This window comes from Thermomyces dupontii, assembly GCF_041956625.1.
Source record: "Thermomyces dupontii strain NRRL 2155 unplaced genomic scaffold VTN31scaffold_6, whole genome shotgun sequence".
In the NCBI taxonomy this organism is placed as follows: Eukaryota; Fungi; Ascomycota; class Eurotiomycetes; order Eurotiales; family Trichocomaceae; genus Thermomyces; species Thermomyces dupontii.
Window position 1 is genome coordinate 452,958 of NW_027192312.1, and position 511,307 is coordinate 964,264.

General features: G+C 53.5%; 198 protein-coding genes and 3 non-coding genes across 201 annotated transcripts in view; 103 read left to right on the forward strand and 98 right to left on the reverse strand.

The window, feature by feature from the left end:
• The window catches only part of VTN31DRAFT_6009 (uncharacterized protein), a gene marked incomplete at both ends in the record, with an annotated part of 2,241 nt that extends 487 nt beyond the window's left edge, over positions 1–1,754 (reverse strand). Inside the window, 2 exons of the mRNA XM_069406572.1 lie at positions 732–1,509; positions 1,569–1,754. Of these exons, the coding sequence (XP_069259091.1) occupies positions 732–1,509; positions 1,569–1,754 (964 nt within the window). The remainder of the gene's footprint in view (positions 1–731; positions 1,510–1,568) is intronic.
• A 2,736-nt stretch (positions 1,755–4,490) lies between these two features.
• VTN31DRAFT_6010 (uncharacterized protein) lies at positions 4,491–5,949 on the forward strand (the record flags this gene model as incomplete). The annotated part of the gene is made up of 2 exons (XM_069406574.1): positions 4,491–4,594; positions 4,674–5,949. 2 exons carry the CDS (start codon positions 4,491–4,493, stop codon positions 5,947–5,949), a joined length of 1,380 nt encoding a protein of 459 aa, XP_069259092.1.
• A 324-nt stretch (positions 5,950–6,273) lies between these two features.
• On the reverse strand, positions 6,274–7,596 carry VTN31DRAFT_6011 (uncharacterized protein; the record flags this gene model as incomplete). The annotated part of the gene is made up of 5 exons (XM_069406575.1): positions 6,274–6,293; positions 6,362–7,232; positions 7,284–7,430; positions 7,494–7,537; positions 7,590–7,596. 5 exons carry the CDS (start codon positions 7,594–7,596, stop codon positions 6,274–6,276), a joined length of 1,089 nt encoding a protein of 362 aa, XP_069259093.1.
• A 594-nt stretch (positions 7,597–8,190) lies between these two features.
• VTN31DRAFT_6012 (uncharacterized protein) lies at positions 8,191–9,192 on the reverse strand (the record flags this gene model as incomplete). The annotated part of the gene is made up of 1 exon (XM_069406576.1): positions 8,191–9,192. One exon carries the CDS (start codon positions 9,190–9,192, stop codon positions 8,191–8,193), a length of 1,002 nt encoding a protein of 333 aa, XP_069259094.1.
• A 400-nt stretch (positions 9,193–9,592) lies between these two features.
• On the forward strand, positions 9,593–12,243 carry VTN31DRAFT_6013 (uncharacterized protein; the record flags this gene model as incomplete). The annotated part of the gene is made up of 4 exons (XM_069406577.1): positions 9,593–9,622; positions 9,686–9,992; positions 10,049–11,769; positions 11,833–12,243. The coding sequence occupies 4 exons, from the start codon at positions 9,593–9,595 to the stop codon at positions 12,241–12,243; spliced, it is 2,469 nt and encodes an 822-aa protein (XP_069259095.1).
• Positions 12,244–16,544: 4,301 nt separating this feature from the next.
• Positions 16,545–17,042, forward strand: VTN31DRAFT_6014 (uncharacterized protein; the record flags this gene model as incomplete). Its single annotated transcript, XM_069406578.1, has 1 exon — positions 16,545–17,042. One exon carries the CDS (start codon positions 16,545–16,547, stop codon positions 17,040–17,042), a length of 498 nt encoding a protein of 165 aa, XP_069259096.1.
• Positions 17,043–21,010: 3,968 nt separating this feature from the next.
• VTN31DRAFT_6015 (uncharacterized protein) lies at positions 21,011–22,190 on the forward strand (the record flags this gene model as incomplete). Its single annotated transcript, XM_069406579.1, has 3 exons — positions 21,011–21,049; positions 21,125–21,180; positions 21,713–22,190. The coding sequence occupies 3 exons, from the start codon at positions 21,011–21,013 to the stop codon at positions 22,188–22,190; spliced, it is 573 nt and encodes a 190-aa protein (XP_069259097.1).
• A 1,586-nt stretch (positions 22,191–23,776) lies between these two features.
• On the forward strand, positions 23,777–24,095 carry VTN31DRAFT_6016 (uncharacterized protein; the record flags this gene model as incomplete). The annotated part of the gene is made up of 2 exons (XM_069406580.1): positions 23,777–23,914; positions 23,982–24,095. 2 exons carry the CDS (start codon positions 23,777–23,779, stop codon positions 24,093–24,095), a joined length of 252 nt encoding a protein of 83 aa, XP_069259098.1.
• A 1,927-nt stretch (positions 24,096–26,022) lies between these two features.
• Positions 26,023–27,414, reverse strand: VTN31DRAFT_6017 (uncharacterized protein; the record flags this gene model as incomplete). The annotated part of the gene is made up of 2 exons (XM_069406581.1): positions 26,023–27,025; positions 27,086–27,414. The coding sequence occupies 2 exons, from the start codon at positions 27,412–27,414 to the stop codon at positions 26,023–26,025; spliced, it is 1,332 nt and encodes a 443-aa protein (XP_069259099.1).
• A 2,682-nt stretch (positions 27,415–30,096) lies between these two features.
• VTN31DRAFT_6018 (uncharacterized protein) lies at positions 30,097–31,197 on the reverse strand (the record flags this gene model as incomplete). The annotated part of the gene is made up of 4 exons (XM_069406582.1): positions 30,097–30,522; positions 30,581–30,805; positions 30,865–30,912; positions 30,973–31,197. 4 exons carry the CDS (start codon positions 31,195–31,197, stop codon positions 30,097–30,099), a joined length of 924 nt encoding a protein of 307 aa, XP_069259100.1.
• A 1,146-nt stretch (positions 31,198–32,343) lies between these two features.
• On the forward strand, positions 32,344–41,971 carry VTN31DRAFT_6019 (uncharacterized protein; the record flags this gene model as incomplete). Its single annotated transcript, XM_069406583.1, has 3 exons — positions 32,344–41,386; positions 41,448–41,864; positions 41,931–41,971. The coding sequence occupies 3 exons, from the start codon at positions 32,344–32,346 to the stop codon at positions 41,969–41,971; spliced, it is 9,501 nt and encodes a 3,166-aa protein (XP_069259101.1).
• A 157-nt stretch (positions 41,972–42,128) lies between these two features.
• VTN31DRAFT_6020 (uncharacterized protein) lies at positions 42,129–44,516 on the reverse strand (the record flags this gene model as incomplete). Its single annotated transcript, XM_069406585.1, has 1 exon — positions 42,129–44,516. One exon carries the CDS (start codon positions 44,514–44,516, stop codon positions 42,129–42,131), a length of 2,388 nt encoding a protein of 795 aa, XP_069259102.1.
• Positions 44,517–46,808: 2,292 nt separating this feature from the next.
• VTN31DRAFT_6021 (uncharacterized protein) lies at positions 46,809–47,715 on the forward strand (the record flags this gene model as incomplete). The annotated part of the gene is made up of 4 exons (XM_069406586.1): positions 46,809–46,953; positions 47,036–47,442; positions 47,502–47,569; positions 47,625–47,715. The coding sequence occupies 4 exons, from the start codon at positions 46,809–46,811 to the stop codon at positions 47,713–47,715; spliced, it is 711 nt and encodes a 236-aa protein (XP_069259103.1).
• Positions 47,716–48,256: 541 nt separating this feature from the next.
• Positions 48,257–51,017, reverse strand: VTN31DRAFT_6022 (uncharacterized protein; the record flags this gene model as incomplete). The annotated part of the gene is made up of 2 exons (XM_069406587.1): positions 48,257–50,458; positions 50,514–51,017. The coding sequence occupies 2 exons, from the start codon at positions 51,015–51,017 to the stop codon at positions 48,257–48,259; spliced, it is 2,706 nt and encodes a 901-aa protein (XP_069259104.1).
• A 210-nt stretch (positions 51,018–51,227) lies between these two features.
• VTN31DRAFT_6023 (uncharacterized protein) lies at positions 51,228–51,507 on the forward strand (the record flags this gene model as incomplete). The annotated part of the gene is made up of 2 exons (XM_069406588.1): positions 51,228–51,269; positions 51,331–51,507. The coding sequence occupies 2 exons, from the start codon at positions 51,228–51,230 to the stop codon at positions 51,505–51,507; spliced, it is 219 nt and encodes a 72-aa protein (XP_069259105.1).
• A 342-nt stretch (positions 51,508–51,849) lies between these two features.
• On the reverse strand, positions 51,850–52,662 carry VTN31DRAFT_6024 (uncharacterized protein; the record flags this gene model as incomplete). Its single annotated transcript, XM_069406589.1, has 6 exons — positions 51,850–51,920; positions 51,978–52,086; positions 52,139–52,328; positions 52,384–52,442; positions 52,496–52,564; positions 52,621–52,662. 6 exons carry the CDS (start codon positions 52,660–52,662, stop codon positions 51,850–51,852), a joined length of 540 nt encoding a protein of 179 aa, XP_069259106.1.
• Positions 52,663–53,914: 1,252 nt separating this feature from the next.
• VTN31DRAFT_6025 (uncharacterized protein) lies at positions 53,915–56,635 on the forward strand (the record flags this gene model as incomplete). Its single annotated transcript, XM_069406590.1, has 1 exon — positions 53,915–56,635. The coding sequence occupies one exon, from the start codon at positions 53,915–53,917 to the stop codon at positions 56,633–56,635; it is 2,721 nt and encodes a 906-aa protein (XP_069259107.1).
• A 663-nt stretch (positions 56,636–57,298) lies between these two features.
• VTN31DRAFT_6026 (uncharacterized protein) lies at positions 57,299–60,412 on the forward strand (the record flags this gene model as incomplete). The annotated part of the gene is made up of 1 exon (XM_069406591.1): positions 57,299–60,412. The coding sequence occupies one exon, from the start codon at positions 57,299–57,301 to the stop codon at positions 60,410–60,412; it is 3,114 nt and encodes a 1,037-aa protein (XP_069259108.1).
• Positions 60,413–65,231: 4,819 nt separating this feature from the next.
• VTN31DRAFT_6027 (uncharacterized protein) lies at positions 65,232–67,235 on the reverse strand (the record flags this gene model as incomplete). The annotated part of the gene is made up of 3 exons (XM_069406592.1): positions 65,232–66,634; positions 66,693–67,016; positions 67,073–67,235. The coding sequence occupies 3 exons, from the start codon at positions 67,233–67,235 to the stop codon at positions 65,232–65,234; spliced, it is 1,890 nt and encodes a 629-aa protein (XP_069259109.1).
• Positions 67,236–68,888: 1,653 nt separating this feature from the next.
• Positions 68,889–70,946, reverse strand: VTN31DRAFT_6028 (uncharacterized protein; the record flags this gene model as incomplete). The annotated part of the gene is made up of 5 exons (XM_069406593.1): positions 68,889–68,947; positions 69,003–69,527; positions 69,578–69,762; positions 69,822–70,450; positions 70,521–70,946. 5 exons carry the CDS (start codon positions 70,944–70,946, stop codon positions 68,889–68,891), a joined length of 1,824 nt encoding a protein of 607 aa, XP_069259110.1.
• A 459-nt stretch (positions 70,947–71,405) lies between these two features.
• Positions 71,406–73,350, forward strand: VTN31DRAFT_6029 (uncharacterized protein; the record flags this gene model as incomplete). Its single annotated transcript, XM_069406594.1, has 2 exons — positions 71,406–71,550; positions 71,606–73,350. 2 exons carry the CDS (start codon positions 71,406–71,408, stop codon positions 73,348–73,350), a joined length of 1,890 nt encoding a protein of 629 aa, XP_069259111.1.
• Positions 73,351–73,610: 260 nt separating this feature from the next.
• VTN31DRAFT_6030 (uncharacterized protein) lies at positions 73,611–74,581 on the forward strand (the record flags this gene model as incomplete). The annotated part of the gene is made up of 2 exons (XM_069406596.1): positions 73,611–73,877; positions 73,937–74,581. The coding sequence occupies 2 exons, from the start codon at positions 73,611–73,613 to the stop codon at positions 74,579–74,581; spliced, it is 912 nt and encodes a 303-aa protein (XP_069259112.1).
• A 103-nt stretch (positions 74,582–74,684) lies between these two features.
• Positions 74,685–75,459, reverse strand: VTN31DRAFT_6031 (uncharacterized protein; the record flags this gene model as incomplete). Its single annotated transcript, XM_069406597.1, has 2 exons — positions 74,685–75,392; positions 75,448–75,459. 2 exons carry the CDS (start codon positions 75,457–75,459, stop codon positions 74,685–74,687), a joined length of 720 nt encoding a protein of 239 aa, XP_069259113.1.
• A 200-nt stretch (positions 75,460–75,659) lies between these two features.
• Positions 75,660–77,670, forward strand: VTN31DRAFT_6032 (uncharacterized protein; the record flags this gene model as incomplete). The annotated part of the gene is made up of 4 exons (XM_069406598.1): positions 75,660–75,831; positions 75,900–76,362; positions 76,414–76,504; positions 76,558–77,670. The coding sequence occupies 4 exons, from the start codon at positions 75,660–75,662 to the stop codon at positions 77,668–77,670; spliced, it is 1,839 nt and encodes a 612-aa protein (XP_069259114.1).
• Positions 77,671–78,108: 438 nt separating this feature from the next.
• Positions 78,109–79,060, forward strand: VTN31DRAFT_6033 (uncharacterized protein; the record flags this gene model as incomplete). The annotated part of the gene is made up of 2 exons (XM_069406599.1): positions 78,109–78,132; positions 78,182–79,060. 2 exons carry the CDS (start codon positions 78,109–78,111, stop codon positions 79,058–79,060), a joined length of 903 nt encoding a protein of 300 aa, XP_069259115.1.
• A 915-nt stretch (positions 79,061–79,975) lies between these two features.
• On the forward strand, positions 79,976–82,281 carry VTN31DRAFT_6034 (uncharacterized protein; the record flags this gene model as incomplete). The annotated part of the gene is made up of 3 exons (XM_069406600.1): positions 79,976–80,656; positions 80,878–81,340; positions 81,389–82,281. 3 exons carry the CDS (start codon positions 79,976–79,978, stop codon positions 82,279–82,281), a joined length of 2,037 nt encoding a protein of 678 aa, XP_069259116.1.
• A 153-nt stretch (positions 82,282–82,434) lies between these two features.
• VTN31DRAFT_6035 (uncharacterized protein) lies at positions 82,435–83,656 on the reverse strand (the record flags this gene model as incomplete). The annotated part of the gene is made up of 4 exons (XM_069406601.1): positions 82,435–82,536; positions 82,605–83,260; positions 83,338–83,552; positions 83,616–83,656. The coding sequence occupies 4 exons, from the start codon at positions 83,654–83,656 to the stop codon at positions 82,435–82,437; spliced, it is 1,014 nt and encodes a 337-aa protein (XP_069259117.1).
• Positions 83,657–84,278: 622 nt separating this feature from the next.
• Positions 84,279–86,447, reverse strand: VTN31DRAFT_6036 (uncharacterized protein; the record flags this gene model as incomplete). Its single annotated transcript, XM_069406602.1, has 2 exons — positions 84,279–85,109; positions 85,161–86,447. The coding sequence occupies 2 exons, from the start codon at positions 86,445–86,447 to the stop codon at positions 84,279–84,281; spliced, it is 2,118 nt and encodes a 705-aa protein (XP_069259118.1).
• Positions 86,448–86,675: 228 nt separating this feature from the next.
• VTN31DRAFT_6037 (uncharacterized protein) lies at positions 86,676–87,960 on the forward strand (the record flags this gene model as incomplete). Its single annotated transcript, XM_069406603.1, has 2 exons — positions 86,676–86,730; positions 86,792–87,960. The coding sequence occupies 2 exons, from the start codon at positions 86,676–86,678 to the stop codon at positions 87,958–87,960; spliced, it is 1,224 nt and encodes a 407-aa protein (XP_069259119.1).
• Positions 87,961–90,843: 2,883 nt separating this feature from the next.
• VTN31DRAFT_6038 (uncharacterized protein) lies at positions 90,844–91,603 on the forward strand (the record flags this gene model as incomplete). The annotated part of the gene is made up of 3 exons (XM_069406604.1): positions 90,844–90,860; positions 90,921–91,184; positions 91,270–91,603. The coding sequence occupies 3 exons, from the start codon at positions 90,844–90,846 to the stop codon at positions 91,601–91,603; spliced, it is 615 nt and encodes a 204-aa protein (XP_069259120.1).
• A 437-nt stretch (positions 91,604–92,040) lies between these two features.
• On the forward strand, positions 92,041–92,813 carry VTN31DRAFT_6039 (uncharacterized protein; the record flags this gene model as incomplete). Its single annotated transcript, XM_069406605.1, has 3 exons — positions 92,041–92,046; positions 92,122–92,242; positions 92,401–92,813. 3 exons carry the CDS (start codon positions 92,041–92,043, stop codon positions 92,811–92,813), a joined length of 540 nt encoding a protein of 179 aa, XP_069259121.1.
• A 1,752-nt stretch (positions 92,814–94,565) lies between these two features.
• Positions 94,566–95,487, forward strand: VTN31DRAFT_6040 (uncharacterized protein; the record flags this gene model as incomplete). Its single annotated transcript, XM_069406607.1, has 4 exons — positions 94,566–94,699; positions 94,757–94,934; positions 94,985–95,068; positions 95,131–95,487. The coding sequence occupies 4 exons, from the start codon at positions 94,566–94,568 to the stop codon at positions 95,485–95,487; spliced, it is 753 nt and encodes a 250-aa protein (XP_069259122.1).
• Positions 95,488–95,635: 148 nt separating this feature from the next.
• Positions 95,636–96,699, reverse strand: VTN31DRAFT_6041 (uncharacterized protein; the record flags this gene model as incomplete). The annotated part of the gene is made up of 3 exons (XM_069406608.1): positions 95,636–96,404; positions 96,471–96,583; positions 96,643–96,699. The coding sequence occupies 3 exons, from the start codon at positions 96,697–96,699 to the stop codon at positions 95,636–95,638; spliced, it is 939 nt and encodes a 312-aa protein (XP_069259123.1).
• A 304-nt stretch (positions 96,700–97,003) lies between these two features.
• Positions 97,004–97,502, forward strand: VTN31DRAFT_6042 (uncharacterized protein; the record flags this gene model as incomplete). Its single annotated transcript, XM_069406609.1, has 3 exons — positions 97,004–97,010; positions 97,074–97,388; positions 97,462–97,502. The coding sequence occupies 3 exons, from the start codon at positions 97,004–97,006 to the stop codon at positions 97,500–97,502; spliced, it is 363 nt and encodes a 120-aa protein (XP_069259124.1).
• A 157-nt stretch (positions 97,503–97,659) lies between these two features.
• VTN31DRAFT_6043 (uncharacterized protein) lies at positions 97,660–99,259 on the reverse strand (the record flags this gene model as incomplete). Its single annotated transcript, XM_069406610.1, has 4 exons — positions 97,660–98,748; positions 98,806–98,877; positions 98,926–99,029; positions 99,094–99,259. 4 exons carry the CDS (start codon positions 99,257–99,259, stop codon positions 97,660–97,662), a joined length of 1,431 nt encoding a protein of 476 aa, XP_069259125.1.
• An 800-nt stretch (positions 99,260–100,059) lies between these two features.
• VTN31DRAFT_6044 (uncharacterized protein) lies at positions 100,060–101,496 on the forward strand (the record flags this gene model as incomplete). The annotated part of the gene is made up of 1 exon (XM_069406611.1): positions 100,060–101,496. One exon carries the CDS (start codon positions 100,060–100,062, stop codon positions 101,494–101,496), a length of 1,437 nt encoding a protein of 478 aa, XP_069259126.1.
• Positions 101,497–101,615: 119 nt separating this feature from the next.
• Positions 101,616–102,599, reverse strand: VTN31DRAFT_6045 (mitochondrial 54S ribosomal protein uL10m; the record flags this gene model as incomplete). Its single annotated transcript, XM_069406612.1, has 1 exon — positions 101,616–102,599. The coding sequence occupies one exon, from the start codon at positions 102,597–102,599 to the stop codon at positions 101,616–101,618; it is 984 nt and encodes a 327-aa protein (XP_069259127.1).
• Positions 102,600–102,935: 336 nt separating this feature from the next.
• VTN31DRAFT_6046 (uncharacterized protein) lies at positions 102,936–104,308 on the forward strand (the record flags this gene model as incomplete). The annotated part of the gene is made up of 2 exons (XM_069406613.1): positions 102,936–103,259; positions 103,310–104,308. 2 exons carry the CDS (start codon positions 102,936–102,938, stop codon positions 104,306–104,308), a joined length of 1,323 nt encoding a protein of 440 aa, XP_069259128.1.
• A 245-nt stretch (positions 104,309–104,553) lies between these two features.
• VTN31DRAFT_6047 (uncharacterized protein) lies at positions 104,554–104,864 on the reverse strand (the record flags this gene model as incomplete). Its single annotated transcript, XM_069406614.1, has 2 exons — positions 104,554–104,578; positions 104,650–104,864. The coding sequence occupies 2 exons, from the start codon at positions 104,862–104,864 to the stop codon at positions 104,554–104,556; spliced, it is 240 nt and encodes a 79-aa protein (XP_069259129.1).
• Positions 104,865–106,267: 1,403 nt separating this feature from the next.
• VTN31DRAFT_6048 (uncharacterized protein) lies at positions 106,268–106,840 on the reverse strand (the record flags this gene model as incomplete). The annotated part of the gene is made up of 1 exon (XM_069406615.1): positions 106,268–106,840. One exon carries the CDS (start codon positions 106,838–106,840, stop codon positions 106,268–106,270), a length of 573 nt encoding a protein of 190 aa, XP_069259130.1.
• A 3,397-nt stretch (positions 106,841–110,237) lies between these two features.
• VTN31DRAFT_6049 (uncharacterized protein) lies at positions 110,238–111,400 on the reverse strand (the record flags this gene model as incomplete). Its single annotated transcript, XM_069406616.1, has 2 exons — positions 110,238–110,760; positions 110,808–111,400. The coding sequence occupies 2 exons, from the start codon at positions 111,398–111,400 to the stop codon at positions 110,238–110,240; spliced, it is 1,116 nt and encodes a 371-aa protein (XP_069259131.1).
• Positions 111,401–112,883: 1,483 nt separating this feature from the next.
• Positions 112,884–113,548, forward strand: VTN31DRAFT_6050 (uncharacterized protein; the record flags this gene model as incomplete). Its single annotated transcript, XM_069406618.1, has 2 exons — positions 112,884–112,956; positions 113,031–113,548. 2 exons carry the CDS (start codon positions 112,884–112,886, stop codon positions 113,546–113,548), a joined length of 591 nt encoding a protein of 196 aa, XP_069259132.1.
• Positions 113,549–114,018: 470 nt separating this feature from the next.
• On the forward strand, positions 114,019–116,663 carry VTN31DRAFT_6051 (uncharacterized protein; the record flags this gene model as incomplete). The annotated part of the gene is made up of 3 exons (XM_069406619.1): positions 114,019–114,100; positions 114,170–116,134; positions 116,197–116,663. The coding sequence occupies 3 exons, from the start codon at positions 114,019–114,021 to the stop codon at positions 116,661–116,663; spliced, it is 2,514 nt and encodes an 837-aa protein (XP_069259133.1).
• A 254-nt stretch (positions 116,664–116,917) lies between these two features.
• Positions 116,918–118,534, reverse strand: VTN31DRAFT_6052 (uncharacterized protein; the record flags this gene model as incomplete). The annotated part of the gene is made up of 2 exons (XM_069406620.1): positions 116,918–118,371; positions 118,435–118,534. The coding sequence occupies 2 exons, from the start codon at positions 118,532–118,534 to the stop codon at positions 116,918–116,920; spliced, it is 1,554 nt and encodes a 517-aa protein (XP_069259134.1).
• Positions 118,535–119,132: 598 nt separating this feature from the next.
• Positions 119,133–121,208, forward strand: VTN31DRAFT_6053 (uncharacterized protein; the record flags this gene model as incomplete). The annotated part of the gene is made up of 4 exons (XM_069406621.1): positions 119,133–119,746; positions 119,803–120,306; positions 120,359–120,835; positions 120,896–121,208. 4 exons carry the CDS (start codon positions 119,133–119,135, stop codon positions 121,206–121,208), a joined length of 1,908 nt encoding a protein of 635 aa, XP_069259135.1.
• A 557-nt stretch (positions 121,209–121,765) lies between these two features.
• On the reverse strand, positions 121,766–123,217 carry VTN31DRAFT_6054 (uncharacterized protein; the record flags this gene model as incomplete). Its single annotated transcript, XM_069406622.1, has 1 exon — positions 121,766–123,217. One exon carries the CDS (start codon positions 123,215–123,217, stop codon positions 121,766–121,768), a length of 1,452 nt encoding a protein of 483 aa, XP_069259136.1.
• A 194-nt stretch (positions 123,218–123,411) lies between these two features.
• VTN31DRAFT_6055 (uncharacterized protein) lies at positions 123,412–123,699 on the reverse strand (the record flags this gene model as incomplete). Its single annotated transcript, XM_069406623.1, has 2 exons — positions 123,412–123,453; positions 123,517–123,699. The coding sequence occupies 2 exons, from the start codon at positions 123,697–123,699 to the stop codon at positions 123,412–123,414; spliced, it is 225 nt and encodes a 74-aa protein (XP_069259137.1).
• A 586-nt stretch (positions 123,700–124,285) lies between these two features.
• On the forward strand, positions 124,286–125,333 carry VTN31DRAFT_6056 (uncharacterized protein; the record flags this gene model as incomplete). Its single annotated transcript, XM_069406624.1, has 2 exons — positions 124,286–124,693; positions 124,758–125,333. The coding sequence occupies 2 exons, from the start codon at positions 124,286–124,288 to the stop codon at positions 125,331–125,333; spliced, it is 984 nt and encodes a 327-aa protein (XP_069259138.1).
• Positions 125,334–126,419: 1,086 nt separating this feature from the next.
• VTN31DRAFT_6057 (uncharacterized protein) lies at positions 126,420–126,872 on the forward strand (the record flags this gene model as incomplete). Its single annotated transcript, XM_069406625.1, has 1 exon — positions 126,420–126,872. The coding sequence occupies one exon, from the start codon at positions 126,420–126,422 to the stop codon at positions 126,870–126,872; it is 453 nt and encodes a 150-aa protein (XP_069259139.1).
• A 359-nt stretch (positions 126,873–127,231) lies between these two features.
• VTN31DRAFT_6058 (uncharacterized protein) lies at positions 127,232–128,644 on the forward strand (the record flags this gene model as incomplete). Its single annotated transcript, XM_069406626.1, has 1 exon — positions 127,232–128,644. The coding sequence occupies one exon, from the start codon at positions 127,232–127,234 to the stop codon at positions 128,642–128,644; it is 1,413 nt and encodes a 470-aa protein (XP_069259140.1).
• A 2,200-nt stretch (positions 128,645–130,844) lies between these two features.
• VTN31DRAFT_6059 (uncharacterized protein) lies at positions 130,845–132,848 on the reverse strand (the record flags this gene model as incomplete). The annotated part of the gene is made up of 3 exons (XM_069406627.1): positions 130,845–132,244; positions 132,317–132,684; positions 132,799–132,848. The coding sequence occupies 3 exons, from the start codon at positions 132,846–132,848 to the stop codon at positions 130,845–130,847; spliced, it is 1,818 nt and encodes a 605-aa protein (XP_069259141.1).
• Positions 132,849–133,928: 1,080 nt separating this feature from the next.
• Positions 133,929–134,757, reverse strand: VTN31DRAFT_6060 (uncharacterized protein; the record flags this gene model as incomplete). Its single annotated transcript, XM_069406629.1, has 2 exons — positions 133,929–134,396; positions 134,476–134,757. 2 exons carry the CDS (start codon positions 134,755–134,757, stop codon positions 133,929–133,931), a joined length of 750 nt encoding a protein of 249 aa, XP_069259142.1.
• A 1,199-nt stretch (positions 134,758–135,956) lies between these two features.
• VTN31DRAFT_6061 (uncharacterized protein) lies at positions 135,957–137,837 on the reverse strand (the record flags this gene model as incomplete). The annotated part of the gene is made up of 5 exons (XM_069406630.1): positions 135,957–136,078; positions 136,138–136,278; positions 136,337–136,993; positions 137,047–137,458; positions 137,544–137,837. The coding sequence occupies 5 exons, from the start codon at positions 137,835–137,837 to the stop codon at positions 135,957–135,959; spliced, it is 1,626 nt and encodes a 541-aa protein (XP_069259143.1).
• Positions 137,838–138,580: 743 nt separating this feature from the next.
• On the reverse strand, positions 138,581–139,954 carry VTN31DRAFT_6062 (uncharacterized protein; the record flags this gene model as incomplete). The annotated part of the gene is made up of 1 exon (XM_069406631.1): positions 138,581–139,954. The coding sequence occupies one exon, from the start codon at positions 139,952–139,954 to the stop codon at positions 138,581–138,583; it is 1,374 nt and encodes a 457-aa protein (XP_069259144.1).
• Positions 139,955–140,448: 494 nt separating this feature from the next.
• On the forward strand, positions 140,449–142,077 carry VTN31DRAFT_6063 (uncharacterized protein; the record flags this gene model as incomplete). The annotated part of the gene is made up of 4 exons (XM_069406632.1): positions 140,449–140,574; positions 140,628–140,731; positions 140,791–141,841; positions 141,898–142,077. 4 exons carry the CDS (start codon positions 140,449–140,451, stop codon positions 142,075–142,077), a joined length of 1,461 nt encoding a protein of 486 aa, XP_069259145.1.
• Positions 142,078–144,418: 2,341 nt separating this feature from the next.
• Positions 144,419–145,830, forward strand: VTN31DRAFT_6064 (uncharacterized protein; the record flags this gene model as incomplete). Its single annotated transcript, XM_069406633.1, has 5 exons — positions 144,419–144,638; positions 144,712–145,184; positions 145,240–145,264; positions 145,313–145,429; positions 145,616–145,830. The coding sequence occupies 5 exons, from the start codon at positions 144,419–144,421 to the stop codon at positions 145,828–145,830; spliced, it is 1,050 nt and encodes a 349-aa protein (XP_069259146.1).
• A 354-nt stretch (positions 145,831–146,184) lies between these two features.
• On the reverse strand, positions 146,185–151,623 carry VTN31DRAFT_6065 (uncharacterized protein; the record flags this gene model as incomplete). The annotated part of the gene is made up of 6 exons (XM_069406634.1): positions 146,185–150,720; positions 150,777–150,865; positions 150,923–151,129; positions 151,187–151,360; positions 151,429–151,495; positions 151,546–151,623. The coding sequence occupies 6 exons, from the start codon at positions 151,621–151,623 to the stop codon at positions 146,185–146,187; spliced, it is 5,151 nt and encodes a 1,716-aa protein (XP_069259147.1).
• Positions 151,624–152,095: 472 nt separating this feature from the next.
• On the forward strand, positions 152,096–152,751 carry VTN31DRAFT_6066 (uncharacterized protein; the record flags this gene model as incomplete). Its single annotated transcript, XM_069406635.1, has 5 exons — positions 152,096–152,168; positions 152,230–152,309; positions 152,374–152,499; positions 152,555–152,634; positions 152,691–152,751. 5 exons carry the CDS (start codon positions 152,096–152,098, stop codon positions 152,749–152,751), a joined length of 420 nt encoding a protein of 139 aa, XP_069259148.1.
• Positions 152,752–153,728: 977 nt separating this feature from the next.
• Positions 153,729–154,394, forward strand: VTN31DRAFT_6067 (uncharacterized protein; the record flags this gene model as incomplete). The annotated part of the gene is made up of 1 exon (XM_069406636.1): positions 153,729–154,394. The coding sequence occupies one exon, from the start codon at positions 153,729–153,731 to the stop codon at positions 154,392–154,394; it is 666 nt and encodes a 221-aa protein (XP_069259149.1).
• A 561-nt stretch (positions 154,395–154,955) lies between these two features.
• On the forward strand, positions 154,956–156,008 carry VTN31DRAFT_6068 (uncharacterized protein; the record flags this gene model as incomplete). Its single annotated transcript, XM_069406637.1, has 3 exons — positions 154,956–155,004; positions 155,065–155,225; positions 155,286–156,008. The coding sequence occupies 3 exons, from the start codon at positions 154,956–154,958 to the stop codon at positions 156,006–156,008; spliced, it is 933 nt and encodes a 310-aa protein (XP_069259150.1).
• A 231-nt stretch (positions 156,009–156,239) lies between these two features.
• VTN31DRAFT_6069 (uncharacterized protein) lies at positions 156,240–157,015 on the reverse strand (the record flags this gene model as incomplete). The annotated part of the gene is made up of 2 exons (XM_069406638.1): positions 156,240–156,892; positions 156,949–157,015. 2 exons carry the CDS (start codon positions 157,013–157,015, stop codon positions 156,240–156,242), a joined length of 720 nt encoding a protein of 239 aa, XP_069259151.1.
• A 327-nt stretch (positions 157,016–157,342) lies between these two features.
• Positions 157,343–158,643, forward strand: VTN31DRAFT_6070 (uncharacterized protein; the record flags this gene model as incomplete). The annotated part of the gene is made up of 2 exons (XM_069406640.1): positions 157,343–157,899; positions 157,959–158,643. 2 exons carry the CDS (start codon positions 157,343–157,345, stop codon positions 158,641–158,643), a joined length of 1,242 nt encoding a protein of 413 aa, XP_069259152.1.
• Positions 158,644–158,965: 322 nt separating this feature from the next.
• On the forward strand, positions 158,966–160,679 carry VTN31DRAFT_6071 (uncharacterized protein; the record flags this gene model as incomplete). Its single annotated transcript, XM_069406641.1, has 4 exons — positions 158,966–159,272; positions 159,334–160,190; positions 160,249–160,428; positions 160,482–160,679. 4 exons carry the CDS (start codon positions 158,966–158,968, stop codon positions 160,677–160,679), a joined length of 1,542 nt encoding a protein of 513 aa, XP_069259153.1.
• A 331-nt stretch (positions 160,680–161,010) lies between these two features.
• On the forward strand, positions 161,011–162,752 carry VTN31DRAFT_6072 (uncharacterized protein; the record flags this gene model as incomplete). The annotated part of the gene is made up of 5 exons (XM_069406642.1): positions 161,011–161,124; positions 161,213–162,099; positions 162,151–162,356; positions 162,418–162,545; positions 162,600–162,752. The coding sequence occupies 5 exons, from the start codon at positions 161,011–161,013 to the stop codon at positions 162,750–162,752; spliced, it is 1,488 nt and encodes a 495-aa protein (XP_069259154.1).
• Positions 162,753–163,757: 1,005 nt separating this feature from the next.
• On the reverse strand, positions 163,758–165,383 carry VTN31DRAFT_6073 (uncharacterized protein; the record flags this gene model as incomplete). The annotated part of the gene is made up of 4 exons (XM_069406643.1): positions 163,758–163,831; positions 163,881–164,019; positions 164,070–165,284; positions 165,375–165,383. 4 exons carry the CDS (start codon positions 165,381–165,383, stop codon positions 163,758–163,760), a joined length of 1,437 nt encoding a protein of 478 aa, XP_069259155.1.
• A 1,174-nt stretch (positions 165,384–166,557) lies between these two features.
• On the forward strand, positions 166,558–167,818 carry VTN31DRAFT_6074 (mitochondrial 54S ribosomal protein uL2m; the record flags this gene model as incomplete). The annotated part of the gene is made up of 2 exons (XM_069406644.1): positions 166,558–167,661; positions 167,717–167,818. The coding sequence occupies 2 exons, from the start codon at positions 166,558–166,560 to the stop codon at positions 167,816–167,818; spliced, it is 1,206 nt and encodes a 401-aa protein (XP_069259156.1).
• A 691-nt stretch (positions 167,819–168,509) lies between these two features.
• On the forward strand, positions 168,510–171,376 carry VTN31DRAFT_6075 (uncharacterized protein; the record flags this gene model as incomplete). The annotated part of the gene is made up of 6 exons (XM_069406645.1): positions 168,510–168,798; positions 168,865–169,174; positions 169,229–169,748; positions 169,815–170,303; positions 170,362–170,595; positions 170,654–171,376. The coding sequence occupies 6 exons, from the start codon at positions 168,510–168,512 to the stop codon at positions 171,374–171,376; spliced, it is 2,565 nt and encodes an 854-aa protein (XP_069259157.1).
• Positions 171,377–171,913: 537 nt separating this feature from the next.
• On the forward strand, positions 171,914–173,175 carry VTN31DRAFT_6076 (uncharacterized protein; the record flags this gene model as incomplete). Its single annotated transcript, XM_069406646.1, has 3 exons — positions 171,914–172,053; positions 172,118–172,430; positions 172,501–173,175. The coding sequence occupies 3 exons, from the start codon at positions 171,914–171,916 to the stop codon at positions 173,173–173,175; spliced, it is 1,128 nt and encodes a 375-aa protein (XP_069259158.1).
• Positions 173,176–173,899: 724 nt separating this feature from the next.
• VTN31DRAFT_6077 (uncharacterized protein) lies at positions 173,900–175,475 on the forward strand (the record flags this gene model as incomplete). Its single annotated transcript, XM_069406647.1, has 7 exons — positions 173,900–174,043; positions 174,105–174,246; positions 174,298–174,360; positions 174,502–174,603; positions 174,653–174,799; positions 174,855–175,197; positions 175,256–175,475. The coding sequence occupies 7 exons, from the start codon at positions 173,900–173,902 to the stop codon at positions 175,473–175,475; spliced, it is 1,161 nt and encodes a 386-aa protein (XP_069259159.1).
• A 277-nt stretch (positions 175,476–175,752) lies between these two features.
• Positions 175,753–176,732, forward strand: VTN31DRAFT_6078 (uncharacterized protein; the record flags this gene model as incomplete). Its single annotated transcript, XM_069406648.1, has 2 exons — positions 175,753–176,023; positions 176,077–176,732. The coding sequence occupies 2 exons, from the start codon at positions 175,753–175,755 to the stop codon at positions 176,730–176,732; spliced, it is 927 nt and encodes a 308-aa protein (XP_069259160.1).
• Positions 176,733–177,101: 369 nt separating this feature from the next.
• VTN31DRAFT_6079 (uncharacterized protein) lies at positions 177,102–182,280 on the reverse strand (the record flags this gene model as incomplete). Its single annotated transcript, XM_069406649.1, has 5 exons — positions 177,102–179,635; positions 179,693–179,954; positions 180,012–180,506; positions 180,563–180,661; positions 180,730–182,280. The coding sequence occupies 5 exons, from the start codon at positions 182,278–182,280 to the stop codon at positions 177,102–177,104; spliced, it is 4,941 nt and encodes a 1,646-aa protein (XP_069259161.1).
• A 568-nt stretch (positions 182,281–182,848) lies between these two features.
• VTN31DRAFT_6080 (uncharacterized protein) lies at positions 182,849–183,302 on the forward strand (the record flags this gene model as incomplete). Its single annotated transcript, XM_069406651.1, has 2 exons — positions 182,849–183,108; positions 183,215–183,302. 2 exons carry the CDS (start codon positions 182,849–182,851, stop codon positions 183,300–183,302), a joined length of 348 nt encoding a protein of 115 aa, XP_069259162.1.
• Positions 183,303–183,666: 364 nt separating this feature from the next.
• Positions 183,667–184,715, reverse strand: VTN31DRAFT_6081 (uncharacterized protein; the record flags this gene model as incomplete). Its single annotated transcript, XM_069406652.1, has 5 exons — positions 183,667–184,023; positions 184,082–184,160; positions 184,219–184,505; positions 184,561–184,653; positions 184,704–184,715. 5 exons carry the CDS (start codon positions 184,713–184,715, stop codon positions 183,667–183,669), a joined length of 828 nt encoding a protein of 275 aa, XP_069259163.1.
• Positions 184,716–185,383: 668 nt separating this feature from the next.
• Positions 185,384–188,526, forward strand: VTN31DRAFT_6082 (uncharacterized protein; the record flags this gene model as incomplete). The annotated part of the gene is made up of 2 exons (XM_069406653.1): positions 185,384–185,579; positions 185,645–188,526. 2 exons carry the CDS (start codon positions 185,384–185,386, stop codon positions 188,524–188,526), a joined length of 3,078 nt encoding a protein of 1,025 aa, XP_069259164.1.
• Positions 188,527–189,921: 1,395 nt separating this feature from the next.
• Positions 189,922–190,422, forward strand: VTN31DRAFT_6083 (uncharacterized protein; the record flags this gene model as incomplete). Its single annotated transcript, XM_069406654.1, has 1 exon — positions 189,922–190,422. One exon carries the CDS (start codon positions 189,922–189,924, stop codon positions 190,420–190,422), a length of 501 nt encoding a protein of 166 aa, XP_069259165.1.
• A 1,599-nt stretch (positions 190,423–192,021) lies between these two features.
• On the forward strand, positions 192,022–194,353 carry VTN31DRAFT_6084 (uncharacterized protein; the record flags this gene model as incomplete). Its single annotated transcript, XM_069406655.1, has 3 exons — positions 192,022–192,106; positions 192,164–193,971; positions 194,039–194,353. The coding sequence occupies 3 exons, from the start codon at positions 192,022–192,024 to the stop codon at positions 194,351–194,353; spliced, it is 2,208 nt and encodes a 735-aa protein (XP_069259166.1).
• A 199-nt stretch (positions 194,354–194,552) lies between these two features.
• Positions 194,553–195,773, reverse strand: VTN31DRAFT_6085 (uncharacterized protein; the record flags this gene model as incomplete). The annotated part of the gene is made up of 3 exons (XM_069406656.1): positions 194,553–195,298; positions 195,365–195,552; positions 195,619–195,773. The coding sequence occupies 3 exons, from the start codon at positions 195,771–195,773 to the stop codon at positions 194,553–194,555; spliced, it is 1,089 nt and encodes a 362-aa protein (XP_069259167.1).
• A 1,107-nt stretch (positions 195,774–196,880) lies between these two features.
• VTN31DRAFT_6086 (uncharacterized protein) lies at positions 196,881–198,070 on the forward strand (the record flags this gene model as incomplete). Its single annotated transcript, XM_069406657.1, has 3 exons — positions 196,881–197,039; positions 197,105–197,494; positions 197,573–198,070. 3 exons carry the CDS (start codon positions 196,881–196,883, stop codon positions 198,068–198,070), a joined length of 1,047 nt encoding a protein of 348 aa, XP_069259168.1.
• Positions 198,071–201,133: 3,063 nt separating this feature from the next.
• VTN31DRAFT_6087 (uncharacterized protein) lies at positions 201,134–201,682 on the reverse strand (the record flags this gene model as incomplete). Its single annotated transcript, XM_069406658.1, has 2 exons — positions 201,134–201,461; positions 201,528–201,682. 2 exons carry the CDS (start codon positions 201,680–201,682, stop codon positions 201,134–201,136), a joined length of 483 nt encoding a protein of 160 aa, XP_069259169.1.
• A 1,445-nt stretch (positions 201,683–203,127) lies between these two features.
• Positions 203,128–203,796, forward strand: VTN31DRAFT_6088 (uncharacterized protein; the record flags this gene model as incomplete). The annotated part of the gene is made up of 2 exons (XM_069406659.1): positions 203,128–203,626; positions 203,684–203,796. The coding sequence occupies 2 exons, from the start codon at positions 203,128–203,130 to the stop codon at positions 203,794–203,796; spliced, it is 612 nt and encodes a 203-aa protein (XP_069259170.1).
• A 129-nt stretch (positions 203,797–203,925) lies between these two features.
• Positions 203,926–206,669, reverse strand: VTN31DRAFT_6089 (uncharacterized protein; the record flags this gene model as incomplete). The annotated part of the gene is made up of 4 exons (XM_069406660.1): positions 203,926–204,600; positions 204,672–206,022; positions 206,074–206,510; positions 206,571–206,669. The coding sequence occupies 4 exons, from the start codon at positions 206,667–206,669 to the stop codon at positions 203,926–203,928; spliced, it is 2,562 nt and encodes an 853-aa protein (XP_069259171.1).
• A 412-nt stretch (positions 206,670–207,081) lies between these two features.
• Positions 207,082–208,605, forward strand: VTN31DRAFT_6090 (uncharacterized protein; the record flags this gene model as incomplete). The annotated part of the gene is made up of 4 exons (XM_069406662.1): positions 207,082–207,282; positions 207,351–207,489; positions 207,564–207,672; positions 207,732–208,605. 4 exons carry the CDS (start codon positions 207,082–207,084, stop codon positions 208,603–208,605), a joined length of 1,323 nt encoding a protein of 440 aa, XP_069259172.1.
• Positions 208,606–208,827: 222 nt separating this feature from the next.
• Positions 208,828–210,077, reverse strand: VTN31DRAFT_6091 (uncharacterized protein; the record flags this gene model as incomplete). Its single annotated transcript, XM_069406663.1, has 4 exons — positions 208,828–209,032; positions 209,111–209,627; positions 209,721–209,907; positions 209,982–210,077. The coding sequence occupies 4 exons, from the start codon at positions 210,075–210,077 to the stop codon at positions 208,828–208,830; spliced, it is 1,005 nt and encodes a 334-aa protein (XP_069259173.1).
• Positions 210,078–212,639: 2,562 nt separating this feature from the next.
• On the reverse strand, positions 212,640–213,160 carry VTN31DRAFT_6092 (uncharacterized protein; the record flags this gene model as incomplete). Its single annotated transcript, XM_069406664.1, has 3 exons — positions 212,640–212,811; positions 212,897–213,063; positions 213,131–213,160. The coding sequence occupies 3 exons, from the start codon at positions 213,158–213,160 to the stop codon at positions 212,640–212,642; spliced, it is 369 nt and encodes a 122-aa protein (XP_069259174.1).
• A 3,446-nt stretch (positions 213,161–216,606) lies between these two features.
• Positions 216,607–217,323, reverse strand: VTN31DRAFT_6093 (uncharacterized protein; the record flags this gene model as incomplete). Its single annotated transcript, XM_069406665.1, has 1 exon — positions 216,607–217,323. The coding sequence occupies one exon, from the start codon at positions 217,321–217,323 to the stop codon at positions 216,607–216,609; it is 717 nt and encodes a 238-aa protein (XP_069259175.1).
• A 3,396-nt stretch (positions 217,324–220,719) lies between these two features.
• On the forward strand, positions 220,720–221,551 carry VTN31DRAFT_6094 (uncharacterized protein; the record flags this gene model as incomplete). The annotated part of the gene is made up of 2 exons (XM_069406666.1): positions 220,720–220,774; positions 221,340–221,551. The coding sequence occupies 2 exons, from the start codon at positions 220,720–220,722 to the stop codon at positions 221,549–221,551; spliced, it is 267 nt and encodes an 88-aa protein (XP_069259176.1).
• A 763-nt stretch (positions 221,552–222,314) lies between these two features.
• Positions 222,315–223,709, forward strand: VTN31DRAFT_6095 (uncharacterized protein; the record flags this gene model as incomplete). The annotated part of the gene is made up of 1 exon (XM_069406667.1): positions 222,315–223,709. One exon carries the CDS (start codon positions 222,315–222,317, stop codon positions 223,707–223,709), a length of 1,395 nt encoding a protein of 464 aa, XP_069259177.1.
• A 137-nt stretch (positions 223,710–223,846) lies between these two features.
• On the reverse strand, positions 223,847–224,269 carry VTN31DRAFT_6096 (uncharacterized protein; the record flags this gene model as incomplete). Its single annotated transcript, XM_069406668.1, has 4 exons — positions 223,847–223,898; positions 223,956–223,968; positions 224,025–224,168; positions 224,224–224,269. 4 exons carry the CDS (start codon positions 224,267–224,269, stop codon positions 223,847–223,849), a joined length of 255 nt encoding a protein of 84 aa, XP_069259178.1.
• A 316-nt stretch (positions 224,270–224,585) lies between these two features.
• Positions 224,586–225,039, forward strand: VTN31DRAFT_6097 (uncharacterized protein; the record flags this gene model as incomplete). Its single annotated transcript, XM_069406669.1, has 2 exons — positions 224,586–224,945; positions 224,998–225,039. The coding sequence occupies 2 exons, from the start codon at positions 224,586–224,588 to the stop codon at positions 225,037–225,039; spliced, it is 402 nt and encodes a 133-aa protein (XP_069259179.1).
• A 166-nt stretch (positions 225,040–225,205) lies between these two features.
• Positions 225,206–225,745, forward strand: VTN31DRAFT_6098 (uncharacterized protein; the record flags this gene model as incomplete). The annotated part of the gene is made up of 2 exons (XM_069406670.1): positions 225,206–225,319; positions 225,389–225,745. The coding sequence occupies 2 exons, from the start codon at positions 225,206–225,208 to the stop codon at positions 225,743–225,745; spliced, it is 471 nt and encodes a 156-aa protein (XP_069259180.1).
• A 1,515-nt stretch (positions 225,746–227,260) lies between these two features.
• Positions 227,261–230,309, forward strand: VTN31DRAFT_6099 (uncharacterized protein; the record flags this gene model as incomplete). Its single annotated transcript, XM_069406671.1, has 2 exons — positions 227,261–228,917; positions 228,976–230,309. The coding sequence occupies 2 exons, from the start codon at positions 227,261–227,263 to the stop codon at positions 230,307–230,309; spliced, it is 2,991 nt and encodes a 996-aa protein (XP_069259181.1).
• A 121-nt stretch (positions 230,310–230,430) lies between these two features.
• VTN31DRAFT_6100 (uncharacterized protein) lies at positions 230,431–231,392 on the reverse strand (the record flags this gene model as incomplete). The annotated part of the gene is made up of 2 exons (XM_069406674.1): positions 230,431–231,254; positions 231,329–231,392. The coding sequence occupies 2 exons, from the start codon at positions 231,390–231,392 to the stop codon at positions 230,431–230,433; spliced, it is 888 nt and encodes a 295-aa protein (XP_069259182.1).
• A 398-nt stretch (positions 231,393–231,790) lies between these two features.
• Positions 231,791–232,318, forward strand: VTN31DRAFT_6101 (mitochondrial 54S ribosomal protein bL31m; the record flags this gene model as incomplete). The annotated part of the gene is made up of 1 exon (XM_069406675.1): positions 231,791–232,318. The coding sequence occupies one exon, from the start codon at positions 231,791–231,793 to the stop codon at positions 232,316–232,318; it is 528 nt and encodes a 175-aa protein (XP_069259183.1).
• A 140-nt stretch (positions 232,319–232,458) lies between these two features.
• VTN31DRAFT_6102 (uncharacterized protein) lies at positions 232,459–234,419 on the reverse strand (the record flags this gene model as incomplete). Its single annotated transcript, XM_069406676.1, has 6 exons — positions 232,459–232,611; positions 232,662–233,264; positions 233,314–233,694; positions 233,743–234,230; positions 234,290–234,325; positions 234,386–234,419. 6 exons carry the CDS (start codon positions 234,417–234,419, stop codon positions 232,459–232,461), a joined length of 1,695 nt encoding a protein of 564 aa, XP_069259184.1.
• A 368-nt stretch (positions 234,420–234,787) lies between these two features.
• Positions 234,788–235,644, reverse strand: VTN31DRAFT_6103 (uncharacterized protein; the record flags this gene model as incomplete). Its single annotated transcript, XM_069406677.1, has 3 exons — positions 234,788–234,902; positions 234,952–235,427; positions 235,492–235,644. 3 exons carry the CDS (start codon positions 235,642–235,644, stop codon positions 234,788–234,790), a joined length of 744 nt encoding a protein of 247 aa, XP_069259185.1.
• Positions 235,645–236,604: 960 nt separating this feature from the next.
• Positions 236,605–238,476, forward strand: VTN31DRAFT_6104 (uncharacterized protein; the record flags this gene model as incomplete). Its single annotated transcript, XM_069406678.1, has 4 exons — positions 236,605–236,742; positions 236,808–237,090; positions 237,154–237,284; positions 237,334–238,476. 4 exons carry the CDS (start codon positions 236,605–236,607, stop codon positions 238,474–238,476), a joined length of 1,695 nt encoding a protein of 564 aa, XP_069259186.1.
• Positions 238,477–239,058: 582 nt separating this feature from the next.
• VTN31DRAFT_6105 (uncharacterized protein) lies at positions 239,059–240,831 on the forward strand (the record flags this gene model as incomplete). Its single annotated transcript, XM_069406679.1, has 3 exons — positions 239,059–239,662; positions 239,720–240,357; positions 240,415–240,831. The coding sequence occupies 3 exons, from the start codon at positions 239,059–239,061 to the stop codon at positions 240,829–240,831; spliced, it is 1,659 nt and encodes a 552-aa protein (XP_069259187.1).
• Positions 240,832–241,125: 294 nt separating this feature from the next.
• Positions 241,126–241,969, reverse strand: VTN31DRAFT_6106 (uncharacterized protein; the record flags this gene model as incomplete). Its single annotated transcript, XM_069406680.1, has 3 exons — positions 241,126–241,233; positions 241,297–241,839; positions 241,916–241,969. 3 exons carry the CDS (start codon positions 241,967–241,969, stop codon positions 241,126–241,128), a joined length of 705 nt encoding a protein of 234 aa, XP_069259188.1.
• Positions 241,970–242,961: 992 nt separating this feature from the next.
• On the forward strand, positions 242,962–244,531 carry VTN31DRAFT_6107 (uncharacterized protein; the record flags this gene model as incomplete). Its single annotated transcript, XM_069406681.1, has 3 exons — positions 242,962–243,000; positions 243,050–243,109; positions 243,161–244,531. 3 exons carry the CDS (start codon positions 242,962–242,964, stop codon positions 244,529–244,531), a joined length of 1,470 nt encoding a protein of 489 aa, XP_069259189.1.
• A 127-nt stretch (positions 244,532–244,658) lies between these two features.
• VTN31DRAFT_6108 (uncharacterized protein) lies at positions 244,659–246,468 on the reverse strand (the record flags this gene model as incomplete). The annotated part of the gene is made up of 2 exons (XM_069406682.1): positions 244,659–246,094; positions 246,162–246,468. 2 exons carry the CDS (start codon positions 246,466–246,468, stop codon positions 244,659–244,661), a joined length of 1,743 nt encoding a protein of 580 aa, XP_069259190.1.
• A 382-nt stretch (positions 246,469–246,850) lies between these two features.
• On the forward strand, positions 246,851–247,293 carry VTN31DRAFT_6109 (uncharacterized protein; the record flags this gene model as incomplete). The annotated part of the gene is made up of 4 exons (XM_069406683.1): positions 246,851–246,884; positions 246,942–247,001; positions 247,068–247,178; positions 247,238–247,293. 4 exons carry the CDS (start codon positions 246,851–246,853, stop codon positions 247,291–247,293), a joined length of 261 nt encoding a protein of 86 aa, XP_069259191.1.
• A 343-nt stretch (positions 247,294–247,636) lies between these two features.
• VTN31DRAFT_6110 (uncharacterized protein) lies at positions 247,637–250,225 on the reverse strand (the record flags this gene model as incomplete). The annotated part of the gene is made up of 4 exons (XM_069406685.1): positions 247,637–249,830; positions 249,894–249,907; positions 249,982–250,110; positions 250,190–250,225. The coding sequence occupies 4 exons, from the start codon at positions 250,223–250,225 to the stop codon at positions 247,637–247,639; spliced, it is 2,373 nt and encodes a 790-aa protein (XP_069259192.1).
• Positions 250,226–252,275: 2,050 nt separating this feature from the next.
• Positions 252,276–254,100, forward strand: VTN31DRAFT_6111 (uncharacterized protein; the record flags this gene model as incomplete). Its single annotated transcript, XM_069406686.1, has 2 exons — positions 252,276–253,754; positions 253,813–254,100. The coding sequence occupies 2 exons, from the start codon at positions 252,276–252,278 to the stop codon at positions 254,098–254,100; spliced, it is 1,767 nt and encodes a 588-aa protein (XP_069259193.1).
• Positions 254,101–254,248: 148 nt separating this feature from the next.
• Positions 254,249–255,857, reverse strand: VTN31DRAFT_6112 (uncharacterized protein; the record flags this gene model as incomplete). The annotated part of the gene is made up of 2 exons (XM_069406687.1): positions 254,249–255,612; positions 255,668–255,857. 2 exons carry the CDS (start codon positions 255,855–255,857, stop codon positions 254,249–254,251), a joined length of 1,554 nt encoding a protein of 517 aa, XP_069259194.1.
• A 265-nt stretch (positions 255,858–256,122) lies between these two features.
• VTN31DRAFT_6113 (uncharacterized protein) lies at positions 256,123–257,661 on the reverse strand (the record flags this gene model as incomplete). Its single annotated transcript, XM_069406688.1, has 2 exons — positions 256,123–257,286; positions 257,362–257,661. 2 exons carry the CDS (start codon positions 257,659–257,661, stop codon positions 256,123–256,125), a joined length of 1,464 nt encoding a protein of 487 aa, XP_069259195.1.
• A 523-nt stretch (positions 257,662–258,184) lies between these two features.
• VTN31DRAFT_6114 (uncharacterized protein) lies at positions 258,185–260,731 on the reverse strand (the record flags this gene model as incomplete). The annotated part of the gene is made up of 2 exons (XM_069406689.1): positions 258,185–258,932; positions 258,984–260,731. 2 exons carry the CDS (start codon positions 260,729–260,731, stop codon positions 258,185–258,187), a joined length of 2,496 nt encoding a protein of 831 aa, XP_069259196.1.
• Positions 260,732–261,832: 1,101 nt separating this feature from the next.
• VTN31DRAFT_6115 (uncharacterized protein) lies at positions 261,833–266,162 on the forward strand (the record flags this gene model as incomplete). Its single annotated transcript, XM_069406690.1, has 4 exons — positions 261,833–264,610; positions 264,664–264,789; positions 264,847–265,369; positions 265,429–266,162. 4 exons carry the CDS (start codon positions 261,833–261,835, stop codon positions 266,160–266,162), a joined length of 4,161 nt encoding a protein of 1,386 aa, XP_069259197.1.
• A 1,682-nt stretch (positions 266,163–267,844) lies between these two features.
• VTN31DRAFT_6116 (uncharacterized protein) lies at positions 267,845–268,920 on the forward strand (the record flags this gene model as incomplete). The annotated part of the gene is made up of 4 exons (XM_069406691.1): positions 267,845–267,911; positions 267,979–268,147; positions 268,209–268,542; positions 268,615–268,920. The coding sequence occupies 4 exons, from the start codon at positions 267,845–267,847 to the stop codon at positions 268,918–268,920; spliced, it is 876 nt and encodes a 291-aa protein (XP_069259198.1).
• A 3,385-nt stretch (positions 268,921–272,305) lies between these two features.
• Positions 272,306–273,388, forward strand: VTN31DRAFT_6117 (uncharacterized protein; the record flags this gene model as incomplete). The annotated part of the gene is made up of 4 exons (XM_069406692.1): positions 272,306–272,372; positions 272,444–272,612; positions 272,675–273,008; positions 273,083–273,388. The coding sequence occupies 4 exons, from the start codon at positions 272,306–272,308 to the stop codon at positions 273,386–273,388; spliced, it is 876 nt and encodes a 291-aa protein (XP_069259199.1).
• A 556-nt stretch (positions 273,389–273,944) lies between these two features.
• Positions 273,945–275,036, forward strand: VTN31DRAFT_6118 (uncharacterized protein; the record flags this gene model as incomplete). Its single annotated transcript, XM_069406693.1, has 1 exon — positions 273,945–275,036. One exon carries the CDS (start codon positions 273,945–273,947, stop codon positions 275,034–275,036), a length of 1,092 nt encoding a protein of 363 aa, XP_069259200.1.
• Positions 275,037–275,539: 503 nt separating this feature from the next.
• On the forward strand, positions 275,540–276,379 carry VTN31DRAFT_6119 (uncharacterized protein; the record flags this gene model as incomplete). Its single annotated transcript, XM_069406694.1, has 1 exon — positions 275,540–276,379. The coding sequence occupies one exon, from the start codon at positions 275,540–275,542 to the stop codon at positions 276,377–276,379; it is 840 nt and encodes a 279-aa protein (XP_069259201.1).
• An 839-nt stretch (positions 276,380–277,218) lies between these two features.
• VTN31DRAFT_6120 (uncharacterized protein) lies at positions 277,219–280,287 on the forward strand (the record flags this gene model as incomplete). The annotated part of the gene is made up of 1 exon (XM_069406696.1): positions 277,219–280,287. One exon carries the CDS (start codon positions 277,219–277,221, stop codon positions 280,285–280,287), a length of 3,069 nt encoding a protein of 1,022 aa, XP_069259202.1.
• A 272-nt stretch (positions 280,288–280,559) lies between these two features.
• VTN31DRAFT_6121 (uncharacterized protein) lies at positions 280,560–281,809 on the reverse strand (the record flags this gene model as incomplete). The annotated part of the gene is made up of 3 exons (XM_069406697.1): positions 280,560–280,759; positions 280,826–281,725; positions 281,788–281,809. The coding sequence occupies 3 exons, from the start codon at positions 281,807–281,809 to the stop codon at positions 280,560–280,562; spliced, it is 1,122 nt and encodes a 373-aa protein (XP_069259203.1).
• A 1,119-nt stretch (positions 281,810–282,928) lies between these two features.
• Positions 282,929–283,972, reverse strand: VTN31DRAFT_6122 (uncharacterized protein; the record flags this gene model as incomplete). Its single annotated transcript, XM_069406698.1, has 4 exons — positions 282,929–283,215; positions 283,297–283,544; positions 283,618–283,869; positions 283,932–283,972. 4 exons carry the CDS (start codon positions 283,970–283,972, stop codon positions 282,929–282,931), a joined length of 828 nt encoding a protein of 275 aa, XP_069259204.1.
• Positions 283,973–284,346: 374 nt separating this feature from the next.
• Positions 284,347–287,619, reverse strand: VTN31DRAFT_6123 (uncharacterized protein; the record flags this gene model as incomplete). Its single annotated transcript, XM_069406699.1, has 2 exons — positions 284,347–287,268; positions 287,386–287,619. The coding sequence occupies 2 exons, from the start codon at positions 287,617–287,619 to the stop codon at positions 284,347–284,349; spliced, it is 3,156 nt and encodes a 1,051-aa protein (XP_069259205.1).
• A 1,191-nt stretch (positions 287,620–288,810) lies between these two features.
• On the reverse strand, positions 288,811–291,843 carry VTN31DRAFT_6124 (uncharacterized protein; the record flags this gene model as incomplete). The annotated part of the gene is made up of 15 exons (XM_069406700.1): positions 288,811–289,014; positions 289,080–289,186; positions 289,258–289,337; positions 289,393–289,478; positions 289,523–289,615; positions 289,664–289,727; positions 289,777–289,824; positions 289,881–289,992; positions 290,040–290,250; positions 290,301–290,428; positions 290,487–290,599; positions 290,654–290,792; positions 290,842–290,855; positions 290,904–291,192; positions 291,252–291,843. The coding sequence occupies 15 exons, from the start codon at positions 291,841–291,843 to the stop codon at positions 288,811–288,813; spliced, it is 2,280 nt and encodes a 759-aa protein (XP_069259206.1).
• A 920-nt stretch (positions 291,844–292,763) lies between these two features.
• On the reverse strand, positions 292,764–294,132 carry VTN31DRAFT_6125 (uncharacterized protein; the record flags this gene model as incomplete). The annotated part of the gene is made up of 7 exons (XM_069406701.1): positions 292,764–292,795; positions 292,853–293,023; positions 293,079–293,763; positions 293,830–293,893; positions 293,947–293,960; positions 294,025–294,060; positions 294,121–294,132. The coding sequence occupies 7 exons, from the start codon at positions 294,130–294,132 to the stop codon at positions 292,764–292,766; spliced, it is 1,014 nt and encodes a 337-aa protein (XP_069259207.1).
• Positions 294,133–295,915: 1,783 nt separating this feature from the next.
• On the reverse strand, positions 295,916–296,350 carry VTN31DRAFT_6126 (uncharacterized protein; the record flags this gene model as incomplete). Its single annotated transcript, XM_069406702.1, has 3 exons — positions 295,916–296,004; positions 296,103–296,263; positions 296,334–296,350. The coding sequence occupies 3 exons, from the start codon at positions 296,348–296,350 to the stop codon at positions 295,916–295,918; spliced, it is 267 nt and encodes an 88-aa protein (XP_069259208.1).
• Positions 296,351–296,909: 559 nt separating this feature from the next.
• Positions 296,910–299,291, reverse strand: VTN31DRAFT_6127 (uncharacterized protein; the record flags this gene model as incomplete). Its single annotated transcript, XM_069406703.1, has 2 exons — positions 296,910–298,773; positions 298,834–299,291. The coding sequence occupies 2 exons, from the start codon at positions 299,289–299,291 to the stop codon at positions 296,910–296,912; spliced, it is 2,322 nt and encodes a 773-aa protein (XP_069259209.1).
• An 874-nt stretch (positions 299,292–300,165) lies between these two features.
• On the reverse strand, positions 300,166–301,191 carry VTN31DRAFT_6128 (uncharacterized protein; the record flags this gene model as incomplete). The annotated part of the gene is made up of 2 exons (XM_069406704.1): positions 300,166–300,849; positions 300,937–301,191. 2 exons carry the CDS (start codon positions 301,189–301,191, stop codon positions 300,166–300,168), a joined length of 939 nt encoding a protein of 312 aa, XP_069259210.1.
• A 3,037-nt stretch (positions 301,192–304,228) lies between these two features.
• On the forward strand, positions 304,229–306,242 carry VTN31DRAFT_6129 (uncharacterized protein; the record flags this gene model as incomplete). Its single annotated transcript, XM_069406705.1, has 3 exons — positions 304,229–304,546; positions 304,602–305,205; positions 305,263–306,242. 3 exons carry the CDS (start codon positions 304,229–304,231, stop codon positions 306,240–306,242), a joined length of 1,902 nt encoding a protein of 633 aa, XP_069259211.1.
• A 1,723-nt stretch (positions 306,243–307,965) lies between these two features.
• Positions 307,966–308,705, reverse strand: VTN31DRAFT_6130 (uncharacterized protein; the record flags this gene model as incomplete). The annotated part of the gene is made up of 3 exons (XM_069406707.1): positions 307,966–308,204; positions 308,257–308,326; positions 308,607–308,705. 3 exons carry the CDS (start codon positions 308,703–308,705, stop codon positions 307,966–307,968), a joined length of 408 nt encoding a protein of 135 aa, XP_069259212.1.
• Positions 308,706–309,668: 963 nt separating this feature from the next.
• On the reverse strand, positions 309,669–311,971 carry VTN31DRAFT_6131 (uncharacterized protein; the record flags this gene model as incomplete). Its single annotated transcript, XM_069406708.1, has 3 exons — positions 309,669–310,775; positions 310,822–311,420; positions 311,467–311,971. The coding sequence occupies 3 exons, from the start codon at positions 311,969–311,971 to the stop codon at positions 309,669–309,671; spliced, it is 2,211 nt and encodes a 736-aa protein (XP_069259213.1).
• Positions 311,972–312,597: 626 nt separating this feature from the next.
• VTN31DRAFT_6132 (uncharacterized protein) lies at positions 312,598–314,376 on the forward strand (the record flags this gene model as incomplete). The annotated part of the gene is made up of 2 exons (XM_069406709.1): positions 312,598–312,683; positions 312,780–314,376. The coding sequence occupies 2 exons, from the start codon at positions 312,598–312,600 to the stop codon at positions 314,374–314,376; spliced, it is 1,683 nt and encodes a 560-aa protein (XP_069259214.1).
• A 107-nt stretch (positions 314,377–314,483) lies between these two features.
• VTN31DRAFT_6133 (uncharacterized protein) lies at positions 314,484–315,336 on the reverse strand (the record flags this gene model as incomplete). The annotated part of the gene is made up of 6 exons (XM_069406710.1): positions 314,484–314,531; positions 314,582–314,660; positions 314,722–314,834; positions 314,888–315,162; positions 315,228–315,273; positions 315,331–315,336. The coding sequence occupies 6 exons, from the start codon at positions 315,334–315,336 to the stop codon at positions 314,484–314,486; spliced, it is 567 nt and encodes a 188-aa protein (XP_069259215.1).
• A 349-nt stretch (positions 315,337–315,685) lies between these two features.
• VTN31DRAFT_6134 (uncharacterized protein) lies at positions 315,686–317,084 on the forward strand (the record flags this gene model as incomplete). Its single annotated transcript, XM_069406711.1, has 5 exons — positions 315,686–315,819; positions 315,869–315,956; positions 316,007–316,181; positions 316,234–316,617; positions 316,672–317,084. 5 exons carry the CDS (start codon positions 315,686–315,688, stop codon positions 317,082–317,084), a joined length of 1,194 nt encoding a protein of 397 aa, XP_069259216.1.
• A 109-nt stretch (positions 317,085–317,193) lies between these two features.
• Positions 317,194–318,627, reverse strand: VTN31DRAFT_6135 (uncharacterized protein; the record flags this gene model as incomplete). Its single annotated transcript, XM_069406712.1, has 1 exon — positions 317,194–318,627. One exon carries the CDS (start codon positions 318,625–318,627, stop codon positions 317,194–317,196), a length of 1,434 nt encoding a protein of 477 aa, XP_069259217.1.
• Positions 318,628–319,884: 1,257 nt separating this feature from the next.
• VTN31DRAFT_6136 (uncharacterized protein) lies at positions 319,885–321,007 on the reverse strand (the record flags this gene model as incomplete). The annotated part of the gene is made up of 2 exons (XM_069406713.1): positions 319,885–319,998; positions 320,054–321,007. 2 exons carry the CDS (start codon positions 321,005–321,007, stop codon positions 319,885–319,887), a joined length of 1,068 nt encoding a protein of 355 aa, XP_069259218.1.
• Positions 321,008–322,372: 1,365 nt separating this feature from the next.
• VTN31DRAFT_6137 (uncharacterized protein) lies at positions 322,373–323,575 on the forward strand (the record flags this gene model as incomplete). Its single annotated transcript, XM_069406714.1, has 2 exons — positions 322,373–322,612; positions 322,667–323,575. 2 exons carry the CDS (start codon positions 322,373–322,375, stop codon positions 323,573–323,575), a joined length of 1,149 nt encoding a protein of 382 aa, XP_069259219.1.
• A 672-nt stretch (positions 323,576–324,247) lies between these two features.
• VTN31DRAFT_6138 (uncharacterized protein) lies at positions 324,248–324,563 on the forward strand (the record flags this gene model as incomplete). The annotated part of the gene is made up of 2 exons (XM_069406715.1): positions 324,248–324,476; positions 324,535–324,563. 2 exons carry the CDS (start codon positions 324,248–324,250, stop codon positions 324,561–324,563), a joined length of 258 nt encoding a protein of 85 aa, XP_069259220.1.
• Positions 324,564–325,492: 929 nt separating this feature from the next.
• Positions 325,493–329,282, forward strand: VTN31DRAFT_6139 (uncharacterized protein; the record flags this gene model as incomplete). The annotated part of the gene is made up of 3 exons (XM_069406716.1): positions 325,493–326,039; positions 326,096–328,655; positions 328,706–329,282. The coding sequence occupies 3 exons, from the start codon at positions 325,493–325,495 to the stop codon at positions 329,280–329,282; spliced, it is 3,684 nt and encodes a 1,227-aa protein (XP_069259221.1).
• A 1,715-nt stretch (positions 329,283–330,997) lies between these two features.
• VTN31DRAFT_6140 (uncharacterized protein) lies at positions 330,998–337,345 on the forward strand (the record flags this gene model as incomplete). Its single annotated transcript, XM_069406718.1, has 2 exons — positions 330,998–335,203; positions 335,258–337,345. The coding sequence occupies 2 exons, from the start codon at positions 330,998–331,000 to the stop codon at positions 337,343–337,345; spliced, it is 6,294 nt and encodes a 2,097-aa protein (XP_069259222.1).
• Positions 337,346–337,593: 248 nt separating this feature from the next.
• VTN31DRAFT_6141 (uncharacterized protein) lies at positions 337,594–339,330 on the reverse strand (the record flags this gene model as incomplete). The annotated part of the gene is made up of 1 exon (XM_069406719.1): positions 337,594–339,330. The coding sequence occupies one exon, from the start codon at positions 339,328–339,330 to the stop codon at positions 337,594–337,596; it is 1,737 nt and encodes a 578-aa protein (XP_069259223.1).
• Positions 339,331–339,696: 366 nt separating this feature from the next.
• VTN31DRAFT_6142 (uncharacterized protein) lies at positions 339,697–340,905 on the reverse strand (the record flags this gene model as incomplete). Its single annotated transcript, XM_069406720.1, has 3 exons — positions 339,697–340,109; positions 340,163–340,751; positions 340,810–340,905. 3 exons carry the CDS (start codon positions 340,903–340,905, stop codon positions 339,697–339,699), a joined length of 1,098 nt encoding a protein of 365 aa, XP_069259224.1.
• Positions 340,906–341,172: 267 nt separating this feature from the next.
• Positions 341,173–341,926, reverse strand: VTN31DRAFT_6143 (uncharacterized protein; the record flags this gene model as incomplete). Its single annotated transcript, XM_069406721.1, has 2 exons — positions 341,173–341,751; positions 341,816–341,926. 2 exons carry the CDS (start codon positions 341,924–341,926, stop codon positions 341,173–341,175), a joined length of 690 nt encoding a protein of 229 aa, XP_069259225.1.
• A 1,181-nt stretch (positions 341,927–343,107) lies between these two features.
• Positions 343,108–344,412, forward strand: VTN31DRAFT_6144 (uncharacterized protein; the record flags this gene model as incomplete). Its single annotated transcript, XM_069406722.1, has 4 exons — positions 343,108–343,356; positions 343,409–343,961; positions 344,024–344,108; positions 344,157–344,412. 4 exons carry the CDS (start codon positions 343,108–343,110, stop codon positions 344,410–344,412), a joined length of 1,143 nt encoding a protein of 380 aa, XP_069259226.1.
• A 633-nt stretch (positions 344,413–345,045) lies between these two features.
• Positions 345,046–347,286, forward strand: VTN31DRAFT_6145 (uncharacterized protein; the record flags this gene model as incomplete). Its single annotated transcript, XM_069406723.1, has 1 exon — positions 345,046–347,286. One exon carries the CDS (start codon positions 345,046–345,048, stop codon positions 347,284–347,286), a length of 2,241 nt encoding a protein of 746 aa, XP_069259227.1.
• Positions 347,287–347,930: 644 nt separating this feature from the next.
• On the forward strand, positions 347,931–349,312 carry VTN31DRAFT_6146 (uncharacterized protein; the record flags this gene model as incomplete). Its single annotated transcript, XM_069406724.1, has 2 exons — positions 347,931–348,696; positions 348,759–349,312. 2 exons carry the CDS (start codon positions 347,931–347,933, stop codon positions 349,310–349,312), a joined length of 1,320 nt encoding a protein of 439 aa, XP_069259228.1.
• A 392-nt stretch (positions 349,313–349,704) lies between these two features.
• VTN31DRAFT_6147 (uncharacterized protein) lies at positions 349,705–352,289 on the reverse strand (the record flags this gene model as incomplete). The annotated part of the gene is made up of 4 exons (XM_069406725.1): positions 349,705–349,964; positions 350,026–351,849; positions 351,907–352,188; positions 352,244–352,289. The coding sequence occupies 4 exons, from the start codon at positions 352,287–352,289 to the stop codon at positions 349,705–349,707; spliced, it is 2,412 nt and encodes an 803-aa protein (XP_069259229.1).
• A 167-nt stretch (positions 352,290–352,456) lies between these two features.
• On the reverse strand, positions 352,457–352,848 carry VTN31DRAFT_6148 (uncharacterized protein; the record flags this gene model as incomplete). The annotated part of the gene is made up of 2 exons (XM_069406726.1): positions 352,457–352,670; positions 352,721–352,848. 2 exons carry the CDS (start codon positions 352,846–352,848, stop codon positions 352,457–352,459), a joined length of 342 nt encoding a protein of 113 aa, XP_069259230.1.
• Positions 352,849–354,451: 1,603 nt separating this feature from the next.
• Positions 354,452–357,271, forward strand: VTN31DRAFT_6149 (uncharacterized protein; the record flags this gene model as incomplete). Its single annotated transcript, XM_069406727.1, has 5 exons — positions 354,452–354,499; positions 354,550–354,785; positions 354,845–355,137; positions 355,193–356,098; positions 356,157–357,271. The coding sequence occupies 5 exons, from the start codon at positions 354,452–354,454 to the stop codon at positions 357,269–357,271; spliced, it is 2,598 nt and encodes an 865-aa protein (XP_069259231.1).
• A 289-nt stretch (positions 357,272–357,560) lies between these two features.
• Positions 357,561–358,019, reverse strand: VTN31DRAFT_6150 (uncharacterized protein; the record flags this gene model as incomplete). Its single annotated transcript, XM_069406729.1, has 1 exon — positions 357,561–358,019. One exon carries the CDS (start codon positions 358,017–358,019, stop codon positions 357,561–357,563), a length of 459 nt encoding a protein of 152 aa, XP_069259232.1.
• Positions 358,020–360,325: 2,306 nt separating this feature from the next.
• VTN31DRAFT_6151 (uncharacterized protein) lies at positions 360,326–361,047 on the reverse strand (the record flags this gene model as incomplete). The annotated part of the gene is made up of 2 exons (XM_069406730.1): positions 360,326–360,667; positions 360,727–361,047. The coding sequence occupies 2 exons, from the start codon at positions 361,045–361,047 to the stop codon at positions 360,326–360,328; spliced, it is 663 nt and encodes a 220-aa protein (XP_069259233.1).
• A 578-nt stretch (positions 361,048–361,625) lies between these two features.
• Positions 361,626–363,014, reverse strand: VTN31DRAFT_6152 (uncharacterized protein; the record flags this gene model as incomplete). The annotated part of the gene is made up of 1 exon (XM_069406731.1): positions 361,626–363,014. The coding sequence occupies one exon, from the start codon at positions 363,012–363,014 to the stop codon at positions 361,626–361,628; it is 1,389 nt and encodes a 462-aa protein (XP_069259234.1).
• Positions 363,015–364,596: 1,582 nt separating this feature from the next.
• Positions 364,597–365,709, reverse strand: VTN31DRAFT_6153 (uncharacterized protein; the record flags this gene model as incomplete). The annotated part of the gene is made up of 1 exon (XM_069406732.1): positions 364,597–365,709. One exon carries the CDS (start codon positions 365,707–365,709, stop codon positions 364,597–364,599), a length of 1,113 nt encoding a protein of 370 aa, XP_069259235.1.
• Positions 365,710–366,916: 1,207 nt separating this feature from the next.
• VTN31DRAFT_6154 (uncharacterized protein) lies at positions 366,917–368,635 on the forward strand (the record flags this gene model as incomplete). The annotated part of the gene is made up of 1 exon (XM_069406733.1): positions 366,917–368,635. One exon carries the CDS (start codon positions 366,917–366,919, stop codon positions 368,633–368,635), a length of 1,719 nt encoding a protein of 572 aa, XP_069259236.1.
• A 285-nt stretch (positions 368,636–368,920) lies between these two features.
• VTN31DRAFT_6155 (uncharacterized protein) lies at positions 368,921–371,027 on the reverse strand (the record flags this gene model as incomplete). The annotated part of the gene is made up of 8 exons (XM_069406734.1): positions 368,921–369,629; positions 369,687–369,896; positions 369,947–370,029; positions 370,079–370,241; positions 370,296–370,401; positions 370,463–370,573; positions 370,633–370,740; positions 370,808–371,027. 8 exons carry the CDS (start codon positions 371,025–371,027, stop codon positions 368,921–368,923), a joined length of 1,710 nt encoding a protein of 569 aa, XP_069259237.1.
• A 1,349-nt stretch (positions 371,028–372,376) lies between these two features.
• Positions 372,377–373,180, forward strand: VTN31DRAFT_6156 (uncharacterized protein; the record flags this gene model as incomplete). Its single annotated transcript, XM_069406735.1, has 3 exons — positions 372,377–372,545; positions 372,605–372,762; positions 372,818–373,180. The coding sequence occupies 3 exons, from the start codon at positions 372,377–372,379 to the stop codon at positions 373,178–373,180; spliced, it is 690 nt and encodes a 229-aa protein (XP_069259238.1).
• Positions 373,181–373,445: 265 nt separating this feature from the next.
• VTN31DRAFT_6157 (uncharacterized protein) lies at positions 373,446–375,713 on the reverse strand (the record flags this gene model as incomplete). The annotated part of the gene is made up of 1 exon (XM_069406736.1): positions 373,446–375,713. One exon carries the CDS (start codon positions 375,711–375,713, stop codon positions 373,446–373,448), a length of 2,268 nt encoding a protein of 755 aa, XP_069259239.1.
• Positions 375,714–377,341: 1,628 nt separating this feature from the next.
• VTN31DRAFT_6158 (uncharacterized protein) lies at positions 377,342–377,917 on the forward strand (the record flags this gene model as incomplete). Its single annotated transcript, XM_069406737.1, has 1 exon — positions 377,342–377,917. One exon carries the CDS (start codon positions 377,342–377,344, stop codon positions 377,915–377,917), a length of 576 nt encoding a protein of 191 aa, XP_069259240.1.
• Positions 377,918–378,578: 661 nt separating this feature from the next.
• On the forward strand, positions 378,579–380,727 carry VTN31DRAFT_6159 (uncharacterized protein; the record flags this gene model as incomplete). The annotated part of the gene is made up of 8 exons (XM_069406738.1): positions 378,579–378,897; positions 378,954–379,012; positions 379,062–379,223; positions 379,283–379,407; positions 379,455–379,544; positions 379,606–379,873; positions 379,940–380,135; positions 380,201–380,727. The coding sequence occupies 8 exons, from the start codon at positions 378,579–378,581 to the stop codon at positions 380,725–380,727; spliced, it is 1,746 nt and encodes a 581-aa protein (XP_069259241.1).
• A 3,087-nt stretch (positions 380,728–383,814) lies between these two features.
• On the forward strand, positions 383,815–384,714 carry VTN31DRAFT_6160 (uncharacterized protein; the record flags this gene model as incomplete). Its single annotated transcript, XM_069406740.1, has 1 exon — positions 383,815–384,714. The coding sequence occupies one exon, from the start codon at positions 383,815–383,817 to the stop codon at positions 384,712–384,714; it is 900 nt and encodes a 299-aa protein (XP_069259242.1).
• Positions 384,715–385,351: 637 nt separating this feature from the next.
• VTN31DRAFT_6161 (uncharacterized protein) lies at positions 385,352–386,716 on the reverse strand (the record flags this gene model as incomplete). Its single annotated transcript, XM_069406741.1, has 2 exons — positions 385,352–385,992; positions 386,101–386,716. 2 exons carry the CDS (start codon positions 386,714–386,716, stop codon positions 385,352–385,354), a joined length of 1,257 nt encoding a protein of 418 aa, XP_069259243.1.
• A 1,203-nt stretch (positions 386,717–387,919) lies between these two features.
• Positions 387,920–389,188, forward strand: VTN31DRAFT_6162 (uncharacterized protein; the record flags this gene model as incomplete). Its single annotated transcript, XM_069406742.1, has 1 exon — positions 387,920–389,188. One exon carries the CDS (start codon positions 387,920–387,922, stop codon positions 389,186–389,188), a length of 1,269 nt encoding a protein of 422 aa, XP_069259244.1.
• A 326-nt stretch (positions 389,189–389,514) lies between these two features.
• VTN31DRAFT_t67 lies at positions 389,515–389,617 on the reverse strand. The gene has a single exon. It is a non-coding gene; the product is annotated as a tRNA-Arg (tRNA).
• A 624-nt stretch (positions 389,618–390,241) lies between these two features.
• VTN31DRAFT_6163 (uncharacterized protein) lies at positions 390,242–391,327 on the forward strand (the record flags this gene model as incomplete). Its single annotated transcript, XM_069406743.1, has 5 exons — positions 390,242–390,317; positions 390,376–390,434; positions 390,534–390,908; positions 390,977–391,174; positions 391,244–391,327. 5 exons carry the CDS (start codon positions 390,242–390,244, stop codon positions 391,325–391,327), a joined length of 792 nt encoding a protein of 263 aa, XP_069259245.1.
• A 3,510-nt stretch (positions 391,328–394,837) lies between these two features.
• Positions 394,838–396,624, forward strand: VTN31DRAFT_6164 (uncharacterized protein; the record flags this gene model as incomplete). The annotated part of the gene is made up of 4 exons (XM_069406744.1): positions 394,838–395,077; positions 395,160–395,793; positions 395,860–396,182; positions 396,253–396,624. 4 exons carry the CDS (start codon positions 394,838–394,840, stop codon positions 396,622–396,624), a joined length of 1,569 nt encoding a protein of 522 aa, XP_069259246.1.
• Positions 396,625–396,907: 283 nt separating this feature from the next.
• VTN31DRAFT_6165 (uncharacterized protein) lies at positions 396,908–398,186 on the reverse strand (the record flags this gene model as incomplete). The annotated part of the gene is made up of 2 exons (XM_069406745.1): positions 396,908–397,507; positions 397,560–398,186. 2 exons carry the CDS (start codon positions 398,184–398,186, stop codon positions 396,908–396,910), a joined length of 1,227 nt encoding a protein of 408 aa, XP_069259247.1.
• Positions 398,187–399,594: 1,408 nt separating this feature from the next.
• Positions 399,595–401,178, reverse strand: VTN31DRAFT_6166 (uncharacterized protein; the record flags this gene model as incomplete). Its single annotated transcript, XM_069406746.1, has 6 exons — positions 399,595–400,224; positions 400,289–400,582; positions 400,636–400,670; positions 400,733–400,902; positions 400,980–401,083; positions 401,143–401,178. 6 exons carry the CDS (start codon positions 401,176–401,178, stop codon positions 399,595–399,597), a joined length of 1,269 nt encoding a protein of 422 aa, XP_069259248.1.
• A 287-nt stretch (positions 401,179–401,465) lies between these two features.
• Positions 401,466–401,546, reverse strand: VTN31DRAFT_t66. The gene has a single exon. It is a non-coding gene; the product is annotated as a tRNA-Ser (tRNA).
• A 1,016-nt stretch (positions 401,547–402,562) lies between these two features.
• Positions 402,563–403,702, forward strand: VTN31DRAFT_6167 (uncharacterized protein; the record flags this gene model as incomplete). The annotated part of the gene is made up of 1 exon (XM_069406747.1): positions 402,563–403,702. The coding sequence occupies one exon, from the start codon at positions 402,563–402,565 to the stop codon at positions 403,700–403,702; it is 1,140 nt and encodes a 379-aa protein (XP_069259249.1).
• Positions 403,703–404,967: 1,265 nt separating this feature from the next.
• On the forward strand, positions 404,968–406,163 carry VTN31DRAFT_6168 (uncharacterized protein; the record flags this gene model as incomplete). The annotated part of the gene is made up of 5 exons (XM_069406748.1): positions 404,968–405,134; positions 405,212–405,324; positions 405,415–405,908; positions 405,964–406,028; positions 406,091–406,163. The coding sequence occupies 5 exons, from the start codon at positions 404,968–404,970 to the stop codon at positions 406,161–406,163; spliced, it is 912 nt and encodes a 303-aa protein (XP_069259250.1).
• Positions 406,164–408,116: 1,953 nt separating this feature from the next.
• On the forward strand, positions 408,117–408,476 carry VTN31DRAFT_6169 (uncharacterized protein; the record flags this gene model as incomplete). The annotated part of the gene is made up of 2 exons (XM_069406749.1): positions 408,117–408,141; positions 408,205–408,476. The coding sequence occupies 2 exons, from the start codon at positions 408,117–408,119 to the stop codon at positions 408,474–408,476; spliced, it is 297 nt and encodes a 98-aa protein (XP_069259251.1).
• Positions 408,477–408,938: 462 nt separating this feature from the next.
• On the reverse strand, positions 408,939–410,383 carry VTN31DRAFT_6170 (uncharacterized protein; the record flags this gene model as incomplete). The annotated part of the gene is made up of 2 exons (XM_069406751.1): positions 408,939–410,174; positions 410,264–410,383. The coding sequence occupies 2 exons, from the start codon at positions 410,381–410,383 to the stop codon at positions 408,939–408,941; spliced, it is 1,356 nt and encodes a 451-aa protein (XP_069259252.1).
• Positions 410,384–410,898: 515 nt separating this feature from the next.
• Positions 410,899–412,119, forward strand: VTN31DRAFT_6171 (uncharacterized protein; the record flags this gene model as incomplete). Its single annotated transcript, XM_069406752.1, has 1 exon — positions 410,899–412,119. One exon carries the CDS (start codon positions 410,899–410,901, stop codon positions 412,117–412,119), a length of 1,221 nt encoding a protein of 406 aa, XP_069259253.1.
• A 213-nt stretch (positions 412,120–412,332) lies between these two features.
• Positions 412,333–413,159, reverse strand: VTN31DRAFT_6172 (60S ribosomal protein uL1; the record flags this gene model as incomplete). Its single annotated transcript, XM_069406753.1, has 4 exons — positions 412,333–412,595; positions 412,648–412,841; positions 412,907–413,084; positions 413,141–413,159. The coding sequence occupies 4 exons, from the start codon at positions 413,157–413,159 to the stop codon at positions 412,333–412,335; spliced, it is 654 nt and encodes a 217-aa protein (XP_069259254.1).
• Positions 413,160–413,516: 357 nt separating this feature from the next.
• Positions 413,517–414,206, reverse strand: VTN31DRAFT_6173 (uncharacterized protein; the record flags this gene model as incomplete). The annotated part of the gene is made up of 1 exon (XM_069406754.1): positions 413,517–414,206. The coding sequence occupies one exon, from the start codon at positions 414,204–414,206 to the stop codon at positions 413,517–413,519; it is 690 nt and encodes a 229-aa protein (XP_069259255.1).
• Positions 414,207–414,848: 642 nt separating this feature from the next.
• On the forward strand, positions 414,849–417,107 carry VTN31DRAFT_6174 (uncharacterized protein; the record flags this gene model as incomplete). Its single annotated transcript, XM_069406755.1, has 8 exons — positions 414,849–415,160; positions 415,226–415,254; positions 415,318–415,357; positions 415,419–415,728; positions 415,788–415,907; positions 415,959–416,284; positions 416,338–416,730; positions 416,787–417,107. 8 exons carry the CDS (start codon positions 414,849–414,851, stop codon positions 417,105–417,107), a joined length of 1,851 nt encoding a protein of 616 aa, XP_069259256.1.
• Positions 417,108–417,905: 798 nt separating this feature from the next.
• VTN31DRAFT_6175 (uncharacterized protein) lies at positions 417,906–418,680 on the forward strand (the record flags this gene model as incomplete). The annotated part of the gene is made up of 4 exons (XM_069406756.1): positions 417,906–418,053; positions 418,164–418,408; positions 418,465–418,530; positions 418,588–418,680. The coding sequence occupies 4 exons, from the start codon at positions 417,906–417,908 to the stop codon at positions 418,678–418,680; spliced, it is 552 nt and encodes a 183-aa protein (XP_069259257.1).
• A 1,475-nt stretch (positions 418,681–420,155) lies between these two features.
• On the forward strand, positions 420,156–422,561 carry VTN31DRAFT_6176 (uncharacterized protein; the record flags this gene model as incomplete). The annotated part of the gene is made up of 1 exon (XM_069406757.1): positions 420,156–422,561. One exon carries the CDS (start codon positions 420,156–420,158, stop codon positions 422,559–422,561), a length of 2,406 nt encoding a protein of 801 aa, XP_069259258.1.
• A 735-nt stretch (positions 422,562–423,296) lies between these two features.
• Positions 423,297–425,398, forward strand: VTN31DRAFT_6177 (uncharacterized protein; the record flags this gene model as incomplete). The annotated part of the gene is made up of 5 exons (XM_069406758.1): positions 423,297–423,909; positions 423,969–424,075; positions 424,133–424,668; positions 424,724–425,180; positions 425,240–425,398. The coding sequence occupies 5 exons, from the start codon at positions 423,297–423,299 to the stop codon at positions 425,396–425,398; spliced, it is 1,872 nt and encodes a 623-aa protein (XP_069259259.1).
• A 468-nt stretch (positions 425,399–425,866) lies between these two features.
• On the reverse strand, positions 425,867–427,394 carry VTN31DRAFT_6178 (uncharacterized protein; the record flags this gene model as incomplete). Its single annotated transcript, XM_069406759.1, has 5 exons — positions 425,867–426,041; positions 426,099–426,448; positions 426,510–426,985; positions 427,061–427,172; positions 427,242–427,394. The coding sequence occupies 5 exons, from the start codon at positions 427,392–427,394 to the stop codon at positions 425,867–425,869; spliced, it is 1,266 nt and encodes a 421-aa protein (XP_069259260.1).
• Positions 427,395–429,990: 2,596 nt separating this feature from the next.
• Positions 429,991–431,062, reverse strand: VTN31DRAFT_6179 (uncharacterized protein; the record flags this gene model as incomplete). Its single annotated transcript, XM_069406760.1, has 3 exons — positions 429,991–430,306; positions 430,363–430,894; positions 430,957–431,062. The coding sequence occupies 3 exons, from the start codon at positions 431,060–431,062 to the stop codon at positions 429,991–429,993; spliced, it is 954 nt and encodes a 317-aa protein (XP_069259261.1).
• Positions 431,063–431,830: 768 nt separating this feature from the next.
• On the reverse strand, positions 431,831–432,855 carry VTN31DRAFT_6180 (uncharacterized protein; the record flags this gene model as incomplete). The annotated part of the gene is made up of 5 exons (XM_069406762.1): positions 431,831–431,902; positions 431,959–432,180; positions 432,245–432,474; positions 432,540–432,632; positions 432,702–432,855. 5 exons carry the CDS (start codon positions 432,853–432,855, stop codon positions 431,831–431,833), a joined length of 771 nt encoding a protein of 256 aa, XP_069259262.1.
• A 937-nt stretch (positions 432,856–433,792) lies between these two features.
• Positions 433,793–434,341, reverse strand: VTN31DRAFT_6181 (uncharacterized protein; the record flags this gene model as incomplete). Its single annotated transcript, XM_069406763.1, has 1 exon — positions 433,793–434,341. The coding sequence occupies one exon, from the start codon at positions 434,339–434,341 to the stop codon at positions 433,793–433,795; it is 549 nt and encodes a 182-aa protein (XP_069259263.1).
• A 2,950-nt stretch (positions 434,342–437,291) lies between these two features.
• On the reverse strand, positions 437,292–439,141 carry VTN31DRAFT_6182 (uncharacterized protein; the record flags this gene model as incomplete). The annotated part of the gene is made up of 2 exons (XM_069406764.1): positions 437,292–438,940; positions 438,997–439,141. The coding sequence occupies 2 exons, from the start codon at positions 439,139–439,141 to the stop codon at positions 437,292–437,294; spliced, it is 1,794 nt and encodes a 597-aa protein (XP_069259264.1).
• Positions 439,142–440,381: 1,240 nt separating this feature from the next.
• Positions 440,382–441,312, reverse strand: VTN31DRAFT_6183 (uncharacterized protein; the record flags this gene model as incomplete). The annotated part of the gene is made up of 8 exons (XM_069406765.1): positions 440,382–440,504; positions 440,562–440,581; positions 440,643–440,745; positions 440,811–440,826; positions 440,884–441,023; positions 441,086–441,120; positions 441,179–441,206; positions 441,271–441,312. 8 exons carry the CDS (start codon positions 441,310–441,312, stop codon positions 440,382–440,384), a joined length of 507 nt encoding a protein of 168 aa, XP_069259265.1.
• Positions 441,313–442,167: 855 nt separating this feature from the next.
• Positions 442,168–443,587, forward strand: VTN31DRAFT_6184 (uncharacterized protein; the record flags this gene model as incomplete). Its single annotated transcript, XM_069406766.1, has 4 exons — positions 442,168–442,300; positions 442,378–442,691; positions 442,758–442,905; positions 442,974–443,587. The coding sequence occupies 4 exons, from the start codon at positions 442,168–442,170 to the stop codon at positions 443,585–443,587; spliced, it is 1,209 nt and encodes a 402-aa protein (XP_069259266.1).
• An 8,812-nt stretch (positions 443,588–452,399) lies between these two features.
• VTN31DRAFT_6185 (uncharacterized protein) lies at positions 452,400–453,536 on the reverse strand (the record flags this gene model as incomplete). The annotated part of the gene is made up of 3 exons (XM_069406767.1): positions 452,400–453,193; positions 453,250–453,446; positions 453,514–453,536. The coding sequence occupies 3 exons, from the start codon at positions 453,534–453,536 to the stop codon at positions 452,400–452,402; spliced, it is 1,014 nt and encodes a 337-aa protein (XP_069259267.1).
• An 898-nt stretch (positions 453,537–454,434) lies between these two features.
• VTN31DRAFT_6186 (uncharacterized protein) lies at positions 454,435–455,539 on the reverse strand (the record flags this gene model as incomplete). Its single annotated transcript, XM_069406768.1, has 4 exons — positions 454,435–454,664; positions 454,721–454,881; positions 454,941–455,198; positions 455,280–455,539. 4 exons carry the CDS (start codon positions 455,537–455,539, stop codon positions 454,435–454,437), a joined length of 909 nt encoding a protein of 302 aa, XP_069259268.1.
• A 1,281-nt stretch (positions 455,540–456,820) lies between these two features.
• Positions 456,821–457,417, reverse strand: VTN31DRAFT_6187 (uncharacterized protein; the record flags this gene model as incomplete). Its single annotated transcript, XM_069406769.1, has 1 exon — positions 456,821–457,417. The coding sequence occupies one exon, from the start codon at positions 457,415–457,417 to the stop codon at positions 456,821–456,823; it is 597 nt and encodes a 198-aa protein (XP_069259269.1).
• Positions 457,418–458,724: 1,307 nt separating this feature from the next.
• VTN31DRAFT_6188 (uncharacterized protein) lies at positions 458,725–459,565 on the forward strand (the record flags this gene model as incomplete). Its single annotated transcript, XM_069406770.1, has 4 exons — positions 458,725–458,922; positions 459,006–459,213; positions 459,298–459,485; positions 459,548–459,565. The coding sequence occupies 4 exons, from the start codon at positions 458,725–458,727 to the stop codon at positions 459,563–459,565; spliced, it is 612 nt and encodes a 203-aa protein (XP_069259270.1).
• A 1,400-nt stretch (positions 459,566–460,965) lies between these two features.
• Positions 460,966–461,299, reverse strand: VTN31DRAFT_6189 (uncharacterized protein; the record flags this gene model as incomplete). The annotated part of the gene is made up of 2 exons (XM_069406771.1): positions 460,966–460,979; positions 461,107–461,299. The coding sequence occupies 2 exons, from the start codon at positions 461,297–461,299 to the stop codon at positions 460,966–460,968; spliced, it is 207 nt and encodes a 68-aa protein (XP_069259271.1).
• Positions 461,300–463,708: 2,409 nt separating this feature from the next.
• Positions 463,709–465,415, reverse strand: VTN31DRAFT_6190 (uncharacterized protein; the record flags this gene model as incomplete). Its single annotated transcript, XM_069406773.1, has 1 exon — positions 463,709–465,415. One exon carries the CDS (start codon positions 465,413–465,415, stop codon positions 463,709–463,711), a length of 1,707 nt encoding a protein of 568 aa, XP_069259272.1.
• Positions 465,416–467,042: 1,627 nt separating this feature from the next.
• VTN31DRAFT_6191 (uncharacterized protein) lies at positions 467,043–471,339 on the forward strand (the record flags this gene model as incomplete). Its single annotated transcript, XM_069406774.1, has 5 exons — positions 467,043–467,139; positions 467,207–469,749; positions 469,810–470,169; positions 470,245–471,245; positions 471,300–471,339. 5 exons carry the CDS (start codon positions 467,043–467,045, stop codon positions 471,337–471,339), a joined length of 4,041 nt encoding a protein of 1,346 aa, XP_069259273.1.
• A 1,341-nt stretch (positions 471,340–472,680) lies between these two features.
• On the reverse strand, positions 472,681–473,496 carry VTN31DRAFT_6192 (uncharacterized protein; the record flags this gene model as incomplete). The annotated part of the gene is made up of 1 exon (XM_069406775.1): positions 472,681–473,496. The coding sequence occupies one exon, from the start codon at positions 473,494–473,496 to the stop codon at positions 472,681–472,683; it is 816 nt and encodes a 271-aa protein (XP_069259274.1).
• A 1,370-nt stretch (positions 473,497–474,866) lies between these two features.
• On the reverse strand, positions 474,867–475,405 carry VTN31DRAFT_6193 (uncharacterized protein; the record flags this gene model as incomplete). Its single annotated transcript, XM_069406776.1, has 2 exons — positions 474,867–475,250; positions 475,304–475,405. 2 exons carry the CDS (start codon positions 475,403–475,405, stop codon positions 474,867–474,869), a joined length of 486 nt encoding a protein of 161 aa, XP_069259275.1.
• Positions 475,406–478,067: 2,662 nt separating this feature from the next.
• Positions 478,068–478,592, reverse strand: VTN31DRAFT_6194 (uncharacterized protein; the record flags this gene model as incomplete). Its single annotated transcript, XM_069406777.1, has 3 exons — positions 478,068–478,130; positions 478,219–478,477; positions 478,537–478,592. 3 exons carry the CDS (start codon positions 478,590–478,592, stop codon positions 478,068–478,070), a joined length of 378 nt encoding a protein of 125 aa, XP_069259276.1.
• A 389-nt stretch (positions 478,593–478,981) lies between these two features.
• On the reverse strand, positions 478,982–480,080 carry VTN31DRAFT_6195 (uncharacterized protein; the record flags this gene model as incomplete). The annotated part of the gene is made up of 5 exons (XM_069406778.1): positions 478,982–479,002; positions 479,063–479,271; positions 479,327–479,703; positions 479,948–479,987; positions 480,041–480,080. The coding sequence occupies 5 exons, from the start codon at positions 480,078–480,080 to the stop codon at positions 478,982–478,984; spliced, it is 687 nt and encodes a 228-aa protein (XP_069259277.1).
• Positions 480,081–480,451: 371 nt separating this feature from the next.
• Positions 480,452–482,815, forward strand: VTN31DRAFT_6196 (uncharacterized protein; the record flags this gene model as incomplete). Its single annotated transcript, XM_069406779.1, has 1 exon — positions 480,452–482,815. The coding sequence occupies one exon, from the start codon at positions 480,452–480,454 to the stop codon at positions 482,813–482,815; it is 2,364 nt and encodes a 787-aa protein (XP_069259278.1).
• Positions 482,816–483,279: 464 nt separating this feature from the next.
• On the forward strand, positions 483,280–486,763 carry VTN31DRAFT_6197 (uncharacterized protein; the record flags this gene model as incomplete). The annotated part of the gene is made up of 17 exons (XM_069406780.1): positions 483,280–483,397; positions 483,459–483,548; positions 483,597–483,966; positions 484,023–484,422; positions 484,476–484,556; positions 484,607–484,666; positions 484,714–485,068; positions 485,124–485,220; positions 485,278–485,367; positions 485,422–485,617; positions 485,669–485,703; positions 485,779–485,860; positions 485,910–486,021; positions 486,079–486,283; positions 486,335–486,373; positions 486,425–486,563; positions 486,638–486,763. 17 exons carry the CDS (start codon positions 483,280–483,282, stop codon positions 486,761–486,763), a joined length of 2,595 nt encoding a protein of 864 aa, XP_069259279.1.
• A 229-nt stretch (positions 486,764–486,992) lies between these two features.
• VTN31DRAFT_6198 (uncharacterized protein) lies at positions 486,993–489,114 on the reverse strand (the record flags this gene model as incomplete). Its single annotated transcript, XM_069406781.1, has 2 exons — positions 486,993–488,851; positions 488,925–489,114. The coding sequence occupies 2 exons, from the start codon at positions 489,112–489,114 to the stop codon at positions 486,993–486,995; spliced, it is 2,049 nt and encodes a 682-aa protein (XP_069259280.1).
• Positions 489,115–490,104: 990 nt separating this feature from the next.
• On the reverse strand, positions 490,105–490,737 carry VTN31DRAFT_6199 (uncharacterized protein; the record flags this gene model as incomplete). Its single annotated transcript, XM_069406782.1, has 1 exon — positions 490,105–490,737. One exon carries the CDS (start codon positions 490,735–490,737, stop codon positions 490,105–490,107), a length of 633 nt encoding a protein of 210 aa, XP_069259281.1.
• Positions 490,738–491,076: 339 nt separating this feature from the next.
• On the reverse strand, positions 491,077–491,721 carry VTN31DRAFT_6200 (uncharacterized protein; the record flags this gene model as incomplete). Its single annotated transcript, XM_069406785.1, has 1 exon — positions 491,077–491,721. One exon carries the CDS (start codon positions 491,719–491,721, stop codon positions 491,077–491,079), a length of 645 nt encoding a protein of 214 aa, XP_069259282.1.
• A 1,095-nt stretch (positions 491,722–492,816) lies between these two features.
• On the forward strand, positions 492,817–493,942 carry VTN31DRAFT_6201 (uncharacterized protein; the record flags this gene model as incomplete). Its single annotated transcript, XM_069406786.1, has 3 exons — positions 492,817–492,864; positions 492,927–493,058; positions 493,115–493,942. The coding sequence occupies 3 exons, from the start codon at positions 492,817–492,819 to the stop codon at positions 493,940–493,942; spliced, it is 1,008 nt and encodes a 335-aa protein (XP_069259283.1).
• An 885-nt stretch (positions 493,943–494,827) lies between these two features.
• On the forward strand, positions 494,828–495,849 carry VTN31DRAFT_6202 (uncharacterized protein; the record flags this gene model as incomplete). The annotated part of the gene is made up of 2 exons (XM_069406787.1): positions 494,828–495,265; positions 495,337–495,849. The coding sequence occupies 2 exons, from the start codon at positions 494,828–494,830 to the stop codon at positions 495,847–495,849; spliced, it is 951 nt and encodes a 316-aa protein (XP_069259284.1).
• A 394-nt stretch (positions 495,850–496,243) lies between these two features.
• VTN31DRAFT_6203 (60S ribosomal protein eL6) lies at positions 496,244–497,206 on the reverse strand (the record flags this gene model as incomplete). Its single annotated transcript, XM_069406788.1, has 3 exons — positions 496,244–496,396; positions 496,469–496,804; positions 497,123–497,206. 3 exons carry the CDS (start codon positions 497,204–497,206, stop codon positions 496,244–496,246), a joined length of 573 nt encoding a protein of 190 aa, XP_069259285.1.
• A 428-nt stretch (positions 497,207–497,634) lies between these two features.
• VTN31DRAFT_6204 (uncharacterized protein) lies at positions 497,635–499,095 on the forward strand (the record flags this gene model as incomplete). Its single annotated transcript, XM_069406789.1, has 3 exons — positions 497,635–497,685; positions 497,745–498,304; positions 498,522–499,095. The coding sequence occupies 3 exons, from the start codon at positions 497,635–497,637 to the stop codon at positions 499,093–499,095; spliced, it is 1,185 nt and encodes a 394-aa protein (XP_069259286.1).
• A 1,281-nt stretch (positions 499,096–500,376) lies between these two features.
• VTN31DRAFT_6205 (uncharacterized protein) lies at positions 500,377–506,909 on the forward strand (the record flags this gene model as incomplete). Its single annotated transcript, XM_069406790.1, has 4 exons — positions 500,377–502,002; positions 502,066–505,087; positions 505,155–506,244; positions 506,303–506,909. The coding sequence occupies 4 exons, from the start codon at positions 500,377–500,379 to the stop codon at positions 506,907–506,909; spliced, it is 6,345 nt and encodes a 2,114-aa protein (XP_069259287.1).
• A 2,171-nt stretch (positions 506,910–509,080) lies between these two features.
• Positions 509,081–509,728, forward strand: VTN31DRAFT_6206 (uncharacterized protein; the record flags this gene model as incomplete). Its single annotated transcript, XM_069406791.1, has 1 exon — positions 509,081–509,728. The coding sequence occupies one exon, from the start codon at positions 509,081–509,083 to the stop codon at positions 509,726–509,728; it is 648 nt and encodes a 215-aa protein (XP_069259288.1).
• Positions 509,729–510,073: 345 nt separating this feature from the next.
• VTN31DRAFT_t64 lies at positions 510,074–510,147 on the forward strand. Its single transcript has one exon. It is a non-coding gene; the product is annotated as a tRNA-Asn (tRNA).
• The last annotated feature ends 1,160 nt before the right edge of the window (positions 510,148–511,307 follow it).

Genomic DNA, 511,307 nt, shown 5'->3' on the forward strand with positions numbered 1-511,307 from the left:
TTATACCAGATGACAACGGCCCCTTCAAGTCTTCGGAAATGATACATCGGGAATCTGCTACCGAAATGTACAGGTGGTGCAAGGCTCGTGGGTATTACCGCCTGTACATTTCGGTAGCAGATTCCCGATGTATCATTTCTGAAGACTTGAAGGTGCCATTGTCATCTGGTATAAGAGGGTGAAGGTGGAAGTGTCGGGCCATGATTTCGAGGACAGTGTTCTGTTCTTGTTTGCTTCGAGTCTCTAATCTGCCCCCACCGGTTACACTTTCTGATCGCGATGGGCATTGGCACCCTCCGAACGAATGTGGCTTAGGACGACGGTCGCGCTTAGATCCCCAGCATATCTCCAAGTCAGGGATGAGCTTCTTGGCCTGCCCAGGTCTGTACTTTTCCTGCGTTTTTTTGTCGCCTTAGGATCGTTCATCTTCAAGCTTACCGCTCTCTTGACATGCCAATAACAAAGTTGGATCTTCGCATGAGGCCAAACAGATTCCACAGCACTGATCTCCGATTGGTCTTTGTCTATCGCGAAACAGGTCGGTTCAAATCCCCAACTTTTGAGGCGCTCGAGAAACCGGCAGAGAACATAACCAGTCGCACCAGGTTCGGCACGGCGAGGATTTTTACCAGTAGAATTCTCCCCAGGAGGTCCTGTAACCTCTACCAGCCAGTATCCAAGTGGAATTCCCGACCCATCGACTTCAGCTAGGACACAGAAAAGGTCCATACCACCATTGTTTGTTCCGTATGTCGCATCCATCACTAGCTGGGTGATGGATTCTGCGAGTTTCCGAATCGCTTCGAGAGAGTAAAAGATCAGTGCCCTAACGTTCATCCAAGGAATGCAGTCATACGCGTCCCGATATCGGTCATCTTCAGACAGGAGAATTGTGGCGGATTTCATTGGGTCAGCGTCTCGCTGCCAAAGCCCGGCATTGGCTCTCTGCCAAAGATAATAAACTTGATGTCGCGTAACATTCTCTGCCTCGGGGAAATCTTGTATTTCGCGGTAAATCTCCGCAGGCGTCTTGGTCGAGACCATTGAGGTGATCAACGCTAGCGCTTCAGGCGACAAACGAATACTCTGGTATGGCTCGTGCCACTCATGGCGGATCGACAGGGAAAGCGTTCGATTTTCGAAACATGGGCGCATGCTAAGCTTGCTTTGGCATGGAAAACGCAGCATGCGACTCGCATCTCGCCGTTTCTCTGGCGCCACTTTTGACTCGTATTTATCAACAAATTTTGCATCTTGGGAACAGTTGTATGAAAAGGTCAAAGTCTGGTGGGTTGTCGCGGTGTGTTTGAAACGAAATCCTCCCTCTTTCCAGATAATCTCAGCGAGATCCGCCATCGCCGCGTTCAGTTGTGATCTTTGGGAATCTTTTGAGCCGACACTACCGGACCCAGAATCAACTGCATTTTCGAAGATGCGGTAGGAACCGAATCTGACTGGGAGTGCGTCCAAGCTGAACGTGTAACTTGCATTCAGAGTCTCATGCTGATCCTGAAAATCGTTTGCATAAGCATGAAATGGGGTAAGCTGGGAGTCCTCCAATTACTCACGGGCCTGTTCCATTTACGGATCAACTTGATGAACTCATCCCAATCGTCAATCTGCAAAGGGGGCTTCTTGCTATTACGCTTGCACGTCTTGTTTCTCTTCCCTTGGTTGTTGAGTAGAAATTCATCAACAGGGAGAAGCTTTTTGCATATTTGGCAATAGTTCTGCTCATATCCTTGAGTGGCCATTGCGGGCGGTCAAAGGAGCAACACAATGAATGGAGAATATTGGCAGTTGAGGTTGCAGTTGAACAAGGAATGCGACAAACCAGGATGGTGGTGGGAGAACGCGTAGGAGGAATCAAAAGGGGAGGTGTAAACAGAAGCGCGCTGCTGACTAAAAACAAATCACGTGGATCAGTGATGCAAGTCACGTGAATAATCATAAATTTAGTTAAGAGGAATATGACTACTAGATAGTGGGTATCAGGTCATGTGACTAACATGAGACCCACAAAATGATTCTCGATATCCAGCTGGTCAACTCCAAGTCACGTGAGAAGCGGATCTTTATGCTCAATCTCACACAGTTTTGTTAGGCCATGGGTTTTTCCACGGAATTCTGAGATGAGGAGACTCGTTTCCTGTCAATAAGCCTCTAATCATTGCCGTCAGGGACTTGGGAAAGACTGCAGGCAAAGGATGTCAACGTAAAGACAGATAATCACGTGATACTTCAACCCTTACCCATCTGAGGACGTTAAGCCAGAAAAGGCTTAGATGTATACCAAATCTGGAATAGCGGCCCTCTGAGAATTCCAAATTAGTTACATTGCATACGAGTACTCGTACGGAGTACATACGGAGTAATAAGGACTAAACCTGATTCGAATAGTCTTCCAAACTGGGACTAGTGCCCTGTTAGAATAAAAGGACCCATTGAGTTTAGCCCAATGGAAACAACCTGATAAGCATTGTCAATCCTTAATGAGGTTTGTTTTGTTTGGTGAGCCTCGAGGAACTACGATGCTTTGCATTCAGAGGTATTGCTTTATCAACAGACTCCCAAAATAGTCCGATTCACCACGGTCAGTCGATTTGTTGACCATGCTTTCGATTGTGGTGTTGATTGCTCCCAGACATCCCACACCATGGGATCCATTCCCCCCGTTTCAAGGGGCAATTTTTCCTATGCCGTAGATAGCTTCTACGTCGAGTCCTCCAACTTTGAAGTCTACCGTCGAGCGACCGTTGACCAGGTCCGGGCGCTGTTCCAGCCCGGCCCGCAAGCACAGAAGGAAGACCAAACGGGCCACTGGTATGAAGCACAGTTGATACACTATGGGCTTCCGCCGTCCAAGAACAAGGCCGTCGCCAAGATGAGATTGCTGGATGCGCTGAATGCGGGAAAATTGGTCGTACCCAAGGAGATTGCCAAGATCGAGGCTGAGCTGAAGAAGGAGTGGAAGAAGAAGGAAAAGGAAAGCTCGAGATGCGCGCAAGCAGCCGGATGCATCTGCATCGGCGGCCACGCAGAGCGGAAAAAAGCGGAAAAGAGGTGCTGCAGATGATGGCTCAAGCCTTTCAACGAAGGGGAAAAAAAAAGGTGAAGACAGGGAACTCGGCCATTGTATCTGGAGTAGCTTCGGGGACAGCAAAGTCAAGCCCTAGAAAGGCTTCGGAAAAGAAGCCACCAGCCGACCGCTTGCCTACCACCTCCCAAACGTCGGACACGGGGCGAAAGAAGCAAACCGCATGCCGGGGAGGTGCACAGGGTCTGGGATCAAGAAGTCAAGTGGCAAAGCCGCAGCCGGCCCAGCCGACACGGCGGACAAAACAAACTGCGCGCCGGTCAGGTGGTGTTGTAGGTGGAGAAAGACCTGTCTTGACATACTACCGTAGCTACGACTCCGATGATCGCGACCGTGACTCGAGGACTGATTACGACCGGCGCGATCCCGCACCAAACGCAGACCCGCCGACTTTTGACAGTCTAGGCTTGATCAATGGATTCTATGAGATCCGCTGCCGGGACCTTGCCGAATGGGACGAGTACCCCGAGGAAGAATTCTCTCTCATCCTGGCTCTATCGGGGAAAAGCGTCTGGGGCGAATACGACTTTGGCATGTTCCACGGTATCCTCCTGTCCTGTACATGCCGGAACGGCCCTACCGGGCCTCCAACGACGAGATTCCCTTCACCTGGCGAGGCAGGGACCGCAGTGAAGGGCAGATAAGCTTCGGGCCGGACAACCGAGGATTCATCCGCTTCCTCGGCGACGGCCGCATTGAGGGCCGGATCAATGTCTACGGAGACGCCTCCTTCATCGGCTGGAGAGCCAGCGGCGATGAAACGCAGCCGCCTCGGAGCGCGGCCAGCATGAGAGAAGAGGGGTACAATGAGCGGGAGTATGACCGTGAGAATCGGACCCGATGGGTATGGTAGCCGGCAAGATGAGTTTTGAACCCGCTATTGAAGTTTGAACTTGGTGCCCGGTATCTACCTTGGTCGTGAGGTTCTTATGCAGGTTACATCGATTCTGCCGATCCTGAAGTGGTTGATCGACGATCAGTTCGGAGTCGTACTCGACCCAGAGTTCTGTTAAACCACTAATTAGTACATTTCGAGGAATCCCAAAGGTTACAGTACATAATCATGATGATAATCGTCGCTTAGCCGCTGCAGTTTGATTGGTCTTTAATGATCGACGATCTCCGTGCTGCTACTGTCGCTAGACCTTGCTACCTTACAACCGTTTCTCGGGTTTCCCCTGTCCGGCTGATCCTCTGGGCCCCTGCTCACGACGTACGCTAAACCTTAAATGGTATCTGCATTCAAGCTTAGTAGCAAAGTCCAAGAGTGGATCAAGAACCTCTTTTGCGGCCTTGCCATTGCGACGTTGTGCCACGATCAAGCAGGACGACGTCAAGACAACGAAATTCAGCCCTCCAAAAGAAAAAAAAAAAATTCGAAGCTTGGAGGAGAATGGGCGAGGCGCCTTTGACTGATCGGGGGGCCATTGACTATCCCACCGCAGAGCCATTGGAGACGCGAACAAAAGTAGTAGTTCTTGTGACAGGGGCAAATGCGTTCGTAACCTTTCTCCCTCCCCCCTGCCCAAGAACTGCTAGTACTTGGAGAAACTGACGGGGAGGATTGGTCTACCAGTGGCCTCGGCTTTGCAACATGCTGCCGCCTGATCGACGACTTTTTGTCACAACATCATTCCGACTCGGAGCGTCGGCTAACCATTGTCTTTACGACGCGCCGTAGCCGACAAGCGTCTGCGGCCACAGAGGCTCAGATACGACGACATGCGGACCGGCACGGGGCTGCGGCGTCGGCACGGATCGAGCTCATCGCCGAGACGGTTGATCTGCAGAACCTGCACGCGGTGCGGGCGCTGGCGCGACGGTTGGATCGCGACCTACCCAAGCTTGATGCGGTGATTCTCAACGCGGGGATCGGTGGCTGGGATGGCCTGAACTGGCCGTTGACGATTTGGAAGGTGTTGACGGATGTGGTCCATTCGACGACGTGGCCGTGCTTTAAGATCGGAACGGTGGGCCAGGTGACGGCCCGGCAGACAAACTTGAGCTTAGAAAAGGAGGAAAAAGGAGAGCCGCCGCTGGGGGCGGTGTTTTGCGCAAATGTCTTTGGGCATTACTTGTTGGCGCATTTGGTTAATCCTCTTCTGCGCCGCGGACGGAGGGAGGGCAGCGAGCCCGGGAGGATCATCTGGGTGGGTAGCCTCGAGGCGACGCCGGCGTTCTACGATCCGGATGATATCCAGGGCCTGCGCAATGATCGCGCGTACGAGAGTTCGAAGCAGTTAACGGATTTGTTGGCCCTGACGTCTGATCTGCCCTGCGCCGCGCCGTATGTGGAGCGATTCCTTCCTGAACGTCCCTCTTCCGACAACGGTGGTCAGAAGGACGACTCCCCACGCCCCGCCATCTATGTCACTCATCCGGGCATCTGCGGCACGAGCATTGTCCCGCTGATTCTGCCGCTTGTCTACGCTATGATGGCGGCGTTCTACCTCGCACGCTGGCTTGGTTCTCCCTGGCATACCATTTCCGCGTATATGGGCGCCGCGGCGCCGGCGTGGGTGGCACTCAGTCCGCAGTCGACGCTGGACGCCGCAGAGGCGCCATATCGGCAGCGCGGCGGCGGGCGCGTCAAATGGGGGTCGAGCGCAACGCGCTGGCTCGGTAAGAACCGGGTCATCAGCACGGAGGTCGAAGGCTGGGGCCATGGCGGGGTAGTTGGATCCCCGTTCCTGAAACAAGACGCGCAGTTGCGGCGGAAGCGCGGGTTGAAATTCAGCACGGAGGATGATCGTCATCAATTCGAGGCCCTGGGCTGTCGGGCCTGGAAAGAGATGGAGGAGCTGAGGGAGCAATGGGAGCGGATTCTGGATCAGGATGAACGGGAAAGATAAAAAGTCTCAGTTTTTGTTTTCTCGTGTCAATTTCTTGCATTATACCCGTCATATAGATTTTTAATCATTACCAATGTGCGAGTAAATAATTCCGGGGTTTGAAGGCATCACGTTCGACTCTATATTTGATTTGAAACTCCGTACGCAATGTGACCGACAAACAGAATCAGACCCGCTCATACATGACACTGGACCAACAGGACATGAGGCAAAAGGGGAAGACCAAAGCGGAGATTAAATCGTGACATTGAAAAGGCATGAACGGGGGGGGGAAGGGGAGCAATTAGGTAATAACTCTGGATTAGTTGTTCAAGGTCATCGACCTTACATGATAATTGTTGGCGCTGAAAAGAAGAAAAAAAAAAAAAAAGTTAGCATCCCGACTGTCAATGGATCGAAAAGATTGGCTTACTGTCAATGTTCTGCTTGATACTCTTGTGCGGCAGGATGGAACCCCCATTGACGTAGACCTCGTCGGCAACGGTCACGTCGTCGCCCAGCACGGTAACGTTCTCGAGGCGCGCCCAGCGGCCGACCGTGCTGTTCCAGCCGACAATGCTCGACCGGACCAGCGCGTGGTCCTTGACCTTGCTGTTCTCGAGCAGCACGCAGCGCTGCAGACGCACGCCGTCGCCGACAACGACGTTGGGGCCAATGACCACGTTGGGCCCGATGCGGCAGTTCTTCCCGATCTTTGCGCTCGGGTCGACCATCACGTTGCCGCCGTACACGTACGACTCCGTGGACAGCGCGCTGGGGTTGTGCTTCGCCAGCGAGGACAGGTACAGGCAGGTGCCGCTCAAGAAGTCCTTGGGCTGCCCGACGTCCATCCAGAAGCCTTCCAGGTCGAACGAGTGCAGCTGCCCGTCCTTGCAGATGGCCGGGAAGGTCTCCTGCTCAATCGAGGTGGGCCGCAGCTCAATGCGCCGCAGCACGCTCGGGTTCAGAATGTAGATGCCCGCGTTGATCCGGTTGCCGACGAACTCGACGGGCTTCTCGACGAACCGGTCAATCTTCGACGGATGGTTCGGCTTGTGCACCACCACACCGTACTTGGACGGCTCCTCGACCTTGGTCACCACGATGGTGCCCTCATCGCCATGCGACTTATGGAATTCGGCCAGCTGTTTGAACGGGTATTCGCAGATCACGTCCGAGTTGAGCACGAAGAATGGCGAGTCGTCCTTGGCAAGAATCTTCTCGGCCAGCTTCAACGGGCCGGCGGTCCCGAGGGGTTCCGACTCGATCGAGAATTCAATCTTGACATTGTATTGCGCCTCGTACTATTAATCACAGGTTAGCCATTGACCCTGGGTCGAATTCCTGGGACATGCCTTCTTCAATGTCGACACCATCACATCAGGTCGGTAGTTCACCGCCAGCACAATATCCGTCACGCCGGCGGCCGCCAGGCTCTCGACCTGGTGCAGGATCATGGGCCGGTTGGCGAACTCGACGAGGGGCTTCGGCTGCGTAAAAGTCTGTCGCGCGGGAGGGGATCAGCGATTGCACCGACAGGGATCTTCTCCCTCAGTGACACTTACGAGAGGCCGTAGGCGGGTGCCATACCCGCCGACAAGAATAATGGCTGTTCCTCGTCAGTCTCTTTGTCTCCCCTTGTCGCAACCGTGTGAGCTTACCCTTCATGGTGACGAGATTATCAGTGGCTCAACCGAAGCAAGATAAGTACTGCGATTGTTGAAGTCCGCAATGAGAGCGCAATGCACCCGATGTCGGCAACAATGAACGATTATTTGAAAGAAAAGATCTCACCACGAGATCATTCCACTGAACAGACAGGGGTTCACTCTGGACTTCTACCTAATTGCTCGTCTGTTACGAGTACTGTTGAAGCTCTCTGTTTTAGGGGCGTTTGGGGGCTGGACCACGCCCAGGGCCGCAAAGAGCTTCAGGTCCGTCATGGGTCTAATGGGCCATTAGGGGCTTTCGGAGGCCCTTCAGTGGCCCCTGACAGAGGCCACGCCATCCTGATCCGGCAGTCAAATAGCCCAATTGGCCAATCAGAGAATCCATGTGCCCCCAGGCAAAAATAGAACGTGTCTTAGATCAGCAGGTCAGGTGATCTTCAAGGTGGGGGTGAAATTGTGACGCGTGTTCAATCCGCATCCGGCTGAGGAAGGAAACACATCAGATTATCCTAACCTATGGCTAGTCAAGTACAAGTATACTTCTCCGTAATAATTGACGAACCAAATGGCAAACATTCGAACTTGGAAACCGCTACTCTTGCGTGTCCGGTGGAAGCGGTAGGGTGCAATCACCTCGATGTACGACGGGAGCAACAAAAGCAACCAGCCACTCCCGCACACGTCGGACTTTCTTCAATATAGGAGACTCATCGCGCGCAGCGAGAATCGCGTCAAGTGAGTACATCCCTTCCGCATCCGTGGCGTCCAGCGCGTGCCGGTGCAGCAGGTCGATTTTGGTGAGATCTCGACGCAGGCTCTGACCGTATACTCGACCTCGGAATGCACGAAGCGCAACCGTCCGAAGAAATACAATATCACGCGGTCGTAGACTAGAGAGTTTGCGCCGAAGCATTTCCGCATGCTGCGCGGCCATGGTGCCGGGCTTGACGGACAGTGGGAGCCAGAATGTCACCCCAAACCCAGTGCGAGTCTCATCGGCCACGACGAGCTCGATCATATCCAGTTCCTGCTGGAAAATCCGGCTGGTGATTCGTCGCGGCCCACGAACCTCCAACACCGCCACGATCAAATGTGTGGTCATGACTTGGGGAATGATGGAGTTCAAGTACGCCGCGCTAGGTATATCTCTCAAGTCATATACTTTCTCCTTGAATGAGGAGGGAAAGCTGGAGGCAGGAGTTTGGCCATCAGGCTGTACTCGTACTTGACTGGCATTGATTGCAACGCTTTCATCAAAAAAGGTGCTGTCGTCCTCTGACTCCGTAAGGGAAATCTCTGTAGTCTCATTGACGGAGAAGGAATGATCGTAGATATGCGACAAGATGCCAGCGGCATCCTGCGGTGCCGGGGCCAGGGCCAGTGTGTTGAGGAACTGCGCATCTTTCTCTGGCTGAGCCTCAGGCCGCTGCCGCTGACGAGGAGTCAGGATCCTCCACTTGACTGAGGGACCATTTTCCCCGCACTCGACACGTTCATCTCCTTCAAACGGTAAAATGGCATGCTGCAGTAGCTGTGTCTCGTCCCAGTCCAGCCGGGAAGAAGATGCGCCTATCAAAAAGATCCTCCGAGGCATGTTCAAAGCAAGAAAAATAAACCTCCTGCTCACCTCGCGCCCAACACGTGGTTCTTTCGGGTCACATGACCCGCCGGAACTTACCGATTGGCCAGCAGCTATCGATCAATATAGTAATTACGCGTAATTAATATTCCAACTCCGGTAAGCCTACGGGACCGCATTCAAACCCAAGTGGCAAATCGCTTCCCCGAACCTCCAAATTTGCCGCCGCATCGGAGCCAGTTCTGATCGAACCACCAAACCTCATCCTCTTCTCAATCTCTCTCCCTGCCGCTCTTTTCCTTTTCCCAATCTTCTTTCTGTGTCCTTTCGCTAGTTTGTTTGAAGTTATTTCTGCTCGTTCTCGACCTGACTGAGTCCCCGCCGGGTGCTGCGGCCAGGTGCCGCCAAATTTCACATGGCATCTCCAGTTCTGACCAGCGTTCCGGTAAGTCTCGCGCATTGCAATCCCGCCTTGACACCGATGACTGATCGTGGTTTATGTGCTCAGAGCTGGCAAGCCGCCACGTCCGATGTCTGGCCGAGGGTGTCGAATGTCGTGAATATCCCATGGAAGCGCATCGAACAGGCAGCAGGATCGACGCATTCCGGACTGTCGCGAGGTGAAAGCGCGGGGCCTGATGCGCCAGCCGCGTTTGCGCGCCACATCCGTCGAGAGAGGCGAAGTGATCGCTCAGTCAAGAGCCGACCTGTTGAACTACCAGACATGCTGAAGTCAGGTCCGGTGGTGGAACAACTTAAGAAGGACCTAGCTTCCGGATCCCCACGAACGTCAGCCGTGATGACGCTCAGTTCAGGTATGTTATTTTTATTCTCAAAGTCATTCTAGCAAGGATAATGCTAACGTTTTCAGTCCTCGGGCAAAACACGTTGCGCACCGCGCAGCTTGCCCTGCGCACGGCTCGACCTGCGCCCTCCGTCCGCCTCTACTCGTCATTGTCGTCACCGCACCTTCGCAGACCGTCACGAGTACACGGAATGTCTCAACTCCAGCAACAACGATACATCTTCGGAGGACCCTCTCAAAATCTGCTGGCGCAGAAGGAGCAGACCGCCAACAACAATCCAGGCAGTGCGTCGGCGCAGAATGCCTTCTATCAGGCCCTTCTCCGAGCCAACATGCCTGCTATCATTGTGGAGCGTCACCGCACAGGACGGTTTGCCAGCAACGCAACGACGGAGAGCATTTACCAAAAGGCACTGCAGCGCCTGGGGGGCGATTCTGCAGCGCAAGGTTCTGTGACTCAGGGCGCCCAAAATCTCACGCCCGAGCAATTACAAGCCGTCGGCCAGGCCGTTGCCGCTCACACGCAAGGTGGCCAAGGCGGGATGGCCCTCAAGCAGACCGGCACCGGGGCGAAGGACTCGCCCTTGTACGTCGTTGTGGAGGAGAGTCTCGGTAGTTCCGTGTTTCGATGGGTCAAGTTCTTGCTGTACTTTGCCTTCTTCACCTACGTGTCACTCGTTTTGGTGACGGTCCTGGTGGAAACTGCTGGAATGCTGAAGAACGTCCGCGGTACGCAGGCGAACGAAGCGACCCCGCAGCAACAAAAGGTGCGGTTCAGCGACGTTCACGGCTGCGATGAGGCCAAGGAAGAGCTGCAGGAGCTGGTTGAGTTCCTGTTGAACCCCGAACGGTTCTCTGCGCTGGGTGGCAAGTTGCCCAAGGGCGTGCTCTTGGTCGGCCCTCCTGGTACGGGAAAGACATTGCTGGCCCGGGCTGTGGCCGGGGAAGCCGGCGTCCCGTTCTTCTACATGTCTGGATCCGAGTTTGATGAGGTGTACGTGGGTGTCGGTGCCAAGCGCGTTCGCGATCTCTTTGCGCAGGCGCGTGCCAAGGCTCCTTCCATCATTTTCATCGATGAGCTGGATGCCATCGGCGCCAAACGAAATGAGCGGGATGCAGCCTACGTCAAGCAAACGCTGAACCAGCTGCTGACGGAACTGGATGGATTCTCGCAGTCTAGCGGGGTCATCATTCTGGCAGCCACCAACTACCCGCAGCTGCTGGACAAGGCTCTGACGCGACCCGGCCGCTTTGACCGTCGAGTGGTTGTCAGCCTTCCGGACGTCCGTGGCCGCATGGAGATTTTGAAACACCACATGAAGAACGTACAAGTCAGCCCCGACGTGGACGTTGCCGTAATCGCGCGTGGAACTCCAGGGTTCTCCGGCGCTGATCTCGAGAACCTGGTCAACCAGGCCGCAATCCATGCCAGCCGCAACCGGAAGAACAAGGTTGGGCCAAAGGATTTCGACTGGGCCAAGGACAAGATCATGATGGGAGCCGAGGCGCGCAGCCGGATCATCCAGGAGAAGGACAAGCTGTTGACGGCCTACCACGAGGCCGGCCATGCCCTTGTTGCGTACTTCTCCCCGGCCGCCACGCCGCTGTACAAGATCACGATTGTTCCTCGCGGGATGGCGCTGGGTGTCACTCACTTCCTGCCGGAGATGGACATGGTGTCGCGGAATTACACGGAATATCTGTCGGATATTGACGTGTCGATGGGTGGCAAAGCGGCCGAGGAGCTGGTGTACGGCCCAGACAAGGTGACCAGCGGCATCTCAGCGGTATGTCATGATTCTTTCTTTGAGCCAAATATGTTGTGAGCATTACTGACTCGAACTTCCCAGGACATCCAACAAGCAACCGAAACGGCGTTCCAGCTGGTGACGCGGTTTGGATATTCCAAGAAACTCGGAAACGTGGACCTGCAGACGAACTACGACAGTTTGTCGTCGGAAACCAAGCAAGAGATCGAGGCTGAGGTGCGCCGGTTGGTGGAGGAGGCGCGCGATCGGGCGACCAAGATTCTGACGGAGAGGCGGACGGAATTGGAGCTGCTGACCAAGGCGCTGATGGAGTACGAGACGCTTACGAAGGAGGAGATGGAAAAAGTGATCCGGGGTGAGAAGCTCGACAAGCTCGAATCGGAGTCCTCATCGTCGCCGGCGCCACTCCAGCTGCCCGAGGCCCTGCAGGCGGCGCCGGGCCTGAACCATCAGTCGAGTCAAGCCGCGTCTCCGCCGGCGGCCGCGGAGTGAACGTGCGTGCCGCTTTGGAGGTCTGCCATGCTTCGAAGGGCTTGCGTTTTCCTGTTGCATCCTGATCTCGAATTTAAGTTTGAGCATGAACTATTTAGTCTCTACTAGTCCATAGGATTCTATGTACAGTTTTCCGCGTGCATACATGTCAACCAATGCCATCGCATGTAGCCCTTATATCACACTCTTTCTTTCCTAGTCCCAAAGAGTTGGTCAATGGGAAAGTATTCTTTGGCCAGTCCGGTATCATTAACCCAGACGTAAGAACGGAGACAGCGGGTCCAAGGCCAGATCCATCCCACCAGTGACGGATTGACAAGCTACTCTCGGTCAAATTACTTGCATAAACATTATTCTCTCGCCCGCTCAGAGTTTAAAAATCCTGGACCCATCGAAGTAGCCGGAACACTGACTTGGGAGTTCCTGCGCATAATAGGCCGGTCGAGGGAGGAGTTAGTCCCATAGGTAGCGGTACATAGTACTACTGAAACAGAAACTCGGGGAACGAAGGGGAAAAAGAGTCCAGACCCGAGTAAATAGCGAAAAAAAACAAAAATGACGATCGAATCGTTCCTCGCAGGACTGTGCAGATCTTGCGACGGGTTACGCAATGATTCGCTACTACGACCCCCTTTTTGACCGGGGAGAAGGGGGGAAGGACCTAGACCCGCGGATTAAAAGTCGGCTGGGGGGTCCAGTTGAGTGCATGCTGACCAGGTCATGGGCAAAAGAGAAAAGAAAAAAGAGGGGAGGGGGAGGGAATGAGGGCTTGCCAACACTTGAACAGGTAGTATACACGCAAGTACAGTATGCCAGAGTATTCCATGTACTGTACTTGGTAGGTTCATCACATTCTTGAACATGGTGTTGATCTGTGTCATATGGACAAGGGCGTGACGTCGGTTATATGTACGAGTATGCTGTTTATACTATATAGAGCAGCTGAGCAGGGCCACCTTGGAGGTTTAAATGCATGGATCTCTCTGGATGTATCTGGATCTAGTTTGCTGGCTTGACAAGTCATGGCATTTTGCCAAACTGATCTGATTTTTTTTTCCCTTTTTCTTTTTGCCCTGGAAGATTTATTTAAGCCTGACAGACTTGAAGTACTACTGTTGAGTACGCAGAGAACCTCCCAACTCTTGGAAGGGAGCTTCGAATGCTGAGATACCAATGGAAAGTGAATGCCACCCTTCTCCATTTCCAGTCCTTAAATCCTTCTATTCTCTTGGATCTAATCCTTCCTGCTCGTGATTGACCGAAAGGAACAAAGAAAAAGCAAACAAAATGTGTGACCATGTCCAAGTCAACTATCGATGTGGTCATCGTCGCTATCTCGTCGTGGCTTGGTGTGAGGTCTACGCCCAGACCGGCAAGACATGCCCATTGAATGTCGTGAGCATGTACGTCATGGCATTATTTCTACCTTTCTGTAGCAATCAGAATCTGACAGTGGGCGGTACTCTCCAGAGAAGATCGAATTGATGAAGACTGCGGTTTGTCCCTTTTAGTTATATAACTACTAAGTTATACAAGTTATTCTTGTTATATCAATTCGTCAGGTTATCATTCGGCAGCCATCTAACATGATTGACAACAATCAGGAAACTGCAAAGGGTAACCTGAAACTACTGCGAGGTTCGCGCAGAACCTAGCTACCCTTTTTTATGTTCTTTTCTCGAGACGTTGCTTTCTCTCTTTTCTTCTCCCCTTGGGTGAGGAGTACTACTATTATTCATGGCATTGCGACGGCGTTTATGGATCAAAACGCGGGGATATCGAGGAGGTTGATTGCATAATCCATCATGAGTTGGGGATGGGGTTCATTTGTTGACAATTGTGTTTTTGTTTTTTTTTTTTTTTTTTTTTTTTTTTTTTTTTTTTTTTGTAGTTTTTGTTCTTTGCTTCTTGCGTTGTCTTAATCAAATGGTTGAACTTGTTCAGTCGGATTGAAGTCAATTAATTGCACGTCAACCGAAGATCCCGACAACTCGAAGAAACCCCACAGAGGCAAAAGACAGGCTTTTCTTCGTCGATCAGTAGTTCCAGCAACTCAAAGGACAAATCAGTCTTCACTTTGTCGTCTTGGTTGGCCTGCTGACTTCTGGTGTATGTACCGTACTCATCGGCCAGGCCAGTCGTTGCGTCCTCGCGCGGATAGTATTCCGGACTCCAAGCTCATCTCCACCTTGATACGTAGCAATCCGAGAATCGAATCATTTCAAAGAACCCTATTCCGACCACGACCAATCAAGACTTGAATCAATCGGACCGAAAAAATAGCCAGCATTCAACCAGAAATGACCGAGCATCGCTCTTTCATTCAGTTTTGAAAATTGAAAGCGCTTGATTGCATTGAACCGACTCGTAGTGGTTGATGACTGGGCTGGATGCTTTTTCCACGGAGACGTATGCACGCGCTTAGTTGGTACCCTAGCTGCCAATTGGCGACCAGGAAGGCCATGGACGATGCTGCGAGCTTGCACCAATGTCCTCCTCATGCATCATGCATGATGCATGCGGGCACAAGCCAACGGGTCGCTGTACTCCGGACCGGAGGAACCGATTTCTTTACTCGGGTCCGATCCGTCCAGGGCTTTTTGTCTCTGCCCTTTCAGTCAAGACAATGTGCTTCGATAGCACCAGAAAAGACTCCAAGTTACTGCTCTTCATTGTCAGGGTACAAAAGAGAAATTCCCGCTTCAAGATCTAATACATGAAACTAGTACCACCCATGTTCATTCCCTTGTCAACCGGATTCAAACTCGCGTCATATTCTCGCTCTAGACCACCTTATGCATAGCACTACAATACTTAGTCGTAGCCAACTGCATGTTCCGGCTCGCTTGTCGTGGTCTCGGCGTCGTCCGTCTCATTGGATCCTCGTTCAAGCAGCCTTTTTTCCATCACCTACGTACCAATCTGCAAAAGCCCGGCCTTTTATATTTTTTTTGTTGGCATTCCACTTCCGGTATTGTTCTTCAAAGATGTTCACGCGTTCTTTTTCTTCTTACTCTCTTGAGTTCTTTGGCTGGCAGCGGCCTCGATGTCACAAGGACCATGAGGAGTGGGACTGTCTTGTTCCATTGAAAGAGTACAACTTTGTTCAACGGCTGGGAATATTGCCATTGTCAGCAATATGAGGAACCAGACACTCCTAGATAGTTTATCCTTCATTCAACTCCTATACTAGTATATTCTATACTAAGTAGTAGACATGCCCCCGTACAGCGTACTGCATTGACCGGATGGCAACCGGTCGACTCGGCTCATTAATACAAAACACTCCGGATTTCGGTTGAGAGAAGACACGATGTTTCACTTTTTTTTTTTTTTGTTCCGAATGGGAATCTGCAGATCAATCACTGCATTAATTAAGAGGCGCCGGACGGGCCGGTCCTCCATCGTCTCCATCCTGAGTTCATCCTTTTGTCGAATTAGGGCTAGGGTTACCTACACAAAGCCTTGACGCCACGATGGCTGTCTAACCGTTTGGGGAGTAGTAGGCTAGCCAATGATGGAATGTCGGGCCGTCGGCTACGGAGACTGGAGCGTAGGGCCGGCTGGCTGGGTTTGATGTAGGTACCTGTTTGCATGCTGCCCTGATTAACCTTGGTAAAGCCTGGGTTTTGTTTCTGGCTGGATTACTAGCCCTAGTCATAGACTTTACGCGAACAGCTCGAAAGAAACAAGATTCAGAAATTCTACATGGGCACGTGAATGCAGCATTGAACTGGGTTATGGATTGCCCCTGTCCATGGTATATCTCTAGCTACTAACGAAATTCAGGTAGTGAAAGATGGTCTTGCAGAGAACATTCACATTCATTGAGAGTGAGGACTCTTATATCATGTCAACGGTTAGAGCTGGAGCATCAACGTCTGTCACAGGACCGACAAGAAGTGCATCAAGCCTGTCAATGAGGTTTTTGCTAGGTAACTCGAGCATGTTGAAATTGAACAAGGTCTCACATGAAACTTGTCCAAATCTGAATTGACGATCATGAAAACAGTCCTATAGATTGCAGGTCAAAGCCTACATGACTTGGTTCTCAACAACTTGTGCTACAAAGGCCATTACAGTCACAGACGCTATGCCTTTGTCCATGAGATAGTGAGTCAATGCCTTTGTATTCACGACTGAGTCCATCGTCATCATGGACTATATAAACACGCCTAGCCATCTTGCAGCGATGTTGATGAGGCAAGGATTTCTACCTGCACTTTTTGATCCAAGTGAAATCGCAAAGCGACTCACGCACTTTAGTGAACAGCTATCAAAATAGAAGAAACAGCAGCATCATGGCTCCATCGTCCGCGCAATGGGAACTCTCGATCGTGCTCATCGGAGATGGTGAGCTATTCCCTGCTCCCTGGACTTTCATGATCCATAGACCGGGGAAGGATGACTTCTGTGATTTGCTATATGTGGCCCCTTTCGGAGGCGTATGGATGTTCTATCCAAAAGAGGCGGTAGGGTTGCAGGACAGGGTACTACGGCATTATAATGGCCGAGTTAAACTTACTATGTTCACGGATGCCCAGCGACCAAACCTGAAGGGTATTATCAGCAGAGTGCCAATTCCTGAGACAGACTTTCAGTCTTCAAGCAGAACATATTCTGAGACTCATAAATGCCAGTATTGGGTCCATGATGTGGTGGCAAAACTGGTAGCCGAAAAACTCCTCGAACCCGGCACCAAGGAGTTGGTTGGAAGCCTTATCGGAAAGAAGGCAGCGGAAGTGCCAGCAATAGCCAAAGAGAAATGGATTGCAACCCTCGACATCCCAAAGAAATAGAAACTCTGCAGGTTCGGCATCATTACTCCTGGCACAACATCTTCTGAACACATTTGAAGGTGCTCGCGATGGTGCCAGGAACGGACGTTGGGAGGAGGTTTTTGGTCTTGCATTGGGTGTTTGAATTTCTTTACTATAGGCCATCCTCGTTATAATGACACTGTTTTTCATGAATTCATATGCCGAACCGAACGGCTTGCCAAAGTGAGATCCCATATATATTAATAACGAACTTCATGCTTAAGTGCTTAACTAGTACTACTTACTCCGTAGGTACTGTACTAGTATTCCGTAGTTGAACCGTTACGCAGCGAGCAATACCGTCGGCCACTCCGGGCTGTGTGTTCTGATTGGCTGTGGCCTAGTGTCCTTTCTTTCTGATTGGCTGGAATGTGTACTCGTATGCAACTTGTACCGTACTCGTACTCCGTACTCTCCCTTAAAATTCTGATTGACTACAAAGAATATGCGACCTTTGCTCTCCTTATTGCTCAGTTCTCAGTTGTAACAGCGTAGCTCGCGTCCAGTTACCAGTAAACAAACATCTGGCCCTTCGTGTTTCCTTTTCGTGGCGGGTATTCTGCACGAATATCGACCTGTACAGATTCTTTCATTCGAAATATCCAAGGACTTCTTCCATTGCCGTCAGCTTCTGCCTCTCGATCAGTTCGTTCCCCTCAATGGACGACTGGGAGTTGCTCTGCCGCCGCGTTCAATCCGTCATTCCTCATGACATCCCGTTTTTCGATGACGCCCTCCGCATTTATGTACTTTACGAGGGAGCGCGTCAGACAGCATACTGAAGATCGGCTGGGGTCCCTTGGACAACCTGTGCTGTCCGTCTCGGCTGTGCATGAGGGGAACGGGGCTAACCAGGCCTCCGAGAATGAGGCGTGCAGCCTACATGCCCACCTTTGCCTCTCAATCAGCTGCCAAGGCATGCTGACAGAAAATATCTGGGTTGAGCACGGGTTGGTCAACGGAGCCAGCCTTTGGTTCCGGTCTACCCATCGAACGGAAGTTTGTCCATAACAATGCTGAATGGTCTCGGTGCCAGTTCCCCGTCACGGTTGCATACGCGATCATAGTGCGCAGGTCACAGGGAATCACTGTTTCCGAAGGCAGTTCTGAACATAACAGAGAGCTCTCGACGGGGCTACAGTACATCGCCATCTCCCGCGTGGTGAAAACTCTCGATGGCATTCTGTTTGAAGAGCCGTTTGATTATGAGCAAGTGCCGAGCAGACACACACCTCTCATGCTCACGTGCGTAATGAGGACTACGATCACCGTAGAGGGCAGCACATGGAGCAGCCGCTATGTGCATAATCCTCTGCTTTTCGGTCTGTACATACCTATTGCCTTCATGTACATACCTGCTCATTTCCGATACATAACTCCTTCCTGTACATAGTACATTTCGCATAGAACGTTGTCTTAACCTCTTGCCCCGCTTCGTCCGCTGCTCACATCAGCCAGTTCGGTCAAGCCAAGTGCCAGTCCATCCTCATGGTCGACCAGGTACAGGTGGCACTGGGCATGCCTGCCTACCTCCCTCACGATTTATCAAGATTCCCGGTCCTCTTCACGAATGCAGGCATATCATAGCATTGTGAGCAAAGTATTTGCATGAGGAGCATAATTTCTACATTTCAGACCCTTGACGTCCACAAGTTCCTCAGCTTCGTCGCGGAAACGGTTGATAGACATGCATGACCCAGTACCCCCAGTTGCCTCGAAACAGACGGACAGACTCGAAGCAAGCAATAAAATGCAAACTGACATGCAATGATTCATCTCCTGAGGCAAACCTGAAATCCTGGATATACCGATTTCCTCCTTATTACGAATAGACACCCTTTCCAAAAATCAATCTTACCTGTATTTGCAATGGGGTTGTCTGTGCTTTTCCAAACCTGTGTTTAAGTGATCTGAGTTTTTTCGTGCTTTGCTCATCCTTCAGGTTCGGCGTTTGGGTCTGTTTGGGAGCTAGGAGACTTCTCCCCAGCCTTCACGGATAATCAGCTTCCCACTATCATGGACGAATAGATTGACATCTACCACCTACACATAGAAATAGGTATAGTGTGGCTATCGCCTGTTTTCTGAATAAATCGCTTGTGTAAGTCATCATTCCCATGCTCTGTTTTGGATTTTGTAGAGAGATCATAATCTGACGAATGGATACATGCTTTGAGGATCGAGAGTTCGTAATGGAGATGGTATAGTTTGACGAAAAAGGTAACAAAGTCTGCTTCGTGAAGGTTCTCCACGTATGAGGGCGTTTGATCCAGATATATAACCATTGACGCACATAGCTTCTCCGTATAGGGCTCACCAGGTACGTGTCTGCGGCTTGAACAGCTGGCGGGCATGCCATTGCAGATGTAGGTGAGAGAGTACTGTGTCAGAGCATGTCGATCTAACAGCATAATACTAGTGACGCTCATCCTGACACAAATAGAGAGCCCTCGACTGAGGTTGAGTACAATGACTTTCCAGAAGGAATTGTCCGCAGGATGTAGTATTCGGGGAACTCGGCAATGGACGGCCTAACTTACCTCCAGCACTGCAACGCTTTTCTATCATTGAGTAGCTATCCGTGTCCGGCAGTTGGAGTGAGATATGGCATTTCGCAGAACATACAAATGCATACAGGTGAGAACTCTGGTTGTCAATGAGCGGGGACAAGAGCAACCAAAGTCTGCTACAGAATGTAGTACAGACACACCACCATGCTTGTCGATGCGGTCTGACCGGAACTTGACTCCAACATTAAACACTAATGGAAACAGTGAGTACTAACCGCAGAACACGGATTCGATGTTGAGAAAGCTCATAGCAATGCTACAAGGGCCATTATAATCAGAGATACTCGATTTGTCCATGCGACGGCGAGATAATACCTCTCTGTTCCGGACCGAGTCCGCCGTGATCTCGGGCGCATAAATGAGTGATTATCGTCGAGAACCTCGCGGCAACAGGAACGAAGCAAGGTATTCAAGAAACGCGTCCGATAACAACCTCCAATCGAAACTAGAAGAAGAAACACGAGTTTACTGAACGACTGCCAAGTAGCATCAACACCATGGACGCGGAGTATGAACTCTCGGTCTTGATCTTGGGAACTGGTCAGGGTTTCCCTGTTACCTGGAGGATTCTGATCCATAGACCAGGAAAGGAGAAATATGGCCTTACGTTCCAAGCACGCTATGTTAAAGAAACAGCTCCTTTCATTACATGGCAACTCGACACTCGAGACGGTTGGGATCTCTATAAACCGATCCCTGAGGGTCGAGTCAGAATCGCTTATCTCACGGATTTGCAGCGATCGCTCGCGAAAAGAACCATCTGCGAAGAAGTGCCGATTCCCGGGCTAGGGCAGCAATACAAATGCCAAGAATGGGTCGTCAATGCAGTTGCCAAACTTGAAGAGAAGACAATCATCCAATCCGGGAAGATGGAACTCCTTCGAAGTCTCCTCGAAAAGACAGCAAACGAAATATCAGGGATAGCCAAAGATAACTGGATCGCAGGGCCGCTGGTCAATAAAAATCCTGCCGATTGGTTTGGTATATCGGATGAAATTAAGAGCCGGTAACCTCTCTGGATAGTAGGTACCGGGAGAGAGGTCGTACTTTTTACGGTACTAACCTTCCGTTGGCGAGATAATCCTGACGGTTTGTGGAATGAATATTGAGGGGCGTTCTTGGTCTGAGCCTGGGGAAGTGTTTAGTTCTTCAGCCTTGATTGTTGTGGTTTGTCTGGGCCTTTCCAGTCTTATGTTCTTACTTAGGGTTATGTTTGTTTGTGCTTTGCTCAGTTTTCAGGTTCTGCGTTTGTGTTGATGTCCTAGAAACTTTTTTTCCAGCCGTCATATTTAGCTTTCCACTATCATAGATGACCAGACTGATATTCCTAGTATGCATTCATTTTCTGACTAGATCGCGTGCATAAAGGGCCATCACATGCATGCTCTGTTTTCCAATTCGCCGGGCGGTTGTATTGTACTAATGAATGGCATTTTATCTGAATGACACCTGCATCCAGATAGAGCCGGAATAGCTGACGGGAGGGTAAAGGAGCGGCTGCTTATGCATGTTCCCATCCAGATGACCAAACTCTGGAGGGACCTAGAGTATGTCCACCTGATAGGGTTCACCAGAGAAAATGCCGCAATGTTTTGATTATCACTGTTATAGAAGTTATCCGTGTTCGGCATGCTTTCATGCAGAAGAAGGGAGCAAAGAGTTCGCCCTCAGAGGAACATTCTAATCCACCCAGAGTGAGGGCTCTGATTGTCAATGAGCAGGGAGAATGAGAACTAAGAGTTCTTGCCATAGAGCCTACAGACTGCTCCAGCAATAAGAACTGGTGAAAACAGTGAATATGAACTGCAGGTCAAAGTCCGCATGGCTTCAATGCTGAGAGATCCTTCTCACAATTATGCTACAAAAGGCCATTATTACCACAGGGGTCTCTCTGTTTGTCTATGGGACACTGAGCCAATACCTTTGTTTTCCAGACTGACTCCATCGTAGTCTCTGGTCTGTATAAATACTCCATGGCATCTCATAACAATGGCGAATAAAGCAAGAATTTCGATCAGAACTTTGATCCAAGTGGGATCGCATAGTTACGACACCAATCTACCGAACGAAAGCCCTTAGCGAGCATCAGCAGCGCCAGCACCATGACCTGGAGTCGGCAAAATGGGACCTCTTCATCTTGGTCTCACAAGAAGGCGACAATCCAAGTGTACCTTCTGCCTGGGAGTTCCTGATCAGAGGCCCAGATAATTTTGGCGCTCCGCTCCATGGAGAGAGTGGTAAGGGCGAGGGTCTCCTTACATGCCAATTCGACAGCCAAGGCGGCTCGGAGATTAAAAGGGTTGTTCCTAAGGGCCGGGTCAAACTGGCCACTCTCACGGCAACGCAGCTACAAGGCGCAAGGGAGATCATCGGAAGTGTGGAAGGACCCAAGCCCGGGGGCGTAAAGGAATACCAGAACTGGGTCTACAACAGAGTAATGGCCCTGCAAAATGAAGGAATCGTTGAATATGGCACAAGCGATTTCGTTCGAAGCCTTATCGGAATGCCAGCAAAGGAAGTGGCAGAGGCAGCCAAAGAGAAATGGATCGCAGGCTAATGGAAAGTCTGTTGATACGGCTTGTCAACCGCGACTCTCCAAAGCATCTTGAACACCAAGGAGTTCTTCTTTTTTTCCTTTTCTTTTTCTTTTCTTTTCTGCTCATGATCGCATTGAGGAATGGCATTGGGAGGCAGGATTGTCTGGTTGAGGTTTTTGTGTTTCTTCCAGTTTCATGTTGGGTTCGTCTGTGGTTTTTCCAGTCTTTCTCTATGGATCCATGGATGTTTTGGTCTTGTATTTATTGACTTTCGAAGTTGGTGTTTTCCTGTCTTCGTGTTCGGTTTCACCAAAATAGAGTTATGTAAATGGTTCCTCATGGATCGCCATGCTTCATCTTCCATTTGATAGGACAATCACGTCGAATTATAACTGTGAACAGCATCTATGACCCAAGTTCTCCGTACACGTCCCAAGAGCGAGCCTTCACAGGACCTGCAATCCAATTGAGACTGCTCTGAAACAGCTTAGTGAAAAAAGGAAAAAGCAAAGGCAAAGAGCTTCTGCTTCATGAAAGGTTCATGCTCGGATTTCAACTCTCGACATAGTACCTAATAGCTTGCCCGGATAGGGTTCCCCAGGTGTCCGTGCCGTGGCCTGAACAGCCGGCGCGTTTGTGCCATCGCAGAGGTAAGCAACAAAGTATTCTGTCTGACCATGTTAAAGGACAGCCAAGGTATTTAGGCACCTGTCGAAGTGCTGTCGTTCCATCTTCATAGTATTGCCGCGTGCTTGTGGTGAAGAAACCCAACGTTGTCTGACACATCATATACTGAGTTCTCGACTGGGATTGAGTAGCAACAAAAGTTTAGCAATGTTGTTTAACTATTGTCGCCTTCACGATTCCCTGCAAAGGAACCTCGAAGTAGTACGATTATGCTCTGCACTCACAGCTTCCGAATTCAAGTTGGGCCATGAACTGACGTAGCACGTCTTGGACTATAGTATAATCCATTCTGGAATTGAGAACTTTCAACGCATACTGCCATACTCCACAGTGAGTCACTTAAGAGGCCGTAAATTTGCATTGCATCTTGAATTTCGAAATGCAATCGCAGCTCCGAGCCTCCGACCAGTCCAAGGCGCTCTGCGGCCTCCACCAATCGGAACCCTACGAGGACAACATCCGCTATCCCGCCCTTCGCAGGCAAAGAGCAACCGACGTTACCCAATTCCTGTAAAATGAGTGCCATGAGACCCTCTGGTGCGAGTCAAAGGCATTTCAGATGCAATCAATCCATGGTACTAGTACAGTTCCAGCTAGTAGCTACGCGATTGCTCTAGGCCTAGTACTTCTACTATGTGCCGAGCATCATCCATAACCGACAACTTGGACGCTCCATTCGGAGTATCAAACCATACTCGAGGCAACATTCCCGCTCATTCCTTGAATTTCGACATCATCATACAAGCACCGTCCGACGGCCATGGATATGAGCTGTTCTGAAACTGGTTGGTATGCCCTTGAACAATGGCAGAATTCGCTTTGCTCATGTGCATCAGATTGGAATTGAGGAGGCAGAAAATCTCAAAAAGCGATAAGTCAAATTCGATATGAATACTAGACTAGATGCATTGCTATCAAGATGTATCCCGACGACATGTTTAGCAAAGCATTCGTAAATTCCATGGACTATGGCCGGGAGGTTGTAGCCAAGGTCCCAAATGCGAATGCTGGCTTTCCGCATTTTACTACTGCCAGCGAAGTCGCTACGATGGACTTTGTGAGTCTTCTTCCGAGTCCGTTGAGCCAGAGTCTTGCTAAGATGGCTAACGTTCTTGAGGCTCCAGCGCCACGTGTATAAGCATGGAGTTCGCAAGCTGGGTCACACCCAGTTGGGGCTGAATTTATCATCATGGAGAAAGTTGAAGGAGTTCCCATGTCCCTTGTCTGGAACGCGATGAAACTTCCTCAAAGACTGGATCCAGTTGCTTCTTGCCATGACACGCCTTCAAAAGGAATGGGTGAGCGTGTCGTTCTCCCATTACGGCAGCTTGTATTATAGGGGAGATGTTCCACCACCAGTGGATGACCACCATTGCATCAAAAACGACAAGGTTGTTAGAGATTCAAGATTTAGTACCATTGGGCCTGATACAGGACGGAGTTGGTATGATGCAGGCAGATCGACTTTGAATGTCGATAGAGGGCCATGTGCGCTGTGATTTGTGTCAGCAAACTGCGATTGCTGATATGTTGTTAGGGACGTCCCTGGCGCAGTATCTGCAAGCGATTGGGACGCGAGAAACGAAAGCATGCCGATCTCTGAAACCTCCGAAGCAGATAGCATCCATTGTTTTGAGGGCCAAGGCTCTACCGACCGGACCCGGAAAAGAAGAGCACTGCTTTAGCGTGGTACCGACAAATTGGCGATACTCTTATCCCCCAAGATAGAGCGATCACTCGCCCTTACCGTGGCATAAAGTTCTGCATAGTCAAAACGTCTTCGTAGATCCACGCCATCCGGAAGAGATTACGGGTATCATCGACTGGCAGTCCACTCACAGCGCACTCCTCTTCTACCGCAGCCCCGACCCAGCCTTTCTGGTCTGGGACGGCTCCCTTCCAGAAACTCTCGACCTGTTACCACTTTCGGACCTCTTGGGATTACCACGGGGAAAACGCTATGCGGCCTTCCAGTAATATGCCGCCAAAAACACCTCATTGGGTGGCGGAAACTCATGCATGCTAAAAGCCCAGACCTATACAGAGTCTTTGATTTTCGAAAAACGACGGGTTGAGGCTGATATTTCTTGCCGACCGCATGTTTGAATACGGCGAGGCGCATCTCCGAGCGCTTCTAACCGATCTCAAGGACCTACCTGCTATCACTGAGAGTAGGACCCATTCCCCCTCGGTTTCTTGGAAGCAGATCTGGAGCGTAAGAAGCTTGAGAGCGACGAAGGTGCGGAAGGAGCCGAAGCTTGTTGCCCACGTCAAGGAGCAAATGCGATTTGTGGCCGGACAATGGCTTCATCGAGCACGAACGGTATGACCAATGGAAGGCGGGGCTTGACGAAGTTAAGTGTTGGATTCTGGAGAACTTGGCTCGGACCGACAAGGAGAGGGCCTAGTATGAGCGTTATTGGCCTTTTGACTCACCTCTGCTGTTTTCCGAAGATCGGCAACGACCTAGGGTGTTTAACACCTACCTCTAATGAAACAACATCTAGATTATAAAATTCAGTCCTTGCGCTCAGAGGAGGTAATAAATGACAAGTATTCAAATCCTCATTGGAAAAACTCGGGTATCCAACTCGATGTGAATGGAAGTCACTAGTCGCTATACACATCTACTTCGACTTCATCAGCGTCCAGCCATCCTCGGCACATTTCAACCGCTTTGGTCCATTTTTTGTACATTCTGGCACTTTCTGCCTCGGAGAGAGTCGGCATGAATACCGTGCGGTTAGCTCGATTCATGTCCTTCAACTCGTCAAAGGATGACCAGATATCGATTGCAAACCCGGCAGCAATGGCTGCGCCTAGTGCCGTCGTTTGATGCATCGCAGGTCGTTCAACGGGCCTTTGAATGATATCTGCTTGTGCCTACATCTAGGAGTCAGCCTTTTCGAGATTGTAACTGGGACAATGGACTGACCTGCATGCAAATGTCCGAGTTACTCATGCCGCCATCAACGGCGAGCGACTGAACCTTGTGCCCGCTGTCCTTCTCCATCGCGTCGAGGATCGCCTTGGTTTGGAAGCATGCCGCCTCCATGGTGGCTCGGGCGATGTGCCCTCGTTGCGTGTGCTGCGTGATGCCGACTATTTGACAGAGCAAATTCATATCAGCAGGATGGTCATCTCACCGAGTAAGTATTGCTTGGTTCACTCACAGATTGTTCCTTTGGCGTCATCGATCCAGTACGGTGCAAACAGCCCACTGAATGCCGTGACGAACACGAGGCCCCCGCTGTCAGGCACCGATGCCGCGATTTCGCTTACTCTGCGCGAATCGCGACAGAATCCCAGGTTGTTCATCAAGAAGGATATACCGCTGCCCGCGACGGCAATGCTGCCCTCCAGCGCGTAGATGGGCTGGCGCTTCGCTCCTAGTTGGAAGGCAACTGTCGCCAGGAGTCCGTGCTTGGAGATCACGGGTTCCGGGCCCACGTTTTGCAGCAGGAAGCATCCCGTGCCGTAAGTATTCTTCGTTGTCCCCGGACTGAACGCGCAGTGACCGACTAGTGCAGCCGACTGATCTCCCAGACAGCTCGCAATGGGGGTGCCCTGCAACGGACCGACCTCTACCTGACCAAACTCTATGGGATCGGCTGACGGCACGATTCGGGGCAATCGTACTTTATTCCTGTCCAGTCCAAAGAAATCCAGTAGCTCATTGTCATACTCTAGCGTGCGAAGGTTCACGAACATGGTCCGCGATGCATTGGTGGCATCGGTCAGATGGAACTTGCTCTTTGGTCCGCCGTTGAGGTGGTAGAGCAGCCACGAGTCGACCGTGCCAAAGGCTAGCCGGCCCTCGTCGTATGCCCGCTTGACTTTTTCCCGATGACGCAGCAGCCACACCAGGCGGACGGCCGTAGGGTAAGTCGACAACGGTAATCCACATACATTGATGAGGTTCTCCGCCCCCGGTTTGGCCCGAAACTCGCGGACAAGGCCCTTGGTACGAGTATCCGGCCAGGCGATGGCATTATGGAGCGGCTCTCCGGTCTCCCAGTCCCACACAACTATAGTTTCTCGCTGATTGGTGATGCCGATGCATTCGAGATCGGACTTGGAATAGCCTTTCTTCTGGAAAGCCTTCATTGCCTCCTCGATGCATGTTTCGGTCGTGCCGAGTAGCTCCTTGGGGTCCTGCTCATGCCATCTGCGCGGCTTGCCCTGTCAATTCCGAACAATGCACCGCTCAGCCTTTGTGAGAACATACCCGGAATGCTCATGGATTTGTTTGAATTCGCACTGATGAGACGCGACGGGCACACCGGTGGCATCGAAGATAATAAACCTCGTGCTGGAGGTTCCCTGGTCAATAGCGCCGATGAAGCGCTCCTTGAGATTATCGGTACGATGTTTCTCATCCTGAATTAGCGAACGGTTGCCGTCATGGGTTTTGGTTTTGTTAATGATTGATTCCCGACGGCGTTGCAGAGGCATGGCCTGGAGGAATAGTGAGAATTCGGCGATATACTTGGGTCTGAAACGATTGAAATGGTTCCTATAGACAATGCAGGGGATTTTGCTATGTACAGAAGCCATGTATCTACATGGGTGAACAGATTGCAGTGCGGGAATCGACTTCTGGTCCGCGGTAGAAGTGACATCCGGGGCAATATCAGTGACGTCAGTAGCCACGACGCAGGGCCGGAAACGGTTTAATGCTGCCAAGGATGAAACAGTAAGAACTGAGGCATCAAGGACGTCACTTGTTTAGCAGTAGAGATGGAAAGCTATGAAACTTTCGATCTGACCGGTCCCATCACCAAAGGAACTGAAGAAAGCAAGGTCGTGACCTGAGTGTCGCATCTCGTGTCTCGTGATTAGGGTTCAGGGTTTGTCGTCGTCAACTGTCGTTACCAAATTTGCTTACCTAACCGAAAATGGAATAGCGTGATGGGCAATCAATGCCTATGAATGGTGGATGGAGTAAGGTGCCAAGACACCGTGTGCACAGGGACAGTCAATGCACACCTACAGAAAAAAAGTTTCTGACTGTACAAAATATTTGAAATCGAATACACCGTCCATAACAGTTGAAATACATCGTATCAAACATTACTGTTGATAAAAATGCATATGGATTACATGTACCGAAATTTATCTGCTTACATCAAGCTACTGTGTTGATGTTCTTTCTGCCCGCACGAATCTGATCGTGTGTCTTAAAAATTGTACCGAGCACCAAGGCAATAACGCGTTGTTATGTCAACGGCGCTGCTTGCGTTGGCTCGTTCGCGGCCGGAGAGGATTCTGGGCGTTTGTTCGACTGGTCTGGGAAGGTTCTCGCGCGGCCCGCGGTCTCAAAGCTGGTCCGAGGCCGAGGAAAATTTGGCGGCCCCCTGACCGTTCCGGCGGTACTGACGGAAGTGCTGTTGCAACGTCAACCCCTTGCGTCTCCTCCCCACGCTGCTGGTTCAGGGCAATTCGCTGAGCCTTTTTCACCTCCCTCGGTTGTCATCGGGTCCGGATCTCTTCTTCAGGCAACAGATTTGCTCCTATTGGTCCCAGGATTCAAAGTTCCTCTCCGAACACGCGTCGACTGGCCTGTTCCTCCCGTTTATCCCGCCGTTCTTGCTCCATCCGACTTCTCTCCGCTTCTGCTTCTTCAAGGGCTTCCATCGTCTCCCCAACTTCTCGCTCAGAGAAAAATTGGTCCTCTCCGATCTGATCCTTGTCGATCAGGCCCAACAACTTCCTTCGCTTGGTTTTATCGACTTTTTTGTTGAGAGTTTGGTCGAGATTCTCGTATCGTATCTTTATGAGATCTCGGTCGAACGCAGCGTCCAAGGCATCTCCGAGAATCTGCTCAATGTCCGGACGCAGTCCACCAGCTCAAACCTGTTCTTGATTTTTCCGCGATGTCTGTCAGCTGACGCTTCCTATCTATCGGCTTTACGTAGACGCTGCGGATTTGGTCCTCGTATCGCTTGATGAACGGCGATACCCAGCGCCCTCCAACTCCTGTCTTCGTCGTGTTCGCAACTATTGATTGCTCAATGCGAGGGAGGGAACCAGATGCCGGTGAGGAACTTGATTTCCTCACTCCTGCGCATTCTTAAGCTTCTTGTGGTCTAGCTCAGTCGCACACTGACGCGAGTTCGCCTTCCCTTTATGCCTCATAAGGGTTGTTCGCTCAATCCCATACTTCCTGGCCGTTGCCGAATAGTTCGGTTTTCCTGGATCGAGAGCTCCGAAAGAGCCGCAGAAAGATCGGATTCATTCACCATCTCTGCAACTTTCGGTCGAATTGTTGACAACTTGACAGGAGTAAGTTGGTATGAAGCAGTAATGAACAGGATGGTGGTAGTATTACGCGTTACAAGACGTCAAGTAGTTCGAAAAAAAACGAGACTAAAAAAGCCGTGCATTGACTGTCCCTGTGCACACGGTGTCTTGGCACCTTACTCAAGTATTCTCGGAAATTCAGAGGTTTTACTTGCAATAATGTCGGACGTGCACAGTCCTTCCACTTGCCCTCTAGCTGTCCAACATCATAATCGCTGTACAATGGAAAAATCGAAACAAGGAATCCGCGAGTCCATCATAGGACAGATTTCAGATATCATCAAGAACCTCCTCCGACACGGTTGGTTGTTCAGCAGCAATTCGAATCTTGGGCGACACTCGAAAACAGCTCGACCCAGCGTATTAATTCGCCCTTTTGTGTCCCTTCGTGAACGTTATTCAGATACCCAGACGCGCTTCCTAGCAGTAAACTTCTACTCACCCCGGAAAATAGACTCTTTGTTCTAGACGTCAACAATGTCGATTACGATTTCGACTACGAGACTGCTCATACCATTACGGCACCGATCCCAATCCGTGTTCTTCTAAAAGACCGAAGGTGTTTAGGCAGTGAGATGATAGTATGATCGCGAACGTATTGGTGGAGATGCACATTGGGACTTGTCATGACCCGCTGCCTTTGGTGGACAATTATCCCAAGACTGCGAATAGAGATTATCAATGTGTTGTTGAAAGGATGCAATGAGTTCTAGTCGCGGCCTGTCGTTGCTAATTCGGAACCCTAGCTTCGGACACGAATACAGTAGAATGGTTACGACTACCAAGGGTTCGTGGAGAGTACTAGTATATAGGACTACCTGTTGAACTCTATAACTTTCCTTAACTCGCATTCGGACATAATTTACACAAGCCGGACAAAGGAAATCTCGACCAGAGAACGGCGGAGACCCGCCTCAAATCCTCGGCGTGGAAAGATTACTCCGAAGCGGCCTCCTTCTGCTCCTCGGCCTTGCGCTTGGCCTCCTCAAGCTCCTTCTTGCGGAGGTACAGGAGAGCCTGGATCTTCTCCGTCAGGGTGTGCTCCTCCGGGAAGCTCTGCGAGATCTGCTCGCGACCAATCAGGCTAACAACAATCGACGCGCCAACCACAAAAGTCAGCACGAATCGATACATGCCGTACCAGCTAGGCGCCAATCCGTGAGAGGCCGCGCGGGCATCTGTGTAGTAGAGGAAGTTGAAAGCGAGGAATTGCGAGATCAGGGCCTGGTCCACGGGCAGCAGAAGCGTGGGCCAGGCAACGGCGGTGGCAATGACGCCCGTGGCATAGCGGCGGAACGACTGCTTACCGCCATACCCGGCCCACTCAAGACCCCAATGGATCGCACCCAAGAAGGACAGCATCTGAAAAGGTACCTTTAGCATCCTGCATTTCGTCTCGACCATGAGTGCTGTAACTTACCACTGCGCCGTAGCCAACTTGCACGGGCTCAATGATGTGCAGCAGCAAAGACGCAGTGTCGCCGGAGAGGACATAGCCCGAGCCGAGACTCGCCTGGTTGTTCATCTCCCAAGCGAGGTAGGCAGTGCTCAGCGAAGTGCCCAGGTAAGGCACAACGCCGGCAAGTCCAATGTACAGCGCCTCCTTGGGAACTGCGCTGAGGCTAAAGGTGTCCTTGATGACGTTCTGCGCCACGGAAGTCAGTTGAGATATGCGCTGATCGATTGCATTTCTCCAAGACATACCACATCGCTTCGGATGCCCGCCATCATGTCCACATCATCATCAGGAGCCTGTAATTCCTCTCGTCAATCATCCCGTCCCATTCTTCAAAATTCAAGCGGAGCGCTAACCCGTGGCGACTTGGCGGTGGAAGAAGCATGACGGACAAGAGCCGTGGTGACTGGCTGGCGAACCGCCAAAGCCAGCTTCTGCGCCGGCATTGGGGTATAACGGGGAGTGACACGGGCCGACGATGTCAATTGAGCCCGGAAAGCATTGCTCGGGATCGAGGATCGGGTGACCGGGCTCGAGATAGCGCGGAAAGCCGCGCGAGAAGCGGAAAGTCGGTAGAGCATGGTGACCGGGAGAATTACAACGTTCCAATTGACTGGAACAGGGTATCAGAGAGGAGAGGATGGAGTGGAGAGAGGAGCGTGAGCTCTCGGTGGGCGGTCGTTGAAGAATTGACAGCTGCAAGAAGCAAAAATCCGGGCGATCCCGCGGTTTCTCCCGGTGATGGAATCGTGAGGTGCGATTTGTGTCCGGCGGGGCGGAAAAACCAGTTGCGCAATTGAACATTCAGTTTCTGCCTGAGGCCACAAAGCAGTGTTCAAGGGACCTGGCGATGGGGATGAAAAAAAAAAAAAAGAGATTTGGTCACGAGAGAGCTGCTCGTTTCGTAACAATCCCACTTGTAGCTCCAATTGATTATTGGAAAGAATTTCACTAGTACGGAATATACTACACAGTACGGAGGCAGTAGGTATCAGTGATGCCGCTGGGAACAGGACAATATGACACAAATGAATCTCGCCAAATACCGCAATTAGGCAATTCGCATATCAAGCGACGTCTAGATCGATCCATGCAGCCGATACGACCTTGATTCTGTTGGTTTGAAGAGTGCTTCAACTGTTAGTGCTGCGGCGAGATCAGCCAAGAGACGAAACGACGTCACTGCGTCGGCTGCGGCTTGCTCACCATCCCGGACGGAACCAGTCAAGCCGAAAATACTCTGCTGATTCTCAATTCAGAAATTTTATTTACGATCCGACTCCAGTATTTTCTGCGGGAGATCGTTCAATTGCCCGTTCCGCAATTTTGTCTGGCCCAGAGCTGTGTCTCGCTGCTGGATTCTGGAGGGCTGTCGGGCTCCAGTTCTCATTGAGCATCGTTTCTGCCAGATCGATTTGCATGCCGAATCAGCCCAGCGGGAACCATCCCGCATAAGGACTCGCGTTCGAGAGCTAGTGTGTTCAAATGGAAGATTTTCCCTGGCTCGACTGAACAAGGCATTTCGCATGCCGCTGCGGTTGGTGAGTACTAGTGCATGCCCTTCTCCGGCGGCCCCTCATATTGAAGCCAGAAAGCAGAACCGAGTAGATGATTGATATGCCGCCTTTGCCCTAGATCAATTCTCCGGAACGCTGCGTCGACACCACGAGATCTTGCGACCGTAACGATAGTCCCAGGCCTGGGTCACGGCCGCCGAATCGCCCACCATGTTGGAGGGCGTCGTCGCAAACCTCCTCAACCGCTTCCTAGGCATGTATGTCAAGAACTTTGACGCCAAACAACTGAATATTGGCATTTGGTCCGGAGATGTCAAGCTGCATAACCTCGAGCTGCGTCGCGAAGCTCTCGACCAACTCCGCCTGCCCCTGAACGTCGTCGAAGGCCATCTTGGAGAGCTGACATTGTCCATACCCTGGTCCAACCTGCGAGGTAAGCCGGTCAAGATAGATATCGAAGATGTCTTCCTCTTGGCCGCACCCAAGGAAGACGTGGATTACGACCCTGAAGAGGAGGAAAACCGGGCGCATACCATCAAAATGGAAAGACTCGAGAGCGCCGAATTGATTCGAGAGCGGAATGCGGAGGGAATGACACAGGAGGAACAACGGCGAAATCAAAGCTTCACCCAGAGCTTCATAACCGCCATTGTCGATAACCTTCAAATCTCCATTAGGAATGTGCATATCCGCTACGAGGACTCCATCGCATCCCCAGGACATCCGTTCGCCGTCGGCGTGACCCTCCAAGAGCTCAGCGCGGTCAGCACCGACTCGGAATGGCGCCCGACCTTTATCCAGTCAACGTCTGGCACAGCGCACAAGTTGGCCACCCTCGGCGCCCTTGCGATTTATTGGAACACGGATGCGGAGCTACTTGGGACTGGCCGCGGTACTGGATTCGGCGCAGAGGCTCAAGGAATCAGTCGCGAGGAGCTCATAGAGAAACTGAGGGATGGGATCGCGCTTGATGAGAAAAACCAGTACATCCTTCGTCCTGTGAACGGCCGCGCGGGTCTTGAAATGGACAAGACGGGCAAGCTCGACCGCCCCAGAGTGCGGACCCGGCTACTGTTCGACGAACTTGGTTTCGTGCTCGACAGTGACCAGTACCGGGACGCCTTGATGTTGGTCGACTTGTTTCACTACTTCATCCGCCACCAAGAGCACAAGAAGTTCCGGCCAACATCGACGCCGAAAGAGGACCCGCGGGCTTGGTTCCGATTTGCAGGCCATGCTGTTCTGAGAAAGATCCACGAGCGCAATCGGCGTTGGACGTGGGACTACATCAAAGAACGGCGAGATGACCGAATCGCCTACATTGACCTTTTTAAAAGGAAGAAAAGGGAAGATACATTGACCTCTGAGGAACTCTCGGAAATGGATCGGCTGGAAAGGAAGTACACTTACGAAGACCTGCGCTTCTGGCGATCTCTTGCGAGGAACCAGCTGCGAAAAGAAAACGTTGGCATCAAGAAAGTTCAGCGTGCCCAGACGTGGACTGAATGGATCTGGGGTTCGAAGAAGCAGGAGGACGAACAGGAGACGATGACCGAGGAGCAGCGCCAGGAGCTCTACAATGCAATTGACTGGGATGAGAAAAAAGCCCTTGCTGAGGCTATTGATCTGCCTCGGGAGTCCATCAAGATGCAGGTCAACTCAAGTCTCCGGTCCGGCAGCCTGACTTTGAAGCGCGATCCGCACGGTGCGGCGACCGAAGTCATGCGGCTAGTTTTCGACAACTTCAGAGCTAAGGCGCTGCAACGACCCGACTCGTTTCTCGTTGATCTTAACCTTGGCGCGCTGAGAGTCTACGATGGCACAACGCCGGAAAGCCTTTTCCCTCAAATTGTCCGTGTTAAAGGTGCCGATGTCGACGCGAACGAGACCGAGTCCGTCAGATCCCAGCATCTAGGGGCAGAGGGAAGCATCGAGGATTCGGCGGAAGAAGACAGTCTATTCCATCTGCAGGTGGAGCAAAATCCTCTCGAAAGCGACGCGGACACCGCCATCAAGGCCAAGCTCAAGAGCATTGAAGTGATCTACAACCCCAAATTCGTTGTTGAGGTAGTGAAGTTCTTCCAGCCTCCCGAGCGGCACATGGAGTCCATCGGGGCTCTCCTGGACAGCGCCGGGGCGACAGTCGAAGAAATCAGGCAGCAGACAAGGGCTGGGCTCGAATATGCTCTCGAGGAGCACCGCAAAATCGATGCCCAGTTTGATCTCCACGCGCCGCTCATCATCATCCCCGAGAATCTCAGGGAGCCATCTGCCACCTGCTTGGTCCTTGATGCAGGTCACATTCGGGTCAACAGTGAACTGGTCGATCGTGAAACGATGAAGGAGCTTCAATCAAAACAGAAGAGACCGTACGAGGAAGAAGACTATCGGCAACTAGAGGATTTGCTATACGACAAGTTCCTGATCAAGCTGGACTCGACCCAATTGCTTATCGGACCTGGCGTAGAGGAGTCAAAAGCGCAGCTAACCGCTGACGAACCTTCGAAGAATCTGCATATCATCGACCACATCAACATGGACTTTGTGCTCGAATTGTGTATCGTCCCCAACTCAACGGACCTGACCCGGACTCGCGTCTCAGGCCATCTCCCCGAGCTGCATGCGTCAATGTCGGATAAAAAGTACAAGAACTTGATGAGACTCATCGACATCGCTATCCCTCGCTTCAACGAAGCGGAATCCGAATACACCACTGCTACCCGTCCACGAGCTGTCAGCGCCGTCTCTGTCACTGCGGCTACGCGAGCTCGATCTGCCTCTCTGCAGCCCTCCGTGGTGAGAGAGATGCCGCTCATGGATGAATCCGATACCGAAGACTCGCAGCAGCGCCAAAAAGCGGAGCGCGAGAAAAAGCGGCCCGTCAGCCTACACAAAAGAGAGTTCGAGTTCAAATTCACCGTTGGGAAGCTGCGCGGTTCGCTTTTCAAGGCCGATCCCAAGGAAGAGAAGCCCGATCAGCTGCTCGCCGAGTTGGTGGCCGAAGGATTCTATTTGGACTACTACTTGCGCGCATACGACATGGTTGCTGAGCTGCTCCTCAAATCCCTTACCGTCGACGACCATATTGAAGAGAACCCCGCCCCTGAATTTAAGCGGATCATCTCCTCCAAGGGTTTCGATGCCGAACAAGACAAAGACCTCTTCAACCTGAAGTTCATTCGTGTCAAACCGGAGTCTCCAGAGTTTCATTCAGCCTACGAGGGCATCAATACAATCATCGATATTGCTGTATCTACGATCAATGTTGTCGTCACGAGGCGAACGCTCCTGACGCTGCTGGACTTCATCCTCCTGACGTTCTCCAATCGCGATCAGCCCAATGAGCTCCCACGGCCAACACAAGGTAGAGTTGAGGAGCTTCCCGAGCAGGAGGAAGCTACCCAGGCCCCGGAGGCTGGAAAACTGCGAATCAGGTCGAACCTCAAGAGCATCGCGTTTATCCTGAACAATGACGGCATCAGGCTGGCGACCCTCGGCTTGAATACCGCGGATGTTGGCATCTTCCTTGTCGGTAAAACCATGCAGATTCAATCCAGGATTGGAAGCCTCACGTTGATCGATGATGTCAACACGGGCGCCTCAGAAGAATCGGCGCTTCGGAGACTGCTGACCATTGAAGGAGAAAATTTTGCGGATTTCAAGTACCAAACGTTCGATCCCGACTCCGCAGACTATCCTGGGTTTGATTCGGAGGTCTATCTGAGATCAGGATCGGTCAAAATCAACTTCTTGGAGGAACCCTACAGGAAGATCGTCAACTTCCTGGTGAAGTTTGGCAAGATGCAGGCCATCTTCAATGCCGCCCGTCAGGCAGCGGCCAACCAAGCGACTCAGCTGCAGGAGAATGCCTCACGGATGCGGTTTGATGTCGTGGTCAGAGCTCCGATCGTTGTCTTTCCGCGAATCAAGGCACATGGCCGTTCACGCGACACCATTACCGCTAATCTTGGAGAGATCTATGCGAGCAACACCTTTGTCCCTCTCGATGATCGCAAGGGAAGCCCTGCAGTCAACGTAATCACGGCTGGGATTCGCAATATTCGTTTAACTTCGGACTTCTACTTCGAAGATGGCTCACACGAGGAGCTGGAGATTATCCAAACAGTCAATCTAGATTTTACCATCTGCTACCTCGAGCACCAACCGGATAATCCACGGCCTGATATCGAAGTCGAAGGGTCAATGTCTCCCATCAACCTGCGAATCTCTCAGGCTCAGTTGAGGTTTTTACTCGAGATTTCTAAGGCGGTCCCGGCTGCATTTACGCCAGACATTGAGCAACAGAAGCTGGAAGCCATCGAATCCCTTCCGACAGTGGCCGCGGGGCAAACAGAGAGACCTTCGGAGACCAATGAGCAACCGACTTCCACTGCGCAGAATCCGGAGTTGGATCCTGACCAAGAAACATGGGTGAAGCTGGACATGATTTTCAGAACCGACCGCATTGGGTTGGAGCTGATTATGGGCAAAGAAGGCCAACCCGTCGGCCCAGTGGAGGCGTCGAGTCTCTCTAAATTCGCATTGAATGACACCAAGGTGAAGGTGCGCATGCTGAGCGACGGCGCCCTGGAGTCCGAACTCCTGATCCATTCGTTCTCCATCCGCGACAGTCGCTCACATGAGGTCAACAAGTTCCGGAAGATTATGTCGCTCATCAACAATGATGTCCAGCAGCAGTTCATAGCTAGCATATCTATGTCTCCTGGACCGAGCAGGCATCTGATTGTCATGTGCACCATCGACAGTCCACGAATCATCTTCGCCCTGGATTATTTGATGGCCCTGCAGTCGTTTGCAAGCGAAGCTTTCTCTGCACCGGAGCAGCCCGTTGCCGTCGAGGAGTCTGATGACAAGCTCGACGAGTCTGACTCAGCGTCCAGTCCTGGGACAAGTGTGGGCAGGAGTCCAATCTCGCCGCCGCAAGAGAATACAGCGTCTCAGAGCCAGATGACTGTGTCATTCAGGGCAGATATTGTCGATGCTCAAATTATCCTCATCGCGAATCCAACAATCGCTAATACTGAAGCGATTGTTCTCGGGACGAAACAACTCCTGTTTTCTCACCAGAATGTGTCAACGCTTCAGATTAACAAGGTCGGCATGTTCTTATGCCGAATGGACAAGTTCGAGACAAGCAGGCTTCGGATTCTCGATGACTTTACCCTGGACATTTCCGTCGATAGTCGTCCGAAGGAAAACGGCATGGCGTCCACCAGCATAGATATGCACTTGGAACCTCTTGTTCTGCGCCTTTCTCTTCGAGACGTCTTGATTGCTCTTCAAATCATGAACAAGGTGTCTGAAATGAGAAACAAGAGGTTCGAGTCTCACGGCACGGATGAGCCTCAGAAATTGAAAGAGATTATGGGTGACAAGAGGTCCAGAAGACGGTCGACCCTCGGAAGCAAGTCAAAACCGCCCGTGCCCACGCGCGGCTCACTAGCTCCCGATCAGAGAGGAACTCAACAGTCGGGTATCGTCAGACGAGAAGAACTGAGCGCTCAAGTCGATGGCATCCGAGTGATTCTCATCGGTGACCTCCATGAACTGCCGCTGTTCGATTGGACCGTTCACAAATTCAAGGTCGACGTTCGTGACTGGTCATCCACGATGAACGCTGATATGAAGATTGATACGTTCATCAACGTCTACAACTTCTCCAAGTCTGCGTGGGAGCCCCTGATTGAACCATGGCAGCTGGGTTTCCACGTGTCCAAAGAGCTTCACCCGGATGTTTTTTCCATCGACGCCTACTCTCACAAGACTCTGGAACTGACTGTCACCTCTGCGACCATCGCCCTCGCGTCGAAGTCGTTCCAATTCTTGAGGACGGACGAGGACGTTCTCTCGAAACCACGTGGCGCCGATGCTCCATATCGTATCAGAAACTACACGGGCTTTGACCTTCGTGTTTGGGCAGATGCTGCATCCGAAGGTGCGCCGGCTGCTAAGTTGAGCGACGGTGAGGAATATCCATGGCGATTCGAGGAAGCCACAGCGATGCGTGAGCATCTCACTCCCGAGGGCAACGCTGGCCGGATTGGGATTCAGCTGGAGGGCAGCGGCTTCGACACCATCAACAACATACCCGTTATTCGGGAAGGGGAGACTCTCTACAACCTCAAGCCGAAAAAGGACCGCGTGCTGCACAAACTGCTCGTTGATGTCCAGCTGGGCACGGATAACGTGAAGTACATCACCTTCCGTTCGCCATTGCTGCTCGAGAACAACACCCAGATACCAGTAGAGATGGGTGTTTACAGCCCCGATGATGGGCATCTCCTCAAGATCGAAAAGATCCTGCCAGGCCAAAGTCGGCCAGCTCCTGTGGGATCGGCGTATATGCACCAGTTGCTTGTCCGGCCGGATCCTGGGTTTGGCTACGACTGGTCTACGGAGCAATTATACTGGAAAGACTTGCTACGACGGCCGACACGGACGATCGCCTGTCGTGGGGAGGCTGGGCAACAGTTGCCTCCCTTCTACTTCCAGCTCAATGCCTCGTTCGACCGCAACGATCCCATTATCAATCATTACCCTCACATGAAACTGCGCCTCTCGGCTCCAGTGGAGATCCAAAATCTGCTGCCGTACGACTTCAAGTACCGCATCTATGACAAGAACACGCGCAAGGACTGGACGAATTTCCTGCGAAAGGGTGGTGTTAGTCCCGTCCACGTCGTGGATTTGTCACATTTGCTCCTTCTTAGCATTGACCTTGAGGATTCGGTTTTCAGGCAAAGCGAATTTGCCATCATCAACGGCAATGGATCGGACTTCCGGCGCGAGGACACTCTGTTGTTGAGGGACGAAAGGTCACGAGACGAACGTGGCCGGCGATTGCGGCTGAAACTGCACTACTTCAATATTCCAGACAGTGGAGGCGCCTTCAAGGTCAGCGTATACAGTCCATACGTCATTCTGAACAAGACCGGCCTGAATCTAGATATCCAACACAAGTCGTTCCTTCAGTCGCGATCATCTGTTGGCCAGGGAATCGGCACCGAATCGCACGATGGGCATGCGAAACCCTATATGTACTCCTATCCGACAGATGACCAAAAGAACCGGTCAATCTTGAGAATCGGAAACTCTCAGTGGAGTAAACCGCAGAGTTTCGATGCCATCGGTAGCACTTTCGAGGTTGTGGTTCCCTCAGAGAATGGTCGAGCAGAGTTCCGGGCCGGGGTATCCGTTGCTGAAGGGCAAGGCAAGTACAAGTTGACCAAGGTGGTCACGATCACGCCTCGGTTCATCCTCAAGAACAAGTTGCACGAAGATCTGCAGGTCCGCGAACCGGGAACGTCTGACGTGATCCACATGAAAGCTGGCGACCTCATCCCGCTCAGGCTCCTGCGCCGCGTTCCCGAGAAGCAGCTGTGTCTCTGCTTCCCCGGTGTCAGTAATCAGTGGTCGTCGCCGTTCAACATCGCGGACGTTGGCACAGTCTACGTGAAGCTGGCCAAAGCGAATCAACGGCAGAGGCTGATCAAAGCCGAAGTGGTGATGGAGGGCGCGACGATCTTCATCCATTTCAACCTGGAGACCAAGCATTGGCCGTTTTCCATGCGGAACGAGAGCGACATGGAGTTCTTGTTTTATCAATCCAACCCCAACCTCGAGGAAGATGAGGTTGACGACCGCAGCGGCTGGCGTCCGATCCGCTACCGCCTCCCGCCTCGCAGTATCATGCCATATGCCTGGGATTATCCGGCCGCGAAAAGCAAGTCGCTGGTGCTGACCTGCAATGGGAAGGAAAGGCACGTTCGGCTTGCTGAAATCGGAAACCTGATTCCCATGAGGGTGCCAGCAAGCCCGGGCAATAACAGCCATAAGATCATCGACCTCAACATCGTCGCCGAGGGGCCCACCCAGACTCTAGTATTGTCCAACTACAAGGCGTCCAAGAGTTTATACAAACAGAAAGCGGGTCAGACGTCACAGACTAGCGTTGCCACAAGCACGGGATTCGAGGTCAAGGAGGAAGATTCAGATGTCACCTTCAAGGCACAGCTTCGCCTGAGCGGCGTGGGCATCTCTTTGGTCAATCAGCATATGAAGGAGCTACTGTACTGCACATTCCGGGAGATCGAGATCAAGCTACGGGAATCGAACCTCTATCAGACGCTGAATACCACGATCAAGTGGATTCAGATTGACAATCAGTTGTACGGCGGAATCTATCCGATCCTGCTCTACCCCAGTGTGGTACCAAAGACCGGGAAGGACATGGAATCACACCCGATTTTCAACAGCATGATCACGAGGGTCAAGGACGATTCTTACGGTGTGCTGTACATCAAGTACGCGACCGTGCTTCTCCAGCAGATGACGCTTGAGTTGGACGAAGACTTTGTGTTTGCCATGCTAGAGTTCGCCAAGGTGCCGGGAGCCTCGTGGTCTGAGGAGCAGGAAGGGGTCCTCTGCGACGAAACCTTGGACATCCCGGAGCCCAAGTTCGAGCAAGCGCAGCAGGATGTGTACTTTGAGCTGCTGCACTTGCAACCAATGCAGCTGGACATCTCATTTATGCGGACGGAGCGGGTGAATGCCGAGGACAAGCTCGAGCCGTCGAACCCGTTGATGTTCTTTGTCAATGTGATGACGATGTCCGTGGGCAATGTCAACGACGCACCGGTCCGGATGAATGCGCTGGTGTTGGAGAATGCCAAGGTGTCGATTCCCTTGCTCATTTCCAACATCAAGAAGCATTACACTCAGGAGTTCCTGAACCAGATCCACGTCGTTCTAGGCTCCGCCGATGTCATCGGGAACCCCGTGGGCCTTTTCAACACGGTGAGTTCAGGGGTGGCAGACTTTTTCTACGAGCCGTACCAAGGCTTGGTCGCCGATCGACCTCAGGACTTGGGCGTCGGTATTGCCAAAGGCGCGTCGAGTTTCGTCAAGAAATCGGTATTCGGACTGTCGGACAGTATCACCAAGATCACCGGCAGTCTGTCCAAGGGACTGGCGGCTGCCACTCTCGACAAAGAGTTCCAGGCCCAGCGGCGGATGGCCAAGGCACGTAACCGGCCCAAGCATGCCCTGTACGGGGTGACGCAGGGCGGCAACGCCTTTGCTACGAGCATTGTCAGTGGCATTGGCGGTCTGGCACGCCATCCACTCGAGGGGGCGGAAAAGGAAGGCTTCCAGGGATTCATGAAGGGCGTCGGCAAAGGAGTGCTCGGCGTGGTGACCAAGCCTGCGATTGGAGCCTTTGATCTCGCATCCAGTGAGTGCTACCATACCCTACTATCCCATTGTTCCATCCTCCCTAACGCGTCATTACACAGACCTTGCAGAAGGCGTTCGCAACACCACAACGGTCTTCGACTCCGATGGCCTCGAGCGGGTGCGCCTCACGCGATTCATCGGCATGGACGGCATCGTTCGCCCTTACTCGCAGCGCGAAGCGCTGGGCCAGTTCTGGCTCAAGACGGCGGACGATGGCAAGTACTTCGACGAGGACTACATTGCGCACCTGGAGCTGCCGGGCCGTGACATGATCGTCATGCTCACGTACAACCACATCATGCTGCTGCGGGCGAACAAGCTCCGGTCAGAGTGGGACATCAAATTGACGGAAATCCAGCGCATCTCCAAGGAGCGCACGGGGATGAGCATCACGCTCAAGGGCGGCGCAAATGGTCCGTTTATCCCCGTCGAGCAGGAGGCGGCGAGGAATTGGCTGTATAAACAGATTGCTATTGGTAAGCATCTCCTTTTCTGTTCTGCTGGGTAAGATGTACACACTTGCTGACGGGTTCTTCCTCTAGCTGTCAATGCGTTCAACGAAAAGTATAATGCCAAGGGCTAATGATTGGGATAGGACATGTGTTTGATTGCATAGTTCTTTTTTTAATTCATGAGCATTGTGTCATTTCTTCGGCCTTGTATTTTCAGCATGCATCTACATACATTACGAGAATCTTCTATCATCGTTATTTCCATTGAGGTAAAGTAAACAGGAAGAACTACCGTCCCTCAGCCCTGGCAATCAACCCATCCTCCAACGCCATCGGCTCCCACAAATCCTTGACCTTCCGATTCTGAGCCCAAACGACATCTCCACGCAAGAAAACCACAACGCCACCTTTGCCCGTCGCGCTGGCGGTGATCCGGAAGAGAGGCTGACCGTTTTGCGGGTGGGCCTCGCGCAGGGGCACAAGGATAAGGCCTTGCTCTGAGCACCACTCTTCGACGACGTCCTTGAAGGCGACTTCCTCGTGGACGACGGCCGCTTTTTTCTTCTTTTGCTCTTCCTTCTTTTTCTTCTTCTCCTTCTCCGATGAAGGTGGTGCGGAGATATCTGCATTCTCCGGAGGAGGGAGTTCCGCAGCGGCCCGGTCGCCAAGCTGCGCTGCGGCGTCCATCATCTTGAGGCCTTTGGTCCACTCGTCGTCGACGATGGCCATCTCGTTGATCTCCGCGGGGATCTGCGAGCGCCACCAGGTGAACCACTCGGCAACCTCCTCGAAGTTGGGGTCGTGGGTCAGCCAGACGTAGAGGATGCGGTGCCACTTGGGGAAGAATTCCGCGACGAGCAGCAGCGCGAGCACCTTGGGTGCGAAGTGGTCCTTCCACTGCAGCACGTGCTCCAGCGGCGCCAGGTCCTGGTCCTGCGGGTTAACCTCGAACCGGTCGCGCAGGTGTCGCGCCAGTCGCGGCAGGAGGTGTGTCTGTAGCGCCTGGTCGAAGGTTTCGCGACCCAGCGCTTCCTTCCACAGGTCGATGCTGCCGACGACGCCCTTGCTGAGGTCCCATGTGTCCAGCACTGCGCGGAATTTGCGCTTGACGTCGGACAGCAGCCCCGTCGCTTGGCGCGGGTCGGTGTGTCGCTCATCCAGGTACTGTAGCCAGCTGAAAAGCCACCAGGGGAAGCGGGAACTCTGCTCGGAGGATGACCCGTGTCGCCGGCTGCTGCGCGGCTTCCATTCCTTGATGGCGGCACTGAGTTTCGGCACAACAACTTGGTCCAGGAGCCCCGAGTAGACAAATTGCGGCACCACGTCCTTCCACGCCACGACCAGCGTCGTTGCCGGCGTCGGGTCATGGACGGACCAGTCGTTGAGCAACGCGCTGCGCACGCGCGGGAGCCAGATCGAGTAGATCATCGTCTCGTAGGGCGTAGTGGACTGTCTCCTTGACTCTTCGAATTCCGGGACATCCTGACGGCGGCGGGTGAGCAGCGGATGCAGTCGCCGTATACAGTCGACGAGGTATGACGGATCTTTGAGCGGCTCCCAATTTTCAACTGCCCGGCGGAAGAGTGGATGGATCGCTGCAACGGCCGCATCCGATATTCGATACTCGTCCAACACGTCTTGGTACTTGGACTCGATCGATTCCAGCTTCCTCGTGATCTCTTCGAATTGCTTTGCAACGTCGTCTTGCATATCACCAATATCCAGCTCTTGAATCGCCGCCACCAGCGTCGTCAACTGCTCCGCCCGCACCCGTCGGACATCAATCTCCTCCACCACCTGCGTCTCCTCCATTTCGATAAACTTTTTGCGTTCCGTCAATCCCTTCCATTCGTCAACAAACGCTTCCAGATCGTGCCGGGCCCGCCGGGCAATCTTCAGAGCCTCGCTCTCCTCCTGGTTGACGAATTGCACCGATGTCATCAATCCGGCCGTGGAAGTCAATATCCGTTGCTCCTTGCCCGTTGCGTCGACCAGCGACTTGAGCACATTGGGCACTTCCAGGCCCTGCGCCTCGGCTTCCAGCTCTCGCACCGTGCGGAACCGGGGCTTCGGTGCGGCAGACGGGGTGCCCGCGCCACTGCGTCCCTCCCGCTGACGAGCTTCTTTCCTCCTGCGCCGCCGTTCGCGCTCTTCATCGGAGCTGTCGACTACCACTTCCCCCCGTGCAGCGGCCTGGCGTTTCTCCTCCTCCTTGGCTTGTCTTGTTTTCTCCGGTATGGCGCCCAAACCGACGCCCTGGGGCCGTACTTGCACCTCCACCGGGTTCACAATACCCTGCCCGCTGGCACCCAGACCTTGTCCCTCAACATAACCCATCTTGGCCATCATGCGAGCCGCAAACGAGTTCGGCCCCGGCATCGATCCTCCTCCCTTGCCCTTTCCACTCGCACCTCCCGCGCCTCCCCGGCCGAAACCCGATGTTGCCGAATTCATGTTCCCCATGCTGCCGTTGCCCCAGGCGGTGCGTCCAGCGCCACGCCCTAGGCCCATGGTTGGCGGCGGCGACTCGGACCGGGATGCGGCGCGTTGAAGCCCGCGGAAACCAAACGATGGGCGCGAGTCCTCGTCATCATCGGAGGAGCTCATATCTTCGAGTTTGCGTTTGTAGCCGGCGAAGGAAGGACGCGAGTATTCATCTTCATCGTCGTAGTCCATGATCACGAAGAGCCGATTGAAATTGGCCTCGTCAACTTTGGAATTGAGCCCACGCTTGGAAACGCGTAACTACTGTGCGCGGCGACCCGAGACGGGCTTGTATTTGATTTCAAAACTGTCGCTTATCTCTGCGCTATGGCACTTTTCGCAGAATTTCTTGATCTTTGATGTTTGAGGCAGCGAAGCATGCTAGTCACGGGATCCGGATAACTCACGTAGCTACCTAGGTTAGGCGTACCTTTTGTGGATAAGCTTACTTCTAGTCACGTGTCAATCATAACTACCTAACTAGGTAGGTACCTATTGTTTACTCGTGCGGGGCATGTTTGCGGAGTCGCCACTTCTGGGTTAGGTTATGAGAAATTCTTCTACCATTGCTTTCCAACTCCCCTTTCTTCTCTCCTCACCCCGCCGTCAACTAGGTACTGTACTCTACTCTGTTTTCGTAGCCTACTGATCAAGCCTGCGGTCTGCGAACAAATCGAGACTCGCAGTGTAGCTCTCTCTCTACGGTTGCTCGAGAAACCACAGCGTGCCTGACGAGATTGCCGGAACTTCTGAGTCACGTACCTCATCCCAGCAATGTGTCTCCTCGAGAACTGAACAAGACAGTGCTTCTCGAAGACGGAATCAAACACTGGAGCGACGCGTTTTTGCCCTTTTGCTTGTCGCCGAGGACAGTTGAAGCATTTTCCATGGCACATCACCACCGGCCACAATCTGAATGCAGGCCCAACGTGATAGTTGTTTCGCAATGAAGGGCTTCGGACAGCCCTTGGAGCAAGGTGGAGGCGTCCGTCTTCGTCCACAGAACAGAGACGGCATTGATGCGGCGATGCAATGGTTCCTCGTGTGAGTTCAGAATGCGAGCAACCGGTACTCCGTAGCGATCGAGACAACGATAGTTTCATGGGCCGTTTAGCAGCAGCTCCTTGTGGGCCGACTTTTTCTCCTCCTTCCGTCGTCCTGTCTTGAAGATATCTCGGTAATATAGTACATCCACACACTTATTGGTTGAACCGCTCTTGAAGTCGATAATAGTCCCACAGTATCTGGGAAGCATAGTGGGTGAACAACATTTAGGATCCTGTTCGAAGTCGTGAAAGTCTGCCGTGATTTTCCTCTCCGTCCAACCCCATCTAGGGACTCGGGCGTTTGAGCCTTCGGATGAGATTGGTGTGTCCTCAAGAGATGCCCGCTGAGATAGCTTGGTAGAATGGCGAACCTGCAAGGGTGTCGGTACACATCCTCCTGTTTGCTCATGAAGAAAAAAAGTAGACCGTTTCCGTAACTTTCCGGGTAGCCTCGAGAGGGTCGGCTGTTTAATTTATCTCCCTCCCAACCTGAGCAAATTCGCTCGGTTCCTGCTGATTCAACTTCGGAACCTTAGGGCCGCCTTTCTCGTTATTGGTTGTGGATCTTTTCCGCTGCAACGAAGATGGTTTTCGATCCAGACTATTGTCGGCGAATGATGCGTGTGGCGCTTGTTGTCACCGCCAAATTGAAGGGCATACGTTCTAGTCCTCTTCAAATCCAGGAGCACACCGTCCGCCGCCTTGTGGTGCTCTGGCCCAGGGTTCGTCATGAACCTTGAGAGGCGTGGGCCGGCAAACCCGATGTCGGGATGAATCATGACCGCACCACAAGCAGTTGCTCCTTGTGGCCATTGACGTCTGTGGTATTTTTCCGGGTTCTGCCAGCTGGGAAATCTTGTCGATAAACGTCGCTTGAGCGAGCGAGACCTTCTTCACCGGGTGATCAAAAAGGACTTCGAACCATTGTACCTATCGGGTTTTCTTCTTAGTTCTGACAGCTTGTACCGATTCGTGGCTTAATCACCACCCTTCTTCGTGCTTCCTCTCGCTTGTCGTTTCTGAACGCGATGACAATGCTGTCAATATCGAAGAACTTCGCATAGCTGACAGGTTCCACGAAGGTATCAAGAGACCCCGTTTGGCAAAACTGAGAGGGAAGTGAGAGGGGGATAGTAATAAGAAGGCGGAATGAGGGGTCCGTCCTCGTAATACCTAGGTAGTTACCCAAACAGGTAGCTTAGCTAATCTAATCGGAAAATCAAAATCTCCGACCCTCTGCCAAGAATACCCGCCGGAGCAACGGGTCTCAGCCGATGACGTTGTGTTTGCCTCTGATGAAACACAGCTAAAAAAGCACGACTTCTTAATAATCGAGTCTCCTCCGAGGTGAAACTGGCAATTCCATCTCATTCTTCCGTCTCTTAGACTATCAATTGTATCGGCAGTCGACTCCTGAAGCCATAAAGACGCACTGAAAATGGCCAGCTCTCTCCTCCGCACCTCGACTGCTCGGGCCGCTCTGCGCGGAGCTTCGGCCTCGGCAATGACGACGGTTCCTCGGACTGCAGGGCTCGCGGGAACGAGCTTTGTGCGGACCAAGGTGACGCTTCCTGATCTTCCCTGTAAGTTCTACATCCCATCCATTCAAGGGGGGCCGCCCGGGGAGGAAGAAGGAAGAAGAACTGTCCTAACGGAGGGAACAAGATGATTATGGCGCCCTCGAGCCCGCCATCTCCGGCAAGATCATGGAGCTCCACCACAAGGGCCACCACAACGCCTACGTCAACGGCTACAACACGGCCCTTGAGAAACTGCAGGAAGCGCAGCATGCCAACGACCTCGCGGCGCAGGTGGCTCTGAAGCCGCTCATCAACTTCAACGCCGGCGGCCATCTGAACCACTCGCTCTTCTGGGAGAATCTGGCGCCCAAGAACCAGGGCGGTGGTGAGCCGCCGTCGGGTGCCCTGGCCAAGGCCATCGAGGAGACCTATGGCGGGTTCGGCCAGTTCCAGCAGAAGTTCCAGACTGCTTTGGCGGGGATCCAGGGCAGTGGTTGGGCGTGGCTGGTGAAGAACAAGGAGACCGGGAATATCGAGATTAAGACCTATGCGGTAGGTTTCCTTATGTCCCTCTCTCAATTTGGAGGATTGGGAAGCTGATGAGTGATTAGAACCAAGACCCCGTCGTTGGTCAATACGTTCCCCTTTTGGGTGTTGACGCGTGGGAGCACGCTTACTAGTAAGTTTGATTCCTCCTCGAGGTGTGATCTAGCACCGGACTAACCCGTCAATAGCCTCCAGTACCAGAACCGCAAGGCGGAGTACTTCAAGGCCATCTTTGAGGTGCTCAACTGGAAGGCCGCTGAGAAGCGCTTCTCTGCATAACTTCGAATAGATATCCTGGCTCATTTCTGCCAGCTCGTGCCATGTACTGTAATATGAGATAGGTTCATTGGAATAGTCAACAACTCATGACAATCTGGTCGTTCGTAAGACACAACAGTAAATCAGCATCTGCTCCTTCGATCAACATTGGTGTACTCGTACAGGTTTATTAGGAAAATAAAGGAAAAAAAAAAAAAAAAAAAAAAAAAAAAAAGAAAGAGAGAGATACATGCAGAGAACGACAGACAGGATCTCTCACACACACATACAAGGAAATCTAATCTCTCAACGAATGTACAGCATGCCTCATCAGCGTCTCCGATCACTCAACACGATAATTAACAGTCACCACGTCAGGAAAAGCAAACGAACGACGTACTCGTACAGTGCCAAAGGATAAAGAATTAACAACGATACAAAGCATCCCACCATGGACAAATCAGTCATGGGTATCATCAGGAGAAACACGGGAGATAAACAAAAGGAAATCACAGCTATTAAGGGATCGATTAGGAAGTAGGAATAAGAGGTATTCAAAGCTTCAGCCAATCCGCCTTGACCGACGACGAGCTCGCCAATCAGATTCACAGTTCAAACCAGGATGATGGTTTGACGTTGCCGAGGGCGGCGGCGGAGGAGGAGCTGGTTCGTCGGGGTCGACGACGTTGGACTTGGCCTTATGATCCGACGAATCTTTATGGCCCTTCATCCAGCCGAGAAGCAGCAGGGAGGCCCTCCGACGATCATGATTCTGCGACGGCGAGGATGTGCCAGCCGTGACGGTTACGCTGTGGTGCGCGTGTGACCGGTCCAGGTGTTGTCTGAGCGACGAGCGTCCGGTTCCGGCGGTTCCGGGCCGGATGGAGCCGTTGCCGTTGCCGTTTCCGCTACCGGTGGGAGGGGTCATCGGGGGCTTGCCGGAGGAAAAGTTCGGGCCGGATCCCGTCCGTCGGTGCTTGGCGACGTTGAGCATGCTGGACTTGCTGCTGCGGGGGAGAGGAGCAGTCGCGGTTATTCGCGAGGGTGTTCGTCCGCCTGCCTTACTGTCTGCGGCATCGGGCGCCGCGTCGCGCGAGGATTGGTTGCGTTGGAAGAAGCGAGGGCGGAGCGATAGCCGTCGGCGGGCCGGCGGTGATGGGGTGTCCTGCTCCCCTGGGCCAGGACGCACGACGGGTTGTTCGCTTTGCAGGTCAAACTCGTCCGGCGCAGGTTCCTCGACGGCACTCTCCTGCGGCTCGACGATGGTTGGCGGGCCTTGGGGACTTGAATCATCATCACCTGGCGCGTCCTGCTGTGCTGCTTCCAGCCATTCCTGCGGGGAGAGCGGCGGCGACGACGTCGAGCGACGACGGGACGCGGTGGAATCAAGGGACGACCGACGCGAGGAACAGCGCCGCAGCTCCGACTCGATGTCCTCGACCTCTTCTGCATTGAACATGATATCGCCCCCATACGGACGATCGTTGGAATTTTCTGGGCCAAGAAGCCGAGTCACTTTGGCATTTCCGCGGCCCAGCAAGTTGAAGGAGAAGATCCCGTTCGCCTCGCGTCGGGCCCGAATGCTCGAGTCTTGCTCCGTTGCGTCGCTCGTGCCCATGATGTCGCTTCGCTGTGCTGACCATTCGCCGACAGAACGGGGTCGTCCGAGACTTGATTGCGAGGGAAACGCGCCACGAGTCATGCTCCGGTAAAATGATCCCTTCTTCACGATCGTGCCTGTTGTGCTGGCCTGTGAAGTATGCATGGTGTCCGGCGTCGGAGGCAGCTTACAGCCAATGATTCCCTTTTGCGGTGAAGGGCTCTCCGAGTGCGCGGGCGTGCGCTTGCACTCGAACGGCGGCCCGAGGGTTGGTTTTGCGATCTGAGTGGTGTGAGAAGCGTCGGAAAACGCCCGCGGTCGGCGTACACGGGGAACTTCGACCTCGCGTTGCGGCTGGATCCAGCTATTGATTCGTTCCCTTTGGGCGTCGCTCATGAGTTGTTCGGCGAGTGGGCTCTTCTTGGGAGATTGGCGCTCTATCGCTTCGTCCACTCGGTCCCAGTTATACTGGTCGAGACGCTCCAGGCCATCGATGGGTCTGCCGCTGGGCTCCACGTCGCGGATGGTGAATTCACTGCACTCGCTCAGCATGCTCAGCCGCGGCGACGGCGGGTCAGCATTAGAGTCGTCGGTGGTCGCCGTGATAAACGTCGACGCGCTGAACGATCGGACCGATTTGTTGTCGGCGAGGTACAGGCTCCGCAGCGTCGCCGTCTCGCGGGATTCTTCACGCAGGAACGAGGGCGCTTTTCGGGTTCGACGCGCGGTCCCTCGCTTCGACGACGTGCGGTCCGGAATATCGACCGAGATTTGAGGCCTCGGGCTTGCGACCTCGGGGTTCTGGACCACGGTATCGTTGCTGTACTGCGATGCTTGCGATGTCGACGGCCGCGACCCCGATGCATTCTTCAGTTCTTCAACGGTGGCCTCCAGCTTGCAGATCAACTCCACTGCCTCGGCCAGAGCGGCGTCCCTCTTATCCAGCTCCTTCTGGAGCTTCTCGTTTTCCTCGCGGAGACGCTGGTTGTTCTCTTCTACCTCGCGCAGCTCCTCCAGCTCATCCTCCAGGTCGCGCATCCTCTCCAACTCCTTGGCCATGGCTTGCATCTGCTCCAGTTTCTTCTCCATCGCCCGCATCTGCTGGGTGCGATGGAAGATTTCGAGTTTCAGATCAAAATTCAGCTTGTTCATTTTGGACACATACTAGAACGGATTAGCAGAACCCACGGGGCAGCGATTCCAATGGAAGGCAACTGACTTGAGCTTGTTCTCGGATCCCCATTTCGTGTGGCTCCTTTAGGCCCGCCGCGAGGGCATTGGCAATAATTCTCTGCTTCTCAGACTGACTGTCATCCTGGGAGCGCGACTGCGAAGTCGGCGGCGTGTGGTGGCTGCTGAGCATCTCGTCCGTCGAGTCAGACACTGTCTGTCGCAAACCCCGACTCGCCCGTTGTTCCTGAATGAGGCCCTGCAGAATCGAGGAGGTGGGATTGACCAGGGATGACCCGGTGTCCGTGCTTTTGGTCGGACTCTGAGGAGGGGAGCTCATCGCTGCGCTCAACTGCGACCTGGCGAGCTGGCTGTTGATTTGAGGGGGATTGTGCAGTGTGATTCGGCGCAAAGTGGGCTCGGGCGGGTGTGCAGACCGCCGGCGGGAGGATCTTCGCTGTGTAGGCGACACGCTGCCGGTGCGCTGGCTGATGGAGGGCAAGTGGCTTTCATGTCCATAGGACGAGCGCCGATTCTGGTCGACGCCCGCCATGACTGCAGTGCAAGGGTGCTGGATACGTTACAATGTCCACTCAATCCGACTGGTTTCTGCAACCTTGAGCCAGGGATGTACGTAAACGACTCGATCGGAGCGTATTGACATAAAGTAGCCAGGCGAGATTGTGCGAGAATTCGGCCATTGACGGAGAATTCCGTTGGCTTGACCAGTCGTCGGGACCAGAGAGGGGCACAGAGAGGGTCAATGGCCGCAGAAATCCACCCAAGTGCAGAATCGAAGTGGGATGTATGCGAAGGGGAGGCTTTTACAGGGAGGAAATCGGCGGAATTTTGCTGCGACCAGGAAGAAGGCCTTTTGGGAGCGGGCCGCGCTGACGGCGGACTCCGACCCGGCGGACCATGGCTGGATCCGTCCAGTCGTCGACAGGGGGTGCCAAGAAGTGCCAAGCGAGGAAATGACCAATCGGAGTCGTGCCCGCAGCGGCAGTTTCAGCCATGCCCCTTGCAGGGACATTATGGCCTGAGGCATCGATGCTTCTTCGCACAGTCATTTCCGGCTCCTGAAGGATTCATCCTCTCCCTTCATCTCCGGAGTCTACAATACTGAACACTCATTTAACTATTCCAGGAATAATACGATGAGATTCGAGAAAATGAGTTGAACCTGTCATTAAACTCTATCATACTTCATTCAGAGAGGCCATGAACAAAGTGGGTGCTGCGCGGTTCCTGAAACTCGGGTATCAAGCTTAGATTCACCAGCGCTTTAGCATGCTTCATGATCGTAAACATGTTCTCATGTTCTCATCTATGCGATACATAAATCCCTCTACTGTGGTAGTCGGCCAACGATGTCCAAACCTTCGTCATTTCGTCTTCTTAATCTCGCCCGCCCAAATGCGAACGTCCTTGGCGCGGTCGTGGGCAGTCCGGAACACTACCAAGCTCAGCCCTGCCTGTCGCAGAACGGACTACAGAGGGATTGGGTACATACGCTGTCGCTCCATCTCGTCCAGTCCGCGCAGGAACTCGACCCCATCTCCCAGTGCCCCGCGCGGGTTATGCGCGTGGTCGGCGATGGCCGCGGCGCGTTTCTTGAACGTCTGCCAGTAACGTCAATGGCTGCACTGGAGTTGAATTTCAAATGGCACGCACATCGCTCAGGATATCTACCATCTCCTCCTCCTCGAACAGCTCCAGGATCCGCACCCCGAGGCCGTAAAAATGCGGTGCCAACGCGCGCAGATCCACCGTTCGCGGATCAGCCTTGAGCGCGTTCATCACGCGCTCCGACAGTGCTAACGGCAGATCCAGGGTGACCAGTCGCGAGGTTCCGAGACGAGCCCTACGTGACGGTTGTCAGTATCGGCTGAGGAGCCCGATCGTGGTAAACAACCCACCCGATCGAGAGCATCTCCCCCAGCCATAGTGGGAGGTCCACCTGCGTGCCGGCTTTGATCTGGTCGGAATCCTTCAGTAGCCATTCATGGAGCAGTCGTGCGGAGTGCGAACCGGTTCTCCTGGATTGCCCTCCAGGACCCCGAGACCGGGGACGTCAAGTTCAAATGTGCATGGGATTTTCTTTTCCGATGCGCTCGCGTCAGCTCAATCGTCATTTGCAGCGGGATTCCTCTCACCTGCGAGTCTGTTAGAATGGCGTCAATGTCGTAATAGGACATGGTTTCAGCGCCTACAAGACGCGTTTTCGCGCTCTGGACGAAGCATCCGGCGCCAGACGAGGGGCGCTCTTTCATCATGCCTGAGGCATCACAGAGCGCGGCATGCCGGATGCAGTTAGCTTGCAATTTTGCGGTTTTCAAGGCCACAATCCTTGTCTTTGACGAGGTACAGAGTACATACTGTAAATTACATGGATATACCAAAACAACATGATAAACGTTTTCATTACTTGTATATACGTGTAACATCTTAGTATTTTAAGCATCCAAACGGATTTTCGGACCACGAACGAATCATTCCACTTTGATTGTTGAGTACCGAAAAATGACAGAACGTGGAACATTCTCGTACAAGACCGTGTTTCATTAGTTACAATACACACCTAGAAGTTCAACATTCTCTTGCCGTCCATGTGCTTGGTCAATCGGATGATCTCACCACGTAGAATGCCCAGCCCTGGCTTAATCATGGCCGTCGAGTTGAGAATAGGAAGAACCATCTGCCATGCAGAATCCAGTACTTGATATTGATCGGTCAACGGCGTATCTAGCACGACCGTCTGTCTAGATCGTTGATTTCCATCTCCCGCGAGCATCTCGCATGCCAACCTCCTCGAAGACAACACGGAGTACAGTACTGTATGTATAGTACTGCGAGTGCGGCCGCCAAGGGAGGTCGTGTGCCTCGCATCGGGTGCATTGTCACACCGCGTCCCCGGCCGGCTTATTCTTTCTGGAAAACAGGATTGGCCCTGCGAGTTTGGTCTGACTTCGAAAGGGCGTGCATGTATGTTGTTGTTGTTATCTTACATTGGCTCATTATCCAATCATCCATGATCCCACGATTTTGCAACCCTACCTGGGATGAAGAGGATCATTAAACTTCTGTAGTGATTCTTGAACAGAGGATTCCTGCGAGATTGTCCCTTGTCTGAATTTCGGTAGATTCTATCATTCCTCAATCCCGGTTGCATCGTTTGCGGCAGATCCACCATTGTTCTAGAATCTCGGCCCTACAAGTTACCTCTGGCATGAGAAAGATCAACACATACGCCCAAATATAGAAGAGAGAGGGAAAAAAAAACAAGGACCCTTTGCACCCTCTCCCTCCCCTCGTTTTTCCCTCATTCTCGCTCGCCGGGCGCTGCTGGACGGATCGAGACGCTCTCATTACGCAACAGTCATCAACCGACCCTGCCGTGCATGGCCATAGTCAGATCAAGACTTCGTCGAATCCGCCGCATCGTCTCCAATGGCGTACAATGCCGTCGCCCAGGCCGATCATGACACCGACTCGCTCGACGGTCGATCCGATGCGTCCGACAACAGCAACGCACACCCCGGGCACACCGCCTCGGCCAACGGCCATGGCCCGCTCGACTCGGTGTTGCATGTGATCCGCCCCAAGAAGAATAAGAGCACCGCCAGCGACGAATACGAAATGGTGGAAGCCGAAGACTACGAGTGTCCGGATCCTACGAGTCCGGCACGGCCGGATCATCGCCCCCAACAGCCTCGTGCAGCGAACCCCGGACAGGAGGATCAAAACCAAGGGCCGGCGGCGGGATCGACGCAGCGACGATCGCCGTCTCCAGAACCGCTGATGCGATCGTCGACGAGCTCCGGCGTCGCACTTAGTCACCCAACGCCGGACCTGCAGTCCTTACAGGGGGCCTACGTGGGAAACGTCGAGCGACTGGAGGAGTTTGCGGAATGGATGAGTAGAACCTCGTCGGATCTGGGCCGCGAGCTGCGCAAGCTGGACCAGGAGCAGAAGCGGCAGGCCTCCGTCACCTCGAGCCCGACATCGCCGAAGCCGCCGCGCTCGGCCGGGTCGATCAACGCGGTCGCGCGCTCGGGGGGCTATGCTTCCAATTCCGCGAAGATGTTGTCCTCTCCGCGATCCTCCGTGTTTTCCAACTCCCGTCTGCGGTCCACCTCCGTCTCCGAGCCCTTGGAGGAGATTCCTCTCGATGACTCGAACAATGGCGATCCGGCCAGTCAGCGTCCCCCGCGCTCAGACAGTCCGTCCGCCGCGGCCGCACAAAACGCGGACCCTCAGCACCGCCAAAGTTTCTTGCCAGAGGTTCAGTCAGTCGGCGGTTTCGAGTCAGAGGTGTTCGACCGGCCCACGACCTCCCATTCTACCGATACCTACCGGCAAGCGACCAATCTCTTTCGCGATTTTGATGGCGTCCACTTCGTGCCGCACTCCAGGGAGTCGAGCCAGTCGCGCCAGATGTCGTTGATCAAACCTCCGCTCGCCGAAAACGCCGACCATTTCGACCAGCCGCAGGCGGGTCAGGACCTGGTCTATTACCCGGCGCCGATCCCCAAAGTCCTGAGCCTGCCGCAGCGTCTGTCCAAGCGGCCGCCGATTTCCGAGCACAACAAACGCCGCACCCAGCTCCTCGAGTCGATAATTGGGGGAAGCAATGACTCGAAGGCGGATGGTGACAACAGAAAGTCGAAACGACTGTCCGCCCTGCCACCACAGCTACGGGCGAGCGTCTTCTTCGACCAAGCCAGGTCGCCGCTGGACGTGCAGGTCAAGGACCACTCTGCTGTGAGTACCCTGGAGAGTGTGCTCGATGAATCCGTCAACGCTCCAGTGACGGCCTTCATCGACCATCCCATGGCAGGAAAGATTGGCAGGGATGTGTATAGAAGTTCGGGAAAGAAGCCCCGTAGGCTGGAGAAGAAAAGGCGAGGCGACAATGCAGGTCAAAGGAACTCGGAAGTCGACGTGGCCGACAACATGCCATTGCATCCTGGTCATGGCCAGGATGATCACGGCGACGGCAGCTCCACCGATGATAGCGCAAGTAGCGGATCAACTGGAAGCGAAACAGAAACTAATGATGGATCAGACGAGGAGTACGAGGAGCCCGTCTTCACTGGCCGACCCGCGACGCTGATTGCCGAGCTGGAGATGCGCAAACAGGAGCAAAAGATGCGGAACCGGACAGCAGGTACAACTGGCATGCATTCAACGCTCCTGGAGCTCGACGCCGTGGCACAAGCACAGCACAACGCGCGACGACAGAAGCACGTCACCCTGGCCTGGGAAGCCGAGGCCGACGAGAACCGAGATGGGGAGGATGATGAAGACGTGCCCCTGGGCATCCTGTACAGGAGCAAGCATCCGGCCCTGGTCGAGCAACGACCGCTGGGTCTCATGGAGCGCCGCGAGCTCGAGGAGAACGAGCCTCTGAGCCGCCGACGGGCTCGACTACGCGGCGAACCGCTCCCCACCCCTGCCCCGGCGCCTGCGAAGCGCGCCAGCACCATGAACTTGGCTCGCTCGTCGATGATGATGGGCGCCGGGGGTGACGCCTCCGCCGGCAACAACGGCGACGTCGAGAGCGAAGACGAGCACGAGACGCTCGCGCAGCGCAGACACCGCCTCAAGGGCCACAAACACATGGAGAGCGTCGTGTCGGCCGAATTCGAGAACGAGATCATGGCCGAAATCAAAAAGCTCCAGGAGCCGGACGAACCCAAGCCCGCGGAACAACCCAAGAAGGCGGAGCCCAAGAAGGCTGAACCGAAAGCCGCCGCCGCTGAAGATGATGAGGAGGGGGAAACCCTTGCGCAACGCCGCAAGCGTCTTCTTGCCGAAAGGCCTCAGACCCAGCACCAGCAGCAGCCGCCCGAGCAGTTCCTGGGCGGGTACGCATATGACAGCAACAGGATGCGACATAGCATGGCCAACATCCTCCAGGCGTATCCCATTGATCATGCCGCTCCGTCCATGATGGACAATTTCGCAGACCGGCGCGCATCGTCGGGCAAGACACTGCCCCGTATGGCCTCGATGTACACGCTGCCGCCGAGTATGGCGCACTACGCCCAGTACAGCCAGATCCAGATGCCGGCATACAATGTACCCCAGCATAGGCCAATGCAGCCGACGATGGATGAGCGGCAGCGAGAGTTTATCAATCGCTGGAGGGAGAGCGTTTTGCGGTAGTTTAATCAGCATGGTTATCGTCTTGAATTATCGTTTTGTTCTTGAGTGAGCGAACACGCATCTGGGGGAGCGTTGGGATCTCGGGTTCTACGTTCTTTTTACTTTTATATTATTCGATTGTTGAGATCAGGATGGGTGCCGGAGTCATGAGTCTTGCATGTAGCCTACTTGAGTATCGATTCGAATCATATCCTTAATTTTATCTTCAAGATCTCAAGAGTATTTATTCTTTCTGTCTAGCATCACGGCAAAAGTGTGCCTGTTTTTCAATGATGACGGCTCTAGCCTTGTTCATTGTCTGGGCTCGTATTTCCGCAGCGCGTCCGCCACGTTTCCCTATTTCAACATAGGACGAAATATTTTTAAACAAATCCGGCTGATAGATCATCAGGTATCCAGCATACCGGCCGACTAACTTATCGACCAGCCATTCTGAGGAACGGACGGAAAGAGGAAAAAGCCCACCGAAACAAACCGTCTCGAACGGCTGTCAACATCAAATCAACACACGACAACAAACCAGCGTCATTTACACGATGCGTCTGCGACTCTCCCGCTCCAACCACCCGTGAGCCGTCCCAAGACGCGCGCTCGCATACGAGCCTGAAAAAAGAAAAAAGAGGGACACTCCCTGGCCTTTTCTGGTGGGGGGTGAGGTGAACGATGGCGCCATCCACCGTGTTCTCATACCTGCGACGCGACCACCGACGTTCTTCCGCGGCAGTCCAGCAGCAGCCACCGCAGTCAGGCGGCAATAATAGCGGCGCGGAAGCAGCTGCGAGCTCGAGTTCGCTGGGTAATTATAATACGGCGTCGACGCTCCTCGATGACCGCCCGCCGCAGTTACCAGGCCTTCCGCAGACAACGGATTTGACAGAGACGTTCCGGGAAGTGGGAGTCGGGGGAGGAGATCTGAGCGAAGGAGGGGTCCTAGAGAAGCAACAGGCGGCACCGGCACCAGCGACGGCGACAATCGTTCCGAAGGGGGATGATGATAGTCAGAGTCCACGGAGCGATGGGCTGAGTATCGGTTCAAAGGCATACAGCACGTCGCATGCAAACCCGTCGCAGTCGTCGGTCGCTACAGACGGTCAGAGTCCGAAGATGTTGAACAGTCCGTGGGGGCGGCTGGGTGGCCGAGGCAAGAACAACAACAACGACAGCGGAAGCCCAGTGAGCGGTGGGGGTACAGGTGTGGATGCGCCGGCGCCGGGGAAGAAGAAGAAGCTTCGGATCAACACGAGCTTCAATCATGACGGGAGCATCAGCGTCGGCGGCAATTTTGTGGGAGGGGCATCACTGAAAAAAGAATCGGCAAAGTTAGAAGTGCCATCATCGTCGGCAGATCATGGCAGTAATAAGCCAAGCAAGACGAAGCGGCATCTACTCAATCCCATAACGCTGCTGGGCCGCAGGCGCTCGTCGCAGGTTCTCGGGGGACAGGATGATATGCCGAAGCTGATGCCGGCGCTGCCGGATGATTATGATCCGCGGATCAGGGGCAATATTGTGCATGATTTTTCAGCGCCGCGTCCGCGAAGGACGTTTCATGGGCGAGATGGACGGCTGGATGGTGGTGGGCAGCCTGGTGCAGGCGCAGAGGGTACGGAGAAGCGGGAAGGCGAACAGGCAGCAATCCAATATCATGGCGAGCATCGTCCGGTACTCCAGGGAGAGCCTAAAGGCGAGACCCAGCCGTCTACGATGCCTGGGTCTGTCCTCAGCAGCAACGATGCTTCTGCCCCTGAGCAGTCCGGGACGACGGAAGGTCAGTCCACGGCATCGCCCCCAAAGCAAGCAGCGCCGCTGCGACAACCCTCAAAAAGCTCCATGGATTCCAGCCGCCAGCGCTCGAATGGGCCTACCCGACTCAAAAGCGACGCGTCCCGGTTTAGCTTTGATATGGCCGGCGTCGGATCCTCAACGCAGGAGAAACTCCTCGAGGAGAAGCACAAGCAGAAGGAAGCCGCGCGGCGGGCAATGGCCCGCAGCCAACGGGCCAGCAACTACTACGATGACTTTGATGACGAGGATTTTGACTACGATGCGATTATGGATGATGGGGGGTTGGAGGAACGCATCCCAGGCGTCAACGCTGACGCGGAAGACGATGACGAATTCAGTGGCTTTGCAGGGATAGTCCCGCAGCCACCACCGCAGGCGCCTGCACCGCTGTTTGTCCCCAATCTGCCGGCCATTGCGGCCAGTCCGATCAGCCCGTCGGGCTCGAATCTAACTGTGCCGGACTCGACGCAGGATGCAGAGGCCGCGCGGACCAAGGCTGGTAACAATTTGCTGGCCCGGCAGTACGGCGACGGCCCGGCGCAGGTCGCACCGGTCCCTACTATATCGCATGACCAGGTACCGGTAGCGGCTCCTAATCAGGATGCTAAGCTGGCTGAGAAGGCTGCTTCGCTATCGGTCGACGATGATGATCTCTACTATGACGACGGCGAGTTTGGGGAGCTCCCCGCCGGCGACGGCAAAGCCATTGACGAGTCCATCTTTGACGACGAAACCAGCCATTTATATGCCCGCCAGTTCTACCCCGGCACGCGGATACCGATCCCCATAACCCAGCCGGCACAGGGGTCGACGGACGTGGCACAGCCATCTGACGCTGACGCGGAGCAAAACGCAGCGCTTGGCCGTGCGCCGAGTCTTGCTAGCGAATATCACCGGCAGCCGAATGGAGCCATGCGGCCGAAGTATCCGAGCGACGAGCCGCCGCGCCCTCCCAGTGGAATTCTGTCAGAACATAATCTGGAGGCGTTTCAAAACGCCCTGGCTCGCGTGGCTGATGAGGCGGAAAAAGAAGAAGAAGAGGACGACGAGGAACGGGGGCAGCGGAGCAGAAGCCCCAACGAATCTTCAAACGACAAAAAGAGTGTTCAGCATGCATCCGAGCAACGGCCCGCCGTCCCCCCAGACTTGGAGGATCCACTGGATGATTTCCACAACTACGACGACAACGACGCGTTTGTAGACGACCAGATCATCGCGGAAGCCAACGCGGAGGCGCTGGAGAACGATGACGAGGGCTTCTACGGCCAAGAGTTTGGCTTCTACGCACATCATACGGGGCCCGGGGAGGCCCAGCCGTATTACGGCGGGTACTTTGGTCCTGCCGGCGTCGAGGGCATCAACCGGCGGCACAGCAGCGGCCGTGGCAAGTTTCGCGAGCCGAGCCTCACGCCGATCACGGAGCGCAGCGAATGGAGCACGCGCAACTCCATCATCTCGCTTGCGGCGCACGGGGGCGGGCCGGCCGGCCCGGCGTCATCGCCGTCGACGAACCCCGCCCTGGCTCAGCTCGTCGACATGGGCGGCATCGACGAGGAGTTTTCGCTGGACACGCTCCGCAAGCTCCGTCGGGGCGCCTTTGGCGGCAGCAACGGCAGCCTGCGCAGCAGCGTGGGCAGTCTGTCGCCGGCGCCGCAGACGACGGGACAGCTTTCTCTGCCTGGAGCTCCTGCTTCGTCCCACCGGGGCAGCTTTCTGAGCATCCCCGAGAACAGCACGGTCGATGATATTGATGGCAGTTCCTCCGCGGATCCGCGCGTGTCTTCCTCCTCGCCCTTGTCTCCTCTTCCTCCCCGCGGCGGGAGCGCCCCTAACAGTCCCACTCTGGGACTCCCGCCGCATCCTCCGCCTGCTGCAGCGGGAGCACGGCGGCGATCCCTGGGTGACCCGGCGGACTTTGGCCGGCGGAAGGCAGGGCACAGCCGAAACAGCAGCTCGCCGAGTCTCGGCCAGACTGTCGGATACGAGTTATGATGGTTATGAATTTGCATTGGGTACCTCTTTATCTATGGTCGGGAACATATTCGCATTTGATGGATGGGCGGCTATTGTCGTGGATTTCTTTTCTCATTCTTATTATTTCCTGCTATTATTACTATAGAACTTGAGCATCTCAGCATGAAGTACTATACTATGTTCTGTACATTGGTCTGTCCTGTCTGGAGTTGATGAACCGACACCGCCTTCCTCTTGCGACCGTACGCTAGCCGAATTGCCGATCATCGGAGCTTAAATGCTGAGCAAGCCTTCCGATCCCGTGACTCCGTGCCGCTGCCGCCCGCTTGTCCGGCCAATCAGCAAACAGGCAAAAAAGCCTCACCTGCCACAGTCACAGCCTCAGCAGGGTCAGTCATACATTTGGGCATGAGTAAATTTGCCTTCTCTGAAGAGCAAATCAAAAACCGCAAATCAAATTCTTGCATTTTCTGTTTCTGATTTCTTCTCTTTCTGGGACTTTCGATTCGTTCGATGGCGGTGCCTTGTTTGGCCACCATTCCTTGGCTCTGCTGTGCTGCCTGAGGCATAGAATTCCCGTTTTGGGACACTCGCTGCAAAGACCTCCGGAGTATATGAAGTCATAGCCCGCCCCTGCCAATTCTTGGAATTCTTGGACCCTTGGCCGATTTTAGCGCCGCTGACATAAGCAACGTCATAGCCGAAACGACATCATTCCCGGTTCTCCGGCCAGACTCAGCTGCGACTCCTTTTGAGCTCTTTTTTTTGAATTCTCTTTGCGCGAATTCGCGGCCAATTGGCTCTGGGACTGTTATCGCTTGTGTCCCTGTTCGAAAACTTCCCTCTCTGAACTCTTCCTGTTTGTGAACAACACCTCCCGCTGCTTTTCATGTCCCGACGCGGGTAGATAGTCTTTTCCCTTTTTTCTTTTTTTCACCCTCTATAAAGAGTTTGTGACGAGTCATGTCCTCAATGCTGAGAGCTACGAGTCTGAAAAAGGCCGCCGCCGGCTCCGGCTTGCTGCGTGGCAGCTCCGTCTGCGCGGCCTGCCGCAGATCGGCCTCGTTTCTGGCGGCTCCGCGTTCGAACCTCCATTTGTCCGCACGCCGGCCTTTGGCGGTGGTGACGGAGCGTGCGGCGGCTCAAACACGCAGACAATATGCGGCTACAGCGGAGCAGACGAGTAGTGGGGTGGTAAGCTTCATATCTACCGGGGAAAAAAAACGGTTTGGACGTGAAGAAAAGGGAGGGCTAACGGGATACGCGATGTAGGACCCCAATGATTCTTTCCTGCAGGGCAACACCGCCAATTACATTGACGAGATGTACCTTGCCTGGCGAAAAGATCCGTCGAGCGTGCACGTCTCGTGGCAGACGTACTTCAAGAACATGGAAGAGGGCAACATGCCCATCTCCCAGGCCTTCCAACCCCCGCCGCCCATTGTCCCGGCTCCCGCCGCCGGCGTCCCGCAACAATTGCCGCATCCCGGCCCGGATTTGATGAACCATCTGAAGGTGCAGCTGCTCGTGCGCGCGTACCAGGCCCGCGGCCACCACAAGGCCAAGATCGACCCGTTGGGCATCCGCGGCGAGGCGGAGCCGCTGTGGTACCATAAACCGAAGGAATTGGAGCTGGAGCACTACGGCTTCACCGAGAAGGATCTCGACCAGGAGTTCACCCTGGGCCCCGGTATCCTGCCGCGCTTTGCCACCGAGGAGCGCAAGAAGATGACCCTGCGGGAGATTGTCGCCACATTGGAAAAGATCTACTGCGGCTCGTATGGCGTCGAGTACATCCACATTCCAGACCGCGCGCCCTGCGACTGGATCCGCGACCGCTTCGAGGTGCCGCAGCCCTACAAGTACTCGGTTGACGAGAAGCGCCGCATCCTGGACCGACTGATCTGGAGTTCGAGCTTCGAGGCCTTCTTGGCCACCAAGTTCCCCAACGACCGGCGGTTCGGTCTGGAAGGTTGCGAGTCGCTGGTGCCCGGCATGAAGGCGCTGATCGACCGCAGCGTTGAGCACGGCATCAAGGACATCGTCATCGGCATGCCGCACCGCGGCCGGCTGAACGTGCTGTCCAACGTCGTGCGTAAGCCTAACGAGTCCATCTTCAGCGAGTTCTCGGGCACCGCGGAACCCATGGAGGGCGGGTCCGGCGACGTCAAGTACCACCTGGGTATGAACTTTGAGCGGCCGACGCCGTCCGGCAAGCGCGTGCACCTGTCGCTGGTGGCCAACCCGTCGCACCTGGAGGCCGAGGACCCCGTGGTGCTGGGCAAGACGCGCGCGATCCAGCACTACAACAACGACGAGAAGGAGTTCAACACCGCCATGGGCGTGCTGCTGCACGGTGACGCGGCGTTCGCGGCCCAGGGCGTCGTCTACGAGACCATGGGCTTCCACTCGCTGCCCGCGTACTCGACCGGCGGCACGATCCACATCGTGGTCAACAACCAGATCGGCTTCACGACGGACCCGCGGTTCGCGCGGTCGACGCCGTACTGCTCGGACATTGCCAAGGCGATCGACGCGCCGGTGTTCCACGTCAACGCGGACGACGTGGAGGCGGTCAACTACGTGTGCCAGGTGGCGGCGGACTGGCGGGCGACGTTCAAGCGGGACGTGGTTGTGGATATTGTCTGCTACCGAAAGCACGGCCACAACGAGACGGACCAGCCGTCGTTCACGCAGCCGCTGATGTACAAGCGCATTGCGCAGCAGAAGAGCCAGCTGGACAAGTATGTCGACAAGCTGATCGCGGAGGGCACGTTTACCAAGGAGGACATCGATGAGCACAAGAACTGGGTCTGGGGCATGTTGAACGACAGCTTCGACCGCAGCAAGGACTACCAGCCGACGGGCAAGGAGTGGCTGACGTCGGCGTGGAACGGCTTCAAGACGCCCAAGGAGCTGGCGACGGAGGTGCTGCCGCACCCGCCGACGGGCGTCGACGCCGACACGCTGCGGCACATCGCGAACGTGGTCTCGGGTGCGCCGGAAGACTTCAACCTGCACCGCAACCTCAAGCGGATTCTGGCCAACCGCAAGAAGGTCGTGGAAGAGGGCAAGGGCATCGACTGGGCGACAGCGGAGGCGCTGGCCTTTGGATCGCTGGTCAAGGAGGGCCACCACGTGCGAGTCTCGGGCCAGGATGTGGAGCGTGGAACGTTCTCGCAGCGACATGCCGTCCTGCACGACCAGGAGACCGAGGCGACGTACACGCCGCTGCAGCATGTCAGCCCGGACCAGGGTAGCTTTGTGATTACGAACTCGTCGTTGAGCGAGTACGGAGCGTAAGTAGTTTCCGTTCTTCTCTTGATTTGACACCATTACTAACAAAGTATAGTCTTGGATTTGAGTATGGTTACTCGCTGACGTCGCCCAACGCGCTGGTGATGTGGGAGGCGCAGTTTGGCGACTTTGCCAACAACGCGCAGTGTATCATTGACCAGTTCATCGCGTCGGGCGAAGTCAAGTGGGTGCAGCGGTCCGGTCTGGTGGTGTCGCTGCCGCACGGCTACGACGGACAGGGTCCGGAGCACTCGTCGGGCCGGCTGGAGCGATGGCTGCAGCTGTGCAACGAGGAGCCACGGGTGTTCCCGTCGGAGGACAAGCTGGAGCGGCAACACCAGGACTGCAACATGCAGGTTGCCTACCCGACGCTGCCGTCGAACCTGTTCCACATTCTGCGGCGGCAGATGAACCGACAGTTCCGGAAGCGTAAGCCTCCCCCCCTGCTTTAATGACGAAAAGGGTTGAGATTAACGTATTCCCAAGCTTTGATCCTCTTCTTCTCCAAGTCCTTGCTTCGTCACCCCATTGCCCGATCCAACCTCGATGAATTCACCGGTGACTCGCACTTCCAGTGGATCGTCCCCGACCCCGCCCACGCCACCAACGAGATCGACGCCCCAGAGCAGATCGAGCGCGTCATCCTCTGCTCCGGCCAGATCTACGCCGCGCTGGTCAAGCACCGCGCCACCTTGGGTCTGCGCAACGTCGCCATCACGCGCATCGAGCAACTCCATCCGTTCCCGTGGGCCCAACTCCGCGATAACCTCGACAACATGTACCCGAACGCGCAGACCATCGTCTGGGCGCAGGAGGAACCCCTCAACGCGGGCGCATGGAGCTTCGTCCAGCCGCGGATCGAGACCCTGCTCAACGCCACCAAGCATCATAATCGTCGCCATGTCATGTACGCGGGCCGTCCGCCGAGCGCGGCCGTCGCGACAGGTATCAAGTCGATGCATATCAAGGAAGAGCAGGAATTGCTCGAGGAGGCGTTTACGGTGAGGCAGGAGAGGTTGAAGGGGGAGTAGTAAAACCGTTTTTTTTGGGGGGGGGGGGGGTTCTTCGATCAATCCATTCATTCGTTTTTATTTTTCGTTGTCCCCTTTATCTCTCTGTTCGGTCATTTATATGTTGTTTGTTGGAAGATTAGTATGTATATGCCAATCAGTCGAGTATGGATACGGTGGTTTATCTTTGCTCGAATGTGATATTATCGAGACTCTACAATTCAGCAGGAATACATACCTAGGTACATGTTTTCTTGGTTTGACGAGTGCAATTGTTAAAGAGAAAAACTCAATGGTATCATACATACAACGAAGGAAACTTTTTCTTCGCAAAGTAGAAAGAACAACCACAGTTAAACCTTCCGTTCCTTGATATCGAACAAAAAAAAAAAAGAATATCAATCGATCAAACGCCCCAAAAACGACAACAGGACAACAACAGAAACGCTGATTATCAATGCCATGCTCCAAACCATTACCATGAAATAAGAAAACAGATCAGAGAGGAGGAAGGAGAAAAGAAAAATAGGTTACTTCTTGAACATGTAATGCCCATACAAACCACCAACCTCGCCAACCGCAACCGGAATCTTACGCATTCCCCACCACCGAGCACCCATTTTCCACTTGCGTGACCCATCGTCGACACGCCGGGAAGATCCTTCCGGGCCGGTAGGGGGCTCGCGAACGTACCAACCTCTTCGCCCCAGCTCGCGGACCGTCCACCCGTTGGACCGCCCCGGCTTGGTGCGGTCGCGCAACGTCGCGATCAGCTTGTCGCTGAGCTCGAGCACCTCGAGCGGGGCACTGTGCGGCGAGACCAGCACGAGGGCCTTGGGGTTGACCAGCGTGCCGAGCGTGATGCAGGAAACGCGGCTGAGGTCGAGGTAGTGCAGCGCCGGCGGCTGCCAGGGAGTTGCGGTGTCTTGGTCTTGACCTTGCTTTTCGGGAGGGATGAAGAAGGAGTTGAGGTCGTCGGTCGTTAGCTCTGCATTGCTGAGGCCGAGTTCCTCGAGGTGTTTGGTGAGCGGGAGCAGCAGTGGCGCGTGCTCAGAGCGTATCCGCGCGCCGTTGAGGTTGAGCGAGCGGAGGGTAGACGGAAGTTTTGGCAGCAGCTCCGTCACGTCTTCGGCCTCCAGCAGCCGGTATCGTGACGGGTCTGCCATGAGGTTCAGGTATACCAGTGACTCCGTCACCGCCGGGTGGGTGGTCAAGAAACGCACCACCTGCGGCCCCGTCAGCCGCGTGCACCTGGCCAGGTTCAAGTGCGTGATGCGCGCCGACTCCGGGATGGAGAACAGCGCCGACTCCGTGATCTGCGTGTGCGCAACGTCCAGATGCGTCAGGTGGACCAGCCGCGGCAGCAGCGTCTCAAACGCCGCCGGTGACAGGCTGTTGCATTCGTGCAAGCTCACCCGCTGCAGCTGCGGCAACACCGCCGGTAGGTCTGTGCTGATGGCGTCCAGGAACCGACCCGAGAAGCCCTTGGACGCGCAGGCGCAGAAGTCAATCGCCCGCAGGTTCGGCAAGTCGGTAAACACCTTGCGGATCACTGCTGTGTCGATATCCTCCTCCACGTGCTCCTGGAACAGAAGCTCCATCAGATTCGGTAGCAGCTCCAAGCAGTCCAGTAGCGTTCGCGACGTTAGGTTTTGGATCTCTGCGTTCATCTGTCGCGTCCGGCCCAGTCCGACTGACGTAAAGTGCGAGAAATCCAGCCGCCGCACAATCGTGCCCAGGGCCGGGTACTGGCGCAGATGCCGCAGCAGCTTGGAGAAGATTACAGAGTGCGGAATGGTAATGTTGCGGTACAGCACGCTCAGCGTTGCCGAGTGCAGAGTGCGCGACGTGAGCAGGCACGACACCAGGTCCATGTTTCGCGGTGTGTAGCCATTCGGCGGGACGTCCAGGGCCAAGTAGGAAATGATTTGGGCTTGTTCAGTTAGCTCATCAAGTTTCTGTAGCAGGAAAGCCTTGGGAAAAATACGTACTGAGTACTTCTACAGGTAGACTCTCTATCGTCACACGTTGCTTCTCTGGCTCTTTGGGCTGCTTCTTCTTCTCCACCGGCCGTTCGTCTTCATCGTCATCCCATGCCCAGCCGCGAGACGAGCTTCGACCCAGGAATCGCAGATCACTGAAGCTCCTGCTCATGCGCCGGCCGCCCAAACGGATCTGCTTCCAGCCGCGGAAGCCTCCGCAGGGGCAGCAGAACTCCGGCGTCCGCATCGGGTCAAGCGTCATCGTCAGGGAGGACGAGGGCTTTTCAATGCCCGTCTTGGACTGTTTGCTATCCACGAAGGTCTGAGCGATGCCTGGAATACCGTCAACGTGCGCCTGCGCATGGCATCAGTCGTAGGCAAGGACATACCGTCGACGTCCTCCTTGACGGAGCCAAACGAGTCTCTGCGGGAGAAACTAGACGAGCGCGAATGTGTACTGCCCGAGGCGTGTGAGATGGGGGAGGGATCCCGAGAGTGCTGATCGCCCCTCAGGTTCTTGACACGGAGCGGCGGTGTCGCAGATGGATCCATCTTGACGCCGGCCTTTGTCTTTTTGTTTTTCTTCTTTTTTTTTTTTTTTTTTCGTGTAATTTTCCAGCCGAGAAACAAATCACACGGACGTTTTTTTTTGCAGATTCCCGATGTGGTAACCAGGACCGGGACCCGGCGCGGCGAGGCTAAGAGATGGGGGTTGGTGGAACTGCAACGGTTGGCGCAAGCACAGGGCACTGGGATGAAGCTTTCCCCGGATTCCGCGACAGATGAGTGGGACAGGGAGGGATGAGCTATGGTTGCTCTGAAAGCATCGGCGAAGGAGGGGATGAATATTTCGATTCTTCCAGCTCCAAGTAACCTAGAAAAGTATTGACCTAGGTGGAGGTTGGGTACTGATTTGGCTGGAACAGCAAACGAGGGACCATGGGGTTTTCAACGAATGTCCAGCACAGCACGATGACGCTGTTGGATCCAACCGGAATGGGACTGGAGGGGAACAAAAAAAAAGAAAAAGGAGCGGAGTGGCAACCAGCGACTCCATGGCGGCGATGGAGTCATCATGTACCATGGTGGTGACTGGTGAGGTGTGCTCGATGTCCCCATCAGGCAATTTGTTCTGGTTATTCTTGTTTGGACGTTCTGGGAATGTTTGCTTTGTTTGCTTGGCTTACTTCATCCTGCACCTGCCATCTACGATGATGGATCCTTGCTCCTTCCTGCAGTTCTTTTCTTTCATCTTTTCTTCATATTTCCTCTTTTCAGCTCTGAGATCTTCGATTTCTCAATCTCCTCCTCTTTTCCCTATACATGACGAGCATTCCGAATCATCTTGGCCAGGAAGCGAACAAGAGCCACTGGGAGGATTCCCATGACATAATCAAAACCACAAGCGCCGTCTCGGCCCAGCCTAGCGAGCTCCAATTTCATTCAGGAAAAAAAAAATCGAAGACCCGATTGACCCTTTGCGCACAAGGATTCCGCCCAAGTCCGTGCCCCAATCAAAGCGCCACTCTCCTTCCCTCGCTCCAAGCTGCCGGTGTTTGTGAGGTATCCTGAACTCTGTGAACGCTGCTGGAAATGGAATTGCTTTCCAATTGCTTTCCCCTCCGATGGCCCAGTTTCAATGAAGCTGTGCCTTAGGCACGCCAAGCCCGATATTACTCCCAAAAAGGCTTAGCGGTGCCCCTTTATTACATAACAAAAACCCGTGGATCGACCGGATTACCGAAAATTCGACTCAGCGGAGTCCTAGCCGAGGTCCCGTGACCTTCTCTGTCATGCAAGCGGCTATGACGCTAGCTTGATTGGGTTAGCGTTGGAGGATGACGTTCGAACGGTTCCCCCCTTCGCGGTTCGAGAACTCCATCCAAATCCCGACGTTTCCTCAGGAGTCAGGCCCCTTGGTGAGTGCACTCTGCAGTCCTACGGGCGTCTTACAGTGCCCAGGTCTGTAAGACAATTCCACCCTTGTTCTGAAAACTTTTGCGACCAATTGATATAATCAAGTCATCGTTGTTCAACCTACATCCAGTGTTCTACCCTGTGTACCTGGTGTCGACCAATTAACAAATCATACGTGGATGATTCCCAAAAACACAATAAAATAAAGAATGGTCAATTTCCATCGCACGCCGTATCCGTCAAATATTCTGACCTGCTTTCGTGCTCCGAAGATTCCGTGCAACTCGCTCACCGTCCTGCACGACCCCGTTTCATGCTCTCCTTGCATTCGTTGCAATACCATTTAACTAGATTCCCAGTCAGCCAATAAATCCGGTCACACGGCATACAGCCAGAGCTTACCGTTCTTCGGCGGTGGCTTGCTCAGGCCCACACACGACAAATGGAACCATTCCCGCGGACATGCGTCGTTGTCACACGCCACCATCTCCCCGAAGCTGACCTCATTGCAGTAGCAGTACCGCTGCTCTGCCTCGTCGTACTCATCATCGCCTTCCCGTGATGATTCTTCGTCCTCAGCGGCTGTCGCCCGTGGTCGTGTCCCCGTCGAAATGCTACCCGTCTTGCGGTGGCTGCGCTTGCTGCCGGGCGCATCATCGTTCTGGTTCCGCGTCGGTCGGCTGCGCGACTGCACCTCGGACAAAGTCGATAGGACCGGCGTGCTCGTTTTGGAGGAACGTCCCCGGCTGTTGGGGACCCTGGCGTCGTCGTCTGCACGGGCATCATCGTGAGCCGCCTCCAGGTGTCCCCCGCCGTTGCTTTCCTCTTCGGTCTCGGTCTGACGGCCGGCGTCCACGGTCGGTGTGGTTTTCTTGGAAGGCGCGTTCGGCACCGACTTGGAATCCCCTGGTTGGTCTGCCAAAGGCGCTGCATTAGATAAGAACCTGTCCGGGAAGCTTCAAGGCCAAGAGACTTACTGTTACTGGTGCGATTCCAGGTGGACGAAGGCGGGCGTTGGCGAGAAGACGCCGGCGCTTGACCGGCTCGAGACGATTGTGGTCGGTTGCTCGGACCAGGACTGGGGGCAGATCTCGGCGGGTTGAAGGTTCCGACCATGGGCGAGGACACGGGTGAGTTCGTATTGGAGGCGGTCGTATTGTTCCTGTACACAAATTAGAATACCGGGCCATCGTAGACGTAGGTAAAAGCCGAGACAAGTACCTTTTACGGGTAGTAGTTGGGGCATTGGATGTTCGTGATCTCTTCTTCACCTCAACCCCATCTTTCGAAGCCGTACGCCCCGTACTGGTAACGCCGCTCGCCGATCGTTCCATTGCCGTGCCGCCTGTCTGCACAGTAGCTGGCTTTTCGACCCTTCTTCGTTTCGCGCCACCTGCACCGGTGACCGAGTCCGCGTCACCAGCAGCGGCACGGCCGCGAGGCCCAGCACCTTTGCGGCCACGCGCGTCGTCGAAATCCGCGTCGGCGTTGCGCCGCTGCTTGCGAGCCAGGACCGCCTCGCGCCGCGCCTCACTACGAGATGCGTGTTCAGCCTCCAGATTGTGCGCGAAATGCGACGCAGCCTCTCGACGAGGCCGTTCATGACCTGTCGTCTTTGTGGTCGTCCGGTTGCTATACGCCCAATGCGTGAGGCTCCCCAGCCGCGCTTCCTCGCTGATTTCCCCGGCAATGTGCGGGAAGATCGAATCGAGTCGGAAGAGTTGATGGCTGAGCTCATCATTGGCATTGCTAATGACATGGTTCTTCTCGTCCGCTGTAAGCATCAAATCGGAGAGCGTGCGCCGGATACGGTCGAACAAAAGCCGGCGAGCTTTGCTTTGCTCGGATTCCTGTACGAGCATTGTGAGAAATCATACAATTGACAGGTAGACGTACAAGCAGAATCAAAGCCTTACTCACCTGACACCCTGGATAATCTCTAATCACCCCGTCAATGATCGGGGCCGGGTTCGGTGGACACGGCACCGGCTCGGAATCCAGCGCGGCCTGCAGCAGCTTGTTCAAATTCTCCTCCAGCGCCCATGCCTTGGCATCGACCTCTTTCAGCAGTGAGTTATGGCGCCGAAACTCCCTGGGAAGTGCCGTGATGGCGTCCGTGAAATGGGTCAGCGCCGGGTAAAAGCCGTGCGGGACGGGCGCCAGCGGCTGATCCTCGGTAGCAGTGCTGGGCTGTCCATAGAGCGACAACGAGCGGGCCGCTGTCTTGGACACCCGTGAAGGGTTCGTGCGAGTCTGGCGCGTGGAATTATTCATGGCGTCGTCGTTGCGGCGGTCGTGCACAGCAGCGGTCGTCGTCACCGAGGCGCGAGAGGCACTCGGAGCCATTCGACAGCGGTGGGGATGAGGAAGAAAAGGTCCAGCAGCTGTCGAATCATTCAGAAGCAAGAACGTAGAGACCGGGAAAAGCACAACCGCATTCGAAATACCCCAACTCTGGTATCAGGGAGAGGGGAACTGGGAGAGACCTCAACTGACGACGAACTCCAGCAGGAAACGCTTCTTCTATCTACCAAAACGGGTAGGCGGTCAGAACGGGCTCCCTATTAGGCTAGTCTATGTTACTGATAGGTAAGTTAATTTCTAGCACGTGACGATCATCTCGCTTCTTTGGATCGGCGATCACCGATCAGTCTGCGAGTGGCTCCAGCACCTCACGGCCCTCGTCAGCGCGATTCGATTCATGGTTATCCGTTGATCCCGATGGAAGGAGGAGGACCGCATCACACGTCTGTCCGGCCTACCTCAGGACCGTGAGACTGCGTCTCGATCTCGACCAAGGGCAGCATGGCGCCTCCGCCAAGCGGCTCTGCGGCCTACAAGAAAAAAGATGGCACGCTGACGTTGTCGAAAGACCGCCAGACGATATCATGGATTCCAGCCGCGGGGGGTGCCGGGGGCGCGATTCATATCAATGTCAAGAACATCACCAGTATGATTCTACCTTGGGAGTCTCTCTTTGTAAAGGCCAGGACTAAATTGCGTAGATCTCCAACAGACCCCGGCTTCGAATCCCAAGGTGATGCTTCGAATATTCGCCCAGCAGAATGATGGCCCGCAAGAGCAGTATGTGTTTAATTTTACGTCCAGCACAAATGCCCGCGCCGAAGCCGACGCGATCAAGGATGCGCTCAGTGCTGCCATCCAGGCGGCAAAGGCAGGACAGACCCCCGTGGCTGCTGCAGCTCCGCGAGAAGGAGTGTCGCCCGCTCTTGCGATGGCCCAGGCGATTTCGGGGAAAAGCGGCCAGCAAGCCTGGGACGACGACGAGAAGCTCAAGGCGGACGCCGAGTTGCAGCAGTCCCTGCTCAAGTCGGATCCGACGCTGCAGAAGATGTTCATGGAATCGCTGCGTACCAAGCCCGACACGATTTCGGGCGCGCAGTTTGTCTCGCAGTTCTGGTCCACGCGTGTGCATTTGCTGCGGGCGCATGTCATTGAGCGATCACAGACGCGCGGCTCCTACAACGTACTCTCAACGTTGAAGCCGCGGACCGAGGGTCAAGTCACAAAGCTGAACATCAGCAAAGAGCAGATCCAACTGCTCTTCCAGCAGCATCCGATCGTGAAACGGGTGTATGATGAGAACGTACCCAAGCTCAGTGAACAGCAGTTTTGGTCGCGATTCTTTCAGAGCCGGTTATTCAAAAAGCTACGCGGGGAGCGCATCACCGAGGCGGACGCCACCGATGCGGTGCTGGACAAGTACCTGAAAGAGGATGAGGCACCGCAGCGAGACGCAGTGGCCCATGTGCCGCGCTTTATCGACCTGGCAGGCAATGAGGTCAACCACAGCCAACGACAGGGGAATCGGCCAGACGTGGACATGCGGCCGAGCTCGCTGGACAAGGTGCCGATCATCCGGACGCTAAACTCACTCAGCGAGAAGATCCTGTCCAACGTCGCACCGGCCGACCGAAGTCCGGATGCCTCCGACATTGACGACTTGACCACCAATGAGCTGCAACTCCGGGATCTGCGTGGAGACGAGAAGCAGAACCGCATCCTCCTCAACATCCGCGATCAGAGCCGATTCTTCTCCCAGGGAAAAGACAAGGATGAATCGATGGAAGAGCTGCTCGGGAAGCGGGACCCCACGCAGATCCTGGGCTCCCTCCGAACGGACGTCGAGCAGACCTTCTGCTCCGACGAGTCTCCGCCTCTGTGGCGCCTCGTCGAACCAGATGAGGACGACATTGACGACGAAGCGCAGGCGCGCACCGTGGTCGGATCCCAGGTGAACTTGCAGCGTGCGTCAACGCAAATCTTCAAGGCCATCCGCGAGCGGAGGACTCAGACCGAAGGGTCCGCTGCCGATCCGGGGACAATGGGCCTGTCGCCGCCGCTTTTCGACCGCCTCACGCTGACCCATGCGACGACGACGGAGTTCTTGCACCAGTTCTGGCAGGCGTTTCTGTCGGGCAACCCGGATCGCGCGGGCGAGCTGGCATCGCTGGTGGAGTCGCTGAACCGCGCGATGGAGCGCGTGAAGGCCGTGGCCGCCGATGCCGAGGCGGAGCGCCAGGCGGAGATTAAGCGGCTGAAGCAGCATGCGCGCGACGTGCTGGCGGCGACGGGCAAGAAGGTGCGAGTTAACCTGGCGGCCGTCGGAGGCGGGGAGAAGGTGGTCAATCAGTTGTTGGGGCCGACCATGAAGGCTTTGGAGTCGGCGATCTCTCGGTATCAGACAGCGCTGGCTGAAGCGACGGCAGCGCGAGAAGAGGCAGCTTAGATTGTAATATAGAGCCTTAGTTAGAATAGTAGCTCTGGCTATATATTCTACCCTGTTGTTGTATACTGTACTTGGAAGTCTGCAGATTACAATGAATGTACTGTATCTCGCTCTGTTCGGACAACGACAACTCAGGCGGACAGTTTTCAACGTCAACCCATCCTCCAACACACCACGTTTCCACTCTTCAAGTATTTCTACTAGAGAAACAAGAAGCGAGTGAATGATTGCATAACCTCGAGCTTTCGAAAAAGAAAACAATGCTATCCTCCGGCTTCACCAACGCGCCCATCACCAAACGCCTCCTCATCGCTATCGTCTCATGCTCCGTGGCGCTCTCCATCTTCGACGCAAAGCACCGCGTACACATCCAGGTCCAGCCGCACCTCTGGCAATACGGCCAATTCTCGCGCGTCCTGCTCTGGCAGGTTGCCGGATACGCCAACTCGACCGAGACGCTGTTTGCCGCCATCCTGGCGTATCATATGCGAGTGGTTGAGCGGTTATGGGGCTCGAGAAAGACGGCTGTAACTACCCTTTCCCACAATACTCCGACTGCTTGATGTTGAGGCTGAGGGTGTCCTAGACGTTTTTGCTCATTGCGCTGGCATATACAACGATTCTAACGCCGCTGCTCCTGGCCTGTGTCGTGCGGCCGCTCTCGTTGAATTCCTGGAATTATCTCCCCTCGGGCCTGACGGCGACGCTTTTTGCCCTGTTGGCACAGTACCATGCGACGATTCCGCATACGTTCAAGTACCGTATCGCGACGACGACACAGGGCTCCCCGCGCCCGGTTGCCTCGGCCACAACGGCGTCGGTTTCTAGTCGGGACTCGAAGCCATCGCTCACACTGCTCCTGTCGGACAAGTCTACGACGTACCTCGTTGCCGCACAGCTGGCCCTCTCGCAGTTCCCTTTCTCGCTTCTCCCCGCCGCCGTTGGCTGGGCGGTCGGCGTGGCGTGGCGGGATGATCTGCTGGTGCCTGCCGCCGCGGCGTCTGCGTCGCGTGGGTGGCGCGTCCCGGCTTGGATGGTGGGGGAGAAGGAGGTTTTCCGGCGGACTGCTGCTACCAGTGAGGATAGTGAGCGGTATGAGACGCTACGAAGGCGGCTGGATGAAGCGTCTGCGGCGGCGGGCAGTACAAGTAGTGCGGTGGATGCTGCCGCGACGGAACGGGGGCAGCAGAGGAGAGTGCCGCTGTTGGATCGATTTAGAGGAACTTTTTAGAACAATAGATTGGAATAGATTCCCATCATCCATGTATAACAATGAATTCCATGATACATGCCCAAACAAGCCTTCAACGCCCAAACGCCCAACAACCTCGAATTCATGATCGCGGCGCCAACCCAGGAACTCCACTGTACCTCTCCTCCCGCTCCGTCTTAAACATGACCTGGATCCAAAACTCCTTGCTATCCTCATCCCACCACTCCCAATACCGGCCCTCACGGCGATCAATCTCCCTGGCCTGCAGCTTGAACCCACAAGTCTGATACGGCTCCGCCGCGACCAGCAGGTACTGGAAATTCTTATCCGGAGGTTCATCGACCTTCTGCTCAAATGCAGACATGACGCGCACGCGGGGTTTCACCCCAGGAGTGATCTCCTGATACTGCAGCTGGAACAACAGACCCAGTTGCCTTGTCAACGGGTCCCGCACCTTGGTGATCTTGTAACCGGGGCGACCGATCTTGACGACGTTCTTCTTAACCTGCACGCCGCCCATGGCGCCGGGTAGGAGGGCGGCGTTGGCGGCATCTTGGTTTTTCCCTTCGCGCTGCTCGCGCGCGGCGCGCCGGGCGAGGTTGGTTTGATGCTTGCGCCCCTGTGTGTGGGCGAGGTAGGAGCCATCGTTCTGATGAACCGTCAGGCAAAGACGACACTCGAAGCTGCCGACGTGGTTCTTGAAGAAGTACGGGTCCTTGTCGAGGTCGATCGTCTCCAGAGCGAGCTTGCGCAGTCGCTCGCGGCGGTCAGCGTTGGTTAACGACGCGGAGGCGACGCCACCGCCGCCGAACTTGGAGCCGGCACGATTCTATACTTCCGTCAGAGATCTTCCTATCGAGTATGAACGCATCAGGGTGACCTACCTGGTAATCCATGGCTGCGGCTTTGCTCGGCTTGTTCTCAAATGAGCGGCAACTGGGAGAAATCCATCCAAAGGCGGACAGAGCTGGCAGAATCTCCAAGTCATGATTGGTCAATTATTTACCCCAATCGTAACGTTACCGTAACTGTATATAGACGACTACATCCATCTACTGAGCGACGCTGCTATGTGCGGTATCATGAGCTAGTATAGATGACGGAAAAGTACCACATCGGCCAGCGGCTGTCGTTTGACGGTGCGTTGTGCACCGTCCGCTACATCGGGCAAGTCGAAGGCCAAAAGGGCGACTGGCTCGGCGTCGAATGGGACGATCCAATTCGAGGCAAACACTCTGGGCAGCACAAGGGGAAGCAGTACTTTGAATGTAAGGAGCATTGTAGAATTTTTTTTTCTTTCTTTTTTTCGACCGACTTGTGCTGAGCTCTGGCTTAGGTCTCAGCAGACAACCGACAGCCGGGTCGTTTGTTCGACCAACCCGGCCCTCAGAGCCGCCGCGGGGCTTCCTCGAGGCGCTACACCAGAAATATGCATCGGAGTTCGAGGAAGCGCTGCGGAAGCAGCAGCAGAACGAGAGAAATGATGGTGATGGCCCGCTGCATGCGCCCATCGTTTTCAACGGCAAAGTGGCCGAGGAAGTCGGCTTCGACAAGATCCGTCGGCGGTTGGCCGAGCTGGAGGAGCTGCGGATCGTGTTGTTAGATGGGCTGCGCGTAGGGGGTGTGTTTGGCAATGACGACGTTCAGTCCGAAGAGCAGCGTGAGGCGGAGCTGGAGAAGATCCGGCAGACCGCGCCCAAGATTGCTGAGCTGGATCTCAGCAGGAATCTGCTGGAGCGATGGCGGGATGTCCGGGACATTTGCGCCCAGTTTGAGAATCTGAGGAGTTTGAAGCTCAAGTACGGATTCCTTTTCGATGTGTACTCTACGTTGATCTAATATTCTGGTAGTGGCAATCGGTTCGAGGCCGTTCAGCCTGGCCTAGTGTTTGAGCGGATTGCCGAGTTGCATCTCGATCAAACCTTCATGTCGTGGGATCAGGTGCGGCATATCAGGCTAGGTCAAAGATCCGAATACCTAACATGGTGCAACAGATAGCTGCTTTGACGCATCAATTTCCTTCGCTTTCGCGGTTGAATGCGTCCTTCAACCAGATCTCCTCCATCACCACGGCGCCAACGGCGACCATCCGCAGCCTGACCTTGGAATACAATGAGATCACTTCATTGTCTTCCATTAGGGTGCTCTCGGAGTTGTCGAACCTGGAGCATCTTAGCCTCCGTGGCAACAACATCACCGTCGCAAACATTGATGATGATGACCTCCAGTTCTCCCCTACAGTCAAGTTCCTGGACGTGTCACACAATAGTATCGACTCGTGGTCCTTCGTCAATGCATTGCCGTTGCTCTTCCCCGGTCTTGAGTCTCTCCGCATCTCAAACAACCCGCTTTTCGACCAGCCCGTGGGTCCCTCGCGGGTGACGAATCTACCGGAGCGGCCCATGACCGTGGACGAGGCATTTATGCTGACCCTGGCACGACTCAAGAATGTCCGCGTCCTGAACTACAGCAAGATCTCCCCGCAGGACCGGTCAAATGGCGAGCTGTACTACCTCTCACTGATTGGCAAGGAACTCTCAGCGTCTGCCCCGGCGGATGAGCCAGCCATCCTCGCCGCCCATCCTCGGTACACCGAACTCTGTGAGACATACGGCGAGCCGACCATCAAGCGCGCCGGGGACGGCTCGCTAGGGCCTCAGGTCAGCCCGCACTCGGTGGCGGCCCGGCTCGTCAAGTTCCACTTTCATGTGGCTGGCACTTCATCCGGAAAGGACTTCGCCGCAGGAAAAGCGGCTCAGTCTTGTGACATCCCCCGCACTTTTGATGGCTATCGTGTCCGCGCCATTGTATCCCGGCTCTTCTCCCTCCCGCTTTTCCGGTTCCGGCTCATCTGGGAGACCGATGAGTGGGATCCCGTCGAGGAAGTCCACGTGGGTGGTGAAGAGTGGGACAGCGATGCTGAACATGACGACGGCGATCAAGCAGCAAACTCCGGCTCTGATGGGCGCGTTGTGGTCAACGCGGATGGCACGCGGTTCATCAAGAGGGAAGTGGAGTTGATGGACTCGGTGCGGCCTGTAGGGTTTTGGTTCGATGATGCCCTGCGAGAGGCGAGGGTGCGGGTGGAGATGATTGATGGATCATGAATGATTGGCTTGTCTACGGCATGAGTTAGATGTACGAATGCAATGATTCTACATACTCGGTTCTCTTTAATGATGAACGAGCTACTCGTTGACCAGATCTGTCGGGTCTCATTGAGGTGCTACTAGAACACAGTCAACACACAGCCCCATGAAGGGCCCGACGACTCTCATCGAGGCAAGAACATCTTGGCTCTAGCTGGCTTCATACCATTTATTCTCCCTGCAGTCAAGGTCACAAAAGGCAGACGACCAGTTTTTTGATGTCAACAACCCTCTCCTGCCAACTCCGGCAATTAGTTGCCGAAATTACGTATATTACCTAATTACTTGTAACTTCTTAGTAAGGTTAAGTGTACTCGTACCCTAGGTCCGCCGTCCGTTCTTGAGGTCGCTGCTGCTCGGTTCAACGACAACACACGAAGTCTGATCTTGCTCAAAATGGCTGAATACTGGAAATCTACGGTAGGGAAATTCCATTCAGAGTTTTTCCGAATTCTGCTGATGAAACCAGCCACGGTACTGGTGCAAGCAGTGCCAAGTCTATGTTCGCGACACTCCATTCGAGCGGAACCAGCACGAAGCCACCGCGCGCCACCAGGGCAATCTCAAACGCTTTCTGCGGGAAATCCATCGGAACAATGAGCGGCAGGAGCGTGAGAAAGAGCGCGCCAAGAGCGAGGTCGAGCGGTTAAAGGGACTCGCTTCGGGATCATCGGCGGCGAGGGCTGCGTCGACATCATCACAGCAGAGTCGACCGACGGTGTCAGCAGCTCCTCCGCCGCGGCAGGCCACGGTGGAGGAGCGGAAGAAGCAGATTGCGCAGTTGGCGGAGATGGGAATCGCCGTGCCGGATGAGTTCCGCAGGGACTTGGCGCTGGCGGGAGAGTGGCAGACGGTTTCTGAGCGAGTGATCACGCCAAAAAAAGATGAGGAGCAGGAGGATAATAAGCCTGCGGAATCGTCAGCGTTGAATATCGGGGTCCGGAAGCGCAAGCATGAGGGCGATGATGAGGAGGATGCGGAAGAAGAAGCCAAGATGCTGGATGCGAAGCAGCCTCGGAAAGCATGGGGGTCGGGGTCCCGGGGCTACCCCGGTGCGGCTGGGGATGATGATGATCTCGATGCTTTGCTGGCAAAGACGTCGAATCTGAAACGGAAAGAAAAAGACCCGGCCGGTGCGGGGACTGCGTTGGATTCGGAGGTTAAAGCTGAAGAGAAGGACGCGGCCACTACCGAGCCTTCAACGACCGATACCCCGGCCGCTGATCCTGCTGCGGCGGTCAAGAAAGAGGAGCCAGAGGAGGAGAAACTTTCAGATGATGCTGCACCTGCAGAGGCTGTGCCGGCTGTCGTGTTCAAGAAGCGCAAGAACAAAGCTGCAAAGAAGTGACTTGCTCGCGGGCATGGAGATATGGTTCATCTCCGACTTTAGATCCCACTTGGGATGGTACTGAGCTGCTCTCAGTGTCCCTCTTGGCCTCTAGAGAGGTGAAAGGCAACCAAGCACAGCTTGGATCAACCCCCTGCTGGAGCCCCGGACTGCCAGGACGGATGCAGGACAATGCAGGGCATGGTCTGCATGTTTCTGAGCATGCTCCCAGTGATTCCTTGAGGCAGAGGACATGTACACTACAGTAGACCGACCAACAGCTCCAGCAATCCCAGGCTTGAGAGATTCCAGCTCAACTTCCTGATTGGGACTAGCGTACGATCTGATTGGACTCCCACGAGAGCTCTTCATAATTCTTCAGTTCTGTGAACACTTTCTCTTTTCCAATCCACAATTGTTTGTTTCTGTGTTTTTGTGCGTTGCTGTGTGTTGTGCTTTTTTTTGATCTGCGATCCTGCGCTTTCCTTCTGTCTCCAAATTTGTTCGTTTTCTCCGCACCGATTCCGAGCTTCAAAGTCTCCGCCTCGTCTCACTTAGGCCCGCCTTTACCGCGGTGTCAGGCTCGGCGGACTGATCTCTCTGTGAGTGCCTCTGCGTGATTGGGTTATTGGTTGTGAGATTTAGGCGATAATGTCGTCGTTGAGATTCAGCGGTGCAGATCAAGCAGCCATGCCAGTGCTGCCCGCAGCGGCGAGCATGTCCAAGCTCTCTTGGGCTTTCTTTGCAGGCCGGAATGCGCACAGCATTTGGAAGGATGCAATTGCTTGATTTCTGCACATGCATCTCAATCTCTATTTTGACAGTCTACCTTATTGTACATTCTTGGGCTGGTTTTATGTGCTAACACTCACCTATCATAGGATTTCTGTCGAGCCTCGCATCGCAACAGGCTGGAACGGGCCTGAGATCAGAATCATGTCCGAGCCGCCTTCAGAACCTCCCTCCGAACAACATCCGCCTCCTGTCCCGGCGACCTCGGAGCCGGCGCCAGCGACTTCTACTCCCCCCGCGCCGGCTCCGGAGGCTCCGGCCCCGGCTACCACGGCGCCTCCTGCTACAACTTTCGCTGCTACACCCGCTTCTGTTCCCGCCAGCACCGGTGTGACAGGCGCGGCGCCAAATCCTGTAGCGGCGCCGGCGCCGGCGCCGGCACCCGTCCCGCAGCCCTCTCCGGCCGCTGCCCCGGCCACCCCGGCGACCCCTGCAACCCCCGGAACTCCGAACCCTGCGCCGTCAATGCCCTCTGCAGCCCCGTCCGCTGTCCCCGCGTCGGTGCCCGTTTCGCATCCTCCGCTTCAAGCGGCAGTGCCTCCGCCGCAGGTCCCCACATACCCTGCTGCTCCGGATGTCCCGAGCAACAATGTACCGCCGCAGCCACAAGCGCCGATGAGCTCTTCGATGCCGTCGACAATGCCGCCCATGTCCATGGGTCAATACGCGCCTGGGTACTCGCCGAGCGTGTCGCAAATGAGTGTCGGGAGTCAGATGAGCTACCAGCTGCAGAGCACTCCGCGGACCAAACAACAGCAGCAGCATCGGGAAATCAAGCGGAGAACAAAAACAGGCTGCCTGACATGTCGAAAACGACGAATAAAGGTAAGTTTGTTTTTCCTTCCTTGTAGTAACACGTGATGGTTGTGGAAGTTCGACGCGGTGCGGGTGCAGCATAGTTTATCGCTTAGCCACGCCCTTAGCTCCATCCCACTTTGATACGCCGTGTCCGCCCACGACACACGCCAACGCGCAATTGTCGCACTTTCTGGGGAATTATTACAGTGAATTTCCAGTGACGCTGACATGCGATTGCAATTGGCTAGTGTGACGAGGCGCGTCCAATCTGCCGAAATTGTATAAAGAGCAAGCGTGACTGCTTGGGGTACGATCCCGTGTTTCGGCAACAATCCAATCCCTCTGGTGCGCCGCCGGCTTCGACGGCACAACCCTCGCTCGTTGTGAATCCGCAGAACCCGCGGCAATCCCAGGATTCTCAGACCCCGTCGTATCCTCCTGCTCCCCCCGGTTACGTTCCCGCGTCGGCACAGCCGTTCGCTCCCTCGGTCCAGTCGGACTCGTCCGCGCCGTCGCCCAAACCCGCGACGCCGAACACACAGGCTCGCAGTACCGCGGAGCCCTCTGCAGAAGCAAGCGAGACCATGTCCGCCATGGCAAGTGTGCAGGACACCCTCGACGGGACGCTGTCGCTGCCTGCGGGGACTCCGTCGACCACGACGACGCCTGCCATGCCGCCCGCGGGGCAGATTGAGAAGATCGAGAAAACAGGTGAGTAGATTGAAGATGGTATGCCAGGGCATTGCTCACATCAGGCAGAAAAAGTCAAAATTCAAGACCTGTTCGCTTTAAGGGGCGTCCCGCCTCCACCGCACTATCCGATTGCTCCCATTCCACAAGTCCGACTCAACACGATCCAAGCCGTCTACCACCAGTATTATGCGCCGGCGATTGACAAATTTCTGGAAACACGGTGGTTCCGGGAACAAGGCCTGTCCCTGCTGCTGACCAATGCGCAGTTGATGGCGCAGTATTCCGCACTGCTTGACTTGTTTGATGACCCCAAAATCAAACTAGAGCCGCCGGTGATGTGGCGCGCCGAGAGCTGTGAAGCCCTTGTGGTATGGGAAACCATGTGCATCATCCGGACGGCACGACAGATGGTGCTCAACGGCAACCCTTCTCCTCCCAACCCGGACCAAGAGTTGATGACGGCGGCCAACCGGTTCGACGTGCTGGAGGCGCTCATTACGGATGACCACCTGCGGGAGAACCCCCTGCGGGACGACCTCGCCCGGGCGCTCCCCGTCAACGAGAAGTCGCTCGACGATCAGCTGCGGCTGCGGTCGCTCAATTTCTGGAACAGCATCGGCCATTTCCTGACACTCTACGACAATGAGGCCTCGTCGGCGGTGGAGATCGACGAGACACTGGCCCGGGCGCGCGACGTGCTGGACGAGATGGAGAACCGGGATGTGATCTACTCCTTTGCAATCGGCCGGCACCTCGGGCAGCGCCTGACAGACTATCAGCAGAACAAGCCGCCAGAAGGAACCTGCGAGGACGAGCGGGATCCATACACCAAGCTGTACGTAGCGCAGCGGTTTATCCAACAGCAGTCATCCAACGGGACGAACCAGATTGTGCAGCGGCTGTGTGGGATGGTGTGTCGGCTATGGGAGTTGAAGGGGCTTCTTTCTCGAGAGTCGTAATGGGTTAGCAAGGCGTTTGGTGTTGGAATTGGTGGCACGAGTCATTGTACGAGTATATATATGTAGAGTATGATACCTTGAATGAGTACTGTATAAGTACTGTACGATCTAAATGTCTATGTTCTTTTTTTTTTCCCGAGTATACACAGGTGTCTATTGTAGATTTGCCTGCTCCGGGACAATGCTCTTGAGCTTTCCCGTCTCCAGCGCCAGGCGAACATTATCAATGGCCCATTCCTCCATGGCCGTGCTCGTCTGAACCCATCAGCCGCCATTCCCCTTTGTCAGAACAATAATACGAAAAAAAAAAAAAAAGAACATACCTCCAACGTGTAAGTGCCCATATGCGGTACCAGGACCACGTTCGGATTCCTCAACAGCCCCGGATGTACCGTCGGCTCCTCCTCAAACACATCCAACCCCGCGGAAAACACCTTCCCGGAATCCAACGCCTCCACGAGCGCCGCCTCATCCATGACGGCGCCGCGCGCGGTATTCACAACCACCACCCCATCCTTCATCTTGGCAAATTCCTTCCTCCCGATGATATGCCGCGTATGCGGGTTCAGCGGGAGATTCAAACTCAGCACATCGCTACGGGCGAGCAGCTCATCGAACGACACATACTCGGCCTCAATGGGCTCGGCAAGCTCCGCGGGCAGCGGTCGCCGATTATGGTAGATAATCTTCATGCCAAACGCGCGGGCCTTGCGCGCGAGGTTGCGGCCTATTCCACCCATGCCCAGGATACCGAGAGTTTTCCCCTCGGGATCATGGCCCAGCGATGGGGGTGGGTTTCCGCGCCACTTGCCCTCGCGGAGGGCCATCATGCCGGCGTTGAAGTTGCGCAGGGCTCCCAGGATCAAGAACATGTTGACGTCGGCGGTTGCGTCGTCGACGGCGGTGGGGACGTTGGAGACGAGAATGCGTGGATTGTGTGCGGTGCAGGCGTCGACGTCGATTTGATCATATCCGGCCCCTTAAGTTCCTTCTATCAGTAACTCACTCCTGCGAGAAGGGGGGGGGGTCGGGTAAGTGAAGGTTGATCATAGGTACCGCAGTTGGCAATAAACCGCACACTGCTCGGCAACGCATCAAGCAGCTCCGCGTCAATCCGCCCCGTGATCTGCACGGAGCTCAACGTCCGGTAGATGGCGACAACGCCGTCGAAGCGTCCGCTGCGGCATTCGGCGAGAAATTCGGCGCGGTTGGTTGCATTGGTGGTGACAAGGTCCGCGATGGAGGAGAGGGAGTTCCAGGCATCAGTAGCGCTGTGATCATCAGCCTCTTTTTCCTCCTTCTTCCTTGAGATAATGGTATAATTGGAAGCGTACTGCCAGATCTTTCCGATGCAGAGGGCTTTGGGGCGGGTCATGGTGACAGCTACTATATAATTTATATACTTCAGGGCTGGATATCCGAGACTCCGAGTTAAGATCAATTCGTGATATATACGGAGTACTCGGGGATTTGGATTCTTACCTCACTCAGCACGATTTTCTCGGACTGATCTTTTGCTAAAAGTCTCTCGACCACGAATGGGATGTCAATCGATGTTGATAATTATTCCGATGTTTTTTTATCAATCGGGGCGAATCAGAATGAGGGGTTCCTCAAGCCTTCGGCTTTCCTCCGAGCGGGGAGTTTTCCGGTTGGGTACGGAGTAACGATTGCATGGGGTTTTGTACGGAGTAGTATGTTCTCGTCAAAGTGACAAGAACGAATTTAGGAAACGAGCTTGCTTGTTTAGAAGCGGGATCGAGGTCATATTCATCCAGCAGACAGAATCAGACACGACTCTACTTCCAAACGCACCTTGCAACCAAAGTGCTTGGTACAAATGGGCTTGAGGAACGAATGGTCATATACAACTCGATCCACAGATATTAGAGGCGAGTCAGGAAGATCATGGCCGTCTCGGTCTGATTCGGATATTACCTCTAGTAGTAGTATCAAACACATGCACACATGACTGAATGAGAATGCTATAAGAATGCTCAAACTGGGTTCCCCTCCGTCAATATCCGCGTCCAATCAAACTTCCTCCATCGCTTGCGGAACGGCTCAACCCGGCGGTCTCCGCTGCGACTCCATTTCCCCTGCCGCTTGATGACGTCCGGCGGCAGATCGAGCATGCCGCCAATGGTCTCCCGCGCAAAGAGATCCCCACGGGGCCACCGCTGCGGATCCTCCACGACATGGCCCAGCCCGCCGTCCAACTCGAACCAGACGTGGAAGTAGGGCATCTCCTTGACCAGGGTCTTGCGGAAGGCCATTCGGCCCAGCCCTTGCTTTGCCTTGGCCAGCGTGTCGATCAGCTTGCGGTGCTGCGTCCACTCCGAGTCCGCCGCCAGGATGGCCTCGCGGAAGAACGCCGGCGACGTCTCGCCGAGCGAGTACGGCAGCGGCACCGCCTCCAGCGCTGCGTGCCGCTTGCGCTCCGGGTGCGCCGCGTTCTCGTAGAAGATCACATCCCGACCCTGGTCGTGGTACATCCGCGTCAGGCTCTTCATGAAGTTGCGGATTTCCTCCCACTCGTCGTCGTCGCATTCGAGCAGGTTCGTGTGGTGCTGGATCGGGACTATCGTTGCGCTGCCTTCGCTGAGCTCCGGCTCCGTGGGCAACGTCAGGTATACCCTCGTCGCCAGCGACACCACCGGCGCAACCGGCGGCGTGTCCGTGTCTTCACGGAAACACAGCGGGCAATTGTCCAAGATCCGATTCATGCGATGGAACTGATTGATGGCCATGTTTTTCAGGTCCAACTCGGACTTTTGTACCCGTTTTGCCAGCTTGGCCGCATTGTCATCCATGTATTCGAGATCATTCTTGCTTCGTTAGCCTTTACGTAGAGAATGAGGTTCTAGTTGAAATCTTACCGTAAAGTTGGCATCCCTTGCTATCCGCTCGGCCAGCCGGTATCCCTCGCCGCCCGGCTGCCCTCGTGTCCGCCGCTCCTCCCGAATCATATCTTCGATCGTCATGTCCTCATTCTCCTCGACCTTGCCGCGCTCGCGCCCTCGTCGAGAAGTCACGGACTTGACTTCACCGCGGGACCCGCCCGCCAGCATCCGGTTGTCCATGACGCCGAGGACGACCGTGTCCGCCTGCTTGTTGTTGGCCATCATCGCCGCTGCGGCGGTGTACTCCTTTTCCAGCTCAGCCGCCTCGGGCGATCCCTTGAGCTTAGCCTTCATCATTTTTGCTCGAAGCCGATTCAGCGCCGTGGCATCCATGTACTGCGTCGTCCGCGCCGGGGCGTCCGTCTCCATCGGCTTCCCTTGCTCCTGCGTGGCCGGCTCGGGGACGGCCTCCTTCTCCCTCGGGCTGCGGTGTACACCCTCCTTCAGCTTACGCTCTTGGAAAAGCTCGCCGGTGGGCTTTGTTTTGCCAACGTAGCCCTCGCCGTATCTTTCCCGGCGGTCGAGCTCGATTTCTTCCTCTCGCGCGTCATCAAATGAGCGCAAATCTCCGAACCGCTCGATGGCAATCTCCTCAACCGGCCGGCCAGTCTCTTTGGCCTCCCTGTAGACCGCCCGCAGCTTGGTCATCCGCCACTGCGACCCTGCATCGCCAAAAGTGTAGTCCACCTCATGCGCGGCCGGCTCCGTCTGGATCTCCTCCAGCGCCTTACTATCTCTCAGATCGCGTAAATGGGTGTTCAGTTCTCTCTCGTGGATCTTCATCTCAAAATCCGCTTGTAACATCTTGCGCTCGGGCTGCTCTTGCTCACGGCGCGAACGCGAGACGTAGTCGACATCCAGGGCCGACGGAGCCTCCATCCAGGCATCGCGTTTCAGCCGAGGAGTAGACTCCTCAGTCACAACAATGTGCTTCTTCTCCGGCGACCGCTCGCGGCTATGACTATGGTCGCGGTGCCGATGTCGGCGTTTATGGCTCCCGTGCTCGTCGGAGTCGCCATTGTCGTCGCGGCGTGATCGCTTATGTTGATGATGGCGGTCGTCGTCGTGACGGGCGCGTTCGCGGGACCGTGATGACCGGCGGTGGTGATGATGGTGATGGCGATGATGTCTGCGTTCTCGATCTCGATCGCGGTCGCGGTCGCGGTCTCGGTCTCGGTCTCTGCTTTTTTCCCTTCTTTCTGATCGTCGTTCTCGCGCCTCGCGGCTTTCTGCAAGCGATCGTTCAAAGTCCTCGAGAGTCATGGTGTGGATGGTTGTGTTGGAGTAAGAAAAAACCCTCCAGGACCTCCGCGACGCACTGAACGGAATGACGTCTCGACTGAACCACGGCTCCACTTGGGGTTTCTTTTCGCCTTCAAAATTCAACATTTTTCACTTTTCGACGAGCTTCACGAAAAATAGAAAAAAAAAAAAAAAAAAAAAAAAAGTAGACCACTGACCTGACCGCTGTCATAATCTCTGCGATTCATCATGACGACCACAGCAGCGCCGTCGCCGGTCGCCGTGGTCTGCATCGGCATGGCCGGTACGTTCCTGTCCCCCCTCCATGATAGAATCCAAATCAGCATCCTGACCTTGAAGAGCAGGCTCCGGCAAAACAACCTTTATGCAACGCATCAACTCGTACCTCTACTCGCAGCGCAAGATTCCTTACGTCCTGAACCTCGATCCCGCGGTGCATTCGGTGCCCTTTGAGAGCAACATCGACATCCGCGATTCGATCAACTACAAGGAAGTGATGAAGCAGTACAATCTGGGACCCAACGGCGGCATCCTGACCTCGCTGAACCTCTTCGCGACCAAAGTCGATCAGATCATCGCGCTACTGGAGAAGCGGGCGTCGCCGGATCCGACCAAGAACCCCGGCGCACGGCCGATCCAGCACATCCTCGTCGACACCCCGGGCCAGATCGAGGTGTTTGTGTGGAGTGCGTCGGGCAGCATCCTGCTGGAGACATTGGCATCGTCTTTCCCGACAGTGATTGCCTACATTATCGACACGCCGCGTACGAGCTCGACGAGCACGTTCATGAGTAACATGCTTTACGCCTGTAGTATTCTGTACAAGACGAAGCTACCCATGATCCTTGTGTTCAATAAGACGGATGTCAAGGACGCCGAGTTTGCCAAGAAGTGGATGACCGACTTTGATGCCTTCCAGACGGCTCTACGGCAGGATGAGGATGCCGGCGTGTTTGGCGCCGACGGAAGCACGGCCGGTTTTGGGGCCGGCAGCGGGTACATGGGGTCGCTGCTGAACAGCATGAGCCTGATGCTGGAGGAGTTCTACCGTCACCTCAGCGTTGTGGGCGTCAGCGCGATGACCGGCGATGGCGTGGAGGAATTCTTCCAGGCCGTCGAGGAGAAGCGGCAGGAATTTGAGCGGGATTACAAACCGGAGCTGGAGCGCAAGCGCCAGGAACGCGAGGAGCAGGCGGCGAAGCGGCGTGAGGTCGAGCTGGGCAAGCTGATGAAGGACATGTCGATGTCCCCGTCAACGACGAAGAAAAAGCGGGACGAACCGGAGACGGTTAGCGACGCTGAAGAGGAAAAGGAACCGGAGATTGGGCAGCCAATTGACGCTGAGGATGATGACGACGACTCTTCCGCGGACGACGTCCCTCCTTCCAACGACGATGGTGGGCTGACGCAGAGATACAAGGAAGCCCTGGCGGATTCCTCCGGGCGGGATCCTGTTCCGACGCACGAGGAACTGAGCTTCATGAGGTACCTGCGCTCGAGCGGCCAGTCATGAGGGAAGTCGGGGACAGTCTGCCACTGATTCACCGGGCTTGATGATGGAGTTTACAATCAGCGCCGCAGCGCTAGTCGCTGTTGGCTCGGCGGGTGCGCTGTTCCTGTCTGTCATGGCTCTCTTTGTCTGGCATATGCAACTCGGCCGAACTGCGCACACGAACTACGGTCGATAGTATACTGTTCCGTGCTGCCAGGCTGCATCGGGGCACATCCCATCAACCGCTACCCGCAGCTTTCATTCCAGGGTTGGATGTCAGACTCACCTAGTGCAATCGGGTGCCTGATGGTTGGGAATCGTTGACGAAAGCCTTTACAGTATTAGCATCACCAAGCTATGAAATTATGATGAGACTGAAGATAGTTAACTACTCGAACATTTTTGACTGAAGCCTCTACAGTATTAGCATGACGTATTTCCGCGGATCGAGCCCCAAATCCCAATCAAAGGAGGTGTTGGAATTGTTGACTTTGAATTGGTGAACTGGAGGATATACGGAGTACCCCTAGTAGGTATTGCCAGGGTACATGTTGCCGACATACTCCGTAAGTACAGTACCTTAGGTACTTACCTAAGTACATACCTACTAGGTAGGTACCTAGGTAGGTACCCTAGTTAACGCCAAGTGGAATGTATCGTGTCCTGGGTGGAAATTGAAAAGTCGGCTGTGCCATGACTCGTAGGGCTACAATTAGCTTGCAAATCTTCTTCATCATTTGGGCAAATGACTCCCTCCATCCTCAGCCACTCATTCACTCACTCGAACTCTGTCCGAGTAACTATCCGTGATATGTGCAAGGGTAGGGACTACGGAGTAGGTATGTACTCCATACTGTTACGACAGAACGAATCATCCCACGACATCCTCGTCAAATGTCATCATTCCGGATGATCAACTTTTTAGTTTGGTTAACCAGGGCCCTGCATCGATCGATCCGTAGCCCAAACGTGCGATCGACGCACAAACTCCGTGTCAACTGTCAAGGGCGTTAGCTCCTTGGCTTTCGCCGCACCAAGCCCCCTAGCCATTCAGCTGTTCTCGGAGAGGGGGGAAATAATAAACGAGACAAGTTGAATGCCAGGAGTGATTTCCATACTGAGTTACCTTAATCCAGAATCTCCGAGGGATGTTTGCCCGTATGTAAGTACTCCGTAATCTTAGCAGGTTCGGAGACCTCCCTCCGTACTCCGTACATGAAGCTAATTTTGGGGATCCTGGTTTCCCGGTTCCCCGGAGAAGCCGAGGTTGCTGAGTGGCAGAAATCGCAGGGTGGCTGAGATAAACTCGGACGGGCGTTCCATTGTGTCTGGAGATCCAGTCAATCGGAAAGGAGGATTCATAACCATGCAGGGCCAGCTGCCAGCCTGCCATGCCAGCAAGGGCGTTGCTCACGGTTCACTTGGTTGTCTGTTCTCCTGCCTGCAATCCTGCAATCAATTTGACTTGACGAGTGACGAAGTCATCCGACGAGATGTCCCTTCTCCATACTCGTAGTCCGTACGGAGTAAGTTAGGTTAATGGGCCGGATATTGCGAAGTGCGAAGTTGCGAATTATCAAACTTGACACATCTGGAATCCTGGATTGGATGGATGCTGGATGGGCAAACTCGCAGGCAGGGAGAATCTTGGGAAAAAAGTTCCAGACCGTCGCCTGAGCCAAACCGCGAGCTTTGCACGTGAGCCCAAGAGTCAGCCAATGAAACTTGAGGAAAAATGTGATTCTGAGCATGTTTTGCAATCATTTTTGCGATCCTCAAAAGGGGTTTAGGGCTTGAGGCCGGTTGATCTGATCACTTCCGATTAGGGTTTAGGGCTCTTGTAGTCCCGGCTGCGGGAGTCGCGGCGGGTCCGCCGGTCCGCCAGGAGGATTTCACTCGAACCCATGAGCCTGTTCACAGTCATCACAAAGGGGGAGAAGAAAAAAGAAAAGAAGTGAGTGACAATCTGAAGGCAGGAGAAATCAACGGCTCCGATTCGTGGATAGGTTAGCTGATCGATCGGAGCTCAATATGTTCAAGTCGAGCGATCGAAACTAAATCGAAATGTCCAACTTTAAATGTCGGTTTTCTGCTCATTGATTGCGCGCACGCGCTCAGATGTGTCATCTTTTCGGTCCGCTGTGCATGAAACAAGTCAAAAAAGTTAGGGACCCAAGTTCCCCTACTGGGGCCTCGGCGTCCGGAAACCTTGTCGTCTGAAGTTACCTGTAGGTTGCGCGCGCGCACGTCAAAAAAAAAAAAGAAAAAAAAAAAACCAAGAAAGCGAGTGATGAGCAGGAAGTTCCGAGTTCCCGACTGCCTGCCATGATGGGAAATCGTCACTATGGCGGAAGACAGATGACCTTGATTAGAGCGTCTTTATAGGAGACAAAAGCAAGGCTAAAGGTGTTCTCGTACTTTAACTGCAGAAAGGGAAAAGCGCCGAAGCTGGAAAATTGTACCTGTAGAGGGAGTTAGGTACCTACCTAGGTACTAGGTACATGTAGAAAGGCAGTTAGTGTGCCTATCAACCCAAATCCAGTCGGAGTCGTGACTCGCTGGGGATCCAGTATGTAAGTCATGTCACGCTTCATCGTCCATTCCGTGACTTTGACCTGCCGATCTTTGATTAATACATAGTCACGATCGAAGTAACTAATAATATATATGCGGAGTACAATGGGGCAGTCGGTGAGCAAGTGCAACACTTGGCTCCGAACACGCGTTCATCCTCGACGGTCGAAAACAATTGATCCTCGTCCTTGTTCGTCTCGAGAATCGTGCGAGACGGCCATCGACCACTCGCTGAATCCTCACGACATGGATTACCAACTGGAAAAGATGCCGCAAGCCTGTCAAGCTGTTGCTCGTCACGAGCTGACAAACTGTCCAGAGTACCTGAAAATGGTTAATGGGTTACCGTGAGTTGTAGCCTCTGTTTCCAACCCTGCTCTCAAGCTAACGCGTCAAACCCCCAACAGCTTCCGAGCCCTCACCTCCGAATGCCTGCTAACCATGAAGATCACCGCGCGACGTTTCTGCGCGCGATACAACTCGGACGACCTCGTCCTCGCGGACGACTCGATGCCTCCTGCGGATCTCTTCCGGGCGCTGCGCAGCGAACGAGCTCGTCTGCTACGTACCATCCTCGGCAAAGTGTCGGACAGCGTCGTCATCGAGCCGCCGTTCAATTTCCAGTATGGGTGCAACATCAGCCTCGGGGATCATTTTTATGCCAACGTCAAGTGTGTCTTCCTGTCTCGCCAGGTTATTTCTTTACTGTATGATCTGACGATCTGATTCTTTTTTTCTCTCTCTCTTTGTTTGCAGCCTCCGCATCCTAGACAGCGCGCGAGTCACCATCGGCGACCGCGTCCTCATTGGCCCTAACGTCACCATCGTGACCGAGCGGCACGACACCGATAATATCCAGTCGCGGCGCGACGGCATCGTTTACGCGAAGCCGGTCACCATCGGCGATGACTGCTGGATCTGCGTGAACACGACGATTCTTCCCGGCGTCACGATCGGAAACGGTTGCACCATTGGAGCGGGCTCAGTGGTGACCAGGGACATTCCCCCGTTCAGTGTTGCGTGGGGGGATCCCGCGCGGGTCGTCTATAAGGTGGATGACCCAGATGCGGGGCAAGAAGTGACGGAGTAAGATTGAGTACAGAGTGCTTGTCTGGGTATCATTTGGCGTTTAAATAGATAGACCTGGTATCGGTTTGGGTGTCATGAATAATGTTTCGTTTTTTGGTGCATGTTGTTTAGGGTTTGTGCCTCAGTCAGGAATGCCAAGAAATTATCGTTGATGCAAACAAGACAAACTTCAAGCGGCAGTCGCGGCGATGATGTCATCATTGCACTGACAGTTGATGACAACAATGGACTGCGACCAACGCTGGATAGAGAGTTTACGCCTTTACGGCTACAAAAGTATACAACTCCCAAAACGATAGATTTCAATTAAACTTTTGGAAAGAATTCACAAAGTTGAGGTTTCGTCTGCATTGTCAACGACCTGTCGCCTTTGAATAGGGGGCCTAACTGTACTACGAATACGCCTGAGCTGTCTCGAAACCCCACAAACCGATAACAATGGACGTATGTGAACTGCATGTCAAATGCCCTCTCGTTGGCAGAAATCTCTCGTTTGCGCTGATCAATCTCGGTCCTCAGATCTTTTACGCCTACACCTACGGCACAGCGGCATGGTTCGGGCTTCAAGGACTGGTGCTAGTAAGCGGTCCAAGGCTGATCGTTACGCTGCTGCTGGATGAATCTCGGCTCACGCCCTCCGGTATGCTTCGTTCATCCTGCAGGTCTCTGATTTCAGTCTCGCCCAAGGCAACCGCTGCGTGTCTCTTGTCCGAAACGCAATGAGCCAATCGGCTGACCCTAGGCCTCTCCCCCCCACCCCGCTGTTTGAACTCCGGAACTAACACTCGGCTCCCTCAGACGTCGAGATCTTCTTCTCCCGCAGCTTCGGCCTCGCGTTGCTTGCCATCGCCCTCTTGACAATTATCCTGACGGGATCCATCCCGCTGACCGCCGAATCCGCAGACGGGGTCTCCACGGATGAAACAGACCCGCGTGCCCCGTATGCCGTGCCAGTGCTGTTCGTCACCACGTTGCTCCACGCTGCGTTGGCGTTCTACGATTACACCTGCTACACGCTCAGCGGGCAGGTCGCGCTGGGGATCGGCACGGTGGGGTCCGGTATCATCGCGTCCGTAGGGCTGTGGTGCTTGCTATTTGCGACGACTCGCGGGAAACTGGATGCGAAGACCGGAGCGGATAAGAGGACGTCCGGGTTCCCGTTTAAGAATGTTGAAGCGGATAAGAGGTTTGCGGAGAAGAAGGGGCAGTAGGCCTAGTAGTTGATTTGAAGTGGTCGAGTTGGAGAGCCCGCAGTTAGGTAGCCTAGTGCCGCTTTTAAATCCGTCTGACCCATGAGATTTAGATGGACTTTGAGCTCCATCAAAATGTAGCAATGTATAGTATATCGGAAGAATAAGAACAATGCCATTGATTATCGACTCTAGATCAGGCTTCTCAAAGATAAAGATGTGAGAGTCGTTCACTTGCTCTTGCAACGTCTCCGACTTCGCAACGCCGAAGAGGACCATTTTGCTTATCTTATCAGCCCGGATCATAAATCATCCGGCCCGGCATTACCGTCAGAGGTAAAGATCGATTGCTGCTTCTTCAACTCGACGCTTCACCTTCACTCAGCTTCAATTCTACGAAGCGCCAAACACCTATTCTTTTTGACTCACTCAATGAACAAGCTCAGAGTGTGATATCATGGACACCACAGACTTCGAGCACCTGCCAGTGAACCTTCCCCTGGGGTCCACCCAGTTGCCTCATGGCTTCGATCCCAGCAACCACACATTCTCAGGGTTCGCGTCCATTGGCGAGATGGATTCCGGGGTGGCCCCCGGGTTTGTCAGTGACATCCTCCCATTTTGTCAGAGAATAGGCATGTGGGTTTGAGCGGATCAATCTGACTTGGATGCTGGCTATCCAGGGCAATGCCGCTGTGTCGCGCCCCGGTCACCAGTTTTCCTCCGGCACGGAGCAATTCAGTTCAAGGAGCGGAACGAATGCGCAGTACTTGACTTCCCAGATGCGTATCATGAGGACAGTTCCGCAGAGACCTCAGTCGCGGACGAACAAGAATGTCGTTCCGGAGCAGGTGGATTTGGACATGTTATCGCCGGCCAATCTCCAGGGTGAGAGCGACTTCTTCACCGGACCGTCGTCCAACCATGGTACAACTCCCGACAAGCAGGGGAGCAGCCATTTCGGCGGAGGTATGAAGCTGGTTCCCAACCCACCGGACCTAGACGCTTGGAGAGAGAGGCTATTCAATGTCAACGAGACCATCACCCTGACCGAGGAGCAGTACGTGGACGTGAAACCACAGAGCAGGAAAATGGAGCTAATTCTATCCCGTAGGTTCCAGACATACTTCCCGCACGTCGACAATGTCTACTCGCACCGCTCCACCCAGCGATACAAGCGCAAGCCGTTTGTCTCTCACTACTGGGACTGCCGCCTCAAGGGCCGTCCACCCGGGACCCCCAAGTCCGATGATCCGAACAAGAAGAAGAGGAAGCGAATCGCGCGGCAGCGGGATCTCTGCGATGTCAAGATCAAGATCACGGAGTACTTCCCGGTAACCGAGGGTTCGAATGTCGCTGTGCCCTCCGCGGGGAATGCTATTGCTTTTCTCGCTTCAAATGGGACATCGCAGCCACCAGCTACCCAGCCATTTGGAGTTCTTGCTCCGAACCTCGCGCTCCCAGCCGGCCATCCGGGCGCTCGGGGACAGCGGTATTATACCATTCAGCGGGTCAATGGGAATGGCGGAGACCATCGCCATTCACTGGAGGAAAGTGATCGGATCAAGAAGAACAGCGTACAGCGGATGCTGCTCAGGGAGGCCAGGGAGAGGAGAAAAGCCAAGGTAGGTGTGTCATTATTTTCTCGCTCGCTCCCACTAAGCGTCGCTTACGTCATGTTCCTGATTGGCCCCTCATGTCCCCGGGGAACCCCCAGATGTCATCCCGAACTGTACTCCAAATCGTTCCTCCGCTGCACGAAACACATACAAAATGGCTAACGCGCAGCCTTCACAGCAATCCCAAGAGCAAAAGAAGTACCATACAAAGCCCACGGGAGATGCTCTCGTGACCGTCAAGGAACACTCCAAGGAATGCGACCTGAAGCTCTTCTCCGCCTGCTTCTGGTATGTGTCTTTCTTGATCATCACAAGTTCACATAGCTAACACTGAGATGAATCAAGCCCCTTTGCCCAGCGAGTTTGGATAGCCCTCGAGGCAAAGGGAATTCCGTATCAATACATCGAGGTCGATCCGTATAAGAAGCCTGATGTCCTTCTCGAGGTGAATCCACGGGGCCTTGTTCCTGCGTTGAGACATGGCGATTGGGGGTGCTATGAAAGCAATGTCCTCTTGGAATACGTTCGTGCCCAACCAATACCAGTAATTGGCGCTGCTGACATGTTGAATAGCTGGAAGATCTCGATCAAGGCACTCCTCTGCTCCCCAAAGGCGATGCGAGATTGCGCGCACATTGCCGGGTTTGGGCGGATCATGTATGCACGCCACAATCGTGCCTTGCTTGTTTGATCCCCGTTTTGAGCTGACGCCGCTTTAGGCGAATCGCTCCATAATCCCGAGTTTCTACCGCGTCCTGCAGGAACAAGACCCGCAGAAACAAGTCGCGCACGCCGAGGAGCTGCGCGTCGAGATCACGAAACTGGTCAATGCGGCGCACGAGCAGGGTTCGTTCTTCCTGGGCCCGAACCTGTCGTTTGTCGACGTGCAGATCGCGCCGTGGGTCATCCGGCTGCGCCGCGTCCTCAAGCCGTACCGTGGATGGCCGGACCCCGAAGCGATTGGCAAGCGATGGGCGGAATGGGTACGGGCCATCGAAGAGAATGAACACGTGAAGGCGACCACAAGCACCGATGAGCTTTATTTGGATAGTTATGCGCGGTATGCTGGTGAGTGATTTTCCCTTTCCTTTGCTGCGATGTTCTGTTTGCTGACGAGGCAGAAAATCGGCCGAATACGTCGCAATTGGCGGATGCGATCAACGCGGGACGGAATCTTCCATGAAAATCGTGCACCACCTTGTGGGCCATGTCCCTGTAAATAGACTAGCCGTCGGAATGTTGCTGATTGTAGCCCTGGCTTCCCGTTCCGCGTCCTCGATGGTGAAAGCCGAATCCGCCGCGTGCGCTATTCTCGGGATTCCGAGGTGTCCGGATCGGTTGCTGTTGGCGGGGGCTTTGCGACCGGTGGTCGGCCGCTGCCCGCTCCGCAGACGCAGACGAACCCTGGCGGTCACGGCGCTGCAGGAAGACGGAATTCGGCTTTTGCGAGTAATTTGGATCGTAGAGTTGGCCCTGATAGCGGGATCGATCGCCGCGGCCGGCACCACGGCTGCGACCTCTCCCACGGTGTCCTCCGTCATTGCCATTATTGGAGTTAGGATTACCATTATTCCCCTGCCTTGGTGGCGTGGCACTCCCACTTCGCGCCGGCGACGACGTCCCCGACCCGGGATTCGAGGAGCTCGTCCCAAACAGCCGCTCGCGCACCTCCTCGTACTTGCGCTGCTTCTCCTCGCGGTCACGCAGCGCCTTCGCCTGGCGCTCCTCGGGGGTCATCTCGGGCGGCTTGTTACTTGCTTCCGACGCATCATCATGATCGTCGTCGGACAAACCGTCGTCCGCGAGCGCAAGGCGCGCGAGACCCGCCGTTGTGGCGGAGGTCGTCTCACTGCCGGCAGCCACGACCGAGGAGGCCTGTCGCGCGATGACTTGCGGCCGGCGGCTGAGAACTTTGACGGCGGGCTTGAACTCGGATTTCAGGGGGATGTCGGATTTGGTGGATTCGAGGAAGTGAAAGGTTTGGGGGGATTCTCTGTTGGTGTCCTTGTTAGCGAAGGGTCTCCTGGTGTCTCGAGGTTGGGGGTGATATATATAGTACGCTTCAGCCCATAGTTGTCTGTTGAATTCCGCTTGTGCGGCGCGGCGCTGTGCTTTGGCGACTTTCGGGGGGATTTTTTTTTCGGGTTCGGGAGGGGGAGAGGCGTCTGCTTTCTGTGCTATCTGTTAGAGGAGATCGTTCTTGTGATTCGCGATGGAGGAGAGAGAGATACGTCGGCGATTTTCTCCCAGTCGTCATCCCATGCGTCTGGGATGGATGCTCCGCTCATGGTGCCTGGTTTGTGAAAATAAAATTTTGTGTCGATCAATGGGCGAAGAAATACTACTGATAATTTGTAGTATGGTTTGAACGAGCAGAATGCCGTCCAGAGCGAAGGTCTGGCGGAGAAGGAAGAAAAAGAAAAAAGAGTTTGGGGTGGTGCGACGCGCTTGGACTTCTTTCCACCTGCTCAGCCGGGCCTCGTCTGATATTGACTCTCCATTTCAACTCCAGCTCCTTTACGAACAGGTCAATAAACATTATAAATATAAAAAATCTCAAGAAATTAGGAATAAATACCCAAATCGCCCACCATGGCTGGTACGATCAACCTCTTCCTCGAACAATCACACAAACACCAAACAACTAACGAAAAAAAACTAGACTTCGACAACGACTCGGAGATGCTCTCCAGCCCTGACTCGCCCACCCCTCAACACAACGTTACCACCCACCGAGACCTGTCTCCGCCGGCATCCCAATCACGGAGGCCTGCTGGAACCGCTCCTTCGGCTTATTCTCTCCCCGGCGCGGTTGAGTCGGCTTCTGCTGCTGCTGCGGCGGGGCAGTCACAGTCACAACAGCAGCAGACCAGGGAACAACAACAACAACAGCCCGGTGCATCCTGGATGAATCCCCGGGCGCAGGAGGAATATAATCGGGCGTTGGAGCATGTTGTGGATCAGGATTTTAATCTAAGTGAGTGGTCTTTTTTTTTTTTCTTTTTCCCTCGGTGGTAGCGACATCAGCGGGCTGACCTTTGGTCTCGTAGGATGTTTCGGGGATCTGTATGACGAGAGGGAGTTGGAGTAATAGGTGTTTACCAAAGTTACATGTCGGGCTCGGGCGTTTATGTTTATTCTGTTTTTTTCGGCGGAGTTGGTAAGGATTGCTTGATTTGGAGGATCAGTTCCAATGTCATGCATTATCACAGTGGATAAATAACAGTTTCTATACGATGTCTACTCTACTACCGCAATCTCACCAACATCCGATCCGGCGACTCAATGTATTCGCGCACCTTGTTTGCCATGCGCGCCATGGTCGCCCCGTCAATCACGCGGTGGTCCGCACTCCAACTGAAGTTGACCACCTCGGCCTTGGTCACCTGGCCCGTTTCGTCGAAAACGGGCACCGTTCGAGATCGGCCCACGCCGAGGATGGCAACTTCCGTGGGCACAATCACGGGCCCCACGTACGTGCCACCGATGTTCCCGATGTTGGATACAGTGATGGTGCCACCGCTGAGGTCCGCCGGAGTGAGTTTCCCTTCCCGGCCGAGCGCGGTCAGCCGCGCAATCTCCTCGGCAATGTCCGCGACGGACCGCGCGGCGACGTTCTTAACGTTCGGCACGATAAGCCCCTGTGGCGTGTCCATCGCGACGCCGATGTTGTGCTTGGACCGCATGATCAGCTTCGGCTGATTGGGGTCACTTGTGTCCAGCTTGGCGTTGAGGATCGGGAACTCCTCCAGAGCGAGAGAAACCGCTTTGATGATGAACGGCAGCGCGGTGATCTTTTGCGGCTGCGCTGGGTCACGCGCGAGCTTGCGCCGGAGATCCGACAAAGCTCCAATATTGATCTCGTCGGCGAAGAGGAAATGGGGGATCGTGAGGGACTTGGTCATGGTCTTGAACATTTGCGACTGGATGTGTGTGAGTGGCTGCACTGTTTCGGTTTGCGTAGTGTCGACGGATGCAACTGGGCGGGCGGCTTCCGTGCGCGTCGGCTGCGTCTCGGTTTTTGCCTTGTCACGTTGCGCGACGTAGCGCAAGACATCCTCTTTGAGCACCCGTCCGTCCTTGCCTGTCCCGTTGACGTCGAGGATGTTCACATTGAGCTCCTTGAGGAGGCCGCGGACCGCCGGTGTTGCTAGCGAGGCGTGTTTGCCCTTGGGCTTATGCTCTGGTTCCACTTCTCGGGGCGCAGCGGGTTGGACCTCGCGCGTCTCGGGTGATGGCTGGGAAGCCTGCGGTGGTTGTGGAGTGGTGTCGGCAGTGGCAGCTGGTGCGTTCTCATCGGGGTATTTTGCATCGTCAACCTCGATGTCACACAGCGCCTATTTCGGCATCAGCCTATACTAGTACTCATAGTCCTGCCGAACTGCTCCACGCACCTTTCCAGTTGGCACTGTATCGTCTGCTTGGAAATGTAGCTTCTTGATCACACCCTCATACCTTGACGTGATCTATGCCCATCAGCACACTGTAGCGACATTGGCTGGAAAACCACGTACGTCGTCGACCGCCTTGTCCGATTGATACTGGCATAGCGGGCTCCATTCCTCAACATGTGCGCCCTCTTCGACGTACCACTGGATGATTTGGACTTCAGTGATTCCTGAAACAACATATCAGTCAATTGGCCGACGACCTGACCTCCTCCAAGCGGTTTCAAAACGAACCCTCTCCTACATCCTTCAGAATCTGTGATCGGATCCCGCACAGTGCTGCTGAAGCATGGAATGCCCGTCGGCGGCTGTACGCGGCGGAGCCCAGCGATGTTATCCGCGGGACGGCCGAGCGTGTTGTAGGCACTAGGAGCTGCCGGGAGCAGCGTAACAACAACATACTGAATTAAACCGCGATCGAGAACGGTCCAGCGGCCTTACGAAAAGGATGAAATTTATTGATTAACAGTCATGCGGAGAGACGGTATTTTGAAGGTGATATGATGTCCTAGGGACCCAGAGTCTGGGGTTGTTATCATTGGACCGATGATAGCCGATAAAAAGCGGTCCACGTGATTGATAAGCCCTAGCCCTAGGCCCTAGTCCCGAGGTTGAACGAGCGGGGTAATCAATCAACATTCAACTCGTAAACAGACAGATTCAACGTTCGATTGCTGGAGCAGAACCTCAATGTAGGTACGGAGTACTCGGTAAGAGTACCGTCCAGGACCTGGCATATAATAGAGCATCAGTTTCAATTATCTTTTCTCAGCATGCATGGGAATGAACAGAATGGGTCTTTGGTCCTCCAGTCGCGTAAAAGTGCCTTTGTTGTTCCAGGAGAACATTAGCCCCCAACATCAGTTCGTTGTTAGCCTGACCTTAGCTCAGTTATGTAGCTGAGCCTTGGTCCTTTTCGAGGATCCAAAGCAGAGAAAATTGCGTGGTTATCGCCAATCATCTTTGAAGCCGCCGATCACGGCGTCGTCAGCTCGTCGAGCTCGATGGATCCTGGACGCGCAGGCCCCGCCGCTATCTCCGATCGGACGATTCGAACGCCGGCTGTGGCTTGGATCTGCGTTCGCAGAGCGGGGCGGATCGTGCGCTGATATTGAACTTCTAGTCAGGGGTTGACCGCAATTGCTCTGTGTGAGAGAGAGAGACTCTTCCTCTCTCCATCCATTGAGTCGAAAGGCCAACATGGCTGCCAAACCTGTAACCATCCGGAACCTGACATCGACGCCGATCGAGCTCCGGCATGTCGAGCGATTTCCGCCGCCCGAGAAGAAAGGAGGCGCGCATGGCCTGCAGTCGTTGGCCAAAAACCTGACGCGTACGGTGGCCAGCCTCGCGACCAATGTGACTCGCGCGGACAAGGACGCGGAGCCATTACCCGCCAATGCGCGCCCATTCGAAACGAAGGGCGTCCGGGTGCGCGTCGAGCCGTTTGGGACCGTCAAGACGGACATCAAGACGTTTGTCAACAATGACAAGGAGCGGCTCCGGCTGACGTTCGAGGTCGAGGGGGAGCGACACCAGATCACGGTTCCCGTGCCGACGGTGGAGTCGGCGGAAATGAAGGCGCTCAAGGACAAGCCGCGCTTCCGTTTCACGGGGATCTTCGTGACGCTGGACTCACATCTGGCCATCTTCTCGTCGGCGCGGCTCAACGCGTGGATGGAGGAACTGCGCGATGACCTCCTGCTGTCGTCGCTGTCCATCCCCGGCACGCACAACACGCCGACGTGCCATGTGGCGGCGCCGTCGGTCCGCTGCCAGGCTGTCAGCCCACGCGAGCAGCTCGAGAACGGCGTGCGCTTCTTCGACGTGCGCGTGCAGCCGCAGTATCCTGACGACCCGAACAAAGACGAGCTGGTCCTCGTGCACAGCGCCTTCCCTATTGCGCTGACCGGTAACAAGTACTTCCGCGAGTTGCTGCGCGACATCGAGGACTTCCTGCGGCGCAACCCGTCCGAGACACTAATCTTGTCGCTCAAGCGCGAGGGCACAGGCAAGGCCACGGACGAGCAGCTGTCCCGCATCCTGCGGGATCACTACGCAAAGCCCGGCAGCAACTGGTACACAGAGCCTCGCGTGCCAACCCTGGGCGAAGTTCGCGGCAGGATCGTGCTGATCCGCCGGTTCAATCTCGAGGACCGGCTTAAGAAGGCGCACAACGGCCGCGGTTGGGGCATTGACGCCGCCGGCTGGGCCGACAACACCCCCCACGCCGTCTGCCCCAGCGGCGACATCTGCATCCAGGACTTTTACGAGGTACTGGAGACGGAGAACATCGACAAGAAGATCCAGTACGTCAGCGAGGCCCTTGCCCGCGCGGCGAAAGTGCGGTACCCGTTCGGTCGCGGGGACGGAAAGAAGAAGTACCCGTTCTTCATCAACTTCCTCAGCGCCAGCAACTTCTGGAAGGCCCAGACCTGGCCCGAGAGGATTGCAGCCAAGGTCAATCCGGCCACTGTCGCGTACCTGTGCAGCAAGCACGGCGGTGACAAGGAGAGCGACTGGTCGACGGGCATCTTGGTCACGGATTGGGTCGGCTTGGATGGAGATTGGGACCTGTTCCGGGCGATTGTCGGCATGAATGCACGGTTGAAGTTGCGAAGCAGCGAGAAGAAATAGCCTTATGCTAGTGTTCTGCGCTAATACCCTCGACGTCGGATTGATCTATCATACAAATGCATTGAAGAACGTAAAGGTGTCAATAAGGTATATACTATACAATTTCGGGGGGATAGAGTTCATTCTTCTTTCTTCTCTCCACCCTTCTGCTCCTCCTCCAAGACGCTCCTCCGCGACTCCATCGTAAGCCACAAGCTCTTCGAGGCGCCCTCCAGCGTCGACGTGAGGCCTGCTCCCACACTCTGCAAAGCAAACACAAGCTGGGCCCGCAAGCCATCCAGACCACCCTCGATGCTGCCTACCCACTTGGTCTCCTCGGCGTCAAACACACGTCCATCCACTCTCGTCGCAAGGAGCATCAGCTTCCGCAATCCGTCCTGGACCGACGGCTCATGCCAGCCCGGATTTGCCTTGCGTGTTGGAGCGGGGAACCCCGTCTCTCTCGGCGCCAGCACCGTCAGCGCGGCCTTGAGATGTTCGGGGGAGACAACGGGAAACGAAAGCACCGCGATCGGACCGGCCAAGATGGGGGAGAGGTCATGTTTTCCCTTTTTGCGGAAGACGGCGTCGTGGGCAGCGCGGGAGAGATCGTGTGTCGGCTCGCCGTCCGCCACGCCGGCTGTCTTTGGGTCGAAGTAATCGACAATGCGCAGCGCCGCGTCAAATATGCGCGTCTGGACGATCTGCAGCTTGACCAGGTCCGCCAGCGGGGGCACGCCCGTGCGGCCCTCACTAATGAGCTTTTCATCGAGCTTCCGCAGTGCTGTGACGATTTCCCGTCGGATCGCGACCCATTCCGTCGAGAGAAGGTTGTTGTGCTGGAAGAAGACCATCAATGGCGATGTCCGGACAATGGAAGTGTACTGTCGCAGGAGCTGCGAGCGCCGCGCTTCGGGGCTCCGGAACGACGGCGGCTGGGTTGGATGGTGTGAAGCGAGTTGCGAATATGATGCAACAGTAATCGGATCGATTGATGGCGTCGCAGTTGCCGCTGCTGCTGTGCTTGTGCTGGCGGTACGGATGGCGGCCTCATACCGCGGAACGAGCGAGCCTCGGCACAGAGGCCGCGAGATGTGCCACGGTATCCGGATTCGCGGAGTCATGGTTAATCTGCTGAACTCGAGCCGGTCGAGTCAGCTGGGAATCGATGGCAATGGCTTGATTCTGATTCTTCCCTTCCGAGTTCTTTACTGAACTCCGAAGTGCGGATTGGAAGCTGGAAATTTTGCCAGGAACGCTGGTCGCTGATTGGCCAATTCGGCAGGCGGTCAAGATTCTGCCCGATGAGTCCCCGGTGTGCAGTATGACTCGACCAACATACCAGTTAGAATACTTCGAGAGACAATGCACGCCTTGTGTGACTCATTGGCTGGTCTGAGCACGGCTGACGCTCTCTTTCCAAACTCCCCTGAGCGCGCATTCGACGGCCGGCTGCCACCATGACGGACACCAACAAGAAACCCGAGCCCATCTCGATCACCCCGCTCCTCCAGCGCCTGGCATACCCCTCGGCGGGGGAGATTAAAGTCTCTGCAGAGGAAATCGGGGCCGCATTCGCATTGATTTTTGAGGACCGGCTGTCGATGGTGCAGACGGCGGCGCTCTTGACGCTGCTGCATTCGACGGGACTGGATCGGGATGCCGCGGTCATTGCAGTCTGCTCGCGCCGAATGCGAGAGGCGGCGACCGCAGTTCCAAAGGCACCATTGCGAGCGGTACTCAATGCGCGCGGGATAAAGGAGGGTGGCTACAATGGAGGACTGGTGAGTTGATTCTGCCTGTTACGAGAATCGCGATCTGATTGAGGTTCCAGTGCGACATTGTTGGCACCGGCGGTGACGGCCATTCGACCTTCAATGTCTCGACAACAGCCTCGATCATTGCGTCGCCGATGCTGATGACCGCCAAGCACGGCAACCGCTCGCAGACGTCGTTCAGCGGCTCCGCGGACGTGCTGACGGCCATGACGCCGGTCGCGCCCAAGATTGGCGCCATCACGGCCGACAACATCATCCGGGTCTACGAGCGGACAAACTACGCGTTTCTCTTTGCGCCAACCTTCCACCCGGGCATGCGGTATGCCAACCCCGTGCGCCGCTCTCTCGGTCTGCGCACCATCTTCAACCTGATGGGCCCATTGTCGAACCCGATCGACTGGGCGATCGAGGCACGGGTGGTGGGCGTTGCGTACCAGCAGCTGGGGCCCGTCTTTGCGGACGCGCTGCGCATGGGTGGCGCGAAGAAGGCGCTGGTAGTCTGCGGAGAGGAGGACATGGACGAGATTAGCTGCGCGGGGGAAACGAACTGCTGGCGGTTGATCGAGTATCCGAACCCGGCTTACAAAGGGCCCGTCAATGACTCCGCAACTACCCATGACGGGGACGAGGAGGACGAGGATGAGGACGATGGAGATGAAGAAGGCAACCCGCGCACCCTGGTCAGAATCGACACCTTCCGACTGCACCCTTCAGACTTCGGGTTCCCGACGCACCCGCTCTCGGACGTCTTTAGCAAGAAACTGCCCGAGGACAACGCCAAGATGCTTCTGAGCATCCTCCGCAACGAGCTCCCGCGCGATCATCCGATCCTACACTTCGTCCTGATGAACGTCGCCGCCCTCTTGGTTATCTCGGGCGTCTGCGACGCGGACACGAGCAACATGGGGCCTGGCGATGATGGGAACGTCATCACGGAGCGTGGCCCGGGCGGGGGCCGCTGGAAGGAGGGTGTCCGACGGGCTCGTTGGGCGATTGAGAGCGGCGCGGCGCTGAAACAGTTTGAGCAGTTTATCGAAGTGACGAATGAGCTGTGACGCCAAAAAACAAACATCCAAAGCCATCGAGCGGGGAAACAATTTCGGGCCAGATTTTTTTTTATATTCCCATCATCTCAACGATGTGCCGTAGTGTACTGTAAATGACAAACGAAACAGGCTCGCACCAGGAACATTGAAACAAAAAAAAACAAAAAAAAAAAAACCCCAAAAGAACTCCAACAGCGCCGATCTAACCAGTCATGCAAATCACATTTGTAGTATCCATCCATCACATCATCCAATCATCGCGCCTCAAACTGAACCATCCTGAACAACCCAGTCAGCCTCCATTCCTCCCATTCGTTCGGACCACGATCAAGGGAAGAAAAAAGACAAACCTCTTCGTCCTCTCCTTGTACAACACCCGATGCCCACACTCCTTGCACCGGATCTGATCGCCGCGCTTCAGCGTGACATGCGAGTTGCAGTCGCCGCAGATATAGGTCGTTGCGGGGGCGCCCGCGTCGAGGGATCCAGAACCACCGGCGGCGGTGTTGAAGACGCTTTGGCCGCCGGCACCGAGGGAAGGAACCTGGTACGCTTCGCGGGACATTTCTGCCGTCTGTCCTTGGATCACGCTGCTCGAGGGAGGTACTCCTTTTCGGTTTCTTGAGGTTCAGTTCTGGCTAGATGGATGGATGGAAGACGACGGATGAGCTTGAACTGGCTTGGGAGATTTTCCGAACTCTGAGGCCAAAACTAGAAACTTCTCAGGTCCTGTTCATTCACCGCCTTCTGTTTTTGTTTGTAGGGATCTCGCTAGCTGTTTTTGGTTAGGCCGATTCTTGGATCGAATTATTAGGTTACGTGTGTTGTCTGCCAATCAACAGCAGGGAACTTGTCAAAGCTCAGTCGTCTCACGAGTCATGTGACATGACACGCTAAGCCAATTTAGGAAATTGACTCAGCTTTTTCGTCCGAGGGCAAATTGTTCCTTTAAGTACTCCGTTACGGAGTACGAGTACTCCTAGGGCCATCGCGGAAGAACCCCCCCAGAACGTCAAGTCAGCATACTTGCTGCCACCTCAACAACACAATCGAAGAACATGAACAATAACAGTCCTGCGGCTGGCCAAAGGGGCAGGGAAGAAGAATAATTCAATGGCCCCTATTTCTTTGAATCCAGAGGTTGTACATGCGAATGGGCGCGTGTCCTCCAAAGTTCGCTGCGTTCCGGCCATCAAAATAAAGCAAGCCCAAGAGACCATCAACTCTTCAATGCGAAGAGATCAGCATGCTCAGATGGTGGCAATTGACGAGGCCATTTCAACCCTGTATGGTTATAGTCCGAAACCAGGTCAGCGTGAAGCGCTGCATCACCTGATCTACCTGCGTAAGGATTCTCGTCCTGATAGCAGGTACCGGGTATGGCAGAAGTGTGATGTTCCAGGCTGTTTCCATGCTTCTCCGGAATCTGTTCCCATTGTTCTCTTACCGCTTAACCAGATGGCAAAGAACAGTCAGACTACATACGGCGAATAGGCGGCAACCCCTGTTTTCTGAATAGTGACACGATCGCCCCTTTTCGCATGTTCTGATTAGTCCGGAGCTTGCCATTGGCAACGAAGATTTTCGCTGTGTGGTTTCGGAGCCGTCATTTAATCAGAAAGTGATCAATGGACATCCGTTGTACTTCGACGTCAGGTTCGAAATTGATACCGGTCCTGAACGAATTGACGGTCTTGGAACCCACTGTTGCCGAACACGCAAGCCAGGGTATCTGGCTACCCAATCAATCCCGCAGCACATTCAGACGAGAAATATGCAGGTCGAAAATGTTCACCCCAATTGTGAACCAGGTGCGCCTCGTCTACAACAACCAAGACCACTTTCTGATTTAAATGACGGCCCGAAACCACACGGCGAAAATCTTCGTTGCCAATGGCAAGCTCCGGACTAATCAGAACATGCGAAAAGGGGCGATCGTGTCACTATTCAGAAAACAGGGGTTGCCGCCTATTCGCCGTATGTAGTCTGACTGTTCTTTGCCATCTGGTTAAGCGGTAAGAGAACAATGGGAACAGATTCCGGAGAAGCATGGAAACAGCCTGGAACATCATACTTTTGCCAAACCCGGTACCTGCTATCAGGACGAGAAGAGTGAAGATGCACGCCCAAAAGAACAGGGAAATTATCATGGGTCCTGGGCGCGTAGGCATACACGGTAGATGAAATGATGTTGATGATCACGCCCGAGCTGGCCGTCCTTTGGTGTTGGCTGGTGGCATCCGCGTGCTTGGGCCGAAGCAAAGCTTGAAGCAGCTCACACCACTCAGGTGCTGCTTTCTGAATCCGATTGTGAAGATCAGGAATATCGAGTTTATAAGTCTCCGCTTTCGGGTCACATGTCCCCAAGCCAACGTCGGGGGAGACAAGCCCATCAATTTCAGCTCGCAAGCGACCCACCAAGCCAGAAACACCAATCTCCCGTAAGTGGCCCGAATGTGTCATGAGCTGGTCGACAATCACCTTCTGATCAATAGCCTTGGACAGCTTCTTGACGCGAGTCTTGATGCTCCGGGAATACATCCTCTTTGGGGTTCCAGTGACCAAGTGATGCAGTGTTTGAGACCCCGTCGGTGCTTATTAAACATGAGCTTCAATATCGAATCCACCCGGTCCTAGTCATCCATATCTGCCACATAGTCGTCTGGGTTGAGTCTGAGGGTTGAGTCTGAGAAGTGATTCGAGTTCAGTAACGCGTTGTCTCGGCGCTGAGTCGGTGGTGGTCTTCGGCGCGTCATTGCGGGCAGCACAATCAACGATGACCTTGTGATTGAGAAGATGCAAAGAATTTAAATTACCAACGAGAATTGATTTCCTGCGGTTTTGACGAAGTTGGTCTGTCGCGTTTGTAACTCGCATAGTAAAGAAGAAATGGCTCGAGCCCTCAGGCCGTAGATTGATGACATCTTAAATAGGAAAAAAATTCCAAAACTATGTGACTATAAACACGTGACAAGTCATCAATCGGAGGTCTGAGTTTACGTGCTCTGGAGCTGCTCTAAAATACTACCTAGCCTATTGATTTCGTTGTCGTTGGGAATTCCCTTTGCATGAGCAGAGACACTGGAGACCCAAGGACAGTAACTAATGGTTACGATGGCAGGCTTTTCTGGCCATCAATATATCATCATTTCGAACGCAGTCTATGCTGGGTATCAGGGCTATGCGCCAACTACATAGTAGTAGGTATGCAACAACGGAAGATCATAATATCACAATCACCACCCACCCCCGATCTTACCCGCAAGCTCCGCAACCCGCGCCGTATCACCCGCACTTTTATTCTTTCCAACGTCGCTCTCCACCTTGCGGTATGTTGTATACACAAGTTTATCCATGTCTATCCCCGTGAGTTCGCTCCAATGACGTAGCAAACCGCGCACACACGCTTCCATATCAGTGAACGATTTCGCAGAACCGGCCGTTTCCGAGTCGGAGTCTGAGTCGGAGCCGGCGGAGAAGTATGCTTCGTCCACACGAGCAAGCCATGCCCGCTGTTCGTGCGGAGTTGCCTTCTGCGGTGGCTGTCCTTCTACTGCCGATGGCTGCTGTTGTTCTTGCTGCTGCGCAAGACTGACATTGGCTTGCCGTGCGTCGTCCAGGCGGATCTGCCCGCCGCCATTGGTACACCCGCCGGGACATGCCATGACCTCGACATAGGCATAATCCAAGCCAGCACTCACGCCGCTCGCGCTAGCGGCTGCTCGTCGATTCGCTACCGCCCCCGGCAATCGAGACGTTTGTGCCGGCTTCAGCTTGCGGACCAGGTTCTGAATGTTGCGGAAGCCGTAGTAGCGTCCGGCTTTGAGGATAGTCGCTCCGGATTGCGACACCAGCGTGTAATCTACGACGTCGGCGTTTCTTCCGCGTTGGACGTGGAGCTTGCTGCCGGGATGCTGGGCTTGGTAACTGGACATGACGTAGTAAAGGTACCCACCCGACGTTCCAAAAGCGCTGGTATGCTTCGACGAGCGATCTCGAGAGAACAGAAACGATTCTATAGTAGGATCCGGAAAGCGAGGTGCGTATTCTGCTGTGACTGGCTTCAGCGGCAATGAAGGGAGGGACACGCTCCGGGATGATGCCAGCATCAAGAGTTCCCGAGACGTGATCACACAGTCAACATCCCGCACCGCGGTATCTTGACTGCCCTCCGGTTGCCAGGCCTGGTCGGTCAATTCCTCGCGACTAGCCTCGAGCTTCTTATCGAAACAGGGCATGATGGCCAAGTGCCAGATCTGCGACGGCCGAATGCCAAGCTTGGAGCTCAGCACCGTCTTCAGCAGCGTCCCCGACAGGGCCTGCGGCGACTTGAGACGGGATAGGTGCGGGAGAACATGAGGATGAGTTTTCTCAACGTAGCATATCCAGCCGGGACATGCAGACGACAAGATTGGTTTCTTCGGTGGCGTAGATTTCGAGTCTCCAACTGTGGTCGTGCTTGTGCTGTCCAACGTTTCTCGGACCTCCTCTGCTGTAAGGGCCAAGACAAGCTCACGGACCACATCCGTGTCAATCACATATGTAAAGCCATTTCCATGCTTCCCACCAGACCGTAGTCCCTGGGACCCTCGGAGAAACTGATCAATCATGTGCCCAGCCTGCCGAGAAGACAACCCATAAGTCGCAGCCAAGCTGGCCCGTACTTGCGAACTGACGCTCACGACGAACAATCTCTCATCATCTCGCAGTGGCCGCTCTATACTGACATTCCCTTGCTCATCGACCCCTAGTGGTACAGCGGGATGTGAGTCCAATATCGACAAGACCTCTGCGTGCGACTGAAGCGAAATCAGCACGGCCTCCGCCGAGGTAACACATCCGGAGCAGGCTAAACAGTCTGTCAAAGAGATCTGAGCTGGCGCTTGATTCTCTGGATGTACTTTGTCCTCCGTCGTCACTTCGTAAGGGTTCTGCGAAGTTGCAAAGTTAGCATTGCAACGACCACAAGCCCCATGATGGAGAGTGACAACATACCTCGTCTTGTTTCTTCTCTGGCAGTTTCTCCACCGGCTTGATACATGCGACACCCGGCGAGATGAAGTCGTTCAGGTCATCGGCTGAGAGAATGGCGCTCATGGCGAAGAGTCCTATCCCCGCTGAGGAATCGTGCTTGCCGAGACGAAATCTTTGCGCGAACCGGTTTGAGCGTTTATGATAGTTTCAACGCCAAACATTCCGAAGCTGCCTCTGGATCTGCATACATATATTCAGGTGAGAATCGACTCGGACCAATCCCGACAGCGGCATTTGTCAGTCGGGTCTGGTGGCGATAAAAGCAAAAAAGTATTGGTAATCAGCGGCGATAAGCACACCGCCTGACTTGATAAGCTTACCGCCTTGGCTTATCACAAATTCTGCCGGATCAAAATCAGCCCTCCATGAGGATCCGACATGCTCCATGCCGTGTCGGACAGTACATGTAATAGAGTGGTTTGAGGTAGCAGTGTCGCTATAAAAAAGAGGAATAATACCGATCATCAGTTCCAGGTTTTACAGTGTCTCCGAACTACGCATTGAGCGACATCTGTGAACTGGAAAAAATAAACTACATACTAGTACGGTACGTAGTACTTTTTCTATCGATTAGACAAAATGCAGGCAATATATACATTCTTGCGTCGTGACCATGTACAAGCCCTGCGGGAGGCTCACTACTTTTCCCAGAGGTCAGGGGCCAACCAATCAAAATGTGGAAACCGGGCTGTCCGTTGTGTCCCTTCGTCGGCAGGCGCTGGGGCCACTATGAAGAAACAGTTTGAGGAAACCTCCCTAAAACGATGCTGACCGTTGCACAGAGAATATAGGGAAGTTGCAATGCAGGGGCGGTTAGCGGAAGCACAGGGGAAAGGATGAACCGGGAGTTGTTTTCGAAACCGTTTATCAAAGCACAAATCCTGCCAGGCTTCCCTTGGTTGGTTCATTTGGCAATACGAGCGGACCGTCTCCTTGGAACATTATCTGATGGTGCAGCATCCTCCTTGGTCGCCTTGTTGTTGCTCTTTTTGGCTGCTACTTTTTTGGTTTCCTTCGCATCATCCTCTTGTTCAGTGTCTTGCTCTTCTGCTTTGGCACCCCGCTTTCGCTTGTTGCCGTTCGTTTTGTTGTTGGATGCTTCATCACCGGACACGTCCTCAGGTATATCCTTGGCAACCGGACCAGTCTTCTTCTGGACGGCCGACACCACGGCGCTGGTTCTGCCGCCGACGGTCAAGAACACGATTTTATTTCCGTCCGGCAATACAGATGATTGGTTCTTCTTCCCTTTGTTCCATCGATGTTTAAATAGCCAATGCTTTGGGAATTGGTCCGAGTCAGCCAACACATCCACTGATGTTTTGCACACGTAATTGATGGAGTCGTGCAATTGTTTGATCTGGTCGCTCTTCAATGTATTGCTGTATTGTTCCGGATGAATCTTTGCATGGTACAAAATTTCATCGCTTGAAAATGTTAGTTTGTGCAATTACAGACTTGAGGAAACACATACCTCATCCAATTTCCGATCCCACTGATGGTTGCCTGATCAAGTAGCAATGCCTTGATGGGCACTTTTCTGCTGAGAATCTTTTCCTCCAGCCATCCTGGAGTAAAAACATCCGGGTCTTGCAAAGGATCGGGCCCATTCTCCTTGAGCGGCGAGTGTTGCCGGATCTCATCAGCCGGACAGTCAACCAAGCGAATTCTCGCCAATCTTCGAAAGTCGACAAACGCGGCCTCCACTTTGGGTTCGCCATCCGTTTCCAGGAGGAATTTCCAATACTTCGGCGGCCATTCCTTATCCTCTGCATTTGTCTTGCGATAATAATACGTATCCGCATCCTTGATCTTCAGCCACCCGGTCATCCCAAAATGCATGACCACGTGCGGCGGCTTGGACATGGTCATCCAAAAGTACTTGCCCTGCTGACCGGCACCAATAATCTTATTGCCCTGCATCGCTTTTTCAAAATCAGCGGCGCTGGTTCCCGCTTTGCCGTAGACAATGTCATCGTGTTGGGCTTGTACACGGGTGATTGAGCGGTCAACAAGGTGCTTGCGGATGAAATGCACGATCCGTGCGACTTCAGCTAACTCTGGCATGATGATTCAAGAATCTTTAGTAAAAGGATACGCGGTAATTGGGACAAAAGGCGATTGTGAATTGAAAGCGAGCAAGCATATAGTCGAGTCGAGTCTGCTTCAGCCTAGCAGTCAAGGCGCGTTTCTTGGCGCGTGACGAGAAGCGCGTGATCATGTGACCATATACGGAGTAGGATGTGTGCTTAATGGTCTTCACTAAATTTATGAGCACGTGACGAGTCACATGACTTAGGTGGCTAGGTTTACCAGATAGAGAATAGTGTCCTTCTAGCCGTTCTGACGTCCTTGAGATAGTTTTAGAGGGATCTCGTACCCAGGTTAACTAACTCGTACGTAATATGACTGAGTTATGGTCATCGCGTAGTGCGACAATCATGTGCATTTCCAAGACCAACAAGCGAGAAAAGAGTGGCCTGTAGCCCACTTCCAGAAAACCTTGTAGCCTTGCCTTGCCAGATTATTTGAGGTACTTCGTGAGTGGGTATTTATACCCCGAATTTCCCGGCATGGTTCGTTTGTGACGAAGGTAGTTCGTTCCCTTGTGCTTGAAGCGGAAACCTCCCTCTTTCCAGATTACGTATCTCTGTGAGAACGCGTAACGGCGCGTTCAAGGTAGCCATGAGATAATTCCGAGTCGGGGTTGCCGTCAAAACTGGATGCATTTGCTTGGGGCCGTAAATGCCGAATTTAACAGGAAAAGCATCGAGATTGAACGTGTATGAGGCATCAAGAACTTCGCGCTGGCCCTGTAAGAGAGATATTTAGTGTAGATAGCCATCCACCACGAGTAAGAATTTTGGTCTTCAAGAGCAGCCCACAGGTCTGTTCCATTTGCGAAGGCGCCGAGTAAAATCCCCCCATTCATTCAAGTCCAGATCCGTTTCTTAGCATGGCGCTGGCAGGTCTGTTTCCTTTTGCCCTGTTTATTGAATTCAAAGTCTTCGGCCGGTCGACTTCTCTTGCACATGGAGCAATAGAATCCAGTTTCTCGTTCAGTAGACATCGTCAATGCTTCTAGTATAGCAGCACAGTCGATAAAGAAAAGGCAGGGTTGCGGACGAACGTGGCATGGCGAAGCAAGGGTACAACAGACAGGTTGACGCGACAGGAACGCGAGGAGAAAACAGGGGAGAGGCGAGAGAGCCCTTCGTAAACAAACTTTAATTACATAAGCACCATGATTAGTAAGGACATGTCACGTGACTTTTCATAAATTTAGTGAAGACCATTACGCCCACAGCGGAGTAGGTCTTCCCGGATTTTAGATAATCCGCGATACTATCACGTGATTTCATAATGAGGTCAGAATCATGTGACCCATGGCCTTCCCTGCTGTGAGGTGATTGAGAGGCGCATTCGATGTAGTCCTGCCCGTACAAGATAGAGTGACCTTATGAACTGGATTCGGTCTAAAGTGGCTTGGTTCTGGGCTTCAGATTCCTCTTCAACAGACGAAAAGTCAGAACAGCGGACTAGCCGAGGCATGTCGCGGCCAACTTCGACTACTGCGCCGACGCTAAGTCCGCAGTTCTGCTTCAACGAGAGAGCGTTGCGAGGTATGCTCACCATATAAAGAACTCTGGACGAATTTCTTGAGCGAGAGGGATGGCTGACATTGCCGTGTCGGCAGATTTCCTACGCTTATCGAGAGGAGCCATTGATGATTCCATCACGCAGAATCTGAACGCTTTGTTGACGCCCGCCCAGCGAGGATTCGATCCCTCATCAACGGCAAACAGGCAAGCTAGTCCAGCTAGTCAGCGCCGTATTGACAGCGAAACGTGCAAGTCCTTCCGAGAAAACGTCCTGTTCCCGTCATGGCAAACGCGGTCCGAAGTGCTCAACTACTGTGCCAGCGTGGCGACAAGTCCGGATCCTGATGACCCGGACGCTATCTCACGCCAGGTAGAATCGGCAAGAGAACGCGATCGAGTGGTTGATGAGCGGCTGGATCCGTACTCGGGACGATATTTTCCGCGCGAGGCACGCACGGAGTCGCTGGCGATTTTGGTTCGGAACGAGAGGACCGTGGAGCAGATCGTCCGGTCGCGGACATGGGGGGCAGTTACAGAGAAATGTGACATCTCGGAGCGATGGGAGGATGCTTTTGATCGCTGGCGGGAGCAGAACGCATCTGGGAAGTCATGAGCTTGTCCCCGTTTCGACGGACACGAAGAACCATGACATCTCTGCATATACAACACTGTACACTACATGACTTGCATAGATGTATATAAGAGCATTGGATGGCGCTTGGCATATTTGTTCCTTAACGAAGCTGACGACTCCCTTATGGTCTGATTCAAAGTCGACGCTGCACAGTAGTGGGAAGCAAACAATGGAATGACTCGAAGCACGTCAATAGTAATTTCTGCAGAGCTAAGAGAATAACGCACAATAAATGCAAACCGTCTGAGTTTTAAACCTGTAGTAATAGAGCATCTCCCCGCGGTTGAAAAGATTACAACGCTGTCCATTCTCCGATTCCTTAGCCTCCTCAGCGGAGAAGATCCGGACAGCCCACATTACGAAAAAAAAAAAAAAAAAAAAAAAACTACCAACTCAGCTGGCTTCACGAGTCGTCCTCGCTCCACCTTCCACGAGGCTGCCTGCCCGCCATGCCACAGCCATTGGGCTCCAAGGACACGTCCTTGTTCCGCCAGCTGGTCCGCCACTATGAAAACAAGCAGTACAAGAAGGGTGCGTCCTGTGCAGACCTGACCACTATTCAGAAGACTCGCTAACGGCTGGCTCGCTCAACACCACCAGGTCTGAAAACGGCGGACCAGATCCTTCGCAAGAACCCGAACCATGGCGACACGCAGGCGATGAGGGCGCTCATCATGAGCAACCTCGGCCAGCTCGAGGAGGCATTCGCACTCGCCAAAACCGCGCTCAAGAACGACATGAAATCGCACATCTGCTGGCACGTCTTTGGGCTGCTGTACCGCGCAGAGAAGAACTATGAAGAGGCCATCAAGGCGTACAAATTCGCGCTGAAGCTGGAGCCCGAGTCGCAGCCGATCCAGCGGGACCTGGCCCTGCTGCAGATGCAGATGCGGGATTACCAGGGCTACATCCAGAGCCGCAGCAACATGCTCCAGTCGCGGCCTGCGCTTCGCCAGAATTGGACCGCGCTCGCCATTGCCCACCATCTGGCCGGCAACCTGGCCGAGGCCGAAAACGTGCTCACCACGTACGAGGAAACGCTGAAGACGCCGCCGCCGCGGTCCGACATGGAGCACTCCGAGGCGGTCCTGTATAAGAACTCGATCATCGCGGAATCGGGGGACATCGCGCGGGCATTGGAACACCTGGATTCGGCTGGGAAACGCTGTTCGGATATTCTGGCGGTGATGGAGATGAGGGCGGACTACCTCCTGCGCCTCGACCGCAAGGCTGAGGCGGAGGCGGCGTACGCTGCTCTGCTTGAGCGGAATCCGGAGAACTCCAACTACTACGAAGGCTTGATTGCGGCCAAAGGGATAGACTCTTCGGACCACAAGGCCCTGAAAGCGGTGTACGATGAATGGGCGGAGAAGTTCCCCAAGGGTGACGCCCCCAGGCGAGTGCCTCTGGACTTTTTGGAGGGAGACGAGTTTGAGGCAGCGGCGGATGCCTATCTCCAGCGCATGCTGCGCAGGGGAGTTCCGTCATTGTTTGCGAACATCAAGACCCTCTACGACAATCCGACCAAGCGGGACATCGTGCAGAGACTTGTGGAGGGATATGCATCGGGCAAAGTCCAGTCCCAGACGAACGGTTCGACGGACAAGTCGAGCTCGGATTTTGAAGCATCAACGTATTATTTCCTCGCGCAGCACTACAACTATCACCTGAGCCGGGACTTGGCCAAGGCATTGGAATACGTCGACAAGGCCATTGCACTTAACCCGAAGTCTGTGGAATACCACATGACCAAGGCGCGGATATACAAGCATTATGGCAATCTGCCAAAAGCTGCGGAGATCATGGATCAGGCGCGGGCGTTGGACGAGAAGGATCGGTACATCAACTCCAAAGCGGCCAAGTACCAGCTGCGGAACAATGAGAACGATAAGGCTCTGAACACCATGAGCAAGTTCACGCGGAACGACAATGTTGGCGGAGCCCTCGGCGACCTCCTCGAGATGCAATGCGTCTGGTATCTGACCGAGGACGGCGAGGCGTATCTACGACAGCGGAAGCTTGGTCTGGCGCTGAAGCGTTTTCACGCAGTCTTCAACATCTTCGACACGTGGCAGGAGGACCAGTTCGATTTCCACAACTTCTCGCTGCGCAAGGGCATGATCCGGGCGTATATCGACATGATTCGGTGGGAGGACCACCTGCGAGACCATCCCTTCTACGCGCGCATGGCCCTGTCAGCCGTCAAGGCGTATATTCTGCTGCACGACAACCCAGACCTTGCGCATGGCCCCATGTTCGCTCAACTGAGCAGCACGGATGGCGAGGACAGCGCCGAGCGGCGCAAGGCCCTGAAGAAGGCCAAGAAGGAGCAGCAGCGACTCGAGAAGCTCGAGGCGGAGAAGCGGGAAGCCCAAAAGAAGGCGAGCTCGGCCAAGAGCGCTGACGGGGAGGTCAAGAAGGAGGACCCGGACCCGCTCGGGAACAAGCTCGTCCAGACGCAGGAGCCGCTGAAGGACGCGATGAAGTTCCTCACTCCTCTTCTCGAGTTTCACCCAAAGAAGATCGAGGCGCAAGCGGCAGGGTTCGAGGTGTATCTGCGGAGAAGTGAGTCAACCCTTCCTTATCTTAATATCCCTTGTCTTTGTACGAGACTAATGTTAATCCAGAGAAATACCTTCTGGCGCTGAAATGCCTCCTGGCCGCGCACGCTATCGACCCATCACACCCCACTCTGCACGTCCAGCTCGTGCGCTTCCGGCAAGCCCTGGACTGCCTCGCAGACCCTCTACCCGAGCAAACAAGCGAAATCATCACCAGCGAACTCGAGAAAATCCTCCCCAAGGACACGGACCTGCGCGAGTGGAACGAAGCCTACCTCTCCTCCCACAGCCAGAGCTTCGAGCACGTCCGCGCCGCCCTCGAGACTCGCTTCCTACTCGACGCGGACGCCAAGGAGCAGAGTGAGCGGGAGTTTGTCGCCGCACTGGACCTTCCGGGCGTGCGGCTCGAGCAGGCTGTAGCCGGCCTGGAGACTTTGGACGAGTGGCGCAGTGGGCAGTCGGTGAAAGAAACGTATGCTGAGAAAGCGAGAAGTAAATGGCCGGAGGCGTCGGCGTTTGCTGTGGCGGCGTAGAGACGCTCGCTCCCCTATCATTCCCTGATATGACTAGCATTGTTATGATCGAAGCAATGTCTCCTCTTAAATGTCCAAATAGAGAGTTCTTTGTGCATGAAGAGATCCAAATGAGAAAACTATGGTACTGAATGTGTCACTTGCTGTAGAGTGGAAGAACGCCCTTATTCTATCAAGTCTATAAATGCGCCACTCCTCGGAAGGCAATTGCTAGTAATGTACACAGAATGAGAATCTGAGAATTACTCATACAGTCACTCATCATCCAAGTTGCCGATGATTGGCTTCCTCTTCAACGCCTCCTCGTCAACCCCATACCCGTAATCAATCCACAATCTCTTCCAGAATGACACTTGTTTTGGCCGTTCCCCTTGGCCGAGAATCCATTCCTTTCCCTCCGCAATCCGCTGCGCGCGCTCTTCTTCCTCCGGCGCCAGCACGTAGCGGCGCATGCGCTGCGCGATGCGTGGATCCAGAACGATGTCATCGATCCACTCCCGTTCTTCGTTCTCGAGAGTGCCGGGTCTCCGTCGTGGTTCCTGCTGCTGCTGCTGATCTTGTTGTGAGCTGTCACCGTCGGTGGTTGCGGTCGGCGACGCTTCGGCCGCGGCGGCGCGTTGCTCCTTTCGCGCCTGCAGAGCTTTGCGAACGGATTTGTGCCAGTCTTGCTCCTCGTGCGCGAGGACTCCCTCCTGCTCGTATCGATAATGGGTCGCAGTGCTTGTTGCCGAGTCTGCATCGGAAACGGCTGCCTCGGTGGTGCTTTCATGGTAGGGTCTCGAAGCCGACGCCAGGACTACGGCGGCGACTTCTCGCCCCACGTCGTCGGCGAGGTATCGCCTGTTGAGGAAGCGGTAGATCCGGATCGGCGTGTTGAGGAATCCGAGTAGGTGCGGGAAAGGAATGGGCGCGGAGCTCTCAAAGACGTCAGGAATGCTCCGAGGGAGATCCCTCGACGCATATTCGGCCGGAGTGATGTAGGCCGGCGTTGGCCCTTTCGGTTTCTCGTCTTCCTGTTTCTTCTCTTCTTTAGTTTCCTCCTTCTTCTCGTCTTGGTCCTTGTTTTGTCCCTCATTTCCCTCCGGCTTCTTCTCAGCTGGAGATTCAGATGACGAAGTTGCGGTATCTTGAGCTTCACTTGTAGTAGTAGGAGGCGGCGACGGCGGATCCAATGGTCCTAGCCAACCTTCGTGAAGACCGCGAATGTATTCTTTCCAAGTGTGCCGGCCAATCACGATATCCCCCCGTGGTCCCGGTTCCTCCTGGATTCCCTTTTGTCGTCTGAGGTCGGCGATGACGGTGTCCTTGCTGTCCTCCTCCTTTACCGTGCTTGGCTCTCCCGCCAGTCGCCTCTGTTTGCGGATCTTCTCTGCCAACCCGGCGCGGATATCTCCTTCCTTCCGCCCTTCAATAACTTCGTAGTCCAGAGCCGCCGAGACAAGGATGGGCTTGACATAGTCAATGAAGTACTCTCGGGCCGCCCGCAGCCCGTCACCCGGAGGCGCAGCCAGAAAAACCGTCAGCGTCCTCCGCGACTGATTGACCGGCAGCGCCTCCTTGGAGATATGGGCCACCAGGTCCGACCATTTCTGCTGTACATGCCGCTTCTGTCGACGGTCGTAGATCACAGCGGCGGTGAACGAACCCACGACGGTCCAGAAGATCATCCAGTTGCGAGACGGTAGTCGGAACCGGACATTTGGCAGACCTGGTTCCCCTGTCAGCAACTGCAGCAGCGGCGTTGTTTGTTGTTGTTCTCCGTCGCACGTACCTAGCATCTTAAACACTGGATTTGGCGGCCGTGGCGGCGCCTTCGCCTCTGTTGCCGGACCCTGGGCGGCGCCGCCCGAGGCGCCCGTTTGTTCCGACATGATCAATGGCTGCCAATTCTGCAGTCATGGACTGGAACACTCGTCCAGCCGTGGCCGTCAAGCTATCAACCGCTTCGTCTGGAGTCCGCGAAAAATTGTCTCCGAGTGGCTATGCTTACATAAGCAAGCCAGTTGTTCGCCCATTGTTCTGGCCCCCAATTTGCTGGCCATGTTGAACCGACCAGCGTCGAGCAGCGTGAGCAGTCCGAGTTTTTCGCGGTTGATTCAGCTCCTGCTACGCTCTAGCTGTTTGCCGAGGAGCTGTAGGGCTGGTGTTGCGAGGCCTGTCGGTGCCAATCTTTCCGCCGGAACGACTTGTCCCATCGGAATTCCCTCCCCACGCCCAAAACGCATTGGGATCGATGAGCTGTCAATCCGTCTTACTCCCCAATTCCTGTGCTTAACTCGCATCTTCCGGCCTGATTCTCCGCCGCCTGAACGCCGGTGATCGTTCTTCGTGCGGCTTGGCCTTCGTCAGGCCCCCAAATCCCTCCGTGTTTCACCATATATTGGCCTCTTGTCCTGGGGCTTCCCCTGAAGACACTCCGCAATCAACTCCCCTTCGCCAACCGCAACCACCACCCAGGAAGAAGGCACCATGAATCCCAATAATCACAACAATAATAACCGGCTGCACTTGAATTTCGGGTACAACGACCGAAACTACAACCCGGCTAGCAACAACCACGTATTTCCCACCACCCCCTCGGCCTTCCCGCAGCCCCTCTACCAGGGTCAGGACTACATGGACGCCCACGCCGCGCAGAATCAGGCCTACGGACAGAACTATTACTACTTGCAACAACAGCAACAGGCTCATTATGCCGCACAACAGCAGCAGTATGCACAGCATCACCAGATACCGCAGTCGGCGTACGGGAACCGTGTTCCCTACAATCACCACGAGGCCACCAATGGCCTCATCCAGCAATTCTCCAACCAAGATCTGAGCGCATCACCCGTGCTGTCGCCTCGGACAGCATCCCCGGCGCAGCGGCCGCGCACGGCGGGATCCAACAATCAGCAACAGCAGCATCAACAACAGGGACACCCCGCGATGCCTTTGCGTCCCAAGCCGGGTGACGAGGAAGAGCTGCCGCGATGCCCGGAGAAATACTCGGATAACGTGCGCACGCGCGGCAAAGTGGCCAAGGAGCTGGTCAATGTGTTTTTCCAGGAGAACATCGAGCGTGCTCGGGAGCGCAACATGCGGTATGTGTGGTAGGTCCCTGCCCAAAAGGAAGGCAGCGTGCTGACGAACATCCTAGCTCGGCCAACTTGGATAAGTTGTTGCAGAGCAACAGCATGCCACTCGAGAAGAAACGTCAGGAGGCGGAGTCCCTGGCCAAGAAGGAATCCAACTTCTTGCGCTTCCTGCGGACGAAAGAGACCCCAGCCAACTTCCAGACGATCAAAGTTATTGGCAAGGGTGCCTTTGGCGAGGTTCGACTGGTGCAGCGCAAGAGCGACGGCAAGATCTACGCTCTAAAGTCGCTGATCAAGTCGGAGATGTTCAAGAGGGACCAGCTGGCCCACGTGCGTGCGGAGCGGGACATTCTGGCGGACCACAAGGACAACCCATGGCTGGTGAAGCTGCACGCATCGTTCCAGGACAGTGCATATCTGTACCTGCTGATGGAGTTCTTGCCGGGTGGAGATCTGATGACCATGCTCATCAAGTACGAGATCTTCTCCGAGGACATTACACGGTTCTACATGGCGGAGCTGGTCATGGCGATCGAGGCGGTCCACAAGCTGGGATTCCTTCATCGGTATGAAACATTCCGAGACCAGACACGGGGAATAATTGCTGACTCTGTCAAGGGACATCAAACCCGACAACATCCTGCTCGACCGAGGCGGGCACGTCAAACTGACGGACTTTGGCCTGTCGACGGGCGGCAAGAAGCAGCACGACAACGCATACTACCAGAACCTGCTCAAGAACTCGGCATCCAAGGACAAGAACCGCATGTCCGGTTTCTTCTCCGACACGATCAACCTGACGGTGTCGAACCGCAGCCAGATCAACACGTGGCGCAAGTCGCGGCGGGCAATGGCGTACTCGACTGTGGGCACGCCGGACTACATCGCGCCCGAGATCTTCAACGGGCAAGGGTACACCTACCTCTGCGACTGGTGGTCCGTCGGCGCCATCATGTTCGAATGCCTCGTCGGTTGGCCGCCGTTCTGCGCCGAGGAAACCACCGACACCTACCGCAAGATCATCAACTGGCGGGAATGCTTATACTTCCCAGAGGAGGTGGTCTTGTCTCGCGAAGCAGAGAATTTGATCCGAAGGTACTTCCCCTCTTCCCACTTCCTTCCCTGGCAATATCCGGATCTGACCATGGTGGATAGCTTCCTCTGCGACGCCGAACACCGCATCGGCAACGAAGGCGGGCAACACGGCGGCGCGCAGCAGATCAAGAACCATCCCTTCTTCCGCGGCGTGGTCTGGGACCAGCTGCGGAAGATCCGCGCGCCCTTCGAGCCCCGCCTCACCTCCAACGTCGACGTCTCGTACTTCCCCGTTGACGAGATCCCGCAGGAGGACACCAGCGCGCACCATCGCGCCCAGGCCCGCGCCATGCCCGAGGAGCAGGAGGCTGAGATGAGCCTGCCCTTCATCGGGTACACCTACAAGGCATTTAATGCATTCCAGGGAAACTAATCTTGAGACATATTTGGTTTTTTTTCTTTCTTTCTCAGTTGTTTGTTCTTGCTGATATCCTCCCGAGTTTTATTTTCGTTCGAGGAGTGATTTGTTTTTGACTGTTTTCAACACGGTGCAGAGCAAGGATCTCTGTTTGTCGATGTCGTTTTGATCCGCATCTTTTGCTAATTAGCAAGCGAGAAAAGATGGGGAGCATGGTTGTTGTTTGTTTCGGGTCGCTCAGATCACCGAGCTTTTTACATGCTTTCTGCGCGCGCGGATTTGATTCGAGTGTTCCTCGTCAGTGCATCTTCCCGAAAGAACTGAACTTATATAAATAGGCCGTTTCTGGAGAATACAAATCGATCTGAACATGTGCTTTGCTTCTACGGCAAAATGCCGTCTCAATCTTTTCATTAACGATACAATATCACTTCTGACTTCAATGCCCAACAGAACCAGTAAGAATAGTACTCAATCAACACTAATAAAATCAGTCAAACAGGATATCATGCAACCAAAGCCCAGTATTCAATATCTACCAATGCAAAGCAAACAAACCGCCCGCAAAACGCTCATTCCACAGCAGCGCTACCGTCGCCGTGAAGAACTGGGTTGATCCTGTCACTCCATTTGAATTTGAATTCCTTGCCCAGCTCCTTGCGGACGGCCGCCTTGACCGCTTCCAGGACATTGTTGAAGACGCCAAAGTTTGCCGGGTTGTGCGGATCGTTCTCTCCCCCCTGGAATACACCGGTCCGCACCAGGCACGTGTTCCAGCCGTACATGTTGCCGCCAATGATGTCCGAAGCTGGATTGTCGCCAATCATGTAGATGTTCTGTGGGATCTTGTTTTCATTGTGAATCTCTTCCATCCACGCCTTGAGCACCTCGTCTGCGTATTTGTACGTGGCCAATTCGGGCTTGCCGTAGACCACCCGTTCAAGGTCGACACCCGTCAGGGCCTTGTACTGCGCTTCAATGGCAATTCGAAAAGCTCCCTGGGTCAGACGAGGTGGACCCTTGTGGTCCGTCGGGAAGTGAAGGTCACCTTGAGAGAAGTAGATGGGGATGCGGCTGGAAACGGGATCTTTGGCCCGGGTCAGCAGTCGGCCATTTTCGGACAGCAATAAATCGATGATGAGCTGCATGTCCGTGGCGTAATCACGCGAGTCGGCAAAGACGAGGATTGCGTCAAACTTGACTTTGGAAAAATCCCGGGGACGTGCCTGAGCACGCTCCTCGGGGGTGAAACTTCTCCAGGGCGAGATCGAGGGATCCCAAGCCAGAATGTCCTTCGGGTGGATGACGTTCTTGAAGCCGTAGTTCTCGGCACAGTCACGGACCTTGAAGCCCTCTCCACCAAGGACAAGGACGGTTTCATAGTACTCGGCCAGAGCTTGCATCGGGGTGTGCGACTGCACAAACTGGTTCGTCGAGATAGGAACACCCAGGATGTTGGACAGTTGCGCACAGCGCTCCTCCTCGGTCTTGCCACCGCCATTGGTGAGCAGGATGTACGGGATCTTGATCCCCAACTCGTTGTCGCCATTGAGCATTTTGAGGGCCTCGGCAGCCTCCGGAATGAGTTCATTGCCGTGAACAAGGACACCGTCAATGTCAAAGGCAAAGGCCATGTTCTTTGCCGCCTGGACCTTCTCCTTGGCCATGTCCTGCACCTGGGAGGCTAGGATGTCGCGGGTCACCGAGGCGGAAACCGTCCGTCCATCTTCCGCGGTGTAGACGGACGACAGCCGGGACTTGCGCGGCGAGCGCGGGATGGGCAACGAGGTGCCGAAGGAATTCCGCGAGGGACGCCTCTCCTTCATAGATGGTGACAAACTCAAGTTGTGCATGAACTGAGAGGCATCACTGACTTGACTCCGGGTAGCCGGCACCTCGACCACCTCACTCTCTCGACGCTCGCGCGAGGGATCGCCGGGAATGGGGATCGCACCCCCGGCCACGCTGGGACGCTTGTCATGGGGAGAGCGGTCGCGATGCGAGCTGTCGTCGAAGCCTGACATGGTGGAATCGATAATGAAACAAAAGATATGATTGGGTAAATCAATTGCAGATAGCCAGGCGTAGTAATAAAAGAGGTCTCTGAGCTCCAGCACGACTGAGGATCGAGGAAATCAGTCGCACGAGCTGGTCAGAGGAAGTGATGAGGTCAGAATGAAAATGTCCCCGTGCTGCGCTTTTAAAGTAGTCGTCCAGGTCAGCCATGGCAGGTGCCTTCTTTCCCGATTTCCCTTGCGAACTAAAAGAGTCAGACTGGAACGGAAGGTCCACAAGGACGAGGCCTCCTTCCCGGAGCGTATACCTTCGGCAAGTTGTTTGCCGGGCCATGGCGGCCTTCTGCGCTCTGATTGCTGCTCAGCGACCAAGACGGAGACGCGCGGGAGATTATCCCAGCCAGACCCTGCATGAACCACGTTTCGCATATCTGCACACCCCATGGCTTGATCAGGTCCTTCGTCCAATCAGAGGCTCGGTCCAGTCCCATGGCCCAGAAATGCTGTGGCCAAGCTCAGATCGGCAACTGGCCAAGTGTGGTTTGACTGGGGCAGGCCGAGCCTTTGAGCGGGTTCAGTGGAGCCGTGTGATGTCATCGGCCTTGGCATTCTGTACTGCCTGTTAGGTAAAGGGAAAGTGCGATGTTCATTGCAGTTTCCTTGACGGGGAAGGCCTTGGAAGCAGCAAAAGGGGTCCGGTCTGAAAATCAGAGTTTTCTTTGAAAATCAGAAATTTTCTTTGCGAATCAGAGTTTTCTTCTCGGGTGGCTCCGGATCACATCATAGGCGCAGGGACCAGGAATGATCTGCAGCGAACAGGGCCTGAAGGATCCAGCAATGACGAAATCAATACAACAGCGGACTCCATCAAAGAGCCGAGGAAGAAATGAATGAGAGGAGAAAAAAAAAATCTGATACAGGGGATCTGCAAAGTAATAATAACGCGGATTGATGACGGATTGTCGAAAACTCTGTGGTTTGACCTCGGGACATTACTTATCGAATTCCATTCATTATTGTACATAGGACCCTTTGCTCGATCAGGTTTATTACGCAGTATTCTTATTCTCGGATACAATGTCCAAAGGAGAGTGCTTCACTCTGAGCAATGGCGTCAAAATCCCCTGCCTGGGGTTTGGCACCTTCTCTAATGAGGGATCCAAAGGCGACACCTACAAGGCCGTCTTGCACGCCCTGCGCACCGGCTACCGGCACTTCGATAGCGCCTGGTACTACGAGAACGAGGACGAGGTTGGCGATGCCATCGCCGACTTTCTCCGGGAGAACCCGTCCGTCAAGCGGGAAGACCTGTTCATTACCACCAAGGTGTGGAACCACCTGCATCGCTACGAGGACGTGCTCTGGTCGCTGGAGGATTCGCTCAAAAAGCTCAAACTAAGCTACGTGGATCTGTATCTCATCCATTGGCCAATTGCCGCAGAGAAGGAAACGCAGGAGAAGCCTAAACTCGGGCCGGACGGAAAGGTACTCAAAATCCTCAACAGGGTACAAACCCATCCATTAAATAGTAATGCTGACAAGAATGCAGTACGTGATCCTCAAAGACCTCACCGAGAACCACGAGCCAACATGGCGAGCAATGGAAAAGGTCTATGAGGAAGGCAAGGCCCGAGCGATCGGTGTGTCCAACTGGACCATCAAGGGCCTGGAGGAACTGCTGTCCTATGCCAAAGTGAAGCCACACGTGAACCAGATTGAGATTCATCCGTTCATGCCCAACAACGATTTGGTCTTGTACTGCTTCGAGAAAGGCATTCTTCCCGAGGCATACTCGCCGTTGGGCTCGCAGAATCAGGTGCCCACAACGGGCGAGAAGGTGTCGGAAAACAAGACCTTGCAGGACATTGCGCAACGCCGGGGCTTCACCATCGCCCAGGTGCTGATCGCATGGGGCCTGCGCCGCGGCTACGTCGTGCTCCCCAAGAGCTCCACGCCGTCGCGCATCGAGTCCAACTTCCAAGTCGTCGATCTGCCCGATGAGGACTTTGACGCGGTCAATGCTGTGGCCGATGGCCGCCATTTTCGATTCGTCAACATGAAGGACACATTTGGATACGATTTATGGCCGGAAGAGGCCAAGGCCGCTATTTCTGCGTCTGCGTGAGATGGCCGGTTCTGTCTTGGATTTAATGGGCGGACTTCTATGTAGAAGTAGCTAAGGAAAAACTTACAACATTGGTTTATTTGTGTCACTCCACTCGGTGTCTTGGTTTATCAGGAAGAGGTACAATGCAGATACTGTACTCGGCTACGTACGGTTTCAGCGATTCGGACCATGCAGCTGATCCGGACAACCGCTGAAGCTCCAGCTTTTTGTTCATGATGAATAATGGTCCGATCGCTCGGAAATCAAAGCAACAGACACAAACAGACATTTGTGACGAAGTGCACACACGACGCCGAGTACGTCTCTCTGGCAGAGGCGATACTCGAGATTCAATGGCTTCGCCGCCTACTCACCTTCTGTCTACCCTCCCACGACGCGCCTACACCCACAACCCTTTTCGGGGACAACACGAGTAGTCACGTGTTCATTACTTTAGGGAAGACGATTACACCCACAGGGGTTGAGGATAATGGCCTTAGAGAAGAGATTCGATGTGAAGGTGTGGCATCAGGCTAGACCTGAGAGGCTACCTGCCTACTTACCTACCTTATGTGCATGAAGGAACCGCCAGAGAGAGGAAAGAAGAGCATCTGAACATGAACCTGCCTCTGTGGGCCTAGGGCTAACCCTACATCACGTGCGCTCTAGACCAACGACTCAACGAGGGCCTAGCCGAGTCTACTCCGTACAGGGGTTCTAATATCCATTACTTACCTACGGTACGGAGTAGTTAACTAACATTCGATCTCTAAATTCTAACATGCAACAGTCCCCTTTCAAAGGAGCCGCGGCGGCCACCCCCCCCCCCCCCCTGGCAGAATTCTGCAGACAGCATTAGATATACAGTGTCACAGAGCTCCATGCCACTCGGATCGTCTGTCCACGATATCCGAAAGGAACGTCTCTCCCAATATTCGGAAGGCCGTGATTTTGCAGGTATTGTCTTCGAGGCTGACCGCGAGCGGGGGTCGGAAAATGGACAAAATAGGTACATAAACCAAAAAAAAAAAAAAAAAAAATACTACAACGATGATTGTGTGGCATCATGATTCTTTGTTGCTATAAGGTGCAATTGAGATCTTGATGACACTGTCATCGTCTGAAGCCGACACGTCCTTCAGGCACCAACTCGCGTACGAGGCGAAAATCCAAGAAGACGAACACAAATACTACCTGAACGAGAAGCTGTATCCTCGTCTTCGAGAGCTTGTTATTCGAGAATACGCCAAGGAAGGGACCTTCGCCGAGTTCGTGAACGCGTGTGCGACGACTGCCCACCAGTTGAAGAGCATATCGGAGTCAGAGGCGCGCCGCCGCTTCCGAGGCGGAGCCCGGAACCGAGATCGAACCCCCGACGCCGCGCCCGGAAAGAAGCCTTCCGACGACTCTTCCGCCAAGGGCCTTGACGCTAGAGCGTGCTACAAGTGTGGAAAAATCGGCCACATCGCCAAATGGTGCAAGAACGATGCGCGGGACAAAGACGCGGCGGTCAGGCTAGAGGCCGATCCTGCGGAGGCGGGAAAAGAGTTGGCCTAGGAGAAGTCTCCATCCTAGGCCGGAAAGTGTGCCGGGAGGAATTGGACCTAGAAAAGCTGCTGGGAGGTAACCCTTTTATTGTACCTAGCGCCCTTTCCTATAATGGATTTGCAGTTTCGGTACCAACTCTCGTCGACACTGGAGCAAATGGACAGGTGTTCATCGACACCAACCTCGCTATTGACCTCGCTAAAGCCTTCGGCCGAAAATTGTACAAGCTGCCCTTCACTTGCGGGACCCGGACTTTCGACGGGAAGGCGGGACCTCGGCTCACCCACGTAATCCTCCTTCATTTGTGGCTGGACGGACGAAGGTTCCTGAATACCCCTATGCTTCTTGCGGAGCTTGGGCAGCATCAAATGATCATCGGACGAAAGTGGCTAGCGGAAAGAGATATTTGGCTGGACGTCAAGAACCGCACTCTCCTGTGGCCAACCGAGCCCTCCGACTTGGAAAAAGCACTGCCGACTACAAAGCTTGTCCCCCGATATGTCCTGCGGAGGCCGGCACCTAATCCGCTCCACCAGCAAGACGCGGATCGACGAGACAAGACCCTGGACGAGAAGATCGCTCGCGAGAAGGAGCCTAGCAGCAAGCAGCGGCCAGGACCCCCTGAAGGCAAGTTTACCGGTCTCAGTGTCCGGCGGACTGAACGCATGGACTACCGAGATAACCTGGCGAAGATGGAACGAGCCCTTGCCGGGAAGTCCCCTGTCCAGCCACCGTCGCCGCCACGGAAGAAAGTGCGCTTTAACCCCAAGGCTCTCACGACAATTGACGTCGCTTTCATTGGTGCCGAGGCATACAAGAGACACATCCGCAGCCTTAAGTCCGAATGCTTCAGCTTCACCCTCAGCGAGCTCGACCGGGCCATTGAGGACAAAGCAAGGATGCGGGTCACGGGCGCTGACCCGGAAGACGAAGAGCAACTTATCGATGAGAAACTCCCGGCGTGCTATAGGGAATACCGCGATGTGTTCTCCAAGAAGGCCTCTGATCAACTTCCCCCGCACCGGAGGGACGTGGACTATCGCATCGAGCTCGAGCCCGGGGCGGATCCCGTCAAGGACATTGGGCATGCACCGCTATACAAGATGAGCCTCGAGGAGCTAGAAGCAGTGAAGAAGTACTTGGAAGCGAACCTCAGCAAGGGGTTCATTGTTCCCTCCGCCGCTCCGTTTGCATCGCCTGTCCTGGTGGCCCGATCCGCCGGTAAACTGAGATTCTGCGTCGACTACCGGAAACTGAACGCGCTGTCGAAGAAGGACCGCTATCCCCTCCCTTTGATCGACGAACTCATGGATCGGTTGCATGGCGCTCGATACTTTACGAAGCTGGATGTGAGACAAGGCTTCCATCGAATTCGCATGAGCGCCGAGTCCGAAGATTTGACAACCTTCCGCACACGCTACGGATCTTTCAAATATCGCGTCATGCCATTCGGATTAACCAACGGACCAAGTGTGTTCCAACGATTCGTGAACACCACCTTCTTTGACTACCTGGACCGCTTCATGACCGCGTACGTCGACGACATACTCATCTACAGCCGTACCTTAGGGAGCACAAGGAACACGTTAAGCTCGTGCTGCAGCGGCTTAGGGACGCTGGACTCCAAGCTAGCATCCGGAAGTGCGAGTTTCACGTGCAGCGCACCAAGTATCTGGGTTTCATCATCACTACCGAAGGCATCGAAGTGGACCCAGAAAAGGTCGCCACAATCACCAAATGGACGGAGCCTACTACGGTGCAGGGTGTTCTCTCCTTCCTAGGTTTCTGCAACTTCTACCGGCGATTCATTAGGGCGTATAGCCGGGTTGCAGAGCCCCTGTACCGACTCACGAAGAGGGATACTCCGTTCGTGTGGACGCCGCAGTGCCAGGAGGCATTTGAGAAGTTGAAGTCCCTACTCACCAGTGCCCCTGTCCTCTGCAGATACGACCCCTCCCGCGAAACGCGCGTAGAAACGGATGCCTCGGATGAAGTGATTGCCGGAGTGCTGTCGCAGAAATTGGAGGATGGTTGTTGGCATCCAGTCGCCTTCTACTCTTCTTCTATGTCGGCTCCGGAAAAGAACTACGACATCCACGACAAGGAAATGCTGGCCGTCATAAGGGCTCTTGCCGAGTGGAGAGCGGAACTAGAAGGCCTACAACGCGATGAACCCTTCGAAGTCCTTACCGACCATCGGGCGCTGGAATACTTCATGACGACAAAGAAGTTGAACGCTCGACAGGCGCGTTGGGCCGAATTTCTCTCTCGCTTCCGTTTTGTCATTCGCTATCGGCCAGGTAAACAGAACACCCTCGCGGACGCTCTCAGCCGCCCTGAAGTGAAGACAAAAGGGAAAGAACGAATGCAGGCGCTGCTGAAGCCCGAGAACCTCGACCCCCGGATCCGCGCGGAACTAGCGTCCGCCGAGCCCGTGACCTCCGTGTCGGACGAGGTTGCTAACTTGAACCGCACCGCCACTTCCTTGGAGCCTTTCCGGGTCGAAGCTAATAAAGGGGACAGTCCGTGGACTGTCGAGGAGGGACTTCTACTGCACGACGGTCGGCTCGTGGTCCCCGTCGATGAGGACGAAACTCTTCGCGCACGGCTGCTGAAAGAGATCCACGACCAACCTTCGATGGCCCATCCGGGGCAGCGCAAGCTCTTGCAACTCGTCCGGGCACGGTACTATTGGACTGGGTGGGAGTGCCCAATGAAATCGTGTTTGCAGAGATGCTTGAAGGGCATGGGAAGGTAAGCTTACATTCTGGTTGAGACTGGCTGCTAATTGAGAAGTTGACCAGTCATGATTGTGCTGAGGGCCATTGTTGATGGCGAATCGACTGTAACGTATCGCCTGTTCTTTAGCCGTTGTCTTCTTTTTGCTTGCTGTCCATGTCCATGACTATCGCCTGGAATCCCTCCCCAGCGTGAAGTGGCACCTCACGGCCCGTTTGTTCTTTATCAGCCGTGCTTTTTGCTTGGTGAAAGAACAAATGGGCCGTGAGGTGAAGTTTTGTCATTTCGCGCTGGGGAGGGATTCCAGGCGATAGTCATGGACATGGACAGCAAGCAAAAAGAAGACAACGGCTAAAGAACAGGCGATACGTTACAGTCGATTCGTCATCAACAATGGCCCTCAGCACAGTCGACAGGCCAACCTTTCAGTTAGCAGCCAGTTTCCACCAGAATACTGTGTAAGTTTACCTTTCCATGCCCTTCAAGCATTACCGCAAACACGATTTCATTGGGCACTCGCCTGAAGGACGTGTCGACTTCAGACGATGACAGTGTCATCAAGATCTCAAGTTGCACCTTATAGCAGCAAAGGATCATGATGCCACACAATCATCGTTGTAGATTTTTTTGGATGGACCTGTTTTGTCCATTTTCCGACCCCCGCTCACGGCCAGCCTCGAAGACAATACCTGCAAAGTCACGGCCTTCCGAATAGTGGGACAGACGACCCGAGTGGCATGGAGTTCTGTGATACTGTATATCTGATGTTTGCAGAATTCTGCCAGGAGGGGAGGGGGGTTGCCTCCTTAGTGATCACGTACGGCAACTGCAAGAATGGCGCTGAAGCCATATCGAGTGAGGTACCAGGCTTCTTACCATCTCTCAATTCGCGTCCTTGCGAAGCCTGCAAAAGCAGGGAGATACTACTCCCTGCTTGCTCTCATATTCTAACCCGCAGCTACGCCCTCGACATCGGCACTGGCTTTCCAGAGGGGATATAGTACTTTTAGTGGATAGAGAGAACTATCGGACATCGAAATTGAACGGATAGATGGCGATCTAATTTTAAAATGACCGCACCCTACGTATCTTGGCAGTAAACACGGTTGGAAAAGTGCACACAGAACGCTGTACTCTTTTGTATTACAAAGAAGAGAAACGGGGTATCAAACTCAGACAAAGAATTTGACTCGCTCAACAAGCAGAAAGACCCTGATAGACAATAACGCGCAAGTCAAAATTTCACCTTCCAATTCGTTTAGCACGGACCTTCTTAACCATCGGCGTTGACCCCGCTGGCGCCGTCGCCATCACCAGTTTCGTCCCAGAGGAGGCCGTCTTTGTGGGCGCCGGCTGATCCTGACCTTTAGCTTTTGTAGAGACTCCGGTCTTCTTGCTGCTGCTGGACTTGGACGACGACGACGACGACGCGCTCGTCGTTCCGGTGGTCTTCTTCTTCGCGCCAGGCTTGGCTGGTGGTCTTGCGAGTCCCGCGCCGGGAGACTTGGGAGTGAGTTTCTTGCGCTGGGACTGGGAAGGGATCGGCGTGCCCGGGGCGCGCGGCTTGGACCCCGCCGCCAGCTGCTCGCTAAGCGGTGGCATTGACTGCGCTCCAAGAAATGACATGAAACGGGTCATTCTGCGGATGGGGGTTGCTGGCCGTTTCTGTTCGTTGTCGGAGTCGTCCTGCAAAGCGAGCTTTTTCGTGCTCTTTCTTTTCGACTTGGAGGCGGCGGCGGTGGTGTCATCGTTCTCTTTTTCAGTGTGGGAGGAAAAGTATTCAACGAGGCTGTCATCTTCTTTCCATTTCACCTGTTTGGTCGTGGTACGCGATCGCGCCGGTGCAGGGTTCTCGTCTGGGGCATCAATCCGGTCGCCCTTTTTCGCAATCACCTGCAACGCCACTTTCGGCGCTTTGGCATCGCCCATGTTGCGTCTCGTGTTGCGCCGTGTTGTTAGGGCGAGCTCCTGCGCCTCCGTACGCTTCAGGAACACAAACTCCTTGCCACTGGCGCGACGCAAGGGGATTTCTTTGGGCACGGCAGGCGTGATCTTTTCCCTCGACGTCTTGAGTCGATTGCTTCGGCGACGGCCGGTGGGAGATGAAGGGGAAGCTTCATCGGCAGGCTCGTCTCTTGTAGGTGGCTCTACAACGTTCTTGAGAGGACTCGTCGCCGGGGATTTTTGTGGGGATTTTTGTGGGGATTTCTGCGGCGATTTCTGTGGTGTCGGAGAGTTCCTGTCCAGTTCTTCCAGCGCACGTCGCTTGGGTGTCGCTGGGCCTGGCGAGTCTGTCCCATCTTTGCTACCCTGTGCCATGGCCGCCGCGGCCGCCGCGCGTTTGGCCTGCGCGCGGGAGAGAAATTCGCTGATAACGGCCGCGTCTTCGCCGTCGAGCGAATTCAGGCGCAGAGCGGATCGCACCATCGAAGGCTCAGAGAGCCTCGGAGTCTCATCGCTGGCTGGTGGGATATCACTTGTAGACTCGGCGGGGTTATCATCTTCAACGATCTCGGCCGCTGCTGTGTTGGCGCCAGATGATGATAGGTCGTCTTCTGACATGCGGAAATCGGCGTATAGTACCGGAGTAAGACTGGCCAATGACGGCTCCCCATCGCTAGTAGTGGTAGTGGGATATTTGCCTGAGGTTTGTTTTGGTCAATGCCGCAAGAACAATAAAAAAGAAAAGGACAATCATGTCCATAGATACTCACGTCGTTTCGTGCCCGTTTCCAACACGCGTTTCGTCACTTCATACAATGAGATACCGAAGTCACCATCATCCTCAGAGGGCAGGGCCAAACAGCGCCTCTTGACCTCGCGCACATAGCCGGCCAGGGCATGCATGGCATTAATCTCCTCCATAAAGTCCGTCTCCTTCACCTGACCCCGAACGCGCGCGGTGTAAATACCACGCGCATCCGGTCGCATTTCCAAACTCTGCCGGAATCGTCTCCAGATGGTCTGCGATTTGTGACGCGCACGGAACGGTTTTGTGGGGAAACGTTCCCAGGCTCGCGGAACAGTTGTTTTCGAGATCGTTTGTGGTGTAAAGTCGACTTGTAGGGAGGTCTCGGTGAGACTATGATGGTGTTTGGTAAGGAGTCAGCACTTGTTTGATGTATTAGTGGGATGTGATGTGAGTGAGACGCGACACCATCCATGGCCAGGAGAAACAACACTAGAGGTTACTAACCTGACTTGCTGTGACTCCTGTGAGGATGTCGCCAATTCACTGTCTGTCATAGTTTCTACTCCGCAGTAAAACGGAGATCGGAAAAGGAGAACGTGCAGCGCAGGAATGTGTCAGGGGTTGTGCGCAAATGCTGGTTCGCGTGACAAGGAGAGCCACAAGCCCAGCAAGGAGTATCCGCAATTATGTGGGATTTATGGAGTACTGCGCGAGATTTATTTAAGAATATCAAAATGTTTTTCAGATGCTGGCTGTCTGCTTTGTGATGGGGGGAACACTCCGCAGTGAACGAACAAAACGAGCAGACTCACGCGACCTTGTTTTGGAATCGTGTTTAGTGCGTTGCTATGCCAACGGGTGGCCTGATGGACAAACAAGAACAACGGGACTCTTTTGACCCTTTGAGGTCCGTAATCATGGACGAAATACGGAGTAGATAATGGACATATGGAGTACTCTGTACTTCATACTCCGTACGTGACCACTGCTGGAGTCAACCAACGCAATTCATCTGGCATGGAATCGATGTCAAGAAGGCTCGAATCGTTCCGAAAGCAGTCACCAAAGCGTTTTCTTTTAACCATCTCGAGGAGCACTGCAGCATCTACTCCATAGGGTCATCGCTTTTGAAACCTAATACCTATGGAGTTACAGTAGGACTGAGTCCTCAAACTCTATATACATGCTGCGTCTAACATGGTCAGAAGCCACGCGACACTCCGAGGAGCGGCAATTGGCCAAAGCCATCGCCACATGACATCGTTGATCTTATCTGATCAGATAAACACTTCTCACATGACTGATGAATCCGAGCATCAGCAAGTCTACTCCTAACTCCGTACGAACTCCCTGTCCCTTTACCATAGCAGGAACGAGACAGGGCCATGATGTTCAGGACATTGTCTCAGATCCATGCAGATCAGCCATTAACCTAACAAACTGTAACTGCCAAAACCGAGAGGCATGCACACAGACTGGTATCAATAGCCAGCCATTGTGAAGCATTCAACCAGAAACAACTCATGCCCAAAATAAATAAAGACGATCAAAAAGAAAGCCCATCAGTTCCATGCACAATGCAAAAAAGCCGAAACACTCCAGAGCGCCAAACATATCTAGTAAAGTAGTAGCAATCAATGATCCTGCCTCGATCCCTCCTCCGCCAGTATGCGATTAATCCCATCCATGACCCGCTGCTGCACCTCGTCCGGCGGCACATTGACGTCAATGGTGGTGACATCCTTCTCCTGGGACGGATCCTCAAGGGCCTCCAACTGCGAATGCACCATGTTGCTGCTCATGTAGTGGCTCTTGCGCTTGGTCAGGCGGCCCACGAGCACGGATTCCTCGGAGCGGAGGTAGATGAAATGCACGCGGGCGGAGGGCATGTGGTACGCCGCAATGCGCAGAACGTCGCGGTACTTGCGCTTGAGGGCCGAGCAGGACATGATCACGCCGGAGGGCGGATTGAAGTTGTTCTCCTCGGAAGGAGTGAGCGTTTGGAGGGCCGCATCGCGCAGCGACACCAGCCAGTCCCAGCGGTCGGCGTCGGTGAGAGGTGTTCCCGAGCCCATCTTTTCCTTGTTGGATTGGGAGTGGAACTAAGGTTCCCAGTTAGTTTTCTCTTCTCGGGGGGATTTCATGCCATCACCATCACACGACGACTAGGTCAGAACGTACATCATCACCCTCCAAGAATGGCAGACCCAGATCCCGGTTTAATCCCTTGCAGACGGTGGTCTTGCCGCATCCTGCCGGGCCCGTGACGATCCAGATATGCCGGCGCTGCTCGGGTGGGATGCAGCATATGCTCACGTTATTGCCGCTACACATCGTGGCAGCTGAACTTGGGGGCGATGGCGACGATGATTTATCGCTCTGCGAAGTTCCGTTACAACGGGCGGTTCCGTTGACACCGTTGATCCCTGCGGAGGGTTGCTGCTGGTTCTCGGTATATAACATGGTTTCGTTTGGTCGCGAACTTGGACTCGATTCGATCTGCCTTCCCCTCTTTTTCCGTCGTTTTTAAAATAAGACCGACAAGTCGGGGTTGTTGGTGTGACTTGACCAGTCTGATACTAAATGAAACCACAAGAGGATGCAAAGGAACCCCAAAAAATATCGAAGCAGCAAATTAGTACAGATCCTTTTCTTGATTCCCGCCTCTCCAAGGTCCCTTTATATGTCTATAAAGCCGACGGAAAATGGTCCACCGCTGTGTGGAACAAATCCCATCAGCCTGCGTCACTGTTTGAACCCCGATGTTGGTGGAGATCTAAAAGGGATCCGACAGTCTGGGTAAAGGGGAGCACGTACATTTCAGAGCCCGCCTAATGACGACACTGCTTGTGCAAAGCAGAGCAAATCAATTCCCGACCTCACGGTACAAAAGAACAACAACAAATTGCAGCAAGTTTCCCCAGATTTTCACATTAAGGAAAAAAAAAAAAAAGAAAAAAAGAAAAACCACCTGAAATATCATCCTCGTACAACATGGCATTCCGACGCTTTTGTGTGCCCGAGTTCCAACGTCGAATAATGAGTTAATTGAGGGCACGGATTTCAATAGCCGCCGGATTTCTTCCGACTAGGGCCACATGTCATTGCCGGCGGTGACCCCCACGCTAAGTGTATTGTAAGTAAGGACGGAGTACTGTAATGGCGTTACGGATAAGTTTCCGGGTTAGTAAGGGACCTTCCTGATTGAGCAAGTGTCCGTAGTCGTCTGGCTGCCCAAGTTCACTACATTTCCGTTCTTTCACGGCAGGGGATCAAGTCTCGGGGTAGTCCGTACCCCGGAGATCATCAAAGGTCAAGAATGGTGCAACATATACATGACATCTTGGGGTCAGATAGTTCGGTGTCCAAGCCGAACCCTAATCATGTGATACAGCGTGCCGTACGACAATACAGTAGACTGTGTGGTCGAGATGGTCGGTATCGGGGAGAGGCCGAACCGTCCGATTCAATTCAGGCTATTTCCGATTTCCATTTCATCATTTCATATCGGCCATCTCATTCTGCCATATTGCTCGTTGCTCGCATATGTGACCATGATGCAGTTATGCACTTCATGCCATCTGTTCATATTCCCAAGTGGTCTATCGCCGGACCGAAATGTCCATGAAGATGGATTCTATGCGTTCGTGGTAGTACCTATATTAACTGGAGCCCTTCAAGCATCGCAGCACGTATCGAGTCATAGCAATGGCCTTCTCCTCTTCCAATCGTCGCGCGACAAGCTGCAGACTGATCGGAAGTCCATGCAACAACTCGGGATCGACTATGTCCATCGTTAGGGGCGTTGATAGAAAAAAGAAAGGGAAAGCTGGCTGCACTCACATTCTTCATTCACATCTTTGCAAACTGGGCCCAAAGGCTCGTAGTTCGGATCTCGCTTGTCGACCTCCTTGTCCACGGTCAAGCCGGTGGGGAACGACACGCAGGAGTAGTCGAGGATATTGTAGACCCCGGTGTAACCAACTTCAGGATGTCAGGAAACACACGCCTTCCGGCCGGAATAAGGATCACAGAAACTCACCGTGTTTGAAGGTCCCGTTCTTCACTGTAGGGAACGGAATCGTAGGGCACAGAATCGCATCAATCCCGGCCTCGTTCCACCGTTCCAGGTAGCGGTTCTGGAACGCGTTCCTCTCCAGATGTAGCTTCCACATGTCGGCGGTGCCCATCTCGGTGGCGACCTCGTAGGCGCGCATCTCCGGCCGCCATGGCTCGCCCGTCCGCTTGAGCTCATGCTCGATCGTCAGGCCACCGTCCGCGACAAACATCCGCTCCAGTAGACTCAGGCCCTGTTTCTGGTCGACCGGGTCCCAGTCGATCACCTCACAGCCCGCGGATTTCAAGCTCTCAACGACGGCCCGCAGAGCCCGTGTCACCGGCGGGGTTGGGCGGACAATATCGTCGTGCCACATCACGGCGAACTTGAGTTTCAGCGGGAGCTCCGTGGGCCGCCAGGGAATCGGAAGGCACTTGGCATCCCGCAGCCACGGCTGCTGGTCGAGAACACTCTTGGTGTACCACTCGACGTCGTCGAGTGTGGCAGCCATCGGTCCGTTCACGGACATGACGGCTTCCTGTCCCGGCATGCCGGAGCGGGTGTTGCGGACCGGGAATCGACCCGACGACGGCCGGAGAGTGAAGATGCCACTGCATGCGGCCGGAATGCGCAAGGATCCGCCTATACAGCTCAGTATTGAGTTGTCAAGGAACCGATAAGAAGAGACACCATACCAATATCCGATCCAACACCCAGGGGACTCCCCTTCATCACGAGGAGCGCGGACTCACCACCGGAACTCCCCCCGCTGGTGGTCTTCCGGTTTCTTGGATTCAGCGTCCGGCCAAACACATTGTTGACGGTTTCGGCAATCATCATGGCCGTTGGCACGTTTGTCTTGACGTAGGGCACCGCACCGGCAGCCTCCAGCAGCTCCACGAGGGTCGAGTCCTGAGCGGCAGGGTCGCCCACATGCGAGGCAAAGCCCACCGTGGCATCAAGGCCCCGGACATTGAAGTTGTCCTTGAGCGAGATCGGGAGACCGTGAAGCGGGCCGACGGGCTTCCCGGTACGCGCCAGGTGCTCATCGCGAGCTTTCGCCGTGGCAATTGCGCGATCGAAACATGTCTCTGACAGGCAATTCGTCTTCCCCAACCATCAGTCGCTATTCAGTCGCCAAGAAAGAGAAAAAAAATACTACGGAATCATTGTACATGGATCGTCAACTCACCAATTGGTGCGCTGCCACAGCACGCTTGCAGAACGCTCTCGTCACGTCCTCCGAGCGCAGCTGGCCGGAGGCGAGCTTGGGGAGGAGCTCCACGGCCGTCTGGTTCGTGATGGCCAGCTCCTCCGGGGTAAACCAGCCGGATGTCTCGGGCCATGTTGTCACATCGTCCTGGGACTCCGGCGGCAGCAAATGCGCTGGAACACGCCATTCTTCGGGAATTGATGCCTCCAGCTGAGCACGCTTTTGGGCGGCCTTGACCTCCCAGGTTGGAGGCTCAGTTTCCGGTATCGCCATGGTGGGATGATCTAGTAGATAGGAAGAACTACTGATAGTATGATCTCTTGAGAAGAAAGTCCTTGACTTTCCCCATATACGCAGAAGGGATGAAGATAAAAACTTCGAGTTTGCTCACGAACCCCCAGCTCTTGGAATTGTGTGATGTACGGCTTATGAATCCATGTCCGAGCGAGTGGTTCCTGGAACCTGCGGTCCTACTATCGAGACGCTTGCATAGTTGCTACCCACATGGAGAGAGCGACAGTGCGCGGGACATTAGATAGGTTGCCAAATCTGGAAAGGAACTTCGGTCTCGTGACCGAAGAAGGATTTACTTTAGTTAACTACCTTACTTATCAGTGTTCGGTCTGAAGGCTGCTTGCGGAGAGGAGATCCTAAAGAGCGGAGAGCTTGGTTATTGGCGCAGAACGCCGCGTGCTTATCTCGGCGCTGGGGTAATCTTAATTTTTCCTTCGGTTCGGCAGCTTTCGAAAGTTAAAAATCGAGCTTTGGAACAGTGGAGGTACTCCCAAGAATCCGGGGAAGAAACGGATTTCCCTCCGAAGGCGACTTGAATTGTAGCATAGGTACGGAGTAAGTAATGAATCATGAAATCATGAAACCCAACATGTCATCCAGTTTACAGGATTAAATCGTGTACAGGGTATATATATGAGGACAGAATAGTACAAAAAACAACTGCGATAATCCGTCGTGAGAAGAAAAAAAATCGTAACCATCCCGTTCATGTCCATAACAGTTTACATCAATCCCCTTTTCCTCCATACCTCTTCACATGCAGATAAGCCATCGGGATATCGAGGAACATCAGATAGGGTGCAGTTTTGCCAGTAGGCGCGAACAACCGCGCAGTGGCGGACAGTGGTGGCGTTCTTGCCAGCCAAGAATGCAGGAGTCGCCAAGTGGATATAGTACGGCGACGTTGGCGAGACAGACGCGAGGGTGTCGCATAATCGGTCCAATGTGGACTCCACAGTGGCCGTTTTGGCTTCGGTAGACGCCGTCGCCTTATCCGGTAATCGGTTCATGATGGCAAGTACTGCAGTGCACCGGTAGGCATTGGCGCACCGGCCCCATTCTGTCGGGTTCGCGTCGAGCTTGGAGAGCTGTTCCATGGCCATGAAACAGCTTCCCCACGGATCCGATACCACGCCGGCTTTGGCGATATGGACAAACACGCGAAACGTGTCCGCGGGGCATCCCATGACCCCGAAAAAGCCATCATCCATCGCTTGGAGATGCCAGTCTTCGAAGATGAGGCCGGTGGTCCCTCGCACGATGGCTCCGATGGTGTCGAACCACACTAATCGGGCCACGATCTCAACGAGCCCCTTGATAGTGTGCGACAGCTCGAGGATCTCCGCCCAGTTACGGCAGTGCTTATCGAGCAGCGACTTTGCGCCGCGCAGGTGGACCTCCCAGTTGCCAAAAGGCCCATCACAGACGTCAAAGACTGCAAAAGTTGCAATCCCCAGGATAGCGAAAGGATTGGCGGTCTTCAGAGCCTCATTCACGTGGCCGAGCACCTCCAGCCATTTTGTCGTAGTTGTAACCTCTGGCGGTCTCCCGACTCCATTGGTGCTGCTGGATGACGGCAAGCGCTCAAAGCGCGTCCGCATCAGGTCATGGAGCGATTTGACCAATTCGAGCGTCTCCGCTGATAGATAACGGTCATCTCGGACATCACGCTCGGTACCGGATACGATCTCCTGGCACAGTGCAGCCAGGGATCGGAAGAAGCTGTGCTGATTGGCGTCCTGGCCGCCCGCAGTGGTTGGGCTCTGAGAGGAGCCAGCACTGGAACTGGACTGGGCGGTTGAGGGCGCGCTTGGGGTCGATAAAGTTGGCGTATTCGTAGAAGGTTCCGCCGCCTTGGGTTTGCTGGAGGAGACGCGTCTCTGCTTTACTTTCAACGTTTTGGGCTCGATGGTGGTTTCCCCAACCCAAACGAGCCGCTTAGGGTAGTTCCCGCAGGCCAGGCCGGCCTGCACACACGGTAGACATCGCGGTCGGTTGAGATCGCACTTGATGTTGCGCGCTCTACAGCTTCGACAATCACGATCTCGGCGCATACCCCGAGGTTTGCTCCTCTCCCCACCCCGTGGATCGGGCATCTGGGACTGAGCGAAGGTACATGGAGAGACTTGAAGATAGATAATAGATCGGTTACTCGATCAGGAAAGGAAGAAAGATTAGTAGGAAAAGACGGTGGATTTTCTGGGGGGCTTGTGGGCTTTAAAACCGGGGGCGGCACGAGGCTCCCTATCTCGGCCCTCATCGCTCTGGTTTAGCGCCGCGGCCAGAACTTCTCCGCAAGCTTCAAGCTAAAGCTGTGAGTTTCAAACCCATCGTCATCCCCGAACAGGGATTATTTTAATTCCTCCATCTGGCCGCAGGATCGGTCCAATTCTGATTCCTTCATCTGCATGATTGCAGCATATCCCTGACTGTCACAATCAACAGTTGGACACCGGTCAGCGGTGTCTCGCCGGTGTTATTTTTTGCCATACGTCCTCATCCTGCGACATGATCTGAGTCGAGTCTTAACTCCGTTGATAATCAAACCAGAGAAGAGAAGAAAAAAGAAAAATTAACCAAGCTATTCCAAATGTCCTTGAAGAACCGGATCCGTGAATACTTCCGGACGGACTACCGTCCCGGCGAGCGCTTGCTCGTCCAAAAGATCGACTTCTTCATTCTGACCTTTTGCTGTGTCAGTTATCTGGTCAACTATGTAAGTCCGCCCTGGGGGTTTGGAGCTTTTCGCGTACTCATCCAATCGAACAGCTGGACCGGAACAACCTCGCAAATGCCTACGTCTCGGGAATGCGAGAGGACCTCAACTTCCAAGGGAATCAATACAATGAGATTCTTGTCTGCTTCACGATCGGGTAAGCGAGCCCATAAAGCCAGCGCGGTTGAAACAGTGTTGACCTAACAACAACCTCAGCTATGTCTTGGGCCAAATCCCATGCAATCTCTCCCTCCATTATATCAAGCCGCGCTATTTCTTCCCGCTGATGATGTGCCTATGGGGCGGCTTGACCATGGTAACGGCCGCGGTCAAGAACCCGCAGTCCATCATGGCCATCCGCTTCTTCCTCGGCCTGTGCGAGGCCTCCACATTCGTCGGCACTCACTACATCCTGGGATCGTGGTATACGGAGCGCGAGCTGGGTAAGCGATCTGGCCTCTTCACCGCCTCTGGTCTGGCGGGAACGATGATCGGCGGCTTCATTCAGACCGGAATCTACAAGAGTATGCACATGCGCCACGGGATGCCCGGCTGGCGATGGCTCTTCATCATCGACGGCCTTCTCGTGTTCCCCGTCGCTCTCTACGGATTTCTCCTGTTCCCGGACACGCCGCACACCACCAATGCTCCGTACTTGAGCCAAGCGGAGCGAGAGCTGGCTCGCTCCCGCGTACCTCCCCCGCCGGCCGAGAAATCGCCTATTACGCTTGGGTTCCTGAAGAAGGTCCTCTCGTCATGGTACTGGTGGGGTTTCGTCATGCTGTGGGTGATTGCCGGCGAGACGGAATCGTTCAGCACGAAGTCCCTTCTCCACCTGTACATGGAAAACCACCCAAGTATTGAGTACTCAGTTCCGCAGAAGAACAACTACCCGACAGGTGTGCCGGCCGTTGGCATCGTCTCGACGTTGTTCTGGGCTACTTTGACCGACTTCCTCGGCGGCAAGCGATATCTCGTCGGTTACTGGATTGGTATTACTGGCGTGGCCACCGCCGCCATGATCCTCTCGGCCGCAAAGGACCCGACCAGCGCCTTGTCTACGCGGATGACCTTCGCAGCGTACTACTGGGCCGGATCAGTCTACGCCTGCCAGGCAACCTTCTTTGCTTGGTGCAATGACGCCATGCGCTACGAGAGCCCAGTCTTCCGCTCCGTAGTCCTAGCCGGAATGAACTTGGGCAATAACGCGGTGGACGCTTGGTGGGGTATCGTGTTCTATCCAGCCTCCACGGCTCCTTGGTTCAACGTGAGTTCTACATTGACCCTTGAACTGCTCTACTCCTAACTAACAATCTTCTGCAGCGCGGCATGTGGGCCATGATTGCTACGTCCATCGCCCTGGCCATCTGGACAGCCATCCTCACCTACGGTGTCTGGCGACTCCACAAGAAGAGAGTTATCAATGAAACACAGGGGCAGTCCACCGGGCTTGACCCGGAGAAAGACGGCCATCATGTCGGGACCAAAGAATCTTCTGTTTGATAAGTTCTGAGTGATGAACATACAGTATATGTATTGTGCAGTATATCGCTGTTGGAATTTAATTTAATTTCTTTGACGACATCCCATAAATAGCGTCGACATCGGCGACTTCCTAGATCTTCTGCATGCCGAGGCCCCCTGTCTTGCCATCGTCATACTTCATCGTGAATGGTCCGGGATCTGCAGCTGCATCGCCGTAGCCTCGCCCTAAACATCAACCCCTGTCTGAGAGAGTGCGACTGTCGCCGAACAGGGTTCTCGACGATGGATTGCTTTGCCTATCATTTTCTTCGAGAGTAATTGCCTTGATTGGTAATTCCGTCTCAACCTCCTTATCATACTTTTTCTCGAATGATTCGAATCACGCTTACCTAGCACCCTGCAGATCGGCATAATAATGAGTACGGAGCTGTACACAACCTCCGTCCTCCGATGATAGGCAAGCTGCATTTCATCTGCCTAAGTTACCAAAACATAGGCACCTTACTAGCCCCCGGCTGCGGATTAGGTTATTAGGCAATTTATCCCCATTCCAGGATTAACGGTCATTCGAATCTGAATCCCGCAGATCACTCTCCACTTAGTTACCGCACTTGGGCTTGTGGAGGAAGTTGAACTGATTATGACTCCGGTCATTGAAGTCGAGGGCTTAGTTGGAATTGTCGTTGTTTCGTCTCATGGTGGTCATGTTGTGAAAACAGAGAACTATTTCGCACAGCGGCCCTGTCGCAGTAGGCTAATCCGTACTCGTATGCATTGTCAGAATGATAACTAGTACATACCTATCGATGCTTCAGAAATGTTGAGAGGCAACAGCTGAACCGAGACTCGCGAACCATCTCCCAGCTCATCAGAATCCGGGTCATGTGACTGATGACAAAAAGCTGTATCGTATTGTGACGGTCACGGATTCGTTTCCCCTCCTCCAGCTCTTGCTCGAGATTGGTCAGGAAAGACCCGTTCTGTTCCCTTGCTCGCGTTAGGCCAAGCCCGCCGAGAGCAACAACCAACAGCTTCAGAACGCCCAGTTCGTCCGCAATCCCGGATAAATCAGCTTTACTCCTGCGGTGATTCGCGTCCTTGTACGAGTATTACGGAGTTCATAGGTAGGTAAATTAGCGATGTCCTCAGATGAGCTGCTTGGCAGAACAGTAGTTATATTCAGCGCCCAGAAGAGATTCTAAATTCGTTCCCTGAAGAGTTCTGACTTCGATGCAAACGCTGATGCGGGCTGTCCCTGCGCACAAAACTTCATTGCCACCATAAAAATCGAAAAGGAACCAGCGGCTCAGCGCAGTTGTTGGCTTCATGGTTGTTGACAGCACGCCTACCGCGGGCCGCAGTGCAGATGGCTGCAAACAACCTGCTGATCACTCGCGATTCAACACTGTTTGCCAGCTACGAATTTCACCTGGACTCGCTGTTCATCATCTTGGATTTCTTTGAAATTGTTCTCGGATTCAAAGTCTCTGTGATTGTCGAAGTAGGGATACTGTCGATCGAGTTCCTATCCTGCAAGTGGAAGCTCAATCAACTGAATTTAGGTGAGGTACCTGTCTCCCTCTTCGATAGGATCACGGCATCACTCCCTGTGAGACCTTCCAGTGGCTGAGAGAGAAAGCATAGGGCAACGCGTAGGAGTTCGTATCTGAGATCAACTCAATCTTGATAGCCATTGTACATGTCTAGGTAATACTATATAGTTATATATTACCGGGTCCTACCCATGCATCTGGTGCAGTTAACGTGACAGGTCCAAGATCGGAGCCGTGTGCTTCAGTGATCCCGTTGTACCGTCTCGTTGCTGAAATAGATAGTCTTCTCCGTAGTTGAACTGTTGAAGAGCTGTGTGCCTTTTTTTGCTGTGCCAGGAACCGTCTACTCCATGTAGATGCAATGAACAATCGCCAACTGGCGTGTCATACTTGCCAACTGGCATTACTGGGGCTGTTGCATCGGCTATCAATTGGACTTATTGCTTAGTTTGGCCAAGCTGATCTGGCAATTTGATTTCATTATTCACAGGCGTTTTTTCTCTCTTTGCTATGGGTAAGAGCCGTCAACTGACGTTGCGTCATGCGGGTTTCCTTTCGTCAACCGGTGGACGGAGTAACTACTCGAACTGCTGGATATGCTTCCATTTTGGATGTCTCGATTACGTAATCATGATCTTTCACCTCCGCCGATATCCAGGCAAACAACCCAATCAGACGACGCAGCATGACCAAGACCACAGCAGCGAAAGAGACGCATGGTGATATGATTTCGGACATTGACTGAGACTGGACTGTGACCGAGGGATTCGATTCTCTACCGCCCACAGTCTCGCGTTCTGCCCTCAATGGCGCCATTCTTCTTCTCGACCCCGGTTGATATCGATATCGTGTTGGAAGACAGCGATGCGCGGGAACACGTCGACATCAAGCTCGACAAGGGTCGCCGGGAAAAGGCGCCTCTATACTTGGATGGCGAGTCCGTCAAGGGTGCCGTGACGGTCCGACCGAAGGATGGGAAACGGTTAGAGCACACCGGCATCAAGGTGCAATTCATCGGGTCGATAGGTACGAGCCGTCATGATGTCGGGGATCATCGTGGTTCTTTACAGGCTAATGCGGCCCTGCCGTGCGACAACAGAAATGTTCTACGACCGAGGCAACCATTACGAATTCCTGTCCCTCAACCAGGAGCTCGCCGCTCCGGGCGAGCTGCACCACCCACAGACCTTCCCGTTCAACTTCAAGAACGTCGAGAAACAGTACGAGTCCTACAACGGCATTAATGTTCGATTGCGGTACTTTATCCGAGTCACGGTTTCCCGGCGCATGGCGGACGTGGTCCGCGAGAAAGAGATCTGGGTCTACTCCTACCGCATGCCGCCAGAGACCAACAGTCCGATCAAAATGGATGTCGGCATTGAGGACTGCTTGCATATCGAGTTTGAGTATTCGAAATCCAAGTACCACCTAAAGGACGTGATCGTGGGACGGATATACTTTTTGCTCGTCCGGCTGAAGATCAAACACATGGAGTTGTCCATCATCCGGCGGGAGACGACCGGCGCTGCGCCGAATCAGTACAACGAGAGTGAGACATTGGTACGATTTGAGGTATGTGTATCCTGTATCCTTCTAGCTGGGGGAACAGACTGATGATGGGAAACAGATCATGGACGGATCGCCCTCTCGAGGTATGGAACTATTGGTATGACGAGTACATCCCGTTCTGACAATTCCAGGCGAAACTATCCCCATTCGACTATTTCTGGGCGGGTTTGACCTGACCCCAACCTTCCGAGACGTTAACAAGAAGTATTCGACGCGGTACTACCTGAGTCTCGTGCTGATCGACGAAGGTGAGCGCCAGACCCCATCGTCACATGACCTGCTCTCATCCCTTCCCCCCACACTCCGCACACGGGATTCAAAAATCACGATCAATAGCCGACGCGGCAATTGAAACTCTATCCCAGCCCTATTGATTTGGAAATCACGTCCATGCTTCCTCAAAGAGCTTCCCTCACAACTAACACAAAAAACAGATGCACGCCGCTACTTCAAACAATCCGAAATCGTCCTCTACCGCCAGGCACCCGAGATTGCTGCCACCCCAGAGATCGCCCAGCAGCAGGCCATTCAGCAGCAGCAGATCGAGCAGCAGAACGCGCAGGCCAAGGCCGTCGGCCCCGCGAAGAACCCGCAGCTGGCGCAGGTGCAGGCCGCGAGGGAGCAAGCTGCTGCGGCGGGACCGGCTTGAGCAGTCTACATCCAGCCTTCGTTGGGGGTAAAGGATTTGGGGGGAGTCTTTCTGTTCTCTCATATGTTTTTTTTCCTTCGGCCTGTTCTGGGCTGTTTGACTGCAACAGAGTTTGTAGTACTTGTATAGATGGCATGATCCTGGACTTAATGCGCATGGTACCATGTTCATTGTCGAGAAATCATTATTGGGGAGTTCCGGTGTCTGTACCTTCGATGATGCGGATAGCAAATTCACTTGATCATACAGTACTCGATGCCGTCACAGTTACACTTAGCTCTATTTCTGACCAGATGATACATACAAACCGAGGATAACAAAACAACAAAAGGCCGAATGTTTTGATCCCACCGATCAAACCCCATCTCCAGAACGGCCCTCCATGACATGCAGCGTGCGCACCAACGCATCGAGCACCGACCCATCATCGCGTTGATGCTCCTTGCCCGCAACCTGGACGGCTTTGACGGCCAGCGGGTATATCCAGGCGAGGTGTTTCCGGTGATGCTGCTGCTGCTGCTGCTGCTGGGTTTCGGCAGTGGAACGAACAACAACAGTACGAGTCGGTAGGGATGGCGGATCCGGCACCGCGGCGGGTTCGCTGTCCAGCTCGATCAGTCGGTTGATGATGTGCAGCAGCTCGCGGCGGGCAATGGTCGGTTGGGGCATCATCCCGCGCAGCGGCTGGTCCGCGATGTAGGCTTTCAGGGGCAGTGCGGCGCGCAAGATAAGATACGGCAGGACGCAGCGCGCAAGTGACACACGGGGATCATCATTGCTGCTGGGCGAGCCCGCACGGGATGACAGGTCGAACATGGTGTCCATAAGCACGTAAGCCATGGCGGATCGGGCAGTGGCGGCAGGCTCAAAGGTGCGTCCCCTGCGAACGTGCCACAGGTCCCGCAGCGGGTCTTCCTCGAACGCCTCGATGGGCAGCTCGGTCCGCGGCTGCGGCGGGTAGATGAGCGACCAGCGTAGGAGCGCGCACGCGAAGTCGCGACGTAGTTGGTCCGGTACCGGCGCCGATCCCAGAGCCGGGATGATCAGCGGCTTCAGGGTGCGAAACGCGTCGATATCAAATTCTTCATCTTTTTGGATCGTCGTCGTGGGGATGCCGAGCTCCCGGCAGTTGGTGGCAGAGACGATCCCCCGCGCAATATTGACCACGCACCGCCAGAAGCGCTCGAAGTCCTCCGATCGCTGTGCTGCTCCCGAGTACTGGCTCTCAACGTATGGCACGGAGACCCGGAGGATATCCACGGATGCAGTTGTAGCTTTCTTCCATAACACGGGCTCCCGATCCCTGCCTCGCCAGTTGTACTTCTCAACAACGGGATGAACGAGGTGTTCCAGCACCGTCGTTAAAGACCCGTTGCTGAAGATATCCATCTTGATCCCCACCTCCGTGATGTACCAGCTCAATAGTTCGATTGAGCGTTTCGAGAATGCCACGTATGACGGGCGCGTCCTGTCATGGTCGGGGGACCATTGGGTCAGGGCTGCATCAGCAAAATCTGCGAGGCACAGCAGAATCGCCGGCTGCGAAGACTCCATGTCCAGACACAGTGTTCGCAGGCACTCGGAAACTAGCTCTTGAAGAGTAGATTGGTGCTCAATGTCAACCGAGTATCGAGACGATACTGAGTTCCAAATCGCTGCTCGCATGTGCTGGAGTATTTGCTCGACGTGGTCCTCCGAAACGTCATTCTTGAAGAGTCTGTACACTTGCTGATATGCACGGAAGTAGGACAGAAGGGCATCTTGATTCGATTTTTCCAGATCAAGCGACTCCGCCTTCTGCGCTGGGTGACCATCGACCCAAAGCTTCCATGCCGCGCACACAGCCTCTCTGGTAAGAGTTGCCGTGGCGGAGACGCGAGACAGGATGTCTGCCAAGCTGGAGAAGATCGCTTCCGTGATTTCATAAATCTCCGCCTGGAGGAGGGATTGGAAACTGCTTAGTAGGCGTTTCCAAAACTCGTCAAAACTTTCGTCTCGCACGACCGAGTCAAAGTAGTTGGATATCAATTGGGACGTTCCTCTGCTCATCACCACGGCGGTTTCAACCCATGTTTTTGCTGCATCCGACTTTTCGTCCCCACTGACGACGCGTAGTGTATTGGACTGAACCCCGTCGACCATGACAAATAGCACGCGATGCAAGCAGAGATGCCATGCCCTTGGAGAAAGTCGCGGCCCATAAGCATCGAGGACCCGCAATAATGTGCGAATTGCGCTGTTACGAATATCGGCCCTGTCATCCGTCGTAAGATCGACGATTCGGAGCAGAAGTAACAACCAAAGAGCCCCACGAGAAACACCGCCATCCGCGTCCTTGACAAGTAAGGACAGGGATTCCTCACTCAAAGTAGTGTCTATTGACTCGTCGATAACCAACGTTTCTAGCTGCCCTTGGAGAAAGTCGGAAACGTTCCAGAAGAGCGCCGTGGTGGTTAACGATATGTTGAATTCTTCAACTTGGGACGCAAAGTTGAAGAATGATCTGACAAGTTCTAGTAGACACGGTGGGGGGAGAAGAGGAAGAAAATCGGATGCAATCAGTTGTAGTGAGCTGTAGGCAGCTCGGATCAAGCGTGGCGACCTTCCAATGAGCTTGCGAGACAACGGTTGAGGCCCCTGCAGGACTCCATCTCTGTTTGACGAAGGTCGCTCATCGAAGACGGTCGAAATGAGACCGAAAACGATGCTCCAGCCATCCATGAAAGACTCTCCGTATCGCTCTAGGATGCCCTTTAGAGTATTCAATGCCTGCTCGTGAGCATCGAGATTGACAGCCGCACTCGTGGTCGCTGGAGACCGTGTTGTATGGAGGGAAGATATTTGAGACCGCAACGATTCCAGGTTCCTGACCTGCAGTCGATTTCGCAGTGTACCATCCTCAACCGAGAAAGCCATGGTTTCGGATATTATTTCGTTCAAAATCCTGCTAGCTTTCAGCCGGAGTGTCGGATTGACTTCACCGCGGACAATAACAGATGTCAAGCAGATGTCCAGGATGTCCCAGGCATAGTTTTCGGAATCGACGTTCGAAAGTCGCTCTATATTCTTTTTGGCAAGCTCATAGGTCTTATCTAGGACAAAGTTCAGTTCATCGTCCTGAAGCTTCGGCTTGGCAATCGCGCTCCACTTGGCTCGGTGCACTTGTCCCGTGCGGCGAGTTTTGGGAGACTGACTAGGAGACAGAGACCCTTCGGAAGAAACGCGCTCCAAATCAACCGAGAGGCTCAAGAGGGCTTCCAGAATTTTCTCGAACGACGTGTCGGGATATTCCACAGTGCTGTCAAACAGTTTGGTGGCGGCGGTTTGAACAGCTGTTATTTCGACGGCGATGTTCGATTTCGGAGCGTCGGGTTCTGCTTGCATAGAAGCCTCCTCTCCTCCCACATGCGCCGGTTTTCTCGGTGTCACAGCCGTCGCGGCCCTGATCACGAGCTCCGCATTCTGAAGTGTTTGAAGGATGATCGACCATGCAGATTGATCCAGTGTAGGTCCCAAGGCAATCCCAAGATTCAAGAGAGCACGGAGACAAAGCAAATTCCTGACACTCAGCGATGTTCGCGCGGTTTCGGAAGAGACCTTCGGGGTGTCGACAGGCGAGATGGTGGCTTTCTCCGTCCCCTCAATTGGACTACCTACGGTATCCTCCTGCCCATTCGTGTATCCGAACCGGGCGCCTGTACCATCCGCCGGCATAGATGCCTTCCCTAAAGTGGTGAGAAACGCATCGCGAGCGGTCGATTGCCTTAAGAGACCGGCTACGTGCGTAAGCTTTTGGAACGATCGTACCAAATTATGGTAGTAATCGTCATCCAACGCCGCGTATAAGAAATTAGAGCAGGTGGCAAGGATTGCGGGCCAGCATGAGTCGATGATGCCGGCGCATGCCTTGATATTCTTTGAATGGGGGTGATTTCGCAGCTCAAGAGGATTCAGGGGGACCGATTGCCGCTTAGATTCAGAAGCTGACGACCCTGAATCGGAACGCTGAAGCTCCTGAGAATCTCCACCTGATGACCGCTGTCTCGCCTTCGCAATTCTCTGTTTCCGCTTGCTTTTGGACTCGGGGACGGTGAGAGGGAGAATGAACTTGGCAAGACCTTCGGATAATGAGCTGATGCAGTTGAGAACGAGACTGAAAATATATGTGTCTGGTGGAGATGGAGCGGCAGATTTGTCCAGGAGCTCAAGATATGGGGTCCTGACTGTGCTCCATTTGGTACTGATGCCAGCTACACTCTCATCTGAGGCACTGACAGGAGTTCCAATCACATCGGCAACGCTACTAACTTCCAACGCGATTTGCTCTTCCGTTTTCGATCTTGAGTGCGTGGCAGTCGATGGGACCGTCGATTGGTGGCTGATTCCGATCAACGAGGGTCGTTCGGATACGATCCGAACCAAAGTCGCCATATGGTCCTTTATAATGTCCCTCCGTCCCTCCACATCATCATAGAGAGAATAAATCAGCCTCGTGAGCCCCGACTCTGCATGCAATCCACGGAACATCTCCATGCAAAGAGCTCGTTTCCAAGGCACAGATGATTCAGGCTCCGTGAGATGAATTAAAAGACCCAAGGCCATCTCAGACTCCGACGCTAATATTGGCATGTAGTTGCGGAGCAAGAGCATTAGGATGCGCGCCACACGCACAGTCTGTGGAAATCCGTGCTTTTCGGATAGTTGTCTCACTACCAACGGCATCAATCGAACTCGCAGAACGTGTAACTGCTCCGGGTGATTGCGGAGAAGTTTCGTATTGTTCGACAGAATACTCTCAACGAGCTCCAAGACAAACACGGGGGACAGCATCTTCACTTGCAAAAAGTCCAGCCTGTCGCCTTCCACCAGACGGCAGAAGTCATCCAATATCTGAACATACAGTCAGAAAAGTGTCGATCCAGTAGATCGTGGCATCAAGCTCTCACCCGATAAGCATCATAAGCAGCAATTCCCACAGATAACTGCGTCTCACCCACAGACACTGTGTGAGTTTCGTAGGAACCTTTGGGCTTGCCTGCGAAGAGCGTTGTCAGCTCTGCCATGGGATTGGCCAGAGTAAGGGGCGGCTCACCATCCTCAACAGCAACCTTCTCAAAAGACGAAATTACGAGCTGCTGGAGAGTAGCAGCAGCGGAATTGGCAACCGCCACATTCTTGCTCGCCTGCAGTGTGGCACATATTTGCAGGGTGCTGGCAAGAAGATCACCGCTCAGCTCTTCCGAATAGTTCTGTAGAAGTGCTGGGAGAGTTTGCAGAATCTTGAGCTGCACATCCTGGCCTATACGTGGGCGGGTCAGAACCACATCGAAAACCAGCGACTCTCGACGTTACCCACTGAGGCTTGTAATTTCCCGCAACCCAGACAGCGTATCTTCTAAGCGCCCAGGCGGAAGCGCTCGAGATGATGTGAGTCTCTGAAGACTCGACACGCCAATTGCGGCGAGTTTGGAATGTTGGGTATAACATGCGAGTATGAATGGACTGGCAAAATGAGGCCGGCGGATCAAGTCTGAGAGCACGGACGCATCTGTCAGCAGGTTCTGACAGTCCCTTCGCACTAAAACAGACGGCGCATACCAGCAGCCACTTGAGCTTCCGAGGTGGACGGCAATGACTTCAAATCACTCAGGGACTGTTCGGCTGCCTGATGTCGGTTAGCTTGGAGTGCACCAAAAAGTGAACGGGATGCCGAACATTCCGCAAGTCGGAGTGCTTCCTCTTTGACTCTTGTATCAAGCTTGCAAGGTCCGCCTGCAATAACTGCGAGATCATATCCAATTACCAGCAATCATCACGTAGCTCGTTGTATATGCCGTTTGTCCCTGGTCGGCGTTTGGCGCGCAAAGGCTCGAAGCAATGAGAGGCGCTTGTTGAATACAACAGACATATGTCAATGGTCGATTCGCAAAAGCCAATCTCTAACCCGAGTAATTTACATAGCTCGGTGTATACCAGCGTTTATGATGGCCGCGAGTCTAGAGTGAGTTGACTGGCGTGGCATTTGGTCATCATAAGCTGCCAAGCCCTATCTGGATAAATTCTCTGCCTGAAAGTTCAGGGTGAAACGTTTCGGCTATCCGATTGGCCATCGTAATCTTTTCACGTGAGAATGATTGCCCCGGTCACGTGAAAATCATTGGGCTGTCTTGGGCTCTTCCGCTGCCGCAAAGTCCGTTTGCCCAGTGCCCCTCCTCAGTCATACTCAGCGCGTAATTCAGCAAACGACTTCGTTTTGTGGCTCAAGATGACAGCAAAAGTTCCGCGCAATTTTCGCCTCCTGGAGGAGCTTGAGAAGGGCGAGAAGGGTCAAGGAGCTGGTTCGTTCTCGCCGAGTGAGCTCGCAGTCTCTCCGATCTCCAACTGATGTATCGGGTATAGAAGCATGCTCCTATGGTCTGGCCGATGGTGACGATTTGATGATGACCAACTGGAATGGCACCATCTTGGGGCCTCCTCATGTTTGTGCCTTTCACTCCCGTATGTTGTTTTAGTCGAGCTAATTCCCCGAATCCGATCGACTAGAGCGTACACGAGAACCGGATATACAGTGTGAAGCTCCATTGCGGCGATGATTACCCTGATAACCCTCCGACGATTCATTTTGTGTCCAAAATCAACCTTCCATGCGTCGATCCTCGCACCGGGAAGGTATGATGATCCCCGCCGACGTTATGGCCAAACAAGGATACTTAGAAAGCCGAAGGTCGATCCGTCAAAGGTTCCATGCCTAGCGCAATGGAAGCGAGATTACACAATGGAAACGATTTTGCTGGAGCTCCGACGGTACGAATCATGCTATCACCAAGGGAGAAACCTTATCTGACGCCCTTCCTTCATAGATACATGGCTTTGCCTCAGCACAAGAAACTGCCGCAGCCACCAGAGGGTTCGACCTTCTGAAATCATCAACGCGACCGGCATGCAACGAAATGCATGTAACCGGAACCTGCGCTGCTTTGTTTCTCATGATTCCTCAAAGGACATTCAGATCTGTACTATCGTCCCTGCATTCCGGCCAAGCATAAGAATTCCTTGATATTCAGAGGTAGGATAGATGTGATATTAGCAATGACCAGTACGATGTTATGATCAGAAGGCACTTTCCTCCTGAACTTCGAGGTCTGTATGCTACGTACGTGTAGGAGGAGCACCGTTGTCACACGTCGGCTTATCAAAATAATCACGTGGAGATAGAAGGATGTCTGTAACAGCCACCTAGGGTATAAAAAACCATGGACGGAGAAACCAGAGCTCAATAGAGTAGTTCTCATCCAGGGCAATAGTAATAGTAAGTGCATGTACTTTCCAGTCCAACTATTCCAAACTATTGAAGTTTCTTTTGATGATCTTCACAGTCGAAGATATCAAAATAGCAGTAGACCATCACCATCAAGACACCAAAAATGGACCATCGAAGAAGACACCAACATGGTCAAAGCCGTGCCCCTAACTGCCGGCCCTCAAGGTTCTGAACCATCGTTCGATTCTCACATCGAGCGAGCGGAGGTGCCTTTGGCCGGTATTCATCTATCACCTTGTCAGGGTTGAACCGAAGCAGGCCGTGTTCCCTTTCGCGCTTCCTGGTAGATCCGAAGAGTTGCCTATTGTCGATATATATTGCTCCACATCGCGCGTTTTGCGTCACAAGCTTCAGAAAAACCTTAGAGTGCGGTGGTAAGCAAAGGGTCACAATGTGGTGGTGTAGTATTCAACAAACTTCACCGCCAAATGGCTCGCGTGGCCATCAAGAATAAGCAATCGATGGTTGCCTCGCGTCCGGGAAGCGGTGTGCTTATCAAGATTGTTGGAGCCACTCTAGCGCAATCTCGCTGCTCGACCAGCCATTGAGGCTGACGCGGAGGACAATATCGTCATTGATGTCTTCTGGGATTCAGAATTGTTGGATCTGGCTTCATTTGAAAATAGTGAACGGCGGAGAGAGAGTAGCGGTTTGCCGAGATGCATTCGATGATCGAGACCCATTCCCGGTTGCCTGGCTGTACTCAAAATGCCTCGATCTACTCGCGAGGGACAATCACTCTGGCATTATCGTCGACTCCTTTCATGCACCCCTTGTCATTCATGCTGTAAATGTCGTCCTCGGCGATCCCGTACTTCAAGAGCGTTGTTTCATACAGGCTAAACCATTGCTCCAGAATGGCTTTGTCAAGCGCATCTTTTCTCGTTTGGTCCAGAGTCCGGGAACGATGAACCTCGAGCTCTTCATGTCTGGTCAGGAAATTGTAGACCCAGTTCTTGCCCAAGGGCATCATGTCTCCTTTGGCTCGCAGAATCTCAGTCGCAAACGCCTCCATTTCAGCAGTTGTCATTGGGCAGCCCCAACCGTCGAGCTGGTACACACTCTTCACCACAGCCTCCCCTTTCGGTGTCAGTCGCTGCAAATGCTGCTTGGAGATCTGATTGAACTTCCTCCTTCCGGAGATGCGATCCCACAAGGTCGTCAGGAGAACATTTCAAATAGCCTCGCTGCTTCCCGAAGACTCGGTACCGTACCGGCCTTGATCGCGGCGATGGCCTCTTGAAGTCGCTCCTCCTTTTCCAGCTGGTTCACGGAAATGTTGAGGCGCAGAAAGCTCACGAACGTGCTCGATGTGAAAATAGAACGATTGTTCAGAATCTGGAGAACAACGAAGCTGACGGCCTGAGGGCCAGTAGTTAGGGGCACGGCTTTGACCATGTTGATGTCTTCTTCGATGGTCCTTTTTTGGTGTCTTGATGGTGATGGTCTAGCTATTTTGATATCTTCGATTGTGAGGGTCCCCAAAAGTAACTTCTAGTTATACTTTGAAATAACTAGTTGGACTTGGAAGTACTTACTATTAGTACTCGTATTGTCCTGGATGAGAACTATTATTGAACTCTGGATAAATACTACATGATTTTGGAGTTTCATGCTGGAGAGGCTCATGAGGTGGCTTAGGTAAGGTAGAGAGCTTTGTATGGGGCCCATACTGAGTTTGGGGTGTGAAATGTTTGGCCTACTACTCCGTACTCCGATAAAGAGTTGTCTAGGGTCAAAAGCAAACTTGGATCGAGAGAACGAGACAGATTGGTTTGACCAGGATCAAACCACCCTACTCATAATGCTCCCGAAGGTGGTTCCGAAGCATTCAAGCATCCATCGGTATTCTTGTAAGTGTCATTGGCCACACGGACTGGTCTCTGCAATTACTCAAAGACTTGACACCACAGGCCTTGTTCTCTATCGAGCCCTATTGCGACAATGTAAGAGACTACCGCCCGATGTACCCTACCGGGAAACAATACCGAACCTCGTGAAGATCAAGTTTCATCGATATAATAAGTACCTGAGTCCATCGAAATCTGTGAACGCGCTCAGAGCTGGATACGAGGTAAAGAGGACCACCTTGGTTCCGGGCACTTGGTTTATTGTGCTGACAGGCTTGCCCAAGGCTCTAGATCTCCTCCATGCGGCGTCGCGGCACGACGATAATGCCCGCAATCGAATATCTACCATAATTGAAGAAGCCCAAGCCCGCAAGCGCAAGGCCCAAGCTGAGGCGCGATTACGCGGCAGCGCACGCCCGAAAAAACCTCCCACTCCGCGTGAACTCAGAGCCGCTTGGAACAGGCAGTTTCAGAACGCCACAGCGGTTCGCCATCCGAACGCGGAACCCATTTGGAACCGGCCACGGCCCATTGTTCCCGGTAAACGGCATATTCCTGTCTTGGTTAACGCCCGGGGAGTTCCGTTCCTGCGGATCAAGAAGCCGCAACCTCAAAGTCTCAGTAGAATGATCAGGAACAAGCTCGCGCAAAGGTGGAGATATGTCGAACGACGAGACGAACTGGAGGTTGCGATTCTCTTCGCAAAAGACGAGGATAATTGGGACCAGAATGTCGGTCATGCTGAGGAGGCCACCTGGGAAGCTCCGATGAGGGAAGCCATGGACGAACTTTACAAGAAGGTGGCTGAATTTGATTATAAGAACTATGAGCGAGGCAAGAAGCTCTGGAAGATTGTGCTTGCGGAGAGGGCGCTCGCCGAGAAAGAAGAGGCCGAAAGGAAACAGAAGGAAGAAGCCGAACGGAAGCAGAAGACGAAAGATTCTGAGGCATCGCGCTCCACGGAAGTCGAGGTCAAGCAATCTGATCAATTGAAAGGACAGCCATAATGCCTTTCATTACGTTTTCAGCGTATATGTTTCGTTCCTACTGCTGACGATGTTGAGAAGACTGCGCCCTGGGATGACTGGGCTCAGACAACTGTCCAAGAATGGACGGTCTCATCTACTCTCTATGTATGGAAAACGTACTGCGCCTGATGACCAACAATCAGGCAATGCTGCGAGTCATTGCCTTGGTCTCTAGTCATTACTCATGGACCGGCCACATATGAGCCTACATCATGCCGCTATTTGCAACTTCTCGACGCCAGTCGAAGGAGGTTCATCGTCACCCTCATCGTCAAAGTCACCCTTTCCAGCCAAGCCTCGCTCCCAGATTTGCTTCCCTGTGAGCTTTACCTCCTCACGGCCGGGTGCCTCTCGCCCAGACGATTTCTTCTTTTTCTCTTCTGCCTCCTTCTCCTCACGTTTTCTTCTCTCTTCTTCCTCCATCTCTTTTCGAAAGCGTTCTTGCCACTCCCGAAACGTTTCTTTCGTTACGGGTGTGCCCTGGAACTTGCGGTTTTCCTCTTCTTCCGCTTTGGCAATCTCCCTCTCTTTCTCCTCTAGCTCGGACTTCACGCGTTCCGCTACTAGGTTCTCGGCGGCTTCCTTCAATGCGCTGACGAGAGTGAAGACCATGGCCATCCCCATGTTCTCTTCGATGGTGGGTTGGAGGCCCTCCAGGAGCCGTGCCCTGTCTTCTTGGATATCGAACCGCGGATGCTTGGGCGCATTGGACGGCGCTATGATTTCGAGATCCGGGGCCACGTCTGGATATGCTTCAGGGTACGAGACTTGAAGATAGAATACTGGAGGTTGGGGGTCCTCGCGACCGTCGGCATCTTGAACATCGAGTTTGATCTTTATTCGATAGCATGTCTCTGATATATCTGCAAGTAGAAAGTCAGATTCTGCTCATGATTTAGAGGATCGCCAAACAATGTACCTGTGATCTCTTCTGGAAAGATGGATTCAAGAACTTCGCGCTCTTCGACTTGTTCCTCGCGACCCATGTTATGTGCCTTCCAGCGACTATAAGAGCAGAAGCCGATCTAAAAACCAGCAAAGACGCGGAAAATGATTATAACAATCTCTCCAACGGAGAAATCAGTCGCAGTGGTCGCAGAAAAAGCCCTGATGTTGAACTTCGAAATGGGGGCAGCATATGGATGGAGGGACGGTCCCACGTGCAAACACGGCAAACACATCACAAAAAAAATATCGGTTCGTCCGTCCAAAATTGTAGATCTACCACCCTCCAATTCCTATATGAACAGTCGAATTTCCTATGATTTTCCTTATAATATGAATATATTGACAGAAAGCACCTAACGCGAATCATGGGAAAACCGAAGCCTGCCAACAAAAAGAAATCTAAGCGTGAAAAATCCATCCTGAATGGTGTCGGCGGCGTCGTTTCGAAGCCCAAAATGGCCGAAAGCAGCACCGAACTTCTCGAAAAAGCTACGATCCTTCTCCAGACCGGCCAGGCAGACGCTGCGCTTCCACTCGCCCAGCGTGCCCTCGAAGTTTCGGCAGGAAACTCGCTGGAGGCGTTGTCGGCGATCAATCTGATAGGAGAGATCTATATCGAGCTCGGCGAGATCGATGCCGCGCGCAATGAGTTCCTAAAAGCTGTGCAAATCGACCCTGAAGGTACAATACCGGAATCGCAAGGAGGGGGGGCGGAGAAGTTCCTATGGCTCGCTCAGTTGAGCGAGCAAGGAGGGATAGACAGTGTCTCGTGGTATGAGAAGGGCGTTCGTACACTACGGCAGGCGATTCAGTCATTAGAGCAGAGTAATCGGCTGGAAGATGCTGCAGCGCTCGAGGAAAAGCGGCGGAAACTGGCCAATGCGCTCTGCGCTGTGGTCGAGATCTACATGACGGACCTCTCGTCAGTGCCAGGACTGAAGCTACATGACTTACCTGCACCCAGCTGACTGATATTCTCAGATGGGAAGAAGACGCCGAACGCAGATGCGAGTCGCTCGTTACCGAGGCTCTCCTCGTTGCCCCCGATTCTCCCGAATGCCTGCAGACTCTGGCTTCCGTGCGGATATCACAGTTGCGCATCGATGAAGCGCGAGCGGCGCTGTCACGGAGTTTGGAACTGTGGAAGGATCTGCCTCCCGAGGATCCAAAAGTGCCGGATTTCCCGGCTCGCATCAGTCTGTCTCGACTCCTGATGGAGGTCGAGATGGAGCTCGAAGCACTGCAGGTGCTGGAGCGGCTCATTCTGGAAGACGATCAAAGCGTAGAGGCATGGTATCTAGGCGGATGGTGTTTGTACCTTCTATCTCAGAAGGAACCAGACGCTTCAGCAACGAACGCAGAATCCGGTGAAAAACCGGAAGACAAGCGCCACGAGTCGATGGTTGCTAGCCGCGCATGGCTCAAGCAGAGCTTGAAGCTCTACGACAAGATAGAATACGAAGATGTGCGGCTCAAGGAACACGCGGTTGAGCTGGTGCAAGAGCTCACGGAGAAACTTGGAGGAAACGACGCGGACGATGACGATGACGAGTCGGATGCATTTGGGTTTGGTGAAGGTGATGGCGATGATGACGAGTGGGAAGACGAGATCGAGGGAGGATCTGACGAGGATGAGGACGATGACCACGAGATGAAAGATTCATGAAGGACTGATCTCTTTGCTTGCTGTTGATTTTGGTCTGAAATGCCGTGATACCAAGGGTTAGGGTTTTCGGTAGAGCTCGTCCGATACACCATGATACCAAAATTACAGGTACTGGGTTACTTTTTCCTGTGGCAATTTCCTTATGAAAGCAGTATCTATGACCGGAACTGTACCGGATTAACATTGAACCGGTATTTGCGATAATACCGATAAGAGACGTGCAGCGCAATAAAACCAGTCGAGGCTTGCGATTTAGGCCTGTGACATTTGATCAAAAGTGTGAGGGCAGTTGTGAGGGCGTGTCTTTAGACTTCTGAGGAGCATGGGTTGTGAGCCACTGGCTGATATGGAGGACCCGGTGAAGCAGACGGCGCAGGTCGACGCGGTCGAGCGCGAACGCGAGCGCGAGGAGCGCGAGGCCACGGAAACGGCCGAGGCAAGTGGCGAAGAGGATGCGGGCTCACAACATGAGGGGGAGGAAGAGGAGGATGTAGAGGAAGAGGAGGAGGAACAAGAAGAGTTGGATTCCGACGTGGAAGCTGGGAGCGAAGAGGCCGAAGACGACTCGGAGAGCGCCTCACTTTGGGAGGAAGCGATTGAGGCCCTCAGCGACGACCAATTATCATCAGGTACGTTGCGCGACTTCAGTGTCAGAAGTTGGCTGGTTTTGCTGATATCGCACGAAAATAGTGCCCGATGCTTGTACCCCAGAAGAGGCTGCCTACTATCGAAGACGCCTTCGCGAGGTCGGAAAGTCGGCCTTTGTTGAGGAGACCATTGGACAAAATAAGATCAGCGCACGGAAACTGCTCACGGCCTTTGGCATCGCGCCTCCGTCCTTCCTCAACGATGCGCCGGATGAGGCATACCATCCGCTCCTGGTATTGGCGATCGCCCGGGAGTTAACCAAACGTCAGAAGCTGGACGCGTACAACACAGTCGAGGATGCGGTGGAGCTGTTGAAGAACGCGAAGAACATCATCGTCATCACCGGGGCCGGGATCTCGACAAGTCTCGGCATCCCGGATTTCCGATCAAAGGACACCGGTCTTTACTCGCGGCTTGAACATCTCGGCCTGACCGATCCACAGGAGGTCTTTGATATCCGGTTGTTCCGTGAGGACCCGAGCATCTTTTTCTCTGTTGCCAAAGATATTCTTCCTACGGAGAGGAAGTTCTCGCCGACACATGCCTTCATCCGCCTCTTGCAGGACAAAGGCAAGCTCTTGACCAACTATACGCAGAATATCGACAACATTGAGGCCAATGCTGGCATTCTGCCGGAGAAAATCGTTCAATGCCATGGCTCATTTGCGACTGCGACATGTACCAGGTGCAAGATCAAGGTACCTGGAGATAGCATCTTCGACATTGTCCGGGAGGGCAAGATCCCGGAATGCAAGGCATGTAAGGAACAACTTCAGGCGCAATCGCAAGGAATGAAGCGGAAACGCAGTTCGAATGGCCTGCACAAAGACCGCAAGAAGGGGAACTCGGACGATGATTCTGATGATGACTACGAGATTCCCACGCCGGGAGTTCTGAAGGTCAGTCTGCCGCGCTATCTTCCCTTAGTGTGGCAATCATCCAGCTAACGATACCCAGCCCGATATCATCTTTTTTGGTGAAGATCTTCCCGACGAGTTTGGACGGCGACTCGTCCAGGAGGATCGCGAGGTCGCCGATCTCGTCCTTGTGATTGGGACCTCCATGAAGGTGGCGCCGGTCGCCGAGGTGCCGGCGATCATGCCGCCCAACGTGCCTCAGATTTACATATCTCGCACGGTGAGTACACGGTAGCCGCCATCAGAAGATATCCATCGTCTGACGACCCACAGCCCGCCCCCCATATTGGCTTTGATATTGATCTGATTGGCGATTGCGATGTTGTCGTTGCTGAGCTTTGCCGCCGAGCCGGCTGGGAGTTGAAGCATGAAATGATACCCGACAAGACGAAGGTATCCGTTGTCAAAGAAGAAGGATATGAATCACGGTACACATTTGAACGCGTCGATGCATCATCGGACGGCGTTTAGGCCTGGATTTCGTCTCTCTAGGTACCGGAACTTGCTTTGGAACTTCTCTTCATGTAATTACTACATGGACTGGCGTCCTGGGTTGGGCAATCGCCCATTGGGTTGTTTTTTTATTCTACTTATGTTTGAGTGATGTAGTCTTCTCAAGTTTCGATAGAGTATATAAATGGATCGCAATGCTGTACCTCATCACAATTCAATTCGTCCTCGATATCTCTTCCCACTCGGAACGCGACACAAGGACCCGCCAGATTTTTATCATGATCAACTCGACGCCCTGAACATCTCGCAAAACTGCCTCATCCATCTTCAGAGTTCGAATGAAAAATCCATGGAGTACTTGATTCGATTCGCACAACAACACGTGACCTTTCGACGGCCAGAGATTGAGTCCCTGGCGACGTTCTTTGGTGTGGACATTGAAATTGTCTTCTACGATGACTATGTAAGTCTCAATAGGAAATGAGGGGTAAAGGAAATGCTATGTCCCTTGCTGTCGCAACTAAGCTAACTGCCATGTTCGCTATCAAAAGTCACCCTTCTGCGTCGTCCGGTTCCCGGACAACGCCGCGGCCCGCGCGGTGGTGTCCCGTAGCGTTCTCGCGCAGGACCTCTACGAGCTCTGGGGCCAGGGCTCGTCGTACGAGGAGCTGCACGCCGACGTGCGCCGGCGCACGCAGCACCAATGGAGTGAGTTCCGCGACGTGTCCTTCCGGTTCGAAGTGAGCACCTTTGCGTACAAGCGAAGCCGGGAGGAAAAACTGGACATCATCCAATCGTTCGAGTACCTGGATTTCCGCGGGCCGATCCGCATGAAGGGCTACGACGAATTGTTCGGCGTGCTGGAGGATCACGAATGGGACTGTGAGGAGGTAGACCGGGAGCAGTACCGACTGCCGCCGCGGGGCCGCGAGGCGATTAAGACCGTCTATTTTGGCCGCTGGCTGACGTCGAGCAGCCGCAACTTGATCGACCGGTACGATCTGAAAAAGCGGCGGTACATCTCCACAACGTCGATGGATGCCGAGCTGGCCCTGGTGACGGCGAACATGGCGCTGGCGGGGCCGGGGAAACTGGTGTACGACCCGTTCGTCGGAACGGGGAGCTTTCTGGTGGCGGCGGCGCATTTCGGAGCGATGACCATGGGCTCTGACATCGATGGCCGGAGTTTCCGTGGCCGGAATCATGACCAGACCAAGCAACTGGGAATCTACACCAATTTTGTGCAGTACGGCACAACGTCGCGCTTCGTGGATGCATTCACGGCGGACCTTACCAATGCGCCGATCCGCGAGGAGCCGTTTCTCGACTCCATCTTGTGCGATCCGCCCTACGGTATCCGCGAGGGATTGAAGGTGTTGGGATCTCGGGACGATAAGCCCAAGGTGCCGATTTACATCGACGGCGTCCCGGCGTATCGGTAGGAATTCCCTTCCAGATTATCTAAGAAAACATTGCTAAGACCAAGCAGTCTCCCAGGCTACGTCGCTCCCAAGAGACCCTACGGCTTCATGGCCATCCTCGACGACATCCTTGAATTTGCGTCCCGGACATTGGTGGAAAACGGGCGGCTGTGCATGTGGATGCCGACAGCAAACGACCAGGACGTGGAGCTGATGATTCCTACGCACCCCGCGATGGAGATTGTGGCCGTCAGCGTGCAGCAATTCGGGAATTGTAAGCATACTATTCCAACCCATCCACTGGTTTTAGGCTTTCCTTGACCGTCTTGATACAGGGTCTCGCCGTCTCTTGACCTACCGCAAACTGCGCAAGGGAGAGGTCTCCGCCGATAGCAAGGTGCCACGCAGAGGGGATACCCCGGGAGGTGTTTCGGCAGACGATCTGAATGAGTTTCGACGAAGGGTCCGTCCTCTTTGCTCACATAGTACTTGATGATGATTCTAACGTGGAAACCAGTACTTTGCACCAAGGGAATCCAAGTACGGTAATCAACCCCGCAACACTCCCTCGTCATCACAGACCGAATCCACATCCCCCGAGCCTCCCACATCCGACATGGCGTCCATGAAAGTCACGGATGACACAGAGGAGCCTCATGTTACGAAATAGCCAGTGACAGACTATTTTTTTGGCCCCCAATCTACTGAAAGTAAGTTGTCCTATGCCACAGAGGAGCGACCCCCCCGCCGTCCTTTTCGTCTAGCTCCTATTTAAGAGCCGCGGCCTGAATCTCATCCACGAGGAGAGACTCCTCGGCCGGGAAATGAATGACGGAGGTTTTCAAATGCCCTCACCGGCGGCGATGGGAGAAGAACGATGGGCTCAGCAATGATTGCTAGAAGCCTGCTCTTATGGATTAACAAAAAATAAATACAGCCTTTGATGAATCAGTTCAGATGTGACCTAGATCGCCAGAAGAGAGGAAGAAAACAGAAGATCGATGGATTGAACAATATCTCTCGATAGCTTACCGTAGCTCATGTAGGGTAAACTCCTCTCACACCTCCATCTAAGCGTCAAAATCTTGACACCCGTCGAGTCTTTTTGCGGCCTAGACAGGACAATGAAGTAACGCAGTTGAATTCGAACGACGATAATCCTGCCAATTAAACTCTGACAGAGTCGAACACTATTTACAACAAGTGAACATCCCGAACGCCACAACTCCAAACCCGCTGAATACCGCTCGGACCGGCAGGGTTCGCACGGTTGTGCGCGAACCCCCGTGTCGTCGCCCTCAATCAGACCATGGCTCCTGCTAGGAACCACGAAAATCATGCGAATTCCCCCGTATTATCCTGCCATCCCGACCGAACCCGAAAAAAGTCGACGATCAAGAACGGAACCACCGGTATTCGATCGACAAAGTACACCCTACTAAAGGAGGAAGACGAACCCCGACCACATGTATCTCAACTCGAGAACGATGAACCCGAACAAAGAATACCCGTCATAACATGCACCAGAGACCCATTCACCGACACCCCATGTAACGAGAAACGCCCAGACATGAAAACCCGTGAATTCCGTCTCGTATCACTTCCCCGCATAGGGGCACCAGCGACGTCCTGGTTCGAGGACGTCGCGGGGCTCAGAAAGCTTTTCGTTGTACCTTTACTGAGGAGGCTCGTAGCCTTCGAGGTACACCGGGGCATACTTCCTGGCCCATTGCCGGGTGATGATCGAAGCTGGACAGGGTTTAGTTATAGTCTCAGAAGTAACCAACTTGCGACTTACCCTTGAGGAACTTTTTGCTGGCGTATTTCTTGAAGATGGCTTCGTGAACAATGGGTCGGCGAAGATAGTCAATCATCAAGCGGACGACGGGCAGGATTTCTTCTTCCGTGTACCCAGCATAACGCGTCAGAAGCTCATTCTGTTCTTAGGTTAGCTCTGAACTCAAGCGGTGTATTCGATAGAACTCACCCAAGGTCCCCGGTGGAGGATCAGGCGAGCGAGGTACATGGCTGCCGCGGCCACCAGGCTAGGGTAGTAGGGCATGAACCGGTGATCGACCAGACTGATCTCTATCAGATACTTGCCCAACGTCCGGGTCGCAATGTCGAAGTTGTCAGCTTTGGAGATCCGTCGCAAGAAGTTCATTGGGTTCGGGTAGCTCATGTTGTAATCAAGGGCAGCCAGCACGTGCCGTTCCGCCTCGAGAATCTCTCTCTCGGAGAAGGTGCCGTCGGAAACGTTGCTGAAGTTGACGACGTGTGGAGAGAGCACCTCTTCGTACTTGGAGGCAATGAACATGGCCGTCACACCCACCAGTTGCAGCCGGTTGACAGCAACAACCTCAGTAGAGAGGAAGCGGTCGATCAGGTTGACGGCGAGGAACAGAGTCTCGGGAAGCAAACGGAAACGCGTGTGGACCTCAATGAGCCAGTCCACCAGGATGCCGCGCATCCGCCACTCCAGCTCCGGCTGGTGCTCCATGTAGTCAGGGTTTGGCATGGTCTCTGCCTCCAGCGAGCGGAGATAGTCAAAGATCTCGACGACATACTCCGCAGCCGTCAGCGGATCACCGAGGTCCTCGGTGTCTTTGTCGAGCGGATCATGGGGCTGGGGCTGAGGCTCGGCTTCCCGTCGGGGCTGTGCAGGTTCTGCTTCCAGAGCAGGTTTCTTCTCGATGTCAAGCTTCTTGCGGGGTGGCTCTGCCTGAGAAGCTTCCTCTTCCTTGACGGAGGCCTTTTGGCTGGACGAACGCTTCACCGCGCTTCCACCGACGCCCGAGCCGCTGCCAGGGCGTTTGGGCTCGGTTGCTGTCGATCGCTTTGCATTAGTGTCCTTGACACCCAGAGCTGCTCGCGAGGAGTTGCCGCGAGTCAGTTTCTGAACGCCGCCCGCATGAGCCGTGGTTCTCGAAGCGAGACTGGCTTTTGTCGTGGCCTTTTTGGCATCCTTGGCTTCTGCCGGTTCAGCCTTGGTCACATTGCTGACATCGCCCAAAGCAGGCCGTCTCCTTTGAGCGGCAGTGGCAGATGTGGTGGTAGCCTTCTTGCTCTGCAGGGGCTTCTTTGCAGCAGCCGCCGCGTCTTCGGTTGAAGAGAGCGCGGCAGTCTTTGCTCGTGTTGCACGTGCGATTGGCACGTTTTCATCATTTTCGTTGGTAACCGTCCGTGGACGGAGGCTTCGTGTCTGGGAAGTGTCAGCCGGGATCTTGAAAGGGGCAACAATGCCCAGTCTCGATGGATAGAACATAAACTGATTATAAGACAGCAGACTTACAGGAGGCATGATAATCTGCCGTCAGATGAAGCAGATGCAGTTCAGAAGAAGCACACGATTGTCAGAAAGGGATGGTGGAAGAGTGCTCAGTCAGCTATGGTGGATGACTGAAAAATCCTGTGCTGCATTCCAGTCAGCCATGGGGGGTCGACGTGGAGACGGGAAATTCAAAGAGCATAGACATACCACGCGGAGAAAACAGTTTACACCGGCCACAATTGCGGGAGATAGGCTCTATCTGCACGCGATTGATGGTCAAAACATAGAGATGTGAGGTTGATGGATGGATCAGGGTCGCGTTAACGCGAGATCACGATTGTGCGTGACACGATCGGCGATGGCCCCCAGCGCGTCGTGCTCGGTAAAGCAGAGACAGGTAGATAGTAGTCGTCACAGTGAGAATGAGAGCGTAGGAGATGCTGTGAGAATGTACAAAGGACGCGGAGCTGACGGGGTCAGGGTGGAATGGGTTCAAGTTAGCGAGATGAAAATTGAAGGGTGAAGCCGCAGCGGTGATTGTTTTGCCAGAGTGGGAGATGCCTCAGGCCACAATTACCCTGGCGCCCCACCAGGCCACCACTCGAAACCAGATGAAAAAACGGGATGACCAGGCGCGATAAGGTTCTTTTTTTGCAGCAAGGAGGCCTGTGCGGTCAATAAACTGAGGATTGACGCCTCGATAGGCTCTGCAGGGGAGGATCGGCTGCAGCACGGAGGGTGCGAGGAGAGGAAAAAGCCGGTGATGGCCGCAAGCGAGGGAGCTCTTTGTACGCGTATTTCAGACCAGATGGGGTGTGCGACCGCGAGGAGCGCGCGTGTGGATCTCGTAAACAGAGCGTTGCCGGGCAACGACGCGCCTTAGCGGACCAATCACAGCGCTTCCATTTCGTTGTCCGGTCAGCCACACTAAGACAGTCGTCTGATCTTAGTCATCCACTTACTGTGGCGGTGCGATAATGTCACGTGCTGCACCAGCCACATGCAGTTTTCGCATTCAGTTTTGTCCGTCGGGAGATGGGTCAAGTCAACGAGCTACGGTCAGCGGCCTCATTGACGACCATCTGCGATTGGAAACCGCCATTGAATTCCCGGGCCAGCTCGGTTTCGATTCGGCCGTTTCGTGAGTCCTGGTGTCTGCTGCGTCCACCACGGTCTTCCGGCTGCAGCCCGACGGTTGCCAGCCATGTTGCAGCCCCGTTCGTTGCTGAGCGCATTGCGGCTGCCATTCCGTGGTATCCCGTCGGCAGCGGTGCGTTCTTATGCCACGGCGGCCAGCGATGTAGAAAAGTCCTCAGCCGCCGAACCGACCGTCGCATTCGCACCACCAACGACCGAGAGCGACGCCGGCGCCCTGATCCGAAAATATAAGCCGCGAACGCCCGGTGTTCGACATTTGCGACGACCGATTAATGACCACTTGTGGAAAGGGCGGCCAGTCTACAAATTGACGTTCCCCAAAAAGGGTCATGGGAAGGGTGGCCGCAACAACACCGGTCGGGTGACCGTTCGGCACCGTGGCGGTGGTCATAAGCGGCGCATTCGAATCATTGATTTCGCCAGACGCGCCCCGGGTCCTCATATCGTGGAACGGATTGAGCACGACCCTAATCGCACCGCGCACATCGCCCTCGTTCGGAACATGGAAACCAAGCAACTGAGCTACATTCTCGCGGCCGACGGGTTGAGGGCCGGAGACGTGGTTCAAAGCTACATGTCCGGCATTCCCGATGACTTGTTGAAGAGCATGGGCGGGACCATCGACCCAGGTGTTCTTGCGGCGCGAACCGCTTGGCGGGGGAACTGCCTGCCGCTGCACATGATCCCCGTAGGCACTATGATCTTCAATGTCGGTCTGCGGCCGGGACAAGGCGGCGTGCTCTGCCGCAGCGCTGGGACCTTTGCCACTGTCATTGCCAAGGGCACCGACCAGCAGAGGAATGAGGAACACAAGCAAGCGCTCGAAGGTCCACCCGCTGAGGGCGCCGAGGAGGAAAAGCCGCTTTCGCTTAGGGAGCGGCAGAGAATGCAGCGTCTTGCCGATCATGTGACGATTCGGCTCCAGAGTGGTGAAGTGCGGTTGATTCACAAGGACTGCTGTGCGACGATCGGGATTGCCAGCAATCCCAACCATCAGTATGCTCAGCTCGGTAAAGCCGGTCGTGCTCGGTGGCTGGGCATTCGCCCGACGGTTCGCGGTGTGGCCATGAACGCGAAGGACCATCCCCATGGTGGTGGCCGTGGTAAGTCCAAGGGTAACGTTCATCCCAAGAGTCCATGGGGCACTCCGGTACGTATTATTCCAAAGCAATGTGCTTTCGATGTCCTGCTGACGCCCCGGACAGGCCAAATCGGGCTTCAAGACTCGTCCCAGATGGAAGGTCAACAAGGCTGTTGTTGTTCCTCGGCCACGGAATCAGGGCAGGCGGCGCAGAGGGTACAGCTGAATGGCGGGTGTTCTTGTTTTCTATTTCTGGCTTATTCACGTCCATGTCTCAATAGATGGGAAAACTCTTCTTTGAACGATGTTCTTCGTAGGGTTTTATTGGATAGTATTCGCAACCACCTTTGCCGCCGTAACTAGGGTACATTCTTCGACTGTGCGCTCAAGACACATCTCTCTCACTCCCTCGTCAGATTACTCGGCGTTGTTGTATGATAAAAGTAGTAAAGCAATCTCCCCATTACTGCACAATGTGCGTTCGACCAGCGAATCGCGCAATGTGGGCTCGGATTGAACATAGGGCACCCCGGCACACAGCAATTGAATCTAGTTCTAATCCCTTGCGACGGAAAACCTTGCTGGCCAGGTTGCATCGAGAGCTCGAGACTGACTCTCGTATCATTTGTTTGACTCAGGGTCAGAATTACAAGGCAGTCAATGTTGGCAATGAACGTGGCTCTCCGAAAAGGGAAAACGGGAAAATGAGGAAGCCTAAAGTCTAAGGCTGCGACTAGAGTACCTAGACTCAATGGAGTCATGTTCCCCCCCCCCACGCTGCGGTGAATAGTATTGATCGCTCTTTTCTGAATGCGTATCGCTGTCATCCTGCCGACGATCACTGTGGTCGAAACCCGTAGATCAGAGCAACTGTCCCCCCGCTGCCCACGTTGGAGCTGACCGCCCCCCAAGCCGATATGTCGGCCCCGGATTCGGGTCATGCCCAGGATCGACCCCAGCAGCAATCGCCAGGAAACGCATCGCAAGCGCAGACTGATTCGAGGAACGTCCAGCAGGATGGGAACCCCGTGCCCCGACCGAAGCGCATCGCATGCGTGGTCTGTCGGAAGCGAAAGTTGCGATGCGATGGGAAGAGGCCCAGCTGTGGCACATGCTCCCGCCTGAGCCATGCATGTGCTTATGACGAGGTGCGCAAGAAAAGCGGCCCGAAACGGGGTTATGTCAAGCAGCTGGAGGCGCGACTAGGTAGGTGTCGCAGTCCTGAGATTGTTGTTGTGGATCATGGAGCAGTCGTTGACCATCTGTGCCTAGCCCAAGTTGAGACTCTGCTCAGAAACCAGGAATCTGATGCGAACCCCAACTGGAGCAGCGAGGCCAATCCGTTAGCGGCGCAGCAGCAGAACACGTCCTCCGCACCAGAACCGACCATCCCATTTGCCACCGTTCCTGGCCCTTCTTCGTTCCCGAGTGTCGACAGTGTGCCGGGACAGGGTGGTCCGTCGCAAACGACGGAGCCGAGATCGGCATTGGGCGATTCGGGGCTCGAGGGTGACATGTCCTGGGAGGTCATCAGTCTGGGATTGGACGAGCCGCTGCCGAAGAAAGAGGTCATCGATGAACTGTGCGTGCTGCTTTCAACGTCGACCTTGTAAGATCGAGCGACTAATGGCAACAGGACCGATATCTACTTTAAGACTGTCCACCATTCCGCTCCAATGATCCACCGTCCCCGATTTAACCTGGCCATGGAACTGCCCCCAAAGATGCGGCCGCCAGTGTGCCTCCGATATGCTATGTGGAGTTTGGCCGCGGACGTCACCCCCAAGTACTCGTTCATGAAGGATATATTCTATGAGCGTGCTCGTAAATACACTGAAAAGGACGAAATGAGCAGTCATGGAGTGGCTATAGTGACGGTTGCTCACTGCCAGGCTTGGCTCCTCCTCGCAATCTACGAATTCAAGTCATTGCTGTTCCCACGAGCTTGGCTTAGCGTCGGCCGAGCAGCAAGACTAGCAACAATGATGAATCTGAATCGCGTGGACGGCAACGGTGTTTTCGTGAAAGAGTGTCTTCCTCCGCCATCTGATTGGGTAGAGAGCGAAGAGAGGAGACGGACGTTTTGGAACGCATTCTGCATCGATCGCTACTCCAGTATGGGCACCGGGTGGCCGGTGATGTTTGATGAACGAGATGTATGCTGATCCAACCCAACTTTATTTTGGCGACGTCAAACTAACCACCTGCCGCAATATCATTAGATTATGACGAATCTGCCAGCCAGTGAACAAGCATTTTTGAATGGAACCGAAGAACGGACGGTATCGCTGGAGGAAGCTCTGTCGGGCAATGTCGCTGGGCTGTCCCCGTTTGCGGGCGCTGTGCTGACGGCCTGTTTGTTTGGGCGATATCTCAACCATCTCTACCGGCCGAGCCCCCGCGATAATCCGGACGATATCAACGGGGAGTTTTGGAAGCGACATCAAGAGATTGACGGTCTAATTACTAAAATATCGATGTCATTACCGACGAATCTACAGCTGCCTGAGGCGGCCCGAGACCCCAACGTCATCTTCAGCAATATGGGCCTTCATACGTCGACAATATGTTTACATCAGGCGGCCATGTCTATGGCAGAGAAGCATCGCCTCCGCGATAGCATCGCTGCCGAGAGCAAGCGGAGATGCATTGTTGCGGCTGACCAAGTGGCCAAGATGATGAAGATTGTTAACTACACTGAGTTTATAACGGTAAGTTTCCTTGCCGACAAATGACTCATTGACTCTATGAGTGGCTGATGGAATGCAGCTGAACCCCTTCACTGCCTTCTGTCTCTACGTGTCGGCTCGAGTGTGCATCAAGTATCTCAAGTCTCGTCCAAACGACTACACGGTGAAAACGACGCTTCAGTTTCTCCTGAGCGCACTGAACGCACTCAAACCCTTCAGCACATTGACCGAGTCGTTTTTGATGCAATTGGATGTCGACCTCGCCGGCAGGGATCTAGGCATTTCGAACATCTGTCAACGAGGTCTAGACGATGTACGTAGTCATCCCTCACACTCCCTTTCACATACATATCTGATGCTTACTTGTGCAGTCGGACAACACCCCTCTACCACTTCGAAAGGAATACCGCGTTGTACCCGGTCAGAATACAGCGGGTCAAGTCGACAGTAGAGGCGATAGCCTACGGATGAATACTGGTAGCGCCAGTACGAGCACATCGTACTCACAGGGCGCGTCAGTTAGCTCGCAAAGCGTTGGATCTCTGCCAACGCGGACCAGAGCTCCTTCAAGTCGCCAACAGCAGCAACAGCAGGCCAGTCCAGGGTCTTTCCCATCTGGCATGAGCAGGTCTATGGAAAACACGTCTTCTCAAACAGAAATGAATGAAGCATTGGCAGCTTTCCCATCGGTAGACATGTCGTTCAGTGCTGACCAGTCGAGCGGCGGATCGCCGCCGACGCTGAACTCGTCGACAAACACGGCGCAAACACCTGCCAGTGAAAATTCCTTTTCGAATACACAGCCGACACAGGGCGGCGCTGGCAGCAGCAGCACGGACGCGCAGCTCGGCTTCTCCACCTCGCCCAGCGGGTTTGGGCTGGATGGATCATACGGACAAATTGACCCGACGATTGACCTTCCGCCGGACGCGATGGTTGGTTTGGAGAACTCGTTCTCAGTGGACGGGACTTGGCAGTTTCTTGCGCCGCCTGCACAAGTTGCGATACAAGCTCGCGATTTGAATAATAGCGCGGATGGCAACCGAACTTTTGACCAGATGTCCGGGGAAATGATGTGGACCGGCTGGAGTTGATAAATTGTGTATATTACTAGGATTCAGCGGACTGTTTGATTTTCCGGTTTGACGCAGAGACAGGTTCGGGTGGTAATAATCATTACGGCGTTCTGGTGTGGGCAGGATGTGATCCATGGAATGGATTCTGGATTGGGTTTGACTCTCCCATGGTTATGTAGTACTGTCTAATACATCAATCTTCACTTCTAGAGGAGCCACAGGTCATTGAATGGAGTAGGTAGTGTCAACTGGAGTAACTGAGCGGAATTGATGCCTCAGGCGGAAATCACGCGCTCCTCACAGAATGTGATCTTGAGTGAGCTAAACTGCGACATGCTGTCAAAGAATTGAATCGCACCGGCCCTTGTTTTTGTCTTTATTCGTGGTCACGAGTAAAAACGAAGCGCAAGCGCGAGGTCAATCCTTAACTGAGCTTTGAACCAGATCCAGCGCGCATACGGTGATTTCGGGCGGACGAGACGATCAATCGAACGGACGAATCCAACAGACGAGTAGGAAGCTCAACGCTTCCTCCGGCACACACAGTCAGGGAGAATGGCCTCCTCCTCCTCTTCCTTCTCCTCGGCTCAAAACCAAAGACGATTCATCCACAAGGACCGATTCGGCTACGTCTTTGGTCTATTACGAACACAGAGTTACCTTGATCCTGCGGCGAGGGGACCAGGATCACATACGTTCGTGGCAATAATACAACCATCTTTCTAGGAATTGTGACTGACTGATAGTTGATTATTTTAGAATCCGCACCCTAGCATGGAACCCCACGGGCCAACTCATTGCCACCGGTGCCGCAGACCGTACGATCCGGATCTGGAACCCCGAGCGCGCACATGCGCGGTACTCGACGGAGCTGCGCGGGCACAGCGCGGGCATCGAGCAAGTCGTGTTCAATCCAGTGCGGGACGCGGAGCTGTCGAGCTGTTCAGCGGACGGCACGGTGCGGTTCTGGGACGTGCGGTCTAAGAATTGCGTGAGCCGGCTGGATGTCGGTGGGGAGGCGTTTACATTGGCGTGGTCGGCGGATGGGAGGGTGTTGCTTGTTGGGCGGAAAGTAAGGGCTTTTTGCTTTGTCATTGCGTTTGATCGAGGGATTGGATGGCTAATCGTAAAGGATCGGTTAGGATGACACACTGGTTCCCATCTCCGTCGAAAGTCCGTCAAACCCCACGACGAACGGGGAGACAAACCCGTCATCGACGTACACGATTCTACAGGGACACCCGCAACCAGTCCAAACCAACGCAACAACATTCTCACACTACGTCCCCCCTTCTACAGCCGCCGACTCTGCAGCGTTGTCAGACTACGAGCTCGACCTCTTCGTAACTACCGGCGAAGGCACGGTCAAAATCCTCTCCTACCCATCCTTCAAAACGCGCCACGTCCTGAACGCGCATAGCTCCTCCTGTCTTTCGCTTGCACTGGCCCCGACCGGTCGCTACCTGGCAGTCGGCGGCAGCGACGCACTGATTTCGCTCTGGGATACGACGGACTGGGTGTGCCGCCGTACCATGTCGAGCGAAAACGGCGGCGCCGTGCGCGGCGTCAGCTGGAGTTTCGACGGGCGGTTCTTGTGCGGCGCGTGCGACGAGCCCGGCACTTCGGGATCGGGCCTGGAGATCTACCACGCTGAGACCGGTGATACGGTCCATACCGTGCAGACGGGCTCCAGCGGTGTGCCGGCCCTTGCGTGGCATCCGACTAGGTATTGGCTGGCGTATTCGACGACGGCGGAAGGGCCGGGGAATCCCGGGGGGTTGAAGATTGTGGGAGCAGCGGGCGGTGGTGGATTGTGATGTCTCTCTTGAATATTGCAGGTCTTTCCCATTCATACAGATCTAGACATGGGTGGAGTTTGGGGTTTTATATATTGGGCGGGGATCTCGAAAGATATGAGTCACGGTGTAATATTAGATAGTGCATTGATCCAGGGACATTCAATGATGACTGGTTTCGTCAGTGTCCTGAGTTGGGATGACTGCGGTCATCCCTGATAGAACCATCTCGCACGTCCGGTCGAGTATGTACTCACTGCAAATCCAGATTCTGGTAGTCTATCGTAACTCCATGCTGATAATGCCAGAACGACAGTGATTGGGACATGTGGTCGGTCACGGCGACGATGGTTCGACATGTACCTAGGTGAGATGAACCTCCTCCGGAACAGGTCAAAAAAAGACACCCCGGTTCAATGAGCATGACTAGAACGCGACTGTGAATGCTTCCAAGAAGCCAAAAACTAGCTTCAATCCCCACATGTCATCGTGTCATCCCATGATCACCAATCGTTAGATCTTTTAGGCAGGGATTGGATCTGCTAGCGGCTCGGATCTTGATCCATCTCCACCTGAGCTTGTGTGAGCTTATCTCGACGACGGCCAAGTTGAACGGAATTTTTCTCCCAGCAGCAGCAGGATTTGGCATGCCTTAGGCATAGTTACTGTGTGAACGACCCCGCACGCGAGCAGAATGTATGTTATCTCAGACCATTGACTGACCTGCTGCATTGTTCCCGCCACCATGCTGGACTTCTCCAACGAGGCGTCGCGCTATGAAAAATGCTACACGACACTCGGCCAGCTGCCTGCGTACGTCGATCCGAAGCAGCCGCCATCCAAAAAGGCTCCATTCTCGACTATCGCGCATCATCCGTTTATCCACACGGTGCGTCTTGTCTGATTTATTTGTTCTTTTCGATAGAAGCGAAGCTGACTTTCCCGCGCAGGTTGAACTGATTTTCCCACAGGAGTTTGCTCCAGCATGGGAATCGGTGCGGTCCAAGCTGCGCCAATTGCAGTATATTCGAGTTATATTGTCCCTGTCAGCTTTATTAGAGGATGATTTCTTTAATACGTTCATCAAAGCGGGTGTGTTGACTTTTCTGAGTCGTGTTATCTGCCGAGATCCTAACAGCGCAGGCAATCTCCTGATGCTGTCCGAGGGCCGTCCCGGCGTGGACAATGTGTTTTCTCTGCATAATGGTAGGATTGGCTGTTATTTATTTTTTTTCGCCTCTTAACATGAAAATTATGAAAATTGAACATGAAAGAAAGCAAGCAGGAGAAAAACGAGCAACTACGAGATCAGGCAGGTGTTGCTGACTTCTTTCCCAACATGGACAGGCATCCTCCGGTTAGAATTGGGCAAAGAACCCTACGAGCGCTCAGGACTGCAGGGAAAACCAATTCGCAGCGGCGGCCGAAAGCACGCCAAAGAACGCTTTGGTTTGGACGCGCAGTCATTGCTCCTGAATGCTTGCTAACCCGTCCCTAGTGGTCGAGCTCAACTTACGCTTGCCCTCGATGCTTCACGGGAAGAAAGCCTTCGAGAGAATAGTCTGGGCCTTCAAGAATGTCCTCAATCACCCAGTCGCATGGCTGGTCTGTGATCCGACGTCGGACCCGACCACCCTCGACCAAGGTAGTGCTAGCAATATTACAAACATTGTAGGGCCTCGCCCGCTCACCGTCCACAGTCAGGAAGACACTCGCTCCACACGGCCCGCAGCTGGCCGATTGTGTCCCGAACTCTGTCGCCCACCCTCACACAGTAGTCCCACCTCTGTCAGTCGTGGACATCACGGCCCTTCCTTCTGAAGCCGAGATTCGAGACTACTGCGACGAGATTGCAGAATGGATGGGCTTGGTGGCCCTGGGATCCCCCCGAGTCAGAGTCGATGATGACATCGACCCTTACCTCAGTCGCTACGAGGTCCCGCAGCTTGATCATGTCCAGCCCACGTCGTCGAGACTGGTGAGTATGAAATGGCATGGGATGATCCCATCGCCGTGGATCACGCACCTTTTGCTCCAGCTCCTGTAGGTGTTGTTTCTCTTGGTCCAAGGATTCTGGCATGCTGATGTCCGGTCTGAAAAGCCTGGATCGTGCATCTCGTGACCTTCGTCCTCCGGTCTGGTTCGCGTTGGCTTGTACCGCGTTCAAGCGCGATGCCGTCGAGAATAAGGACGGCTACACCGTTTTATGCGTCCCTCGCGGGAATTCCCAGCCAACCTCTAATTCAGATGGCGTCCGTCGAACCACGGATGCACGCGATTACATCTGTTGGGAGTATGTAGGAGCTGTTGTATCTCAATAGTCTTTCCAGTGGTTAATCTCATAGAGGTCTCTGGATCTGCCCACGTCATGTGCTCCTTGTCTGAGGCATAAATTCTGCTCTTCTCCCGCCAAATGATGTTTCTTTCGTTCTAGACCCCAGCATTTACGTCTCGAACATCATCATCCCCATACCATATCGTCAAGCTTTGATCCTGGGCCAACGCCCAGCGTTCTATCATCTCTCCTTCCTTCGTTCTCGCTCATTTCACTCGTTTCTCTTCCATTTCAACCCTCGCTCGGCCAGCGACGTGGGAAACATGCAAGTGGACTTTTCCGACTTCACCGTCGAGGGGAACCAGGAGCCCCAGGTCGTCTCAGACGAGCTTTTTGACTCGCTCCTGGGCTTGTTTCCCGACGATACTCTCACTACAAGCCCGAATAGCTCGATGGTTTCCCAGGCTGAGCACGTCGAGCTACCGGCAACTGTCGATCCTTCCGAACTGGACTTGGAAGCTCCTCCCGGATCGCTCTTTCCGCGGCAGGCAGCCACCCTTGGTCCTTCCCCGATGAACACACCTCACCCTATCGGTTAGTCCTTAAAAACCTCAACACATATCTGGAATAAAGCTCACACCTTGTAGAACCTGATCAAAAGCGTCGCAAGATGAACGGCTGTGAGCCTCCGGCCACCACCGACATAGCCATGTCCGAGGAGATGTGGCATTTTCCAGACTTGCGCTTGATGGCACCGCCAACCGTACCGGGTGCTTTTCCCGACCAGCTCGGCAACCCGGTCGCACCCATATATGACGATCTGTTACTCCCAGAAACCAGCTTCCCGGCGCCATCTGCCCCGAGTCAACTGCCGGATGCTTTCCTTTACGCCCCGCCGGCGGCGGACTTCCGCTTTGCGCCCATCCTCGCTCCGCCGGTAGCTCCTACGATCGCTCCTCAGGTCGTTCCCCCCGTCGTAGGGACACCGGCACAGCCAACAACAGCGCTCATAACGGGGCTTCCTCCGGAGCAGCCATCACTGTTCCCCCCGTCAGCCACCATGCCTGCTCCCGCCAACGAGCCTCAAGACGCCGGCCGGGAATTAACCATCTGCGAGGACCCGTTGTCGATGCCCAAGAACTTTGTCCCCAACCCAAACAACCACGGGCGACACGAGATCATCAACGGTCGCAAGATCTACCTAAACGCGCCAAAGGAGAGGATTGAAGCGGCGAGAGCGAGCAGCGGTGCCGCGGCCGGCGGTACCGGCGGGAAGCGACCGGCCGATAAGATCTCGAACTGAGATCGACATCATGATCATGATGGAACGAGCGTGTTTGTTATGCATTGATTGAGAGCTATGGAGTTGGGTCATGTATTTGGGTTTGGTTCATAAAGGATGTTTTGAAGATATTATGCCTGTACTGTGAGGGATAGATGGTCTCTATTCTTGTTTTTGCCATGTTGTCATGTTCTATACTGCATTACAGAATCATGTTATCTGGTATGCTTCTGTTTCAGCATATCCATTATCCTGTATCAAACAGTGACTTTAATACCAAGCTCATCGTCCAACTGATCACAACCATGCAGACAAACCACCCATATCCATCATCCAAACCACACTGAACCCAGTTACCCAGAATCACAGAAACACAAGTACAATACCAATTCATCCAACAAACTCATTAACCAAGTCCTCCAGTACAGGCCGTCTCTTCAACACCCTCTCCCTAGACAGAGCAATAGCACCTCTCTTCTCAGGACTCCTCAGTTTCGATTTCTTCGTGGTGGTCGGGCTGGAGCTGAAGCTCTCCCCTTTCCGTTTAGCTCCGGTATTCTTCCTATCCGGCGACGCGACCGTGTCCATCTTTGTCGGCGAAGGATAGTGCGCATCGCCGAGATCTGCAAAGACGTGATCCGCGAGCGCATTCCCGGGGAGATCATACACCCACGCACGGTCGTCCATCAGCCGGACATACTGCGCCAGAAGTTCGTTACCGCCCCGCAGGGTAGCTTTGCTGCCCACGACGAGAAGCTTGGTGCGGGCGCGTGTGAAGGCGACGTTGATACGACGCCAGTCGCGGAGCAACTCGCCGACCTGTTTTTCGGCGTTACTGCGCACGCAACTCAGGACGATGACCTCCTTGTCGCGGCCCTGGAACTTGTCCGTCGTGTGCATCTCGAGCTCCGGCGTGAATCGGCGGAGGCGCTGGCGGAGAGCGGATAACTGGCTGCGGTAGAAGGTGATGACGCCGATCTCCCGCACGGGGACCCCCGCGGAGATGAGCGCCTCGACCAGCTGCGCGCAGATGGTCGCCTCGACGTCGTTGACGATTCGCGAGCCGGCCGTCTCCTCCCGGGCAATGTCGCCCAGTGGGTCAGTGTTGACGAGTCGGGTTTTGGCAGAGGGGTCTAGGAGGTCGCGGAGCCAACACCGTCCGTGCATCGGGCCGAGACACATCGCGCCTTGCTGGGACGACATTTCCGTTAGTGAGGTGACGTGGTGCTGTCGCAGGCCGCCGGTCAGGTCGGGAAGATGCAATGATCGTGACGCGACTTCTGGTGTTCCACACTTTAGCCGTCCCGAGTAAATTAGCTTGTTGGAGAGGAGCATCAGATCCTCGCACATGCGGTACTGGTGCTCCAGATTGACCACCGACGAGGGCTGCGCATCGGACAGCAGCTTAAACAGGCTGACATCGAGTCCGCCCTCCTGTGCCTCCTTGTCCTGGACCAGAGGAGGCAGCTGGTAGTGGTCGCCGACGAGGATAAACGTCCGCGCCATGCGGATCGGCCCGAGGCATACAGGCAGAGTGATTTGCGACGCCTCGTCCACGATGCAATAGTCAAAGATGCGCTCGTTAAAGATGGGATGATTCACGCCGAGACACGTGGTCGCGACGACACTTGACTGCTCGTAAGACTCCTTGAGCTCCTCAATCGACGTCTTCGGCACGGCCGCCAGGTCCGCAAACTGCTGCACCTCCGGATGAACCTTTGCCGTCGCGCCGATGCGCAGGATGCGCACGTTGTCGTCCCGGATCTTGAGCAGGATGTTGTCGACTGCGGTGTGCGTGTAGGACGCCAGCAATACACTCTTGCCCTGCGACACCAGAGCGCGAATGATGTGAGCGATCGTCGTCGTTTTGCCCGTCCCCGGCATGCCCAAGACAAGGGCGTAGTCCTGCGCGCTCAGGACCTTTTCCACCGCGCGCTTCTGATCGACGTTGAGCTCGGCCTGACACGCCGCTGGAATGGTTGTGTCCAAGTCTGCTATTTGGCGGAAAGTCGGCGCCCGGCCCTCAATGATGAGCTTCCGCAGCTGCACGGCCTGGAAGAGATTCTTCTCCATCATGCAGATTAGGTTGTTGCGCACAGTGGCCATCCCATTGCTGAACTCGTCCTTGTCAAGACGATACACTATCGGCTCATGGCCATCTTCATCCTCAGCGGTGGTGTCTCGGGGCTTGCCCTCGCAGAGATCGATGATCCCTTTGAAAGCCTGATTCCGCTTCGAGTCGAAATCAGCACACCGCACCCGGGAATTGTCCAAGCGCCGGTCGACCGCAACAGTAATCCTGCTGCGGCTGACGTTCGTAACATAGCCGTTCGCCAGGGCAAAGTGGCCCTTTTCGTCCGATATAACGATCGGCTCACCGGTCGTGATCTGCGAGTCAGCAAAAGAAAAGTCCGCAGGGGCTTTTCGCTTGACAAATGTATAGCGATATCGGTTGATCTTGGTTCCGTTCTTGTCCTCGTAGGCCGAGCCCGGCTCGATGACGACTTTGCTGAAACACCGCCCCAAGGCCTCCCGCTCTTCGCTGAGCATCGTCCACAGCTCCCGCCGAAACTTCATCATCGCCCTTTCTTCCTTGGTCAGCAGATCGTCCCATTTCCGGAAGAAGTCGCGGTGTCGAGCGTCGAGATGTCCGACTACTTCATTGAAACTGGCCCCCACTCCGCTGGTCTCGCCGTCTCCGTCGTCAAGGAGTTTATGGTAGATGAAGCATGCCGTTTTGGAGTAGCATTGCTGGCAGAGATGCGGCCGTTTGACCATGGGGGGAAGCGCGGTCTTTTCCCGCACGAAACAGGCTAGTCGGTTGCGCTCCTGAATCATATGGATGATCTCATTGCGGACGCTATTGACCTTGAACATCTTTTGCATCTCGAGATAGTAAAGGAGGCCGAACGTGACATCGATGTCTATGGCAAGAGGTCAGCAACTCAAATCACTGCCAATTCAAGTCCGAGAGAGCGCACCATAGCGATCGGAAAGGAGCAAAGTGTACAACGCCGTTTGCGCTCGATGACTGGAACTAGTGTCCTTTCTCCCCGTTTTCATTTCCAAGGGGATGGTCAGAGTTTTGTGATCCTCTCCGTCGTCGTAGACGACTTGGACAGTAGCGTCCACATTCCCCTTCAGTCCGTACATCGGCGACCAGATGTGCTCCTCAATCTCGAGAAGTTTGTTGATGCTCAGGGATGCTTTTGTTCCACGGCGATCCTCAACGACGGATGCGGCCTGTTTCCAGTCAGCAAACACTTCCTGAAAATAAAGGTCACAAAAAAGAATGCTCACCGTCGGTCTGGCACGCAGAAACACCTCTGCCCACGCCTTTAACTCCGGAATCTTGCTCATGACATAGTCTGCGGCCTCCGCCAACGTCACATGAATAGCATAGAGGCTCTCTACGTATCGAACCAGAGTTTCCTCCACCATGGGCCGGATCCATTCGTAATCCCATCGATTCGCTTTCAGGCATTCCTGAAAGACTTCATGGAGGATATGCCCAAAGACCTGGGGCCTGCTGACGTCGCTCGTGGCCTTGATGCGGTCCTGGAGCACGGCGCGCCGCTGACAGGAAGTCGAATCCGCAACGACGGTGGCAGAGATGAGGTGGTCCGGGTGCAAGATAATCATGTTCTGGGAGTCGTCCACGACGCATTGTCCGCGGGCGTCGAAGTCGCCAATCAAGTGGACATATGAGTGCTTGCTGCACGGGGATTCGTACCATGAGTCGCGGAGGATGATGACCTTTTTCTGACGTGTCTTCTCGTCCTCGACGGAGAGCACCTAAACTCGTCGTCAATGAAGGGCTTGGGGCGAGCGAGACTCTTCCCAGTACTGACCTTTTCCGGCTGTGTATACCCACGGGAATTAACGTAAGTACTTTCCGCGATTTGGGTTATAAGGTAGCGTTTGATGGCTTGCTGCGCTTTGGGATGTTTCTACATCGTGACATTCGTAAGTATCTAATATATGGGACATCATGATTCATGGCTAAGGGTTAACCAACTTGCTTCTGACGGCTCGCGTCCAAAAGGATCATAGCCTCCTCTATGGCGTCCAAGTCAATGTCATCTCCTTCGAACTCATCACTAGACACATCCGCGGCGCATTGCGCGTCGCGACTTTGCTGTGCCTCTTGATTTCCATGTGTGGTCGGTTCCACCGTCCCTTGGCCACGCTTCTCTTCAACGTTCGATAACGAATTGTCTTGCTTCGTGGGCTGTTGCTGCTGATCACATTGCGCTAAGAGTTCCTCTGGGAAGTCATCGCCATCGTCAAATTCATCATCATCATCGTCGTCGTTGTCGTCATTATTAATGACAGGAATAGGTGGTTTGCGCTGTTCGACGGGGCTTGGTGATTGTGGCGGATCGGAATCTGTCTCGCTGGAAGGGACTTTCGGCAAGGCGTTGGCGGGCTCTTGGTTCGTTTGAGGTGTCTCCGAAGCATCAACGAGCGCTAGCAGGTCGTCATCAAACTCATCCCCTCCAAACTCGGAGGAAGACCCAGGGGACTTGGCAGGGTTAAGCCCTTGGTGTGGACTATTGCCCTCGGGAGCATCTGACTTGCCTCCCTTCCTAGTCGGTGATTCTTGATTCTCAACCGCCGTCGCTTCATGGGGCTCTGCATCGCCGTCTCCACCAATTGGCGGCGACGATGGTGGCTCGGTCTTGGTCTTCGACCTGGCCAAACTTCCCTGAATTCTTTCCAAAAGACTATTCAACCTTGATGATGACCGGCCCGAGTATAAAACACTGCTCTTCGAGCGCGTGAAGAGCTCCCGTGCAGCTCGGCCATCTTTGTAAATGTCGGCTTTCTTTCGCTTTGATGCTGTTGATGGCCAATCGGCAGTGCAGCTACGCGCTCTTCGGAGCCCCGACGAGTCCTTGCTCGGGATGTCGGACACCGGAGTGTGAGGTGACGAAGATAAGTTGACAAATTTTGGCGGCAACTCGACTGTGCCGTCTCCCTTGTTTCTTCCAACGTAGCTGTTCCATAGTTCCGTCGCCACGTCGTTCTGCGGAGTCTCTAGCAGTGATTTGATGGTCTTCATGTCGAATGGCTCCATTGGCTTCCTTGTTTTATTCTTGCGGGGAGACCCGCCAGGCGATGATCCCTCACGGCGGCGCTTCTTTCCTCTGGCTGTAGGACTTGCATTACTGGGCGCGGAACTTTGCGGAGCATGTTGCCAAGTTACATATTCATCCGGAGTCTGGTCTTTGCCCGGGGCAAGTCGGAACGCATCCTCAGTGTTGCTGATGAGGTCCGCCAACGGGATTCTGTTTGCAGGCGTCTTGGGACATTCTTTAGTCGGTTTGGACTCTTTGGTCTGTGTTGAAGGCTGGATCTCAGGAGGGGGATCGGGAAGAGAGTCTGCAGTCTCGTTCTGGCCCGAGGTATTTTGATTCTCCTGATCAGGGAAGACTAGCGGCTCGGATACCGCTTTCGATGGTGAGGCGTTCTTCGGCCCTTCATTTTCAGATAGCTGGACATATCGAAAGCTGTTCAATTTGTTCCGCGAGCTGGACGAGACGTACGCATTGTAGTTGGTGGCCATGATCGATGTTGAAGCAGCGAAGTGCTGGACATGGACATGGAGTCTACCTACCGAGTCAGTACCGCCATTGAGTGCAATGGAACGTCAGATTCACCTGCTTGACTTGCTACTAAATGGTCCTCATGGCAAAGTTCTCGTCTTTCATGGAGCAATGCAGATGTTGTATGGGGCACACCAAAAGACGCGTCTGTCCGCGTTCATTGAGGGCGTTTTGATGCCTGAGGCAGAAATACTCTCACAAAACAACGCCATTTGATTCCGGAATTGTCAGGCATCAACATTCCGGCGCTAAACCAAAATTGGCTGTGCCGAGATCTGCTCCATCATCTGGGCCGTCTCCGAGGTGGTCAACCTCGTCCAAACCACTGCAGTCAGCATCTCCAAGTCCTTTGCTGAAGGGTATAAACAACTGGTGACACGGACCGGCAGGTCAATCAATCCGATCTCGTATCTCCCCTCACCACAGTGGAGGGCTATTCTCATCGCATCGGACCGGCCTTGATACCGATTCAATTTGCTCGCGTTCTGCTCCGCACTGCTCCGATCACAAACCCTCCCACGCTCCAAAATGCCGTCTCGACCGACCTCACTCGCCCTGCGCGCTCGGTGTCTCCTCCGTCGACCGCAGAATCTCCGCGCTTTCTCGACACGGAATAGCCAACGTGCTGCTGATCATGGCAACCACTACGATCCCCCTACCGGATACCTCTTTGGTGTGAAGCCGGGGCAAAAGTACGAGAAGGAGGGCTGGGAGAACATCTTCTACTTTGGCTTCATTGGCAGCTTAATTGCCACGGGGATTGCATACGTGTTCAAGCCTGATACATCGTAAGCATTGGCCCTTTGCAGACATGTCATTCGGCTTTTTGTCCGGGAGACATGGCGCCCCTATCTGAGGATAGCCATGGAAATTTTTTTTGCTGATGGTTTATAGGATACAAACGTGGGCCTTGGAAGAGGCTCGTCGACGACTCGAAGCGGAAGGTATCCTGGAGGATCCCGAGAAGGCTTCGAAGCAGTAATTTGTACTGTCTGCATCGAGATTCGTTGACGTTCACCTTTCCCCCGAGCTATGGTTCTTTCCTTTGCTGTTGCGTTGTACATAGAGGTCAGGGGCGGGTGAGTTTGATTTGAGTTGGCGCCGTCACGCAGAAAAAAGCTGTGCCTCATTCATGTCAAGACTTTGCATGCCTTACTACTATTTTTATTTCCTAGAGTGAATCGACTGGTTCGTCTGGTTTGATGGTGGCTGTTGCCAACTCAAGAGGATCGGGATTTTCCAGATTTCCCTGGATTGCTATGTATGTTGATGGGCTATTTACACGAGATGTACATTATGGACCTCTAGAAACGCAAGACGCCTCTCCCGCACTGTCCTGTTATTGTCTACACTTCCGGATAGACATCCGTCCGCCGAAGTAACGGCATCTCTCTTCGAATCTTATACACGAGGGAAAGATCGATCGGAGCCGTCGCGATCTCAGGCTCCTTGTATTCGCTCCCCAACTTCGCGACGACCGTGCCCCAAGGGTCGACAATCATCGAGTGACCATAGCTGATTCGTTTGGGGCTGTGGGGTCCGGCTTGTGCGGCCGCAATCACGTAGGATTGAGTCTCGATGGCTCGCGCCCGCAAAAGGGTCTCCCAGTGTGCAGTGCCCGTTGGGACGGTGAAGGCGGATGGGAAGGTGATGATCTGGGCATTCTGGCGTCTGAGCGCCAGGCTGATCTCCGGAAATCGAAGCTACTCAACGATGGTCAGTCGTTCAGTCTGGAGAATGAAATGCATGGATGAGACTCACATCGAAGCACACTGCTAACCCAACGCGACCGACGGCCGTATCGAATGGGGGTAGGATCTTTGATCCTCTTTCCACCCTCCTGGCCATAGTGAGCATCGAGAACTCTGGACGATCCAGAAATCGATTCTAGAACCTACTCGCTTTCTTTCAATATCGGACCATCTTTGATGTCAACATCGAAAAGATGAATCTTCTGATACCGATGCGTGATGTTGCCTTGCTCGTCAATCCATATCGAAGTGTTCTTTACTTTCTGTCCGCCTTGGGCGGGCTCATGGATGCCAACATTGATGGGCAAGCTTGCTCGTCGCGCTTCTTCCTGTAGGCCCCGAACAAACTCACTGTCCTGTACAGAGCGGACGAGTGACACAGTTTCTGCGGCCGACGATGCGATGTAGTCCGAGGCTTCTGGTAGAAATAGGGCCTGCAGAAACAGCTAAGTGCTGGAACAACATTCCATGCGAAATAAAGACGCCCACCTTGGCACCTGCAGCTACGGCTTTTCTAACGAGAACCTGGCATTGAGCCAGGTTGGCTGCCATGCTCGCAGTCGAGCACAGCTGTCCTACGGCCTGAGGGGCTGATTGAGCGGGTGATCATTGTTTCCGAGTGTTTGACGTACAACAATGGACATTTCGGCGACTATCAGGGCTCTAGAATTGATGGCTGGTACTAATTCCAGTGAATCTGCTGGCCGGTTGGGGAGTCCTTGATCTGCTTGACAGGAGGCTAAGGCGGGACACAGGACATTCGCTGCTTACTTTAGTAATGGCGTTGGCGTTGACCGATTGATTATGCCTCAGTGTCTCAGGCCCAAGCCCGTGCTCGATCTGGTACCGTTCATTGAGCACTTCGCCGAGACAGATGGGATAGCAGACGAATACTAAGTTTAATATGCGTGATTTGGGATTGTATCTGTATGGAAGTCGTTCTGGGTCGGCTCGTCCATCATCCATTGTTTTGAGGACGCGGGGCAAACGGTGCAAACAATATAAACATCCCATCCAGCCAATCACGTCGCTGAAGTGGTGGACGTACAATTTGCACTGCAAACTTCGAAAATTTACGGACATTGACGAATTTGAAAACACAAAATTTTCAGGTTAGACGACTTATCGATAACGGGTGGACTTCAACAAGATGTGAGCTCCAGAATTGCTGCGGCATCCCACCGCGTCACGATCCTCAGTCGACCTGCCAATGCGCTTGCGAAGCATGCGGAATAGAACCCGCGGTAAATTCCACTATTAACTGGCCAAAAGTTTTTGTCACGGCTCTCCACGGAGTCGGCAATCAGCCAAAATGAAGACCCTTCGAAGAGACTACCTTTCGAACCCGCAAGCGGCGAACATCTCGAGCAAAGTCTTCATCAGATCGACGAAGAGTGGAAAGGTGCAGAAGATCGTGCGCGAGCAATACTTGAGACAGGATATTCCTTGTTCTTCCCAGCTCTGCACAATATGTCCGGCGTATGCGCCCGCAGATGCGAACGGCAACAGTATGGGGCGCCTTGTTCGCCAGATCAGAATGATCGAAAGTGAGCTAATGTTGATATTGAAACAGTTGCGCCGTTCGTACTCTCCGATCGCCCTGCGGGAACGAAAGCCTTCCCTACCGGCCACTACATCCTGCCGGATACCAATGCTTTGCTGAATGGAATGGATCTGTTTGAGCACACGGGAGCTTTCTACGACGTGATCATTTTGCAGACGGTCTTGGAAGAGTTGAGGGGCCTCTCGCTCCCACTGTATAACCGGCTACTTTCGCTAATCAAGTCGGACGAAAAGCGGTTCTACCTGTTCTTCAACGAGTTTCGCCTTGAAACTTACGTCCACCGGGAGGCCGACGAGTCAATCAATGATCGAAATGACCGGGCAATTCGCGCAGTCGCCAAGTGGTACACGCAGCATCTTCGAAAGGCCGTGAAGAAGGGACAAGCCGTGCCGTCCATAGTGGTTCTCACGGATGACCAAGATAGTCTGCGCAAGGCAAAGGAGGAAGATGTAACCGCGTTGTCTCTGGCGGACTATGTTTCGGGACTCGAAGATTCAGAGACCCTGCTGGACATGATCAGCGAAAGCCGGGAGGGTAAAGGTCCGCGTGACACGCTGTTGTACCCAGAGTACTATCCAATGTCGAAGATCATGACGGGCCTTCGGGCGGGAACCCTCCATCAGGGCGTGTTCAACATCTCGCCTTATAACTACTTGGAAGGCTCCGTCAGCGTACCAGCATTCGACAAGCCCCTCCTCATCCTCGGCCGCGAAAACGGTAACAGAGCGATCTCGGGAGATGTGGTTGTCGTTGAGGTGCTGCCAAAGGAGCAGTGGAAAACCCCTTCATCCAAGCTTATCGACGAAGAAGCGGTTGCCCGCAACGATAACCCGGAAAATGAGGAAGACGAGCCTGTTGTCACAGAGCGGGAACGGAAAGCTTTGCAGGAGGAGGTGCGAAAGGCACATGGCAAGAGTGCCGAAGGAAAACCTCAGCCGACCGCCCGGGTTGTCGGAATTGTCAAACGAAACTGGCGGCAATACGTAGGGCATATTGACTCTTCGTCTACCTCATCCCTAGCCAAGTCAGGAAGACGGCAGCAGACTGTGTTCGTGCTCCCCATGGATAAGAGGATCCCCAAAATCCGTATCAGGACAAGACAGGCCGCCGAGTTGCTTGGTCAACGGATCCTTGTTACCATCGACAGCTGGGAGCGGGATTCCCGATATCCCAACGGGCATTTCGTTCGCGCCTTGGGAGAGCTGGAAACCAAGGCAGCAGAGACGGAAGCGCTCCTCCTCGAATATGACGTTCAGTATCGACCATTCCCCAAGGCGGTCCTGGACTGTTTACCCCCCGAAGGGCATGATTGGAGAGTCCCTGAAAACAAGGACCACCCGGGTTGGAGACAACGAAGGGATCTGCGAGACCTGTTGATTTGTAGCATTGACCCACCTGGTTGTCAGGATATCGATGACGCTCTCCACGCTCGTCGACTACCGAACGGGAACTTCGAGGTCGGTGTTCATATTGCGGACGTATCGCATTTCGTGAAGCCGAACACTGCTATGGACGCGGAGGCCGCTCTGCGCGGGACTACAGTATACCTGGTTGACAAGCGGATCGACATGCTTCCAACGCTCCTTGGCACGGATCTATGCTCCTTGAAGCCGCATGTTGAACGCTTTGCGTTCTCCGTGATCTGGGAAATGACGCCAAACGCGGAGGTTATATCGGCGGAGTTCACCAAGTCGGTCATCCGATCCCGCGAGGCGTTTAGCTACGAGCAAGCCCAGATGCGTATCGATGACGTTTCTCAGAAGGACGAATTGACCGAGAACATGCGTATCCTGCTACATCTGTCCAAGATCCTCCGGCAAAAGCGCATGGACGCCGGTGCTCTGAATCTGGCCTCTCCGGAAATTCGCATCGAAACGGAGTCGGAACTCAATGATCCCTTGACAGATGTCAAGACCAAGCAGCATCTCGCGACGAATAGCCTGGTGGAGGAGTTTATGCTTTTCGCCAACGTCACAGTTGCCGCCAAGATCTACGAATCCTTCCCGCAGACGGCGCTTCTGAGAAGACACGCCACGCCGCCGCCGCAGAACTTTGAAGAACTAGCCACTCAGCTGCAGAAGAAGCGAGGTCTCAAACTCGACGTCTCGACCTCCAAGGCCCTGGCCGACTCTCTGGATCGCTGCGTCGATCCACAGCATCCTTTCTTCAACACCTTGATCCGCATCCTGGCCACGCGATGCATGACGTCGGCGGAGTATTTTTGCGCGGGCGCCCACGCAGAAGCGGAGTTCCGCCACTACGGTCTGGCGTCCCCCATCTACACGCACTTCACGTCGCCGATCCGTCGGTACGCCGACCTGATCGTGCACCGGCAGCTGGCGGCGGCGATCGGATACTCGTCCGCGGACGGGCTCAGCCGGCGGAACCAGCTCGAGGACGTATGCCAGAACATCAATTACCGGCATCGCAATGCGCAGTTTGCGGGTCGGGCCAGTATCGAGTACTACGTCGGGCAGGCACTCAAGGCGCGCGGCGAGATGATGGCAGCTAAGGACGACGCGGGCGCCGGTGGGGTCAACGAGGAAGGGTTCGTCATGCGCGTGTTCGAGAACGGCGTGGTGGTCTTTGTGCCGCGGTTTGGCATTGAAGGCGTTGTGCGGCTGGAGGATTTCCTCCTCCCTGGCGAGACGCTTGGGCCACATGTGCATCAGACCGAGCATCGGAAGGAGGTGCTGCTGCGTCGCGACAGCGAGTATGATCCGGAGGAGTACACCGTGCGGGTGTGGGATAAGAATCACCCGGACCCGTCGCGGTCGCTCCAGGTCGAGCTGTTCGAGAAGGTGTCGGTCAATGTCAGCTCGGTGAAAGAGGAAGGGGAACGCGGTGCTGGAAAACGTAAAGTGCGCATTCTCATCTTGGGGAAGGTATGATCCGTTGTCCCGGTGGATGAAGAAAATGTCTGCTATAGGATCGAGTTCATGTACATGAACGAATAGAAATGTATGATGCTGATTTTGCTGGACACTGTGACTTTCAATCATCGCTTTGCCTCGGGATCTCCTCAACATCTATTCATGATCTCCCCCTCCCCCCCCCCCCCCCCCGGCCCCACTTCATAACAGCCATCTTTCGCAACATGACCAAACGCCCAGTCTACAGGTAGAGACAGGTTATAGATGCCTTTTTCTGCTAGCTGGATGGTGATATGGATCTTTTCAAACAACTTGGTGGCTTCTTGAGAAGGAGAGAAGACCACGCACTTCTAGGGCGGGATTCTTGACAGTTTTTCATTTCGGCTCGTGTTTCGTTCCCTCGGAACTTGCCCGCGATGCCACATTTCGCTTCTGAGGTAGCTGACTTGCATTAACACTTTTTGGGGATCTTCCTGCCGACTGTGTCCGGACTTGATTGAAAACAAAGTAACAAGAGTCCAAAAAACCAGGACTAGCAAGTGTTACGTGATGCCGTCTCCGAGACGATATCCTGCAACACTCCCCCTGGAGCGAGACCCTCAGTGAGGAAGGACCTGTCTCGATCGCACGTCACTCATGACTTCCCCTTCCCATCTTGAAGCGAAAATCTTCGAATTTCACCTTCGGGAGTGGTTTGGCCAAGGCGTCGACTACCATCAGGCTTGTGGGAAGTAGACACATTGAATGATTCCCTTCGTCTGGATATCCCTGACGAAGTGATAGGCAATATCAATGTGCTCGGACCGGTCGTTTACTTGCGGCTGTTCAACCAGATCTAGAGAGCCCTTATTGTCGAGGTAGAGCTTCATTGGGCTTGTATCATCAGCACCGTCAATGTATCGACTGTGCCAAAGATCCCTGAGGGATTGGGCAATCCACTTCGTATGTTCGGTAGCCATTTGTTGAAGTCACACAACCGTTTGCGGCTCCACCATCAAATGGGACCACCGCAAAGCATGAACAATATTCCAGAAATTGATCTTCTGCCCAGCTTGCTCCCAGAACTGAGACACGAACGAACTGGGAACCACTGTCGGAAACAATGGTGGTTTGTGGGTGCTCTATTTAACCCTAACCCGATGCGGATCTGGAGGTCAAGGGGAGTGTCCAGCTTCAACAGTGAGTGCACCGGCCCGTCTCCATCGATCTTCAACTCTGGGCGACTGAGATTACCAGCCAAAGTGCCTTGCTTTCCAGGTAGCGAGTCATGACGCGGATCTGAGAAAGAAACTCGGCCTAGAGAGTCTGTAGAGATTTAAACTTCTTGGTGGTCATGAAGTACTCAAGGGCACGGTGGTCAGTGAAGATCTCGAAGGGTTTCTTCCGCCGCAAGCCTTCCAGTTAGTGCCGGCTATGACTCTTCGCGCAAAATGCGGATTGCTCCGGCCAAGATCGGAAAAGCCTAGAGGGTACACCCAAGCGATCCCCTTCGTCGGGTTTCCGAGACAGGTAGAGGAAGACAATCGTGTTGCCATGCAGTTGTTGAAACTGGTATTTCTGCGCCCTCTTCAAGCCGGAGCATTCTATATAGCTCTCTTTGAGAGGAGTTCTTCCGGGTCCTCCTTTTGCATTCTCGATTTCGCATACCGGCGCGGTTCTGCGATATACATGCCAATTGTATCTGTTCCCAGTGTGAGATCTCTGTTAGGGCTGCTGCGCCTTCTGGGGTTGAGTCCTGTGATTGTCCACATCGTGGGCAGTAGGCTGAGTCCAATGCAGACAATGTGCACCACGGCAGTACCTACCCGCTCTCCCAACTGGTTTCAGGCCAACACGCCTACTTTCGGCACTCTGGGCTCTGGCTTTATAGACTGCAAATTTCGCTTTGTACTCAACTGGTTTCTTGTGCACTAATGTTTGTATATCCGCAATACCGTGGCAGTTATAAGCATTGTTCGGCGTCGGTCGAGCTTCTCAGAGACGCAAGTAGGCATAGCTCCCGGTTCCAAGTTCCTCAGCAACCTTTACGCGATTTTGTGTCCTGAAAAATCTGAAAGCAGCGAATTTGTCCTTCGCACCCTGTGTCAAACTCATACGTCTCGTGATCTCTCCAGTTTCGTGCTCGCGGCGACATTCCTGCTTATGTGCAGCGGTCTGCGGTGACGGCTGGGAGTCATAAGAACCCATGGCGCCCAAGGTCGATAAACCTTGGCGATGGAATTTGCCTTTGGACGGTTCACATCCCCGTCGTGGTATCAAAGACAGTAGCTTAGCAGTAGCCTGCGGTAGTAGTGAATAGTAGTGAACGTTGTGGAAACGTGCCGAACCCGATTTGACTTGAGGTTAACATGCTTGAAATCTGCCAGAGTACTGAGATGTCCAATAACCTGGACATACTTTACAGATAGTTTGATTAACTGTAGAGTATAGGTCCAGCTCATCATGCTGATAGTGAGAAGCGTCCACCGGCTACCACCCTAGATAATCAACCGGCCAGAACGAGACTTGGGTGAGACCAATCCCGCCCTTCCATGGATACCACTGTCTTATGTAAAACCTTGAAATAGATGGTTTCGCTATGTTTCATAGACGTGCTTGTAGACATATATCGAGGTGTGCCTGGTCTGTTATTCCCACTGTCAGAGATTCCACAACGAATCAAGAGTCAGAACTCAGAAGGGATCGTACACCGCAATAGCTGGGGATACCACGGTTGATACCGGTGGGAGCCTCTAATCGCCGACCAGTATCCCGCTCAATCGAAGGCAAAATCGACCAGCCAGAACTTGAACTGCTTCCGGCTTTCGATGTGAAGAAGACCAACTCATCGTGTATGATGGTGCTTACTCTTCTTTCAAAGATGATGGTTTCTTTTCCTTTCTGATCCCTTCTGAGGCGAAGACTGGGAAGAGGAGGAGTCTTGGGACTTTGGACTGAACTCAATCAACTCAACTGAGTTAAAAAGGAAAGTGCAAGACGCGTAAACAAAAGCGCGGAAAGCGCGTTGCTGAATAATCAATGACGTCACGTGCAATTTACGTGTCAGTTTCGGTGGGGAATTCGGCAGACTCGGCCCGCCCGGGCTCGGGATAGCCATGTTTGTTTGCATTGTTTGCATGCATCGAAGAGGATCAAGGAGATCCAGGAGATCAGTGAGGATCGACCGTTTCCCCTGGAGACGACGATATGATTATCAAATTGCTAAGTTTAGCATCTCAGGACGCTCGGACGACACATCAAGGGCTGTATTATTAGTTAGGTGAACCTTATGAATCATTCTTGATGCCCTGGCTGCGTGTCCCGGATAGCTCCCCTGGCAACAACTTGCATGCATGATCGACCAACTCAGTGTTTACCAGCGAGCCTCCGGCATCTGATAGCGAGACTCCCAACATTTGTCCCAGTGTTTACTTCGATAGAATTCTCGCCGTCTGCTCCGATCCAACCTAGATTATCTATACTTGAAGGGATCATTGCTCGCCAGAGTCCACTGCCAGCCCGCTCCCACTGGCAATGATGATCCGCCGGCACCAGACTAAAGACTCTCAACGAAAGGTCAGCCCTCCAGGGCCGGTCTACATGTCTAATGAGCAAGTTGGTAAGTACTAACGGACCTGGATTGACGCCAATCAACTAAAGGACCTCGGTACTGTAGCAAACTATCTGAGAGACCTCAGAACAAACCGCCCAGCTCGGCCCAATGGCTCCAGACTACTTCCATCCCGATCGAATCAGTCGGGCCGAGATGAGCTTCCTCCTCGCGCGTCCTCCGCGCTGTCTACCCGACGCGCGGATCCCTACATGGAACAGTTAGGGGGAGACCCTTACCCTCGGGCTTCCAGCGCGCTATCTCATAATCGGAGCGCATCGGAAATGCCCACATATGGCTCAAACTCATTCAGGTCTCCACCTCGAGCTGGGTCAATTCAAGCGAGTGGGATATACAAGGAGAGTGGACAGCGGTGGCTGGAAAGACAAGAAGCTCGGTCGTTGCGCGACGCTCTCCAGAAGCTGGACCTTCAGGAAGAACAGCGTATACATGCTGCGGCGAGAGAGGAGGCAACACGACTGGTCTTGGAGCACCAGAACTCCGGAAAGCGGCCCCAGAGCTCTCATTTCCCCTCTCGCAGTTCGGATCCAAGTCAATGGCGCCATCATTTGGAGAAGGGAAGCCGCTCTCGAAACTACAGTTTGGACGGCAAGGAAGATCGACCAAGAAGTGGTCTTGGAATTTATAGCCCGCCATCCGACTCTGGTTCCGCTGGATCCTCGTCCCCAGGGAGCTCGAGCGATGATCCAACGAAGACGACAACGCGGAAGAAGGGAAGAGTCAATTTTATCCTTCCGCAAGAGGAGCACAACGACGCCGGGCAAGAACCCGCATCGAGAACGAGAACTGTCAGCGGCGACTCTTCCAAGGGTGTCTTTAGGAACCCGGAAGATCGAATCTACGAAGAGCCAGACAGTGAGCATGATCCACCGCGTCAGCCGTCGCCGGAGCGCAGTGCCCTCAAGGTGAAACCGAGGAACTCGCTGACGGGATCTCGGCCTCTTCCCAATCGCCCTGGCTCTGGTTCAGAGAATGGGAACCTGTCCAGCATTGACATCCACAAGAATCCACCCAGTCGATCGCGCAATCCCAACTATACGACCAACCCCCCTCCGTCGCGATCCAAAGAGTCGGACGTCCCGACGAAGGACGGTCTCGAAATCCGGCCGGACGACATCCGGGCGGCAACTAGTATGAAATTGAAAGATCGAAGCCCAAAATTGCCTATGCCGACGGCAGTCAGCAACAGTCCTGGACGGCCGATAGTCAGCTTCGATACGTCATGGCGGAAGAAGCAGACTACCTTGGAGAACCGGAAATCGGCGCCCTCGACTGATCATGTCTCGGAAGCGCCAGCCGTGCCATCGATTAGCGTCACAAGCGCAGAGCCGACGGAACAAACGCCAAAGATCTCCGTCTCGACTTCTGAGGAGACGACGAAACGGTCCACGTCGAGCCGACCGTCACTAAGCAAAAACAGGCCCAAGCCCGCGCAGGTACCGGATCCACAGAAGATGCCACCAACATCTCAGAGCAAATGGTTCTCGCCGTTTACACGAACGAGAGGTCCGACAGCAACCTGCCGGCAATGCTCACTACCGATCTCGGGACGCATCGTCACGGCGGCGGGGGAACGACTGCACCCGGAATGTTTCAATTGCGCGCACTGCGGAACGGGGCTGGAGTGCGTAGCATTCTACCAAGAGCCGGACGCAAAACGGGCGGAGAGACTGGCGAACGCGGACCCGAACGATCCGGAAGCGCATCTACTGCGGTTCTACTGCCACCTCGACTATCACGAACTGTTCAGCCCGCGGTGCAAAAGCTGCAAGACGCCGATCGAGGGCGAAGTCGTGGTTGCCTGTGGTGCGGAGTGGCATGTCGGGCACTTCTTCTGTGCGGAATGTGGTGATGTACGTCTTCCCCTATGCGATGGAAATCTCTCGAGTACGAAACTAACTTTTGATTTTGTCGCAACAGCCATTCACACAGGACAAACCATATGTCGAAAAGGACGGGTACGCATGGTGTCTCCCGTGCCACTCGCGACGGACTGCATCGCGATGCCAGGGCTGCAAGCAGCCCGTGCTGGACGAGGTTGTGGTGACGGCCCTGGGAGGACAATGGCATGAGAAATGCTTTGTGTGCCACGAGTGCGGGGAAGGCTTCGGGCCCGATGGAAAGTTCTTTGTCAAGCAGGGTGAGCCCCGGCGGACGGCCAAGGGCAGGATCATCGGAGGGCCAGTGCAGCTGGCCGTATGTGTCAAGTGCGAGTCTGTTCGGTTGAAGGCGTGAGGTATCTGATGAAGGCTGAGTCATTTCGGGTATACCAGTTGTTTGTTATTCGTTCGAGCCTGTACGGAGGCGGGGGGTGTATCTTGTGCGTTTGCCTGGGGAAGATTACTTGTAGTTGCAGAGCAGGCGTTGTTAGGGTGTTGATACGAAAAGGGCTGGTCATTATTATTACGATGCGGATCTGGTTTTGTTCTCTTGTCTAATCCCACTCCGGATCCTCTAGTCTTCGGAACACGGCAACGTATTTCGTACCGTTGTTGCGGGTGACTTTCTTCCCTTCCTCTGTTTCTTCCCGCATGACGCGTACGCACGGGTCCGCTTCAACTTCCTCGTCAGAGAGTTTCTCGAAAAGTTCCCCGATCCGGGCGACGCCGGAGCCGGCATGTTGGCCGACTTCCTCGTCATCTTGACCATCCTCTTCCCCTGATTTCTTCTGTGATTGCTCTTGCAGTTGTTGTTGATCAAGCTTCGGTAGGCGCACGCCAAAATGTCTCAAGGCCCAGAGATAATAATCCTCCACATCGGTAATCAAGTACAACAGCCCGCCCGGTCGCAACACATAAGCATACTCGGCGTTGAGGCTCCTCGACACAATCCGGGCCTTGTGCTTGCGCGCCTTGAAATGCGGATCGGGAAAGCAGATAAAGATCTTGCTCAGCTGGCCGCGCCGGAAGAAGTTGGGGAGGAACTTCATCGTGTTGGCGCGGAGGGCGGAGATGTTGTTGTAGCCGCCGTCGACGAGTTGCACGTCCCCTTGCACTGATGAGGAAGGGGAATGTGGCAGGGAGGGGGCGTCGGGGGGTAGGTTTTGAGTAGTACTCTCGGGGGAAGGTGCTTGTTGGCTCGGCGTCGTTGGTATGATCCCTCGCGCACGCTGTTGTTGGTTCCGGAGCGCGGCAACACGCATCTGCACGTATTCAAGGACTTGTTGTCGGATCTCCATCCCTGTTTTTAGACCTCCAAGTCAGCCTTGATCCGGGAACTTCGTCGGTAAAAATCTCCAGGCCGTACCGATCATCAATGTATCTGGCATCAACGGGGCCAGCCCAACGAGCAATCCTCCATACCCGCACCCAATGTCCACAACCTCGACATCCTTGACCAACTTCCTGGCTCCGGTGATGGTCGTTCTTGTGGGATCGGGGTCAACAAACGCGGGGAAATGTACGGACCAAACCATATGCTCGGGACTCGGGGGACTGTCAATGGATGCACATATTATCAGCAAAGCTCGCCCTGGTGTCCAACTAAGGCGGAAAACTCACTAGTCCAGCGCATGGTCAGAAAACGGATTTGCATGCGCGCGCTGCCGGAAAAATCGCTTCTTGGGCAGCGCTATTTGCTCGCCGCTCTGCTGCGCGCTGTACTGCTGTTCGCGGTAGGAGGATCGACTCATGGACTTCTTTTTGGACTTGCCCATGGCGTCGATGTGAGCTTTGTTCTAGCTCAGGATGGAGATGCAACAAGCAACAAACCCGGGGAGGAATCGGTATCGGCAAAAATTGGTCGCTACGAGGACTTGCCCGGAATCAGGTCCTATTTATGGCCTCCAAATAGGAGGGAGAGAGGTTCCAACAATGTGATAGGCCTAATACTTTGAGCCAGTTCTCGTCCCGACTGCACATGGGCAAAAGAGGGATGTGAAACTAGACGTGCTGATTTGGTGGCCTTATCGGATCTTATCAGACACTTGCAAAAAAAAAAAAAAAAAAAAAAAAAGTTACTCCGTAGCCTATTTGACTCCAGCGACAGGATCCTGCTGATGAATCTGATAGAATGGAAGGGGAGACCTATTTCCCATTGCATTGCCATGGCCATCAATTGCCTGGTCAAAAGCTTCAGTCATGAGCTCATAGAGACCCTTCGGCAAAAAAAAAAAAAAAGTTAAAACTACCGTAGCCTATTTGACTCCAGCGACAGGATCCTGCTGATGAATCTGATAGAATGGAAGGGGAGACCTATTTCCCATTGCATTGCCATGGCCATCAATTGCCTGGTCAAAAGCTTCAGTCATGAGCTCATAGAGACCCTTCGGCGTCCTCGTGAAATCTTCATGACCATTGAATACTAAGATGCGACGGAGCCTTTGGCATAAGGGTTTCAGACGCTCTAGCTCGGGGAGAGGGGGAAGGGTAGTCCCCGGAGTCTGCCATCCTGGAGAGAAAGCAAGAAGGATCCCTGGTTAACGATTGCCCGTTGACGGATCAGAGGCTTCGCGTCTCCGCGCGTCACCAGTTCATCCATTAATAATAGTCTAGTATAGTACTATCATGTCCTGGAAATGCACGCGTCACCAAGCGTCATCGAGTGTCGTCTGACCCCTAGTCTGGATCATGTACTCGTATTTGTCATCCGATGTCTTCGCCCATCAGATTCCTCGGCACTTCCATCACGCACTTGTTCGGCCGGCTTGACACCATGGTATATAAACGGGGAAGATTCACGACTGTACCGCCATCGTCCTCTGCTCAGACACGGACGAGAAAGCATTTGGATTTTTCATAGGCCCGCCCAATGATTGGCAACCATGGCTCCCACTTCGACAAAGCAGTGGGTTATTAAAGGCCTGAATGGCTTCGAGGATCTCGCCTTTACCGAAGCCCCCATTCCGCCCGTTGGTGAGAATGAGGTCCTGGTGCATCTGCGCGGTGCTTCGCTAAATTACCGTGATTTGATCATTCCAAAGGTATAGTCCCAGAATCTCTGACCCCGCAGGGCACCTCTCCGTAATGCTGGATGTTGACGATGTAGGGCTTGTACCCGTTTCCTATCCGCTCCCCTCTCGTTGCTGGGTCCGATGGCGCCGGTGAGGTTGTCGCTGTTGGGTCCAAGGTGACCCGATGGAAGCAGGGCGATCGAGTGATCACCTTGTTCAACCAGGGCCACCAGTACGGCCCCATTGATACCGTCTCCGTTGGCACGGGTCTCGGCGGCGCATTGGATGGTACTCTGAGACAGTATGCCGTGTTCAACGAGAATGGCCTTGTGCGCGCTCCAAGTAACCTCAACTTTGTCGAGTCGGCAACGCTCACCTGTGCCGGCCTGACGAGCTGGAATGCACTCTACGGGTTGAAGCCACTGCAGCCTGGCCAGACGGTCCTGGTACAGGGGACAGGTGGTGTCAGCATTTTCGGACTCCAGGTGCGATTCCCTTCCTCGGCTCATACTACTAATTCATGACTATTTTCTAGCGAATGATGGTACTGACACGGCCTGCAGTTCGCCAAAGCCGCCGGCGCTCGAGTCATTGCGACCACATCTTCCGCTCAAAAAGCCGAGACCCTCAAGAAACTCGGCGCCGATCATGTCATCAACTACAAGGAGGATCCAAATTGGGGCGAGACCGCTCGCAAGCTCACTCCAGATGGCGAAGGAGTCGACCACATCCTAGAGGTTGGTGGCCAAGCGTCTCTGGAACAGAGTATGAAGGCCATCAAACTCGAAGGAGTGATTAGTATCATCGGCTTCCTTGGTGGGCCAAAAGGAAGCTCCACCTCCGATCTGGGCGTTCCTGATGCTTTGAAGCACGTCTGCACCCTCCGGGGGGTCGTTGTCGGCTCCAGAGCGCAGATGGAGGATATGGTCCGGGCCATTGAGGCGAAGAACATCAAGCCCGTCATCGACAAGCAAGTCTTTTCACTGGATAAGGCGCGGGAGGCTCACAAGTACATGTGGCAGCAGCGTCATTTTGGAAAGGTTGGGATTGTGATAGACTAATGCCTAACTGTGGATAATGCCCATCAGGTGGAAAAGCCAGTTGGCTTTGGCCAAAGGTTGCATCCTGTGATTGAGTGAATGAGAAAGGACATGATAGTTAATCGAGGATTCAATATAGTAACTTATCCGAGGCATTCTCTCGATTCAATCCTTGCTTGACTCCTCGATACTATCATAATGATCACATATATGGAAAATATCAAGACCCGACTCAAGTCTCTCCGCCCCGTCAATAGTACTATCCAAATAATAATGAGGCTGTGGCACTTACTCAGAAAGTCAAAAGGATGCTACTTTGATTTACAATTGATACAAAGGACATGCTTATGATTCCCTTTCTGCGCTGCCTCGAAGTATGAGGCGTACCAACCTGAGAAAGAATACCCGCAGGTTATCAAATAATAGGGCACGGCGCAATCCATTGTGAGCGCCATTTAACTCTATCAAAAACTCGTCGCCAAACTGCGATGCCTTTGTTGCTAGGCTCAGCACTTGGAACGAGCATGAAACCAAGTTGCTGCACTGGACTCAATTCTCGAAGCTCCTGAACCGCATTTCGTTCCAGGATGGAAATACTATTGAGTAGTACTCTGGAACTTGTACTGGGAGTCTGAGGATTATCATTAAGACTACTATGGTTTCTGGTACAGGTATTTCATTCTGAGCAGAATTCGGGTTGTATAAAATACTGAGACATCATAGGCTCATCTATAACAGACGTGCAAAACAGACGTGCTTTTCCAAGCTGCTCCTTCACGAACCATGAAAACCATGGAATTTGAAGTGCAGCTGTTGCTGGAGAGAGGTGCTGCTGCTTCAAGAGCCACAATACGTGGTGGAGCTACTGTTGGAGAGAGGTGCGGACGTCTATGCACGATGGTTTATCCTCAAGGACGACAAACAGTTGGAAGTGTATTCCTCCAGCTTCACTCTTGGTCTTCCCCCACCCCAGAGCTTTGATGATCGAAAGCAATCGCAGGTTTACCAAGGTGGTAACTTCACTTTGAGAAGTTGAATCTGTTGCCTTCTCACCTGACGGCCGACTGCTGGCATCTGAAACTAAAATGGACCCTATGGCGGGAAAACAAAGTTCGCGATGCTTCGACTTCTTCTCGTATGAAAGTTGTCACTCATTATATACTCTCAGCATGGCTCTCCCTCTGTGTCGCACCGTTCGCCTGCTGCTAATGGGTGCTATTGAAGGAATCTGGTTGAATTTTCAGGTAAGCAATCGTAGCCTATTAAGGATCTCAGCTCAGCTAATACTAACCTGAGTCTTTTGCTGTCTATGTTTACAGATATTCTCTCGCCTTTCCAGCCGATGCCTTTGAGGTATTATTCCCATTGTCAAGCCACAATTTACCTTGGACAAACCATCGCTCAACAAGCTTTATCGCTTTCGTCATCGCCTTTGGCTGGGGGAACTACTACTGTATCAAGTTGGCATAAGTGACGGAGGTCTCAGCACGACTGACTGAGCCATCAGACTTGACAACTGACTCACCAAGGGCCTGTAATTTTGACTGGCAGCATCCTAAGATCTTCGCCTCGTTTTTTCATGATATCTTCCTTTTCGAACTCAAACTCGGTGATGGATGATATCCAGAAATCTGTGGCCCAAAGCTTGTGTTCGTGGTTTTTGTTGCGGTCTCGCATTGAGTTTCATCAGCACCATGCCGATCATGTTGTTAGAACCGCTTCTGTCCTTAGCGCAGCCAACAACGTCGCTGTCCGTTACCGGTATCATGCTTGTGCTTATTGGGGAAAGGTGTGGGATGGACACGCATCACAGTAACGCGTAAGAGAGTACAGTATTCTTGTCCCGATCCGGGCAAATCACTGCCCGGCGGAACAGTCTCTGCATGATTGCCGAAGTGACTCCGAGTCTTTAGCAGAGTCTGTTTTTGAACGGAAGAGCATGGGAAAACCAGCCCTCCCGTTCTTTCCCAGAGCCGGAGTGTTGCTGCTACTGCGATGTCGTCTGGGTACTGCGACCTCTGGATTGTGCACATGTTTATACTTTCCCTTCCGCTAATGAGTCAAATCTTTGAGTCAGGTGGTTCGACTCTAATTCAGTTTTCAATCATACTTGGTGACACTAAGTCATGACACAGAGTAGCTTCTTCACTGCTCTAACAGTACTACTGTCACCTGAACATCCCACTCATACAAATCACAAAGATAGCCTGGCAGAGACGCGATATCTCGGATTGCCTAGGAGAAACATGTGTCCGATGTTGTACCTATTGGCCTAGTTGAACGCTGTCATCTCCAATAGCCTGCCTTAGCTAAATCGTGTCGATGTTGGCTTTTTTCAGAACCAGTTTGCGAAAGAAAGAGATGGGATTCGCGTCTCGGAAAGTAAGAAGGTACTCTCTACAACGGAAGTAAATTGATTCTAGAGCACCGTCGCGCAGCAAATCTTGTGAATTACTACTAGTGCTTGTTTGTGAACGACGAGCTGCTTGCTAAGTTCCATAGGACGTAACAAACGCGGGTGGCTCGACGGGAGGGGGATGTATTTTTAGGGTTGTGATCACTCTTCCTTGGCAAACTGAATCCGATGAATGGATCTTATGGATCTCATGGTGCTGATCATAAGAGTTGTCAAAAGGCACATTGCAACAAATGGAGCCAGTGAAGGCAACCAACATTCATGAACAGCCCCGTTGACGAAGATACCGAACTAGCATGTCCTGTGGCTCAGCTGCTTCAACCTTAGATGCGGCCTGTTGTGGATGGCACGATTTCCTGGGATTGTGCTTTCGCTCTGTGCGTCATTAATCCATGGTTAATCACCTACTACCCAAGAGCAATTAATAATCAGACAGCTGCGCGTTGTTTTGGGACTGGACCGATCGTAGGTTAGGGCTCGGACATCCTGATCCCATATCAGGGCAGCATACGTCCCGGAGGCCCTTGTTAAAAGGACGGAGCACTCAAAACTGAACACGTTGCTGACGATTCGAACTGTCTGTTGATAAACTCAACGATGAAGCTACGCTGCTCTTTTGACAATGCTTTTGACGCCCATTCAACATCTGCCCTTTAGTGGTAAGCTCCTCAGAATAATGCCAGATGGGTGCGACGGGTTTCGCGCATCAATGTACTATCAAATGTAAGGGAAAGACCGCTCGTGTCTAGACCCGTGTTCCGCTTCAACTCATCATGTTGATATTGGACAGAATCAAAGTGTTTCAAGATTACAGGGTTGATAAGGGCCTCGGACTGTTGGTGGAAGATCCCATCTGATATCAGGTTAGAAGCATTCCCAAGGTTGCCTATATCCTTGACCAACTTCCTGGCTCCGGTGATGGTCGTTCTTGTGGGATCGGGGTCAACAAACGCGGGGAAATGTACGGACCAAACCATATGCTCGGGACTCGGGGGACTGTCAATGGATGCACATATTATCAGCAAAGCTCGCCCTGGTGTCCAACTAAGGCGGAAAACTCACTAGTCCAGCGCATGGTCAGAAAACGGATTTGCATGCGCGCGCTGCCGGAAAAATCGCTTCTTGGGCAGCGCTATTTGCTCGCCGCTCTGCTGCGCGCTGTACTGCTGTTCGCGGTAGGAGGATCGACTCATGGACTTCTTTTTGGACTTGCCCATGGCGTCGATGTGAGCTTTGTTCTAGCTCAGGATGGAGATGCAACAAGCAACAAACCCGGGGAGGAATCGGTGTAGTCGGGCTGAATCGCATGAAAGACTCCCCACTGGACATGGCATGATGCTATCGCAGAGGTTTCACATTGGAGATGCCATGGCTTTTGTCCAGTGCACTATCAAAAGTCAGTACATTCAGATGCTTTGTGCCAAAAGGAGTAATGTGCGAAGTTGCTAGATTCAGTAGTTGGATAGCTGGAATTGGAAAGTACTAGTAGTTAGTAGCTGATTCACGCCGGTCAGGGACCCAGAAGTGAGGCTTATAATCCATTGCAAGCAAGAACTAGCAATACATGTTGAGAGGCGGTGGTCTAGTGGTGGATGATGGCTGAATCTTCCCAGTCAGACACCCCACGCCTCAAGGATAGCATGGGGAGTTACATGGTCAGAGCAAACATGAGGAAGACATGAAGGCGCCTGTAACTCTTTTTACATGAGCCAACCACAACAGAATCCATGATTCTTTTCTACGTCTCGATTGCTTTTTTACCAGATATCAAGGATACGATCATTTTTTATCCCTCCCGACTCGGGAATCATGGCGATCATCGTAATCAAGTTTCGCGATGGTGTTGGACTGAAAAGTACCTCTGCATCGCGTCCATTGATGCCTGAGGGTAACAAATCGAGCGTTCGAATCTGGCAGGGGAAATTGATTATTTCCCGTCCTGTCCATCGTGTCGTGCGATTCATTCAGCTGAGATGGAAGAACTCAGCCTGGGAGACTGGCATCCTGGTTAAACTGGGCAGAGATCAGAGCTGGGCTGACCCTCTCCATGTTTGCTCTCAGCTGTCCGATTTGTTCCCTGGTCCATTATTACGGCATTTGCAGTTCATCAACCGTCCCGCTGAATGTTTGTTCTCTGCAGATCAGCTTTGCACGATTCACGTCACGCCTCGATTCCAGTCCTAGTGGGTTCTAGACTCGAGCAGCTCGCTATAGGTACAATATTCGAGGCTCAAGTGATCTTCTCATCAGTCAATTGCTTGTTTTGAGAGCTCTGTTACTCCGTAGACAGAGACCGTGACCTCATTCGAAACCGAAGACTTGTCGGAGTATGTAGATTGATTGTCCGAACCCTACCCAGCTCCACGGGAAGCTAGTCCTTACCTGGTTAGGGTTAGGGTATACTCTAACCAGTTTAGGCTAAGATTCCAAGTGAGAGGCGCACTACGGAGTAACTAAGTAAGTTACTTACTCAGTAGGTTATATCATAAATAGTTTAGGGCGATTCCGACAGGGTCACTGAAATCACGTGTGAATCTGGAGGTATCAGATCTGATACAGTAGCCCAAACGCTGAACGTTGACTGACAGCCTGGACTTAGAGCAGGGTCCTTCGAACGTCGACACAACTCCCGCTTGGACAATATCCAGGATCGACACCGACAATGGCACCTAGTACCAACTCAACCGGCGCACAACCGGACCTCGCACCGCCCGACTCTCAATTCCAATTCCCCGAAATCTACAACTTCCCACCGTTCTACACCCTACAGCCCAACACCGCAACGCAGCAAGCCCAGCTGAAGCACTGGTCATCCCTCATCCTCTCCTGGTGCCGCCACCATCGCATCTTTCGGCTGAATCTCGCCGAGGCGCTCGAGACACCCTTGTTCCACAATGCGCGGCTGAAGAAGCGGCTGGGGATGGCCGAGGCGCGGCGCGTGATCGACTGGATGAGTCGACCCGGTGACGATGAAAAGGAGGCCGGTGGTGGGAGGAGAGCGGAGTGGGTGTCGCCTGCGGAGAAGACGGTTGCCTGGATCTGGTGGCGCCGGCCGGAGGAATGGGCGGATTCGCTCATGGAGTGGATCGAAGAGACGGCGCAGAAGAATACGGTGTTGACGGTGTATGAGTTGGTGCATGGAGATGCGACGATTGGGCAAGGTATGGTTTCCTGGTTGGAGTCCTCCGCCTGGTTGAGAGACTGACGAATGTGGTTAGAATTCCATGGTATGGATCAGGAGGCTTTTCTCAAGGCTCTCCAGGTTCTTGTTAAACGCGGCAAGGCCCAGGTCTTTGGTAACGAGGATGAAAAGGGTGTCAAGTTCTTCTGAATTTGATCCCTCAATTCCTGCATGAAACTCCTCTAACGCCGGAGGAGGAGCCTGTCCATCCAACCTGCAACGTGTGCGCCGTTCATATCTACATGGTCGTCGCAAAAACACATGTCGGCATCTCAGAAATCATTCCGCCTCCTCCGTGATTTTGGACTCGTCCAGCTCGTACTCATCCTTCCATCGAATCTCCTGCGACATGGCAATGTCCAGCAACCAATTTACATGCACGATCCGCGGCGTCTTGCCCGCGTCACGCACCAGCTGTCGGAACCGCGGCCACAGCTTCGCATGTTCCGCCGTGGCTGCGCTCAGCAGGTAGATGCTATCGTGCCCTTCCGGATGTCTCTGCTCCTCGTCGTCGCTTTCCGGCGGACTCGCCGAGTCAGCGCTGTCCGCTCGGGTACGAAAGTTCATCGACACGCGGCCGCGGAAGAGCGTGCACTCGGCCCCGTTCGCCTCAGCGATGGACTTGTACGTGTCGAACCCGCCGTGAATGTTCTCCGCGCAGCAGATCCGGTAGCCGCGGAGGAGCTTGTTCTTGTTCTTGGCCGCCCGCTTTCGGGACTCGGCGAGCGAGAAGCCAAACTTTTTCTCGGATGCTTCGTCCACCAGGGCGAAGTCCCTCGTGTCTAGGAGTTCCTTCTTTGCGAGGCATTCCGTTAGATAGTCTGTGCTGATAACCTCCGGCGCATATGCCAGCGCGCTGACGAATTTCGCCGTTCGCCGGATCGACGGCGCGGCTAGATGGGTGCATTTCTTTGCATCCGGTGCGATCACTATTCCCAGCTCCCGAAGCTGACGCTGTATCAAACGTTAGTTCTTGGCATTTTCCCTTCCCCTCGCCTAGACAAAGAAGATAGAAATGGACAAACCCTGTCTGCATCTTCTCGTTTCGTATTCCCCACCCATCGATCATAGGCAGTCACCACCATGTACATCTTGATCGGCGTCTTGGTCTTCTTCTGGCGTTTGCTGTCCGCTTTGTCCTCTTCGGCCTCATCCCCATCCTCTTGGGCGTCGATCGAGCGCCGCTTCTTGCTGTTTGTCGGCACGATCAAATCTTCTGAGCGTCGGCCGCCGTAGATGACTCCTCCGGCTCGCTTCTTCTCCTTCTCGTAGAGTAAGATATCTGGCACAATCTCCTGTAAGCGTGCAGCGGCAGCCTCCTTGGATTTCCTGCTGCTCGTCGTCAGAGGCGTGGTGTTCTCCTTGCCGTCGGCGACAGCAGTGCGCGACGGAGTAGTTGGTTTGGCAGGAGCCGATGATGCTTTGTTGGTCTTCTTGTCAGACTCGGACTTCTCTTTCGCGGAGCGTTTAGAAGGTTTCGCGGCATCGGCCTTGGAGGCCACATCTTGGTCCTTTTGTTGCATGACTCGCGCGTCGTCGTCGGCCGAGTCGGCAGGGAAGAAAATGCGCTCCAGCAAGTCGCGGTCCAACCTAGTCTGCCCAGCCACCTCTCCGAGATTCGTTCTCTTCGGAAAATGGGTATACCGGGGGTCGGACACGGGCATCATCTTCCACTTGGCGTAGCTCTCCTCGAGCCAGAGGTGGTTGACAACGTGCAGCCCCCACTCCCTGGCTGCGGCACACTTCTCGCTGGTGTCATGTGCCGTGATCAGATGGGTGTTGTCATTCTTCAAAGTCTTAGTGCACTCGGCGCCGGTAGCAATAATCAGATGCTCGAGATAGGCACGTGCTTCGCCCGCGTAGTTGGATAAGCTGATGCGGAGGCCCTTGAATCCGGGGATGCCCTCGCGAGAGACGGGGTAGTGCAGAAGCCGTCGGAGAGGGGACGTCCATCTGTTGTGCGTAATGATGTAGTAGAGCCACGCCAGATTGCCGACTTCTTTGTTCGCGCGCGACGCTGCTCGGTACTCGGCTCCCTCGCGGTATCTACAGATGTAGATATCCGCCTTATTAAGGTTCTTGACTACGGTTCCTCCGGCTTTGACAATCACCTCCTCAATAGACGCGAGCAGATGAGAGCCGATCCCGAGATCGGAGGAGAGCATCACACGCTTGTTTCGGAGAACATTCAGCTCACGCGTCTTCTCGGTGAGTGCTTCCGGCAGCTCGCGAGGCATGGGAGTGACCGCACCAGCGATGTCTCTGTTGTGGGCTGAGCGGATTGGTTCATCCGGGCGGGCGTTCAGAATCTCTGGATCGGGCAACGTATAGGGACGTTCCTCGATACGGCGTCCAAGCTTGAGACAGTCGTCGAACCTAATTTGACTCAGTTAAGAACCGCCCAAGTCATTTGACGATGAAACTCACCAATGCGGCAACACGATCGTGATGGGCAGGCCCTTGGCGCGGACGAGCTTAGCCTTGTCCGAGTCCAATGTCAGATCCACCAAATGCGTGACCTGCTGTGTGATGCGCGGCGAGTAGATCCCACCCATCGCAAGCACACCACCGATAATGGCATCCTTATCGCCGTCGGGGATATCACCGCAGGTCACAGTGACGTCGCTGAAGAAGAGACGCGGGTCCGGGCTGAATTGGCGCGGGTTCAAGAGCTTGTTTCTCGTGATGGACGTCTGCAGCCACTGCGGGCGGACAACGGGGATCAGCGCGTCGCAGGCTTGTTGGTACTCGGGGAAATCGACCGTGGCGGAGATGATGTGCGTGAACTGCTCGATGGGAGAGAGTGGCGCGGGGGGATAGTGCACAATGACCTCGCCGCCGCGGCTTTCGATCTCGGTGCTCAACTGGCGTTGTCGTCAATCACTGATCGTTCTTTGATCGTTTTCGATTGTGAGTTTTCCCACCTGCATCGCAACATCCTCGCTCAGATCTGCCGAGCACATGATGCAGATCTTGCACTGGCCCAGCAGCGGGGCGGGTTCTGTTCGACCTTGATCGCCCATGGCGTTATCCTGCACCAGAGTTCTGTCCGACTTCACGAATTCATGGAGTAAACAATCGCCTCAACTACTCAGCGGAGGTGTTGAATGATCCAATCACGCCGGACGCGGCTCGGATCGCGACCCGCACACGCGTTGGCCGAGACGCCGGGTCACGTGAAATAACTAAGTAATCGTTGATTAGTCACGATACGGCGTACGAGTAGTATCCAATCAGTATCGGCCGATGAACCTCGGCTCAACGGCCGATCTAATCTTAGATGCCGGCTATCTGACATTGATCGACGCCGATGAGCATGGAGCTGGTACAATGGAGCGCGGTGGTATAAACTGCCAGGTTCTGCTACACAAACCAAGGTGCTGGTAACTATAATATGTGATCAAAAATTTGCCATAGGATTGCAACACCGGTACCATGTCGCCGTCCGAATTTCCCTTTCGCATCGTCCACCATGTCCTCCCCGGCCAGTATATCCGCGAATATCCCCAGGCGACATCAACGACGCAGGAGGACACTCTCGTGCTGCACGTCAATCAGTATATCCCGCGGGACAATCCCCATTCGCAGCCGGGCGACGTGACCATTGTTGGCGCGCATGCGAATGGCTTTCCCAAGGTGTGTCAAAAACCCCGTCGCTGCCATTGACGTTTTCATGTTCAGGGCTGATGGCTGATATTGGCAAGGAACTGTACGAGCCGCTATGGGAGGACCTCCTAGCGCGATCCAAGCAACATGGTTTCCGGATCCGCTCAATTTGGATCGCGGACGTTGCACATCAGGGGGAGAGCAGTGTTCTGAACGAGGAGAAGCTAGGGAATGACCGTACGAATCCCCTTCTTTGGCTGTCTTTGCGTTGGAAAAAAAAAAAAAGGTCTGTAGGCTGATAGGTTTGCTAGCAAGCTGGTTGGATCACACGCGCGACCTTCTTCACTTGATCAACCTTAAGCGGGATGAGATGCCGCGGCCCATCGTCGGCATTGGACACAGCATGGGTGGCGCTCAGCTGTATGCGTAATCTCCTCAAGAAAATAAAAAAAAAGCACAGAATACTAATTCTCATCCAGGACCGCCCTCTCACTCTTCCATCCCCGTCTCCTGCACAGCCTAGTACTCCTCGACCCCGTCATCCAGAGACAGCCAGTGACCGACGCCGAGTACAACGGACTGCGGGTCCCTATCAACACACGCCTATCGACACACCGCCGCGACCTGTGGCCGTCGAGAGAAGCCGCGGCGGAGAGTTTCCGACGCAGCCCGTTCTACCAGTCATGGGATTCACGGGTGCTGGAGCGGTGGATCCGGCATGGCCTGCGGGAGTTGCCCACGGCGATCTACCCAACGACAACTACCACCGAAAACTCATCCGACAAGCCGGTAACACTCACCACCACACGGCACCAGGAAGTCTTCACCTTCTCGCGGCCCAACTACGACCACGACAAGCCCGGGAACAGCCCCGCGATCGACCGTGTCCGCCACCCGGACATTCCACACGACCTGCCCGCGGGCTACGTGTTCTACCGCGCGGAGCCGTACGCCATCGCGGCGCAGCTACCGCACGTGCGGCCCAGCGTGCTATACATCTTCGGCGAAAAGTCCGAGGTCAGCACGCCGGCGCACATCGAGCAGAAGCTGCGCAACACCGGCACGGGTGACGGCGGCAACGGTGGTGTTGCGGCCGGCCGCGTCTCGTCCGTGATACTTCCAGGCAAGGGCCATCTCGTCGCGCAGGAGGCGACGACGGAGTGCGCGGATGCGATTGCGCGGTTCCTCGGCCAGGAGCTGCGGCGGTGGCGGGAGGAAGAGGAAACGTTTGCGTCGCGCTGGCATGCGCGGTCCAAGGTGCAGAAGATGACCGTGGATGACTGGTGGATGAAACAGATCGGGCCCAAGCCCGGCAGGGATCGGAACAACCAGGCCGATAAATCCAAGTTGTAAATAGTAACCTCTCTAGACTCTAGTAGATCTAGTAACGTGTGTGAGATGCCAAATGATTCATGACGTTTTCTTTTTTTTTGTTCTCTTTCTCTCATAGCAAAGCAAACCCATACTCTAAGCCAGAAATGGGTATAAGGATAAACTTAACGATAATCGTAATCATAAGCAATTTAACAAAAATAACAGAGCCATCGCAAAGCCGAATTCCCAAAAGATATCCAATCATTCGACCTTCTTCCCGTTGACGCCGTTGGGACGAGATTTCGATTTGGCGGCCGGCGCCGGCGAGCGGGTGCGGACCACCTCGGGGATGTTCCAGATCCGCGGCCACACCAGGTGGTATTCGTCCTGTTTTCCATTCAGGACGTGCCGAAGCCAGATGCCCCAGACGATGTAGAGGTAAGCGCCGATTCCGGTCATGAGGTGCCTAGGTAGTAGGCACACAATCAACGTGTCAACCTGGGAAAGACGTGGGGAATGGGATCAAGGAAAATTAAACACTTACCACCACCCATGGCCTTCCAGCAATAACCCCCACGGAAGCCCAATCTGCCTTCTCCAGACGCGCAGCTTGCTGCAGTAGATATTATCAAGGGTCCAAATGCCGAACCCGCCAAGGAACATGCTCAGCCCAAAGACGACCATGAACCACATGGTTTTTAGGGCTTGGCTGTCACGCGTATTCTCGAACTGCTGGCGCTCTTTCGTAGGCACGGGCTGGCCCAATTTCTCGCGGGCGAGGCGATCCACCTCGCGCGACTTGCGCCATCGCGGGCGTAGGTTCACCTCCATGGTGTACATGGAGCGCAGGACGACAATCGTGGTCAGCAACGCGTAGGCGTTCTGGTGGAAGGCCGGGTCCTGCAGGTAGTGGTAATACAGCGTGATGAAGATGGCGAGCCCCGTGAGGCCGACACCGATCAGGACGCGAACGGTATTCGTCTTTGCATACGAGAACGACGCGTAGCACATGAGGCAAGTGGTGTAGATCATGGACAGCTCGTCCACGAGTTGCATGGGATCTGCACTGGTCAGCAGGTTGTTCTATAGTTATTCTTCTTCTGTTTCTCTCCCCCCATCGTGTGATGTTGACCCATGAAATCGTTATCACTTGCATTTCAAGGTGGAATGGAAAAGGAAACTGCCGGTCCCGACCAGCAAGTACCCGCAGAACGCGATCAGGAAAATCTGGTCATGCCCTTCTCGACGGCAATTCCGGATGCCCTTGATCCCGAGCCAGATAAACAGGAGGTTCGTAAACGAATTGACGATCTCGGCGGAGTATGGGGTGGCATAGTAGTCCTGGCCTCGTCGTCAGCGCACACCGTCACAGTTTCACGGAATGATTCAACTCCATCAAATTGTCAGCCGCCTACCTCCTCGCACCAATTCAAGGTCGATGTTACTGGACTCCAATACCCAGCCTTCGACGGCGGGTATGGGATAAAAGGGAAATGCGGCCAGTGAGACATGGCCGCGGGGATGGAGCACTGTCGGCTCCTTGGTAGCTTCACTCAGGAACGGAAAATATATTACTCAGTTCAGCACAGCACGACAACAGCGGGATGTAAGAAAAGCACAAGAATGTAAAAAACCTGGAAAATAAGCAACCGGACGCAAATTTGGGTGACGTAGGCGATAATGAGCCGCGCTTCCGAGAGCCGATGCTTAGAGATGATTACTCGTACTCTTAGCTCTTCCTAGCCCAAACTCTGATCTGAACTCTGGCCGGCCCGAAGGCGGAAACATTCCAGAAAATCTCCGATTTCGGTAGGTGTGTCGGCTAAGAACTATACTATCGATGGGAAGAGGCGGATCATTCCTGGCTGCTCGATGCTCTCAGAATCGTGAATTCCGGCATATATTGCCTGCGAAAAGGACAACTCTTTCTCTTCTCCAGAAGGGTCCTGAGAGGGACAAGACCCATTCCAGCCGCGGCACTCGCCCAGGAACGGCCCGCTGATGTAATTGTCACGTGACATCATTAAACCTAACCCGGTCACCCCTCACCGGTCTCGTTCCTAGCGTGAGCTGACTGGCTACCTAACCGCAAACGCCCGGCATGCCGCAGTGACTGTGGGCTTCAAGGTTAACGGAGAGACTGCAACGAACTTTTCTCCGGATCCGCTCGGTTTACAAGAATTGTGGACAAGTCCGTCTAACCATAAGTTTATTATACGAAAGAACTTGCACGATCGACCTTGATGGTGGACGGTAGTAGTATAGTAGTCTCTCAGTTGACCGGTAGCTTCAATCCAAGTACAGTAGCCTACACAAAAATGGGCGACGATGAAGCAAACAAGGTCACGCGTAACCTTAGGGTCCATGACTCCATTTATCTTCCCTTCTATCCCTGCCCTGTCCCGCGCCGTAACGTTCTCTACGAATGAATTTTCGCTGCATATTTTGCGTCTGTGTCCATGCATTGAACACTGACGAGGAGCTCTGGCGTGCAGCATGCACTCGCTGAGAATCTCCAGTGGAACCTTTCTCGGTAAAGGCAACGAAAGCGATCAAGTCTCAGTAGTCTACAGCACGTGGGCAACCGCGACATTAATCACGAACCATCCAGAGAGACACGACTTGTCCAGAGGGCAGAGGCTGTCCGTCTTTGTGAATGATCCTTTCGGGCGTGGTGTTTGCGGGATCATCGAGGCGGTGCTGCGATGATTCCCAAGGAAGAACTGGACAAACGATCAGCATCCCGACTCCAAACTCCATTGTATTCTTCTGTTCTAGGTTCAATCACACTTGTCTGGCTGACAGATATTCTTCCATTTCAGTGTCTTATAGTAGAAGAGGAGTACTTAGAGCAATTCGAGTTGACGCAGTATTCCAGTTGGCAGTGTTTCCTCGACAAACTGACCACGAAGACTTGACAATTGCAGGGAGATAGATCCTTTGGGTGACTTCCCGGTCATGGGGCGAGACTCTTCGCAACTTTGGAACGTGGTCTGACGAGCATATAATTCCCAACTCTATCCTGCGGCGGTTTACTATTCAGCTTTCTTTTGGCGCGGGACTGTGCGCATAGTGATGGAGTTATACGGGTACTACATCCAGTTGTCGAATGACTCAGGCTATGTAGCAGTTCTGACCACCCCCAGACATTAAACCCGACAACATCTTTGTTCAAAATCCCAGATTTGACTCGGGAATTTCCGAGCTCTATCTGCCCAACAACCCTGCTGACCCGGCAGCCTTCGACCCATCAATAGATAGCTGGACAATCTCAACCCAGCTCCTGAAATGGCTGGGGTGTGGCAAGCTGGACGGACTCACATCTCTACGAGCTGATACAGCCGGTTACCCTTTGCCCTTCGCACGCGAGAAGTGCTCATGGGCGCGCCATCGGACCCTTCCACTGACCTGTGGAATCTAGGCGCTGTGGTCCTGGAGGTCTTCCGCGCTGTGTGCATGTTTGACGGAAGAGGGCCACCGGACGGTAATTACAGAGTTGAGTACCATGTTCATGAAGTCGTGGATTTTTTCGGCCTGTTTCCGCAGTCACTGCTGCAGCAAGGGAACCCGGAGCTGGTCCGGAAATACTTTGATAATAACGGGAGGATCAAGAGTCTGCCTCCGTTGAATCAAACAGAATTTGAATCGGAGGCGTTTCTGGGGAAGTTGGACGACGAAACAAAAACGAAACTTTGTTAGATTCTTGCAATTCCTTCATGGCAATTGATCCAGAGGAGCGAAGACGAAATGGAGTTAATTGCTGAATCATGGCTTGATGCAATCGTTCGTCATTAATTCAGGCTGTATCGGTTCACTGTCTCGCAGTAGCTGCAATATCGGGGCAAGGTTCTTGAAGCAAGGAGCCGACTCTGATAACAGAGCCACAAAACCTGTGGGACCCTGTTCTCGTTTCCTTTCGTACAAAAAACTCCTCCTCCTCCTCCTCGTCGCTTTGGAGAGGTGTCGATTATCGTGAGGGACCCGAGCACACTTCAACCCTGCCCTTCGACGCAGCGACCAGCTCTTTTCTTTCGCAAAAGTCCAGCTTTGTACCGCCGGCTAAATTCGACCATTCACGACCTCGACCCCCCACCTCTCAGCATTTGCTCGATATGCTCTCTGCTGTTCTTCTGCGTCGTCTCGAGATAGTGCAACCTCTTCTCCAGATTCCCAATATCCCCCTTCAACTTCTCCGACTCTGTTGAGAGGCGTTTATCGACCGTTGGAATTGGCGTAGCAACAAACCTAACCCCACCAATTCCCCTCCGTCAATTATACAATGTCCCATTCTCTTTGCAAAGGGGGATTGATTTTTTTTTTCCTGACGTACATCTTCCCAACACCCTCATAGATATTTGTATCTTGTGGTAGCCCTCGAAGTTCATTTGCGGTGAGTTGCAAGAGGCGCAGGTCGCGTTGTTTGGCGCCGATTTGGGATTTGACGAGGTTGATTTGTTGTTGGGCGGCGATGGCGCGGGTTTCGATTTCTTGGATGACCTGTTGTGTATTTTTCCTCTTGCGTCAGGATGGGAGTATGGAGGGAGGAAGTAAGGGAAGGACGAACCTTTTGGAGAGCTTCGTTTGGAATGGCCATGTTGGGCGACGTTCGCGGTTTGTATTGTACTCTGCAATGGAGGGGGACGCAGATGATCTTGTTGGATTGGGTTGTCGTTCAGATAAGCTACGGGTGGAATTATTGGAATAAGGACGAGAGAAAGCTGACTGCTTTCATTGGTTGGAGCTCAGTGGATATTCAAAATATGGCCAATCAAAATTCAGGAAAATCGGATTATTGACCAATGACATCGTCGTAAGCTTAACAAGTCTTTATCGAGACACTCGGGTTTCTCGAGTCTCAAGACTATATATATACGGAACTGAAGATCTTTCCCATCAGCGGCTGGAGTGTGCAGATGTCCTCCATGCTCCAACCAACGTACCATCGCAAAATCCACGACGAACCCGTCCTGAATTGTAGAGCAATGGAACACTCGACGGAGTACTTCGTACTCCGTACCAATAATTTCCTCGATTAGAACCCTTTCTGAAATTCGCCAGTTACTATGAGGTCTCGTTCATATCTGAACTGAACGATGTATGGCAGGGACAAAGTACGACTGAATTTTTCGATTCGTCGATATGCGTTCACCTCTAAAGGCAAGGCGACGTGAACGGTTCAACATCCACACACATCCGTCAGAGATACGAGCAGTAGTTGGCCCGGACGTGATGGGAAGCCCTTGGCCGCCTGAGAAGATGAACGTGCTCTCAGGCAACGGCGAGTAGTTTATATACTCGATCGTCATGTAGGCTAAATGCCTAGTTATGAATCGTAAAATCCACCGCTCAATGCGGCGGATTCTCCTCCTTAACTCCAGCCGGGATGATGTTCCGTATCTGGCCTCTCGTTTCGAACCTTCTCGGCTTGGGTGATGTTCCAGGCAAGGGCGATGTCTTCCGCTTCCGAAAGTTCAAGATAGTTGTCCGATCGGAGTCGATCGCCACCACCCGCTGCCGTTCATGGTTCCATACTAGATTCGCATCACGGATGTCAACGTGCCTGATGCCTGACGATGCGAGCGCCTGCAGCTTTTTTTGCCGTTGTGCTGAGATGTCGACGTTTTCGGGCCAGGTCATTGCACCAAGTCTCTCCCCTGCCCATGACATTAGCATCATCTGTGCAACACGAGCCAGGCTGGCAGGGGGATACGGCTGCTGTAACGTGATGGTGCCCAGGTAGACCGGGATCCTCGTACCTTGAAGCGGAGCCGGCCGAGTATAGACGCGTGACGTTCGTCCACCGACTACTGTACACTTTTCGCCACAAACGCGTAGTCATACTTGGACAACTTGATCTTAAAAGCACGCCAATGGCTCCGAACATGCCCCATCGATCCAGGCAGATACAACCCTGATCGAGATTGCGCGCGAGCTGCTTCCGAGTGAGTCTCCCGAGATCTTCTCGCATCAGTAGATGCTTCGTCGTGGCCGTGCCTCTGCGATGTCGCGCGGTGTTTGGGCATCCTGGGTCCAGACACTGGCCGTTGATGAGGCCGAGAAGACAGGCCTGCGTGCAATACTTTTCCTGAGGCGCACTGCGCTTTCGAGCAGACCAGAGACGCTGGCCACTCTCCGTTTGAGACGACCCACTCTGTTTTCTTGACTGTTCTCATCGAACGGAAGACGGCAGAACATAATCCGCATCGGCTGGATCATCCGGCTCACCACTCTCCTCACATATCCCCCCAAATGCTGTCGCAAACGCCGGGGCTTGTCGAGCGGAAGAAAATCAGGAGGGAAATTGGGGCAGTCGTAGAGAGACTCTTCCGCGTCCCTGATCCACTGGGCAGACATCTTTTTTGATCGCGGAGCCGGGATGGCCAAGGTCGCCAGCTGGACGATGGAAGACCTCGTGCCTCGAAATTGCGCTCAGAAATAACTGGCATTTAGTGGAAGGATAGTTTCCAAGCAGCCAACTCCTCAATCTTCAGAAGTATCAACGAATGCTGGGATGAAACATCCACATACAGGAGGCCACTTCGGATTATGTAGTCGAAGGCCTGGCAGAGAACCTGCGCCACGGTCTCCTCACACTTCGCCTCAGAGTTGACTATCTTGGACTGTTTGCGCCTGAGAACTCGGGAAAAGAGGTCTGAGGGCGAGGCCAGCACTTTTGTACTCTCCCACCAAGACTGGACGAACCTCTCCGTTCTCTGATGCGCACATGCCCCAGCGATCGGGTATCGGCCGTGTTCTTCTGCGGTTTGATGACTCCGTTGGGTGCGTTCTTTCGTCCCCGGCACTCGCATCGTCCTTCTCGCCCAAACCGTATGCTCGGTTTTGAAGATAGAACCGACCGGTCCGTATTCCCCGTCTGTTGGAGGTACGCCTCGATCACTTGTTGTAACGGGAACTCGATGGCGCCTTCCAAATAGGACCGGACGTCTTGTTCGTTTTGCTGGGGACGTTGTAAGAGTGGCCTGCTGTTCGCTAAGACTTCGACTTGCGAAGGAAAAAGCTACTTAGTGGACAACGGTTCCACAAGTTGTTAATCCGATCATGCTCATCCTCAAAGTCATCCCAACGGCGAAGTTCCTGTGGATACCATTTGCCATCCACCTTCGTCATTATCTCGGATGACATCTCGGAGGGGTCATTTTCAACAGACAGCGTTGGAAATGAGGGTGCCATATACGAGCTCGAGATAACGCTCCACAGACGTTGGCGTTAGGATCGCGTCGTATCTGTCAGCTCGGGCTCTTGAGCTTTTCTTAATCGCAACAACAATTGAGGGCCAGGGTTTTCGGAAGCCATAATTCATAGCTGTGTATCGGTCCGGTTCCTTGTGCGAGTAGTCGAAGTACCAGACAAGTACTCCTAGTGCCTTTGTAATAATTGATTGATTGTTGCCGCTCTGGCGGAATGAACTTTAGTATATATATATGTCATAAGAATTCATAACCTCGTACGCAGTACTCCGTACTCCGTACAATCAGAAGGAAATAAGTTGTCGAGTCGAATTGTTGAAGCTGAGGACGAGAGGTACCTTAGGAGTATTTCTGTGGGCAACCACTCACCGCCTCCGGATTCTGCCAGCAAAAGATGCTCTGATAGTACCTATCAACCCAGCTGTCGTTTCCCCCGTTATATAATAAACCGTAGTTTGTGATGGGAGTTTCGAACAAAGTGATGCTCGACAACATATTGAGTCCAATGAATTCAACTACCTAGACAATCCAATGGGCATCCGGGCAATCCTGGCAATCCAAAACTCCAACCCTACGACCGTACCGTCCGCAAAGGGCAGGACATACATACGACCAATGATACAGAGAACAAAGCCAGGAACTATGAAACGAATGAATGGAGAGAATACACAGAAAAAGAAAACAAGATTCCGAGATAGCAACAGCAGCACCAAACGCAAAAAACGACAAAGAAAAAAAAAAACAAGAAAAAAGACACCAATCCCTCATGATATGGAACATGACGCAACAACAAACCATCAAAAGACAAAAAAGCATCACTAAATTCATCCCGTCACGACGGATTCCGATCCCGTTCTCGTTCTCGTTCTCGGTCCCGCTCTCGATCACGATCCCGTCCTTGCTCCGCCTCTACTGGCTTGTTGGGGCCCTTTTTCGCTCGGAACGTAAACTCCGCCAACAATGCGAGGTGGTCTGACGGGAAGTGGTAATTGGGGAACCCGGGCATGCGCTTCAGGTACTCCTTGTCCACCTCCCCCAGCAGGCCCGTCACCTGCATCGCGTTCGACGAGTACCAGATGTAGTCCAGGATCGACTTGAAGTCCGGCGTGTAGTTCGTAAAGGGGAGCTCCCCGATCATGCCGTAGGCCGACTTGAGCTTGAACGGATGCGTCATTCCCTGCCGGCTGAGGTTGCCGTACATGCGCTTGCCGAGATCCGGGTGCTCCTCTGTGAGCCCGCCGTGAGCGATGAGGTTGTACACCGCCTCGCCGGGCGCCGAATTGATGTCGCCGCAGACCAGTAGCGGGATCTCGTCACCGCTCTTGTACTCGGCCGACGGCGCCGGCTCGATCTGCTGTTCACCTTCCTCGCCGTCCGCTTCCGAGAAGCGGAACGCCGTCTTGTCCGTGCACGGCGGCCACTTGGCGTACCCTTCGGCCAGCTTCGTCAGCTCCTCCATCATGATCGCCGACTGAATGAGCTTGACGTCCTTGAACGCCGGATCCCAGTAGAGATGCGCGTTGACCACGATCAGCCGTTGACCCGTCATGCGGTGCTCCAGAAACACCACAACGGCGATGTGGTCCTTCTGCCAGAGCCGGTTGTTCTGCGTCGTCTCGAGATAGTGCAACCTCTTCTCCAGATTCCCAATATCCCCCTTCAACTTCTCCGACTCTGTTGAGAGGCGTTTATCGACCGTTGGAATTGGCGTAGCAACAAACCTAACCCCACCAATTCCCCTCCGTCAATTATACAATGTCCCATTCTCTTTGCAAAGGGGGATTGATTTTTTTTTTCCTGACGTACATCTTCCCAACACCCTCATAGATATTTGTATCTTGTGGTAGCCCTCGAAGTTCATTTGCGGTGAGTTGCAAGAGGCGCAGGTCGCGTTGTTTGGCGCCGATTTGGGATTTGACGAGGTTGATTTGTTGTTGGGCGGCGATGGCGCGGGTTTCGATTTCTTGGATGACCTGTTGTGTATTTTTCCTCTTGCGTCAGGATGGGAGTATGGAGGGAGGAAGTAAGGGAAGGACGAACCTTTTGGAGAGCTTCGTTTGGAATGGCCATGTTGGGCGACGTTCGCGGTTTGTATTGTACTCTGCAATGGAGGGGGACGCAGATGATCTTGTTGGATTGGGTTGTCGTTCAGATAAGCTACGGGTGGAATTATTGGAATAAGGACGAGAGAAAGCTGACTGCTTTCATTGGTTGGAGCTCAGTGGATATTGCTCCAGAAACACCACAAGGCGATGTAGGTCCTTCTGCCAGAGCCGGTTGTAAATGTCATCCTCCCCTTGGCATCCGGCCGCCGCACCGCCGTCTGCCCAAAGTTGATCATCTGCTTGTCCAGCAGGATAAACTTGCTGTCCTTGAAGAATGTTGCGCAGCCGTCTACCGACTTGGCTTCCTCCTCGCCCATGCCCATCGCCCGGCCGCGCGGCCAGTACACGCCCTTGTAGCCATTGTACGCCAGCTGCTCGCGGAAGAACTCATTATAGCTGCCCTTGTCAACCTCCTGCAAGCATGCAATGTCTGCATCATGACCGCGGATCTCGCTCAGCAGGAGATCACGCCGGAACTCCCAGCCCAGCGCCCGCGAAGGCACGTAACCATAATGCGACGGTGACGCCGACGCGTCGCACAGGGTATTGTACGAGAGAACGGTAAATCGCTCAAACGAGTTCTTGGGGGTCGTCTCATCCAGAACGATCCAGTCGCGATCCGCGGGAGGCAGATCCACTACACATTGTTAGCATGGCTTGAATTTTCTATAGATCCCATGGGAAAAACCCACCAGGCATGTTTTCCTTGAGATATGTGATCAAGGCCCGAGTCCCGTCCTTGATGATCTGCGACTTCAGCACCTCGTTCAACGGATTGCCCTGAATCCCCAGCGTCTCCAGACGGTACAGGTACCCCATCTCGTACGGCAGCGTATGCAGGTGGTTGTCAAAAAGATAAAAGGTGCGCAGGTTGGTCAGCATGCCGATCTCCGGAGGCAGCTCGCTGATCTCGTTACTCGATACGTCCAAATGAACCAGATTCCGAAGCTGCCCAATTGCTGGCGGCAATGTCTTGAGCTTGTTGTGGTTCAGGTACAGCTTGTTGAGGAACTGATACTGGAACAGCGGCGGGGACAGCGCGCGCAGGCCCTGCCCGCCAAAGTCGAGAGCCTTCCAGCCTTGTCGCGAGCCGTCTTTGGATGCACCACCTCCCTGTTTATCGCCGGCGCCGTCTGATTGATCGGCTTGGGATACCGGGATGAGTTGGATCCCTTTGCTTTGCTGGGCGACTGTCCGCGCGTAGTAGTGGGGGGAGCTTGCTTGTCTCGACTCGGCAGCCAGCTGCAGTTGCTGTTGCCAGTGCTCGCTCATCGCAGTCTCATCAATGTCATCCTCCACCGCTGCGGGCGTGCCATTTTGCAGGTGAGCGGGGGTGTAGTGGGGAGTCGACGCCGCAGCAAGGGCATTGGCGGCGGCAAAGTTGTGCTGATTGAGTTGATGCGCGGCTTGGTTGAGGTGTGGATGATGGGGATGCTGCTGGGCATGGTGAGGGTGGTGGTTCTGATGTTGGAACTTTGGCAACTGCATGGCAAATCTCTGTGGGGCCTGGCTGCCGTTCAGCATGGCAGCATGCTGGCCTTGGTGGCCCTGGCTATACATGGCGTAAGGGTAGAAGGGGGAATTGCCCAGGGAAACAGGCGCAGCAGGCGATTGCGGCGGGGAAGGGGATTTACCGCCGTAGTTCACGAGCGCCGGTGAATCGGCCTCGAGAGCGGTGAAGTACGGCTGTTGGGTCTGGCGTTGTTGAGACTGCGCTTGTTGAACGGAGAACGGCCCGGCCCCAGGCTGATGGAAGCGATAGGGACCATCTGCCATCTAACGTGGCAGGTGAGACCGGACAAAGAGCCCTCTGAGAGCCGGGCTTGCGCTGGTGATATATGTCCTTGGATCCGGAGAGAACTGGCTGGATAAGAGGAATCGAGGCCGCGCACGTTCTCTCCTTCTCTTCAACATGGAGCCCTGGGGCAGCACCTCCTTCAAAAACTGGGCAGACCCGTCCGTCGGGGGGCCAGCGGCATGCGACCAGATCAGCGGAGTCTCGGTCTCAGTCGCTATCTCTTGGTCTCTGCAGCTGTTATCCCGTCCTGGAAGCTGGTGTCGGCAGACCGGACGTTAGCGGAGAGCAGCGGGATCGGGGACTAATCGATATAGGTAGCGAGTGAGTCACAGAACAGCGACGGCGGTATGATTGGCAGCGGCGTCCACACACAGGCAACTCGTCGCAAAGAAAGTCGATTACAGTCAATCGTGATGGGTCAGCAATTCATGTAGAGGCAGCTTTGTCGACTCGAGGCGCTGGATTGGGTGCTTGAATCCGGCTTTGGAGGAACCCCTGCAAAGTGAGCGACGTCGGATCATGTGACTCTCATCTAGCAAGGGGGCAGTTTCTGATTGGCTGTGGGCTGCTGAGTCATCATGTTGATGCCTGAGGCGATGGCCGGTTTGTGACAACTGCACAGTTGTCCACAGGATCAGTGCTATTTGCGCTTGATTGTCTCTTTGTGTTTTCTTGAGTGTGTAGTCATTGCGACCTGGGTTTGGATCTCGACGTTTTCGAGAGAGGTTTTGTGCCAGGCACTGTCCTTGTAGTATCATCTCGGGCAAAGTCCTTGCACGGTTGATGTCGAGGTCTCCGGCATATACTCGTACTCCGTACTCCGCACAGAGACGATACAACTTTGTTGAGAGCCGTGCAGTTCTTGCGGCGTGACAATGCCTCGCCTGGCTCCGAAGTTGCGCCTGGGTGAGCTGGAATGAATGGCTGGCATGATTTGACAGCCACGAGCATGAGTTTAGCAACAGACAATAGAACTGTTGAGTACTCTTGAGTACTCGGACTGATACATGATTGTATCCAGCGTAGTCCGAGGCAGTTGCACATGGATTCGCTATTAATCAATAGAGCCAGTCCTCGAGAGATCAAGACTAAGATACGTATGGAGTCGGTGGTTACAGGTCGACCATGGAGGCGATCAACAGACCATTGCTTGGAGGCATCAGCCATTGACCAAAGCGCACTCCGGACGACTACGAGTAAGAAAGAATATCCCATCGCCAGTCAAGTGATTCGAGCAAACCAAAGCCAATCCGAATTACGAGGAGTATGGATGTCGACTGGGCCAAGAGGCTTTAAAGGCCAAGGCTCGAGTCAGTCAGCCCTAAAGTCCCGAATCAGCATTTTTCCCTCGCTTTCGTCCTCTCTCATCTAAGTTCTAACAATCACGTCATGAATTTCTTCGCTTATCGAGCGCATCGCGGCTAGCATCAGTTCATCTCCAGAGAGATCGGGTTGGGTCGTCAGCGAGAAATTCCAGCACACAACCCCGTGCCATTCCGCAACCTACTAATTACCTGTACTTGAGAAGTCTAGGGCCAATTCAAAGTAACTTTAACTCCGCACATGTAACCAGGCTTCGCATCTGATTGGACTCGACGTACCATCTGGACGGTTGACCACGATGCATCCTTGGCCAACCTAATGTTGCCCTGAAATCTGCAGGGCCAGGGCGAGCCGATTTCCTTGACACCATTGTGCACAAGCGTCCAGCGCACAAGCCCCAACCGCCCAAGGCGTCTCCAGAGGCTTTGATCAGCGGGCCACCGATCGATCTGATCCGAATTCCGGGACCGGATCCGGAGATCTGGGTGGTGATTTCAAAGTTTTACACGGGTGACAGAGAGATCCGAGGTCTACTCCGAGTAACTACATAATAAGTAGTATTCGGATAGGCCTACCGTTGAACTGAGCATCAGGAGTACTCTATACGCAGTCAATCAGTCGCCTCTGATATATTAATCCTTGTCATCAGCCTCATCGCCTCGTAATCATCTTCATCACATTTCACACGTCCTCGTCCAATTCGATCGTGTGGATGAGATGCTCAGATTGTATTACTATACTACTAGTCGTTATCGTGGCTCCTCGTCGGCATTCATAGCCGTCAAATCGAGCCAATCTCAACCCTGTCCATGACTGGATATTTCCACGAGATAGCCGCGTTTACCAGGTTATAGTACCTGCATATCGGAGAGAATCAATTGACGCTGGTGCTGGGAACACGTGCGCTCAACTCGGTCTGCTCGTGGGTCCATGAGAAAAAGGGGAGCATTGCAAATTTGAGTCACGATCAATTTGCAAAAATTTAGCGCAAATTAGCGCAACCCAATCCGGTAACGAGCCTGCGCCCAATAGGGTCTAGGTCATCCTGACGGCCCGCCGCCGTTGACCGTTGCAGCACGTTAGCCAGACGCCAACGGGGATTAGGCCATCCCGTCAATCCACACACTATGCATGCTTGACAGACAGCTCGTACCCGAACTTTCTCAGCCCGCGCAAGTCGGTGTTCTTGGACCGCATTTTCCACGTGGTTCGGGCTGCAGAGCTCCCCCCCCTCCGTCATTCTGGTCACTGCAGGCGCGGCTCCATCCGATTCGGTTGGTCCAAGGATAAGCTGGCTCAGCGCAAGTCATAACCATGGCTTTCCCTCTCCCTCAGGAGTCGAACGACTCCGACCGTCCCGGCAGATCAAATCCCTCCTCATCGTCGCCATCGGGACCATCCACCAGAGAAGAATCGAGCGGCAAATTCAAGCATTCCCTCATGTGGGCAACGGCGATCAGAACCGACATGCTCATGCATGCCCCCCCTCCGCCGAAGACGGAGCCCCTCTGCCCGTCTTCGGCGCCTGCTCATCATCCTACCTTTTTCCACGACCAAGATCACGGCTCGATCCCGTCTGAACCGACCCTCCGGTCCGGCAGTATCAGCGCTTCGTCCGGCTCCTCCGCATTGACGGCGCCCGACTACACCACGCGACCTTTTACCCGGATCAACAACCGGTTTTATTTCCGAGACCCGGACAACCCTTATCCCCTGCCGTGCACCGTGGCCGAGGTGCACCGCCAGAGCATGCGCACCATCCTGCTCGAGCACGTCTTTGGCGCCCCGGTCTGCGCACCTCAGCTGCGGGAGAAACTCCCCAAGCGCGTCTTGGAGATCGCTTGCGGCTCTGGCTTGTGGTCTGCCCGATGCCATGACTACTTTGCCCGCTCCGGCAGACCCAATGTCTCCTTTACCGGGCTGGACATCATCTCAATTGCACCGGATATGCGCAAGGCCGGCATTGATTGGCACTTTGTGCGACATGACCTGCGTAAGCTGCCGCTGCCATTCCCCGCCGAGTCGTTTGACCTGATTTTCATCAAAGATGCCTCGCTCTGCCAGTTGGCCAGTACGCAGCAGACCAACCTCCTTGCCGAGCCCCTGCGCGTGCTCAAGCGCGGCGGTATCCTCGAAATATGGGACTCGGACTACGTGTTCCGTGCCTTGCTGCCAAATCCCACATGCCCGCCGAACATCGCCGAGCACGATCGGGCCCTGGCCAATGCCACGGCGACCTACCCCATCTCGCCGGCCACGCCGTTCGCCGCGGCCCAGAACCAGTACTTGCGGGACTACAACGCATGGGTCGAAAAGGCGTTTGAGCAGCGCAGGCTCAACCCCATGCCGTGCGCCACGATCGGGTTAGAATTCACCACCGAAGCAGACAGCTTCCGGAGCGTCGGCAGCCGGCGGATTGCGATCCCGCTGGGAGAAGTGCGATGGGAGAAAGAAGGGCTCGGATGGTCGACATCCGGGCGGCCACAACGGGCGTTGACAGAGGACCAGCTCGCCCTGCGGCGGCTGGCGACGACCACCGTCGTGCAGATGATCGAAGGCATGGAGCCCATTCTGATGCAGGCCAGCGGCAAGACCCGCGACGAATGGGAGCAATGGTGGGCCGCCATGACGACGGACCTCCTGCGCAAGAACGGCGCGGCGAACGGCGAGTGTCTCGAGGTCGGAGCATGGTGGGGGCAGAAGAAATGATTTCACAATCGTCTCCTCTCTCCCTGACACAACCCTGTTTTTCTGTGTTTGAAGATACCCTGGTTTGTTTGTTATTTTTTCGATATTCTGGGTGGCTTGATTTGGGTTTGGCTCGGGCTTGGGCTGGGCGGGCGTTGTTATTGGGATTCGTATCTTTGTTTGAGTGTTCGGTAACGCTTGAGGTAGTACCTGTATACTGTCAACAACCTCTGTGACTGATCATTCCGGACGTTTTCATCAACGTACAATGCTTCGATTTCTGCCAAACGTCGATTAGCGGTCTGTCTGTCGCAATAGGATGTCCCGAAAACTTACCCTTTCTCACGAACTCGGCTCTTCGAATCGCGTCCTGGATCTGCTGCTCGTCCGAGAGATGGGCCTTGCTGGCGAATGCGCGATGCAGCCGATCACGAAAGTAGGTATATCCTAAGGGATACTCGCGGCCCATGTAAAGGAGCTCTAATTCCCAGTTAATTCCGATTTTTGTGTCCAGAAAACGACAAAAAAATGATACCCTTGTATATACGGAGAACCTGGTGACGGAGTTCTGCGGGAGGCATGGCGATGTGCTGAGCCTTCAGGACTGGGATTGCTGCTGCGGGCACGGGACGTCTGGGAATAAGCCGACACTGCTATGTATTTCTGTCTGCAGAATCGCAAAGTTGAGTTTAAATTTGAGGTTTCTTGGAGATTTAACCGGAGGGGGAGAACTGAAGATTTGAGTTACCGAAGGACGCAGGGTCGCCTCGGCGAAAGCGCGGTCTCTCCGCAATTCCGCATATGAGATCAAGGTTAAAATCAATGGCTCGATTTTACTCATCGCACACGGACCAACACCAAGATTGAGTCGGTCATACGACGTTCCCTGACACAACCATGGCTGTCCTACGAACACTACGTCGACCGCGACCGCTCAACTCCATCTCCGCCGCCCTTGCTCCGCGATGCAATCACCATTCCCCCGCCGCCGCCGCTAATGTGGCCTCGGACAGCACGCCGAAGACCCAACCCTCCCAGACCGAGTCGCCCATTGACCCGCGATGGCTCACCCTCATCAAACGGCGCATCGGCAAGTGTCTCATGTTCGGCCTGAAACCCCCGCAGGTGCTCGAGGCGGGCCGGATCCTGCAGCGGATTGCGCGCGACTGGCGGGAGCTTGTTGCGGGGAGTCAGGGCTTTCTCACGCAGGAGACGAGGAGGGGGGTATTTCGGCAGAACGTGGCATGGGGGGATATGGTATTCACATCCGTTCTTGATCAGAGGGAAGAGACTGACGGGGGTTGAATAGGATTCGATGGTATGCACTTCCCCTGTAGAAGCTTGGCTTTGAATTGGTTTGATTCGGCATGGTTCTAGCTATGGAGGGATGGATTGATAGAGTGAGTAAAGGGTAAGAGAGTCCATGGCAGCATGTGCGAGCGAGTGGTGCTGATAGGACAGGCCATGTAAACAATGTGACCTACGTTCGGTATGCCGAATCCGCACGCGTCAATCTCATGCGCAACTATGCAACCTACATCGACCCGGCGCATCGAACCGAATGGACCAACCTTGTTGGGCCCAGCGGCATCGGGTTGATCCTGCAGAGCATCAAAGTGGACTATAAATTTGTATGCTCCTTCCTTTCCGTGGCCATCAGGCCAGATAGGTACGAGTCCGTACTGATTCATCATGTCCAGCCCATGACCTGGCCCGACCAAGTCACCGTCTACCTCCGCCTGACGCAGAACCCGGCCGAGACCTTGAAGCGATCCATGTTCGAGCAAGAAGTATTGATCCTTTCCGAGGCCAAGCAACGGCCCGCGGCGCGATGCCTGGAGCAAACCGTGCTCTATGACTATCGGCAGCAACGTCGGTGTACCGAGCCGCCCGCGTTCCTGGCCGAGCAGTTCCAAAAGACGTGGGAATTCCAAGAGGCAGCCAAGCGCGAGTGGCGGCAGCGGATCGCGGAGATTGATGCTGCGGTTCGCCGGCTGGAGTTGGACAGTTGGGATCGGCCAGACGCCGTGGAGGATCTGGGGTCGGCACGGAGATGAAAGGGATCCGAATTCGGCATCGATTTGACCTCTGCCGATACAGTTAACTAAGTTATACGGAGTAAGCAGCTAAACAAACGAATCCAATCCGATCCCCCGCGAATCTTGATTGAAACGATCGTTGCTTGTCATGGACTCATTGGAGACTTGAAGGTTGATCATGCCAGTTTCTCAAAATTGAGTCTTGGAGGCTCTGCATGCTGTGAGATTACTGGTCCGCAATGGACCAATCATAATATTCGCATGTGTCATAGCCAATCATATGAAAGAATCGTCATGACGTAAGCCCAACTTATCCAAAACCGCCGGCCATTCATCCCATCTGGGCAAATGAGTCTTTATCCGTCCTGCTTCTATTTCCAAACCGACCAATCCGGAAGCCGGTCACGCCATTTAAGGTACGAAATGTGACTCAAGGACTGCCGGATTGGGTTAGCCGGAAAAATGCTTGACTGAGCCAGTCGATCTACCTTGAGTTACTCAACTTTGCCAAACTCAAAGCGTGTTCCGCGGCGCCGCTGACGTGGTCGAGAGGGCGTTTGGGATAGCCTACTTGCAGGTGAACAAAGTGTGATTCTGCCTGCGCCGGCATCGGCGGGCTGTTTTGTGTGTGGGATGTGCGGAGCCTGGCATTGAAGAGCAAACAAGGAGCGGGTATGAGAGTGGTATGGTATGTAATGTAAAGTAATATTACCCGTGCCGTCACTTTGACTTGTGAGAATCAAGGCATTGAAGTATGGGGCAGAAACGGACATTGGATCAATCAAAGAGTCAAAGAACTCAAAACTCTGAGGAATCATGGCTCCGCTGCTGGAGGTTCTACATGTCCAGATCGAGTAGGCGACTGTATGTCTGCCCACAATTGACAATGCACTCTCACATCCAATACTGACATACATATCCATACTCCGTACATCACTTCTGCTCCCGCCATCCGAACCCCGCACTATGAATAGACCGGGTAATCAGATTATCAGACCATCTGTTAATCTGGATAAATCATAAACCGCCTAACTAACCGCTGCAAGTCTGCAAGGGCCAAAAAAACCGAGAAAAAAAAAAAAAAAGCTGTTCCAGCATGCAACCTGAAGCAAAGCTTGGCTCCCGCTGGTGGAGACCCCGATCGGTTGTGACATTACAGGTATTGTAATTACCAAACTTCCAGCACGGATTCTTCATTCTTCCGCCTCAAAAACTGCCACCGCCGTCACGAAGTTCACCACCTGTCTGAGTCTGTCCGGGCCTCATGCTCACTGTTTTTTTTTGCATCTAGTTTTGCTGAATATATTCCTACCCACTCGACAAATACGTACAGTCCCCTTCGAGTGCCTCCGCCAACTGGATTGTGCGCATTTGCTGGTTGAACGCCGATTCCCAGCCCCCTCGACTCTCCGCCGAATTGCCTCACATTCGCTCTCCTCTGTCGATTCTGAGCCCTGCCTGGTCCCGGGTCGTTGGCGGTGTGTGCCAAGCGGACTTGGAACTGGGCCTCTAACCATCCGCGTGCCCTCGTCCATGCCACGCTCATCGGCTGCGGCTCGGAGAGGTCACCACGGTAGCAGCCATCGCCACGAGAACGGTTCCGCCGTCAATGGGCACCGCCGCGTCAACAAGCAAAAGTCAAATGGCCATCTGAACGGGAATGCTGTCAACGGCGCCGCCGCCGCTGCGTCCTGCACCTCTGCCTCGCACGTCCCCGCTTCCGATCTCGTGTCCAACAAACCGAACGGCGATGCGGCCAAGGTCGACGGCTTCGCGCATGACTGCGACGATATGACCTGCAGCGACGTTCTGGGCAGCCCCAGCGCATCCAAGGCGGCGTCGTCCGGCAAGCGGGCCGCCGCGCATCAATCGTCGTCGGTCAATGCCTTTGCCCTCGCCTCGACCATCCTCAAGTCGTGCCCCATGTACGACACCGTCGCCATCTTGATTTTCCTGCTGCAGCTGCCGCCCATGGTCTTGACGCTGGTCCAGTTCCTGTTTGCCTCGCTGACGTTCCTGCCGCCCAGCGGGGGTTCCGCGGCGTCCTCGCTGACATCCAACTTTGACATCTTTCAGGGCCCCGCCGGTACGCCGTCGTTTGGAACCATGCTCGCCATGGACGGATTTTGCTTGCTGCTATGGGGGTTGTTTATGTGGACGTGGGCGCAGAACTTTGCCCTCGACCTCGCGCACGTGCAGGTGGCCATCACCCTGGGCGGCGACGCCGCGGGCAAGAACAGCAGTGTGAACGCACTGTGTGTGGGTATCGTTTTGTTCCTGCACATCGTTCGCAGTAAAGGTGTCCAGGATTTTGTCTTGCATCATCTGGTCTCGTCTAAGCTGGTCAGTCCCGATCTGCTCGCCCGTTGGATGCGCTATGTGCCGCCAGAATTGCGCCGGTCAGACCCTCCCCAGTCGCCGAGTTGGCTCCGGAGCATACTCGCCGTCCACATTTTGGCGCAAGCTGGCACCGCGATGGCCCGTCGGTCCATGGCACGCAACCGGTCTCCGCAGCCGTCGCGCTCCGGCAGGCGGATCGACGCGGAGGCGTCCGCGGGATCGGGCCAGTTTGATTCTGCCGTGGAATCGGCCGCCAGCGCCAACTCGGTTCTGGGTGTCGACGGGCCACTTGGGCCTGCCACCTCCAAAGAGAGCCGAGCGCAGCTTGCCAAGCGACGGAGACGGCAGGCCAACCAGGTCCGTAGCAGACAGCCGTTCTGGGCGGCGCTGGCCAGCACCAAAGTCACCGTCATGCGCGAGTACGAGCATTCGAGAGCACTCTCGAAAACTACTCGGGGGCTTCCAATGACCGAAGATGATTTACAAGGCATCACCCTGGACGATGGGTTGATATGGATCACACATGTGGACAGCTCGACTATCAAGTTTGCCGCGGGCGACTTTGCGATGATGGATGATGGGACTACGGCGGCCGACGGTGAAGACGGCCGATGTGGGAATGAACCGGCAGAGCCGTTCTACGTGTGTGTCAACGGGGCTCTCTGGGCCACGGCCACGATCCGCCGGGTATCTGACGGACCGTCGGGTTCGAGTGCGGTTCAATGGAGGGGGGAGATTTCAGGGCTTGCTCCAAACTGTGCATATACGTGCTCGTTTGTACGGAGTGATACCGATGAGGTGTTTTGCTCCGTGACTGTGAAGACTCCGGCTGCTCCCGATGACGATCACGGTATGTTTCCGTTTTCCGTTGATTTTCCATGGAGTTCTCAAAACTTACTTTGTTGTAGCTACTACTGGCTCTGTTTCCACGCCGCCACGACCATTGCACCGACCATCGTCTCCGACGTCGACTCTCAGGAACTCCATCGTCAACGCCGAAGCGAAGCTGCAGGAAAAGCGCAGTCGCTTAAAGAAGGCCAGGAGCGACCATAAGGTGGCGATCTCGCGGGTGCGCAAGGAACTGGACGCCTACAACCACCGGTTGAACAGCGGCAACGACGAGAACCGGCAAAAGCAGCGCTACCTGCAACTGGAGCGCAACATCCGACAGACCGAAGAGGCGACGGCCGCGCTTGACTCCCAGCTGGACAACCTGGAGAACGTGCCCGACGAGGAGTTGGAGCAGTGGCGGGTGCAGCGGGCAGAGTTTGACCGGGAGATGGAGCAGCTGAAGACGGCCAAGGAGGAGCTGATGGCGGCACGGGCCGCGGCAGCGCGGGAGGTTGCGTCGCTGGACTCGGAACTGGCGTCTGCAATACAGAAGCGAGAGCGGCTGCAGAGCCGGCGCACTCGGCTGAACGAGCAGTATGAGCGCATCGTGTCGGCGAACGCGCAGGGCCTCAACGAGCGGGAGCGGCGCGCGGCGGAGCAGTTTGCGCGCGAGCAGGACCAGGCCAAGATCGAGGCCAGTTTCAACGAGCAGATGGCCAGCATCTCGCGGTCGGTGCAGGACTACCAGATGCGCACGGCACAGCTGTGGCAGCAGGCGTCGGCCATTGAACAGGCGCTGCAGCAGCAACAGCAGCAACAACACCAACAACTCCTCGAGGCAAGCCCACTGCCGGAGAACCATTTGCCGACCACTCTGGCAGGGGATTCGCCCAACAACATGACCATCACCCCCGGTTCTGGCCGCTCGATCCTCGGCGCGAGCCTGTCCGGACTCCGCTCTTCCAGCCCTCTTCAGGCAACATCATCGCCTGTCACCAGCGCCACCGCCAGCCCGATGCAGGCCACGCTGCAGCATCAGCAGCTCCACTCGTCGCCGCGGCTCAGCGTGGCGTCGTACTACGGGTACCGCGACCGCTCATCGTCGAACCGGTCGGCGCGCAGCAGCATGTACTCGTATACGGAGCAGCAAGCTGACCACCAGGGAGAGTCGGGTGCGCCGCGGCGCAGCTCCATGTCCGACGGCGGCAAAGGTGGCCATGTCAGTCCGACGTACGGGCCGATTGGCAGTCCATTCACCCGGACGGGCAGTCGCGCGGGAAGCCGCGCGGGGAGTCGCGCAGGGAGTCGGGCGAGTGGGAGCGGCAGTGGCAGCGGGAGTGGAAGTGGAAGTGGGAGTCCCAAGTCCATGCGCGTAGAGGGCCCGTCGAGCTCGGGCACACAGGACATGTAGTACAGATGAACAGGGTGTACCTAGTAAAAGAGCAATGCAAATACCATCTATTTATACAACACATCCATATAATATATACTATTAGTATACATCGACCTCTCATCCATAAGATAGATGATATTTAGATCTCCTCCCCAACCCGCCAAAACCTTGTATCCCCATATATCAAAGAAAACTCCCTCGCCGGATCCTTGACATCTTTCTCAAGCGAAGTTCCCGAGGGGGACTGCACCACGCGCCGCACCGACGCCAACACGACGGTATGATCCAGCACATCCACCGAATGCCGTGGAAGATACTCACAATCGAGGACAAAACAAAACACATCCTCCTCTTTCTCCGTTTGTTCCCCACGAACCCGTAACCGCGGGAGCGTCACCACCCCCGTCCCTTGATCAACAACCGACGGTGACGGTGACTCGACGGGCATATCCTCATACCCAAACACCAACGGGGCATCCTCACCGCGCGGATCGGAACCGGAGCCCGAGCCCGAACTCAGAAGAGAGGCGAGGACGTGCTGATTGCCCCGGGCAAACGCCCTCGCGAGCCTCGTTGCCCGTGGCGAACACCCCAACAGATGCACGAGAAACCGTCCCGAAGCGCGCAGCGCGTCGAGGGTTTCTGAGGGCCGGCGCGCGTTGAAGGAGATGATGAGTGGATGTGGTGGGGAGAGGGTGACGGTGTTGAAGGAGGATATTGTCATGCCTCGCGCGTTGCTCCCGGTGGATGAGGATGATGATGATGATGATGGGGTAGGGAAGGAGGCGGTGACGATGGCGACAGGGTGAGGAACTCGGCGCATGAGAAGGCGGAGGGTGGTCGCGAGGTCGGTATCATCGTTGTTGTTGTTGATGTTGATGTTGTTCCTCTTGGTTGAGTAGGTGCGTCGTCGGAGGCAATCAATGCAGATGGGGTTGGAGTAATAGTGATAGTGTCGTGGTCCTGGTGTAAAATCATTTAGCTTTCGACCCTGAGTATGAAGGAGGAGAAGAAATTTTTAGTAGTCATGTATGTACTTGTTCTTGCTGCACGCCAGATCCAGCTCCAGCTCGAGAAGAAACTCGTTGTCGCGGGCTTCATCACTGCGTATTCGCTGGTTCCGGCTTTCAATGGCTGTAGTTCTCAAGTCGGCAGACTCGCCCGTCTGCATCCTGCTAATCCGCGATTTCCCGTCTTCGTGCTTCTCACCGCAATGGCTGGAAATTTTACCAGCATCAACTTCAGCTTTTCCTGTTGGATGACCGACTTGCAGAAAGGCTTATCGAACGTAAATTACCTGCCTGATTAGACTTAAGTTCATTGACTGCGGAAGATTGAATAATCCCCAGCCAAATCACGTGCTAACCGAAGTAGGTTAGTCAGGTCCAGATTTCAGTCCAGCAAGCTGCAAAACTTCGATGTCCAACGCCATGAACGAGCAGACCACGGCCGAATTCAACGCGAGCATTTGCAATTGATCAGAAATCATACCTCTCACAATGTCGGCGTCAATATCTCTATCCTTTCGTCGAGCATCTTTACCATCATCCCACTCCGCAACAACAACAACAACAAGTACCAGCTACATCTGCCAACAATGCCGACACGCAACACTCCTCCGTCGCCCCAAACGCCCTTACACCTTCACGCAACTCGTGACGCTATCTGACGGAAGTACCTTTTTGCACCGCACGACGTCGCCGGCGCCCATCTATCGATCCACGCGCGACGTGCGCAATTCGCTGCTCTGGAACCCGACGAGTAGCAAGTTGATGAATGTCGAGGATGATGAGGCGGGCAGATTGCGGGCGTTCCGAGAGCGGTTTGGTCGGAGTTGGGATGCTGTTCCTACGGCCGGTGCTGCTGCTGCGGAGAGTTCCAAGGAGGCGAAGGACATGATTGCGGAGGATGAGGAGCAGGCGAGGATTGAACGCGAGGTGCAGGAGGAGGAGGATAATTTGTTGGATTTGATCAGTTCGTTTGGGCAGGAAAACCAGGGAGGCTCGTCGGGGAAGAAGAAGAAATGATTTCGATTTGATTTTGATTTCGAATGTGTGTGTGTGTGTCATTTGGGGATACGAGAGGATTTCTTTTTGTCGTTCCTGTATTATACCGTAACCAAGGAAATGTTATACTAAAGCGCTATCATACATCAAAGCCATCCCATTCATTCATTCGCTTGTTGTTCCGTAGCGGTCTGTTCCGTTGTTGCAGCCTCGCCGGAGCTGCTCGCCGTGCTCGGCTTCGGCGGCGGATATAGCGGGTTGCCCTCCTCACCGGCATCGAGCTGCAGCAGGAATGTCTCCCACAGTTCAATCAACTATATCATCATCAGCACCGACCATTGCTTCAGAGAGAGAAGGGAATTACCTCCTTCTGCGCCTCAACCGCGCTCTCCAGGAACGTTTCCACGCCCGACTTGAAATCCTCCACCTTCTCCCGCTCAAACCGCTCCAGCTCGTTGCGCATCAGCCGCCCCATGTCCTCGAACAGCAGCCGGGACTGGTGCACTTTGCGCTCCGCGTCCGCCACGTCCGCGTTGATCTGGTTCAGCCGGTCCTGCTGCGACTTGCCCTGCCGTAGCAGCTTCTCCTGTGTGTGCCGGCGCTTGCTGAGCTCCTGCTCCGCATTGTGCCAGCTATGGAATGCCTTTTGCCGCTGTGAAAACGCAGTCTTGATGCTGCCGATAAGCCGAATGTATTCTTCGATCGTGATGCCCAGCGTCAGCACGTCTTGCTGCGCCTGCCGCTCGTAAAGCTCGCGGATCCGCAGCTGCAGATCGGACAAGCCCTCGAGCGGGCCTGACAGCTGTGGCGACAACTCCACGGCTGCCAACGAGTGCAAGGAGGCAGAAAAGTCACCGGCAGCTTCCGCAAGGCTTTTGCGCTGGGCCACCACCGTGTCCACAGCTTTATGCAGAGCTTTCAATTGGTTCTCCAGCGCATCCAGGTAGATTCGCCGATCATGAAACCACTATTAAAAAGTCAGCTAGATCACCTCTTTAAGAACTTCAGATACCCACATCATCATGTTCAATGAATTTCCCCCCTCCTCCAACCGATATCCCGAGCGAACTCAGCATACCCTTGTTCTGGCCAAGGTCCGGCTCGCGGTTCTCCTTGTTCTTGATGTCTATGCTAAGCGAATCGCTTTCGAGAAACAATTTCAAATCGGCATCGTGCTGAAGAATCGGATGTGCTGCGATCTTGTTGAGCATGCGTTCCAGCGCTGCTCTCCGCGACTCGATAAAGTTCGCATCGAACCGACCGACGGCTTGTTTCTCCGGCGGCGGGGGGACAACAACACCCGGATTGTTGTTATGTAGTTGGTTATACAGCCATAAAAAGTCCCGGTATCGCCGGCCAACCTCGAATTCAGGCTGGCGATACGCTTTGGAAGTGGTCTACGTGCGTTAGCTTTGAATTCTACCCATCAGTGATCATCCGCTCACCTTCGTCCGGACCCGGTATACAATATGGCTACTGGTCAGATCGCCCACCTTGGTGGGATCCCCAACGGTGATATGAAACGTCGGCTTGGCCGCTTGTTCCACGCTGACGCTCGGTTGCGTCTGCCGCTTTGGAGCGTCGGCCGGCGGAGGTTGCACCGGCGGCGGGTTCTGGCCGCGCGGCGGTTCTTCAGTCAAGCTAACGGAATCCATCATGCTCACTGCGGTGCTGGAAGGCTGGGATACCGAAGAGGCCGGCCGCACACTGGGCTCGGGCTCCTTGGACGGAGGTAGCGGGGCATCCTCGGCGGCCGAGCTTTCCCCCAAAGGCCCCAGCGGATCGGTTGAATCATCTACGGCCTCGAGCTTGGTGACCTGCGCGCTGACTTTGCGCGGGCCCCTGGGTCCTCGCCGGACGGCCGATCGCGAGGTTGTCGGTGCATTGTCGTGTGTTGCCGGCTGGCTAGGTGCCGCAGCGGGCTCGGAGGACCCTACATTCAAAGCGTCAGCGCGGCGCGAAACGTACCACTCAACCCCGGCTCGAATTTACCATTGCGGTTCGCAGTATGCGACTGCGAGAGCTCATCTGTCGGCATGTGTCTTTAGTGACGATTGACCAACGGGACAGGCTCGAGGATGCACTTACCGCCCCACGGGGACTCTCCGGCGTCGAGATCCATCCTGACGGGGTGGAGCAAAGCAAGAAGCAATTGGTTCTAGCAATATACTATCTGCGCGGACGCGATGCAGCGTGGTAAGAGCGAGGAGATCGGGGGGTTGGCACTGGCCGCGCGGTCGGCCATTTGCCGATGCCTCAGGCAGCCACCACCTGCCAACTTCCTCTTCTGGAAACTAGTGGCTACGAGCTACGACTGTTGAGAAGTCTGCGAAGCCGACGACCATTCCCGGGGAATTCTCAGTAAGATTGTCTGCTATGCAATTGAAAGTGCATTGAACCCGAAACACCGCGAAAGATCTCTATTCCCATGTCCCATCATGATCTCATCGAGTCATCGACAGTCAACCACTTGTATGGATCAGATACGCTTTACTTCTTGACCCATGGCAGTCCCAGTTTGTGCATCTCGACCGCCAATTGGAATAGATAGTCCAGACTCTCGCACTGCGTTTTCGCTTTGGCAACGTCGTCACCCCAAACATAACTGGCATGGGTTAGCACGGGGACTGTGCGAGAAGCAAGAGCCAACTTACATTCCATGCCGGCGGACCAGGACCGCATAGGTATCTGGATTCTCCTCCATTGCCTTCTCAAGACTCCCTGTGAGATCTTCCTCAAACGCCGTGTTTTCAATGATGGGGATCCGCAGCGTGTCATGGTACCCGAGCATGCCCTTGCCTGGGCCCTTGGGAATGCCTTTGATTTGCTCAATGTTGCTGATCTCAAAGTACCCGCTCGGACCGAGCTCACGCTCGACGAGCAGCGTCACCAGAACGGCCCATTGCGAGTGTGTGTGAATGCAGCAGCCGGCGCCGCGGTCAAAGGCAGCCAGGAACAAAGGCGTGCAGGCCGAGGGCTTCAAGTCCTTGGGTTTGCGAATGTAGTTTCGCGCGGACGGAGGATACTTGGGGGTCGGATATTGCAGCACGAAGAGATCTTGGGGCTTGATCAGCTCCTTCTGAACCCCGGACGGGGCAATGTAGATGTGATCTCCGTGCCGAATGGAGGTCTGTCGATCCATTCAAACATTAGCACTAATCAAGCAAAAAGTTGACCCAGGATGGATGACGCACGCCGCCGCCGGTGCCGGTGACCCAACCCCAATTGTAGAATTTCCGGCAGAGCTCAGGAATCAGGTTTGAGGGGTGTTGAGGGTCATCGGACTGGACCAGATGGTCGTTATTGTCGCTGGATCCATTGGCCTCGACTTTGGAGACGTCCGTCATTCTTTTTTTTTTTTTTTTTTGCGCCGCCTCACGGAACCGGTGGTTTATTCTCCTAACGTCACTTGTAAAGGTTGGACTCCCATGAAGTATAAGCTCTGCGAAGGGTAGAATAAATCACTCCAAAATCTTGGGAAAATTCCTGGACTCAGTCGGCCGCGGGGCCGATGTCGCGATTTCGCCGTTCGGCCCTGCGATTGGATCATCTGCAACCCAGCTCCCGTTGGCAGGCAGAGTTCAGCATCATCCAGGACTCAATGATCTTATTACCAGCCAGCCAGCTGCACGCGTACATAGTACAAACAAGCAGAGCTGCTCAATTCATCTCTTGGTCATGGCATCCTCATGGCAGCAATTCCCCAATTGAGCTCGATTACCTAATCGTTCCGTTTTGGCGCAGTAGGTACAGAAAGAAAGTCCTAGAAAGAGCACCAACTTGGAGAGCAGTGTACTGTACCATATTGGGCCCCGGAACAGCGACGGAGCAGCGGCAAATCCAAATCCCGTCGGTTACAGTACAGTACTGTAGCTTGGAACTGTAGCAATTGGAGAATCAGACCACGTGCAATGAAGATAAACGCCCTCTACCAACCATTCCAACCAAATCCCGAGCAAACACGGCGTGGTCCGCCCGCATTGGTTGCAGTGGAAATTACGATATTATGTAATGCACCAAATTCCTATAATGAATAGAACTAGGCTAGGCTAAACCCTTTGTGTCTTAGCGCCTTGGCATCAGAGCAGCCCCAAACCGCCATTCAGAAAAGGCCACCTTTGTTGATTGGAAGCTTCGCCATATAAATCGCCCTGCGGTCGGTCTTCCACCAACTCCTTGAAAAGTACTTCCACCCGTGCTGCCTGTTGCTGCTGTGTCCGGTACTTCTCCCACTGCCTTCTTCTCTGCCTCGCCCGGGGCCATTGCAAAGCGGATATTTGGTCGGCTGAGCCTCCGTGGTTGTCGCAATGCGTCTCAATGCTGCTCTGGCATCGGCCTTGCTCTCGTCGGCCACGCTGATGGGCTATGCCCGTGCCGGCGAGGCCGAGGGAAGCTCCACCGCCGATGCCTCGTCGACGTCAGACGTTGAGCGTCCGACCTTCACGGTCTGTCCAAGGTCCCCCAATGGAGCTATGCGGAGCTTCTTGCTGACATGCAAATCGATCAACAGCCCACCGAAATCAAGGCGCCGTTCCTGGAACAGTTCACAGATGACTGGGAGCAGCGATGGGTTCCATCCCGCGCAAAGAAGCAGGTCAATGAGGGGGACGAGGACTGGGCCTACGTGGGCCGCTGGGCGGTGGAGGAGCCCACCACCCTGAAGGGCATTGAGGGGGACAAGGGTCTTGTGCTCAAGGATGTCGCTGCCCACCATGCCATCTCGGCCAAGTTCCCCAAGAAGCTGGACAACAAGGGCAAGACTCTTGTTGTGCAGTATGAAGTGAAGCTGCAGAGTGAGTCATTGATCACAGTCCAGCGAACTGCGGAAGTCCCTCGCTGACATCAGCTCTTGCCAGACTATCTCGTTTGCGGCGGTGCCTATCTTAAGCTCCTCCAGGATAACAAGAAGTTCAAGCCGGAGGAGTTCTCCAACGCGTCGCCGTACGTCATCATGTTTGGTCCTGACAAGTGCGGCACCACCAACAAGGTACGAACATCGAGCCCAGGTAGAATAACCACAGCTAATAATCCAATAGGTTCACTTCATTTTCCGTCACAAGAACCCCAAGACCGGCGAGTACGAGGAGAAGCACCTCAACTACCCCCCTGCTCCTCGTACTGACAAGCTCTCGCATCTCTACACCCTCATCGTTAAGCCGGACCAGACTTTTGAGATCCTGATCGACGGTGCTCACGCCCGCAATGGAAGCCTTTTGGATAGCTTCACGCCCCCAGTCAACCCGCCCAAGGAGATTGACGACCCCAAGGACAAGAAGCCGGATGACTGGGTTGATGAGCCCAAGATTCCCGACCCGAACGCTGTCAAGCCAGACGACTGGGATGAAGATGCGCCGTATGAGATTCCGGATGAGGATGCCGTCAAGCCGGATGACTGGCTGGATGATGAGCCAACAATGATCCCCGATCCGGAGGCGGAGAAGCCCGAAGACTGGGACGATGAGGAGGATGGCGACTGGATTCCTCCCATGATCCCGAACCCCAAGTGCAGCGAGGTGTCTGGCTGTGGCGAGTGGACTCGTCCGATGAAGAAGAACCCGAACTACAAGGGCAAATGGACTCCGCCGTTGATTGACAACCCCGACTACAAGGGCCCTTGGGCTCCTCGCAAGATCCCGAACCCGAACTACTTCGAGGACAGGACCCCGGCCAACTTTGAGCCCATTGGCGCCGTTGGTTTCGAGCTCTGGACCATGCAGAACGACATCCTGTTTGACAACATCTACATTGGTCACTCGATTGAGGACGCCGAGGCCCTCCGCAAGGAGACTTTTGAGGTCAAGAAGCGTCTCGAGGAGGCCGCGGAGGAGGCGCAGCGGAAGAAGGCGGAGGAGGAGCTCGAGAAGGACCAGCTCTCCTTCAAGAAAGACCCCGTCGCGTATGTCCGTCTGAAGGTTGACACGTTCGTCTCTATCGTCAAGGAGGATCCTGTTGAGGCCTTCAAGGCTGTCCCAGAGGTTTCTGCCGCTCTGGGTGCTGTCCTGTTGACCACAATCCTGGTCCTTGTTGGCGCGATTGCCTCCGGCGGCTCGTCCTCCAAGGCGGCTAAGAAGGGCAAGGCCGCCGCGGGCTCTGCCAAAGAGAAGGCCGCCGAGGCCACCAGCTCCTCGACGGATGCTGGTAAGGGCGCCACCAAGCGCAACACCAAGTCTTCCGAGTAAGGTACTCTTCACATTCATGCATTGGGAGAGTTGTACTTGACATGGCTGGTATTTTTATGCACGGGATCAGTTTTAAGAAAAGTGTAAAAGTAAATTTATCAGGGGCAGCTGCCCTGTCTATTGATGGTGAGGCGTTAGCGTTAGGTTTATGAATCAATGATTTTGTTGTTTATCAACCTTTCTCTATTCATCTCAACTTGATTCCGATAGACTGATGTCCGGTCCCTGGGGCTTCCCCAGATCCGAGATTAAGCGACGTCCAGATCACGTGATAAGAACCACCTGGAAATCACGTGGCTTCCCCCCGGATAAAGGCCCAAGCTTATCGGTCTTCGGCGATTTGAGCCAATCAGAAGCGACTTCGGCATCGGAAAGCGCTCCGGTGGTTGCTTGGGGATTTCGGCCGTGTCCGTTGTATATCAGGTTCACGGTCCGACGACTCTTGTACATCTTATATCTCCAACAAAGACCTGCGAGGTGAGCAATTGACTCCTCTAGAGTAATCCTCATTGTGTCTTTGTGCCGCTTACAATGGCCGCTCGACGAACTCTTTCGCGGGGAATCCCCGCGTTGCACAGGTCTATGGCCCGGCCTCTGGCCTCGGTGGCGAGCCCGATGAGCTCGCGGCTCGCCGCCTCGCGCAAACTGCATGCTACACCAAGCCTGATGCGCGTGCCGGCGACGACAACGGCCGCCACGACGGCCACCGACTATCCCAAGTCACACGCGCGGATCGAGAATCCAATCGACACGGCGAACTTCCTGGACAACGAGTTCGTGCCGTCCAAAGCAACCACTTGGATCGACCTGCACGATCCGGCGACGAACCAGCTGGTGACGCGGGTGCCGCAGAGCACGGATGAGGAGCTGCGGGCCGCGGTGGATTCGGCCCAGAGGGCGTTCCCGGCGTGGCGGGCGACCAGCATTATCAGCCGACAGCAGATCCTGTTCAGGTTTGTGCAACTGATCCGTGAGCACTGGGACCGGCTGGCGGCGTCGATTACCCTGGAGCAGGGCAAGACGTTTGCGGATGCCAAGGGTGATGTGCTCCGTGGATTGCAGGTCGCCGAGACGGCGTGCGGCATCACAACGCAGATCACCGGTGAGGTGCTGGAGGTGGCCAAGGATATGGAGACGCGGAGCTACCGCGAGCCGTTGGGTGTGGTTGCGGCGATTTGCCCGTTCAGTATGTCTATTCTCTCAAGGCTGCATGTGTTGAGAGGATACTAACATCGATCTTCAGACTTCCCCGCAATGATCCCTCTGTGGTGCATTCCCATTGCGACGGTCACTGGCAACACCATGGTCCTGAAGCCGTCCGAGCGTGACCCTGGTGCGGCCATGATTCTGGCCGAGCTCGCTCGCGAGGCTGGCTTCCCTCCGGGCGTGCTTAACATCGTGCACGGATCCCGCCGGACGGTGGACTTTATCATTGACGAGCCGCGCATCAAGGCCATCAGCTTTGTCGGCGGCAACAAGGCCGGCGAGTACATCTACGCGCGTGGCTCGGCCAACGGAAAGCGAGTGCAGGCGAACCTCGGTGCCAAGAACCACGCGGCGGTGCTGCCGGACTGCAACAAGAACCACGCGCTCAACGCCATCGTCGGCGCGGCGTTCGGCGCCGCGGGCCAACGGTGCATGGCTCTGAGCACGCTGGTGCTCGTCGGCGAGACCAAGGAGTGGCTGCCGGAGCTGGCGGAGCGGGCCAAGAAGCTCAACGTCAATGGCGGCTTCGAGGAGGGTGCTGATCTCGGCCCGGTCATCAGCCCGGAGAGCAAGAAGCGTATCGAGGACATCATCGCCAGCGCCGAGAAGGAGGGCGCCACAATCCTGCTCGATGGACGAGGGTATAAGCCGGAGAAGTATCCGAACGGCAACTTTGTAAGTCCCCCCCTGCTGACCCGATTCGACGAGGAAATATATTGATTTTGATTGTAGATTGCCCCCACGATCATCACCAACGTCACCCCCGACATGACCTGCTACAAGGAGGAAATCTTCGGCCCCGTGTTGGTGTGCCTCAACGTCGACACGCTCGAGGACGCTATCGCGCTGATCAATCGCAACGAGTACGGCAACGGCGCCGCCATCTTCACGCGCTCGGGTGCCAACGCCGCCCGCTTCCAGAAGGACATTGAGGCGGGTCAGATCGGTCTCAACGTGCCGATCCCGGTGCCGTTGCCTATGTTCTCGTTCACGGGCAACAAGAAGAGTATCGCCGGCGGCGGCGCCAACACTTTCTACGGCAAGCCGGGCTTGCAGTTCTACACGCAGCAGAAGACCGTGACGAGTCTGTGGCGGGCCGAGGATGTGACACATAGCAAGGCTAGCGTTGTGATGCCTACGATGCGATAGTTCGTATTTTTTTTTTTTTTTTTCTTTTATGGGACGTTTTTCGATTGTCGGTTTCTCTTCATGTCATGTAGTTAGCTGGGATAAGGAAAGTTTTCGTTATTCATGGTTCGGACGTAAATCCCTCTATTCCAGTCCCCTGTGGCAAAGCGAGGAGAGCGAGGATAGGACGCATTGCGAGTGTTGCAGTGCCTACAAAGCGATAATCAGATTTCTCGGTATTCTCATTAAGCAATGCAGGAATAATCGATAATCCTTGCATCTTGTAGTTGGAAAAGTTTTTTATCACTTCATGGTTCAAGAATGATTATACACCAGTCTGGCCAGCTGGTACTTGTCACCCTTTGCAACAACGACACGACGGGTATGACGACGTTCACCATTGACCAACTCGAAACCCCAAACCTGGAGATTTGTCAATATCATCACGGCTTTTCAAGACTTAACTATGTAAAAAGAAAAACATACCTGCTCCGCAGTCCATCCCGAATCCTGACTCCTCACAAAGTTCTGCAACCACAAACCCTGGCCCTCCGCAGCGGCACTACCGGCAGTCACCGCATCGAGATCGTTAGGGTCCTCGACCAGGAAGCCATCGACCTCAGTACCGTCCCCGAGGATCTCCCCGCGGAGGAATCGTGCAATCTTCTCATCCTTGACTTCCGTCTGCACCTCGAGAGCGGGCCGAACCTTCCCTCCATCCGACGCCGACCCCCGCACGAAGCGGCTCTGCCCGACCACATTTCCAAAGACATGGTCACTGTGCGGCCGGTTTTTCCAGTCCAGCACTCGGCGCTCCGTCGTCCCCTTGATTCCGCCGGTGACGGTCTGATCAATGTCAATGCGGCGGACTTGCTTGTTGGCGTCCTCCGCCTCCGGAGGAGCACCGGTATATTCTTTGATTTGCAGCGTGATCGTCGCGTAGCTGAGTGCCTTGCGGGTAAGCCAGCTTACGCCTTGCAGGACGAACAAGGGTTCGACATCACTGGAGTAGTTCGAGAAGGTTTTGTCCTTGCTTGCGGTTTAGTACACTGCTTGTGGTAGTATTCTTGAAAGAACGGGTATAAAAGGAAAACATAGCAATTACCATGACAAAGGTCCCGTTGAGGTTATCGATGGTGACTTCCGCTGGTGCCGCCATTTTGACTTCACGTTCTTTTCTTCCGATCTTTCAATGAAGTGAGGAGCACGAGAGCCCATGCAATGGTTAATGTGCCTGGCTAACTGACACAGTTATATTTGGACCCCTGGGCCCTGACGCATTGCAACATGGTGACTCTTGCGGGGAACCGAGGTTTGAACCGGGGATTTTGTGGAGTCAACACGTGCACGGAGCGAGCATTTCTCGTCGGCTGTCGGTAATAATAATAATAATAACATTCCAAATCTATAATCGGGCTCTGTCGGAGCCAATTGTGTTCAATACAACCTGAATATGTACAGTAGCAGTTGTATTCGCGATTTTCCCCCATGGGGTTGAATAATGCCGAAGTGCATGTGATTGAGAAGCACTGCAGTCAAACAGTGCAAACAGAGTCTTGGCATTGGCCTAAAAGCTGCCCTGCTTCGGTCCCTGCATTTCCGATCCATGTCAAGGAGGTACAGTATTATTGACTCGTTTATTCACTTGGGCCTACTCTATGCATATCACAATTTCTTTCTTTCTCGGCCGTGCCATGGCTTGGGCCCTTCTTAGGTCCTTACTCGTATACCATACTCGTAGCCAGGCTATCTCGTCTCCCATCAATACTCTACCCCAGTTACTAAGTTCCCTATGATGGAATCACAGTCTTGTCCTGAGCTCTTGAACCTGAGCATGCTAGATTGATGCGACATGCACGAGCGCGAATTCATTCTTAAAGGAGCCATCCTTTCTGGTTACTGATAGTGAATCGCTTGGAGATGGCTCTTTTTGGGAGGCCGTATGGACTATGGAGTACGAGTAGTCGAGTACATGTACTCCGTACATCCGCTGATAAGATCTCGGACCATCTGTTATTCCGGATACGTAGCAAGAACTACCTAAAGAGGACTAGCACAGATTTCATGAACCTTTGGTAACAGGCTTACAGCCCGATGCAGTAATTGAACAACACGCTGTCGAATCTCCCTGCTCATCGGCCAGGACGCATCATGTCTCTCAATAAGAAGTACGCCAACCTACCCGACCTGGTGTGTTGATTCATGTCCTTTTGCGAGTTCTTAGGACTGACCCATCCAGGACGTCGCGCCCGACGTCTACGAAACCCCCGACCTGACGGACGGCGGTTCGACCGTTCCAGTATGCCCTCTCTCTTCTACAAAGTAAAAGTCTCTCTGCTGATGTTACAAGACAACAACGGTCCGGACAAGCGATGACTCCGACGCCGAATCCAACCCGGACATTGACCGCGCCGGCCTCAATGCCGACCAGGCACGGATGCACTTCCTGCGCGCCAGCGTGAACGCGCGGGACGTCGACTTCTCGGACACCATTGCGACGAAGAGAAAGTCGTATCGAACGAGGACGCTGCGGACACGCCGTCGGATTGGCCGGGATGGTGGGGTTGAGGAGGTCGTTGTGGGGGACAGTGATGATGAGGATGAGGATCCGGAGGAGAGCTTTGCGCGGAAACTGGCTCGGCTGAGACGCGAGGCGGAGGAACTGAAGGAGGAGCTGGAAAGGCGGAAGAAGCAGCAGGATGGTAGTCAGGAGGGATGGAAGGATGAAGAAGGGGAAGATGATTCGCTAGAGGAGCTGAGTCGGACGCTGGATGCGCTGCGTGCGTCGGCCCGGGGGACGGGTACGGCTGCATCTTCGTACTCTGCCGAGGCGGCTCTCAAGAGGAAACTAGTAGCCGCAGAGGAGGGCAAAACAGATGTGGCGGAAAAGCGAGAAAAGAAAGAATCTGGTGCCGGGAAATCGACATCTTCCGCAGAGCCATCAGGGCTCCTCGCTCATGCGGCATCTTTTGACGAGCGTCTGTCCCTCATCGAGGCTGCAATGGGCATCTCCACCTCGTCGAATCCCTTTGTCACCTCCGCCGACGGCGAGCCGCCCCTGCGTCCCGTCCTGCCAACGTTGGAGCAACTCACCTCGCAGCTGACAGCGCTGTCCAGCACCCTCGGCGAGCCCGCCCCGGTATCAGCCGTGACAACCAGCGGCGCCATAACTGCCTCCACAGCTCCAACAACCTCCAACATCGAAACCCTCACCAGCCGCATCAAAAAACTCACCTCCGACGCCGACGCCCTCGCCGCAGCACGCAGCCGTGCTGCCGCCGAAGCACGACGCCAACAGGACGCCGCCGCGGCGGAAGCAGACCCAACACTCTCCTCCCCCCGCCCAGGCTCCTCCTCCTCCGCACAGCAACAACAGCAGGCCCTCCAACAACAACGCGACGAACAAACCTCCAAAATCCAGGCCCTCTACGCCACCTTACCCACCATCCAATCCCTGCACCCTTTACTGCCGAGTGTCCTCGAGAGACTTCGCTCGCTGCGTGCGCTGCACGCCGGCGCCGCGCAGGCCAGCGAGACGCTCGATGCGCTGGAAAAAGATCAGGCGGAAATGAGCAAGGAGATCGAGGCGTGGCGTGAAGGGCTCCGCGTCGTCGAAAACAAGATGAAGGAGAACGAGGAGGCGATGAAGAAGAATCTCGATGTCGTGGGGCCGTGGGTGAAGGAGTTGGAGGAGAGGGTTGCAAGGTTGGAGCAGCAGTAGTTTGACCGAGAATTGTTCGATAAAGGGAAAAAAAAAAGATGTATATGATGATACCCTGTTCTTGTTTTTTTTTTTTTTTTTTTTTTTTTCATCGAGAGAATAAAAGCACACATTATTAAAGAATTGATTAGATACTACTCGCAACCTTCCTTGCGCCGGAACCCAATGCTGCTGCCGCGAGTGGCACCCGGTTCTTGTTTTTCAGAATCCAAAGTTTCTCCTCCAGCGGGAGAACAACCCAGTACCCTCTCGTCAGGTACTTACGGAGAATATCCCTCGTGAACCGATACACCGCGCGGCCTTGCTCTCCAGCAATCGCCGCGATGGTATCCTCCAAGACACACCCCTCGGATTCGTCCACGTCCTGTCCCGGCCGCAGCAAGCGGACGCCCGCAAACGCGCGCGTGGAGTCGACAACCTCCCACTCCAAGCCGTCATCCTCGCCGTCCGGAAGCCAGTGCCGTTCGGCGATGATGTAGTCAAACGAGGACCGGGGCGGTGTGGACGAGGGACGCCGATGCGGTGGTACGGTGTCCGACTTGTCAAACGTCCAGGTCGTGTTGCCGAGGAATCGTGGTTGGGACATGAACAGCGTCGCGCCTGTCTGGCACGCGAGGTTCGACAGCTGCACTGAGATATGCGGCTGGGTACCCTCGGCTCGTTGCTGCAGGGTGCGCAGCGCGTGCCCGCCCGGGTAGTTTGCAACGGAGGGCAGGAGGAAGAGGGTCAGCGAGACGGCCAGGGTGGCCAGCACGCTCAGCGGGAGCACCGTCGTAGGGAGGGCCCGGAACGGGGCGGATTTGGCGCGGTGCGTCCACAAGTATCCGGCACCCAGGGCGGCCGTGGCTGTCAGTGGCGGGACGGCGTATACGATGAACCGCCACTCCTTATGCGGTAGGAAGCTATAGATGGCGATAAAAGCCACGGAGGGTGCGACAAGAGAGAGTGCAGGTGCGCGAACATAGACTAGCGCCGCCGGGATGCACACGAGATAGGTGCACGGGTTGAGCAGCAGCCGCGGCACGGCGGAGACGAAATAGTACCACCAGGGACTCACGCCCCACGCGGCGGATTCGCCTTCAATCACATTGAATACAAACGCCGTCAATTCCGGCCAGAGCGGGAACTGCTGGTAAAAGTACGAGTCCACGACCACAGTCGCCGTGAGGCCGACGGCCAAACCCACGATCCCCGCGGTGATCGTGTCCCAGACGCCGATGCGTCTGGTCAGTAGAAGATACAAGGTATGCGTGGCCAAGAAAAGGGCCAGTTCCGCGCGGAAGATCACCCCGGCGACGGTCAGCAGCGCCAGCGCCGTCTGACACCGTCGGCGGTGCGTCTCCGGGCTCGCCTTGGGCTCCGGCAGCAGAAGCTGTAGCGCCCACGTAGAGATTGCCAGCGGCAACGTATTCGCCAGCGGGCGTGAGGCATAGTACATGATATGGAACTGGCTGGCCTGGAACAGCAGGTACCAGTACGCCACGGGGCGGCCAAACGCGCGCTGCAGGCCCTTTGCATACGACAGCAGCGCGAATGCAGTAAACAGGCCGAGCACCGCTCGCACTATATATAGTACACGGTCAGCCGCCGCCCCAAGTCATCATCCCGGCAGCAGGGTGCGAGTGCCCACCTAGCAGCTGCCGATCAATGTTCTCATCCAGCCAAACCAACGGCTTGGCCACCGCTGCCAGGATCAAGGGACCGATAAACGATCTGGGGACAGGTCCCGGAAACCGGAAATGATCATACTGTGTTTGAAAGTGCTCGCGAACCGCGTCCGCGCTGAGCCGGGGTGACGGGATGCCGTAGGTGAGGAGGTCATGGACGGCGTCGATGGTCGGCGATTCCTCGATCTTGGTGTAGGGCGATGCGAGCAGATACAGCAAGATCAGCGCAGGAATCGTCGAGTATATCAGACACGCCAACAACTTCGACATTATCGTCGATCATGCGAAGCTTCTTTCCTTGATCTCATAGTCGTAAACAGTCGTAAATTGACCAGCCCTGTTTGTTGCCCTTGTTTTGCCATGCCAGGATTGAAGGTTGACATCTGGCCGTTTCCTCATTGGATGTTGCGAACGGGTTGGCCCCATAGTTATTCTCTTTCCCAATTGGTCTTATCACGTGCATCAGTCTTCCTTTTTCGGAAACATTTCAAACAAAATAGGCAAACCTTTCCTGATCAGTTTTGCCTACCAAAGAAGGAAGTACTAGAGTTACGTATCCGTCGAGTTGTCCAAGTTCAACCGCAGCTAGATAGACTTCGATAGCAACGACTGCTCTTCGCGCAGCTGCAGGCGCTGGTTGCCGCATGTCAAAATGTTTCTCTTTGGTCTTGGGAAACTCGTCTATGGTACCATTACCCTCTTTCCCGAGGAATGAAAGCGCCTAACTAACTAACGCGTCGCAGTTGTCGTCCTGATCATCAACGCCATTGCTGTCCTCTCGGAGGACCGCTTTCTCGCGCGGAGTACGTGCCATTCTTTTGGACAGGAACATCTTGCCCTCTTGTTGCTAACGGAAAAATCGCTGGAAGTCGGCTGGGGTCGCATCCCTCAAGAACCCGCGTTCGGACAAACCTATGATACCACCAGCGTCAAGTCAAAGACGATAAACCTGATTGCGAGCGTGCGGACGGTGATGCGAAGTACGTTTCCCCATCTTTCTTTACGAGTCCTTCGATGTATGCTGACGGGTGATGGGAAGTACCGCTCATCGTCATCAATACAGTGATCATCATTTACGAGCTGATTCTTGGATGAACTCGGATCGGACGGTTTCCTGTTTTCCATACGCTTCATGCAGTCATGACACTCATACCTCATCAAGTCATATACATAGAGTACCTAAAATAACACACTAAAGATACACATGACATCTCCCAGAACCTTGAACTTAGGGGGTAATACTTTTTTCAACCCTCCCCAATGACAAAGTCAATCCACATGTTCGCCGTGCATATATAACCCAGATGCCCATATGCTCACAACCACAGTGCAAAGGAGGGTATCGCCGGGTGTTCGTCTAAAAAGGCGAAAAGCAAAGTATATACCGAGAAAAAAAAATGAAAACATGAATACCAGGATATGCCCGTGTCATGCCATGTCATGATGTCAAGCTAAATGATTTCTTCCGCAAGCCAAAGCTCTTCCACTTGTGGAAGTTGTGGTGGCTACCTTTGTCAGGCTTGGACTTAGGAGGCGGCGTGTCCGGCACCGGCGGCAGGGCCTGCGGCGACTCCGGAACAGGTGCGGTCTGCACAGTTTCCGACGGTGCCTCGGAACTCGATGGAACCTCGCTTAGTTCGGGGATCTTGCTCGGAACGGAGGAGGCCACCATGGTGGTCGATTGGTGCGGCGATTTGACACGGTCGATCTCAGTGCTGCGGGTCTCGCGAGACCGAAGGATTTCAAACGACGGCGCCCGACGTCGTTCAGGCGTGACCAGTTTACTGCTGATACTCTTGCTGCCGCGCTTGAACCGGTCCAAGCTTCCCGACAGCGATTTGTGTGTCCCGTTTTCGCCTTTTTCGCCCTTCTCCTTCTCGCCTGCCCGGTCGGCCTCGGCTCGCTTGCTGTCTTCTTCAGCTTTGGTGCGCTTGCTGGCCTCCAGGGCGGCCTTGAGCTGGGCCTCCTCGTTGCGCAGAGCCTCCTTCCTTCGAAACTCCATCTCCTTGCGCTTCTGTTTCTCGGCTTTTTCCTTTTCCTTTTCTGCAGCCTTTCGCTCCTTTTCTTCCCGGGCGCGCTCCTTCTTCGACTGGACGTCACTCTTCTTGGGCCGCAGACTGATACCAGACGACGATGGGATCGGAGGAGGCGGCGGCGGGCTGCTCGAAAGGGAATTGTCCGACTTGGTAGACAAGACCGGCGCTGTAGGTGCATACTTGAGAGGGCTAAACTGATGCCCATTCTCGCCGTTTATGACTTCTGAGCGGACCTGCTCCAGCGGCGTGGCCGGAACACCGTTGATGCCTTCCCCGATAGTCGCGGTTGCTTCGGGACCGATGCCATCCTGCTCAAGTTCACGCTGCACGGCCTCGAGGGTCGTCTCTTGGTAGAAGAGCACGTAGGCACAGGCTAACCCGGGACGGTCGCCGAAAAAGTTCCGCACGTAGTTCTTGTCCACGGGCTCCACCATTTCATCGTCAAACAAGAGCCATCCATGGTCTTCGGTCTTGATGATGGAAACATAGTGACCATGGTGCGGACCCCCGCCGATATGCACCACGACCGCGTAAAGCTCGTATAGGCGGTCTGCATCCTCGGCGTCATCGGTGGTATTGAAGAGCCGCAGATGGTAGGGATAGACGACCCGGTGAAACAGCTTTTGCAGCCGTTGCAAGTCTTCTGTGTATTTAAACCGTTTCAGATGCAGCGCGAGAATCCGCGGTAATCGCTTGATCTTCATGCGCTTCTCGGCCTCCTGCAGGCCGCCGCAGTTGTCGCAGTGGAACTTGTTCCGTTCGCAGAGCATTTCCTCCGCAGAAAACTTCCGGAGACATGACGTGACCGAGGAATGCTGCTCGAGATCGACGGACAAGTCGAAGAAAACCTCGTCCCGTTGCGAGACGTTTTCGCAGGTCAAACATTGTGTTTCAGACGTCAAGGTGCCCTCAAACAGCTCGTGCACCCATCGAGAGGTGTTGGGAGTCTCGGAACCGGGAGAGCTGACGACGGTGCTCGTCGTCGAGTCTGCCACGGTTGCCGTCTGTTCGGAATCGCCGGCTTCGGCCGTCGGCTCGGCAACCGCCTGAGGCAGCGAGGCCGCAATGGATTCCACATTGGCCACGACTTCGTTGAGCAGCAGGTTCAGGAACTCGTGGGCGTCTTGATGCATGGCGCTACGGAACATCTCATGATCGCGCCGGAGAACGTCTAGAAAGTGCTGCGGCCGAATGACGCCAAACTTGGACTGGCTGGCGACAACGGATTCGAAGATATCCTTGAGGGACGTGAACAGGGACTCCGTCATTCCGTAGCTCGCGGAGTTGTCTTTGACGTCCAGCAGCGGCAGAGTCTGCAGAGCGACCTTTTTCTTGTACTCGGGCGAGTCCTTGTCTTCCGGCTTCTGCGGCTGGCTCGGCGGCGCGCCGGGATTGCGCGGAACCGTCTTGTCTGCGGCTGCTTTGGCCTTTGCGGCCGCAGCCTCCGCCTCCAGGAAGGCTCCAACGCTCTGGTACTTGAGGTTTTTGGAGAGCGCGGCCTCCAGGGTCTCGATCGGGGTGCGCTTGGGGAAATTGATGACGGATTTGCGGAAGGCGGAGGAGTAGTACAGACATTGGAGGATTGAGTTGCAATAGCTAAGATGGGGGGGGGTCAGTCAGAGCCAGACCATTGCGACGGCGCAGCACAAATCAGCGTACCAAGTGTTGCCATACTATCAGGAATAGTTGACGCATCAGCACGGTGTCTTCGTAGAATCAAACGATTAGGAAAGCAGGCATCACTCACGTTTTCCATGCCAAAGAATTTGTCACTGCCATCACTGCGCACAGGGCCCGAATCCTGCAGCATCTTCTCCAACGGACTTGTCAAGTCTCTCTTGGGCGCGCTCAGACTCGACCCGGTGGTGGACGAGGCCTGCACGGAAGCACATTTCCTGTCAGTTTCTTCCCATTGTTCTCTCGCGCGCGACGCCCGCCGGGACATCGCAACATACCGAACTGCCCCTCAGGTTCTTGAAGAATGAGCCCATGGTGCCGACTCCGCGCCGGCCGCAGCCGGCTCCTTAGCGGGCGCGTGCGAGAACCGTTGTAAAAGAGCACGCGCCCCGTCACTGGAACCACGCAGCGGCACTGTGAGAGGAATCGGTGCTGCGTGGGGATGGCCGGATATACTATCGGGAGCGCTCGGGAAGGGAAACGGGGCGGGCAACGGGACCGAGCAATTTGAGGAGCGGGACGGCGGGAATAACGGCGGGAACGAGCGGGCAGGGAGTGAGCCGCAAACTTTGCCGTAGAGACCGGAAAAAGCGCAGAATATAAAGAGCGAGCGCGGAGGGAGAGAAGAGGAGGAACACGAGAAGCTGAAGGTGGGTGCTTGGTTTCGCTTTTGTTGGAGAAGACTAGCCTAGCCTTCGATTCGTTCTGGGGCAAGGCTACCGGGCATATTATTCATTATCTAATCGCGAATTTAATCGTGCATCGTTACAGATGTCCTGCTGCTGGAACCAGGAACCTTGTCGTCGGACAGACCCTGGGTTTGGGTGGCCCTGTTCTGCTTGCTACAATTCTCCAAAGCAACACTAACTACCTACAGACTCGCTGTTCGTGTGAGAAAGATTGGAGGGGTGCTGAGTCAGCACTGATTACTTAATCCCCTGTCTCCAGTCATTGCACTAGTGAATGTATTATGTATTACCCTTGGGGGGACCCTGCACAGACCTTCTGCCCTGCAGGACCAGAAGAGTCTGGAAAATGCTGGTAAGAAAGAAAAGGATCATCCTGTTCAGGTGGTTCTGACCAACACTACTATGGACATGTGCTGGGATTGCTGCGAATGTCGGCCAACTGCTTGGACTTGTACATTATTTTCTGTCAGAGTTGAACGGACAATCCCGTTAACCTAGTCCTTTGTGCAGCGCCGCTTCGGTTTCTCTTCTGGTTCATTTTCGCATGCTCTTCCTAATACTAAATTAATGCCAATTTGGCCAACTCTCCAGCTAAACTTCCTCTAGCGCCTGACATCGTTCAGAATTTCCCCGATCGTGAAGCCACGCGACGCTGGAAGCCGCCAGCCTGCATTAGCCTGGACACATCGTGGCGCTGGCCCCTGTGATTGGTTGCAGCCACACTGACAGGCCCCATTTTGGCGTCTGCGCCACCCCCAGCCATCGCCGTTAGTGCCAACTGCGATAATGCGGAGTCCGGAATAACTTTCATCCGCCAATATTAGCCGGACAGCCCTCATTATGAGCCATGGCTGCTGCCCCGCGGAGATCCTCATGATCTTGACAAGGCTTGACCAAGGCTTGAATAAGAAGATAATATGCATTATTGCATTCTACCACAACGGTAGAGAGCAAAGAGTGCCATTGCGGTCCACGTGGGCACCCTTTGACTACCAGATAATACTCGTAACTACTACTACATAGTACTTACTCGTACTACTCCGGACTTATGCAAGTAAACAAACAAGGATACTCCAGGTACTTTGTCCTGTGCAAGGTACTGTCAGCCACCTTAATATTGAACTTGGGACTTGTCCTTGTCTCGGTTGCATCTGTATTCTACCGTCGGGTTGCATAAGACGTTTAACTTTCTTTTTTTTTCGGAGAATAATCCCCCCTCAGGACAAATGGAACATGGATTTTACCCATATCCTGGATGTGCTCTGGCCGCACTCGTAGTCCGATCTGACCTTGGCAGCCATCACCCCAATCTCACACAATGGTAGAGCGGTGAGTCGGCGATCTCTCCAAGGACTGTGTACAGTATCCGGATTACGCTAGCAACAGGTGATGGAGAGATGGCGACCAACTCGACATGGAACCCCGGCCTCGAAAGTCGCTTAAACCTGCAGACCTGAACAATACTAACTAATAAAACTGGACTGGCTGGACTGACCCTTGCTGCCTCAGGCATCGACAACCTACCCTAGCCCTAAACCCTAACTTCCCAATTCGGCCGCAGCCAAGCTCCCGCCTTGTCCTGAACGCGAAATCGCGACTGGAAATGAGAGAAAGGGGAAAATTTTGGAGATTCAAAAACAAATTGTTCCCCAATGATTGAGTCCTCGCTCCCTGAATGAGAATCGCGACGCCCGCCGCCGGTCTTTGCTGCTCTGCGCTACGAGCCCGAATTGCTGCCCGGTGGCCGCATCGAGTCATCCTCTCTTCTTCCACGCTCTCGAACCCCACCGGAAGTGCTCCTCCCCACCATCAATACCATCGTCGATTCTTCTTCTCAACGAGTCCGAGATCACTAGCCGACATGGGTAAAGAGAAGCCGTCGTTCAATCTCAAGACGCCCAAGGGCACCAAGGACTGGGCCGGCGCCGACGTCCTGCTGCGGGACCGCATCTTCAGCACCATCACCGAGGTGTTCAAGCGCCATGGCGGCGTTGCCCTTGACACGCCCGTCTTCGAACTGCGCGAGATCCTGGCCGGCAAGTATGGCGAGGACTCGAAGCTCATCTACGACCTGCAGGACCAGGGCGGCGAGCTGTGCTCGCTGCGCTACGACCTGACGGTCCCCTTTGCGCGCTGGCTGGCCATGAACCCGGACGTGCGCAGCATCAAGCGCTACCACATTGCCAAGGTGTACCGCCGGGATCAGCCCGCCGTGGCCAAAGGCCGCATGCGCGAATTTTACCAGTGCGACTTTGACATTGCCGGCACCAACTTTGACCCAATGGTGCCCGATGCCGAGGTGATCAAGATCGTCAACGAGGTATTTGACGATCTTGGCTGGCAGGGTCGGTACACGATCAAGATCAACCATCGCAAGATCCTCGACGGGCTGTTCGAGGTCTGCGGCGTGCCCCCGGAGAAGATCCGCCCGATCTCGAGCGCAGTCGACAAGCTGGACAAGCTGCCCTGGAGCGAGGTGCGGCGGGAGATGGTCGAGGACAAGGGTCTGGCGCCGGAAAGCGCCGACAGGATCGAGACGTACGTGGTCAAGAAGGGCGGTCGGGAACTGCTGGACGAGCTGGCGCAGGACGAGGCGCTGATGGCCAACGCGTCGGCGAAGCAAGGGCTGGAGGACATGCGGCTGCTGATGGAGTATCTGGAAGCCTTTGGCGTGCTGCACAGCATCTCGTTTGACCTGTCGCTGGCGCGCGGGCTGGACTACTACACGGGCGTGATCTACGAGGTGGTCACGGAAGGGTCCGCCCCGGCAACGCAATCGTCATCCACCGAGGCCGCGACCCTGCAGAAGTCGGGCAAGAAGTCCAAGAACCAGGCCGGCAACCCGGCCGTGGACGACGATGACCGATCCAACGACCCCAGCATCGGGGTGGGCAGCATCGCGGCGGGTGGCCGCTACGACAACCTGGTCGGCATGTTCTCCAGCAAAGCGCAGATTCCCTGCGTGGGCATCTCCTTTGGCGTCGACCGCATATTCTCCATCACAAAGGCCCGGATGGAGCGGGAGAACAAGCAAGAGGCCCTGCGCGCCAGCGAAGTCGACGTATATGTCATGGCCTTTGGCGGGAAGGGCTTCAACGGGCTTCTCAAGGAGCGTATGGAGATTTGCAAGACGCTATGGGCCGCTGGAATTAAAGTAACCTCCCTTCCCCGCTTTACTCTTTTTATCCCATCAAACTAACTGGATGGTGTAGGCGGAATTCTCGTATAAAGTCAAGCCCAAACTCCCCCAACAATTCAGCCAAGCAGAGGCGCACGGCATCCCGTTCGCCGTCATCCTCGGCGAGGACGAGCTCGCTGCGGGCCAGGTCCGCGTCAAGGAGCTCGGCCTGGAGAAGGGCCATCCGGAGAAGGAGGGCGTGCTGGTCGACCTGAAGAATGTCGCGGAGGAGGTTAAGAAGAGGATTGCCCGGAAGAGGGATGCTTCTGCACAACAACAGGAGCAAGTAGAACAAAAGATGGGGGAGCTGAAAGTTGAGTGATCTCGGAGAATCATATATTCATACTCTGGTCTGTCTGGGTTCATAGATGAATGCTTTGAGTGTTATGAATAGAGTTGATATCCCAGTTGAATGGAAGGAAAATAAAAAATTCGTTCAGTATAGTATACAGAGGATATATTATACCAGATCAATCAACCTGCTTCATAATCCACCCCTTGACCAAATCCATCCGGTCCAACAAATCCACCCCGAACCCTCGGCCCCAAACCAACGGATGCCACGCCATATCGACATTATACAGCTTATGCAGCAGATCACACGCGGCACTCACTTTAGTATTCGCAAGGTACCGCTTTGCAGCGTAGGGTTCCAGGGCGAGCACATCGCCCACGTCCATACCGTGTTCGACAGCGTAACTCAAAGTATCGACCAGCGCAGCCACATCCCCCAGGCCGAGGTTCAGCCCTTGCCCGCCGAGCGGGTGGATGACATGCGCCGCATCACCCACCAGGCACACCCGCGGCGAGATGTACGCCGACGCATGCCGGAAGCGCAGCGGAAACGACGCCGTGGTTCCCGGCTGCACGGCGGTGACGCGCGGCGGGAGGATGTATGGGTGTGGCTGGTGCGTGTGCTGCAGGCGCCATTCGAGCGCCGACTCGTGCGTTTCCCCGGCTGAGCCCGAGGGGTCCAACGTCATCATGTACCGCAGATCCGTCATTGATAGCCGGAATGCGGCGTTGACCATGGCAACAAAGGCCTCCGGGGGGAGGGATTTTAGATACGTCGCATTCTCGACCGTAGTCGACCAGACCATGGTCGCGGCTTGGTTCGGCAGCGGCAGCAGAGCAATGGGCCCGCCGAGGCCCGGCAGGAACCGCTGGTACGCGGTGCGGATGACATTGGAGGCTGTTTCCACGGGACGGTCCACCGTCAGCGTCGCAACGACACCATGGCGGTCGTAATCCCAGCCGTGCGTTGTGATGTCCGCGTATGCCCGCACGGGGCTGTTGATGCCGTCGGCGCCGACAAGGAGTCTCGCCGCAATCGTTCGCTGTCCCGCCGAGCCCTCCTTCTCCTCCGTCGTCGTCGGTGACAGCGTAAGTACCGGCCACGCCGAGAGATCTGGCCCATCATCGACACTCCCGCCATTCTGAATATCCCGCACTGTCATCCTAGAAAAGATGGACAATTTATCCCCGCCCAACTCCTCAATCCTCGCCAACAACCCCCTCACCAGATTCGCATTCTCCAACATCGTCGCCACGGTCCGCGGCTGGTCCTCGAACGGCGACATCTCCGCCGACCAGTCAAACGAGATCTTGGACCCATTCTGTCCGTCCCAGACGTGCATCTCCTGGTACGGCTGCACACGCGTTTGTTCGACATGTCGCCACGCGCCGATGCGTTCCAGAAAAGACACGGAGCTCGGCGTTAGACTGCTGCAGCGGTTGGCGTACTCGTTACTGCCGAGCCGCCACGCGCGTGCCTTGCGCAGGTCCTGGCTTTCGATCAGGGCGACTTTGAGGTGGGATGTTGCGGGGGTTGCTCCTAGAAACCCACGTTAGAAAGATCTATTCGCAAAGAGGGGTGAATTGACGCGTACGCAACGCTGCGAGTAGAGCCAGACCAGCCGGCCCGCCTCCCACGCAAACGACGTCGTAGATCTCATCGGGAACCCCGGCCCCGGCGCGGACCGTCGCGTAGGTCCTCCGGCCAGACCGCAACGGCCGGATACCGCGCCAGCACGTCGGGCAGATATAGGGCCGCAGCATTGAGCGCGAGAGTTGCCGCATTGCCCCTTCAATTGCGGTCAACAAGTGTACTCGTAATGATGTTTTGCTTTGATCATGAATTCGGTAAGTGGTGGACTGACAATACTTTCCTTATTCAGCGAATTAAAGTAATTACTAAATGTGGTATATTTCAACACTGAAGAGACAGTCCAAACCCATGACCATGCTATCAACCCTAAAGATACTATGGAACAAGGATTCGTGTAAAATGTACCCGATATCAAAGAGTTCCAAAACGCCAGGTAAAAGAAAAAAATATCATAGATTATTGTGTTGACCGTGCTTCGTCCATCTCAGCCTCCATCTCCACAATGAACCGCTCCCATGTGTTCAGCACGCCCCGGTAGAACTCAATATGCTTCTCCGCCAGCATGCCCAGCGTGTCGCGGAACTCGATCGCCTTGATGCGCTCAAAGTCGGCCACTTCGCGGACGACCTCTTCGTCGAACATCTCCGACGTCATCTTGGCCGACTCGACCTCGCGCGTCAGCTCATCGATGCGCATCTCGAGCTTGCGGATGCGCTCGCGCCGCGACTGCTCGTGGTCGACGCCGCGCATGTCCTCCATCTTGGACCGGATGAAGGACGCCGGCGACGACGTCAGCGGGTTCGACGCGTAGTACGACGACGGGTTGTTGGCCAGCGCGTCCCGCTCCGCCACCGCCTTGTTGCGGTACTCGACCAGCGCCTCAAAGTCGAGCTGCTTCTGCTCCCGTGTTTTCAGCAGCGACTTGAGCGACACGATGTAGGCCTCCATGTCCCGCAGCGACCCCAGGTAGTTTTGGTCCGTATGCTCCTTGAGGGCTCGGAACCCCCGCGCGGTCTCGTCAACCGATGCTGCAAAAATTTGTAGCGGCATCTCAATCTCTGACTCCAATGGCACAAGCTTTCGGAACTGTGTCGCTAGTTCTGCGTAGTCTTGCTCGAGGTCCGCCTCACGACGGGCAACGCGGGCCACCGTCTTCTCTATATGGTTGAGGTCCTCGTCGAGCTTGTCGGCTTTCTCCCGCACTTCGATGAACCGCCGATCCGGCTTATGTAATTTTGTAAAAGCATTTACAAAGGTATCCGTAAAATTGTCGAACAGACTGCCTCCGCCTTCCGAGGCAGTCGAGTTACGCGAACTGTGCAGGCGCATGTGCGTGTTCCAATCGGGCGACTCCAGGAAGACGGCCAGCAGCGGCGCCCGCCGAAGAACTGGATGTAGCGTCAACCGCTTGATGAACCGGTGCAGTGACCAAGCTCTCCGCTGGGTGAAGTCGTGCGAGAATCGATCGCCCGTCACATAGCTCTCCACATTATGCTTCTCCGGCAACGGCGGCACTGCACAGGCGGGATAGTCCCGATACAGCGTCTTGTACAAGAAGAAGAAATCGCGAAACCTTCGTCGAACCGCAAAGTCCGATTTCTGAAACGTCTTGAAATCGGTCTACCGTACACGTCAGATCAGGTCAATGATTACTCCGAAAAGAGGGATGGAGGAAGGATTGTTGTAGGAACATACATGCGTCGTGACCAGGTACGAAATATACGCATCCTTGGTCCCGTCATTCTCCTTCAACGGCGAGCTGACCGAGCACTCCAGCACTCCGTCCCCGATCCCCGCGAGATCGACGGCGTCCGCCGACGGACCGGCCTGCGGTTCCTGGTAAGCGGCGCTGCTCATCCTGCGCTTCCCATTGACGTCGCGTCCGGCGCGGTCGGAATCGTCGGCATCATCCGTGTGAGAGGTCGTGGGCCGTGATGCGTCGCTGGCGGGATCGTTCCTCCATGAGACGCTGTCGAAATCGTCGTGCGAATCCATGGTATTGTACTAGTATGGTTGCTCGTTCTCCGGGAGGGGTTCAGCTTGGGTCCCGCTGGGGAGCGGGATGGGTCGGTGACGGAGGGAGTTGGGCACAGCGATCAGGATATTGATGTGATCAAGCTTGATCGATGTGCTATGGCTTGCTTCCGGGGATCTACCTAGTAGACTTCTGCGATATTCATATGACGAATGCCCGCGTTGACCAGATGCATGGCGGCCTCGTCGGCGTCATGATCTCAGGCTGCACTTTGATTGGGCGGACGCGGCCCGCACTGTCATTGGTTGGTGGCTTGATTGGCCAGTCATCGCTCCTTTCCAGAACAGGAAACATATAACCTAACCTCAACACGACGGTTGAGGTCTGTAAGTAACTTACTTAAGTAAGTACCCACAGCCTTCAGAGTTGAGATGCTGAAGGAGGGTACCGATAACCAAATTTTGACTCGGAAGAAAGCTTGATCAATTATCATTATCTATACAAAGGCACCTAGATTAAAGAATAGTCCCGTTTTCAACCATCCTATGTACTAGAAGAGCTCTGGTGCGACTTCTCCAGAAGCGCAGTGTCTGGTTGATCACGGTATCGCCCATCCTCACTACTGTCTCGGTCGTCACCGTCATCACCGCTGAGAAGTTCCTCATCACTCTCCGCGGCAAAAGCATTATATAGCTCGCCACCACGTCTCCGTCTGCCTCCCGGCCCGGCAAGAGGCGCTGCATCGTCGTCGACATCATTGACAATGTCGAACTCGTAGTCATCCCGGGGGTTGTTGCGGAGACGCCGACGTCGCTGAACGTAGAAATACACGCCCAGGCAAATGCAAAAGACAACAATAAGCACGAGTGAGGCGTAGATCCAGACCTGAGTGCGCGGTCCAACCCCAAACGTCGGCAAGAAGGCCGGCAAAAAGTTCGATGACGGACTCGTCTCGGCCGCATCTGCTTCAGTAGTTTCGGGATTATCAGGTTTTGATGGGGTTGGCGAGGGCTTCGAGGGCTTCGTATTCACCGGTCGATCGGCATGGTCGGTCGGCGGCTCAACGGCGGGGGTTTTGATGGGAGGGGGGTTAACGTCGACAGTTGCGTGGATGGCGTCCTCGACAGTATGTTCGTTGTCGTCCTCTTCCGGAAGAGGGTGAGGTTTCTGTTTGTCTGCGTCGATCGCATACCCCCATAGTGTGATCCGCCAGTCGATGAAATTTCCCGTGAATTCATTGACCTTGGTATCCTTGACAATGACAGTCCAGCTGCCAATGCCAGATTCACCCCTAACATGAATTCAGCATACCCCGTGCGATAAAAAAAAAAAAAAAACCCACCAGTGCGCCACCGTCATAAAAGTCCAATCGACATAACCTTCCTGCGCATTGTCTCGTTCTCGAGGAACACTCAGGTGACTGACCACTCCCTCGGGACTCCGCAATTCGGCGCTGAGGTCGCCCCGACGGGTGTGGTTGACGTTCATGGTCACCGTAACGTGCTCTACCCCGGCCAGGTTGGCTTCTTTGAGTATATCTGCAGTGATCTCGAAATAGCTCGCAATGCCCCGTTTGCCCTGCGGAATCTCCCGGTCGACTCGCAGCCATGGCGAGGTATACCACGCCTGCGGTGGGACCAGAGTCCAGTTCTTGGCCTTTTGGACCAGTGCGTACGTGTCGATTTTGCCGTAGCCATACTGATGGCTGAACTGCTTGCCGATCTTGGTCGTTTGCACCTCATCGTCGTCATCAGAAACCGGAATGGCGGTCTCCACCAAAAGGTACTGGACATCCCGCCAGGTAAGATCCGGACGAACGCTGAGAGCAAGAGCAATGGCCCCAGCCGCCAGAGGACTCGCGGCCGATGTGCCACTATGTCCGTCCGTGCAGACATTGGTCCCAACGTCTGTCGTGTGAATGTAACTGCCGCTCCCGCTACTGTAAGTGACCACCAGCTGCGCCGAGCACGCTTCCGAGTACGCAGGATGGTTTCCCTTGCGGTCGATTGCTCCTACGGTCACGCTGTAGATGCTGTTGGTATAGCCATCGAAATTGCAATTATCGCCTAGAGATGCGCCGTTCCCGGCCGCAAAGACGAATATGGACCCTTTGCCATCACGGCCATTGGTCACCCCATTGGCAATGGCGCGCCTGACCAGGATTCCAGGTGCCTCCATGGTTTGTCCGTCATCGCGTGGACCCCAGGAGCAGGAATAGATATGATTCTTTTGAAAGCCGTAGTTGACCGCCGCCGCCTCGTCTGCGTCGTCAATCGGTTTGGAAAGGATGCGGATGCCAGCAACTTTGCTGTCATATGCCACCCCCACTCCGCACACACCGTTTCGAACGGCCGCAACCTCACCGGCACACCGTGTGCCATGTTTATCGTCGAACAAGCGCGGCCTCGGCTCGTTGCTGTCCTCGTTGAAATCCCAAGAGCCTTCGGGGAAGTAGTTGTCCTTGATATCTTCACTATCCATATCCAGACCATCGTCCACAATTGCGGTGACGACTCCCTGGCCGGTGATGCCTTCGAGCCACAGGCCCGTCACGTTGAGATCATGTCCCACTTGTTCAGCGTTGAACAGGTGCCATTGATCCTTGAATATGGGGTCCTTGATGGAGAGATCCGACGCAATGCGGTCTCGCACAACCACCGCGGAGTTACCCCTGGTATCCAACCCACCATCGGCGGACCGTTCCTGTGGAGGTAACGAGCGCTTCACCAGCCGTTGTCTTTGCTGCAGCTTTTGCGACCAGAGCACCCCATCCATCTCGTCCGCTCTCCGCTCAAGCTGAGACGCCTCGGCGCCACCGCGCCGCCGCAATCGTCGGCGGACTCGCAACGTCTCCAGCAGGTCATCTGCCTCTGCGCTGCGCTCTCGTGGCACCGAGAACTTGTGATGGTTCGGGAGATTCCCAATCGGGCCTTCATGACGGGCCCCTAGCACTTTGGCCACTTGCTCGGGTGAGGTGGCATCGTCGAGATGGAGTGCGAAGAAATCGTGGGTATCATACGTGCGACGGGCGAGATCCGCGAACGACAGACACAATAACGACAGCACTGCTGCGGCTCTGAAGAAGCGCATGTTCAAGAAATCGTCCAGGCTCAAGTCGGGATAAACTCTAGTAGGGCATTTGAGGGATCGAGCGTGGCCAGGAACCACGCTGGAGGCGACGGCTCACACAATGTCGACCATGAATCAGCGAGTGTTTCTGTAGACTGAATATTCAGTTCCAGAAAAGAACGACACTCAAAGCGAATACGAGTTGATCCTCCCGTGGCTTCTCGCGTAATCGCAGATCAATACAGTAGGCCTACTGCTGCTGACTTCGTGTACACTCCGTGTTCTGATTACGCCAAGCCAGCCTCTGAAGCATTGGAGGCAAAAGGGGAGTACGCCAGTTGACGACTTTCGTCAAATCAGGGTCTGGAATTTATTACAGATCTGAGAAATTACTGTATCAATACATAGTTACGGTACAGCCCTGAAATTCGAAGTGACCTGGCTTACATAATCACCAATGGCCAACATGCCACCAGGCACAAGGCCGAAAAGCCCCTGCTGTCGTGGCCATGCCCGTGATGGTGTCGCTGGATAGCGGAGGTTGACCAGCCTGCAAATCCCACCATTGTCAGTCGTCAATGGCATGGCTAAAAAAATAAATGGCGCGGTGTGCACCAGCCACCGGTAGCGCCATCCTCCAACACGACCACCAGCCACCAGCTTTAACCACTGGTACGATAGTACTACTAGTAGTTGATAGTTCCAGGGCGCGACAGGCTGCGATCGCCCTCCACCGGGTCGTACAATGCAATATTTCGAGTCGCTCCTTGCTTGCAATTCCTGGTGATCGATTATTTGACCAAGTTGGCCAGGATACACGGGCTTTCGATCTCTTGGTGATCCTGAAATTTGGCTTCATTCTTACCTGTTTGGGCCGCAATCGGCCGCGCATGTGATAACAACCGTCAATTTGCGCATTGCGACAAGAACTGCCCAGTCGAGTACGGTCGATGAGTATAGAGAATCTGGTGACTCAGAAGTGAGTTGGTTCATGCGACGGTCAATTCATCCTCCGATCCAAGGTCATCGAGCTCATCGCTCTTCCAGGTGAAGAAACGTTTGACCAAGTAGAACGCCCGGCGTCGCAGCTAGCAATCTTGTTTTCAGAATTGAGATTGGCGCATGGTTGCAACGATGGAGACAAGGCCCCGGCGCATGTCGTATTCGACACATAGTAGTCAGCCCGGAACAGAACACGGCGCGGCGCCGCGATCGTCGCAACAGAGAATCCAGAGCACTGGTGAGAGAGGGCCAGCAATGGGCAACTACGAGGCCATGTCTGCTACTCATTCGACTGCGCCGGAGGCCCCAACTGCGTCGGGGTGGTATCATAGTGGTCCCGTTCGATCGCAGGACACAAGGGCCCGAGTAGCGCACCAGGATGATCGTCGTGCATCACTACCGCCAGAGCAGACTGATTATCATCGGCGACCGGGTCCACTGAGGTCCGCGACACAACCATATCCGTCCCATGCGGCATATCCCGTTCCAGGGCAGTCTGTAAATCGAAGTCAGGACTCATGGAAAGCATCCGACACCGACATCCGATCGGAAAGCCAGCCATCGCCTCTGAGCCGTTCAAGCACAGTTCGTTCGTCAACTGGAGAGCGACCTACGGTGGCATGGGAGAAATCACCTCTTCAGCAATTCGAAGCGAATTACAATGTCAACGGCAAGACGAAAGAAGAGAAAAGGGCTCGGGTCATGGAAGCGGAGCGGCGCCTGAAGGAGCAGATGGCGAGGCGTGCAAGTCAAGCTTCTCGGGGGTCAGGAAAGTCGGAAATGAATCGGCGTCCATCCAACAGGGAGTCAGTTTCCCAACCGGGACAGACGTCCTCGTCTACGGGTAGAGACAAAGAAGAGCAAGAGTTCGACCAAGCCTCGATACGCGTAGCAAGACAGCAGTCAGTCAGTCGCCACCCGCCGCCGACAGTGGTTCAGTATACCAAAGTGCAGGCACCCCGAGAACCGCAGTACGCGACATCTCGGAACGACAATGAGGTTTCGGAACGCACACTGGACACCGGTCAATCGACAGCTGAATACCGTTCCCGTTCCTATAGCATCAAAGGCCCTCGGGATCAACCGGCAGGAATGGAGAACGTGCCATATGTGGCCGTTCAGATAGATCAGGGCACTGCTATTCCACCCCGGCCTCTTCCGACACGGCCAGATAGCATCAAGGCGCAAAATAATACGCCGTCAGAATACGGGCCACGATTCCATCCCACTCGCCCTGCTCAGCAGCAAACTCCAGGCGTGCACCCAGGCCAATACCCGGCGTCCACGCGACCAGAGCAGGGACTAGCGACAGAATCAGCACAGGCGGTCCCGATCCCAGCCAACACCTGGGCCCAGAATCTTCAGCAGGACGCTGGGAGCAACGACACCCCTCCGCCTCAGACAAAGAAGCGACCCACTGTATCTTTCGACGTACCACCACCAACGCCACCGCCCCTGGATGAATACAAACAGGCATGTGTGGCGAGACTGCGTCTCGCGGACAGGAATTATGAGCAACAAATCGACGTTGACCGAGGAAAAGCGTGGTGGGAGCAAGATAGCGCTTCAAAGCGACGGCGCAGTCGGGCACTGCCCGCGGACTTCCGGAAGCCGCCCCTCCAAGTGAACGAGAAGAATGGATTTCAGCCGCCGCTATTTCTCAAATGCGGGCCATTGCTGCAGTATCGCGGGATCCGACGGACGACCATCGATGGACCCCATGGGCCTGTGGAGCAAGAGTTTTGGCGCGGTAGTGTAATGATCGTCACGACAGACTCTCGGTCTAACCTTGAGAAGCCCCCCGTTCTGCGTCTCTTTGGCCAGTCAATGGACTTGCTACCGCCACCGCCACGACAAGTTAGTGCAGAGGACGGTGCACGCCTTCCTCCGGAATACATCGATCCTACCGCTGGCCTAGTCAAGGTTGGCAGGGACGGCCGGCCCCTCTACGTGAAACCGGTTGACCATGTGGATGAAGAGGTGGATCTGTCGCAGATTGAGAATGAGGATGGCCTTTTTGAATATACTCCTAGTCCCATCGACTATAGTCCAGAAGGGCCCGGAAAGCCTGTCCCCAGCAATCGGCTGCATCCACTCGACGGCGAGAAGGCCGGGTTGTATGAGGAAGTCCCTGGTTTCCGGCTGTACTCCGACCCGGCCCGAGATGTGACGTTTTGGCGGTTCAATATTGAGGTCGAACTGGGTGAGAAGCAAGAACGCATTGCATACCGCATCAATAACGGTCCGGCCGTTGGGTTCTGGATCCCCGGTAAAGGGCAACCAATGAGCGTTATGTTTTATTCCTGCAACGGCTTCAGCCTCTCAGTCGATTCCAACAAGTTCAGCGGGCCCGACCCTCTTTGGCGGGACGTTCTCAACGAGCATCAGACCCGTCCGTTCCACGTAATGATCGGCGGCGGGGATCAAATATACAACGACAAGTTGATAGAGGAGGGCAAGCTGTTCCAAGAGTGGACGCGGATCAAGAACCCCCATACCAAGGCCCACGCGCCATTCAACGCCGCTATGAAGGCGGAAATGGAGACGTTTTACCTCAATCGGTATGCGATGTGGTTCTCCCAAGGACTCTTTGGACTCGCGAACAGCCAGATCCCCATGGTCAACATGTGGGATGACCACGACATTATCGATGGCTACGGTTCGTACCCGGATCATTTCATGAGGGCTCCGGTCTTCACCGGACTAGGAAATGTTGCCTTCAAATACTACCTCCTCTTCCAGCATCAGAGCGTGCCTGAAGAAACGGAGGAGGATGAGCCCAGCTGGCTTCTTGGAGCAGAGCCCGGGCCGTATATCAACGCTCGAAGCCACAGTCTGTTTTTGTCCTTGGGCAAACCTGTTGCATTGCTTGCCCTTGACTGCCGCACGGAGCGAATGGTACGTAATAGACGGTAACCCGTGCAGAGTCGGCAAGGCTAACAATTTTATAGCGGGACGAGGTTCTGAGTGAGCAAACGTACGATCTGATCTGGGAGCGCTGCCATCGAGAAATCGTCAAGGGGGTGACCAAGCACTTGATTGTTGTCCTGGGCGTTCCAATCGCATATCCACGACTTGTGAGTGTTTCGATCGCGGCTTGGAAAGTGACAAGAAACTGACGACGGCGATTACAGGTGTGGCTGGAGAATATCCTGACGAGTCGAGTGATGGATCCCGTCAAAGCACTAGGCCGCGCCGGGTTGTTCGGTGGATTTTTGAACAAGTTCGACGGCGGCGTCGAGATCCTTGACGATCTGGACGACCACTGGACGTCCAAGCATCACAAGCTCGAGCGAACGTGGCTCATCGAGGATCTCCAGGACCTCGCTGCAGAAAAGTCGGTGCGCGTCACCATCCTGAGCGGTGACGTTCACCTTGCGGCCATCGGCCAGTTCTACTCAAACCCGAAGCTCAAAATCGCTAAGCACAAGGATTACCGATACATGCCAAACATCATCTCGTCCGCGATCGCCAACGCGCCGCCGCCGGAGTTGCTGGCTGACGTACTGAACAAGCGGAACAAGGTCCACCACATGGACACAGTTACGGATGAGGACATGATCCCGGTCTTTACGCACGATGTGGACGCGAAGCCGCGCAATAACAAGCGTCTGCTGCCGCGGCGCAATTGGTGCTCAATACGAGAGTACCAGCCAGGTAGGTGATATCAAGACCAGCGGGACTACGTAATGCATTCTAACCCTATCTCCCTGCAGGAACGACCCCTCCGCCAACACCGCCAGAACCTGAATCTCCTCCCACGCCGCCGGACATGCAACCGGGCAAGATCAAACGAACCCTCTCTCTCGGCCGGGGTGAAGGCCGCGACGGACCTCGTGGCGGTCTCCTCCGACGACTCTCCCAGCGCGGACCCCCGCCGACCAGAGACTTCAACCTGGACCGTGCTCCCCGCCGCCGCTTCAGCATGGACGGGCCGCGTCCTCCAACACGACCATCGGAGAGCGGCGACAGCGATTTCCCGGAACGTCCGGGCCCGTTCCTGCGGCGCCCCACGAACCTGAGCCAGAAGGCCACGAAGAAGAACAAGGACAATGGTGAAGACGGGCGCAACGCTCTCGTGAACCTCGAGGGCGGGCTCGACGTCACGCTAAACCTCGAGGTCAATCCGAAGGATCCCGCCGGTATCACAACACCATACCGGTTACTGGTGCCGGCGTTATGGCATGAAGGCGGCCTCGAGCCAGAGCCGGCACAGATCGTGAAAGGGTGGAGGAAGTGGTTTGGTCGAGGCAGGAAGAACAAGCAACAGCCGCCCGCGAGGGTGGATGATGACTCACCGCCGGGCGATGGTGAGGAAGAAGCTGTTCCGCCGCAGGTATACCCACCGCAGCAGTCGCGTGGGCAGAATTACCATGATGATGAGGAAGAAGAGGAGGAAGAAGTGGAAGAACCCACCCAGAAAAAGAGGAGATGGTTCGGCCTCGGATGACGACACGTACTTCGGGCAATTATGTAACGATGTAACGATGAGATATCCCGCTATGATGATGTTGACGACCGCGTTTACTGTACTTGTGATCTTCTGGTTACGTTCGATGATTTGTACACTCAAGGCATGTTGCGGATGTATCCGACTGATCACGGAGATATAATTCCTCTTTGAGACCACTCTGCATATCCAAAGCGAATCCTACATACGATTAGACCATGATTGATTGTCAATTGGTGCAGTTCCTGCAGTCCAACGTTGTTGCCTTGCTGGATCTGATCCATCCGGAGAATAAAACAGAAAGCGGAGGAATAAGCTTCCCCGCAATTTCATTCTGACTACCTATGTGGTAGTTGACGAGCCTGAGCACGATCTCCGTCGTCGGAGACCTATTCCTCCCATAGGTAGTCCCGAAGAATCACATTCACGATGGACATCCCTCAGCCTGTTGAGCCTCGGCTTTACTTAGTTTCGACTAAATCAGGGCAAATTTCACGAATGGAGGGGCTTTTTCTTTCTTCGGCGCCTAAAAGAACGCCATGTAGACGAGAGAATCTTTCCATGTGGGCAGATCGAGCACCCTCATTGAACGGTGAACGGATGCTCATCCCGTTGGAAGGAATCTGTTCAGGCACATGCTGAGAGATGACTGCCAAGTAGCGGCTCGCAATCAGGGTCCTGATCAAGATTATGGCTGGCAGCTTCAGGTCAGGCACACTGGACCCTGGCTGGAGGACGAGGTGGATCACGCCTTGCCCGATATGGAAAATACAAACTCAACCCTAAAAAGTCCGGGGAAGACCCTAAAGTAATTTATCCGGCTGACCGCTGCGGCGCTGAGTCGGCGCAGATCATTTCTAGGCTATGTATTGGCTGCAAGCCAACAATGGAACGTTCTCAATTACAAATGCCGAGTTTCTCCTCCGCCGGTGATTTTCTTCTTAGTACGAGGTACGGAGTACGGAGTACCATGGCCATAAGCCCATGACACTCATACATTGATTTGCTCGATAGTACTATCAAATAGTCGAGAGTCGAAACCATCGCAATGTGAGAAATAGTCCTTACTCGCAGCGAAGGATCTTGGCAAATGACAGACAGCATTCCTCAGTGGCCAGGCTGATCACAGATACAATCGCAAGAGGGAACAGCAAACTTTCCGTGCCCCGCGAATAGCACCGCGCTATCCATTGGATTGCTTTCATCCAGTGATCATCATCAGTCGGCGGATTGGTCGACTTGGCCCCTCTCGAGTTTTCTACCAATGGCGTTGGTCATTCGCTGACTTTGGGTGCCGCGTGCTGACTGTTCTGGTCGGTCTGCCAGCAACCAACTTTTCGGCAATGCCGCTGCATGTGGGATGCAAGGGCGCATGCGCATGGAAGAAATGTAACTGAGGATGGCATACTACAGTGTACGGAGTACATTACGGGAAAACCGCGGGAAGATTTTTTTTCCATAGAGAACTGTGCGGTGTGCATGAGATTGAATTGCTATTGGGCAAATAGTTCCTCAGACCGCGGACGAATATGATAGAGACCTGATAGTCGAGAGGGATGCGGTGCAACGCCGGATCATGACACTCAGGGTATAAAGATAGCCTGCAAGTATGTATGATGATGTAGGTGGTAGAGCCACATTTGCAGCGGATTGATCAGAATTGATCGGATTATACGGACAATATGAGAGGTTTTCTCGTGCTGTTCTTCATCTCTGCGTGGACGGCCTTGGCCAGGCCTGTTCGACGAGGTATGGAATCAAGGGACACTTTCATGCATTGCATGTTGAACCTGCTGTTCTAAGATTGTTCGCGCAGAAGTCTCGCAGGATCTGCTCGATCTGTTCAACCTCTTTGCACAATACTCGGCAGCCGCCTACTGCGCGGAAAACAACGACGCTCCAGTGGGCTCGAACGTAACGTGCTCGGAGAATGTCTGTCCCAAGGTAGAGGAGGCGGACGCAACATTCCTCTATTCTTTTGAAGAGTGGGTGTCGACGAATATACAAAGACAGTACCTAGTCTAACTGGGAAATATGTATATATAGTTCTGGACTGGGCGATGTCACCGGCCTTCTCGCGCTCGACAACACGAACAAACTGATCGTCCTTGCTTTCCGCGGCTCTCGCTCAATAGAGAACTGGATCGGGAATCTCATCGTCGGTCTGCGAGATATCGACGATATCTGCTCCGGCTGCGAGGGGCATACCGGCTTCGTGGCTTCCTGGAAGTCCGTAGCCAATACCCTGAGAGGACAGGTCGAGAATGCCGTGAAGGAGCATCCCGACTACCGCGTGGTCTTCACAGGACATAGTTTGGGTGGTGCACTGGCAACCATTGCTGGAGCCGCTCTGCGTGGGAATGGGTATAATATCGACGTGGTATGTGGAAATAGTTCCCCAGACAACGATCATGTGGAAACGTGCAGGGGTGTCTAATACACGGACCAACAGTTCTCATATGGCGCCCCCCGCGTCGGCAACAGGGCTTTTGCAGAATTTCTGACCGCACAGACCGGTGGCACCCTGTACCGCATCACCCACACCAATGATATTGTCCCCAGACTCCCACCGCGAGACTGGGGTTACAGTCACTCCAGCCCAGAGTACTGGATCACGTCCGGCAATGACGCCCCAGTGACCGCAAACGATATCGTCAAGGTGGAGGGCATTGATTCCACCGACGGTAACAACCAGCCGAATATCCCGGACATTCCTTCACATCTATGGTACTTTGGAGCCATTGCAGAGTGTGATTAATGAGCTGCAAGAAGCACAATTGGAGTCCGTACATAGTGATAGGATCACGATTGATGTTTTGGGATTGTGGGAATAAATGGCGCGATCATGGGTGACTTGATCATTCGACGCATTGCATGCATGAGTACGAGTACCTGGAGATATTAATGATTAGGTAACGATGGTATGAATTAAAATGAACCAATGCTGCATGAAATTTCTGGTTTCTTTACATTCCCTGAATCCTTGCTGCAGATTCTGGGGGTAACTTGTGGAGTCGACCTTGAATCAATCTCTCTACGGAGTAGGTTAGTTGATTGGATAAGACTGGAAAAAACGTGAAACGCTATTGGTTGGACTTTCAGAGTTTGTGATTAGGCCTGTTATCTACCTATCAATCAGTCCAATCACAGTTGGATTTACAATGTCTGCCTCTCCTCGAGCTCATGGCGCGAAGTCCGACTTGCTCATCCCAGAATTTACTGATCCAAACACTTCTTCTACAACAATATTGATAATGTCGTTGAGGAGTGGATCTTTCCTCCGGAGCCGCGACGCCTTTAGGATAAACGCCGGAGAGATTACTTCTGAGAGGCTGCACAGCAAGCCGCAAACAAGGACTTGGAGGCTGAAGCGCACCTAAGCTGAGCGGATCCGTCTTTGGCGGGAAGACCCAAGGCCGGGCGAGATGGCTACCATATTGGCGATACGATGCATTGCCCCTGGATGAGAGAGCGTCGCCAAGCGGCCACAGCACCCAAACCTCCCAAACAACCGCATTACCATGCCCTGGCAGGAGAGGATAGAAGAAGGACTGCCAGAGCTTTTACGGTCACTATATAGGAGTGGCGTGTTGTTCTTTGCGTGGAGTATGGAACCTGTTTCGTCGTCGAGGATGACTTGATCCATCATCTGATCTATCATCACGGAGCCACTGAATACGACGTGGACAGAGCTACCTCTAAAAGTTCGGAGAGCAATGACATTGGCAGAAACCTGGAACGATGTTATTCATCCAAATGAGTGGATTCCCTCGATTCGACATCTGCGGGTGGTTCAAGGTTATGGCTGCACCAAGCCATTGTGCCAGTTCCGATACATAGGAGAAAAGAGTTCATGTCGCACTATCGGGAAACCCGCGAAAATGACTACGAGACGATGTTTTGTCAGACCTCTCCAGCTGCCCGGGCGAGATCCATGACTTTCCAGTGTACTCGCAGGATGATTGGACTTTCTCGCTTTCTGCTGATGGAGGTGACGATGACAGCCGCAGGTGGCGGCGGCGACGGTGGGAATGGTAGCAACGCTAGGGATGCCGTGCTAGAACACGGGCATTACAGTATCTATTCATGAGGAAGAGTCGCAGTGTCTTCGCAAAAGAGGAGGATGGTTTAGCCTCGGATGAAAGGGTTCCTGATTATTCAATGTACGCGATGCAATTATGTAAAGATGAGATTTGCCGTTATGATGGCCAGGCTGCCTTGCATGTGGGACATACTGCAGCTACTAGATGGGTTGGTTAGGGGAAAGGGCACAGGGTTTTCGGCGACCTGTTCACGGAGTACTGTACTAACGGTCTCAAGTCACGTCTGATGGACGTACAGGTGCATTCAACAAGCCACTTTCATGCGGATGTATCCGGTTTGATGTGCTGACCCACTAACGGATGCCTTCTCTCAAGTTATGCTACTTTCGAGATATCATGCAGGAGTCACAGATTCAAAAGCTGGTACTCCATGGTGACCAAATCGTCTGCTAACTACGGTAGTCAGCTATGGTCAATGCTGAAGCTGCACGTGGCTTCTGTTATGAAGTATGCCATCTAACGGCCCTCTGGATCTCAAGCCTCCGATGAGCACGAGGTCCATGAGTCCACGAGTCCATGACTCAAGTGCAGCACTCCAACTACAGTATGCAGTCCAAAACCAACGTCGTTGCATCTGATCTATGCAGGAGAAAAACAGTACTAAACAGAAAGCGGGAAACACCATGTATCCTCCCGCCATAACCACTACGTAATAGCTCGAGCACGTTTCTCCATCGTCGTCGGCGATCTATCCCTCCCAAAGTTCGTCCCATAGAGCACATTCACCATTGAGGTCTCCCCTCCGCAATTCTACCTCGGCTTTAGGGGCGAGTTTTGAGTCTAGACTACACAAGGGCAATGTCATGGAGACTTTTCGGCGCCCAGAAAGCCACGCCGGATGTCAAAAGCTTTCCGGTGCGGGGGATCAGCCACGTTCCGGGAATAGTAGTCCATACTAAGGTCGACTCCCATTCAAATCAAGGAAATCGAGTTTCACCATGTTGGAAGATGATTGCCAAGCAGCGTCTCAGGCATGGTCACTGCAGGGTCGTGATCGGAAATGTCACTGGCAGCTTTCAAATGCAGGAACGCTGCATCATCCTGAACTCTGGCTGGGGGGATACATACCTGCAATGGAAAGATTCCACGCCGTGCCTGAAACGGAAATTACGAGCTTACCTAACCCTGAAGGTACATGTCACTGCCGTTGGAGCCTGGGAGATAAAATGAGATTAGAGAAGCCCTAAATTGACCGACGGACCACTAACAGTTGATCAACCACCAACATGGAACGTTGACGGCTCCAACAACAAGTGCCGACTGCCGGGGGTGACCGGCTACTCCCGCTCTCCATTCCAATACCATGGCCCCGTGTATCCACAATTGATTTGCTCCATACTACTGTAGCCAACTGAAATCAACGACTCCTGGTCGAGACCGTCACAATTTGAGATTTCGGCAAATGACAGAAAAGTAATCTCGACTCCCGAGTGGACTGATCACGATCTGACGGTCACAAGTATGTCAGAAGAAAAACTGACCTTCGGCCTTCTTTTTTGTTTTTTTTTTTTTTTTACGTTTACTTAGCACCGCGCTATTATAGAACGTCTCCATCGGATCGATCATCATACATAGATCCACCATCGGCGAGATGGCCGGATCAGCCGCTGTCGAGTTCCAACCAATGAATGTTGGTCAGCGGCTGGATGTCGTTGGCTGATGTTGACTCTGTTTGGTGTTTTGGAACCCTCTTATTTCGAGAATGCCGAGGATTCATTCAAGGGCGCTGAAGCGCATGGCAGAGATGTAACTGCAGCCTGCAGACGGCTTACGTACTATGGCTCACTTACTCCGTATGGAGTACAGAGAAACGATATCTACTTGAGAATTGTACGGCGTGCACGGGGATGTGTCTTGCTATTGGGTAAAGCTGTCCCCTTCGACCGAGGACGAAAATGATAGTTGAGAGGGGATGCGGTGCAATGCCGGATCATGACATCCGGAGTATAAAATGGCCTGGGAGTACGCAAGGACATGCAGATGATAGACAGGTAGAGCAAGACCTGCAGCGGAATTGATCGATCAGATCGTGGCGACAATATGAGGAGCTCGCTCGTGCTGTTCTTCGTTTCTGCGTGGACGGCCTTGGCCAGTCCTGTCCGACGAGGTATGTAAATCACGGGGTATACTTTTCATGCATTGCATGTCGAACCTGCTGTACTAAGATTGCGCGCACAGAGGTCTCGCAGGATCTGTTTGACCAGTTCAACCTCTTTGCGCAGTACTCGGCGGCCGCATACTGCGCGAAGAACAACGATGCCCCGGCAGGTGGGAACGTAACGTGCAGGGGAAGTATTTGCCCCGAGGTAGAGAAGGCGGATGCAACGTTTCTCTACTCGTTTGAGGAGTAGGTGTCAACAAGAGTACAGGCACCCGTAGTAGAAATAGCAGACTAACTGGGAAATGTAGTTCTGGAGTTGGCGATGTCACCGGGTTCCTTGCTCTCGACAACACGAACAGACTGATCGTCCTCTCTTTCCGCGGCTCTCGTTCCCTGGAAAACTGGATCGGGAATATCAACTTGGACTTGAAAGGAATTGACGACATCTGCTCTGGCTGCAAGGGACATGACGGCTTCACTTCCTCCTGGAGGTCCGTTGCCAATACCTTGACTCAGCAAGTGCAGAATGCTGTGAGGGAGCATCCCGACTACCGCGTCGTCTTCACTGGGCACAGCTTGGGTGGTGCATTGGCAACTGTGGCCGGGGCATCTCTGCGTGGAAATGGGTACGATATAGATGTGGTATGTAGGAAAAATGATCCCCGTGGAGCGGTCATGTGGAAATGTGCAGGGGTGTCTAATACACAGACCAACAGTTCTCATATGGCGCTCCCCGCGTCGGAAACAGGGCTTTTGCGGAATTCCTGACCGCACAGACCGGCGGCACCTTGTACCGCATCACCCACACCAATGATATTGTCCCCAGACTCCCGCCACGCGAATTGGGTTACAGCCATTCTAGCCCAGAGTATTGGATCACGTCTGGAACCCTCGTCCCAGTGACCAAGAACGATATCGTCAAGGTGGAGGGCATCGATTCCACCGATGGAAACAACCAGCCAAATACCCCGGACATTGCTGCGCACCTATGGTACTTCGGGTCAATGGCGACGTGTTTGTAATGTGCAGCTGGAGTCGCAGTGGCAGTTTGTACATAGCTGAGGTTACTGGTGGGATTATCATGCTCGATGCTTGTGATCATTCGACGATTCGAAGAATGAGCGCCTGCAAGCATTGGGTGATTGATGCAAATCGAATTGAGTCAGTGTTGCCTTTCCGGGTGACCCTGTAGATGAGATCTGGAGTAGATTCAGTAGTTGAAGGATCTCGCGAGTCGCGACTGACGAAAAAGGATGGACGTCCATGAACTATCCTCGGACTCTGATTGGATAAGGGCTTGAAATATCTTGAACTGTGATTGGCCAAATCGTCAAAAGCGAACTACTTTTTTCACCAATGAAATGATAACTGACTGAGTGCTACTTCGAATCTGGAAGTTATCATGTCGATCTGTAGATCCTCGCGTTCGACGCGCGCGACACCGCTGGCACAGATGCAGTCAGCCCAACACTTCAATTGAGACGGAAACTCGGCATCAATGGAGCAACTTAGTTACAGATACATTCTGCAAGTAGGTATCTCTCACCGCAAGCAACGTCTTTCAATCACTCGCCCAACATGGCCTACATTCCAGAAGCAACGACCTGTGCAGAGTTGTTGGAGGAACTTGAGGAGCTGCCAGAGTCCGTCCGGCGGTCGACGCGGTCGATATATCTGAGCGACCGGTTGTGCGAATTTGTCAATGAAGAAAATTGGCCGGAATTCGCCGTGCCTTTGGCAAGGTTTCTCTTGGAGTGGGAGGAGTTAGAGTCCATCTGGATTGGAATGCCAGATGACGTATACGCTGGAAAGGATTCAGGCAGCATTGACCTCTGGACGTGGGCTCTACATCGCCCTTTACTGTCTGCTTTTCCTCGAGGCCGTTGGCGCCAAATTCGACTTGTTCATCCCAGCACTTACACTGATCCGAATATCTTTTTCTACTACAATATTGGCAGTGTCGTTGAGGATTGGATTCTTCCTCTGGAGCCGCGACGTCTGCTGAAGAAACGCCGGCGTGATTACTCAGATGATTGGTGTTCTGGCCTCGGTCGTGACTCAAAAGAGGCGGTGAACAAGGACTGTGAACGCGTTTGGGCCTCGCGGGGGATTCGTGTTTGGCGAGAGCGTTCAGTGCAGGCCAAGGAGGGTACCGATCTCGTAGTGCAATGGATTGAACCCTGGATGAGAGAGCACCGCCAAAAGGCCACAGCCCCCAAACCTTCCAGACTACCAGATCCCCTGTCCTGGCAAGAGAGGACCGCGGAAGGGTTGCCAGAATTTCTTCGGCCACTCTGGCAGTGGCGCGTCGTTCTTTGCTTGGACCATGGGAACTGTTTCGCTAAGGATGGCTTGAGACATCATTTGATCCATCATCACGGAGCTACCGAGTTCGATGCGAATGAGCTTCTTCCTCAAACCCAGAACGAGATGCCGGAAATGGCAGACACCTGGGACGACGTTGTCCATCCTGAGGAACGGATTCTCGCAATCCCTCACCTGCCGGTGATCCGAGGATATTACTGCACCACACCATCGTGTCAGTTTCGATGTGCCACTATGAAAGAGTATTCGCTGCACTTGAATGAAATCAAACACAACGGTGTGCGCTACGGGGAGATGTTGTATCAACCCCTTCAAACCCTCTCCAGCCCGGACAAGATTCGTTAGTTTCCAGTGTACCGATGGACGATTGGTCTTTTGTGGGGTACCGGCTTAGTCAACCATACTGGTCTGGTCGTGAGATTACGTGATGTACCTAACCGAGTTCATGTCACTACATATCCACCATACCTATGGTGTTGATAGCCCAGTGGGCAGGGAATCTGAAGTACGAAAGCTGAAGAAAAATTAACCAAGTCGACCTTTTTTTTTGAAGGCTTTTCTTGTCAATTTGTTGTGTCCGAACTCCCTTGGTTCACCTTGAGTGTAGTTGTATCATCAACCAATCACCGTCAAGAGCTTTGACGTTCAGTCTCAATCACGTGAGTTCAAGTCCGGCGATGTCATGTCCTCCGGGTTCGGCAAGTCCTTCGACAGGCAGGCAGTTTTGGGCCATGTATTCGGAGTCGACGCCTTCGGAGAGTTTTGCAATTTGATCAAAAGGATGATTCGCATTGCTATGTCTCTACTGTAAATGTGTTATATTTCAGCGTCCAATCGGAATCTGCACAATGCTCATCATTGGCCTCACCGGCTCCATTGCGACCGGCAAATCCACCGTGTCCAGCATCCTCTCTTCGCCTCCATATAATCTCCCCATCATCGACGCGGACATACTCGCTCGCAAGGTCGTCGAGCCGGGAACGCCAGGATACAATGCCATAGTTGAATACTTTGGTCCAACCACCCCGGACCTGCTACTTCCCGCGGGTCCCAATGACGATCCCACGGCACCCAGGCCGCTGAACCGGCCGGCATTGGGCCGTCGCGTCTTTGGGGACAGCGAGGAACGCAGGCGCGACCGCGCGGTGCTGAACAAGATCATCCATCCGGCCGTGCGGCGAGAAACTTACAAGGCGCTTCTGTATCACTACCTCCGCGGACAATGGGCCGTGGTGCTGGACGTTCCGCTGCTGTTCGAGTCCGGCATGGATGCCATCTGCGGCATGGTCATTGTGGTCGCGGTGAGCGACCCCGCGGTGCAGATGGCGCGCCTGCGTGCCCGGGATCCGCACCTCTCCGCGGAGGATGCGGAGAATCGGGTGCGTAGCCAGGGCGATGTCCGTGAGAAAGTGAGGAAGGCACTGTACCGGAACCGGAGCGCGGAGGAGGGTAGCGACAAAGGGTCGCGAGGCGTGGTGATTTGGAATGATGGTGATAAAGAAGATTTGCACAAGGAGGTGGACCGAGCCATGGCCGTCATCAGGCGCAACAGTCCGAGCTGGTGGTCATGGCTATTGTTACTTGTGCCGCCGTTGGGTCTCGCGGCGGGCGTTTGGAATGGGATTGTCAATCTATGGATTCAGAGGAGCTGGGCGCAGAAGGCTACCAGAGAGAAGGCCAAGATATAAAAATCCTCATCATTGATCTATATAGTATCCTAATCGCTTTTCCTATAGAGAACACGGCCGTTCGACATCAAGATATGGTCGAAGGCATGATCCCAAGGGGTTCTCTGATGCCTTGATGGCTGGGAGGGATGACTTTGGACGATGTACAAGGGGGGGGGGGGGTAGAGTAAGAAACCTGCTAGTAATGCGCAGTGGATTGCAGTTGACCGAGATCAGTTGCGAACAGATGGATCTGCCGAGCAGGACTCGTTGCTGTGGTCGATTTTGTCGTCTTGGGGCTGTTGAAGTCATGCCGGCGGGTGGGCTGAGAAATACGCGGGCGAACCGTCACCATCCAAAAAAAGTCCAAAGTCAAAAAAGGATCAAACCCTACCGACAAAAAGGACATTCAAGTCCATCATACCAGTGCATGCATCGTGCCAGGGCCAACGTTTGTCTCCTGTGTGGTCGAGGCACTTGCGTGTTCCGCTTTAGATCCAATCCGCTCGACTTGCAAAAGGCTTCAAGAGCGCTTCGTGGCAATCTTTTTTATCCGTGTATCAGAACAGGACATTGAGAAGAGTACCACCGAGTACACCACTTGATACATTTCAACTCCATGTATGAACCCGAATTCTCTTCCTTTGTAGCGCATGCTAATTGAAATAAGAATACATCGTGCTTGCATTGACCGCCGTGTCGTGTCCCATCCTGCAAGTAGATCGACGCCCTTTCCCCCCCCCCCCCGCTCATCCCATCGTAATTGACATGTTCGGTCGTGCCGGGGATACGGCTCGCTGGGTTGGCTTATTTCAGGAATCACATCAGAGTACAGCGGGTGTAGTGCGCGACCCGTCAGCATGCCAGTCGTCCAAGATGCGAACGTGGATCCGGCGGCGTCGAGAATGTACAACCCCCTGCCGACTCCTTTGACACCGGCAGACTCGACCAAGTCGAGTCCCTCCGTCTTCAAGGATTTAGGATCGGTCGACTCTGATCCTCCACTGCCGCCGACGAAGCGTCGCCGTACCGGGGAATACAATGGTGCGGACATCGCGGCCCAGCTAGATGATAACACAGCCGAGAAGAACCATGCCGACGGCTCATCGCAGGCCACACGGTTGGACATCCACATTCGGACGCCAAGTGGCACCGCTACCTCTTCATCGGCGTCTTTTCCTCGAGAAAACTCGGCATCCCCTTCAACTGCCGCCCCTATCGCCGGCGCCGAGACCAATGCTACTACGCAAGAGAGGCCGGTGGCGCCACCGATTGATTATGAAAAATACAAGCCAAAGTCTTCGATTCCGGCGATACCCGCGACAGTATATGCGCAGGAATGCATCAATGCCGCTTATGCATCGAGATTGAACCCGTATGCCCTGCATAGGGACGAGCAGGAGGCGCTGCAGGGCCATCTGTGCCATCTGCATGTGACAACGTATCTCAACATCCGCAATGGTATCCTTCGCCTTTGGACGCGCAATCCGATGGTCAGCGTGACCAAAGAGGAGGCTCTCGGTTGTGCCAAGGACTATCGCTGGATGGGGCTCGCATCGTTTGCGTATGAATGGCTCGTCCGAAATGGCTACATCAATTTTGGCTGCGTGGAGGTGCCGAAGGCGGTTCTCACTCCACCGAAACGAGCACACCGCAACGAAAGACCCGTGATTGTAATCGTCGGAGCCGGTGTGTCTGGTCTGGGTTGTGCTAGACAGCTGGAGAGCCTGTTCAAGCAGTACAAGGATGACTCTATCACGTCAAAGGTGATTATCTTGGAGGGAAGACGCCGAATAGGCGGGCGCGTCTATTCACATCCGTTGCATAGTCATGAAAATGTATCCCTTCCCAAAGGTCTGCGGCCAACAGCTGATATGGGAGCGCAAATCGTCGTCGGTTTCGACGGCGGCAATCCGCTGGACCCGATTATCCGTGCGCAGCTAGCCCTGCACTGCCATATGCTCCGTGACATCTCGACCATATATGATATCGACGGATCGGCGGTGGATGAGCTACAAGATGCGCGAGACGAACGGCTGTACAACGATCTCCTCGGTCGTTCCGGCCTCTATCGGCACAAGGCGGTGATTACGCCGACCGCGGAAGGTAATCGGGAACTGATTGACCACGGCCGGGACGTGGTGGCGGACGACGGGGTCACGGTAAAGCAGTACGAGGAGGCGCGGGCGGCGGGAACCGTCGGCATGCTGCTCCCGGCTGCTCGATTCAGACGCGGCATCGGCCACAAGACGGCTCGTCATGGCCCGCCGCCGACCGCGCCCGTGCCGGACACGGGCCCGGACGAGGAGCTGCCAGCCGCAATGGAGTGTCAGCGCATGGGATGGACGTTACGGGAGGGCGTCTCCCCGAATGAGACGTTGGACCTGGACGGGATTGCGAAGCAATCCCCAACGCAGACCCTGGGGGCCGTCATGGACGAAGGGGTCAGGCAGTACCAAAAGATGCTTCCTTTGGAGCCAAAGGACATGAGACTCCTCAACTGGCATTACGCGAATCTAGAATATGCAAACGCTACGACACTGGGGACGCTCAGTCTCTCCGGATGGGACCAGGACATGGGCAATGAATTCGAAGGAGAGCACGCGCAGGTCATTGGGGGCTACCAGCAGCTGCCCCGGGGCCTGTGGGCGCTGCCGACGCGACTAGACGTGCGTCCGAGCAAAACGGTCACGAAGATCAGCTACGACGAGCGCGGACAGGGCCGAACCAAGGCAGTTGTCTACTGCGAGGACGGCGAGGCGATCGAGGCGGACCACGTCGTGTACACGGGGTCACTGGGCACTCTGAAGCGGCGCACGGTGGAATTCAACCCTCCGCTGCCGGAGTGGAAGCTCGAGGCCATCGACAGATTGGGCTTCGGGGTGATGAACAAGGTGGTGCTGGTCTTCGACAAGCCGTTCTGGGACGTCAACCGGGACATGTTTGGCCTGCTCCGGGAACCCACGGGCTCGGTGGACAGCATGAACCAGGCGGACTACGCGACCAACCGGGGGCGGTTCTACCTGTTTTGGAACTGCGTCAAGACGAGCGGGATGCCGGTGCTGATTGCACTCATGGCGGGGCACGCAGCGCATCAGGCGGAGACGATGACGGACGGGGCGATCGTGACGGAGGTCACGGCGCAACTGCGGAAAATCTTCTCGTCCAGCTCGGTCACGGTGCCGGATCCGCTGGAGACGATCGTGACGCGGTGGCAGTCGGACAAGTTCACCTATGGCAGCTACTCGTTTGTGGCCGCGGAGGCGCTGCCGGGCGACTACGACGTGATGGCTCAGGCGGTGGGCAATCTGCACTTTGCGGGTGAGGCGACCTGCGGGTCGCATCCGGCCACGGTGCACGGGGCGTATCTATCAGGCCTGCGCGCCGCGCGGGAGATCATCGACGCGATCTACGGGCCGATCGCGATGCCGTCGCCATTGGTGCCGAGCAAGCCTCCATCACCGGCAATCAACACCGTCACCAGCGAAACCCGCAGCTCCTCATCCTCCACCGCAGCAGCCTCGCACAGCGCATACACCGCGGCCCTCACCGCACACATCCACGCCACACTGGGCCCCGCGCCCGCCCGGCCGGCGCGCCTCGCGCTGAACCCGTTCCTCAGCTTCCAAAAGGATTACTGGCAAGCCGCGCGAGAGGAAGGCGACGGGCGGAAGCGCGCCGCAACAAACAACCCGCACGCGCGGGCCGCGCGCGACGAGATCCGGGCCATCCTGGGCCGGATGTGGCGCGAGGCGGCGGAAGACGTCAAAGCGCCGTACCACGCACAGATGCAGGAGCGGCGGGAGGAGAATGAGCGGCGGTTGGAGGAATGGCGGCAAGAGATGGAGCAGTACAAGCGGCGTGTGGCGGAGGAAAAGGAAAGATGGATCAGGGAGAATCCGTTTGAGGAGTGGAGGAGGAGGAGGTGATGGTCCTTTTGCTTTTTCCTTTTACGCTAGGTTACGGATGATGTTAAAGACGTATGTATCAGTATTATGAAAGTAGCAATGCCAATCGAAAAATTCAATTGACTGACGGTATGTATAATAATAATCTGACACACAATCGACAATGCAAGCAAGGTTCTAAGCAAAGTTGCTCTATCACGTATCTCAAAATGCGTGTCTAAAAAGTACTCATCAACCCACGACACGTGCAAGAAGAAAAAAAAAGTAGCCCAAGAAGAAAGACCAGAATGAATCTAAATGAGTGGGTTCTCTTTGTACTCCGGCACCGCTCCATTTGTCGAACCGTTCGTCTTGCCATTTGTCTGTGCGGTTTCCTGCGCCGCAGGATCAACACGCGACTGATCGCCGGGTTTCGATGCAACGGGTCCATCCTCTGCTTCGTAGAGCTCGGAGAGGTATCGCTCCGCTTCGAGGGCAGCGATGCAGCCGGATCCTGTGATCCAATTATTTAGTATCCTGTATGAGAAAGTTTGAAAGAGAAAGGAAAGTTGGGACGTACCAGCACTGGTGATGGCCTGTCGATACTTCTTGTCCTGCACATCACCCGCAGCGAACACACCCGGGACACTCGTCTGCGCGGTGCCCGGCACGGTCTTGATGTACCCGTCCTCGTCGAGCTGGACCTGGCCCTTGACGAGGCCCGAGGCGGGGTCATGGCCGATAGCGTAGAAGAGGCCGTTCGCGGGGACGACTTCCTCCTCGCCGGAGCGGGTGTCCTTGACGCGCAGATGCGTCATGAGACCCCGGGCACCCTCCTCGCCGAGCACCTCCGTGGCGACGGTGTTGAACCGGACCGTGATCTTGGGGTGAGACAGCAGGCGCTTGGCCATGGTCTTGGAGGCGCGCAGCTTGTCCCGACGCACCAGCACGGTCACCTGGCTGGCATACTTGGTCAGGAAGAGGGCCTCTTCGGCGGCCGAGTCACCGCCGCCGACGACGTAGAGCGGCTTGTTTCGGAAGATGGGCAGGGCACCGTCGCAGACGGCGCAGGCACTGACCCCGTTTTGCCAGAACTTCTCCTCGCCGGGCAGGTTCAGCCGACGCGCATTGGCACCCGTCGCGATGATGAGCGCGTCCGCGGTATGCGCGGGCTCGGCGTCGGGCCCGTCCTGCCACTCCTTCCACAGGCGGAAGGGTCGCGACGACAAATCGACGCGCGTGATCGTCTCGGTGATGATCTCCGTGCCGAACCGCTCGGACTGCTTGCGCATGTTGTCCATCAACTCGGGGCCGTTGATGCCCGAAGGGAAACCCGGAAAGTTCTCAACCTCCGTCGTTGTGGTCAACTGCCCGCCCGCGGCGGTGCCGTTGGCCAGCATGCCCTCATACATGACGGGGTTCAGCTCGGCACGCGACAGGTAGATCGCGGCCGTGTGCGCGGCGGGGCCGGAGCCGATAACTAAGATCCCGTCAGCTTCATAACGATCGGATTTCTTTCCGAAGCCCGTTGGAAAAACATACTGACGACTTTGGCATGCACCATCTTCTTCTGCGTCGCAGCAGACCCCACCAACAACGGTGACGTAGTCGAATTCTGCTGGAAAGATGACGCCGCAGCGGCGGAGACACCTATCGACCGGGAGGCAAAGGGGAAAACACGGCGAAAGGCGGAGGAGAACACGGTGAAAGAGTTGATTTCCAAGACTCGTGGAGTAGTAAAAAGTCGCAGTTCACGTCAATGGCCAACAACGAGCACAGCGCGGGAAAAGCTCCAGGCTTTATCATCTGGCGGGTGAAGCTCAGGCCTCGGTCCGCCCATTTTCTCAGTCTCGATCGTTTTCGTTAATAATCAAGAAACCTCGCCCCAAAAGAGAAGAGACTGTTCGAGAAAGGCGGCCTATCACGTGATATACATGTGGAGAAAGTGGCGAACAGAGCTCTGGACAAACCCAATCAGAGACCGCAATCCGCTCGCCCTTGCGCATTTCACAACCACTAGCCTGCTCGGTACACCATGTGCGCTAACCGATTATAGTCAATGGCGGAGGTCAGGGTCCAGTTGGTCCTGGACTAATCCGAAAATGGTCCAAGGCGTGGATTGGGGTTAATTCCGGTATCGGAGGTACTCCGTACTTTTGCAAATGACCAAGAACATTTGCAATCGCATTTTTGAAAACATCCTGGACAGTTGACAGTGAACGATGGATAGCGTGAAGTAATTACCGAGTACAAGTACTCCGTACAGTCCGCTTCTCCAGCCCAACTGTACGGAGTTACAGCCTACTGGCGGTACTGGTACAGTAATACGTTATGTAATCTGATATCCGAAAATGCTGATTCAGCATTCGCCACCGCTCTGACCGTCTGACGTAAATCAAGGATGGAATGACAATCTATTATTATGAGCCCCAGACCATCTGTTTTCTAAATGATTCGGGTCGCACGAACAGTACAATAACCTAGGTACAGTAGGTCTATAGAATAACATTCGGCCCGATCATCTCCACAGGATAGATAAGTAACAACAAAGCCCCCCAAACGCCGGTAAGTATTCATGACAAATGATGGATCAGAAAAAGAAAAAGGAAAACATCCCGATTCTTGATTATGCAATACAACCCGTCCAAACGCCCGAAAAGTCGCGGCCAGAACATCCCACTACTTACGACCCCTCCGCCTTGTCTTTATCCTCCTCCTTGTAGTCCTCCATCTTCGCATCATCGCCCGTCCCACCCGCCAGCACCTTGGTACGCAGCACATCGATTCCCGGATGCGGCGTGCCAGGAGTCACAGCAACCACGTTATCATTTTCATCCACAAATTCAAAGTTATACCGCGACAGCAGATGCGGGATGGCCGACAGTTGCGGACCGTACCGCGCGGAATTGTCGTATAGTTCGTACAGTGGAACCGCGAGCAGCTTCATGTTCTTGGGCACGGAAAGGACCTCTACTCTCGTTAGTTCGCAAAATTAATTTGACTCACATAGACCCTCCGGGTGGATAAAAAAAAAGGGGGGGAAGAACGCACTCTTCTTCGGAAGCTGGATGAAATACAGCTTCTTACACTCCTTCGGCCGAGTAACATGCCCCGGCAGGAAAGGATACATGAACGTCTCGAAATTCGGCCGCCACCACTGGGCCAATGTATCCCCAATGTCCCAGTCCTCGTTGACTCCCTCACCACTGAACTGCGAGCCGACAGGAGCCAGTCGCTCGTTCAGCCGCGCCTTGAATCCCGCGATTTCCTCATCATCTGGTCGGAGGTAATCACCTGGTCTTGAATATAATTCTCGAGTCAGCGCTGGCTTTGATCGGGCGGGGGGAGGGAAAAAAGAAGGAACGGATTTACAGTTTAAAAAATGCATTCGCAATCTGCAACATCAACACATGCGGATGGTTGTGCTCATGACACACCAGCACCCCTTCGCAGGTGCGCCGCATGCCAAACTTGTGGTAGTGGTCCTCCAGCCGCTTCAATCGCGCCTGCACGGAGGGGTCTTCCTCGGGCTGCGTCTCCTTTGTCCCAAAGGTATAGTTGGACAGCGGATAGAGTCGGATCGTCGGTGGTTGCTGAGCATTGAACGGCTTGGGGATGATCGGACTGGTTTTACCAATCAGTAACCTGTTCTCGCAATAACAAAACCAAGAGGGGAGAGGACGTACGGCCGCGAGCTTTGCATCGCGGTTTCCGTAATGGTCGACATGTTGGGCAATCGGGGTGCGCAACGCGCCGAGGGATTGTTCTGGCTGAGATCTCGCCGCGGATTGCAAGGTGCCTTGACACGAAAGCTGAAGTTGGCGTTGAGCTTGGAATTGGGAGATGCCAAGTCGCTAAACTTGTTTAGGTCTAGTGTACTCCGTACGAAAATCTCCACCTAACATTCACAGTACTCGTAAGTCGTAGTTAGGTAAATTGTATGTACTCCGTAGACAAGATTCAAAGAGTTCGAAGGTGAAGGCCTACTACAGAGTACTTACTCCGGAGGTCTAAAGGAAAAAAAGAATATGCTCTATGATTACACTCGACTCTAATGTAACAAACACACGGCCACCCTATTCCAATGTATCACCACCATCTCTACAGCTTCGACTCCAACTCCTCAAACTCGCTCAGATCCACCACCGGCGACGGGCCGGCGCTAACGGGCAGTTGGGCCTTGAACTCGGGCACGTTGGTGATGTACACGGGGGTATTCTTCTTCGGACCCGTGCCATTGACCACCACGGGCTGCTCCTCGCTCTTCTTGCCGTTGGGAGTCTGCGCGTTGAGGTGCACGGCGACCTTGGCTCGCGACTCCGACGCCGGGTCAATATACCGCCGGTAGAATTCCCGCATATCCTCACGGGTCAGCGTGCGCACGGTGGCGGCGTCAACCTCGTGCTGCTCAAAGTCAAAGTATTCGGAGCCGATGTGCGTCCAGAAGCGGTTCGTCTCGGCACCCAGGTTCTTGAGCTTCTCGAGCCGGCGGTTGATGACGCTGCGCTTGTGGCCCTCAAACTCCTCGTCCGACATCTCCGCCAGCGTGCCCGCAAAGTTGGCCAGGAAGGCGTCGATGCGCGACGACAGGTACTCGGCCGTGCGCTCGCTCTGGATGATCACCCGGTACCCCATCGTCGTCGCCGAGTACCGGGGCCCGCTCCAGACCACGTAGCCCAGCTGCTCCTTGCTGCGCAGCTGGTCAAATGCCGGCTCCTCGGTCATCTGCGCAAAGAGGAGCAGCTTCGCCCGCAGAACGTGGTCGCGCACGCTTCCCAGGAACAGGTAGTACTCGATGCAGTTGTTGACGTTCTCCGGGTCCTTGAGCGTGCGCTCGTAGACGTAGTTGCTGCCGGGCGGGAAGACCATGTTGCGCCGCAAATGCCACTGCGCCCGCGGCAAGGGACGGCTGCGCAGGATTGCCTCCACCATATCCGTCATCTTGAGCGCATCCTCCTTGTACAGATTCCCGTGCGTCAGCACCTCGATGTGGTTCTGCCGCAGGATCTGCGGGAAAAACGCCGCAACGTCCTCCGCCTCAATGTGCGCCAGCTCCTCCGCGTACTGCTCGTTGATCCACACCTTCTCCGCCGTCAGGTACCGCGTCAGATCGCCGACCTGGTAGTACGGCTGCTGGTACTCGGCGTTGCGGAACGCGCGCGTCAGCCGCTCCTTGATGATCCGGAACCGGTCCGGGCTGACCACCAGATCCCGCATGGTCGTCATGACCTTGTCCAGAAGCACCGACATCTTGTCATTGTACCCGCCGACAGAGATTTCCAGTCCGAAGATGCTCGCCGACAGGTTGTAGTCCAAGCCCGCCAGCTCCGCGTCATACGAGTACTCGACGAGCGCATCGCGCACCAGCTCGCAGTAGAGCTTGGTCTTGACGTGGTTCGCCGGCGTTGCCCAGACCAGCGGGTTGCGCAGCGTGACGTGCACCGTCGCCTTGGGCACCCAGAACCGATCGTCCTTCTTGTACCACAGCCGCACGTGGTCGTCGTGACGGATGATCTTGGGCGACTTGGCCGGCTGGTCGACCTCCTTCTTCTCAACCGTCAGCCGCGTCGGAATGAACTCGTTCCGGTGCGGCATGTGCAGCTCCGGCGTGCGGTTGGCCGAGGTCGTCTCCAGCGCCTGGCGGATCTCGCTCATAAAGTCCTCCGGGATCTTCTCCACCTTGTACTCGGTCCCGTACCATTTCTCCCGCCGATCCCAGTCACCGGGGAAGGTCTGTGACACGACCGTGAGGCGGAAGTTATCCGCACGAAGGTACGAGAGAGCCTTGGTGATCAGCTCCGGATCAAATTTCCGAAGCAGAGAGGTGCCACTCAGCAGCCACTCGCGCGGCAGCGGCTTCTGCATCACGCTGCTCAGCCGGCTGGTGAACCGAGAGGCGGGGGACTTTTGCTTGAAGCGAAAGTCGACCTCGGCGAGATTCTTCATCTCGTCAAAGATCCACCGCTCGGGCGGATGCTCCTTGATCATGGCGATGTACTCGAAGATGGTCTTGACGACCTCGCGGTAATGCGTCAGCCCATCCTCGGTCAGGCGCACGTTGATGGTGAAGAAGGCGGAACCGGGGCAGACGGGCATGGCGCCGGCCGACAGCCCGTTGGCCCAGCCCTTCGCCTTGATGTACGCCAGGATACTGCCGGGACCCTCGTGGCCGATCAGGTGGCTGATGTACCGGCTCGGGTACGTCTCGTACAGGTTCTCCTCGTCGAGGAAAGGGAAGTAGATATCCAACGACCTGGAATCCATGACGGGCTTCGCAAAGACCTGCGTGCACAGATTCTCCTCCGAAAAAATGGGCACGTCATCCCAGCGGTTCTGGGGCAGTTCCTTATTCTCTACGGGTGAAAAGAGCTCCACGACCCATTTCTCCAACTCATCGAGCGACTCCCGTCCCAGCACAACCAGCTTCATCCGATTCGCCGAGTAATGCTTCTTGTGGAAGTTGATAAACTCGCGGCGGATGTCAACGCCGCGCTTCAGCGGCTCATCGCGCAGCGTGGTCAGATTGCCCGTGGAGAAGTGATGATACGGGTGAGCCTCGTTGGAGAGGGACTTGTTCAGTTGCATCAATCGCCACACGTCGCTCTGCAGGTTCTTCTTGTTCTCCGAATCCACGGCGCGGAGCTCACGGTCCAGCGTCGACTCCAAAAACAGCGGCGCGATGAAGAACTGCGCGAAGCGGTCCAGAGCGCCGTACAAGGGAGGCTCTTGGGACTTCCCTTCCACTTCACCGTTTGTCGTTGCCCCATTCGTAGTTGTACCCGCGGAATGGCTTTGCTGTTGTCGTTGTCGTTGTTGTTGTTGTTGTTGTTGTTGTTGTTGTTGTTGTTGTTGTTGTTGTTGTTGTTGTTGTTGTTGTTGTTGTTGTTGTTGTTGTTGCTGATCGCTCAACTCGTTGGTAGCGGCGACTTCAAAGTAGTAGTTCGTCTCGGTGGCGCCGGTGTAGGCATTCGACGATCCGGAATGCGCAGCCAGGTATTGATTGTACGCGTTCTCCTTGGGATACTGTACACGGCAAAGCGGTCAAAAGAATCACCGCCTGAGGATTATTTTCTTATTCTCTCTCACACAACTTCCCCTCTTGTACTTGAAAGGGTCCTAGACAATGGACTATATACTGACCTTCTCCGTACCCAAGAAGAGCAGATGCTCGACCGCATGCGCCATGCCGGCCATGTCATCGTCGTCGGAGAAATTGCCCACATTGACGTTGACCGAGGCACTGGCCTTGTCCGTGTCGGGGTCATGCACCAACAGGGCTTCGAGCTTGTTCGGCAGCCGAATCACCCGGTACGAGCGATCGTCCAGCTCGGGCCGCTCGAGATTGTCCGTCACGCGCACGACGCCCTCGGCCATGGTGTCGTCGACTGTTTTGGTGGAAGACAACGATGCAAAGGACCGGGAAGCGGGAGCTCGTCGAGCAAGGCCACAGGGAAGAAGAAGACGGCACGACGAAGGAGGGAGGCGGCGAGGGAGCAGAGTGACCGGAAAAGAACACCAAGCTCGATGGCCGTGCCGCCGGACAGCAGTACAATAACTATCAGACGCGAACACGACGTTCCGATTCAATAGATGGTGACAGCCCTGCAGCGCACCAGTGAAGCTATCAGGAATGGAGCACAACCGGAGCAATGCCCAGGAGGACCTTGGAGGCATGCGGTGGATAGCCAAGATATGAAGCTATTAAAGCCTTTCTTTCTTTGAGTTCCTTTTTTTTCGACCAAAAGAAACTGACAAAAGAAACGTAAAAAAGCAATAAAACAAAAACGATCTGTCCTTTTCCTTCTGTGAACCCTCACAATCAACGGGGAAAAAGGGGGGGGGGGGGGTGTCTACAATCAAAAGTCCAATAGTATATGCATGGATTACCAATCCAACCGCACAGGTCACACCATGGACCTGGGAATTAGTAATTTCCCACACAATCCTCCGTAATCACAATAGCTGCCAAAGCAAGGCCCAGCAAACGCTGAAAAAATGCCAAAAGATTGATGAGATCTGTTTCCAATCAAGCGTGATGATCAAAACGTGGAGGAGAGTACTCTGTATTGATTGCGAGCGGAAATTGTTGTTGAACAAAGCAACCTAAACTTGATAGGGAAGATACCTACCTACCAGCCATATTAAGTTAGTTAGTTGGTTAGGTTAGAGACCATACAAACATACCAATGTACTTACGAGTTCGGAAACAAAGCTAAACTTATCGATCAGGGCACTGAGTGACAGATAATGGCAGTCAACAATCAAAGATGTTGCGCGGTTCAGCTCTTTCTTGTAGAAAAGTGAACAGAATGGCAGGAAGAATCAGTATCAAGGTACAATTCATTGAATTGGCACTGAAAGATTAGTTACTCTAGACAATCCACGTAACGCAAGTCTTCACTTCCACAGGGTAAAAAAACTCCGCGCAACGCGGCAGTGGAATGCTGTGCACCAAGGCTCTTAGGAATCTTGATCAATACTATGTATCCCTTCTCAAACTCAGAGCAGATCAATAGAGTCACACACGTTGTGCTTCCCGCTCAAAAACCAAAAACATTCCCACAATCAACTCTCCTCACTCATATCTTCCTCGTCAGCTGCGACCCGATCCTCGATCCACTTGAACACTTCATGCTTATGATGCAGCAGCATCTCATTGAGCCCCGTCCGCGGCGACTGGATGAGTCGCCCATAACGTTTCGAAGGTTTACGACGGTTCTCGGTATTGTTCCACACGCCGTGCGTATGCGAGACAAACACGAGAGAATTCTGTCGGACAATGAGAATTCGGTCTGAGTGACGAGAGAAAAGAAACAGGTACAACATGTACTTACCTCCTTGTACCATCGCGACAGCCAGACTTGCGTGGGCGATGCCACGGCGCGGACAGGGTTATCGGCGACAAACGAAATGACGCTATTGACGCGTTGGTAGATGCTATCTGTTTGGAAAGGTCAGCAAGGGCCGGGGTGTTGGATCTGGGTTTCACCCGATGAATCTGGGAACACGAACCGCGGTTGATCAACAGATTGGCCACGCCGTAGAAGGCATCACCAACTCCTAGAAAGAAAATATGAGTCGCATCATTAGGCCTGCCCCTGTCAGCAACGACGCTTCCCCTGTCCACAATGAGCCAGACAAACGTACTCAATATAGTTGTCCCACAGATATGACGCCAACTCCTCGGTTGCATGGGGACGGTTGTCGTCTTCGTCTTCGTATTTCCCGATACCCTGAAACTGTTAGTCAAGAAATCAGGCAACAAAGCGATCCATACATCTTGTGCTGTTATATGCTTGGGAATATTGACATCAATGACGCCGTAGCCCCTGCCAACAGCCCAGGCAATGTAGTCCTTGACAATATCAGCCTTAGTATTTGTTAGCTTGGACCATCCAAATTGGAGTGTTGAACATACTAGCCAGCAGTTGTGAGCCTCCAGACGATGCGTAATCGGATGATGGATGCCCATAATCTCCGGCCTACCAAGGTGAGCGTCGACCACCGATTCTCCTGTCAAATGGTCCTTACGGGTCATGGAAGATCACAAGCAACGGCACAGCTTGGTCATAGTTTGGACTACAACAGTCAGGATCGGGGCAACCGACACTACAATCCATACAAGGGAAACTTACCTCGCCAACACCTGATTTTCGAACGACTTGGAGATCGTCGTACGGTAGATCCACAAGCTCGTGAGCTTATGGCTATCGTACAATTGCTTGGCTTGATAGGCGCGGATGATGTCTGGCCCAGTCAGCATACGCACTCCACCGGTCAACCGGGGTACTGACCATGGAAGCGATCGGTGAAAAGACCCTCCTGTACGGGCGCCTTCGGATACATGCACTTCCAATACTTGGAGAGCGTGGTCCTCACTTGGTTGACCACCTGGACAGCGGCCCTAGACGCCTTTGTAGCTTCGAGCCGGTCCGGCGGCTCTCCCATGAGAGTTTTGGCCACTGCCAAGGCTGACTTTGCGATGGCCCGGAAATTATAGCCTCCCTAGGACCATGTCAACATGAAAGATTTCCTCAAACAGGGTAGAAACCTACCTCCAAGCAAACGGCCACCTTACCGTTTGCCAGGGTCATCAGCATGTGTGTCATGTGGGCGTAGCACGCTGGGGTGACAAAGCAACCACCCAGCTCATCGCCCGCCGCAGCGTCAAATCCAGAAGCCACTGCTCACAGTCAACGCGGTTCAACACAGCGCACAAGGGGCAGCGATATGGCACTTACCGATGACCAAATCCGGATCAAACTCGGTAGCAATGGGCATCACGACATGCTGGAACGCATACATGTAGTCGCCATCCCCCATGCCCTGTGAAGGCCACGGGATGTTGACGTTTCTAGACAAAGCCATCAGCCAGGATCCAGGCTTTCTCATGAACCGGATGACCTACTTCCCAACGCCCGGTCCTTCTCCGATATGGTCATAATTCCCCTCTGGCCCAGTTGGATAGAATCTGCCATCTTCATAGACGTGTAGAGAGATATACAGAACATTCGGATCATCGTAGAACGCCTTTTGGATACCGTTTCCTTGTCGCGGTCAGTGGAGTAACACTCACCACACCTTCCGTCTACTCACCATGGTGGGCATCCCTGGCAACGTCAGTCCGACAATCATCCTGAATATGACATTATACACACCAGTCAAGAATCAGAATCTTCCGGCACGCATCACCCAACTGCCGCTGACACACTTTCGCCGCGACTGAAACATTGTTGAACATGCAGAAGCCCATTGGCTGGTCGTACTCGGCATGGTGCCCTGGTGGCCGGATCACGGCAATTGCATTTCGCACCTGGCGCTTGGCCACAGCTAGACAGGTCTCGATGGCGCCCCCAGCCGACAACAATGCTGCAGAAAAGCTGAGTCGATTATAGTAAATGGAGTTACCTCTCTCCTCGAGCTGGATCAGCTGCTCATCGGAAAGATCTGTTTCGTGCATTAATAAGAAACGAAGAAAACGAGAATGGAATTCACAGAGGACGAACCCTTGGTGCTCTCCACAAAGGCATAATGGTCCGGCGTGTGAACAAGCTGGATCTCCTCCTGCGTGGCGTCGCGAATCTCAATGCGCTGCATTGGCCGCGGCACCAACGTACTACGGCTGATCTGCGGGTCGTTGATGAGCCCCGCACAGCACAACTCCCTGTAGATGTAGAGGATTCGGCGTGGGTCCTCGGGATGCGGATCGGCTGAGGCCTGCACCTGGCAGTGATATCGCATCCGGACATCATAGCAGTAGCCCGTCGCGAGCGACGCCAGCGGAAGCCCGGACGAGATCGGCATCGACTCGTCGGTCGACCAGTCCGAGTTTACATCCAGCATGCTGTCAAAATCCTCGCTGGACCTCGCAACGGGCATGCCGTGCTCAACGGAGCGGGCCACTTCCCTCCAGGTCGGGTCACTCGAGTCCGGGATCGAAGCGGGATATCCACCCACTCCAGGAGTTTCGCGAGAGGGCACTGATTGTCCGCGCTGCGGATGCCCATTTTGTGGGTGAAGATTTGAAGCCTCCGCGGATGTATCTCCTTTCAGGGGTGCACGCCCTTCGTCATCCCGCAAGGACGATTCTGCCGTCATCCCACTCTGAACAGGGACTCGATGCGAGAGAGGGACCTCCCCCATAGCAAGGTCTTCATCTTCCTCCATGGTGGTTGAATGTGGGCAGACAATTCGAAAATGAACCAAACACGTGCGAGAGTAGTCAAATCACCTCATGCCCACGCCTTTAACCAGGAAAAAAGATCCTCGCCATGAGCAATAGCTTTCACTCGAAAGTGTTTTCAAATGTGCATGCAGTAAGAATGCTGTATTGAACGAGCCCCCAAGAAACCCAGTCTGCAAAGCTTCTATGGCGGGATTGAGCAAACTGATAACAATTGCGAATGATTATTTCGCCGGAGCAGAGCTGGAAAAAAAAAAAAAGACAACCCACCACACAGAACCGCTGTACAAGAAGAAGCTCGCTTGAATCTCCAAGCTGCTTCGAAGTTCACGGAACGATTTTAATGTCTTTGCTGAACTGCTCTCGAGTGCAATTCAGACTGGAACCACGTGACTTCCACAACCAAACTCTCTCTGCAAGAATCCGGGCAGAGAAGACGCGGTGGGTAAGGGCTTCGAAATATCTTGAGATTCGAAACCACTAGAGAGGAATCAAACAACAAGAGATCAAATCAGCAAGCCTAACGCGCTACCAAGTGAAAGCTGGGAACCTCACTATCACGTGGAGAATTGGGTTGATGCCCTGGCCAATCAGTGTCCATTGGCCGAGCTTAGTCAAAGAGGTTCAGACAGAAGTGCAAGTTGAGATCAGACTCGTTCTCTGAACTTGGATATGTCTTGAATAATGGCCGTGAAAAAAAGGGAGTTACATGATCAAGAAAAAAACTACATTGCAATTGTTCAGCCATTGCATTTCATTTCATTAAGTACATTGCGTTTTCACTATTATCATAGAACATCAGTCATCGTTGTATCTCAACGGGTCTTGAAGATGTTTACGCGTTGCCGTCAACCTTGGCAATGTGCACTGTATTGAATCGTTAGACTCTTGTCTCGACATCTATCCAGCCCAAAGAGAACTTACCGATCAGGTCAACGACACGGCGAGAGTAGCCCCACTCGTTGTCGTACCAAGCGACCAGCTTGATGAAGTTGGGGTTGAGGGCAATGCCGGCCTTGGCATCGAAGATGGACGAGTGCGAGTCACCGTTCAGGTCGGACGAGACAACGTCGTCCTCGGTGTAGCTCAGGATGCCTGCGGGTGGTTTAGCGATGACACGAATTGCTGACAAGGGCACACCAGCACATACCCTTCAGCTCGCCCTCGGCGTACTTCTTGAAGGTGGCCTTGATCTCATCGTACGAGACCGGCTTCTCGGTGCGGCAGGTCAGGTCGACGACCGAGACGTTGGAAGTGGGCACACGCATGGCCATGCCGGTGAGCTTGCCGTTCAGCTCCGGGATGACCTTGCCGACGGCCTTGGCAGCACCGGTGCTGCTGGGGATGATGTTCTGCGCCGCGGTACGGCCGCCACGCCAGTCCTTGGCCGAAGGACCATCGACGGTCTTCTGGGTCGCGGTGTAGGCGTGGACGGTGGTCATCAGACCCTCGACCAGGCCCCAGTTGTCATTAACGACCTTGGCCAGGGGAGCCAGGCAGTTGGTCGTGCAGGAAGCGTTGGATAGGATCTGGATGTCCGAGGTGTACTTGTCGTGGTTCACACCCATGACGAACATGGGGGCATCAGCCGAGGGAGCGGAGATGACAACCTTCTTGGCACCACCCTTGAGATGGGCCGAGGCTTTCTCGCTGGTGGTGAAGACACCGGTGGACTCCACGATGTACTGGGCACCGCTCTCCGACCACGGGATGTTGCTGGGGTCCTTCTCCTGGTAGAACTTGACGCGCTTGCCGTTTACGATCAGATCGTTGCCATCGATCTCGATCGTGCCCTTGAACTGGCCGTGCTGAGAGTCATACTTGAGCATGTAGGCCTGTTTGTGGGGTTAGTGCCGATGCCTTGAAGGATGGGACCGACGGCGGAGCTAGATGTTACGTACCGCATACTTGGTCTCAATGAAAGGGTCGTTGACGGCAACGACCTGGGCCTCGCCGTGCTCGATGCTGGGAAGAAAAAGTTAGACGCGGCAAAGCATTCGGGATGGGCAGCTACTCACGAGTTGCGGAAGACCTATCCAACGCAAGTTAGTCGATGCAGATGCGCGGGGTTAGGGACTGGCCGGTTCTGTACGTACAATTCGTCCAATACGGCCAAAGCCGTTAATGCCGACCTACACAGATGGTGAGCTGAAGATGATTCCAAAGGTTGATGTGTTGACCGATTTCTCTACCTTGACAACCATGTTTGCGGTGGTGACGGTTAAGCTATGGCGGGGTAAGTCAGCAAGCTTTGATGCGCGAGGATAAAGAAACAAAGCGCAACATGAACTTACCTGAGATGACAATTACGATGATCACAGTCCGAATCGCACGAACTGAGAGATTGGCAGCAGAGAAAATCCTCAGAAGCGAAGAGGAAGACAAAAAAATCTGACGGAGGGGCGTGGCGGGGATGATGTTTATACGTGAGCTTTTTTTCTCTCTTATACAAAACGGGCCACTCGGTGACCATTGACGCAACAGCCCAGTCACCAACTGCGATCAGATTGGGTCACCGGGAGGAGCTCTGACTAAGCCCTTCGTTTTGAAATACAGTACATACCTCTAACCTAATTATTATGGCAGTGGATGCTGGAATCCCGCATCGAATCAACTTGAGCTTCTGATGTCAGAGCTGCAAAGCGGGCTACAGTGAAATGCTACCTAGTGACTCATTTCTATTGTTTTTTCCATGAACCATGTCTCGCTTCTCTCATAATGAGTTTGTAATTAATGCTTGTCAACTGACTCCTATCGTCAAATAGCAGCCAAGTAAAGTACGCAGTAACTTACTCCGGACTGGAATCGATATTCCATGATTGAGGTCCATAAACGGGCAAAACAGGAACCTCACAGCATGTCATCCCAGGGACAATCGGACAACCGACGCAGCCAATGAGAGAGAGGGCCAGAGGTGATCCAGGCCTACAGGCAAAGGGAATGTCAGTTGATAACCTAGGCTATTTGACTCCAGAATTCCGACGGGAAGCGGGAGAGTCGTACTTGGAACGGATGCAGGGACAGGAGTACTGTATGAGTAGTACTGTAGTAGTATGATCGGGGATCAGTCGATCGATCGTCGGTCGGATCGTGGCCTGAGGCATTCATCCGATTCCAGTAGGTACCTAGTACCAACATACTTGTACAAGCGCGAACCTAACTCTATGCCCTGCACTCGCAAGAGCCTGTACTGAGCTCAGAACTGCAGCTACTACAGTATGGACGCAAGAATCAAACATTCACTGTGATTCAAACTTGATACTGTAACTATTCCGTCGGATGCCGTGAGTAGCCTGCAACAGGGATCGGATATTCCGTGAATCCCCGGCCCAGTACCTTGAGGATCAGCCGTCCGTCCGAGATTTGCCGACTCAAGGCATACAGGAGCAGCATTTCCTGACACCACTCGTATCTTCATACGACAAGGACTCGACGGCAGATCCATTGAATCCTGCGGATAAAGGGGCCTACGGACCGGGTTCCCAAAGGACGCCGGGCCGGACCATTCCGAATGTCAATGACCAAACCCGTTCACATTGCTCCCTCCGTCCTATATAGTATGCACATGGAATTGGATATTTTGTCCCGCGGCACAATGTATTATACTTGTAGGTAGAATACAGAGAAAACCGCCCGACGCGGGCACCCACCCCGCCCCCATCTCTGATCGATCACTTCAGTCTTCAGTCCTCCTTAACACCCCCGCGGAAATTCCGCTCCGCATTCTCAACCGAAGCCTTATCCGTCTTGATCTCGCCCGAGGTCATCCCCAAGAATCCTTGCGCGGACTTCCACGGCCGCGCGAGATTGCCCGTGGCGGGCTTGCCATAGACGTGGATCTTGACCAGGTTCGACTCGAGTGCGCTCTTGACGGGGATGATGGACTGGATCAGCAGCGGGTTCTTGTACTTGAACCACAGGTGCATCACGACCATCATGCCAATGCCCATCAGCTGCGCCTTGAACTGGTTGCGCAGCTGCGTGCGGTCATACTCCTGCACCGTCGTGGTAACGGGCTTGGGCTCCTCCCCCGGAGCCGAGCGGCGCGGGCTCGACGTATTTGAGGGTGGTCAAGTCTGTACGAATTCCCACGCGGTCAATATTGACAGGTCTCTTTCTCTCTCTCTCCTTCCCCCCCCCCCCCCCCCCCCTTCCCCCGAAAGTAGGAACGTACCCTTCTTTTTATTGATTACCGACTGCACGTAGAGATACAGCCCAAAGATAAGCAGGTTCGACGCAATGTACAGACACCGAACCCCAAATAAAACGTCCGGGTTGTCGAATGGCACCTTCTTGGACAGTTGCATCAGTCCAAGAATGAGGACCATGTTGGTTCTGTGAGAGTCCCTTGTAGTCAGCTTCCGAGACGTTCTCCAATGCATTGCGCATGACTGCAGGCACTGACACTTGAGGGGACACCATCTTGAGCAATTATCGGTCGAAAGAATCAACCCTCGTAAAAAAACCGAGAGGAAAGAGAAAGAAAGGGGAAAGAGAAATTAAACAAGGACACGTAGGAGTAGCTTCACTGAGCTCACGAAAAAATTCATGCTGTTATCCCAAAATTCTACTCTGGAGTGGCCACCTCAAATTGGCCTCTTGAGAACACGTGACTTTTCTCAACAAGGAGTGCTCTCTTCGAGAAAACAAACAGCTGTTTTATAGGCTTTCGGATGAAGCTGTCTTGAAAACAATCAACTTTTATTCTTATACCTGATTACAAAAAAAAGCCAACATATAAAGCAACTATCTGGCAAAATCCCATGACAAAGTTCTTGATCATCCTGAACACAGAGCATGAGCAAATGAAAACACAAACCCTCCCTCTGTATTACAGAAGTATCATAACCGTAGTATCCGTCCCTGTCCCAGCTTCATCGACTTGCATACAAATCCAAATCAACTGGTAAACCGTCAGAGCATCAGTCCGATCGCAAGATAAACGATACACATGAGAGTCTAAGAAACGACGAAAAGACACTCAGGAGTGCTTGCGCCGTTTCGGGCTATTCTTCATGCCAGACTCGCCCTCGGCGTTCGCGACGCTGGAAACCGTGGGCGCCGGACTCAGAGACTCGCGGTCAGTAACAGCCTCGATGACCCGTCCAGGCTCTGGGCCGCTCCGCCCGAACGCGTTGCCGCCCTGAGCGTCCGTGCCGATCGGCCCATCGTACCCATCGAAATAGCCCGTAACGCCTCCGGGCTTGCTTCCCGCGGCACCGGCATTGTCCACACCGGTCTCCACGTTCTGCCCGCCTGCGCCAGTGACGTTGTCAAAGTTGAAGAGGTCGTTATTGGCCGCTTCGTTCGCAGTGCCAGCAGTGGTGTCCGCGTTGTTGAATTCGAACCCACTCTTGCCGTTGGTGGTGTTGTTGCTGCTGTTGTTGTCCAGCTCGGGAATGTCGGTGAAGTAATCTTGGCTGTTGAAAATCTGATCCAGGTCCAAAGGTGGCGGTGGCACGTTCCCATCCGAAATGCCCGGGATCGTGCCGGTCGGGCTGAGGGGCTGCAGGAGATTGGTCAGGTTCTGCACCGACCGATCCTGCTCGGCCTGCATCTTCACCAGATTGTCAATCTCCTCCCGCGTGCTCTGGAGCCGATCAGCGTAATTCTGTGGCATCGGTGGTGGATTCGGCGTCACGAGAGCATTGTTGGACGACGATACCGCGCTCGGGTCCGCTGCACTGGTGTCGTTGGCCATCAGGCGAAGCATGTCGGCGCGCTGATTCGGCGAGAGAGCGGTGTTGCCTCCGGATGTTTCGAGAGACGTCAGAACGTTCGGGAAGTCCGCGTACGTGGTCTGGACGCCATTGTTTGCGTTGCTGTTCTGAATCATAGACATGATGTCGCGTTGCGGGAGTTGACGGTTGTTATCGGACGACCCGGTTTGCAGGCCCGTGGAAGAGTCCTGAAGCTCCTCCACGCTTCCCGGCTTCGGAGCAGAGGGCTTGCGCGAATGCGGCGACTGCCGTTCGTACGAAGTGCTGGATGTGGGGGACAAAGTGCTCGCGCGGCCACCCTGGGGTGCAACGTCGTTTCGTGCCGGGGGTGCCTTCAAGAGCAGAGGCTGCTTCTTGTAGGCCTTCAGATTGTCGCCCCCAACATTGCTCAACGCGTAGTTGTTCCCCACATCCACCACATTGCTTTGATCTTGCGAGGCAATGATGCCGGAAAACGCATTGGTCAGATTTTGCTGACCATCGTGGCCCGCTTGAAGGCTGCGGTTGTAGACTGTTGCAAGGAATGTCAGAATGGCGTTGATCGAATTCTCGTGGCGAGCGTGTTGCTCTTGGAAACTGGCGGCTTGCGCGTACAGTTGCTCATGCTCCCGGCGCAGTTTATTGATGGTGTTGGAGATAATTTGCTGTTGCTGACGGATGGTCTGCAGTTCGCGATACACGCTGGCCAGCTGGTCCTTGGGGAGAATGCCATGATGACCCGATAGAGTGAGCTGCTTCCGGCGGTCGTCACGCCCGTCCTCTCCGTATTCGTCGCCATCGGTCTCGGCATCCGGCGTCTTGGACTTGGACTTGTTCTTGGAATGAGAGCTCTTGGGCTTCTGGATCAACCACAGCAGATCTGGGTAGCCACGCTTGAAATATGGATTAGCGTATTCACTTGGACTCTTGTTCTTCCGTTCGCTTGCTCTCATGGAATTGTCCGACAAGCCAACTTTCTTGTGGAAACCGTACATGTTGAGCTGGCGCACAAACGAGGCGTAGTTGTTGTGCTTGAACAACTCGGGGATCAGGGTCCGGGCAAACTCATCTTCGTCGAGAACGATGAAAGAGTTTCCATCGTCTGACCACCGGATAAGGTCCGTGTTCTTGGACTCGTCGAGAAAACTGCACTTCCGTCAGCACCAAACCACAGAATTGAGACGTGGCAGGTGAGCGACAACTTACCTGCTCAGCTTCTGCACGAAGGGAGGAATCTGCCTCCGCTTTGCCTGGGCTTCTCTCTTGGCGATCAATGCCCTCCGCTGCAATTCAGCCAGGCTCTCGCCTTCACCCCAATCGTTGCTCGGGGCTGGATCGGACAGGGACGGAGCAGGAGGAGGGGGTGGTTGTTCATAACCCCGGTTGTTGCGGAGCAGTTGATTCATCGGTCTCCGGGCGAGCTGGGTCGACGACGACATGTCCTGGTTGACCTGATGGTATTGGCCAGGATTGTAGGTACCACTAGCATCAAGAGCATAGGGGGCCACTGGGGTGGACGAATCATGACTCCATGGAAGATATTGGTCGTTCGACAACTGAGTATTGGAATTCTGAAAGCCCGGCACGGACACCATTGGCTGACTGACCGGCGGCGATGTGCCTGGAGCCGGGCGTTTCCGAGACGATGATGCTTGGGTCGTCATCTTGGTGCGTTATCGATGATTGAAGACGGTCTTTTGTTCTTTCAAGGCAATCTAGGGCGACCCGCTGGTCGCTCTCAACCAACGGAGATGGATCTCAATCACGTGCTAAAGAAAAGAACTCTGTTGAGAGGAACTGCAGGACCTCAATATGAACAATCTTCGTTGTTTTTTTTTTTTTTCTCTTGTTTCTTTTCTTTTTATCAAAAGCTAACAGCGCACCGGGACAGGACGCCGGCGGCGATGATTGAGGGGCAATCCCACGCCTAGGACGAGGGAAATGCCCGCAATCAAGAATGTACACTGAGAGTCGCAGATTCGAGAGCGAAGAGTGTATCCAGAATGACAGAAAGGTGCTGAAAAGGCTGGCGGCAAAGATAATCGCCCAGCGGGTTCAGAAAGCGTTGACGACTGCGGAGGGGGTGGGATGGCGTAAACGTCGTCCAGGGCGGTCAGCGACCACGAGGAACGAAAAAGCGGAGAGAAAGTCGGCACAATCGTTCAATCGAGCGCGACGGAGAGTGTTATGCAGGAAATGACATGCAGGAGACGTCTACTGAGTCAGGATCGGATGGAAGGATGGCATTGTTGTCCTTTTGTCCTCTTGTTTCTTCCCTGATTTCTCGCAGTCTTTCAAAACGATGATGGGTCTTGGCGTGACGGAAGAGGAGGGATCGCATAAAAATTATGAAGACGAGTAGTGTTAGTCAGCAGACTGGATCACATGACTTCAATGCACAAATCAGACCACTTCACAGAGATTACGTGATGCATTTGCATGTTTTGATTGGCTGATGGGACAGACTTTGTTCCAGACTTTCCGCGGACTCCCCTCCTCTCTCTCTCTCAACGTCATAGACCCGGGATGAGATGGGGTTCATGGATCACCTATCAACTGCCGGAACTCCTTCATCGCAGCCGCCCATGCGTCCGGGTTCCTCTCGATAAGAGCGTTTACTCGATCTAGAGACTGCAGGTCATCGGCCATGTGGGTATCGTTCGTGGTGCCATCCAAGATTACGGCGTTTTGCAGGCCCAGGACCAGGGCATACAAAGCAGCCGCCTTGCTGATTCCTGCCAAGTCGGCAAGATCGGCAATCAGCCGGGACATGAGCAGTCGTAGGTTTGCTGTCAGAGTCCAGAAACTTTGAAAGATCATGTCATGCTGCCGGCAGAATGCGCGAACGGCCACATCGTATCCCGTGTCTGCGTAGAAGCGATTCTGGACCACGGCGGGTTTGATGCGGACCTGGGGAAAGTTGTAGAGGGCCTCCAGGACATCTGCAGGACAATTGGAGACGCCCACATTGCGAATACGGTGCGGTACGTACGTCTCCGCGGTTGTCCAGGCCTCGATGGTGTCTTTCAAGGTGGGCAAGGGCGAGTGCAGCACGAGCGTATCGATGTAGGTATCATCATCGCCTTCTCCAGTTTCAGAGACGCGAAGATGATGGAGCGATGACTTGATTGATGCCTGCACTTGCTCCGGGATGCTCGCTCGAGGGTCATAGGGCATGTTGGACAGGTCTTGACCTGCGACGGAGGTGAACTTGGTTTGAATCTGCCAGCAGTGTTTAGTCAAGCGTCAATGGAATGACGCTCAGCGAGAGAAAAGACAGACAGGCTACCAGTGCTGGAGCACACCTACATAGAGTTCATCCCGCCTCACGATTCCCTCGCGGATCGCACGTCGAATGCCGCTCCCCACGAGATCCTCCCGGTAATGCTTGGGCTGGGCCGCCGTATCAATTGTCCGAAACCCCGCGCGGATGGCCTTGTACACGAGGTCAGCGGTCTGTTCCTTTTTCCATGCGGTGCCGTAGACCAAGACGGGTATGTGCGTGACGGGGACATCTTGCTGGGCCGGGGCAGCGGTCCGTAATCGGAGGGTCTTGCGGATCATCTGGACAGTGGACACGGACTGAACTCTGTTATGACTTGATGGTCTGATCAAGATGAGATACCAATCATGCTATTATGAATTGGAGGTTTAGGAATGACGCTTTCTGACGCAATCGATAACTTTGGCGAGGTTACTCCTTAAATTTCTAAAAGACCATCTCCACCAAGAACTATGAGAAACAATTGCCGACTTGCATCCCCAGCCTACATAGAGTGTAAGGATGGATGTGTTGAGGACTCGAGCATGTTACTAGCAAATCTGGAGCCAAACATACGGAGTACTATGTATCCCAATAACTTTGGCGATCACTACAAACTAATCTGCATGTTTGTATCCACTAGGCAAGTAGATAGTAGTTACCAGAGAGAACTCAAATTCCAATGCCGGGCACTGTGAGCCCAGACTAAGGAAAAAAAGCTGGTATGGATAACCTCCATAACCTCGTCTTCTCTGTTTTGACTCTGGATTCGTTCATTGATCCTTAGGTGAAGGACTCGTACTCAAAAGTTCTCAATGGTCAGAATCAAAAGATGGGACTTGATGCCGGATTGCCGGCGGATCCACGGAGGCACGGACTAGTCAACCTAAACTATCCACTGATTTCACTCACTCCTCACTTCCTCAACGGCTGCCCATGAATATGAATCATGATGGTTGCTCCAAGATTGGAAATTGGAAACTCGTGGGCGCTAAAATAGTGAGCCAAACCGCCAAGGTCAAGCTTGATTATGTAAGTGCAGCTTAGTTGGAAAGGAACCTCAGTGCAGGGTGGCTTTGCAACGGCCTCCTGAGGCACCTTGTCATTCTAGATCTCTGGATCTGTCGACCTCCGTCCTCGGACTGTTGGACGATTGGATCTCAATGGACTCGACTTCTTCCGTATCCCAATTGACAATCGTGCGAAGGGAATCTTTCTCATCACGGCATTGGCAGCGCCGTCCGCGGTGGGAGAGGAACGTTCTATTCTTGTCCTGTTCGGATGATGTTGTCGAGAACGTGATCATTTGCGTACTCGTCCGGAGTACTCCGTAAAGTGAATGCATAGTAACATCTCGGCTTGGGAATTGAATTGAAATTAACGCTTCGAATCACTACCTAGTTACTATGTACTAGTCAGAAGCTGAGACTCGGTTCTCGCGGAGCGAGCTCCGAAAGCAAGCTCCAGCTCAAGCTTGAGCTCGGCGACCGAGCTTGATGAGCTCGCATATGGCATCCGAAGTGGCTCCTTGGAATGTTTCCAACTTCCCCTAACATCCATAACCAATGAGGATTGTTTGCATACGTCACTGCTTTCCATATTATGGATTTATGGTAGAGTGAGATGCTCACTCAAGCTCAGAAACTGCAGACTTTGGGCTGCACATGCACGAGTCCCTGCGCGTGCTTTCCGCTGACGTCGTTGCGATTGATTCCAGGGGTAGACGTCCATTCATGACCACCACACGGAATGATCTTGAGATTGCATGCGGTCTCGAGTTGCCATGACCACCGTTTTCTGAATCAGCCAGTGTTTGTATACAGAGTAGGTACTTATCGTTAGGTTACTTTGGAGTCATGACTCAAACGGCGCATTCATTCCATTGTTTCCAAACAGCCACCATGGGTCATGCTTCTAGAAGCCGGATCCCCGTCGTTCGTGTTCTCGCGCAGGTCGAGTTTCCCCTGAATTGAAGCTGAAACGGCGCCGGGTGGAGGAGCTCGGTCCGTGTCCATTTCCCAAGAATCATGAACTGGATCCCTTTAGGAAAGAGTCCGAGAATTAGTTAGACTAGATAGGTTCCATCGAGTCGTCGACATGAGCCAGAGCCTCGGTCAATGCCTTTCGTGCGCTCCAAGCCTCAGGGCCCGCCCTCGAGACGCCAAGGGAGAGGGAATCTGTTTTTGAGCAAAGTGGCTCAGTCGGGGGGGCGCTAGGAGACCATCATTCTGGGCCCTAAGTTCCTCACTAACTTAAGTAACGCTTTCCAACAGTGCGTTAAGTACCTAGCCACTGGGGCCGGGGAATTCCTGCTCCCACCAACATGGACCTGGATGGCGCCGGGAGCACGGGAAGTCGTGGCGATGGGACGGGATGAAGCTCATTGGTAAGGGGATCGGGTGGGATAGGCGACAGGAGCATCCCTGAGTTGAATGGAGTCCGTGTGTCCCTGAAACTCAATCTGGTGGGTAAATGGAGGACCCGACTATGTGTAGACTATCGAGAATTTGACTTGGTTTGGAGGAGTTTTATTTTTTTTTTTTTCTTAACGCCTGAAGGGCAAAAGGGCGACTCCCTGAGACTACTCACTAAAGGCCCCTAAGGCATAAGCTCAGGTGACTAAACCCCACCTGGACAAAGCCTCTCCCTTTCTGTCTTTTCCCCCAAGAAGAAGTCCATCCCCCATCTCTGGGCTTGTCGACGGAATTTCATCGCTCGCCTCTCCCCCCCTATTTTCTCTCTCCCTGAAGTAGCTCTCCCGACTACTTTTTTATATATCTCCCCCCTCGTCATTGGGTGTGCTTGTCTTCTGTGCTTGTCGGGTTTTGGTCCATCTTCCTTGCCTCCCTCTGGTTTTCCCCGTGTGCTTAGCGCCATCTTTCCGGCAACCATCTTCCCAACGAAAACACGAGGAAAAAAAAATTATTCAATTGTAAAAAAAAAAAAACTCACCCTTCCCAAACAACCCATTCCCCGTCATTTATACTCGGGTGCGATTGACGTCGTGGCTCTCCGGCCTCGGCTCTGCAATCTCCCCTGGACCATCCGACTTCACGGGATTCATTGTTTCACGCGGCCATCACGCGGCCGGGAAGGATTGTCAAAACTTCCCCCCGACACCGCAACTCGACCGCTCCCCGTCTGCAAATCCTCTCATAACTCGCTTGTCACTGTCATCCGGGCCTCGTCGTGTCGTCTTCGGTCGATGCTCAGGGAATAGCGTGCCTCGGTCGTGATCCGGATGCCCCTATGATCCTCTGAACGTGCCGTCGCTTGCTATCGCCCCCGATCGCTGACAACTCACCCCGTCGACCGAGTCTCTTGGGACCCCGACCGAAAATGTACCACGATAACCCGTCGTCCCGGTCTCCAGGCTCTCAGCGCAACCAACAGCAGCCGTTGAACCGGCAGCCATCTCGGCAGTTCGACGCCTATGGCCCCATGCCAAGCAACCTGTATGAGGATCCACTGGCAAGATACGACAACAACCGGGTAGAACGGCTCAGTCCTCTCCCGAGCAACACCCATTATAATTATGACATGCCCGGTTCGCAGACGTGGAATCCGAATGGGTTCGGTGGTGCGCATTCGCTCAGCGGCATGAATTCTGCCACGGGCAGGATAAAGCCCACGACGCGGCGCACCGGTCTCCCATCGGTACGGACACCATCCCTGGGGTAGTCGGCATAGCGAAGTGGCTAACAGAACGCAGACTTGGTTGGATCAGCAGCCGGTGTCGCAGCCGCAGCCGCAGCAGCAGCCGGCGCCAACGAATCATTTCGGTGGCAGCCTAGCCCCTGGGCAGCCGACCGGGCAACACACTGGGCAGCACACCGGACAGCATACCAATTCCCATGCGGGCAACCCGACCAACACCCAACAGGATGGCGAGGATGAGCTGATCCCAACGGCGATCGTGATCAAGAATATCCCCTTTGCCGTGAAGAAGGAACAATTGGTGCAGTTGATGACGGACATGAACCTGCCGCTACCTTACGCATTCAACTATCACTTTGATAATGGTGTCTTCCGGGGTTTGGCGTTTGCAAACTTCACCACGGCTGAAGAGACCGCGACGGTGATTGAGGTGTTGAACCACTTTGAACTTCAGGGCCGGAAGCTGCGCGTGGAGTACAAGAAGATGCTGCCGCTTCAGGAACGGGAGCGTATTGAGCGCGAGAAGCGAGAGCGCCGCGGTCAGCTCGAGGAGCAACACCGACCCATGGCAGCATCGCAGTTGCAGCATAACACTTTGTCTCTATCGCACGCGCCGGCCACCTCGCCGTCGCCCGTGTCCAGCCGCAACTCCAAGTTGGGTAAGTTCTCTGCTTGAAATCCTTCCTACCGGCCCATGAGAAGCTAACCGTGCACAGAGGTTGATCTCAACGACAGCCAAACGCTTCAGTTCTACAATGAACTGCTGCTGTTCAAGGAGGATCCCAAGCGGGAGGTTCTCATCTTCCCTCCTACCTTGACACCACTCCAGCGTCGTACTGTGCACACGTTGGCGCACAACATGGGCCTGTTCCATGCTTCTCGAGGGACTGGCGACCAGCGTCAAGTCCACGTGTTCCGCGTCCCGCCTGATTCCATTAGTCCTCCGCTTTCTTCCGTCCCGTCCACTGTGCAGGCTGCAGATGCACAACGGCGGGGGCTGAACCGCGCGGCAACCATCGACTTTGGCGAGGCTCGCAGTGACAACCCGGCCCATTACGGCACCATGCGGGGACACAGCTCAGCTTTCCTGGGCGTCATGGACTCGACCAGCGGATTCGCCAATTCGCAGAACTTGCGTGCGGCCAAGTCCTTTGCCGACCTGCGGTCCTACACGCCGTCTCCCGTTCCATCGTCAGCGAGCTTTCCGGCCACGCTGCAGTCGAATGGCAATCGTCTCCAGCAGCCGTTTGACGGCACTACCAGTGCGGCTTCCAATACTCCGACGCTGACTCCGACGCCGTCCGGATCCTCCTTGGGCATGCCGCAGCGAGATGAGAACCTGTTGGTGAACAACCTGAGCAGTCTATCCCTTGGCACCGGTCTGGGTCCGTCGGGCAGCCCGCGACGGCTGCGGGGCATGTTCTCCTGGGAGCAACAGCAGCAGCAACAACAACAACAACAACAACCGCAGCAGCAACAGCAGCAGGACAGCCAGTCAACGTCACCGGGCGCTATTGGTAGCAATCGGCCGATTGGCGTAGGCTTTGACAGCCAGCCTCAGGAGCGACTTCCGCTGAGACAGCCTCGCGGCCCTGCTCCCGATCGTGGCGCTGGATTCCGCCGCCAAAACGGGCACCAGTCACGCGGCAGCGAGGAACTGCGCACCAACTCCGGAGTTGAGATCATTGTCGAATAGATTGACGATCGATTTCTGACGTTCGAATTTCTGCTTTTTGTCTTTTTTTTCTACTACGGGAGTGCAAAGAACAGTTTCTTTCTTTAATCGAGAAAAAAAAAAGGGAAAAAAAAGACAAAAAAGGAGCGAGAAATACATCAGCGGAGATGATTACGAAGTTTGCATTTCACGAGGCGATATTGCCCGATGGGGCTTGCGCAGCTTAACGATTCGACGAAGGACGATGAGATGATTCTAAGAGATCTGACACCCCCGCGCCGTATCTGAGTTAGACATCTTTTGTGTGTTTTGACGGGAGGCAGCCCGGTGATTTACGACGGGATGATTTGTGATATTCTCGATAGGACTGATGAGGTGCCGGCATTGTCACATTCCCCTCGCATGCATATTGATTGAGTTGGATTGTTTTCAATACTGCAAAGTGCGTTGATTGTTTTTCTTTTTTTCTGAGATGCGGGAGAAAGGGCGAGCGATTGGGCGAACACGCAAAAGGTCAGTCGAAGGGAAGATTTCATAGCGAGGTGGGAAGCAAAAAAGAAAACCATCAACCAGAAGGGAAACAGGAAAAGAAGAGAAAATAATAACAACTGAGAGAAGGCTCAGAAAAGAAGAAGCAGGAAAATCATCCTGGCATCGTTTGCATACCGAAGTTTGTGTGTGTGTGTGTGTGTGTGTCATGTACATGTGTTTTTTCTCCTATTGTTTTATTGCGCTGTTTATTATCTACCTGTTCTTAATCATCGGCTAACTTATATCAACAACATATCATGTTCAATCTGCCGATCCAGCGTTGTGTAATGTAATGTAGCGCAGATATATCTTAGGTTCAAACTTTAATTGAGTGCAGATGAAGTTGTCAAGTTGATCCATTGGAGTACATATCTCTTTCTTCATCACCGAGTGTTAATAGTCCACCGAGCCTGGATTACAGTCTGGCTCGGGGGAGAACACGAGAACACTTCAGTTTCCTACCTCTCACCTTCCTCCCTCTAATAATCAATAATAGGTAATAGTTACCATATCAAGTCGAATTCCCTGCCTTCTAGCGTTCTTTTCTCAGCAAAGTTTTGTCTCGTGACAACATGATAGTCAGAAAAAAAGTGAATAGTTACAGAATACTTTACTGAACCGACAGAGAAAACTTATATGTATTCAGGTGAGCTGTGTGCCGGTTAAGCTGTCGAGATCATGCAATCATTCCATGACTTTGGCTCATGTCGAAAAGTAGGAAGTTAGCTCGCCTTGTGTGTTGTGTCTGCAGAAGGCATCATCCCTACGACATTGAGGAATACTGTAAATTTTATATATATATCTACGCAAGGGTCGGATGTTTGAGGTGGACAAGTCCACTCAGTGGTACGTACCTACCGAAGTACCTACTTGCATATATTCCGGGATTAGATACTCCGTACAATCTCCGCCACTTTGTATCAGAGTACCAGAACTTGAGTTGTTAAAATGTCAATATGGGCATCAATGAATGGAGCATGGACATTAGTGACATACGGTCAATAAAGTATATCCATTTATCCCCTACATGATACCTTCCCTCGAAAAAAACATCCCATTACACCGCCCTAGAATTCCAACAAAACGGATACATGGACACGGGGTACCAATCAAATGGATTAAGGAACAGAATAAAAAAGAACAACACAACCACCAACGCGATGACGCGATTGCGCTCATTTTATCCGGTCGTAACGGGGAATCAGAGGACCCATCATTCTTTGCTCTTCTTCTTCTCGACCTTGAGCAACAGCGCGCGGTTGATGCGTGGTAGCACACCACCGAACGCAATGGTTGCTCGGATCAGTGTGTCTAGCTCTTCGTCGCCTCGGATGGCCAGTTGTAGGTGGCGCGGCGTGATTCGCTTGACCTTGAGATCCTTGGCAGCGTTGCCCGCCAACTCCAGGACTTCGGCGGTAAGGTACTCTAGGACGGCGGTGGTGTAAACGGCAGCTGGGATGAGTTAGCAAAAACCCCTTCCTCCCTTTCCAAGAATGAAACACACCTTTTGCGCCGATGCGCATCTTGTGTTGTGTGTTGTTCTTGAGGAAACGCTTGATGCGACCGCATGGAAACTATTCAACACGTTAGATTATCGACATTTCATCGAGTGGACAACGACGCGACGCCGCGCTTCGATGCTCGCGAGTTTCCCGATGACTGTACGTTGCACGCGATAGAGTGGCGACAACTGTCCTGCGACGAAAACGGCTCCGGCACGGGGTCATCCCGTCGCGAGGCATCGACGCGTAACTTTGATCATCACTCCGGGCATCGCGAGCTTCGAGACACGTCACAGGATGGTCGCAGGGCATCGAAGTCAAGGCCATCGTCGCGAAGAGGGCGCGAACACACCTGCAGGCCCGCCTTTGCGCTGTGAGACTTTGGTGCCCTCCCCGCATCCTTGCCAGGGGCGCCCTTGCCACCGATCGACTTTCCTTTACCACCGGCCATATCGGAAGATCCTCAGTCAAAGGAAAAAAAAAAAGAAGAAGACAGAAATTCCGTCGATCACTGTTCTGCGTTGAAACGTCGTTGAAGAGCGATCCGCACTGGCACGGAAGCGTTGCGAGATGGAAATCGAAAATAACCGGGAAAGGCGGGATATGCAGAAGAGAGAGAGAGGCACGCGCGTTGTTTGATGGGAAAGTTTTGACCGTCGGTCCATGGCTGGGGGTCGCGCTAGTCCATTTTGGGAATACGCGCTCCCGCCCCTCTTCCATCAGTGCTTGATGAGCCTCAGGCAGTCGCTGCTGCGCCGGAGCTTTGGTCGGGGTCGATTTACCTGCTCGTGGTCAGTTTTCTTCGTGGAGTTGATGCTGTCGTGCGGCAGCTCTTGCATCGCCGGTTATGCGATTTCTTTTTTCCCTGATTTTCCCCGGCGTGACATGCCCCTGCCAAGGTCCAGATTTGCTGCCTGTGTTAGCCCATTCTGTTAGGATATACTCAGTCAATAATTTTGTCGGCAGGAATTTGTCATGGCATATGCAGATGATTCGTCTCCAGCTGCCTTGACCTGCCTTGTGACATCCTCCAAGGCCCGGCGCGGAAAGCGTTGCTCATGGTTGAGAGCCAGACTTTTTCTGGTCTGGTTTTTGGCAGAGAACGATGGCGGAGATTCCGGGGGGGAACAGTGACAATCACGTGATTGGATAGGTTCATCACATGATTTTGGACATGGGGAATCCAACGCATGTCAGTTTAGGGTTTTCTGCCTTCTCCTCCAGCAGCATTCTCCGTACCATGTCTAAGTGAAGGATTTTTGTGAGCGTCAATGAATATGCATTTAGCCGGGGTATTATAGCTGCAATCAAGTCAACGTATGTACAATAATCGAAGGAAACCACCACCATTCGCCTACTCCCATAAACATCATCTTAACATCAAATAGCCGTACAATGTATAACAGATACATAATCACATAACAATACAATCCCTCTTATCCTTACGTTCCGGGGACGTCCCACCCGTGGCAGCCCACTGTTGTTGCGGTCGTCCCGTCCCCGCGCCCGGATAGTACTGCTGCCGATGAGGACGACCACCATACGAGTAATAGTCCGCTTGGGACGGGGGTCGTGCGGAACCAGAAGACGACATTCGCGCGTGTTGCCGCCGCAGCGCCTCTTCAGCCTTGCTGCGCTCGACCTGCTCGTATGACGGTGGCGGTATGTCGTCATCGTGGTCGGTCGGTAGACGGGAGGACCGCCGGTCCGGGACAAGCGACGACTGCGCGGGTGGTCGACGGCCCCCTCTTGCGCTGCCACTACTGCCACCGGGCATGCTGGTTGGCCGCGGGGGCTTTCTGGGTGGTGTTTGTGGTACCGGGCGTCGGGTTCGGTTCCCCCGCTGCTCTTCTTCCTGGTACTGCAATGACAGGGCGTATGCGTAGTCCGCGTCCATCTGCTCGTCCGGAGTTGTCGTTGCAGCGGCAGGTTGGGCGGCGGCGCTGGATGGTCTTGGTGGTCGGGGCGGTGGGTGCGGTGAGGGGTGATCATTGTGGCTGACGGGCAGGAAGTCGCCGGCGAAGAACTCGGAGTACATGCCGTTGGCGTCGACGAGGGATTCCCAGACGATCTCTGCGTGGTCGGCGTAGCCGGCGTCGGTGATGAGCGTGAAGAGTTGGTGGGACTCGGGGTGTTTGTACAGGGTGGAGAAGTGGTCGTTGCGGAAGAGGATCGAGACGGAGCCGGGTGCCAGCGTCTTGGTCAGATGTTCCAGACCGAACGTGCTGAGTTGCGTGGCGTTTTCGACATTGACAAAGGCGTCGATAGTGTCGATATCGCGGATGAGCTGTTGCTCTTCTGGAGTGAGGGTGGCGTTCTGGTGGATCACGCGGTCCTCCAGCTCTTCTTTCCGGAACTGCAAGAGTTGTATGTCTTCGTGGTACTGGGCAACACGGGACATTGCCTCGTGGGCCTTACTCGATGGCGCGGCAATCCATCCGTGGATCAGTGGGATTCTGAACGTACTGTACAGTTTGAGATCGTTCGTTTCGAGAAACGACCCAACTGCGTCCGGCGATTCCTGCAGAGGTTAGCACGAGTAGCTTTCAGCTGGCTTGAGTACGTACCAGTGTCAGACGCGGGTTGACATTCATGCCAGTGTGCAGCATCGTCAGAAACCGACTTAATGCCTCGATATCAGGCAGGTCCTGATCCGCATCATGATATGTAGTCAATTCGTCAAAGAGCGCCTGGATCAGTAAACCAAGCGAAATATTCTCTCTTGTCTGAAGAGCCTTGACAATTGGCGGTGGAGGATCCGCTATCGACCGCATCACCAGCCCATTGACCAGAGCTAGCAGCGGGCACGGCCCGTTCTTATTCTGCACCAGGACAGGAGAATTGCGCAGTACGCCGTTGGGGTCTCTCCAATTGATATGCCGAATGGCATACGTCTCGGCCTGCTTCTCCTGGAATTTCCTTAGTTCTTCTCCAGTTAGGGGAGGCAGTGAAGGCGTTTGCGCCGGCGGTTCTGGCACGCCAGGCGGCGGGGGCGCTCTTGGCGGCAATACCGGACGGTCTGATGGTTGTGTTGTCTGCGCAGTCTCTGGCGTCTCATCGAAAACTAACAAATCCGACGCTGATCGTCTTTCGCCATTTTGAGCCCACGGATCTTCCGGCTGGTCCAGCAATGACATTTGTGCTGTCATTGAAACAATACCAGATGCTGCCAATGTGAGTCGTGTTCATGAATCAAGCTCGGTACAACTTACTTTGGTTGGATTGTGGTCCGCTCCCATTCTCCCACGGATTTGGGCCCTGGTTGTTCGCCTTCAAGAACGGATTGTTGGATTGAAACTGAGGATGTGCGCTCTGTGCGTTTGTTTCCCATGGCCCATGTCCGTTTCGGCCCTCTCCTTGAAATGTTTGAGCCGTCGAGGTGTGCGCCATTACGCCGTTGGCCCCATGAGTTCCAGCTGCGTGACCATGTTGTCCCAGATTTGATGACTGATGGTTCTCGCGCTCAACCAACTCGTCTTCCCACGGATTTCGAGACTGACCGTCGAGACCCGCGACCGGCGACCTCTGGCCGCCCATGCCTGAGTCGACGGATTCCTGATCGGATAACTCCCAGCTGTCAACACGCGACAACGACGGCATTTGATCAACGGACTGCCCGTTATTGTGTGCGACTGCGGTCTGGGGCGCATTAGAAGTGGCCGGGTTGGAGGTATCACCGTGTGGCGGCATCATGCCAGGAGCTTGTTGGTGCACCATTTGCAATGACTGGATCGGCGGACGAAGGCTTTCATAAAGCCGACATGGGATTTAAAAGATCTCTTAAGTACCGTTCTTATGGAGCTGTCAGGAACATGCGAGCTGTGGGACCGACGAGCGATGCTTCTGGCGCTGCTTGCTCAAAAGCTGCAGAGTGCAGACGTAATGCGACTGTCCAGAGCAAGCTGAATGCAGTGGCTATTTCAAACCGGCACCTCTACGCCTCCTTCAAAGTTCAAACATGCAGTATCGCCACATGACTCCGGTTTAGGCTGCTACTTTTCTGGAGGTACTCTCGTTTGCTTCAATCAAGACTTGGAATGCAGGCTGAGCTTTCGGTTGGCTCTCGCTGTTCTCGTGGAGCTTTGCTTGCTCAACAGCGGGGAGTGCTCCAACGCCCCCAAGCGAATCGGTGCTGCCGAGCGCTGGGGTTACGTAATCATGCATGCCAAGACCCATACGGCCGTAATGTACTCGTATACTCGTATGAATGCAGGTTATGTTACCAGTCTGGTACCGGAACATTGATTCTCCGGTCCGTAGGCAACCCGCTACCCGATCTGCATGTGACATTTTGGACTGCGCAAAATTTCCCGATCAGAGCGCGATCGAGTCCGCCAGGCACAATGCATTCGACCATCCGCCCAAACCAATTCGTCGTTCTGCGATTGTCCTCTGGTCTCCATAAGATCGTCAAGGTTACGCCCAATACGTATGTATCCAGGGACTGGGCGCGCTGTGCGTCTTCCCCATTGTCTCGAGAGATGACGTTTTGGAGAGCTAAATGGTGCTAACGGAAATTGATTAGAACCATATCCATTGGAAAGTTTGGCCACTTCTACTCGAATCAGATCCTCGGGCGGCCATTCTTCCTGACATTTGAGATTGTCGATGACCACACGAAGGGACACTCGTTGCGGATAGTACCTGCAACGGAGCTACATGCAGAGGAACTGATCAGCGAGGGTTCTGGAGGCGAAGGACAGGGCGGCGAAGATTCTGGGCTGTATAACGAAGATGGCGCAACGATGCGTACCAACCGCGAAATCGTCGATGACACATCGACGCAGAAACTCACCTTGGCGGAGATTGAAGAGTTGAAGAGACAGTCAACAGACGCAGGCAGAGAGGTTATTGCGAAACTCCTGGAGTCGCATTCCGCAATTGATCAAAAGACCGCATTTTCGTTGGCGAAATACAAACTGAGAAAGGAGAAGAAGTTTCTTCGAAGATTCTCCGTGCTTCCCATGGACGTCAGCATCCTCACGCATATCATGCTGGAGGAGAAGTCAGCGTCTCGGATCATGGAACTGCGGGATGAGTTGATTGGACTGATAGGCTGCTGGGCGAATGTGCATCATGCCGGAAACATTCCCCTCGAGCAGATGGTGAAGCCCAATGGGCGATATCTCGTGGTGGATGAAGCGGGCGGGCTGCTTGTCACAGCACTAGCCGAGAGGATGGGGATACTGTACCCTCGCGAAGAGGACGAGGAAGAAAAGAAGGACGACGACGAAGGCCGTCGCGAGGAGCAGCTGAATGGAACGGAGCAAGAGTTGGAAGGCAAGCGAATCCGTCACCCGCCGCGAAAACAAGGCATGACCGCCACTTCAAACACCATCACGCTGTTACACGCATATCAACATCCCAACTTGTCCCTCTTAAAGTACTTTGGTTATGACCAAACGAACCCTGACGAGTCGCACCCTCTGTATACCCACCTCAAGACCGTCTCATGGCTACAGTTACTCGAGCCAGAATCAGATACCATCTACGCCGAGGAGCCGCCCGTGGAGGACGAGGAAACGATTGCCTCATGGAAACCCGGCAAGCGAGGCTCGTACTACCGCAAGCGAAACCGATTCGAGCGCGTGCGCCGGGTGGTAGACGAAACACGAGCCGGCGAGTTTGACGGGCTGATTGTCGCGACGCTGATGGATCCCCCCACCGTTCTCAAGCACGCCGTTCCACTTCTGACCGGGGGCGCCAACGTGGTGGTGTATTCACCCACGATTGAGCCGCTGGTGAACCTCGTCGATCTCTACTCTACCGCAAGACGAGTGGCTTTTATGAACAAGAAGCGGGAGCTCGAGGAGGAGCGAGCGCGTCGGTCAGAGACTCCGGAGAGTAGCAGCGCTGCGGGTGCACCGAAGGAGCTCGTGGATGAGTTCCAGGTAGATCCGACACTGTTGATCGGACCGACGCTGCAGACGTCTCGGGTGCGCCATTGGCAGGTCCTCCCAGGGCGAACACATCCATTGATGTCGGCGCGGGGTGGAGCCGAGGGTTATGTTTTCCATGCCATTCGGATCATTCCCTCGCAGGAGCGTGTCTCGGCGCGGGGCAACGTGAGTCGGAAGAAGAGAAAGGTAGAAGAAACGCATACACCAACGGCAACAACATAGGCCCAGAATAAGTAATATACAGCTGAAGATATACTTTGAAAATAGCGTACCATTCGACATTTCCAGACTATCTGCAATGCGTAATCGACGACATAACATAATGACCTCTATAGACTCTTGCCCATGAACTTCCGCCTTGCAAAGCTGAGCCAGAACTGCGCAAAGAGTCAGATGTATCGCAGGAACGATGCCCAGGTGGACATACCTTGGATGGGCCCTGCCCGTCAGGATATAACCGCGCATGCAATCGGACAGCAATTTCTTGTCTGACTTGCGACAGGTATCTGATTCACGGTCAGCTGATCGGGAACTTTCAACAGCGCAAAAGAACGTAGGTGACCGTACTGTCGAAGCTGTTCCGCATCCTGCCGATCCCGCGGCCTCTCAAAGGCCTGGTTCAAGGGGAACGACGCATCGCCCGGAATTGCGAATTGATCCAACGCGGTATTGATCAGAACCTTTTTACTCCGTCAGTATGGAACCACACCCCTCGATGGCGAACAGCAATGACCTTCTCCGCCTCCCTTGCCGACATTCCCGGCTTGACTTTACCCAGGCATTCGCTCACGAAGAGAATGCCGTAGATCAGCATCCGGTCCGCGGGACCTTTGATTTCAAAGTTGCGGAACAACACATTGGCACGGAACAGAGACAGGATCTCATCGATGCAGTCGTAGGATTCGCTATTGGGGTCGACGTCGATCTCGGACTCACCCGGTTGGAGCGGCGGGAGGACGTATGCGGGGCCGCGTGTGCGTGTGCGAAGGGGTAGGAGAGGGAAGTTTCCTGTATTTACACACCATGGTCAACAGGCAAGCTTCGAACTGAGAGATTGAACTCGGGAGACGTGCCTATGAGGGGTATGTCGCGATCTTCTAGGAAGATAGAGTGGTATGCCTGGTTTAGTAGTCAGCGATGGTTGAGATTGGCCTTAGCTTTGCGTCGTTTGCCTACAGGCATGATTGCAAATTCCTAATTAACGCACAGAAAAAAACAAAAAAAAAAAAAAAAACTAGGCGTTTGTTTGTCTGCAAGGACCGATCAATGGGGTCGGAGGGGAGCTACTACTGTGGTCAACACTTGGAGATCGGCTTGATGACATGCGGGCGATCTCCGCTGCCTGAGGCTTGGCTTGGCATTCCGCATGTTTTTCCGCTCCGATAACTATCTGGTGTATTATGTAATCAGGAAGCCCCATCCTCTTTACGCGCTTGGCGGGACACGACACGCGTCTGGCGGATCAATGGCTGATTATTGCAACTGACAAGACATCTGCTAGTCTCTGGTTCTTGAGAATCAGCCGACAAAAATGTCAGACTACGAGGATGACATGGACATCGACCGTCCCTCGGGGGACGCGATTCAATTCAGCTCCAACAATGCGGCAAAAGGCAAGAGGATTGTCGCAGGCCTTCCCGTGGAGGCGCAGGACAACCTACCGTGGTAAGCATTGATGTCTCGCCGTCGATGAATCGTTACGCTAATGGCTCAGGGTTGAGAAATATCGGCCGAATACTCTAGACGACGTCGCTGGACACCAGGATATCCTGGCTACGCTCAACAGATTTGTGGAGTCGCATGTACGTTTTGACTATTCAAGGATGAATGGTCATAAAACTGATTGATCTAGCGATTACCGCATTTGCTTCTGTATGGCCCCCCAGGGACAGGGAAAACGTCGACTATTCTGGCACTGGCGAGGCGGATTTACGGGAGCAAAAACATGCGGCAAATGGTGCTAGAGCTCAATGCCAGTGATGACCGAGGGATTGACGTCGTCCGAGAGCAGATCCGGACCTTTGCCAGTGAGTCACACCCTCCATCCTCACTATGTACTGAGGATACTGATTTCCACAGGTACAAAACAGATTTTCTCCGCCGTCCCCTCCGCGACTTCGGACAATGCACTCGCCGCATTCAAGCTCATCATCCTCGATGAGGCCGATGCCATGACGGCAACTGCGCAGATGGCGCTCCGCCGGATTATGGAGAAATACACCGCCAACACACGTTTCTGCATTATCGCCAACTACACGCACAAGCTCTCGCCGGCGCTGCTGTCGCGATGCACCCGGTTCCGGTTCAGTCCGCTCAAGGATGCGGATATCCGGTCGCTGATCGACAGAGTTATTGAGGCTGAGAATGTACGAATAGAGCTGTCTGCCGTGGACAGCCTGGTGAAGCTGAGCAAGGGCGACATGCGACGGGCGTTGAATGTGCTTCAAGCGTGTCATGCGAGCAGTAAGTCCAGGATACAAATCCAGGTATACCTTTCCCGCTAACGTGTAACCAAAGGCATCCCCCTTCCCGTCCGCAATGCGCCGAGGGACCAGCCGCCTCCGGAACATGAAACCATCACTAACGATACAATCTACAACTGCACTGCTGCTCCTCATCCTTCCGACATCCGCGAGATCATGACAACGTTGCTTTCCACCAGCGACGTCACCGCATGCCTCAACACGATCAACACCCTGAAAGCGAACAAAGGTCTCGCCCTCGCCGACATCCTCGCCGCGCTAGGCGAAGAGCTCCAAAAACTCGATGTCCCAGCCCAGACGCGAATTACATGGTTGGAAGGGTTGGCCGAGGTGGAATGGAGACTGTCCGGCGGGGGGAACGAGGCTGTGCAGACGGGTGGGCTGGTGGGTGTTATCAGGGAAGGATGTGAACTTCTCGGAGGGAGGGAGATTTCTATGAGGTCATAATTAGATTGGGATAAAATATTTTGGCGTTTGGGAATGGAAGAATTTGACATGACTTTGAACTCATGACCGGCATCATCATCATCATCATCACGATATCACTTAGTAAAGATCACTTCTTCTCCACCGAAGCGACATCAAACTCTTTGTGAACCGCACTTGGAGTCTTTCTGGTCAACCGCAGTCCCCCAAGCAATAGCACAAGGGTCTCCATGCCCAAAACCACACCAAGCGTGACCAGCGCACCGATCACCCCAGCCACCGCATTCGACATGCCTCCAGGAGTTTTCTTCGACGACACCTCCGCATCGATGATTCCCGCGCAAACCCCAACATCACTCCCGCAGACCCGACACCATTGCTCCTGCCCAATCACGGCAAACTCCTTCGTCCGCGCAACAAACTCCTTCCAGGGAAGCAGGACACGCTCCTGGCCGAACAACGGATACGGTTCCAGCCCCGGCGACGTCGCGGAACTGCCATTGTTGAACAGGAACCGCACGCTGATCTCGTCCTCAGAAGGAATCGAATCCGAGGAAGCATTATTTGTGACTAGCTCCCAGGCCATGGAGGACGCGTAGTCCGGGATGCCCGTAAAGCGGTCATCGTCTACCGCAGCGGACAGCTGCGCGAGGCCAAAATAGGAGAGGAACGTCGCGTAGGGCCCAAACTGCACGGTTAATTTCGGGTGGGAGGAATGAGAGGTGATGGTCTTGCTGAGCGCGGTAAGGACATCCCCCGCCAGCACGGCGCCGGCAATGGCGCGGACAGGGTCCGACGCGTTGAAGGCGAGGTTGAACTCGTGGATACTGGCGAGCGCGGCGAGCTCGCGCATGGTTGCGTCGGAGACGGTGTCGAGTGCGGGGGAGTCGGCAGTCGAGTTGTGGATCATACCGACGTTGAGGTGGTCCCAGATGGCGTAGGCATTTCTATACGACAGCTCATCGGGCGTGAAGGTGCCGAGGAGGACGGGCGCCAGCGATTGGTACAAGTCCGCGGTCGACGTGAGTAACGTCTGGTAGGAGTCTGACGAGAAGTACGCATTGCTGCTGGCTTTAGCCTTGGAACAATCTGTCGCCCCCTGCAGCCAGGCTTGATTTTCATGGTCGGCGCCCGAGCCCGTAGTCACCGGACCGAGCGGGATGAGCTGGTACCCATCCAATGGCGAGGAGATGGTCGATCCATTCCGCAGGGTCTCGCCCGCAGCCGCGCTGCCCACGGGCGGGTACAAGCCCTGGAGCCAGCCCTGCGCGGAGTTCTGCAGCACGCTGTCCTCCGGCACCGAGACGCTGATCTGGGAGAGCGAGACGGTTTCGGGCTCAATGCCGCGGATCCGCGTGCTGGAATTGGCGGCGATGTACCGGTCGCGGTAGTAGGTGCCCTGGGTAAAAACCTCGCGGTAGCCCAGCGGGGTTAGGGAGGTCGGCGGAGTGCTCTTGGAAGTGCGGTCGCCGTGTCGGGAAAATACAAAGGCGCCGAGGATGGTTTCTGCAGAGGCGGCATCCGCGGCCAAGGCAATGGCCACGAGGAGAGAGCAATAGTACATTTTGTTTTCTTATCTCTTGCTCAGGTCTTTGGCAATTGATTAAATGCGGGGTGGGATGAAGCTCTTTTGCAGGACAGATCGGGAATTGACCCGATGATGATTCAACATAAAATAGCAGTGTCCGGCGGATCCGCTGAGATATAGTCAGTCATTCGGGAACAGCTGCTGTAGGATCCTCCGGGCGGGGTTTGTTCCAGACCGTTTGATCGATTAATAGTTTGCATCCAAGCCCTGTTCGTGTTTGGGTTCACACAACAACCGCGGGGAAAGGTGATCCTGGTGGAGCTTACTTAGCATTGGTTAGAGTTTCAATTGCTTGTACAAAGCAGCAGCCTGCAACGATGGCTGGACCAGGGCTAACCCTAACTTCAATCAGATTACTCCAATAGGCAAGCCCTCTGTTTGGTGTCTCTCGCTCTTTCCTGGAATATCAGAAGAAACCGATAGAAATAGCTGCTTTTCTCTCCTTCTTCTTCCTTTCTCTCTTCATCAACCATCTCTTTACATATCCCTGCTCATGGCTACATACCTAGGTACTCACTGATGGCCACATAATAACTGCTAGTACTAATCATCGTTCTCCTCGACGAAAGGAGCCCTGAAATATCCCAAAGTCACCGCTTCCGCGAAACCGACGGAGGAACAGAAGACCAGACAGAGAATCCCCTGTCAAGAATGCAGCCAAGAATCGAAAGAACTGATCGTTCTGCGACTATGCATCACCGCCACCATGACAGGCACCACCTACTAGTACCTAGGTGCTCGATTTAACGCTTGAATCTACCTTTTTCCGTGGATATCTCCTCTCTCTTTTCATCCTTACTTAACCAGTGGTTTTCTCCTCCATCGCCATTTCTGATTGAATGTCGATCAAGAATCGCCGAGTTGCTCGTGCCCAGGATCTCCGGTGTTGAAGCCGACAAAAAACAGGAGCAGTAACAATGAATGCGGAGGCCCTTACTCGAGTCTCTAGAGCTCCCCTGTTATTGTTTCCCTGTAGTTAGTTTCTAACCATGCTTGCGTGAAGCGGCTGCACTCTAATAATCAACGTTGATCCTCCCGTCTTGAGTCATCAGTACTATTCTTGACTCTTCAAGAGGGCTTACTCAATAATGATGACCCCAAGTTCTTTTGCTGGCACCGGTCGGATTGACAGGTATGGCCTACGATCTGGATAATGGTTCAGGTATTATAGGAAGAATATCATAATGATATAGCGACGCTACCTCCTACACTCAACTAGTACAGCAGTCCCATCTACAAACCCAGCCAATTCGGCTTCTGCTCGGTAATGCGTACATCGATGCTGCCAATCATTTTGGCACCAGATCCCTTGCTGTCCCCATCCTCGTGGTCATCATCGCCGGAATCCTATGTCCAGAATGAGCCATCCGTTGGTTGCTCCGTGGTTCACCGTGGCACTCACAGAAAAAGCAAACATGCTCCCAGGCATCCTCACGAATTCATCAAATGAGTCCTCCAGCTCGGCAAAATTGAACCCTTTATTCGAGTAACACGGCTCAAAACGTTGTCCAATCTCCGCTCGAAAGTCAATAGGACAAGTCACCGGCTGGAACCGGGTCTGCATCAACAACCAACTCGGATACGTTCCCCAGGAGTTTTCCAGCACCGGATCGACTGTCAAGGAGAAATCCAGCCGGCTATCGCGACGGGCCTTCGAAATCAGGGTGACAAACGTGAACTCGTGCGGCAAGCCCGACCGCTGCCGCGGGCTCTCCTCCAATGTCCACACCACCTCGCCGTCCTCAACAAAGTCACGGTCCCTTTGCAGCGTGCGAGACGATCCCTGGATCTTGACCATATCCAGCAAGGAAGCAGCACTGCTCGCTGACAGTGGATTTCCCTTGGGTGAGTATCTCGTAATCCCCACACTACCTACAATGGTGAAGTTCCAGTGTAGAGCCTGGGGACACAGCGTTCCGAACATCAGATGTGGAGCATGCATCATAAACTTGGGCTCTTTCGGCGGCGGATAGAGCATACTCGAGGCAGTTTCACAATAGCTTGAGAGCGCCATCTTGATGGTGGCTGCCTTGAACCGGTACGCCGCGGGATGAAAAACGAAGTTGATGCCGAGGAAGTCTACATAGTCGATGTTTTGGTCCGATAACCGTGGATTATTGTAGTACCCGTGTTGAAGTCTCTCGACGTGTGCCGAGATGTAAGCGCCGCCAGGCAGCTTCCGTTCGTAGATGCATTTACGATTTGGGAGGACTCGAGAGGACGGCATGTTACTCATGCTCTCTCTACTGGTCGCCATGGGGATCAGTTGATCCGCACAATTCTGCGTTGGTGTCGAAGCACCTGTTCCGGTAAAGGAGCGACCCGGCGCGCTGCTGGAGAACGACTTTTCGGACATTTCGAGACCTTCCTGTTGCATGTCAGCTGAAATTCGGTCATGGATTTACTGGCATGCTGTTCAATGACCTCGATACTGTGGGCACTGGGAGAGATAATAATGAAGCTGCGAGGGGTCCCAAGCTATCCGCTTAGACCGTCGTCAGAATCATGGCGGTCTAATCGTCCTGCCGAAGGCTGGTCCGCACCTGCTTGGACGTAGAAGCCCTAATCCTGTGACTCGTATGAGACCCTGGCCAAAACATTGAATACCGACTACTGGGATTCGAGGACTGAATGATGGGGAACCCGGATCAACTAAGCACATACAATGAAGAGATACTGGAGGGCGAAGGAGAGAATTTTGAAGCAAAGATTCCCTCGAAGTAGGCAGGTACCATGATATTCGGCTCCTTCCTGATGTCCTCTTGCCCTATTCACGTGATGAACACTACCAGCTTCAGTGCCAAATTGAGGCAAGGAAAGCTAAATGCTCCCGTTGAAATTTGGGATAGGTACCTAGAGTGTTTACCAGTGCACTCTGTGCAAGCCCAAAGATCAATGGTAGGTAGTAGTACTTGACCATGGTTTGTCATTCTTGTTTTATCTGCTTCATCGAACATCTCAAACGCAGGACTTATCTTGCCAAATGCGCCTTCTGATTTCTTCTTCAATCGAACGGTTTATCATCGCCATTGCAGCGAGGTTCCAGCCCATTGTCATGACATGGAAAGAATGAATCAACAAAAGGTGAGTCCAGAACTCTGTACTCCAGAGAATTGTGACTGAAAAGGCCGCAAACGAATAGCACCTGAGATCATGGGAAACCTGCACCTGTAATGATCAACTTGACCATTTGCAGTCGACTGGGCATGATTCCGAGTCCAGAAATTGCTCCATAAGATCAATACCGGCCATGTCCTTCGTGACAGCCAAGGACATCGGCCTCTGTCGTGTTTTACAGCCTGTCTGATGGACGAGCAGTGAGTGAGGATTGCGAGGAGAAACTCTGGAACGAGTCGTGTAGGGCAAAGCTCATATTAACGTAATGCTTCCCAGATTTGGTAAGTAACGAGGGACTCGTACACCTAACCGATTAAGGGTAAGTTAACTACTCGTAGTTACCTACGGTAATGGTTAGATGGATGATCTTGAGTCTTGGCTCCTAGGAACTGCCCGTATCCGGTCTAGCGCCATCCGCTTGGGTGGAAGCAATTGATCTCCAATTTGATTGGAAAACATCTTTGATATCAAACCCTCTGAATTGCCCCTCGGAAAATTCATGGAAAGCAAAAACAGACTGCATTCCTGCGTTTATAAACTTGCCGACCATAGTTAAGACACTACGGAGATCGCGGTGGCCGTGAATTCCACAACTGCAAACGCCATGACCGAGAAGAAAACTCAGAGGGGGCCCCGCGATGAAACGCAGGTTCCCTCGTCGGCCACCGAGGCTGTTCTGGTGTCATCGGCAGCAATGCCGGAGGATGCCCGTCAGGTACGCGGTGTCGACTTCAATCAATTCCGGGACCGCGACATAACGGTGCCGGAACTGGTGGCAAACATGGCCTCGATGGGGTTTCAGGCTAGTGCGGTAGGAGAGGCAGTGCGCATCATCAATGAAATGGTAGGACAATGAAGCTGGTAAATCAAGTCCTTTGCTGAACAAGTCAAATGGCAGCGCGCCTATCGCGACCCGGAAACAGGCGCGGGCACCACAATCTTCTTGGGATATACGTCGAACCTGATCTCGTCCGGTCTACGCGAGACACTACGCTTCCTCGTCCAACATAAGCACGTTTCTGCAATTGTGACTACGGCCGGCGGTATTGAGGAGGATTTGATCAAATGCCTCGCACCGACATACTTGGGCTCGTTCACTGCGCCAGGGGAGAAACTTCGCTCGCAGGGACTGAACCGGATTGGAAACTTGATTGTTCCAAACAATAACTACTGTGCGTTTGAGGACTGGATCCTTCCGATCTTGGATAAAATGCTTGAGGAGCAGGAGGCGTCAAAGGAGAAAGCACGAGCGTCGGGTAATCCCGAAGATGAGTTGGTCTGGACACCGTCCAAGATCATCCACCGACTCGGGAAAGAGATCAACAACGAGGATTCGGTATTATACTGGGCAGCCAAAAATGATATTCCGATCTTCTGTCCTGCGCTGACAGACGGCTCGCTCGGTGATATGATGTACTTCCACAGCTATCGGTCGTCGCCAAAGCGGTTGGTGGTGGATATTGTGCAAGATCTGCGGAAGCTCAATACCATGTCCGTACGAGCCAAGCGCGCTGGAATGATTATCCTCGGCGGCGGGCTGGTCAAGCATCACATTGCGAACGCATGCCTGATGCGCAATGGCGCGGAGAGCGCCGTGTACATTAACACTGCACAGGAGTTCGACGGCAGCGATGCAGGTGCGCGACCCGATGAAGCGGTCAGTTGGGGCAAGATCAAAGCCAATGCCGACAGCGTCAAAGTGTACGCGGAAGCGACGATAGTGTTTCCGTTGATTGTGGCCGCGACTTTTGCTCAGGCGGGCCGAGGAGGCGACAGGGGCGCTGCTTCAGAAAAGAATCATGATTGAACTGGACCTGTAGGGCAATGATAGAACCTGGCTCAGGGACGGGCGAAAGCCGGTCTCTTCAAGGACGAATGCATCCGTTATGCTGGCTCACTGGAGCGCCCAACCCAAACCGGCCCGGTGTCGATGTTGATCCCGATGCTAGCCATGGGGGTGTCAATGAGTCAGATGGTGGAGAGACGCGAGCCGTCTCATGGCTGCCTGTCAAACTGGCGAGTACTCGTCTCTCTGTGGCAAAAAGAGCGATCATGGGGTGTATCATTGTGCCTGTGGTCGCATCTCGTTGGATGATTAACTTGTTGATACCTCGTACATATTTTCTCGAATCTTGACTGTTAGATATGCCCATCCTCTCGAAGCCGCATGAGTCAAGCGAATTCTCAGCTTTTCACCCATTTCCAGGGCGGGATGATGGCGGCCTCGATGATCTGACTGGTGCTCCATGACCATGAGTGTCGATTGCATCCCATATTGATTGTATAGATGCCTAAGTGCCCGTTCATTCCTTGCACTTGCAAGGATTCCGCAGTCCTGAATCGACTGGCTTTCCACAATCCTTTTGAGAGAAATCCTTGCCTTGATCAGTGTAACCTACAAAAGTGTTCGTACTTCTACTTGGATCTTTGATGCTGCATACCATAACATCTCTTTGTTCCCCAGATCGGACTAATATGGATGCTTTGCTCAACCATTAACCAAGCCGCCGCAAGCGACCAGGATGCGGCTCTGATCATCACCGTCCTCGCCAACATTGACCAAAAGCCACCAGAGGTCCAAAATCGTCCGTCCAGCAGCCAAAGCTCCACCGCTTTTGAAACGTGTTCATCGATCAGAGGTTGTTTGTTGTTTGCGGATGTTAGTATTGTCCGACCATCCATGTCAAGACTCTTCTTTCATCCAGACAGTAAGTAATACTGTAGAATGTTGATTTGTACATATGTACTTACTTACTGATAAATGAGATTTCTTCCTCGCCGTTGACTCATGTTGATGATTCGATGACTCAACTTGTCCTCCCTTCAAATCTGGCTGATTGCTTCGCCTTCCAGACCCGGAAAGACGGCAAAGTTGAGTCAATTCTCAAAGCTGATTGGCTGATGCTAGGCGGTGTACAGCAAGCAGCCGATCCGGCCAATCAGCCTCTCTCCGCACCGATTTCAGCCATATCAGTGGATCTCGAACCCGGACTGGGGAGTGGATCCCTGCCTTGGGGCTCCACCAGACAGTGAATGAGCTGCAGAGCAGCCAATCAGCAAAGAAGAATCCAGGCACCCGCGCGTTGATGCCTCAGGCTTCTAATCTCCCGCCTGGCGCTGGACCAATGATCGCCTGGCCAAGTGGACACCGCCTCGGCCAGTTGGTGATTCTGACCCCCGGCACGTCATCAATCAAGGTGCTCCAATGGAGCCTGACTGGCCTTGATTCAATACTTTAAAGTATGCCTGCAGGGAATCGAGAGCGGGAGTTAGCCTCGTGTTGCTGACAGTGGTGGAGTGGTTCCTTTTCTGCGCAAGGATTGGATCTATTCAGCTTCCAAGACGAAACCAACGACGGAGCTTGGCCCAGAGCTATTCTGTTCTCCCCGGGGTCTGTCTGCCTGCCTGTGTTGATTCAGCCGCGCGCGAGAGAGAGAGAGAGTCAAGGATCCCCCTCTGCGCACCCCGGCCAGGCATCTTTTCTTCCTCGCCTTTCTGCCTGCCGTGGACGGCGGCCCGCTCCCTTTGATATTTACCTGACAGATTAGAAATCGGACAATCCGTCCGAATCTCTTCAATTCCTTCCATTGCGATCGTTCGATATTCGAAATCTTGGTGTTCCAGACCGCACGGCCCGACATTGGGGCATTGCGCGGTAGAGATCGTTCACTGTGAACATTGAGTCCTTGAAGTTCACGATATACAACGACAATTCATAGTCACAATGGATGGGCCCATTTCCGTGGACACGGCGCTCCCAGCCCCCGTTCACGTTGGGACTCCAGAGCCCCAACACTTCGTTACGGTCAACCACGCCGACGCCTCCGAGGAGCATGCGCAGACTCCGAGACCAGAGGAAACACGATCATCTGATCCTGAGACACGGGAGCAGTCTCAACCGGAGACCCAGCAGGAGGCCGAATCCGCCTCGACGGCGGAGCCAGTTCCCACGGAGACGGTGGGAACCTCCAATGAGGAAGAACGCCCCGCACAGTTGCAAGAAACCGCGCCTGCCGACTCTCAAAATGAATCCAACCAAAGTACGACACCTGTGTCGTCGCCAGAGTCTCCGGGGCCGGGCGAGGAACGCGAAATGCCAGCGGAGACACAACCTACAGAGCGGGTGGAGGACGAGGAACGGTCAGCGGCGGGGGACGACGAGGTAAACGAAGATGAGGAGCCTGCAACGTGGGTGGATTACGAAGAAGATGACTCCGCTCCCGGCGAGGAGGAGCTGCGGGAGATCGAGCCACAACCCAGTGCATGCGATTGTAAGAAGTGTCTCTCTTATCGTCTCAACAGGGACTGACCGCGACATTCCATGCAGATGACCACTGGGAGAGCAAGTTCTTCATTGATCCCAATGACCCGGAATACCGTCCCATCGAAAAGGCTCGCCTCACCTGGAAGATCAAGGGAGTTCGGGGTACCAAGGAACGTCCCAACAAAGCAAGAGTGATGCGCTCACCGCCCGCATGGGCGGCTGGTTACTGGTGGACTATCAAGTTTTTTCCTCGGGGTAACGACGTGAGCTCTCTGAGTATTTACGTCGAGTGTTCCAGACACTTTCCTGAGCCGGACAAAACCATCCCGGAAACCGACTTCAAGGTCCTGCGCGGCCCCGCCGATGCGTCGCTCCAAGATCGCGAGCCAGATATCCAGGTTCGTCTGCCCGCGGCGCAGTCGACCGAGTGGTACGACACCTACAAAAAGGTGTGCGAAGAAGCGGGTCACACCTGTAGCTCTGGTGAGAGCTCTCAGGAAGGGACATCGTCGCCAGATTGGCGCGTCTCTGCCGAGGTCGGAGTAGTCTTGTATAACCCGAACGAGCCGCGCACTCGCTATGCGCAGACATCGAGGCACCAATTCAACCCGAACAGCGTCGACTGGGGCTGGACGAATTTCCATGGCCCTTGGGATGAAATCCATTGTCGCCAGAGGGGTCAATACCAGGCCCTGTTGCGGAATGATACCTTGGCCTTTGACGCCTACATTCGTATCTTTGATGATCCCACGAAGACCCTTTGGTGGCATTCATGCTCGTCCGAACAAGTCTGGGACTCGTACGCTCTGACAGGGTATCGGCCGATGGGTGACTATGACATCAACCACAGCGTGGAAGTTGCCGCGCTGGCCGCCTGGGTTCATCTGGCTCCGTTCCGGAAAATCATCCGCAGCGTCGACATTCACGAGCATCTGTCCAACTGCCATGTCAAGCCCCGGCCCGTATGTGCCGCACTACAGGAAGTGATTTGGCGGCTCGGGAGTCAGGACGGAGGCTTTGTCAGCACGGACAAGCTCACGGGAACGCTGAGAAACCTCCAGGAATTCTCGAGTGATGCTATCGAGTTCTGGGAGAGACTCCGGCGGTCACTCGAACTGGAGCTGGAAAATACCCCGGCTGTGGATGCGCTCGCGCAGCTCTTTGACAGCCCCAAGATCGGTGTGCAGGAAGTCAACGCCTTGCCTGCGGACCCCATCACGCGGATCCGCGTCACCGTGGACAAGGGCAAAACGGTTCAGGACTTGGTCCAGGGTTACCTCGACAAGAAGCCCGGTCGCTGGTCTTTGCCCCCCGTCTTGCACATTGAGCTCAATCGTCACCGGTTCAGCAACAGCTCCCGCCAGTGGAAGCTCATGTATGACAAAGTGGACTTGAATGAGGTGCTCGATGTGTCGTCCTACGTAGCCGATGGCAAATGCGGTCGCTACGATCTCTACGGCTTTATTGTTCACCGCGGGCGACGCTCTTCCCAGAGATTCTTCAGCATCCTTCGTCCCGGCGGGCCCGGCTCCAAGTGGCTGGCTTTTGATGACGGCCCGGATAATCGCGTTGAATGCCTGACGCGGAAGGCCGCGCTGGAGAACCATGCCGGCGCCCACCAAGGCGATTGGAACAGCGAGCGATCTCGTCGCGATTGTGTCGTGGCCGTGCTGTATGTGCGTCACGACGCGGTTGCGGAATATCTCCCGGGACCCGTCGAGGAATGCGATTTGCCGTGGAACGTGATATCATTCTTCCACTCAGAGCGGTACCGCACGGTCCCTGAGGAGTCCGACGAATCCAAGCCCGAACGGACGGTGCAGGTTGAGGTCTACAGCTTGCCGTCCAAGTTCAATGAGGAGGAGCTCGGCAGTCTCTTCGACGCCTACGATTTGATGTCCGTCGCGAAGCGGAATGACAGCGTGCTCTACCTGACCTTGCCCCAAAACACGACTTTGGCTGAACTCCGCAGGAAGATTGCGCTGGCCAAATCCACAGAAACCGAAAAGATCAGTTCCGATCGCGTGCGTCTCTGGGAGATTGGAGATGTCAAGCCGCTGTTTCCAGCGACGGTACTCTTGAATCGGCTGTTCGATCTGACCGAGACGCTGAACCAGGACTTGACCGTCGTGCGGTACTGGATGCACATTCTCTCCGGGTCGGACTTTGATATCTTCCGCATGCCCGATCCGATGGTAGTATCCCAGGAGGCCGAATCGAAGCCCGATCAGAACTCTTCTTCGGCAGGTCCGGCTGACGGCGCGGAGACCACTGATGTGACCATGACCGACGCTCCAGCTGCGGAGGACGTTCCACCGACTCAAGATGCCGCGAATGACGCAGTGAGCTCCGAGAGGCCAAAGGGGCCCCCGCCTCACATCTATTACTTTATCCAGTGGTTTGATATCGAGAAGCAAGCCTTCCGCTTCAAGGGAGGATTTTTCTCGACCGTGGATGACAGCGTCGTTTCTGAGATCCGCAGACACTTGAAATTGCCAGAGGACAAGCGAATCCGACTCTGGTCCCGGGTGGACGCGACCTACATTGCGTCGACCGAATACTTTCCTGTGCCCGCGCGGGATTGCTTCTGCTATATCGTCGGTGAGACGTGGAACAAGGAACAGTGAGTTTCTCTCCTCTTGCCTCAACCCGGTTCATGCTAACGCGTTCCAGGCGCACCGCTTACGCCAAGGCCGGGCTGTTGACGGACCCGGATCAGCTGGCGCAATACCTGTGGGCGGCTGGCCGGAGACACCCTGTCCGCGCCTTCAGCGGTCACAAGACCATCGAGGCGACTTTCAACGGGGACTACTACAGCGGCGAGTTCCTGAAGGGCTACTACAACGGGACGGGCACGCACATCTCCGACAACGGCACGACGTACACGGGTGAGTTCCTTTTCGGCAAGCGCCACGGGACGGGCAAGATGGAGTACCCGTCCGGCGACACGTACGAAGGCCAGTGGGCGGACGACCAGCGGCACGGCCAGGGCACCTTCATCGAGAAGGCGACCGGCAACAAGTACGTGGGCGGCTACAAGGACGGCAAACGGCACGGCAAGGGCATCACGTACTGGGAGGTTGCGGACGAGGAGATGGACCTCTGCCAGATCTGCTACTCGGAGGAGAAGAACGCGCTTATCTACGACTGCGGGCACGTCTGTGCCTGCGTGGCCTGCGCTCACCGGGTCGACATTTGCCCGATTTGCCGGAAGAACGTGATCAACGTGATTCGAGTTTACAAGACATGATGATGGATGATACATGGAGAACGGAGTGGGATTGGTGTTAAGCTTGGGCGTGTAGACGCGGGGTGTCTGGTTTGTTCGCGGGACATGGGCTCAATACCCATTTGTTACTTTTAGTATTCGTTGTTTTCTTTGGGATGTTCGGTTTTGTGAAGGCTTTGAGATCGAATCCAGCAGAGATAATGATGTATGAGCGAGGCATTAGCAATCATCTGTATTGATTTACCTAGTTAGATGACTTGGGAGACGAGTGCAATTCTGATGCAGACTTCGGAACACTCGGGAAACACTTCTCATTCAGGCAGAACTTGCCAGTCTTCGAAGGAAACCTGAGCTGCAGCCAGGGTATAGAATTGATCAGTCGGACTCGTCAAGTCGGGCATGTTCTGGACTTGTTCATTCGTACCCAATTGGCCTTGGATCGGTGCAGATCCTTGGAAATTTCAAGCAATAGGATTCTAACATGACATACCGTAATCACAATGGACGAATCCATTACCAATTCAAGGCCATCTTGCCATAATCGTTGTTTCGTCAACACGGGAGTACTCCATGTTCATATGAACTCCATTACTGTACATACTGTTGAACGAGATGAAGAAAAAGGGACTAGCGCAGAGGGCCTGAGGCACTGAGGCAAATGAAGCGTTGAGCAGAGATGATGCTTAGCTCATCATGCTTATCTAATCCCGGCATTGATCTCCTCAGCGCTCGGACCACCTTGAAAAGCCAACCAATCAGAGAGCACCGAATATTCTTTGCTGCAAGCCACAACGCTAAAAGCGGCAAAGTGTGAGCTGCAGAGTGGGGCCCGTCCCAAATCCCCAGAGCAGTTTAGTTTCTGCCTTGTGATTGGCTGGTGGGTTTCATGCACGTTTTCTGGGCCCCGAATGCATCCACTGCATATTTCGTTCTTTTCAACTTTCACCCATTACTGTACTATTCTTCGATATTATTGTTGATTTCTCCCAGCTGGCGATAAACTAGGTCAACTGCGGAAGAATCTGTGAGATTCTACGGAATAGGTCCAGATTGAAGTCTTCATCGACGGGTCAAACGCTCAGACTCTTCTCCGAGTTATTGCCCCCATCGGCTCGTCCTCCAGCTGGGTTCGTCCTCTCAATCGAAGTTAATTAGATGAATTCGAGAGCTGACAAACTGTCCGAACCTTGCAAGCGACAAACTTTCTGTTCCATCACGCCCCGAGGACATCATCACAGTACATACTCGTACAGTGCTTGTCTCAGTTGGGCATCGCTCATTGCGGCATTCCTCCATTGCCCATTGGGTGCTGCATTCCTCCGTAGCGCATCGGCAAATCCTTGCAAGACAAGAACAAATACATAATCACCTGCAGCGCGCCACATATGCATCAATTCATCAAATCATAACGCCGTCTTCTTTGTCCTTGAAGAAAAAAAAAAAAAAAAAGAAATCGCTGTCCCTGGCTCTCGGCAGATCCATCTTGAGTTCTTGACTCGGGCCTACGCTAAACCCCTTTTGGTCCGTATCCATCTGGAACGCCTTCCGTTCCTCTTCCGGTCACGTGACTACCATGCAGCCGCCTGTTGAAGCCCTGCCAGCAAGCGCTAACTTGAAAGGTCTCCTGCTTTCAGGCCCCTTTGCCTCTCCGTTCCTCTCGCACTTCATTTTACATTCGACATCTCCGGTCGTTTCGCCGAGTTTGGACCCCGCGCGCGACCTAGCATGCGTTGGGAATGTCGGCGCGCTTCTCTTCTTCCTCTGGGTTCGGGTCCCGCGGGGATCGTTCTCCCCATCGTTATGCCGACCGACGCCCACCGCCGCCTCTCGGGCCGCGAAATGACGACCCGAATTACACTCCCTTAGGCCGCGAGCCGCCTCGCGGTCCCCGGGCCTTGGTCGACTCGTCCTCGAGGGGTCCGCCCTTCGGCGGCCGCGGACGGGGCTACCCACCGCGCGGTGACTTCCGTGACAGGGAGAGGGACAGGGACCGGGATCGAGATCGGGACCGTGACCGCGACCGCGACTTCCGCGATGGCTCGTATTATCGTCGTGACCTGGATCGGGACTGGGGCCGGAGAGATCGAGACTTTGAGCCCCGAGATGTGAGAGGTGGAGGCAGCTATCGGCGGTCTCGATCTCCGCCTCGCGAGCCGCGGGATTTCCGCGATGCTCGCGATGCTGGCTTGCGGGATGGCGATATCGTGAGGATGCGTCGTAATTCCCGGGACAGCTTGGTGTCGACATCGTCCAATCCGAATGATGGACCTGGCCTGGGCATTCCACCTCCTCCCCGCGGCGGCCCTGGCCGCGGCCGTGGCAGGGGTGATTGGGACAGCTTCCGTGGTCGAGGACGTGGGTACTTTCCCGGTGAATGGGATTCTTACCGTCGCCGAAGTCGCTCTAGGGATAGCTGGTGGGATCGCGATCGAGACCGAGATCGAGACCGTGATAGAGAGACCGATTTCCGAAATCGTGACTGGGACCGCGATAGAGATCGGGATCGTGACAGAGTTCGAGACCGCGACCGTGATAGAGAGATTAGCGATTTCCGGGACCGTGACCGCGATAGGGAGCGTGATCGGGATCGAGGTGGGTTTCGAGATCGTGACCGAGACCGAGACCGTGACAGTGATTTTCGGGATCGGGACTGGGACCGCGATCGAGATCGGGACCGGGATTTTGATCGGCGAGACCGAGATTGGCGTGACAGACGGGATGATGACCGGCCGCGTTTCGAGCGCGATGACCGCGACAGGCTTGCTCCGCATTCGTGGAGAAAAGCATCGCCGCCACCCAGCAGGTTGGACAATCGTGCACCCAGCAGCTCGACCTCTTCCACCGGGCCGCCATCTGGCCCCGGTGCTGCAGCCAAGGTTGATGGCAAGCCGTCCGACCAAGGGCCGGGAGAGCCGCCTCGCAGACCATCGTCGATCACTTCCGTGCCTCCTCGAGAGCAGCGACGCGATACCGATCGACTCGATGTTCACCCGTATCGGTTGGAGCTGTTCAAAGAGTCAGCTTCCAGGGCTTCGCCTCCCCCATCGGCTCCGCAGGTACCTGCTTTCGGATCGGTTTCGCTGCCCCCAGCAGCTCCCTCGACACCCTCCAAGCCACCGTCCGCGCCAGCGAGGCCGCCGCCGCCGCCGCCCACTGAAAGCGACAAGCCTCGTCCAGAGGACCCCCCTCCGGCGACGATCAAGCAGCCACCAACCGGGCCAAAGGCTGATCGCGTTACTGCTCATCCGCCGTCGGAACCTCGCGCTGCACGGGCGACCGCCCCGGAGCCCCGGCCCAAGCAAGAGACGCCAATCCGCGCTCCTCCAAAGGCACCAACTGGTCCTGCTGCAACATCCAGGCCAGGGCCCGAGCAGTCGCCCCCCACCGCTCCAGCCGCGCTTCGACGGCGTCGCGAGTCTTCTGAGTCTCAGCCGCATGACCACGGCTTCGGCTCGTCGGTTCCAGCCGGCCCCGCGTCAACGACCCCTTCCCCAGTTCTCTCAAGGACCCAGCTCCCCGCGGCACGGAGCACGTCTCCGCAGACGTCGCCTCGCCTACCACTTGCCAATGTTCCCACCGGACCTCGTGCGGGTGTGCGACAATCAGTTCCTAGAGGACCTTCCAAGGGTAGCAAGCAATGGCTTCGACCGGGGTATAATAACCGCGGTCCTTCTGGCGCGCCCGTTGCGCCCGGCCGCACCAGCTCGCAAGGGGAAAAGGAAGCAGAACATTCGGCAATCCCAGTGGAGTCCAAGCCGGAGCAAGTTAAGAAGGAACCTGCAGAAAAGCCCGCGTCTGATCTGCAGACGGAGCCGAGAGTCGAGCCCGAGCCTAAAATGGAGCCCGCGGTCAAGTCTCTGGCAGAGCCTGGGAAAGCACCAGCAGTTGACGATGACGTGCCAATGGAAGATGTTCGCCAGGATGCAAACGACGCGGAACAGCCAGAGAAGCCGTCGACGGCCGCTCTGGAACGAGACGAGGCTTCGATTCCGGACTTTACGCACGAGAGTGATGAGGACGACGAAAATGTCTTTACCGAGGAGTATCTCAACCAGCGCAAGGAGCTCTTCGAAAAGGACATGCGTGCGTTGAAGGCCGAGATGCCGCCTCCGACGCTGGAGGACCCCGTAATTGTGGAGCTGCTGCTGAAGATTCAGCTGCTGAGTATGATCGCGGACGGCACCGTCGCTGATGAGCCAGAGCCGTCTGCCATTGAGGTGACCTTGGACAATCGTTCGAAAAAGGCCGATGCGGATGCGGAAGCAGCTGAGAAGGGAGAGGTTGAAGCTGTGGAGGAACCAGCTGTTGCGGAGGACAAGGTCAATGGTGAGGCTCCCAAACCTGTTGCCAAAGACGAAATCACTGTGGAGTCGCTCCCCTTCTTGAATACCGGCCCGCCAACCCCAATCTCGGATTTGGACGTGTACCAGGAGAATCTGAGAACGCACGAACGGATCAAAGATGCCATCCGTCGGGAAATTGCAAAGCAGCGACGGGAAACGTCCAAGAAGAACAAGCAGCTACGCGAGGAGTTCCTGTCTTACTACAGACCGTGGCGACTGGCTGTCCGTGAACTGGATAAAAAGAGGGAAGAGAGAGAAAAGGCCAATACGCCTGGTGTTGCGACGCCTCCAGGGCAGGCGCCGGGTACGCCTGCCCCGGAGCAGCCACCGAGGCGTTTCAAGGGGAACAGCGAGCTGGATTTCCAGAATGCGCTCCTGGCCTCGGCCATCTCCGCCCAGGAAGAGTCGGAGCGCCGGCGGCGCATGGAGGCGACGGCGCGACCAGACCTGGACCGGGAGGCAGTCATCCCGGACATGCTGGAGCCGCACGAGGCCAAGGCCTGCGTGTTCAAGGACATAAACAACAAGGTCCACCCGGACGATGCCTTTGAGGTGTTTGGCTTCTATCCGCCCGAGGATAATTTCACGCCCGAGGAGCACAAGATATTTACGGATGCCTTCATGGCGTACCCGAAGAAATGGGGCAAGATTGCCAACGAGCTTCCCGGCCGCACGTTCCAGGAGTGTATCATGCACTACTACCTTACCAAGGAGGAGATCAAGTACAAGGCGAAGCTCAACAAGCGCTGGACGCGCAAGGGACGCACAAGACGATCCACCCGACCCAAATCAAATGCGCTTATGTCCGATCTTAACGGGGTTCGTCCTGACGATGAAAACGAAGATTCCGTCCCGGTTACTGATACTGGTCGTCCGCGTCGTGCCGCGGCGCCCACCTTCGGCGGCGATTCCGTTGCCGATGCTGAAGCAGCGAAGCGTGGGTCAAAGGACAGCAGTGAAGCGCCGGAGAAGCCCACCGGTCGACGTGGAGGCAGGTCTGGCACCGGGTCTCGGGGAGGCCGAAGGGCGCGTGGAGGGCAGCAGCAACAGCAGCAACCGCAACCGCAACAAGAAGAACAGCAGCAACAACAGCAGCAGCAGCAGCAGCAGCAACAACAACAACAACAACAACAACAACAACAACAGGAAGCACAACAGCAGCAGGTTGAGTCGCCGGTACCTACTCCTTCCGCACAACCTACTCCTACGCCCGCCCCGGCGGTTGTTACGACAAGTGCTTCTCAGTCGCCATTGGTCGCTGCCACGACTGCTACTGCTCCCGAACCAGTGCCGCTGATGGCCAAGCCGGAGCCGGGTACTGTGGAGGATGTGATAGACCCGACGGTGCGCGCCAAAGAGCCGGAGCGCGCGCCGGACGAAGTTGCTGCGCGTCGGCCTTCGCGAGCTCGTGGCAAGGAAGGGTCGGTTGGCAACGAGGGCGCAGAAGTCAAGACGACTACGGAAACCGGGTACGGCTCGCTGCAGCCGACTAGCTACTGGTCTGTGACGGAGGTGCGAGACTTCCCGGCCTTGCTTGCGCATTTTGGGAAGGATTTCGAAGGCATCTCGAATTTCATGAAGACAAAGACTCCAATCATGGTAAAGTCGATGTCACGGGTTCTGTATGACTACGTGCTGACACATGACTGCAAGGTCAAAAACTACTACCAGCGCAAAATTGATTCCGGAAACACCGAGTTTGAGAAGATTGTGCAGGTGGCCGAGGCCAAGAAGATGAGGGGAGAGCCTACCGGGCCATTACCCGTCCCTAACGTCGCACCCAAGAGGCGTTACGAAGCTACTCCGTCGGCGGTCACCCAGCGGCCCCTGGCGCCCCATACGGACATTGATCAGTCGCAAAAGCCAAGGCCCGCGGTGCCGCCTGCTATCTCACCATCACCCTTGGGCATGCGACCTGCGGAGGGTGCCGATCGAAATGTGAACCGGTATCATCCGCTTGCTCAAGCGGCTCCGACAGGCCCCGCGATACCGGAGGAAGCCTCCCGCGCTGGTCGACAATCTGGGGTTGCACCATCGCGAGGCCCTCGTTTGGGATATTTCACCGATGATCGGCGTGATCTGCGCGCGACCGCCCTTGCTCCAGGTAGGACGTCGCAGGAACCTCACCCATCGCCGCGTCCCGCTGCCATGCATGCCCCTGCTCAGTCGGAGGTGCCTCGACTGGAGCAGATGTCCGCGCAGCATCTCCTGCCCAGGACTGAAGCGTCTCCGAGCCAGTACCAGGGACCACAGCAACAGGTTTACGTGCAACCCCAACAGGCGCCGCAGCCCCAGCAGCTGCAACAAAAACAGCAAACAACAGCGCCACAGTCGGCTATGACTGGCGGGACACATTCGCGGCATTCAAGCCTATCGACAGCACCGGCCTCCCCGGTTCTGCTGCCCAAGCTCGCCTCTGAGCGCTCGCCTGCTCGTCGATCATCCCTTAGCCAGGGACAGTCTCAATCGCCGTTCAATCCGTTTGGAGGGCCGGGAACTCACCAGCAGGGCCTCACGTTGCCTTCGCCGAGCAAAGATTTGCCCAGGCCAAGTCCAACGCCGGGGCCTCCGGAGCCACCGCGCCAGGAGCCGCCGCGTCAGGAACCCCCTCGCCAAGTGCCTGCCAAGCGGTCGAATATTATGAGCATTCTGAACGACGATGAACCTGAAGAGCCACCACAGCGCAAACGAATTGCCAGCAATGTGGCGACTGCTCCCTCTCCTCGGCCAAGCTACGCTGCGACACAGGCGCCGCCGGTTCAGCCATCGCCCATCCGATATGATGAGAAGCCACTCTATTTGCCCAGCCAGCGTCATGTTCAGGAGTCAACTCCAATCCTGAGCCAAGGATCCGGTCGACCATCACACTCGGATCTCTCGTCGTATTCACTAGGGAGTGGCTCTGGACCCAAGCCGGCCAGTGATTGGATGGCGCGATTTGATCCAAGGAGTCAATCCCAGCAGTCGCAGTCGCAGCAGGCGCAGAGCGATGCTGGCGAACGCTCGGCACCTCCTCCGTCGAGCTATGGCAGCTTCCCGAGTTTGCCGGCGTCCGTCAACAACACCCCTAGCTCCTCGAGTCGATATCAATCCGCGTACTCGTCGCAGCCAACGCCGCCAGCCCTGCACGGGACGAACGCCCGAGATCCGCCCTCGACAACACCAACCCCGCTGTATCGGCAGCCCTCGCCTCAGCAGCGACCGCACGTCATCATCCCACCGTTCGGCTCTCGCCCGCAGCGGCCGGGGACGCCCTCCCAGCAGCCGCCTTCCGCGACCCCACCCCTCAGCGTGCGTTCACCGCATCCTCCGTCCGGCACGGGCTCACCGTACGGGCCTCCGCCGTCTACAACGCAACCACCACCGCATGCCCTGCGTCCACACCACCACAGCCACCCCCAGACCTACCAACAGCACGTACAGGCGATGGTCAGCGGATCACACCAGCAGCAGCCGTCCATCACCGGGCCCCCTCCTAGCTCGAACCCGTTTGGCAGTCATGGCCATGGCGCTAGTGCCACACCACCACCTTCCGGGCCAGGACCGAGCTCATCGACGTTGGGAATTCCCCGCTCGTACACGCCGCCGGCAAGCATTGTCGGACACGGCCCTCCGCCTCCTCCACCTCCTCTGGCGCCGACAATCGGTGGGATTCCGTATCCGGCCAAGACATCCGCATATCAAGAGGGATCGGGGCATCATCATCATCATCAAACGTACAGTCAAAGTTCGACGCGTTGATTCCTTTGTTTCAGTGTGTGTTTGTTTGTGGATTTGGAGGGATGAATAAAGCGCTCTTTTTGTTTTTGTTCCTGATTGGTACGGTGTCATCATTCATGTACTGTACTCATTGAATGTGTCGAATGAATGAATGCATGGTAGAAGGCATTTGGCTATGGAATATGACATGCTATCAATCATTACAGTTTTACACGTATAACAAATCTAGCAGGCTTATTATGTACCAGTACAAGAAGTACAGTATGTAGCTAACGATCCCACTCCCTCTCCCCCCTCCTCGCTTTCCGCAGCTCCGACTCGCGATCCCTCTCGCTCTTTGCACTACCCCGTTGTTGTTGATGTTGTTGTTGCTTTTCCCGCCGCTTTGCCTCGCGGATTTCTTTCTCCTTCTCCCTTGGATCAATCACCATCAAGTTATCTAGCTCTTCCTCCGCATGGTGCGTCTTCTTCCAATTCAGGTCTTTCCCGAGCGTGTCCTTGCCAAAGGTAAGACGGTGCGTCATCCAACTAGTGTCGTTGGCGTCATCTTCGCCATCGGCGTTGTCGGCGTTGGCGGTGAAGGTGTCGCGGCAGGATTGGCAGTTGACGATGAAGTGAAGGTCGCAGGGTTGCGGCTCTTCTTCCTCTTCTCCTTCGTCTGCCTTGTTTTCTTGTTCTCGTCTTGGTTGAGAGGCGTTTTCTTGTTTCTTGTTGGTGGAGTTGGTGGTGGAGGATTTTAGGGTCGTCGACTCGAGCTTCGCTTTGAAATCGTTGAATAACCGCAGCGCCTCCGAGTCCGTGGCGTCGGCGGCGGCGGGGTTGGTGACTGGGTTGGCGCCCAGCCCTGGACGTTTCCGTCCGCGCATGGACGACTTGGGGATCATGGATTCTAGTACGGACTTTTTCTCTTCTTTGTCGTCTTGCTTCGTGGGGCCGACGTTTCGGCGCATGGAGGCCTTGAGGGCTTCGATTTCCGCCTTGGTTCGCTCTAGGGCGGATTGTCTTGTACGCTCTGATGTTGTCGTTTCGGTAGGTTCTTCTTCATCCGGTGGGATGTGTTCGGGGACTTCCGGGTCTTTGGGTGGTACTTGGTGGTATGGGTCTGGGGTCTTGGGACGGGTCTTGCGCGGGCCGTCTTCGGGTTCGCGGCCACGAGGCGATGGTGAACGGGCCCGTTTCTTGGAAGCTCTTGTCGGTTCTTCGTCTTTTTCTTTTTCGTCCGCGGCTTTAGGTTTTTGGTCCAGATCTTCAGCGTGGGAGATTAACTTGGTGTTGAACTTGGGCTTGGTGGGTTTGACCTCCTCGGTCCCCTCGTCCGCGTCGAAGCTCAGGAGTGCCTTGCCGACTTTGCCCTTTTTCTTCTTCTTCTGCACTGCCGGCTTTTCCCCTGTATCCTCCGGCACGGCAATTCTCTGCCGCTTCTTGAGCTTCCCTTCCAACGGCCCCAGCTCGCCCACATGACACGCCGTAATCTTCACCGGATATACCGGTCGATCCGTCCCTTCCACCAACTCCGCCTCCGCAATCTTGATCACATTGTAGATACTATCCCCCTCCAACCGACCAAACAGCGTACACTGTCCATTCAACTCCCGCTCCGCATTCGCCAGGGTAATAAAAAACTGACTCCCATACGTGCCATCCTCGCTCTTAGCCAACCCAACAAGCCCCCGCCGATTGAACCGTAACCGACTATGAAGTTCATCCCGCAGGACAATCCTCTCGTTCGGATCCCGCCCGTCGGGATCGTACTCGAATTCCGGATCCTCGTAGATGGATTGTCCGCCGGATCCCGTCCCCGTCGGATCCCCACCCTGTATGATGAATCCCGGAACGACGCGGTGGAAGACCGTGTTGGTGTAGTATCCGTCCAGGCAGTGTTGGAGGAAGTTCCGGCAGGCGAGAGGGGTCTGTTTGGCGAAGAGGGAGATGTGTAAAGGGCCGACGGTGGTTTCGAGGGTGGCGGATGCGGTGGGTGGGGGTTCGGTGCTGTAATGTTGTGACATGGGGCGTGCTGTGTCCTAGAGAGGACGCGTGCTGCTTTGGCAGGTCTTGTCTTGTGCTTGATGATTCAAAAGTTGTTCGCGGCGATGTTGGGCGTTGTCGCGAATTTCCCTGCGTTCGTCGTATCAAGCGGTGTGTCCGTTTTCAGCGATCCGATTTACAGAAGCGGACTGTTGGGGAATGTCTTGGAATGTTGTTCGGAGTCGGAGCCTTGAGGGTTCGGGGGTGATGGTCAGTTTGAAGAGCTCGAAGTTCTGGATGAGGTTCCGCACCAATGACGTTGTGCGATCTTATCTGATCAAAGATCATATTGGATTAAAATTTCTAGCCCAGATATACAGTCATGTCTACAATATGCTCATAAAAAACTATAATTCCAGCTCCTCAACCTCCATGCCACACTCGACGCATTTCTTGACTGTCATCCCCGTCTCTGGATTCTCCACTCCCCGCCCCCACTGATGCTCATGCTTGGTCTTGCCAATGATATCGCCAAAGTTCCCGCCCGCGGGACCCTGGCGATTTCTTCGATACGCCTCGACGCGTGTCCGCTTCTTGAGATCCTCCAACTTCGTTCTAAACTTGGCTTCACGTCGCCGCTTCTTCTCAGCCTCGCGCCGCTCGAACTCGGCGTCCAGCGCCTCGGGCGAGCCCCATTTCTTGGGTGAGAAGGCGTACTCTTCGACCTGGTAGCGGAGGTAGAGCATCATGTCGTTCCAAGTGGCTTTGTGCGGGTTTGGCTTTTTCATATGCGGGAGGAGTTCTTCGTCGCGGAGTTCGGCTACCGGACCCCGGTCAGCTAGCCCATAAGTTGCAGACGTAGGAAACACTTACGATCTGTTAAGAGATAGTCCTCCTTTGCTTCCGTCTTCGTAAGCAAGCTGTATTTCTCGGGATATTTTTCCTTGCATCCATGGCAGACACAACATTTAAACGCCTCTTCCCACTTCCAGTCGATCGCAAGACTTCCGCACTCGCGACACTTCTTCTGCTGCTCCTTATCATCCAGAACACTTAACCCGGGCTCAAACGGCCCGACTTTCTCCTCCTCCATTGTCTTGAGGAGCTGATGCCGCTCCCATTCCTTTTGCGTCATATGCGCGGGCTTCTTCTCCTTTTGCTCCTCCCGCGCATGCAGCACCTTGTTGTGCGGATCGTCCTCCTCCGTCAGAAACCCGCCCTTGGTATCCGTCATCTTGCTAAAATCGTAGTCGACGTACTTGGCGAAATTCCGCGCCGGTCGGATCTTCTCCAGCGGTCGGTTGTTATTATTCGTTCGCGCGTCCCGTTGCGATGCGGGCGTTTCCGCTGCCATCGCGGAGTAAGAGCGCTTTACTCCTCCGGTTTTGTTGGCGGCCGCGGCCGCGGCAGCTTCCTTCTCGCGTTGCTCGCGGATTGCTTTGGCTTTCATTCGGTTGATTTCCTGGGTTGTCACGGTGTCAGCTTCGGTCTTCGTAGTTATTCGAAAGGAAGGAGCTCACTATTCGACGAAGCTGCTCTGGGGTCAGTGGCGGCCGAGGCAACTCGCCTGCGGCCGCCTGCTCACGAGGCGGAGTAGAGCGTTCTTCCTCGCCCATTTTGACGCACCGCTGATCCGTCCCCAGAGGTTTGTCAAGGGCAAGGCTTGTGTCTGGCGTCCAAGGGACAAATTGCTATCGCCAATCTCTTATCGGGACTAAGTATTGATGCCTGAGGCAGAAATCTTCACATGCTCTCCGGAATCACCAACGCCTCGATTCTTGAACAGTTCAAGCCAGATGGTGTAATTCGCTACTATATGAATGTTTAAATGGCAATTGGCAGCTTAAGCGTCGCGTATGTTATTTTGATAGAGCAACCTTAGGTCAAGAACGACTAGCTTCCCATGCCTGCCTAAATATCGTTGCCAATCTTGAAGCCTCGTCCCGATCTCTAATCCGGCGCCCTAGGAACTCTTGCAGATCCGACCAGAATGCATCTGTCGATAACACTTCCTCGCCGCTGGGTTCCGTAGTCCCTGGCGCACTCTCCTTCTGTGTCTCTGCAGGCGCGGTCTCTGCTCTCACTATCGCGCCGCCCATGATCATCACCCCAAACTCGACGGTCTTCCCACCACTCAGAGCATCTGGTTGCACATCGGACAGGATCTCTGCCAGCGTCTTCTCCGCACTCCCACCGACGGGCTTCTTATTGAACAGAATCTTGATCTTCTCTGCTGCGGGAGGCTGGCCGCTATCGCCAACCACAACCCGTTGCCGGACAAACTCTCGCAGGTCGTGAACTGTGGTCGTCATCAGAGGCGCATTGTCGAGGCTGAGGTCGAGTGTCGGATTCCGCGCGGACTTGAGCTGCACGTTAACTGATTTGGCCGCTCCGGGAACGTCGGTGGTCTTAATCTTCTTGGGCAGAGAGGCGTAGGATTGTGGTAGGCGCGGCAGTGTGTACTGAAGGCGCCGCGTCAGATTGAACGCTACTGAATGCTTCGGTAAATGCTTTAGTTGAACCTACCGGAATCGGCCATTTCATCGAACTTGGGTCCGCGACATAGTCCTGTGAGAATCTCACCGGACGAGAGTCGACGGCGGACAGAAATGACTTGACAAAGGTGAGTTCCGTCATATTCAGGAACCAACCTCTGAAAAATGCGAGAGTTCAAGTCACTCAAGATTTAGGACGTTCACTTGCCCGGAGGGTGCCCTGACACGAACAAAGTGATGTGCAAAGGTCTGAATTCTGAAAGCCCCGCGAGGATCGTTCTGCTGGGAAACGAGTATGAGTAGGTACCAACCTAGTCACGTGTCACGAAGATAACATTGATAACATCGTAGCAACAACTGGCGAAGTCTTGGAGAATTTGCTCATGTTGAAATGGCCTTCGTTGCTGAAGCGCAATTCCCGTGCCTACCAAGCTCCTTGATAACGGAATTTCTGGGATCGTATCATGCCACTGTCCATCAATCAAAGGTTCCGTCCAAACTGTGATAGTAGCCTCTGTATACGAAGCATGACGAAGCCTGCATGTAGAGAGTACGGAGTACACATTGCAACATTAAAGGATGAAATAAGGGACAACAGGGCAAGTAATGGGTGGGAAATGTCAGTCCGTCCGATAGGGTAATCGTCATCCATCCTGACGCGGAAAATACTCTATACCCTACCCTATACCTAACCCTAGTCCGTACATAGTACCCGTGATCCAAAGAGTTCAGAGCACCCATACGGTTTCCATGTCGGCACGGGTCGGTTTACTCGGTTAAATTCTGACGAATCCAAGTATCAATTCAGTTCAACACGACGAAGCTAGTGCCATGTGAAACGTGCCTCTCTGCTCCTGTTTCAGACCGAGCCTCCCGACAGGGACTCGAATCTGCTTCGAGCATCTAAATCTACTGCCGTAACGCTTGAGCCCCGCAACAAACAAGAAATGCGAAGCTTTCTGGGCATTCGTGACGTTGACCTCTCGCAAGTCGCAACGCCATGGACTGGGACCGACGATGGACCACACGGCTGACCGAAATTCTGCTGAGATTCCGCCATTAGAGGACAAAACACGGAGTAGTATCCGTAGGCGGATTAGCAATTGGGGTCTGCCGACGTCCGGGCTGGCCATGGCTGCGGCTGGGGGACCAAGGCGAATGGGAGGTGAGTTGACGGAGGCTTGGTCCACAGCGTGCCCTATGTATATGAAGGGCCGATGCTGCCAGGGACACCAGCCCGACATTCGCAAGTCGCTCACTCACGGTCACTTGTTTTCTACTAATCTCTGCCCTGTCATTCGTTTTCATCCTTCGCTGGTCGAAATGTTTTATACTCTGGGATCGCTCGCCCTTATCGCCTGGGCGACCGAGGTGCTGGCCACCCCCGTGGCGCATCCCATGAATACCCCGTCCCCCTCGTTGGCCAAACGGGCGTCGTGCACCTTCTCGGGCCCTGATGGGGCCGTATCGGCCAGAAAGTCGCAGGTCGACTGCGCCACCATCACGCTATCCGGCATCACCGTGCCCTCGGGCACCACCCTCGATCTGAGCGACCTCGCGGACGACACCACGGTATGAGCCGGTGCGTTCCCGCGCAGGGAGATACAGCTAACCGTGGCGGCAGGTCATCTTCGAGGGCACCACCTCCTGGGAGTATGCGGAATGGGAGGGCCCTCTGCTTCGGATCAAGGGCAACGGCATCACTGTTAAGGGCGCTGACGGGGCCAGGTTGAACCCGGACGGGTCCCGCTGGTGGGATGGCAAGGGCTCCAACGGCGGCGTCACCAAGCCCAAGTTCTTCGCCGCCCACGGCCTGACCAACTCGACGATCGAGAACCTCTACATCGAGAACACCCCCGTGCAGGCTGTCAGCATCAGCGGATGCGACGGCCTGACCGTCACCGACGTGACCATCGACAACTCCGCGGGCGACAACGCCGGTGGCCACAATACCGACGGCTTCGACATCGGCTCGAGCTCCAATGTGGTCATCACCGGCGCCAAGGTGTACAACCAGGATGACTGCGTCGCTGTTAATTCCGGCACCTCCATCACCTTCAGCGGCGGGACCTGCTCCGGCGGCCACGGTCTGTCCATTGGCAGCGTGGGCGGCCGGAGCAACAACGCCGTCGACACCGTCACCTTCAAGGATTCGACCGTCTCCAACTCGGTCAACGGTGCGTCAATTCAATGCCCTTTCTTCCGCCGGTACCGTCTTCTCACTTTACGTGCCTGATAGGGATCCGCGTCAAGGCCAGGTCCGGTGAGACCGGCGAAATCAAGGGGGTTACTTACTCTGGCATCACCCTAAAGTCCATCTCAAAGTACGTTTCTCTGTCTCTTGCCATTGCACCTTAATCTAACTGGTCCAGATACGGCATCTTGATCGAGCAAAACTACGACGGGGGCGATCTCCACGGCGAGCCCACCTCGGGCATCCCCATCGCCGATCTGACCCTCGAGAATATCTCCGGCTCTGGCGCGGTCAATTCGAACGGATACAACATTGTGATTGTCTGTGGCGACGGAGCCTGCTCGGACTGGACCTGGTCGGACGTGATAGTGACCGGGGGCAAGGACTATGGCAGCTGCCAAAACGTGCCGAGCGGTGTGTCTTGCAGCACCTAGGTGCCAACTGGGCGGCAATTGAGTTTCATTGCGGATATGGCGGAACGAGGGTGTTGACTTTAGTAGGCCTACTAGTATTTTATTCGATTTGCTCTCTGTTGCTCTGCATCAAGACATTAACCAGTCAAGATTTCTTCACCACCTCCATCATGCCCCCCTTGTATACCAGCATCTGCTTTCATCACCAGACTTTCATTTAGTTTAGCTGCAAGGATCTCTGATCTGAGCGCTGAGCATGCCGAATTACTTTCGTACTGACACTATGTCGAGAATCGAGCTGACACATTAGTACCTATTGGAAGACACTGGCAAGAACTCCGTCCAGGAAGGAATGGACATCCGGGAGGAACGCTGAAGAACAGTCGCGGAGTTTACTAGAAACTGCCTAGATAACCAAAAGCTACTTGATACTGCTAAGTACTGCCTAATATTCCTCAAAGTACTATTACTATTACCTACTCCGTAGCAGTACTATTATGAAGCTAAGGTAGGCCTACCGATGGTTGACCGCCCGCGGTGGGACGAATTCTGCCGCCACTCACCGCCTTCACAGTAGGAAAAAAATTATGAGCATCGATAGTAAAAAGTCAACGGCTATCAACGACACGGAATTGCTTGATTGACGACGACATCATGCGCCTCAGTCGTCGCATGAGAAAGCAGGGGCCACCCCCGCCCCTGGATGAATCCAAGATTTCCATGCTAAAAAAGCGCAAGGCTGCCGAAGCAGAGGAAACAGAAGCCAAGCGACGCAAAGCCGATAACAAGGAAGCAAAGAAAGCTAAATCCAACGCCAATGGCGTCGTTGCGGCTGGGAAAGGAAAGAAAGCAAACGGCGCGGTCGCCGTTGAAAAAGGGTCTGCGAAGACGAAGCCGAAGGAGCAGACCCTGATCGAGTCTGAAAGCGAAGGCGACTCCGAGAGTTGGGACAGTGACTCCGACGCTGCCGTTGGAAAGAAGAAGAAAGCAAACGGTGCAGCCGCCGCTAAGAAAGAACCTGCTAAGACGAAATCGAAAAAGCAGACTCTGATCGAGTCCGAAAGCGAAGACGATGCTGAGAGTTGGGGCAGCGACTCCGGCTCTGACGCCGAAGGTCTAGACGATCTCATGGCCGATGAGTTTGAAGATCTCGATGAAGTGAGCGATGGATCGGATCATAGTGGGTCGGAACACAGCGTCGGCGACGAATATGACGAGCAGTCGTTCAGCGAGGGGTCAATGCTCGACTCGGACGAGGACGAGGACCGTCCCAAGAAGGCCATGTTCTCAGACGACGAAGACAGCTCAGATGCAGAAGAGCAACTTACGAGGGCGAATATCGAAGGGTTGTCTCGAAAGCTGGACGAGGAGAAGATGAAAGAGGAGGAGGAGGCTCGGCTGGAAATGCAAGAGTCCGCTATGCAGACCAATATCGCCGGCGATCGTCCCGATGTCTTCGCAAGCCTCGAAGGCGAAGGCGCGGTTACTCCCGGCGTTGCACCCAATATGCAGCTGCTCCGAACCCGGATTACAGACACCATTCGTATTCTGAGTGACCTCCCCAAGCTGGGCCGGCCGGACAAGTCGCGTGCAGACTACCTGCAGCTTCTCCTAGAGGATATTTGCTCTTACTACGGATACAACCAGTTCCTCGCCGAGAAGCTTATGAACCTATTTTCGCCGATGGAAGCATTCGCTTTCTTCGAAGCCAACGAGACCCCCCGACCAGTGGTCATCCGTACCAACACACTGCGCACGAATCGACGGACGCTGGCCCAGGCCTTGATCAATAGAGGTGTTGTGCTGGAGCCCGTCGGGAAGTGGTCCAAGGTTGGGTTGCAAGTGTTCGAGTCGCCGGTGCCTCTCGGTGCCACGCCTGAATACCTCGCTGGTCATTACATACTGCAGGCAGCGTCATCTTTCCTTCCCGTCATGGCATTGGCTCCGCAACCACACGAGCGCATTCTCGACATGGCTGCCGCTCCCGGTGGTAAGACGACCTATATCTCAGCCTTGATGCGCAACACTGGCATCGTCATTGCCAACGACGCTAGCAAGATTCGAGCAAAGGGTCTGATCGGTAACATCCACCGATTGGGAGTCAAGAACACCATCGTCTCTAATCTCGATGCCCACGAGGCCTTCCCCAAGATCATGGGTGGCTTCGACCGCGTCTTGCTCGACGCTCCGTGTACGGGTACCGGAGTTATTTCCAAGGACCCGAAGGTGAAGACGTCCAAGACCGAGCGCGATTTTCTCACCATTCCACACAAGCAAAAACAACTTCTCCTAGCAGCGATCGACTCGACAAACCACCACTCCAAAACGGGCGGCTACATCGTGTACTCAACATGTAGCGTCACCGTCGAGGAGAACGAGCAAGTCATCCAGTACGCGTTGAACAAGCGACCCAACGTCCGCATTGTCGACACCGGCCTGGGCGATTTCGGCAGTGAGGCATTCACCAGCTTCATGGGGAAGAAGTTCGACGAGCGGATGCGCCTGGCAAGGCGATACTACCCGCACCGCGAGAACGTCGACGGCTTCTTTGTGTGCAAGCTGAAGAAGACCGGCCCCAGCCCGAACCAGACCTCGAAGAAGCAAGCGAACGCGCCGGGCGGCAACGCCGCCGCCGACGCTGAGGAAGAGCTGGTCGACAAGACGCCGATCACGGACGAGAAGGGCAATGTTGTGGGAGAGCCGGAGTTTGGTCCGTTTGACGATGAGGCGGATGCGGAGATTATTGCTCGAGGTGAGCGCCGGCGGATCCGGAGGAGAGGATTCGATCCGAAGGTGGTTTTGAATAAACCGAAAAAGAAGAGTGAGAAGAATGAGAAAGTGGAGCAATCAAAAGAGGATCAATCAAAGGGGAATCAATCGAAAGAGGAGAAATAATGATGGACGTTCGAACCTGCCTGTCAATATTTACTGGACTTTTTTCTTTTTTTCTGAGCGCAGTGAAGTGGTCGCATGTCGTTTTAGGGTTTGTTAGGGTTGGCGCATACCAAGGATTCATCTTGTGATTATATTCGAACGGGCAATTGAATCCGATGTATGTACGAGTGCTTGAACAGCGTGGTAGAGGTCATTGGTGAGCTATAGCTTACGGATTCACAATGTTGGTAGAGCATCTTGCTGTGCGTTCCCAGGGCGAGAAGTTGAGAAATTTGTTTCCTAAAGCTGATCAAGCTCAATACTTGCTCATGTTAATTCCTCCTCGCAAAAAGCATCAAACATCCAATTCTTTCAAAGTCTAGCCCTGGCTTCTTCCTGTCAGCTGAATCAATAGCCTCTGCTCTTGATGTTCTCTCGCGCTGTTTCGCTTCTTCGTAGGTGCTCTTCGGAGAGACTCGATATTTTAGGGCTCGAGCCTCGGGGACTACTTAACCCTAACCCTAGCGTATGAAGGCGGTGACAGGAGGCAGAATTCTGGTCGAGGCGCATTCGATGCAGTTCGTTGATTTGGATCCTCCGAGAAAATCGACGAGTCTTCGAGATGTCGTCCTGGCCTTTTCCGCTCAAAACTCAGACATCCTTCAATGTCTGGAAGCATTTCGAGACAGCGCAATCATGCGTCTTCGGACTCGTCGTCCCAGGATAGCCAGCCATTTCCGCCCCTCGAGGCCGACTACCACCATGGGACCAATCCGGTGAGCCAGGCGGCTGAGGTCGCAGAGCATAGAGCGATGGCCGGTCATGAAAATGGCGGAGTCAGATACTCGGAAGCGTATCCCACGGGTCTTGTACAGTCCGATGGTCGACACGAGGACGGTACCGAACGCGATCATGATCGGATGCTTTCTCCGGAGATTGAAGTCGAGGACGAAGAAACCGACTTTGAATCTCAGTTCTCGATGGACAATGACAATGATTCCCTGGCTTTTGAGGGCGAATCGATCAACTCCGACGAAGAGGATGACGCAGACGAGGACGAGGACGAGGACGAGGAGTCTCCCGAAGACTGTAATACCAGCAGTAACAACAATGTTGCTATGCGTCGGTCCTATATGCAATCCTCCAGTTCCCTGAACGGTCCAAATGCGTTTGCGCCGCCGTTTTACAACCGCCCGCCCACGCCGCTGCCTCCCTCGCCGTCCCTGACTTCGCTCCTGCGTCCGCCCTTCTCAACCACCACGTCCCGTCCGACGACGCCGGATACGTCCGACGCGGAGACGCAGAATGATACAGAGGCTGCGGTGGCCAAGTCTGCCCGCATCGCGACAACGGTGCCGCGGGCAAGACCTAAAGTGCCGACGTACGAGTATTACGGATTTGTGCTGTATCTCACCTCTTCGTTTGCCTTTTGTAAGTCTAGAGTTTCCTTGATTCGTACAGAGTAGAGATGATTGACGCGCTGTTCGCTCCAGTAATGTATCTCCTCTGGTCCTATCTCCCGTCCCCCTTTCTGCATCAACTGGGAATTCACTACTATCCAAACCGCTGGTGGTCACTCGCGATCCCGTCCTACCTCGTGATGACCATCGTGTACATTTACGTGGCACTCGCGTCCTACAACACGGGGTACCTGACCCTACCCATGACCAGCATCGAAAACATCGTCGATGAAGTCGCCAACATCGCCGTCATCGACAGCAAAGGCCGCCGCCGCCGCGGCGGGTCCGAGAAGATGAAGCCCGGCTCAGTCACCTCGCAGACCATGGGCCGGCAGCAACAAGGCGGCGGCCAAGGGACGTTCACGAGCTGGAAGGAGATTTGGTCAGAGGGCACGGATGCGGTGATGGATATCCCCGTCGGTGGGGTTTGCGAGGTTCTGTACGGCCCGGAGAGGGAGGAGGATCCCGAGCTGGTCCAGAGCAAGTATGAGCCGGGGTATCAGGATTATGTCTCCGATCGGCTGTGGAATCATCAGCATCTGGATGGTGCATATGGCCGATCTACAGGGTACGAAGGGAGGTGGTGATGAATCATGTGCAATGCCAAACTCATGGACGTGCTCTTCATAAATATTGTTCTGGAACAGAAAACTGTTTTTTCTTTTGCCAGCAAGAAAGAAAATTGAGCGCTGCAATCCAAATACGTAGTAGCAAAGTATGTCGAGTTACTGTGACATTGACATGAACACATGATGCGCATTGAAATGCGAGAATGGGAATGGAGACACAAGCAAATTAAACAAACAACTGGGGAGGGGGAATTGATAATAGTCAATAAGAAAAGAGCTGTATCGCAGCCACACATCAGAACTGATAATAAACACAAAAGGCAGACGCGGACGCATGCGCATGCGACATCGATTATACCCATACCATACACACACTGAAACGCAGGATGCAAAGGAAAGATTCTGGCCCGTTATCTCGAAAAGACCTTGACGACGCCATCACCGCCGCCGCTGGCCACCCATTTCCCGTCCCGACTCCACACGACGCAGCAGACACCCTCGCCGCGCATAACTCGGTGACTGGTGATCTCCTGCGTGCAGCTGCGTTTTTCCAGGGACCAGAACCGCAGGCTGGCGTCGTGGCCGGCGGACACCAACTCGCGGCCATCTGGGGAGAGTGAAAGGGATGAGATGGCCGATGGGTGCGCGAGCATCGTGTACGTGCATTGACCTGGAAAGTCCGTCAGTGGGTTTGCGTGCTGGTATGTTGACCATGACAATAATAAGCTTACCGCTATTCGCATCAAAGAACCGGATGTATCGATCCTCATAGCCGCTGATGATAACACCTTCTACTCCACCGCTGGTTCCCGTCGCCCCGTGCACCACGTTCTCTTCCTCCGTCAGGCCCCGATTCGGGTCTAGGTTCGCAGTGCCGTCAAAACCAACCGTGCTTGTGACAACGTAATTCACACCCGTTGACGGCGTTCCATCATAGGTCTCCAAACTGGCCATGCCGACCAGTTCCTCCCCTGTCCGCGTGTCGTAGACTATGATGGAGGCATCGCTGAAGGAAACCACAAAGTTGACACCAGCCAGTGAGAGCGGGCTAATGCAAGTCGGTGATGGGGACGCGGTCCGCACAATGTGATGCACCAGGGTGTAGTGAAACGGCGTGGACGTGGCAGTGCTTGGCTGCGGTGACGAAGGAAAGTTGGACCCGGACGATATCGAGTTCGAGCGTCTGCCTCCCGCACCGCGGCGCGCCCCGGGCGGAGGAGAGGTCACTTGCGGCGGCGTACTCACAGCCCAGATCAGAATCCGACCGTCGGCGCCTCCGGAAACCAGCAACATTCGATCGGGCCCGCCGTAGTTGCTGCATCGATCTCCAAACACCGAGCCTGACGTGCCGGGTAGAATGGACAACCCCCAAACTGCATCCGTGTGACCATCCAGCGTGGCTTTTGGATCGACCCGACCACGCTCCCAGACACGCACACTGGCATCCTGGCCGCCCGAAAACACCCATCCGTCGCCCAGAGCGCGGCCACCGTTGGAGAAATTCTGGGAAGGCGGACAAGCTGCGAGTGCCGTCACCGCACCGACATGACCACGATGCGTAAAATAACTCGTGATATCAAGGTCAGTACCGCTGTTACCAGAACCAAAGTTACCATACGAAGCAGGCAAAATCCATCGCTTGATCGTGCCATCGTCGCTACACGTGCATATCTCTGGCTCAGACGGGCTGCCACCGCCGGTGAAAATCACAGACCGAACAACATCCAGGTGTCCACGGAGAGCGAAGCGGACTTTGAACGTCGAATCGCCCTTTTGCTGCGCGGCACCAGTTGCATCCCGAGCATCTACGCCGCCATCGCTCTTGCGGCGTGATGATCCAGAACTCTTTCGCCGATGTGAACCGCGAGGTGGTGATTTGGGAGCGGAGAAGTTCGCGTTGGGAAACACGTCCGTGTCTGGCCGGTGATGATTCGTTACCTCGACCCGAGGCTCTTGCGTACCGACAACGTCGTCGAAATTCCAGCCGTCAGTGTCTTCTTTCGCATCTTCTCTGCTTCGCTGGGGTTGTCGCGTATCTTCAAACGATGATCGCGAGGAGGACCCCGGCACCTGGGAGTTTGCATCCGCGTGAACATTCTGATCCATCGCATTCCCAAACGATTGTTGATCACCCATGGCGGTCAGCGATACCTGCTGGAACTCATTGTTCCTCCGTTCAAGGGCGGAGGAGGTCTGCTCATGGCTTCCGGCGCCATTCTCAGCATACGGCTGCTGGGCAGGTTGATGATTTTGCGACGCTGGCTCCCTGGCCGACATCATGTTAATTTGTTGCGACTGCTTCTGCCTCTGCTGGAGATACGCCTCTTCAAGGCTCGGTTGTGACGTTTGCTGACTCCCGTACGCGCCCTGCAAATCCTGATATGTAAGCTCTGGCACGGGGTGCGATGCCGGAAGCACATGGTAAGCCACTTCTTGAGCCGCTTTGCTCAGAAACGCTCGTGATCTATCGCGCTCGGCGTCGAAGCGCGAATCGAAATGGCCAGAGTTCTCGCTGTCCGAGTCGCTTAGAGGATTGGTATACGGTTTCGTGTAGGCTAAACCGGCGTGGATATCAGTATCGCAACTACAACAGCTGGAGAAATCCAACTCACGCTTGGGAATATTTTTCATGTTTTCCTTGGCAATCTCTTTCGGGTCGGGGATGTCCTCGACGTTGAGGCCACGACGCAGGTTGCGGACAGTCTCCCGCTCCTTCTTCAAGGCCAATTCCAACATCCTGACATGCTTCCCCAAAGATTCCTGTATGCGCTTGCTCGTTCGTAGATCACCTTCTAGTCTGCCGACTCGAGATTTCATTTCGGCGCGCTCAATCTCCCACGCGTTGCGATCACGTTCATGACGGTGCCACTCGCTTTGAAGGAAGCGCATCACGCCTGACAGGACCGGTCAAATGTCATGCTTGTAGCAGCACAGTCCGCGTCTCCTTACCCTGCAACGTGTACTCTGTCCCCTGGGGTTGAGAATGCCCGCCCATTCCGTCCCCAGGGGAATTACCCAGCCCTCCTCCACCGCCGGCCATGGCAGACGGAGACTGCCAGGCCATGTGTACTCCTTGCTAGCGACTATAGCGCCAATGTGACGATTTGGGCGTGAAGCGCCGCGATGGAAGCCGAATGTTTGGCGTTGGATGACCTCCAAATATCAGGAACGGATAAGGGATTGGTCGTTGGTCACCTCGAGACGTCGATCTTGGCCAAGTAGTTGCCGCCTACTCGGATTCAGATCTCGAAGCTCGCAGGGTTCGATTCCCACGCAGGTTGTGTCGCAAGATCGAAGATAGTATTTCCTGTCGCAGGTGTTGTCACCGGGGGAAAGCGTACTTTTCTGCCGGCGGTTGTCATTCTTCCTTCTCCGCCTTTGCTCAGGCCTTCTCTGCAACAAGCACTACCCTAGGTACAAGCCAACAGCCAGCCATCCATGGAGTCATTGCCCATCCTATTGACAATCAAGATCTCCGTGATACACTCCTCGGATACCATTCGGGCAAGTTTTGCAGCGACGACGAACCACGCTTGTTCATGTGCTACGCGCATCTAACTGCAGAACTGTCTTCTTCAACCTCATCATTCCAAGTGTGCCCGGAGGATGCCGATGGTTGACGTGTCGAAACATTTAATCCAGGAGAGTTTTCTTTCCTTGACGTCTGATATCCAGAGTAAGATCGTTTTGATCCCGGGTTACGCCCATCCTCGAGCTGCGACAGTGCTTCTATGATAGTATTGCTTCTACTCGTCCGTACTACATAGTAATACCTACGAGATGAGAACTGCAGCCGACAGCTATCATGGACGCCAGCCGGTCGCAGCTAGAAATGCGTCCAATATGATCAATCTCACCTCAGAACAGAGAATCTCATCGCATCTCTTGCTGAGATGGGGTTAGAATGTACCGAGTAGTGTACGAGTATAGTTGATGACTGCCTTAGGCATCACATTGATAGACAGACTACAGTATTAAGTAACTTAGCTTAGTCAGCAGAAGCTACTGCCTCAGGCCATACTACAGTACTGGGCCACACTGGCACCTCTTCACATCTCAGTCAAAAGGAGCCACTAAACTTGATTAGGAAACTCTCCCTTCCCTTGTACGCTAGTCCTGTTTCGTCACCACCAAAATTTGGATTCTTGGAAACCGTCTGTACCTCGCAAATTCCCCGACGAGTCCAGAGCCAGATATGGTCATCCTGCCATCTGCTTGACAAGCTGCTCGGTGCATTGCGCAATTCTCGACGATAGGGTTTCGAAAAATAAATCAGAGAGTACGGAGTAAACGACTTAGGTAACGGTACGGAATCATTGGCAATGTTGGACTCTGCTCCGAACCTGCCAAACAGCCAAACTGGTCCACCGTCGCAACGGTCTCGATGCAGGGTGCATTCTCCAAAGGTAACTTGGATGATGGATCATCTCCGCGTATGCATATACACCATGCAGTGACAATGAGTCCCTTGCTCCCTGACTGTAACGTTGGCCCGTTTGCGACTTTGTGATCCTGAGGCTGGAACCGTAGGTAAGGCTGCACTTCTTGAGTTCAGGAGGTCAAGCCGGTCAGGGGAAAATGGTCAGAGTTTGCACAGAACACTAAAAAAAGTCGGAACTATTGACGGGAACAATTTCAGGACGTTCCTTGGTTGAAATAACCGAACAAAATGTCCCCACGAGATACGAGCATGTCCGGAGGACACTGTCAGGCTGTCAGCAAATGAAATGCGAAAAGGAAGCCTACCATCCACTCGGTTAAGTTAACGCCATACTAAGTATCCATTGCTTATCGAAGTTAGTCGAGGTGATAGATCCCATCTTTGGTCCAAATGCATGGATCGATGATCTTCGCAGTTCGCACGAGCCCCCTGTGGAGCCCCTAGAAGCCTAAGTAGTCAGTGTCAATTGAAGCTGGGAACGTGGAGCTGGATGACTCGCAGAGAAGGACGATGCAGAGAAAAAGCTCCGCAATCCCTTCTTCATAATCGTTAACTACATCCCAATCAAAAGTCTGGCCAGGTTACCTGAGGAGTAGCCTACGGAGAACGGAGTAAATACTCCATCAGAAGTTAAGGATCTCGAGGACCGTCAGGGTCCAACATTCGACGAGTTAGTCGGAATCAATGCCAGAACGCCCTCCTCATGCTTGCACAACATGACGGGCGTTTCGCTCGATGCTCTTCGAAAGCGGAAAACTATCATCGTAGGTCGAAATGAACGTCCTTGACTTCAATGCCGTCTGATCAAGCATAGGACCCGAATAATGATCCAAACATAGGGTCGTCTCGAAATAATGCGACGTCTTCAAGTAGTGAAGTTCTGTCCACACTGGGTATCAGTGGCGGCTCGACATCTGGCTCGGCTTTAGTGTCAACGCTTGTCCCAGCGTTGGTCATTGCCGTGTTTTGGTTCGGCCTGTTCTTCATCTGTCGACGCACACAACGTCGGTGGTATGCGCCTCGAACGCATCTGCCGAGCCTGCATCATCAGTACTGAACTCTCCTTCCCGATAAAAATACCGTCTCAAACTCGACTGACTTGACGGCAGCGAACGGAGTCCTGCATTGCCCACTGGCCTGGTAAATTGGATGGGGACCTTCTTCCGGATCTCGGATGTCCATGTCTTGCATCATTCCTCCCTCGATGGGTATCTCTTTCTCCGATTCCTGCGAGTGTTGTGCTCAATTTGCCTAGCCGGGGTCGTCATTCTCTGGCCGATACTGCTTCCAATTCATGCCACAGGAGGAGCGGGGAACACGCAATTGGATAGGTTCAGTTTCAGTAACATTGTGAGCCCTATGCGATATTATGCTCATGCGTTGATGGGTGTGCTATTCTTCAGTGAGTGAACCGGATCGAGGCCTGTAACATGATAAACGGCTAACTTCCCCATCAGCCTATGTCTTTTATGTGGTCACTCGGGAAAGCTTGTTTTATGTCAACCTTCGACAGGCGTATCTCAGCTCGCCTGCCTATGCGGACCGAATCTCTTCACGGACAGTTCTCTTCATGTCTGTTCCAGAGTCCTATAAAAGCGAGAAGAAACTGCGTCAGGTCTTTGGAGATGAAATATGTCGCATATGGATCACGTCGGACTGCAGGAAGCTTCAGGAAAAGGTTAAAAACCGTGACCGATTGGCACTGCAGCTGGAACATGCCGAAACAAAACTCGTGCGATCTGCCAACGCTCTGAGACTGAAAGTTATGAAGGAGAAAGTAGGCTCTTCAGAGATTCCTGATGACTGTGAGAAAGCTGGCCCGCTCTGGCTGCAGCAAGCAAAGCGGCCAATGGATCGGGTTAATTTCTTTGGCAAGAAGGTTGACAGCGTCCAGTACTACCGGGCGCGACTGGCAGTGGCTATCAAAGAAGTCGATGCTCTGCAGCAGAAGCACCTCCGAGGGGAGGCTAAACTTTTGTCGGCCGTATTCATCGAATTCAATTCCCAAAAAGCTGCACAGATTGCTCTCCAGACCCTGTCACACCATCAGCCGCTTTACATGACACCACGGTTCACAGGGATTGCCCCCAAGGAGGTCCTCTGGTCTTCTCTGAATTTGAGCTGGTGGCAGCGGGTCATCCGGAAATTCTTGATTCGGGGCGGCATCGCGGCGCTGATAATCTTCTGGTCCATTCCCTCGGCTCTCGTTGGCACCATCTCAAACATCACCTACCTTGCAAATCTGGTTCCGTTCCTCGGATGGCTGGATGGCCTGCCAGACGTTATCAAGGGAATCATATCCGGTTTGCTGCCGTCTGCGGCCTTGGTACTTCTTATGTCGTTGGTCCCGATCATTTGTAGAAGTATGTCTCGAAAAAGAAGTTCACCTGATCGTAGGACACAAATTGCTGACTGAGATAGTTTGCGCGCGGAGGGCTGGTCTGCCTTCGCTGTCGCATGTTGAGCTCTTCACCCAGACCGCTCACTTTTGTTTCCAAGTGGTGCAGGTGTTTCTGGTTACCACCATAACTTCAGCGGCATCTGCAGCAGTCAGTCAGATCATCGAGAATCCATTGTCGGTCAAAGATATCCTCGCGCAGAATCTCCCGAAGGCGTCCAACTTTTACATTTCATACTTTCTCCTTCAGGGTCTGTCGATGAGTTCCATCGCAGTCGTTCAAATTATGGGAGCACTGATCTTCAAATTGCTTGCTATGTTTCTCGCCACGACACCACGACGGCTCTTCAATCGCTGGACGCGTTTGACTAGTCTCAGCTGGGGGAATGTGTTCCCTGTATTTACGAACATGGGTGTGATTGTCCTGACATATTCCTGCATTGCGCCGCTGATCTTGGGATTTGCATTCATCGGCTTGTATCTGGTCTACCAAGCATACCGATACAACCTCATGTTTGTGTACTACATCGACATCGACACCAAGGGCCTCGTGTACTCGAGAGCTTTGCAGCATCTTTTGACGGGAATTTACTTGGCTGAAGTGTGCATGATCGGACTGTTCTCTATCCAGGCCGCCGTCGGCCCTCTCGTCATCATGGGGCTGTTCACTGTCTTGACTATCTTGGCGAATATCACTCTGAATGAGGCGCTTTCACCGTTGATGCCTTTCCTTCCCCGGTCGCTAGATACGGAGGAAGAAGAATTCCGAGCACGTGCACAGGCGGAAGCCGCACAGAACCACTCCATGACTCGCTGGGGCAGGATATGGCGATGGTTCTACCCAAACCTCTACCGAGACTATGCGGAAATGCGGCGCAAGGTTCGTCGCGACATTGTGCGGATTCAGTATACGGAGGAAGAATTGAACAACGCATACTATGAGCCTTGTATCACCTCGCGAACTCCGCACCTGTGGATCCCTCGAGACCCCGGTGGTGTCAGCCGGTGGGAAATTCGTCAGACAAGTCCGATTATTCCGATTTCCGATGATGGAGCACATCTCGACGAGAAGAACAAGATCAAGTGGGATAAGTACAATGGGAATTTGCACGTGTGGGAAACAAGGACATTGTACTAGCAACAGGCTTAATCAAGCGTTAAGATTTATTAATATCCTAATGCTAATCGCAGACAAGTCAAAATTCATGAATCACGGTCATTGATCGGTTTGTTTCAGTATCAACAATGATTAGGTCTATTTCGGTTGATTAGGTACAGGATTTTGATGATGGATTAGCCAATACAACAAATCCGAATGAAGGTAAACCCTAACTCGAGAGCGCAGGTGACCCAACCCGCATGACAAATGCATTAACCCACAAAACCCGAAGCAAAAGTCCTATCGAAAAAAAAAAAAGGCCAAATGCTCACTGCGTGAATCCGCAGTCTGCAGGAGCTGCAGGCTCGTAGGTCGCCGTGACATGGCCCAGCTCCACGGCCAGACCGTTCGTCAACTGATCCAGAGCGGCCTGAGAGAGGACAAAGCCACCCTGAGCAACATCGACCCCGATAACGTTGATCGACTTGTCCTTGTAGGTGATGCGGTAGCAGGCGCCGCAGTTAGGGCTGTTCCATCCTTCGATGGTGGGCGCTCCGCCCACCAGCGGGAAGCTCGGCAGGTCACCGATTGTCGCGTATCCCTTGGTGTGCAGGCCATTCTCGCCGGTACTGCAAGCGAGGGACAGAGTGCTGAGGCCCGGGTTGTCATAGACGGTGTCATAGCGGACGTCGACGGTGGTACCGGCGTCGTTACCCTGAGGGGCCGGAGCGGCAGCAGCGAAAGCCGCCAGAGAGAGGGCAGAGAGAGCCGAGCTGAGGAACTTCATGTTGACGATTGTTGTTTCTCTAAGGCGGTCGAAAAGGAAGAGATGGATGCTGGTTGGCTTGCTTCGATGTGGAGGACAGTAGCTAGTAGAGTGCTTGATGAACTGAGTCTGGTCAAGCTTCAACGGCGCCAATTGGGGAGGGGTTTATATAACTTTGTACAGAGCACCCATGGACCTCCGGATAGCAGCATCGGATTCTATCTGCCGATCTCTCTGAGGTCCACACGGTGCAAACGCAGCTCTGGCATGTTGTAGTATTGCCCTAAAATCGGTGGTGACGGAGAGCGTAGCGAAGTGCTCCGTTCGTATTCATATTCATGCTATCAATAGTACCTAGGTATAGCTTGTTTCGAAGAACGAAATGGTTGGGCATGTTCTTGATCGTTTGGGAACTTTTTCCTATGGAGAATTTGTCATTACAACCCTACCCTATGTATTAGAAGCGATTGTGCATGGTTGACTGCTGGCATATCCTCATCGGAGCTCCAAGCTTGAGCCTCTCCCGTCAGCTTGTCTAAGACAGGACCAATGATTGGGCAGGATTCACGACTAAGACAAGCCCATTCCCTGCTTAAGCTTTGCAGTCTAGCCGTTTTAGTCACGTGGCTGCCCCACTCGGGACGTCATCCGAACTGGTCTCCAAAATTAGCGAGATGCCGAGATCTCCAAGCCGCATCCCTTTGGCCTTTGGCATGGCAGGCCTAAGTACTTGTATACTCCAAACTCCATAGTTATGGAAACGGAGCAAGAAAACAGGTTATGCTTCAACCCGCAGGGAGTCCTCCGCTCAGTACGAGTTGGTACTCTGTACTTTCTCGACTGGAAATTTCGAGTATGTATCCCGGTTGTAACTACCGAAAGAATAAGATCGAGAAAGGAGAGAAAATGAAGAAATACTACTCTGGAGAACGGAGATTCAGTTCTCTCTGGAGGTCGTATCCCATGGTCACATCAATCGTCTGATTCTCGATGAGCTGAAGCTTGCAATCGCATTATGATCATCATCCAGTGGCATGCAGGCAAGAATGTGGGTACTCTCTAGAAGTACTCCAACTTTACGACAGTGCCTATGAAGTACCTTCTCGCATCCGGACTTTCAAGTTCCCTACATACCATTATCAAGTATAACTAATGATCAGCGTGGAAGTTGAGTGACTTCATATTCCTCTGCTGTCTGTCAATTGTCCAAACCATTTGGCCGACACACGGAGAGGATGTCCAATAACGCGTTTCAATGTCTGATGCCTCGCGGTGCATACGCGCAGAGTATCTCCGGAGTATTGTCGCAATCCTGAACAGCTAGGTTCCTTCTCGGAAGCATGTCATGCAGCCATGTAGTGAAGCAGTATGAATCAGACATCGACTACTCCAAGAGTAGCAGTTCTCGGAAGTTGAGACTGAGGCCAGACAAACCTGCTTTGGCTCGATACCCCGGATGTTCGATGGCCCGTCTAGTTCCTATTTTTGCCATTGGTTTCTGATGAAGCCAACACATCGTGTGTACTACCTACTAACCATTCGTTTTCACGAATTCATGTTCATATGTTGCACTATAGCCATTCTCACATAATTATCGGTTCAGGGCAGCGTCCTCATCAATATCTGGTTGAGTATGAATCATCCATGCTGACTGCTGAACATCTGTACTTGACCTCCGGATTGGATTCAAGCTTGTTTGCTTGCAGTCTCCCTTGTGAACTTTACCTTAGCGAAGGAGGGACAGAGAGTGAACTCTACCACAACAAAATGTACAGATACACTGGAGTTGGAGGCTGTTTAGTCCCCGTTTCAGAGAGAGCGGACTTGGGATGACAAGCCCTTACTTCTTCGGACGAGAAATGAGAGGGAGTTGAATGGGATGACTACAGAGTATTCTTCCAGCAAAAGCCCAGTGAGTACTCGATCGATATGGTGGCCGAGGGTGAGTACAAAATGGAGAATTGTACGCAGGAGTGGACCTGCGCATACGGCAATGCCCGGCACAACACTAAGTTTTCTGCCGGACATGTGAGCAATTCTGTCGTCTGTTGCCCTGATGTTTCAGTTTGTCTGTCTCGCTACTAGATACGAAGACAGCACTAGACGACGGTCAAGGAACGAGATGATCATTGACTGGGACCTTAGGTCTGAGGAACCTTCAATGAATTGACGACCTATCAAGGCGCAACAATCAATCCCTCCGGAAACATCCTTTTGAATTCGTTGCATTGTTGAAACCTCATGACCCAGTCAAGAGACCTTACAGGTTCGAGTGTCTTTGACTAATCACTGGACGCCCGCACCTGCTGCTCCCGTGGCAATCAATTCTATGTTTGAATAGCCTTGTGTAGGAGCTCCACAAAGGTCTCCGGCTGACTTGCGTTCGGGCAGTGACCGGAGCTGATCGGAAAGATCGAAACCTTCCTGCCGCTTTCTTGTTCGAAATTCGCAATCGACGCTCGTTGAATCTCGGGCAGTACCAACTTGTCCTTCTCGCAAAGAATCCACGCCAACGCAACATCTTTGAAATCCGGGTAGCTTATTGCACCCTGAAAGCTCGCAACCGACTGTGGTGGCATGACTTTCGTCATGGCAAGACCAATTTCTTCGGGGAAGTCGCTGTAAAGAACCGGCGCGGCCTTTTCTATATCCAGGTGCAAATATTCTCCCTGATCAATTGCACATCAGCCGTATTCACTTGTCAATCGGGATTGGACGGAGAGCTAACTTCGGTGTACGTAAACGCCTCTTTGCCCTGGGACATTGTGTCGGCCAGGCTTTCTCCTGGTTTCGGAATTGGACAGGCCAAATACACAACTCGGATGACTCCTCCCTTTTGGCCTTGCTTTTTCCGATCTTCTTTGGTGAGGCCTTGGATACTCATTGTTGCCGGAATTCCGCCATAGGAGTGCGCAAACAGCACGACCTCTTTCCCTGGGCCGCCAGAGTTTCGATCATTCCCCGGATATATGCCACGTCTTCGAGGTGTGTTGCGGCTTGGCAGGATACGTTCGAGCTGGACTTTGGAGTGTAGCGACGTACGTTTCATGGCCACATGTTTGCTCGAGCTGTTCTGCCAACGGTCTGTAGAACTCTGGCTTCGAAAACGAGGCGCTAACAATGATGACCGTTGGTTGAGCAGCCATAATGCGTTGTCTTTGAACCTGCTGAAGAGGACTGAAATTTGATGGATGGACAATACTGGCAGTTTGGCCTGAGATATCTATCAAGAATCACTTGAGGTATGGTATACTATATAAGAATGTCGGCTTCTATCCTGCTTTTTCCCTGCACGGGGCGCCGGTAACTACCGTACCCTACGTTGGGTGTAGTAGAGTCTCAGCTGAAGTCTACGTACTTGTGTGTGCGTCATTAGGACTCAGAAATGTTCCCGAGACCAATAGTCGATGATGTTGGTTTTCAGCTCCTTCGGCTAAAATTCGGACGTTCTGTGCAAACCACCACGATTATAAATGTCGATAAAGGGAACGCCACGCTTCGTGGTGTTCAAATTGTAAACTTCCTACTCCTCCAAACACAGGGATTTGTAAGCAAACGCAAGCTAAGGGAATGGAAGACCTAAACAGATTTACCATTATTCAAAACTATCTGCCTCTTAGTAAAACATCAAGCGCTCTGGGTTGGATCACCAAGCGATGCAGCTGGATTATAGTCGCTGAAGTCATACTCCACGTCATAATCCTCCTCGTCGACATCGCCATCCGAGAGCTCAACATCCTGGATATTTTCACCCTCATCCTCCTCCTCAGAAGTAAAGCCGTAGTCCTCTTTCTTGATCTTCTTCCATGCTGCAATGGTCTGTCTTCGGGTCAGGCAGAAAGGCAGCTTGGACAACGGACGACACCCATCCTCGGTCACTTCGACGGTCTGGCCGAGGGAGCTGGCGGTATCGGTCGCCTTGTCCATCAGGATGATGTGAATGAAGAAGACCATTCCCGGCTTGGCAATGACGCTCTGTCCGCGGACGAACATGGGGTAGTCCATCCAAGTCGGCGAAAAGGTGGCTCCCAGACTGTATCCGCACGAGTTGAAGCGTTGGTCGCGGAAGCCATTCTCATCAGCAACGCGAGCATACGCCTCGAAGACATCGCCAATCGGTCGACCGGGCTTGAGAGCCTCCATGCAAGCCTTCATCTGCAGCTTGTTCACCTCGTGCATCCTTCGGGCGAGTTTGGTGATACCGCCGATGGGAATTGTACGCATCAGACAGGCGTGGTAGTGCTTGTACACGGCCGCATGCTCAAGGGTCAATTGTCGCTCGATCTTGTCCTTGCCCGCCGAGTATCGCGTCAAGACGGCCTTGTTGCCGGAAACCAGGATGTTCTCGTTCGCCGGGTCGTCACCACCTCCCTCGTACACGGTACCGACAATCTCGCGCCAGAGGTCGCCCTCGTATGCACCGGGCTTGGCCAGCTTGAGTGTGCGGACGAGGGCGAAATCCGCCAGGTAGGCCGCTTTTCGAATCTTGCGCATCTCAGCTTCAGACTTGATGATTCGCAGCTCGCGCGTGAACAGATCGCTGCAGTCGACCAATGTGCACAGTCCTTGGACAGCTTCCTCCAAAAGCTTGCCGATTCGGTGGGTCAGAGAGCATGAGTCCGGCTCGTAACCAATGCGTTTCGACGGGTTGTCGATTCCGAAATCCTTCAAGACTTTGGGAACCAGCGAAACAGGGTTGCTTCCAGCGTCGTCCGAGCGAATGATGATGTCCTTTTGGTCAAGAACCGAAGTGAACAGGGCTTGCCGAAGGTCGGGAATTCGCGTGATCAGCTTCATCGACCCGTCAATGTGGAAATACAAGGCTTGAAAGAAGACATAACCGAAGGTGTCGAAGCCGGTGAAGTAGTACAGGGACTCCTGCTTGGTCATCAAGAACCCATCGAGGCCTTCCCGCTTCATCAGCTCCAGGGCCTTGCTCCGGCGCGCTGCATACTCTTCCTCCGAAAACCAGAGGGCTTTCTTGAAGGAGGGAACCTTCTTGACCGGGGTGGCCATTTTTTCTGTGTGGTGAGGGTAATGGTTTGAAAGCACTACTTGCAGTAGCAATTGCTATCGAAGAGAAGAGAGATAAGCTTGATGCGGCACTGAATGAGGACTACTCTCTTGCAGATTCGAATCACAGGGCTCTCTTTATAGTACACATGCATCCCACTTGAAGCGGGGTCATTCCCCTCGATAGATCAGTGCCGTGACCTTGGAACTCTGAAAGATTGAAACGTATAAAGTCCTATTGTCTCCAGCAAGTACTGTATACCCTCGTACCTTGTACCATGTACGGAGCTCGCTCGGAGCCTCGGAATCTGGAGTAGACCCCACTGCGGGCATCAAAGGCCCAGTCTAGCCTCCTCCATTGTGGGCAACTGTGCTCCATAGGTTATCAACGTGACCAAGTCAACGCGGGATATTAGCGGGGAAGTGGGGAGTGCAGCCGCGGCAGGCCAGAGGGAAGCTCTATAAACATGATTCCAGACGTAGTAATTACAATATAGTACAGTACATTGTAGTACTCCGTACTGTGTCTTTGTCTTCCCGCTCTTGCTCGCTGGAGCTTATCGCGAGCCTGTTTCCCTATCTCCCGCTGAGCCGAGAATAACAGAGTCCACGGAGATTCGAACCGAAACACATTGATCGGGTTCTTCTCTCGGAGTCGTCCGCGGAAACTTCTTTATCAAGCGCATGTTTCCCGAACCTGCGCGGAAAAGTTTCATCCATTAGAGTAGTTGCTTGTTGCTGACACGATTCAGGAGTTCATTCCGTAGGAGTAGGCTACCGAGGAAGCCGTCACTGATAAGACTCGAATGAGCATTTGCAGTTCCACCTACTCAGTAGTAGTAACAATCGACGCATTGTCCTGGAGGAGCACGAGTACGATAAGGATTCAGTCCGAAGAAAATTAGAGGCCGCTTTTGTCTTTACAATCTCGGACTCTTTGAAAAGCAGCCCTTGATCGGCCCAGAGTCGCACGCCCTCGCATTACGAGTGGAAGTAAATAGTACGAAGTATGTACTGTAGATCAAGAGGTCGGAGTAGGTACTGTGTTTATCTGGGAAAAATTACCCTAGAATGATATAGTATGCCAAGAGATGATGCATACTTGATACAACCTTACTATATCTGGTAGGCTACTAGTTAGCCTGAGAACTTCATTTGTCCGGTGGGGTCAGGCTATCCAGACTTGGTAAAACTCAAACCCTAATTTCCAAAGCGAAGAGCAATGATCTGGATTCAGCGGACATTGAACTCGTGTTCAGTGACAGAATGTTTGCAACAAGCAGTACAGAAGAATGTTGTGCGGAGAATCTCAAAGAGCAGCCTCACCTCACTTGTGAGCAGGCAGAGCTGCAACCCGATGTTGTACTTGCCTAGAAGTACACACTGCTCAAGTCTACACCTGACATCCAGCACTGTCCTTGAGTCATTATAAAAGCTGATTGATCAGCGTTGTGTTGTCTTGGGAACATCTACTCAGTACCTGCTGATCAGAAATGACAGACATTCCGCAATCGTCTTCTTAAGACCAAACACTACCTATTAGTATTTAGCATCTAGTTTATACAGACATATCTACACATCAAGTCTAGCTCTTTTCATTCATTTTCGAGTTGTTCGCATACCCTCCTTTCTCAACATTGAACAAATATCCCTCGGGCAAGGTTCTCGTGATCCTGATGGCCTCAGCAACCGCACGCTTGAGATTCTCAATCGCCTCGTCGCTGATTTGATGGTGCAAAGAGATTCGTTCATCCATCAATTTGACGTTGAATTTCTTGCATTGCTCCAACAACACCCCCATGTTGATGTTGGATTTTTTCGCGTCAATGAAAATGAAATTCGTCTCCACCGGGAGTTGGGGCACCACGCCTAGTCCCTCCAAGTCCTTTGCCAATTTCTTTGTCTTCTCGTGCGTCACCTTCATCGTTGGCCAGACTTCCTTCAGAGCCACCAGCGCGGCCGAGGTCAGGATACCCGCTTGTCGAATGCCTCCTCCCAACTGTTTTCGTAGCCATCTCGCGCGTTTGATGTTTTCCTTCGTGCTAGCGAGAACACCCCCGATTGGTGCCCCGAGACCCTTGGAGACGCACATCGAAACGCTGTCGAAGTATTGGCAGTAGTCGGCAAGGGAATGACCAGTGGCAACCGAAGCGTTCCATAGTCGTGCCCCATCACAGTGGATTTTGATGTCGTGTGCTCGTGCGAACTCGGAGATTTTCCGAATCTCTTCGAGAGGAGTGATGACTCCTCCGATGGTGACTTCCAGAGATATGACCTTTGTCGGAGCGGTGTGAATGTCGTCGCCCAGTGTCACCCACTTTTTCACGTCGTCAACGGTCAGGTACAGCCCGTTAGCGGGATGAACAGGCGTCACCATGGCCTGCGACAATACGGCGAGTCCCGAGCCCTCCTCCGCGTAAACGTGAGCGCGGTAATCGCACAGAACCGAGTGCGGGAATTGATTGAGATGTACTCGAACTCCAAGCTGATTGCCCATGGTGCCGGAGAGGGTGAACAAGGCATCTTCCATTCCGGTCAATCGGCTGATTTCTGCTTGGAAGGCATTGGTGTCGCTGTCCTCTTGGTAGACGTCGTCGCCGACGGAGGAATTTGCCATGGCCTCCAGCATGGACGGAGTCGGGGTGGTGAAAGTGTCGCTGCGAAAGTCGTTCGCAGCCGGTGATACTCTGGGCGCCATCTTTCGTTGTTGAACCCGGGTAGATTGTCGAGGAAAAACAGCGCTAGAAAGATCAGATGCTCTTGAAGGCACCCCTCGTCGTCTATAATACTTGGTAGTTGTTTGAGAGAAGCGTAATTTATCAAATTGTCTTGATAAGTTTCGCTCTGGCTTTTCTCAAGTCACACATGCACACTCCTTGGCTTGCTACTTACACAGTTGGATCAAATCAAAGACGACACATAACCGAGTCACATCTGTTTCCCGTGGATCAGATCTGGCTCAATCGCCCAATAGTTGGATACTGGTTACGGAAGAGGAACTGCTGTTGAACAATCAAATCATGGAACCGGCGGAGACAGAGATTGTCCTCCGTAGCTATCCATCACTTCAATGAGACCGCATATACAACGAGCACGTTACGTTACGAATTGATACAGTGATGCCATATCACCGCAAACCGTTTCCCGCGGACTACAGCACTGTAAAATCATGTTATTTATCTCTACGGTAAACTTAGATTACTTTCTGCATTCGAAAAAGATCAGCATAACTCCTGCCTCCACGCTTGGCGAGTAATTCTCCGCGATTCTGCCACCCCACCAATCCAGGACATTGATGGTCTGGATTCAGATTGCGGCCGAAAATCCGGTCGCATCGCTTGCAGTGCGTGGAGGAGGAAGACAAAGGACGGAGCGGAGTTCTGTCGGATCCGATTTCAGAGAGCGCGCGAGGCGAAACCCAGGTTGCAGACAGTGAAGACCACTTACTTGTACGGGCGCCGGTAAACGGTGCTAAGCGCTCAGAGTGCAAACTGGCCTTGCATTTTGCAATGAGTCACCGCGGCGGACATCGGCTCTCGTACGTCCTGACTAGGTTGTAGAGTTTGGTCGATTTTGGATAGTCCTGCCACGAAGACTCAATGTGCCTGATAGTGTCGCACTGGGGCCACCAGTGCGAGGAAAGATGACCTGTCCGACAAACAACTGTCTATAGTCGACTCTCTAGAAAACTAGATACATCGCTCATCGAAGAAATCCGTGGGCCGTACAAGAACTGACCTAAGCGAGGATGCTGATTAAGCACGGTAGTGCGTAACAGATAGTCCTGTTCCTGATAACGGTGTTGAGTTGTTGGGAAAAGCTCGATCTCTTCCCGACCACTTCAGCAGCACCTAGTAGCGACAACTGCTAGTGCTTGTGAGAAAAGTGTCTTGGGAATCAAGAACATGCCTCCAAAGAATCAACAAACTAGGACCAGCTTCTGGTCATTACTTGCTCGGAGTGCAATCGCAGTTGGTGCTGCGTCAATAGCACTGGGCACCCTCAACAGCCCTCTGAAATCAGCGATCCTGGGACGACTGGGACTGCTTGAGGAGGTATACACGCCCGGGAACCAGAATATATGCCAGCAGCTCCCGCCTCTATCTCCCAGAAACAAACAAGTCGAGAGCTTTATTCGACAGACTGTCGAGTCCGAGGAATACCATCGCGACATCATCGGAAAGCTGTCTGGGATCATCCGCATTCCGTCTGAGAGCTACGATGACCTGGGGCCAATTGGGGAAGATCCCCGTTGGAATGTCTTCTACCGCGTCGAGGAGTATCTCAAAGCCAACTATCCGACTGTGTTCGAGACCGTCAAGCTGGACCATGCGAATACGCACGGACTGATCCTGACTTGGGAGGGCAGTGTGCCGGCATCTGAGGCAAAGCCCATCCTGATGCTTGCTCACCAAGACGTGGTCCCCGTCTTGGAGGATAACGTGGGTGACTGGACACATCCGCCGTATGACGGATACTACGATGGAGAAATCATCTGGGGTCGAGGCGCCACCGATGACAAAGGTTATTTGATCTCTATCATTGAGAGTTTGGACCTCCTGATCAAGAGCGGATTCAAGCCCAAGCGCACCGTGATTCTGGCATTCGGATGCGATGAGGAAATCAGCGGTGAGAATTGCGGTCGACCGATATTCAATGCCCTGCATGAGCGCTACGGAGACGATGGGGTCTATTTGCTTATCGATGAAGGGTCTATGGGGATTCAAAAGGAGTTCAACCAGTCATTTGCCATGGTCAGTGTGGCCGAGAAGGGGTATTTGGATGTTGGGATCAATGTGACTTCCACGGGCGGACATGCCTCGAACCCTCCGGACCATAATGTGATCGGTATCCTCTCGGAGATCATCACTGCAATCGAAGCAAATCCCTTCTCTGGAAGGGTCACGCCAAGAAACCCCATGTTTGGCTTCTTGGAATGCGCCGCGGTTCATGCTCCAGAGTCTAGCTTCCCAGCCTCAGTGCGAAGCAAGCTCAAGAGAGTCGCCCAAAACGATGTTGAAGCTCAGCAGCAACTTGCAAAGGAGCTGGATTCCATGAGATATTACTTCAGGACCAGTCAGTCTGTGGGTAAAGTCAACGGCGGGAAGAAGATCAACGCCATCCCGGAAATCGCCACGACCATGATCAACCTCCGCCTTGCTGTCGAAACGTCAATTGCACAAGTGCAGGAGCACTATGAGAACCTCGTCCGGCCAATTGCCCACAAGCATGGAATGGTATTTGAAGGATTCAATTCCGCACACGACTCCCCCGAGATCCGAAAGATTAGTCTATATGGGGTTGACGCGCTAGAGCCAGCACCGGTCTCTCCGGTTGACGCTGAGGCGTTTCAGATTCTTTCTGGCACAATCAAGAACACTCTCCGGCCCCTGGATCAAGATGAGGAACTCATCGTCACTCCGTATCTGATGCCCGCAAACACTGACACCAAGTTCTTCTGGGCATTGACGAAGAATATCTACCGATTCACACCGATTAACTTGGTTCACAATCTCAACCGTGCGCACACTACTGACGAATTTATTCGCGCGGAGGAATTCGTTAGGGAGCCGTTGTTCTTTGCAACTCTGATCCTGAATGCAGATGATGCTGTCGATTCGTGAAATGGGAGGTGGCGCCAGGTTGGAGTCGATGTAATGTCTGTGACCTTGTTTGATCATAAGTATTTCGGTGCTTCGGAGTCGAGATGTGTTTATTTCAGAAATTGGTTGATGATTAAAGTCTGCGGAATCATGAAGTGATTCGATCATAAAACTTGGGGATTACATTATTTCATTTGGAGACCAAGAGTCCACGTATTGGAAGAATTGTTGATTCCATTGTACACAAGTAGATACACAATGATTTTGGCATAGATCTTAGGTACATAGTATTTCGAGTGCCTTCTATCACTCGAAAAAACTATTCAGCCAAGTCAAGATCTTCCCTCGCTTTGGTGGCTCATAGAGGGCCTCATAGAGATCAATGTCGTCTTTGGTGCTTCCAAGCTTCAGGTCCGCCTCGCTCGGCCGAACGTACTTGGTCCGTCGAAAAATCTTCCAGGACAGAAAAGCGACGGGGAAGAAGCCCAGCATGGTGTAACTGGTGAAGAATGACGTGGTATCCCAATGGCCGTCGATAAAGACGGTATACCCCATTACAAGGGTCATGACAGAGGTTCCAAACAGGGCGTACCAGGCAGCATAGGGCTGAAGGTAGCCTTTGTAAGGGAGAGTGTTGCGGTCGATTCCCTGGCGACGCATCGCGTAATAGAAGTGGAGATAGGTGATCACGGTGCCAAAGTAATTCAACAGATACGATGCCGTGCAGATCCCGACGAACCAGCTCAGGACGGTCGAAGAGGTGTTGCCGATCTGGAGCAGGGACAAAAGACAGAATGACAGCGCCACCATGACAGCATAGTATGGGAGACCATATTTGTTGCACTTGGCAAGAAACGCCGGCGCTTTTCCGTCCAGGGCCATTCCGTGGAGCGTCCGCGCTGCGGAGAAGATGACGTTGTTGCCGGCTGACAGGACGGAGGTCATGATCAAAGCGTTCACCAAGTCGGGGACACCTTTGATGCCGAACTTGACCATGGAAATGACATACGGGGAGCTATCTGTGTCTCAGCAATTGTCTGAAATGGAAGGAGAAAAAAGGGAGGGGACTTACGCAGCACCAGTTCCGCTTCCTTCTCTCTCCCCGGCGATGGTTTCGTGGAGGATTCGGTCGTTATAAGGGATCACGATGCCGACGCACAAGGCACCTCCGAGGAAGAAGAACATGAGACGCCACACGAAAGACGAGAAGGCTCTTCCCATCAGTCTCCGAGGATTCTTCGCCTCACCAGCCGCCATCGAGATAAACTCTGGACCGACCATGCTTCGCGAATCAGTTTGTCGCTCAAGACACTGAGGACACAGTACACATACGTGAAAGAGCCTTGAATCATGCACGAGAGCACTCCCAGGAAGCGACCGGTATCTCCCGGAACGAGATACTCGACAAACGCACCCTTCAAACATCAGCAAGGTGACAGACTGGATTTGGAAAAGGAAACGCACTGGGTTGTTCCAATAACGGAACCCATATGGGTCATGGTGTGGGTTCCCTCCGACCATGGTAACAAAGGTATACATCATCAATCCAAGCATGAGGAAGACCTTGAAGATGGACAGGTAGAACTCTGATATGCCGTAATATTTGACCGTGAGCCCATTCAGGATCCTGAGTACTTTGTTAGCTTTCGCACTTCCTGTCGAATGAGAGCCAGGGCACTACGAGTAGATGACAAGGCAAACGACAGTCACAACCGCGACCGGAATCTTATCGGTCCAGTAGGTTAGGAGAACATGGATCGCAGTAATCTCGTATGGAATGTTGAAGGCTGTTTAAAAGATGAAGTCAGAAGCGGATCTCGAGCTGCAGGGTAATTCGAGCGATCGTACCCATGACGAAGAAGTAGTTCCATCCCATGGCAAAGCTCAAGGCATCATCCACCCAGAAGCCTGCTAGCCGAACGAATGGAGATGGAATTGGCATATACGTGACCATCTCCGCTGGATTTTACGGTCAATCATAACCCTTGTCCCTACAAACGGGGATCAAGTTGACTTACCAAAGCATTGATTCACGGCCAAAATAATCGAGCCATATGCAAGAAACCCTAAGAACAGACCGGCCGGTCCGCCCTTCGGGAGCGAAGCACCCATTTGGACATAGAGAGCTGCAGGAACGTCATCTTAGTGACCTGCGCCTGGGCTGAAGAATAAGAATCGGTGCGGTTTTCATACATGTCCCAATGGCACCTCCGATGGCGAACAGTTGAATCTCCTTTCCGCCCAGCTTTCGATGCAGGTGCTGGGAGCCAGCAGAGATCAGCTCGCCGGTCAAAGCAGCCTCGCTGGGCTTGCGGTCCACATCCTGCACGGTTTCGACAGGACCGTCTGACTTTCTGTCGGAATTGGATGGACTGAGGTTGGCCGTGTGATCCTTGGTGTCGTTTCCCGCCATTGTGTCACAATGAGATGAGTTGTCAGAATCGTCTGGAATTTATTGACTTGAGTTGGCCATTCTATCGTATTCAGTGTTTAAAAGCAGTCAATTGCCTGAGATACTTCCTCTCTCTTTTATGATATCAGAGATCCAACAAACTTCGAGTTGGGCTTTCGCTATCTCCAGAGAGTACTGCTGAGCTTGACGGTCCAGCCAGTCAGGAGACAAAGGCTGAACCCAGCTAAGACTGTATTGCCACTTCGGCTCTTCCCCATTCCAAGCCCACGGCAAAGATCGAAGCGCGCTAGTATTCTCAAGGGGCATAGCCGCATAGTGCCTTGATAGCGAAGTGGCATCTTCGTCCACAATTGGCCGAGCGAGGGCTCGGTACTTGTCATTCATTGGAAACATGGAAATATGATCCGTTTATCTCCTTGCCAGATAGGCGACAATTGATCGTCTAATTCGCCCGATACCTAATCGCCCACTTTCTAGCAAGAGACGAGTCATTTTGTTCACGAGGCTATTCTCACCGTGGGTGGTGCACGTAAGCCTAGGTTGTATCAGTCTACCAGTAGGTACTCTTCGACTTCAGGAGACTCACTCACCCATTCTCCAGCAGCCTTTCCGGCTTCCCCACGACCCATCTGGAGTTCCACGGTGACACGGGTCCATCGTGGAGAACAGAAAATGCGGGGGAAGATCCAGAGACCAGGACTGAAGCATTGAAAGCTTTCCGCAATTGGAACCTGAGTCGTGTGACTCGTGTAATCGTCTCGTCCTCGTATGTATTACAAGCACGACGAGGGGAGTGTTACGGGAGGAAAGATGATCGTTCAACCGTTCGATGATAAGCTAGCGTTATCTTATCCGCTGCCGATACAGATGACGACGTATGTAATACGGTGAACAGTCGTACCTTACGACGAGTTACCCCGTAACTAACCGAAATCGAAGCTAGAGCGACCAGACCACTACCAAATCAGGAGAGTGGGTATGCATCTTTTTCGGGCAATGATACCTTGTCGCGTTAGAACCAGACTGGTGAATCGCTTGACGAGTCAATGAGGCAAACGGTTTTCCGCGGGAAAGCTAGACTGTGAATTTTCCGCCTTCGATTCAACTCGTCCATAACGAGTACATAGGTTATCAGGATTCCATTCCAGTCTATCCTTGTTGCGCCAGTTCCGTACCGACGGGTCGATCCGAGAAACCCTACCTAGCTAAAGTTCCCCGTGGTCTGATAACCTACCTAGGTAAGGTTGTGGCTGAGGACTTCAAGGTACACTTCGGAATCTCGGACAACCCGACCTCATTATTATCCCCTTCTCGGGACTGCCTTGTTCCTTGAAGCTCAGCGCGCGCAAATGGACAAGGCATCCCCTCTCAAGCAATTGGTGAATTTTACCAGTTTTACTATCGGTCTGGAGAAGACCTTACGCCTGATTCAGGCGTTAGCTCAGGTCGCTGGCGAGCTTGGGACAGATGAGGTGCTATCTGCAAAATGTCTCATCGCTAGAGATCAATTGGCACTAGGTAGATTCGGTTTTTCTTGATGAAGCGATTGTGGAGTTATGATTAACGGGACAATGCAGGGCGAAGGTATTTTCGTTTGTTGGACTTCTATGGCTGTTTCGAACGGGTCGAGGAACTGGTCAGGGCCGACCCTGTGCCGTCATCATTGTTGAAATTGATGGAAATAGCTGAATTTACATTCCTTGGATTATATCTTCTGCTGGAAGACCTGACAATTGTACGTGCTCACCCTTGTTCTTCACATTCAAGCAGTCGAATCTGACTTGAACAAGCTCCATGACATGAACGTCATGCTGGTGTCGTGGTACAGACCACTTCTGGTGGAAGCCAACAAGCTTTGGTTTTATGCCATCATTCTTTCCATTCTGCGATCCGTCTGTCGCTTGTTCATTCCCGTTTCTCCGCAGCCATCAGAAACTGGGAGTAATGAGAAGGCGAAGGCTACCGAAGTGGCCTTGCCATCTAGAACTCCGTTGGTGAAGCAGATCGTTGTCGATGCCTGTGACTTGACGCTTCCGGGGTCCTTCGTCGGCTGGCTTCCTGTTAGTGACTTGCAAGTTGGGATGGCAATGGTCGTTAGCACCATACTTTCGGCGGAAGAACATTGGGTGAAAGCGCAACAAACTGTACATTAGCAACGCGTCTTCAGATGATCTTGAGGGTGTAGGTCTTGCCACTTTCACACAGTTACGAATGAAACAATCGTCGGATGTCTCGTGTGAATAGAATATGAAGGCATCGAATGTGCGAAATGAAGACATTGGGCACACTGTCAGACACTGCTTAGAGCATGATACAAAAAAAAAAGTGCATTGAATCTGAATATGCCTAGGTAAGTACTGCTATCAACAGTAGTGCTCGCATTCGCATTCTCTGGAATACGAATAAACATGATCAGAATTACTTCAGATCGAATCGATCCAGGTTCATGACTTTGACCCATGCCTTCACAAAGTCCTTGACGAACTTCTCCTGGCCATCGGCGCTGGCATAGATCTCGGCGATCGCACGCAGTTCAGCGTGCGAGCCAAACACGAGATCCACTCGGGTCGCAGTCCACTTCTTTTCGCCTGTCTTGCGGTCCTTGCCCTCGAACAAGTCGATGGAGCCGTCCACCTTATTCCAGACGGTGCGCATATCAAGCAGGTTCACAAAGAAGTCATTCGTCAATTTGCCTGGAGTGTGGGTGAAAACGCCGTGAGACGATCCATCGTAGTTGGCATTCAGCACGCGCAAACCACCCACGAGAACGGTCAGCTCCGGTGGCGTCAGTGTCAGCAGCTGTGCCTTGTCAATCAAGAAGTGCTCGGTAGTCACACGCGAAGTCGATTTGCCGTAGTTCCGGAAGCCATCCGCAATTGGTTCCATGTGATTGAAGGACTCAATGTCTGTCTGCTCCTGCGAAGCATCCGTTCTTCCGGGAGCAAAAGGAACATTGATTTCGACACCGGCATCTCGAGCAGCCTTCTCAACAGCAGCAGTACCAGAGAGAACGATCAGATCGGCGATGGAAACCTTTTTGCCAGACTGTTGCGCGGAAGCATTGAACCCTTGCTGAACCTTTTCTAGGAACGCCAGAGTCTCATGAAGCCAGGGCTGGTTATTCACTGCCCAGCTGCGCTGCGGTTCCAGTCGGATGCGGGCCCCGTTGGCACCACCACGCTTGTCACTGCCGCGGAACGTTGAAGCAGATGCCCAGGCTGTGGAGACTAGCTTGGAGATGTCCAAACCGGACTCCAAGATCTGTTTCTTGAGGGCCGCAATGTCGTTGTCGTCGATCAGGGCGTGGTCCACGTCTGGAACAGGATCTTGCCAGACCAAGACTTCCTTCGGCACCTCTGGTCCAACGTATCGAGAGCGTGGACCCATATCGCGGTGAAGCAGCTTGAACCAGGCCCGTGCAAAAGCGTCCTCGAACTGGTCTGGGTGCTCAAGGAACCGACGCGCGATCTTCTCATACTCCGGGTCGAAGCGCAACGAGAGATCGGTCGTGAGCATCCTTGGCTTGTGCTTCTTGTTGGGATCATAGGGATCCGGGATGAAGACATCGGCATTCTTGGCCACCCACTGATTCGCACCTGCCGGGCTCTTGTCGAGCTCCCATTCGAACTTGAACAGGTACTCCAAGAAATGTGTACTGAACTTGGTTGGAGTCTTGGACCAAATCACCTCGACGCCACTGGTGATGGCATCCGGCCCAGCGCCAGAACCGTGGCTGTTTTTCCATCCCAGACCCTGTTGTTCAATGTCGGCACCTTCGGGTTCCCGGCCAACGTTGCTGGTGGGAGCGGCTCCGTGCGTCTTACCGAAGGCATGGCCGCCTGCGATCAACGCCACGGTTTCCTCGTCATTCATTGCCATGCGTCCGAACGTCGTCCGAATGTCCCGAGCCGCCGCGACGGGGTCCGGAATGCCATCAGGACCCTCGGGATTGACATAGATCAAGCCCATGTGAGCCGCCGCAAATGGCTTATCCAGCTCTCTGGTGTGGATGTCCTTGCTCGTTGGTTCATCGCCACTCAGAACACCACCTTCTTTCTCTTTGTTGCCCTCGGAACCGAAAGCGTAGCGGACGTCGTTCCCCAGCCAGGTCGTTTCGCCACCCCAGTTGACGGTTTCATCCGCCTCCCAAGTATCGGGACGACCACCAGAGAATCCGAAGGTTTTGACGCCCATGGACTCCAGAGCCACATTACCGGTGAGCAAAATCAGGTCAGCCCAGGAGATCTTGTTGCCATACTTCTGCTTGATCGGCCACAGCAAGCGGCGGGCCTTGTCCAAGCTTGCGTTATCCGGCCAACTGTTGAGCGGCGCAAAACGCTGTTGGCCCTGACCACCACCACCGCGGCCATCATGGACTCGGTAGGTGCCCGCACTGTGCCAGGCCATGCGGATGAACAAGCCGCCGTAATGACCGAAATCTGCAGGCCACCAATCCTGGGAATCCGTCATCAGATCATGCAAGTCCTTCTTCAGGGCGAAGTAATCGAGGCTCTTGAACGCTTCGACGTAGTTGAAGTCCTTGCCGAGGGGGTTCGAGACTTCATTATGCTGACGGAGGATATTCAAGTTGATTTGGTTGGGCCACCAGTCGCGGTTCTTCGTGCCTTGACCGGCGACGTTCTGCTTGAAGCGGTCGTGGTTGATGGGGCACTTTGTTTCCGCCATGGTTGTGCTCTCGTTTGCGTCGCGTTTTCACTCAGGTCAACGTAGGAGGAAGGGGTTTGGAGACGAGAAACACAGTCGGGAGTTGTTCACTGCGTCCTGTCCTGCATGAAAGAAAGGACATGCAGGTCAGCCCTTTCGCTGCGACAACCCCGCTTTTTATATTAGCTCCCAGAGGCGACTATCAGTATTGATATTATTATTAATTGGCTCTCTCCCACTGGAGACTGAAGCGAACCGCCGGCGCAATGTTTCTCATCGTCATTCAACCACTAGCGTCAGGGCATGGGAAGCCAGGGTATCATGATTGGAAGCCACTCGAATCTCCTCATCCTGCCTTGTCTTTCTCTATTTTGTTCTTCCGAGGTGATTTTTCCCCCGTCTATACAGTAGTCCTTCATATGATTTCGCTTCCCCGCTCCAGCAGATCTAGAACTGAGAGCTGATTAATCGAGAACGGTCCCTTGGCGGATTCTCTGATTTGATCGGATAAATGTCAATATGAGCTTCTTGAGCTTGTTCCCAGGGTCTTGTGATTATCAGAGGGTGCATGAATTAGGGTTACAGACTGCATGCCTCAGGACTCCCTCCTGTTTACCAGAGTAGTAATACAACTACGGAGTACAGTACTAGGCCTACAGGAGAATAGTACGAGTACCTACTTACTTCGTACTCCGTACTCGTCCAAGAACTCGTAGTCCATAGTATGGACTACCTTTCTGCCCTATAGCCATGCCCTTTGACTGAACTCACCATGGCCGACACTGCAATGCGATCAAAGGTATGCGAAGAGGTGTGCACTTGCCATCCGATTTCCCATTCTGGATGTGGAGATCCCCCGGATTCTCACTGGGTCCACCCGTCGCGTTGCTCCGACCCCAACCTAACCCTATTAATAAGACGTGCATTTCTAGAACCCGTAGGTCTACCCTAAGCCTGATCTGGAAGTACAGTAGATACTTTACTGTAACAGGAAGCTAAACCCATTTACATGCACACCCCCTCTATCCGACCCCTCATCCTGAGGCGGTCCTGAGGCGGCACTGCCGACCTCGGTCCTTCCCCTCACTGCTCCTCCGCATCCGGATGCACCGGCTCAGCAACGGCAGATACTTTGACTCCTGTGAGGCTGTGAGAGATGATGCTCGGCTTCGATGACGAAGTGCAGTAGGTCTTAACTCGCACTAATAATTTGAGAGCGGGTAGCCTACACGCCCAAGCAGTTTCTATGATAATTGAGGACTCGCAAGGTGCATATGTATGTGCCACTCAATCTGGTCTTCCAGCGTTCCCTGGAAAGTTTTCAAGGACAGATGCTCGAGAGTAAAGCTACACTACTTGCTGAAGGGCCATTGCCTTTGCGAACTAATAACCGGCAATGACAGATGATTGCCAATAATGGCAATGAAAACCACTCCGACAGCCGCACGCGGGGTGCGGAGGAATCATCGCCATCAGCTTTGGAGACATAGTAGATCACGTCAGGGACCAATTTGAGAAGTGATAAATAGGGCGCGATTCTCAGAGTGCAGCGGGACATTATTAGTTTCCCCAAGTAACACGCTTTTCGATCCCTGCGCGTCGACGAGACCCTGATACTCGTATCCTTCATCATCACCGTCGTTGAAACCATGGTGCCTCCACTTCACCCATTGATCGACAAGGGCATCACAAAGGGGAAGGATAACTTCCCTGGTGGAAAGCTCTACTGCCACTGCCCAAACAATCGCGTCGAGGTGACACTTGACGGCAACGTTGCTCATAACCATGCCTGTGGGTGTTCAAAGTGCTGGAAACCAAAGGGATACCTCTTCTCGGTTGTCGGCGTCATCCCCAAAGACAAACTGAGAGTCACCGCGAACGTCTCGAAGCTGAAAATCGTCGACCCGAACGCAGTGATTCAACGTTATGCTTGCACTCAATGTGGCGTACACCTTTTCGGGCGCATTGAGAAGGAGCACCCATTCAAGGGGTTGGACTTTGTCCATGTCGAGCTCTCCAACGAAAAAGGATGGCAGGAGCCACAGTTCGCGGCTTTCGTTTCGTCAATCATTGAACAAGGCTTTCATCCTTCTGGCATCGACGAGGTCCGCCAGAAGCTCAAGTCAGTTGGACTGGAGACCTACGATGCACTGTCGCCGCCGTTGATGGATGCAATTGCGACCTGGACTGCTCAGAAGGCCGGCGTATTGCCTGCGAATTTGTGAAGTAGATGTTGAAGGACACCTCGGGGGATATCATCAAACTCATTTCTGCAGATTGAACATTCAATGAACTTATTGTTGGAAGTAGCCAATGTTTTTTTTTTCTCTCATGGTCATGGGCTAACAGTAAACTGTAAGGATAGCGTCCAGGTTCTGTCGTACTAGTTGCGACATTGTCGAGCAATGCGATCAGATACTCGAGGACTTTTGCTTTTTGGCCAAATTTCATTCGATGGAAAGACCGGAAGCCTATATCCAATCGACCGACATGTCTGCCTAAGGTGTATGTATTCCGGGGTCGGATTGGCTGGGAGATGCGCCAGGAAATGTTGAGAGAAACGAGTAAATACTGAGAAATCAAAGTTCTCAACGAGCATGATGTAAGACCTCGTCACTCCTCTATTACTTAGGGTTACTTGCTTCAACGTTTGCATCGAACATGCTTGTCACTTGCACTTGGCCATGGACGTCATGCTTCCTTCATAACCCATTGAGTGATTCTACCTCGTCTCAAAATTGGTCATAAAAGACACCAACGCTACGATGAGCGGCACACTCAGCGTAACCAGTACGGCAGAGTAAGAGATTCATCAATTGAGCTGGAACATACCATAGCAACTTCGTGCTGGATACTATCCCTACCAAGTCTATCATACCAGTGACAATGTCTCGACATCCCGCGCAAGCACTTGGTGAAGCTGTGGGCTCCATGGGCATCGACCCGAGAGCTCCCCAACTGTCGTCTTTGTTCCAAGGGGCGAATGACGGCCCGGCGAGAACAGCAGCAAAGATCACCGGCGTCCAGGATGGTGGGAAGAGGGAAGACGACGCCTACTATTTCACCAGCAACGAAGGACTTCCATTCCCAGATCCTTCGCACAGCAAGAACGTTGGTGGTCTCCCGCTGGTTTCCGACCCGTTTCTGCTTCAGAAGCAACAGCATTTCAATCGCTCCAAGCTTTTGGAGCGCATGGTGCATCCGTGTATGTTTCGGCCATAATTGTGCCGTTTGACATGGAGCTAATCAGATGCGAACCAGGCGGCAGCGGAGCTTTTGGCTATTTCCAAACTACCAAGGACATGTCACAGTATTGCAAGGTACATAAGGCCACCGTTGTGTGGACGATGATCTGACTTCTCCTTGTAGGCGGACTTTCTGAGGTCAGCTGGAATCAAGACCCCAGTGTTCGTGAGGTTTTCTACCGTAACCCTCGGACGTGAATTCCCCGATTTGGCTCGCAACCCTCGTGGATTCGCAGTCAAGTTCTACACTAGAGAAGGGAACTACGACCTTGTTGGTCTGAACTTCGTATGTGCCTTGTCAGCTTTGAACAGCTTGATGTCAGCAAGCATGCTAACATTGGAAAGCCGGTGTTCTTCTGCCGTGATCCAATCCAGGGTCCAGATGTGATTCGTTCTCAGTATCGCAATCCGAAGAACTTCCTTCTGGACAAGAACTCTCTGTTCGATCTTCTTGCCAATACTCCTGAAGGGTATGTCATCCGCCTTCTAAACACAGTGCTTTGCTTATCCATTCCAGAAACCATGCCGGGATGATGTTTTTCAGTGACCACGGAACTCCTGTGGGATGGAGATACCAAAATGGATACGGCTGTCACACTTTCAAATGGTGATTATTTTCATGCCAATTTAGTGTATCGGGCAAGATCTAACGACGAACAACGTTGCAGGGTCAACAAGGATGGGAAATTCGTCTATATCAAGTACCATTTCCTCGCGGATTCTGGTCAGAAACAGTTCACTGCCGACGAAGCAATCAGGTTGAGCGGCGAAGATCCTGATTACTCGAAGCGAGACCTTTGGGAGGCTATTGAGAAAGGCGTTCCTGTGTCGTGGACACTGCACATTCAGATCATGAATCCAGAGCAAGCAGACCCCGAGAAGCTTGGATTCGACCCGTTTGATGCCACAAAGGTCTGGCCAAAGGGACAATTTCCAGTAAGTCACATCTCAGTAGGATCCCCCCATCCAGTCGACGAGAAGGCTGACTCTGTACGTTCCCAGCTTCATGAAGTTGGAAAGCTCGTCCTGAACAGAAACCCGGAAAACTTTCACAGGGACGTTGAACAGGCTGCTTTTTCCCCGGGCTCCATGGTTCCAGGTATCGAGGACAGCCCGGACCCTCTGCTGAATTTCCGGATGTTTTTCTATCGAGACGCGCAGTATCATCGCCTCGGAGTTAACTGGCACCAAGTGCCTGGTACGTATCTGAAGCGAAACCATTCTTTTCTTGAAATATTCCCCTCGCTGACTTGTCTGCATTAGTTAACTGTCCTTTCATGTCGCAATCTCTGTCGTCCTTGAATTTCGACGGTCAACTCAGGAACGACGCCAACCATGCAATGAATCCACAATATGCACCCAACAGCTTTGTCAACAAGTTCCGTCCGGATGTTGCTGAAGCTCCCTATCAACTTGCGGACAAGACCGTCAGCCGCAAGTCGCACTTCTACCACGAGGGCAAACCGTCCGAGTACGACCAGCCACGCGTCTTGTACAAAAAAGTGATGACAGAGCAGGCGCGCAGAAATCTGCACAACAATACGGCCCGCTTTCTGCAACAGGTGGAGTACCCTGAAATTCAGGTCAAGTATCTGGCCCAGTGCCACCGGATCGCACCGGAATACGCTCGTGGGATCTATGACATCCTTGAGGAGAAGAAATTCGACCTTTCTGAGGTTGAAAATCGATCAAAGGGCGCTGAGCTGTTTGGCAAAGAGCACAAGTTTGCTCCTACAACGACCAGGGATAGACTTGTTGGAGTTCCGCCACCAGGTCCAATCTACAACTGAGCATTGGTTCTTGAATGGGAGGAAGCGAAGCAGGATAGTACTTACAGACAGCAGATGCTGAGCTATGTTATTTCGTCTCGTTTCTTGACAATCTGAATTAGTACAAGAAAGGACATGTCAATGAGGTCAATACTCCGTAATATGGTGCTCAGATGTGCCGTCCCAAGATGGTATGCCGGTTATCCTCAGAAATACGTAGTTACCTGATGCAGTAACTATACCTTAAGCGTAGCAACTCGTACATACAGTACTGCGTCCTGCAAGTCCTCACTGCAATGCAACGTTTTGCGTCTCGAAGTGTTTCTCGGGTCATGCGGATACGCCTTCGCGATTTGCGTCCCCCGGGGCGTTGGTGGTTGACAGTTTCAGATAATCGTCTGTCATATTGAGCCCTTAATTCAGTCTGCGTGACTGCGGCGCAGGATAACTTGTCAAGACGCTGTCTCTGAAACGTTGCCTGACTTTCTATTGCTGGCATCTGTCAACTAAGAGACCTTCAACCCACGAACGATCCGGGACGCCTTTACGGAACGAGGAATGTGTCCGTTCGATCCTTCGAAGAATCTCGAACCTCTTGAGCAGGTCCGACCTTCAAGCAAACTGAGTTGAGGACTCAATATGACAGGCGGTTATCTGAGACTGCCTCCCGATACCTAGGGACTAGCGCAGAAGGCCTGGGGGACTGAGGCTATACTTCGACTCTTAAGGTATGATAAAAGTGGTACCTATAGTGCGACGCGAATTCCACGCGTGCTCACGTACTCTGCCGTCGTCGACCTCCCCTTTGACCCCAGCTCACGGGTCTGAGAGACAATTCGCCCCCGCAAATCCTACTACTCCTGCTATCGAAAACATCTTGGTCTATGAGAGTGTTGAGGGGCAAGGAGCGAATCGTGCTGAGAAATGCAATCAGCATACCAGCTTACCGAACAAGACAAGACTTTAATGTTTCGATACATGGTCGACAATTTCGCCAACTACATTCGGGCGACTAGAAAGGAAGATGGCTGGACAAAAGAAAGATGGTGGACGAGCATCAGAGAATATCTTCGAAACGAGACAGGAAAGAACCCGCCGGCCAAGATTTGGCACACTGTCAACAGATGTGTACAAAGTCGAAAACGTGAAATGCAAGCCGAGTACATGGCATCTGGGGCAGCGATCGAACTATCGGATTATAAACAGGCTGTGGACGATTGGATCATCAAAGATGATGATCTGAAGCAATTCCTAGACAGCAAAAGAGCGGCCGGGGAAGCAGCGAAGGAGGAAAAGCACAAGGCCAGAGAGGCTGACAGGGCCGCTACCAGAGCCCTCGCCGAGAGGAAACGACGAGAAGCCAATCGGCAACGGGAGTTTATGCTGACCCGAATGTCAAAGCGGCAACGAAGACTGAAGCGAACCGCCGGCCCATGATCTATGAGCACGATCCGTTTCCTGCTTCGATATATTTACTATGCAGTATAATTGCGCAGTTTGGCAGGAAATGCACCTGGCACAACATACCCACTCATCAGCCATGGACGGCCCAGTGCGAGAAGTGGGTTCGTCAGTTGCCGTCTGCGGACCATTCCATACCCTCGAAAATCATGTACATCCCGGATATTGTTGATCTCGTCAATACCTCTCTCAATACTCTCAGAACGTCCTGCCGAGCTGTTAATGTCCCGGCGTACGAATTGAGCTGGCTTTGCAGATTGTCAACTTGACGCTGCAAGTCCAGCTTCGCATGGTTTTGGCTTGTGATGCTCGTCTCAATAGCATCCACAAGCCGGCAAAATTGACCCATAAAGTCGTCATCCAAGTTCTTTTGTGTGCGCTGCCTTTTTCGAGGTTTCGTAGTAGGAGGTGCTGGACTCGGCGAACTAGTTCCTGGACTTTGCGTCAGGTGGGCTGCGCTTGCCGGCGTCATCTCTTCCAAATCGTCGTTCTCCATCGCCCGCACCGTACCCCGAATCCTCTGTCTCGTCTGTGTTTCGTTGCCGCTTTGACATTCGGGTCAACATAAACTCCTGTTGCCGATTAATTTTGATTGAGGATTCTCTTAGATTCTAACGGGAGGATTTGGTGTGTATTTCTCTGGTCCCCGTTCCGATACTTAGGTACCGGGCTTAGCTACAACAATTACCCCTCCCATTCTCCTCCTTCACCATCTTCCTTCAACCATCCCCATCCATCTCCCTCAATCATCCCAATACTGTACTGTAATGACTTGGCATAGTTAGATTATTAATTAATTAGTTACTACGGAGTACTTAACGTGACGAAATCTGGAGCAGTCTGAGATTGAGGTTATGACTGGGTTACGAGTGTTATCGTGCTCTCTCTTTGGTTGGTTATTTTCCTAGTTATATTCATTGCCTATCATAGTTATGTGGTGAGGAGGTTAAGGTTTACCTGTGGTGATCCTTCTTACGAGTAGAACTGAGCACTTCACCTCTCTTGTGTAAGTAGAAGTGTCAGTGTCAGTGTGTGGTTTCTTGTTGTTATCGAGAATGAGATTGGGTGCACTTGCGAGTGCTCTTCTATTGTACTAATGTGTCTGAGAAGTCCCATACGTGGGGATCTGAGTTATTCTGAGCACTGAGCGAGGTAGTGGTCCCTGAATTCGCTGTTTATATTTACAGGATCCCTGCTGTCAGTACCCTTTTTCCTCGAGCCGAAAGGGCCTTATTGGTGGAAATGGGTGGAAAATTCGGCATTCGGCCATTACTGATACGCCTGAGCAAGGGCGTTTTTTTTTGAACCCGTATTTCTCGCACCACCGCGAAGATAGGTTGTTTTTTTTTTTTTTGAGAGGAAGGGGGGAGATGTCCTAGACTCTAGACAAATCAAGTTATCAACAATTCTACAGCTGCATTTCAATTGAGATTTTAAATAGTTATGGTGGAAAATACAAGAAATCCATTGAACCATCGCGGTGTAACGCACGGAAAACGACGGGTAAACAGTATACGAGTGCGGAGTACTCCATACTGCAATTGTCATACCGGGGATTCATCCGAACTACCAAGGTATATCCAAGCGGTAACAGTATCAACTGTCAACGAGTGCGTACAAATACAAGTACACCAAGAGCAAAGAACAATGTCGCAGCAGGCCAAACGACCATTCTCGTCCTTCCGCGTTCTTTCGTTCGATATCTACGGCACACTCATTGACTGGGAGAGTGGCATTCACGATGCTCTCCAGCCCCTCCGATCTCGGCTTCCCGAAGGGAACCCTTTGAAGAATGACATGCTCGCTCTTGGTGAACTTTTCAACAAGCATGAACGCCGTATTCAAGCTGAATCACCGGGGCTCACTTACGACTGTGTCCTTCGAGACGCATATATTGGATTGGCCCGCGAACTCAACGTTCTCCCAGCAGACGAGACCTCCGCAACTCAGGAAGGTGTAACGTTTGCTGAGAGCATTGGGCACTGGCCAGCGTTCGCTGATACGGTTGCAGCCATGCGCAAGCTCAAGACTTTCGGATATATTCTTGTGCCTCTCTCCAACGTGGACAGAACGTCCTTTGGGAAGACCCTTTCCGGTCCTCTAGCCGGACTCAAGGCCCCTTTCTCGTCCGACGAGCTCGCCACGTCTCCTGCTCTTCCCAATGGAGCTAAGATCACGCCGGATGCTCCGTTAGATCCTTTCTTCAATGCGGTTTACACCGCTCAGGACATTGGCTCCTACAAGCCTTCCCTGTCTAACTTCGAATACCTCATTTCTCACATCGAGAAAGACTTTGGCGTTGCCAAAAATGAAATTCTGCATGTTGCACAGAGTCTGTTCCATGACCACGCCCCAGCAAAGAAGATTGGGCTAGAAAGCGTGTGGATTGCACGTGGTGAGGATGGGAAAAGTGGCATGGGAGGGAAGTTAGAAGAGTTTGCAGCACAAAACCAGATTTCTTTTGGATGGAGATACAGTTCTCTAGGGGAATTTGCCGACGCAGTGGAGTCAGAGTTGCGGGAATTAAACAAGCAAGGTCATCGCTAGTGACACTAGTTCATTAATAGTATCCGTCATGGTTGTTAAGGACGAGCATAAAGGTCGACCTTGATACTTGGACATGTCCCGGGCAACCGGCAAGTTCATGTATTTGGCATGTGCAGTATATTTGGTAGCTACCTAGTACTTAGTTGTTGACCTGACTAGGCCTACAGCTGAAGGCTCCGTTTTGATGACAACTCACATCACTCTTCTTGTCCTCTGATCATGGCCCCTTTGGCATTCTTCCGCTTCCATCCTGTGGAGCAAAACATCAGGCACAACGACTGCAGCCTGGGAGAACATAGAGCAAAAGGCAAGTCTTTTTTGAGAAAGAAAAAAGTAACAGTTCCCGAAGCATGATACATGACGAAAACCCCCCCGTTGAACGCCGACCGATTGTTGAACTCGGGTATATCCTGCGCCACAATGCATGAAAACAACAAGAACAAACAAGTTAAAACAGCGCGAACAGAATTCTCGAAGGCAAATGATTGCATCCGAGTGATTCATCTTGCTCCAATCCCGCACATGCCAACATTAACACTGTTGGCACGATCTAGAACTGGAGGTGTCACCTTGGACAGATGATCCTAGTTTGCAATCAGATCGCTGATGTCGACGAACGTGATCTTGTCGTGCCCTGTTATACCTTCTTCCGCTTCTTTTTCTTGCCCCTGCCTTCTTCGGCATTGGAATAGAAAGCTCCCTCGTCATCATCATCAGCATAGCCCTCGCCATAGCCAACAAAACTATTATCATCGTAATTTCTCTTCTTTCCACGAGTTGACCGGACTCGCTCAGTTTCGACAACTGATGTCATGCCATTGGTTTGGCCCGGGCGAGAAACATTTGATGTAGTTGGTAGGTTTTTGTTGACTTCCACGGTTTGGTGTTTGGACGGCTTCTCATGGCCGAGAAGATCCTCCCAGCGTTCATTGTTCGGTAAAGGCCCCGGTTCCATCTTCATTGCTCGCATCTGCAACTTGTAGAGGGACGAATCGATGTCGGCAACTTTGATTTCTTTTCCATGGACTTGCTGGTTTCTCCATTCCTCTTCGGGCCACATAGTCAGCTCTCTCAGTCCCCCGGACGGCCCCTCATGCTTGACAGCTTTATTTCTCCCGGACAGTCCGAGTCCTTTTAATTTCCCCTCGTAAGACTTGCGGAGCCTGTTGATCTTCTCGCCAGTTATGGGGTCCGCTCGCATGACCGATTTCCCTATCGGAGCCAAATTGTACAGCGAGATTAGATCTAAGCTGGGGTCAGGCCCGGAAATGACGGGACCTATGTATTTTTGAACAAGTGTCAACGCCACATATTCCAGAATGACCACAGTTGGGCGACAAGGTCAGATGCAGTGAGAAGGGTCAACTGTGCGGGAGGATGTCTTACAGGTTTTGCAAAGATGAAAAGCAGAACCAATGTCTCGTTGCAGAGCATTGATGGACGGATCGCCGTATACACCATTCTTTATAGCGGCGTCCGTCGTGTCCCTGTCGGACACTGGCCCGCCATCCAGATTTGCCATCCCATCCATAGAATGTTGTCGGTCGTGGTCTGTCCTCGCAAATTGGTGCTTCTTGACGCCTTCAGGCGCGTTTGCAGCTTCGGCCCCCATCGAATCTGAACATGACCCTTGCATCATCGTGTTTTGATCGTTTTCGGCATTACCCTGACCTTTCGTGGACGTCACATTAGGTCCTACACCGTTAAACAACATCGGGAATGATTCATTTGATGCCAGTTCCGGTTGCTGAGAAGATTGGGTTGGCGAGGGGGGTGAAGGAACAAACTGTTCACTCGATGGTACGTGACCAGTGGAGGTTTGCGACGTTGCGAGATTGGAGGCATGGCTCGGCGTGCCGACAGACATCAACGGAGGTGATTTGGGCGTATACGGATTGTAGATCGTTGAAGGAGGGGACGGATTCGCCTTTGGGACCTCTGGAGATGACACAGGGGAAATAGGGTGGGCTCGGGAAGACAGCGACGGAGTCGAGTCAGGCATGTGTCCTCTATCTACCAAAGGTACACCAGATCGCGATCCCTGGCGCCGGGCACGATTCCAACCACGTTGACGTGCTGATGGCGGCGAAGGCGAATGGAGAGCCGGGTAGCCGAAATCAGGCTCACCGAGAAGACCGAGCTAAGGCAGTCGCGCGACAACCAGCATACCAACCGGTTTACTTCCTGTCATCGAATGTCTGTCCGTAGCAATGTGGAATGGGAGCAACAAACATCAAATCGGCAAAGGCGTGGAGGGGCGATAACCAGCCTTTGTTGAGGTTGCAAAGAATCGAAGGCTGGATGACGGCAAAGGCGAATGAGATACCATCACGTGACGGACGGACGCGAATTTGTCAGTTCACACGCGGCGCTAATCATAATAGGCAAGTCTTGGCATAATCAATACATACATATTTCCTCACAACTTCCGTACTTCCGTTCGTTGTTCCCGCCCAATAGGTAGGCTACCGGTAATCAATAATCGCGTCTCTGCCAGCTCGTTCCAGTACCTTGACACATGGGTGATCTTAGGCGAGCTCTTTGACCAATCTCAACGACGGTAAGTCGGCAGTCGATTTGGCAACTAATACATGTACCTAAGTAGATCGAGCGTGGAGATTGCAACACCGAACGACCACTCCTCTCCTGTATTACCGTCCTGATCTGTATAGCTTGCCGTTGCGAAGGACAACCCGCTAGCAGCCCATGATCTATGAGCACGATCCGTTTCCTGCTTCGATATATTTACTATGCAGTATAATTGCGCAGTTTGGCAGGAAATGCACCTGGCACAACATACCCACTCATCAGCCATGGACGGCCCAGTGCGAGAAGTGGGTTCGTCAGTTGCCGTCTGCGGACCATTCCATACCCTCGAAAATCATGTACATCCCGGATATTGTTTGCTGGTTTTGCGTGCTAAGGGAAGAACAAGACAAGTGGCTGCTCTAGATCAACAGAGAAAATATGCGAGAGGAAAACGAGAAAGTTACATCTGCCGCTGAAAGCGAAAGGCCGGAGAAGCCTTACGGAGATTCGCTGCCAGAACCATTCCGGTTAACGAGGCTACTCGCTGGCAATCCTGCTGCCGTGAGTGCAACCGGAGACGTGACTTGCAGAGGATGTCGTCGTCTTCACGAGAAAAAGGGCAGATAGTAGTTCTGGCAGGGTGAACACTACTACTTTCCTAACTTGAGAAGCAGGGATGGCACTTTCCTCAGAAGAAAACACACACAGGATGATCTTCGGTCTTTACGAGTCCAGTTCAATCATCAATCGTGCCAACAGTCTCCCTAGTGCATCCTATATTCCAACATCGCATGTACAATCAACAGTATCGTCAATGTCCTCCCCCTACAAAGTCACTTTTGTCGCGTTTTGCGGTGTCGCAGCGCTTTCTCTCACCGTCCAGCAGCCTGTTGCTGCACTTCATGGCCCAAAAGTGACAAGTTCCAAATGCGTCGTGTCTGCTGGGCCCTCTCCGGTGGTCCCACTGACTGTCGACAGCCGATCATCCCTGTGTTTTTTTCTCCGTCATGACACTGCTGACTTTGCCGCTCACATGCATGACAATGCTACTCTCGACTGTACGGTCGAGGGCTTACGAAAATGTGGAATTCTGCTCAGTTCCCCAAGCGAACTTCTGCATGGTGATAACCAATCTCTGCTCGTCTCACCCCAAGGGGGAATACCTGTCTTGCCGTCGGCGCCTGGATCATCAGTTAGTCCAATCCATTGTTTGTTACCGATACCATACACCAAGCTTTCATCGCCGGCTACGATACGACTCTCTATCCAGTTGACGTGTTCTCTTGATCCGTCCGATGTCTATCGCGAAACTTGCAAAGTCTGGATTTGCCGTTGGGATCAACATCATGAAAAGTGTGAGAGAAAGCAGAGAAGGTCAGACTTGGCTATGAAAGAGGCTTGCGAGATCTGTCATCCGAAACATGTTATGGGGCTTATGACTGCGCGCTACAAAGCGAAATGGAAACGAGAACCGACAGTGCTCTACGTCGTAGTCGTGGCCATCATACTGCTCACGTTGTCAGCCGGCGCGGTCATATACCTGAGAAGTCGACGTCGGAAGAAACATCGAGCAAAGCAATGGTTACAAGACAGAACTGAAAACATCTCGTTCTTACAGCCTGCCTCGCGGACGCAACTGTCCGGAAATGGCGATCTCACGCATCATGACCGCGACAACTTTCAGGGGAACATCGGAAGCTCAATGGCAGGACGACGATTGAAGCAAATGGGTTTACTAGCTAGATCTGGGAGCCGGAAAAGAATACGAGATCTTTTTGATCTCGAGTCACTGGTGCCTCCGGACCAAGTACAGGCTGGCAAGTTATCTGACCGAATTCCAGTGATGCCTTGGGCACCGTCCGCTAGCATTCGACGTACTTCCCGACACACGTTGAGTAAGACACCTGATGTGGAGGCCAGAGGCGTTGGCCATCCCATGCGGTGACTGCTGAGACCAACAATACCTGTACTGGCGTTCGCATGTAAGTAGTTTAGCTGGCAGAGGTATGGCCATTAATCCGTTCGATGAGGAGATTATGTTCATTTTCTATCTGGGCTATAAGCACGCTCGACCAGGTCACAGAGGAGTTGCTGTCAGGCTGAGAAGCAACAGAAGCCCATAACTAAATGGATACAGATTGCGCTGTGAGATGGGATGGCGACCTGAGACAAATTGATAAAAGGGTTAGTTATGCCATTGACCAAAGTGACATTCAAGCGAAAGTCGAAAAGGAGGTAGAACAGGTGGCAAAAAAAAAAAAAAAAAAAGTTCGACCTGTATGGGACTCGAACCCACATGCTTTGTCTCACGTTGAACTTGCCATGAGCAAGTCCAGAATAGGAGGACAACGCCTTACCATTAGGCCAACAGGCCAAGAGCTTCAATGAATGTTCGGTTTTTTCGCATAAGACTTTTGTCTAGCGCATCCGTTGCATTGGTTAGTTACCCAACCCTTGGCTGCATCATGCTCACCTCGAGTTTGTTCTGATGGAAGTTGGTTGTTGCAAGAAAGAAACTGTATGAAGTGATTTACCAGATAGTACTACTCTTACTACGGAGTAATTAGCTACTTCAGTTGAGTAATTGGAGCTAGGTTAGGAGTGCAAAGTTATCAAAAGTGAAATGCAGAGACAAAGACGTCACGAATGATCACAGCAATCACTAACTTCCACTCTCTCAAATAATGAACCGAGAATAATAACTCGGAGGACCGTCCGATCGCAACGGACAAGCAGCAAATAAACCGATACGTCCAAACTTGCGGAGCAGCCCCTCCTTGATTTATTGCTCAGATGCCTCGTGCCCCACTACGTAGGAGCAGAGGAACAAGTGACTGGCAGTTCGTTCTTTGATGCTGCTGGCCCTGGGTCCTTCACTGTACTTATAATAATAATAATGTCGAGCTCGGAGATTCATCACAAGTTCAGACTACAACTTTGATTTCGAACGTAACCGCATCATTTTCTTCCTTTCCGATATCAGGCAAGCTTCAACAAAATGGTGCTCTTCAAACCAGAGAACAAGCACGTGACGAAACTGTTCGACCTCTCCGGCAAGGTCGCAGTCGTCACAGGTATGTGATCACATATCAATGGGGGTTTGGGTGTCAAGATGCTGAAGAACATGCCCAGGAGGTGCACGTGGAATTGGCCTGGAGGTTTCCAAGGGTTTGGCTGAAGCCGGGGCAAATGTATGGACCTTGGTGCCTACAAAAGCGGATGAAGATGCTTTGCCCTTCTGCAGCATCATTGATCAAGTCATTCAACAGCTAACCAAATGGTTTCAAAAGGTTGCATTGATCTACAACACTTCGAAAACCGCCGACCAGACCGCCGCAGAGATCGCAAAGGAAAACAATGTCACCGCCCGCGCGTACCAGGCCAATGTCGCAAACCAGCAAGACATCGAAGCTGCCATCGATAAGATTGTTCAGGACTTTGGCAGGCTCGACATCGTCGTTGTGAACTCGGGTGTCACGTCGAACGTCCCCGCGGAGAATTACACTGTTGAGCAATGGCGAAAGATCATGGACATCAATCTCGATGGTGCTTTCTACACTGCGCAGGCCGCGGCAAGAGTCTTCAAGAAGCAGGGCCGGGGGAATATCATCTTCACGGCCTCGGTCAGTGCCAACTTGGTGAACGTGCCACAGACACAAGCAGCGGTAAGTGCTGAGCATCCGCAGAATGCGTTGGATTCGATAGGTAGGTAGTTGTTAACAAGCGTGTGCAGTACAACGCTTCCAAAGCTGCCGTTGTTCATTTGGCAAAGAGCTTATCCGTGGAATGGGTCGACTTCTGCCGGGTCAACAGCATCTCGCCCGGCTACATTGTCACTGATATCCTCGACCACCACCCTTCGGAGTGGCGAGAGAAGTGGCTTCAGATGATCCCGGCGCGAAGAATGGCAGATCCATACGAGCTCAAGGGAGTACGTTCTCCCCTTTGGACCAGAGTTCGGCATGCTGACATAGACATTACTAACCCCGTCCGCCAATAGGCCTACGTCTTTCTAGCGTCAGATGCGTCGAGCTACATGACAGGCGCCGACCTGATCATCGATGGCGGATACACGCTGCCGTGAACCCCATGCCTCGTGCATCGAAACAACGAGGTCTCCCTTCGTTGAGAGTGTGCCGATATGCTCCGTCGCCTTTCTTTCTCTTTCCAATCCGATAAAAATGAAATGCATAGCGATATCGAGGACGATTGGCCAAAGTCATGAAGATTCAATCGAAATCACCTCCATATGAACTGCCAGAAACTCCTGATTCGTAGGCTCTATATATAAACTCTGTAGATACCACAGAGAGAAAATCGATAGACATAAAAACTTCCAGTAACGTGCTGCTTACTCTCGATTGTTTCTGGACGGCAGAGAAATCAATCAATCTGAACCACAAACAGTCGGAACCGCATCTTAACGCCACTGAACTCATTGCCGCATCCAATCTCGCTCGCATGTGAGTTAGGCAAGGGTCAACGACTCGATAGAGAGAACCCAATCCCGCAAAGCACCGGAAATAGAAAAATATACGAGGACGAGCACTGGACCAAAAGAGAGGAGATTCGGCGGCAATTCGGTAAATATGTAACATCCATAGTACTCCGTACTGTATCCTCTGACTTCCAATCCAGGCTTAATTAACCGAGCCGATATGCCCATCCCATTCGATCGTTACCAGCTCGAATCAGACGGGACACCTACACCACGTTCTGCTTCGACTCGACCACCACAGCATCAACTGTCAAAATGAAAATCTGAACCTTGGAAGCCACGATGGTTTCTCGTAGGGCCAGCGAAGAAAAAAAAAAAAAAAAAAAAAACTAACGCACTGTTGAAGTGGCTGACATTGCCCTTGCCCCTCGAAACAAATTACCTTGGGTGGCAGAACCGCAAAACCGCTAATTAACTAACCCCCTAACCCTTGTTCAAATGTAACGATTCCATGTATGATCTTCCTATGAGCGGCTACCGCCGGTGGGTGGCGAGCAGCATTGCAATTGATCGAGTTGAGACAGGTTGAGAGGTGAGAAAATGAGGGCCCGAGTCAGAAAAGGGTTCTGATCGAATTTGCGTCATACGCGGGGCAAAAAAAATAATCCCTGCATATTGTTTCTTCACTTGAACGTTCTTGGGCTAGTGGTTGTTTAGGGTTTGAACTTTGTGGAACTTTGAACCTTCAGCAGTCAGTGCAGAGTTAATGAGGTGCTTGGTTTCTTCCCTGGAGGCACCTTGTTCTCTTGGTGATATTTGTTGAAGAATTTTGCGATACATGCATCAACTAGTAATTCATGGCAATTACTTGATCACTGCATCTGTTTTGGGCTTACATCCCAGTGATTAGTATTAGGACTAGTAGTTGACGTAGCAAACGCTGACTGGCAATGTGAAATATTTCGAGGATGCGCAAGTTCAACGTAACGTCAATCAGAAACTGCCATGTCCGATACTCGAGGTCTCGCCAGCAAGCCCTCCGCTTCCTATCAGACAATCCGAGCTGGTTCTGTAGAGCCCTGGTCCGTCGCCCAGTCAGAACTGAATCCTCTAAACTGCAGAAGTCGCCTTTGCCGCCAGACCAACGGGAAGAAACTGGAGTATCAAGGACGAAATAGCTAACTTACCGGCAGTGTCCTCGTTTTGCAGATTGTGAATGACATTCCCTGTCCGTGGATGACGATATCTCACACCACCTGCTCATATTTCCCGTCGAATCCTATCTTTCCACAATGTAGAAGTTGCAAGTTTGCGAGATGAATAGGCTCGATGGATAGATATATGGATATATATTGGCAGGGATTGCGCTTCCGTCGTGATCAGAAAGCCGATTGAGACGTCTCACACGCAGGGGGTCGCAAACACGTCCTGCTGAGCACCATGTTTCAACATGGCACGGCGGCGACCGGCTGACTCGCATGGAGAAGCGATGCACCTGATTCTGCTTTGTCAGCCGACTGTCCAGCTCGCTTCAATCTTCAGGACAAACGTACAATATCATGGCAATTTCTGAAGCCATTCTGCCACATAGACATTCGGGGCACGTCTCATGCGAGCATCTTGCTGGTCTTGGACAATGCAGAACATATCAATGTTTCTCTCCGTCAAGGGGCGTGCCGAGCGATTTTCGCGTTTCAAAAACTCCTTCTCCCGGTAACTCTTCAGCGAGAGACGGCGCCGCAAACGGGCAATGCCTGCCAGTGGGAGAACCTGACGATCCAGCATCGTAGTAGAGTCACAATTGAGTGCGGATCAGACAAAGCCATGCAGGAGAGGTTTGCGCTGTGCGAGATTCTCTTTCGATTTCGTCTGTAAACGTGTGAGAAGGAATCTTCAGGGCCCGAATCTGGGAAGAGCGGTTGCAAATATACTCATACAGGGCTCACCGGTCCCGTGACCGGTAACCCCGAATTGAACAGCATGCTTCGGCAGTCGGCAACAGCGAGTTTACTGAAATTGCGTTCAATTACTACAAATGGTTAGATACCTACTATATTCGTCATCGATGGTGCTCCCCCGCCCAATCAACGACAGGGATGAGGAGGAGATTTTCCGTGAGCTTGTGGCGGCTTCAAGACAAAATGGAGCAGAAGGCCAGAACGAGGCCGAAAACAGTCTGGGGAATTTTGCCCGGCGGCCGAGAAAGTGTCAAGCCGCGAGTCGTGAATTGTGGAGAGGGAAGGGCATTCGGATTGGACTTTGGACCCCCGAAGTTGACTCCGTTTGTTGGCACTCACTTTTTGTCTCTCTGCCAGTTGGCCTTGGCCCAAGCAAGCGCCAATTCTTTTCTTCAGTTCTAGTTAGTTATCAGACTCTTTTTTGAGTCGTACCCTATTAGGTAGCCACAAGCATCACTTCAACCCGAAAAAACCATGCCAGGGTTGAATTGACCTCGCCGCAGTTAGGACCAACGGCATGCCGTCCGATAGTTACTGGGCAGCCATTCAAGGAAATGGATGTTTGAATGCAGATCCATCCAGATTCCCGATCAACCGAGTCAAGTGAGGTGCTGGGCTATGACGTAGTAACTACGTGCCAGTTGGCCATGATGAGCCTCACCTTGTTGCTTGAACATGTACAGAAGGTTCCTGGATGGTTCGGCGGTATTTTGGCCAAGAACACGGGAGTCACTCAAGTACTGTAAGGAGTAATGAGCCCGGTCAACTTTTTGGGGCGAATATCGAATCCTCTCTCCTCGTACGAGACATGGGAAACAGAGTACTGATCAATAACCTAGTTATCTGCGCGCGGTGTGACATTGAGGGTCTTGTTGTGCAGGATCCCGCTTGGTCCCTGTCGAACGGTTGCGAACTTGTAACGTTTTCAAGTCCGATTCTAACCTAGCTCTGAAGATCCCTGCATTCTTCACGACACGCTCGTTCAACATGGGGAAAGCGGTGTTGACACGTCGAGAAGCACGGATCAGTTGAACCTGGTAGCCATCATGTGTCCCTCCAGCGTTATTTGAACGCGTGGCAGTACGACTTCGAAGGTATCTGTGCTGTGTATTTGGCTACTCCGAATTGCTATGAAGCGGCCCTTTGAGCCATCCTGCATATACCGAGTATACATACAAAAGTCGGCGTTTGTATTAACATGACCTTGGGGTCGGTGGCCACCTTGAATCCCTCGACGATCGCCATCTCAGTGGTGATCGTCTCTCTCTTGCTGCGGTTCCTCCATCAGACGGATAGACCCAAGATCAAAAATCTTCCTGAAATCCCTGGAGTGCCAATATTCGGAAATCTTATTCAGCTTGGTGATGAGCATGCTCGACGAGCGCGAGAATGGGCAAAGAAGTACGGTGATGTATTCCAAGTGTGCTTAGGCAACAAGGTATCATAGTAGCCTATTAGTACTGTTCACTTCTTTGTTTCACATTGATTGTCAAGTCGGTTCTAACGAGAATGTCTTGCAGCGAATTGTCTTTGTCAACTCGTTTGACTCTGTCAGATACTTCTGGATCACTCACCAGTCGAGCCTAATTTCTCGACCAACGCTACACACCTTCCACAATGTCGTCTCCAGCTCGCAGGGATTCACAATCGGAACTTCGCCGTGGGACGAGTCGTGCAAACGGCGACGAAAGGCCGCTGCGACGGCTCTCAACCGCCCAGCCGTGCAGAGCTATATGCCAATCATAGATCTGGAGCTGACGGCGAGCATCAGGGAATTGCTCGAGGACACCAAGGGAGGCACAGTTGATATTGATCCGATTCCCTATTTCCAACGCTACGCGCTCAACACCAGTTTGACTCTGAATTATGGGTTCCGCATCGAGGGGAACATTGACGACGCGCTGCTCAAGGAGATTGTCCTTGTCGAGCGTGAGGTCAGCAATCTGCGTAGCACAAGCAACAATTGGCAGGACTACGTCCCTCTGCTGAGGATCTGGCCGAGTCGAGATACAGAGGCCAAACTCTGGCGAGAAAGGCGGGACAAGTACATGACGAGACTGCTGGATATGCTCAAAGAGCGCATTGCAAACGGTACAGATCAACCCTGTATCACGGGCAATATCCTGAAGGATCCGGAGGCAAAACTTAACGAAGGTGAATCCTCGTTTCCCTCATGTTTGCTCATCCGGGGTGCTAAGTAAGATTTCGTACTCTCGTCAGCTGAGGTCAAATCGATCTGTCTCACGATGGTTTCTGCTGGCTTGGATACCGTTCCGGGCAATTTAATCGGCGGCCTGGCCTATCTGGCATCTGAGCACGGACAACAAATCCAACAAAGGGCATACGAAGAGATCCACAAAGTATACCCCGACGGTGACGCGTGGGAGAGATGTCTACGGGAAGAGAAAGTTCCCTACATCACGGCGCTAGTCAAAGAAGTCCTTCGGTATTGGTCCGTGATCCCCATTTGCCTTCCTCGAGTGAGTACAAAGGACATTCCTTGGAAAGATACCGTCATACCGGCCGGAACCACGTTCTACATGGTGAGAGAGAATTCCGCCAATCCAACTCGTTTGGTTGGCTGCTAGCAGATCTGCTGACGAAAGAGGCTAGAATGCCTACGCCGCCAACTACGACGACACCCACTTCGACTCTCCGTTCACGTTCAATCCGGACCGTTACCTGGGTGACACCGATGGCACGCCGCACTATGGCTACGGCGCAGGCAGCCGCATGTGCATCGGCTCGCATCTCGCAAACCGCGAACTCTACACAGCTTTCCTGCGTCTCATCTGCGCTTTCCAGATTGTCCCGCCCCAAGATCCGGCCGATTATCCCATCTTGGATGCCCTTGAGGCGAATGCAACGAAGACGAGCCTCACGCTGGATCCGAAACCGTTCAAGATTGGCTTTCGTGTGAGGAACCGCGAGAAATTGGACAAGTGGCTATGGGCGAGCGGGGAGAAGGCCGCCGTAATGTCCTGAGTTTCATAGATTGGATTGAACAATATATATTGGCAAAGTTGTGGATGTCGCGTGGCTCTCAAGGCCACAATCCATGGTTTGGGTACTCTGCAGAACCTTGTACATGTGCTTGGTCGTCTGAATGCGCGGGTGAGAACTGAGGCACTCACCATCGAATCTCTATTTTTATCTCAGATGAACTAGCAGAGAAACCGGAGTAGTCGTGGAAAGTACTCCGCAGGGAAAACATCGATTATTTAGCATGCAGAACCGGTACAGACATGAGAGATAACATCATCAATCATCACGATAACAGATCCTTGACACTCAGGCCCAACTTCCCTCGCCGATCTGTCAGTTCGCTCTCCTCGTTAGTACTTGGAGCAGTCTCCCCAGTTCGTGAAGTTTTCTGCCAATCTATCGAACCCCTTGGGTCCCTGTTAAGCATGAGCAAAGCTGCAGATACCTCATGATCTGCATCGGTATCTCCTTCAATTGCCGAAGAAATACTGTGCCGATGCCCGCCATAGTTTGGAGGTGGCTTCGACGCTGAAGAGGGTGGCTTGGTAGCTTGCCAAATGAATTGATGGGAGGATGAGGAACTGGACGAGGACCGCGATGGTGGAAGATTCGGGCTGGAAAGGGCGCTGGGGCAACCGTCGGCACTTCCTCGCTGACTTCGCGAATACGAAGAGTCATGCGGAAACATGACGGGCGAGCAATGCTCACTCCCAGCGCTAAGCTCCACCGATTCGGACGCTGCAGGGTTATCGCTACCGGACTTTCCCCTCAACATGATATCCGGTGACGTGGGCGATGGCGGTTCCCTTGCATTTGTTCGGCTGGTCGCCGCCTTGAGTTCAACAATGCATTGCTCAAGGTACCTGACGTAATCGATACTCGCCTGATATCCAATCAACCATCATCCATCTTTCAGGAAGAGAGTCAATTCTTACCTGCAAGATCGCCAACTTGTGCATTTCCTGACCTCGGCATGCGGGGATCATATTTTTCAACGTATTGAATTCTTCGTTCATCTTTGAACGTCTCCTGCGTTCAATCAAGCTATGTGCTGTTTTCCTTGCATGCTTCCGGCCGGCCGCAGTCGTCGCATTGGCCTGCTTCTTCTTTGTGCCCGAGGATGAAGCGGCGGATGTCTTGTTCACGTCTTTCTGAGATTTTGCTGACGCTGATGGTGGCGATGACGACCCGTTCTTCGATTGGCTTTTTTCGATTTTTGGTTTCATTTGGATGATTTTGCGAGCGCGTGTTGGTGGCGGCGGCAGGTTGAATTCATCTAGTGTTCGCTTGGTCCCAGCATGGGCGACGGCTGGAATGCCAGAGCCCAGGTCGAGCTCCATAGGATTAGGAGACGTAGGCGACACAGGCACATAAGACGGTTTAAAGCTCTTTGGTGCAGCACGCCGGGGTCTTTGCGTGCTCCCACCACCTGGACTCAGAGCAGCCGGGGGCAATGAAAATGAAGAATCGGGCACGTCGACTTCACACCGATCACCGTCCACAGATTCGCCCGACATGGCCGGTGTCAATGGCGCGGGGGCGCGCGGCGTGGCTGCCGTCATTGCGGGAGGGAATGAGAACAGGTGGGTTACCTCGCTTCAACCTGCATTCAACCTGCACACAAAGAAGCTCTGGACGGGATGACTCGATGCAGACGACACAGGGCGCGACAGCGTCTTGAAAAGAGAGCACCGCCCAAGGAGGCCCGGGGCAGTGCTTCCTGGTCATTCATGTTGAAAAAGGTGTCGCGTGCTGGCTGATGGTGACTTGCAAGGTACGCAGGAGCCATGTCCGATAGGGCAATCAAGCACATGGAGGTTCCCATGTCGGTGATTGGCCAGGCTCGAGAACCTGCCGGGATTATCTTGTGATCAACCCTAACTGGGTTGTTTAGGTTTGACTGACAGCAAATCAGATTTTGAACGATCAATTTTCAGTTCTCATCCTCGTTCAGTTTCCTAAATCGGTAATAACTGGAATTGCTTATGGCCAATCAGCCCCTCCATCTGAATCATTAAGGGTTTTGGTTGAGTATGATTGGTTGATAAGCTGCCCTTGGCCCGAATCTTGGTCATTGCAACTTTCTATTCCCAGATGCAATTGAATCGTATTCCACGGATTTGCAACTCCAGCTGGAACCTGATTTTACTCCGTACTTTGTTAAACTTTCTCCCCGGCATCCCGTCACCCAATCAGAAACGATCTTGACCTCACGCTTCGTCCGGGACTAGGAGTCCAGGTCCTTTCTGGAGAGTGCGCCCTCATTCCTCGAGACTGCTCCATCCAACAGCGGCCATTGAATACTCCAGCCATTCAGACGAAACACTAGAAAACGCATCCCGAGGCTCATCGTGTCGGTCACGCTTCTGAGCTTCTGGTGGTACTCTCCAATTCCACTCCTAGTGACACTGACAGCCCTCGTGCAAGACGGGAACCTCCAATATCAACTCATTGACTTCTGCCGCAGTGTTGCTCGTTGACGGAACTCGTTCTCTGATGGATCTCGGATGGATAGAATAATATCAAAATGCCTTAACAAGTAGTAAGAAAGCTCAGGAAAGACTGTGGATCACCATGATTGAAATTTAATGGCACTTCGATGGAAGCACCCAAGCCTGCGTTCGCCAGAGCCAGCGTTTCTGACGGACACTTAGAACTGCTGTACGATCGATGAAGCTGTGTGGATTGGATTTTGCCAGCCGGTGCAGGATTGTTGAAAATTTGCAACCCTCAAGGTCTGCCAATTCGATCTGGCCATTTTGATATGCGAATCCAAGATCATCCTGGAAAAACCTTCGTAAAGCACGCCTAGGTCAATGATGATTGTGGCATTTCGCGCATTCTGATTTGCGATGCCAATGTGAAATGCGTAGCCTATTCGGCGTGGTACGGGAACAAGTTCAAGTACTTTGTATAATTTCATGAGATCCATCACGCTGTCTATGAATGCACCAAGATATAAAGCGAATATCAATCTAGATCAAACACTCTCTGCAGAATGATCTTTCCAAGGTCAGCCGGTCCCGGTGAGCCATCCATCCGCACTATGCGGTTCCCTGCGTGACGGCTCAGCCACAATCCATGATCCGAGTGAGACTCCTTGACTTCAGAAGTCACGCGCCGATTGCGCCGGTCTACGACACACATTCCTCGTGTCCATTGTGCAAACGACTCAATACGAATGTCCTCTGGGGACGTCGCCGTCGGTGTCCAACGTGGATCATCCGCTGTTAGAGCATACCACACCACTGCAGGATCGTGAAGCTCCATCACCGTCTTTTCCCCTCCGAGGCCTTGATGGAGGCGCTCCATGGTAAGGAAAACGTGGCTCATGAAAGCGGCCACCCATTCCGCCAGAGGAGAGCCTGCTTCAAGAAGCGGCTTGATTGTACGTTCAAATTCCCCTCGCGAAAGTGTATGCCGATGTGTGATATCCAGTGGGAAGAGGCGCAAGGTGAGCCTCTTGCTCAAACCATCCTGATAGGGGCTCAACACTTTGCTAGGAGGCAGGGTTGTTGCAGGGTTTGGCGAGGTCAGCGCGAACACACGCGCTGCTGCAACCGCATCCGCATACGCGTTGAATTCACCGACGGGGGTAACCTAAGCGTCGATCTTTCTGAGTTTCCAATGCCAGGCCACGATCGCAGGCAAATGACTGACTTACATTGCCAGGCTGGTCTACCGCGCCGCCCATTACGGCGACTTCCTTAACTCGGACGAAGGTTTCTGCATCCTCGGCGGCTGCCAATGCAAGATTCGTCAAGGGACCCAATGCCACAATGGTGACAGTGTCGGGATCGTTTTCACGCAGAGTCCGCAAGATCTCTTCATGGGCCCTCTTCCTAGATGCGATAAAGAGCTTGCGGTCGTCCCCGTCCAGAACAGGTTCGATGAAACTGCTATCGGTTGATGGATCGAACAGGTGTTCCCAAGTCTCGCTCGGGGTGAGATGCGGGTGCTAAACGTGTCAAGATGCTGTCGGGAAAGTGAAGGGCCGTGTGAGCCACTTACCGTGCTATGAATGCCTCCCAATCCGTCCATGCCATCTTTCGGCAGTTAGCGCCCGCTGTCCACAGAGCACATCGAAGCCGCCGAAATTGAGACTTACGAAAATAATCGGCTAGCATTCTCTGATCATCCAGCGGGTGCTCTGCACCAACCGCAATGGTAGGCTTTCGGGCTCTCAATACATTGAATCCCTCGGGCTTGCCATGCTTCTTGCGCCACTCCATTTCCCGCTGGATGATATGCAGCATGGAGACCACATTTCGCAAGCAACTGCACGTCGTTGTTAGCCATTATTGTGCTGTCAATGCTTTTGAGTGAAAAAGAGCATGATGTATGGTCAATGGTACCTCTTGACTTCAACATTTCCAAAGGTGAGAGATATGAGACACACCTCGACATCTTCCGCAGCCCAGCTGAGAGCGAGAAGAAGGGCCAAGATATCATCAATCCCCTGGGTCGTTGTCAGACGTTCGCGTCGTCCAAGATGCACAGCACTGGAGATCAACATACCGGGTCGGTGTCAATGATGAGCTTTGCCTTGGCCATGACGTCAAGCAACTTTAGAATAGAGCCGGATTCGCCAGGGTCGAAGTCAAGAAAGTTGACGTTTGTGAGTACTACACTACGGGGTTTACTCGAAGCCCTTGTAAAAACCCACAGAGTGTATGGAGCGAATTGTAGAAGGCCAGATGTCCTGTACGAGCTTTCCACAATCTCATAAGGTTACATACATTGTACGGATTTTTCTCCGTGGGGAAATGGAGATCAACAAAGCCAGTTTTCAAGCTCACGAAGAGTGCGAGAGGCGTTGAGGAGAAGGGAAAAAAAAATGTCGACAACGGCATGATTCGAACATGCGCGGGCGAACCCAACAGATTTCTAATCTGTCTCCTTAACCACTCGGACACGTTGTCTGTGATGCTGACAGGATCTCCACAATATCCACAAAGAGCCAGGTCAACTCACGTGATTGAAATCACAGTTCTCTCAGTCCAGCCTTTCAGGGCCAGGAACCCATCTGTCAACCTTGTGTTTACTCGCTCAAAACAGAGGCATATATGGCTCCTCATCTGAAGAACAGCACGAGTACTTCGTATAAGGGTACTGATTGTGCTCCATCTTTGCATGCGCATTACCACTGTTTCCTGGGAACTTGAGCATGTCACAACCTTGTATAGCTTGTAACCTACTAGCTTTCGAGTCCTTGTAGCTTTTCACACAGAAGGCCACTGCCGGAAGACGCCGCCAAAATTCAGACTATATGGCAGACGAAGTGAGCAATGCAAGAGTCTATGACTGTTGCCCAATGTAACATCTCTTCTTGCTCCTGTTGACCTAGAACTAGAATCGATTCAAGGATCAATCGGAGATGTGTAATGTACTAGTTAACTAGTCATATCTCCAAGACTCGCACTCCGACCTTATAGTTTGTGTGACCACAGCATTGATTGATCATTTTAAACTGCTTATCTTAAGATCAAGTCCAAAATCACCTTGCATCAAGCATTCGCTTGGTGTGAAACGCGAATCATCGTTGTGTGTTTGGTACTGTACTGTAACGCCCAGCATCGCAATTGGACCCAAGCTTGGGGCCCCCCCTCTCCCCTGAGCCGCTGAGGACATCTGGCATCTCAGCAACCCCAAGCCCCTGCGTCCGCACCCCAACCACCGCCCACCCCGCTGCTCAAGTCGACGCGACAAGCAATAGAAGCCACTCATTTTCAACTATCAACGACGCATCTCCCATGCGTTGAGCTAGATACCTCCCCCTCCAACGATTGTCGCCATTGCGCTGCGTCCGCGGTGAGATCGGCGCGTCCACCACCGTCGCCGCTCCTTTCCTCCTTGACCATTTCAACCCCTTCCCTGGGATCGCATTGTTCCCAGAATTTCTCACCAAAGGGCTGCGCGTCGACGTCCGGAAGGCATCATGAATCCCTATTTGAGTTGGGCCATTGTGCTGGTGGTCGCTGGAGGATTAGGATGGTATTATACAGAAGGATCGCGATCCAAAGGTCGAACGTCGGTCCGGACAGCCGCAGAAAAGAATGAAGCTCCTCTAGCGGCTCCCAAACAAAAGAAACAGAAATCCCGCAAGTCGCCGGGGGCTTCATCTGCTCCTGCCCGGAAAGTGGAGGAGAAGCCGGCGCAGAGCGCTCCAGTGTACACCACCGGTGAGGAGACCGACGTCGACAATAAGGAGTTTGCGAAGCAACTTGCCGCAGCCCGGACCGGTGTGGCGGTTGGCGAAACCAAGAACAAGGAGCGACGCGTCCGGACAACGCCCATTGCCAATGCGCCTGAAAGCGGCAGCAGCGAGGTCTCGGGGCGTTTCTCAACCAACGGAGCCGATGCGGACGACGATCTGTCATCCAGCGACCTCCCCTCGAAGGATGACGTCTCGGATATGCTGGAAAAGCCAGCACCTGGCGCATCTGTTCTGCGATTGACTGGCTCCATGGAGTCCAAACCGAAGCAGGCGAAGCAGCCAGTCAAGAAGCCCGCGGAGACGAAGAAACAGCGCCAGAACCGGCGGAAGAATGAGGAGCAGAAGCAGCTGATGGAGGAGGCCGAGAAAGAAAGGCGTAGACTTCTCGAGAAGCAGCTTCATACGGCGCGGGAGGCCGAGCGCCAGGAGGCCAAAAAAGCACCAAGTGCATCCGCCACGAACGCCTGGAAGACGACCCAACCTCCTGCGCATCCAGAAGCCAAGGTTAACGGCGTCTCTACGGCCGCCAACGTTCCTCTCCTAGATACATTCGACCCAGAGCCGTCACAGGCCTCGAACAAGTGGGCTCAGAACCTGCCTCCAGAAGAGGAGCAAATGCGGATTCTCGGCGTCTCGCAGTCCAGCGATGACTGGACAACTGTGCCGTCCAAGAAGGCCAAGAAGAAGACCACAAAGACCGAAGACGGCGGTGCCGATGGCAGCGCGTCCGACACACCCGCCGCGGGTGCCGAGTCGAGCACCGAGCGGGCGGCACCGAAGAAGACGATCACGCCCGTTAAGATGCCTATACCAGATGCTCGGGTGAAGGGTCATCCTCTTGACTCCGACTGGGCCGCATAACGCATGCAGTTTGTTTCGATCCGTGTATCCTAAACTCCGGCTTTCTTTGCGCTTATGATGGCAGAGCGGAGGATGTCTGGTTTCGTTCTCACACAGACAACGGCGAGAATAACTAGGGTGGAAGGAAAAAGTTTCTTGCCGAGCCAGAGATTGACTGTTTGCAGCATGCGCCTCTGAGTCAAAATACCCTGATTTCCTTTCTTTGTCTCTGTGTTATTTGTCAACTTCTCTACGTTGTTCGTTTCTGTTTCAGCTTTGCTTGCACTAGATTTGAACAGGCCGGCAAAATTCTGTATATTGATTCTCCTGGTGTCTGATCCTTCTGGTTTCTCCTTTCTCTGATGCTCTTGATTGAGACATTCTCGCCGACTACCTGTAACTTACCAGCTATTTCTTTCGGCAGTGTATGTAGTTTACTGGATTGCGGTATGACCAAATCTTCAGGCTTGCCATTCTGAATGAAGTTCTTCACATGACCGCATCAATATACTGTACATGCTTCTTGTACTGGTATGAGCAATAGTTCATCACACAATTGGAATGATACAGAGCAAGGCGGTTCCATACTATTGATGCCATAGAGTTATATTGGAGCATCTGAGAAACACAGATATGCAGTGCCCCTGGACCTGAGGATCTCGAAAGTCCAAACAGCCCTTTGATGCCCTCCATTCCTAACATTATTTTGAAGTTCAAAACTACCAACCAAGGTAGGATACCAACACAGAGAATTGGCATTTCTTCAGCACAGAGAGAGTCTTTCTATAGACAGAGTACTTGCATTAGTCACCACTAGGTCTGGGGTTCTGAAGGCATAATACTCAAAGGTTACAATCTGTCTTGGATCAGGGTCTCAACCCCTCAGGATACAACGAGAGTTCGATCCGATTTTGGGCTTGGAGATTTAAAGTGTCTTGGCAACTAAGCCACATTCGGATAAACGTTGCCGTTCCTTGTAATTACATAAGCAGAACGTCGATCAACCGACGAATCGTGGCTTTTTGGGCATTTCCTCTTCGAGCCCCGAGGTATGAGGCCAGCTTGACCATTCCGTAGATTCACGTCAGAACAAGTCCCTGGTTACATAGCTCAACATCTTGAGCTTTTCTCCTTCTTTTCCAATTTTCTCCTCTAGATATACTCCAGAACACCGGCCGTTGAACGACCATACACTTTGTCTTCGGCATTTGTTTGCGGAGCGGTGTCCTTGATTCCTGAGATTCCACTCCGCCAGAACAGAAACAACCACCGCGGTTCCCGCAGCCATGGCTCAAATACGCGGCACTGCTGGCTACAACCTCGGCCATCAGAATCCCTTTGGCAGTCCCCATCGAGCCGATGCGACGAGTGATCCATCTCCCTTGGACGCCATCCGGGAGCAGACCAGCAAGATCGAAGATTGGCTGGATACTTTGTCCGATCCGATCAAGCCGTATGTTTATCAAGGGGCCCATTCGCAACAAAAGGTGTGATTGACAGAAGCTGACGGTTCTGTGGATAATTGCCTAGTTATGTCCCTGCAATCGGCCGATTTCTGATCGTGGTGACATTCCTCGAAGACTCGCTGCGGATCATCACGCAATGGAGCGACCAGCTGTATTTTCTGCGGACATACCGACACAGTAGGGCACCCAATGCAAGAATACAGAGCAATTCATTTTGGAATCTCTCTAACAAGACGTTTTTTTCCTGAATTTATCGACGGATAATAGTTCCCTGGGGAATCACGCACCTCTTTCTGATTTTTAACGTCATCACGATGCTCGTCTGTTCGTTCCTCGTCATTACGCGGAAACGCTCGGTGCAGGCCGTGAGCGGTCTTCTGGCCGTTGTCGTCACGCAGGCCCTGGGTTATGGTCTGATCTTCGACCTGAACTTCTTCCTGCGGAACCTGAGTGTTGTCGGTGGTCTCTTGATGGTACTCTCGGATTCCTGGGTCCGGAAGAAGTACATGCCCGCAGGCCTACCGCAATTGGACGAGAAAGACCGGAAGATGTACGTACAGCTGGCTGGACGAGTGCTGCTGATCTTCCTGTTCATCGGATTCGTCTTTGCGGGTCAATGGAGCGTCTGGCGAGTAATCGTCAGTATCTTTGGCTTTATTGCCTGCGTGATGGTGGTTGTTGGCTTCAAGGCGAAGATGAGTGCCGTGATTTTGGTCATCTTGTTGAGTGTGTTCAATGTGTTGGTCAACAACTTTTGGACGGTATGTTTGCCTTGACAATGTCGATCGTCACCGCTCTCGCTCACAGTCCATACAGCTACACAAGAATCACCCCAACAAGGACTTTGCCAAGTATGACTTCTTCCAGGTGTTATCCATTGTGTACGTCCAACCTATCTCGGCTCTTTTCATTTTTTTTTCCAACTAACAATATTGATGAACAGTGGTGGACTCCTCCTTCTTGTCAACATGGGCCCGGGACATATCAGCGTGGATGAGAAGAAAAAGGTTTACTGAATTTGGACTGATGCCGGACGATGTATGAGCTCTGTTTCACGCCCTTGTTTCAATTCCTGCTTGCCAGCTATCCATACCACAATGCATGTCTCGATAGGTTGCTTCCCGGTTGTTCCGGCCAGCCGGGTGCAATTCAATCAATCATCTCAGAGTCCCTCAAATCGGAAAACAAAAGAGGAATGGGGCGCCGTGTGGCAAACAGTTGGGTTATTATTTCGTCGGTAAAGGTTCATGATGTATTATTACTATCAACGCAAACTCGGTTGGATTTAGATGCCAGTCTGCAATGTTCCTAGGACTAAGGTGGCATGTATACATCCATCGACAATTGACCAGATTCATAGATCAACCACAAGGCTATCCCTTTCTGAGGAAACTTCTAGCGCTTGTTATGGCGCCCGTTTCGCCTTCAGAGAAACTAATCTCTGAATTGGCAGATCACACCACAAACAAATGCAGCGTTGCTCCCGACCCGGCCCTACCGGGTTGCTGCACGCCTCGCCAACACATTGATGTCGACGCAAGAGAATATCGCGGACCTGATATTGGCGACACCGCCAGCAAAGCCAGCCGTCATTCACTTTGCAACGACAAAAGTCACCTTTACCAGGAGCGGAAATGTAAGACGTGCGCTTCTCGGGAGCCTGACGGTAGGTGCGATCCCTGTGCGGGTTACCCGTGGTCCAGCAGTCGACGCAGAGGTACCCGGTGCGTGAACGCCAGATGTTGAAAGGGTGTGCGAAGGATGCCTATGGACAGCGTTAACGGGGGGACAACAAAAGTACAGGCAAACAGGCGTCGCATCTCACCCGCACAATACATGTCATACATACAGGCATCGAGCAATACCGGCACAGGCCCGTTGTATTTCCCTGAAAGTGCGTGGCTTCCGTACAGTCCCATTTGGCACGGGCCTTGAGCTGGTTCCAGTACGGTGTCTGATGACACCCGATGAACAGATCCCCTCGCACCGCTTGCGGTTTCCCGTCTTGATCCGGGCCCGTCAATGCTGTGCACCGGGGAGCCGGCAATGGGAATCCATGGAGCACGGCACGGTACTCACTGTTGACCCGAGCGAGCTGGATCAGGTCGCCCAGTCCGAGGTGCGAGGCGAGAACGGACACGACCGGCCAGAGGGAGAGAAGGTCAACTAGCTCCGGCATAGACCAAACTAAGCTGTGATGCTCTGGGGAGAGCCATCAAAAAGATTTAATTGTGTTTTTGCGCGGCGGCTTCGGCATTGAACGATGTTGTTTTTTGTTTTCTCTTTTTTTTTTCCACGGCTGGAATGCTTGAACTGAGTTATGACGCGATTGCTGCAAGGCCGTGTATCCGGTCGGGAAGATGATGAAGGGCCAAAGTCGCTGCTGCCATACGGGTTCTTGAGAATAGACATTCGATTAGAACAGACAGAGCTTCAAACTCAAGGAAAGAATGTTCGAGTAAAGATGTGCTGAGTCTGGTGATGTTCAAGTTCTTTTCTTTTCGTTATTTCTGGCCAGTGGAGCGTTGACATCAGATCAGCTTATCAGCGATGGGCAGATTCGAATGATTGGCCAATATGGGGCCAAGATTCTCTGATATGTAACATGATTGGCTTCCATCAGGCGCACCAACCCGCTTTAGGTAAGTGAATTACCTTATTAAGTTAGACTCGACTTCCATACGTTACTGTACATCCTGTATTGTACTTACAGAAACCGTTAGCTAGTCGTTACATACTCGGGATCCAAGCACAAGCATGCTTCCATCCTCACAACACTGCCCTATCACCTGAAGAACTCCTCTTTGTTCTCTTTGCTTCTCCCTCGCTGCTCTCTCAGCCATTTAATGAAACCTGTTTTCGCGTCTATAACCACTGCCTGCCCCCTCGTGTGACGCGGGGAGACAGGCCGTCTCTGGTGGCATTCTCGCCCTTCTCACCTCGCGACTTCTTTTTTTCTCGATTTCACCATGTCTTTAAGCTCATACGTCAACAGTAAAAGCAATCCAATTGCTTCTGCTTTATTATTCCCGTCGCTAACCTACATGTCACCCGTAGAGAAAGTCCTCGTCATCACCGTCGACGGCCGCACGCTGCTCGGCACCCTCCTTTCCACGGACCAACTCACTAACCTCGTCCTCTCGGAAACCGTCGAGCGCATCATCCGTACACCGGACGATCCGGAGCCCAGCTCGCAGATCGAGCATGGCCTGTACTTGATTCGAGGCGACAATGTGGTGATTTGCGGCGAGGTGGACGAGACCATTGACGCCCAAATAGACTGGTCGAAGGTCAAGGGCGAGGTGATTCGCGGGACGAAGAATCCATAATTGCTGCCAGGCTACGAGAGGCTATGTTCGATTGATTGATGAAGAATCTGGAATTGGCGATCCGGGTTTATGGTCGGCTTCCGTCAAGTCAAGGGCAATCTCTCTCACGCAGGCTGCGTGCATCGACATATCAGATGCGATAGTATGCTCCATGGCGTCGGCCATGTTGCTCTGGGAGATTGCACCGCCCGACACTTGCTGCGTTGTGCTGCATTGTACTACATTGTATAGAGTTGGGCAGGGTAAAAGCATGATGCAATGGTATTGATTCCCCTTCCTGTCTATGTTTTCAACATACGAAGCCGAATAGATCGCAATGAAGGATAAAGAGGAATAACACCTAACTTCACAGTGGGTATGCCCGAATTCAATCTAAAGAAAATGCACGACAGCAGGAAAAAAAAACGCCATAATACAATATAGGCATGATCATTGATCCGAGTAATTTCTGACCAACAGACTTCAGCCCAACGACGCCAAATCTAGTGGCACGCTGCTGCCCCGGCCCGCGCGATATCGGCGAACACCGCCAACAAAGGGCCGCGGCTTAGGGAACAGGCTTTCGTCTTGAAATTTGAAGCGGTTGTCTTCGATTCGGATCGGACCATGTCCGGACAGCCGTGCTGAAGGCATTGATGCACCATTGCTGAGCGTATATGCACTGGGATCGAGCGCGGAACGTCCAGGCGATTTGGTTGCCAAGTCTTCCTGCGATGTAGGGCGCGATAAAGATGAGCCTCCGCTAGCCGATGGTCTGCGAGGAGGTGCCAGGGAAGGTGGGGGAGGGGGAGCAGTGGGAGCAGCTGGGGCAGATGTCGGGGGTGGTGGCGGTGGTGCCGCCGGCGCCGCCGGAGCAGATGTTGGAGGAGGTGGGGGAGGAGCGGAAGGCGCCTGCGAGCTGCTAAACGCATTTCGAGCAGCTTGTACAGCTATTGATGGCACCGACGGAGCACCATTGGGGGGAGGCGGTGCTGCTGAGGATGGAGGTGGAGGAGGAGGTGCTGGGGGTCGTGGTGCAGATACAGCTGGTGGCGGCGGGGGAGCAGAAGCAGGCGCGGGACTCGCGGAAGGTGGCGGCGGAGGCGGAGGTGCAGCCGGAGCCGTGCCAGACGGCTTCCGAGAGGAGGGAACTGGCGGTCTTGAAGAAGGAGGCGGCGGTGGTGGGGCAGCGCGCGGCGCCGCGTCTGGGCTCGATTTCGTTGACACCATGGACGAAGGTCGCGATGCTGGTGTAGGAGGCGGCTTGCGTAGATTGGCAGCTATTGCGTTGATGGCTTCGGATGGTGGCCGTGGTGGTGCTCCCGGAGGTTTCGGAGGCTCATAGTTCGGCTTCGATGAGCTAGTGGTTTCCGAATCCGATAGGTAGGATGCGTCACGCCTGGCACCTGTATCGACGCCGCCTCGGCTGCGCAGTTTGGGCATTCCACCCGCGAACAGGCCGCTCAATTGGGGAGCACCAGGAAGAGGGCTGCCGCCGCTGTCCTGACCGCTGGCTCCCCCATCGCTGCTGCTCCTTGCCCGGTTCGCCGCCGGCGGCGCCAGCCCGCTCGGTGGCTTTGGCATGCCTGGAACCGGGGGAGCGCCACCAATTGTCGATCCGTTCGATTTTGACGATTTCTCGATCATAGGAGCTGAGCGATCATTCGTGGCCGTCTTCCTCAGTCGAGCCCCTTTAGTGATATCGGCCATGAGAGCGCTCTACGGCGATCGCTTAGCAACTGATCATCACAATGCTCACGACGACATGAGAGAACCCAACATCATCGGCTACGGCAGAGAGGACGCACCCTATCTGGAGCATTTCCACCTGAGGGTTTTGGCAAGCCTGCCGCTGGCGGCGGCGGCGGCGGCGGAGGAGGCGCTCCCATGCCGGGAGGAGGAGGAGGAGGGGGCGGAGGAGCAGGCATGACGATGGTCAAGGAAGGAGCGACCGACGGATGTCACGGCGGAAGGAGGCGATGGTTTTGCAGGCACAATCACATTCACCGGAATCAGGCTGTGAAATCACTACTTCTTGAGGATGCTGCAGAAGGTCAAAGGCGCTGTGGCCGGTCGGCTACTGTCGATGTGAGAGTGACCCAAGATGCATTCTGCCATGACTGTGGCCGATGGCTCGTACTCGTATGATTCCATTGATACGTAAATGTACGGTAAATTACGAGCAAATATAAACGATACTTGCCCAAATACAGCTTCGTTACGTATTTTAGATTCTTGATAAGGTTAGGTACCGTACCATACTCCGTACTGAGCCAAGCCAGCCTATGTGGCGGTGCATACCCTTCTCAGCCACAAGGCTATTCGCACGTGGTTCGGATCAAGCGCAATCTGGAGACGGCCAGCTCCCAAAGCTCAAGTCGACATTGACACTGGACTCCGAACAAACAGCGCAATTGATGCCGGTATTGTGAAGTGTTCAACAATGCGCACAAGGCGTGCTCTTTACTTGGGGCCAGTGTGCCAATTCTGCCGGTTTTCCACCGCCGCATCAATCACACGACGTCCACAAACCGCAGCAATCTTCCTCGCTCAGACCTCGAACAATGTTCGTGCGCGCCAATGGAGACAAACATGGCCGTCCGCCATGTATAGCAGCCCGACGACTTCGAAACGACATGCATCCTCTGGGCGGTCGTCTCCTGCGAACCTGGTTCTGAAGGACGTTATGGAGACATATCGGTCAATTCGAGATTCGGACGAGGTGCCTTCTGACGAAAAGGTCGTGAAATTACTTCGAGAATGTCAGCAGATTATTGAGTCATTTGAAGTATTGAAGGAAGAGCATGCAAAAGCAAAGTCCAACGTGACCTCGTCCCTGCTGGACCTCGAAGAAAATGCCCTCTCAGCAGAACGGGCGTCGAAGGTGTTGACAACGGAGCGCCAAGTGGCGGATTCTATCTCCAACCTCGTTAATGAGCTACTCTTGGACGAGAAAGTTTTCATTTCTCAGGAGGCATTGGAGCTGTACACCAAAATCCAATCGCGACTCAAGCGTGCAGACTATTTCCCGAAAATCTTCACGCTCTATGCCAATAAACCTATTCCGGAGAAAAATACATCACCAATAAAGTATCGCGCACAGAATCCGAAGAGCATCAAGAATGCCGTGCCCACAGAGCTTGCTAACATGGCTCTGGACGTGGCTGTGGAGCAAAAGAACATGTCTCTAGCCCTTGCCATCATCGATACGACGTTCTGTGCTCCGGCATTTTACCGGGCCAAGATCTTCAAAAAAGCCTCGCTACCTCTGGCAGGTCTGGCCGCGGCGCCATTGGCCTCATACGTTGCGGCGTCATGGCTGGCGGACTATCAGAGTTCCATGGACCATTCGACGGCGTTGTGGATCGCGTTCAGTGGGACACTGGCGTACGTCGGATTTACCTCCTCTCTTGGTCTAATTGCTGTTGCCACTTCGAACGAACAGATGGAGCGGGTGGTTTGGGCATCAGGAATCCCGCTGCGAAAACGATGGTTGCGAGAGGAAGAGCGCGCCGCGCTTGACAAGATAGCAGTGGCTTGGGGTTTCAAAGATCCCTATAGGAGGGGTGAAGAGGAAGGAGAGGAGTGGGAGAATCTGCGGGAGTTTATCATGATGAGAGGGATGATTCTGGACAAGACAGAATTGATGGAGGGCATGGAGTAGATGCAAATCAGTGTGTACTGGTACTGTACAATAGCATAACATGAGTATCTACATTATTCAAGACTATTTACCTCGAGACGAATGCACGAATGGATCGCCGGCATGAAATGTCTGTTCAGATTCATAGCGGCAGCTACTCAACTCTAGACAGGTACATTCATCAACAAAACAGATTTTCTCATTTCCAAGCATTCAATGCAAGACTAAAACAGTCTAGTACAGACGCTTGGGAGGAGACATCGTAGCCTTGATGACCAAGCTGCCAACGTTCTGCCAGCCCTTCTTCAGCAGAGAAACCAGGTAGTTGATGGCCAGCATGATGTTGGAGATCAGCTCGTCCTCGGTCATGGCCACGTTGCCAACGGCAACACCCAGGCAAAGGACCTTCTTGAGCTGGAACTTGATGGTCGACTTGACCTCGGTGATCTTATTGGCCATGTCGTCAGAGTGAGAGATGGGGGTCGGGAATTTGCCGGCTGAGAGTTGATCAGCATCGAGGAATCTTGACACGGAATAGGGAACACAAACCTTTCGACAGACCGGGTCCAAGCAGACGAGGAATCTGCTTGATCAGGGAGTCGGAAGCGACAAAGGCATCGTACTTGCGGGCCAGCTTCTTGATGAGCTTCTTGTTCTTGTTCAGCTTCTTGAGATCGTCGGCCGACATGGAGTCAATGCCCAGGTGCTTAGCACGGTCCAGATCGTGCTGGTCACCCAGGATGCTGTAACGAGAAACATCCGCCCATCAGCAATTTGCCACCGTCGCACTCTTCGTTGTCGTACATACCAGATGCTCATGTTCGGGCGAGGAACGGAAGGCAGCTTGATGGTGCCCGAGAAACGCTTGTCACGCTGGGGGTCATAGTTCTTCAGACCGATTTGAAGCTCGACGGTCTCGAGGAAGTTTCGCTTCTTCTTGTTCTGGGAGTAGTCCAGAAGCTCCCGGACATTTTGGCGCACTCCGGCTATTCAATTGAGTCAGCCTCGGAATCCCCAGGCGTAGATGCCAGTCAGTACTCACCGACTGTGACTTTCGACATGGTGATAACAGTCTTCCAAAAGAATCCTTGATTCTTATGGTGAGGCTCTGCGCAAAATGTCGTTGATGAAGAAGTTCAATAAATGTCGGCGCAATAATTTTGACTCTCCGCTTGTGGGAATCGAATATCGCTAATCCCGTTATGGAATAGCTAGCCCTACATTCTGTGGCAACCTCCAGTATCTGATTGGTCAACGGCGGTCTCTGCCCGCCCTATGCCGTTTTAGGTCACAAACACGCGAACATGAACTTCGTCTCGTGGCCATGGGCGCAAAGAAAACAGAGCATCACTCCCACTTTTATTGCTTCTTAGAACGACGTCATCATACTTCTGAACATGATTGACTGGTGTTCTCAATCAAGTATCGAAGTTTTTCTCCCATTTCATGCTGCATTCTGATTCCGCTTCAGTAAACTCGACGAACCCAGCTTTCTGATAAAGGTGATAGCCGGCATGGTTGGACGTATGCACTTCCAACGCGACCGTGATCCCCTTGGCTGAAGCCCGGCGGGCCTCGCTTTCTGCTGCAGCCATGGCAGCTTCGATCAGACTGCGCCCCCGACCTCTGCGACGGTGCTCCGGACGAACAAACATGCCCACAACGACATACACTGCATGTTGACCTTGGATGGAGGGCAAATGTGGCGGGTCGGTGATGCCATCTGATTTGAATGGCTCCATTGGGTGAGATGTCGCAGTTGGTAGGATCTTCGGGCCAGCGAGTGACACCATGCCCAGCCATTCATTCTTCAGCAGGGCATCACGGCCTGGAAAGGGCGATAATGTCGAGCCCGAGTGAGCGTCCGTTAGTATGTCCAGTGAAATAAATGTTCGGACAAGCGGGTTTGTCAATCGTCTCAGCCAGTCGTCATGGGTGAATTTGATCTCTCGCTCGTAGTTGGATCCGAATGCTGAGGGATCGACTCGAAGCCCTTCCAAACGGAGTGACTTGTAACGGTCAATCACGACTGGAATGATATCCGGACCAAGATCGTCGCCCCTCGGTAGACAGACGATGTCTCTACTAAGCACGGAGGAAGACGTCATTTCGGAGGTGGGAAATTTCTACATTGTACGCACAGAATATCCTGAGTTTCCTGTTACCGATGCGATTCATGTACTGTTATGACTCATTAACCGCGGCGACCGATGACTATTCCATACAAAACGGGGGAAATAGTAACAACGACATTATTTGAAAATTCTACGCTTAGTTACTCCGTTCTGTTGGTATTGCTGTTTGTCGTCCTATGAAGCCACATCCCTGATGTACAAAGTACTCCGTACGAGAGTGCCAATATCATGTTTGCAGTTGGTAAGCAAACCTCTTAACCACAATCTCAAGGACGCTTCATGAGTCGTCCTAGGAGATTATTTCGGGAACGCGCCGATCGATTTGATCGATTTTCAAACTTGGCTTAGGGCGAAGGGGCTTGATCACTTGAGACAAATCACAGGTTGGTTGTTGGTTGGCGGCTGATGCAGCCATGCAGCCAGCTGATCCTCAATCCTGACTAGCTCCGAGTCAGAGCTGAGATTTATATTATAACTGCGGAGTATGGAGTTCATTGTACGACTGATGAGCGTAGAACGCGTGTGATGTCCTCGCGTCTCCTTACCTCAAGCTGCTCAAATCGGTAGAATCGGTGTCTTCGATTCGCAACTTCTCCGCTCGAGATCGGATGGATCATGGACCTTAAAGAGTCTTCTTCCAGCGTGGCCAAGCAAACAGACAACGCCGGACCTCCGCCACCACCAGAGCGAAAAGCGACGGGGAATTGCACTGCACAAGAATATTATGCCGCGTGCTCAGCACGGAGACCGGGATTATTGAACAAGTTCAAAGATATAGATGATGCGGCAAATTTCCGGGCGTGTCGTTTGCTATTGCACGATCCACGGACCAAGAACTTCGTCCTTGACTTCGGCAACGATGATGCATGGTGTGCGGTGGATTTATCCAAAGAGGACTTCGCTGCCTTGATGGACAGCGAGATCGAGGTATGCACCTGAGAAAAAATGCAGTTATGCAGGGTCAAAGACTAATCTCGTGGACGAATCACTAGAGACCAAAGATATTTGGGACAAGATGGATGTGAGTTTGATAACTCTATACGGTCCGTGTCTAGATGCGTGTTAATGCCGAGCTTCTCAACAGTAACATTTGGGCACCAGAGACACAGAAAGACATCGTCCGAGTACGGCCAGACGGATGATACGCAATCTCTCCTCCCCAGAAAGACACTAACCGTGCAACAGCATGTCACAGAAAGATATGGGCTATCATATAGGCTCATCCAAATGATGTGCACGGAGCCAATCCCGCAGACCAAATCCCCCACCGAAGCGCCAGAGCCTCCTCCCAGGCCAACAACCAGGGCTCGGCGTCGTTCTTCGGTCTTCTCCAACGAGAAACCCGCTGCAATGGACGACGACCTTGAAAACGCCCGTCGTCTCAGTGACCTTCACCCGTCCCTTATGTCAGAGGCTACCTCGCTGCGAGATCTGACCTTTTCGCACATCATCAACCAGATCTGGCACTTTTGTTCTGTGGATTACGGCCGGCAGTGTGAGTAGAATCGATAAGATAGTTGTTTCAGAATCGTGGCCTGCTCATACTTGCTCTAGACACTTGTATCGGATACAATTCACTGTATACCGTCAAAATCAATGGAAAGCCGATCAACAATGGCAGAGACAGGCCAGACGGGAAGCGGATATGGTGCTGGATCATTCTGTGCAGCGATGGTATGAGCTTTCCCGACTCGTGTTCATGCAAACACCTTTTGACCGATCTAGGAACGGTAATATCGATCCAAGAAAATCCCTTCCCTGGCCCATACAAACCCACGGCGGAGGAGGAAAAGATTATCGTGGGCGCGGTGCGAAGAAACATTGTTACAATCTTCTCCGGGGCATCGAAGCAACATTCAGCGGACAAAACCAGCCAGTCGTTGGTGAATGTTCACATCCGATATTTCTCCGACTCTCCTGCCGAAGAGGCAAGTATTTCACCAAGCGACGGTCCGAGTCTTGTGATGTATTATATCTTCGATGACTGGGTGTCGAGCTATCGTCTGGTGGCTCAAAGAGAGCATATGTACGGTGCCTCTTTAAATGAACTTGTGAGTAGTCCGCCGTCCTAGTTTGGCTGACTAGCGACTGATATTTTCAATAGAGACAGAAAATGCTGGAACGACCAATGGTGGATTTGGTGGACGACTTGCACTGGATTGGCCGGCGGTTGGCTGTTCTGAAGCGCCTCTATCAGAGTTACGAGCTGATCATGACTCGAATTTTGCAGCGGCAGCGCCTGCTACGGGAAGAGGCCCGTGATCGGCAAGACAACCGCCCCTGGTTAACGAGTACATTGAATGAGTTGGACTTCCGAGACAACATACATTCCAGGTCCGCCAGCACCTTTTTGGCATCTGAGTACGGCAACGTGACCGGCGTCCTCCTCAGCTCAGCCGCTGTTGGACGCTTTGAGCGATTGGCAGATCGGATCAAGTTGTATTGCTTGGATGAAATCGAGGCCTGTTTGAATGAGAAGGAATCTTTGACGTTCATGGTAGGCAATCCTGCGAATCATGGGTTTCGACAGCGTACTGATGACATTGGCACCAGAACTTCAACCTGATCGCCCTCAAAGACTCCCAGGCTATGGAGAAGCTGACCCGAATCACCGTTTTGTTGGCCAAGGTCACGATCCTCTTCTTGCCGGTTAGTCTGATGACTGGCTACTTTGGGGTAGAGATTGCGGACCTGCAGGAAACTTTCTCAGGAACCGCATACTGGATCTCATTTGCCGTGATTATGTTCCTGTCTGCGGTTGCTCTGGCCATCTTTGGATATGCCAGTGACACGATCGAAGGCAGAACGATCTACCAGTCCCTGTTTCGGACATTCTTTCGATCGTCGAAGGAGAAGCTCGCACGGAAATCATGACCGCCTCTTAGCATTTGGGTGTATTTATCTCAACAAAGATACTCGTTATAACAGCCACCACTGCTGGGTCAGGGTGCAGGGACAGGCCAATACCAGAATATTTTGTGTCATTTGATACTGAGGCTTTCAGCATGGCAACCTGCTATGCACAGGAGACTCAGCCAGAGCTGTTGCATGTATGTATATATCAAGAGAAGCAGTACTCGGTACTCGTAGAAATGAAAATAAACAGGCACTTCATCATGGCCCATCGTGGACTTACATAACATGGCGTGGTTACAAGAGTGCTATCAGAGATCGCTGCTTTAGTGACGGAAGCTACGCTGTCAGCCGCACTTCCTAATCTGGGCCTGCCGAGAAACAGGCACAAAAATTTCTCGAAGCATCATTTTTGCTCTCTTTTCCTGTCCAGAGTCCTCCCGATCGACCAGTCAGTCCAAAGAATCAATCAGTGGTTGTTCTATCTGTAAGTATAGCTGTCCTCCGTATTGCAGAGCACTTTCTTTTTCCCTCCCTGGTGGCGTGCAAGCCTTTCTGTGGACATGCGGTCACAACATTATCCCCACTGAGCCTAGCCCAATATCACCATTCAACAGCATCCACTCCTGAATCCACTGCCCGCCTGCTTAGTGTCCTTTTCTTTCCTCTCCCTCCTTCATCTCGTTCTGCTGCTATCTTTTCGCACGCGGAACCATCATAATTCTAATCTCACCCTCCTGATCACGACCCGCTCGTTAACCGCATTTTTGAATTCTTTTTCCCCTTCTCTAGTCCGTTTTCACCGACGCCGACGCGAAGATGGGTGCGGCGATCTCGAAGTTGTTCGACCGACTATGGAGTAAGAAGGAGATGCGCATTCTGATGGTCGGTCTCGATGCCGCCGGCAAGACCACCATCTTGTACAAGTTGAAGCTGGGTGAAATCGTCACCACTATTCCCACGATCGGTTAGTTGCGCCCTTCGTGATCCGATATTTCGGTGTGGATTTGGCCTCTGCCGATTTCGCGCAAATGGAAAGGGAGCATGTGACTGACCCCGACGGACGTCGCCGAATAGGTTTCAACGTCGAGACGGTCGAGTACAAGAACATTCACTTCACCGTGTGGGATGTCGGTGGCCAGGACAAGATCCGTCCGCTGTGGCGACACTACTATCAGAACACCCAAGGCATCATTTTCGTCGTCGACAGCAATGACCGTGATCGTATCGTGGAAGCCCGTGAGGAGTTGCAGCGCATGCTGAATGAGGATGAACTCCGTGACGCCCTTCTCCTTGTCTTCGCCAACAAGCAAGACTTGCCGGTATGTGCTGCGCCGAGGTTTGCCGTCGTGCTCTGGCCCTGCTGACGTGATGGTAGAATGCAATGAGCCCCGCCGAGATTACCCAGCAACTGGGTCTGCAGAGCTTGACGCGCCGTGCCTGGGTATGTAGTCATGGACACTGAAGTCATGGACCGAGGTATCTGCTGACCACACTCTAGTACATCCAATCGACTTGCGCTACCACTGGTGATGGTCTCTATGAGGGTCTGGAGTGGCTTGCCGAGACGCTGAGGAAGACTGGGCGTGATTAGAGTAACGAAGCCAAGCGGATGTGTGTGTTGCCTTTGTCATCGAATCATGTTTGTGATAATGTTCTGACTCCGAAATCGTCAAGTAGTCTTCTCCTCTTTTGTTGCCCCATCTCCTAGTTGATCAAGACTGATGCAGGAAGAAGCATAAAAGCTGTATAGATGCCCATGCCTGGTTGTTTGAATTTCGTTTTTTTTTTTTTTTCGGATTTTGCTTTGGTTTCCTCGACATTGTCGTGTTGTTTGAGACTATGGTCTCACAGGCACCGCGTTTCTTCTCTAGTTACGTTCTGTCTTTGCCTTGTGTCTTGATACTCGAAAGTTTTTCGCTACGGATGAGCTAGGAGCTACAGTGCTACGAATTGTGTTCCATAATCTGCTGCCGGACGGGGTACAATTCGTATCAATGGCTTTCGACCTTCAGCAGTGCAATGTATGAGTATGATATTCTTTTCTAGCTAGGCGCTGTAACGCACCAGCAAGCATGTCTCAAGACTCCCCATTTATGATGATGATGTCGGGTGGTGTTGGACGGAACCATCTAGATGCTCCAAAGCATACGAGTAGTGGTTGTAATGCCAAACAGCGGACTGCAGATCACTTGCGGTGGCAAATACACCATTGTCCATAGTCTATACATGGTTGACCACCTTGAGAGTGGACTACGAGCAAGCAATAAACGCAACCCTCCCTCCAGTGATAAGTCGTAGAGATGCAGGAGTTTAGTTCGATGTTAGAAGCCGGCAGAACCATCTCTGCCAATCCGTCACGTGAATCCCAAGTTCTTCGACTAGTAAGGGGGCATTGGGGGTGGCCCAATAGTCACAGTTGCATTGAACAATAATATGTAGTATGGAGGTTAGCTTTCATCGGTAAATCATGCCAGATCATCAACAGGTCAATAGTAACATAATCCGAGAGAAATTGGCTTGAGGTTGTGGTTCGCCAGAAGTTCAGTCGTCGGAACGTTTTCTCCGCAGAATAGCCAATCCAAATCTGGTAGAATAGTTAGGGCAAAAAAATAGGGCTTTAGGTCACGTGTTCAATGGATCCTTCGATTTCCGTAACCCTGACAACCCAGCAATCAATTAAGCTTCATGGGAACCGAGTGTTGACCAATAATCATGACGCATTTCTTGAGTCTGGGCCCTGCCAAGAGTCACGCGGGAGTCAGTTTACATGTGTATTTTGTATGGGACCATGAAACAAGTGACAACAAATGAACAAAGGCCTCTTCTCCTCAGTGGCGTTGCGGGCTCCATTGTTGTAAGGTGATCTTCAGAGTCAGAATCTCTCCTTTCATCCCCTGACGACTCCGCATTGATATCCTGTTCTTCTGGTGGTGACTCCGTTCCTTCGTATCACCATATTGTTGCAAACCTTCCGAGGCAATGGTCTAGACTGGTGATTCCGGAGTCGATCACAAGGGCAACCAAACCAAAGCAATCGTCATCTTGACAGCGTCCTTAACGTTGCCCATGTTAAAGCGGTTTGCCCGTCGCGACCGCACTCAATGGGGCGATCCAGAGAAACCGTACTACTCCTTGTACGATTCCGCCAGCAGCGACAGTGAGATGAATCAATCCAGCGCCTCCAGATCGACGTCCGGATCCGTGAACTCAAAGGCCGCCATGCTGCCCACCTCCTCGACAAAGCGGCAACGGCGTGCCGCGTCACGTCTGCCACGTCTATCACCGCATCGACTAATGCGATGGCTATGCCTTTGTGTATTCGTGGCGCTCCTCCTCTTTGTTTTCACATTGTTCCGCTTCCAACTCATGGGCCGCCCAGAGCCACTGCCGGTAGACGTGCAACAACCCCCAAAACCACATCGGTGGGAGAGCTTTCCTTTTCTGAAAAGGTATCATGGTGGTATTCGCACCTTAGTGCCACGGAAGGACAATATCCCGGAGTACCCTGGCGAAGGAACACCAGATGACATCCTCGGGAATGGTGACGCAACCGAGACCGCGCAAGAGACTAGTGAAAAGATTGAGCCACGAAATTATGAGGTCAATCTCACCAGTTCCCCGTTCAATCCATATCCAGACTACAAGTCGGAGGAGTACATCAGAAAGCATGGCGAGAAGGTGGAATGTTTCTTGGACGAGGAAAACACCGTCCGAATTCCTTCCCTTCGGAGTTTTCCCGGTGTACCGAGCGGCTTTCCCGACGCAGTTATTGGATCAAACGAGATGCTGGGCATTCAAGACGATGTCTGCTTCGATCGTTTCGGCCGACTCGGCCCTTATGGCTTGGGATACAGCATCCAAAAGGGTGGCATTGGTGCCGGATTGACAGGGCACCGGGAAGGAGCCGAGCAGGTCTGGGAGGATGTGCCGCCTGTGGACTTCCGCCAGGTCAATTGGGCCGCCGCTCAAAATCGGTGCCTAGCTGCCAATCGTCACAGGTTCAAGGAATCTTCCGAGTCTTTACCGCAGAGTATGTTCAACCTGCCACTTTCTACCACTCAGTTACAACAGGAAGCCCCCAAACCTTCAAAAACGAAAACGAAAGAGAAACAGGGAACGGATCGTCTCCCGCGGACAGCTGTCTTGATTCGGACGTGGCACGACTTCCACTACACCCCGGAGGATATCCTCTTCTTGCGCTCCCTAATCACTGAGCTGTCACTGGCGTCGGGTGGAGAATACGAAGTGTATTTCCTCGTTCATGTGAAAGATGACAACCTGCAGATCTGGTCTGACCAAGAAACTTACGAACGGGTACTCCGCGACGCCCTACCTGAAGAATTCCGTGGAATGGGAGTACTTTGGTCAGAGCGGCAGATGAGTCTCATATATGGCGGACTCGAGGAAACCATGGAGCGCGGTCTGCCCGTTCATGGAGTGTATCGAAGCACATTCATGCCCGTGCAGTTCTTCTCGTATAACCACCCGGAATACGACTACATCTGGAACTGGGAAATGGATTGTCGCTACACAGGGAACTGGTACCTTTTGTTTGAAAAGGTCGTTGAATGGGCTCGCCAGCAACCTCGCAAAGGTCTCTGGGAGCGCAACGCGCGCTTCTATGTCCCCTCGGAGCATGGTTCCTGGGAGGACTTCAAACAAACTGTCCGCGTGCAGACAGAAATGGGCACAAATAGCCCGAACAATCTCTGGAGCGCCCGTCCAAAGGATTCCGATGAGTTGCTCAAGTCCGGGCATGAGGATTTGAATGCGCCTCGGGGCGAGAAGTTCATCTGGGGCCCTGAGCGACCACATGATGACGATATCCTGGAAGTTGAAGGCGAGGGTATTCCGCCCACGACCATTGCAAAGGACAAGTATGAATGGGGTGTTGGCGAAGAGGCGGATTTGATCGTCTTCAATCCATTATACGACCCTGAGGGTACTACGTGGTTGCTCAGAAACGACGTGACTGGGTACAATAGGGAAGACGGCCTACCACCCCGTCGAGCAGCCATCATCACGGCGTCCCGTCTGTCGAAGAAATTGCTCCACACGATGCACCGGGAGACCGTTGTGAAGCGACACACAATGTTCTCCGAGATGTGGCCGGCGACAACATGTCTACATCATGGCTTCAAAGCCGTTTCCGTTCCGCATTCGATATACATCGATCGTCGATGGCCGACCAAATATCTCGAGTCAACTTTCAATGCCGGACGAAATGGCGCATCCGGCGGTGCTCGGACCGCCATCTTCGGCGATCGAGAACACAACTTCCGGGGAGTGACGTGGTTCTACTCTGCTGGCTTCTCGCCGAACCTCTACCGCCGGTGGTTGGGTTTCAAGGTCGACAACGACGGTGGTGATGAAGAAGAACTGGCAGGGGAAGGTCGGATGTGCCTTCCGCCTATGCTGCTGCATCCGATCAAACAGGTAGAATTGGACATTGATGACGGCGTTTCGGAGTGAATTTCTTTCTTGTGATTTTGATTATCGCAGATGCTGTTTGTTTTAATCTTGATACCCTCGTTCTTACATTGTCCGGTGGTCCTGCATGCTGCAGTCAGCTTGCCCTGTCGTCATGAGCGTTTCTCTGGGGCGGTGCATTGTTGTGTGTTTGGGTAAACGAATGAAGTCATCCGAATCACATCGATAGGCTAGGCTCACTTCATGCAATACTGTATATCTTCGGAAAAATGGAGAGACAAATAATTGCCTGTTGATGAGTGTAGACTGTACACTTATGGAGAAGAGTAATCCCAGAGTAATCCACTCGATGAAAAATAATAGTACGACTGATCTGACTTCACTCGCGCCGAATCCGATAACCCTAATGGGAAATCCGCATCTCTCTCTCGGCAGGTTTGCCGAGTCTGCCTCTCGGCATACCTGCCAAAAATTGACTCCGTTTCTCCAACCTCCACTCCCGGCCCCGTCTCCGATCTCAGTCCTCAATCCATCACATTATGCCGGGTGTGGCTCGGGGTGCATGGCGATGTGTCCATTTCCCAGTGAGAATTCGGAGTGTTGGCCCCTCTCAATCCCAATTCTGGTCATGTGTTGCCATCCATATTCCCCAGTGATTTTGGCTGGATCTAGCCATAAAGGCCATATAAAGTAGGCCTAGACATCTGTTTTTCTTCTCCATTCTCAAGGTCCTTTTCGTGAATCAAGACAGAGTATGAACCTCGAATCTTGACGACCATGTCACCCAGCAAACACGTAGTAGCATCTCTTCCAAACCCCCCTCGCTTTACCTCCAAAGACGTCAATGCCTCTGAAGTTGTACACCGATGGCTCTCCTCGCTCGAAGAGGTTCTGAGGACGCAGGCCTTTGACCGTCTCTCGACCGACCTCTTCCATGCCGATTCGTGGTGGCGCGACCATCTCGCCCTGCAATGGGACCTTCGCACGATCCACACGGCCAAGGATATCGAGGCCTTTGTGCGTACGAACCAGCCCATCGCGCAGCTCTCGACGTTCCGCATCCAGACGGAAGGGAAATATGTCCCACATGTGGAGTCGCCCGAGAATCAGCTGGATTGGGTTGCGTCCATGTTCTCCTTCGAGACCGCCGTTGGGCGTGGTTCCGGGGTGGTTCGTCTGTTTCCAGATGAGCAGAAGCGGTGGAAGGCATATGCGGTGTATACGTCCCTCCAGGAGCTGAAGTGTGCGGAGGAGCCCCTGGGGCCGAAGCGTGTCTATGGGACGCTGGATAGCATGCCAGGTGGTTCGAAGGGCGGCACTTGGCTGGAGAGACGCCAGAAGGCGGTCCTGTTCACGGAGGCGGAGCCTGCGGTCTTGATTGTTGGAGCCGGTGAGTTCATGGGAACCGTGAATTAATGCGATATCGAGCCCATGAACTGATGTGATTAGGGCAATCTGGTCTCAATGTCGGGGCACGTCTGCAGTCACTGGGGGTTTCAACCCTTATCGTGGACAAGCATGAGCGAATTGGCGACAACTGGCGCAAGCGATATAGGGTATGTGCATTCCGCTTGTTCTCTTATGGCATAGAATTGACTCCGATTGGTATCTAGACACTTGTCACCCATGACCCCGTTGAATACACACACATGGCCTACCTTCCCTTCCCCAAGAACTGGCCGCAGTTCACCCCCAAGGACAAACTAGGAGATTGGTTCGAAGCGTATGCGTCACTCATGGAACTCAATGTCTGGACAAGCACGAGCATCACCGGCGCTGAATTCGACGAGAAGACACGCACCTGGACGGTAACCGTCACCCGCCCCGACGGTTTCCAGCGTGTCCTGCATCCACGTCAGATCGTCTGGGCAACCGGCCACTCCGGGGAACCCAACATCCCCACGTTCCGTAACCAAGAATCCTTCCGCGGCGTGATCTACCACGGTAGCCAGCACCGGGACGCTTCCGAGTACGATGTCAAGGGGAAGAAAGTGATCATCGTTGGCACCGGCAACAGTGGGCATGATATTGCGGAGAACTTTTACGAAAACGGCGCGGATGTGACGATGCTGCAGCGGCGGGGCACTTATGTGATGTCCGTTGATAAGGGCTCGTTTATGCTTCATGAGGGACTTTACGATGACCATGGGTAAGAGAATACAACAGGACCTTGATCGATACCTACTATTGCTAACATCGTCAAGGAGTCCACCCACGGAATTGGCCGACATCTGGGCCGAATCGCTTCCCTTCCCCGTCCAGTTCGCCACCAGCGTCTTCCTCACGAAGCGTATCGCGGAAGCGGACAAGGATATCTTGGATGGGTTGAGAAAGGCCGGTTTCGAGGTGTACGAGGGCATCAACGGCGCCGGGATCGGCAGTTTGTACTTCACCCGCGGAGGAGGGTACTATATCGACGTTGGATGCAGCTCCCTGATCGCGCAGGGCAAGATCAAGGTGCGCCGGTCACCGGATGGCATCCGAGAATTCAAGCCCAATGGCCTGGTTCTAGCGGATGGCAGTGAGTTGGAAGCCGACATTGTTGTACTCGCCACCGGATTCGACAACATGCGGACTACCGTTCGAAAGGTCCTGGGGGACAAGATCGCAGATCGATGCAAGGATGTTTGGGACCTGGATGACGAAGGAGAACTCAACGCGGTAAGCATTCCTGAGCGGTTTTCTTTTTTTAAAGCATAGTACTGACGGAATGGACTCAGATCTGGCGCCCTTCTGGTCATCCCAACTTCTGGTTTATGGGTGGAAACCTTGCCCTGTGCCGAATATACTCCAAGTTTTTGGCTTTGCAGATCAAGGCCACTGAAGAAGGCTTGATTCCAGGTTCGAAGCCGGGAACAGTTGCAAACGGGACATCTTAGAGAATGGCTCCGAGGCATTTGGCTCCAGTCCAAGGTAGACAGAGGACCTGGATCTATAGAAGCTGTCAAAGAGCCCGGTGTCTCAATAGATAGTACTGTATCTCACGATGGGCAGGCAGTTCAAGGTACTGCTGCGGATATAGATGATGAAAATGAGATTGTTCGCACATGCTGCAAACGATCACAAGTCCAATGACTTCTCCAATGTATCAAGCTTCTAAATTCGTAGTATTATCCTATGTACAGGACTCCCATGCCCGTTGAATACACATAGAAGTCCAAGCAATGCTTCTAAGTCATCCCAGCGACATGAGAGACGGATTGTTGAAAAAAGGCCTCTCAAGAGGATTGATCTTGCTGCGACTCTATGGAAAACATCCGTCGTAAACAGTTAACCCGCGAGAGCACAGCTCTCGGCCTCGAAATGGAAATAAAAGTCAAATGAAGGATCAAGAAGGGCACACAGATTCAATTGTCCCGCGCCCAGACCCGTTCCCGCAATGGCATCTCTTTACCCGCGGCAGCTCTGCTGCCGTCCTGCTCGCAACGCCAGGCCCAGTATTCGCCTAGACGGGACTCGGCGTAAGAGGCGTAGTCAAAGTCGATCTGCGATATCGTGGCCTGGATGAGAGCCCATACGCCCCTAAAAGAGACGAGCGTCAACGGTTGGAACGCTGCACAAACGCTGATGAAGACTTACCAATAAAATCCAGGAATACCCCGGTATCTGTCGACATCGTGGAGGAGTTTGTCGATCACCTCTTGTTCATTTTCAGGCGAAACGCCCTTGCCGCCATGCTGGATGTAGCTTCGGACGTACTCTGCCAGGAACTCTCTCCGAACAGACCGGCTCGGGATTCTGGTAAAGTCACAGTCGTAGCCGGCCCACTCGGCAAAGTGATTGGCAATGTCGAATGCTGCCGGCGAGGGCGTTGCGTATTCGTAATCGATGAAATGCACCTCCTCGACATCGCGATCTTTGCTTGATTGGCTACTCTGCGGTAGGATAATCACATTGGCACTCAGCAAGTCGCAGTGGGCAAAGACGAGCTAGGATCTCGTCAGCTTCTCTAAGTCGGGTTGGAGCAAGTTCCGGGTGAAGGAAACCTACGCCGTTCTCACCGATGCCGGTGCCGTCATCCATTTCTTCTACGATACGCTCGAATTCCTTCTGCAATGCCTGTCTGCGTGCGCGTTGCTGCTCCGTCGATGCAGGCAAGGCAAGAATCCACTTTTGCAAAGTACTCCAGAGATTTGGACCGGACTGACGGACTTTAATGGGCGTGATATCATCGACAGCGCTACCAAGGGGAGGTGCCGCCTTGTCTGAGTCGACAAGCTGGAACGGACTGACCACTGGCGGCACTGGCTTGGTGGAGCCGGAAGATGGGGCATCACGGATAGGCAGGGCAGCGTGCCATTGCGCTAGGCGCCGAGCAACAGCTCGCCAAACGGAAGGTCGAGTGAGATCATCAGGGGTACAGACATGACCTCGGATGAAGCGGTAGAGAAGGCCATTCTGGAACCGGGCCAGCAAGGGTGGTGCTAGCCCCTTTCGCGCCAGCAACTCATGAGAGGCAGTCTCCCCTAAACATTACATAACATCTACTCAGCATCAAGTCGCGTTGGGGCAGTGGAGGCATCCATCAATCAAGAACCTACTCTCGCGGTCTATGATGATTTCCGTGTGGTTGCCATAAGCACGCATCAGTACGGCCTCGTTGTCAATCTGCTCCTCGGTGAGGCCAGGCTTGCGATTGACAATCTTTAAGAGCTATATCGAAATGCATTAGCATCAGGATTTGACCTGGTCACAAGCAAATCCGTTCTTCCGTGTACGAACAGTGTTGGTGATGCCATCGGTAAAGCGCACGAACTCAATGCGATTCTCTGGCCCTTCCCAGTGGGGGTTGATAGAGAGCACAAGTCTCAAGGCGGACGCATGCGAGTCCGCATGGTTGTAGGATAGCGGAATGAACCGCAAAGATTCCGCCATGATTGATTGTATCGGTGATGCTCTTTGCGGCGAAGCCGTCAGTGCGTCGAACTGAGAGTGATCTGTTTCGAAGAATCCGTTCGCAGGACAGCTGTCTCGATGTCAGTCAGGATGGGTTGTTTGGCACAAGCTCCGGGCACAAAAAGATTGGTTGAGAGAGGGCGGATTGTAGAAATGCATGAACAATTCGACAGTCGATGACTATCGGAAGACTGCCCTCGTTCTCCTACTTGTCCAGACTTTAAGTAATTTGGGAGAATTGAGGAATCCGATCAAGGGCAAGATTTATGGAATGTGGTCTCGTGAATTCGTATATACGATGCCCCAGGGGTTGCCAGTCGAATGGATGGATGGCTCCCGCTTGACCCCACCTAACACCTGAGACTTTGCATTGTACGGAATAGCCTGGATAAAACTTTGGAATAATTAGCCGCAGTTCGCTCGTGGAAAAATAATTTCCCCTGCCAAAAGCCAAGGGGAAAAGTTGCAAAATACCTTTCACGTGATGAGAGTGAAAACGGTATTATGTAATGAAAACTGACAGTTCTGACTATTCCTTATCAGAATTAGCGCAGCCAAGACTCTATATCACGTGAACATTTCCGGAGGTTAAATCCTTGAACCTGGCCGTGGTTTTTCCTTTTTTTTTCTTCTCATCGACTCATCAGTAGCGGTTTACATTGACCATGTAAACTTATCGGAGCTCCGCTGGACACCAGCGGCACGCTGAGGGTCACTCGAGAGTTCTCTCGGTGGGTTTCCCTCCGTTCCCAGCTTCGAAGAACGATCATTTGCGTCGTCCTTTTTTGTCAGAACACGATATAGCTGGGCTAGGGCCACGTCTCGACGAGGCTTCCATGCGCCTTGGCTGTGGAGGAGGCGTGATATGCTTTCCAGAGCGGCCATAATTATTCTTCTGATCACTTCTGCAGCCGATAATTGTTCTCAACAATGTCATGGGCAAGCAGCCAGCGAAAGCACTGGAAATCCAAGTCTACCTGTTCAAATTCTGAACTACGGAGTACTGTAGTTGCTTGTCACTGCGCTCAGTCGTCGTTTCGAATAATAACTAACTGCATAATTTTAAATTGGTCAATGATCTCAGACGTAGTATGATCTGTTCGTTGTCGAGCCTTGGGAGCGATTTAAGAATCCTTGCCAGTTGATGGTTAGCTTTAGAACGCCCGCCATGGTCTTCAAACGTGTTTGATAAATCTCCGATTGTCAGAGTGGAAAAGTTTGGAAAGTGCCGTGTCTGCGAGGCTTTAGGGCGCAGAATGACCTGAACTCCTGAAGACGTTCCTAGATGACAAAGTGATGCCAGCCAAATCTTCCCTTGCAATTCCTGCAGTGAATACGCCCGTTGACGGTACAGCTCCTGAAACGGCGTCTCCGAGAAAGTGCCGGAATTGAATTTTGCTACTCTCCTTACGACGGGTAAGTCAGCACCACAAGCTCGATTTGACTTTCGAGATGTCGCTTACCATTGTGCAGAGAGGAAAGGGGTATTATGGAAGCGCAGGCAGAGCAAACTCGACGCAAGCATTATGATATTGTGGGCTCTTTACCTCTCGAACTTCTGCTTCAGATCGTGAGGTCTCTCGATACAAAAGACGCTTTCTGAGGCCGAAGGGTGCGCATTGCCCACTCTTTTGAACGTCGTTTTATCTTGATAGACTACGGTCGTGTTAGGTCTCGAAACAATGGCGCTCGATTTTCTCGGGCGATACAATCGCTAGGTTTGTTTTGCGCCAAACGCTTGCGTCCCTGGACATAGAGGACACAGATGCTGCTGCTGCCAATGCGATGGATCATATCCGATGGCGACATGGTTTGCAATATGGTCGACCCGTCAAGAAGATGTTTTTCTGATGGCCGGAAAAGCCAGTAATGTTCAGGCTGTTGGCTTACTGTTCATGACGGCTGTTCTACGGGTCAGAGTCCTCGATTGAAGTGGAAAGGTTGGATCTATAGAGACTGGAGTGAAATCGGTTCATACCGATTTAGACGCAGAAGATGGTGGATACTGGCGGTTATACGTGTCCGATAGCCACCTTGTTATCCTCGTCGAACCCCCGGATAGGAGGACACAATGTTCTGTCTTGTTGGCGTTGTCTAACAGTAGGAGGGGTGACAGCCATTTTTGACCGCGTGGGATCTCCACACATCTGAGCGTTGCGTATCAGGAGAGATTCCTTGTCGCGCCTGCTGGATTTCACTCGAGAAGGACAAAATGGTCATAGCCGGCATTGATTCCCGGCCACATTATCCCCTTTATATATAAGAAGGCTGAACTATATGCGCAGCCCTTCAGTGACCGGGAAGTCTTTTCGCATGGCCAGCGAAGACGGCTTTCAGTTATGGATCTTCAATCCAAACTTTTTCCCTGACATTCCGGGTGCGGAGCCTTTTCAGGCAATGGGGGAGTCTGGTGGAAGGGATGAAATATAACCCATACAAGTACACCGGACATGTATAACCAGCAACAATGCAACACCAGTTGACGTAGGGTTTAGGCACTTGCATTAAACTGTAGGAGACTACGAGTAATTCGTGGAGGGTACGAATACTGATTGAATTTGATTCTCTATAAGATCTAACCCACGCGGGCTGCTCTGCCAACCTGAATGCGCTCCCCTGTCCATTTATCATCGCTGCGCAATACCGGCCAACTTGTACCGTCCGCCTTGACAAGCTTAAGCTCGAGTTTGCTGCCCAGCACGGTATATTGCGACTGTTCTGGATCAATTGATGCAAAGAGGTTGTAGACCTTCTTGTACCGTTTATTGTCCGCGGTCGGTAAATCCAAGTCGACCGTCCTCTCGGACAAGCTGACTTTGGCGCGCTCTTTATCGACCTTCTTGAGATAGACAGAGACATTGACCGTGGTGGCAGTTTGGTAGAAGTCGGTCCTGTTGGAGAACAAGAAGTTAGATCGTAACAGCAATGCTCCGGGTGATTTACTTACCTGACATCCTCGATTGATTCCTCACCGTCCGGCTTGCCCTTGCCCACGAACAAGTGTCGTTTCTTCTCCTTGCAACCAGCAATTTTCATAAACTCATCAAACTCCAACACCCGCCGCTTGCAACATGACCAGCCTTTGCTTCCCTCATGGAAGATCGGCTGGCCGGGATGATGAACACAGACTTCCTCATCCCGGGGCACGCTTGGGTCATATGTAGCCTTGCATCCCCGTCGTCGACAAGCTGCACCCGCCGGAATTTCCAGCGACGGGTCGTCCGAGTCAGGCTCTTCCGGCGTCTGGGTGGAAGGAGTTGGCGTAGGGAGAGCTGGAGCGGGAGCTGGAGCTGGAGCCCGAGCTGCCTCAGACGCGGCTTTTTGTTCCGCAAGGATCTTTTCTGCCCGAGCGTTTGCAGCTTCCTGAGACTCTCCTTGGTCTGGCGTATCGTCGACGGTAGAGTGCTTTCCTTTGGTGCATGGCGGGATTTTCAAAAACTCATCGAACGACAACACGCGGGTTTTGCAACACCTCCATCCTACAAGAAAAGTATTAGCACCGAGTTCTTTCCAGCTCAGACTGAAAACACCGATTCAATACCTTTCTGCCCCTCATGGAAAATAGGTGGGCCTGGATGATATAAGCATTCTTCTTCTGGATCAGTGAAGACCTTTCCACAGCCTTTGTGAACGCACTTGGCAGCCATTGCGACAGAGTGACCAAGTAACAGTTCAACAGAAAGTCTGACTCGAAGAATTGGTAGAAAGGCAAAGAAACGGCTATCCCAGAGCCGGAGGGGTGCTCTTAAAATCTGGAGAAGCTTCCCTTGGATACCCGCAGCTTTGAAGTCCCGAATTTGGTTAGTGTCAAGCACTCGAAGGTTCCATGAATCTTTGCTCGGTTTGAAGCTACGATTTTTAGATTCTTGACAACCACCTTCAGCGGCAATTGAGCCTGAAGCCCTGAAACCCTGCGCTGACAGTCTGGCACTAACTTCCATACGGAGATGCGGTTCACAAGATACCTTCTCGGTCCCAGTACCGCTCGTTTGACATTGTTTACTCGCGCGCATTGCGGGCTTTGCGACACCGCGAAACGAACCCTGTCAAAGATCCAGCAGCAGCGAGAAATTGACTACAAGGAAGTCGACATCATGGCGCCGGAAAACAAACGTTGGAAGGATGTCTACGAGTTCGATGTGCCCGTACTACACGTGGAACCAGCCGTGCAGCAAAGCGCCGATAGCACGAAGGAACTGCGCAAACTGTTCCATCGGTTCACGGAGCAGGAGGTGGAGAAAGCGATGGATGAGATAGGATCATGAACACATGGATTTTCTATTGATGTCGTCAATTTCATCACAGAGTGGCTTACTAGCCTCCAATCCCAATCGTAATGCTAACCGGTACATGGATTGGCTTATCATCCGTACCATCGGTACTTATCCCATGGCAACAGTATCAAATCATTGCCCTTACGAAGATGCTTTCTTGAGGTTCTCAGTCAGGATTGTTGGGACAGCCGCGGCGTCACTCATCACGGAAATCTGAACATGGGGATCAGTCTCAAGTGGCATGGAAACAGGGAACGCCAGGAACATACCATGTGGAAACCCTGATCCGCATACTTCTTCGCGGCTTCTCCGTTGGCGCAGTAAATTCCAGTCTTCTTCCCCGCAGCCTCCGCGGCCTTGCGAATGCGTTCGATCGTCGCCTCGAGTTCAGGGTGGAATTCCTCAATCACAGGATATCCAATGCTGTTGCCCAAGTCCCAGGGTCCGACGAAGAGGACGTCAATACCGGGTACACGGGCGATTTCCTCGACCTAGACAGCAGACATATCAGTATCCTTTGTCCCTTTATGTCCCACATGGCATCATGATTCTCACATTCGCTACTGCTTCTTTGGTTTCGATTTGAACGATCGTCAACAGAGAATCGTTCGCTGTCTGCAGATATTCGAGAGCAGAGACGTTCCCTGTCGAACCCATGGCGAAGGGGCTTCCAAAGCCACGTCGTCCGACTGGGGGGAACTTGGCGGCCTCTACAAGTTTCCTGGCGTCGTCGGCGGTCCGCAGCAGAGGGACGATGACTCCATGAGCACCGCTATCAAGGGCACCTGCCATATACACAGTCAGGAGTTTGACCGAGCTTGATAGATAGTAGATAGGAGCAATCTCATACGCTTCACCATCCAATCCTCATTGGCAGCAATCCGGACTAGCGGACTGACTCCGCAGGCAGCGATGGCAGCAACAGACTCATGCATTTGCCAGTCTGGGATAGTACGCGATCATTAATATCTAGTACTCCAAAATGGACGTGAGAAGAAAGTCACCACTGTACCTGCGAGGTTTCCATGTTCTGTATCGACACAAATCCAATCAAATCCACACCGGGCGATAAATCGAGACAGATTCGCGCCCGGCAGCATCTGCCACGCGCCGAAGGACGGCTTTGACCCGTTAAGGGTCTTCAGAGCACGATTTGCCGCCTGCATTTCGTTGAAGTTCAGATCAATTCGTAGTTTTAGTTCCTAAAAACACGGTCTTTTTTTTTTTTTCCAAAAATCCGATCTCGAGCTTTATATATCGGCCGTACTAATTCATGAATGGCGAATTGACTGACTTGTTATATCAGTCCTCGATTCGCGTTGAGATATCCCGAGTGCGGAGCGAAGGCCGATACCAGAGGTGGGGGTCATTTACCCTCGGGCCTTCAGCGAATTTTGAGCCCGGTCAACCATGGATTCATTGGATCGATGCTCGGTATCTCGGTACAGCTCCGAAGGTGACTGGCTTTACACTTCGTGGAGTGTGCGTTCCGGAATTTTGGGTTATTTTGGAGGCATTTCATTGATCTCTTCTCAGATAAGTCATGGAGTTAAAACAACTTGCATGTGTTCTTGACCGTTCTCATTCTCAACCCTAATTCGAGGGAGAGTTGAGAAGCGACCAAACTGCAATCCGGACAATCCACGAATGATGGCTGATCATATCGACAAAAGATCTGATGCGCATACCAAGCCGCATGGTTTCATGTGATCTGAGATCAAATGGAGCTGTCAGCTTCCTCTGGACAGCCCTGAGCCACTCCATCTTGGCTCATTTCAGCATCAGATCAGTCATAGAAGTACTTCTTTCCTAGTGATTTGATACCTGATGCCATTCGAGATCATCAGTGTTAGGTAGTACAGTAACAAGTCGACTTCGTCTGTAAGGACAACAGGTCTAGCTTCTAACGCACGCTTGATGTGGTACACAAAAACGAAGAGCTGATCAAAACAACAAGAACAAGCCCTCGAGACCCAGAACAGTTGCATATTGTACATGGAACAACGGCGGATAAAATCGCACGTCACAATGAAAAACATGGCACAAACAATACAGAAACAAATGGGATCTTCGAGCACGACCTGACGCCGTGCACCTGAAAACCTATAAAACAGGTGTCTTGGGCGTAGTGCTGCCCACAATTGTCGTGGACGAAGATGTTTGTCCAGTTTTGGGCGCCGAAGGCGGAGTTGTGGATTGCACTTGTTTGGGTGTGCCCGTTGGTGTGAAAGACGGGTTCTTTGTCCCATCTGGACCTCGCGATTGACTATCGCTGTCGCCGGCACTACTCGTCTTTCCTCCCCGTTTGATCATGCGGCCCAGGATTCCGACGAGCTCCGCAGCATCTTCGAAACTCTCATCATCCATGCCTTCTTGGGCATTGTAAACATCCGCGATGGCCTGCTTGGCAAGCTTGCGGCATGCATCCGCGTCGTGCAGGCAGTCGTAAAGGTAGGCCGCATATTCTAGCTTGACCGACAAGCGAAGAGGGTGCGATCCTGGAAGGAGGTTATCGGCCAGGTCGGCAGCATAGGCGAAGCATGCCGAAGCCGTCGGGATGTAGTCGATCGCCGGCAAAAGGAACGACGCGGCTGGTTTGGGAGGTTGAGCCTTTGCCAGGCCCGGAGGGCCGCCGACGGGGCCACCTTCCATTGGTGGTGGCGTTGTTGATATCGATCCGCGGTTTACATCAGTCACCGGTGCAGAGTGTCCATTCTGGCCGTCCGGTAAACTGGACACACCCGGCTTGTGGATTTCTGGTTGGTTGTGAAAAAGGACGAAGATATGATAGAAGGATGCCCGCAATTTATATGACAGGATCTTCAGCTCGATGTAATCCTGGACCATAGGCAGGATATACTGTTCGAGAATGACCAGTCCTTCTCGAGAGAGCCATATGATGTGGTAGTAAAGCTGTAGCGACTTTGTTTCGCGGGTCCGGTCTAGCCGCCGTAATTTCCGGGCTCGCACCAACTTTTTCGATAAGATCACCGACAAGCCCAGGATCTTGTACAACATGCTGGAAAGAAACGGGTTTTCATGGCTGGTGCCGGCCGCTAGGAGGCCCAGATACTTCTGGTCGACTTCGGAGGATGCCATCCAAGTTTCCCTCGAGGAAGAGTCTGAGTCCTGCGAGGTGCCATTTGAATCAGCCATGTTCGAATCCATCTCTTCCGCACAGTCATGTTCATGAAGCTCCATTGTGAACAGGGATGTGATGAATGAATGAACGATGATTGAAAGTACTCGTGTTCACGAAGGCAATCTATATAAGGGGTCCATCCGATGGACGCCAGAACAGTTGACGCGCGGCTGGGAAAACAACAATGAAACACCTCGACATGTTATGAGGAGTGGATTGTTACCTTTTACGAACGCGGTAAGTTGTTGCAGATCCCTAAGGCTCATCGAAGGTCTCCTGGGAACATCCCAACTGGTCGACGCTTTGTAGATTGAGAAGTGGACCAGTCACTGCGCCAACCCGTTTCAGTTACCGCAGCACTGGATCGATAGTGTGCACAAAAGCCGCACAGATCACTCTGAGGGTCCCACTGTCGGTGAGAAGGCGCCGTGTTAAGAGGATTCCTCTTGGCTGTTCAAAGGTCGAGCAGTCGAACAGCAATTGTTTGCCGGCGATCGAGGCGTGGTTCAGATTCTCTCGAGTTTGGACGGATCGAATAGACACAGCCAAAGCAATTTCGACAATGCCAATAAAAACGTTGAAGCCGGCGCCTTTCTCTCTTTGGCCTTGGGGCGAGGAATCGGCTGCAATGGTCCTAGAAATGGTGCGAAACTCAAGCTCGCGTTGTCAAGTCTAACAAAAGTACAAGTACAGATCGAGATCCACGAACGTAAAAATTCCCATCATTGATTATTAGTAGTCGGTCGTTATCAGGGTTCGGCTGCTGTGCTTTAATTTTAGTCTCCAGGATCGCGCACAATCCTGTCGCAAGTCCCCAAGAGACGTTCAAAAAAGAAACGTACCTGAGATGATGGGGGGACGTCACTTGGGTAGTAACTTACCTTGAGTACTCCGTACAATGTCAAAAAGATTGCAAGATTGGAGTATAATTTCAGGCAAAATCATACAGGCATCGAAAGGTGGCTGTACAGTTAAATGTCCAATTTCATCAATTCATCGTGGAAAAGATGTCCGTCAGGCTCCGTGCTGCCCAGGCCCCAGAGTGTGTTGAGAAAATACTACTAAATCAGGCACAACTGGGGCCAGCACACCGCATGTTCGCACACTCGGACACTCCGTAGCGCGCTCGGTAGCCAACGCACTGGTAACTCTGAACTGCTCAGCCGCCGATAAAAAAATGATTTGACGACGCGACCCCGTGATATGGCTTTCCCTAAAAGATCAATGGCGGATAGACGCCTGGCTGCGATTGTGCGCAATTGCACGCTTTTTAATCCGACTTGTTGAACCGTTTCTCGAACTTGACGCACGTCATAACCGCAGATTTCTTTTCGCTTCCTTGGAGCGGCCGAGCTTGCGAGCGCCCTCTTCGAAAGGCCCCGCTTCAGTGGCACAGCGACTCAGAGACGGATAAATTCAGCAATCTATGTACTTGGCAAAGGGCCCGAATTGCAAAGCGGCGATGATCGTAGGGCCTTCGACGCGTCTCTCCCTGCGCTGGGGACTGCAGAAGCGCGATCTACGTGTCATTCCCAGAGTTCTCGGTTTTGTGTCCTAATGGGCCGGCGTCAACACAAGCCTCTACTACTATCGTTGTGTTGTGGAGCAGAATCCTGGTCAAACCAGCCACAGCTTTTGACTTCCAGCCCGCAAAGACCTTGGATTTCATTTTCACACCCCAGAATCAGCTCGCAAAATTCGCAAACAATGAATCATGGCTCTTAAAGTTGGGTGGCCAGCTGTCAGTTGGGATGGCCGGATCAGGTATAATCGATTACATTTGTAGTAGGCCTACTAAGCGATGCGACCGCGCCTCGGGAGAGCGAGGCAACGGAGAGAGTGTTCATGTGTTTTCTACCGGTACGAACTCTCATCGTTAGAGATAGATTACAGAGCGAGAACAGGATCGGGGCAAATGCCTAAACACAAAGCCCGAGTAACATTTCAGGTGAACAGAGTTCGATGCTTCGGCTTGAAGAGAAGCGTTAGGTTTTGGATACTGCATTGGAACTTTATCGGTTGGGTGATCAGACAGCAGGCCCTCAAACTCCCAGACAGCGACGACGCTCGCATGGCGAGATTGCCAGTTCATATGCCTAGTTCATATCGAGTTCGAGCGCCCAAACCTCAAAAGTCAGTCGAAGGAGTCGAGGTGGTGAGATTTGGGCCCGATGGGGCTACGGATCGGAACGAACCGCTTTTGAACGGAATAACCAAAGAACCGAAGGTCGGGTGCGCCAGTGCGTTCGAAAATAGTATGTATGTAACCCCAAGGTCAAGGATCCAAAGGAATCATCCTGCTCTACAAGGATTTCGCATTGTCGTACAGAGCACTTTGTACGAGAGAACAAGACACCATGCGCATCCAAGATATGCCTCGCAGTACCGCAGAGTCAAACAAGAAGTGAGGTCTACCTATTTGTACCTGAAAGTCACCGAAATCATGCATGGAAGCAAAGCTTATTCAACACCGTCCAACTCATAGTCATCTAAAAATCCCACAAACGCCCTGTTCAAGAATGCGCGCCAAACTTTATTGTCCTTCTTGCTGCCTTTTTTCTTTTTCTTCTTGCGCTTCTTCTCGATATCGACGGATGATGCCGCCGGGCTATTCCCCGCAATGCGCGTGGCCAAATCGAAAAAACTAGGCATTGTCAAATCCCGCATGTGGTAGATGTCGTCCTGATGCGTGTGGTACTCGACTTCATACTCGAGCGCAGAAAGTTCGCCATCCAGTTTGGATCTGTTCTCAATCTGCGTCAGATTCGCATAGTACTGGATGTAGTTCAGCAATGTCAACGGCTGATTTGAATAGGCTGGGCCGGGAGGGGCGCTCTTGGATGGCGGGCTGGGAATTCTTGGTAGCTTCTTCTTGTTCAACTCAGTCTCCCTCTGGGCCCTTTCTGAATCCATGGACACATGTGACCCAGAGTCTGCCCATGTCACAGCGTGTTCCAGGCCGGTAATATTGTACTCAAAAACCCTTATTGTCGGGTAGTAGCGTGGAATCACACTCGGAGACACTAGGGATACCGAGTAGCGTTCGGCATAAGGCCCTCCAATCTTCTTCAGGAATCGCTTCCTCTTGTTCTTCTTTTTCCTCTTCTTCCTGCCCTTCAGAGCTTCTAAATCTGAACCCAATTCCACTCCTGATGGTGGTGAGGGCAGCCTGGCCCATTCTTCCCGCAAGCTGGACAGATAGCCGAACTTGGATTGTGTCGTAATGTTCTGATCGTGTTCATCGTCCGATGAAAAACTCGGCAAGTTATCCGCGGCTGCATCTAACGTAGCTTCCCGCGAGTCTTGGATGATGAAATGGTCCAGGTTCATATGACCGTACATACTCCCAACTACCACATCGCGATACTGATGTAGCCAGAGGGTATATTTCTGCCAGCAGCTCTCATCCCAGTTCTGCCTTTTTCCCGAGCGAGCAGGCGGGACATGGCCTATCAAAATCGCCTTCATCTCCCGTTCTCGCATTAACTGTAGCTGCACGCGAAGCCACTCAAAATGGTGGTATCCCGGTTCTGACCGCGCTGCACAACCATCGACAGCAGCATTAGATTCGTAAAAGTACATTGTGTTGAGGCTGACAACCGCCAGCTTGCTCGGAATCACCTCCGTGTAGAACCACCCCCACTGCAGGAAGGTATGTCGTTGCTCCTCCGGGATGAATGGCTTCCATACCCTGCCCAGCTTGCGCGTACATTTATTCGGTCCCTTTTCAAAGATATTGTGCGGCATCACATCATTGTTGCCGATGTTCGGGACGATTGGAATCGTGGGTTTGTTTCGGCCGCCATCTTTTTTCTCGCCAAACACTTCCATGAACTTGTCTACCACGGCCTGGTTAAGTTCCTCGATCTGCGTTTCTGTTCGAGGAATGCGCTCATCATTGTCATGGCGGGCCGAGTCTCCAGTCCAAACGATAAAATCAATCTTGTCTTTGAGATTCCTCTCGATCCAGTCAAATGTCTGGTTTAGTAGAATCTCCGGAGAATCACAACCTTCTCCAGGAGCTCCTAAATACCCCGCTTTGCCTTTGCCACGATGGCAAGACTTACGAGGAGAGGACCCAGGCTCATAGAAGGGATCCAAGTGGATATCTTTACCTTCTGTAAGCAAGGAGTCGTGAATTCTGGCAATCAGACCTCCGACATACCAGTAATATGCAGAAACCGTCCATGGAGTTTACTTGAGGAGGGACTTTTGATTTCAATCCCTCCTAGCACTTGCTGCTGCGGCGACTGCTGCACAACTACTGGTGAAGCAGCCGCAATTGCAAGCAGCAGGAGTGACAGCCACATGGCTCAAGAGTCAGGAGTCATGTGATGTAATAAAAAAGGACGAAATACAGCGCAAAGTTTCATCACATATTCACAACGGGGACCTGATATGGAGCAGTGCCCTCAAAAGGTTGAGAGGGTGAAAATAGAGAAATTTGAAACTACCTTGTGAGCAGGAGAACTCGAGGCACTCCGAATCTCGTCCAGACGTCAAAAGTTTGGATAATAGTAACTAAGTAGTTACCAAATCAAGTAGAAAGTTCATGGATGATCGCAGTACTTCTTGGCACGCCATACTAATCAAAGTAATTATCGACGAACAGATTTTTGCCATACCCCTATGATGACTCGTTCACGCACGACTTGGCCGCAGCCAGCGGCACTGAAAAGGGGTGAATCGTTCAGGAAACCAATGAAAATCAAATTCAGAAATTCTTTGGGTGAGGCATGCCGCATGTGGCTGGAGGAATCACAGCAAATAGAGGACCAGTTGTAGAAACCGTTGGTAGGGTGACACGTAGCGAACGCGTGTGAACGTGACTGCGCTGACTGAGGGTGCGGCATTTAGTAGCCCGAATCAATTACCTTTTAAGTGAAGTTACAAGGTATGGCAGCTATCCTAAATTCGGTGAGTGTCCAGGAGTGCCGACTGGCATGAAATCCGGTGAGAATAATGGGTTCGACACTTGACAGGGGTCCCAGGTTGGGTGGTACAGTAACAAGCAGAAGACTACTAGTAAGTTTCACAGACATCGAACTCATCCTCGAGCTGACAGTCACGGTACCGCCTTTTGTTCCAGATGACGCACTTTGCAGCAAGATGTGACAGTCAACTGATGCCTGATGAGGACTTTAGATTTTCGTCGGCGATGAAATAAATTGTGAGAGGCAACGAGAGGAATACTATTCGACTCGCAGTCGACTTGACACGTGATTCGAGTTGACGGAGACCTACCCTCAGTCTATTCGAGCTTCCTGTCAGCGCCTATCACTTGTCATTGCTGGTTCATCAGTTCAGAACCACTTTCGCTTTGACCCCCATGAGATGCTTGAAGGTTCGCACATGCACAGCGCCAGGACCAATCTGTGTAATCATGATCATGCGAAGACCGAAAAAGAACTGATATGCTTGAGATTGATGCTATTGGTGCAATCATGGTTGCTCAAGTTGACGCTACAATACTCATCCATCTTCAGTTGATACTATCCAACCAATTCAATCCCACCGATTTGTCGCAAAGCAAGCATACCTAGTACCTTTTCATCCCACAACCACCTGGCTGACATTGTACTCGACAATTATATTCTTTCCGGGCTGACTGATGAAATGCCCTTGCCCGACGAAGACGCCATTCTCAAGGGACTTGTAACGCTCATCACCGGTCTAACAGGGTCAGACTGTTCATAGCAACTAAAGACAGGAATCTGATCATTGACATACCTCGAACTCAAAGTAGGTGACTGTAAGAAAAAAGGTACATCAGCATGCGCACTTTTCAGCCGAAACAATGGTAGGACTTACCCGAATCACCGAATGGAGTCACCAAATCTCCGGCCTGGCCCGAGAGAACCTTGGCCGTGTCCGGGGTCAACTTGACGGTGCCTTTGTAGTTGATGTAGAGAAACTAGTACGGGTTATGATAATCAGAATTCGTGCACATCTTCATCATCCATGAAAACTACTACGTACGGCACCATCTTTGGTTCTTTTCAGGAGGTCAGTATCAGAGCACTCGATGGCAAAGGGCCGAAGGATGACCTACTTTGCTACGGCATGCGCATTCAGCCTCATGTGCTGGCCGTCCGGATCATTGTGGATATAGTCATTGCCAGTCCCGACGAGTTCGGCATCAATGGGCACGGAGGCGTCGGGTGCGGGTTTGATATTGCCGCCAATCATGGGCTATTGCAGTTTGCATGAGCGTGGAGGTTGGGACTAGTACGAACGGAAGAATATTGACTTACCACCACGACCAGGCTATTCTTCCTATGCGAGCTTCCTATACATTCCGTCAGGGAAGGTACTCCAGGTACCTCAGTTGCTTTGTGATTGCCTACCAATGTTGACGGGCTTGTCGATTGTGACCTATGCGATGATCCGAGTGGTTAGGGACTCTTACTCCAACTCCGACGACGTAGCAGTTTCTAACCTGGATTGTGAACGCAGGCTTGAGGGTCGGAAATCCAGCCATGGTTGTCTCGTGTGGTCTGCCGGCGTGGAGCAAAAGAAAGGCGATGATGGGTGTCGAGTCGTCTGCAAGCTGTCACTGTATGGATATCGGATATGGATGATGGGGTTGCCTCTACCCCTGTAAGTATAACTGCTCTCTATATGTACCCCACACGCTCCAGAGCTGTCGGTTTACCATCGGATCGTGATCGCCGATGCTCGTGTCGGGTGCGGGGTAACTTCACGGGTAAAGGTATACAACTCAGTTCAGTTCTACCGAGGCATCCGACTGGCTACGTGTATTCTGTTTAATTTTTTCGCAAGCTGAAGCTATTTCCATGCTTGGGCGTCCTACTGTCAAGTCCTTTGCAGAGTACTAAGCGTCTTGACCTTATTCCTCGAGTCTAGGTGAAGACCTACTCCATCGTTGTATTTGGTTCCCTGGCTCGATCTCAATCTCGCATGTTTACGAATTGGGTTGAATTGGATGTATACATAATCACGGCAGACTATACAGGAGACAAATGTGCCAGGAACGAGTTTGAGGCTCGAAGCCAGGTGGAAGCTCTTAGGGCTTGCGAAAGCCACTTTCCTATTCAGGACAACAACTCATGAAAACAATGACGGAGAACATACGACAAGCTGAACTCATTATTCATTAGTCGAACTCTTCTTGAACGATTCCACTGAACCTCGACCTTCGTAGTACATAGAGAGAATCAACCTCTGACGTATCGTTGATGTCGTCATCCTGACACAACGGGGTATCGAATCCACGACTGGCCTCAAAAATACCAGCATCTGCTGCATCTCGGACCATCAAAGGACAAAATCATATGCGCCCATCTTAGATGAGAGACAACACGCAGACGTAACGATGGCTCTTCTGTTACAGGGTTATACTTTTGCGCATCAATATGTCAACACATTATTGCACTCAACGCGGACCAAGAGCTCAATGGGGCTGAAACTGGGAGTTATTTCATCGGCAAGAATCAATCCTGCAGCAGGTGCGTACATTCCCACCGAAACTCTTCCATTGATTGATCATGAAAATGGAGTAGTAGTTGCTGATCAATATTCCCAGTCGTCCATCCTGCGGAAACACACCCTGACGTGATCCTGTACGCAATTGCATCCCGCAGCTTGGACACCGCCAAGGCAGCGGCACGAAAGTACCGATTCAAGAAAGCCTACGGAAGCTACCAGGAACTGCTCGACGATCCGGAGGTGGACCTTGTGTACATTTCGACGCCGAATGGCCTGCATTACGAGTGGGCCAGTAAAGCGCTCAAGGCCGGCAAGCATGTTCTGTGCGAAAAGCCGTTTACTTCGAATGCGGACGAAGCGAGACAGTTGATTCAGTTGGCCAAGGTCAATAAGCTGGTTTGTGAGGAAGCTGTATGGAAGATCCCCTTTTCTCTTCCCTAGAAAAAACAAGAAGAGACAGAACTGAATAAGACGCAGTTTCATTGGCAATTCCACCCAGCTGCGCACCTGTTCCGCCAAATCCTCAAATCCGGGCAATATGGCCGAATACTGCGGACGGATGCCGTCATGACGGCCAGCCCCGGAATCCCCGAGGGAGATATTAGATGGCAGTATGATCTAGCGGGTGAGTTGACAACCCACAAAAGACAGCCGCCGAAACGAGACTTGATTAATGGATGGATGGAACCTCAGGCGGCTCCGCCATGGACATGACATACGCCCTCTCGTTCACTCGCTTCGCGCTCGATGGGCAGAAACCCAAAGAAATCCAATCCGCCGTCGCCCGACCCTACAAGTGCGACCCGCGGGTCGACGAAGCGATGCACGTCCTGCTCCTCTTCGAGGACCCCAATGACCACCATATCATCCAGAGCCGTGTCTACACCGACATGGCGCGCGCATGGTCAATACCAGGCCTCATCCCGCGCTTCTGGGAACTCCCATCCATCGAAGTCGAAACGGAACGAGCCATCATCTACTTCTACAACGCGATGATGCCGCACTTGTACCATTACATCTCCATCACTGACAAGGCTACTGGGAAGACGGAGTACCGGAAGCAGTATCAGGGCGGCCCGATTTGGGGGTCCGCCTATACAACCGGTGGGAAAGGCGGGAAGAGTTACTGGGGTACGTATCGCTGGCAGCTTGAGGCGTTTACGGAGAAGGTTCGTGGGAAGGATGTGCCATTTTGGATTACCGGGGAGGAGATTATTGCGCAGATGGAGACGATTGATGCCATTTACCAGGCGGCAGGATTGCCCTTGAGACCGTCGCAGCCAACAGAGCCGGCGAAGAAAGGATAGTTTCTCGTCGTTCTTCATTTGTGTTGACGCGGGGACTGTACAATGGTGTAAATAAGTGGATAGCTGGAAGTATGGACATGCCTGCAGTACTACATATGCCTTCGTCGTTATGACTTGTAAGAAATGGCCCTGCAATGACAATCTTACCCTCGGCGATGTTCCAAAGGCAGACATGATTTTGACTCATGATAGCTGACCTTGAGACGCATTTCTCAATTGCAATCTGCACAAGGTGTTGATTATGAATAGTATGCTTCGATCTTCTATCATACTCTCTCGCGTTCACTAAACAATCAATGCAGGGGGTATGTGTAGTCGGATAATATACACAGCTTGGAAGAAGTCAAAAGAAGGTATATGAGCAAACGGATGATTGTCAAAAACCCTCCGGAAAATATGAGCAGAGAATCAGTCTTTGACATATGGTGGTATCAAAAAAAGAGCAAATGGCAAATACATCAAGACGAAGTAAGAGGGGGATATCTCTCGTAAACTCAAAACGATGATGCAAGATTAGGACTTATGGACTTCACTCCCACCATCGGGGTCGCGAATATGCTCAACTTCGTCACATGAAATATGAAAATCAAAGAAAAAAAATAACACAACTCATTTGTGGAAGGAAGACAAAGGAAAAAATAATAATGATCTTCTCACGATTGTGATGCTACCTGTGCATCACCCGGAGTTCCCTTGGGCGACTCGATGGTCTCGCCCAGGTCGCTGTCGCCGTCTTCCATCAACGCGCTGCTGTCATAATTGTTCGGCTCAGCGTCGTGGTCATAGCTTCCGCGCCGCAGCAACGGGGGAGTAGTCGGCGGCTCCGGCGGCTCTTCTCGAACAGGCGACTTTCCTGCCTGCTGCGATGACAGCGGTCGCGGCGATGCGTTGTATGCCTTTGGAGGATGAGCGCCCGATCCGCGCCGTTGATCGGCGACGGCGACGTTAGCTCGGCCAGATGGCACATTCAAGGACTTGGGGAACTGCCGCAAGTTTGAGCTGGGTGGCGTCAAGAGCCCCGAAAGGAAGCCGCCGCTACTGTTCGATTTTGACGGAGTGCTGGCCGCGGGTCCATCGGGCGTGACCGAGTCTCGACCTCTCCGCCAGCTCCCCAAGGCTGCAGCCGCGGCCAAGGGCAGGGACCGGGGCGATGCGGCCAACTCCGATAGAGAAGGGAACGTCTTCCCGCCGGCCATGGCACGCTCTCGTTCCTGTTGCTCCATCTCCAGGTTGGCCTTTAGCCGGATCGCCGCATCTCGGACAGCCTGCTGATTGAACGACGGCTGGGACAAGATGTTGATGATGTCTTGGAGGTCGTCGACCCGGACACCAAGCAGCTCGCGGAGCCAGTTGATCTCGCTGTCCTTTTCCTTGAGCTTCTTGGGAGCGTCCCTGTCAACCGACTCGAGTTCCTGCTCAAGCTCCTCGATACGGGCTTCTCGCTGCTGCAGCTGATCCTGCAACACCAGGATGGACTCGCGGAGGGCCTGAGGCGAGATCTTCTCCGGAACGTCCGAGCCGGGTTTGTAAGACAGCGAGGGCGACGACGGGTGACGGCTGGCCCCCGTAGGTGGTGGGGATACCACGGCGCCTTTAGCCTGGGCAGCTTGGGCAGCGGCACGGGCGGCAGACTTGGCGATCTCGAGCTTCTCTTCGAGATGAGCGACTTTGTCTTGCAAGAAGTCCGCCCTCTCGTTGGCCAGCTTCAGCTGTTCAGCCATATGGTTCTCGATCCGCTGACGGTCTTCCGAGGCATTGTGCATGGCCCGGGCGTGGCGCTCCCGCAAGTCGTTCAGGGCCCGGTCATGCATCTTGCGCTGCTCCTCCAGGGCGGTCTCCCGCGCGGCACTGAGCTCAGCAATGGCATTGGCTTTGTTCTCTCGAGCCTCCTCCAAGAGGAGCTCGTACCGCTCCTTCATGGTGTCGGCATCGAGCCGCACGTGCTCCAGCTGGTTCTCCAAACGAGTGATCTGCGACTCGAGCTCCGCGCGCACGATGTTGACCTGGTTGTTAGCCGCGTCGATATCGGCCTCCAGCGAGGTGCGTGTGCGCTTGATCTCGGCCAGGCTGGTCTCCCGAGCCTCCTTGAATTCCCGCTCGAAATGAGCAGCCTTGCTCTGATACTGGAGACACTCGTGCCGCAGGTTCTCCACCATTTCCTCGAGCCGGGCATTTTCATGCTGCGTTTGGCTGAGAATCACTCTCAGTTTGGTCGCCTCGTGCTCGTGCTTCTCCAGTTCAGCGATGTCGGCATCGAGCTTCTCGCGCAGCTTGACCTCCCGGTCATAAACAACCTTGAGCGCCTCGTACTTGGCGTTGAGCTCCTCCTCCTTTCGACGCGCGGCGGCTCTCTCTTTGGCAACGTCATGTGTCACATTGATGATATCATTCTGGATGCGATCGAACTTGCCGCGCAGGCTCTGCCGAGCCCGCATGCTGTCCTCGAGTCGCGCCTGGAGTTGGCTGATGCTGGCACGTAGTTCCTTGTTCTCCTGTTCCATGGCCATCGCCCTCTTCTTCCAGTGATCGTGCGCCTCGCGGTACTCGTCGAGCTTGCCTTCGAGCTGGATATTCTTCTCGGACAGCTCAGTCAACGTAAGCTCCCACGATCGATGCTGCTTCTCCAGGACTTCGGATTTCATCTGGATCTTCTCGAACTCGGGAATCTTCTCCTCCCGCAAGTGGCGGAGATTGGCTTCGGCCGCCTCGGCAGCTTTGCGGTAGCGTTCAGCTTCATCTTCCGCGTACCGGAGCATCTTCTGGACCTCCGACAAGGCCTCCTGGGCATCGCGGCGGCCTTTCATTTCTTGTTCCATCCGCTCATCAGCCACACGGAGCATGCTCTTGAGTCCATCCACTTGCATTTTCAAGCTGTCCGCACCGATTTCCTCCGCCTCGGTGAGTTTCTTGTTGCTGAAATGGGAGGTGATCACTTCCTGGAGAAGGGCGCGAACATCAGGCTCCTCCTTGTTCGGCTTCGCGGCAAGGGCCTTCAACTCCGCAATGCTCTCCTGAATCGCGGCCAGATGGTTTGATGCTACGGCCTCTTGCTGGCGGGACAGTTGCGTCGTGAGAACCTCCGTAACCGCGTTCTTGATCTTCTCCAGCTTCTTGTCCTTCTTGCTGAAGGGCGAGATGGGACGGTGGACGGGAGCTTCGTCATCCTCGTCATCTGCGTCGCTATTCTCTGCGTCAACAGAGACACTCCGCCGGCGTCGCCGTGACCCAATGGACACGATGGAATGTTGAATGACGCTGAGCGCTTCTTCTAGAGGCGCCAGGCGGTCTTCCAACGCCTGCGCGAGCAAGTCGTTGACATGGCGGTCGAAGAATCTGCTTCGGTGATACAGCTTCTCTTCTTCCCCAGATGAGATCATGTCGTCCCAGTCGCTAATGCGATTATCCATGCTGACCAACTGACGGATAGGGGAATGTCCCGATGCGAAATCACGTTGAGCCCGGGAATCGCCGTCGGGCCCAGCGACGGGCATCCCGTTAACCAGTCGGTCGGCCCCTCCTCTTGGGCTCGGGCTCATCTCTTCACTGCGAAGAACAGGCAGAAGCTGTGGCTGACCGGTCGACACGGCCATGGGGGTCTCTGCAGGCGGAGGTGGCGGCGGCGTACTGATTCTTTCGACGCCGACGTTATTGTCATCACGATTAAGCGCCTCCATAACAGCATCGATCTCTGCCACGTCTGGCGAGTCAGACTCGACCGGCTCGGCCCGACGCGGGAGACGTTCCTCCACGAATCGGCCTTCATCCCTGGAGTCCTTGGATTCCTTGACCGATGCGATGGGTGAGAGCTCAACCTCGGGTGGCATCTTGGGAGAACCCGGAGGACTCGCGGGCGCATTCCGCGACCCGAAGAAGCCGGTCTTCTGCTGTTTCTCAGGGGCAGGTTTCTCTGACTCAGATTTCGCGGGCTCAGTCTTCGCTTGAGCTGGTGTGGAGGTTTGAGATGAGGGGATGAATTCCGCAACGGACGCCCGGAACGAAAAGGGACGAGTGAATGCAGAAAAAATCGACTTCTTGCGTGCGGGTTTGGGAGGCTCCTCGGCGGCTTTGGCTGCAGACTCAGCAGTGTCCTTATTGTCAGACACCGCGGCCGAGTCATCGGGCGACGCGGCGGGCGCTGTCTCCTCGAGCTTAGGTAGTTCGGGAAGAGGCTTCTCCTCTGAGGGCTTAGTCTCCGGCTGCGGCACCTCTCTGCTGACGGTCTCCTGTTCATGGGTTGCAGTGACCTCCTCCTTGGGCGCCCCCGCCGGCGTCGAAACATCCTTGCCCTCCACGGTGTCGTCCACAAAAGGACGCTTGGCATCCGACGACGACGTGTCCGCAGTGCGCTGAACCTCTTCCGGTGCTTCGTTTTCCTTGCCTTCGAACGGTTTAGTGGATTTGCTGGGACCCGATGCCTGACCCTGGGCAGCCTCTCCAAGTGGCGGCGGGGTCGCAAACTCAGCTTCTTTGTCGCCGTCATCTGCACCACGGCGGACACGCTTTTGTCGTGACTGTTCAGACGTCTTATTTGATTCGCTCTTCTCGGTCGCGTTCCGCTCGCGGTCATCGGGACGCACGATTGGAATGGCCTTGGACTCTTTCGGCGGCTTGGTGATCTGGGACAAGTCGACATCGCCAAATATGCTGCTCTTTAGGTGGCTGGGGCCATTTGATGTACTCGTGGAGGTTAGGCCGCGGCTAGGATCAAACGTGGGAGCGTCAACGTTGAAGGACGCCGCGGAGAAGGTGAAGTCCTTGGGAGCAAACGCGCCGCTGTTCGGGGTGAAGGCAGGAGCCGCAACATTGAATCCATGAGATGTTCCGGCGCTGAAAGTTGCACCAACGGACGAGAACCCGGCCGAATTGTCGAAGCGGCCCGGCTGAAACGAGTTGCCCTGGAAGGTGAACGTGTTTGAGCCGAATGAGGAGGAAGGATTGAATTCCTTTGCTTCCACATTCAGCCCAGACGCTGAGGGCTTGGACTTGTGTCCTCGGGCAAAAGACCCCACGTCCTGGTCGCCCGCGTGCCATGGATGTTGACTCATATCGGGCACAGCTTCGCGAGGAGAACCCGCAAGACTGGGGTTCGTATCGATCTCATCCTGATCATCGGCTTGCTGATTGCCGAAAAAGCCGTGGTGTCCATTAGCGGTGGTGCCATGGAATTGGGAGTGGAGAGTCGAAGGCCGCATCTCGTCGGTCGTAACGGCCCAACGAGACCTGCGCAGATCGGCTGTCGGCTCGTTGACAGGCTCGAACTGATATTCGGGCTGCGAGTAACTATCCAAGCCTTTCTGCAGAGTGTCGCTGATGTTGTGGCTATGGCCACGTGGTCTGGGCTGTACAAGCTCGACATTGGATGTTTGGAAGTGTTCCGCGTCAGGCTGGGCCTCTTCCAAAATCAAGGTGTCGGCCTGCGATGCTCGACTGTGCTGGCTGTCTTGAGGAACGTGGTGAGCGGTGCCACGGCCGGAGTCGCGGCCGGAGTCTTGACCCTGGAAGTCATTGGCCATATTTTGATACTGATTCGAGTCCTCGCCATTGATGGGCGACACGGGCGACAGGAGCGTGTTGTAATTCAGGATGTTACCCGGACCAGCCGAGGATATACCGCCCTGTCGCGCGTTGAGCAAGCTCTGGGGTGTGAAAGTCCCAGCAGCGGGAGGCGTTGGTTGGAATGGGTAGGACAGCCCCGCGACAAGATTGCCATCGACGCCGAAGACCGGGCCCTGGGCGCCAAATTGTGGCGCCGGGGAGGTGAGGGACCCGGGATTTGTGCTGGGGTTCGATGACTGATTGAGATGTGGTGAGAAGGCATGAGGATTGAGAAGTGGGTTGCTGGCCGCAGAGGATGTCGGGACCGGCGGCGACGTGATCAGACCCGGATAGCCGGCAAAATGCGTCATCGCCGCGAGGGATGCGGGCGACACGGTCGCGGGGGGCTCGTCCTCAACGACTGAAACGCCCAATGCCCGCAGTTTTTCCTCCCGCAATGCCTTTACATACTCTTCCCATTCTTCCAGGTCCGGGAACCGGATCTCAAAATGGCCGGCTTGTTTCTCCTGTTCGGCCTCGATCGGATCCGGATAGGGCTTTCGACTGATGCCTCCTTCCTGGTGGTACGGGAACTCATCCTCCGAGACATAGACGTCGAAGCCATCGACGTTGTAGCCCTCGTCCCTCCATTTCTGCAACCGCTCTTCGACGTCGGCCGGTGTCAACAGACGATAGCCGGATTCCTCGGAGCCTCTCTTGTCATCGGCTGGAACACAGATATAGCATGCTTTGCCACGCCAGACAAGCTTTTTCCTCGTCCGCTCGGCTGATGATGTCCCGGCGGCCGTGTTTGGTGTCTTGCTTGGCTTAGGGGCGATTGATTCCGGGGCATCGAGAGCTCCATCCGTTGGTGGAGGTGGAGGAAGTGGCTTCTCGGTGGGAGGCACAGGGGCCGCGCCGGATCCCTCTTCCGTCGGCGAAGTCAAATCGCCTTTGATTTCGGTCATGTTGCCTTGCTGCGAATCGCTGCCGTTGGCGAGACCCCAGATGTGCTCCTGTTTGAGTGTGACGGTGCTCTCGAGATGCCTATGTAGTGACCGTTGGGGCTGGGCGGATGGCTTGTCCAGCCGCTGTCTTCGGGCCAGAACGCTGTGTATGGTAGGGGTCTTCAGAGGGTCGTCGTCGTCCGGCTGCTCGTCGCTCAACCCTAGCCAGCCGTCGGAGGGGTCGTCTGCAAAGTAATTACGCGCGGTGAAGAATGACGGCGTTTCACTGCTGTCGTCGTCACTGAGCCAGTTGCTCCGTTCGGTTCTTAGTTGGCCTGATAGGTATTGATTGATCCAATCCTCCGTGAATTGTCGGATAGACTGGCCACCAGAGCGACCCAGAAACTCGGGGCCCTGTAATTGCCGTCGGAGCTGGCTAGAGGCGGAAGCCGCTCGCAGGGAACTGCGACCCCTGTACTGTGACGAGGGCGAGCCGTCTGACGAGACGGCGTCGAGACTGGAGTGCCGGCTTAGAGTCCACGAAGGCCGCCGCGGGCTGGGCGTCGCATACGGCGAGCCCCAGACGGCGGTGAAATAGGCGCTATTGGCTCGGCGAGTGTCGGACGACGATGATAGGGTATCCCAGGATCCGGGGTATTTGGGGAGTTCGGGGAGAGACTCCTGGGCCGGGGACGGTGCGCGAGACGACCGCGGGCCAGGAGACTCGATGGCCAGAGCACTGGACGCGGCCGACGAGGTTGCCCGGGAGCGGCGCGGCACGGGTGATGAAGACTCGTGTCGCTGGCTGGAAATTGGGAGCTCGGAGGTCTGGATCAGCGGCGACTGCGCCGGAGAAGGGGCAGTGGCGGACAGGGTTGGACCTGGAAACCAAGGATCATGCCCCGACGTTAGCATCGACGTACTCCTGACCGACTATCCTCGTGCATGGACCCAGACTGCACGGGTCCAGGGAGCGTCTGAATCCTCGATGACCGAACCACTGAACGAGGCCGTGGGAAAATCGAGAAAGAAAAAAGTGCACGCGCGGAACTCAAGCAATCCAACGGACAAAACACACCTTCCGTGTCGTCTCTTGCAGCAAGCGCCTGCTCGCTGCGCCGGCTATCGCGAGGAATGGTGACGCATCGAAGCCGCGGCAGTACTGAGTTCGACGATGGAGCCGGGTCAGGCCGTTTTCGGGCTCGAACCGGCGGGGGCTCTCGCAGGGAGGCTTGTTTTCCGTCGTCACTCGATCAACGTGGACGGGCTCGGATCGTCGGGCAGCCCGATCTCCACACGGATTCGTGAGGATATTGCGTGCGAGATGGGTTTTGTTGTCGCGTACGAAGTCAATGGGGACCGATTCAGGGGGTTGCACCAGGCCAGGAAAACGGAAAAAAAACAACAAATTAACTAGGCTCAAAAGAATTGAAAAAACCGTCAATAGGCCGGACAGAATATCATGGCGCACACAGCGACGATCTGGACCTCTCAGCGACGAGCGAGACGCGGGAGAGAGCGACAACGTTGATGTCCAAGGAGACACGGGGAAAAGGGACGGGCAAAAAAAAAAGATTGGCACGTCACGGGATGGTATATAGTATTGCTCGTACAGACACAGGAAAAAACGATCCATGCGAGGCGGATTGATTTAACTTGTTTGGAGCAAAGCTTCTGCAGCTCATCGTTTCTACTGGATGGCTTCATGGTCTGGGGCTGAACTAGCGCGACTTGGGTTCTTCGCTGGCATCGTTCAACTTGTGCAGACTTGAAAGCGTGAGATGAATCACATATAACCTCCATATATGCATACTATTTCAGTCCAGAACACTTTGATTCAGCCACTCCCTGTTGAGTGTAGATGATGAACACGCCATGCAAACAAAGTCCATTCTCACCCGATCAGCCTGTCCTGTTCTCAGAGAAGAAACGGTTGATGTTTTCCGTCTTCACGGATTAGCCTGTTTGGGCCTGAGGCCACAACGCCAAGCTGGCCAACTGTGGTTCAGGGGTTACAGCCAATCAAGAAGAGCAAGCGGCCCATGGAGTCTGGAAAATCAATTCTCCGCACTAAACTCTCGTTCGCTCTTCCATGGTTCACTGTCATGTTCAAATCCAGGCTGACTCGTATGAGTCGTATCCTCGGCTTCAACGCTCAGAACCTTCTATTCAATTGCGAGTTTGGTGAAGAAAGCGACTGTTGAGAATGCAGCACCTTTTTGCTGATTTTTGAGGCTACTTATTCGTACGATCGGAATAGGTATTACGTACTTCTCTATCAGGTACTGGAAATCACGCTAAATAGTACGGAGTACAAGAACTCTAGAAAATCATTTCATACCAAGTGCATGGGCTTCTTCTTCCACAATGTTTGGAATCAAATCCAGCAGCCCAGATCTCGTCGGGGTCCAACCAAAAAGCTTCTTTGCCCGGATTCCCGTGCCGCGCGAGTTGCCGCCCACCAATGCCGATAGCAAGGGGTGATACTCGTTTGCCTCGTCAAAGCTCAAGGTATCGACCTCCGCGGTAGGAATGTAGCCCTTCTCATGTGCCGCCTGTGCGACCGCCCGCTGAACATCGCCCCAGTAGAACGGGCCATTGTCAGCGAAATAGTATGCGTCCTTGCCCCAGGTCGCATTGCCACCCCCGGCGACAGCGGCCTCGCCCAGGGCAAGAAACAGCTCCGACAGATCCTGCACGTGGACCCAGTGCCAGATGTTGCGGCCCTCACCGAGAACCATGCCCTTCTTTCGCTTGAGCGTCGCCTGGACAAAAATGGGGATCTGCTTTGACGCGGGATTGAGCCCACGGCCCGGTCCATTGATGCAAGGCGGGGCGACGACGGCGGACTTGACCGCGGGATTGCCCTCGCCGGCAGCGAGAATAATCTTGTCGACGTTCCGATGGAGGGCGTCGTCCGGCAGGGAGGTGACCTGATGCACGTTGTCCCAGTCATCATAGACATCGTCGCGCTCAACGCCCACAGTCTTCTCGCGGAGATCCTTGAAGATCAGGCTGCCGGTGCCCGACGTGTGGATAATCCATACGGGACGGTCCGCGGTGTGCGCCCGCGCGCCTTTGACAATCGCCTGCGCCGATGGAACATGGTCACAGTCGGCAAAGTCTATAAAAACCTCGTTAGCAATGGTGTTCACGGCCTCGGTCCCGCCCAGAACATACGGTAGATGATATCCGCCTTCTTGGATTCTTCTTCAAGCACGTCCAACGAGCCGTACACGACAGAAATGTTGGGGAATTTGGCAGTCAATTGCTTCGCTTTCTCTTCCGTGCGCACCAACGTCGTGTACTGCCACTCCGGATGCTTGTTGTACAGGACGTAAAGCGCATCACCGCCAATGTAGCCGGTAGCACCGGTCCTAAACACTGTCAGAATTGCAGCCGACAAGGCAGATAATCCACAGATCAACCAAGGGCGCTCCTTACCCAAACACCTTGGGAGAAGCCATTTCAACGGATGATATTTTCTCTTTGCGAATCCAGTCTTGCGAGTCAAGATGCAAGCTGTGAAGGACTGATCTGCCAGCTTGTTTCATCGGTGCATCTTACTCCCTTTTATAACCATTGCAGTCTCCAAACTCCAATCACCCATTGCTAAGTAGTAATCATGCATGTCGTGAGTTCAATGTAAGACATGATTTCTAATCCAAAACCCATCGCTTGGAGTGTCCATTCGCGTTGTTTACATGACAATCTACGCCAGTTTGGCTGATGGAGGGAAGGATCTCTGATCCCGTTGGTTCACTTACCTTTCTGGTTGAAGTTAGGGCTACGTTCCTCCCGCCATTTTGCTGGAAGATGAGCTTACCAGGGACAAGGATTTGTAATCAAGTTTGTATGTAATCAAGTGCCGAACTAGGTAAATTACTTGCCTAAGGCATTAAAGCTAGTACATAAACGTACTAGCCTCATGCGGAGGCTAGCCATATCGGGCTAGCGTGCTATCTATCCACGAGTCCGCGTCTCCACGATCATCCCATTACGGCTATACTTTCGGGACGTAGGGGGCAGAGTTCCGAGGGAAGACATCAGTTCATTGATAATAACTGATCAGAGGGCACTCTAAAAGCCTCAGATGGAATCAAATTAGTGATATATCTACATACTCGTATGGACGGAGTACACGGGATCATGGCTCCGGCATATACTCGTACGATCTACGCACATGTAGACACCGCAGGCGCCATTACACACGCACATTCAAGGGCAAGCCAAGTTGTATTCTAATCAAGAGCCGAAACAGAATGCCTATAATCCGATATATCAATGGCACAGATCAATGATTACAGAAGACAGATACAATGTCAAATCAGACATGTATGTAAACCCGAAAGGAAGTTCACGAGTTTAGCACTTAGCATCGAACTTGATCTTCCGGCTGTCAGTGAACATGCCCCAGTGAGTCTCATCCTTGGCCTCGCCGTTGTCGCCGACACTCGGCGGCTTCCACGACTCATCGAAGGCCTCAAAGTAGAAGACATCGACGCCCCATTTCAGCATACTGCAGACGGCCTCCTTGTAAAACTTCTCCGCATTCTTCGTGCCGGCTTTGGCCGCGCCATAGTCCGAGCCACCATCTACAGCAGTCAGCAATGGCACAATTCAACGAAAAAAAAAAAAGCAAGGATCATACCCGTCGGCCATCCGGTTTCACCGTTGGCGAATTGGATGTTCTTGGCATTGTCTCCAGCAATATCCTGGATGTGCTGGAGAGCCTTGCCAATGTCATCAAAGTACACCTTGGTAGCGTTCTGCATCGAGGCACCCTGCCAGTAGGCAAAGGCATTGGCGAGGCTAGAGACCGAATTTAGCGTACTGCCCAGGTCACCCGGACGGAACTGAGAGTCACCCACATGTAGTCCACGCCACCCTTGATAACTGGGTCCGCAGTGCCATCGGCAAACTTATTCCAGCTGTCGGCGGTACCAACGCGAACCTTGGGGAACATCTTCTTCACTCGGTTGATCCGGTCGAGAAGCTCCTCGCCCGTGAAATTGCCACGGTACAGAGTCTCGGAACCAACGGTAATCGCATGAACCACGTCCTCATTTCCAGGAACGTTGGCCTTCAGGGCATTGGTGTCCTTCTCGAAGGATTCCTCAAGATCGGGCCTACAACACACAAGACTCGCTGATCAGCGTCCCAGTTCCACGGACATTTTCCCCCGCCGTCCCAGTTCGCGAACAACGCACCAGACACCCAGAACAACCTTGAATCCCTTCGACTTGGCAGCTGGAATAATGTTCTTCGCAGTGTTGCAGTCGCTGGCCGAGTAGGTACGAACCAGCTTCGAGATACCCTTCAAGGTGTCAAAGTCCTTTTCAAAGTCGGCCGTGGACTTGCAGCTACCATCGGGATTCTTGACTCCGAGAGCAAACCCCAGAGTGCCCTCGGCGGCGACCGCCGCCGGCGCCGCCGCCAAAAGGAGCGGTAGGAGAGTCGACACACGCATCGCGCGAAGGAATGGAGGGTAATGAACGGCGGGTGGACGCAGTCAGGCCACGATGTCGAAGTGGGAACACACAACAAACAACAAAAGGAGTGTGATAGTTTCTGAAAGGATCGAAAGGAGTGGGATTGGCAACGAGAGACACGTCGAAACGTCTGTTTAGGATCTCAGAGACAGAATCAAGGAGTGCAGACGACGTTATGAAACAGCATTGTTTTGTACAGCGGGATTACATAATCCACGGAGATTGAATTTAGAAACCTGGAGGGAGTGGAGCAATCCTGACACAGGTACCTGGACGAGTGGACGCCCGTAGTCTGACGATGGTTAACCAGTTATGGAAGTTCCAAACTTAGTGAGTGCCGCGTGTAATTTTGTAACTTAATCGCTACTACTCGTACTTGCCGAGCCAGTCATCAGCGCCAGCATCGGATAACCTACAGCTACAGGTACAAGTTCCTTACGGGCAGTCGTATTTGAAAATACTTGACATTTTTTCAAGATGCGGGTCGATGAGTACGGAGTAGTTAAATTTGGAATTTCCATAACTGGTTAACCATCGTCAAATGACGGAAGACCATCGCCGGGTGTCCGGGCTTCAATTATTGGGCCGAGGATTTCATATCCGGTTAGCTTCCACCCCGATTGGGGAATGTGGCTGCGTCTGCGCCACAGGGAGAGGCTCAATTTTGGACTGGAATGAGCGAGGAACGATGGCCGATTCATTAAGTTAATAGTTATCCGCACGAGCACAGTGCGCAGTCTGGAACGCTGCAGGGGAAGACGATGAGCTCTACCTAGGATTCCGGAATGCTGCTTCTTTATTAAGTACATCCCCTATCGAATCAACAATGAGTCCCGAGTTAACCATGCTCTCCAGTGCCGAGTACGAGAAGTCAAGTCTATAAAACATAAACACAAACAAGCAGTCAGTGATCAATCCACATAAACGCCTCTAGGAGGCCACCGAATTCACTCTTTGCCTGGTTCCAAGTTCTGCTCAATCTGCCGCTTGACATCAGCCGGCATGACGCGCTTCCCAGTCCTGTCAAAGAATCCGGAACTGATCTGAGCCCACTTGTTCCGCTCAAACTCATCGTGCAATTTGTGGAGAAGGAGAATTTCCGAGTACGTGAGACCGCCGCCGGTCTCTGGAGGTCCGTGCATGGCGCCCGGAGGGTGCGTGGGCTCCGAGCCGCCGGGGCGGTTGGGGAGGACGTGCCGGATAGTGGGCAGCTCGGTCGCTTGCTTCTGTGGCTTCACACAATCAGCCCAGGTTCTTATTCACTGCTGGCGGGATCTTGGCAAGCCTACCTGATCAACTCTCATGGGTCCGACTCCCCGGTTAACTCCGTCATCCTTTTGATCCCCCATCCTTGCAGCGCGGTTGCTCATCGACCGCTGGCTACCTATGGATGGCTGGGGGTGGACGCCACCTGGCTTGGGCCCGGCAAGGATGTGGCGATTGTCACCGAGAGCAGAAAGATCAGGAGTGTTGCGCGGCATGGCGTCGTCAAGACCCTCTGTGGTCGTCTGTGTGTCCTTGCTCGCGAGGATGTTCTGAGGAGGTGGGGTGGTTCTGGCTGCCACCTGGAGTGTTCTGCTGGAGTCAGGAGTAGGAGGGCAAGACGGGAAGGGGGTCAGGTCGGAGTGAATTGAAGATGGCGTGGATGCCTGTTCGACATCCACACCCAAACGAGCCAATAACGCGGCGAGTCGGTGCACTTCCTCTTCTTGAGAAACACTCCTAGCTGCCATGGCCCCCAGCGCATGGTATTGGCCGAGCAGGCTGTTGATGTACTGCGTCGTCTCCTTTCCGCAGCCATTTCTCAGTTCGCCTTCGTCAACTTGCTCTGACGTGTGCCTCTCAGTTAGCGTCATCGTCGTGCAGTTCTTGGCAGCAATCTCTATCAAGGCTTACCATCCAGAAACCCTGAGGCTTTGCGGATCGGCACACGTTTTTCGAGCCGTTTTCTCTGAATCATTGTTATATTACCGGCACCGTGCACTATGCTTCCTCCTTCAGGGTCTTACCGGCGCTTTGCTCACGGGTGATTCCACATCCAAGTTCAAGAGGTTTGCAAACAATGAGCGCTTCCTGGGAAACATTGCCATGCTTCCGTTCTTGGAACAAACCCTACCGCCCAAATTTCCAGTGCTCAATGGCTTGGTCCTGGTCAGCTGTTGCAGGAAGGATTCATGTGAGAAGCCAAATGCGAATTTCGCATCCCACAACAGAAGTATATGAACCGTTACGCGATGGATGCTCGCTGATTAATTGACTTTTTGCCGGATCAGTCTGTTCTGACTGCTGGGTGACTGCACGAGACAGACTGTCGTGCTTTCATCCTCTGCTGGACTTTATGGAGCCCCTGATTTCCTTCCTAGTACACATTCGCTAACCACCTAGTCTCCAGTGAGATTGGCGTTCAGAATCGTGCACACCGCGAACACCCAAGTCATCATGGCCGATACTGCTCCCGATGGTCTTTTCATTACTGGGCTTACTCCTTGCCGGGACCGCTTTGTTCCATGTTAGTGGATGATTCTGAGGAGGCTAAAACATAGTCAACACCACTGTCAGGGAGCCCACAGCTCATCCCGGTTGAGGCGAACGCATCACCCAGGACTCTGTGAACAGCTTAACCCTGAATATTCATACTGAAAATGACAGAACCCTTTGGCTTTCACATTTGAATTTATCCCGAGAGCTTTGCTGGCCGTACTACTTACCCAAGGAGCTGTCACCCCTACCGCAGGCCAGCTTGGAATCACCCGGAACATGCCACAGGTGAGCCTGGCACTCGTAGAATCTATCCATCTGTGGACTGGTGGTCCCTGCTCAGCTACTGTAGCATCGTTACGCGGTTTTTTCGGTTCAAGCTGGGTATGTATGGTGGCTACGATTCCAGTGGTTGTTTTGTGGGATGAAAATTTTTCAGAGTGCGAGAGTGTGAGAGTGAGAGATTTCACTTGAGGAAGGTAGGTCACTTGTATGAGCTCGTAGGTGAAGGTAAACAGGAACAGCAGGGTCTGCTTAGTCATCACAACTCGACAAGCTGGCCAACTTGCGATAGTTTACAGCATGTAGACCAACACATCTCATTAATCAAGAACCGCAACCAGCGGTCCCTAACCAAAACCAGGTCCATCAATTGCTGAAGACCTGTTAAGAGGGTTTACCCACCATGCGGCTGTTTCTATCTGCCATCCTGGTCACCGTACTGGGATGGATCGGGGCCGTCACTGCACACAACATCCAGCTGCGCGCAAACACCGAAGAATGCTTTTTCGAGGTGCTACACCGAGATGATAAGATGACGGTGACGTTCCAAGTGGCAGATCGGGAATTTGGGGGGAGCGGGAATCTGGAGATTGACTTTTTTGTGAGTTTTTTCTATTTTGTCTTTCTACAAAACAACGAACTGTCGAAAACACCCTGGGGGAAACTAACAAACGGGATGTGTAGGTCCTGGATCCCTCAAATAACCGCCAGTACTCGCGACAGGCGGTGTCGTCGGACGACTACTCGTTCACCGCGCCCCGCGATGGCAGGTATACGTACTGCTTTAGTAATAAAGGCTGGACGTCGAACTCGAAGGAGGTGTCGTTCAACGTGCATGGGATTGTGTACGTGCCGGAGTCGGAGTATCAGCGTGATCCGTTGGAAGTAGAGGGTCAGTATTAGGATTTTCCTCCCTGCTGCTGCTGGGGACGGCTGGGTGTTCAATGTTGACAATGGTGTTTTGGGGATCATATAGTCCGCCGTCTCTCCGAATCCCTCGCCCAGGTCAAAGACGAGCAGCAGTACATCATCGTTCGCGAACGGGTCCATCGGAACACGGCCGAGAGCACCAATTCCAGAGTCAAGTGGTGGAGTATCTTCCAGCTGGGCGTGGTTTTTGGAACGGGGATGTTCCAGGTGTGGTGGCTGAAGCGGTTCTTCGAAGTACGTTGATACGTCTCTCCCCGTTCTTTCTCGTTGCGGGAACCGTGCTGATGGTTTTGTAGGTCAAGCGTGTGGTCTAGATAGATTGGGTATTTCATCTGTTTGTTTTGTTGATTAATGGCTCACTTTGTGTTGATGAATTAGTACGGAGTACACAATGGTATTATGGTTGCAATGAGGCCAGTGTTTCGTCTTCGGGGTAATTGTACCTGGATGCTAGGATGTATATTCCTGCACAATAACGCCTCAAAACTCGCGATAGTTGTATGTTGGCTGACAATGCATAGGGAGCATAGTTGACTGTCAAGACTTCCAGTTCAAGCAGTGAGTCTTACAGCTGCATGGGCCACGAATGCTGCAGAGGATTATATGGTGGTGAGGTGACCTTTAAGTCAAACTCTACAGATGCAAGCATTCAAAACACCGCAGTACTCTGAGCTGGAGAGTCTACGTATTGTTGCAACCGACGTGAGAGGTACCATGCATGTCATTGGACACTTCAGGCTCTACCCAGACACAACACAGGAAAGCAGCCCAAGGCGGAAGCTTGTCAACATACATGGCATCTCAAAAAGAAAAAAAAAAAAAAAAAAGAAACCTTCAATCCGAAAAAGGAGCGACCACCCACAACCGAACCACCTCCATAATTCCGAATTAGCTGGTCGTTCGAATGGCGTTGACAGAACCCGGGTCCATCCAGCGGCAGGACCCTTGGTTGGGAGTCGAGTCAAAAATCAAACAAAAAGCATTTGAAGGAAATCCGTCAACGAAGGGCCTTGAATCCAGGCCACGGATTTAGTGCTATCTCGAAGTTAGTCACTATATCCCGTGTATTGTTCCGGCTGAAGACGAGGCCACTCACGCTGCAGGAGGTGCAGGAGCAGGAGTTGCAGCTTCCAGAGCAGCAGTTGCACTCGCACGGATTCATTTTGAAGAGGTTGGGATTGTACGGGAGTACTGGCGAGGTTTCTTTTGGGCGGGAAAGGGAAGGGGCCGTGGATATGTGGAAGAAGATCGCTTGGGATGATGTTGATGGACGGAAGGAAAGCAGGCAAGCGGGGGGTTGAGGCCCCTATTTATGCCTTTTGGTCCCGCGACCTTTCGCTACATGCATACATACATGCGAGGCTGCAAACTGTCCGAGGCAGCGGCCTGTGCTCGTTGGAAGAAAAGGTGTCTGATTGGTGATGGGTGATCGGAGGATTCCGCTTCAGCAGCGACAACGGCGATCCGAGCGGCAAGTGCGGTTGAGCGGCGTCGGGTGGGGGAAAGTTGGTGTGTGGTTCCTTTTGGACTCGGTCGGATGGCTTTTGACGGCCATTTACTACACTAGTTAGGGCACAGGCTCTGTCGTGTGAACATTGGTTGCCGTCCATGATAGGTAGATAGTAGGTCTGGTGGAGGTGAGGGACTTTAGCCCTAAAAATCTTGTGGCCCCAAAATAATGGACTGCGCAAAAGTCTCTCATGTAGACTCGTACTCAGGATGAGTTGCCTACGCGAACCATCTGTCAGTAACTTATACAGAGCGTGATGATGTCCAAAAGAGTCATCACCAGCAGGCCGAGATTGTATCAGTGCGTTGCAATAGAAAGTGGGATGAGATTTTTGTCTCGACCTACCCTGAGCAACTCTAGAAATGCCGACTCGGAAGTGCACTGATTGCGTCGGCAATCCAACTGAACCACTCAGGCTGCAGCGTATGCCGCGTATCGAGGCCTTTATTTTCCTTTTTTTTTCCGCATTGCCGGAGAAGAAAATTAGCGTCAAAGGTAACGGCATCGGACAGGGTTGGCCATGCGTGGCCTCACCCATTGTTAGGCGAATCAACTTGGAGCAAGAGGAGCGGGGGTCATGAACAACACGTAACGAAAAGGAATCTGATTTTTTTGCTCCACCCGAGAAAAGCGAGCAAAAATTGTCATTTGCATTTTCCCTGGGATTCCACGTCGCTCCTTCGTCGTTGCCGCAGTCAGTCGTGACTCAACCTCAATCTAGCGAGGGATGCCCGCAAATCCAGGCATCATTCAGGAGACAGAGAACTGACATCATGTCTCCTTCGTAGAGAAGGTCCGACGGGCCTCTGGGAATGGTGTTAACCTCGGCTGTGATCTATTCGCTGGCGTCGACAGGCCGGATTCGGAGCCAGCAGCAGACAAAAGGCCATGAAGAAGAAATTGATACTACCAGCAGAGTATCCTTCGAGGGAGGATTCAGGCGATATATATGTGTTTTCTGCCCTGTCCTAAGGATGAGCATCTCTCTTGCGTGCAGAGGGATGGGATCAAGTCGCGGGGACCTTGGTGGTTAGCAGTCGCTCTTCCTGCCAGCAACCCCTGGCTGCAGGCGTGTTCAACAACAGTCTGCAATATTCTCAGCATTGGCCTTGTATTGATCCAGCATCTGGCATAGAGCGATAAAACAGCGGTGAATACGTGCACTTTGCACGCACCGGACCGGACACTTTCTGCCCTATCGCTGCCTGATGTGCAGTGTGGACGCGACTCGAAAATACATCGAGCTGCACTCCCAGAGCAACAACCATTATGCCTATCATTGCGCGCGATACCATCATCCCTGAATCTACTGCAGTCAGTTGTGCCGGGCTCAAAAACGTTCAGAAAAGTCGTACTGACCATGCCACCACGTAGCTACAATTGGTTGAGTCACAGCGACGGGCTAAACAAGTCACTGCTATGGAGATGCAGCCTTTGCGGCTTTGATACGCATCCTTCAAGCGTGAGGAGGCTGCTCGACTGATATGGACGCCCCTTGAGGACAGCCGACGCCAGTTTCGCCAGAAGACGGCAATCTTTCGAGATCCTTGACTTTTTAACCCGACTGATGATTTCGACTGGAATCGAGGCATTGCTTGACGCCTGTTGCCTGCAAAGCTCGATTGAAGATGACTTGGGGGGGAACCAGCGAATACGATGCTTCATATCACGTAAGTGCAGCAGTGCCTGCTGCCTCAAACCTCACAGGATTGCCATTAGCCACCAACCCTCGGGCGTTATTGCATCACATCTCTTCATCAACGATGCACACCTAGCTGCAGGGGCAGCTATCAAGCCCTTCCAGGGCATACAGTATCACGTGGACAGAAAACCCTCACTTGCGTCCATGCTGTGTCGATAACAATGAGTTTCCAGCTAACGAGCAATGCAACTCTTGAGATGATGAGTAGGCGTCCTCACGTCCAAGTGGCTTCAGAGCCATTCAAGGATGTCATCTGGTGGTGATTGTGAGTTGCATGTGGTCGTAAGGGGAGCCAGACAGACACCACTGTTCAGTGTACCAACCCTACCAACTGTTTGCTTGGTGGTGCAATTCCATCAAAGGTTGGCGTCACACCTCCACAGAAAGCATGCTGCCGCCTCATTGCAGGAGCAATTCCAAGATCATTGCGAGAAGAATGACGCCGGGCAAGTCGGCCATACTAACCTCGATTCTTTGAGAGAGGTCATGCCGTTGTCGGTCGTGGATCCATGACGGTAAAGAGCCGCCAAGGTTGCCCAGGTAGGTACATCACAAATCCCTCGAACGATTATTGCTCTACTCCGTACGAAGGTTCAAGATTGATGTGCCCTATATCACCGAGTTGATTCGTGATATCATAAAAAAAAATAATAATCATTTCTAGGATCGGCTTATCTCCGTGACTTGGGACCTCGGCTGTGCAGATTCAATAGCTTGGGTTACTTATACTGGACGAGCTCTGAGAGAAATGTCAGCCACGTGCCAAATCGAATTGATCCGAGCTATTCTGGTTCTCCTCCTATTTATCCCAGTGGCATGCAAGATAACGATCTACACCTCTTTTAAAGGCCAAATCCTAAATCGGCTTGGATTTACCAGTACAATTGTCCATTCTCAGACTGTCCTCAGGGTGCCGGGTAATGCTACCCGGGACGCTTCTCAACTTTTCTCAGAGCTATGAAGGCGAAGCTAAAGGCAAAACATGACGCCAACCCAAACCGCAATAGGAAATCTCAGTTGGTCAAAGCTCCTGTTGTTTTTTTTTTTTTTTTTTTTTTTTCCGTTTCTTCAGATCTATCGCAAGCCAGACTCGACTATGGTACACAAGCCCATGATGACAGGTGAACAAGACATTATGATGGATCCGAAATCCCAACCGTTCTCACAACGCCATGGTATGCTGCATGCATCAAATACATCCCTTTCCCTTCTATTTCCAGTTCAGTATACTCCGTACAACCAAGTTCAGAGGATGATATTCTTTTCCGTTTCGTATAATGCTCGCAAGACCTTGAGCGTCTCGATGGCACTGGAAGTCCGACTCACTCGACTGGGAATCTCGACGATGGCCAGCCGCAGTAGTGCCAGCCCGAGATGGCCATAGAACGTAATGATGCGGTCCGCGGAATGGCGGAGCATCGACGCGAGTAGATTGAAATGCGTGTCCTGCAGTTCATCCGGGGGGATGGACAGGACCTTATGCATGCATTTCCAAAAATGCCAATTGGGGAATGGGTTGCGTCGAGTCGTCTTGCCAAAGTTCCGGAGGGTCACGGCCGCAAAGCCGGCACCAAGCCCCGTCATGCGCTCGACGTGTTCTCGCTCCGAGATGAACGGGCCGCCCGGCTCGGTGCGCCACCAGCCCAAGGCGGCTTTGCCTTTGTCGGTCTTTTCGCTGCCGTAGAAGCCCCAGAGAGCCGGGCAGACGACCCGGTACTTCGCCCAGAAGATGTCCGAATATGGATGTCCGTGGAAGCAGTTCTCTTCGAGCGAAAAGATCTGGGCAACCACGACTCCGAGCGGTTCCGCATACTTGGGGTTGATGCTCGCCTCGGAAATCAGCTGGGCGACCACCTTCTTGGCTAGGATGTTGAGCAGGTACACAAACACCGCCGGCACGGTGGCTTGCTGCTCGCTGAGGTTGGCGAGAGCGGGAGGTAGCCGGGTAAAGAACTGTCGGGCGTCGGCGGGAATTGGAATCTGCTTCGCATTGCGCAGAATATCTTTGATTTCGTTCACCTGCTGACGGTTCGCCGCCGTCCCTTGCCCTTCCCGAAGCTGCCCGATGCATTTGACGATGGTTCGCCGGTAGTCACCCACCTTCGCCTTCAGCTCGGGGTTTTTCTTGCCCTCGTCCTGGATGTATTGGCGTAACTTTTTCAGCGTCTTGTGTAGCTCCAGATAGCGATTGTGCTCCTCCACGTCTTCTGCACTGCGACGGCCCGCGCCGAGGCTCTCGAGACGCGCCTTCTCTTCCTCCTCTGCCTTCTGTTGGGCTTGTCGCTTGCGCTCGGCCTCGAGCGCCTGCTCTCGTTCCTTGCGCGCCTTCTCTTGTTCAGCCGCAATCCTGGCCCGCTCGGCTTCTTTCCGACGTTTCTCTTCCTCCCGCGCTCGCTGCTCGGCAAGCCGGCGCTCCTCCTCCTGCCGTTTGCGCTCCGCTTCTTCGCGCTCCCGCCGCTCCCGCGCAATGCGCTCGAGCTCCTCTCGGCGTTTCCTCTCCTCCTCCTCCCGGCGGCGGCGCTCTTCTTCTACTTGTCGCAAGTGCTCCTGAAGAACCCGTTCCGCTTCCCGGCGATGGTCGTCGTACGAGGCGTAGGCTTCGTCGATCGCCGCGTAGTACACGGCGCGATGTCGGCGATCCAGCTCATCGTGGTGGTCCGAGCTTGATTGCTGGTGATACTCGTGCACCTTCTTCAGATCCTCGTGGTGCAGTCGGATCTGTTGTAGATCCCGAGCCAGATCGTTGATGAGCTGTCTGGACGGACTGTCCAGCAGCCCATCGGTGCTATACCTGGCCATGCAGGATCGGTCTGCCAACCTCCGCGCTCCGCTAAGACTCGGCTGCGACAATGGCGATGGTCGGCCACGGGGGCTTGCACTGGCACACCTTTTGGCGACCGGAAGCGCGTTCTGGTCCATCTGGCCTGGCGCGGCCCGTCGATGCGGGCCCATTGATTGGCTGGCCGGTGCATCGTTCCATTGCTTTGTCATTGGACTTCTGACCAACCATTTTCGGTTTAGGCAGCGGTGACCATCGTCACGTGCAGCACGTGACCCGCATTGCCTTGCATTTCTGAAACCACGCCGGAACGGAGCCATGTGCTAGCCTGCCAGGATGCATGAAAAACACGGGGAAGTCTGTAAGTTATTATTGCCAGCTCGATTCCATGAGCGACAGAGCGACGCGATGCCAGTCGGCCATCCGCCCGAGCTCGATTTCCGCTCTTCGACCAGTTTCTTCAGACTTTGACCACATAATTATTATTTACGCCAAGCCCGGTTTGACTCGGACGGATGGCCGCCCTCAACCAAGGGTCATGGCCAGCTCTCACATCACGTCGACGACATCGCTGGATTGAAGGCATCAGTTCGGCCAGCCTTTGTCATGCTCCCCCAGGACTTACAGCGTTGTTCTTCTTCTCAAGCTGCCTTTGATCGGCTCGTGAACTCCGTATACAGTACAGTACCTCGTAGTTATTTGCAGGGCGGTCGGGGGTCTTTGAGCCGAGCTAATCCCATCTGGGACATGGGAGAGACGTTTCTCCTAATTTGCTTGAGACACCCCCATCCGCTTTGGTTGTACTTGTGCATCACCGCCTGTCAGTTCATCGTCAGGACGAGTACGAGTATTCGAAGCCCGGACCCTTGCCGGTGATTGTAGTGCCAGACACGAACTGTCCTCGCAGCTCCTGATCCAGAATGAACAGCCTGTATAAATGTAAGTAAGTAGATGTAGATTAAACGATTACTAACCCGCACAAGCTGCTGTTCAATCCGTTGGCTCCAAAGAACCCCGCCGGGCTTAGTAGTAGTTTCTGACCAAGTGTCGACTGTCGTTGAGTGCGAAGAAGGTTCCTCATTCTCTTGTCGCCTCGTCTCAACCAACTCCTCCACTAACTAACCTAACTCCCATCTTTTTTTTTTTTATCTTCCCGCTCCTGTACTCTCTTCCCCTTCCCCCTCCGCACTCCTTCTGCTCCTTCCCGGGATCGCTCCTTCTTCAAAACGAACGAATCGCAAGCTCGCTCTCTCTCTCTCTCCTGGGTTCCGTGCCAGCCCAATCTGGCAGGACCCTTCCGCCGCACCTTCTGCCTTCAATCATACCCTCCACGGACACCCCCCTCCCCCTGATTGGTGTCGTTGAATCGTCCTTCTCTCTTCCCGCACGTGACGGTCCTTCCCGAGGTCGACAAATCCCATCGCTTTCCTGCCGAAAGACACTGATCCAGACGGAAAGAACGCGGGGAGCTGCCTCTTTCCTTGTGCATCCTCAACCCCGGGGCCATCGTTTGCCGGCTTTTGATTGCCGTTGATTTCTCTTCTTCCATCCACGACTGCTGCTCTTTGGTCAATCGCAGAGTTGGATTATCCTTTGTAAGTCACCATTTCAGCATTCCTCGAGAAACATATCGACACTAACCCCCCCGGCATCGGTGACTAGACAACCCCCTCTCACTCTTCACTCCGGGCTGTGATCGCAGCCTCCGATTAGTTTTGGGCACCGCCTCGTCTTGATCCTCATTTCTCTCCAGCCCCAGCGTTGGAGACTCGATCTTACCCGTAATACATCGACTCGGCCATGGATCAGCAGGGGCAGTCTACCGTGCCGGGGGCCTCCGGCCGACGGTTCCACATCGCTCACAGGCGCAGTCCATCCGAATGGACCCCATTGTTAGGTGCGTCGACCTCTTTTGCCCGCCGGTCATTATCGACTGCCAGTGCTAACAGGAAGGGGCTGTCCAGTGGAACAACTGGCCCAGCAGCAGCAGTTTGTCCCATATGTGAACATGGGTCCAGTTCAATCGCAGCAACCTCTCGGTCAAATGCAGTCCATCGCTCCCACAATCCAGGGACAAACATCGGTGGCTGGGTTATCCCCCCAGGTCAATGCTTTTCAGTTCCCCCAGTTGTTGCTGCAACAGCAACAGCAGCAACAGCAATTGGGCGTCCAGTTGAATCCCACTTCGGCGCATCGTCGAAATCAATCCGCCCTTCCCGGGGTCAATATCGGTCCTCCTCCCGCTCCGTCCGCGGGCGCTGCAGGGTTTTCGCTGGGTGACATGCAGCAACAAGGAACCCAGAACCGGGAGAATGGCCCTCCGGGTCGCCGGAGCGGTCCCCCGGGCGGTGGTCACCAACGCCGTCACTCGCTGGCTCTTCCCGAAGCCAAGAAGGCGGCAGAGCTGGCTCAGCAAAAACGAGCTGCTTCCGGGTTTCAGTTCCCGGCTCCTTCCTCGACCGGTGGGGGCACTTCTAGCACCCCTGCGGAAAGCACTTCCTCAACGACAACGGAGGAGAAACCGAAAACTCCGCAAGGCGTCGGTCTCCGTGTCGGGAACCTTCGCGGGGCTGCCCATGGCCGAAGTCAATCCATGGCGGTCGGTCGCGGAGCAAGTGGCTTCCAATTTCCTGCGCCCGACAGTACCCAGTCCGATACTTCCCGGCGGGGTCATGGACGCACTCCGTCTCGGAATTTCGATGCCAACTGGCGCCAGCCGAACAATACTCAGGATCAGTCCAAGGCGAATCAAGGTGCTTTCAACCAGCAGCCGCAGCCCACGGCCGGCTTTCAGCCGGGCCACCAAGTCCGTTCGTCCATCAGCACCATCGGGTCGTTCCAATACCCCGGCCAGCCGCAGTTGATTCAACTGCCTCAGGGACAGGTCGTCATGGCTCCTCAGCTTCTGGGCAATCAGCAACTGAATGCCCTTCAGCTCGCGCAACTGCAGGCTATCCAGCAGAATGGGCAACTCAATGGACAAATTGCTCTGCAAGCGGGTCAGCAGGTTGCTCAGCAGTTGACTCCGCAGCAGCAGCAACAGCAGCAACAGCAGCAGCAGCGGAAAACTCTCTTCACTCCGTATCTTCCGCAGGCCAACCTGCCGGCACTGTTGGCTAACGGCCAGTTGGTCGCCGGGGTTCTGCGCGTCAACCGGAAAAATCGTTCTGATGCGTACGTAACTAGCCCGGAGCTGGATGCGGACATCTTCATCTGCGGTAGCAAAGATCGCAACCGTGCTCTCGAGGGTGACTACGTGGCTGTCGAACTGTTGGATGTCGATGAGGTGTGGGCTCAGAAACGCGAAAAGGAGGAGAAAAAGAAGCGCAAGGATATGTCGGATGCCCGCATCCTCGACAAGCTCACTCGCTCTGACTCCGGCGCCAATAATGATGCGCAGCAGATTGGTCCCGATGGCAGCATTCGCCGTCGGGGGAGCCTGCGCCAACGGCCCACGCAGAAGAAGAATGACGACGTGGAAGTGGAAGGCCAGAGCCTTCTGCTGGTGGAAGAAGATGAGATCAGTGATGAGCAGAAACCACTGTATGCCGGCCATGTTGTGGCTGTCATTGAAAGAATTCCTGGCCAGATGTTCTCCGGTACTCTTGGTCTGCTGCGCCCCAGCAGTCAAGCGACAAAGGAAAAGCAGGAGGCTGAACGTGCTGCTCGAGATGGTGGCTTGCCCCGTCCGCCTGAGCGTCAGCAGCAGCAGGAGAGGCCCAAGATCGTGTGGTTCAAGCCCACGGATAAGCGCGTACCATTGATCGCGATTCCAACCGAGCAGGCTCCCCGGGATTTCGTCGAGAAGCATCAAGACTATGCCAACCGCATCTTCGTTGCCTGCATCAAGAGATGGCCAATCACGTCTCTGCATCCCTTTGGCACTCTGATCGAGCAACTCGGAGAGATGGGTGACGTAAATGTGGAAACCGATGCGATCCTCCGAGACAACAACTTTGCCGCCGATGAATTCTCCGAAGCCGTTTTGAAGAATGTTGGTTGGGAGGACTGGACCATCGCCAGTGAAGATGAAGCGTCGCTCGCCCAGCGACGAGACTTCCGCGATGAGAAGGCCTTCACCATCGATTTTACCGGCACCAAGGAGCTGGGCAATGCCATCCATATCAAGAGACTCGATGACGGAAAAGTCGAGCTCGGTGTTCATGTGCCCGACGTGGCTCATTTCGTCAAGGTGAACTCTCTTGTGGATCGAGAAGCGAAGAAGCGCGGCAGCTCGGTCTACTTGGTGAACCGCGTTGTGAGAATGTTGCCTCCCCGGCTGTCCGCAGAGCTGTGCGCGCTGCTTCCCGACGAGGATCGCTTGACCGTCAGCGTCGTGTTCCGTGTGGACCCCTCCACTGGTGCCGTGGACGACGACGTGTGGATTGGCAAGGGTATCGTCAAGAGCACGGGAAGCATCAGCTTCGATGATTTGAACGCCGCCATCGGTGGTAAGGATGATCTTTCCTCCACGGCCGCCTCCGCCGAGGATATTCGTTTGCTTGAGGTAAGCTGGATCATGCCACATTTTGATCCGTGTCGAGTAGGCTAATCTCATCTTCTGCAGGCAATCACTGCAAAGTTTAGGGAGGCGCGATTTGGGAATCGTACCACTCAGATTCCTTCCCTGCGACTTCTGTACCTCCTGGATGACGATAACCTGCCGGTCCAGCGGAACATCTTTGACTCCTCGCCCGCCCATGAGCTGGTGGAGGAGCTCAATCACAAGACGAATTTCTTCGTCGCTAAGAAGCTGCTTGCAGCGATGCCTCAAAAGGCCTTTTTGCGACGCCAGGCTCCACCGAACCCACGTCGGTTCCATGCTTTCATCGAGAGAGTGAATAGGCTCGGGTATAACATTGACCCGACCAGCAGCGGAAGCTTGCAGTCCAGCCTGTTCAAAGTTGAGGATGCGCATCTCCGTCAGGTAAGTATTTTTTTTTTTTTTCCCTCAACCGGGCGTCGAATCTGCCATCGGGACATTGTGACTAACCATGAGCAGGGCATGGAGACGATTTTGATCAAGGCCATGCAGCGCGCGAAGTACTACGTCGCGGGCAGTGTGAGTGAGGATCAGCGACAACATTACGCGCTGAATCTGCCCCTATATGCTCATTTCACGGGTCCAACCCGTCGATATGCGGACATCATCGTTCACCGCCAACTGGACGCGATCTTGTCCGATAAGGTCGCCGATTTTACCGACGATGTCGAGGCGCTGGCGAAGCTCGCGGATCAATGCAATAACAAGACCGACTCCGCGCACAACGCTCAGGAGCAAAGCGTGCATATTGAGGCTTGCCGTGTTATGGACAAGAAGCGAACCGAGATCGGTGGAGACCTCATCAGTGAGGGCGTGGTCCTCTGTGTCTATGAGTCAGCGTTTGATGTCTTGATCCCAGAGTACGGTTTTGAAAAGCGGGTGCATTGCGATCAACTGCCACTGAAGAAAGCGGAATTCCGAAAGGACGAACGCGTGCTGGAGCTCTACTGGGAGAAAGGGATTCCGTCGTCGGCCTATATCCCCGAGGATGAGCGCCCCAAGGCTATCAACGCGCGCGCCGCACAGCTGGCTGCCCAGGAGGCTGAAGCTCAGCGTGCCAGGGAGAGGGAGGAGGCTCAGCGGAAGCAAACGGAGACCGGGACCATGTCGACGGATGACGTTGATGCCCTCTTCGATGACGATGACGACGTGTCGGAGACGACTGAGATGGTAGCCGGCGTGTCATTGAACTCGTCTGCCGATCGGCCGACCCAGAGCATGCCTCCTTCTCCTACCCGGAATGAGCAGATTGAACGTGAAGAGCATTCTCCTCATCGGACACGGTCCGATCCTAAGCTCGCTACGAATGTGAGCGAGACTCCCGAGGCGAAATTGACCGACAAGGACAAGTATCTGAAGCTGTTCAAGCTGCGCGAGGAAGATGGGGAATACATTCAGGACGTGACCGAAATGACTCGTGTGCCCATCATTCTGAAGACCGATCTGACCAAGAGTCCACCGTACGTTCTTCTCTTGTACCTTGAAATGTGTTTCGATGCTAACCGTTGATTCAGATGCTTGGCTATCCGGTCGGTCAACCCTTATGCTCTGTGAAGTTGTTCACGGGGCGTCTGTATGTCGATTACAACGAAATTCACAATGTGCATCGATACCAAAGCTGGCTGAGAAATGCCAGTTCATCCTTAACGGCGTGGCTACTCCCCTATCATCTATACGTTACCGAGATTTGCTTTTCCGGTGCTCGACCCTCTAATCGATTGGTCTTCTCTCTATGGCAGATACTGTGAGATTAGTCCTAATTCCCCTGCAATACTTTTTTTGGTCCAATGGTTTTGCATATTGTTTTTTCTGGGTTGAGAGATACCTTTTTTTTCTCTTGGGAGGGAAGTTGTTCAACGAACTTGCTTGACCCTGGCTATTCCTGCACTTTTCCTTGTGTCCTTTTGGGCTGGGGAAGAAGATACGGGGCTGCGAGCTCACGTTTCTGCGTAATGTTTGGACATGCGGATGAATATGGGATGTCTGCCATTGGTTTGGAACCATTCCGATGGAGGGGCGAGACTGAGGCTGGTCTGAGATTTGGAGAGCATCAATATGTTTTACGAGCCGGTGGAAAGAGGTCAAATTGTTGTTCAAATGTCATTATCATTGCATTTTGAGGCTTTACATCAGTACTTCATTAGACCCCTATCAAATCTATTGAAAAAGCATGAACGGACTCTTTGTCAAGCTAGAGCATTTCGCTTCCACCACAGTCGCATCACTCCTTTGAATCTCCCGCATGAACTCCTTCAGCATAAACTGTATGTAGTTCCCTAGTCATAGCTTAATCCAAGGTCCCGACCGAAGCGGACAGATTCATTGGACTTTTTTAAGCCAATTCTCGGATCTGGGATGGAAACTTAGGAATAGGTTATATTCACCAGGGGGGGGGGGCGGTTCTCCTTGTGTTGTTGGAATAGGCATAGACATATGTTGATAAGGTACTAGGTAGTCCGTCGGCTTTCGAATAGAGAAAGCACTTGTATCCTCCAATTTCATGAAATGCAGCGCAATTCAAACAAACAAAACCAAAAAAAAAAAAAAAAAGTTAAACTACTGAATTCAAGTATATATTGTACATGCTCGGCAGAAAAACAGTCTCTATTGAGGGAAACCTTCGACCATTGAAAGTACTCGTATGTACATCTCCCGTCCAATGCCAATCCTGGTATGATCGATCTTCTCCCGAATCCATCCATCCAGCCAGCCAGCCAGCGCCCATGGAAAATAAATAATGCAAGGATGAAGTGAATGAATGAATGAGTGTTGAGGCAATCAAGCCTTGTTTAAAAAAAAAAAAAAAACAATCGCGATGAAGGAAGACAAGAAGAATCAACACAAAGGAGACGAGACGAAAGGAATGAAGGGAAAAGGAAATAAATGGAATGAGTGTTATAACCGGCGGAGTCCTATCCGCGGTTTCCTGGAGGGATTTGGTCTGGAGGAGGAGGATAGGATGAAAGTGGAGGGTCGTTTTCGGATGCTGGGGTTGATGGCTTGGCTGGGCTTTGTGACTCGATGGGGGGAGAAGATGACTGGTTTTGTTGTTGTTTTTGTAGGAGTTGTGGAGGATGAGGCTCCTGGCTTGCTGGGAGAGGATATTCGATGTTGGTGAGGGGTGGAAGGAAATAAACGATGGTTCTCGGAAAAGAGACTGCTGCGTGAGCTCTTTCTCGGGGTTGATGGTTGCTTCTGCGAGAAGGGATCTGAGGAGGATGCGGTGTTGTTGGCGGCGATGTTTCGTTCGGAATCGGTCATTCTGTCGAAATGCTGCTCGTCGTGGCCGGCGTCCACGTCCATGTCGGCCTCGTCGAATGGGGCAGATGCCAGCACGGAGAGAGGTTGTTTGCCTGCACCTTGCCGGCGGGGGCTCGGCGGTGGTGGCATTGCTACCGGTGATGGTGATAATGACGGATCATTCTCCTTGGTGTCGTCCTCCACCGAGTCTTCCGTGTCGGAGAACATGTCTGCATCCGGCTGCTCTGTAGACGCTGACGTGGTCTCTTTCATTCTTACTGCCGATGCCGTTGGGGAAGCCGGTCGGGAAGCATCGTTTGTCTGCGCCTTCGCCATTCGGGCTATCATTTCGGGATCTTCTCCTCGGTGCTTCGCTTCCAGCACGGCATCCGCCATGTCCTGCGGAATCGGCGCGTGGATCGATGTCATCAATCTCGCCCGCCGCGCGAACTCATTGTAATCTTCCTGCATCAGCGCACCGGCGGTCGAGTTCAAAGCGGAATCCGGATTCGGTTGAATCAGCAGACATGAAATGGTCTACACCTGATGTCAGCGCGAGCACCAGTCAAACAAATAATCCAAAGACAAATGCAGGCGACGAACCACAAGGATATCCCTCAACGTCAGCTTCGGGTCCCAATCCCTCTTCAGCGTGTCGACGCATACAGCGCCAGTAGATTCTTCGACGTTTGGGTGCCATATCTGCGTCTTGAAGTACGCTTTCGGCGGACTCTTTGGGTAGTCCTCGGGGATTCGGAGCTGTAGCCGCCACAGACCCTCCGAATAAGGCGTCCCAGAGGGTCCAGTCAGGAGAATGGTCAGCTGTGTCAGGTCATCGGAGTGGCTGTTGTTGCTGCCAGGAGGGAAGAGGTAGTTTGGAGGTAGGTCGGAGTGGTGCAGATCCGCATGGTCCGCGATAAGACGGCGCAATTTGGGGACCTGACATGATTATGCGCCGTTACTCCTCTCAAGTAAAGACAACCCCTAGGTGCCAATATCAATGCGGGGATTATAAGTTCGGTCACATACCATTGTGTGAAGGTGACGCGGATTGTGCTATCCGCGCCCCTGGCCTGGATGGCTAGCCGTCTGCCGATGGAATGACAAGGTCTGTTCCGGACCTCTCAGTGCTGATATGCCAAGCACACGTCAATGTAGATTCTCCGATAGTGGTACTCAGTCAAAGGATGCAAGTATCCAGCCTTTGCAGCGCGTTCATCAGAAGCAGGTTGCCTGGGAGAAAAGACAAAGACGAGCAGACACCCAAACAAACTAGTCCCGATGTGGAAACTAACGACACGAGAACCCAAATAGGAATGTTTTCTCCTGAAATTTCGCGTATTTTACGCGTCACGCGTTCTCAATAAGTATTCCATTTTTAGCATAGCTCGATCAACTGCGGACAACTGCATCTGATGATGACATCTGGCTTGGTCTCCATCAGGAGATGACGAATACGCTGCAAGGCGAGCAATTTGGATTCGAAAGTCTCACTGTCAACATATTGCTAATTACGTGGACCACTTGGAAAACCGCATCACGTTACTAGTACTGTAATCGAAGACCCAGTTCCTTTACCTACTACTCTACAGGAATACAACAGGCTCTCCTGTTCCGTCCTTGGTCATGTACGATTCGAATGCCTCACGCTCTAACGTACCGATATGCAGTCATTGCTTCCATTAATACTAACATTATAACATTGCATACGCCGTCAATCATGCATGTACAGATAAGGAATACAGGATATGCAGAGTAGACAAGTCCCCGAAAGGAGCCAAGACAAAGAGCGGATTCTCATCTGAAAATGCAAAAGTAGCTGCGAATCCAAACTCCACTTTTCACAGGAAGAGCGCGAATGCAGCACCGGCCAAGCCCAGGCCCAGGCCAACTGGGCCAGCAGTAGCCATGACTGCAGCGTCCTCAGACTCACTGGCCGAAGCGGACGAGCTCGCCGCCGAGGTCTCAGACGACGACGTGGAAGTGGAAGTCGAGGAGTCGGTCTCCGTCTCGGTCGAGGATGTGCGAGTCCGGGTCGGAGTCGCAGTGCTGTTGCCGGCAACCGACGACGATGGAACCACCACCGAAGTGCTCAGGTCGGCTGGAATCGAGTCCACAGGGGGTTGCGAAGTCCCCACATCGGGCTGCGAGGTGACTGGATCAGGCTGACCGGTCACAACGCCCAGAGTGTTGGTCTGAGTGAGGAAAGTCGTGGCGGGGTTATCCTTTGAGACGATCAGCCGTTGTCCTTTGAGTAAACAGACATGACCACACTTACCACCGTGGGAGCGGTAACGGTTTGAGCATCGTCCTGGGGGACGCTCTGGCTCTGAGCCAGAGCCAGCGCGGACAGAGACAGAACAAGAGCAGCCGAGCGCATTGTGTGAAGATGGTGGTCTGACTGTTGATGAATAGTACTTTTTGTGACTGGTACTGTGTATGACTAGTATGGACACCGGCGATGAAGGCTTGCTCTTCTGGTAAAGTCAAGCAAAGTAGATAAACAGAGGGATCCTGGAACTGCTTGAAGCTGCCGAGCAGCAGGGCCTTTTTATCTCAGGGTGGCAGGGACGGCAGGAGCACCCCAGCCGCTCCTTCCCTTCTCATCTTCACTTCTTCGCTCTGTTTCCACGCCGCATGTTTCCCTGGCAAAGCTCCACTTCGGGAAGGTGCAAGGCTTGTTTGCTGACGCAGCCTTCTCTGCAAGGGAATGTCGTTGTTTTTGTGGCAATCCCATTGGCTGGAGCTGCAAAGGCGTGAATGTGATGGGCATCTTGCATGACCCCATATTCACTCCATCTCCAGCCACTCGCTTAGTCATGCTTGGGGTTAATTTTGGAACGCTTCTCTTTTGACAGGTTTCACTCGTTGTTGATCGATCAATCGCCCAGCAAGAAGGTCTGGCAGCGATTACGTGATGGATCTTTGCAGGCTTTCTGTACGGAATATGTGCCATCCTGGTCATACATGATTCCAGTACGGACGACCTCATTTGCAATGCACCCTGATTCAAGGACAATAAATACCTAGGTTAATTAGATCAAGGTCGACTAACATGATTGTATTCCAGATATTGACATATTAAACATGGCATACGCTGTCCGTCATCATAGTACAGAAACCACAGCATCTGCCGAGTGAAAAGGCCTAGAAAGTAACAGGAAAGGATTCTCGGCTGGGAATAGAGAGTGGTTGCGAATTTATTAGAAGTTTAGAACTCGGGTATTCACAGGAGAAGCGCAAATGCAGCACCAGCCATGCCCAGGCTCAGAACCTGGCCGGCCTTGGCCATGACTGCAGAGTCCTCGGACTCGGATGGCTCGGCGGCGGACTCATCATCAGACGTAGACGCAGACGGCGAGGAGTCAGACGTAGTGGAAGTCGGGGTGTTTGTCGCCGCCTTCGAGTCGGTCACGATGGATACCGTATCGGTTGCCATTCCGGTCGTGGAAGTAGTGGTCTCGGTCACGGTCGAAGAAGAGCTCTCGCTGGCTGACGACGACAACGACGACTCGTCTGCGGAGCTCGAGTCGGCCAGGCCCGACGTGTCTGGGGCAGCCGCTGAATTGGTCTGAGACTCGGTCTCAGAGGGGAAGTCGTCGTGCTGGTGGTGCTCGAGACGAGGGGACCCTTTTTGAGATTATCAGCCCGCTTTCTACGAGGACGCACACAGGATCGCATCTACCTCCGAGGGAACTGTGACTTCGCTCTCAGAACCGCCCTCCTCGCTCTCGCTCTGGGCCAGAGCCAGAGCGGCGAACAGAGTCAGAAGAAGAGCGGACGGGGCGCATTTTGAAACTTTGTTGATCGTGTATGGATCGTGACTGGTCTGTGCTGGAGAGATCGCTCTTCAGGTTCTCAGTAAGCAACCAATTCGAGAGATCCTCGTCTTTCATCCTGGAGGTGTTGGGAGCTCTTATGTATCCAGGAGTACTAGTACTCCAGGAATCCTTCCCCATCTCTTCATTCGTTACTGTTTCCTTATCCCATGGTTCTCCCCTTCAGGAAATACCATGTCCTTGTTACTTGTTTGCTGACGCAGTCCTTCTCTGCGCTGAATGTTGATCTCTTGATGGCACTCCCTTGGCTGCAGACTGGCCAGTGACGGCTAGGAGATTACCCGGGATGAGCGTCTTGTTATGACAGAAATCCATACCATATTAAGGCCTTGGTCATACTTCTCTTTTGGCAGTTGTTCCTGCTATGGTCGATCAGTCTGCTCAGCTACGACGTTCTGACATGGTTCGATTAATTATTAGCATAACGGAATACGATCCTTGTTGAGAAGTTGACGCGATGCCAATCAATCTAGTTCGAAGCACCTCCCAGCTTGTCTAGTGTAATATTGCAGTCAGGTACAAAGTACTCTTCATTTAGTCTTCATTAACTTCGAACTGAAGGATCGTCCTCAAACCTTGCTGCTCGAATTTCCCTTTCCATAGTGTCCGGTTGCCGATCACCCTCGCTATCAACAGTGCTAGTCTCCCTAACGTTTGAGACAGGGGACGTCGCTTTGAAAGGAGATAAGGCTGAGAGCTGAACAGTCCTATGTAGACTAGTTGGCTTGGAGGCTTATGGCAGCATTACTGTATCAACCCACAATACTGTACGTTCACTCCTTCGAATACTAGTAATGTTGACCACTAGTGGCTCGTCAGAATGGCGATTGGCAAGTGACCTCTCGAAAAACCTCCGAGGCATAACTATCGTACCTACCTTTACCCGTCCTCCATATCCTCCATACTCCACACCTTCTTCACGGTCCTCGACGTCGACGCCTGGGTGGGAATCGCCTCCTCATTGGTGTCGGAGCGATGTTTATATTGACGCGATGAATTGAAGGCTGGGCATGTAGTATGGTATTGGAATCGTCGTCGTAGCATGAAGAGGAGACTCAACCAAGGGGGGTTGGGAGACTCGGTATACTTGCACAAATCACATAAACACTCGTATCAAGAAAGTCTTCCATTTCATGGCCGATCCAACATGCGTCGTGATATCATACACAGCGCTACAAGACGTCGCGCAGCAACCGATCATGATTATTTCGCAGCTTTATTACTGTCTTGCGCTTGCTTCCACTCGGCAAACTCCCTACGGCTCTCCTATATACCACCACACAAGAAAAAAAAACCCCTTGTTAGAGACCGAATCTCAAATTACCCCTGATCTGCCAGCAGGACTAAAACTTACCCTGACATTCCAGAACCCCGGTCTCTCCTGCAACCCTCGGTACGGATTCTTCGCTCCTCCTTCCCGCTCAATCTCACCCGCCCATGCACTCCAGGTCACCGGCTTGAGCTTATCAGCGCCAAGAACAAGGCCAATGGACACCAGGACAACGGATGTCAGGGTTTCGATCTTGATGTCGAGTGGGATGGACGTTGGCGATGATGACGTCGGAGCAGCTGCGTTGCTGCTGAGTGCCGAGAGTTCATGGACAGAGTACCCCCTGTAGTTTTCTTTTTGAGCTTGTGGAATAATCAGAATTGTAACTATGGATAAACTTACGCATGTGCCAGGAGGAGGAGGCCCAATAATGTGAGCAGACGGGCGAAGAAAGCCATAGTTGGAGAATCCGGTTCGCGATGGACTCGTGCGCTGTAAATCAAAAAAAGATTCAAAAACGCGACCGCTGTCCAAGTTTTCTGAATCAAGAATCAGGGATATATCAAGCTGATTTCTTCATGAAAGTTGCTGGACTAGTGTTTCCAGATAAACGTGAAGCTAGGACTGACAGCTACGGAGGTAAATGGTCTAGTTTGGCCAAACGGCCAAGGGACTTAGCCTGTTCGGGAATCTGTTCAATTACATGCAGATCCGCGATCCATTTGTTTACTCGAGAATCATGAATCATGAACTTTGCATTCTACATCTCATCTAATTGGAAGGGAAGTCATAGCATTGCACTCCTGCATCCCTCGATTTATAGATTCATGAACACATAACTATCAACTTATAGTTTTTGCATGGCAGCCTGTGTGGAAAACGTTAGCCAAATATACGCCGCAATCGCATATGATCGAGATGGACTTACAATATCGGTCGACTGGACGTGATCCTCGTCCTCCTCAATCCGCTGCTGAAGCTCATCCAGAGAAACCTTCTCGTCCTCGACAACGAGGTTGATCTGGAGCTTCTTGATACCGTAACCAACGGCAACGAGCTTGGACTGGCCCCAGACGAGACCTTCCATCTCAATAGCTCGCACATTCGCCTCCATCTCTTCCAAGTTGGTCTCATCATCTGCAATCACTATTAGTAGCTCGATCATAGCACAGACGATACCAAGTGAACTCACCCCATGGCTTCACGTCCAAAGTAACAAAGGACTTGGCCACCGCCTTTGGCTTGCCCTCTCCCTCCTTCTTCTTCTTGAGTTCTGCAAGCTTAGCGGCCTGCTCCTTAGCAGCCTGGTCATCCTCTTCATCATCGCTGCCAAAGAGATCCATATCATCATCATCATCGCCCGACTTCTCCTTCGGACGAGAGGGCAGCTCAGATGCGTCGGGACCATAAGCGGTGAAGGGCTTCGACGAGTCTCCAGGGAGGCTGGAGAACTCCGATTCGTACGAAGCAATGTGCTTGTACCAACGGGCAAGGTGTGGGTACTTCTCAGCGTCAGGGGCGCTGGAGAATGCCTTGTAGGTCACAACATCGGCCTGGGATGCCGCTTCTCTATATTGCGCTATCAGTACACATGTTCATCTAGCCCAACGAGAACAGGACAAATCAAAACTAAAAGCCAAAAAACGATCAGAGATGCGATTTCTCGCACTTGTGTAAGTCATGCTGCGGTGTCTTAAGCCGCCTCATAAACACGGACCAAAAGTTTGTTCTCATCATGAAGCCAATGCCCGAAAAAGACAATTGGGACAGTAGAAGCAATACTCGAAAGGAGAAATGAAAATTTCAGACCTACCCCTCCACGTAGCTACGAGACGCGAAGAACTCATTGGCGGCTGAACAAGCAATTAGTACAAATCTCCCCAATTGCTGAACAATGACAACCTACCGGCAAGGCCAGCCTCAGAAGTGAAGTCAGTGAAACCCATTGTGGAAGAAGAGTTAGGTGTGATTAAGAGAAAAGGGGCTTGTTCGAGATGTAGAGGCAGTGCGGTTGGAGAAAGGGATCTTTGCTTGGGAAGCAAAAAATTGGGCTGAGAATTTTCCTCCGAGGGGTTATCCACGTGACCACTGCCCAGCCACTAACAAACGTCGAACAGCTTCAAGTTCCCCGCCACCGATTCCATCTTAGCACCAGCCACAGTTCCGCTTCGGGCAGCACCCGCCACAAGCGATGATTGGAGGCTTTTGGAGCTTTCCAGAAGCTTGGTGACTTTGCCTCCGGTGCAGAATAAAAGTCCCCGGAGGGCACGTAGAGCATGCCTCTTCTGAACAATCAGTCGACTTTCGATTGCGAAATATGCACGCGAGACTCAGGCTTGTCCAAGCCCGACTCGGTCGACCATCGGCGCTTTCCAAAGCGCCAGTGACGGTGAGATCACCATGGCTTTTGCCTTCTGTCTTCGCCGCGAATCGCATACTCCCTCCGTCCTTTTCGACAACCCGTCACTATGCCAACGGCAGTCGTCCTAACCCACCAGGCGGGACATACCGCATGAATCTGGGTGGCGGAGAAAACAAACCAGCGTTGGAGCAGTACGGTATCGACCTGACAGCGAAGGCAAAGGCCGGAAAACTCGACCCGGTCATTGGACGCGACGCAGAAATTCATCGCACAATCCAAGTACTATCGCGGCGCACAAAGAACAATCCGGTGCTCATCGGAGCCGCAGGAACAGGAAAGACGGCCATCTTGGAGGGCCTTGCCCAGCGCATCGTCCAAGGGGACGTTCCCGAGAGTGTCAAGAACAAGCGAGTCATCGCGTTGGATTTGGGATCGCTCATCGCTGGCGCAAAGTTTCGGGGTGACTTTGAAGAGCGGTTAAAGGCGGTGTTGAAAGAAGTGGAGGATGCGGAAGGTGGCATAATTCTCTTCATCGACGAATTGCACACTTTGCTGGGCTTGGGCAAGGCCGAAGGCAGCATCGACGCCAGCAACCTGCTCAAGCCAGCATTGTCTCGTGGGGAACTTCAATGTTGCGGTGCGACAACACTCAATGAATATCGGATGATTGAGAAGGACGTCGCCCTGGCACGGCGTTTCCAACCCATTCAAGTCGGCGAGCCGTCTGTTGCATCCACCATTTCGATCCTCCGAGGAATCAAGAACAAATACGAGGTCCACCATGGCGTTCGAATCACCGATGCTGCCCTGGTTGCCGCCGCCACATACAGCAACCGCTACATCACCGATCGATTCCTCCCAGATAAGGCGATTGACCTGGTCGACGAAGCGGCATCGGCGTTGCGCCTTCAGCAAGAGTCGAAACCTGACTCGATCCAGGAGCTGGACCGTGAGATCACGACGATTCAGATCGAGCTGGAATCTCTTCGCAAGGAAACCGACATCACCAGCAGGGAACGCCGACAGAAGTTGGAGGAACGATTGAAGCAAAAGCAGGAAGAGGTATCCAAGTTGATGGAAATTTGGAACAAAGAGAAGGAGGAGTTGGACAATATCAAGCGGACGAAGGAAGAGCTGGAAAAGGCCCGCTTCGAATTGGAAAAGGCACAGCGTGAGGGCGACTACGCTAGGGCTGGTGAATTGCGATACTCCATCATCCCTGGCCTCGAAGCAAAACTACCGAAAGAGGTAGATGAGGCGAAGCCCGGCCAGACGCTCATCCACGATTCAGTCACAGCAGATGATATCGCCAACGTCGTTTCCAGAAGCACCGGCATTCCGGTCACGAAACTCATGGCTGGTGAAGTTGAGAAGTTAATCAAGATGGAAGATACCCTACGACAATCCGTGCGTGGTCAAGATGAGGCTCTTTCTGCAGTTGCAAACGCAGTTCGGATGCAGAGAGCTGGTCTAAGTGGTGAAAATAAGCCATTGGCATCCTTCATGTTCCTCGGGCCAACTGGTGTTGGAAAGACCGAGCTATGCAAGAAGATGGCAGGCTTCTTGTTCTCCACTGAGTCAGCCATGATCCGTTTTGACATGAGCGAATTCCAGGAGAAACACACCGTCAGTCGTCTGATCGGAGCGCCGGCAGGATATGTTGGCTACGAGGATGCCGGCCAACTGACCGAAGCTGTTCGACGCAAACCATATGCCGTGGTGCTATTTGATGAATTTGAGAAGGCCCATCGGGACATCTCCACTCTCTTGCTGCAAGTCCTGGATGAAGGTTTTCTCACCGATTCACAGGGCCACAAGGTCGATTTCAGAAACACCATTATTGTCCTGACATCCAACCTTGGTGCCGATATCTTGGCTGGTGTAGACTCTCGCTTCCCTAACATCTCCGAGAACGGTGATGTCTCTCCTGAGATGAAGAAGGCCGTCATGGATGTTGTGCAATCATCATATCCGCCCGAGTTCCTGAATCGTATCGACGAGTTCATCATTTTCCGGCGACTCTCACGCGAAGCCATTCGAGACATTGTCGACATTCGCCTCCGTGAGCTCCAGTCAAGGCTCGATGACCGACGTATGACTCTCAAGGTGGATGACGATATCAAGGAGTGGCTTTGCGACCGCGGCTACGATCCGAAATACGGTGCTCGACCCCTCAATCGTCTGATTTCGAAGGAAATTGGAAACCGATTGGCAGATCGGATCATCCGTGGCGAAGTCGCCTCTGGGCAAACCGCCCTTGTCAAGTTCAATTCGGACAAAACCGGCTTGGAAGTTGTGCCCGAGCCTTCACAGTCATGAGTGAATGATTTTTGGTGCTGTTGCATATTATCGGGGCGTTTCGGGTAGGTCTTCTGGGTGTCATGCATGAGGGAACTCTTCTTGGTGCCTGTATACTACTAATGTCTTGTACAATACTGTATCTATATAGAGTCGATCATCTCCCTTCAGCTGTACATGAATAGAGAATCCACTCACGTGATAATGATCTTCTTTGGGAAGGAGCAGGATTCCTCGCTTTCAGCAAAAGCAAGAGCATCCAAAGTCGTATAAACCGTCTATCTTCCATCATCCTGGCCGAGGTCATCATGGCATCGCTCAGAAGGCGAATTGACTCTGTATTCGGCACCCCCCATGAGCACGCCATCAAGGAAGGCGGTTATCATGCTGAGACTGTTCCCTTTGCGACGCAAGGTGCTGGAGCGCGAAGCGTTGAAACTCGTAATGTAGAACCCAGCGAGGATGATGATCTTGAGCAGGTTGTCATGGCCATAGACATCAAAGAGAGCGGCACAGTGGGCTGCAGCTACTATGTCGCTGCAGAGGAAACCCTACACATTCTCGCAGATGTGCAACATGGGGGAGTAGAGATTCTTGAAATCTGTGAGTGTTCATTCACCAAGGTCTCCGTGTCTTCTCGGCTCAACACATGGATCTCTGTCAGTGAAGCTCGAGATCAAACCAACGACTGTTCTCAGCTCGACTCGCGCCGATGATGCTGTAGCAGCGCTGCAACAACGGCCAACATCGAGAGGTAAGACATGCCACATCAAAGAGGGTTCAGACGTAACGGCGGACATAGAACCCCAGTTCAATCTGCCCTATCAGCTCGACATTCGTCCCACTCGAGAATTCAATGCCAAAGCTGCCGCATCCAAATTAGCCGCCTTGCAGATTTCTCAAGAAGATACAGACACAGCGGACTTTCTCGTCCCGGGAAATGGCCTGACGCAGCAGCACGATGTTATAAATCCTGAAAATACGGGCTTCTCTTTAGACAAAGGCAAGCTCCTCCGTCTTGCTGGGTCTATCGACATTGAAAACAAGGTGTCTCTGGGATGTGTTGGTGCAGTGATAACGTATCTGCAACGACGACGAACTGAATATACAGATCCTAATCAGGGAGGATCTACTATTCGATACTTGAACATCTTCTCCCTCAAAGGAACCATGTGAGTCAACTGGGACGCAGCAGTCTGGATCTTATGACCAACGCTGTAATTTCCAGGTATATCAGCCCAGAAACGCTGTCATCCCTGCAGGTACTTCAGTCCGAGTCTCATCCCAACGCATTCAACCAAGGACCCGGCAAGACTTCTTCTCAAGCCAAGGAGAACTTTTCTCTCTATGGCTTGTTCTATCAACATGCGTCGACCTCGCAAGGAAAAGCACGGCTGAGGCAGCTTTTCCTTCGCCCTAGTACTCAGCTCGAAGTTATTGAAGAGCGTCACTGCATCGTAGACATGTTCTTGCAGCCTTCCAATGCCCCTACGTTTGAAAGGCTCAGTTCCATCATGAAGAGGATCCGAAATATCCGACCGATCATGGCCAATCTCCGAAAAGGACTGAAGAGTGGACATGGAGCCTTCGGTGGTTTCAAAGGCACGGTATGGGACACTTTGCTGATCGTAGGTCTGCCAGTTCTGGAGCAATACCATGCTAAGATACTAACAGAACACAGTTCTCATTTCATGCAATTGAAATCCGGGAGACACTTCGAGAGCTATCATGGCCACCAATGTCCATGCCGTTTCGAGACAGAGTAGGTGCTCACATTTGGGTGATTCAATGTTGACACTGACGAAAAAAAAGATCCTTAAAGCCTTTGACGTAGTAGCTTTGCGTCGAGTCGGACACTTGATCCACAAAACAGTAAGGCTCTCACTAGGGGAAAGGATTTCCATTGACATCATCTTTAGGTGGATTTGAAGGAATCACAGGAGCAGCAACGAACTGTCATTAAATCAGGAGTCGACCGTGAATTGGACCTTCTGAAAGACAGATATGACGGACTAGACAGCCTGCTAAGGCAGGTCGCTCTCGATATCGTATCCACTATCCCCGAAGATTTGGAACTTGATGTGAACATCATCTATTTCCCTCAGATTGGCTTTAACATTGCCATTCCTTTCAGGGAGAATGGAGATGCGGCATACAGCGGGGATGGTGAAGGCTGGGAGCGAATTTTCACCACTGAGAATCGGGTGTACTTCAAAGACGCTCGGATGAGGGAAATGGACGAGACTTTGGGAGATATATATGGCATGATCTGTGGTAAGGCCTAGCTATCCTAACATTCGTCCCAGTTGTTGAACCTAAATCTCCGTAGAAAAGGAGATCGAGCTTGCACATGAGCTCGCTCAAGAAGTGCTGGCATGCGAGATGACTCTTTCTGAGGCTTCAGACCTCTGTGGAGAGCTAGACTGGTAAGCCTGGAAATAACATATATACTTGGTACTTGCTGCTGAGGTAGCATTTGCCAGTTATCTTGCCATGGCAAAGACTGCTAGCATCTACCGATTCACGCGACCGCGAATGTGCCGGGAGAACATCATTCGAATCAAAGACGGCCGGTAACATCATTGATCTCCAACTTATACTGGTCCATACTGACTTACCAGCTTCAGTCATCCACTTCAGGAACTTATTGTCCCTTCCTTTGTGCCTAATGATGCTGATCTCCATGGTGGCCCAGCGATTTTGGAAGCGCCTGAAGGAGACGACATTGAGGATCGGACACCCGAAGTTGCGAGGACTCCAGGTCCTAGCATGCTTCTGCTGACAGGGCCGAATTATTCGGGCAAAAGCATTTACATGAAACAGGTATGCTTTTTGGTTCCAGGTGAAAACTGAACAGCTTCTCATGATGTGCAGGTTGCTTTGATTGTTCTCTTAGCACAGATTGGCAGGTGAGTAATACTCTACTTTCGGTGGCACACTGTTTTGTCTTCAGTGCCTTGGTCTCTCCGTACTAATCTGCAAAGTTTCGTGCCAGCACAAAGTGCTGATATCGGAATCACTGACAAAATTCTGGCTCGCATCACAACTCCAGAGACCGTGTCTAAAGTAGGCTGTCTCGAAGCTATTGTCCAAGGTAGTCGTTGACGCGTCTCAGATCCAGAGCACCTTCATGATTGACCTTCAACAAGTCTCGTTGATCTTGAAGCTTGCAACTCGTCGAAGCCTAGTCATTATCGACGAGTTTGGCAAGGGCACCGACCTTAGCGGTCAGGACATGTATCTGAAATCAGAATTTGTGCAGCCGTTCTGATCATGAAGTACAGATGGCGCCGGTCTAGCTTGCGGAGTGTTTGAATATCTTCTCAACTTGGGCGAGGACAGGCCGAAAGTACTCGCTGCCACGCATTTTCATGAAATTTTTGAACACGGATTCCTTCGTCCCAGGCCTTATTTGGCTTTCGGACACATGGAAATTAGGGTGGACAAAGACGCCCATGAGGATGCAGATCAAGTGACATATCTCTACAAGTTCGACCAAGCTCCCGAATCACTGGTGATTGCAGGACTAACAACGTGCAGTTTCTTACCCGGCAGAAGCAATCAAAGTTTTGGCACGTTGTATGAATCCTCCATCTTCCATATCAGATGCTCCGTTGCTAATGTCCACAGCTGCGCTTCCATGAATGGAATCGACTCTGCCATAGTCAACAGGGCAAATGAGCTCGCTACTCTTGCTTCTCGGGGAGAAAATCTCGTAGCAGCGTGTGCAAAACTGTCTAAAACAGAGGAAGCCACCCTTGAAAACGCGGTAGGACAACTCGTAACCTGAGGCTACTCTCTGTGTGTTTAGGGTTCGGACTTAACACTTAGGTATCGCCTCAGGAAACGGTTGCTCGAAAGTTCCTCCAGATGGACTTCACCATTGCGGACGAAATCCGTTCTCAGGATATCAGGCACGAGCTGGGACGATTGCTCCTTGATGGACCGGCTGATTCGACCGACTTTTAGGCGACCGACTATCATCATCTTGTCGCAGAACCGTGCGGAATTGATTTAGCTAGCAGGTTTTCAATGTGCAAGTAGCAGGATATCCAATCAGAAAGAGCATGCAGTACTATTAAATGACAATGACCATAGCCTACCCTCGTGTCGGTTCATCAGATGAACGCAGATGAGAACCCCTTTGCAGCCGATGTCTATATACAATATGAACACCAAACAACCAGTACAATCATCATCACAGCTTAACACTCTTGACGAGGTTCTTCTTGATACCGGTGAGCTCACCACCATACCCACCGGGACCCTCACCACCTTTGTAGACTGGCCGAATGCTCGGCAACCTCTTCTTCTTCTTCTCGAACTTCTTCCTCTTCTTGACACGCGGGTTGCGGTTCTCCTTGCTGCGCTTCGGCGCCAGACCCTTGTTCTTCTGAATCTGGTACGTGATGGCGCGTTTCCCGTCTGGGCCGATTTCCTCAACCTCCTCCACCTGCGCGCCCTGCCGTGCGGCCTCGGCATAGGCCTCCGCGCGGCTCTGCTTCTCGGCCTTGCGTTGCTGGCGGCGCGCGGCGACCATGTCATAGTAGTCTTCGTCGTCACTGCCGCTGCTGGCATCATTCTTCGAGGATGATAGCTTTTCGCCTCGGAGCTGGGCGGCAACGCGGCGGTCTTCCTCATCGCCCGAGTCGTTGCCCAGTTGCTCGCGCGCAGTCGCTGGTTGTCGGCCACGTTTCTCCGCCTCGGCGTTGAGACGTGCCTGCCGGTCCTTGATCCGTTCGCGGTAGGGCAGATCTTGATCACCGCCAGCGTCGCGGCCGGCAGCGCTGCGCTTGTTGGCCTTTTGTGCGATCTGCGAGGTGTAGAAGCGCAGGGACCGCTTCTTCCTGGCTTTCTCCTCCGCTTCGTGGGCTGTAAGACCGTCCTCGTCGCCAAAGTCGGATCCGTCATCCTTCTCCTTCTTCTTCTCCGTTGCCTGTTTCTTGCTGGTCTTGGTTGGTTTCTTCTTGATTAACTCTGGCAGATCGGCCAGTTCCTCTTCAGCTTTGCGGATCTTCTCGGCACGACGGGCTTCCGCCTCAGCTAGTGCGGCTTGCGCTGCACGTTGCTCGCGGGTCAATTTCTTCGAACCAGAACGCTTCGCTTTCGGTTTCTCGACTTTTTCCTCGCCCGCAGACGTAGGAGCTGATTCGGCAACTTCATCGTTCTCTCCTTCACTCTCAATGGTAGTCGATTCCGCGGGCTCGGATATGCTCTGATCCTTGACGCTTTCCCACAGCTTCTTGCATTTCACCAACGATTGCATGATCGGATGGGATCGAAGCTCTGCCGGGGGCATGGCAACCACTTTTTCGTCCCCATTCTCCGAGGAGGACGTCAAAAGAGTCAGGTACATACTGATTGACCCGAGATAAGCGGACAGGGCACGGAACTTGGTCACAGCGAGCGGCGGCGGTCTTGTAAAATCGGTAATCGTCCGCTGGGCCTCTTCCGCCGCGGCCAAGAGTTCTTTGTAGGTAGGCTCAAGATCGATCAGATCCTTTGCCAACGGTTCGAATTCTGGGTATCTCGACTTCAGAAGCTTTAGCCTCTCTCCCGGTGCCATATCCTCCGGGATTTCAAGTTGCGGCAGAACTTCAGTAACCACACCGTCGACGTCTTCCGGCTTGGTGTCATCGGCTACTTGGTCGAAGTCGTCGACTCCAAAATCGGCCTCTTTCATGGCCTTGAGCTGCTTTTTCTGCAGCTTCTTGGCTTCCTCCTCTTCCTCCAAGGCATCGGCCTCTGTTTCGATGGTATCGGCATTGTAAAAGTCTTTCTTGGAAGAGCCCCATGCTCCAATGCCCTCTTCCTCTTCTTCTTCTTCGTCGTCGTCGTCAACATTATCGTCGGCGGCGCCGGCGGACTTGGATCTCGAAGCATTCCCTTGTTTCGCTTTGGAGGTCTTGCGCGAAAACAATTCATCCTCGTCTCCAAAGTCCTCACCATCATCTACGTCGTCCTCCTCATCCAGCTCGTCATCCTCGTCATCTTCACTCTCGGAGGATGCGGATTCGTAGCCGAGGACTTCTTCGTCTGATGGCTCGAAGAATTTCTCTGTAGGAGATTCCGGTCAGCAAGGAAATCAAGAAAATGTTTTAGTAATATTGCTTGCTAGCATGATACTAACCATCTTCATCAAGTTTTCTCCTCCGTTTGGCTTCTGGGCCTTCCTCTAGCAAAATCTGATCGCGACCGGCCATGAACTCATCTTCGGAATCCTCGAACGTCTCATTGATGTCGAACTTTGACTCCAGCCCTGCATCTGCGTTTGTTGACGATTTGCCTGACCGGCCATTGGCCTTTCTTTTCTTTGCCATTTTGCGAGATTCAAGATGTTATCAGAACAGGAATTCAGTCAACCACCCTCAAGCAACTCTTGTCGATAACCAACTGCCAGATTTTCTCCAGAACTGCCAGAGAGGTCCCTGACCGCCTTCCTAATATGAAGTAAGTACTCGTAGTGGAGCAAATGAGCGAACAAGCTCACTCCTCTAAGCTTAACCTAGCTTGGTTAGACCGCCTACGGTTTTACACCGTTATTGGCTGATAGAGATGATCCCAATCAGATCGTCCCACTCTTTGTCAGGTGACTGATTACGTAAGCGGTTTAGCCTAAGCGAACCCGCATTTCACAGTTCGCACAAATCACTTTGCTCTCTCCTTTCCTCCTCCCACATAAGCCATAAGAGTTCACTCGCCCAAGCCGTCAGTAAGAGTAACACTGTAGATGGTTTTTCCGATACTCCGCCAGTCTACTACGATTTGATGACTCTACTACTCTCTTGTCCAGAGAGAATCAGTCCATATACGGAGTACTTACCGTAGTTCTTTCGGAACGACCCTGAACAGTTCCTGCCATGCCTTTGGCGTTGACGTCGGCTGCCGCAGTTGCATCCTCTATCCTTCTGTAGAGATCCACGTTTCTCAAGCATCTGGTTGACAAACAATCCTTTGCCGCTTGTGACAACGCCAACAATTCTGCCTCCGTTGTTGATGATTGTTGGCATGCCATCCGATGAGTTCACCAAACACTTCAGCTCATAGCCCTGGCCTGCTCTTCCGATCCAGTGTGTTGTTGGCGAACGAGGCGTCACTAGCAATATGCATCAGGTCGTCTCGGCCACCGAATTGCAGAGCAAAATTTCTCATGTTCTGGAGATAGAGCAGAACTCGATAGGCGGCTGATGCTCTGAGCCAGGGTTGTCATCCTTTCTCGGTGTTGCGGACAACCTTAGTCCCTAAGAACAACTGTAGTTGACTTTCGCATCTGCTCCAGTTCCTTCACAGCGGCTCGGATTGGCATGCCCTTACGGCACCGCTCCTGAATTGCATCGATGATTCTCTTCCGGGTGGAAGAACATTCGCTCGTTGTGCTCTCGCCGCCACTCGGACCCGTGCTGGCTCCCGAGCACCTGATTTGGCGGGTTCCCATGCAGACCCTCAGTCCACTCCCGCCAGAGATCCGGGACGGTTTTAACCTCCCGGGACATGGTGTATGCTGGGCGACCTGGAGTGCCGGGCTCCTGCTGCTGCACTCCTCCCTGGACGCGACGGGGATCATCCGGGGCCGGGTTGGGTCCTAACTCTGCGGCGACAGTGGCTGGCCAGGATGACGCAGGCTCGCTCCGCGGGCGTTGCTTAGTGGCAGAAGGCGGTGCGTTCCCGCTTGGGCCTCCGAGCTGGCGTTGGAGCGCAGCGATCTGCATCTGGATCCCGGCCTCGCGCTCCCGCCGATCCGCGGCGTACTGCTGCAGGAGGGTCGCCTGGTTTTGGGCGACCTGCGAGACCATCCGGGTCAACAGACACAGTTGCTCGGCGAGCGCCGGGACCACCTGCCGGAGCTGGACCTCTAGCGGCGGGCGCTCCTCCTGCAGGCACCGCTTCACTTGCGCCGCGAACTGTTCGTACTCCGGCCTATGGAAGACCGGATCGGTCCACATGACATACCCTGGAAACTCCTCGCGGAGAATGACCGAATCCTGCAGAATGATTTCTCGAAACTGACGCAGGAGGTTCGAGAAAGCAGGACCGGTCACCTCATTTCGCGTTGAGGGCCCGTACCGGCGCCACCATCACAGGATCCACCTGGGGAATCGGCTGGTCCGGAGGGGCGTCGGGCCGGAACCAGGCCATCCATTCATCCACCCACGGCCAGATGGCCCGGGTGAGCTACTCGGCGGGGTGACTTGGGGCCCGCGGCAGGTAGTACGTCCCCCGTTGCTGGAAGCCGGCCGTTGCCCGCATGAAGGGGCGCGGCAGGGCATCCAGGTAACAATTTGTCAGGGCGTCCTGATTCCATTGACCTGCGCGGCGATCTGCTCCACATCGACTCCCTCCAGCTCCGCATGCTGAGCGCCTTGACTCCGCCCCCTTGGGGCGCCAGGCCGACGGCGCGGAAGACGTCGGCGAGCCAGCAACGCTCGGTGTCGTAGGAGAGTTGCTGGGTGACGTCTCGTCCGCGGAGCAGATGCATGTCGTACCAGCATTGGCGATGCGAAAACGTGGGCGGCGGCTCCTTCAAATATGTTCCAGCGGTAGAAAAGGTAAAAGGCTGTCTGCCCCATGGTGCACATGAGGGGGTCCTTGTGTCGCATAACCCCCATCGAACGAACCTTGCCGAACTTATTCGTCTTGCAGTTATCAGAATTAATTACCATGGGGTGGCAGGCCGTCGGACCCTCGTCCGCGAACGTCACGGCAAACATGTCCGCCAGTTCGACAGCCCGGCGGGACTCCCCTCGGAAGAGCATAAAGTGGCCGAGCAGAAAGTCCACGCAGGTCCGGAAGTAGGCCTCTTGGGCCCCGGGCTTTCGCCTGCGGGCCTCGTCTCGCTGCCAGCCCGTCCAGCACAATCGAGCCAGCTCGGCGATCTTATCGGCGGAATACCCGTCGGCGACGGTGCCGGCGGCGCGGTCGAGATACATTCTCTTCTTGCGCTGGCTCTCCTGTTGCCGGCGGCCCCTCAGCAGCGAGAGGACCCCGTTCCCGCGCGGGTTGTCATGTGGGTTGACCCCCTTGGCCTTCTGTTCGTTCCAAAGGTCAACGATAGCGCACACGTACTGCTCGATTGAGGACACGCTGAGGGTCCGCTTGTCCTGGTCACCCTGCGGCCGGCCTGCACGGGTTGACGCGGACCGGGGCTCACGGTGGAGATGTGGTTCTGAAGGAAGTGGCACAATTTGTCCTCCATCACCACGTCCCCGTCACGGCAGTGCGGTTGCTGGCTCCAGTATTCCTTGCATCCAGTCAGTCTGATGATCGGAGCCGCCTCTCTTTCTCCGGTGTTCCCGGAATTCGGGGGCACTCACGGTCCACTCCTTCTGCTTGCTCTTGTAAGCGCGGTCCGTGGATTTGGGGCGCCATTCACGCTGGTACTTGTACGCTCTCCGGCCGGATTCACGCAACAGCTCCTGGAAGATGGACTCGGCACCCTCCTGACCAATTTCCTGGAGCAGAGGGGTATCAGGGGACTGCTCGTCCGAGGCTTCTTGCGGAGACGCGTCGAAATACAAGTTCAGGCTGCTACGATCGCGGAACGGCGATGGATGAATGGGACGTCGATGAATGATGATGGCTAAAGCTTTTTCCAGTGTTCGATTCTGATGATTTGTGTTCTGTACCGAGTAATACTCGTACGGCCCAGGTAAAAAGGTAAGTATGTTTCACTGCCCCCACCTAACGTTACCTACCGCCTGCCCTTTTCGCATGGCCTCTGTCCCAAATAGGTATACCAGCGATTTCACCGCTAGACTTGCTCCACTCCACTGAACTTGAACTCAATTTTTCTGTGTTACGAGCATATATATCGAGAACTTCGTGGGTGACCTGTATACTCGCATATAATTATACGGAGTTACCGAACCTATCAAGATATCCCAAACAGCAAGCGCGACGAGGATCGTGACTCCTGCATGTGACTGAGGAGAAAACACGATCCCCGGCCCAAATTACTCATGGCTTCCACAACGGTCATCGCAGTAGCTTCAATCCTTCTTGCTGTATCCTTAGCAAGTGTCATCATGCGACTGTTTGGTTTCGGGTCCAATCAATTGCCCGTTAATGGCAAGGTAAGTAGATAACAAAATCGGTTCTCCCCTCTTGAAAAGCTGGCATTCTCACCGATGCCTAGACCGTCCTGATCACCGGCGGGTCGGAGGGAATGGGCCGGTCAGCTGCCATCCAGCTGGCTAAAAAGGGAGCAAATGTGGTGATCGTATCTCGCTCGCGGGAGAAACTGGCGGCTGCGATCGCAGATATCGAGGTACCACTCCGCATGTGAAGAATGACCCCGCGAAACGTCGCTGATATAGGTCGCAGAGCGCCGCCCTCAATCCCGACAAGCAACGGTTTCACTACATCAGCGCGGACTTGACCAATACCAGTGATGCCGAGCGGATCATTGAGGAGACAACACAATGGAATAATGGCGTGCCCCCAGACGTTGTATGGTGTTGCGCCGGGTTCTGCCATCCTGGGTTTTTTATCGACGTTCCCATCCGAACACTTCGAGCCCAAATGGATACGGTGTATTGGACTGCCGCATATACGGCTCACGCCACGCTCAGGCGCTGGCTGGCACCCGTTGCTCCGGGTAGCTCGTCGACAGCGTCATCGCCGAGGCACCTTATCTTCACCGCGTCGATTCTGTCATTCTGGCCCCTAGCTGGGTACGGTCCCTATGCGCCTGCCAAGGCAGCAATGCGCGGTCTAGCCGATGTCCTAGTACAAGAAATTGAAATGTACAACGGTGCTCGTCGGAACAAGCAGAACGCGGCACCTGCAGCTGATGTGAAAATACACATCGTTTTCCCCATGGGCATCCTAAGCCCTGGCTTCGAAAACGAGCAGAAGCTCAAGCCCGAGGTTACGAAGATCGTGGAGGGGGCCGATGAACCGCAAACTCCGGATAAGGTGGCAGAGCTCGCCATCAAGGGGCTAGAACGCGGTGATTACCAGATCGTGACTGCACCTCTGGGGCACCTGATGCGAGGATCGGCTCTCGGGCCCAGTCCCCGGAACAACGTTTTGTTTGATACTGTGGCGGCCTTGCTGGGCAGTTTGGCGGCCCTCTTTGCAATTCCCGACTTGAGCGGGAAGGTGTTCAAGTATGGGAAGAAGAAGGGTATTCCAGGAACCGGCAAATGAGTTTCTCTATCTGTACAGTATACCCATAGAGTTTCGGATCGCAGCAGCCCTCGATGAAATACTATTATTTTTAATGATACAAGTGGACCCTTGAACGTCCCATTCAATCATGAAGTCTTGAATCAGATATCTACTCCGATTGCGGTTGTTTCGAAGTTTTCGAGACGGCGCCATGTATCTCTATGCCTAGGTATGTACTTAGGTACTATTTTCTGCCAAAATTTGATCCCATAAAGCAATGGTGTTCGTAGCATCAAAAGCGCGGCTGTCTCATGTGTTGCAGCTCTGCAAATGCCAAAGAGAGAAAATGCAGGCGGATGGAAGAGCAAACAAGCCATAGAGCGATACACGGACGAGCACCTACGATTCCTAGTTTCCTACGAAGGTTCAGTACCTTACCTACTAGCTTGCAACGACTTGGCGAGAATGAAGGTCAAGTAATCAATGTGCGCGAGGCTGGCGTGCGATGCCAGCGGTTCAGGTACATATCTCAGGTACGGTAAGTTACCTGACTTCAAATTCGGTTAGCGTCGAGTAACTAGGTTATGCCGGATGAAAGATGTTCCGGGATTGCAGCTGGGCCTATGACGTCTGCTGACTCTGCTCTTCCTGCTTGTGCGTTTTGAAGCCTTGATTGACAGCCCCCCATCGCACTGCTCATATCTTTTACCTGCGACGACTAGTATTGCCATTGCTACATACTCAGTGTATATCAATATTGAGATGTCCTTTCCTTCGATACTAATCCCTTGAATACGGAGTGCTCTAGGTCCCATGAACTACGAGAAACCACGACTGGTTGAGAGCTCGATTTCTCAGCGATACAACAACTTCCGTTACCATTGCTTCCTGTGGACTTTTGGAGTGCTGACAACATAGATCACCATGTTATATCTATTTCCCTTTACTACCAGCCTCAACTTCCTCTTCTTTTGGCTGACATGGACTACACTGGTCCTGTCTCATTCGCCGCTGCGAGTCGAGCTGTTGGGCACAGCAGCAACCCGTCTCCTCTTCTACCTTTTTCCGTCCTCGTTATTTTTCCTCTTCGATGTGCTGTTCCCGTCGGCCTCTGCGTCGATCAAGGCACAGGGTCAGATTGCATTACCCACGGGTCATAGACGGCGCAAGCTCGGTGCAACGGAGATCTGGATTGTGGCCTGGTCTCTTCTGAACCTCGTCCTCAGCGTAACTGCTCAAGCGATAGTCGAATATATGTTGACTAAGATCCTACGTGTAAAAAGTGCGATCCAAGTCTCTGTGCGCTTGCCCTATCCATGGGCTCTGTTGGTGGATCTTGTGCGCGGGTTCATCTTGAGAGAGGTGTGTCACTATGTCTCCGGGAATCCTTGATGACTGGTCACTAACTTCCCCCTTTCCTCTCGAGGGAGTAGATTTTGACTTACGTTTTGCATCGTTTTGTCTTGCACAATCCACGGTTCCATATTGCGCATGCCCATCAAACTTGGTATCATTCCCTGCGTGCTCCGTGGTCGCTCACATGCCACTATGACCATCCTATCGCCTATTTCATCTGGAAATTCATACCTTTATACCTTCCAGCTGCCATATTTCGCTTTCACATGATTACTTATATGGCCTTTGTTGCCTTGGTATCCCTGGAGGAGTCCGTCTCTCATTGCGGCTATGCTTCCGTACCGGTGGGGATCCTGCTGGGCAGAGTCGCGCGACGGACCGATCTCCATGTGATCAGTGGAGGAGAGGGCAACTACAGCCTTTGGGGAGTACTCGATTGGCTAGGTGGCTCGACAATTGAAGTGAGCACAGAGGATGCGCCCGAGGAGTCGGAGGTGGATGTCGAGGAAGCGATCCGAAGGGCAGTAGAGGAATCGAAAAGACGCGTCACTCAACCGCGAAGCAGAGCAAGAAGACGGAAGGATCTATGATATCTATAATTGCATTGGATGGTTGGATACAAGTTGTCATTTCAGTCGGTAGCTAGAGAGCTGTTGTGTATGTATTAGGGTTTCAGCTGAAACTCCCGGCATGGGCACTGTATAATCATAACATTGGATTGGATCGAACCGCAGTGGCATCCATGCGCTACACTTGTCCCATCCAGGAAGCCATTCATTGTTCCCATTCTTCCAAAGTAACGACGTACATACACGGAAACGCCGGACTCTTCCTCTTTCTACTGGACGACAGTCTTCCATTTTTGTTGAATTGTTTATCACCATTAAAGGACATTGTGAAGTTGCACATTCATTGCAGCCAGCCTTTTCAGCCGGTGGTGAAGACCATAACCACAAAGGACCCCTCCCTCAACCGTTCGACCGTCTACCAGCGCATCTCGTGGGGCTTGTCGCCCTTCCGGAGGTAGAAGCTGGTGGCGAGGTAGCTGCCGAGGAATGGCTCCTTCTTGATGTTGGCCAGGAGAGCCTGATCGATGGCCTTCTGGTCTGCGGCGCGGGAGCTGGCGACCTTCTTCTTCTGTTCGAGACAAGCATTCCGTTAGTCTGACCATCCCAATAGTGATGTTTATGGTTTCTGTAGCAATCGTACCTCAGGCTTCTCGCCCTGCTGGAAGAAAGCCTCCTCTGTCTTCTTCTCCTTGCTCTTCTCCTTGGTGAAGTAGTCCGGCTCGGACACCTTCTCCAGGGTCTTCTCGTCAATTCCCGTCAGGTCGACACGGGCGCTAGTGGCAATCACGTAGCGGTGGTTGACTCTTCGGAGCGGCACGCCGTTGATCTTGAACGGGCCAGTCACCAGGAGCACACCCTGGGACAGGTGCTTGAGGAGCACAACCCGCTTGCCACGGAAGCGGCCAGCCAGCAAAATCAGGACAGCTCCGGGCTGCAGGCTTTCTCGGAGCTTGGTCGGGCGGATAGACTTGCGCACCTGTTCACAGGAGTTCATGTTAGCCACGAAATTCCCAACGCCAAGGTCCAATTCTGTTTCTCGATGATAGATACGGTATGCGACAACACGTTTTGCCTGAATGATGGTCATGCTCATACGGCCCCGGTTCATTTCATATCAATTTGTATCTGGCGGTGCCTCGATGTGTGCGCCCATTGATCGATGGAGCCTGTTCCGTTGCCAGCTCTGCTGCATAATCCAGCTTCGCGCATGACCATAATCCTTCACAAAACGGTCGACCGCACCCGAATTCATCGGTAGTTCGAAAGGAAAATGAGAAACAGGAAGGTCACTGACTTTCTTCGGTTGCGGATCATCTTCCACCGGATACCACTTCTGGGCGGGCTTCGTCCCCGACTGCGTCGCCGCGGCGCTCGACATTTTGGCGGTGTGTGACGAAGACCCTGTCTGTAGAGGTTGGCTGGGAGTTGTCGACGGAGGTGGTGGTTTGAATTGTGGTTTGACTGGACTTCGACGTTTTTGGTGCGGCCCTCGGCGGGAAAACGATCTCAGGGTTTGTGGGCACGCATAGCCCTATCTCTTAACCGAATTGCGCTAGTGCGGATTTGGCGCGAACGCGCCAAGACTCGAGGATTCCATACAGACCAGAAGCGTAGCCGCCGAGAGATTACGGGAGACCATATCATCCCTCAGTGCAGTGAGAGCTTCACCAACCCAAACCGTTTGACTGACGTACATCGCTGGCTGACTTGACCGAGTGTCCCTGCTCTGTCAACCCTTTCCCAGCAACCAAAGGGACTTTTCCTTCTTTTTTATTACACAGACTTCGCTACCATCGGCATTGCGCAATGTCAATAGTTCCAATTATCACCTTCAAGGCCGGCATTTGCGACCTAGACGTGAGTACTCCATTCCATTGTTCATTCTTCTGCACCAAATAACACCAACACTCCTGCAGACTTCCGTCACTCCGGCCCGAGCAAAGCCCCGACAGACGCCCGGGTACATCTACTTGTACTCCGAAGATGAACTGGTCCATTTCTGCTGGCGCCCTCGCTCAGCACCCGTCACCGAGCCTGAGCTTGATTTGGTGATGGTCCCAACAGATGGCTCGTTTGTGCCGTATGAACCCACGCAATCAGACGGCCAATCGTCTATAAGAGGTCGTATCTTTGTCCTCAAGTTCTCCTCGAGCTCCCAGCGATACCTATTTTGGCTGCAGTCGAAGAGCCAGCACGAGAGGGGCGACCCCAATTGGTTCAGCCCAAGAGACCGCAAACTCGGCGAGATTGTCAACAGTCTGCTGCAGGGAGAGGAGATTGATGTTCAGCGAGAGATTGCAAACCTCCCGCGCAGCGGCGGCGGTGGGGGCGGCGGCGATGAAGACGAGCCCATGCAGGACGTGAGGCGCCACAGCACCGCAAGCAGGAGCGGCGGAGCGGGCTTTGACGCAACGGGCGGAGATGTACGGGAAGAAGGCGAGGAATCCCGCGAAGGCGGTGCGGACGGTGGTAGAGCGTAGGTATATCTCTCTGAAACCGGGTGATTTCCATATGCATTGTCTGCCAGGCGGACTCCTCCGGGCGCTCAGCAAGAGCAGCTGCTGTCATATTCTTGATAGAGAGAGAGAAGAAAAAAAAAGGGCAGAACCCAAAGTCCAAAATGGCATTTCTACGCGTATATGGAGTGTCCGCGTAAAGACCTGAGCTTCGCTAATATCAACTATTCGTTCCAGGGCAACCACGGTGCCGCCAACGGATCCCTCTGCCGTCGTCCAGGGCCTGCTGCAGTCCCTCCAAAATCAAAATATCCCTTCCCAGCCCCAAGAATACATGTTCACTACTCTCGCCGATCTTCTTTCCCCATCGTCGACAGTGCCCATGATCGATGCCGCGGACGATGCGGCCGTTGACCATCTCCTGAGCTTTCTTCCGCCATCGTTGATTCTGTTCTCCCAAGACATTGACGAATCGGCCACCGAAGTTAATGCTGAGACGGCTCAGGCCGTGATGATGTCATTGAGTCTAGATCAAAAGAAGGATATCCTACGTCGCGTCCTTCGATCTCCCCAGTTTACCCAGAGTCTGGGCAGCTTGACCGTTGCTCTGCGAGAAGGCGGACTGCCTAGCATCAGCGAAGCACTCAAGATCCCGGTCGAGAACGGAGGGTTTGTGCGCGGCGGGGGCGTGCCGCTTGGTAGTGGACACGCTGTTGAAGCATTCCTCGAAGGCGTTCGTAAACAGGTGACAGAACAAGAACCTCAGGAGGACCGACCTCAGGAGGACAGTGAGAGAATGCAAACTGACTGATACGGCCCGCTTGGAGAGGCCAGTGGTGCGCGAACCATGTAAATACAACGGGATCCCGACCGATTGAATGAGATAACAGATCAGCTAGAGGACAGTTTTCCCATTGATTATCCTTGATTGACCTCGTTTCCCGACACCTTGCTATTTGTAAAGCAACAGAATGTCGACTGACCTTCAGTACTTCACTGATGTACCTACTTGTTATGGTAATGGCAGCTATTTACGCGTAAACAAGTATGACTGCCTGATGCAGTTAGTAGACAATGATACAGCAGGACTAACCTATCTGTCTGTAACTAGTACGAACGAGTACGAGTACGAGTATGTACAGTAGTCTCGTACGGTGTTACGTGTATACTCGTAAACAATCTCCAAATCGTTGGTTGAGATGAATCCTCCGCAAATGGAGGATCGTGCCCAAACCCGTAAATCAGCAGCAATACCTTTCGAACCATGTTCACAGTCATTATTATCCTTGTCTCTACAGACTCGTAACTGGAGCCTGAGAAGAGTAGATTACGAGTACGGAGTACGAGTACTCCATAGTAGGTTATTTTTGGGAATCTCGTATCAGTTTGTACCAACTACGTAATCCATATCGAAGCTCAACTACCGTAAGAGGTTAGGCTCGTAAAATATGGGTCCAAAGCCCCACAATCCATCTGGAGCGCAGCCAACAGAAGACAGTTATGGACATGAGCTAACCGTTTTAGATAATACTAACCATATTCAGCTAGACTGTTTTACGTAAACGTGGCTAGTGCTGTTTCATCGAGGCTGGAGCTTCGTCTCATCTGCGGCTGACGGTTGTATGCGCAAAGGGCCAAAAGGTGTAAATCACGGAGTGCGCTTCGAACCTCTTTAATAACAAACTGGGACGGCACTCCAGGAACAATCGCTCCTTTGAGAATACATTGCGCCGTCGGTGACTGAGCTGCTCAACCGATATTTTCCCGCTCAGCCATCGGACCATCGCAATGCCGTTCTATCTCTCGAGCTAACCTAATTGATAACTCCAGACTGCAGTTACGGAGTACAGTTAGTACGGAGTCATCGTTTTCATCCTAGTCTTTCTTCCGAAACTGACGCGGTTTTCGGTTTAGATATTTGCTTTGTCCTTGCAAGTCGCTCGTTTGTCGTGTGTTTTTTCGTCGGGAAACGAAAACGCGCCCTTTGACCGCACCAGTGTGATTCGGCGTCCCGAGTATCGACTGGTTCCGTCAGTGTTCGACAGCCTAAGGGCAGACATGTATGCGCCGCGTTGAACAACCGCCAGCGACAATGGCGTCCAACGATCACGAGCGGATACCTCAGAATGAGCACGCAGAGCCACATTCAATCCCATTGCGAGATCTCGCCAGGGGTCCAGAATCCGACGATGACGATGGCATGGATCGCGGCAGAAGACGGAGCAACAGCAGTGACTCCTTGGGAAGAGGGAGGTCGCATGTTCCGAGGAGATCTTTGCGACTTGGCCGTGGCGTCCGCACGTATGAGCGCATCGCCGAAGAGTCCCCCAGTCCGACGGAAAGGGCCGGCTTGCGCATCGACGTGCCATCCGCGGCACACTCACGGTCCGATTGCGATCGACGCCCATCTAGCGACCTCGGTTCGTCCTTGGAGGATTTGGGGAGCTTTGCCCAGGCAGTGGGATCCCTTGGCATCGGGTACGGGCAACCCTCCTTGGGTAACCCGCCGGCATCCTCACGCGATGGAGATGACGCATACCCTTTGGGCTCGTATCCTTCAACTCACGGTGGTCGGAATGAATCGGATGATTTCATGCCCGCTCCCACGAACGACGACACTGCTCCCCTGACCGACAAGCGGTACTTGCAGCCCATCAGCGGCGCCACCGGTGCGGAGGACGATAGCTCCCGCCGGGGAAGTCATGAGTCGCGGTTAGGCGATGACCTTGAAGGCGGCTTTCGCAGCAGAAGCCGCGGGAATAGCAGCGCCGGCGAGAGCCGCTCACGTTCCTTGTCCCCATCCACGTCGGGCTCTGCCTTACACCGAGCCGGGACGGTAATCACGGGGATGTCGCAGCGGGTGGTCAATCTGAGTAACGAGCCGGAAGTGATGGAACAATCAATGCGTCGCGATGGCTCGGTCAAGGATAGACGACGAGATCGATCGCCCGCGAGCTCTGCAGCATCGGATCTTATGGGCGACCACCCACCTCCAGGAGACAAACCGGGCGTGGGGACCGATTGGAAGATACATGCAAATCCATTCCGGGGGAAATCCTTGGGCATCTTCCCTCCTGACAACCCGTTCCGGCTGTGGCTTTGTGATGTGTTGACGCATCCTGCCACGGAGCCGTTCATCCTGGTGTTGATCATCATCCAGACAGTTCTGTTAACCGTCGAATCTGCGCACTCGGTCTATGACCACCCCCGATCTGATCGCTGGGGTTCCTCAGGTCTAGACTACGCTTTCTTCGTCATCTTCGTCATCTACACCGTGGAGGTGGTCGCGCGGTCGATCGTGTCAGGCTTCCTCTGGAATCCCGTGGAGTACAGCACTCTGGATAGATCTCTAGGCCTCAAGAATGCATTGATTGAAAAGGGACGAGATATTTTTACCTTGCACCGGGAGCCCTCGACGAAGAAAAAGTCTGTGCGAATAGCGGAGCCCCAGGTTTCTGTGCTGAACACCTTTACCGGATTTCAATCCCCAACCACGGACATGTCGGATGATCCGCGCCATCGACAGCGTGTGCGACTGGCTCACCGCGCATTCCTGCGGCACTCTTTCAATCGTCTGGATTTCATCGCCGTCGTTTCGTACTGGATATCGTTTATACTCATGATAAGCGGCTATGATTCCATGCCTCATGTGTACATTTTTGACATGATGAGTTGTCTCCGAACACTGCGGCTTCTAGTGATTACGAACGGTACTTCAGTAGGTGGCCTTTGCGAGAAGTGTTGGGAAAGCCCGGGTGCGAAGGCTAACTGGATGTCATAGGTGATTCTCCGGAGCCTCAAGAAAGCGGCACCGCTGCTTGTCCATGTTGGTTTTCTCATTGGCTTCTTCTGGCTACTCTTCGCCATCATAGGGATTCAAGGTTTCAAGTCCAGTTTCCGGCGATCGTGTGTTTGGATCGATCCGCAGGGGAAGGAGAATTACGCTATGAATGACCCAGATAGTCTCCAACTCTGCGGTGGCTATATTGATGCCGTTGATTGGACCAGCAAGCCGTGGCTGTATGACGACGGGACGCCTTCCTCGACACATCCAAAGGGTTATCTTTGCCCTCCGGGATCCGTCTGCATGGAGGGAAACAATCCCTACAATAGCACAGTCGGCTTCGACAATATTTTGGGTTCCCTCGAGATGATTTTTGTGATAATGAGTTCGAACACGTTCACAGACATCATGTACAACACCACCGACTCGGATTATCTGGTGGCAGCCCTATTCTTTGCGGTTGGTTTCGTTATTCTGAGTCTGTGGCTGGTCAACTTGCTGGTGGCGGTGATCACGTCGTCGTTCCAAGTGATTCGTGAAGAGAGTAAGCGGAGCGCTTTCGCTAATGAAAAGCTCGACGACGTTGTCGAGGAAGAAGCGGAGATTCGAAGACCCAGTCAATTAAAAAAGATCTACGACAAGACGAACTGGTTCTGGGTCTTGCTGATTACCTTCGATCTCATTGTCCAGGCCCTGAGGAGTGCGTCGATGAGCCCGTGGCGTCTCAAGTTCATCAGCAGCGTTGAAACTTTAGTCACGTTCGCCTTGCTCTTTGAGATTTTGATTCGCTTTCTGGCCGACTGGAGAGGCTTTCATCGAAGCCGACGCAATCTGGTGGACCTCGCCCTTGCAATCATCACCTGCATCATCCAAATTCCACCGATTCGCAACTCGGGGCGGCCTTACGACGCTCTCACGCTGTTCCAGATTCTTCGAGTGTATCGCGTGGTTCTCGCTTTTCCGGTCACTCGGAAGATGATCATGATCGTCTTCCGGAATATCAGTGGGTTGCTGAATCTGATTCTGTTTGTGTTCCTGATGACCTTCCTTGCCTCGATCCTTGCCGTCCAGCTCTTCCGCGGTTTGATTCCAGAAACCGATGATGCGGGCGAGACGATCCCCGTCACCTTTTTCCATATTTACAATGCATTCCTTGGCATGTATCAAATCCTGTCGAGCGAGAATTGGTCGGAGATTCTCTACAGAACCACGTCGTTCACGGCAGAGTACAAAACGGCATGGATTTCGGCAGCGTTCCTCATCATGTGGTTCATCCTGGCCAACTTCATCATCATCAACATGTTCATTGCTGTTATCCAAGAAAGTTTCGACGTGTCGGAGGATCAGAAACGGCTTCATCAGATCAAGGCGTTTCTCCAGCAAAAAGAGCTCGGGTCATCGTCGTCAGGAACCTTCGCTTTGACCTCAATCTTCAAGAATCGAGATACACGTCTTCGAGATCCTCTGGATTATGGCCCCGCTACCACCGAGATGCTGCTCAAGGATGCCGTTGTCCGGGAGTTCCTTGACGAGCAAGAGCCGTTCCAGTCCCGAGACAGGACGGACAGCCAGAGTCGGTCCAGTCGGGTCCCTGGTCAGGTCAAGCCTATCTTGCCCGGCTTACTCTCCCGACTGTGGACGAAAGCCACCAGTATCTTTCGGGACCGGGAGGAGAACCCCTTCTACTCGCGAATGAAATTCTCAAAGGCGTACGAGGAACTTGATCCGCGTGACTTGGCTCGAGAGGTGGTGGTGGCCTCTGAGCAGCGAAAACGAGCGCAGCGAGAGTACCTCCGACGGCATCCACGGTATAACAAGTCATTGTACATCTTCGCGCCGGACAACCCCATTCGCAAAGCATGCCAACGATTGGTCGGGCCTGGAAGAGGACAGCAGCGGATCGAAGGCGTCGACCCGTACAAACCCGTGGCGTATACCTTCTCCGCCTTCATCTATGCGTGTATCGTTGCAATGGTCGCGATGGCATGCGTCACCACCCCACTTTATCAGAGGGATTATTTCCAAGAGCGGGAATACACGACGCTGAATTGGTTCGTCTGGACAGATATAGGGTTCGCGCTCGTCTTCACCGTCGAGGCCATCATCAAAGTTATCGCGGACGGCTTCTTCTTCACCCCCAACGCGTATTACCGGAGCTCATGGGGCTTCATCGACGGCGTTGTGCTCATCACGCTGTGGATCAATGTCGCCACATCATTGTTGGACAGTGGCAGCGTTTCGAGGATCATCGGCGCGTTCAAAGCGCTGAGAGCTCTGCGACTGCTCAATGTAAGCGACAGTGCTCGCAACACGTTTCACTCCGTCATCATCGTCGGTGGATTCAACGTCATCTCCGCGGCGTTTGTCTCGATGAGTTTCTTGGTGCCGTTTGCCATCTACGGGTTGAATCTATTCAACGGGCAGATGGCAGCGTGCAATGACGACGGCATTGAGGGCGATCTGAGCGCTTGCGTCGGTGAATATCAGAGTTCGCCCTATCATTGGGATGTGCTGGCGCCGAGAGTCGTCTCCAACCCGTGGTTCTCGTTTGACAATTTTGGAGAGTCGCTTTTTATCCTCTTCCAAATCGTGTCACAAGAGGGCTGGACCAGCGTGTCATGGAGCGCCATGAGCATCACGGGAAGGGGCCAACAGCCCGAGCCGTTTGCTTCCGAGGCAAACGGGCTGTTCTTCGTTGTGTTCAACCTGCTCGGAGCGGTCTTCGTGCTGACGCTGTTTGTGTCGGTCTTCATGCGCAACTACACCGAACAGACAGGCGTTGCCTTTTTGACGGCCGAGCAACGTTCTTGGCTTGAGCTACGGAAACTGTTGCTGCAGATAAATCCTTCAAAAAGGTCGGTGCATGGTGCCTCGAAGAAGTGGCGTCAGTGGTGCTACCGTATCGCTGTGAAGAAGCACGGACGATGGGCACGGTTCATAACTGGTATCCTCGTGCTGCACCTGCTGCTGTTGTGCGTGGAATTCTATCCGACCGTGTCTGTTTGGGAGCATTTGCGAGGTAAAATAACCCCCCTTCGTTCCCGTACCTAGCGAGAAAGAAACCGAGGACTAACCGACACTACTAGGTGCACTCTTCTTGATATTCACGTTATTCTACATTGCCAATGTGGCTGTGCGTATTCTGGGTCTTGGGTGGAAACGATTCAACCGGAGTTCGTGGGATCTCTATTCTTTGCTGGCCGTTCCAGGAACGTTCATCACCACCATCCTCGCCTTCTTCGTGCCCGGACACGCCATCCAACAGCTCCACAAACTATTTTTGGTCGCGGTCACGTTGCTGATCATCCCGCGGAACAACCACCTTGATCAGCTGTTCAAGACCGCAGCGGCCAGTTTGAGCAAGATCGGCAACCTGCTAGCCACATGGTTCGTCTTGTTTCTGGTATTCGCCATCGCTATGACACAGACGTTTGGTTTGACGAAATTCGGCGAAAATGAAGCGGAGAACATCAATTTCCGGGACATTTCCAAGGCCTTGATTCTCCTGTTCCGGACCAGTGTGGGCGAAGGATGGAATCAGATCATGGAAGACTATGCCACTATGGTGCCTCCATACTGCACTATGACGGATGAGTTTTTCACTTCGGACTGCGGCAGCCCCGGGTGGGCACGAGGACTGTTTATTTCCTGGAACATCATCAGCATGTACATTTTCGTGTCGCTGTTCGTCTCGCTCATCTTCGAGAGCTTCTCGTACGTGTACCAGCGCAGCAGCGGGCTCTACAAGATCAGCCGCGAGGATATCCGGCGGTTCAAGGAAGCATGGGCGCACTTTGACCCCGACGGGACCGGTTTCATCTCCAAGGAGAACTTCCCGAGGCTTCTCGGCGAGCTTTCGGGTGTGTTCGAGATGCGTATCTACGATGGAGAGTTTACGGTCAACAGAATCTTGGAGAAGTGCCAGGCAAACAATCCGCGTGACTCGGTCGTCTCGTTTGCTCCGGAGCGTAGCGCAGAGCGAGAGATTGACATCAGAAAGCTGGCGAGAATCGTGGATCGCATTCCCGTGGAAACAATCCGGGCTCGACGCCAACGGTTGAATGCGTTTTACGAGGAAGTGCTGGTCTCGGCGGACCCGAAGCTGGGCATTAACTTTACCACATGCCTGTTGACTCTGGCACATTACAAGGTGATCAACGACAGCAAGAGCCTACGGTGCGTGACATCAAGAGTATGATTCTTCTTCGCTCCTGCATACTGACGATGTTTCCAGGCTTGAGGAGTTCCTGCGACGGCGCCAGAGACTTCAGCGGGTTGAAGAAACGGTGCGGTGGAAGACGGTGATTGGTTTCTTCGACACTCTGTACTGGTCCCAGCGCTTCCGACGACGGATCGAGGCCAAGCGCGACGCAACCATTCGCGATGTCGCGTCCCTCACCGTGCCGGCCATCTTCATCGACACGGAGGAAGCCCAAGATGAACGGGCCAGCGAGCAGCAGGGCCAGGACACCTCCACCGCACCGCCTTCGCCGTCCGGGTCGCTGCGGTCCGTCGACCTGGGTAGCCCCTCGCAACGCAGCCGACCGTCACTGTACATCGACACCACGAACCTCGCTGTCGACCATGGATCTCGGAGCAGCTCGCCGCCGACCACCGAGTGGTCGCGGTTCGGCTCGGCACTGTCGCCGCGGGCGCGCGAGATGGCAGACCCGAACGCCCCCGGTTCCCTGTCGCGCGGGTCGCTGAGTCCACCCCTGTCGCCGTCGCACGGAGGTGACACCAGCGCGATCAGCATGTCGGAGATGATGCAGAGCCTCGGGGATTCCGCCTGGGGCGAAAGCATCCGACGCAGCTTCACGCAACGGCGGTCGCAGTCATGATGGCCTGGGTTGTCATGGAGGGAATGAGCGAGATGTTGGTCTGTGTACGACTAATGTATTCACGACTTTCTTACTTTCCTTTCATGTTTACTTTGATCGTTTCGATGTTTTTGTGATCGTTGGAGGGCATCGTCGGAGGGTGATGTTTTGCATTCTTCATTGCATTTCAGCTGGGTACATGGTTTGGATGTATCTGCATGCACCACAAGGCGTTTGTCGTTCTTGTTTTGCTTTTTTTTTTTTTTGTCGGTGCTGTTCATATGTACGGAAGTCGAATAGATACCCGTCCATTGTCAGTCTGGTAGGAGAATGGTTCACGGTGAATATATTTCCCTTGGGACTCGAGAATTGACGGGCAAGCATTGTAACTTCGACTGTTGCTTGTCTCTGATTCGATATCCATCTTGGATTCATCTTTTCTAATGGAGATTACTTTGTTGGCGTGAACTTGTGTGTGAGACTGAGTTGTGACACATGGACGCAGAAGGCGACTTTCCGACTTTTTTTTTTTCTCTTCTTTGTCGTGGGATTTGAATCTTGACCTTGCCACCGAACGATGTTCGATTGGTGCCCTTGTTATCCCTAACAGTATGCACGAGTCGAGTCGTGGCCTTGTGTAGGCTGCGTGGTTGAAGCTGTTGCGTCTTTTGTGTTGTGTCAAGTCAAGGATGCCAGCCACTCAACCTCCTGGGAAGCATGGGGGAGTGGGAGGCTTCACTGGCATTAGCCGCATAAACCCCAGGTGATCGATAGATACAGTAGGGAGAAGTGCCTCGTACAGACGGACGGCAAGGCGAATTACACCGTCAAGAGGCAGTGAAACCTTGACTTCATTGATAAGTATGCTGGCTGTGCTTCATCATTTTTTTTTTACCCGCCGAAGACACTGTGTTCTTGATGCATGCGGGAAGGCTACAACAGAAGCGGTGCAAAATCACCTCGAGTGCAACATCATTGTTCCGAATTGAGGCTGCTACGATTTAGTTATTCTTCCCTGACGCTAAAGGAGTTACGACTTACGAGTAGTGTATTTCGATTTATCTCACGTGCTTTGCAAAGGCAGGGCGCCCATCGAATGAAGAATGGAATGCAGGTTGGTGGATGATCAATGGCCGAATTCGATCGGATCTCTGGATTCTTCGACTTCTGCATGCGTCGACGACTCGACCGAGAGAGTCTACGGATTGGAAGAAGACCTGTCGAATCGAGTTCTCCTTTTTTTTTTTATTCCTTGCTGCTAAAATGCCAACGGAGATGGAAAGTAATCGACCTGATTAGTCTCCTGAGGCCAGGGGGGTAGGTTAGGGCATGTTATGATAGTTGACTTTCCGCCTCATGCTTGCATTAACTATTAATTGCCACTGTTCCTCGTGGCCCCAACCAAAGCCAAGCGCCGCATTGATCGTGTGACGTATTTTGTAGGGCTTTTTGTGTTGGTCTGGTCTCAGCCCCAAGGGAATGGTTAATTGGCCCGAGCCCACTGTGAGTATACTATGTAGGTTAAGTGTTGTTGGGCTTGAAGGAAAAAAAAGTCCCAAATGCGAGGTAAGAAATGGAACTATTGATATGGGGAACTCTGGGAGCCTCCCGTGAATACCTAACTATGTAAAGTACCTATATACTCGTATGTTGATGGCCAATTCCGTTCCCCTGAACGAAGATCAATTCCGAAATTTGGCCTAGGGATCGTCCGTTTTTCTCCGTTCCGCGAGCCCTGCTTTGCCTAACAAGGGAACAAAATGACACTTTCCGGCCTTCCGGGACCACGGATGCGGTGCCGAGTGGCACCCCGTAGCGTCCCCGTTTAAGGGCCGCGTCTGTGAGATTCTTTACCAATAAGTACGGACCAAACTATTGGACTGCTTATCGGCCCAAGTTTCCGTTCAGTATTGGGGTTTTTTCATGCTCGTAGGAGGCCTCGTACGGAAGGAGAAAAAGGTAGAAAAGGCTTCGAATCGTCAGATTGCCCCTTTATCAAGCCATACAGAGTACGGAGTACTTGAGACCATCTGAACAGTCCGTTCTCCTGACTCCATTTTTCCTCGCGTTTGATGAATTCATATTGAAAGAAGCAGCACTTGTACAGAAACATTGCAGTTCTACTCTGCATCTTTCCAATCGCTGTGAACAAGAAATCCTTTCATTGCAATCCGCCGTGTCGGAAAAAAAAAATGCGCTCAACAACAACCTCCAACTACAGGGCCCTCGAGCCCTCACCCTTGCCCGACATCAGCGAATCGCTACAAACCGCATTCATCCACAACAGCAGCGGCAACGCACAGCGGGGGAGACCAGGAACGCGAGCACGACACACAGATTCGACTCAAGTCTCACCATCACCATCATCAACATCATCATCACCATCCACACCATCATCGCCAAACTCGAACTACCCGGCCTTTCGCTCCGGCGACCACCACCACCACCGTGACCGCAGCCGCAGCCCCCTCTCCGTCATCTCCTCCCCTTCCTCCTCCATCATCAATGGCAGCAGCCGTGGGCGTCCAACATCACCATTCCCTTACCCTTTCCTACTTCTCCGCCACCGCCCATCTGCCGTCGACCTCGCCCTGAGCGAGGAACGGTCCCGCTGCGACGAAGATGCCATCGAGCGGATAGGCCTCAGTCTATTGGAGCCGCGTCCCGTCGACCCCATCCCTCGCGCCATGGATAGTCTCAACGCCAACTTGCTCTCAGAACTGTGTCGGAATGACATCAGTCCGCGCAGCTCGGTGTCGTCAGCGTCGTCGTCCATAACGCTGCGGCAGCCTCGGTATGTGATGGGTGGAATTTTTGAGGTCATGGAAGGCAATGCTTGAGTTTTTGGTTTGCGGTTTTCTTGCGGTATTTTCATGCTGGGCGTTCATTTCATTTCATGGTTTGGGTTGGTTGGCGGCGTTGGGCTTCACACAGTTGAAACTTTAGTCTCAAAGTACCTACTGTACTATTGTAATGTGCCTCCGGATATGCCTTTCTTCTGTGGGATAGGTATTGGCATGTGTACTCTGTTTAATCAAGGCATTCTAATTCATTCGCCGCACATCTCGATGTTGATCTGCAAACTTCCAGGACAACACTGCACGTCACGGCATGCCTTGTAGTGTCGTCTCAGAATTATAAAGGTACATATACTCATTCATGACCTGTCTGATCACAACCGAAACGTCTCTATGGCTTAGTTGGTTAAAGCGTCCGACTGTTAATCGGGAGATCGGCAGTTCGATCCTGCCTAGGGACGTCTGAACCTCATCTTTTTTTTTTCACAGTTTTTCTCCATTTCGTGATTAGTTATCTAACACTCTGATTCTACCAATTAAATACCTAACCTAAAATGCGCCCTGAAACGAAGTGAGTGAAAGGGTCCGAAGGCCGCGCGAGGACCCGAACAGCTGCGAAAATTGTACTATCACGTGAATTCCAAATGATGTCAGTCAAACAAAATAGGTAGGTAATAGGTCAACTAATTCCACTCTGAAGTGGCAAAGTTAAAAGGTCACGAACGTTTCGCTCTACTACTGTACTCGTAGGCGTCTTGCCTCTGGCTTCCAAACCAAGTCTTTGATTCCTTCTTCTTGTATTCCTACGTATTGTGCACGCCGTATATTCTCCTGCACAGCGATTACCTAATTGCCAACCTAGTCGGTCGCTTGATAGTCAAGTTTGGCTCCCCTGGTGACCTTGTAGGTATGAAAGTACGGAGAGTCATCGAGCGGATAGGCCTCAGTAAACGACGGAGTACTCGATCTAGTGGAACCTTCTAAAGTGTCTTGTAGTGGCCCGTAAGACTTTGAGTCTTGCAGCAGATCAACGCTCTCCGTTCAGTTCAAGACCCTCATTATGTGGACAGTTGTTTGCGATTGTCAATTCATACCCAGACAACTTGAAGCAAATGGCGACGTCCGTCTTGGTGTTAGACTCGTCCCTTTTTGAAACTCCTGTAGGATACAAGACGTTCATAACGCCCTTTCAACAACAAACAACATCAACAGATCAAAGGCCATCAAAATAACGAACTCTTGCTGATTTCAGGTCTGCCACACGGCTGCTTCCACGGCGGAGCATTTGGTTCAAGAGATTCGTCTCAGATACTGCCTCCCTTCGATTATCTTTCATAAATGTGCATAATAACGACCCTGAAATCCGATTGAGGCCCAGACCAAAGGTACAGTTACGGTTGGTGGTCAAGTCACTTTTCTGATCTGCCCTCATACTTGTCCATTTCTATGTAGGTACGTAAATGAATGTTCAAAGGAAAGATGTGTACTTCCTCCTACTCCGTACAGAGTGATTACCAAGTTTCATCCGTCCGTTCCTTGCTTGTCGAAGAACAGTTGCTTGCTAAGTCGCTACTTTCAGTCGACTCTCAAAGTCCTGGCCCGAGCGGCATCTCGCCGTCCT